Raw genomic sequence first — 576,716 nt, 5'->3', positions numbered from 1 at the left:
GTCTTTGATGAAGCAATAACAGTGACTTTATTAAATCTTGACCTTTTATGATATTCTGTGTGGCACAATGGGGAGTATGAAACATGAATCACTTGTGCTGCATACCAAGGCAGTGCTTGTCCCAAGGAAAACCGTGCTGCAACTGCAGGAGCTCAAAGTTGAATGAATTACTTGCTTTTTTTTTTTTTTTTTTTTTCATGTATCAACATTTTTATTTGAAGAACAATTCAGACTATGGTTATGCAGACTTAGGTATTTGGCAGACATTTTCTCAAAATCAAAAATAGGATTACTATTTCAAAGGCAATAACTGACAGATGTTTGGTGCCAATTAAAGGAAATTTTAAAATTTTGGAAAACTTGTATCTGCCACTGTGAGTTAAACAGTTTCCCAAAACTTAAACACTGTCCTGATAAGATCAACGGGGATATGAACAAATGTGGTATTTTTATTATTTAATATCTATATCAATGGACCAATATTTTCCAAATTATCAGTGCATAATGTTACCAAAAAAAAAAAAAAAAATCATGCAAGAATAAAATATCCATTCTGCCGGGACCGGTGTAGCTCAATGGATAGAGCGTCGGCTTGGGGACTGAAGGGACCCGGGTTCGATTCCGGTCAAGGGCATGTACCTTGGTTGCGGGCATATCCCCGGTAGGGGGTGTGCAAGAGGCAACTGATCGATGACTCTCTCTCATCGATGTTTCTAACTCTCTGTCTCTCTCCCTTCCTCTCTGTACAAAAATCAATAAAATATATTAAAAAAAAAAAAAAAAAAAAAAAAAAAAAAAAAGAATAAAATATCCATTCAAAGTACAATATAAACCAATGGGTTTTAATATAACAAAGTAAGAAACATTTATTGATACTGTTTCTGATTCCACATTGCAACCTATCTATATCATCTATATCTATATCTATCTATATATCTATATCTATATCTATATCTATATCTATATCTATATCTATATGGCTAATATGCTAAGTTTCTGACCATCCAGGTAATGGACGTCACATAGCAAAGCCCGGCTTCCTCTCCCTAACCACTAGCCTCCTTGGAGTTTCTTCAGCCTAGGAACTTGACTTGCTTTATAGCCAGGTAGAAACATTTTACACTTTAACCAATGTCTGTGAAGTGTTTTTCAGTGCCTCATCTCATTTGATCCTCACAGAGGTCCTGGAGTAGGTAGAAAGGAGACTCAGTGGAATCCTATCTTCTTTTCATTAGCCAGAAAACAGAGATTTAGAAAACTTAGAAACTTGACCTGACTGAAAAAAGTAAGAAATGGTGGATGTTGAAAAATGACTTCAGGTTTTCTCACTACACAGCATACAATCAAATACTGCTGCAGTTAAATATTTTACCCATTTTTCTCCCTGCCTGATCTACAATAATAATCTGCTTTGTATTGATATTTACTATTGTGTTGCTGACAATTTCCTGAAAGAGAAGTTAGGATGTTTCACTGGGCTGGAAAAAGTTTAGCTAAATCAGAAAGCAGTTCTAATTAAGCAAGTTTATCTATATCTATAAAAGGCTAAGTTGACTCCCACATGTGCAATACATATAAAGTTCTCACTGGCACCAATGGCATGCATGTGTTCCCATCTGTCATTGTCTATCATGAATTTGGTTGACACTTCTATTATAGAGAAAAGGTGAATAGTGATATTAAAATATTTATTCTAATTAATTCCCTTTCAATGTGCATGAATTCGTGCACTGAGCCACTAGTCTTTAATAAACTACTACTTACTGAGTTTGGGTGGAATATCAAAGAATATTGAAAATTACCTGTTAATACTATCAAAATACTTCTTACTTTTCTAACTACATATTTGTGCGAAGCCATGTATTCTTTATATATTTCAACCAAACCAAGACAACACATCATAGTAAACTGACTGCAGAAGCAGATAGGAGAATCCACCTATCTCCTAATGAGCAAGACAGTAAAGAGATTTCCAAAAATGTTGAACAGTATCATTCTTTTCACTAATATTTTTTGGTTTGAGGAAAAAAGATCTTACTTGTGTCACAAAAAATACATTTTATATATATATAATATCCATCCATCCATATATAATAGGTTTGTTATTGTTTTTTTATTAATAAATATTTAAATTTTTCTCACTTTTAATTTTTAATATGGTAAATATTGATAGACCTAATCCACACAAATGCTTTTTATCATCTTCAACTAGAGGCCCAGTGCATGAAATTTGTGCACGGGGGGAGGGGGGGATCCCTTAGTCCAGTCTGCACCCTCTTCAATCTGGGACCCCTTGAGGGATGTCCAACCACCCGTTTAGGCCCAATCCCAGTGGCCTGGTTCTCCCCTGCAGGCCTGGCCCCTCCCAACTGCCCTCCCCTGCAGGCCTGGGCCCCCTCAACTGCCCTTCCCTGCTGGCCCGGTCACCCCTAACTGCCCTCTGTGCCTGGCCTGATCCCCCCAACTGTCCTCCCCTTGCAGGCCTGATCCCTCCCCAACTGTCCTCCCTTGCAGGCCTTGTCCCCACCCCACCCCCCAACTGCTCTCCCCTTCAGGCCTGGGCCCCTTCAACTGCCCTCCCCTGAGGGCCTGGTCTCACCCAACTGCCCTCCCCTGCTGGCCCAGTCACCCTTAACTGCCCTCTGTGCTAGCCTGATCACCCACAACTGCCCTCCCCTGCAGGCCTGGCACCTCCAACTGCCCTCCTCTGCTGGCCTGGTCCCCCCACAACTACCCTCCCCTACTGACCTGGTCTCTCCCAACTGCCTTCCTCTGCCAGCCCAGTCACCTCTAACTGCCCTCCCTGCTTGCCTAATCACCCACAACTGCCCTCCCCTACAGGCCTGGGTCCCCCACAACTGCCCTCCCTTGTTGGCCTGGTCTCCCCCAACTGTCCTCCTCTGCTGACCTGGTCACCCCCAACTGCCCTCCTATGCTGGCCCAGTCACCCCTAACTGCCCTCTGTGCTGGCCTAATTACCCACAACTGCCCTCCCTTGTAGGCCATCTTGTGGTGGCCATCTTGTGTCCACATGGGGGCAGCCATCTTTGACCACACGGGGTGGTTATCTTATGTCTTGGTGTGGGGGTCATTTTGCATATTACTCTCTTATTAGATAGGATAATCTCTAAGGCCCCATTAACTTCTGAGGTCAAAAGTTGGAGAGCCGAAACCGGTTTGGCTCAATGGATAGAGCGTCGGCTTGGGGACTGAAAGGTCCCGGGTTCAATTCCGGTCACGGGCATGTACCTTGGTTGTGGGCATATCCCCAGTAGGGGGTGTGCAAGAGGCAGCTGATCGATGACTCTCTCTCATCAATGTTTCTAACTCTATCTCTCTCCCTTCCTCTCTGTACAAAATCAATAAAATATATTTAAAAAAAAAAAAGTTGGAGAGTCTTTGCAGTATACTGTTAACACATTTTCATGTACTCTGCCTATTGACTTAAGTCTTGGCCAACAAATGCCAGTACAGCATTTTGTATTTACACATGGGTAATATGCATATGTGAACTGTACTACAAGCTTTCCTAACCAATAAAAGCCTAGAATGCTAAATACATTCTGCAACAAGTGATGTTTATTATATTCAAACCTCTCTTTTTGCCACTATTTTGTGTTCTACCAAGTGATCTTGACCCATGGGGGCTGCTAGAAGTTGTAAACTGGTAGTAATGGATCTGGTCCAAAGAAACAAAGATTAAATACTATGATCGATGTTTGATGTTACTTAAGGCATCTTGAGGACATGGTAGACAACTTGGCTATGATTAGCGGAAGACCTCTGACATTTTGAGAGAGATAAACATCACTGCAGAATGAGAGAATGGTCAATAAGGAAATGAATCATAGCTGGAAGAAACTATGGTTAGAAGGATGCAGACTTCAGGAAAAGGGAAGGGAATAGGAGGGGAGGACGACTGGCATTCTCTACTGGGAATAGGTTATAATGCCCCTACATGGAGTTAATTTTGTTAATACTCCTATTTCTATAAAAGATCTCCAGTACTATATACACATGGTGCGGGGAGGGGGAAGCTGAGCGTTGACTATACAAGGTGTTATTTTATTTGTATATGTGCTTGGGCAATTAGTTCTAACATACAGGCGCTCAGAACTAAGAATACCAGACATGGAAATAGGAAACTTGTAGATTCGAAGTGAATACCCAAAAGTCCAAGATCATTCTTTATTAAGTGAAGCAATATGTTATGAGGGGATAAATGTTTATGGAAGGAGACTTGACTTTGGGGAGTCAACACAATACAATATGCAGATGCTGTATTACAGAATTGTAGACTTGAAACCTATATAATTTTATTAACCAATATCACCCCAACATAATCTACTTAAAAAAACTAGTAAGTGGAGCAAAACCTTTGGGAATTCCTTAGGAAAAAAATATTTCAAAAATTGACAACTTCAAAATTCTGTGATTAAATATAAGCTAAGACTCAGTTTTAAAAGATCTGTATTGTATTGTATTTTTAAATAAACTTCCCAAGTTATAGAATTTTAAAATATATCTCTATTATCTCTCTTCTATAAAATATATTCTAAATCTTAAAGAAGTTGAAGCTGACACAGTAACACCAAATCCCTAAAGAAAATTTTAACACAATTCTTATTTTCCTTAAAAGAGAAAAAAATTCTTTTTAGGTACTACAAGAAGACAAGATTATCACTTATATCAGTAAACACTTATTTATTTACAATATCTACTAAGCACATACTATGTGCCAGACATAGTAGTGTCCTTTAGGGAAAACATACACATATACATACATACATACATACATACACACATACACACACACACAGAGAACTGTGTCCGTCATAAAGTTAACTTCATTGAACAAGAATAAAATATTAACATAGAACTATGTCTACATTCTCACATAGCTCCACCAATGCCCACCCTTCTAAGGTGATTTCTGCGTCTGCCTGCCTTGCTCTGCGTTTTTTTATATCAATCCTTGAAATAGAAAGAGTTAAATCACTGGGGAAGGGGGGACAGGAATGGCTAGATTTATTTACCTTAAAAGAACCTGATGCTATTAGCAGAAGAAGATAGCATCCTCCAAAATGGAGAGATGAGAAGGAACAAGGACAGAAAAGAATCAACGTTACTGAGAACACAGAAGTGAGAGAAAAGTGATTTTACATGAGCAACTGCTGTGAACAGGGAGACTCCGGGCAAAGGTGGATAAATTAGGACATTATTAACATTTCCACTGGTGTGATCTTCAAAGAGCTTCAATAAAACGTTAAAGTTCTTTCTGATTTTTAAAAATGTTGAATTAAGGAGTCTTTTAAGACTGGCCTAGAAGTGGCCTCGTGATATAAGAGTTGCATTCACAATGCCATGTTGTTTTATTACATAGTTGTGACCCTTGGTGGAAAAATACCATTGAACTTCCAAAGCTATCAATATTATACTTTAACCATCTATCCCAACCCTAAATCCTGGCCTGCTTTCACTCATAGCCACTGACATTCACCAAATTCTCTGTAGATTCTTCCAAGGAACTCTACGGTACAAGAATCTCCTAAACTCAGTGCTTCTGGCATCTCACATTCTCTCCCCACATGCTTTTCTCAATAAAAGCGTGCATCTAATCCTGTCACTTCGTTACTTCTCTCAAGACAAAATGCTAATTGAAAAAGAACAAGAAAGTATATTTCCTCTAAGGATTTTTTGTTGAATAGATGTTTTGTTCACATTGGCAAATGTGTAGTGTTAATCCTATTCTATAAACAAAAATGTTAGTGATATTTATTAAAATGTGATCTTCCAAATATACATGAGTGAGGCAGAAGCCACACCATTGAGCATTTACTGTGGAGTGTCCAATAATGGAACAACCATCAGATCAATGGCCGAGTCTATCATTTGTGAAATTGGGAAATAGATTTTCTCTCTTTGACTGAGCTCGCATTTCTACAATTTTAAAACCATCACAAAACGCAAACTACTCCTACAGTCTCTTTCTTAGGCGGTAGAAAACCAGGTACACAGAGAATCAATTGCTCAAACTTAAATAGAAAGGAAAAAATCCTTCCACGGTTTAGTAAGAGCCGATTAACACATAAGTAAACTAATTAACTTTCCACTTTTAAGACCAAATTCAGTTCAAATCAGATGCCCTTTTGAACACCACCCAAGAACTGACAATCTCTCTTAACCAGTTACTCTCCCAGTATGATCAAGGGAGGATTTTGGAGCCTCCAGATGGCCTGGGAACTGCCCTCAAAATGAGTGTGAGCTGTGTGAGTGCCAAGCAGTCCTCATCAAACACAGGAGGGGACTGGACTGCCAGAAATCGGGCAATCTTACCTCAACCTGCCTGACATACAGAAATAAGTTGGTATCATTTGTGTAGATACAAATAGGTACACAATCCCTATTCTGAATAAACTAGTTACAGGTCCGAATTTAAGTGGGAACACCACAGTTTTCACAACGTTCTCCCAACGCATCTAGGACTTCCAGTCCCTTGTTCTGTATAACTCAGTGTGACTCAAGGATTTGATGTACCAGCAAGTCACCTTGTTTAGCACTAAATCACATGGCTTACATATGAAGATTCAAATGAGACTGTTCATTATAAATGCTTCCACTACCAAAGTGTGAAAACACATTTGAAAATGTGCCACATACTGTTTGTTACTGGGGGGCGGGGGATGTCTTACCCATGGCATCATTGCCTTGGTTCTGACAACAGTACTAAGCATAACACTGTGAAGCGCTTGGTGATCTAATAATTAAATTGTTTCCCGAATAGTTCATGTTGAATACATAGTGTATTAAGCTTAATTTACCTAAAATTTCCATCCAGTGGCTGTCGCCTTTCATGTAGGTCAGACTACTAAAAAGTTGAATGGTTCCAAAACAGTTACATCACTAAAATTAGAGCTAAGAAATTGAAGTTTATAATAAATTCTTCATCATGCTAGCAATTAGGCTCGCAATCCATTTTTCTTTAATTTTATATGGTCTTTTCTTTATTTTATGCTTTTCTCATATTCCAAAAAGTTATCCACTATGTCAAGGAATCACCAGTAGTACAAGAAATATTTTAGATATATCTAACCACTGGAAAAACTATATAACAGTAGTCAACTTTTTTTAATATATATATATATACAATATATTTTATTGATTTTTTACAGAGAGGAAGGGAGATAGATAGAGAGCTAGAAACTCGATGAGAGAGAAACATCGACCAGCTGCCTTTTGCACACCCCCTACCAGGGATGTGCCCGCAACCAATGTACATGCCCCTGACCGGAATCGAACCTGGGACCTTTCAGTCCGCAGACCAAGCTCTACCACTGAGCCAAACCTGTTTCAGCAGTAGTCAACTTTTCAATTCAAATTCCCTTTGACATTACTCTGCAGATATTTAAACAGAAATATCTTCACATCCATTTTCTTTCATAAATTGAAGACACAATCTAATTTCTACCTTTGGGGGCACTGTGCCATTGTAGTGGTCACTACTACAACAGGTATCTATCTAGCATCTATTTCCCTTTTCCTTCTTCATAATGGAAATAACCTTGTTCATAGATACACTCTGCCCCCTCATTCCATACTGGAAGTCCTAGGGATAGTCCCTATTTCATTGAAACCAACTTTGCCATTGACTGGTTCGATAATTTAATGCAGTCAGGACATGGTCTTCTCCCGGGGACTTCTATGCTAGCACTCAACAGCTGTTCACCCTCTTCCCCTCCCCTGTCTTAAGGAAATTGAGTATCAGGGGCCTTTGAGGGGCCTGCTGACTAAATCCCCAACTCGGCTTTCAAGACTTCTCTATTCTCCTTTTTCTACCCTTTGAGCCCTTTCTCCTTTGCACAACCTCCTATTCCAGCAGCTAGAAGGGTGTGTCCTTTCCAGAATATGCCCCTGCATTTTCCATTTCATATCCTTCATCCGGGTTGTTCCTTTGGCTAGAAAAGCCCAACCACTGCCAAGTCAGTCAGTGCAAATCCTATTCATTCCCAGTCCAGATCAAAAGTAAACTTTCCCAGGAAGTCTTCCTTGATATCACCATTAACAAATGGCACTCATCATATATTCCTTGTATCATAAATCAGCTGTGCATGCTTGCAGCCTGTTTTAAAACTATAAGCTCCTTAAGGACAAACGCTTGTGTATCTCTGTCCTCCACCACCATCCCTCCCCACCAGAGTAGCTCAGTAACAATTCTTTGAACATATGAAGACACGTTTTCATTTTTGAGGGTGAAAGTGCCTTTACAGAATAGATTATCAAGAAGGCTAAAATGTCCTTGCAAGCCTTTAAAAACATTCTAGGGTGGCTTAGAAGTAGTTCTGCTGAAAGAAAGAAAAGAAAAAAAATCCAACAACAAAAAAACAGATGACCTTGTAAGCCTGATTCTGAGAATTATGCCAATTCTTTAAAAGTACTGCCTAAGAATTCAAAAACAAACTCTACGCAAGTGCTATTTACAAAAGAAGAGTGGTATTTATCGTAATATACAGGTTAATAGATGTTTTTACCAAAAATTTCAGCTGTTCTTATAGTAATATTTAAGACTTATTTACTCAATCTTATTTCACACTTGAAGGAAGTAAGACAGAGAAAAATGTTGGCTCCTGGACAAATGTATTTGGAAACACATACAGGTGTCATTTCATTATTATCTACACATCATCACTAAAAATATACCTATTGAACTCCATGAAAGTTACCTGTAACAGACTATTTCCTTCGCTGGCTTCTATGGGAAAGGTATACAAAGTTTTGTATTCATTTCTCCCCTTCCAAATGAATTTGGACAACTTAAGTCAGCTAGTAAATAGTAAGTTACTTCAAGGTCTATGGGTATACTATCAGTTCAAATAAGACCACAAAACTACAGAAAACACACTGAAATCTCCAGGGAGTGGGAGGAGGGATCAGGGTTAACCACAATCTTCCATCCATCATTGAACCTGCTTTTAAAATAAAACCCTTCAGATAAATCTCAGTAAATCTCGACAATTAATTAAATGGGACAGAAAATTTGATTCCACAGGAACAATGCACTCACAAAAGAAAGGGCAGCATATAAGATGAAAGTCAATGTTTAAGTATGGCTATGCACAAAAAAATAAAATGTTAAGAGTAAATGGAGAGTATAAAACTCAATGTAGGTTTCTAGAAACCGTTTACAAGAAAATGGAAGACACGTTTATTCCCTTTGTATGATACTATTATTGTTATCTTCTAGGTGTGTTTGTTTGTTTGTTGTTGTTGCAAGTCAACTTAAATCCTTTGGGAAAGATGCTAAATAGAAAATAAATAAATAAATTCTTGTTTTCAAATATAGTGCAGCACACTGTATTAGTCATCTTTAAAATAAAGAGCACCATTTCAGTGGAACCTATATATAGATTTGGTAAAGGTACGATTTCAGTGAAACCTACAATATATAAAGATGATGGTAAAAGTCCCATTTAAAGTTTTCTAAATGGTTTCAAAGTCATCTCCCATTTTCCTGGAGCCCGCCTGGTAGGGGAAACTGATCCTAAAATACTGTTGTGTTTCCCACCGGACCCACTAAGTGTCGGAGTTCATTAGCTAAAAAGCGGGGTCAGGTCCTGGATCCCGGAGCAGGTGCGGTCACCTCCGCGCGGAGCACCTGGCCGCGCGGGGGGCGGGGCGGGGCGGGGCGCGCGGGGAGGCGGCGGCGGCGGGTAGGCAGGTGGGCGCGCGCGCCTCGGCCCCCAGGACGCCTGGGGAGAGGGAGGCCCTGAGAAAGTTGCGCTCCCCCCGCCTGGCACCGGAGACCCCCGGGCGGCCCCTGCAGGGACCGCCGGCCCGGGCCGGCGCCACCTGGCCGGGAGGGCTCTGGCCACTCACCTTGCAGAGAGAGGAGCAACAACGGCGCCAGCGGGGAGCCCCGCGAAGTCATGCCGGGGCCGCCGGGAGCGCGCCCGCCGCCCGCTCGGCTTCTCTTCACGGCGGAGGCGCGTGCCGGGCTCCGGGCTCCCGGGAGCCGGGTCCTCCGCGACTCGCCGCTGCCGGCTCTCCAACCGCCCCGCGGGGCGGAGACCGTGGGGCGCGTAGACCAGGCAAGTGCAGCTCCCCGCGCGGAGGATGAGCTGCAGCCACGGCGTCCCGCGCTCGCCCGCCTCGCCCCGCGGCGCCGCGGTCCCGTCGCGCTGCTGCCCCAGGACCCGCCGGCCCCCCGCGCCGCCCGGGGAGCCACTCCCCCCAACTCTCGCCCAGCTACTCCCGCAGCCGCCGGGCTCCCGGGCTCCGCGCCGCCCACTGGCCCCGCTCCGTCTCCCGGGCAACGGCGGCTCCAGCGCGACGCCTGGCGGCCCTCCCGCCACCCGCGGAGCGAGCGGCGCGGCCACCTGTGCGCGGCCCACGCCCCCGCTCCCTCCGCCCGCGCCGGGGAGGCCGAACCGCTAGCCAGGCCGGTGTTGTCTGCCCTGATCTCCAGGGAGGTCTAGGAGGGATTCTTTGGGTTGCAGTCCTGAGATTTCTACTTGGCCAGCTCACTCTCTCCCAGCCCTCTCTTCTGTAACCTAAAGAATCTGAAAGAATCTGATCCGGCAAAATTAAGAATCTGTGGGGTTTGTTCTCTTCCATAGCTTTTTTTTTTAATTAATTAATTTATTAATTGTCTCACATAATTGTCCTTATTCCCCCATTCCCATCCCAAACCCCTCCCTACATATGCTCCCACCCCCCTGTTGTCCATGGCCACTGGCTAGGCCATATGCATGTTAGTTTCCTGACCACCCTTTTGTCCTTGAAAGGAAGGTAGGGACCATACCAGGATCCGCGCTCCTCATTCTATCAAAGAGATGACCATCTTCTCTTGACCCTTTGGTAAAGTTTATGTCAACTTCTAATATTGGAAATTTTCCGTTTTTAAGTGTGATAGCTCTCTCAAACTAATGTCAAGTGTTTGTTAACTAACAAGGAGGTGATTTTAGTAGGGCGGTGGTTACTTTGGTTAGGCTTTCGTTTTTGTTTCTCATTTATTTCAGTTGGGTGGGACTAGAAACTTTGCTAGCATCTGAAATAGTATTACTTGAATACACCTACCCACCTCTTCCTTTATAAAACCTAATCTTCATTCCTTTTCCATTGAGGTCACTGGTCAATATCTTAGAGCCCTGGCCCTCCCCCGAGTCACTTTCTGCTTCAGCCCAACCCCTAGCCTTCTAAATTTGAGGACATCCTGCCCAGGGGATGTCAGACTGCTCTAGTCAATTTCTACAGTCAATTTCTACAGATTAGGCCATTCAGAAATTCTGAGCCCCCATCTAGCAGATTCAATCCTCCCAGGGCAACTCAGGACAGAATGTAGCACTCACCGGAGAAAAGCAAATATGTAGAACATCTATAAACTTGGACACAGATTAGAAGATAAGTGTAGAAATGAAAATAACAATGCTGTTATCATTTCACATTATTGTTTTTTTAAAGGGAATGCATTCAGAAGTGCCAGTTGCCTTTAATAAGAATACCCTGGAAAGGTATAGTTTGATTAAGAATTAGAGATGCCTCCACTTGGCTCTCTACTTCTAAGTTGCTAGAATCTCTTACCAGATGTCTAGTGGCCAGAAAAGAATGATGAAGCCATATAGAGGCTTTGGTATGAATAACAGAAGGTTGAGATTTCAATTTTTATTTTATCACTGGATTTATTCTCATTCATTTTTAACTCCAGGGCAAGGACTAGATTTTTTTTCCCCTCTCTCCAATCCAATTTCTGCATTCTAACCCAGTCACAAGGGGAGCGTAAGAATAAGGGATATAAAGAGAAAACCAAGGAAATTCATCAATTGGCAGGTGCTACTAGAGCAGAACTTAGCTTCACTACATCCCAGATTTAAATATTTATTGTACAATTAAATAACCTAATAATCCAAGCTGAAAAGCCCTGAAAAAGCTGATTAGCTCATATACTTCTTAGCAGGTCAGTTCATCAAATATATGTCTATGAGTCGCTATAGGACCTAAGGCACTGGTGGAAGATTAGACATAAAGGGTAACATATACAATCCTCGCCCTTAAATAACTTTTCAGTGTACATGGGATATGTCTGCACGGTCATAAATCAACAGAGAACGAGAGCTCGCGTGCCTCTTCGTCACCACAGCATACTTCTGCCTGGCCCGACAGGAGCTGGAGAGTTATTAAAATGACAGAGTGCTCACAGTTCGTTGGAACAGCCCTTTTAATAGAAAAAGACGTGTGGCTCCTGAAGGAACAGGGCCGGTCAGATTGCAGGAGGCAATCTGGCCACCCAGAAGCGGGAGGCAGATGGTCCATGTGGACTTGAAAGAAGCAGATCTCGGGGCTGGAAACTGCAAGTGCCATACACAGAGGCTTCAAAAGCACCCTCACAGGAAATAAAGCCCCCAAAAAATGTACTTTTTGATTCACAAAGATAGTACCGTCTGGCATGTATTTGCTTAAATATTTTATTAGCAATGATGACTTTCATAAATTATTTTATCCTAATCTGCCTTCTGACCACAGCAGGATTTTGTTTAATCTCTGAAGTATTCTAAGTGCTAAAGCAACAGGCAACATCTTATATTTGTTTAATACTTTATAAATTTCAAAGTACTTTCACATATATTATCTGATCTGATCTGATCTGATCTTCCCAGCAACCCCAGAGGGTAGGTAAAACAGGTATGGTATTGTCACTCCCACCCCCTTCACATAGTAAGATAATGAGTCTCAAAAAGGTCAAGGGATACTTGCAGGATTACAAATACCAACGGCAGAACTGGAACCAAGGTCTTCTCACATTTGCCCTCATCTTTTCTACCACATTACCTCTTTTATCTTTTTACAGACCAATATCTAAAGGAATTTATATAAAGCACTAGAGGCCCAATGCACGAAATTCGTGCATGGGGGCCAGGGGGGCGAGGGGGTTGTCCCTCAGCCCAGCCTGCACCCTCTCTAATCGGGAACCCCTTGAGGGCAGTCAGACATCCCTCTCACAATCCAGGACTGCTGGTTCCCAACTGCTTGCCTGCCTGCCTTCCTAATTGTCCCTAACCACTTCTGCCTGCCAGCCTGATCACCCCCTAACTATTCCCATGCCAGCCTGACTGATGTTTAACTGCTCCCCTGCCAGCCCGTTTGCCCCAACTTCACTTCTTTGCCGACCTGGTCACCCCTAACTGCCCTCCCATGCAGAGTTGATCGCCTCCAACTGCCCTCCCTTGCAGACCTGGTCCCTCTCAACTGCCATCCCTTGTAGGCCTGGTCCCTCCCAACTGCCCTCCCCTGCTGGCATCTTGTGGTGGCCATCTTGTGTCTACATAGGGGCAGGATCTTTGACCACTTAGGGGCAGCCATATTGTGTGTTGGAGTGATGGTCAATCAGCATATTACTCTTTTATTAGATAGGATAGAGGCCTGGTGCACAGATGGGGGCCATCTGGTTTTCCCTGAAGGGTGTCCCGGAACAGGGTGGGGGTTCCCTTAGGGCATGAGACGACCTGAATTAGGGGCCTGTGGTGGTTTGCAGGCTGGCCATGCCCCCAGTGACCCAAGTGGAGGCCCTGGTACCTGGGATATATTTACCTTCTACAATTGAAACTTTGTAGCCTGGAGCGGAGCCAAGCCTCCTGCTCGCTCCACTCTGTGGCAGCAGCCATTTCTGTTTGGATTTGTTTACCTTCTATAATTGAAACTTTGTAGCCTAGAGTGGAGGCTTAGGCCTGCTAGGGCAGGCAGAAAGTTTGGCTTCTTCCATTGCCAGAGAAACCCAAGCCTCTGTGGCTGCAGCCATCTTGGTTGGGGTTAATTTGCATAATCACTCTGATTGGCTGGTGGGGCATGGCTTGTGGAGGGGAGTGATGGTTAATTTGCATATTACTCTTTTATTAGGTAGAATAGTGTCTTAAAGGCATCTGTGGGGAACACTGCTGATGCCTCCCCAACATTTATCCCACTTCCACATCCACGCCCACAGGAGTATATGTAAAATTTGGATAACATTGCCTCCCTTCGCAAACACACACACACACACACACACACACACACACACACATACCTCTAGGAGAGCTATAGTTTGGTCTATTTAACTAAGGAATGAATCGAGAGGGGGATGACTAGGACAGGAGATCCTAGGGCAAAAGACTCTGCTGTAGTATAATAATCTTGGCTCAAAAACATTGATGCCATGAGAATACAGTCAACTTCTAGATATCTAAATATGAATTATCCAAATTCAAGTTGTAATCCTAGACCAGCTTCTCTCCTCCACTCATCAAAATGCTGGATCATCTTTTTCCACAACCAATTACTCTGCATTCAAAAATGGAAAATTTCATTAGTTCAAGAGGAAAATCATTAAGAAAAATTATGGAGGAAATTATTAAATTTTCTAAAGTTAAATATATTTATTTTATGATATTATTAATTAGCTATTTTAAATTATGAATGCCATCTATCCATCTCCATAATGTATATCATTAAATGTGTATTGCATTTAAGTTTTTGAGGATGTCTGTCTATGGAATGTTTTATAAGAACATCTTTCTTCAAGTTAGAAAATACCTTTTTGAACCTTATTCTACAACTATTTTAATCCAGTTGCTTAGAACTATGTATAGTCTAGAGCAGAGCTTGTTCCTGTAAGAAGTACAATATGAGGAGACTTTTTCTCCATTGCACTTTGTGAAGAGTCTGTAAAGGCTCTGAAGTAATGATATGTGGAAAAGATAATAGTGGAATTGCTAGAGTAATTAATAAGCTGATACATGTTTATTGTGCATTAAGACAAATAAATCATTTAATATTTTAAAACAGACTTCTCACATTGTGGAATCAATTTACAACTTAGACATATTGAGCACTTAGTCTCCTATCTGTTTTTGCTCACTCTTCTGGTAACTCTTGCTGGATAGGATTTACACAAAGGTAAGCAACATCTCCACAGCTGGGTCCCTATCACCATTGTGAATATTACTGGAGCAAAGTTTCAGAACATCTACATCCATTTGGGGGAAATTTTATGTTTTTTCTTTAAATCTTTTCATTTTGAACACATTTCCTTCCAGACACAGTTACTCGCTGAGCAGAGTTCATTGTAACAAAAGTGCTATTAAAATCATTCAAATGGAAAATTTTAGATGGCACCACTGTGGGTTTATTTTTTTAATTTTTTGTTTATTGACATTTAGAAAATGGGAGGGAGGGAGGGAGGAAGGGAGGGAGGAAGGGAGAGAGGGAGGGAGGGAAGGAGGGAGGGAGGGAGAGAGAGAGAGAGAGAGAGAGAGAGAGAGAGAGAGAGAGAGAGAGAGAGAGAGAGAGAGAGAGAGAGAGGAAGAAAGAAAGAAAAGGAACATAGATTTGTTGGCCCACTTATGTATGCATTTTTGGTTGATTCTGGTATATGCCCTGATGGGGAATCGAACCCACAACCTTGGTGTATAGAAATGATGCTCTAACCAACTGGGCTACCTTGAAAAAGCAATAACAAAAGAAACATTTTATGAACCCTGAAAATGTTTTGTATTCTTTCTTATAAGGAAGATAATTATCTAAAAATCTTCAGTATTCTCTAACCTAAGCTAATCTGTTTGAAACTCTCATTTGTTTTATATATTGGCGCACTCATCAGTATTTTGAAATTCTGATGAGTTTTCCATAAGAAGCTTAATTTGAAGTGCAGTTCAGACTTTCATTTTTTGGCAACAAAACAGATTAGGGATCTTGACTTACAAAAAATTTAAAACCATATTCTTAGAAATCTTAAGTTGATGACCTCTCAACAAATATGGAAAAGTTAAGCCAAAATCTAGATGAAGAAAGGAATCCTTCTGCATCCAGAGTGATCCTATTAAGTCAAGATAATCAGATCACTCCTCTACCCAAACCCTCCCAGTGGCTTCCTGGCTCACTCAGTAAAAGTCCTTTCTATAAACTACAGGGCTTGTGTCAATTTCTATTGCTGCTATTGCTGCAGTAACAAGTTACTACAAACTTAGTAGCGTAAAACAACACAATTTATTATCTTACTAGAGGCCCAGTGCATGAAACTCATGCATTAGGGGGAGTCCCTCAGCCTGGCCTTTGCCCTCTTAAAGTCCTCGAGCCCTCAGAGAATGTCCTTAGTGCTGCCCACCGCCACCATCACTGTGCTTGCCAGCCATCAGCCCTGCTTCTAGCTGAATGATGCTCCCCCTAGAAGCACACTGACCATCAGGTGGCAGCTCCTACATTGAGTGTCTGCCTCCTGGTGGTCAGTGCACATCATAGCAACTGGTTGTTCTGCCATTCGGTCAATTTGCATATTAGCCTTTTATTATATAGGATAATTCTAAAATCAGAAATCCAAAATGGATCTCATTGGGCTGAAATCAAGATGGTTCCTTTGTGGAGAGTCCTCTTCCTTACCTCTCCAGCTCCGAGAGTCCACCTACTTCCCCTGGTTCATGGCCACCTTCCCTTCATCTTCAAAGCCATCAACATTGAGACAAGGCCTTCTCACGGTGCCATCTCTCTGACCGTCCCACCTGCCTCTTCTTCCGCATTAAAAATCCTTGTAATTACAATGGGTTTACAAGGCTCATCCAAGATAATCTCATCTCCAGGTCAGTTGAAGGTGACCTTAATTCTATCTGCAAGCTAATTCCACTTTGCCATGTAAGGTAACATAGTCACATGTTCTAGGGATTAGGAAGTTGGCCTCTTTTGGGGCTCTGGGAATATTCTTCTACTTACTACAAGGCCCAGCTTGATGTAGTCCCCCTTTATCTCTCTAATGGCTCCTTCTATTTTCCCCTCACTGACTCTGCTCATTGTATCTACTATGTGCCAGGCACCATGCTATGTGCTTTAACATGCATACTCCCATTTAAATCCTCAAAACAACACTGTAAGATAGATAATTTTACCCCATTTTTCCAATGAAGAAATTTGAGAGTCAGAGAAATTTTAAATTACTTGTTTAATAAACCCTTAAGTGGTAAACCCAACTTTGCTGACTCTGAGGCCAATGTTCATTCCAATATATTGTACCCTGATACCTCTCTTTGAATTAGCAACCTGATCGAAAGTTTGGAACTGGTAAAATTTCTGCTGCTTTATAATACTAAATAATGATTTGTTCATATTTTAGTCTATCTTCTGAATTTGTTGGTAAATATTATTTTTTAGAAGATAAAGATTTACACAATTAAATGAATACCACCCCTCCTTTAAAAATTAATCTAAATTTTTATATTTAGTGAGGTTGCAAAACTAAATAATACCTGGATTTTATGTGCTATCCTATATAATAAAAGGCCAGCAACTCAGGCCTGGAGCAGCCGGGCCCAGAGCAGCCGGGTCGGATGTGGCCAGGCCCAGAGCAGCGGCTACCAGGCTGGGAGCGTCCAGTCCCAGAGCAGCCGGGTTAGGTGCGGCCAGGCCCCGAGCAGCAGCAGCCACGCTCGGAGCAGCCAGGTCGGGAACGGCAGAGGCCAGACCCGGAGCAGCTGGTTGTGGAACGGACCAGAGCAACAGAGGCCAGGCCCGGAGCAGCCAGGCCCAGAACAGCTCGCTCCTCACCTGCCTCTGCCCCAAGGCTGCCTCTCAGACATGGCTGGAAACTTTTGGAGGAACTTGAGGGTCTGCTGAATCAAATGAGGAAGGCTTAGATCTGGATGTGTTGAGTTAGTATAGCGCTGGGGTGTTGATCTGTGAGTGCCTTGTGTGGGGCCTGGATGAGGTTGGTTGATCTATTTGGAAATGTCTTTTGTGTGAAGTGTATCCTTGGGCATGTGGAGGTATTATTGATTTGAGAAAATGCTAAGTAACTGATTTACTATCTGAAAAATTTAAAGTTCTGAAAGTTTAAGGTCTCTTGCCAAAAAGAGGTTTTAAAGCTAACACCTTAATTTTAATGGAGAAAGGGAATGACAAGCCCTTCCCATGCAGAACAGGTAATCCAATTCCAACCAGCAGCTATGTTTAAACAATGTGTCCATTTACACTTGAATGGCTACACCTAAGGGCAAGTTTACATGTAAACAAGTTTGCTCTCAATTCCCAGGGCAGAAAAAAAAACAAGGTTTAAAATTATTAGATTTTAAAATTTATTCTTAGAAGTGTAAAAGTTTATTAATTAAAAAACAACAACAACAACAAAAAAAAAAGGAGATTGAAAAACCTGATGAACAATAATAGTGGTTCATTGTAGTAGAGTCGGTGATATGGGAGGGGAGTGGACTGACTGTTCTGGGGGGGGGGAGGGGGAGACTGAACCTAAACTGTGCACCTATGGATGAGGACAATGGGGCGTGGGGAGGGGGTGGAGGGTGGGGTGGGAACCTGGTGGAGGGGGGAAGAAATGAGGAACCTTTGTAATAATATGAACAATAAAGATTGATTTAAAAAAAAAAAAAAAAAAAAAAAGGCCAGCAACCATAAGCGTAATGATTGAAATGACCACTAGATCAGTCACCATAAGCTGCATTGGTCTCCTCTCAGCCCAACTTCACCTCCTACCCCCCAGCCCCCACAGACTCCGAATGCAGCATGGTGAACGGGGAACCATGGTGAAGTGAGATGAATGGTGAGCAGGTGGAATGGCCAACCTCTTGGTCCCTCCCCCAGCTCACAGGCTCTGATCACAGCATGGCCAATGGGGGACCATGGCAAATTAGGTGAGTGGTGGCAGGCCTAGACTGGCAAGTGGGCAGAATGGTCAACCTCTTGGTCCTTCCCCAGGCCCACGGAACTGGAGCCATGCTGTGATTGGGGAACCATGGCAAACCGGGGAAGGGGGGGGAGGGGGACTGGCAAGTGGGTAGAAGATGGCCCTGATCTCAGCCTAGGCCTAGAGACCCTACAAAATCGTGCATGGGGCTCTAGTTAATAAAATCAGTAATGACCCATAAAATTTGGAATTCAAAAACAGTGAGCCATCCTTTGTTTCTATGGTAACACAATGAGAAATAATTAGTTGGCCCATGTTTTAATTCCAATAAACTGTTTCACAGCTTTAACATCATTTTAGAAAAATCCATATATATCTAATTCTTATTATTGCCAAAATTAATGCCATATATTTCTAAAGGAAGGTTCACAGTATTAGAACTTTCTGGTGCAGTATTTCAGATCTTCTTATCCCAGCTTTTGCTGCAAGCTTAGCTTCTCACAAGTTCGACCTGACAGCTTATTTCACTGTGGCCTATACCAAGTACCTCTCTCTTCTCAGGAGCTTCTCTGACATTGCTGCCTGGGACACCTGCAGGGATCTGGTGGCACTGACATGTCCAACCTAGGAGCACAGGAATATCAGTACTTATGGGGCCACTCTTGACTAGTGTGGAACAAGAGCCAATAGGTAAGCCTACCTCCATGTACTCTCCAAGTGGGTACCTCTTAGTTCAGGGGTCTTCAAACTACGGCCCGCGGGCCACATGCGGCCCGCAGAGGAGTCTGATCCGGCCCGCCAGGTTTTTTGGGCAGTGAGCGCAGCCGAGGTGTTACAGTAGGAATTAGTAGTTCATATAGTCCGGCCCTCCAGCTCTCTGAGGGACCGTGATCTGGCCCCCACTTTAAAAAGTTTGAGGACGCCTGTATTAGTTTATCAAGCTCCTCAGAAGGTCAAGGCATGATCAACAGTAGCTCTAGCTGGTGTGGCTTGGTTGGTTGAGCATCAGCCCATATACCAAAAGGTTGCCCACTGGATTCCTTGCCCAGGTTGTGGGTTCAATCTTTGGTAGGGGAGCATGCAGAAGGCAGCAGATCGATGTTTCACTCTTTCCCTCTCCCTTCCCTCTCAAAGTCAATAAAAAAATCTTTTAAAAACAATAACCAACTGGCAGCATCCTTGATTGGATTTTCCTCTCTCCATTTTTCACTCTCTCATCAATTACCCCTGCTCCCAGAAATTACTTCTTAAATAAACTAACTCCACATAAGTCTTTAACTCAGGACAAATTTATAGGGAAACCCAGACTTTCCCTAAATAATATATATATTATTAAGGAGGCAAGAACATACAATGGAGTCAAGACAGTCTCTTCAATAAATGGTGTTGGGAAAATTGGACAGATATATGCAAAATAATGACACTAGACCACCAACTTATACTATACACAAGAATAAACTCAAAATGGATAAAGGTCTTAAACATAAGATGGGAAACCATAAAAATCTTAGAAGAATCCATAGGCAGCAAAATGTTAGACATATGTCATAGTAATATCTTTACCAATATAGCTCCTAGGGCAATGAAAACTAAGGAGAAAATAAATAAATGGGACTACCTCAAAACAGCAAAAGAAACCATCAACAAAACAACAAGAAAACCCACTGCATGGGAGAACATATTTGTCAATGTTATATCCAATAAGGGTTTAATCTCCAAAATTTACAGCAAATTCAGATAACTTAACAAAAGGAAGATAAACAATCCAATCAAAAAAATGGGCAAAGGACCTAAATAGACACTTTTCAAAAGAGGACATACAGAAAGCCAAGAGACATATGAAAACATGCTCAAAGTAACAAATCATCAGAGATACAAATCAAAAGGACAATGAGATACCATCTCACACTTGTCAGAATGGCTATCATCAACAAATCAACAAACAACAGTGCTGGCAAGGATGTGGAGAAAAAGGAACCCCCATGCACTGCTGTGGGAATGCAGACCGGTGCAGCCATTGTGGAGAACAATATGGAGTTTCCTCAAAAAATTAAAAATGGAACTCCCATTTGACCCACTAATCCCACTTGTAGGAATACCAGTATATCCAAAAAAATCAGAAACACCAGTCAGAAAGGACATATGCACCCCTATGTTCATAGCAGCACAATTCACCATAACTAAGATTTGGAAACATCAGCAGATGAGTGGATTAAAAAAACTGTGGTACATCTACACAATGGAATACTATGCTGCTGTAAAAAAGAAAAAACTCTTACCATTTTCAACAGCATAGATGGACCGGAAGAGCTTTATGTTAATTAAAATAATCCAATCGGAGAAAGATAAATATCACATAATCTCAGTCATTTGTGGAATATAATGAACATAAACTGATGAACAAAAATAGAACCAGAGACAAACAGAGAAGCATCGAACAGATCATCGAATTTCAGAGGGAACTCAGGGGAAGTGTGGTGGAAGTGGGGGAGGAGGGTGGTTAGAGATCAACCAAAGGACTTGTATGCATGCATATAAGCATAACCAATGGACACAGACACTAGGGGGACAAGGGCATGTGCAAGGGGGCGAGGGTGGCTGAGCAGAGGTCAATGGGGGGGAAAGGAGACATATATAATACTATATGTACTATAATACTTTAAACTAGGGGTGTCGAACTCAATCAGAGAAGGGGCCAAAATCTAAAATCCAGCCTAAATCTCGGGCCGAATGGTTTACTGAACAGTCATAAACTGTCATTGTGATGGAAACGCAGCGGAGTTCAGTGATGACAGCGCGGTGCGGGCCACATTGCAAGGCCTGGCGGGACAGATTTGGCCCGAGGGCCTTGTGTTTGACACATGTGCTTTAAACAATAAAGAATTTTTTAAAAAGAAAACAACAAAAATAAAATTTTTAAATTAAAAAATAAAGAGATTCTGTGGATCTGTGTATATGGCTCCTACTAAGATTCTTCCATAGCTTTTTTTAATAGCCAACTCCTTCCAAATTATAATGTCAAAACTATTCTTGTCCTAGAGATATTGGCAGGTCTCTCTAATGTATCTTTCTAGATAACTAGAATCAAATAATGCCTATTCAAAATAGTGTTTTTGCATTCAAAATTTTAAATAATAAAAGGTTTGCTCAATTTCAACTCTGCTATATTTTATAAGCTTTACAAAGTCACTTAACCTCTCTATGCCTGAACTATCACCTTTATAAAAATATTATTCTTACCTCATAGGTTATTATAAGGATTCAGTAAGGTAAAATATGTGAAAATGCCCATTATAATATCTGGCAAGTAATATTACCTGCTGTTATTATTACCATTATCAAATTATTACTGATTTATTATTTATAGATTGTTGATTTTATTTGAAATCCTGCCATCATGAGGATATAATATCCATTTGTGGACTTGATATTCACGAAAAACTTATTGCATTGTATTTTGTGACCGTAAGAAAATATTTGAATTTATTTAATGCTTAGAACCAATGTAACTCCACAGAATAAACTGAGAAGACCTCTGTGTGGATCTTTGAAGTGAGAGAATTCAAAGCATTATTGCTTTAACAAAATACCTTTGCCTCATAACCAACCCTACCTTGTCTTTCCGCCGTTACTAAGTGTTCATTCTTAGGTCTCAAGCAGTCATTCATCAATTCAACAAACACTGTGTTGTGGTAACTAGACAATTATAATAGATTATGTAAAATGTATTATTGCATTATTATCCTATATAATTAAAGGTAATGTGCTAATTAGACCAGACATCATTCCAGACATCCTTCCTAATGAAGCCAGGACTGGAGGGAAGCCAACCTGGGTCCTAGGTGCCAGGGGGAAGCTGGTGCTGGCAGCCAGGGGAAGGAAGGCCTATTCTTGCACAAACTTTCATACATCAGGCCTCTAGTCCTATATAATAAAAGCCTAATATGCTAAGTGTCTGGTCATCCAGTGACAGGTCGACTGTTCAATCAATCAAAGCATAATTGCTGATGATTTGCTAAGGCCACTCAGCCACTCACTATGATGTGCACTGACCACCAGGGGGTAGAAGCTCTCACCAGAGAGCTGGTTTCGGCCCAATCCCACAAGCCACTCCCCTCAGGAGGGCGCCAGATGCAGGAGTCATGGCTGATGAGTGCTACTGAAGAGTTATGAGCCTCTCTGGATAGGGACTGATTGGGCCTGAGCCCAAGGCAGGAGCAGTGGGTTCAGGATGAGTGGGAGTGGCAGGGAGGAGCTGCAAGTGTCATCACCAACAGGTTTCAGCCCAATTCCCACAGGCCACCCAGCTGGACCCCACCCAGGCACAAGTTCATGCTCTGGGCCTCTAGTGAGGTTAATGCAGCGTTTTTCAACCGCTGTTCCGCGGCACACTAGTGTGCCGCGAGATGTTGCCTGGTGTGCCGTAGGTGCAGACAAGACAAGAATTTTATAATTTTTCACTATTTTGTTTATTTAATATTTCATAATAAAGTAATTATAAAATACTTTCTTTGTGTTTATTTGATTCCTATTCAAGAGAATTACTTTATATATAGTCAATATAGGCACAGAGTTAAATTTTTTAACATTTTCTAATGGTCGTGTCCTCGTGATTTTTTTCATGAAACAAGTGTGCCTTTGCCCAAAAAAGGTTGAAAAACACTGGGTTAATGGGTTAACAAAGTGGCTAATTGCCCAGTAATTCCAGAGGTTCTGTTGCTGGATCCACATCTATTCCAGCCCCAGCTGTGATTTAGCGCCACCTGGTGGCACTTCGAACTAAAGCTTAGCTATTGATGGGAATGTTTCTGGGTCCTTTTATTAGTAGTTTAGGGCGGTATCAGTGATTCCAGAACAGTGAGTTGGCATGTGTTTTATCAGCTTAATGAAAGAACATAATATACAGGCACACGCCCTCTGCTTCCTAAGATAGAACTGCCTGCTATTTAACCTTCTAACCTCACTCATCCCACCAATCCCTCCCTTAGAAAGTATGTACTTTATCTTCCACCTTCCCATATGAAAAATGGCTGAACGAACATAGGACAGAAATTAACTGCCAGATTCATTACATTTTACTTCTCATTAATAATGGGGCATAACATAATAGAGTTAACAGTATTTGTTGAGAATATACCACATAGCATGTTTTGCCCAACGCACTAGTGATACATTAAGTAACAAAAATCAAAAGGTCTTTGCTCTTATTAAACTGGGCAATTCACCACTTTTATTAATCCAGTCATTTTATTAACCTCATAAGTAGAAAATGCTGAAATTTATCACATAATCCTTCAAAACAAATGTGACAGTGGTATGAAGGAGAGAGGTTGCTAAGCAGGCCTGTAATGGAATTTAACATAAATAACGAGACCTAGGAAGAGTTCTCTGAAGAAATGATCCATCTGCAAGGACTGAAGGTTGACTAGGCAGTGGGGAAGTAATAAATTCGGGCACAACCAACAGAATGTGTAATGGAGATAATTTGAAACAAATAAAATTATGCATTTTTAATTCCTTTTTGCAAATAGTGTTTTTCTGAAGTTTTTCTCCCTTTTAGATCAAGCCATGGGTTTTGTTGTGCACGGATAATGACAGAACAGGTACCTAAGGGAAAAAGTCACTCTTCTGCTTTGAGAATGATGCTTGCTTTTAAAGGCTACTTTCTTGTAGCCAGGCTTTATTTTTGTTGTTGTTGTTGTTGTCATAATTGTTTGCAGTTTTGTTTGTTTTTAATTCCAAGAACTCCTTTTTAAGGATTGAGAGACAAGCCAAATGGATTCAAACAAAAGGATGCTACTGTTACGTCATCATGAAAACAGGTCGAGGATGTTACATAAATGAGGTTCCAATCCTAGCAAGAAGGATACAGAAACTTTTCAAAGAGAAACGAGAGTGGGGAAGAGAGAGAGAAGGAAGGGGGTGCAGGAAGTCAAATCTGAGTGTCCTCACTTTTCTTACAGTTCTTAGCAGTTCAAGAAGACATGCAGAGAATGGAAGGACGAGACTAGCTGGGGAATAGTCTTGATGGGCAGGCCAGAGATGGTCTCCCAGAGTTTTGCACACTCCATAAAGATGGGGAAGAAAGGAGGTTGAAGTTACTATGTTCTTGATTGAGGGGAGGGAGGCACTCTGAGATGAAAAACTAAACAAACAAAAAACTAGTTTCAATTTAGGGTTCCTAAAGTTGGAATAACATGGCCATAAATAAAGGACTACAGCAAGGTGAGAAAGATGTTCTCCTAGATTTTCTTCTAAAACTGTTGTTTTATCTTTCACATTTATATCTGGAATCGTGTATAATTTATTTTTGTGTAACTGGGGTAGAGCCAGCTAATTAACCCAAACCCATTATTGAAAAGGCCAGCCCTTGCCGAAGCCGGTTTGGCTCAGTGGTAGAGTGTTGGTCTGCTGACTGAAAGGTCCCAAGTTCGATTCCGGGCAAGGGCATGTACATTGGTTGTGTGCACATCCCCGGTAGGGGGTGTGCAAGAGGCAGCTGGTTGATGTTTCTCTCTCATTGACATTACTAGCTCTCTATCTCCCTCCCTTCCTCTCTGTAAAAAATTAATAAAAAATATTTTTTTTAAAAGGGAAAAAAAAGAAAAGGCCAGTCCTCTCCCTACAGAACTGCAATGTATGTAGCCTTTGTCTATGATTTCTGTGTGCAGGGAGTTTTATTCTTCTACTCTGTTCTCCCTGATCAATTTTTCTACCCTAGCTCCAATAATGGGCTGTCTTAATTACTATAGGTATTTAATAGTCTTGATAGTGTAAGTCTTTCAGCTTTGTTCTCCTTCTAAAGATTGCCTTGGTTACTCATAGTCCTTTGCACATCCATGTGAATTTTAGAATCAGCACCTTGATTTTCACAATAAAATCTCCTGAGAATTTTATTAGGATTGTATTGAAACCATAGATTAATTTAGGGGGGAAAATGATCTAAAATAAGAAAATCGTAATATGCTAATTAGATCGGACAAACGAACAACCTACCAGATGTCATTCCAGACGTCCTTCCAGAAGAAGCTCCAGCAGTGGGGCAGAGGTGGTTAGGTGCGATCAGGCAGGCAGAGAGGTTAGGAGCAAGGAGGCAGGCAGAGTGATTAGGGGCGATCAGGCAGACAGGCAGGGATTGGGCCTAAACCGGCAGTCGGACATCCCCTGAGGGGTCTCAGATTGTGAGAGGGTGCAAACCGGGCTAAGGACCACCCCCCCCTGCCCCCATGCACAAATTTAGTGCACTGACCTTTAGTATCTTTATATTAAGTCTTTCAATCCAATAACAAGACATATCAATATATTTAGAGTTTTTTTCATTTCCTACAATAATATTTAGCAGCTTTTGTCCGTTTTTATTAAATATATTCCTAAATTTAGATAATTTTAAATTTTTGATACTATTGTAAATGGTATCATTTTTCAAACTTCATTTTTTATTTCCTTTTTGCAGGCACACAGGGCGGGGAAAACCTAACTCTTGTACATCTAAATTGTTTCCAACAATTGTACTAAATTCACTTATCAATCAAAGAATTTGTAGATTCTTTTTAATAGTCTACATACACAATCATGCCATCTAAAAATAAGCTTATTTTCTTCCTTTTCTATCTTTTTTTGCTTCTTTTTTTTTTTTTTTTTTTTTTTTTTTTTGCGTTATTGCACTTCCTAAGGCCCCCGGAAATGTTGAATGGAAGTGACAGTGTCTGTGTTTTGTAGCAGGAATTACCTTCTATCTCCTACTATATGCTACCTTAGTGTAAATCCCAACCCTTCGTTTTTATGATATCCTCCGGTGTTCTGATAAGCAGCCAATCTCAAGCAACACTGATCTCATCGAAGAAACTATTACAAGATTGAGGTTTGAGTTGAGGTGCTGTGATTTTCAGGGCTTTCTCTCACATGTGCAAGGTAAAGGGACCCCCATCCTATCTAATAAAAGAGTAATATGCAAATTGACCTTCACTCCAACCCACAAGATGGCCATCCCCTTGTGGACACAAGATTGCTGGCAGGAAAGGGCAGTTAGGGGTGACCAGGCCTGCAGAGGAGGGCAGTTAGGGGTGACCAGGCCTTCAGGGGAGGGCAGCTGGGAGCAACCAGACCTGCAGGGGAGGGCAGTTAGGGGTAATCGGGCCAACAAGGGAGTAGTTAGGCATCAATCAGGCTGGCAGGGAAGTGGATAGGGGATGATCAGACTGGCAGGCAGAAGCAGTTAGGGGCAATCAGGCAGGTAGGTAGGCAAGCGGTTGGGAGCCAGCAGTCCTGGATTGTGAGAGGGATGTCCAATAGGATCAGGTTGAAACGGACAGGCAATTGGACATCTCTTTAGGGGTTCCAGATTGGAGAGGATGCAGGCTGGACTGAGGGACACACAGCCCCCCCACCCCCCTCGCCACCCCTGCCTATGCACAAATTTGAATTTTGTGCACCAGACCTCTAGTCTATTATACTGTTCATGCGTCATGCAGGAAAAAGGAAGAAGTCCACAGAGCAGAAAAGGCACCCCAGCCATGGATCACTCACTTTTAAGAAGTATCCCCAGAAACTTAAACTTAAAGTAAACTTCCATTTGTACAACATTGGCCCAAATTATATCACTTGTCCACTTCTACCCATAAGGAGTACTAGGAAATGTAATATTTGTTAACCTGAATGCTGCCTCTGAGAAAACTGGCCTTCCCTTAGTAAGGAAAAAGAGGAGAATGCATATTAGGTGGGCAACCCCAATCTTTGCTATAATTTCATTCTTAGCACTTCCTTTTGCTTCTCTCTCTCTCTCTCTCTCTCTCTCTCTCTCTCTCTCTCTCTCTCTCTGAGTTTATTTATTTGTTTGTTTGTTTGTTTGTTTGTTTGTTTTTATTAAATTATTATCTGTCTAGCCGAAACCGGTTTGGTTCAGTGGTTGAGCGTCGGTCTGTGGACTGAAGGGTCCCGAGTTCGATTCCAGTTAAGGGCATGTACATTGGTTGCGGGCACATCCCCAGTAAGGGGTGTGCAAGAGGCAGCTGGTCGCTGTTTCTCTCTCATCAACGTTTCTAGCTTTCTCTCTCCCTTCCTCTCTGTAAAAATTCAATTAAAAACATATTTAAATTATTATCTGTCTACATATCTTATCATTGCCTCCCCCCTTTTGTTCTCTCTTATCTAATAGATCCCTCTCTATAATTGCATAAGAGGAAGGTTATTTTCTGCTCCAAAAACTTCTCAAAATCCCAAAGAGAGTTCTGCTGTTCATATTTGCATGTAAGAAGCATGACCTCCATACCTGTAGTGATCTTTTATCACGAGAAAGAAACAACGTTACTGGCACTGTGTTCCCCTGTTACTCCTTTCTTCTGTCAAGGAAGAAATTTTTAGTACATAACTTCTTTACTGGTCCTGAAGCCTGACTCTGGTTACACATTTCTGCTAAACTGCTTTTAAGGAATCAGGCTTTTGCTCAAGCCTGTGTGTCTCAGTTGGTTGGCCATCATCTTGTGCACCTAAAGGCTGCTGATTCGATTTCCAATCAGGGCACATGCCCAATTTGTGGGCTCCATCTGTAAGGGATGTGCAGGAAGAAGTCAACCAATGTTTCTCTCTCACTGATGCTTCTCTCTCTCTCTCACTCGCCCTTCCTCTCTTTCAAATCTATATATATATATATATAAGGCTAATATGCAAAGTGTCCCCTTAGGAATTCAGGAGACTGGGTGGGAGTTCGAGCACTCGCTATGGCATGCGCTAACCACCAAGGGGTTGCGTGGAATGAAGGAAGGTCCCAGCTGGCAGTCAGAAGGCCTCAATCAGCCCTGATCACCAGTCAGGCCTAGGGGCCATACCAGATCACAAATTTTGTGCACCAGGCCTCTAGTCAACTCAGAACATTCAAAGAAAAGTCAGCCTTTTGCCCTGGCCAGTTAGCTCAGTGGTTAGTGTGTCAGCCCATGGACCAAAGGGGTCTGGGGTTTGATTCCTGGGAAAGGATAGGTACCTCAATTGAAGGTTTGTTCCTCAGTCCCAATAGTGGGACATGCAGGAAACAGCCAATCAATGTTTTTCTCTCTCTCTCCTGCTCCTCCCTCCTTTCCACTCTTTGAAAATCAATGAAAAAAAATATCCTTCGGTGAGGATTAAAAGAAAAAAAAATTTTTAATTTAAAAAGTCGGGTTTTTAAAGCAACATTTTAAAAATATGTTTTAAGCAGAACATATTATTTTAAAATAGCTTTGTACTCTAACATGTGATAAAAAAAAAAAGACCACAGTTTGTTTATCATAATGAAGAGGTCATAATGGGATCCTTATTAATTAAAGCATTTAAAATATATTAGTGACAATGACTACTTTCTCAATCTTTTCTAAGAGAGAAGATCCTTGAGTTTTAGCAGATTGGGTTGGTAATTAAGCCCACAAAAAAAATGATGAAGAAATGAAATCTATTACCATGGAAATGAATTAAGCGAGGCATTTCAAAACAAAGAGTAGAAAGATTTTATTTGGAAATGATCCGATTTAGAGGGTGAAAGAAAGATTTTTGAGATTTTATGAATAAAATATAACTATAGCTTAAAGACATCTGGAAATGTGGGTACTGATTATTATCTAACTTTCAGATAACAACACCCACGTACCTTCAATGGTATTCTGCAGGCAGCAATTGCAAGGTAAGTATTGGATATAATTGTTAACATTTTCTCAGTTTGTAGAAAATCAATAACCAACTTCTTTTGGTTCGTTCAGAGTAAATAAATAGGATTAGGGAAACTAGATAAAGCAAAAGGGGAAAGAGAAGGAAGAAAATCACATACTTGCCACTAATTAAAAAGGTGAGACTTTGTTAACGATTGCGCACTGTTTCCGGAGGCAATTTTTCACTTCTCTGATTCTGTCGTCATGGCAATGAAAATGAAGATCTATTTCTTCCCAGCTTTGAAATTCCATGAAGCAATGATTCACTGAGGTCTGAGACAACTCTGGAAGAGAAGGCATTGGGTAGGAGGAAGAACAATTGTAGAGTCCCTACTAGGTGTTAGGCACTTTGCATTATCTCATTTAAGCCTGGCATGAATACTGGAAGTATTTTCATATAAAGCACCTTGAACAAAAATATATGTAAGTATTTCAAGATTATTTTTTTTTTCATTTTTAAACTGTACCAGGTGTCTACCTGGACAGCTAAGAATCATATCTTAGATATGAAGTGTAGATAGCATCCAAGTATCTACTAGTACCTTTAGAATATACGTGCATTTTGGGGTGTGGCATTTGTTGTTTTTTGCTTTGGAGTGTTGGCATTTTGCACTGTATTTGGAGTTTAGACCCAAGTCACAAGGAAATAGCCAATACTCATGGTCTCCTGGTGATGCCTTTAAACCATGAGAAAACCGCTACCACAGATGTCTAAAGAGCCTAAGAAAACACAACCAATTACAATTACATTGTCAAGAATTTGGAGAGTCAGGGAAGTCATGGAGAGGAGGTAACAGTGTGAGCTGGGCCTTATGGAATAAGTTCCCAGACAGGTGAATTCAGCTGGAATTTCTATAGGGACTGTGTAGAACCTATAGATCCATTTGGGGAGCATGGCCATCTTAACAATATTAAGTTTTTTAATACACAAACATGGGACATCCATCCATTTCTTCAGGTCCTCTTTAATTTCTTCAGAAAATACAAATCTTTCACAGGAATCTACCTAATAAAGAGTAACATGCTAATTGACCATACCTTTGCAATGCCCACCAGCCAATCAGGAGCAAGTTTGTAAATTAACACATCAAAGCTGGTGGGTTAATTTGCATACACAGGCGCTGAGCACAGGGCAGGATGCTTACATCGTTGCCATGGTGATGATGCAGGTGTTCCGAACCACCACAGACACTCCAGACCTCTAGGCAGCATGGGAAGGCAGAAAGGCAGCTCCATCGAGAGCGAAGGCAGTGCCAGCAGCCAGGAGAACTAATATATTAAATAAGAAGGTAGCCGAAGATCGTGATGGCAGGACACACACAGGCTTTATTGGAGGGAAGGGTACCCCTGCTGGCTGCTTCCACGGAGAGGGGAGGAAGAAAGTGAGCACCGGGGGTACAAGCACTTTTAAGGATAGGGGGTGGGGCTTAGGGCACTCAGCACATGCTGATTGATTAGGGACCTAGGGACTTAGGAATCGGGGGCTTAAGGTATTTGGCAGGCGCTGATTGGTGGTTCAGAGCTCAGGAATGTCTGGCCACAGGTGGGGTTTATGTCTGTCCATCAACTGGAGGAAGGGAGGATCTATCAAGAATGAAGGGCCATTCTTGCATAAATCTTCATTCGTGCATCGGGCCTCTAGTCTTAAATAAGAGACTCAAGGAGAACATGCAAAAAAGAAAAATCTGAAAACTTTCCAATTTCCATAAAGCTCAGATCTATTTTTGTATATGTGTTCCCTGAGACTCCTTTGTTTCTTTATAGCAAACCTGCCATGCTTAATCTGGTTTGAATTGGTTTCTGTGACTTGTAATAAATGATACTGGGCTAAGACATTACCTATCAAAATTAATTGGCCTTTAAAAGTTCAAGTGTCTAAAACTCAGAGTTGAGATTTCAATTCAGGTCCAGCTGGCTCCAAAGTCTAGGTTTTTCCCATCCTTTAAGAATTCTTGCATTTAACTGCTTGCCAATGTACCTTTAAGAGTTAGGCCACACTGCAGACCTACTAAATAAGTACTTATCAAATTGTGCCTCTGCCTTCTAGAATGGCATTTTTCCTTAAACTGCATTTCTAATTTTACAGTAGACTCTCTGTGCTGATTCTTATCTTTCAACTGTAACCCCTAGACATTTCCCTTTTTATGGTTTTTCCAAGCTGAAGCTTTGGTTCTTCACACTCTGAGGATTATAGAAGAAACTGCTGCTTTATTCTCTTTTTTCTTTTTGCTGCTGCTCTATTCTTGAACATTATGCTTCTATTAATATATTCCAATGTCATATTGGCTTTTAATAATGGCACAATTCTCTGGTACCTCTCATCTTGATTAAAAAAAAAAATTAAGGACATTTGCAAACCACAGCTTTACACTAATCAGTATGATCATATAGGAAAAAAGTAAACACCATCTACACAGTTTCAGCCGATGCACTTTCTTCTCTTCTTTCTTAATAACAGCGGGACATCTTCTCCAGTCACAAAGAGCACTGAAGAGACAAAGCCCAGAGAGGCGGGGCCGAAGCTGAAGATGGGCTATTTTTACTCGTTTCATTAAATTATGTATATGTGAAGTCGATAATTTATTGAAAGGGAACAGGGAAGCCTATGTAAATGTTTGCAGATGAATAATTAATGTGAATTTCCCACATCACTGGGCCTTTAATTAAAGCCACTGTGAAACAAAGGGAGAACCAAAGAGCATGGTCTCACAGCAGCTAATTGCAACTTTCCTAAGTAACAATTGAGATCCCCTGCTTAATTCGCATCTTTAAAGAAAAATAAGCTATACCTGGGGTGACAGTTGTTTTTTTTAACCCAGTGTAACTAATTCTGTGCAGACAAAAAAAAAATCTATTCCTATATTAATAAATTTTCTCCTTCTAAAATTTTACCCATGAAACTTTTGGCTTTTATTTGTTGGTTTTACTTTTTTTAAAGTAGTATTAATTTTCATTTGAGGGCAATACATTGGTGCCTCTCAACATCTTACAAATGAATACATCATGAATACAAGTCCTTAATGTGTGCTTCCACCTGCTACCTACATCCTTGAGCATTTGACTGCCCCTGGGGCATTCCTCATCTCTCTTGTGTCACATTCCTTCTTATCTCTTTCCTACTCACTTTTCACCCCCACAGTCCCATTGTTTGTTTTATTTTTGCTCATTTCTGTTATTTTTCTGTTTCCTGTTTTTGTCTCTATCTTTTACATCTATTTCTGCTTTTCTTCAAAATCTTACCCTTTACATCTTTTCCCTTAATTTTATTTAAAAATAACTTATCTTCATTGTTGAAAGTATTACAGATGTCCTCCTTTTCCCCCCATTGACCAATCCACCCCAACGCTGCCTCCCCCAGGTCTTCGTCACATTATTATCTGTGTCCATGGGTTATGCATGTACGCATACAAGTTCTTGCATAAATCTCTTCCCGCCCACCCCTCTTCCTTCTAAGATTCGTTAGTCTGTTCCATGCCTCTATGTCTCTGGATCTATTTTATTCATCAGGTTTTTTTGTTCATTAGATTCCACATATGAGTGAGATCAGGAGATACTTATCTTTCTCTGACTGGCTTATTTCACTTAGCATAATACTGTCCAGGTCCCTTTATGCTATCTCATGGGGTAAGAGATTCATCTTTTTTTGCTGCTGCATAGTATTCCATGGTATAAATGTACCACAGCTCATCTACTATTGGGCACTTGGGCTGTTTCCAGATCTTAGCTACAGTAAATAGCACTGCTATGAACATAGGGGTGCATAGTATATTCTTTCTGGTTGGTGTTTTGGGATTCTTAGGTTATATCCCCAGAAGTGAGATCCCATTTTTAGTTTTTTGAGGAAACACCATTCTGTTTTCCATAGTGGCTGCACCAGCCTGCATTCCCACCAGCAATATACTAGGGTTCCCTTTTGTCCACATCCTCTCCAGCACTTGTTTGTTGATTGACAGATGGTATCAATTCTGGTAGGTGTGAGGGGATCCCTCATTGTTTTAATTTGTATCTTTCTGATGATCAGTGACTTTGAGCATTCTTTCCTATGTCTTTTAGTCCTCTTAGGAGAAGTTTCTATTTAGGAACTTTGCCCATTATTTCATTGGATTGTGCTACTTGCTCTTCTGTATTCTGTCTCCCAGTCTGTCTCTTCGTGTTCTGCTTGATCTCTGTTCTCATGGTCATGACTGTGATACCTGGGTGAACACTGAGTCCCCAGGAGCTGCTGCTGCCTGCCAGCTTCAAAGGTGGAGTAGTTTATACATGTGATGGACTAAATATTTATAATGAACTGTACCATGCCATACATGTCCTTTAAAATCAATTTTATGACATTCCCTGGGTGTGGAGCCAGGAGTTTTAGTCCTGGTTTGTAACATTTATAAACTGCATGCCTTTGAGTGAATCACGTTAGCTCAGGGAGCCTCAATTTCTTTGTTTCTAAAAAGAGAGGTGTTTGGGCTCTCTCATGCCCCCTTCAGTTTTATAGATGCTGTTCCTTATCTGCGCCTACTACTTGAAGTAGGACCCAATTCTTAGTCCTTCCATAGGCATTGGTTTCTTGGCCCAATAATTCTAGGTCTGGTGGGATTTTACGCAGCAAAAGAAGGTATTTGGGGGCAAGAATCCTCCTTTTCTAATGCACTTTTTGTTTGTACTGTGAACGCAAGCACTGAAAATGGAGAATAGGGAAGAAAAATGAGAAATTATGCAGTCACCGCCCCGGAACACCTGAGAGGCGCTGGCTCCAAGGAAAGAAATGGTGAAACCTGGCCTCCCACCTACTCCTACATAATGGGTCCTGAGACCTGAGATGGACAGAGTTCAGGGCAACTTCCTGCTTCATCCCGTGGGCACACAGGCAGCACCAACCCAGAACTAATGCGTTTGACTACGTAAATGCCTATCACTTGTAATTATTTATATGAGCTACTCACTTTATTCAAAGTTCTTAATTAAAACTTAGAGACTTATCAAAACATAAAATAAAAACAAGTTATGACAAAAGCTTAATAGGTAAGAAATAATGGCAGAGTAAAAGTGAGGTGAAGGGACAGATAATGGATGCTGTCATATCCTCCAAATTTACTATGGGTCAGCCATACATTTAGCTCTGAGCTTCCTGGCAGGCACTGCAAAGAGAAACATGATCAGTTATAAAACATAAGGTCCTTAAGAAGTAAACAAAAGCTTAGGAGCTACATAATAATTCCGGGTTCCAATAACCGACAGAAATTTCTTCCATAAGTACTTATGTAGAAAACTAGAGGCCCAGTACACGAAAACTTGTGCACTGGAGGGGGGATCCCTAAGCCCAGCCTGCCCCCTCTCACAGTCCAGGATCCCTCTATGAGAGGGGACCAGGCTGATCAGAGGAAGGCGCCGCCCCAATCACCCATGGCTGTTGCCACTGCTGGCCACCACAGCCACCAGAGTATTTTCATCAACACGGAGTCCAGTCCCTTCGTTATGAAAAAATGACAAACTTTTTTCAGTCATTTTAAAGATGTCTTTTTCATAGGATATCACATTTCGCGCTCTCTCGCTCTCTCTCGCTCTCTCTCTCTTTCTTTCTTTACCTCACCTGAGAATATTTTTCCATTGATTTTTAGACAGTGTGGAAGAGAGAGAGAAAGACAGAAACATCAATGTGAGAGGGACACTTCGATTGGTTGCCTCCTGCATGAACCCTGACCTCTGCCCTGGCCAGGGAAGAGCCTGCGATTTAGGCACATGCCCTGATCAGAATCGAACCTGGACCCTGTGGTCCACAGGCCAAGGCTCTATCCACTGAGCCAAGCCGGCTAGGGCAGGATTTGATATTTCTTAGCCCCTCCAGCAGCAGACCTTCATTTTTTCCTCCAGGAGTGAGGTGGAAAAAACCCTAGATCACTTCTTGGATTCTTATTACCCAAGTTACCAAGAACACTGTGAGTGGTGTACAGGGACCTTGGCCAATGAGTGGTCAAAAAGGTGTTTCCTCTGCAGCTCACCTGCAGAGGCAGGACTGCCAGCACGCCACAGCTGGCAGACCCTCCTCTCTCTGGACCTCCCTATAGCCACGGTGGCTGGCGGGCTCTTTTATATCCGGGCCTGTACCATCTGTGGCTTGCCTCACTGCACACGCAGTCCCCTCCTACCCAGCTGCACACACAGCCTCCTCCTGAGTGATATTACAGCATCCTAGACAATTTGCATATTGCCTCTTCATACATATAGATAATTTGTAATCTATTAAATTATACCTCCAATAGAATCCTTATAATTAATACTAGTGGCCTGTGCACAAAATTCATGCATGGGGGGGAAGGGTGTCCCTTAGTCCGACCTGCACCCTCTCCAATCTGGGATCCTTCAAAGGATGTCCTACTGCTGGTTTACAGGAAATTGGCCTAAACCAGCAGTCGGACATCCCTCTCACAATCCGGGACTGCTGGATCCTAATCACTCACCTGCCTGCCTACCTGATTGCCCCTAACCACTCTGCCTGCTGACCTGCTCACCCCCAAATGACCCCCTGCTGGCCTGCTCACTTCAAACTGCCTCCCCCGCTGTCCTGATAACCCCCAACTGACCTCCACTTATGGCCTGCTCACCCCCAACTGCCCCCTATGCAAGTCTGATTACCCCCAATAGCCCCCCATCACTGGCCTGACACCCACAACTGCCATCCCATCCTGGCCTCTAACCACCTCTACCTTGGTCCTGCCACCATGGCTTTGTCCAGAAGAACATCCAGAAGGTCTCCTGGAACGTCTCCCAATCTAATTAGCATATTACCCTTTTATTAGTATAGTTAGAGGCCTGGTACTTGGGGGTCGGGGGGGCTGCTGGTTTGTTCTGAAGGGTCTCTCGGATCCGGGTGAGGATTCCCTAGAGCGTGAGGCGGCCTGGGCGAAAGGCCTGTGGTGGTTTGCAGACCAACCACGCCCCCATGGGGTGAGAGTCCCCACTGGGGGTGTGTGGCCAGACTAGGTGAGGGGCTGAGGGCTGTTTTCAAGCTGGCCACACCCCCTTTAGGGTGGGGATTCCCTCTAGAGTGCCTGGCCAGCCTGGGTGAGGGGCTGATGGCTATTTGCAGGCTTGTCACACACACCCCCCCCCCCCAGTGGGGACTCTTACTCCATGGGGGCATGACCAGCCTAGGGGAAGGGGCTGAGGGCTGTTTTCAGGCTGGCCACAGCCCCTTCAGGGTGAGGAGTCCTGCTAAGGTGCCTGGCCAGCCTGGCTGAGGAGCTGATGGCTGTTATCAGGCTGGCCACACCCCCGGCAACCCAGGCTCTCAGCCACTCCTTGAGTTGCAGCCAGGGCGGGCGGGAAGCTTGGTTTCCTCCATTATCAGGGGCAACCCAAGCCTCCTGCTCACTCCAGCTCCATGGCCACAACCATCTTTATTGGGTTAATTTGCATACTTGCTCCTAATTGGCTGCTGGGTGTAGCAGAAGACAGTCAATTTACATGTATCTCTCTTAATAGTGTAGATGTTTTTACGGAATTATATCTATATTATCCTTCAATAGTTAAACACTATGCCAAAATTCAATACTTTAAATTTTGTGATGTGCAATAGTAATTATGTTCATCCTTAACTGTTTCAGATTAATTGATATCACCATAAGTTTCATTGATTACAACATAAAATTCAGTTAATCTTCATAGTTTGTATATTCAAATATTTATAACAATAAAAAACTAAATTTTATTGAAACCCTGAGAGAAGGATCTTGGAGACATGATAAACTTTCTCTGAAAATGTCAACTTAGCATGTTTCTGGGACTAAAAAGGCAAAGAAAAGGAGGGCCTTCTGATCAAACAAACAAATAAACAAAAGGGTACTGTTTCAATGGGGCATACAAAGAATAGTACCAGGTGAGGATTACACAACTCGTTAGGTTTATGTTTTAAGACCAAGTTATAGCTACACTAAATTGACAACTTAAATACAAATATAGCTGCATAAACTGTGAATTCTTTCATTTATTGCCCTAGTTCGATTCATGGACTATTTCTATGTAGTTTATCCCTAATTCCAGCCCTTCTGGGAATAACTAACCTAAGTGATCTATAGCACAAGCACACTTAAAAAAGATTTTATATATCTATATGATCTCAGTCTGTTCAGGGTTCTGGAACAAAACACCATAATTTGGGTGGCTTATAAACAGCAGAAATGTATTTCTCACAGGTCTGGAGGCTGGGAAGTTCAAGATCAAAGTGCCAGCAGATTCAGTGTCTGGTGAGAGCCCGCCTCCTCATTGTGTCCTCTCTTATCCTCCTAAAGACCCCCACATCCAAATACCATCACCTTGGGAGTTGGGATTTTAATATATGAATTTTGGAGGAACCTATACATTCAATTCATTGCATACATATACAGGGTATGACAAAAGTAGGTTTACAGCTTTCCTATGGAAAATAATGCAATAATTAATAAAGAATACAATAATAAACTCTGTTTTCATGTACTCAAAACTGTAAACATACTGTCACCCTACCCTGTATATATATAATACATCTTATCTAATAAAAGAATAATATGCAAATTGACCATAACTCCAACACACAAGATGGCTGTCCCCTTGTGGACACAAGATGGCTGCCACAAGATGGCCAGCAGGGAAGGGCAGTTGGAAGGGAGTAGGCCTGCAATGGAGGGCAGTTGTGGGTGATCAAGCCTGCAGGGGAAGGCAGTTAGGGGTGACCAGGCTGGCAGAGGAGGGAAGTTGGGGGCAACCAGGCCTGCAGGAGAGAGCAGTTGGGGAGGACCAGGCCTGCAGGGGAGGGCAGTTAGGAGCAATAAGGCTGGCACGGGCCCAGTTAGGCATCAATCAGGCTGGCAGGAGATCGGGCCTAATGGGCAGTCAGACATCCCTCTAGGGGACCCAGATTGGATAGAGTGCAGGCTGGGCTGAGGGACACACACCCCCATGCACAAATTTTGTGCACCAGGCCTCTAGTAAATATATAATATCACAAAGATACATTTAAAATCTAAACAATAGAAAACACTCTATCATATAATTCACACACTAAATATCTTCATGTTGTATAAGAAAATGAAGATTGCTAAACCCTCTCTGCCTGCAAAGTTCACCTTAATCACTTTCAACAAGCAGCAATGTCCTGAGAAGGTCTGTCTACCGCCTCCCAGGGAGCCCACTGTGTCATCTCCGTGTCCACGCAGTGAGCTCAGACAGACTTACACCCTGCACTGAGGATAGCTCCCTGCAGAAGCTGTTGGCCAGTGACACAGTTGGGCTACTGAGGCCTTTTTCACCAGACTATTAAAATTACTCCAGTTGGCTACCTCTCAGGAAAAACTTGGGTCATTAAATAACTCTTCCCACCTATATTTTTAGTTCATCGCTGAAAGCAAAATCTTATCCTCCACATTAATTTGAGGCTCAGTAGCAGTTTCTGTTTCTACCTCCCAGAAATTTTACTAGTTTTTTCCTAAGTCTTTGATAGAAGATCATAATTCCTTCTCTTTACCAGAGGTAGTTTTCAGGAATCTGACATGATACGAGGTAAGGACAGATCCATAATTCCAGCACACAAATGTATTTGACCGCAAGCTCTTTCAGTGTGGGGTCTGCAGTTAATTCTTCTCTGGGTCTCTGCACCTCACTCACAATGCCTGGCACAAGTGGTGGGTCCAAAATAAGGATGAACTTGCATGTGCAAATAATTTATCATGAGAAATAGAACAACGAAGGATATCATCATCTCAGCTAATCTCAGCTAATCAACATAATTGCTTTTGAGAGAGAAATCAAATTGAGATCAGAAGATAGCCATGATACAATAAGGAAAATGATCTGAAGACATTTTTAAGGATACTATCATTAAGCTGGAGTATACTTGTAAATCACCTCATTAGGGACAGCAAGTGGTGGAAATATGCTGGCCAAATAATGGCATTAATACTGTAGGTACAGTTGATAAGAATTTTCACGTAGATCTCAGAAAGATGAGGGCAGGGTTAGCACAATTTTTCTGTTTTCCCAAATCCTCATGTAAAAACAGGAAGAACAACCAGGTAGCAAAGTCAAACATATATTGAAGAACATTCACTTAAAAAATAGTGTCCTGGCTGCCGAAACCGGTTTGGCTCAGAGGATAGAGTGTCAGCCTGCAGACTGAAAGGTCCTGAGTTCGATTCCAGTCAAGGGCATGTACTTTGGTTGCAGGCACATCCCCAGTGGGGGGTGTGCAAGTGGTAGCTAATTGATGATTCTCTCTCATTGATGTTTCTAACTCTCTATCCCTCTCTCTTCCTCTCTGTAAAAACTCAATAAAATATATTTTTTTAAAATAATAATTAAAAAAATAGTGTCCTGGTACATGAATTTGTGCACTTTGAAAGGAAATTAATTAGAAGAAATATTTTAATACCACTATTCACCCTTTCTCTGTAACAGAAGTGTCAACCAAATTCACAATCAACAGTGACAGATCACAACACACATGTGCAATTGGCACCAGTGAGAGCTTTACATGTATCATGCATGTGTGAGTCAACTTAGCCTTTTATAGATATATAGATAAACTTGCTTAATTAAACCTGTTTTCTGGTGTAACTAAACTTTTTCCAGCCCAGTGAAGCACCCCAACTTCTCTTTCAGGTAATTGTCAGCAACACAGCAGTAAATATCAACACAAAGCAGATTATTATTATAGATCATACAGGGAGAACAACAGGTAAAATATTTAACTGCAGCAGTGTTTGGCTCTATTCTGCACAGTGAGAAAACCTGAAGTCATATTCAAGGTCCACCATTTCTTCTTTTCAGTAGAATCTAGTTTCTAAGCTTTCTAGATCTCTGCTTTCTGGCTAATAAATATAAAATAGGATTCTCCTATCTACCTACTCCAGGATTTCTGTGAGGATCAAATGAGATGAAGCACGGGAAAATGCTTCACAAACATTTGGTTAAATTGTGAAATTTTTGCACCTGGCTATCAAGAAAGCCTGGTTCCTGGCTAAAGAAACTCCAAGGAGGCTAATTGCTAGGAAGAGGAAACCAGGTGTTGCTCTGTGACATCATTACCACAGTGACCATTTCTGAGCTAAGCTGGGCTATGGGCCACATTTTGAGCCATGAGGTCTCGGCAGCTTTGGCAGTGATTTGGTGGGCTATAGTTCTGGGGTGGTGGCAGGGCCCGTGTCCCACTTGGGGGAAGTCGAGTGTTGGTTTGTTGGCACCAACTCCGTGGTGCCATTTATTTATTTATTTATTTATCTATTTATTTTTGAGCCATTTACTTTTAAATGGTCAGTGTGTGTCACAACAGCTCCTGCATTGAGCATCTGCCCCCTGGTGGTCAGTGCACATCATAGCTACTGGTCTGACAAATGGACACTTAACCTTTTACATATATAGATTGAATGACAAGATATGCTTGCAAACCACTGAATACAGATGGGTGCTGGCGAACCGTTAACAGTCACAATCTTATGTGGCCTTGATATCCCTTTAGTAAGAAAAACAAAGCAGCAATCAACCAGCTTCTGACGGTTTTGAGAACAAACCCCTCTACCAGGTCAGGTTCTCCAGGAAGGAGATGTTGATATGGAGTTAGGAGTGTCAGGAGAGGGCCAAACAATGAGAGAAAGTGCTGGGGATGCAATCAAAATGAGCTGGAGGAGAAAAGGAAAATCTAGACCAAAGTGGTGCAGGTACACAAAGCAGAAAATCCTAGAAAGTAGTCACCATGTTTTTAAATTTAATGATATATTTTATACAAGCCACTATATTCAAAATTATGTAATTGAAACATGAAATCAGCCAAAACCGGTTTGGCTCAGTGGTAGAGCGTCGGTCTGCGGACTGAAAGGTCCCAGGTTTGATTCCGATCAGGGGCATGTACATTGGTTGTGGGCACATCCCCGGTAAGGAGTGTGCAAGAGGCAGCTGGTCGGTGTTTCTCTCTCATCGATGTTTCTAGCTCTCTCTCTCTCTCCCTTCCTCTCTTTAAAAAAAAAAATCAATAAAAATATTATTTTTTTAAAAAAGAAAGAAAGAAAGAAAGAGAAAGAAAGAAAGAAAGAGAAACATGAAATCAGTATTAATTAAATCATTTACTTTTTTTGGCAATTCACATTAAAAAAAATATATATATATACACACACACACACATATATATATATATACATATATATATATATATATACATATATATATATATATATATATATATGTTTTTATTGATTTCAAAGAGGAAGGGAGAGGGAGAGAGAGAGATAGAATCATCAATGATGAGAAAGAATCATTGATCAGCTACATCCTGCACACCCCCTACTGGGGATCAAGCCCCAAACCTGGGCATGTGCCCTTGACCGGGATCGAATCTGGGACCCTTCAGTCCACAGATAGATGCTCTATCCACTGAGACAGACAGGCTAGGGCAAATCACCACATTAACACAAGGAGCTCTGTGCCATCTCTGACTCTTCCACATCCCTCTTCCACCTTTTTTAAAATCCTCACCTGAGGATATGTTTTTATTGATTTTGAGAGAGAGAGAAAGAGAGAGAGAGAGAGAGAATATCAACACAACATAGAACCTAACATTCACAGATTCCAGGATTGGAATGCAGACATTTGGGGGGAACCATTATTCTATCACAATGGATTTCTAAAAATTTTTTTTTTTAGTAAATAGCTGGCAGGAGCTAGAAAATATTAGGGCGGTATACATCTCCACACTTCTGTTACTTCCTCCCCAAATGAACTCACCAACTGTAATCACTGGCTTCTCTCTGCTCAGAGGAGATGGACTGACTTATCTAGTGTAAATGTGAGAGGAACAGATTGAGCATGATTGGCTCAGAACCCCCGTCCTCATTCTGGGAGTGAGAGGCTTATAGGGAGCACTGGGTTCACTGCTCCCCAGGGACTCTGCCCTGCTGAGATCCAGCCGTAGGAGGAGAGTGAAGGTGAGGTTTACCCTAAACCTGGGCTTTCCTTCATGGGGACTCCGTGATTGTGATATCAGTAATAAAGGTGACATTTTGGCCCCATGTCCCAACTCTTTTATTTCTCTAACTGTTCATAGTCCAGGTACGAAAGAGAAGTGCCTTTGTTGAGACTCCACCACAGATTCAAGAGAACACATTTAATTCCTGTGATAAAACTTATTTCCCCAAGACGTCCCATGTCTCCACAAGTGGTTTTTGAGGGTGGAGTTTATGTAGGAAACAGTATACAGCCTGGCGATGAAGAGTGAGGGTGTGCATTGTGTCGGCCAGGGTTCAAATGGTGACTCCACCACTTACATATTGTGTGATGCTTGGCATGGTCCTTGACCTCTTTGTGCCTCCATTTCCCTCCTGTAAAATGGGAATGTTAATGCCTACTTGGGAGAGTTGTTGTGAGTCGTGAGAACACAGAAGCACTTAGAAGAGAGCCGTTGCCACAGTGCACATTGTAAACATTCCATGCGTGCTGTGTATTGGTATCCCTTATAACAAGTCATACCCCATATTGTATCTGGTACAGGAATACTAAAACAATGACTTTTAATCAAATGAAACAGTGTTCTCTGCAGCAGGGACAATGGCTTAACTACTTGCTTAGCATGGTGGTTAACCATTTATTGCATGCTGGTTGTGAAATAAAATGGGAAATGAAGAAATAAAATGGGGAATGAAGTTGAAACCTAAGGTAAGAAAATTATTCTGCCACATGACACAATTTGTGTTACAAAACTTAACAGCTTAATAATATGACTTAATTTCCACTTAGTCACAAATTCAAACAAATATATGGGTGTGATTTTTTTTAAGTAATGGCAAATGCATTCTGTCTGATTTTGCATCAAAATTGTAATCCAAGGATAATCTCAAAGCATTTCACTATTTCCCAATGCAATCATGAAGCATTTGCTGCCCTCTTGTGGAATCAATTGCATAGTGCACATAAAGGTGACATCTTAGTCAACTGACATAGTTTCTTAAAAAATAAAATATTTTCCTACTCAAATATTTTTTTTAAATACTCATACTCAAAAAATGTCTCAAAGTTAATATTTCAAGTAACAAATGTATTTTCATTCAAAATCTAGACCCTTTGGGAACATAAAGTACAATGTTTCACTTTTTAAATGTTGCATCAATTGTAATAAACTACAAAATGAATAGACTTAAAAATTGAAGCTAAAAAAATCTTGTGAATAATGCCGTTTTAACAAGCCTCAAGGGTAGTTCTGTTTCACTATTACTTAAATATGTCTGGCTAATCCCTCTGGCTTCTAACTTCAGTTTTCAATTCAGTTTTTCAGTTTTACATTGCCAAAGTTCTGCAGCAGAATCAGAATCCTCAATGCAACCTGAACATTTTTTTCCTGAACATCTAGAATGTGCAAAAGTTGGGAACGAGAAGGTAGGTACAGTATATCAAAATTAAAAAGACATGATCTCTGCATGTAAAGAGAAAGGTACATGGGCATATACCACTAAGTAAAATGGAAAGCAAACAATCAGAATATTATGGCACACATTTGAAGGCATACTAGTAGGAGTAAAGGGAAGGTTTACACCAGGAAAGCTTCCTACAGTAGGTAGTAAATCTATGGGGTCTTGGAGGATGAATGGATAAACCTTTCACAAAAATAAGTAAGGGAAAAGTTACCTTGGGAAAAGCTGACAAGTCAGGAATGGCGGCAGTGGAAGGTATATTCAGAAATGAAGTCAGAAATAAAGGCTAGTTACAATCCTGGAGACTTAAATGCCATCCAAGAAACATGGACTTCGATCTTTCTGCCTTGAACAATTAATAAACATTTTACAAGAGGTTATGATAAGATCCACATTTTTTAAAAAAATTGTTGCAATTCAGAAGAAACGTTGAAAGGGTGGAAACCTAAAGTTAAGGAGATCTGTTTGAGGGCCACTACAATGGCCCAGGCAACAGAATCTGAGCTTTAGCTTTGATGATGACAATAGAGAAAAAGACACCAAAATTTTTCAGAAAGAAGGCCAAAGTCATTCAACAGAGGATTGGTGCAAGTGCGGAGTGAGAGAGAGTAATGAAAAAAGGAGAGAATTGAGGGGTCTCAGTGTTCTCGAGTCTCAGCAACCAGAATGATTTTGAAGCCCATAAGGAAGAGATCACAGAGGAGACAGTTTATCTTTAGTTCCCATCTGTTGTCTATTTGCCAGATGAGGTTAAAACACAAAGTTGTTCCAATATCCACCTCTTATAAACGTTACAATTTATCATCATTTAAGTAAAAGAAGAGGAGGGAGATCAAAAGTCCATTTTATGCTCCAATTTCTGTAAGTTTTTAATGAAAATCTATGTCATGTAATGCCTCTGGGCCTTAGGATTTTCAATCGTAAAATAAAATTACAAAACCAAGTTTCTAAGGTCCACGATATCAATTTTATGATTTTTTTAATACTGTGATTAGGTATGGGTGTTTGAGTTGACACAAGTAGGCACCTTATAACCCAAGTGACCTAGAGCTTAGACAAATATGGAAACTGTCCATAAAGAAGTAAAACTGAAAACATGGAAAGGAAGAAATGCATAAGATAATTCCATAGATAAAGGGACAAAGCCTATGGAATGGCGCTGGGGGTAGAGTGTGAGTGAAAGAGGGAGAGGGTGAATGTGTGGACATGTGTGGGTATGTGTGTGTATGTGAGGGACAGTCCAAGCAGGCAGGAGTCTTGGGGGCAGGTGGTTTGGGCTCTCCTGGCCAAAGAGCCGCTGCCACTGCCACAGGCACTCTCCGGGCCCTGGCACAGCTCTGGCTCAGAAACCATGGCACCATGAAAGGCTTACAAGGTCCTCCTTGGAAGGAGGCTTTTGAATTTACCTCTCTGAGGAGGATAGGTTTTAGTTCTTCCTTGAATGTTTGGTAAAACTCTCCTGTGAAGCCATCTGATCCTGGGCTTTTGTTTGCTGGAAGCTTTTTGATGACTGTTTCAATTTCTTCCCAAGTTACTGTTCTATTGAGATTTATAGATTCTTCCTGATTGAGTTTTGGAAGGTTGTATTTCTCTAGGAATATGTCCATTTCTCTCTCCTGCATTGATTTAAAACCAAAACCAGATAACAAAAAGTTATCATTAATAACTTTAAATGTAAATGGTTTAAATGCTCCAATCAAAAGACATAGGGTAACAGATTGGATAAGAAAACAAGACCCATACATCTGTTGTCTATAAGAAACCCACCTCAGAAAAAAAGATGCACACAGACTGAGGGTGAAGGGATGGAAAAAGGTTTTCCAGGCAAATGGAAATGAAAAAAAAAGCTGGGGTAGCAATACTTATATCTTACAAATTAGATCTCAGAGTGAAGGACATAACAAGAGATAATGAAGGCCACTTCATAATAATAAAGGGAGCAATCGAACAAGAAGAAATAGCCCTGGTACATATATATGCACCCAATACAGGAGCACCCAAATACATTAAAAAAATCTGCTGGAGGACATTAAGGGAGAGATTAATAGCAATACAATCATAGAAGGAGATTTTAATACCCCACTGTCATCCTTGGACAAATCATCTAAACAAAAAATCAGCAAAGAAATATCAATCCTAAATGACTCACTAGACCAGATGGAATTAATCGACATCTTCAGAACATTCCACCCCAAAGCCACAGAATATACATTCTTCTCAAGTGCACATGGGACATTCTCAAAGATAGACCACATTTTGGGACATAGGCAAAGTCTCTTCAAATTCAAGAAGATAGAAATCATATCAAGCATCTTCTCAGATCATAATGATATAAAACTGGAAATTAACTACAATAAAAATAATCCAAAGAAATCAAACACATGGAGACTAAACAGCATGCTATTAAACAAGGACTGGGTTACCATAAAAATCAAGGAAGAAATTAAAAACATCCTGGAAAAAATGACAATGAAAACACAACAATCCATAATCTATGGGACACAGCAAAAGCAGTTTTGAGAGGGAAGTTCATATCCCTACAAGCCTATTGCAAAAAAAACTAGAAAAAATGGTAACAAATGATCTAAATCTACAATTCAAAGAGTTAGAAAAAGAGCAACAAGAAAAGCCCAGTGTAAGCAGAAGGAAAGAAATAACAAAAATTAGAGCAGAGATAAACGACATAGAGACCAAAGAAACAATACATAAGATCAACAAAACCAAGAGCTGGTTCTTTGAAAGGATAAACAAGATAGATGAACTTCTAGCCAGGCTAACTAAGAAACAAAGAGAGAGGACCCAGAACAAAATCAGAAACGAGGTGAAAGAGGTGAAATAACAACAGACCCCGCCAAAATACAAAGGATTGTTACAAAATACTATTAACAACTCTATTCCAACAAACTGAACAACCTGGAGGAAATGGACATATTCCTAGAGAAATACAACCTTCCAAAACTCAATCAGGAAGAATCTATAAATCTCAATAGAACAGTAACTTGGGAAGAAATTGAAACAGTCATCAAAAAGCTTCCAGCAAACAAAAGCCCAGGATCAGATGGCTTCACAGGAGAGTTTTACCAAACATTCAAGGAAGAACTAAAACCTATCCTCCTCAGACTATTCCAAAAAATCCAAGAGGAAGGAACACTTCCAAACTCCTTCTATGAAGCCAGCATCACCCTAATACCAAAACCAGATAAAGACAACTCAATGAAAGAGAATTACAGGCCAATATCCCTTATGAACATAGATGCCAAAATCCTCAACAAAATTCTAGCAAATCAGCTCCAGCAGAGCATCACAAAGATCATACACCATGACCAAGTAGGATTTATTCCAGGAATGCAAGGATGGTACAATATCCGCAAATCAATAAATGTGATACATGACATAAACAAATTGAAAGATAAAAATCATATATCAATTGATGCATAAAAAGCATTTGATAAAATCCAACACCCTTTCCTGATAAAAACTCTCAACAAGGTGGGAGTACAGGATCATACCTCAACATAATAAAAGCTATATATGATAAACCCACAGCCAACATCGTACTCAATGGGCAAAAACTAAAACCATTTCCTCTAAGAACAGGAACAAGCCCACTCTCACCACTCCTGTTTGACATAGTACTGTAAGTACTAGCCATTGCAATTAGACAAGAGGAGGAAAGAAAATGCATCCAAATTGGAAAAGAAGAAGTAAAGTTATCCTTATTTGCAGATGACATGATATTGTACATAAAAAACCCAAAAGACTCCATTAAAAAACTAATTGACCTAATAAATGAATTTGGCAATGTAGCAGGATACAAAATTAACGCCAAGAAATCTATGGCATTTCTATACACCAATAGTGAACTTGCAGAAACAGAGACTAAAAAGGCAATCCCATTTACCATTGCACCAAAAAAAAAATTAAGATATCTTGGAATAAATTTAACTAAGGAGGTAAAAGACCTATACACAGAAAACTACACGACACTGAAAAAAGAGATAGAGGAAGATGTAAACAGATGGAAGAACATACCATGTTCATGGATTGGTAGACTCAACATCATCAAAATGTCCATACTTCCCAAAGCAATCTATAGGTTCAATGCACTCCCAATTAAAATACCAACAGCATATTTCACTGACCTAGAAAAAAAACTCTTCAAAAGTTCATTTGGAACAACAAAAGACCCCGAATAGCCACAGCAATCCTGAGAAAGAAGAGTAAAGTAGGAGGGATCTCAATAAAAGACTTCAAGCTGTATTATTATACAAAGCCACAGTTCTCAAAACAGCCTGGTACTGGCAGAAGAACAGACATATAGATCAATGGAATCGAATCGAGAACCCACATATAAACCCAAGTCACTATGCTCAATTAATATTTGACAAAGGAGGCATGAATATACAATGGAGTCAAGACAGTCTCTTCAATAAATAGTGTTGGGAAAATTGGACAGATACTGTACATGCAAAAGAATGAAACTGGATCACCAACTTACACCATACACAAAAATAAACTCAAAATGGATACAGGACTTAAACATAAGACGGGAAACCATAAAAATACTAGAGGCATCCACAGGCAGCAAAATCTCAGATATATGCCAAAAGAACTTCTTCACTGATACTTCCCCTAGGGCAATGGAAACTAAAGAGAAAATAAACAAATGGGATACATCAAAATAAAAAGCTTTTTTACAGCAAAGGAAACCATCAACAAAACAACAAGAAAGCCATCTGTATGGGAGAACATATTTGCAAATGTTATCACTGATAAAGGTTTAATCTCCAACATCTACAGACCGCTTATACAACTTAATAAAAGGAAGATAAATGACCCAATTAAAAAATGGGCAATAGATCTAAATAGAATCTTCTCAAAAGAAGACAGAAGGAAGGCCAAGAGGCACATGAAAACATGCTCAAAGTCACTAATTATCTGAGAAATGCAAATCAAAACAACAATGTGGTACCATCTCACACCTGTCAGAATGGCCAACATCAACAAATCAACGACAAGTGTTGGCGAGGTTGCGGAGAAAAAGGAACCCTCGTGCACTGCTGGTGGGAATGCAGACTGGTGTAACCACTGTGGAGAACAGTGTGGAGTTTCCTCAAAAAACTGAAAATGGAACTCCCATTTGACTTAGTAATCCCACTCCTAGGAATATATCCCAAGAAACTAGAAACACCAATCAGAAAGGATATATGCACCCCTATGTTCATAGCAGCACAATTTATTGTACAATAGCTAGGATTTGGAAATAGCCTAGGTGCCCATCAGCAGATGATTGGATCCAAAAACTATGGTACATTTACACAATGGAATATTATGCTGCCATAAAAAAGAAAAAATTCTCATCGTTTGCAGCAACCTGGATGGAATTGGAGAACATCATGCTGAGTGAAACAAGCCAGTCAATGAAAGAGAAACACCACATGACCTAACTTATTTATGGATGATAAAGAACATTATAAACTGAAGAACCAAAAGATAGACATAAAGACAGTAAAGTAACAAGCAGACTGTCAAATTACAGTGGGGAGGGTAGGGAGATCTGGGGAAGATAAGAGATCAACCGAAGGACTTGTATACATGCATATAAGTACAACCAATGGACACAAAACTCTGAGGAGGGAGGGTATGTACGGGAGTGGGGGGGATTGGTATATGTACAAAAATAATATTTTTATAAAAAATATATATTATAAAAAAAAGTTTCTGCAGAGCAAAAGAAACCATCAGCAAAGCAATAAGAAACCCCATTGCATGGGAGAACATATTTGCCAATGATATTTCCTATAAGGGTTCAATATCCAAAGTTTACAGCAAACCCATACAATTTAACAAAAAGAAGATAAACGATTCAATCAAGGAATGGTCAGTAGATCTAAATAGACACTTTTCAAAAGAGGACATACAGAAAGCCCAGAGACACATGAAAACATGCTCAAAGTCACTAATCATCCAAGATATACAAATCAAAAGGACAATGAAATATCGTTTCACTCCTGTCAGAATGGCTATCATCAACAAATCAACAGATGACAAGTGCTGGTGAGAATGTGGAGAAAAAGGAATCCTTGTGCACTGCTGGGGGAAATGCAAACTGGTGTAGCCACTGTGGAGAACAGTATGGAGTTTCCTCAAAAAACTAAAAATGGAACTCCGATTTGTCCCAGTAATCCCATTTTTAGAACTATATCCCAAGAAAATAGAAACACAAATCAGAAAGGATATATACACCCCATGTTCATAGCAGCACAATTTACAGTAGCTAAAATTTGGAAACAGTGTAAGTGCCCATAAGCAGATGAACGGATTCAAAAACTGTGGTACATCTACACAATAGAATATTATGCTGCTATTAAAAAGGAACCTTTACCATTTGCAACAGCATGGATGGATCTGGAGAGCATTTCTCACCGGACAGAGAAAGATAAATATCACATGCTCTCACTCATAAGTGGGATAAGAATAGATTGATCACCGAGGTCGGTTTGGCTCAGTGGATAGAGCGTTGGTCTGCAGACTGAAAGGTCCCGGGTTCGATTCCGGTCAAGGGCATGTACCTTGGTTGCGGGCATATCCCTAGTAGGGAGTGTGCAAGTGATTCTCTCTCATCGATGTTTCTAACTCTCTATCCCTCTCCCTCTCTGTAAAAAAAATCAATAAAATATATTAAAAAAAAAAAAAGAATAGATCGATCTATAGACAAATGGTAAGGGAGGGAGGTTAGAGAGCAACCAAAGGACTTGTATGCATGCATTTTAGCATAACCAATGTACACAGACACTGGGGCGGTGGGGGCTTGCCAGGATTGGGAACGGAGGGGGGAGGGGGTTAATTGGAGAAAAAGGGGACATGTGTAAAACTTTAGACAATAAAATAAATAAATAAATAAATAAATAAATAAATAAATAACAATAAAATATTTACAAAAAAAAGAAAGAGTAAGCAATGAAGTAACTGATAACACAGAAATACAAAGGTTTGTAAGAAAATACTATAAACAACTATATGCCAACAAATGACAATGTGGATAAAATAGACAAATCTAAGAAAAAGACAATCTTCCAAAATTGAATCAGGAAGAATCAGTAATAGGCCAATGACAACTAATGAAAAAAAAGCAGAAATAAAATTTAAAAATTTAAAAAATTTAAAAAAAAAAACTCTAGCAAACAAAAGCCCTGGTCCAGACAACTTCACAGGGGCGTTTTACCAAACATTCAAAGAAGAACTAACACATATACTCCTCAAACTATTGCAAAAAATTCAAAAGGTAAAAGCTCTCCCAACCTCTTTTTATGAGGCCAGCATTATCCTAATTCCAAAACCAGATAAAGACACTACAAAAAGAAGAGAATTATAGGCCAGTGACTCTGATGAACATAGATGCTGAAATCCTCCACACAATATTAGCATATCTGACCCAACAATTTATTAAAAAGATCATACACTATGACCAAGTGGAACTTATTCCGGGGATGCAAGGCTGGTACAATATTTTGCAAATCAATTAATGTGATACATCACATAAATAAAATACAAAAGTCACATGATCTTATCAATAGACAGAGAAAAAGCATTCAACAAAATCCACACCTATTTTTTTTTTATTAAAACTCTCAGCAAAGTAGAAATAGAGGGAGCATATTTCAAACATGTAAAAGCCATACAGTATATGACAAACTGACAGCCAACATCATACCCAAGGGGCAGAAATTAAAACCATTTTCCCCTAAGAACAGGAGCAAGACAGGGATGTCCACTTTTAACACTTTTATTCAACATAGTACTAGAAGTCCTACTCACAGTGATCAGACAAGAAAATATAAAAGTCATTCAAATTGGAAAGGAATAAGTAATATTCTCATTATTCGAAGATGACATGATGTTGTACATAGAAAATTTTAAACACTCCATAAAAAAACTATATTTAATAAAAATGAATTAGGCAATGTAGCAGAATACAAAATACCCAGAAGTCTATGACATTTTTATATATTAACAATGAGTTCTCAGAAAGAAAAACTAAATAAACAATCCCTTTACCATTGCAAAAAGAAAAAAATTAAGATACTTAGGAATAAACTTAATCAAGTAGGTTAACACTTATACTCAGAAAACTACAGGACATTGAAAAAAGATGAAGAGGTAGACATAAACAAGTGAAAGAATATATCATGTTCATAGATTGGTCAGATTAACATCATTAAAATGTCCGTACTACCCAAAGCAACCTATAGACTCAATGCAACCCCCATTAAAATACCAATGGCATATTTCAAAGATCTAGAACAAATATTCAAAAAATTTATATGGAACCAAAAAATATCCCAAATAGTCACAGCAAAGTTGAAAAAGAAGAACAAAGTTGGAGGGATCACAATACCAGATATCAAGTTATACTACAAAGCCATTGTAATCAAAACACCCTGGAACTGGCACAAGAACAGACATATAGATCAATGGAACAGAACAGAAATGCTAGAAATAAACCCAAGCCATTATGGTCAATTAATATTTGACAAAGGAGGCAAGAACATCCAATTGAGTCAAGATAATCTCTTCAACAAATAGTGTTTGGGAAATTGAATAGATACATGCAAAAAAAATGAAGCTAGACTACCAACTTATACCATATACAAGAATAAATTCAAAATGTACAAAAGATTTAAATGTGAGTCATGAAACCATAAAAATTCTAGAAGAAACCATAGCAGCAAAATCTCAGACATCTCTCATAGGAGTGTGTGTATAGATGCAGTTCGTAGGGCAAAGGGAATTAAGGGAAAAAATAGACAAATGGGACTGCATCAAAATAAAAAGTTTCTGCACAGCAAAAGAAACCATCAACAAAACAATAAGAAAGCTCACTCACTGCATGGGAGAACATATTTGGCAATGATAAATCTGATAAAGGTTTAATATAACAAATATATAGGGCACTCTTAAAACTTAACAAAAGCAACACAAACTATCCAATTAAAAAAAAATGGGCAAAGGACCTAAATAGACACTTCTCTATAGTAGACATACAGATGACCAAGAGATGTATTAAAAAATGCTCAAAGTCATTGATCATCAGTTGCAAATTAAAACAATAATGAAGTATCACCTCACACATGTGAGAATGGCTATCATCAACAAATGACAAGTGCTGGTAAAATGTGAAGAAAAGGGAACCCTAATACACTGCTGGTGGGAATGCAGACTGGTGCAGCCATTATGGAATTTCCTCAATGTATGTATAAATCAACAAAACTGAATGGGGCTTGATTTTCCACAGCCAGGGTAACTCTTCCTAGAGGGGATGGGAAACAACTGCTCACTTATCCCATCAAATGGAGTGGATGGTGCTCCAGCAGCAATGAACTGTCAAGGAGTGTGTGCGGACATGGGTGGGGGAGACCGAAATTCTACTCTCTTTATTGTGAGGTAAGATCCATGTGACTTTGGTAACATGAAGGCCTAACTCTTCCTAGTAGCACTGAAATCAGCACTGGCACTGTTTATAAAGACAGGATTTAAAAAATGGTTTTAGAAAATTAAAACTGGCCCTATCTGGGTGGCTCAGTTGGTTGGAGCTTCCTTCACACACTAGGTTGCTGGTTCCATTCTAGTGGGGTGTATGCAGTAGGGAGGCAACTCATTAATGTTTCTCACATCAATGTTTCCCTCTTCCTCTCTCTTCCTCTTTCTCTCTAAAATCATTAAAAATTTATTTTAAAAAAGAAAAAGCAACACACACACACACACACAAATATCCTCTGATGAGGATTTTTAAAAAAATTAAGACTGAAAATACATAATGTGGCCACATCACCATAATACTGATCAGTGTTTAAAGAAGAATAAATCAGCCCTAACTGACTTGGCTCAGTGGATAGAGCGTCAGCCTGCGGACTGAAGGGTCCCAGGTTTGATTCCAGGCAATGGCAGGTACCTTGGTTATGGGCACATACCCAGTAGGAAGATTTGCAGGAGGCAGCTGATTGATATTTCCCTCTCATCGATATTTCTAACTATCCCTCTCCCTTCCTCTCTGTAAAAAAACATTAGCAAGGCAATTTACTAACACAGTGGCCAGCACTGATATTAGTACTACTAATACTGTGCTAGACAACTGTAATTAGACAAATCAGTTGTGGAGGTAGAATGGATTTGTATTTTATGGCAGCAGCCACCTCTGTTCAGGAATGCTGCCTTCCGGTAGTTGCATGAGTGTCATCGCCTGACTTTTGTGTGTGTATGTGTGTGTGTGTGTGTGTGTGTGAGAGAGAGAGAGAGAGTGTGTGTGTGTGTGAGAGAGAGAGAGAGAGAGAGAATTAGAAGAGCAATACTTGGACAATCCGATTTGACATGCACCTCTGCGAACCTCCGAAAGAAAACCAGGAGGGTAGCGATTCCCAAAGCCCTGAGGTCTAGAGGCTGGGTGGTGGCAGCACCAGAGGATGGTCCACACTGCGCATCAGCAGAGTCCCTCTCCAGAGTCTGCCCAGAGCCAGGGGCAGCCCTTCCCCCAGCAGCTTCTGGACCCCAGCTCACCTTCAGGCAACAGCCTGTGCTCCAGAAAGGAAGGAAGAAAGAACCAGTTCACTGAGGCTCACACAAACCCCCACAGGCATTATTGCCTTGCATTCCCCTAAGGTCGCCCAGACAACCCAGATTGGCCCCACCCACAGCAATTTAGACCAATCAGGAACAGGCAGAAAATGTGAGCACCTCCACAAGAGGCTCCGAGGGGGGATCCTGGGAATCTGAAAGCACAACCAAGCACCCAAATGACAGCCACCTAGATGGCCAGGAAGACAACTGCAGAACCTGTACTAAAAGGAAGCAGATAACCAGCTGATCCCAGAACAGCTGACCAGGATGACCTAAGAGTATCTGGCCAGTCTGAACCTAACACATTTGGCCAAGCTGACCACAAAGTGTCCAAATACAATAGGCACAGAACATATGATCAGACTGACCTAAAGCGTCCAGCGTTATAAAGTTGCTGATCATAGAGGAACTAATAAGGTTGACCAAAGAATGTCTGAACAAAGAAAGAGTAGGCCAGCTCACCAAGCTCGTCATGCAGAATCTGAACGGACTGGCAGTCAGATGCCTGTTCAGCACCAAGGACAAACTTCTCAGCCCACTGATCGCAAACTGTCCGGCCATACACCGTCTGTCTCATCTGAACAAATAGGCTCTGAACAGACTGACCACACAAAGTCTGGCCAAGATAACCGAAGGTCTTCTGAACCAACTGATCGCAAGAACTCTAGCCAATATGACCGGAAGGCTGCTGAACCGAATGGCCAAGATGGTCGAAGGTCTTCTGCACCGATGCCACACAGAGCGTCTGGCCCAGCTGACCAAGTGCCTTATGAACTGATTGACAGCAGAAAGTTTGGTCTGGTTGAACCAAAGTCTGATCTGGTTGAACAGGTTGAACACATACTGTCTGACCCAATGGGCTTCAAAACATCTGCAAAGACTCATCACAAAACACATAACCAAATTATTGAACTAGCTGAAGAACAGAAAGCTGAACACCAAGTTATCAGCGCTGTTAACCCCAGGGTTATCAGGTCTCTCTACACTGAGTATGAAAAGGTTGAAGATGAAGATGACATAGATGATGACCAAACTGACCTTGGAGAAAGTGATGAGTCTGATGACAGAAAACATACCAGCAAGAAGGGCAAAGAGACTGAATTTAAGTTAAAAGAACTCAGATATTCCAAGATTCCAGATATAACTAATTATGAAAATGACATCTTTATGAAAGCATTCAAAGCATATGATAGCAAGCTCGTCGGTTCTTTACAAACAAAAGACCACAACTTTGTCCCAAGATTTCCCGCCATCTCAACTAAATTTGACTATCTCACCAATCAAGAAAAGGGTCCAATCATAGTAACCATGCCTGTAGGTTAAAGGGGCATTTGATACCCACCTGGGAGGTTGGAAGCCAAGCTAGAGGCCTATAATGGTGGTGTGGAGGGTAGAGGGTGGGCACAGGTTGAATCAAGGATGAGAAATAAACCCACATGCTGTGATATGTGTGACCTATAAGATCAGGAAGGACAGGAGAAGGATGGGATAGATAGAAATGAGTTGCTTTCTCTGCTACTCTAGGGCCATTCAGGAATGATTAATGAACCAGCATTCAGGAGACCTGGGTTTCAAATCCTGCTTCTGCTGCTAAGTCTAAACACTAAGTCATTTTTCCTCTCTAGGCTTCTACCAAAGAAAAGACATTGGGAGTAAACTATGAAGGGGGAAATAGTTGGAGTAGATTGGAGAAGCCTAAGGTAGCTCCCAGGACTTGAGATACATTATATTGCCTGGAGGACCAGCTAGGTCTCTCATAATAATGTGTCTTTTTTGCATCTCCTGGTGTTTAGATCCCATCATCACCAGTTTCCACTGATAACAGCAAAAATAAGAACTTCCTGAGGCTTTTTGATTTATTAAAGACTCTTTGGTGGGGGGATATTTCCATTTTAGGATAATACTCCAAACTACCAAGAAGGAAGTTCTCAACACCAAAAGAGGCAACTTCCTTCTCTGGTATATCAAGATCCTTATCTAGTTTCACTACAATACATGGAGAAACACCACATTCTGCATATATTCCAGGTAAACCTCTCATTCCCTTTCTTTAATTGTGAGTTTTCTAATAGTTATAATGTAAAAAACAAACTTTGACACGGCTTTCATGTGGTATAAGAAAGAGCCTTTGATAATACAAAGGATATAATCTCATTGAGAAGTCAGTAAGATGTATTTTTTTAAAAGCAGTAAATGATAAACACCAAATGAGTGATACTTACCATATATGAAGCCATTCAGAAGGATTGGGTAGATTGGATTATAGGAAAAATCTTGGCAAAAAGTTAAAAGTTTGAGCCAGACTAGGAAGGAAGAACAAAATATTGGCCATTGAAAAGGAAAGAAAAAAGCTTTCCAGGCATCATATAATATTTTCAAAAGATAACCAACCTGTGACATCTAAGAAACCACATTGTTTGTAGGGTGGAGGGAGGAGTGAGTAGTTAAGGGTTGCTTCTAATTCTAAAAATTTTTAACCATATTGACCTTAGGATTTGGGGCTGAAATTTCTTTAAAGGATAGCATCCTTGCCCAGCTGGTGTGGCTGAGTGGATTGAGTTTTGTCCCAGCACCAAGAGGTTGCTGGTTCGATTCCCAGTCAGGACTGTTCACCTCAGAGTTATCATGCTGGGGTTGTGGGTTATATGCTCACTAGGAGGCAGCTGATTGATGTTTCTATCTTCTCTCCCTCTCCCTCTTCTCTCTCTCTAAAAAATCATGATGAACATTTCTTTAAGTATAGCATCCTTTGCCAATATAGAATTACAAGAAATTATTACATTTATAAAATGTTTGCTATTTGGTGGGTTGTTTTTGTTTACCTGACATGTTTATTTTTATGTTAATATTATTACCCAGCAAAGTACATATCTATAATAATCTATAATAATAAAATAATAACATGTTAATTAGACTGGAATTCAGGGCTTCTGGGGTCCCAGGTGCCTGCAGGTGGCCAGAGGGAAGCCCAGGTCCTGGGTGTCTGCCAGCAGCTGGTGGGAAGCCTGGGTCCCTGGTGCTGGAGGGAAGCCAGTGCCAGCAGCCAGGGGAAGGAAGGTCTACTCTTGCATGAATTTTGTGCATCAGGCCTCTAGTTCATATACTGCATAATATATGAGTACATGAAGTAACTTTGTGGTTAGAAAAGTGTAAAATAAGAATCACCCACCTCAAATGAAAACATTTAAACTTAAGTTTAAAGAAGTGGGGTGTAGAAGAAAGATCACAAACTGCAAATTTAGCTCAAGGCTCCAATCTAACTTAGCTGGTTTTCATCTTTGTTATTTGGAGAAAACTACATAACTTCTGTGAATCTTAGTTTCCTCATATAAAACAGGGATAAGTGACACTTCATTAACTCTGCTCTATGCCTTTTCTTTGTTAAGATATTGTTTTGTGGGAGAGCACTTTCTACCTTTAATCAAAGAACAACTAATTACTAAACTGAAGGAAGTAAAATTCTAATCATTCTATAAATATTTTCCTTCATATGTTAAGAAAAAATAATGCTTATGCATTCAACATTGTTATAAGAAAATTAGTTATCAAATAATTATTTCATAAAAACATATATGAAATACATAATTGGTGCAAATACATTAAGCAGACTGTACTATCTTATAACTAAAATTTCCACCATTGTTATTACTTAAAAATGATAATTGTTTATTATAACTTGAAGGATTATTCAACAACAACAAAAAGTATGGTAGTGAATCTCTGAAGTTTTATATATGCTTCCTCATTTATTATTAGAAACAGTGAACATCATTTGCACCTTTTAGAATCAAGGCCTCTAAAGGAAGGCTCTATGTACTAAAATCATATAATATTTTAAAATTTTACTCAAAGTACTTTTGTATGGCAATTCTTCAAAGCAAATAATCCTAATTTCTCAGTCTAGCAAAATCACAGTTCTCAAAACTAAAACTTTCTCACTACTTTGAACTTGGAAACTAGAGAAATATCCATTGATACTTATTACTAAAACTAGAGACCCAGTGCACAAAATTCGTGCACTCAGAGGGGGTCCCTCAAGTCCAGCCTGCACCCTCTCACAGTCCAGGAGCCCTCAGGGAATGTCTGACTGCTGGCTTAAGCCCACTCCCTGTGGGCCTAAGCCAGTAGTTGGCCATCCTTAGCGCTGCTGTGGAGACATGAGAGTCTCCCACCACTCCCACTGAGCTCACCAGCCATGAGCCCAGCTTCTGGCTGAGTGGTGCTCTCCCTGTGGGATTACACTGACCATCAGGAGGCAGCTGCTACATTGAGTTTTTGTCCCCTGGTGGTCAGTGAACATAATAGCAACTGGTTGTTCTGCCAGTCAGCCAATTTGCATATTAGCCTTTTATTATAATATATAGAATTTTATTCCTCCAAATTTTACCTTAGTTTACCTCATTTTATTAGTGGTAAGAAAATAATTTGTTATTTTATAGATACAAATGAATTTCTTTAAAATGGTATGTACATGTTAGTGCAAAAGATCACTTCAGATATAACCTGACCACATAACTTTAGCTCAGAACCATAATGCGATGTCTTATGCTCTTTCAGCAGATCACTGAAAACTTAGTTTATGAAAAGCCAGAGGACCCCCTGAGTTTTATGCTGAGCCAGGTATGAAATAGGAGAAAAAGAGCAATCTCTTTATAACAAATATAGCACACGTACAAGTGTATAAAACAAAACATGTACAACTCAGCGAATTATCATGAAATGAGCAAACCTATAACTACCATTTAAGTTAAAAAAAAAAAAAAAAACTAAAACATTACCAACATCCCAGAAGCTTTCTTCCTTTCTCCCAGTTCTTATTCCCCAAAAGGGGCTATTATTCTACCTCTTTTGATATTATCTTCCTCACTTCTCTTTATAATTTTATCACTAAACAAAAATCATGAAAAACTTTTGTTTAGATTTTTCAACTTTATATAATGGAAACAATATGGAGGTATTCATTTGTACCTAGTTTCTTTTGCTCAAAATTATGTCTATGAGATTAATACAAACTGTTGTGTATAACTATATTTGATTTTTATTGCAGTATAGTATTCATTATATGAAATGCCACAATTTATTCATTCTATGATGGATGTGAACATCTAGATTATTTTCAGTTTATAACAATTAGAAAATTTTTTTCCTATGTAATAAAGATATTGCTCTTTTTCTCCTTTTGCTCCTATCAATGATTCTGTCTCATCATTGATGTTTCTATCTCTCTCCCCCTCTCCTTTTCTCTCTAAAATCAATTAAAAAATATATTTAAAAAAAATTTTTGAAGTATTGGTACCAATTTATACTCACAACAGAAATGTATATTAGAATTCCAGTTGTTTTACATCCTTGCTTAGACTATATCCAACAGTATTATCAATCTTTTTAGCATTAGCCATTTTGATGGGTGGTTAGTAATAAATGATTGCAGTTTCCAATTGTTTTTTCCTGATTACTAAAATTTTTGCATTTATTTTAATTTGTTTATCAGCCATTTGGAAGTACTTCTTTTCCCATTATATTAATTACTTTTTAACTCATTTGTAACTGTTTCTGTATATTCTTGTTTGAACACTTTGTTGATTGTGTTTGTGACAAGTATTATCTCACTCTCTGCCTTCCCTTTTTATTTCTTACAGGTATTTTTCATAAACATAAATTCTTAATTTTGATATAGTCAAATTATAACTATTGTATTTATGATTAGTACTCTGGTGTCTTGTTTTAGGAGTCTCTCCTTTGCCAAAGTTCCTAACCATAGGCCCCTATATTACCTTGTAGAAATTTGTTAGTGGGGTTTTCTTAGGGAGGTATTAAATTTTGTTTGTTGGTTGACATTTACATTTATATCCAATCAATCTTCAATTGATTTGTATAGGATATGAGGTGGTGTCATTTCATTTTGGACATCCAATTGACCAAACATCTTTTGTAAAACAAGCAAACAAACAAACAAAAAACCCATACCTTTCACACTGCTCTTTATTTGGTATGTTTGTCTATTCTTGTTCCAATACAAGACTATATTAATTATTATGTCTTACAATATGTCTTAATATTTGTAAGAGTTAAGTCATCATATATTATTCTTTAAAATACCTTATATGTTTTTAGGTGCATGTCCGTATCAGTATTTATTTTGTTATTTTGATTATTTTATATATTTTTATTGATTTCAGAGAGGAAGGGAGAGGGAGAGAGAAATAGAAAAGTATTTTCCAGCATATAAGATGACCCCCTAATTTTACAGTTAAAACATAGGTTTAGGCCTATATTCGCTGTATAAGACTACCCCCCACTTCCGAGGCAACACCAGTTCTTTTTTTAATAGACCGCCTCTCTGACTCAGCCAATCCAAGCAGGCTTTTTATGCATGCAAATTATACATGTTCTGTACCCGAAGCTACACTGTGTTCTAGTAAAAAGCCTGCTCAGATTGGCCAGAGTCAGAGAGGCGGTCTATTAAAAAAAGAACTGGTGTTGCCTCGGAAGTGGGGGGTAGTCTTATACAGTGAATATAGGCCTAAACCTATGTTTTAACTGTAAAATTAGGGGGTCGTCTTATACACCAGAAAATACGTAAATGACGAGAGAATCATTGATCAGCTGCCTCCAGCACAACCCTTACTGGGGATGGAGCTTACAACCCTGGCATGTGCCCTTAACAAGAATCAAACCCAGGACCCTTCAGTGGATAGATGCTTTATCCACTGAGTTAAACTGACTAGGACTCCATATCAGTATATCAGTATCTAGAATTAGTTGTTAAGTTACAGAAATGAAAGAACAGGACTAAGCTCCAGAGAATGAACTAAACAAAATGGAGACAAGCATCAATCAGATAAGAGTGCAAATAAACTTGATAAAAGGAAAGATATCAGTAAGAACTTCAACAAAAATATAGAAAGCATTTAAAAGGTTATCTTATATAATAAAGAGGCAATATGCAAATTGACCATTTCTCTAACACACAATATGGCCGCTCCCATGTGGTCAAAGATGGCTGCCTTCATGTGGACACAAGATGGCCACCACAAGATGGCCAGCAGAGGAGGAAAGTTTGGAGGGACCAGGAAGTTTGGAAGGAAGTTGAGGGGAACCAGGTCTGCAGGGGAGGGCAGTTGTGGACAACCAGGCCTTCAGGGGTAGACAGTTGGGATGGACACAGGCCTACAGGGGAGGGCAGTTGGGGGTGACCAGGCTGGCAGGGGAGGACATTTAGGGGTGACCAGGCTTCAGGGAAGGGCATTTAGGGGCAATCAGGCTGGAAGTGGAGGACAGTTAGGGGCAACCAGACTGGCCAGGGAGGGCAGTTAGAGGTGACCAGGACAGCAGGGTAGGGCTATTGGGGGCAACCAGTCCTGCAGGGGAAGAGAGTTAGGGGTGACCAGGCCAGCAGGGGAGGGCAGTTAGGGGAAATAGGGCAGGGGAGCAGTTAGGCATTGATCAGGCTGGCCAGGGAGTGGTTAGGGGGTGATCAGGCTGATAGGCATAAGTGGTTAGGGGCAATCAGGCAGGCAGGCAGGCAAGCAGTTGAGAGTTAGAAATCCTGGATTGTGAAAGGGATGTCCAACTCGGGCCTAAATGGGCAATCAGACACCTTGAGGAGTCCCAGATTGGAAAGTGTGAGGGACACCCCCTCCCCATGCATGAATTTTGTGCACCTGGCCTCTAGTAGAAAACATAAAAAAGAACCCATCCGAGCAGAAGAATACACTATATGTAATCAACAATAGATTAGATAAGCAAATAATTGAACCATTGATCTGGAAGAAATGTAGTGAAAAACACCCAACTAGGTCAGCAAAAAGAAGGCATTTTTTAAAATTAGAATAGTATTTTTTAAAACTATGGGGCAGCATAAAGCATAACAACATTTACATCATAGGAGTCCTAGAGGAGAAAAGAAATAAAAAGGGGTTAAAAATCTATTTGAAGAAATAATGACTGAAAACTTCCCTAACTTGGCAAATGAAATAGACACACAATTCCAGAAACCACAGAGATCCAAAATGAGATGAATCCAAAGACACCCACACCAAGACACATCATAATTAAATGTCAAAAGCTAAAGTAAAAAAGAGAATCTTAAAATCAGCAATTGAAAAAAATCAGTTATGTGCAAGGAAGTTCCCATAAGACTCTCAGAAAACTTTTCAATAGCAACTTTGTACCCAGAAGGGACTGGCAAGAAATAGTCAATGATGAAAGGCAAAAACCTAGAATGGGGCTAAGGGAAATGCTGAAAGTTAGCAAAAGATTGGAGAAAATGTAGACTATCACCCACTGTTATGTTTGCAAATATTTTTTAAATATGGAAAGAAATATAACAATGCTGGTTAATTAGACAATAGACCCAAAGCCTTTACATTTGATGCATTTTGATATATAGTTTCATAATTCTGTCTTTAAATTCATACTATTATTTCTTTTTCTTGATTTCATTTAGTTACATACAGTCCTGATAATCTGATTATTTTCCCTATAAAAGTACATCATCAAAATAAAGAGATGGTTGAGATTAAAAGAAGAAAGAAAGAAAGAAAGATCTAAGATTACTCTACCAAACAAGCTAATCATTCAGTATCCAAGGAGAGATAGTTTCCCAGACAAGCAAGAAGGAAAAAAGTTCATCACCATTAAACCAGCTTTATAAGAAATGTTAGAGGGACTTTAAGTAGAAATAAAATACAAAAAAAATAAGAATATATAGGGCCCTGGCTTGTGTTGCTGAGTAGTAGAGCATTAGCTCACAAACTGAAGGGTTGGTTGAAGGTTTTATTTCCTGCCTCTGGTTGGAGCATGTGCGAGAGACAACCAATCATTGTGATCTCTCTCTCTCTCTCTCTCTCTCTCTCTCTCTCTCTCTCTCTCTCTCTCTCTTTCTCTCTCTCTCTTCCCTTTCCTCTTTCCCTCCCTTCCACTCTATAAAAATAAATGGAAAAATATCATCAGGTGAGGATTAACAAAAAAATATATATGAAAGAAAAAATTCTCACTGACAAAGGCAAATGCTTAGTAATAGCAGTTGATCAAACAATTTTAAAGTTAGTACAAAAGATTAAAAGACAAAAATAGGAAGATCATGTGTAAATACAACAATAATTAAAGCGTACACAAATACACACCAAAAAAAGAGAGAAATAATGACAAAAAATAAACATTGGGGAGATGAGTAAAAAAGTGTAGTGATTTTAGAATGTATTCAAACTTAAGCAACCATCAACTTAAATTAGACTGCTATAAAGATAGTTTGGTATAAGTGAAAAGTACATGATAACCATAAACAAAAATATCTATACAAGAAATAAAGAAAAAAAATCCAAGCATAACACTATAGAAACTAATCAACATACAAGAGAGCAAGAGAATAAAAGAAGACCAGAGAAGAGCCACAAAAATAGTCAGAAAATAATAAATACAATGGCAATAACTACGTACCTATTAACAATTGCATTAAATTTAAATGGACTAACTGCTCCAATTAAAAAGTAGGGTGGCTGAATGGATAATAAACAAGCCCCATACACATGCTGCCTGTAAGAGACCCACTTTAAATCAAAAGACTAAAAGTAAAGAGATGAAAAATATAGATTTTTATGCAAATGAGAACAAAAAAACTGGGGTTGCAGAACTTATATCAGTCAAAATAGACTTTAATACAAAGGCTGTAACAAAAGACAAAGAAGGGCATTATCCTATACTAGAGGCCCGTGCATGCAGTGGGTAGGAGGAGGTGTGTTCCCTCAGCCTAGCTTGTACCCTTTCCTATCTTGGGGGATGTCTGACTGCCTGCACTTGGACATTCCTCTCACAATCCTGGACCACTGGCTCCTAAGCACTCACCTGCCTGCATGCTTGCCTGGTCACCCCTAACTGCCTCCCCCACCCCACCCCTCCCCCACCGCCAGCCTGATTTCCCCTCACTGCCTCTTGTGCTGGCCTGGTCACCCCTTACTGGTCCTGCCCCCCCCCCCCCACTGGCCTGATAACCCCCAACTCCCCCAACCACCTGCTAGCCTAGTTGTCCCCAACTGCTCTCCCCTGCAAGCCTAGTCACCCTTCATGTCTCCCCCTGCCAGCCTATTCAACCCCAACTTCCCTCATCCCCATGATATCCTGGTCTCCCCCAACTTCACACCTCCCACTGGCCTGGTTGCTCCTAACTGCTCCCTACTGCTGACCTGGTCATCCCCAGTTGGCCCTCCTGCTGGCCTGGTCATCCCACACAGCCTGCTGTTCAGTCATTTGGTCATCCCTCACTAAACCCCATGCCTGCCTAGTCACCCCACACAGCCTACTGGTTTAGTTGCTTGGTCATAGGCAGCCATCTTGTGAGGGCATGAAGGTTAATTTGCATATTGCCTCTTTATTATATAGTAGGGGTGTCGAACTCAATCAGAGAAGGGGCCAAAATCTAAAATCCAGCCTAAATCGCGGGCCGAATGGTTTACTGAACAGTCATAAACTGTCATTGTGATGGAAACGCAGCGGAGTGCAGTGATGACAGCGCGGTGCGGGCCACATTGCAAGGCCTGGCGGGACGGATTTGGCCTGCAGGCCTTGTGTTTGACACATGTGTTATATAGGGTAATAAAATCTTAGGTGGTGTCACACCTTCACGCCACGCCCTCATGTGATGTTGCCATAAGATTGCCACCACTACATCACAAAATGGCCACCACAAAATGGCCACCCTCACATTGTCACAAGATGGTCACCACCACATTGTCACAAGATGGCTGCCACAAGATGGCCGGCAGAGGAGGGCTTTTGTGGGCAACCAGTCTGGCACAGTGCAGTTAGGCATTGATCAGGCCTGCAGGGGAGTACTTAGGGGGCGATCTGGCTGGCAGGCAGAAGCAGTTAGAGACAATCAGGCAGGTGGATAGGCAAGTGGTTAGGAGCCAGCAGTGCCAGATTGTGAGATTGGTCCTGTGGGATCTGGCCTAAATGAGCAGTCAGACATCCCCTGAGGGGTCCCATACTGGAGAGGGTGAAGGCTGGGCTAGGGACACTCCTGCTCCCCTGTGCATAAATTTTGTTCACCAGGCCTCTAGTATAATGATAAAGGGATCAATCCAATAAGAGATTATAATTTTTTATTAAATTTTTATTGAAGTGGTATTGGTTAATGGGTAATATAGGCTTTCAAGTATACATTTCTATGATACATGATCTGTATGTTGCATTGTGCTTATCACCCAAAGTCAAATAATCTTCCTTCACCATATATTTGTTCCCTTTTACCCTTTACTATCCCGGCCCCCACTCTCTTCCCTCTGGTAACCACCATACTGTTATCTGTGTCTATCAGTTAAAGTTTTATTTCCCACATATGAGTAAAATTATATACTTTTTAACTTTTTCTGACTGACTTATTTTGCTTAGTTAGTATAATATTCTCAAGGTCCATCCATGTCATCGCAGATGGCAGTAGTTCATCTTTTCTTATGGCTGAGTGGTATTCCATAGTATATATATGTCTCATAGCTTCTTTATCCAATCCTCTATTGAAGAATATTTTGATTGTCTCCATGTCTTGGCCACCATGAATAATGCTGAAATGAACATAGGGGAGCATATATCTTTGTAAATAAATATATTTTACTTTTTTGGGGGTTGATACACAGAAGAGAGATTGCTGAGTCAAATAACTACTCTATTTTAGTTTTTTGAGGAAATGTTTTACTCTTTTCCATAGTGGCTATACCAGTTTACATTCCCACCAGCAATGAATGAGGGTTCCTTTCTCTTTACAATGTCTCCAACACTGGTTATTACCTGTCTTGTTGATAATAGCCATTCTAACAGATATAATTCTTTCTCATTGTAGTTTTGATTTGCATTTCCCTAATAGCAAGTAAAGTTGAACATCTTTTCATATATCTGATGGTCATTTATGTGTCTTCTTGGGAGAGGTGTCTATTCAGGTCCTCTACACATTTTTTTAAATTGGATTGTTTGGTGTTGAATCGAATGGATTCTTGATACATTTTTAAATATTAACCCCTTATCATAGCTGTTGTTTGGAAATCACATCAGTTGCCTTTTTGTTTGTTGTTCGCTCCTTTTGTTGTGCAGAAGCTTTTTAATTTGATACAGTTCCACTCATGTTGGGGCGGGGGGTTTTTTTGTTTTATTTTGATTTTGCCTTTATTTCCCTTGCCTTTGGGGTAAAATTCATAAAATTTTCTCAAAGGCGAAGGTCCATAAGTTTAGTACCTATGTTTTCTTTTATGTACTTTACTAGAGGCCCAGTGCATAAAATTTGTTCCTCAGCCCAGCCTGCACTGTCTCCAATCTGGGACCCCTCGAGGGATGTCCTACTGCCCATTTAGGCTTATTCCCAGTGGGATTGGGCCTAAATAGGCAGTCAGACTTTCCTCTCACAATCCAGAATTGCTGTCTCCCAACTGCTCGCCTGCCTGCCTTCTTGACTGCCCCTATCCACTTCTGCCTGCCCGCCTAATCACCCCCTAACCACTCCCATGCCAGCCTGATGAATGTTTAACTGCTCCCCTGCCAGCCCGTTTGCTTCCAACTTCTGTCCTCAGCCGGTCTGGTCACCCCTCACTGCCCTCTCCTGCAGGATTGATCGCCTCCAACTGCCCTCCCTTGTAGGCCTGGTTCCTCTCAACTGCTCTCCCTTGCAGGCCTGGTTCCTCTCAACTGCCCTCCCTTGCAGACCTGGTCTGTCCCAACTGCCCTCCCCTGCTGGCCATCTTGTGTCGTTATGGGGGCAGGAACTTTGACCACATAGGGGCAGCCATATTGTGTGTTGGAGTGATGGTCAATCTGCATATTACTCCTTTATTAGAAACTTTTGACATATGTGTACCCCTTCTATAATTTTCGTAACGCTGAGTACCCCTCGTACTCATGAGAATGTGCAATTAGGAGCAGCTAAGCACCGTGCAGTGCATATCCCCACCAAACTCCAGTGCAACGCGTATCGCCACCAAACTCTTCCCGTACCCCTGGGGGTACGCTTACCACACTTTGGGAAACACTGATAAGATTAAGGTTTGGTGCACAAATTGGGGCCAGCTGGTTTTCCCTGAAGGGTGTCCTGGATCAGGGTGGGGGTTCCCTTGGGGCATGGGGTGGTCTGAGAGAGGGGTCTTTGGTGATTTGGAGGCCAGCCATGCCCCGTGGTGACCCAAGAAGAGGCCTTGGTATCTGGAATTTATTTACCTTCTACAATTAAAACTTTGTAGCCTGAGGCAGAGCCAAGCCTCCTGCTCACTCTGTGGCCAGCAGCCATTTCTGTTGGAATTTATGTATCTTCTATAATTGAAACTTTGTAGCCTGGAGTGGAGGCCTGGGCTGGCCAGGGTGTGCAGAAAGCTTTGCTTCTTCCATTGCCAGGGGCAACCCTAGCCTCCCGCTCTTTCCAGCCTCGTGGCTGCTGCCGTTTCTGTTTGGATTTGTTTACCTTCTATAATTGAAATTTTGTAGCCTTGAGTGGAAGCTTAGGCTGGCAAGCACAGGTGGAAAGCTTGGCTTTCTCCATTGCCTGGGAAACCCAAGCCTCCCTCCTGCTCTCTGTGCCTGTAGCCATCTTGGTTGGGTTTATTTGCATACTCGCTCTGATTGACTGGTGGGTGTGGCTTATGGTATAGCAGAGTGATGGTTAATTTGCATATTACTCTTCTATTAGGTAGGATTGTTTCAGATCTTATATTTAGGTCTTTGATCCATTTTTAATTAAGTTTTGTACAAGGGGACAAACTGTTATCTACCCTGTTTCCCCAAAAATAAGACAGTGTCTTATATTAATTTTTTCTCCCAAAGTTGCGCTAGGTCTTATTTTCAGGGGATGTCTTATTTTGGGGGAAACACGGTAGTTTCACTCTTTTGTATGTGACTTCCAATTACCTAGCACCATTTATTGAAGAGGCTTTTTTTCCTCCATGTGTGTTTTTGGCTCCTTTGTCAGAAATTATTTGCCCAGTTACATGTGATTTTATTTCTGGGCTCTCTGTTTTCTTCCATTGGTCTGTGTGTCTCTTTTGCTGCCAATGCCATATTGTTTTCATTATCACAGTTCTGTAGTACTATTTGAAGTCGAGTAGTGTGATACATCCAGCTTTGGTCTTTTTCTCAGGATTGCTTTGGCTATTCCGGGTCTTTGTGGTTCCATACAAATCATGACTTTTGTTCTATTTCTTAAAAAAAAAAAATGACATTGGGATTTTGGGGATTGCATTAAATCTGTATATTGTTTTGAGTAATGTAGACATTTTAACTAAGTTGATTCTTACAATCCATGAACACAGAACGTCTTTCCATTTCATTGTGTCTTTTTCAATCTCTTTTAATAATGTTTGTACTTTTTAATATATAGGTCCTTCACATCCTTTGTTAAGTTTATTCCTAGGTATTTTAATTTTTGTTTGCAATTGCAAAAGGAATCATTGGTTTTGTTTTCATTTCTTCTACTGAGTTTTGTCATATTCCTCTGACAAATGATGTTTTTTGTTTTAGCTAGCAGTTAATATGGTTAGATTCAATTTGAAGCACTCTCTTGCCTTCTGTGGTTAATGGATCATAGCTCAGGTGAATTCTTGAAGCTTTTTTGAATCCATCCTGAATTTGAATCCATCCTGAGAATGTATGATTCAGTTGTCAACCTGAGTCTTGTGCAAGTTTCATGCACAGAAATAGAGACTCTCTTTCCCTCTTCTAGGTTTCCCTCTCATTCCTCTCCTGAAAGATAGTGAGCTTTCCAATAGAATTGTAGGCATTTTGGCGAGTTTTCATTGAGTCAAAGTTACAAATAATAAGGAATTCATTCCAAGTTGGTCAGTTGCTCCAAGTTTTTACTCTCCTCCAAAATCTGCCTGTCTTTTTAGTCTCCAGAAACTCCTGGTTGCTGTGAGGGTTTTCTTTTTTTGTTTTGTTTTTGTTTTTGGGGTTTTTTTAAAATATATTTTATTAATTCTTTACAGAGAGGAAGGGAGAGAGATAGAGAGCTAGAAACGTCAATGAGAGAGAAACATTGACCAGCTGCCTCTTGCACACCCCCTACCGGGGATGTGCCCTCAACCAAGGTACATGCTCTTGACTGGAATCGAACCTGGGACCTTTCAGTCCACAGACCGACGCTCTACCACTGAGCCAAACCGGTGTCTGCTGCTGTGAGGGTTTTTCAATTTGTTTATATTTGGGTTTTGTTTTTAGCATGGAGAGGGTTGTTTTTGTTTCAGTTACAGAGCCATTATTTGCTGGGTTTATTTTTTAAGTGCTTATCCTTTCATACTGGAAGCAGATATATACATTTAAGCTTTTTCATAAATATAAGTATGTGGTATTTTCACTTTATTTCAAAATAGTATCTAGTTTTTATTATGATTTCTTCTTCAACTTATGGGTATTTGGGCATTACATTATTTATATAAATGACCAAATATCAGATTTTCTAGTTGCCCTTTGGTTAATGATTTCTAAGTCAATTGCACTTTACTTATAGAACAAGATTTCAAATCTTTGAAATGTGTTGACATAACTTATGATGTAGCATGTGGTTAATTGTTGTAAATGAATTAAATAGGGTTGAAAAATATTTACTCTTCAATTACTAGAAAGTATTCTAAATATATCCATTAAGTCAGATTTGCTAAATATGTTGTTCAAATCTTCATTGTAAATTTGCCTAATTGTCCTATAGTTCTGTCAAATTATGCTGTGTCTATGTAGTTAAGGCTATGTTATTAGGTGTAGATTAATTTAGAATTCTTACATCTTTCTAGTAAATTGAACTTTTTATCATTAAGAAGTATAGCATGAATTCTAACTACTCTGTCCAATATTTTTACAGCTATGCCAGATTTCATTTAGTCAGTGTTTAAATGGTATATATCTTTATTACTTTTAACTTTACTCTCCCCTTAAGTGTTAGATGTCTTTCTTACAAATATCACATGCTATAATTTTACCATAATTAAAATCTGAGAAGCTTTTAACTGAAGAATTTAGTCTATTTATATTTTATGTTAAAGATATATAATATTTGGAGCTGAAACCGGTTTGGTTCAGTGGATAGAGTGTTGGCCTGGGACCTGAAAGGTCCCGGGTTCGATTCCGGTCAAGGGCATGTACCTTGGTTGCAGGCACATCCCCAATAGGGCGTGTGCAGGAGGCAGCTGGTTGATGTTTCTCTCTCATCGATGTTTCTAGCTCTCTCTCCCTCTCCCTTCCTTTCTGTAAAAAATCAATAAAATATATATATTTTTAAAAAGATATATTGATTTACCTCTATTGTCCTACCATATGCTATCTCTTTGTCCTATCTATTCTGTTTCTTTTCCTTTACTTTTTGCCTTCCTTTATCACTCTATTTTTCTATTAGTTTAGAAGTTACACTTTCTTAAATTTTTGTTGTTGTTGTTTTACATTGGGGCGACCTTTTAAAGTAATAAACTTTATTTTTTTTTAGAGTAATTTTAGTTTTACAGAAATAGTAAGCACAAAGGACAATGAGTTCCCATTTACTGGTACTTTCTTTCCCCACCTTTGGTTTGCCCTATTATTAACATAATGCATTAGTGTGGTACATTTGCTACAGTTGATGATCTAATAGTGACACATTATTAAAGTCCACCATTTACATAGGGTTCTCTCTTTGTGTTGTACATTGTGTAGATTTTTTAAATGTATATAATATGTACCTATCGTTATAGTATTATACAAAATATGGACACTGTTCTATATCCTGGTACTCCTAGAGATAACAAGTATTCTTGACTTATCAAAGTCTAAATTATTTGTATAGTTTAGTACGAGGACTTCAGTATAATGTCTACATATTTTAACCCCACAACTACTTGGTAATTCCAAATAGACCAAAATTGTAATTGGAAAAAAATTCTTTTTCATTCTCCTTAGGTACAGAAAATGATAAAAAACAGAGAGAAAAATGAATCCAACCAAGATTGAATCTCTTCAACATTGTTTGCAATCATCAGTGTCAATATTATGTCTGTTTCCTACTTTGAAAAATGGCTTTTGGATGGTCATTACTAGTGATTCTGCCTAAATACATTCTTAATTTTTAAGTAAAAATCTATAAGGCATTTTTGTACAGTTTGCATAACAATTAAAGATGCCTTCAGCTAGTCATACAAAAATATACATGCTATGTTTATCCATACTTTGATATTTCAATACTCATTCCTCCAAAGTACTGAACAATAAGTTTAAAAAAAAATCTCAGAGGATCAAAAACAGAATATTAGTCATTTATATGCGATTCTCCCAAAGAATACAAATTTATCAGCCAAAAAACATATATGCATAGCCAATGGACATAGACAACAGTATGGTGATGGCTGGAGGCAGGAAAGCAGGGACTGTAGGACATCTGTAATAGTTTCAACAATAAAAAAAAAAATGTTTTTAATTTTTAAAGAAAGAGTCTTTAAAGTTTTCAAAAATTTATCAGAGTGTAGATTCAACAACATGACACTGATTCTATTACCAATCTTACTACCCCTCCATGAATAGCCTATTTTACTTAGGACAGAGGCTCTTTAAAATGTCCTCATCCTAATATATAAAAACCCAGGGTCCGTAACATCCACAACAACCAGAGGCTCAACTAACTGAAGTCAGTGCTGGGTTATCATGGTGACCCAGCGCTGACTGCCTCAGCTGCTGGAGCCCGGACACAGCACTGACTGCGGAGGGGGCTGCAAATCAGGCCCAGAGAGAGCAGGGTCTGATCTGTAGACTCTTTGGCAGCTGTTGATCAGCATTTGCCTCCCTCTTTCACTCTGGGCCTGGCCAGCAGCCGCACCTCTTCTCTCTGGCCTCCACTGATCAGGCCCATTGATAGGCCCAGAGATGCTGACTCCCATAGAAACTGATCAATCAGAGGCAAATCTGAGTGAAGTGTGAGGAGCCAATGGCTGCCTAGAAGGTGGAGCTTTTGACACTGACTGGCATAGAAACTAACCAATCAGAACCAAATGTGGGTGAACTGCAAGGAACCAATAGATGCCTAGGAGGTGGAGGTTTTGAACTGACTGGCATAGAAACCAACCAATCAGAACCAATCTGGGTGATCTGCAAAGGCAGAACCTAAAGTGGGGGCTGAGAAAAGGTTTTAAAAGCAACAGCTGTTGGGTGTAAGGCATAAGAAAGCGGTTCAATTTTGTAATGACCAGTTTGGCAGTATAGTGCATATGGCTAACTATCAGTCCAGATATAGGGATTATGTATTTTTGTCTACCAAGAGCATTTCCTCCTGATGAAAAAGACTCCCCCATTGCCGAAACCGGTGTGACTCAATGGATAGAGCATCGGCTTGGAAACTGAAAGGTCCCAGGTTCGATTCCGGTCAAGGGCATGTACCTTGGTTGCGGGCATATCCCCAGTAGGGGGTGTGCAAGAGGCAGCTGATCAATGACTCTCTGTCATTGATGTTTCTGACTCTCTATCTCTCTCCCTTTCTCTCTGTACAAAATTAATAAAATATATTTTTTTAAAAAAGAAAGAAAGAAAAGAAAAAGGCTCCCCACCCCATTTAAGCAATCCTATCCTATATAATCTATCTATACTACTAAAAGGGTAACATGCTAATTAGACTGGGTCAACCAGCCATCTTCTGGTCATCAGACTTGTTTCTGGACAAAGCGAGAGTGGTAGGGGCTGAGGCAGAGGCCACTAGGGGTCATCAGGCCAGCAGAGGAAAGCAATTTGGGGCAAGATCAGGCCAGCAGGGGAAGGCAGTTAGGGGTGACTACCAGTTTAAATCCAATCCTAATCTGATTGGAGAGGGTGCAGACTGGGTTGAGGGAACACCACCCCCTCCCATGCAGGAATTTCGTGTACTGTGCCACTAGTTTAATATAAGCCATAAAACATTTGTTCATCTGAGATTAATTTAATAGAGCAGCTTCCCAAACTTTCACTAATGAAAACCTGTTCTTGGATGTTAATAAATACAACATTTATTTAACTTAAAATCACACACACACACACACACACACACACACACTCATCACAAAAAAAGACACAAATCTATCATGTCTTCAAGCTATTTATTTAAAAAAAAAAAAAAAGTCAAGCAGAACATGTGTGGAAAATAATTTGTAGCAGCACTTTTTTTCTCTCTTGATGGAAGGTTATTGTAGTATCTCTTTTTTTGTTTCTTAATACCTCCAGCATATTTTTACTAATTTCCTCTTTGACCCTGACTATTTTATTCTGCCATTAGTAGATGTAATTTAATCTGTTCCTGGCAACACGTCTCACCTGATTTTTAACCTACAGCAAAACTCAGATGTGTTAAACTACTCTGTACACACCTGTGGGAGAGGCAAAATGTCTCTTTCTCATTACCTTTATTCCCTGAAGAGTATCTGCATAGATGGAATGTGTAACCAGTCAAACTGGTATTTAAAAACAAAAGGCCTTAAGGAGGTCTGTCTGGTATGACAGTATCTGCCCAGAAATCACAACTGAGATGTTCATCTGATATTACTTTTGTGAAGCTTTATTTAATTTCTATTTGGAATTAAAGCAGACTTGATTTTTTTAGATTGTTTTACTGGTGACTTGGTGTGATTATGTGGTTGCACTATAATGAATTAAGTTTCTGTTGAACATACATGCTCAAATCTTACTTTTTTTAATACCTGAATTTCATTCCTAATTATTATACCAAAAATCCCCTGCTTATAACTTCAAAGTTTATTACATTTTTTCTTTCAGTTGTCCACAAAATGTGTGTGTGCTCAGACTCAATAAATGTTATCCATTCAGAGACAGCTTGTCAGTTATAGACTGTGGGCTGGCAAAACGAGATGGCAGCTGATAAATTTGCAGTGAACTTTTGGGAAAAGTTTAAGTGGCATGACTAAGATTATCATTAATCAGTTGGTTGAACAAAGTCACCCAAAGATTGAAGGACCAACAATGCTGTGTTTCCCCGAAAATAAGACATCCTCCGAAAATAAGACCTACTTACAGGTTTTCTTCTGAGTGAAATATAGGGCATCCCCCGAAAATAAGGTGCCCTAGGCTAAACATGAGAGATTTGGTCCACTGATTCTGAAAGAAATGGAGTCACAAGAAATCCACCAGGAAATTCAGGAATTGGATTATTATGATGATGTTCCAGAAGATGATGACATGATTGTCATTGAATAAATGAGTAAATTCTTGATACTGTACGATTCAGTTTGTCTGGTTTGTGTTGACAACTACTGTACTACCGTACCGTATACAGGTGATAAATTTCCTTTATTTTCATTTAACAATAAATGTATACCGTATTCTTCTTCATGGAAAAAATAAGACATACCCTGAAAATAAGACCTAGCGCATCTTTGGGAGCAAAAATTAATATAAGACACTGTCTTATTTTCTGGGAAACAGGGTATTATTAAGGATTGAACACTGGGATGTTATCAATAACATCTGAAATTAAGTATTGAATTTAGTTCACTGGTTTTCAGCCCTAATACCAGAGAGCTTTTATATGTCTGTTAAAGCAGAACACATCAAACCACGCCACACCCTCTTCTCATTGGCTTTCTGTGATACATTTCACAACTGTCATTTTGATCTTCAGTGAAGCAGCGGACCAGTGGAATGGGCTTGTTATTTCAGTGATGTTGTCTAAATATGTTTGACTGAAAGGAGAAGGGAGAAAATGGAGCTCAAGCCTCACTTTCAGACGGTCAGGCTCTCTATAAAAAGAGTTTCTAAGCATAGATCAATCAGCTAAAAGTACGTACATTTAGTTCTTAGTCCTTACCAGTACACTTTTGGCTCTTTTCAAGCATACTTAATGTGAGATTGAGAGTGAGGGGGTGTTTTTTTCCAGGACTGAGTAGATCCAGTTCACCTTTAACCTCTCAAATTAGAAATTCATTTATTCACTCAAAACTATTCTAGTTAGGGTGACACAGCAAGGGTGGAGGAAGAAAGTCAGTGAGTAAATAAATAAGAGAACACCAGATTCTGATTATGTTTGCAAAAGAAATAAAACACGATGATATGAAAGAAAGTAAGAGGAGTAGAGAGGGCAGGTACTTTATTAAGGTGATCAGGAAAAGCTTCTCAGAGGGAGTGAGCTAAGCAGCACCTGAAGGGTAAGGTATCATCCTTAGGAACCGTTAGGAGAAATGGATTTCCACTATGGGAATGGCAAGTGCAACAGCCATTTGGTTGGAGAATACATAGGGTAAAAGCAGTACCTAATGAAATTGGGAAGAATACGTGGGCAACTTGTGAGCCATGGTAAGGTGTTTGGATCTTACCCTGAGTGCAAAGCAAAGCCAGTGAACTATTTTAAACAGAGAAACAACAAAGTCTGATTTACTAGTATGTTCTTAGAAGTTCTCGGAACATTTTTTATTAAGAGGGTTGCTTTCAATTGCATCACAGAATCTTCCATCCCAATACCTAATAAAATAAATAAATAAATATATATATACATTTGCCAAGTATCAAATTAAGAGAGGCCACAATCTCATATCTAATTCACTCTTTTTCTAAAGCAGATGGCCAAGGAAAGCAAAATAAGGTTCCAGGGGAAAGGCAGAGAAAAACAGCTGTATTTGTAAAAAGGCAGAGGCCTGGAATTCTTACTATTGCCCCTAAATTCAGATAGTGTTACTATATCTTTCTGAACTTCTAACCAGAAAGTAGGAAGGAGTGAAGGGGGGGTGGGGGAGTCTGGAACTGACACCTGCTGCAAGTGCAGTTTCAGAGCTACAATCAGAACTGAGGGCTGGGTTCAAGCTCTGAGTCTCCTAACAGAATTGGTCGAGCCAGGAAGGCGACAGCAATGGGAAGAAGGAACTGAGAAGGATCAACCAGAGAAACAGAAGCACGAAGAGACCATGGTGTTCTGGAAGCCAGAGAGGAAAGTAGTATAAGAAGGATGGAGTCATTGCTGTATCAATTTCTGCTAAGGAGACAGAGTAAAATGAAGGCAAAGATGTGTCCTCTGAATGTGGCAACATAGAGTTGTTTGGAACTTGACAAGCAGTTGCAATTGAGTAGTAAGAATGGAGGCAAGGAGAAACAAAGATGGTGGCATAGGTAAACACCTAAACTGCTACCTCGCACAACAGTTTCAAAACTACAACTAAGCTGAAACCAGTTTGGCTCAGTGGATAGAGCGTTGGCCTGCAGACTGAAAGGTCCTGGGTTCGATTCTGGTTGGGGGCATGTACCTTGGTTGCGGGCACATCCCCAGTAGGGAGTGTGTGCAAGAGGCAGCTGATCGATGATTCTCTCTCATCGATGTTTCTGCTCTCTGTCCCTCTCTCTTCCTCTCTGTAAAAAATCAATAATATATATATTTAAAAAAAAACAAACAAAAAACAACTACAACTAAAAGACAAAACAGATATCATCCAGAACCACAGGAAGGCTGGCTGAGTGGAAATTCTACAACTAGAAGAAAAGAAAAAATCACAGAGACCCAGAGGAGCTGCAGAAGGCAGAGATACAGAGGCGCATGCACATGCGGAGAAGGCTGGCAACTCATATGTGGCTGGCTTCCTCAATCGGGAGGGAGACAAAAGCTTTTGACTGCTCTGAATTCAAGTTCTGGGCAAGACTCTGGGGACCCAGACTCATTAGGGGGGAAACTGGACTGTTTGGCAGCGGATGAAACTAGAGGGCAGCTTTCTCTCAGAGGTACTTACAGCGATTACTGAGGGACACTGAGACCCAGGGGCCTCTTAGGGCAGGGCTGATGGGAAGCCATACCTGTCTGCTCCACCCTGAGATTCCACCCCATCCAAGCTGAGCACAGAGACTTTTGCAAGTCTTGTCTAATAAGGGTGTCTCCAGCATAGAAGTTCTCCCAGCATAGACACAGCGGGTCCTCACAGCCAATTGGCCTGAAGATCTATTCCTCCCAGTGATACCAACAGCAATCAAGGCTTAACTACAACAAGACTGTGCACACAGCCCACAAAGGGGTGCACCAAGAGTGTCCACCTCAGATAACTGGGGAGGCTGAGCCACTGAGCCCTATAGAACACCTATCACACAAAGCCATTCTATCAACTCAGAGAAGTAGCTAAAATTCGGAGACAAAGAAACAGGTCACAAATGAAAGAAATGGAGGAAAACAACTGGATATAGAGTTCAAAACCACAGTTATAAGGTTTTTCAAGAATTTTCTAGAAAAGGCTGATAAATTTAGTGACACCCTTGAGAATATGTAAAAGGACCAACTGGAAATTAAGCATACACAGACTGAAATAAAAAATAATATACAGAGATCAAACAGCAGACTAGGCAAGAATCAAGTAAAAGATTTGAAATACAAAGGAGCAAAAAATACCCAATCAAAAAGCAAAAAGAAAAAAATAATCCAAAAATTTGAAGATAGTCTGAGGAGCCTCTGGGACAACTTTAAGCATGCCAACATCTGAATTATGGGGGTTCCATAAGAAGAGAGAGAGCAAGATACTGAAAACCTACTTGAAGAAATAATGACAGAAAACTTCCCCCATCTGATGGAAGAAATAGTCTTACAAGTCCAGGAAGCACTGAGAACCCCAAAAAAAGGAATCCAAAGAGGACCACACCAAGACATATCATATTTAAAGTGACAAGAGCAAAAAACAAAGAGAGAATCTTAAAAGCAGCAAGAGAAAAAGTTAGTTACCTACAAGGGAGCACCCATATGATTGTCAGCTGATTTCTCAACAGAAACTATACAGGCCAGATGGGAATGGCAAGAAATATTCAAAGTGATGATTAGCAAGGAACTACAACCAAGATTACTCTACTCAGCAAAGCTATCATTCAGAATTGAAGGTCGGATAAAGAACTTCACAGATAAGAAAAAGCTAAAGAGTTTATCACCACTAAAGCAGTATTATATGAAATGCTGAAAGGTATTCTGTAAGAAGGGGAAGAAGAAGAAAAAGGTAAAGATAAAAATTATGAACAACAAATACATATCTATCAATAAGTGAATCTAAAAATCAAGTGAATAAAAAAATCCGATGAACAGAATAAACTGGTGAATATAATAGAATCAGGGACATAGAAAGGGAGTGGACTAAAAATTCTCAGGGGGAAAGGGGTGTGGGGGTGTGGAAAGACACTGGACAAAAATCATACCCCTATGGATGAGGACATGGTGGGAACGGGGTGGAGGGGAGCCATGGCGGGGGGAAAGAGGAACAATTATAATAATCTGAAAAATAAAGTTTTATTTTTTTTAAAAAGAATGGAGGCAAGATTGAATTTTGTTGAAGTTGTTTTGTTTTTGTTTTGTCTTTTTTTGTTTGTTTGTTTTTATCTGGAGTGTCCAACAGATAAAAACAAATCAGTTGATTAGGGAAAGTAAGATCATAAAGATCATTCCAAGTATTGAGACCAGAGATCCTGTTTTGTGTTGGAATCTCTTACACCTGATGGATACACTATTGTGCACAACATTCTCAAAAATATTTCTCTGATAAACACAACTATCATAGACTTGCCCCTTAATATTGGACATCAAAGATATTAATAGAGCCCTTTCTCAACTGGGTGGAAAATTGGCCTAATTGGTTATTTTATTGGAATATGGTTATTCCATATAATTCCATTTAATGACCATATATGATTATGAAAATGGGCTAAAGTCCCTTTTAAGTGTAAGAGTCTATTAATACTGCCATCTCCCTTTCCTGGGAGAGGGCTAGCCTTGCTTTCAGATGTCCTCTTTTGATGACCATAATCTAAAAATATGAACCAAGTGAAGCATTTATCATCCACAGGAACTGAAGCGGATATGAGAATGCTAATGAATGTTGAGTTAAAGGATCACTGAGTAAGAGAAAGGGCCCAGGAAAGATGAAACAATCTGAATTTGCACATTTCAGTAAAATTTGCAGAGTCAAAGCCTGCTGGAGAAAAATCAGTTTTCAGAGGCACCAGAGAACTATGTGGACCTGGAACATATCAGGAACATGATTTTCAGATTCTGCTCAGCAGCTTTTAATATGGAAACTGAGCTTTTATACCATTTAGACTCAAGAGTTACACTGGTTGTCTAACTACACTCCCAGAATACAGCTTAGTAGTTGAGTGTAGGCTGTGAAGCCAGAATGACCCAAGTTTTTTTTTGTTTTTGTTTTTAATATATTTTATTGATTTTTTTTTCAGAGAGGAAGAGAGAGGAGTGTTAGAAACATCGATGAGAGAGTCATCAATTAGCCGCCTCCTGCACACCCCCTACTGGGGATGTGCCCACAACTAAAGTACATGCCCTTGACCTTTCAGTCCACAGGCCGACGCTCTATCCACTGAGCCAAACCTGTTTCGGCCGACACAAGTCTTTACCTATAAATAGCTCCATGACCATGGATAAGTTAGCCTCCTCAACCTCCAGCTTCCTCATCTGTAAGATGGGGCTTAATATTAGTATGTAATTCACAGGGCTATTGTGAAGGGTAAATCTGACACTGCCTGGGTCTTTTAGAAAGTACTAAAAACATGGTAAGCAACATCATGGTTTGAGAATCTTATTTTTTTTTCTGGAAGCTGGTGATTAAAGCAAAATGGATTGTGTAAACTACACGTCTAGTTTGGAGAACTTTTAGATGTGGGGCTGTCTCTTTTCCACTCAGGCAACAGTACAACCTTTTCCCTTTTCATAAAACAAACAAACAAACAAACAAACAAACAAAACACTAGTGGATTTTAAGTGAAGGGTCTGCTTAGGGAGTGCAGTGTTTATGAATAGAAATATTCCAGTGGTTCCTTGTCCCAGAGACGAGAGAGAAAAGCCCACGAGGGTTGGAAAGTTGAAAGTATGTACAAGATCAACATCCTGTGGCCCAGTCAGAAATCACATTAGTCACCAGGCCAGTTAAATTGTCTTGGAACAACCACAGAGAAGGACAGCTTTGGAGGGTGATGGTGCGATGGTATGGCCAGGCAGAGAGGGGACAAGTATGCCTTTCTTTAGTTCCAGGTTCCTGAAATGGACTGAAGACGAATTCAGCCTGAGAACTTGGGTCTAAGAGGGTGGATAAACTGGCTGCAAACCAATGAAGGGGCAGAGCACCTTCTGGGGTTTAGGAGAGCTGGCCGGGGATAGTGAGAACTCTCATCAGCCAGACCTGCACTCCACCCCCTTCTACACCGAGGCTGCTGGTGGTGAGCCAAATGGTGGAGGTGTTGATGACCAACAGGAAGAGACAGCACCCTGTCCCAGGCCAATCACATAAAATGGCATCGCTTCACTCTCACAGTATATACAGGAAATTGGGGAGGGTGGTTTTTTTTTGGAGAATACCACCTCCCTTAATCCACCCTTACCTCCTGAACCACTGGAGTCTCACATCTAAATTGCAGTGATAGGAAGCAAATATCTAAGTCTTTCTAACTAAGCGGAGATTCCTCGTCATGAGAATTGAGACATGAACTTTGGAATCGAGTTAAGAAGTGGTTAAGGAAAAGAAGAGATTAGCAGAACACAATTAGAAAGCAATTGTTTGAAGAATAAACCAATCATATTTATATGTAAAGGACCTGAAATTCCTCCTCTAACCACTTGCAGTTATTATCTGAAGAGTCATCTTCCCTTCCCAAGCTAGTTTCTTGTTGTGTGTTTTGTGTTCACATTATCTGTTTTGAAAAGGTTCGTGTTTCTTTTCTCCCCACATATTAATAGTTCTGGTAACAGAACAAAAAGTCTAAGATGTAAATGGAGACGTTATGTCCTTGTTTGCTTTCTTGCTACTTTACCACAAAGATTTCCAAGCGTATGTTTTAAGTAACTTACATATTTCCTTTTTATCATTATAATGTAAACACAGGAACTACAAAACAAAAAGAAAAGCCATCCACATCACATTCTCCAGATATAAATAACCTTGTTAACATTTCCGTTCTTCCTAACTTTTTCATTCATTTACACATAAGTACACTTTTAAAAAAATAAGTGTATTGATTATACAAACTATTTTGCAACCTGCTTTTTTCACTCTTAGCACTTAGAGGAATGTTTGATATATCATAACTTTTCAATAAATATTTGTTGAATAAATGAGTGCACATATTTTCTTCCATTAAACATATGTCTGTGGTATCTTTTTTCATCACAATTGCACAGAATTCCATTGTGTGCATCATGGTCCTGGAGAGGTGAGGAGGAACAAGGCCTGTGATGGACACAGAGACTAGGGCCCTGCGCAGCCCCCTCAGTGGGAACGTGCTGCCCAGCTGCTGAAACACCAGCAGCCCCCACCTCCACTGTCAGCGCCCTCCAGGGATTGCCTCAGCCACAGAGGCCCCCTCCCAGGGCCACCCCTAAATGAAGACTGACCACAGAGAGGCCCGATGCAGAGCAACTGCAGCAGTTTCCTGGGGTTCAGGGATGGGTGCAGCCTGAGCCTGTCCCACCTGGATGGCAGCTGGACTGCCCTCTCTGCCCAATGCCAGTTCTCCCCTCTCCTTTCCATGGGGGTTTAATCCCAAATAAATAGACTGCACACTAAACTCTGTCTCAGAGTTGGCTTCCTGAAATATCCAACCTGTTACAGAGATGGTCCTGACCCACGAGAAATCCCAAATCTATGGATTAAAGCACCCTGTGAATTCTAACATCACTGTCATTACCCACTGTTGAGCCAGGCAAAATAAATATGCGTGTGTACCATGATATGTTAAGCAGCCACTAAAAGAAATGTGGTTTCACCAGGCCAGCGTGGCTCAGTGGTTGAGTGTCAACCTATGAACAAGGAGGTCATGGTTTGATTCCCAGTCGGCATATGCTTGGGTTGTGGGCTGGATCCCCATTGTGGGGCATGCAGGAGGCAGCCAATCAATGATTATCTCTCATTATTGATGTTTCCATCTCTTTCTCTCCCTTCCTCTCTGAAATCAATAAAAATACATTTTTTAAAAAGGTGGGGGTTTTTGTTCAAATATTGTTGGTGCTGTGTATAGGCACAGTGGGTCCAGAGGAAGGTTGGAGGTGAGGGAACAGGTGGGAGGAATTAGACATTATCGGATAATTACTTGAGCACTCTCTCTGTGCCTAAATTTCTCCCAGTCTTTTGATTCCCAGATCTCTTGCCCCTCAGTCTTTGGGCTGCCTCAGTGTGAGCATTACTTGGGCAAGGACTATCCCCATAAACATAGCAGATGCGAGTTACAAAAGCCAAACTCGATGTGACCCTAGACAGATACACGTGAACACACCTGACTGTGAGCAGTCAGAGCAACAGATAGGCCTTTTAATGCATAGAAAACAGAATAAAGGATCAAATCACACTAATAAAAACAAATCAAACCAACATAAAAACAAAAGTCTTGAGAGGATGTTTGAGGGAAGCCGGGACACGGGGAGTGTCCAGAGGAGGGATATGCTCTCCTAAGTCAGAATCACACATTTCAAAGCAGCAGACAGACATCTACTGACAGGAGACTTCCTGTTACTTTCCAACTTTCCACCTGGAGGCAGGCTCAGGCCGCATCAGGCTCAGCCCATGTGAGATGCCTCCTCCCAATCACAGACCATCCTTCCCTGGTCCTGAAGGTTCAAAGAATTGCTGTTGGGTTTTAAAGCGCCTCCGGCCAGCTGGGCTTGCAGACTGGGCCAGCACAGCACCCGGAGGAAGAGGCAGCGAGGGCGGCGAGGGCACCGTGAGTAAAATAATTTCACTTTGCAGGGAAGGCAGCTGGGCTCTCTGTGTTTGGGCTGCTTTCTCAGGAGGGCAGCCAGCAGTCTGGAAAGGGAGGAGTTAATTTACTGTCTTTTTTTTTTTGTAATTTAGAACATTGTGACTGTTCTGTTCCCTTTACTTTCAACTATACAAATTGCTTTCTGGAACTCTTTGGGTATTGCCCAGGGCTCAGAACTAAGATTAAACTTATTCCGGAGCTGTTATCCCTCCACTCTGATTTCTACCTCAAATGTCCTGACAGAAAGACTAAGGAAAATCCAAGAACGCTGGGAGAACCGGGATCCCTGATTAAAGCTCAGACAGACACCTTTGTGGACCCCCGTTTCCTCGTGGAGTCAGAAGAGGAAAAGAACCTCTGAGTAAACTGCTCATGTTCTGAATAATCAGCCCCTTAGCCTGGCAGAGACAGTGTTCTGGTCTCCTTGTCAGAAATCATTTGGCTCTGCCCATTTGGAACGGGGTTTGTGAAATAACTTACTCAGGTTTCTTCTCCACAAACAATTCTGTTTAATAAATGTGTCCTTTGAAATAAGCCAACAAATTTGCTTTATCTATGCAATGTCATTTATATTCTTCCTTAATTAGTTGATCCACAAGAATCTACAGGTCCTAAATACACAGGGTGGGGCAAAAGTGGGTTTACAGTTGCTTCTATGGAAAAGAATACAATAATGAGTAAACAATAATAATAGGATAAACTCTTGGGTTTCGTGTACTCACTACTATGAACCCACTTTTGTCCCACCACTACTGGGCACTTGCGATGTGGCTAGCCCAGATAAAGACCTGAATTCTTATTTATTGAAATCCTTTGAATTTTAGTAGCTACTTGTTGCTACTAGGTATCATTTTGGTGAGAGCAGATTTAGAGTTTTAAAGGAGAAAAACAAAGGTGCTGTGATCTGTGGGTGTCCTGGCCGGGAGCAAGCACCTCTTTTCATTCCCAGGGACTCATCCCACCCTACACTGAATAGACCAGCGATTGAGAGCAAACCTCCACACCCGTTTTTAGTCTCACCTCTAAGTCATAACCACTGTCTCCTCTTGTTCCTGGTTTCAGACTCCGGGCTAAGGCAACAACACATTGTGTTTCTCGCTTTCCTATCTCTCCTTTTATTTTCTTTTGTTAATCCAAATTTCTCTCGCATGAAATAGAGTTTGAGGTGTGGTCGGTATTATTTGGTCCAATAAACGTAGGTGAGGACAAGAGGTAATGAATTTGGGAAAAGAAAAAAATGACCTCACTCGTGTGGGTGAGTCTCTCTCATTCTTTGAAAATTGATTTGTGTAGTGAGTAATCGATGGTTTTTAGACCTTTTCAATGTGTCTGGAAACATCAACGCTATGGATATGAATAATATAACAACTGAATGAAGTCACAAGAAAAAAAACAGGAAAAAAAAAACACAAACTACAGCCGGGGAGTCCTCAGAACAAAAGAACTCCCCGGTTGTTGAGTAATTAAAAATAGAGTATCTTCATGCCAGGCCACCGGGCAGTTTCCTATGGGGTTGGGTTCACCAGGAACTATTCCTTATGTGGAAAACATTTTGAGATGAGCTGCATGCTTGCACTAGGAGGCAATGTCATTTCTGAAGTGGACAGCTGCTACTATGCCCTCTGTCCTCTACCAATCCCACCTTTAAAAATTTGCCCCATCCCTGCCCAACCAGTGTGACTCAGTAGTTGAGCATTGACCCGTGTACCAGGAGGTCACAGTTCAATTCCTGGATGGGGCACATGCTCGGGTTGTGGGCTCAGTCCCCAGTTCAGGGAGTGCAGAGGGAGTCAATCAGTGATTCTCTCTCATTATTAATTTCTCTCTCTCTCTCTTTAGGGAGTGCAGAGGTCAGTCAATCAGTGATTCTTTCTCATTATTGATGTGTTCTCTCTCTCTCTCTCTCTCTCTCTCTCTCTCTCTCTCTCTCTCTCTCTCCTTCTCCCTCTCCCTTCCTCTCTGAAATTAAAAAATAAAAATTCACTCCATCTCATCTGCATCTTTTCTAGCCCTGCTAGGTTAAAAAAAAAAAAAAGAAGAAGAAAAGAAAAGAAAGAAAATCAAATACATATGTGGAAAGTGCTGCTTTGAAATAACAGGCAAGTTTCAGTAAAGCCCATGTTTGAAATAACTCACCTGTACTGGGGGCCAAAGGGAAGGAAGACACATCATATTACCAGGAGTCAGTCTCTTTCCACAGAGATAGCCCCAAGCTCCAAGTCATAAGTTACCAAGTGTGTCTTTTAGGTTCTACCCTCTCCTTGGTCTTTTCTGTCTCATGGCATCTTCGCTCGCCCTTTGGCAATGTGAGGAAGGGATCTGATAACAACATTCACAATAAGGCATTGACATTGAAGACTTGTGAGACTCGGTTGCCCCTGTTATCTGTCGTGTTTGCGTTCTAATCGGAGGCAGCAAAGGAGTGACTCTCTAGCTGTGGGATTTCAGAAATTAGAGTGAAGAGTGGGGAAGGCTTTGAAAGGAGGGTAAGGGTGGAAGGCTCTCTCCATCTTTGTAGTGTAATGCCTCTTGTGGCTTAACCTGTTTGTAAGGGAAAAGGGCAGCTCAGGGGCAGGGCATTGGCAGTTACTCTTAATTTTAAAGAAACATAGAAGTAAGCTACATATCCATACCTTTAAAAGGGGAATGATTAGCAATAAATCCAGTATAAGGCTGGTTTAAGAGACTCTGCAATGACGCTTCCATGCTCTTGAGCAAGTCACCGCCCCTCTCGGTACCTGAGTTTCCTCATCTGCACCATAAGGAGGCTGACCACCAAGCCTCCGAATTTGCAGTCAAAGCCAATATGCTGTCAGAATATGAATGGGCATGTGGCCAGGAAATGCCTGAGGACAAATGACACTTTAATTTTTTGCCTTCTTAACAAGACAAAAACCACCAAGAGTTAGTCATTGGCTTCCAGGTAAGTCACTCACCAATTAATTTGAAAGTTTATAATTTTGTTTCTTTGGTGCAATTACTTGTCAAATTGACTTTATTTGTGTACAGTAATTTATTCCTTTGTGGGTTCAGAATACCTGATTAAACAAACTTTGGTAAAGAAAAGAGTTAATAAAGTATCAGGTTAGATTGTTGTAGCAGATACTAGTAGAGGAGAAAAGCCACACTCACATATCTGCCAAACAGGACATGTCTGGAGAGCCGTTAGAGGCTACAGAGAGGAAGGTGGGGAAGAAAGGATAACTTAGGACAAGGGTAGTTGGGGAAAGAAGAGGTTTTTCAACTGAGCTTCAGACAATGGCAAAGACAGGAGAAGGGATAGAAGAAATAGGAGAAGGGATCATCTCAAAGGGAGAGACGACCTAAACACAACCAAACACAACCTGGATGCAGGATCAGGGCCCCGAGGGCAGCGGAAGACATGCAGCAAGCCCTTTGAAATCTGACGGTACGGTCTTGAAGAGCGTGAGCTTTATCGCTTATGTTGGCCAACCTCTCTCCCAGGAGAATGAAATGGTTGGGTCTGGACAAATAAAGTAGATGCAGGCAAAGGGAAGGTATTGTTATATCTCCAAGAATGGAAAAGTCAAAATGTTTTCTAATTCAGGAGAAATCTGGATTTGAAGAGATTGGTCCACAAGAGAGAATGGGTTGGTCAGGGGAGCCATGTGGCCAGAGGAAGTAAGAAGGGTCCTGTGGCAGAGCTGTAGGTACAATGGGAGCTCTCCTGGGCTCTCCTTTGAATGAAGGGTATAGGGAGCCTTCCTGGGTGTTTAAGCGAGGAGTGATATGAAATCAGAGCTGTGTTTTAGGACAGTGGCTCACAAGACTGTCTGGCAGAGGGCATGTTTGATTTTTTGGAACACCACAAAATGTTGATAAATTAAATTAAAAATAATTAAGTAGATCATTTTGGCCTACATTCATATTTATAAACTAGATTCCAGCTAGACAAGTGGTAACAAGCACCCAGATTTAAGAAAAGTTTGTGAGAGAGAAATGCTTAAAATGACAAATTTTGATCATTAATTTTTCTCCACATTATGAAATGACTGCAATTATTTGGTTTTGGCTCAAAACACGTTGGCCCAGTAGGTGCAACATCTGTGCTCTGTAGGATCATTGAAGAACCTCTGAATGCACTGTGTGGAATGGAAACAGAAACCATTGAATTCATCAGAGCCAGAGTTAGGAGCTGTCAGTAGGAACTGAAAGGAAAGGGTAAAACTGTCTCAGGAAACATCAGAGAATGATGATGTTTGCGTCTATCAAAAATAGAAGTCAACCCAAATTGAGGGGTGTATTACTCAGGGTTCTTTACAGAAACAGAACAAATAGAAACAGAACAAGTAGGATATGTATGTATATGTATCCTATTTGTTCTGTTTCTATGAAGAACTGAGAAAGAGACAAACAGAGATAGAGAGAGATTTATTTTAAGGAATTGGCTCATGTGATTATGGACAAGTCAGAAATCTGCATCCTGGCAGACTGAAAAGTCAGGCAAGAAGTTAATGTTGCTGCCTTGAGTCTGAAATCTTCAGACTGGAAACGCTCACTGGGTTTCTATGCTGCGATCTTGAGGAAGAATTGCCTCTTCTTTAGGAAATTCAGTCTTTGCTCTTAAGCCCTTTGACTGATGGGCTTTAACTCAAAGTCTGACTTGAATGCTAACCCTATCTTAAAAAATATCTTCACAAAGATACCTAGACAGGTATGTGACCCAACAACTAGTTAAGTTGACAAATAAAGTTGACCCTGACATAGTGTTCATTTCGATACTTCCTTGTCAGGCAGGCAGAGACAAAACTCAAGAAGTCATTAACCTCTTAAGGCACTATGACTACAGGCCCAGAGGACACCCTTTCTTTCTTTCTTTCTTTCTTTCTTTCTTTCTTTCTTTCTTTCTTTCTTTCTTTCTTTCTTCCTTCCTTCCTTCCTTCCTTCCTTCCTTCCTTCCTTCCTTCCTTCCTTCCTTCTTCCTTCTTTCTTTCTTTTTTTTTTTTTTTAATATATTTTATTGATTTTTTTACAGAGAGGAAGGGAGAGATAGAGAGCCAGAAACATCAATGAGAGAGAAACATCGACCAGCTGCCTCCTGCACACCCCCCACCGGGCATGTGCCCACAAGCAACATACATGCCCTTGACTGGAATCGAACCTGGGACCTTTCAGTCCACAGACCGACACTCTACCACTGAGCCAAACCAGTTTCGGCTGGAGGACACCCTTTCTGTCCATCCCTTCTGTCTTCTCTCCATGCCTGTCTTTTCTGGGAAGGTGAACAAATTCAGAATTTAATAGCCATTGGTGTGAAACTTTATCAGAGTTTTTCTTTCTTTCTTTCTTTCTTTCTTTCTTTCTTTCTTTCTTTCTTTTTTTCTTTCTTTTTTTTTTTTTTTTTTTTTTTTTAACTTATTAGTCTGGCCCAAACACAAAAATATAATAGCTTTCAAAGAACTCTAGAAGGTTAGCCAGACCTGATTGTTTTCTTTCATAGAAATCTCATTGCCTTTTCTCTGAGGGTATCAGTGCTACAGCCCTTCCTGGAGGCCTTTCCAGCTTCTCTGCTTCGGGAGCAAATTCACTCGCCCCACTTCTCCAGGAGCCTTTCCGAGGAACTTCCCTTTCGATGGGGGTCTTTGCTGCAGAGACTCTGGAATACCAATTTACACATTTCAACCAGGGTTTTCCAACCTCACTCTTGAGTGTCTTCTAAATTCTTGGGTAACTTCCCTCTGAGCTCAGTAACTTCCCTTCATGCTTCTTTTCTGTTGATTCTAGGATAGTGGTTTCCAAGCACTCTGGAACTAGCCAGGTGGTTAGAAAGTGCAGGGCTGATTAGGGGAAACTCTGGAGGCCAGACTCCCTACTCTCATTTCAGCCAGATCTTTACCTATTTATATAGAGTAGAGTTACATATTGAAATCATATTCCTTTTGAAAATATGGCTCTGCTTTAAAATAAAATTAAACCACTAGTTTTAGGTACCTTCGCCATGCAATAGTCTATTAGCTCCGGTCTGTCTGATTCAAGTACCTGAGGAAAAAGTAAAGGAAGTTAATATAGTACGGGTAATATTGTGTTAGAATTTCACATATAGTCTCATTTAATTTTCACAGTAACCCTTCTAGTTAAGTATTACAATGTCCATTTAGAAATAAAGTCCAACAATTTGAGTAACTACCTTAGGTCACAAAACTGTTAAGGAGTGGAGGTGAGATTCAAACTCCGGTCTGCCAAAACCCATGTCCTTTCCACCTCACCATACTCTAGCCAGTTCTGCACTAAAGATCTAAACCAGTGACTGGGAAACTCATTAGTCAACAGAGCCAAATATCAACAGTTCAACGATTGAAATTTCTTTTGAGAGCCAAGTTTTTTAAACTTAAACTTCTTCTGACACCACTTCTTCAAAATAGACTCGCCCAGGTTATGGTATTTTGTGGAAGAGCCACACTCAAGGGGCCAAAGAGCTATAAGCCACAGTCTGCTGACCACGGATCTAGGCAAAGTTTGCACACATATATTCATTCACCCATCCAAATTCACATTTTTAAAAATGTACTTTATCTGCCCTTTAGCAAAATAATTTATCCAGTGCTTACTATGTTGCAAGCACTTCTCCTGCTTTAGAGACGCTTGCAGTGAAATGCAGGACAAGCCCTTCCTAGGTTGATACCAGGAGGAAAGAAGGGACAAGGGAGCAGAACAAGGTCCTCCCTGAGGAATGTCTGCGTCAGGGAGAAAACAGCCCCAGTCCAGAAGAGACAGAACCTCATTTCTGCATCACCTGGCCAAAGCCAGAGGGATGAGGCCGGATGGCGGGTGTTACCCGCTCAGTAATGCTGATGGAATGCAGAGGGCCTCTCCCATACAGACGGGACGTGCTGCCTGGTACCTGACTATCCACAACCCAAAAACAACTGGGAAGCTTTTTTTTCTCTCTCCCAAAGAGACTCTCCCGCCCACACTACCCCCCAACCCTTAGCGGTAGGACCATTTTTGCAGAACTTCCCTCCTAGGACCCAGGGGTCACTGCTGGCCCTCCTTAAATATCCCCTGGTTATTATTATTCATAATTTCTTACGCTTGTAAATAATTTTAGTGTTGCCAACCAGTTCTGCATCTTTCATCTTAGTGGTCACAATCTCCACAAGTACGTGTGTTTCACCTATTTGATAAATGCAGAAGTAGACACTAGGGGCATTGCCCAGGGTCACACAGTAAGGATGGGCCAGGCTGAGGTCCTGATCCAGGTGTTCTGAGGCCGGGTCCAGTGTGCTCACCGCGGGACCACGGCCGTGAGCCCAGCACCACAGCTGTGAGCCAGCCACCGGATGCCCAGACCTGGCTCCCCAACCACCCTCCCTCTTGACATCTGTGGCTGTTTGGAGGGTGAAACAAATGTTTTATGTTCCTTAGACATTAACCACATCTAAGCATAGGTGACCAAGGAGAGGCCATGAAATGTGGACTCTCACATTGACCTGTACATTTGTACCTTTTACATCCAAGGATTTCAGTCCCAGGGGATGGGGGGTGATATACATCTAGACAGATTTCCTAAAAAAACAAATGTGTAGGTTTGAGGCAAATGTGCAAGCATTAGTAGAGCATCAGGGGCTGAGGAGACAAGATCCTGGGGAAGGCTGAAGAGAGGCCTGGTTGGTGGTTCTGACCTTTGCAGAGGCTGGATCGCCTGAGGGGGGAAATGTGTCTGCTCTCTCTGTTCCCAGGGTTGGCAAGGAAATGACCAGGTATTTCTTTTTCTGCTGAAAGTACTAGCTATGGGACAGGACTTTATAAGCTGCAACATGTTAAGGAAATGATCCGGAGCCGGCAGACCTGGGTTTGAATCGCAGCTTTTGCATTTTCTAGCAATGTAGGTGAGTGAGCAAAGGGATCTCTTCAAGCCTCCTTTTCTTCATCTGCAAAATGGCACAGAGGCAGGTTCTCCCCTGGACCTTCCAAAAGTAGGGCAGGTCTGCTCACACCTTGATTTTGACCCAGCGAGACTCTTTCCACACTTCTGACTCCAGGACCCTAAGAGAATACTATGTGTGGGTTGGTTACTTTTTCTTTCTTCTAACTCTCTCTCTCTCTCTCTTAGTTAAATTTATTGGGATAACATTGGTTAATAAAATCAGATAGGTTTCAGGTGTACATTTCTATGATACATGATCTATATATTGATTGCATTGGGTGCCCACCACCCTAAGTCCAATCCTCTTCCTTCACCATATTTTTGGTCCCCTTTATTACCCCCGCCCCCCTTCCCTCTGGTAACAACCATATTGTTGTCGTGTCTATGAGTTTCAGTTTTATATTCCACATCTGAGTGAAATCAGGTGGTCCTTAGCTTTTTCTGTCTGGCTTGTTTCATTTAGCATAATACTCCCAAGGTCCATCCGTGTTGGTGCAAATGACAGTATTTCACCTTTTATTGTGACTGAGTAATATTTCACTGTAAGCCACTAAATTCATGGTAATTTGTTACAGCAGCAAAAGGAACCTAATACAGATTTTGGTTTAAAAAAAAAATACCAGCTCTCAAGTCTGTTGAGAGGATGATCATAAGTGCTGAGCATGTGGTTGTTCAATGAGAGCTTTCAACATCATTTTGTTACTTTAAAAAATAAGAGTGACTTTCTAAGTTATCATGTGCCGCTGATGCGAAGGGCCTGAAGGAGAAGAGGATGCATGGCAGAAAGGGAGAAAAATCTAGTGATCTGCAACTTCCGAATATCTTGTGCATCGACCCACTCCTGCCTTACAGACATCCACCCACAGCCATGCCTCCTGGCATTTCCTACCACAAGCTTGTCTGGATTTTCTCAACTCACTCTTCTTTTCACTCAAACAAAGCACCTATCTCTTTCCTTCTCTTCTCCCTCTCTTATCTGCATTTTTCTACCCTGAGTCTGACTTACAGTTTTCTCAGAGTATCCGTTGTCTCTCCCCCTTTTAAAACTCTGTGGCAGAATCGCCTTTGAGAAAGCATGGGCATTACGGGACATTAGTGGCTCACGGGGGCCAAATCCCTTTTCAGGGTCCCTCCAGCTCCTCTCTGGGCCAATAAAAGCCCTTCCCTGACCTTCTTCCTTTTCTCCCCGGCCCGAGTTCCCCCTTTATTCCCTGTGTGCAGTCCTGTTTACATTGAATGGTGTTGTTATAATCACACTTTGCTGAAAGAACAAATTGTGCATTTTCTGTTCTTTTGGCCCAACTAATCGCCACAAATAGGCTGCCACCTGGCAAACGGGTACCTACTCAGCAGTGGTGCTGGATTTGGCCTCTGCAGAATCTTGCCCTTTACTCTCTATACGTGTGTTGTCTGAACTTCTACCTTTTATGGTCTGTTTACTTACGTCTCAAGTTCAGATGGTAACCCAACTGGTCAGGAGCCACGTCTGTGCATACCAGCAGTGAGCAATGCGACCCACCCCGCTCCATGAGCAAGGCTTCCCTCGGTGCAGTTTGAGCATTAACTCCTTCCGGGCCCTCGGGCTCCTCTCAGTCTAGCGTGTAACAATCTCAGAAAGCATGAGTGACATTGTAAGCACGCAATGACATTTCCAAGCAGAAATACATGAGCAGCATTTCTAAGCAGGAACTATACCTACGTGTCTTGTAACAATGGCCAGCTTCTCCTACTTATTCTGCACATATTGATGGAGGGCCCCCTGTGTGCCCAGTTCTGAGCCAAAAACACATAAATTTCAAGTCTTCAGTTCTCACAGCTACTCAGGTGAACGGGAAAGGGAAAATATTTAGAGATGTTTAAGATTACTTGGGAGGTTGCTGGTGCTTACAGTAGAGTGTAACGATGAAGTTCAAATTTACCAAGGGCTGAGTCACGTAAAAGGCTTGTCTCCCACTGATCTCCATGCAAACTGAGATTCAGCCAATCTGACTAGATTGCAATCTCACAGGGGCTCCTGGCTCTTCTGGGCTCTAGTGCCCAACCTTCCCTTTACCTGAAATGTCACCCACCCACCACTAGTCTGCTGATCAAAAACCGCACATATTCTTCAAGGCTTACAGCTCCCTTCCTAGGAACCTCTACTTAGGGTTTTCCTAGCTGTATTATGACTCTTTAGACACATATCTCAGCTTCCCTACTGGAGCATAAAATCCTAGACTACCACTATCTCCCTGACATTTTATTTCTGTGTATACTCAAAACACAGCTTGTATCATTTAATACAATTTTATTTAAAGCATGAATGCATGAAGTGGTTGGTTCCTTAATTTAATTACTAAAACATGGAAAGATGTGGATGGCTCTTCTCAAGGTGATTCCAGATCAATAGCCAAACACTTACCCTTGTACTCCTTCCAGAGAGTCAGAGGGGAGGGAGAAACCCGCTCATTTTCAGGGCCATACAAAGCACTGAGTCTGAGCTCTGGGGTCACACAGACCAAAATCTCCAGCCTCGCTCTTGCACCTACCAGTTGTATAATGCCAGGAACTCAGTTTACCTAACTTAGAGCTTTAATGTTCTCATCTGCAACATGAGCCTCTTCACTTTTGTCCTGTTCCTACTGAATTGGGTTATGAGACTTAGATGACAGTACACACAGTACCCAGAGCAGTAGCATGTAGAAGGAACTAAGCATGCTAGTCCCTCTTTTCTCCTACTCCTCCTCTAAGGTAGCAATGTACTTTTTTATTTGACAATTACTGTTTTAGGAATTTATTTTTTTAATTCTCATTGACATTCAGTATTATATTAGTGTGAGGTGTACCGCATAGTGATTCAACATTTATATACTTTACGACGTGATCACCACAAGAACTCCAGTAAGCACTTACCGTACAAAGTTTTTACAATAGAATCAACTCGATTCCCTATGCTGTACATTACATCCCCCTGACTTATTTAATACATGGAAATTTACCCTTCTTAATCTCCTCCCATTTCTATAATATACTTCTCCCCTCCCCTTCAGCAACCGACAATTTGTTCTCTGAATGTGGAATCTAAAAAGCAAATGAACCAACAAAATGGGGCAGAAACAAGCTCATAAATCCAAAGATCAAGTGACAACTATTTTTGAAGCTAACAAAATATTCTGAAAATAATGGTTTTTAACAACTGCCTCAAGTCCCCCCAGGAACCAAATGCCAACTCTGGTCAGCCCTTTGGGTTTCATCCCAAGGCCCCTCCGTGAGCCTCTGCCCCATCCCGTCACCGCCACCTCAGGCCTGCTTTTGCTGACTTGTGGGACCTCAGTTCATCACTCAGAAGTATGCAGTCTGTTATTCCACTCCTCATAGAACTCCTGAAAATACTAATCAGACTTTGGCAAGCTTGACTCTTTTTTTTCTTTATAAAATTACAGTGATTACTGAGGTTAGTGACCAAATTTCCCCCATTGCTAAATGATGTCATGACTTTGGTTTGGATGCTTTGAAATGAGAAGGGAAAACACCACTGTGTGACTTAGCCGTGTTATAAAACTTGCGGTGGTATTTGTCACCTGTGCCTATTAAGTTGTAATCTTCTCAACTGTGTCTCCAGCTTGGGAGAAATCCTGAAGATGGCCAAAGACGACTCCACCATTCGTTGCTTTCAGGGCCTGCTGATTTTTGGAAATGTGATTTTTGGTGTAAGTAACGAGTATATTTTCAGGCAATTCTATTCTTTCTGTAATCATGATTTTAGCTGAATTAAAGGGGAAAGTTTTCCCCTGGCTGGTGTGGCTCAGTTGGGTGTTGTCCTATGCACCAAAAGGTTGTCAATTTGATTCCTGGTCAGGGCACATGCCTGGACTATGGGCTCAATCCCCAGTGGGGGGCATACAGGAGGCAGCCTCTCAATGTTTTCCTCGCATTGGTGTTTCTCTACCTCTCTCTCTCTCTTTCTCTAAAACTTAGGTTTTTAAAAATCTTTTTAAAAAGTAAAAGTTTAAAGGAAACTGATGATATACTTACTGGCTCCATACTTCTTTTCTTCAGTTTAAGAAATGTGTTAGTGAAATATACTAGCTCAAATTTAACTTATAAGTAATTATAGATAGCTATGTAATATATCAAAAGAATAGGTTGGAAAAAAATAGATATTTCCTTAAGTTTAAAGCAGAGGAATGTAAAAGGCCGGTGTCCAAACACTCCCACCACATGCCTGCTCTGGTGTTTCTTTCCTATTTCACCTTCATTTGCTTTTAAGACTGTTGGGGGCAAATGTTTGTGTCTGCTTGTTCTCATCACACAGAGGCCACTGAGGGATGTGAGAGTAGCTCAGAGGCCAGGCTGTGGGACACACTGTGGTGGGCGAGCAGGGAGGAATCAGGACCGCTGGCTCTGGGCCCAGCCCTGCTTCCTACTCCGTGTGACTCAGAAGGTGGGGAAAGATAATCACCAAGTCCTTCCAGCTCTAACATTCAGTGGTTCACTGGCACTGATTGAGATGACTGGGACCAGTTACAATATTACAATCCAGGAATTTGGATGCAGGTGTGAAGCGGGGACATTACTGTCATACAAGAAGACATTGTTTGAGTGGCCCATGCCCCCAAAACTTAATAATGGTCTGAAATTGGGTCTTTTCCCAAATAGCAATGAGAGCAACATATGGATGGAGGCATGCAACCCATTAGTAGGCTGGAAGGAGCTGTTTGATTTCCTGACCACGAGGAGTTTGAATCCTATGTAGGGGATAGAATCAGTCTCTCTTCCCTCCTACCCCCACTTCTCCATCCCTCCCCAATGCTGCTCTCCCACCATCCTGACAGAAGCCCCTCTGCCCCCAGATGTGTGGCATCGCACTGACCGCCGAGTGCATCTTCTTTGTATCCGACCAACACAGCCTCTACCCACTGCTTGAAGCCACTGACAACGATGACATCTACGGGGCAGCCTGGATCGGCATGTTCGTTGGCATCTGCCTCTTCTGCCTGTCCGTGCTGGGCATCGTAGGCATCGCAAAGTCTAGCAGGAAACTTCTCCTAGCGGTAAGACCTTGAATCTCTTTACAGTTGACTCCTGGACCGATGTTGATGGGTTGTTTCCTCTTCCCTGAGCACAATGCTTTCATGGGGTTATGGGAGAAGAGGGTGCCAGGTGAGATGGGAGAGGGAGGAGCAGACTCTCCCTGCAGTGAGGCATGACCCAGTGGGGCCAAGGATGCCTTCTGCTATCACAAGTGCAGAAGACCCCCAAGGGTGACCTTGTTGAATATTTTCCAGACCTGTGCTTCTCCAACTGCATGCACCCAACTGGTACAGGCAAGAGTTCATAGGCCAAAGGACAGAGAACTTCATAATTAGATTTTTTTTCCTCTTAACTACTATAGTATTAGTATTAAAACTTGGATACAAAATATAGGATTTAAGATTAACATATAAAATCCAAAATATACATAGATTTTTTCAGAGAAAACAAGCCTTGTCTGATACTTTTTAGCTCAAGGCCAATGATTTTGTGTGTTGTCCTGTACTTACAGTGTTTCACATTCCCTCTGCTTTCCAGGGATCCCAGAAGAGCCTAGGGTACAGCCTCGGCTCCCACCTACTTGTGGAGGCTCTGATCTGGGCACCTACAGATGCTCTTTGGCCCCAAACCACATGTCCTGACTTGAGAAAGTAAATTTGAGATATCTTGCAAAAATTGGAAGATTTAAGAACCCTGGGCTCCTGGGTCAAGACCTTTACTCTCTGCCCTCAGGCTCAAGACAATAGTTTTGCACACTGTGATGGGGTCCACCCCCAACGCCCCAACCGGAAACAACTCTCCTACCCTAAGGCTGCCGGACCTGAGTTCCATGTTTATGAACCAGTCCTGCAACTTAGATGCTTATTGGTTCATTCTTCCTGTGCTCTGACCTTGTCCTGGCACCCAGGGAATGCAGACCATTTACATTCTCTAGTTCCCTAGTGTGAGTTAGTTCCAGGCAAAAACCTCCACTTTTGGAGGGTGGGGAAAGGAATGCAGCGAAAGATAGGAGAGGGACAGATGTCCCTAGAGATATGCTTCAGCTGCATCTCAGTCTCACTGTGGGCCAGTCATGTGTGCCTGATGCGGCCAGAAGAACTGAGCGGGGAGAGAACACTCTTCACCATGCCCCCAAAGAGGAGAAGGACAAGGACGCCCTACTAGGGGCTGACATAGAAAACATGTGCACACTGTACCTCCTTCCCAGAGAGTCTCAAAGGGTTCCTGAGCTTCTTTCACAGAAGCCAGCCAAGCTCTTGACAAAGAGCAAGGCAGCAGCTAACACAGGGAGGAAAATGCTGTGAGGCCTCTGGAGGTGCCCCTGCTGTTTACCCCCAGCCAAAGCTTTCTTCCGGGCCTGGTGCTCAGGGGAAGAACAGGTTTCCCTGCGCTCTCCCACCAGCACTGACCTAGGTACCCTTCCCAGAAGAACACAAGGTCTAAAAGTGTGTGTGCAGGGCTGAGGAAAGCAGACACAGAACTCTTGCAAATAGTCACCATCCCAGATTCAGAGGTCGTTTGTTGTTCAGGTATTTTCCAGACCTAAATAGAGGCAGTGTGGTGTGAGGGTGACATACACACACATAAACACGCATGCGCACACACACACACACGCACACACACGTACACACATCAGTTCATTCTCTTATTTTTGTTTTCCTCAGTTAAAATAGAAATGCAGGAGATTCGGCTGAGAAAGCTCTATATTCAGTGAGCATTGGTTCTCTGAGGAAAAGGAGAGGATTGAGCTGATTAGCACCACGTCTTACTCCAAGCAGCTGATCACAGAGTGTGTTGAATAACCATGTGAATAATTGGATGAACGCCTGACCGGTGTGGCTCAGTGGCTGAGCATCAATCTATGAACCCAGAGGTCACAGCTCAATTCCAGGACAGGGCACATGCCTGGGTCTCAGGCTCAGTCCCCAAGAGGGGGCATGTACGAGGCATCACTGATGTTTCTCAATCTTTCTCCCCCCTCTCCTTTCCTCTCTGAAATCAATAAAAACAAAATTTTTTAAAAAATTAATAAATAAATAATTGGATGATTATATTTATATGACTATACAGGGGTGGCTAAAAGTAGGCTAACAGTTGGGTTATTCTTGTATTATTTCTTATTATGGTCGACCTACTTTTGCTCACTTCTGTACTGAAAAAAAACAGCAATTATTTGTTTTAAAAAAATCTTCCCTTGAAAGTAAATGTAACTCTCTCTTTTTTTTTTTCTTTCCTCCCAGTATTTCATTATGATGTTTATCGTCTATGGCTTTGAAGTGGCATCTTGTATCACAGCAGCAACACAACGCGACTTTGTGAGTAAATCCCAAGAGCATAGATACAGATCATCATTATTATAATAAGATAATAATTAATATGTATTAAGCTCTTACTCCACACCAGGCACTCTAGCATGCACATTAAAAATCCTATATAATAAAAGGGTAATATGCAAATTGACCAAATAGTAAAATGACCGAAACACTCATGGCCTCTCACCCCAGCTGGGTGGGCCTGCTGGACCCCTCCAGTGCATGAATTCATGCACCAGGCCTCTAGTAAATAAACAATTTTACTTAATCCAAATAAGAACCCTATTAAATGTGTATTATCACTATTGTCAATTATAGATGGAAAAAATGAGACCTAACAAGGTAAAATAACTTTCCAAGGTTACACAGGTGGGAATCCTGAATCCAGACAGTGTGACTCCCAGGTCCAAGCTTGTAACCCCATACTCTTCACCACTGTGCCAGGGCCACTGCTCACCAACAGGACAATCACCAATCACCACGTCTAAAACTTCCTCTCAATTCAGCATCCTGCTTTCTTTTCTTTTCTCCAATCTCTAGCCTGAGCCACCCTGCAATGCCTGTCCACCCAGTCTCCCGGGGATTTCTTTGAAGATGGGGATTTCTCCCTACATGGGGACTTCAGCCAAGCCACCCAGAGCAGCCTCATACTCACCCCTGACCCTAGTCAGTGCCTCTGAGCACAATATTTACTCCAGGAAACAGTGTTCAGTGCCCACAGCAATGTGCCGAGCAAATCACTTTGCCTTCTTGGGAGTAATTGTGCTAACGAACTCTCTCTTGTATTGCCTCTTCCCTCTGTAGTTCACACCAAACCTCTTCCTGAAGCAGATGCTGGAGAGGTACCAAAACAACAGCCCTCCAAACAACGATGACCAGTGGAAAAACAAAGGAGTCACCCGAACCTGGGACAGGCTTATGCTCCAGGTAATAGCTGTGATCATGGGAAGATGCCATTTTGTGCCTAGAAAAATCCCCAAAAGTGTTTGTGTGGTTGGGAGTGAAGTCAAAGGGTGAGGACGACAGCTGCTAAGGGGATTTCCTTCACAAAGGGACTTGACCTAGGCAAGTGCAGATGATGCTCTTATTTACCAGCAGGGGACAGGAGGTGTACACATGACTCAGAGGGATCCCTGGATCTATATTTATTTCAAGCCATGATGTTGATTAGCTTGCAATGGATAGAGATAATGACATGGTCAAAAAATTTAGATTAATCACACACTTTGCCTCTTAAAATTGAGGCATCACTCACATTAAAATGAAAAGTTGCCTCCTCTGCCTCACAGTGAACTCAAGTGCAGTCACTGTCCATTTGCTTAGTTAGTGCCTTCTCACACCTCCATGGTCCAGTCCTCCTAAGGACCAAGGGTCATGACTTGACTTGATCACCCAGTTGTTTCTACTTCCTATCCAAGTTTACCTCAAATGTCATAAAAATCCAAGTATTTCAAAATATTGCCACCTCTCCATTGCTGTTCGGATACAAATTCTTCTCCCCTATATAGCCCAACTCTCACACTGCTCCCAAACCCCCACCCCTGATACCACCCCAACACCGACATTTCAGTCTGTCATCAGTAAACTCCCTCATGGCCTCCACTTCTTCTTTGAATTCTCTCACTCTCCACTGGCAAAAAGGGACATGCTTTAAAGGTAGTTGATTTACCATCAAGTTTGCTCGAATATATTTATTGTAAAACTTAAGAAATGCCCATAGGTTTCATTTCTTCCCTTGAAGTATTCTAGCAGAATTTATAAAATGGAAGAAAAGTGATATCAGTTGTGTTTTATCCTCCATCCTCAATTCTGTCCAGAGTGTAAGGAAGTTAGCTATGTGTTAATAGATCTTCCCTATGTAGGGGCACAGCTGTGTGTCACAGGCTTAGATTATTTTTTTCAGTTTATTTTATCCCATTATAAAAGTAATGCATATTTACTGCAGAAAAAAATGTTAAAAATACAGAAAAGTAAAACAAAAAGAATTAGTCATAATTTCTTCCCACTAGAAATTTTAATTTCCTGATTTTCAATTTTTTCATATGTAATATGAGCCTAGTTATGCTCATATGTGTGTATATATATATATATATATATATATTAGTATTGTATTTCTTAAGTATTAATATTTATTGAGGGTTTACTATGGGCCAAGGAGAGTACTAAACACGTTAAGTGTATTAACTAATTTAATTCTCACGACAGCTCTATGAGGTAGGTACTTTATTTATCCCAATTTTACAATGAAGGAAATTGAGGTTCAGAGAGTTCAAATGACCTATCAAATGTTACAAAGCCCATTCAGGGCTAGTAAAATAATAAATATAAAAATATCTTTACAAACTCTAAAATGTAAGTTATCGATACCTTCAGCTCTCATTGGGGCACTTTGAGTAAATGTAAACTAGATACACTTTTATATCTTCATTCTCCATAAATCTCAGCTGCTGCATTGATGGCTCTAATAAGGACCATGGAAGAGCATTTTGTATCTCTCATCTGCCCACAGGATGGTTGCTGTGGTGTGAACGGCCCATCAGACTGGCAGAAATACACATCTGCCTTCCGGACGGAGAATAACGATGCGGACTATCCCTGGCCTCGCCAGTGCTGTGTCATGAACAAGCTGAAAGAACCTCTCAACGTGGATGCCTGCAAACTAGGCGTGCCTGGTTATTATCACAGCCAGGTGAGTCCCCCGCCCCACCCCTACCCCCAACGCCTGCCAGGAGTTTCTTCTGCTCTTCATGAGCCACATACTGGTTACGGTAGGTAATCGTCTCTCAGTAAGGAATTTTGCATTCTTCTTCCTAAGCCTTATGCTATTTTCTTCTCTTAGTAATATGTGAATGCTGATCGAGAGCTGATGGGGGAAATTTCACATTTTAATGAAATTAACAGAACGTGAGAATTGCAATAGCAAAATCCAACTGTGTTTAAAGGAAAAACGATTCGTACAATGTATAGAAGTGGTGTCTCAAAAACTGTTTACATTAAGCAAAGATTTGCTCTAGTTTTGCAAAATGTAAATTGGAAGGAATGATCTGCCAGTTCCAAAGCAATGAAAATTGCTGAGGGTAAATGCCGTAATTATGTATCCACATTCCTTATTCAGTAATCATACAGGATAATCTTAATAAAACGTTAGAATAATGATTTGGGTAGAAGGTAATTTACATACAGATGGTTTTTGAAAAGGTGTCTCCAGCCTAATGAGGATGATATAATAATGATGGAAACTAACATTTACTGAGTAACTTATCGAATGTCAGACACTGTTCCAAGTGCCATACATATATTAATTCATTTAATGCCCACAGGTATGATTCCTATTTTATAAATGACGAACTGAAATACAGACATTCCAGTGGATACCTTGCCCAAAACCACACAGGTAGCGAATGCCAGTCAGGATTCAAATGCGAGCAGTCTGGCTCCAGAGCCAGACTCCAAGCCAAGAGAGAACTTGGAGACATTCCCATGAAGCCCTGAAGAGAATGCTCACACTTGTACAGCCAGCCTCGGGGATGACGTGCACTGCTTTGCAAGTAACCACTTGGAGGAAAGCTAGTTGTGTGCCAGTCTGTTAAATAACTGAGAAGTGCCCAACTCTTTAGTCTTGGAATAAATAATAGAAAGTGCACTTCCAGCATGAAGGGCAGCCCTGCTGACCATCCAGCCACACCCGGAAGGGTGCCTGGCCTAGGAATGGTCAAATCCATCAGAAAAGGACATGGTTCAGATTATTTTGCAGAGTCATTCAAATCAATCCTCATTTAGTTCTTTAGAATCGTCTTAATCGGTTATAGTTACACTGCATAAAAATTAAATGTATTGCCTATAATTATAATGCACAATGTAATTATCACTTTTGGGAGTCAGAAAATGCTTACAGTTCCTTGGCCTCACCTTGTCCTTGACACTTCCACCTCTGATACCCACCAGTTGCACAACTACAAACTCTTTATCACTTAACCTGCTCCCCAAATTCCTGAATCCTGAAATTCCTCTCTCCTACCCTGACCCCCTGTGTTCCTACTTTCTCAGTCTCGCTCATCCTTCAACCTCAACATAATCTCTTATCTATTAATCCTTTCTAATTCTCCCCATCCCTGTTCCCCAGATTCTTACAAATAGGCCACCCTGGTGCCTCATATACCTCTCTTCTATTATTGCAGATGACACCTGGAACTATATTATAAATACTTATTCCTATTAGTTTTTTCTATTAGTCTCCTTTGAGGGCCATGCATTATCCTATCTAATAAAATAGTAATATGCAAATTGACCATCACTCCAACATCTAAGATGGCCACCCCCATATGGACACAAGATGGCTGGCAGGGGAAGGCAATTGGGGGCAACCAGGCTAGCAGGGGAGGTTAGGGGCAACCAAGCTGGTAAGGGAGGGCAGTTGGGGGCAATTGGGCCATCAGGAGAGCAGTTAGGTCAATCAGGCTGGCAGGGGAGTGATTAGAGAGTGATCAGGCTGGCTGGCAGGCGAGCGGTTAGGAGCCAGCAGTCCTGGATTGTGAGAGGAATCCCAGATTGGAGAGGGTCCAGGCTGCACTGAGGGACACCTCCCCCCCCCCCCATGGATGAATTTTGTGCACTGGCCTCTAGTTAGTTCTGTATCTTCACTACTTAGCATAATGCCTGACACAAAGCAGGCATTGATAAATATTTGGTTGGTGGGCAAATTAAGATATGAATGGTTCTGTTTTCAACATCCATGTTGTCATTTTCTTCTACATTGTACAAGTGAATGCTAACAAGATTAGAGAAGTCATCATAAATGTGGTAAGAATAGAAATGAACCAGAATTTTACATAGCATGTCAGATGCAGATATGCTTATTCTTGAATAATGGTCCATCTGCCCCAGAAATGCAAGTAGGCAAGTTTAAATCATTACACTCGAGAACGTTATGATGGATGGAGCTAAGAAAGGTCCAGTTACACACCACAGTGATGATGAAAAGGCACTAAATGAGAAGAGGTGGAAAAACTGGGTTTTTGTTTGTGAGCTCCATGAGAGAAAGACCCATTTCTGTCTTGTCACAGATGAGTGCCCATCCCATAGCCTCATAGAGACTATTGGACAAATGACCACTCCCAGGATTGTCAGGATGATCAAGTGAACAATAAATATGGGAGTGTTTGTGAATTATCAGCTGTGTCAGATATGATATTTTTGTAATCATTACTTGAGATGATATTTGCACATAGTTCTGAATTAAGTAAGGAAATGAGACCCTCGCTTAAAGGAGATTGGGGAAGAGGGTTCTAAACAAAGGAGGCAGCAAGTGCAAAGATCCTAAAGGAAGAGCATTCTTCACTTTTTGGAGGGACATCAGTATAGCCAGAATGAGCGAAGGAAGAGTGGAAGGCAAGGATGGATCAAGGTTTTGTGAGGACTGAAGCTTATAAAATTTGTAGAGCATGGTCCTCCTTAGGCAAAACAATTAAAACATGCACAGCCCTAGCCAGTTTTGCTCAGAAGATAGAGCATCGGCCCACAGACTAAAAGATCCCAGGTTCAAATCTAATAAAGAGTACATACCTCAGTTGCAGGCTTGATCCCTGTGCAGAAGGCAAACTGATCGATGTGTTTCTTTCACATTGATATTTCCCTCTATGTGTCTCTCCCCCTCCACTCTCTCTCTTTCTAAAAAGAAAGAAAGAAAGAAAGAAAGAAAGAAAGAAAGAAAGAAAGAAAGAAAGAAATACCCTCCATGAGAATGAACAACCAAAAAAAAAAAAATGCACTCAGGTGCAGGGCTTTGAAAGTGTCTTGCAAATGAGCAGCCCTGCAGCTCAAACTCACTAGCTTTGCAGTAAGATAGCTTCTGGCAGTGAAACTGGTTTCTTTCTCTGTTCCCCCAGCTTCTGGATTCTAGAGATTCTACAACATGGAAGGGCCATATCATCCAGTACCTGTGGGCCATTGTAAGGGCTTAGGATTTCACTTGAAGGGTGATGGGAAGCCATTGGAGGGTTTTGAGCTGCTTTGCAAAGTGATCTGGCTCATGTTTTACAAGGATCCCTCTGGCAACTGTAAAGACTAGTAGAGTGCCAAGGGTGAACTCAGTCCCCACGGAGACCAGTTAGAAGGCTATTGTAGTGATCCTGGAGTGAGGACCAAGCTGGTAGCAGGAAGTACTAAGTGTCTGGATTTGAGATATTTGAAGTCAAATAAGAGAAAAATAGTTAAGGGTAATTTCAAGAGTTTTCATTTGAGCATTTAGATGACTGGAGGTACCTATGACATAGATGGAGAAGAATAAATTGGGGAGAAATCAAGGCATAGCAAAGGCAGGGCATGCCAATGGATTAACAAGGGACTGGGGCAGGGGCAGAAAGGACAGAATCTCAAGTGGCCACCTGTAGCCTCTAGGGGGAGCCTAAACTTCAAGGTCAGCCATTCGAGGACATTTTCCAGTGAAACTGTGGTTCAGGGAACCAGCTGTTTTTTGCATTAAACAAAGAACATCCCCAGGGCTTAGTGGAGGGCAGTCAGAGAGCAGGTTTAACCCTACAAGTGTGTATCACTCCAGCACTTTGTATAGTGACTAGAACAGAGTGTGCCATATGTGAAAACTTACTGGATTATGGCATGCATGAATAAATAATTTGATTAATAAAAAAATGAATCATGCTTTTGCATGCACACCCAGCCTCTTCAAGGTCTCACATAAATATATGTTGAAATATGATGATAAATGAAAATTTAGAAAGCATGATATAGGGGTCCCTTTCATGATTAAGACAATAACCACCTCTGATTTTTAAAGAACAGAGCACTCTTATTTAAAAACAAACAAATCAAAAAGCAACTCTGCCCTTGAACAAATCAATAATAAAATCTTTTGGAAAGGAAAAAATTCAAATTTCATTAAGATTTCCTTTACATTACACACATATTCAATATGGGGGAGGGGGGGGATGTTAAGCTAAAATAACAGCCCAGCTGGTGTGGCTCAGCAGTTGAGTGTCAACCCATGAACCAAAAGGTCATAGGTTTGATTTCCAGTCAGGATGCATGCCTGGATTGCACAGGTTTGATCCCCACTGGGGGGCATTCAGGAGGCAGCTGATAGATGATGTTTCTCTTTCATTAATGATTCTGTCTTTTTATTCCTCTCACATTCTCTCTTTTGAAAAATCAATAAAGGAAAAATTAAAAACAGAAAAGAAAATAGCCACACTTTAAAAAAAATGCTTTAATCAGAGGTAATTACAGAAAAATAACATAAACCTTTGCTGCTTAGATTGAATAATAAAGACACAAGTAAATGTGATATAGAGGAGTTGTTCAACAGGATTATTTTCTACTAGAGGCCTGGTGCATGAATTCATGCACGGGTGGGGTCCCTCGGCCTGGCTGGTGATCAGGGATGATCAGGGTGTCTCATCCAGCCCTGATCTGGGCCAATCTGGGCCAGCCCACCAGGGGGAAGGACCACGGGAGGTTGGCTGGCCATGGGAGGTTGGCTGTGGGAGCACACTGACCACCAGAAGGGAGCTCCTGCATTGAGCATCTGCCCACTGGTGGTCAGAGCGCATCACAGCGACCCGTTGACCAGTCATTCAGTCCACTGGTCTTAACAGTTGCTTAGGCTTTTATATCCTATATAATGATAAGGTAATATGCAAATCGAACAGTGGAACAATCCAATGGTGGAACGACTGGTTGCTATGACGTGCACTGACCACCAGGGGCAAATGCTCAACACAGGAGCCCCCTGGTGGTCAGTGCAGTCCCATAGCGGGAGCCCAGTTCAGCCAGAAGTTGGACTGAAGACTGGTGAGTGCAGCAGCGGTGGTGGGAACCTCTCCCGCTTCCACGGCAGCACTAAGGATATCCACCAGTTGGACATTCCCTGGGGACTCCCAGACTGCTAAAGGGTGCAGGCCAGCCTGAAGGACACTCCCCACCCTCCAAGTGCACAAATGTCATGTACCGGGCCTTAGTTTACACGAATCTATCTATCTATATATATATATATATATATATATATATATACACACACACACACTGAGTGGCCAGATTATTGTGATCTCTGATTGCATAATAATCTGGCCACTGAGGATATAGATATAGATATAGATATAGATATAGATATAGATATAGATATAGATATAGATACAGATATAGATATAGATATAGATTCGTGCATGGGTGGCCAGGCAGGAGGGTACATGGGTGGTTGGCCAGCCTGCCTGCTGGTTGAACTCCTGGTAGATGACACAATTTGCATATTAGCCTTTTATTATATAGGATTTCCCAGGCAAAGTACTATTAATAACTGGCTGTCCATGGGGTGTGGAAATAGCTTGGTCATGTTAAACGGGACTTTGATTCACATAACAGTCACTGCCTCACCCATCTCTTACATCTTTTTGTTTTCTGGCTCCTCTCACTCCGATGTGGAATTGCCCGCTCCTCCAGGGCTGCTATGAACTAATCTCTGGACCAATGAACCGACATGCCTGGGGGGTTGCCTGGTTTGGATTTGCCATTCTCTGCTGGACTGTGAGTATTTCCTGGCACATGCTTTATTTCTGAGAGGACGGTGATAAGGAGAAACTTTGAGATTGCCCTTCGTTAGCCCAACCTCACTAGACTATCTGGAAACCAAACCTTGGACCCGAGAGCTAGTCAGGAAACTGCTGGCACCTGAGCAAGGACAGCAGCGTCCCTTAAGAGGTGGGAGTTACCTGCCTTTCAGGAAAAAGATGTGCCCTGTTAACCAGATCCTTCAGAGTGATTGCCTGCTCCTCCAGGTCTCAGATCTCATTAGCTCATTATGCTGAGGTATCAAAGATTGCTATCTATCTAGATGGCTCCCGCCAGACACTGACCTGCCTAGCTCCGCCCAAAGAGCTGCCTCGGGCAGTCTCACCTGTCCCACTGCCCGACTTATTAGATGCACAGACAGCAAGAGGGCAGAGCAGAGGCTCTCAGCCCTGGCTGCGCATAAAAACCTTCTTGGGGGAGCTTGAAAACCCAAAGCATGCCAGGACCTGAACTTCTGAGATGCCAATTCAGTTGATCTAGGTGTAGGATCCAGGATTTTTTTTTTTTTCTAGATGATTCTAATTTGCTGTCAAGATAAAGAGTCATTGCATTAGGGAAGCAGACTTAGAGTTTTGGTGTCAGGACCCCTTTACTCTCTCAAGTTATTGAGGTTTCCCAAGAGCTTTTGTCTGTGGGGCTATCTCTATGGATTTTCACACTATTGGAGAGTAACACAGAAATGTCAAAATGTATATTAGCATTAACAACACACTTTTCTGTGGGAGAAATGACTGTTTTTCCTAAACAACTAAGTAGTGATAAAGTGGCATTGTTTTACATTTTTTTTAAAGCCTCTTCAGTGTGTGGCTTAATAGCAGACAGCTGGATTCTCACATTTGTTTTTCAGTCCATTCGTTATAATATGTTGCTTAGGTTGAAGGATTTGAAATTCCGCACACTGATATGTGGTTGGAAAAAAACAACAACAGAATGTTTCAATAGCCTTACCTAAAGATAAATGTGAGTTTTCCTTGGTATTACCCAAAACCTGAAAAGTGGTATTGTGAGGGTTAGTTGTCATATGGAATCTAATACTATGTCAACAAACTTTTCAGACTCTGTTCCATTAGGATACATTGCGTTGGCTTGGCTTGCTTTTGGCATAAATCTTTTTGCCCGTGCATGATTCTATAACATTGATTATCTTTGAAAATACTGGTTCTTAGTGTTATGTAGATCTTCCAAATGTTGGTCAATTTCTTTCTGCGATACTAAGAAATCGCATTCACTGACATTGCCACTTTAGAAAAGAACTTAAGCATTGGGATGCTGTCAAGCATGTGGGGACAAATACAAGTTTTATAATTTTTGTTGGAAAGCTCAAATGTATCACTCTCAACAAATATTGTCAGTTTTCTCAAAGTGACAGACACCCAACTCTGAACAACCAAAGCTTTTCTGTTAGTCATTTTTTCAAGTAAAAATGGTGTTCCATGAAAAATAACCAATTCAGTGCACAACTCAAACAATCGCCTAAGAGCTTTTCCTCAAGACAACCATTGTATTTCAGCTTGCAACAAAATTGCTTTATGCATGCTTCCTTCTTGTCCTATAGAATGTTAAAAAGATGTGTACTCAAAGATGAACATTTAATAAAATTAGTAATTTTTACTTCTCTGTCAAGGACAATCTCAAGTAAAACTAGCAATTAAAAAAAAATCTTTATTGTTGAGAGTATTATAGTATACATATATGCATTGCACATGGATACAGATAATGGGGTGGTAAAGGCTTGGGGTGGGGTGGGAACTGGGTCAGGGGGGAAGGGGAACAACTGTAATATTCTCAGCAAAACTGGTTTTTGTTTTTTTTCTGCAAGTGCAGAGCAGTAAGAATGCAATTTCAAATAATACCGTTTAGTGCCTCTGCCTTGAATTTTGCTAAGATGCCAGTAGTTTTACCTTCCACTGCCTCTGCACCATCCATTTAAATGTGAAAACAGTAAAAATACATTATTAATACTGTTATGCAAATATTTTTGCTTCGAGGACCCCTAAACCGGCCCATTCAGGTGTTGTGCACCACACTTTAAAAAATGTTGGGTTTGGGGATGGGAAACTGGGTGAGGTAGGAAGGGGGAGAAAAGCACCTCTTTGGAGAAGTCTGTGATCCCTCAGGCACCCCGCACACACTGCTAGCTCAGAACTGATCCTCTTTGAGGTGTTTGTCTCTGCCCAAAATCTAGCAACCAGCTGCTTTGTGTACCCCAGTTCCTAGCAGGGCCTACAGTAAGTGCTTGGAAACCCTTTGAATGAATGAAAAATTATAACAGTGAAGTTTCTACTATGCCATGTTAGCAGGAACTATATGGGCTGACGTTTAAAGGCTTTTGAGGATCTTAGAACTCCAGTCCAGTTGAAACCTTTGATATTTCTGCAGTCATCAAGTGGACGGGACTCTGGATTGTGGAAGTCCCCTAGACATTCAAAATAAGAAAGGGAACTAGATCTATTGAAGGCCTGCTAGAGACAAGGCATCATGTCACATCCCCACAACAGTAGCTAGGTAGGCAGCCAGACTCCTAGCTGACAAGGAATAGAGAGAGTCAGCAGCGTTCTTAAGAATGGAGCTTAAGAAGTGCTCCTGGGCACGTCCGGTGCTTGGCTCCTTCCGGAGGCCCTCCCACAGGGGTTCCACAGACAAACCCAGAGGCTGACTGCCTGGGCTTGACGCCCAGCTTCACCGCCTACTAGTTCTACCACCTCGAGTACAAGTTACTTAACTTCTCTTTGCCTCAGTTTCTTCCTATGGTTTTGGAAGCACTGAATTGAGTGACATGTGTAGCAACTAGAATGGTGCCTGGTGTATAGTAAGTTATCAATAAACATTAAGCACTATTATTATTACTTCCTTTCTCATTTAACCTTCTCACTCTGGGATTGGTGAAGATGTTCTCAGATTACTTTACAGATGCAGGGAGTGAGTGGCAGGTCTGCCACAGGACCCAGATAGCCTACCCCCTTATCTGAGGCAAATTCTTGAGTTCTTCGGGGGACAGCTCTTCCAGGACACAAGCATTTTTGAGGGGAAAGAAAGAGCTCCCTGGAAAGAGAAGTTCATATTAGAAGCAAGAAACTCATATTCCAAACATGATACAGACTAGACATAGGAATCCACTAGAACAGTGGTTCTCAACCTTTCTAATGCCGCGACCCTTTAATACGGTTCCTCATGTTGTGGTGACCCCCAACCATAAAATTATGTTCATCGCTGCTTCATAACTGTAAATTTGCTACAGTTATGAACCCAGGTGTCTCAACCAACAGGTTGAGAACTGCTAGCAGGGTCGCCTAAGACCATCGGAAAACACAGATGTTTATGTTATGATTCGTAACAGTAGCAAAATTACAGTTATGAAGTAGCAACGAAAATAATTTTATGGTTGGGGGTCACCACAACATGAGGAACCGTATTAAAGGGTCGAGGCATTAGAAAGGTTGAGAATCACTGCACTGGAGGGTAATGAGCCCTGATAGGAAAAAGGAAGAATTTCCCAGGGGGGCTATTTTGACATAGAAATGACTGGCATTGCTTAAGGGAAGATTACCCTTAAAAATCTAGTGTCAAAACTTGAATGAACCTAACATCACTTTTCCCCAAGTATGACATGTTCCTAAACTAATTCCCTATTTTTTTTTTCCCCTGTCTTTTATATTCTAGTTTTGGGTTCTTCTGGGTACCATGTTCTACTGGAGCAGGATTGAATATTAAGAATACAGTGTCACCACAGTCCCACCTCTCCCACGGACTCTGGATTCGGTGCTGGAACTGTACTCTCTCCTAATATTCCATGTGTGCCCACAGGAACCTGTGTTCTCCCTCAAGCTGCTGAGTCAGTGGGTACGGAGTCCTTTAGGCTCTCTGGCTCCTGGAATTCTTTCCACCTGCATTTTCACCCTAGGATTCTGCAACATTTTTATGGACTGAAAGAGAGGGAGGATTTGGAAAGTAGGTAATAATGTCTCTCATCCCTGTTTAGTTTTCATTTGGGGGTGTAAAGACATTCACAGGAACCTGTGCTATCCCAGCCAGCCAAGTCCGTGTGTAGACAGCAAATCTGCCTGTATTTCTCCCTGCTTTCTACAAGACCCCTTCAAATACTTTCATTCATCTCAGTGTTGTCCATGTGAAAGAACATCTCAGTGTTGTCCATGTTAAGGAAAAAGTGCCGAAATATATATTTTGCCTTTATTTCTGTGGAGACCTGAGTGATCCTTTTAATGCTAGCTTGGGACCCTTTTACTCCCCAGGACCACGCTCAATCCTGAGTTAGCAATGGCTGAGACTTCCTCTCGGACATTGTAGAGTGGTGTATGTTTAGTAGCCTCAATCTTCCATTATTAAAAGTATGTAGACTTCCTGGGACAAAGTGGAGGCCTGTTTTATATGGAAACACCTTTCAAATAGAGAAGCAAGCCAGCTGTTAGATAGGGGATTTATGGTGATTTGTGTTTACTGTCAAAATATTTTTCTTCTGAATTATTTCTGGCCCTGAAGGAAGCTCATGTAATTCAACATCTGTCTTATAAAAAAAGAGGGCTTTTACATGCGTTCATTTTCTTTTGTTGTTATTCCTGGGAACTGAAGTTTAGGCGATGAGGACTCAATAAGGGCGGGTTTCCTGTTGGACACCAGTAACCCTGCTGTGCAGTCCAATGGTTAGAACTTCTACGTTTACCTTTACTGTTTGCTCTCGCTGCACTTAGGCCCAGAAGTGGCCATGGAGCCGCTGCTCCTCAATTCCTCTGCCTCCTGCGGTTGGAAACATCTCTGACTCCAGCTACTAACTTGTTTCCAAGGAAGAAAAGATGCCTGTCACTTTAAGGTCCTATTCCCAGCCACTCCGTCACAAGGAGTGCCCCAATACCATGCCCCGACCAGGTTCCTGTGCCTTAGGCTGAGCCCTGGGCCAGGGAGAGACAAGAGAGGAGCAGAGGGCAGCCTCTGCTGTACCCCCGAGGAGAAAGCCGAGGCCGCAGCCTGACTGCTGATTCCCAGGACAGGGGTCTGAATAAAGGCTCAGGTCCGGACACACATCCAGCTTGTCCTGTCCCTGGCTCACCCAGTCTCCCAGGACAGGGCTTGGACGTCAGGATAAATGACACGTACACTTGGCTGACAAGGTTCTGTCTATGGTCTTTTAGAAAAGGGGAGGAGAGGGAAGAAACTTATTCTGGGCAAAGCCATATATATATATATATATAATCAATATAAAAATCAAATATATATACATATATATATATACATATACATATACATATACATATACATATACATATACATATACATATATATATATGTGTGTGTGTATATGTATATATATAATTGATTTTTTTACAGAGAGGCAGGGAGAGGGATAGAGTGTTAGAAACATCAGTGAGAGAGAAACATCAATCAGCTGCCTACTGAACACCCCTTACTGGGGATGTGCCCACAACCAAGGTACATGCCCTTGACCGGAATCAAACCCGGAACCCTTGAGTCTGCACGCCAATGCTCTATCCACTGAGCTAAACTGGCCAAGGTGGTTCTGGGCAAAGCTTTGACACACCTCTCTCCTGTCTCCCTTTCCACACTCGCTCCCGTGTTCTGGAGCCTTCTCTCCCACGGCTGACTAGGTTTCCCATTGTCCTCACGCTCTCCACTGGCTGAGCAAATGCTGCCTGCTCCTGCCTTGCCCTCCGGGGCTTTATGCTTCACACACAAAGTTCCATCCTCCTCGGGATTTGATGTCAGCTAGGTAAAAGTAAAACCTTTCTGAAAACAAATTTATTCTAAGGGGTGAGTGACTAGTCCCCACTCTCTTCATCTTCTCTGCGGGCTTTTCCTTGGTAATTGAGATGTGTCTCTGGTTGGAGGAACCGGAGTCAGCCAGCCCTGGGAGCAGCAAAGAGCCATTGTGAGGCAAGATGGCCCACCTGCTGCTCCTTAAATCCTACCGCCCGCTTCTCTACCAGGAAGCGACTATAAAGAGAATGAGTCCTCTGATAGCAGCCGCTCCAACTTCCCCCTACCCCCCATCCTTACCCCACCCACTGCCACCTAGCTTCCTGCGTGGAGCCTCAGCCTCATCCTTCATAGAAGGTGCCAGTGCCACTGCAGATGTACGTGGACAGGCTCTGCTTCTCCCACAGGCAAACAAGGCCCTGAACCCACTATGTCCAGGTCCCAACACTTGGGAAGGACACACCTTTCGGCTAAGACTAAGGTGACCAGACGTCCCGCTTTTGGCTGGACAGTCCCGATTTTTAACAATTTGTCCCAAGTCCTGCGGCATTTTTTAAAAGTCCCAGTTTTTGGAAAGAATCTTTTTAAAAACGCCACAGGACGCAGGACAAATTGTTTAAAATCGGGACTGTCCCGCCAAAAGGCGGGACATCTGGCCACCTTAGCTAAGACGGACCAGGGCCTGAAGATTCCCCTACAGAAGGTCCAGTCATTCGGGGCTTCTGTGCTTCCTGCTGAACCTCAGGGCAGCTTCTGCTCTGCCCAGTTCCTGCTTCCACCCACTCTGCCTTCCCAGGAAGCCCAGCCTTGCCCCTCTTCCTTCTGGCATCCGACACTAGAAAGGGGATTCCCAGTGAGTCCCAGGCCACCTTCAGGGTGAGGCCCAGGCCCAGCCTCATCAAAGGCACCTCCAGCCCCACCAGTGCAGGGAGGGGAAAGAGAGTGGGAGAGCCTGGCTGCTGGGCTTCCGGCACACCCAGACCAAGCCATCTTACGAAACTTCCCACTTCCCCAGCATCTGCTCCCCTGCTTATCAAGTCGGCAAGGAAAAGGTATTACCTAGCACCAGAAATGTGTCAGACAGACGTACTCTGGGGCAGGTTTTACCTGATTGCAACACCAGCGGGTCATTCGGGGTTGACCGTTTCCTCCCCAGCTTGCTACTCAGGCTCCTGGCAGGCAGGCTGCTTACACTGAATGTTAGAAAGCCTGCTGCTCCTGTTATCAGGCAGGTAGCTTTTTTTTTTTTTTTTTTTTTCCCATCCGCTGGAATAAATAAGAACTGCTTCCATTCCAAGCAGCAGATCAGGTACTCCCCCGGTACCCATAAAGAAAAGAAGGAATAATAATAGTCATGTGATTTTGAAAATCTAATCTCTCTCTTCCACCCCAACCTGATTGGCAAGCTGGGCTGAGGCTGAGGAATTGGAAACTGAGCTGGTTCCTCATTTCTATTGACTGAACAATTTCCTTTCTCCCTCTGTATATAGTATTGCCTCGTTTCTCTTCACCTCACCCAGATCCTTATCATGTCCTATACCTGAGACCAAGTCAAAGAAGAAACCCAGAGGAGGCCAGTTATAAGCTATTGAGTTTGCTTTCCTGTGTGACATTTTTATGATAAGGCTCAAATGGCCATTTCCAATGAAAAGATCCAAAAGAAATCTTGAAAAAAGGCAAGATTCCTGACAAATTTGTAGTTCCCAGATTCTTCTCCAACCCTGTTTCCTTCCATCCCCCCACCAACTCCCAACACACACACACAGACACACACACACACACACACACACAGGAGAAAATTGGATTAAAAGGAAATGATGCCATCATTCCCTACTTTCTAATGGCCTCTACTCTGAGTTCATCTTGAAAAAAGAAAAAAGAGAGAAGCCCCTGACAGTGAGAAGCTAGCCTGGCCCTCACAACTGGGTCATGCTGTTCTCCTATTAGATATAAGCAATCTCATAGAATCCCAACCTCAGATAAGCTTACTCTGTGGCCAAGATAAAAGGAGGCAAAGCAAGGCCACATCACAATTCTGTGTAAGCACAGACACACACAAGGTCACCATGCCCCCACAAAGTGCTCCACACTCTTTCTTGGCTGAGATGAGTGGCTATTATGTGTTCACCTATTTCAGCTCTAGTTTCCTCCTAGTCCCTCCCTATGGATAAAACGTACTGAGGTGCACAGCCACAGAACTGTCCCTGCTTTCTGACAGGATCCCCTAGAGCAGTATCCCACCTTGCTTCCTCAGACCCTCCCCAAATGACCCAAGCCAAGCCCACGTGCTCCCATTGGTTCTTTCTAACTCCCTCGGCCTGAGATACCTCACTGTTCCTCATGGTAAGTTCTCCCTCCCTGCAGTGAGTCATGATCCCAGTTTATTTATCTGCAGATGTGTTCCTGGGGGCTGTTGGTTGAAGGACATGATAGCCAAAACCAGTTTGGCTCAGTGGATAGAGCATTGGCCTGCGGACTGAAAGGTCCGGGTTTGGTTCCAGTCAAGGGCATGTACCTTGGTTGTGGGCATATCCCAGGTAGGGGGTGTGCAAGAGGCAGCTGATAGGTGACTCTCTCTCACTGATGTTTCTAACTCTCTATTCCTCTCTCTTCCTCTCTGTAAAAAATAAATAAATAAATAAATAAATAAATAAATAAATAAATAAAAATATATTTAAAAAAAAGTTTTTAAAAAGACATGACACTCTCCAATCGCCCACCCTTATTTCCTCTCTTTGTGTATTTGTCATCTGTTGCCATTAAGTGGTTAAGAACAAGAGCTTTGGAGTCAAATACCTGGCTCCGAACTCCAGCTCAGCATGTTTTTGGCAGATCACCTGGCCTCCCAGCAACTGCTTCAGGAAAGCATGTCTATCCTCACACAGATCTGGGAGGGTTCCCTAAGTTATGCAAAGTGTGCATCAGAATGGCTAACAGCCTGTAAGAGATGCCGACAGGAGAACTCCACTTGGCCCGTAATCCCTGGGAACGGGCCAACTAATGTCATCTTACTTCAATTTATTGCAGTAAGTTTAATGACCAAATATATTGGTCCAAATTAATTGGCCCTCAAACAATAGTTATGAGTAATAGCTTTTCAGCAAAACTCCTACTCCATAGTGGAAGAATGTACGAGGGTCATGAAGATAAGACGTTTTAGTGGATACATCTCAAGTTCTGTGTTGTTGTTATTTTAATCCTCACCCAAGGACATGTTTTTTATTAATTTTTAGAGAGGGAGAGAAAAAAAGAAATTTTGACCAGTTGCCTCCTGCACATGTCCTCACAGGGAACGGAACCCATTACCCAGGTATGTGCCCTGATGAGGAATCAAACCCACAACCTTTTGGTGTACAGGACAACACTCCAACAAACTGACATCCCCAGCCAGGGGTTTGTGTATTATTTTTAGTTACAAATGATAGCTCTGCCCATGCTGCCTTCACAGAAAAATTTCATAATCTCCTGACAATGTAGGGCAAACACACACACACACACACACACACACACACACACACACACAGATATTGGAGTCAAGAGAGACCTGGGTTCAAGTCTTATCTTTTTCTCTTACTGACTTTGGGGAATTACTCACTTGAATCTGTTTTTTCTTTGCAATATGTATATACCTACATTTTTATTAGAAAGTTTCACACACAAAAAAAACACACACACAAGGAAATTGACTAATAAGAAGCTAGCACTCAATTATTGTTATGCCCCACTCTTCACCAATCTCTCCCCAAGATCCAAAATTACACACACACATCACACACACCACACACATACACACAAGGTACAATTTTATTTGCATTTTCAACTTCAACAGCCGTCGGTGGAGCCCTGAAGCCTTTGCCTGTCCCTGGGGAAGGGCCTCTTGGCCACCTCCTTGTGAATGCTTTTAAGACTTATCAGGCCCTCTCAGCAAGTTACAAGACCATCTTCAGGACATCTACATCAATCAAGAAGGCAATCGCTTAAATACTAAGGAATAGACTTTTTAAAAGAAGTTTGGAATGTGATTGCAAAATAAATGATGAAATGTACCTGACTGTGGCCCATCTTGAAGAGCATGTTAAAGGCTTTTGAGAGTGACTGTGTACATAATGGACTTGGGGAAAGTGAGGTTTCGAGTCAGGCAGAAAATGTCTCATCTCACCCAAGAGTCCACTCACAGAGCATTTGGGTGTTCCCAGGAAACCTGTCTTATAGGAGCTTGAGTAGAAGTGAGGGCATAAAGGGCAAAAAAATAAAACAGAGGATGTCCGTAAAAGGTCAGAGACTGAATGAGAATGGAACATACTCTTTAGGGCCTGAAGATACCAATATTTCCAGGAACTAGGACCAAAAAATAGTTTCAGAAAAACTACAGCAAAGAATGAGAGAAGCCTAGATGAAGGAAAGCCTATCTAATAAAGAGGAAATATGCTGATTGACTGTCATGCCGTCACAAAGATGGCAGCGCCCACAGCCAATAAGTAGAGAATATGTTAATTGACCGCCATGCCCTGAAAGATGGCGGCTGCTCAGCCATCCAGGGCCGCACAAGGCTCAGGTAACCAGGGTCAGCCGAGGCTTGCGCTACCAGCAATGACAGCAGCAGAGGTGTGATGGGGCATCACCTTCCCCTGATCGCCAGGTTGCCTCCTGCCCGTGAGAGCTCCCGGACTGTGAGAGGGGGCAGGCCGGGATGAGGGACCCACCCCTCCAGTGCATGAATTTTCATGCACCGGGCCTCTAGTATTGTGTAATGATCTGTGGATAGGAGACCTGAGTTTGTATCCTCCTGAGTCTGCCACTTACTGACAGACGGACTTCTGGAAAGACCCCCCAACTGTTTTTAACCCCCACTTCCTCATCTACCCTACTTATCTCAAGATTCAACAGGATCAAGAGAGTGCATGTAAAAACACTACAAGCCATAGAGTACAATGCATGGTAGTATGAGAGAGAAAAAAACAAAAACAAAAAATGAAATCTTATAGAACAGTCTTCATGCTAAGTATTTTGATGTCCAAATAGACTAAATCCATATAATCCTTAGCAAATATGGCAGGCACATCTACAATACCCAGAAACCGTGGCCTCTTAGTGGCAGTTGACAATGGGACATACAGGGGGCAGGAATTAGGGGAAAGCTCTGCTCCAAGGAGACCGAACTCCCCTGCCTGGGAGAGCAGCCGCATACCTCCAGCCAGTCCCTGGGCTTCATTCCCATGAGGTCGGTGGTACAGTGGGGAAATAAAGATCTTTAAAAATCATCTTGCCCTAATCTGTTTGGCTCTGTGGATAGTGTCAGCCCTCAGACTGAAGGGTCCCAGGTTCCATTCTGGACAAAGGTACACACCTCTGTTGTAGAATCCTCCCAGGCCTGGTCAGAGCACATGCAGAAGGTAACCAATCGGTATGTCTCTCTCACATTGATGTTTCTCTCTCTGTCTCTCCCTCTCCCTTCCACTCTCTCTCTCTCTCTAAAAATCAATGGGAAAATATCCTCCGGTGAGGATTAACAAAACGAAAAATGTTTTAATTATCTTCCACCTCAAGAAATTTCATGAATCATTTAAATGATTTGGACATTATATTAGTAAATTATAAAAATTGTCTGAAGAATAGTACAGTGGTGCCTCACACAACGAACTTAATTCGTTCCAGGAGCAAGTTTGTTATGCGAAAAGTTCGTTATGTGAAACGCGTTTTCCCATAACAATACATGTTAAAAAAAATAATTCGTTCTGTAGCATAAAATATGCTAAGATGACATAAAAAAAGATAAATTTTTTGTTATTATTTTTATTTAGATACTCCTTTGGCTACTTTGGCTGATTTGATTGCATCCTTATTTGTCAAAATGGTGAAAATGGTGGTCTTGCTGAGGCCAAACTCTTTGACGAGGTCACACTGTTTTACCCCACATTCACTCCTTCTAATTATTTCCTGTTTCATTTCAACAGAAATCACCTTCCTGCTTTTTTTAGAAGCCATGATATAAAAAAAATATTGAGTTTAACTTAAAAGGACGACTGCCGTGATACGTGCGTGATTTAATTCGTAATGAAGAACGATTGCCGCGATACGTGCTTAAGTTAAGCGCAATGACTAACGACTGCCTGCAGTGCCTGCGCGGAAGGATGCAATACATCGACAGCGATCGTGGAAGCTCGGCGAAGCAGTCGTGGAAGCTCAGGCAAAGCGGTCGTGGAAGCTCGGGCGACTTCGTTGTGTGAAACGAAGTTCGTTGTATGAATCATGAAATGAAGTTCGTTGTGTGCAGCGTTCGCTGTGAGAGGCGTTCTTTATGCGAGGCACCACTGTAATAGGTATAGTACAGTGATTACTAACATTTAAAAATGCAGATGCTTTGCTCAAACTGGTTTGGCTCAGTGGATAGAGTGTCGGTCTGCGGACTGAAAGGTCCCAGGTTCGATTCCCATCAAGGGGCATGTACATTGGTTGCGGGCACATCCCTGGTAGGGGGTGTGCAAGAGGCAGCTGATCGATGTTTCTCTCTCATCAATGTTTCTAGCTTTCTATCCCTCTCCCTTTTTCTCTGTAAAAAATCAATAAAATATATATTTTTAAAAATACAGATGCTTTGTTAATAGATGAAAATGCACAGGGAATCCCCACATGGCAGTAACAGTATTTCATTTCCATTAACTAAAAAAAAATGGAATTCTCAAATATTGATCTTCAAATTCCTTGCACAAAGTCTCTTGCTTTACCCTCCTCAACCATGGCCAGGCACTCATAGCCTCCAAATTGGGGAGCCCTGCATTGGGGGTTGGCCACTACAACAGTTCAGTCTGTATATTGTGATAATAAAGAAAATTGGAACAGAATGCCAAAGAAAAATTCTGTTAAAAAGAAAGAGAAAAGAGAGGAGAAAAACGAAAACCATCATTCTTTCTGTGCTAATAAAGAAAAAGAAAACACTTATTTGTCCCTACAGAGTTAAAGGTAACCCAAGTCAGCCCTAGGTAAGCCTGTCATGTCTATAAGATGTATTTCCCCATCAATTCTCCTTCCCCACTTGGGTAGTGACTGCTATCTTTCTTGAGATCCCCATTCCCGCCCTCTCCCTGTTTGGTTGGCACCCATTCATGTTACAATTTAACCAAGTGTCACATAATAATGACAGATTGAGAGACCCCGGGGCACAGTTGCACAATCCTTAAGAAATCCACATCTACACTATTTGCGGGTCCATTCACCTACGAAAACCAAATACTTTTCTTTCTGACTCAGTACCCATCTCCTATTACCTTCCTTAGATGTACACAGGAAGGGCAGGGAGGAACAGGAGATGAGGAAGAGGGAAAGTGGGAGGGCTGGTCGCCTCTGTTTTGTTTTTAAACTGCTTAGGATTTTGGATACTGAAATCAACACGTCTGTGGGCCTCACACAACAGTAAACAAGATTGCGCACCCAAAACTTTTTTATCTTTTACTGGAGAGGTATTTTCAATGTATTATTAGTCACTATGTAATTTGTAAACAGCTCATTCATACCCTACGTGTACAAAATCATTTTACAAAAACGCCTGAAAAAGTAGTAGATAATGTGTCTTCTGCTGGGGTCTTCCTGGAAGGCGTATCCGGGCAGGTGACAGGATTAGCAGCAGCAGCAGCGGCCAGTATTGTGGCTGCTGCCTCTCCATCTGGCCCTGTCCCCCCGCCACCTCGTAAGTTCCCAAGTCCACTGCATCTTGGCTCTTCACCTTTTTCCCCCTCTTCTGCCACTGTCTTCTCACCGGACCAGCCTCTTCACAGATGGCCATGCAGGATAAATGAGGACAGAAATACATCTTCGTACCTTTTTCCCTCCAGGGAGGACAATTCTGGTTCTCTGGGACATTCAGCAATCTTATTTCCGATGGCCTCTTTTATCCCACAATGAATCACTTCAAACCTAAATAAATCTCCTTCCATTAGTGTTCTCAAGTAGCCTGCATGATAGCTTTTGAGTCTTCCTTTTACATTCAGTCCTTCAAGTATCTATTGCAATATTTTAACCTTCATGAGCAAAACAACTAAGAAAGCTGTTTTGTTACTATTGCATTATGTTCCATCTCACCAGGAGCTCTACTAAGAAAATACAAAAAGGAAAAGTTCAGCTCAATAATTAGCTGTAGCACGTTCTAAATGTGTGCTTCTAGGGGAAGTCTCTAGGCCCAAATTATTGCAATCATATATCCAGTTTTTCCGAATATCACCAGACAATCCACGGTCATGGGCCAGTCCAGAAATCCACTGTGATGTTGACATATAAAGGATTGTAATCCACGGATAGTAATTTATAAACACAAGTGTTCAACCCATCTGTCCTCCAGACTCGTGACACCTGATGTAAGAGCTTCATCCTAAAGATAAAAAGAACAAATTTTTATTTGATTTAACATAAAAGATTTAACATATATTCCCATCGTTTTTTGCCTTGCCACAGAATTTCCCAAAAGCATCTTGGTAAGTTATTATAGCCCTTGGGTTTCTTACTGCAAAGAAAGTTTATTTTCCCCTCCTACGGTAAAAGACATCAATGACAGCCATGTGTTCCTGTGCCTGACCCCATGTGAGACCCTGGAGACCAATGATGACGTGTCATATAATAAGGACACTTGAATACAGTGAGCCCCTAGCCTGTGGACAGAAGGATGTACAGGTACAATGTACACGGATACAGTGTGATATGTATGGTCCTCTGCTAACAGGTCCTTGTATAGGCTTCAGGGGATCTATGAATCCCCCACTGTTGTTGGGGAAATTGCGTCTGTTTGCAAGGAGTTTACACAACTTTCCTAAGAATCTCCAACGAAGTTAGAATGTACGGAGAGAAGGATGAATTAAGGGCACCTCACTTCATGACGGAGTCTGGAGAGGGGGTGCAGAGAAGGAAAATTTGAGGCTTAAAAGAGGAGAAATTCACTGCGTGAAGAAGGCGAGGGAAAGGACTCCCAGGAAGAGAAACCACCCTGTGCAAGATGCACAGACACGCAGACAGCAGAATGCATCTGAAGGAGAATAAGCAGGTGTGTGGCCAGAGCCTGTGATGTGGGTAACGTGGGTGGTGAACTGAGCTGGTCCCCGGAGTCCAGCAGAGAAAAGCAATCCATTCAGTTACAGAAACAATGTGGATGGACATCAGAAGCACAATGTTGAGCTAAATGAAGTCAGGGGAAGATGAAACAGCAGGATTTCACTTACAGAAAATTGATAAACATGCAAATTAAACAATCTTTTGTGTAGGAATACAAATATATGGGAAAACAAGAAACGGCACAAATAATTATAATTATCACAAAATTTCAGGAAATGGTTGCCTCCTGTCGCGGGGAGCAGATATAGGGAGAGCCTCACAGCTAATAGGCATACATTGGGTGGGGGACACCACTAGTGTTCATGGTATCAAGAATCTTCAGGGGGGAAAAAAAATCTTCAGAATTTTCATATAATTTATAAATATTCTTTCTCATCTATTCAATAATAATTTTTTTTATTTAAAGAGAAAGATGCATACCTATGGACAGAGATTAATAAGACAAAGGGAAAACAGAAATATTTATTTTGTTAAAGTGGTAGATTCTAACAAAAAGATTCTAACACTAATATTGTTTTAAAATGTAGACTTCAGAGGGGTGGAAGCAGGCTAGAAGGGTCAATGGGGGGAAGAGGGGAAATATGTAAGACTTTCAACAAAAAAGATTTAAAAAGAAAAATGTAAACTTCAACAAAAAGGCCAAAAGCCCTTTAATGCTATTTTAAAAGATAGGGGAGCTCTGATCGGGTGGCTCAGTTGGTTGAAGTGTTGTCCATACACCAAAAAGGTTGTGGGTTTGATTCCTGGTCAGGGTATATATGCAGGTTGTGCATTCAATCCCTAAGTCGAGGAATGTTGGGGAGGCAAGTGTTTCTCTCTCTCTCTCTCTCTCTCTCTGTCTCTCTCTCTCTCTCTCTCTCTCTCTCTCTCTCTCTCTCTCTCCCTCCCTCTCTCTCTCTCTCTCTCTCTCTCTCTCTCCTTTCCATTTTCTACAAATCAATAAAAACATATCCTCTGTTGTCTGTTTGAAAATTACCCCAATAAAAAAGCTTTGAACAAAATAAACTGGCTCATCTGATCAGATTCCTCAGTGCCCAAGATTGACAGAAGGGACTGAGCAAAGCAAGTAGCTGGCGAGGCTCGGAAGCCAGGACTTACCGCCCTATGTTCACCTCATTGCCTGGGTCTCTAGTGTGGAAGATCATTGTATATTTGCCCACATCAGGCATTGGCCGGATTATTTTCATTCTATGAAGCTCAACCCTAGACAAAGAACACAGGAGGTTAAAAAAAAAAGTCTAGTCTACTTACCTACCACTAGGCTCTTAAACAGAAACATTTGTAAAAATGTATACACAGGTGCACACACACACACACACAGTGTCACACATAGCTTGCTTGTTTGCATATTAAAGAAAGAATATCGTACACAAGGCCTCTAGTTTTCTCATAATGTAGGGCCTCAGGCAATAAGTCCATCAAAAAGATCACACTTAACATTTATCTTGGGGGCACAAAGGAGATGTGTCAATTTATAGCATACCATTTTCCAAAAGCAACTGAGAAAGTACATGTTTTAAAACATCATGATTTAAGGTATATAAATGTATATAATCGCTATGTTGTACACCTTAAATTAATATAATATCGTATGTCAATTGAAATTGAAAAATAACTTTTTTAAAGTGTGACAAATAGGAGAATCAAGTCTCTCAGGGTCCCAGTTTACTTAACGCTTCGCCCTTTATACAAAGTAACGATCTTTTAGTCACAAGCTATAGACTCATAGGACCTAGATTCAAATCTAGACTTTGTTATTTATAATCCTGGTCAGTGGGTTCATTGTTCTAGGTCTTGGTTTCCCATATATAAAATACCAAGGGTGTTACAGAGGTGGTCAGACAGGCTCAAATGAGAGTCTATGGGAGCATGCTTTGCAAACTGCAATGTGATACAGACGTGCAAAGAAGGGTGGTGACTGCTGCACAGGTGAGCCAAACAATATTTAGTAAATAAATCGCAACCAACTTTTAGGTTGAAATCATCTAATCATTCATGGCATTGGTTGAGAATCATGCTGACAGCCCTAATGTTTTTATCAAACAAAAGCAAAACTGGACCTTGCAGCCAAGGAGCAGCGGGAAAGGGGACAGCGATGATACATGATCAGTGCAAAATCCTACTACCCATCCCATCCGGGCAGTAAAATGGAACTTGGGGACGAGGATGGGCATCGTTTGCCTCTAGCCTTTGCTACTCGTGCCCTGAAATCTAACGGACGCCCTCTCTCTGTCCACTTCATAAGACCCGGCCACCCAGGCCTTGAAGAGCTGTTGCCCGTCACAAGGCCACTCCTATGGAGACTCTGGTCAGGGAAACCCACTCCCCTCCTGCTAGAAACATCCCAGACTCTAAGCCTGTGCACGGGGACAAGACCAGCAGGGAGCCCTGGCTTCTTTCGGCAGAAGCAAGGGCAAAGTTCTGACAGTCACATATATATTAATTCAGAACTCCAGCAAACAGAGTTCCTTCCCAAGAGATACTGGCAGGAGGAATGGGGGTCCCCTGATAACCAGGAAGGCCTTGTTATTATGTCTAAAGACACTAGCCCTAGCCCGCTGGCATGGCTCAAGGGTTGAGCATTGACCTGTGAATCAGGAGGTCACAGTTTGATTCCCGGTCAGGACACATGCCTGGATTGCAGGCTTGACCCCACAAGTGTGGAGTGTGCAGGAGGCAGCCAATCAATGATTCTCTCTCATCATTGATGTTTCTATCTCTTTCTCTCCCTCTCCCTTTCTCTCTGAAATAAATAAAAGTACATATATTTTAAAGATACTGGACCCAGGCTCTTGAATAATTACTTATCTCTGGGAGGTAGGAATACTGATAGCTATCAGGCTATAAAACCCTGCTCAGGGGAGGGAGAGCGGAGAGAAGGGGTCAGATATATTCCCTCTGAACCCCTCAGGGCAGAGAGCAGCCCAGGAGAACCTGAGGGTAATGCTAGCAGCCCGGAGCTCGATCGGCCTGGGAGGCAGGCAGCAGCTGCTCCCAGGGTATGCGGGGCTGGCTAATGCCTAACGGAGAGGGCCTCTTGGCCGGCTTCAGGTGTGCAGCACCAGGCTGCGGGCACGCCCTGCTCTGGGCACTGGGAACGGGCAGGATTCCCCGGGGTCTGAGAGAAAGCACAGGCTTATAACAAGCCCTCTGGCCACTTTCCTCAGATCACAGCTTTGCATTCACGGGCGAGACCCTTCTCAGTAAGCAGTGCTCACGGACAGGTCCACCGAGACCTTCATCCACACTGCGGGCCCCTAACGCCCGCGAGCCAGGAGCAGGCCACCTTCCATCATTTCCGCATGGCCAGGGTCAAAAAGCAATTTGGGCACCTTCCCTCCACCCCAGACACCCTTTATGCCCAAATCTGCAGCCTCGTGCCCCGCTGGGCTGGCATCTACAGGAACTATGACGCAGAGGGTTCCAGAGCCATCAGGGACCACAGAGCCCCGTGAAGGGGACCTGTCTCTGTTGTTCACCTGAGTCTGAGGTCATCATCTTCGCCTCCCCATCCCCAGTAGTTGTTAGAGAATCCATTCACCTTGAAAAATTGCTCTCGGCTTAGGGCAGTAACGCCCCCAAAATATCCGCTGTAACGCAACCTGCAGCAGAAGAGAGGAAAGGTAAGAACATGAGCACGAAGGTTTTTTGTTCTCCACAGACACTGGAGAAATCTCTGATTCAGGGCTGGCATTCTAGGAACACTTGAAGACCATGCACTCCACCATCCAGTCCTGCTGGGCACCCACCTCCTGACATTCCTGGCCTTGCCTGTCTGGCCTCCATTCCTGTCTAGGAAAGTGCTCACATCTCCTCACTAAGCAAGGTGCCACCCACCTGTTATTGTTCATGTTTAATGTTTGTGTGCAGAGGTCGACAGAAGTGCCTGCGAGTGTGCACCATACCATAAGGTGTGGATGACAGATGTCACCCCATTTGCCAATCCAATGAGTAGTCGTAGCTACAGGGCACTCACTGGATTAAGAAGGATTCTGAAGCTGCACCCAGGTTCAGCATGAATAAGTGTCATAGAGAATATACTGGTATTTTCACTCTCACTTTGTTTTGGGTTGGTGTAGAGAGAGAGGAGATGGTTCCTGCTCACACATTGCATGCAAATTTCCACTCCCAGCATGCAAAGCTCCATCTCAGAGTTTGTTCCTGAAGAACCCAATACACTTCAACTAACCATGTTTCTGGTTTGAGCAATTAGGTAGATGATAGTGGCTTTCACAGAAACAGAGTATACAGAACAATGATTAGGTTTTGAAAGGAAGACAGTAAATTATGTTTTTAGTGAGTGGAGTCTGGGATATCCCTGGTGGTCAAAAGGATTTGGGTCCAAGTTCAAAAGTGAAGAGAGGCTAAAGAAAGATATGGCTGTGGAAATAAGCTATCAAGAGGTGGCACCTGGAGGGCAGGGGTAGGGGAAATGCACTGCCAAGGACAGTGCAGCAGGTGAGAAGAGGGCAGAGGGGGGAGCCATGGGGATAGTCACAAGAAAAGGGGGAAAGAGAAAAGATCAAGAGGGACCAGAAGGTACCCCCCAGTCACATAGCTCTCTTATGATTACGGGTGGACTAATTAGCATAGCTGAGAAATAAAGTTATCTCTCAAGATAACACTGCAACAATTCAGAAATGCAAATGAAGAGAGCTTAATAACTTAGATGTCATTGAATAAAAGGATGTGCATATATGGAGGATTTGAAACTTTAACTTTGGTTCAAAGTGCTCTAGGACCTATGAAATGCTTCTGGTTTTTTAGATAAAAAGAAAAACCAAAAGGAGAGATCAATAAACACATAGACACGTGCCATCTAACAGGTAATTTGTGGTTCAACAGTTTGTTTCTATGTTCTGCCTACAAATGGGGAGGACCCTGTTTAACCCATAATGGAAACAGATTTACTTAAATACCTTCAACCTAAAATTCTAGAAAATTGTATAATTACAACCTAAAATAAACAAAAGGAAAGTGCTCAGAAGAAAGCTATTACTGCCCAAGACATCGAGGACAGTGATCTGTTGCCATGGTTACTGGAATCTTACTGGGAAGAGACTCTTAACTACTAAAGACCAGTAGCTTCATCAGGGCAGAGTGGAAGCAAGGCCCAGGCCTAACTTGCCAAGCACCATGGAGGGGGCACCAGGAGAAAACCAGCACTGATGATCTGATAGGGATCCATGAGAAACCACTGTGCACCCTGAGCAAAAGGCTGGCTAAACTCTGTAATCCCTGGGCCCTGCCCTCAGGGTTTACAGTTTAACAAGAGGTGAGCTTATCAGGATTCTGAGGAAGGAGACGTCACACATCAGAGGATTCAGATAGGTAGAAAAATGGGACACCTTTAGGTGGTCTCCATGAGGAAAACGAAAAAGGAAAATGGTATAATTCTACACCACTTGCACCGGCTGCCAGCACCCAGTGCCAGCCCAATCACTTGGCACCCTCAGTGGATGTGAGAGGCAGTTACCAGCCCGATCACCCCTGAGGGCTTCTCCACCTCCCCCTGCTCCTGAGGGGCGATCAGGGCAGCCACTGTCACTCTCACCTGCTGATGGCACTGGCCCCACTCACACCTGCTACTGGTGCCAGCCCCAATCACTCCGCGCTATCAGCAGGTGCAAATGGGATGGGTTCATCAGTGCATGGAAGCGGTGGTGGCAAGAGCGGGGCTACTGGCAGACAGGAGGCCTGGCCAGATGGGGGCATGGGAGATGGGCTGAGACCCGCCCCTGTGCCCACTGCAGCCTCATGGCCCACAGTTGCTTTCAAGGTGCACGAATTCGTGCACTGGGCCCCTACTTTAAATATAACAAAGCAAAGAAATATAAACGACAAACCAGAACCAGAGGAAAACTTCAACCTGATGAGAAGATTAAGGTGGGAAATATATTAGAACTAAAATCTGCAAATAAGATTATTTTCTGCTTGGCTGGTGTGGCTCAATGGTTGAGTATCGACCTATGAACCAGGAGGTCCCAGTTTGATTCCCAATCAGGACACATTCCTGGGTTGTGGGCTCAATCCCTAGCAGGGGGCCACAGGAGGCAGCCAATCAATGATTCTCTCTCATCATTGATGTTTCTATCTCCTCTCCGAAATCAATTAAAAATATATTTTTTTAAATATTCTTTTTAGTTTTAAAAAGAAAGATATGGAGAAGAGGGTAAAAGGGAGATAAATGATGTTAGAAGATTTGAACACATAATACAATATACAGATGATGTAGTCTAGAATTATACATCTGAAACCTATATAACTTAATTAACCAATGCCACCTCAATAAATTCAATAAAAAGGAGATGAACTTGGCTCAGAGCTTCTTGCAACCAGAAGAAAAAGGAGGACACATTCAATCCCTGATTCACATTAGGAAAACCTGCCAGTTACTAAAAAAAAAATAAATAAAGGCTCTCTGATGGTTATAAAAGAATTGTCTGGCCAGTTACAATAGCAAGTCAAAACTGCAATATTTGTACAGGAGCTGTTTTTTGGGGGGTTTTTTAATTGATTTCAGAAAGGGAGAGGGAGAGAGAGAAACATCAATGAGGAGAGAGAATCATTGATCAGCTTCCTCCTGCATGCCCCCTTCTGGGGATTAAGCCCAAAACCAGGACATTTGCCCTGACGGAATCAAACTGTGAGTTGCTGGTTCATAGGTTGAAGCTCAACCACTGAGCCACACTGGCCAGGACAGGGGCTGTTTTTAGAGTGAGTAGCCTCTGATGAAATCCATGATTGTGACATGGAAATTTTATTCAAAATCAATTCCCAGCAGCAATGCCCAAGAACTCAGTTTTTGCTTAACATAAAATCTAGAATTCCAACAAAAGACCAGTGCTTAAAACAATCCTGTGTTTCGCACTGGAAAAATAAATCCTGTGCAGTTGTAATTTCTCACCACAGATGTTTACTCAGTATCTATGTCAAGGGTTTGACATACGGGTATGCTGAGCTGTAGACAGTGCAAACATATTAATACACAAGTGAACAGATTGTTTTATGTGTTCCTGAAAATACACGGTGCCCTGCCATGATATACTTCTTTCATCAAGGCCGAGGTGGCTCAGAGATCAGAAAACAAAGCCTCCAGATAATGAGATTCAGGCCCGTGATTCTCTTCCAGAACCTCCCCAGCCCTGTGACCCCACCGCACCTGCCCTCCTTCAGGCACATGGCATCCTCACCCCCTCACAGCTCTTTCTCCTCCTCCTTCCCCCAGTCATTACCAAGTGCTCATAGTTAAACTTAAGTTAAATGCAAAATTGATGCAACTCCACGGTAGCTGTCTCCCCACCAGCACACAGCAGGGAGCCCTTGGAGGGCAGGCAATGGGCCTATTCAAAGTGGTCTCGTGGCTGGAGTACAGTGAGCACCACAGACACGAGCACATGGGAATGGCAGGCTCTGGGGAAGCTGACAGGGAAGTGTGCACACACAGAAGTGAATATACAGTTCATTCGTAGAGAATTTTCCTGCTTACTATTATATTTCCCCTAGGCCAGTGGTCAGCAAACTGCAGCTCGCGAGCCTCATGCAGCTCTTTGGCCCCTTGAGTGTGGCTCTTCCACAAAATACCACGGCCTGGGCGAGCCTGTTTTGAAGAAGTGGCATTAGAAGAAGTTTAAGTTTAAAAAATTTGGCTCTCAAAAGAAATTTCAGTCGTTGTACTGTTGATATTTGGCTCTGTTGACTAATGAGTTTGCCGACCACTGCCCTAGGCTGTGCTTAAATAGAAGCTGGTATAAAATAAGGTTGAAAGGCAGGTATCCCTCTCCTGGGGGGCACAAGAAATGGGGAATGAAGACAGAAATGGGCGTGCCTAGCACTTCCCACAGTGGCTCTGAGAAAAGGAACTTATCCTGGGTGTTCTGGCTCCTGAGCTGACTGCTCAGTAGATACTCCCCTCCCTACTCTCCCTCAGAACCTGGGGAAGAGGCCACCGTGTAGAAAGAGACATCCCATTCTCACTACAGAGGCGTAAGAGCTGAACTAAGGGGCACACATCTGTTGCCTCAAAGAGGGGGGAATCAAGGACAGACAGGTAAGTTACCTGAATTCTGCACAGTGTGGGGGAGGGGGGGAGGCGCCAGCTTGAAAAAATTCCAGTGTGTGGTTCTGCAGGGGAGGCTGGCCCTGGTTTGCAATGCCTGCATTATTTTCCCTCCTTTCTTTCCCTTTCCTCTTTAGGCTCCTCTGTCAAAGCTTCTCTAGGGCTTTTGTCCTCAAAGGAAAAATCTGATTTTTCATATTTCTGTTTTGAACTTTAAGAGATACGTCAGGTGCCATTTTTCCTATGTCTCATTTTCCTAAGACTCTCTGGGCATGACATCGCTCACACCCTGGCGACACCAGGGCGAGCAGGCCAGGGGCAGAGCCGCCTTACCTGTACCCAGTGCTGTTCCGGCCCACCACCAGGTGCTTGGGCTGGTCCTCACACCTGTAAAGATTCAGGTCATTCTCGGGCACCAGGTCCACGTCGTGGAAGATAAAGCAGTCCCACATTTCATCCTTGAGAGCTTCTATGAAGCCCACATTCAAGAGTTTGGCTCGATTAAACTTTTTACTCCCGGCCTGCAGACAGAGAAGGGAAAAGCTGAAAAGCTCCTGAGACGATTTCACAGTGGGGCTCCCTCCAGGTCAGATGCAGGATCTGGTATGAATTACTCCTGCTGCACACAACTAGTGACAGGAAGAAGTGACAATAGGTGCAATAACAATAAAAGACAGCTTAATGCTTCACACATATTTAAATTCCATAACTGAAAAACATACCTTGAGATGAGTTGTTGCTTAATGGGCATAGAGTCTCAGTTTTGAAAAATGAAAAAGTTCTAGAGATAGAGTGAGCACTGTGAATATACGTCACACTACTGACGTGTACACTTACAAATAGTTAAGGTGGTGAATTTATATTACACATTATTTTCCACAATTTTTAACCATATATAGTCCAAAAAATTGTATGCACACCTTAACACCTGGTAGCTCAATTTTGAAAATGAAATGTATTTTAATAAGCACTGCTTTTATAATTATTCAAAGTGTGTGTATACATTTTGGAGCAATACCATATATATATATATATATATATATATATATATATATATATATATATATTTTTTTTTTTTTTTTTTTTTCCCCCCCCCAAATGAATGTTAGGGCGATCTGGGTGGGACATCTGTCACCCATTGAATGCCAAGGTTGATTTGTAATCTGGCTGGTGAGGGGGGTGTCCTCTTCCTTCCTCACCGCTCCATGCTCATCCCTCCCAAAGCTGCACGCTTCTTCGTCAAATGGGGTGATCTTCCCCAATAGAGGAAAGGACTTCTCTTCGGTCAAGGGTATATGAGTAACTTGGCTCTTCTGCTAGAACCTCCAAACAAGCTTTCAAGGTCCCATAGTTTTGAAATACAAATGAAAATAACTAAAAAAAAGTTAAAGTATATCTTTATTTGTTCCGTGTAAAACTACAAAACCTTTCTTACGTTCTAGTCACACTGATAAGTATCACCGCTTCACTGTTCAGCTCTCAGCTCATCCCAATCTTATCCGATGTAATCAATTTACACCAAGCTTCCAAGAAACATAGCTTGCCAGAAAAGACCAAGAGTTTGTGACCTGCCCTAGCCAGACTGGCTCAGTGGACAGAGCCCTGGCCTGCGGAGTAAAGGGTCCTGGTTCACTTCCGGTCAAAGGCATGTATAATGCCTTGGTTGCAGGCTTGATCCCCAGCCCTGGTTGGGGAGCATGTAGGAGGCAACCAATCAATGTGTCTCTCTGGCATTGATGTTGCTCTCTCTCTTTCCCTCCCTTCCACTTAGTCTAAAAACCAATGGGAAAATATCCTCAGGTACGAACTAACCTAAAAAAAAATTTAAAAATTGAACTTAAAAAAAAAAAAAAGTTTGTGACCAGTAAACAAAGGTTACCGATAGTATTTCTAAGCTACTTAAAAGTTTCTTGGGGCCGAAGCCGGTTTGGCTCAGTGGTAGAGCATCGGTCTGCGGACTGAAGAGTCCCAGGTTCGATTCCGGTCAGGGGCATGTACATTGGTTGCGGACACATCCCCGGTAAGGGGTGTGCAAGAGACAGCTGGTCGATGTTTCTCTCTCATCGACGTTTCTGGCTCTCTATCTCTCTCCCTTCCTCTCTGTAAAATATCAATAAATATATATATATTTTTTTAAGTTTCTTGGAATCACTGTGAGAAAATCCTGTTTTCATGTTTAACAGCGAGAACTAATCCCCACGGTGACCGCCCCCCGGAAGAGGTTCATCACTGGGTAAGAAAAGAACACTTTTCGACCAGGAGTAAGATCAGAAGTAAAGCATGAAAAAGATTTCACAGCATTAATATTTTCATGGCTGTTTAGATCAAATTTCTTCAGAATCAATTCCAGCTCAATAAACAGTTTATCGTAAAAAAATATAGGCAGTTCTCTCAAAAGTTTCCATAGTACTCTTCTGAAAAGACTAAGACAAAGCAAACACTTTTCTACTCATAAAATATATACATTGGGAGTAGCTGTCCCGAGGAAAAAACTCAGAGTGACTAACAATGTTAAAAGCAAAAATAATTATAAAACAATATGATAGTAAAATTTTGTTTCAAATAATAAAATAATAGGCATTATATATACACATTAATTTTTAAGAGCCCCAGTTTATTATAAAATATACATTGCAGAGCTATATATACCCCCTAATGTGTCAAAACTTTTCATTAAACAAATATTACCGGTTATAATCAATAGTAAGGATGCAATTAATGATTTCTGCTTGCATTTTTGGCATTTGTAAGGATTTGAGGGGAAATTTTTGAATGGCCCAGGGCAATTCTGAAAAGCTAGATGTGGCCATTTAAATTGATGCCTTATTTTTCTTTCAATAAACACTAATACCAAATAAAGATATCTTTAATATCCCACTCCACTTTGCGCTAAACTCTTCAAAAGCAGCGAACACTGACACTTACTGTGTTCCTACTAAATCATGCTTCTGGAAGCCTAATAAGTAAATCAAGAAACAAAAAAAAAAAAAGAGGGGGCGGGGAAAAGAAAGTGAAAACTAAACATTTTTTCCATAATAAATAGTGGCAAACTTATAGGCAGAATGGTGGAGAGGTTCATAGAACCCCATGTTATTAACAGGCAGTCATCTGTCAAATCCTATCTCGATCCCCCGTGAGTAGCCACGCTCCATAATGCAAAACAATTCCAACATCTCATTGTGTGGTGTATGGCCAACGCAGAGGGACATGTAGGGATATATCAGGGGGAAACTGTAGGGCAGCCACTGGCGAACATGGAAGGGCTCACAACAAAATGGGCTTCCTCCAGAGGCTTATTGAAAAGGCTGTGAAGTTTCCTAGCAATTAGCCCCATCCCTCCCCAGCACTCTGGGACAAGAATTTCTTTCACTCCACTCAAGGATGAACCAGGTAAGAGATCCCTCCTTTGACAACAGTGTGATGTTCCTTTTAACCAAGATAGACAAATAGCCAAGTGCCTCAGAGAGAGGAGACTCTGAGGCAGAGCCCTGCTCTATGCCCACACTCACCTGGTGGATGGTGTAGATGCCGTATTCCAGCTGCTGCCTCTGCAGGAAGGGGTGAAGGTGCTGCAGCAGGTACATCAGGTGTCTCTCCCGGTTCCGGTGTGGAATGAGGATGGCAACCCGCTGCAAAGCCTTACATTCCGCAGGGTGATAGCGGCCTCTGTGCACTTTGGGATTTTCTGCCTGCACCTCTTCCAGAGTAAGATCTGGCTTGAAAAAGAGCTTGTTCTGACCTCCTACAATTAAAACAGGACACAAGAATCAACAGTAGCTCTCTCCTTAAGGGTTGACAGGCTGGCATGAGCGAGTACTCGTGTAAGCACTTAGAACACTGCCTGGCACTCTATGAGTGCTAGCTTTTATTATTACTATAATACTTCAAAGCCTCATTTGGTCATAAACTACAACGCAGAACGATGTGACACAAGTTTTTGGCTACAAAAGCCAGAAAGTGACATATAAGCGCATTCCCTTGTGGCTGGATAGCCAACCTCAGCTCAGTGATTCAGCCATAAATTAGAAAGGCATTCTGTCCTGATGACCCTGGTGAAAAGCAGAAGGCAGGACTAGACTAACTTCAGATGTGCTCCATCCGCTTTTCCTTCTCAAAGTTCCAAAGGAGGGTAAAGCCTCTCACAAAATCAAGAGTGTTCCGTGGGATCAAGCTCATGGACAAGCCCCCTTTCCACTCCTTCCCTGGGCTCTTAGGAGGTAAAACAGCGCAAGGATGTAGACACTAGCCTCACTCCCTAACCCAGCAATGGCAGGCATGGGCCACGGTGGCAGACATCCCTGACGGAACATGTGCTCTGCGAGTCCAGATGCAGCCTGGTGGGATGAAAACCAATGTCATGAGAGGCTTTGAAGATCAGGCTGAAGCCAGGGGCCCTCCTCTTGGGTCTGAATGAACAGGGAGTACTGACTGGTTAGAAATGAGGCAGAGCACACGGAGCTGAGCCACACTTCCTTAAAGCTCCATACACACTGGTCAGGCTCTAAGATCTCAAGTTGCTTGCAAGTAGTGCTCTCCTCTTCTGAGCCAAACAACTGCAGGTCCTTCCTACGTATGTCACAGTGCCTCGCTCCCTGTGACCATCTCCTTCCCTGGCTATGGCTGCTGAGACCAGGCTCCAGCATGAAGTAGTTAAAACACTGCCAACATGCCAAAACTGGTTTGGCTCAGTGAATAGAGCATTGGCCTTCGGACTGAAAGGTCCCAGGTTCGATTCTGGTTTAGGGCATGTATATTGGTTGTGGGCACATCCCCAGTAGGGGATGTTTCTGGCTTTCTGACCCTCTCCCTTACTCTGTGTAAAAAATCAATAAAATATATTTTTAAAAAAACAAACAAAAACACTGCCAACAGCACCAAGGGCAAGTGACTGTCTCCAGCCACCAAAGAAGAGTAATTGGTGAAGGCTCTGCATGTGGCCAGAGTCGGCAAGGTACTGAGGCCCTAAAACAAACACTAAGACAAGGAGTAAGGAGAAAGGCAAGCTCCTTGGCAGCTGCCAGGACACAGAGCTGCTGGGAGCTGCTGGTGTGGCTGTTGAGATGGTTTCCTGTGTAGCCTGTTGATAAACCCCATCATCCGAGTTAACCTGCTACGCCTCTCTTCCTGGCCCCTGAAAGAGCCCTGAGCAACAGGTCTGATATAAGCCAGTCCCCTTGCTCCCTTTCTCGTTGCCATAATATTTTATGATCCTAACCTTCCAGTACCTGCTTCCATGCCCTCCATCAGCCTCCCTACCATCCTCAGTTTTTGTTCCTTCTGGCCCACCTTCATCCATCTCTAATTATGTCTTCATCCTAAATCTTGCTCAGTTTTGTGTCACTGCCCATCTATTTTTGTTGCTGTTAATCCTCACCTGAGGATATTTTTTCATTGATTTTCAGAGAGAGTGGAAGGGAGAGAGGGAGAGGGAAAGAGAGAGAGAAACATCAATGTGAGAGACACATCAATTGGTTGCCTCCTGCTCCCTCTCTGACTGGGGCCAGGGATCAAGCCTGTAAACCAGGTACTTGCCCTTGACCAGGAATCAAACCTGCCACCCTTCAGTGCACAGGCCAATGCTCTAACCACTGGGAATGAAGGCCTGAGCTGTCCATCTATTTTTATAAATGCAGATATGGCTTAAATATCTGTGAGGATTTTGAACAAGGAGAATAAAACCATCAGATTTGCATTTCAATAACTCATTTTCCTATCCCAACTTGTAAAGTTTCTGAGCAGAACAATCCCCTCTCACAACTCGGAATGACATTTTGGCTTTTCCATGACTAGGTAGAGAGAAGCATGCCAACACAAACACAGTACAAGACTGTGATTCAATTAGGAAAGTGGGTCTGCAGGTTTTTGTAGAGTTAAGAGCAAAAAGCCTCCTTCAGAGTTAATTTCGTGTACACGGAGAGCCACCTCTGCAGGACAGGGAGGGGCACGGGGCTCTGCAGACTGGATGGGCTCACCCTGCCTGCATCCTGCCCGCACGCTGTGCCCTGGGGAAGAAAGACCAGCGTGTGAACGCCCTGTGGTCAGCCCAACAACAGAAATATGGGCAGACACACAGGGAGGGTGAGATTAACTCGGAGGCAGTCCCAGAGACCTTTCGGGGAGAGAAGAAACCTACGCTAGACTTTGGGTGAATGAACAGGAATCCACCAGGCAGACATGAATTGAGGAAAAGGCATCCTGGGAAAAGGGAACAATATCTAAGTTCAGAGCAGTGCCTGACAGACTCTCAGCATTTCATGTCCTAAAGAATCAGAGGTGTGCTCGAACCTTGGTGGGTTACATACAATATCACAGTGGGGCTGTTCTCTCTAATTACTTGTTCACTAAAACCAATTTACTGTTGATTTAAACTGAAAGGCAGCACATCTAAGGGGATCATACAACATATTTAAGAAATAAGCACTGAATGCAACCCTGAAGGACAGACTTGGTCCTGTCCCTCCACTCCATACCCTTGGCCAAAAGGAGGCCTGCCTGGCTTGTGCTTCTCCACGTGTGGTCGGCAGATGCCAGGAGAGGAGTGCCCAGGCCAGCTCGTTGGTCCCAGAAGGATCCCAGACACGTGGAGCAGGGCCACCAGCCTAGACCCGTGGTCGGCAAACCCTGGCTCATGAGCCACATGCAGCTCTTTGGCCTCTTAGAGTGGCTCTTCCACAAAATACCACGGCCTGGGCGAGTCTATTTTGAAGAAGTGGCGTAAGAAGAAGTTTAAGTTTAAAAAATTTGGCTCTCAAAAGAAATTTCAATCATTGTACCACTGATTTTTGGCTCTGTTGATAATGAGTTTGCCGACCACTGGGCTAGACCAACTGACGCCACAGACGTGTGAGCTAAATAAATAAATCCTGTTGACGTTTGCGGCTAGATTATAAAAGCAGGTGTGTGCCTATAGTGGAAGAGTCTACATCTGCCATATGGACACAGCTCTCAAACATAGCGTTGACTAACGGAAGTTCAGACACAAAGGAGTACACAGTGCATGTGTCCAAGGATGCAGAGTTCAAAAGCAGGGGACTCTGTGGTGGAGTCACAATCTTGAAGTAAGGGTCGTGACTGAAAGCATGGGGACGCCTAGGGTTCCATGAAGATTCCGTTTCATAATTTACATACCGGCTACACAGGTATGTTCATTTTGTGAAACGTAGTTGTTCTGGTCTTCGTACTTTTCTGTATATGTATCTAATAAAAAAAAATTATGTAGCACTTGTGAAAAAAAGAAAGAAAGAAAGAAAGAAAGAAAGAAAGAAAGAAAGAAAGAAAGAAAGAAAGAAGAGAAGGAAGGAAGGAAGGAAGGAAGGAAGGAAGGAAGGAAGGAAGGAAGGAAGGAAGGAAGGAAGGAAGGAAGGAAGGAGAAGAAAGAAAGAAGAAAGAAAGAAAGAAAGAAGAAAGAAAGAAAGAAAGAAAGAAAGAAAGAAAGAAAGAAAGAAAAGCAACTACTCACTGAGGTGTGGAGAGACGGAAGGGCAGTTGTCTAGGTCTGCTCTTTTCACAGAGGCTTCGTCAGCCAGAATTTCTTTCTTCCCCAAAACCACGGCCTTTTTGAAAGTAGTAATGAAATCCTTCGCTTTAGGAATCTCCTGAATGGCACTCACAAAGTAGTTGCTGGTGGCCCACCCCACCACCGTCAGGCACAAAGTGAAAAGCAAGAGCAATCGGAGTTTGTAGGAAAGGAAGGGAGTCACGTGGCAGCCCATGTCTTATGCTTGCAGATGGGTCACGCCACCTCACCGCCAGCAGGAAGCTTCCAGCTCAGCTTTTCCAACTGGAGTGCACGCTCAGCTCAGTGACAGCTGAAGATGCAGTGTCTGCTTGGGCTCAGTGGTTCTGCTCCAACAATCTCTGGAAGGCAAGCACAAAGACATGTTTCAGGTGGAAATCCTACCCTGCGATGACTCACGTCACACGTCAACAGGAACTGAAAACCTATCCCCAGGGAACCTGACCGGCAATAATGGGAGTTCTCCAGGGAGGGTTCTGAGATCAGAAGCTCGGAGGCTTTCGAGGCAGAAGGTCCCAGGCATCTATGCATCACAGGAGTTCTCTCTGGGCCATCGCCCAGGCCACCTGTCACCCAGGAAGAAAGCCAGGTGCAGATATTGGGGGAGGAGAAAGCAGAGACTGGAAATGCCTCCTCAGCATTGAGCTGGCACAGCCCAAAACACAGCCTTAAGGGTCCTCTTCCTGGCACAGCTCTAAGAGAAGGTTAACAACCTGTGATGTCTTGATACGGAGAATAAGACAGAAGCTCTACCCTGTGAGAGCTAGAAAAATGTGTTCCTCAAAAACAGGGATGAAAAAACAAGGGTTTTCACAATGAGGCACTGCATGGGCACATCCCAACGGGTGGGGAAGGGGGCAAGACACATCAGAGAAGGCCAACGCAGGTCAATCATTGGCAAGAATAACAGGTAAAACAGGTAACGGGCAGGGGCTTTGATTCAGACAAAAACTACAGCTCCACCACATATTGGCCCTGAAACCTGTCTTCTGATCTATAAGAATAGGGATAAATAGAGTACCTACCCAGAGAGGTTACTATGGGACTGGATAATCTACTATATTCACACATCATGAGTTAGCCCACCTCCTGGTGTACGGGAGGCACCCACTGGTGACAATTGCTGTTGATACTGTTCTATGCTTTACTCTAAGTAACTCTAGGTTAGGGATGGCCAACAGGCAGACACACTGGGGGCTGGCAGAACCACCTTCCTATGTTTTTCATGTCATTTGATAAACTGCCATGCTGATTTCACACCTAAGTATGACTTCATCTCTGAGGCCACATAGCTGAGGGCCCGGCTGGACCATGGCGAGCACACTAAGGTGATGAAGGCGAGGTGGTGAGTAGCAATACCTCGCATCCTCCCTGCATTGCCAAGACCACGCCTCTCCTCAAATTCTAAACATGTTAACAGAAGAATGCAGAAATGCTAAAGCCAGGGCGTAATAATCTCTATAGCCAAACATATCCTCAATTACAGGAATAGAATGAAGACCAAAATATTTTCTATACCAAGTGATAACACAGAAACACTTATGATTAAATCTTAAGCAACAAAAAAAGAAACAGAGAAAATAAGCTCCCTATGTGTGTATGGTTACCACTAATATATAGAGATGAGAAAACTCTAGAAAAAAAATATAGTCAAAAGCTAGCAATAATTGTATCAGGAGTATGGGATTAGCCAAGGGGTAATTAGCCAAATTTTTCTCTTTCCTTTTCCAAATTTTGTATGATCCACTTCTGTCTTTTTCTACTGAAAACAAAATTGCTTTTAAATGAGATGGGGGATGTGGTAATTTACCATGAAAAATAAAAACAAAGTCTTAGCAACTTTCAAAAGGGCCTCATACTTACTAAGGGTAGCATTTCAAAATGTAGCTGTAGGCTAGTTTAAGGAAAGCCTAGAAAGCATTTCTCTCTAGATACACCGTAATAGATGGAGGTTAGGTTCTTGGGTCAAACCACAAAAGAGAGGTTTTGACCCAGCAAGCAATTAAACAGTATGACCTGTGTTTAGTCTTGAAGGTACCTAAGAAATTAACAGTAATAACAGCTAATAAGAGTGGCTTATTTATGCATTTTCTCTGTGCCTTGTAATGTGGTTAAATCACTTTATCACCTTATTTAATTCTCATCTCAACTTTATGAGCTAAGAATTATGTCTCCTAATTTTATAGATGAGAAAAATGAAGGTTTAGAGAGATTAAAGACCTTGCCCAAGACACACAAGTAGTAAGTGGTGAAGCTGGGATCTGAGCCCACGTGGTCAGCCCCAAAGCCTTGGCTTCTGCCATATCCTTCACATGGACACTTCATATATATATATATATATATATATATATATATATATATATATATATATATATATATATATTATTGATTTTTTACAGAGAGGAAGGGAGAGGGATAGAGAGTTAGAAACATCAATGAGAGAGAAACATGGATCAGCTGCCTCCTGCACACCCTCTACTGCAGATGTGCCCACAACCAAGGTACATGCCCTTGACCAGAATTGAACCTGGGACCTTTCAGTCCACAGGCTGATGCTCTATCCACTGAGCCAAACAGGTTAGGGCACACATGGATATTTCAATCTCTTTTGTTGTGGCCTGGGTGCCCCCAACACAAACCCTGGCCATATGCAGTTTTCTTGAGCAGCCTCCTATCTCTCTCCCATATCCTTCCATCCTTTCCTTGGGCCTGTTTGTTCAACGGCTTCCTGAGGTCTCTTCTCTTCCCTCCGGTTAAGTCTGCAGATTCCTGGGGCCAATCAAACAACCTCTTGTGGACTTAATGGCAGGAAGCACAAATGCTAGGCTTGCCAATAGCTTTTGATTGAAATCTAAATCTTGGAAAATCTAGACTGTTTTGTTAAGAGCTGTTTGTGGAAGGATGGTCCCCAACAGGGACACTCACCTGCCTGAAGGGACATGTGATCACAGAACTACAGTGTGCACACATACACACACACACACACATTCTATAGAAGGAGGGAGTATCTTTTAGAGAGAGTTAAAAACCTACCCAAGTAGTGAGCTAGGAACAGGCATAGACTGCTGCTGCTGAACTGCAGCTTAATTTGTTAAAAGGTAAGAAATTTATTATAAAAGCAAGGGCCATCCTTATGACCTAAAATAATAAAAGTGTAATATGCTAATTAGACCAGATGACTTTCCAGACGAAACCAGGGCTGTGAGGGAAGCCTGGGTCCCAGGTGCCAGAGGCCAGAGGGAAGCCTGGATCCTGGGTGCCAAAGGGAAGCAGTTGCCAGCAAACAGGGGAAGGAAGGCCTACTCTTGCACGAATTTTGTGCATCGGGCCTCTAGTTAGTTAATAATTAGCTCTTCATTGCTGATCCTGCTTATTGAGACTGTGTTGAATCCAGTTAAAAATAATCACTTCTCACTTTTTCTAGTCTTAGTGCTCTCCTCAAAACTGACTATACAGGGAGTCAGCACGAAGGAAGCTCACGTATGAGGTATTTGTGGTCCTGTGAATGAATATCCAAGGTGCGAATAGTCTCTAACACAGCTGTCTTTCAAGAGAGCTCTCCTGCCCAGCCTATTTATCGGCCAAGTAACTGAAGACAATTCCTTTAGGCAGGTTTCCCCAGCTAAAAAATGATTAAAAAAAAGAAATTTACAATAGCTGCTGTAAGAATTTAATGAGAGTATATACACAGACACACCTGGTACATGCTATAAATTATTGACTGATTATCAATGTGATTCGTGCTCAAATTTTACTAGAGTGCTAGTAAAGATAATGTTATCTCTGGAGTTACATACTGAAATACAGATGATTTTCACTTTCTATTTCTCTATAACTGCCTATTTTTCTTTCAATTAGTATATGTTATTCTTATAATAAATTTAAAAAAAGATGATTTTTTTAACCAAAGTTCTTTTTAGGGCAGATAACTTCTGATTGGTGTTTGGGGAAAATGTGATCAGAATAGACTTACTTATAATAAAATTTTAAAAACTGGGAGACCCTGAACTCTCTCTGAAGAGAGTTTTCTATTTCAATCAAGGTTCTCTTGAAGGAAAAGAGGCATCGTGGCTGGAGAAAACAAATTCAGGCAACATGAAAGAAGTTATTTTAGGGCAAGACTTGCCACCCTTCTCCTTTCTAGAAGTTTGCCCTAGAGTTAGTTCAAAAATGTTTTCATAATTTTGTGTTTCCTCTTCTCAATTCAACCAGTCTTTTCTGAGCACCTGCTATTTTCAGCTATAGTGCCGGGCATACAAAGGACCTGAGGTAAAGTCCTTACACTCAGAGTTTATTTCAATCCTTTCTTAGACTTTAATGTCTGTGATCTGTTTTCAAATAGGCCAGCCCCACCTCAAAAATGGGAGAATAAATTAAATAAGATTGGCAAAACATTGAGAAATACTAAAGCTAAGTGATAAGGCTCATTTGCTTTTTCTCTCTACTTTTGTAAATGCTTGAAACTTTCCATAACAATAAAAGAAAAAAAAAATCTAGTAAGGAAGACAAGCTATAACAAAAGGCAAATCGGGCCTGGCTGGTATGGCTCAGGGGTTGAGCATCAACCTATGAGCCAGGAGGTCACGGTTCGATTCTGGTCAGGGCACATGAGCGGGTTGTGGGTTTGAGCCCCATAGGGGGCATACAGGAGGCAGCCAATCAATGATTCTCTCTCATGATTGATATTTCTCTCTCTCTCTATCTCTCCCTTCTTCTCTGATATTAATAAAAATATATTTCTTACAAAGGTAAATCTGCATGGATGATAAGTACCATTCCTAGAGAAACTTTACACACACAAATTTCGCACCACCCTCAGGGGGTGGGGAGGAGAAACAAAAGGTGTCACTCCATAAATATTTACTCAACACTTTATCATCAGGAAGAAAAGCTGCAGTTTCCATTCAGCCGGCCAAAGGTGCCAAAATAGCATTCTGATGTTTCTAAATCCATCTGGTAATCCTGGAGACACCTCAGAGTGGGCATGCTGTGGCCGCAGGCACACGATCCTACTCCCTTGGGTTTCTCTGGGGCAGCACCAGTGGAGAGGTTGAAAATTGCCACTCCTTTCACTCCTGCAGAGCTCCTGAGAGCTGACTATTTTTCCCACATCGTCCTACCTTCCTTGGGCCTCTGGTATTCACTCTCCTGATTACAGCTCTTTTACGTGGGTTCTGAATAATCATTACCCAGACCCTAAAGAAGCAATGGTTCTTTGGTTGGGGGCAAAGGTGGGCTAGAAATAGCCATTTACATGTACAAGCCATTTAAACTCAAAGGCTGAGCTCTTACAGGCCAAAACTGGAAGCATCTGAGCAAGAAAATAACAATGGTGTGGATGAAAGTCTGTGAGAAATCATAAATCCCTAACTGGGCAAGTGGTGGTGGGTAGTCACACCTCAGGCCTATAACTTCTTTAGTGAAAGCTTATTAAACAATCCTGTCCATTGTTCTTGTGCACGTAGGTTAACACACCTTGGAAATGCCAGGTGTTAACCTTTGAGAGAGAACAGAATTTTAACTGTCCTGTAATTCAAGATAGAACATAATCTTAACTATCCTATAATCCAACCCCACCTGGCTTTCTCACACCTTCATGTAATCTTCCTTATGTTCTCTACTTAGTTTCAAATACATAAAAGAAACGACAAAACTGTTCTTCTCCAAAGCATCTGACTTTCTAGCAATAGTCAGTTTGGCTCAAATAAATTCTTATGAAAATTCTCTATATGCTTGATGTTAGGGATTGCTTTCAACAGTTATTGAGGTGCATGTCTGGGATTTGTGGGAGAAAGCTGGATACAGTAAATGGAAAGAATCTTGGGAACTGCTTGACAGCTCTCATGTCTCAGACTAGTCTGAAAGGGATACCCCTGTTCATTGGATTGGTGGATCTGGAGTACAAAATAATTTCTAGATAAGTAATGAGATGTCACCTATGATCATCTCCAAAAAGAGGCCATCAGAAAGAAACTATCAAAAGGAATAAAACCCTGTGTATTAAACTCTGACCTGTGGTCTGAGTCAGATCAAGCGGAAGTTGTGGAGCACCTTGTTTCCCAAAGGTCATAACAACATGGACACACTCACTTGTACCTGAAGCCCATGCTGTGCGGGGACTTCATTACCACTTCACCAGAGCAAAGCTTAGATCACAAAGCAGGAAACATTCTTTCCTACCTGGATGCCAGGCCTCTGTACGTGGCAGAGCTGGTGTGCAAAGAACAGCAGCCAGGGATCTCCCAAGAGATGCTTTGGAAGAAGCTGATTGAATGAATGGTGGGCACTGACCCTCCCTGGAAGTGACTTTCAGATAGAAGAGGGTGGAATCAGTGCCTGTTTAAATATAGACCCACAGCCCTGGCCAGGTGGCTCAGTAGGTTGGAGCATCATCCCATACACCAAAAGGCTGCGGGTTCAATTCCCAGTCAGGGCATATACCTACCGTGTTTCCCCAAAAATAAGACACCCTCCGAAAATAAGACCTAGCGCAACTTTGGGAGAAAAAATTAATATAAGACACTGTCTTATTTTGGAGGAAACAGAGTAGGTTGTGGGTTTGATCCCCAGTCAGGGCGCATACGACAGGCAACTGATGGATGTTTCTCTTTCTCTCTTTCTTGCTCTCTCTCTCTCTCTCTAAAATTGATAAACATATCCTTAGCTGAAGATTAATTAATTAATTAATTAAAATTAAAATAGACCCACAGGTAGCTCTCCCAATTCACTTTACAGACGACAGATTCTAACTGCTAGTGTGAACCTCACAACTTGCAGAGGATTCAGTGCCCCTATGAAAATAGTGGAGGTGTCTACTATTCACACTATGATGATGAAAAAAAATTATCAATGGCCCATGAGATAATTCTATTAAGATCTGGGATAAGCCGGGACCGGTTTGGCTCAATGGATAGAGCGTCAGCTTGGGGACTGAAGGGTCCCAGGTTCGATTCCGGTCAAGGGCATGTACCTTGGTTGCGGGCATATCCCCAGTAGGGGGTGTGCAAGAGGCAGCTGATCGATGACTCTCTCTCATCGGATGTTTCTAACTCTCTCTCTCTCACCCTTCCTCTCTGTATAAAATCAATAAAAAATATATTTAAAAAAAAAGAAAAAAGATCTGGGATAAAACCAAAGCGTGGATGTTTGAAAGAGTTAATGGTGCACACGGGCTCTGTCCTGTCTCCAGGATGATACGTATCATTGTGATTAGCTCTGCAGACTCTGCAGTGAAGGTCTGGGATAACAACATGGGTGAAGTTCTGAACCCGCTGATCCACCATAAGGCTGGACTGCACTTACGCTTCAGCAATGGGCTGGTGGTGACCTGTTCCAAGGACAGCTCCAACGCTGTGTGGGACATGGCTCCGCCAAACTGACTTCCCTCTACTCCTGGTTGCCCACTGCACTGCTGTCAATGTAGCAAACTTTGATGATAATACACTGTATCTGCCTCTAGTGACAGAAGCACCAAGGTCTGGAGCAGGAGTACCTGTGGATTTGTTTGTACTTTAAATGGGCTCAAGCAAGGCATGGCCTGTCTCCAGTACAGGGACCGGCTGGTTGTTAGGGAATCATCAGATAGATCATACCATCAAGCTATGGGATACTGAATGTGGCACCTGTTTAAACATTCGAGAGCCGTGGTTGGCAAACTGCAGCTCTCAAGCCACATGCGGCTCTTTGGCCCCTTAAGTGTGGCTCTTCCACAAAATACCACAGCCTGGGCCAGTCTATTTTAAAGAAGGGGCCTTAGAAGAAGTTTAAGTTTTAAAACTTCGGCTCTCAAAAGAAATTTCAATCGTTGTATTGTTGATTTTTGGCTCTGTTGACTCATGAGTTTGCCGACCACTGTTTGAGAGGGACACAAAGGATTGGTCCAATGCATCGTTTGACCACAAGAAGATTGTCAGTGGGGGCTAAGATGGAAAAATTAAAGCTTGGGGCTTGCAAGTTACTCTCGACCCTCGAGCCCCAGCAAACACATTGTGTTTGCACACACAGGTAGAACATTCTGGACGTGTGTTTGGCTACAGCTTGATGAATTGCAAATCACTAGCAACTCTCATGATGACACTATTTTGATTTGAGATTTCTTAAATGTGCCTTCCGGTGCCCAGCATGAGACCTGTTCTCCCTCCATAACATGCACTTCATCTCCAGGTACAGCCTGCACTTTACTCCTTTCGGGTTTCCCAGTCTTGAACTTCTGGCTAAATGGCCCATTTCCTCCCTCTATAAGAATGCCTACGGGTGTTTTTCACAGCTGAGTTATGAAACTGGAAGTGGTTCTAGAAGCTGGGTAGGTGCAAAGCAGCCTAACTGTAAGTACTGGTATTTCTCATGCCCATTCTGGCCTCCACTGCACGGTTACCTTACCTTACAAGGCCCATTTCCTCCCTTTATCAGAGAAAAATAAATAAGAGCCTCGAGTGTAAATTGTTCATTTCAAAGGAACATAGTCTGTTCTCCAGAAGTAAAAAGACAGCCAAAAGAAGACTTGGCTTCTCATTTAATTGCTCTGCACTTTGGTCTGATATTAAGAAACAGCATTCTGCCGAAACCGGTTTGGCTCAGTGAATAGAGTGTCAGTCTGCAGACTGAAAGTTCCCAGGTTCGATTCCGGTCATGTACATTGGTTGCGGGTTTCTCTCTCATCGACGTTCCTAGCTCTCTATCTCTCTCCCTTCCTCTCTGTAAAAAATCAATAAAATATATTTTTAAAAGAAAAAAGAAACAGTATTCTTCTTTGGTGAAATTTTGGATGCCAGCACCTACCCAGAATGTCCAGAGCTGTCCTTTTCAAAAGTTAGCATTCCCCTTTTGACTGTCCATGTCATTCTGAATTCTGGCTTGTATTAGGGGCATATTGGACAATGGAAAAATTTCTCTGAATTCTTTTAGTAATACTTTTTTTTTATTATTATACTTCTTTTGTGTACCATTACTTTTCATTTAAAGAACTATAAGCCCGATTATATTATTTCCTAACAGGTATTACACCTCTTTTCTTTTATTAACTGTCTCTATACCTTAAACATCTCCTAATATTTAGTAAAGTAACATCTTTATGCATGTGCTTGCCTCCTACATTGAAATATCCGCATGTAGATATAATGTACATACCAGTTTAACCACAAGGTTACTGGAATCCAGCCTCTCACTGTCCCCCAGGCCTGAGACACTAATACAGAGTGTGTTCCCACTTAGCCAAGGGCTGGGCTACCTAGAACACTTCCTGCAGTGTTCATATAGTGATTTTATTTTGTCATTGTCATTGTGTGTGTGATGTTTCTAATGGGAATGTTGTTTTAAAATGTAATTTCTAAAACTTAACACAATGTTTTATTTGTTGTGCCCTATATACAATAGAGAGTTATCTTAACATTTTGTTGTTGTCCTTTTCCTCATAAGTACTCCTGAGTACCAGTGGTCACTTCCCATAGTAAGTGTCTGACTTCACTGTCAAAAACCATTGTTCCGTGAGTTAGTTACCCTGGGGAGGGAAGAACAAGGAGGCTCTACTAACTGGGTTCCCCGGCTCTAGCATTCATGCCTCCCAGCCTTGTCAGGAGGTTAACAGGCCTGCTTGTATGTTGGAGCCCACATACCAGGTCAGGCTAGCCCAGAGGCCCACCTTGAGTGAAGGGTACACCTACATGGTGCAGAGACTCAAGCTCATGAATCCCAACCCTGTCATCTCTGGTGCCACCTGCTGATGTGGCAGCTTCTCAAAGCTCTCAAGTGCCCAGCAGCCAAATGTCAGAATGGCATCATCGTGCTGACCACACATGGAAAGGACTTTGGCATCGTGTTGGTACTCCTTTTCCCCTGTTCAATATTAGGTTTTGATATGCCCCCTGCCATTGTTCCCAAAGATCAGAGAATGTAACAACATTTTAAAGGACCAATAAGAACTTCCTATTAATTAAAACTCTTCCCATGGACTACTAAAGGGAAGGTCCCTGGTCTCTGTTTCGTCCTTTGCACTGAGAATGGTGTTGGTATATATGTGTTTTGTTTATTGGGTTGGCTTTGCTTTTTCCTTTTTCTTTTTAAACACATTCCCTCCCACGTGTTACTAAATTAATTTCTAATTTTTAAGAAGTTGAGTCTAAAAATGTAAAAAAAATAAGCCTCCACTCATAAGGTAAGATATGTAAGCTTGACAGCGGTTATGAAAGTGATTTCTCTTTCACCATTCTCCATCTTACAGTGTTACTAGCAAACTGGTTAGGTGAGTCCAGGGGAGGGAGAAAAAGAAGCAATTCTTCTGAATGAGTGGACTTTCTCTTGTTATTTAATATAAAGTTCTTGTTCCTTAGAAAATCAAGGCATTTGAATATGCACACAAACTTTGGATAGTGCCTAAATATAGCAGAGGACTTTAGCACCCAAGGAATTCTGGACTTCTGGGATTATAGTAATTTGCAACTGTAAATCATTGTTATATCTGTGTTTTAAAGTACTAGGATAGTTTAATTCTAACTTGTAATTAATAATGCTTGACAATTTGAAATAAGTTTATATTTGAACAGCTACATCATGACAGCTTTGGACTATAAAAAACAGTTAACCTCTGTCCAAAAATTGCTAAGTGAAGTCAATAAATCAAGTATGCAGTACATCTAATCTGGCTTCAAGCAATTGTTATTTTAGCTACTAATTCAAAACCAATACTCTTAATGTGTTGCAATACTCTGAAAAAAATATATATATCATCAGCAGGAAAACTGATGAAATTCAAATAAAGTCTGTAGCTAAGTGAATTGCTAACTAAACCATGTTTATGTAAAGGGCTATATTAGAGAAAGTTGAGTGAATTCTTTGTTTCATTTTTGCAACTTCTCTCTACGTCTAACATTAATTAAAAATTAAAAGTTAACATTAAAAAGTTGGAGACTTCCCTGCTGGTTTGGCTCAGTAGCTAGAGCATCAGCCTGCAGACTGAAGGGCCCCAGGTTCAATTCTGGTCAAAGGCACATGCCCAGGTTGAGGGCTTGAACTGTGCAGGAGGTAGTCAATCAATAATTATCTCTCATCGTTGATGTTTCTATCTCTCTCTCCTTCTTCCTTCCTCTCTGAAATCAATAAAAATACATTTTATTTTAAAGCTGGAGACTGAGTATAAACAAACATATGGCAGTAAAATAAATTCAATTCTCAAAGGGAATCACTGATGTACGTATTCCTATGACCTGACACATCGCTGGTGCTGAATTTTATCAATAATAAATCGCTTTGTAGGATATGATACTTAAAATACATAAAGATACTACTAAGCAGATGGAACACAAAAAAAGTTTAAGGAAGGGAAAACATTAGCTGGGTGTAAAATTACATTTTGAGAAGATTTTAGAAAATGAAAAAGCTCACCCAATGCCACTCCCTTCAGTTTACTAACACCAGCATTCTCCTAAGAGCAGAGGGCCCTATCTCTAATAAATGGCACTTTCCTTTGGTCATGCCCACACCTTCTGCTCCTCTGTCACTAAGTACTCCAAAGCAGTCCTCCTCTTCCCTGACTCCAAGAGGAGTTACTCCTTCTGCTGCCCCTTCCTCCCTGACTTCAAAGCACAACGGAGCAGGGTTCCTGCATCTGGGAAAGAGACACCGGGTGATCCTTTACCACCTACTTTACAGCAAGAGTTGTCATAAAACAGCCAGGAAACATGAAGTAAATTTAACAAGCAAGGCAATGCAATTGTTGTATATAGTATATGTTAAGCAGCATAACGGAATTCATAGATTTTCTGGTGGGAGGTTTAATGGAGGTCCAATGTGTAGGTATGAATCATTTTCAGCTACTACCCCTCAGAGCCCTGCAGAGCTCCCTTCCGCCGTCAGTGGGGACACTTGGATGAAAGGTTCTGAGAAGGCCTGAGGTAATGGAAAAAGCAACTCTGAAGTCATGAAGAACCGAGCTCAAACCTTGTTAAGACATAATAAGTGGCTCTGAGCAAGTGACCTACGTTTCTGAGTATGTTTTGCCAATTATTTAAAAAGCATTTTTCAAAATGTGTTTCCAAGAGTGCTTCTATCTAATACAGAAGGGAATCTGTTTAAATTGCAGACTCCTGGGCTCTACTTTCAGAGAAGCTGAGCCTGGCACTCAGGAAAATAATTGTTTTTAAATAAATTTTTAACAAGCTCCTCAGGTGACTCTTACTAGCATACACATTAAAGTTTGAGAACCACTGAAATAAGAGAATGGGCCTGAAATGCAATCGATCCTTCAGAAATGTCAACTTTTCCTGGTGAGGAAAAGCAGTACGGATATATGAAAATTAGATTTTAAAAATGCATTTGAATAGGTTTTTACTCCATCAACCATATACTTTCATTAAAATGGTGTTTAAAAAAAAAAAAACTTAACTATGTGGGAAAGTGCTCATAATGGCTAAGTTAAAAAAAAAAAAGAGAGAGAATATAAAAAAATGTACGTAAAATATAATCCCAATTATGGTGTGTGTGCATGTCTTTTATATATAAAATGCCAGAAAGAATCACTGATGGCTGTTTCTTCATTACAGAATTAATGAAATTTTATTTCTTCTGTATCTTCTAATGTTTTCTAAAATAGGGTTTTATGATCATAAGCAATGTTTTGTTTTGTTTTTTCAGGCAAAATGACTACATAATTTCCCTTTAAAATACATTAAAATTTTGGGATGACACAATAGAAAGGGATTATAACTTTCAGTCACGTAAGTTTGTCAGCAGTTCATTCAAATGACTTTCAAGGAAATCTGTTCTAAAGAGACCCCAACAACCCAAGTCTCAAATAAAAACCTCACAGGCTCTCAATAGTTTTCAATGCCAGAGAATCCTGTGGTCTGAGTTTGGAATTACTATTCCTAAACCCCACCCACAGAGTGTTTCATTTCACAGGCTTGAGGTGATGCCAGAGAATTCATATTTTCAACAGGAACCCAGGTTGGTTTCAGAAACCATTGTGCATTGATGGTTTAAAAAAAGAGAGAGATAGAGAGAAGAAAACCACCACTGATTTGCTTTGGATGTTCCCACTTTTGAGTACAAAGATCTCCAAAGAAATGGTTAGTTCCTAAATCATTTGCATGCATCTCTGGAAAAAGCACACATTAAATAACCCTCAACTCAATGTGGATACTAAATACTTATCCTATCAAGTGCCATATAAAATAACAGAGCTGGTTTTATTCTCTCCCCCAAGATTGTGGTCCAACAGTGTACTTCTCTTTAACAGATGTTTCTGATCTGATCAAAGCATGAATCATGAAAGTGTTTGCAATTTCATGAGGCTTAAAGACCAATTCTGCTCTAGCAGATGAAATTTCAAAAAGATAAATGATGATCCAATACAGCATTATCTCCTCCCCTAAGAGACACATTCCAGCACTCCTGCCAGGCCAGGTGCCTAAAACAGTCCTCTGTCCCTCTTTTAAACCCAATCTCTCAATCTGGACCCTGAATCCTATTCATCCCTAGTCAAGATTCCTTGACTTTCTTGCATTTTCAATATATTATTTTCTTTAAAAATGTAGACATTTTAAAATTCAACAACAGCCCGGCCAGCATGGCTCAGTGGTTGAGCGTGGACCTATGAGACAGGAGGTCAACAGTTCGATTCCCAGTCAGGACACATGCCCGGGTTGTGGGCTCAATCCTCAGTGTGGCTGGTACAGGAGGCAGCCAATCAATGATTCTCTCTCATCACTGATGTTTCTCTCTACCACTTCCTTTCTCTCTGAAATCAATAAAAATATTTTTTTAATTCAACAAGAAAAAAAAAAAACTCTCCTCAATCCTCAAATTACAATCTTTTTCCTCCTCCTTTCCATCACCAAAGGGCTGGAGAGGTCTCTCAGTGCCTGGCCGCCTCCGTGGCCTCATCCCTCACCCACCGTAGAACCCTTCAAGCGAACACACGCCCACCGGCTGTTACATGCTGTTCTAAGGCTACCAACGCAAACGCCTTTTCTCAATCCAAATTCTCCTGAACTCCCCCCCCCCCCCCCCCCCCCCAAATCTAGGTTTAGCCCTAATGCAAGGTCAACAGACAGGCACAGACAGACACTGGGCAGACACAGAGCCTGACTAAAGGCAGGTGTCTCAGAAGTACTCATTTTTTAAATGTTCTTTTCCCAATTACACTATAGCATTCAATATGATATTAGTTTCAGGTGTACAACATAGTGTTTAGAGTACCTTTATACCCACCTGGCACCACACATAGTTCTTGCATGACTGACTGCATTCCCCGTGCTGTGCATTACATCCTGTGACTACTCTAGCTCCAATTTGTGTGCAGAACTTTAAAATCCAGCTAGCTCTCACCACCGCTCCGCCCGCAGGCCCCAGGCTGCGATCCACAGTCCATTTCCAGGTAAAAACCCGAGGAAGGAGGTTCCGATGAGCAAGGGGCTTTTCTACGTTGGTGTGCCAGCTGGGAGGGAGGAGCTGGGGGTGGAGGGGCACCACCCCCAGAACCCTGAAGCCCGGCCTGGGAGGATGGGGGAGGAACCCCGGAATCTCTGCCTACCTGGCAGCATCTGCCTGGCTCCCCGCCGGCGGCAGAGCCGGGGCTCCCCGGCCAGGTCGGCCTCCGCTGGCTCCCCCGGCCCGGCCGCTCGGCTGCAGCAGGACCGCCCCTCCGAGGCCCCGCGCCTCGGCCCGGCCCGCACCGCCCGCCGGCCGCCGGAGACGGTGCTCAGGGGCGCCCCGCCGCCCTCCGCACCGGATCGCGCTCCCGGGCTCCGTGGGGCGCGGGCCGGGCGTACTCACCGGACCGGCAGCAGAAGGCGCCCCGGGAGGGAGGAAGGAGAGGCGGCCAGCAGCGTGGGGAGCGCCCCGCCTCCCCGAGGAGGCTCCGGGCGCCGGCTCCGCCCCGAGGGCGGCCGGTTTCTCCGCCGCCGGCCTGGAGCTCCGCCCCGGACAGACCGAGCCCCACCCCTGGCGCTGGAAGGAACGGTGAATGGCATGTCCTTTAAGTGAACTGAGAGCCTGGAGCAGGGGTCCTCAAACTTTTTAAAGTGGGGGCCAGATCACGGTCCCTCAGAGAGCTGGAGGGCCGGACTATATGAACTACTAATTCCTACTGTAACACCTCGGCTGCGCTCACTGCCCAAAAAACCTGGCGGGCCGGATCAGACTCCTCTGCGGGCCGCATGTGGCCCGTGGGCCATAGTTTGAAGACGCCTGCCTGGAGCCAATGCTGAGCGCTTCCTTAATTCCCTCCCCGAAAAGGCTCACTAAGCTCTGGGGAGAAGAGCCAAACCCCAGCCCCGCCCCCCGGGTGGAGCAAGGCCGTGAAGAGCACCGAGGAGTGCCCGATGCACTAGGCGCCAATCATAGAAACTCCCTCTGGAAGACGCATCCTCCACTTAGTCCCAGAGGATCCAAAAAAATACAAGTTCACATTAAAAAAAAAAAAATCAGCAGAACTAATACCGTACAGATTTAGAATTGTCTAACTTTAAAAAATACATGACAGTTTAGTTTTGTTTTTTGAAAATTTCAAACATTACCATGTTGATAGAGTACCGTTAGATTGGGTTCATCTGACAGATACGTACTCCACGTTAATTTAACCAATAGTACAATTTGGCCACCACACATGATGTGATGCTCTGAGGACATGACGTCACCTTTGTTATATTTCTGCCCAAAGTGCATCGTTTTAATTTAATCATAAGGCAACAAGACAAGCCTAAATCAAATGTCAATATCATGAAAGAAAAGGAAAGGTGAGGAACTGCTTCAGATGAAAGGACACCAAGGAGTTTTGACGTTTAAATTCCTGCACTGGAAAAAAAAAAATGCCTCAAAGTATTGAGACAACTGGCAATAAAAACGTCCAGTGTGGTAGATTAAAAATAAACCTGGGTTCTTTGACATTCCTCTCACTGAGAAATGGGGATGTATTTCCCTTCTGTTTAGATCTGAGCTGGCCTGCGACTGCTTTGATGGATGAAGTAAAGTGGAAGTGAAACTATGCCAGTTCTGAACCGAAGCTTTAAAAAGCTGCTGCTGTTTCACTATATTTTGTCAAAGCAGTCACAGGGCATCCTGGATTTAAAGGGGAAATATATACCCTTTTCTCAGTGAGAGAAATGCCAAAGAATTTGAGGCTATTTTTATTCTACCACACTGCACATACTCATTGCCAGTCATTTCAATAATATACTTTATAGTAACATTTTTCCGATATAAGACCACACATAGAGGAAGAAAGGGGTCTCTTTAATCTCTGTTATGGGCTGAATTGTATTTCCCACCTCCCCTCACCTCCCATTCATATGTTAAGATCCTAACTCCCAGTACCCCTCAAGAATACTTTATTTAAAAATTGGGCCTTTAAAGAGGTAATTAAAAGAGTGGGCCCTAATCTAATATCACTGGTGTCTTTATAAAGAAGAGGAGATTAGGCCGAAACCGGTTTGGCTCAGCGGTAGAGTGTCAGTCTGCGGACTAAAGGGTCCCAGGTTCGATTCCCGTCGAGGGCATATACATTGGCTGTGGGCACATCCCAGCTGGTCGATGTTTCTCTCTCATCGACGTTTCTGGCTCTCTATCTCTCTCCCTTCCTCTCTGTAAAAAATCAATAAAAGAAGAAGAAGAAGAAGAAGAAGAGGAGGAGGAGGAGGAGGAGGAGGAGGAGGAGGAGGAGGAGGAGGAGGAGGGGATTAGGACATAGACAACACAGATAGAGGATGTAAGGAGAAGGTAGCCACTTGGAAGCCAAGGAGAGCAGCCCCATAGGAAATCAAATCTGGCCGAAACCGGTTTGGCTCAGTGGATAGAGCGTCGGCCTGCGGACTGAAAGGTCCCGGGTTCAATTCCAGTCAAGGGCATGTACCTTGGTTGCGGGTACATCCCCAGTAGGGGGTGTGCAAGAGGCAGCTGATCGATGATTCTCTCTCATTGATGTTTCTAACTCTCTATCCCTCTCTCTTCCTCTCTGTAAAAAAATCAATAAAATATATATATTTTTTAAAAAGAAATCAAATCTGCTGACAACTTGTCTTAGACTTCTAACCTCCATAATCATGAGGGGGAATCTCTGTTGTTTAAGCCACCCAGTCTGTGGATTTTGTTATATCAGCTTTAGCGTCTTTTTAATCTGAAATAAATTGTCTTTCTTCGTCTTTCATAATGATGACATTTTTGAAGTGTCATTCTATAAGACAGGCCAGTTGTTTTACAGAATATTCCTTACTTTGGGCTTGTTTGATTGTTTCCTTGTGATTAAGTTCCAGTTATGTACTTTAGACAGAAATATGAAAAGATGATATTAAGTCCTCATGGTGTTCTCTCATGTGTGATGTCAGTTTGTATTACTGGTGACCTCAGAAACCACTTGTTCTTGGAACCCTGAGCCATCGTGTAAGAAGCCCAGCCCCACAGAGGCTGCCGTGCTGTGATAAAACCCATGCTAACCATGGAGGAAAGCCAAGAGATACCCAGCCAACTCCCAGCTGTTCCAGTCCTCACACACTCACAGTCACCCTCGGCTGAGGCTTCAGATATCATAGAACAGATGAGTTCTTCCCACTGTGCCATACCTGAATTACTGACCCACAGAATCATGAGACATTGTTTTCACTCTCTAAGTTTGGGGTCATTTGCTATATGGTGGTAGAGAATCAAAGCTGATCCTATATTATATGATAACTAGAGGCCCCATGCATGAAATTCTTGTAGGCGGGGGGAGGTCCCCTCAGCCCGGCCTGCACCCTCTTGCAATCTAGGACACCTCAGGGGATGTCCGACTGCCAGTTTAGGCCTGATCACCATGGGGATAGAGCCTAAACCGACAGTGGGACATCCCCTGAATGATGTAGCAGTGCGCCAAACAGCCGGTGGCCAGGGAGGAGCCAGAACTGGGGCCGGCATCATGCAGCTTGTACTCATCCTGGCCTGCTGTGCCTGCTGCCACTGCCCAGTAATGCTGCCACAGTTAAGTAAGGATCCTGCCACCACAGCTGTGCTCACCAGCTGTGAGCACGGCTTCTAGCTGAGCAGCACTCCCTCTGTGGGAGCACACTGACCACCAGGGGGCAGCTCCTGCCTTGAGCATCTGCCCCTGGTGGTCAGTGCACATCACAGCAACTGATTGACTGGCCATTCCAGATGATCCATCATAATGGTAGCTTAGGCTTTTATATATATAGATATTCTATCGTTGTCAATTTTTTTGAAATTTATTGTTGTATTGTGGTTAATAGAAAAGTAACTTATTATTAAAAATTGTTTGCTTGGGTTGGTTTTGCTCAGTGGTTAGAGTGTTGGCCCATGGATCAAAGGGTCATGGCTTTGGTTCCTGGTCAAGTTCACATACCTCAGTTATAGTTCAATCCCCTGCTCCAATCTCCAATCCCAGTCAGGGTGAGTTTGGGAAGTAACCAATAGATATGTCTCAACCAATTGGTATGTCTCTCACATCTCTCTCTCTCTCTCTCTCTCTCTCTCTCTCTCTCTCTCTCTCTCTCCCCTTTCTTTCCTCTCTCCCTTCCACTCTCTCTAAAAATCAATGGAAAAAATATTCTCAGGTGAGGATTAAAAAATAAAATTATTTAGCAAAGTATCATGAAGTCTGCAATTTCCCCCAAAAGGTTCATTTAAAATGCCTGTGAGCAAAAGAGAGAGATAGAGACTGTAGCAAATGTTTATATTTGATTAATGTAGACAAAGTGTATACAGGTGTTCTTTGAATAATTTTTACAAATTTTCTAAGCCTTGAAAAAATTTTAAGTTGAAATAAAAAAGAAAGAAAGGATTAAATCTCAAAGAGGAAAAAACAATGACTAGGCCTCCCTCTGGCTAAGATGAAGTAACAAGGACCAGATGTACCATCCCACCTAAAGCATCTGAAAAAACAATACCCCCCCCCCCAAAAAAAAAGACAACATATATAAGACAACAGTTTTCAAGCTATATCTAGCAACAAAGAACAGTGATCTCTGAGAAACGGGGGAGGGGGGTGCGGCGGCGGGGAGGGGCTGGGGGTGGGGGGAGGTGAGTCCTACAATTACTGCCCCAGCTTCCTACCTTGAAAGGTTTCCAAACCATGGCAGAGTGAGGGAGTCCGTAACGCCCTGAGTTGAGAAGACAGAACCTAGATTCCAGGAAAGCTAGGGTTCATAGGACGGAATAATAGAGAGAGGACACAGACACAGCTACAGTTCATAGGATGGAATAATAGAGAGAGGACACAGATACTGAATACTGGAGATCTACAAAGAGTCCCCCTTAAATATTCATACAAGCATGCATGTAAGGAAACTGTCCCAGGCCAGTGAAAAGATCATCTGTGAGGATTAAAGGGAAAGTTCCAATCCCTCACACTGAGCTTGGAATAAATAGTTACTATTTCCATCAACCAGAATGGATAAAGTCATAATTCATGAGGCACTGGGTAGAGTACTCAGGAAAGTCTTGCCTCACTGGTAGAGAAAAATTGGACCTACAATGAGCACTGCTCCACATCTGCCTATTATACTGTAAAAACAAGACCCAAAGGAACCAAACTGTATCCAAATAATGTGTCTTCCAGAACCAGTTTAACAACTTTATAGAGTTACAAAAATATCCAGCACCCAATAAGGTAAAGTTTACAATGTCTCACATCCAAACAAAATTTGCCAGGTATACAAAGAAGCAGGAAAACACAACTAACAAATAATCAATCAAAAGTGTCCCAGAACTGAAATAGATGTTAGAATTAACAGAGAACATCAAGACAGTTATTATGGTGGTATATATATTCAAAATGTTAGAGACATAGAAGTTATAAAGAAAGACCCTAATTGAACTTTTAGAGATGAAAAGTAAAATGCACAATATCAATACTATATAGGTGAGGAGGGAATAAATGAAAGTATCCTAAATAATAAAAATGAAATATGTAAATTTACCGAATGGTGGAACAACCTGTCAGCCGGGGGGGGGGGGGGGGGGGGGGGGGGCACGGCGGCTAGCAGGCAGCGCCAGGCCAGCCAAGGCACATGCCAGAGGGCTGAGGGAGGGGATGGAAATGGGGGGGGGGGGGGTCAGTAACCACTAGCAATTGGGGGGTGGGGAAAGTAGGGCGGGCCACTCACCGCTGGTGCTGTCCCCTGATCAGCCCACCCGGTTGCATCCCACAGAGGGAGGCCAGACTTTGGCTTAGGCCGGCTCCCCAGTCAGACATCCCCTAAGGGCTCCTGGACTGCAAGAGGGCACAGACTGGGCTGAGGGACACTCCCCCCAGTGCACAAATTTTCATGCACCCGGCCTCTAGTGCTATTATAAGGTTCTTAGACTACACATGAAGTGGTATGATATCACTTTAAGGTAGACTGTGATAGACAAATATGTACACCATAAACCCTTAGCAATCACTAAAATAACAAAATGAAGAATTGTCAACTAGAAACAAAGGAAATAAAATCAAATTTTAAGAGAAATTCAATTAGTCCAAAAGAAGGTCAAAAAACAGGAAAAGAGGAAAACTAGAAAAGAAAAGGGACAAATAAAAATTGAATAACAAGATGATATAGTCAAATCTAACCACCTTAATAATCACATTAAATGTAAATGGTATAAACACCCTAATTGCAAGGCAGAGATGATCAGATTGCAAAATAAAAAAAAGCAGGACCACCTATATGCTGCCTACAAAAAGTGTATATTAAATATCAAATAAATAGGTTAAAAGTAAAAGAATGAAAATAGGTATACCACACTAACACTAGTCAAAAGAAAACAAGATTTGCTACTTTAAAATCAGAGTAAAAATTATAACCAGGATCCAGCTGGTGTGGCTCAGCGGTTGAGTGCTGACCTGTAAACTAGGAAGTCGTGGTTTGATTCTCAATCATGGCATGTGCACTGGTTGCAGGTCAATCCCTGGTGGGGGGCATGCGGAAAGAGTCCAATCAATGATTCTATTTCATCATTAATGTTTCTATCTTTCTCTCCTCTCTTCTTCCCTGAAATCAATTAAAAATATATGTTTTTTAAAATATGATTTGAGATAAAGAAGGTCATTTAAAATTATAAGAATAAAGGTGTCAAATCACCAAAAAAAAAAAATAACAATCCTAACATTTTTGAGCCTAACAAGAATATTTCAAAATACATAAAGGTAAAACTGGCAAAACTGCACAAGAAATAGTGGCCATAGATTCCAGTCAGAGATTCCAACACTCCTCATTCAATAACAGCTAGACCAAATATGCAACAACAACAAAAATTAGTAGAGATATATGACTTGAGCAACACTGTTTTTTTTTCTTTTTGTTTGTTTGTTTGTTTGAAGGATTACAAATAGTAGTACATATGTCTCCTTTTTTCCCCCTTGACCTACTCCCTGCCTCCTCTGCCTCCACCCCCCTCCCTGCATATGCCTTCACTTACCGCCCCCCCCACGTCTTGTATCCATTGGTTATGTTTATATGCATGCATACAAGTTCTCTGTTGATCTGTTACAGCCCTCCCCCCACCAACCTTTCCTTCCTGCTATAGTTTGACAGTCTGTTTAATGGTTCTTTATATCTATAACTATTTTTCCCCATTTCTTTTCTTTGAAAAATCTTGCAACTGCAGACTAGAAATAAACATATAATAACAAAACAAAAAAAAGTTTGAGTCCCAATTTCAGTGTCCAATAGTTCTGAGACCCAGTTTTAATGTCAAATAGTTCCTTATGTGTACATGTCAGCAATGATATCTAGATGATGGACAGATGGTGGCAATGAAGTTCAACCCTCTCTGGTTTGGTCCTGGGCAACCTGCAGCAACACACAGCTGCTGACTGCTAGTGTGGCCAGATGTCATTAGCATCTTCCATCTCTGGACTGTTTCTCTTCTTGTCTTCATGGTTGGAGCAGACCAACATAAATTACCACAGTTCACACAAGAAGTACTAGTAACCTAAAGAGTTCCATTGAAAAAATATAAATTATATAATTGATCCTTGAACAGTGTGAATGTTTGGAGTCCTGACCTCCCACTCAGTTGAAAATCCACATATAATTTGTAGATAAAACCCTTCCCACAAAGAAAACTCCAGGCCCAGATAGCTAGTGGATTCTATAATTCACTATCTAATAGAAATAACATTAATATGTTAGCAAACTAAAATCATATGAAATCATAGTTCTAAGAAAAGAAATAAAAGGAATTCAGATTGGGGGGAAAAAATAAGAGAAACTGTCTTTATTCATAGATTACATGATTGTCTGCAGAAATACCAATGAAATCTACAAAAATGCTACTAAAATTAATAAAGTAATTTAGTGAAGTTACAATATCAATATACAAAACCTAGAGGCCTGGTGCATGAATTTGTGCACCAGTGAGGTCACTTGGTTTGGCCTGTGGGATCAGGCCGAAACCAGCTCTCCAACATTCCCTAAGGGGTCCCGGATTGTGAGAGAGTGCAGGCCAGGCTGAGGGACCACACTGGTGCACAATCGGGGATGGGGAGATTGACCAGCTGGGAAGGAACCGGGGGAGGGCTCTAGGGCATGTCCGGCCCATCTCATTCAATCCCAATTGGCTGCATCCCAGCAGTAAGCTAACCTTTTAGTCAGAGCGTCTGCCTCTTGGTGGTCAGTGCACATCATAGCGAGCAGTTGAGCGGCCTTAGCATATCATTAGCATATTGTCCTTTGATTGGCTGAATGGATGACTGGGTGACTGGACACTTAGCATATTAGGCTTTTATTATATAGGATTAATTGAATTTCTACATATTAGCAATGAACAATTGGAAATAGAAAATTTTGAAAATAAAATTACAATAACATCAAAAATATGAAAGACAAGAATAAATGTGACAAAAAAAATTTTTGAATCATCTTACACTGAAAATGACAAAATATTGCTAAAGAAATTCAAGAAACCTAAGTAAATAGAGATATATACATTGTTCATGGGTCAGAAGATTCAATACCGTCAAGATGTCAATTTTCCCTTTAATTGAATCTAGGTTTGATGCATTTTCAATAAAAATCCCGCCGAAACTGGTTTGGCTCAGTGGTGGAGTGTCGGTCTGCGGACCGAAAGGTCCCAGATTCGATTCCGGTCAAGGGCATGTACCTTGGTTGCGGGCACTACCCCGGTGGGGGGGGTGCAAGAGGCAGCTGGTCGATGTTTCTCTCTCATCGACGTTTCTAGCTCTCTATCTTTCTTCCTTCCTCTCAGTAAGAAAAATCAATAAAATATATTTTTTTTAAAAATCCCAACACATTATTATTTTTTTTTCCAGAAATTGGCAAGCTGACTCTAAAAATCATATGGAAATGCAAAGGACCTAAAATTCCTAAAAACAACTTTGAAAAATAACAATATTACATTACTTCAAGAATTATTATAAAGCTATCACAATGAAAACAGTGTGGTATAAGCACAGAGATAGATTAATGGAACATAATCAAGATTCCAGAAATGAAGCCATACATATATGGATTTTTGACAAAGGCACAATAGTAATGCAGTAAAGAAAGGGTGGCCTTTCAATAAAAAATGCTTGAACAACTAGATACTCCTTTAAAGAAAGCATCTCATCTCACACCATATACAAAAATTAATTCAAAAGGAAGCATAGACTTAAATGTAAAACCCGAACCCAGTCTAGAAGAAAACATAAGAGAAAAATCTTTTAAACTGAACTTAAAATTCAAAACTTCTGTTTTAAAAAGTGTGTGTCAGGGAGAGTGGGGAAATAAGCCACAGACTGGGAGAAAATTTTCTCAAAGAATATATCTGATAAAGAACTTGTACTGTATACAAAATATATAAAGAAGCCTCAAAATTCAACAAGGAAAACAACCTAAGTTGTTGTTGTTTTTTTAATTGGCAACAGGTTTGAACAAACATGTCATTTAAGAAGATATAGAATGGCAAATAAGCATATGAAAAAATGCTCAATAGCATAAGTTATAAGAAAAATGCAAATCAAAGCTATAGGGAGCCCAGCTGGTATGGCTCAGTGGCTGAGCATCAACGTATGAACCAGGAGGACACAGTTCAATTCCTCATCAGGGCACATGCCTCAGTCCCCGGTGTGGATCCCCAGTGGGGATGTGCAGATCAATGATTCTCTCTTATCACTGATGTTTTTATCTCTCTCTCTCCTGCTCCCTTCATCTCTGAAATCAATGAAAATATTTTTTTAAAGCCACAGGGAGACAAACATACCCAGTTAGCATGGCTAAAATTAAAAAGGCTGACCATACCACGTATTGGCAAGGATATGGAGCAACTGGAACTCGCATACACTTCTGTGGGAATGTAAAATGGTACAACACTTTTGGAAAGTCTGACTATTTCTTTTTTTTCTTCTTTAAATTTCTCTTTATTGTTGAAAGTATCACAGATGTTCCTTTTTTCCCCCCATTGACAACCTCCATTCCAAACCTACCCCCTGACTCCAGACCTTCACCACACTATCGTCTGTGTCAATATGCATTTATGCATATAAGTTCTTTGGCTCATCTCTTCCTACCCAACCCTACCGCTCTTCCCTCTGAGGTCCAGCCATGCTTCCAAGTCTCTGGATATACATATTTTGACAAATTCTTAAAAAGTTAAACATAGCCGAAACCGGTTTGGCTCAGTGGTAGAGCGTCGGTCTGCGGACTGAAGGGTCCCAGATTTGATTCTGGTCAAGGGCATGTACGTTGGCTGCGGGCACATCCCCAGTAGGGGGTGTGCAGGAGGTGGCTGGTCAATGTTTCTCTCTCATCGATGTTTCTGGCTTTCTATCTCTCTCCCTTCCTCTCTGTAAAAAATCAATAAAATATAATTTTTTAAAAAAGTTAAACATACACTACCATATGATCAAGCCATTTCACTTCTTGATATTCACCCAAGAGAAAAGAAAATATGTTCAAAGACTTATACATGAATGTTTTTAATACCTTTATTTGTAATTACCAAAAACTGGAAACAATCCAAATAACCATCAACAGGTTACTTGATAAACAAATTGTGGTATATCCATATTATGGAATACTAATTAGCAATAAAAAAGAAACTATTGATTATTGCAATAATTGGTTGAATCTCAAAATTATGCTGAGTGGGGGAAAAAGAACATACTGTATGATTCTGTTTACAAAGAACTCTAGGAAATGCAAAGGAATCTATAGTCAGAGAAAACAGATCAAATAGAAAACATAACATTTGCCTGGGGTTTGAGGCTTGGTCAATACAGGAGGGAGGAATAACAAAGAGACAGGGGAAAATTTGTTATTGTTTTGTTAATTCTCACCCATTTTTTCCCATTGATTTTTAGAGAGCGTGAAAAGGAAGGAAAGAAAGGAAAGAGAGAACAAAGACACAGCAATTGGTTGCCTTCCACTGTTGCTACATTTGGGACTGGGGTTCTACCCTGCAACCCAGATCCGTACAATTGACCATGTCTCTTTGGTGCATGGGCTAATATTATAACCACTGAGCAACACTGGCCAGGGTGGCCTGCCTGCCCCATCGCTCCTAACCATTCCGTCTGCCTCATCGCCCTTAACCATTCCGTCTGCCTGCCTCGTCACCCCTAACTGCCTCTGCCTCGGCCCCCGCCACCACAGCTTTGTCTGGAATGACATCCAAAAGGTTGTTGGGCTGTCCAGTCTAATTAGCATATTATGCTTTTATTATTATGATATGACTAGGGGCCCAGTGCACAAAATTCGTGGAAGGGGGGTAGGTGTCCCTCAGCCCAGCCTGCACCCTCTCCAATCTGGGACCCCTCAAGGGATGTCTGACTGCCCATTTAGTCAGACATCCCTCTCACAATCCAGGACTGCTGGCTCCCAACTACTCACCTGCCTGCCTTTCTGAGTGCCCCTCACCGCTTTTGCCTGTCAGCCTGATCACCCCCTAACACTTTCATGCCAGCCTGATTGATGCATAACTTCCCCCCTGCCAGCCCGTTTGCCCCTAACTGCCCTCTCCTGCAGGCCTGGTCACCCCTAACTGCTCTCCCCTACAGGCCTGGTCCCGCCGCCCCAACTGCCCTTCCCTGTAGACCCAGTTGCCCCCAACTTCCCTCCCTTGCAGGCATTGTCCCTCTCAACTGTCCTCCCCTGCTGGCCATCTTGTGGCACCCATCTTGTGTCCACATGGAGGCAGCCATCTTTGACCACATGGGGGCAGCCCTCTTGTGTGTTGGACTAATGGTCAATTTTCTTATTAGTCTTTTACTAGATAGGACTATTATGACTAGAGGCCCAATATGTAAAAATTCAAGCAAGAGTAGGCCTTCATTCCCCCCACTGCCAGCACCAGCTTCCTTCCAGCTCCCAGGACCCAGGCTGCTTCCCTCCTCCAGCCTCCCACAGGCACCTGGGACCTGGCTTCCCTCCGACCTCGGCTTCTTCTGGAACAACGTCCAGAATGACATCCAGAAGATATCTGGTATAATTAGTATATTACCCTTTTATTATTATAAGGTAATATTATACCACTAGTTTTTGATTTAGCTAAACTCATACATCAATTAACAGTAGGATGATGACTGAGGCAGGCAGGCAGAGTGGTTAGGGGCAATAGGCAGGCAGGCAGGCCAGCAGTTATGAGCCAATGGTCCCAGATTGCAAAAGGGATGTCCTGGATTGCAAAAAGGTGCAGGCCCAGCTGAGGGGTCTCTCTGCCTCCCCTCCCTGCACAAATTTCATGCACTGGGCCTCTAGTAGAGTTTATAATTATAGTACTAACGACCAAAAGAATTTAAAACAAACTCATGAAGGTGATTACCTTTGGGTGGTAAAACATGAGGGTGAAGGAGAAGTTTAAGGAATAAAGCAGGAATCTTTTTCTTTTTTCCATTTAATGCCATTCTATACCTTTTTTGTTTGTTTACTTGTTTTGTTTTTGTTGATACTCAATCTAGGATACTTTTTCCATTGATTTTTTCAAGAGAGAGTGGAAGGGAAGGAGAGAAGGGAGAGAGGAAGGGGGGTGGAGAGAGAAGAAGAAGAAGAAGAAGAAGAAGAAGAAGAAGAAGAAGAAGACGACGACAATGACGACGAAGACGACATTGATGTGAGAGAGACATATCAATTGGTTGCCTCCGAATGCACCCTGACTGGGGCCAGAGATGGAACCCACAACCCAGGTACATGCCCTTGATCAGAAATTGAACATGCAATACTTCAGTGTGCGGGCCAACATTCTAACCACTTAGCCACACCAGCCAGGGACCATTCCATACCTTTTGAATTTTTTAATCAAGTGCATGTATTACTTTTGTAATAGGTATTCATTATACAATAATCTTTTTAGTTTTGTTAAATTTCAGGTTTAAGTCATATGAGAAAAATATAATGTATCTATTTTTAAAGTTTCATGGTCTACACATTTATGTTTTCCAGATAAAGTTAAGCCACTTCCAGAGCTGGTCTCTGCACAGTCATATTTTCCAAGGAAACACTAACCCACATCCAAAAATAACAGAGAGGCAATTTAAATCTGACTGCAGTGTCTTGAAAAATCAAAGGGGGATTTCACTCATAATGCATAACAAAGCCTCCTAAATCTTCTGTCCTTTGCTCTCCCTCTCAATATCGCTCACCACATAATAGCAGCCCCCAAATCTCTGTCCTCCCCTCCAGACTTCCATAAATCACACTCCACTGTACTCTTACTTCCCTTTCTGGGCCTGTTCACTTCTCAGTCTCTGCCACTCAAATATAACTGTAAATCAAGCCTTCCCCAATGTCCAAAGATCTTTCTTTTTAGTCTGGGGAACTAGCATTATGGCCATGCTATTTCTAAAAGAAAACCAAATTCTAATTTTCAAAAACTCTATCCCCCCCCCAAAAAAAACACTTGAGACATAACCTGCTGGAGCTTCATTATAAAGCTGGACGTTTCTCTACTGTAAGCATCTTAACACAGAAGCCAAGTTGTACTCATCTTTGTATTCGTTGAGCCAAGGACTTCGCAAATAGAGTAATGCTTCACTCGCCAAATGCACATTCAACTGTTCAACTGTAATTTGGAATTCGACTTTTATAGGAGGGAGTGGGGAGAAGAAGAAGAAAGAAAAGTTTTCTGGGTATCTACCAGGGAGTAGGCACTATGCCTTGATGATGGTGATATTTCTTTTTGCCTTCTTCTCCAGATAGGTAATTCTTGAATGGGAGCAAGAAAGCAGGTGTGCAGGAGTCCACGCAGTTTGAAAGAACCCTTCATGTGGTGCTATTATTCCACAGGCACACCCATTATAAAGCATTCTAATACTCCTGATACGTATAAACTAGGACACTTTCACAAACGGTGAAGTGTCTAAAATATCATTTGACCTTTAGGTGTTGACGATGGGAGAGAAAGATTAAGAGCCATTGTTGGAAACTGTGAGTGTGTGTGTGTGTGTGTGTGTGAACATTTATGTGTCTCTAATGCATACAGATTCAAAGATGCCCACTAGATGGCAAACCCACATCTCAAATGTTGACGATGACTGGTTTGCCCCTTCTGGTCATTTTCATAATTCAAGCCAGGTTCCTACAGGCCAAGATATTATAATACAGTGAAAGGATATGCAAGTTAACTTTGTGATGATCATCTTACAGATAATTTCTAGGGATACAGGCTAAAGTTAGAGCTCCACGGTTTCTAAAAATCTATGTCTTATTTTCCATGCAGAATAGAGTATTCATTCTATTAAATTAAATTCTCTTACCAGTCTACCTGATTTTATATTCAGACTTTGAATCAAAATCATTGTGGGACTATAGAAATGACAAGGCCAGGATTTGACCCCAAGAAGTTGACTCCTGACGAAACCGGTTTGGCTCAGTGGATAGAGCGTCAGTCTGCGGACTGAAATGTCCCAGGTTGGATTCTGGTCAAGGGCATGTACAATACATTGGTTGCGGGCACATCCCCGGTAGGGGGTGTGCAGGAGGCAGCTGGTCGATGTTTCTCTCGCATCGATGTTTCTAGCTCTCCATCCCTCCCCCTTCCTCTCTGTAAAAAATCAATAAAATATATTTTAAAAATAAAAAAGAAGTTTGACTCCAGAAGTTAGACATGAAACAGGATGTATTTCCACCATTTGCCAAGGGTGAAAGGTGAGAAGAAATACTAGCGTCCTTGCCCTAGTTTTGCAGCCACTTGATGACCCCACATCACTGCCAGGCTTAGCTAACACTGCCCTGCTAACAACTCTCCAGTGATTCCCCCCCACCCCCTCCAACAGGGTCAACTCTAGACTAGCACAAGCTAGATATGCCATCAATTTCTTCCACACCCAACACTTTCTCTTGCTTTCAATTCCCTGAATAAGTCCTGGGCTTACACAGCTCTGCATCTCTAGAAATGCTATCCTTGATATCCTAAAATTATTCTCCCCTGTTATCTGCAGGAACAACTAGTTACTCGTCGAGTCTCCACCATGGTCACCTCCTCTAAGGTGCCATCTCTGACTTTGCCAGGCAATAGGGCACTTCAACTTCAATGCTCCCACCATGCCATGTATCTCATGATATGGCCATTGCCAGTGTGCCTGGCTCTCTTGCCACTAGAGTGAGCGCACTGCATAGGGGCATGGGGGCATGGTGTCCTCTTAGTGTCCTCAGCACTAAACCCAGTGTCTGACATGTAGAGGACCCCTGAAATATGATTGACAGAATCAATGCATAAATGCTGAGTATAACTAACCAGACTTTGCGGACTCTTAAAAATTCTAGCCTTCAGGGCTTGGGATGTAACATCTACACGGAAGCCCTCGCAGAGGTGGGGGAAGGGATGGAGCAGCAAGGAACCAGAGCCAGAGAGGCCACTCAGAGCTGCTACAGTCACCCCACAGAGCTTCCTTTCTCTGGTGTTTCAGGACAGTCCTTTGAAACATTAAAATCCGGGAGAGGGAATCTCCGTAACACTGTTTGTCCCACCATCCTCCACAATCAGGTGAATCCCGCTTTTTTGTAACTGTTTTTTCCTGACTTCCAGTGGAACTCCATGCTGAAATGAGTATAAAATTGCTTAATGCCAGTGGCAGCCAGAATTACAGATATTTTCTAGGGGCTCTACCCAGAGACTCTCTGAGATTGCTTAGACCAGTGTTTTTCAACCTTTTTTGGGCAAAGGCACACTTGTTTCATGAAAAAAATCACGAGGCACACCACCATTAGAAAATGTTAAAAAATTTAACTCTGTGCCTATATTGACTATATATAAAGTAATTCTCTTGAATAGGAATCAAATAAACACAAAGAAAGTATTTTATAATTACTTTATTATGAAATATTAAGTAAACAAAATAGTGAAAAATTATAAAATTCTTGCCTTGTCTGCACCTACGGCACACCAGGCAACATCTCGTGGCACACTAGTGTGCAGCGGAACAGCGGTTGAAAAACGCTGGCTTAGACGGATGCTGATTTGATCATTAGAGTACTAGGTTCCAAGGCAGGCCTGAGGGCTAACTCTGCTCCTTCAATATGTTGGCTACCTTAGCTTCCTGGGGCTGCCATAAAACAAAATACCACAAACTGGGTGGCCTAAACAACAGAAATAAATTCTCTTGAGTTCTTGGATACTAGAAGTCAAAATCAAGGAGTTGGCAGGATTGGTTCCTTCTAAGGGCTGTGAGAGGCATCTCTTCCATGCCTTTTCCCTAGCTTCCGGTGGTTTCCTGAAACCCCTCCGCATGCCTTAGCTTCTAGAAACACTAGAGGTCCACTGCACAAAACTTTGGAGTGGGGGCGGGAGGGAGGGGGTCCCTCAGCCCAGCCGCACCCTCTCACAATCCGGGGATGTCCAACTGCTGGTTTAAGCCGGATCCTAAACCGGCAGTGGGACATCCCTCTCACAATCCAGGACCGCCAGCTCCTAACCGCTGGCCTGCCTATGCCTGCCTGCCTGATCACCCCAAACCCCTCTGCCTGCCAGTCTGATCACCCTAAGTCCCTCTGCCTGCCTGCCTGGTCACCCTAAGTCCCTCTGCCTGCCTGCCTGGTCACCCTAAGTCCCTCTGCCTGCCTGCCTGATTGCTCCTAACCATCTCTACCTTGGCCCGCCTGCTGCGATGGCTGCCTCTGCCCCAGCCTTGCCACCGAGGCTTTGTCTGGAAGGTGGTCCAGAAGGTTGTTCATAAGGATGTCCCGAAGGTCATTCAGCTGTCCAGTCTAATTAGCATATTATGCTTTTGTTATTATAAATGACTCCATCCTCTGCCTGATCTTCGCATGGCATTCTCCCTGGGTACAAGTTTTGTGACCGATTTTCTACCTTTTATAAGGACATCAGTCTCGTTGGATCAGGAACCCAGCCTACTCCAGTTTGACCTCATCTCACTTTAATCACATCACAACCACCCTACTTCTCAAGAAAGGTCACATTCTGAAGTGCTAAGGGGTTAAAACTTCAACAGTGAATGTAGGGGAAACACATTCAATTCATAACATTGGCCATCTTTTCTAAAGCAAAAATCAGAACACACACTTTGGCATATGGTTAAACAATGGAGCAGATTTGTCTGGGAAATGTGGGGGTTTAGGGAGGATCACTTTTAAGAGTAAATCCAGGCATACACATGTTAATTTGAAAGTTTTAAAACATCCCTAGGCAGACATCTAACTCAATAGGTTCTCCTAATTACCAAAAATTAGAGCAGACACCTGTGGATGCTCTCAATAATCAGGTCCCAGGAAATCAGAGCGGACTTCCCATGAAATCAAATCAATGTGAGATGGATAGACACACACACACACACACACACACACACACATCTTCTTTAGAAAATTTGAGCAAGTAAATGAGATTTGCATGCATTTGACTAGCTTCTTTAAGGATTAGTGTGGAGAATTAAATATATGAATACTGAGGATTTTAAAAAGTATAATAGAATGCTTCCTGAAATAGACATAAGATTTTGCAAGTGTAATTTTTATTTCATCTAGTATTATTTCCTTATCACCACTAGCCCCCACAAACTTGGAAACATATCCAAAAGTGTGGCAGAATAGTAAGAAGCTAGGAAAATTCCTGGGCAAGTAAAATGGGAAAACTGAGACCAAAATAATTAAATAAGGCCAAACAGTTTGGGCAGCTTGCAGTCAGCTAGTGAATCATAAGTTCCTATCTTCCCCAACCAATGAAGCTTAAGAGAAAAAGGTTAATACCTCTCTCCCTAACCAGAGAATACATGGCTTAAATCACCCTGGCCTGGGAAATAGAGATCAAAGACTCAATCAATGCCATTGATGCCAGCTAAACACAAGGACAAACATGACTTGCGGAATGTTAGAGCAGAAAAGGGGGGCCAGTAGGCAGAAAGGTGGGGGTTTTGTTGTTTTTTAAATATAGTTTTTTTAAAATATATTTTATTGATATTTTACAGAGAGGAAGAGAGAGGGATAGAGAGTTAGAAACATCCATGAGAGAGAAACATCGATCAGCTGCCTCTTGCACACCGTCCACTGGGGGTATGCCCGCAACCAAGTTACATGCCCTTGACCGGAATTGAACCTGGGACACTTCAATCCTCAGGCTGACGCTCTGTCCACTAAGGCAAACCGACTTCAGCTTAAATATGGCTTTATTATTGATTTCAGAGGGAGGGAAAGGGAGAGAGAAATAGAAATATCAATTATGAGAGAGAATCATTGGTCAGTTGCATGCCCCACACTGGGGATTAAGCCCAAAAACCCAGGCATGTGCCCTGACCAGAATTGAACTGGTGACCTCCTGGTTCATAAGTTGATGCTCAACCACTGTGCCACGTCAACCAAGCAGAAGGGTTAAGTTTTATTTCACCCACTAAACAAAGAAGTCAGCTGTTTTAACACTTGCCCAACAAGATGACTAAAGAATGCACAAATGTTCTGAGATGAGCCACAACAATGTAGAGGGGCACTTTGAAACCAGTCTGCTACCTAAGGTATACAGCAGGGACACTTTGAAACTTATAGGGAGAAGGGTACAAAACCCTTTGAATCTCTACTGGGCGACGTGCTCAGACTAGCTAAGTTACCTGCTTGTGCTTAATGCCAAATGTATTTTTAATTAAATTTTCTTGCTTTGCGTCACCGCTGCTATCTGTCACCGCTGCTATCTGTCACTCATCTGAAATCTTTCTTGTGAGATTGATAAGAGCCGAGGAGGAGACAGCCCCATCCTCTGACTCAGAGAGAAGTCCAGTAACAACAGATAAAATGAAAAGCAACAGGAACATATTATCCAACTTAAAAATATTCACAATTTTAGGGTACAATTGTATTTTGAGGGGGACATATCTGTAACCTATCAAACTCCTGCCCTCAAACTAACTCTGCATACTGTGTTCTCAAGATAAGAATAAAAACAAGTGTTGCAACACTAGAAATATTCAGGAAAGTGTGAGCCCCAATCAGAACCACTTGCCAAATAACCCACCAACAGCGATATATCTTCCCTGTTTGAAATCTGTTTTACCAGAGGCAATCTTACCTTTCTGAAAAGTTTTCCAGATTCTAAGCACTTAAATATAAAGTAGCCAAAACCAGTTTGGCTCAGTGGATAGAACATTGGCTTGCAGACTGAAAGGTCCCAGGTTTGATTCCAGTCAAGGGCATGTACCGTGGTTGCAGGCACATCCCCAGTAGGGGTTGTGCAAGAGGCAGCTGATCGACGTTTCTCTCTCATGGATGTTTCTAACTCTCTATCCCTCTCTCTTCCTCTCTGTAAAAAATCAATAAAATATTTAAAATATATATATAAAGTAAATAATTTCAAACCACATCATAACTAGAAATTATATCTATAACTAGTGGCCCAGTGCACAAAATTCATGCATTTGGGGGATGGGGGGGTCCTCCAGCCTGACCTGTGCCCTCACAGTGCGGGAGCCCTGTGATTGATTGCCCAAAAAGGTAGGTCCCACCTACCCCTTTGAGGCTCCCCGATGGATTGCCCCAAAGAGGTAGGCCAGAGCCAAGGGTTCCACTTCCACAGCTCGCATGAGGACCCCCAGCAGAAGCTACATGGAGCAGCCACCAGGACCCACCTCCATACCTCGCACACAACGTCAAGCCCTGCCCATGAATTATGACAGCATGAGGACATGACAACCACCTAGGCTTTTATTAATATAGATAATAAAAGCATAATTTGCTAATTAGACCGAAAGTCCTTCTGGATGATCTTCTGGACAAAGACAGAGCTGCAAGGGCTGAGGCAGCCACCGCAGTTAGGCCAAGGCAAGCTAACTCTATCTTAACTGCAACCTGCATTTCTCCAGTGACCTTCAGGCTGTAGTTCCTGCTATAAAAATGTTAATTATTTGAGGACTTCTGCTCGAAGGTTGATATTTTGGCCAAGATATGCAGGATCCTCAAAACTAGACTCAATTGAGAGATGTGAGAAGGGGCGCAGGGCACCACTCAGGTGTGAGACACAAAGAGATTTCTAGATTTCTTGCTGTCCCCACTGCTCTTCAGTTGGTGCCTAGATGTCTTCTGTTAGTCATCACACACTTCTTATCCTGCCCTGACCATTGTCCCTTCCCTGGACATAAAAGAAGCCTGAATTCTGGGCTCTCTTAAGATGGATTTGAGGAAGCTGTAAGCTTCCCTCACCCCCATTTTCTCAAGTTTGGAGCCTTCTCGGTCAATATATTAATAATTTTCCTTACTCCAAACACTGGCATTTTTATTTTATTTTATTTTATTTTATTTTATTTTATATATTTTATTGATTTGTTATAGAGATGAAGGGAGAGGGATAGAGAGTTAGAAACATCGATGAGAGAGAATCATCCATCAGCTGCCTCTTGCACACACCCTACTAGGGATGTGCCAGCAACCAAGGTACATGCCCTTGACTGGAATCAAACCCAGGACCCTTTAGTCCACAGGCCGACACTCTATCCCCTGAGCCAAACCAGTTTCGGCTCGCTTGGCATTTTTAATATTGGCCTTTTTGGAAGCGTTGGGCACATGAACCTTGAATTGGTAACAAAAGTGCTGGGCATTTCCCCTATCTTATTTAATCCTCACAACAACCCTACAAAGTAGATATTGTCACTTTCACTTAACAGACAGGGTAAGTGAGACTCAGAGAGGCTAAGTAATTTGTCCAACCGAGTCCACGGGGCAAGCATGGGGCAGAAGCAGGCATGGAGCCCGGGTTGCCGAAAGCCAGTGTGTCCGAAGATGGTGAAGGGCCTGTGGGGATCCAGAGCATTTCCACCTCAGAGCAAATGCAGTAGGAACACCAGGCACGCTGAGGAAGGCTGGAGTGGGCGGAGAGGAGAGTGCGGAGGTAGATTTCTGGGCTTCAAGGCCTAACAACAACTGTGTATTGGGAAAACAATTTTGTTCAAGAGGGCTATTTATAGGGATGTTTTTCCTCAGTACTTCCCTCATCTCCTCCCTTTTGTGTTAAAAGGCGCCTGGCAGATTGGTAAAGGGTTACAGGCAATGCACAGGAAACTCTGGAACACAATGAAAGGGGTGGGGACAGATCCCCACCCACCTAAGAAAGTCACTTACTGAGGCATTCAGAGAGCCTGGGGAGACAGTTGGAGCCCAGAACTGCCTCTCTGCTTCTTTTTGAAAAGGCCACATGCCCAAAGGGGTGATGAACAACGGAAACTCAGAAGCAGAAGAGGAGCTAGACAAGCAACAAAACAAACTACACCGAACACTAAGATCATGGAAATCCATCAACATTCAAGTCATCCCCTCTCCCAAGGACTCCCTCATTCTATGAGGAATTCCACTTTTTCTCCCTCAAGATTCTGTTCAGTTTGGCAATGCCAGAGACAGAACAGGGAGTGAGAAGAGAGATACCAAACCCAGCTGCTGAGAACAGGACCCAGGACCTATGTCTAGGTCCTCAGGGCAGAGCAGCCAGGCCTGTGGGGCTGCCACCTAGAGGAACAGCCCTGACATCCTTTCCCGGAGACACTGAATACAGGCCTCCAGACAAATGGATCCACATTTGGACTTGAAGGCTCAGGCAGATTCAGATGGCAGTATAATAGTAGTGATTCCACCCAGGGCGCTTGGCTCTCCCTCTGGCCCTGTGAAGTGTCTTTTCCGCATGTGACTCTAGGAAGGAAGTCCCCACTGCTGCTTGGCAGCAGCCAGGCCGGAGGTGGAGTGGGACAAGGGGCTCTTGTGCTGTCTGGTTCCTGCACCAACTCTGAAGCACTGAAGACTCATTGAATGTTACCCTGTGTGTTATGGGTCAAATGTCATTGTGGGTTTTTAAAAGCTCTGCAGAACACAAAGGATCTCCAAACCTCTTGTTTTTAACAGCCTTCAGTGCAAGTAAATTAGAGTAAAATATAAGTGAGGAAAACGTGTTTCTCAAATCATTTTCGACACTATGCAGGTGTCTCAGCTAATCTCCCATCCCAGCCTCTCATTCTCTCCACTCCTGCATTGTACACCATCAAAGGGCATTTCCCCCTGCAAGTTCTGATACAACCAAGGACATACAGAGAAGTGTTTTTCTTTAAAAAAAAATAAAAAATAAAAAATAGTGTTTTCCCTTCCCGGCCCCAATCTTATAAACTTGGAGTCATCTTGAACTCCACTTTCTCTACATTCGTATTTACATAAAAGTCTGAGATTCTGAGTTAGCAGGTAGGGGCACGGATCAACGCCATTTCTTTTAAAAATAAAGTCTTTATAAAGACTTCATGTTTTATAACCGAGTCCTTTTCTTTCTTCCTATTTCTTCACCTTCTGCCCTTTCTACTCCCCATTGCCTGGTTGGTGGTGAAGCAACTGAATCACAGTCTCAGCTGGGAATAGGAGGCTATAAAGTTGTGTTTCCTAATGCTACCCTCCTCCCCCACCACCACCCAGTAATGTTTTGCAACCCAGGGAACTGAAAGGGAATTAAAACACACAAAGGGGGCGGGGGGGAGACTATAATTTATAACAATAACTATGTCTCTTCTTCAGAGTATAATCGTGGAGTGAGACCCTTTGAAGCCCTTGTTCCTATCACTGCGCCTACTTGTCCTCGGATGCAGGTTGGCTTTCATGATTGTGGAGCGATAGAGGGTCCGCTGACAGGTCTCCGGGTGCACCGCTGGCAGGCGGACCACTGGCCTGGCTTCTAGGACTGGGAGGCTGATTCTGGTTCTTGTTCCTTCTTCACCTCTTCTCTGCTCCATTCTGTTTGCTTAGAGACTGGTAATGTGAACCTCCCGGACCCCACTAAGAATGCTGATTCAACTTCATTTGGACACTTAGAAGCAACGGCTTGCAGCAAAACCTAAATCTGGGGCCCACAGCATAGAGAAATGCAATAATGGAGTGCGGGAGTCATGACTCGCCAGAAGTCCCCTTGCTCCGCCCATTCTCATTCCCTACTGGCTTCAGATCCTCAGGGCACTGGCACTGGGCTGAGGGGCGGGGGCACAAGGCCTCTCGCATAGAAGAGTTTCACCCAATATAATAGTCTGCTAGAGCTGCCATAACAAAACACCCTAGATGGGGTGGCTTAACCAATAGAAATTCATTTTCTCACAATGTGGAAGGCTGGATGTCCAAGATCCGTAGGTTTGGTTTCTCCTCAGGCTTCTCTCCTTGCCTGGATGGTAGCCACCTTCTTGCTGTGTCTTCACGGAGTCTTTTCTCTCTGATACCCATCCCTGGCGTCCCTCTTTGTCCTAATCTCCTCTTCTCATGGGGACACCAATCTTAATGGATTAGGGCCCACTCTGGTAGCCTCGTTTTAACACAATCACCTCTTCAAAGGCCTTCGCTTCAAATACAGTCAGATACTGAGGTACTTGGGGTTAGGGCTTCAACATATGAGATGGGAGGCACAATGCATTCCATAGCACCTAACAATCAGTGACAAGCTGGCATCTTTAAACTGGGAGGAGGGGAGAGGAAAGGGGGAGAGACAATGAACCCCGGAGGAAGATGAGCCAAATCCAGGACATATTAAGCACACTCCATGGACAAGGAATTACATGTATATTTAATTAGTTAGGCACTAGAAAAGGAAACTGAGATCACTGATAACCAACCCTATGGACAAACTGGGTGAAATCAAAGGCTAGCTCACAGGTGACATTAAAATCTCCCAATACTCAGTCTCCTTTAATTAGGGCAGAGAAGATTGCTACCTTCACAGAGTGAAGGGTTGCAGAGGGCACACCTCGATAGGCATTAGTCTTAAACAGCTGCAAGTAAGATAAAGCACAGCCAGCGACAGAATTCTGCCACAGGAGCTCCATGGGAGGGAAGTGCTTTATGCACCAGGATAATCTGCTAAAGGCGTCCCTTATTTCATTGGCCAATAGCTTAAACAATCGTACATTAGAACCTGCTTCCTAGGAAATCCACGGCCCATGGACAAAACCCTTGGGAATCCAATTCTGACTTTCTTCCACAGACCAGAAAAAGGCTCCTTAGAGAGAAAGCAAGGAGAAAGGGAAACATGGGAAAAAAGAGAAAGAACAATAGAAAAACAAGAGTGTCCAGAGTAAGTCTGGCACCTACCACAGGGTGTGCTCAGCAATGAGAGGGGACAGAGCAACCAGGAGGAGGCAGCTTCCCAGGCTCTGAATGAGGCTGTCACCACGTGGCTTCATTCTGGCTTGATATGTGCCGAGTTCTTCAAACCATGAGGTGCAGGTAAAGTGAGCATTATCACATAGAGACAATTGGTTGCCATGGACACATTTCAAGAAAGGTTTGTTCAATGGGCCCAGGCATAAAGGATGCCTTGCCCAGTGCTCAGTTTTACCTCAACCCTGAACACAAAACAACTTGAATCCAACTGGTCGTGAAGCAAAAACCAGAAGATCTCAGGCTGTTCCAGATCGGGAATGCTATGATGGTCCCTTTGGGGAGTCCTCAGTGAGGCATCGAAGAATCTTAGGGCCATGTCAAAGTTACTAGCTTTACCGGTTCACCCAGACAGCCCTGTTGTGTGACAATCTCTGCCTGCTGGGTTTTGATGGTGAGTAAGGGAATCTGGAACGTAGCTAATGTTATACTGGGAAGTGTTTTTGCAATTTACTTGTAAATGACTATTTTCCTACTTAGCTGTTGAACTTTACTATGTGAAAGACCATTATTTAGTAAAAATGATATGTAATTTAAAATTAATTCATATTTGAATAAAATCTGTTGATTAGTTATTATTGGGGCAATATGGATCTCCTAATTTTGATCATTGTATTCTGGTTATATAAGATATGAATATTTGGAAATGCTGGGTGAAAGGTAGTTTTGAAATTCTTTGAGTATTTTTTTGCATATTTTTATAAGTGGAAATGACTTAAAAATAAAAAGTTAAAAGAATGTTTTTAAAGATTTAAAAAGGTAAATCATAGGGTCTGACAATCTATCCATAATTTGTGCCCAGGGGGCCTAGACCCATAAAAAAAAAAAAAAAAAAAAAAGTGCCCCTTCAGCCTCTCTCCTTTGCTGCCAAAGTAAATCCGCTGTTGGCCAGATGAAATAACAAATATGGAAGTTTTTGCTACAGTAAACTCCCAAACAAATGGTAATGGTAATTACTACAGTCTCATGTTGAGATGTTTTTCTATAAATAAAGGGACAAACAAGCCATTATCCTAAATATGCTAGCAGTACTACAAAATGCTTAGAAATTGCTATCCTGGCAGCAGGCAACATGGAGTCATTGGCAGTTTTGAGCGACACAGGCACCGAGTAACAGCAATACTACAGGAAGCTTCACAGGCCTCTCGCACACAGGGGCTCACGTGGGGAGAGACCAGACTCAGGCGCTGGGAGTTCTTCTCACAGCCGAGGAGGGAGCAATCTCACAGACTGGAAGGAAGAACTCTAGACCACAGGCATCTTGAAGGACTCACGGGTCTGGGAAGGACGAGCCTGGCGTGTGGGCAGAAAGAGAGAAGTGAGTCAGTGGTTACTTGGAGATGTCTCACCAAGATTGAGGCAATGCGGTGATGTCACTGAGAGACAGATGGAAAATGGAAGGAAGGCGACAACACACACAGAGACTGGGCTGAGAACTCAAGTGGCTGCCGTGGCCAGGCAGGTGCAAAGGGGGAAGACAGGCCTTGGGGGCTGAGCGACTAAAGAGGGTGCCTCCGAGGGAACTGACACAACTTGGCATCAGCAGTCCTTGCCCTTTGGTGTCCGTGTTATCCGATCTTCCTTTTTTATTTATTTATTTATTTATTTTTTACAAGAGAATCCAGAAGTCCAGCTCTGTTATGGGAAACCTCTTAATTCTTTAGTGTTGGCAATTAATTTAAAAATTTTTTGAAGCACGGTGTATGCCAAACCAAACACATCTGTGGGCCAGATTCTGCAGGCAAGCATTCATTGTGACCTCTGACAAAGAGATGAGGTCAAAGGTTAAAGTTCACAAACTATCCTGATGAGATATGTGACCGAAAGGTATTTAGTAACTAAAATACTAATAGCAAGGCTTGTACCAGGAATCTGACCTGTATGAATGTCCCTTACCCTTCAAGCCTATATATGGGTTTGAATGTATACAGGAAGTTGGATCTAAACCGCCAATGGTTAAATCACAAGCATTTGTGTGCTTACTGTGCGCTGCGTTGCACACAAGTCAGGGGATTTCAAATCTACTGGGGAAGAGATTACGTGCCCTCCTGAACACTTGAGACAACTTAAAGAAACAATAATTTCTCTGTGGGAGATGGCTTTCTCCACATTGTGCTAGAAGCTATTCATCACTTGAAATCCTGGATTCTTCCCCCAGCCCCATCACACCCGCTCCGGGAGTCCAGAGAGGAGGAAAGCCTAGCAATAATGCATGTGTGTGTGTGTGTGTGTGTGTGTGTGTGTGTGTGTAGAGAGAAAGAGAGGGAGAGAAAGTGTGTGTGTGGTTTGTGAGTGTGTGTGTGCGTGTGCGTGTGTGTGTGTGTGTGTGTGTGTGTGAGAGAGAGAGAGAGAGAGAGAGAGAGAGAGAGAGAGAGAGAGAGAGAGTGAGTGTGTGGAGAAAGAGAGAGGGAGAGAAAGTGTGTGTGGTTTGTGAGTGTGTGTGCGTGTGCGTGTGTGTGTGTGTGTGTGTGTGTGTGTGTGTGTGTGAGAGAGAGAGAGAGAGAGAGAGAGAGAGAGAGAGAGAGAGAGAGAGAGAGTGTGTGTGTACTTGAATCTGTGACCAGATTTCTAATGTCCTGGGCAGCGGTGACCAAGCCCCAGCCTCTACCCTCCTCTCCCTTGGGGGTGGGGGTACCTGGAGGGTAAGAGCTCTGGCGGGAACCGCGCCCCATCCAGTTTCTCCGCTGTAGCCCAGTGTTTTGTGTCTGTCATTGCTCTTGAATGGTTCGTGTAGGAGAAGGCAGGCACCGAAATAGAAAGTGTCAAAGCGCCGGTGACAAGGAGGATACACAAGGCCGGCCTTCTCTCAGCCCCACCGAGCCCGCTCCGGCCAGGGTGCCCGCGCGCCTCGGCCCGCCCGCCCCGTCGGTGGCGCAGGAAGCCGGCGGCTCGGGCGGCGGGTCCCCTCGGAGAGGGAGCCTCGGTCCCCCCCGTCCCCCCAGCTGCCCAGTTATCTCTCCGGAGTCCCAGCGGCTCCGCGAGCGGCGCGATCCACCCCCATCCCCGCCCCCCACCCGCACTCCCCCACCCACCCACCTACTTCCTCCGCTCCGCACTCACACGGGCGCGGAGCTGCCAAAAATTTCCACCCCCCGCCCCCCTCCCGCGCGGACTTCCTTCCAGCGTTTCCTGAGCTGGATGATCCTAGGATTTGTAAGACAGGAAAAAAGGCAGGCGCGAGGGCGGGCGGGCGAGGGAGACAGGATGCTGGCCGCGCGTCCCCCCGGAGCCGTCTGAAGGCAGCACCGCGGGCTCCGCGGAGAGGACCTCGCCGCCTCGCCGCCTCGCCCCGTGCCGGCTCCCCGCGCCCCCGCGCCCCCCGCGCCCGCTCCGGGCGCCCCGAGAGGCGGAAAGCCGCGCTCGCCCTTCCTCCCCGGCGGGCGGGCGGGCGGAGGAAAACACCCGAAGACACCGCAAGAGCCCGTGAAAGTCCCCGGGACGCCCAGTGAGGAAGTGACACTCCCTGGCGAGCCGGCCCCCCACTGCCAGCTCCGCACGGCCCACGGCCCCGGAGGAGCGCGTCCCCGCTCCGCTCCGCGCCGCCCGCGGGGTCCATGCGCCCTGCCCCGGGCCCCAGCGCCTCTGGACGCCCATGCGGCCCCCCACGCCGCGCGGCAGCCGCTGATCTAGCCCCGGAGACCGGCTCCGGCGCGGTGCCAAGCAGCGGGGAGAGGGGAGCACGGAGGGGCACCCTCTTCGGGACTAACTCATGAAGAACAAGGGTGCCAAGCAGAAGCTGAAACGAAAGGGAGCGACCGGCGCTTTCGGCTGCGACCTGACGGAGTATCTGGAAAGCTCGGGACAAGATGGTAATGTGCCTTCGCCTCTTTCCCCCCCACCCTCCCCCCACCGCCTTCTTTTTGTTTGAGGGAGAGAGATGGACTCTCTAGGGGTGCGTTAGATTCAATCCGCAAGTTAATGTATTCCAGGCCTGCGTGCTCATTGTACTTTACTTTTTTTTTTTTTTTAAGAACAATACGATTCTTAGGGTGCACAGCGCTGCCCCCCGACGCGCAAAGCTGGTGTCAGTCCTTCCGTCGGTCTCACAGAAGCTGCTAATGGGCGTTGCAGCCCCGGTTTCACTGGGTCCTTCTGGGGGGGTAGGGCTGGGAACTCCAGAGACCTTGATCTCAAACTTTGGATTAGGGGAGAGGAGGGATACGGGCTGGGCGTGTGAGGTGGGGATCAGTTACGACCACAGCTATGACCACCTTGGGTGTCCCTCCCCGGCTCTCCAATTTCATCGCTCACATCTTTTTTTATTAATGTGCTGGGAGGCAGGGGGTGCGGTGGATCCTGGCCGGGGGAGTGGTTGCACAAACATTTTCTGAATTTCTGAACGGATGCCAAATATACAGTACCTCCCTCCCTCTCCTTCCCAGCCCCCCAGCCCCTTCACCTCCTCTGGGCTCTCAGATCAGCATTTGGTGTGCCAGACGAGAAGGGTGTTGTAAAAAGGTCAGAGGGCCTCGGTTCCAAAATAGCTTAGGGCATGTCCAAGAAAAGGAGAGGGTCTCTGTTTTCAAGGTCAGATTGCAGGGGGGAAAAAAGTAGAGGGAATCCTTCAGCGTAGAGACAACTTAAACATTGGGCAGGGGAGGGGGGAAAGAAAACAATCTGAAAATACAATACCAGCATTTGAGATTAGACGTTTTTAATCATAGGAAAGTTGGGGAAATGGGGCATTAAATGACTCCTTTTTTGTAAGGTTGACTGGCCCGGCATTTACCCGGGATAAAAAGGCCTTGTCTTCAGGAACTTCAGGGAGGAAACCGCCCACTATACGGGCCGTGTGCTTATACGTAGATACAACAAAAGGGCAACTCAAGGGCTGCTTAACTGTGCGGAATTCTGCCTCCAGGAAAATTATCTCAAGAAATGATGTGATTAGCTCATATCATTTGTGCAGATCAAAAACAGTGCAAGGCTTTTGTCTCCGTTCTGGTGTTTTAGAGACTGGGCAGCACCTAGTAATTTGCAGTGGTGTGATATTCCTGCGGTATTCTGGAGTTCAGAGCCTCCTATGTCATTAGGACAAATGGCTCAGTGTTTTAGAGCTGGGGCACCATAGGTTTCAAAACTGCCCCTTTTGGAAGTGAGGCATAACTGAGTCCGTACGTTTCATCCTTTCCAACCATCCGGAGAGGCACATTTGAAATCGCATGGCTGGGATTGAGGGTTTTTTTTTTGAAGGTGTGAGAACTCAAGTACAGTACCCTCAGAAATTCAGAATGAAGGTTCCCTCCACCCCTCTTTTCCTGGGGCCTTCTGGTCACTATCCAGGGACACTCTTAATGCTCCTGACAATGCCATCTGCCGTGACGTGGCGTTGTGTGGGGCCCTCCCTCCAAAGCTGTGAGAATTGATTGCATGGGGTGCTCCGCCGTCCTGCCTCCAGGAGCCCCAGGGCTCTGTGGAGATACCTCAGAAGTACCCTTGGGCAACTTTGCTTTCACTTGCTTTGTATCTTGGAGTTCCATATGTGGGGAAAGGATGGGGTTACTGCTTAAAGAGAAAAAGAAATTGAAAACCAGGCCCCAGTGTTCCCTGCTCTAGGGAGGAGGGGAGGAAGCTCAGAGAGGTGAACCGGCTTGCCTAAGGCCACACAGTGAGTCATGAAGGCTGCAGAGGATCCTGGCCTGTCAGGCACAACTGTCTAGGCCACGGCTTCCATGTCTAGGCCAACAGTCTCCTCTAATGGTCCCCTATCCTCCCAAATTGAAAACAGACAGCCCAGCCCCGGGATCAGTGTGCTTTCAAAACTGACTGACATATCTGAGTAGAGTTCAGCTTTGAAATGAAAGGAAACTGACCTACTAAACGATCCATGCACCATTATTGTGCCCTCTGGGAATTGGGCACACATCATAAATTGCTTAGATAAATGTGTGTCTTTTTTAAAAAAAAAATTGCTTATATAAATGAAAGTAATTAGGATTTCTGTTTTCCCCCATCTAAAACCAATTAGGTAGTTGTCTCTTACATTTTTTATAGTGTAGAATCAACGTCAGTGCTAATGTTTTCTCTAAAACAGCGTATCCTCCTTATGGGTTTTCTGAAACATGTACTGCCTGACAGACAATGAAGTCCAAGGCCTGGGCTCTGCTTCCAGGGAGTAAAAGCTGACTAACATACCTACGTAGATGTCAGCTTTGAATTGACACTGTCCGTGACCTTAGATGTTCAGCCCAGAATTCTGAGGGTGATAAGTCACTGTGCTAACTAGGAGCCCGAAGGCTGGGGAGGACCTCATCAAACTGTCATCATAGTTACTTAACCTTTGAGGGCAAGTGTACAATGATGGTGAGAGACAGAGAGCAATGGATCCGGGTCTGGGAGTATACGGCAGAAGGACAGAACAGAGATATAGGGAAACCAAGGGAACCCCTGTGCTTGTCCAGGGAGGGGAAGCCCCGAATTAGGGTGGAGGACAAATCTGGTGACAATTAGCTGTGCTCAGGCCATCTGAACATGGGGAAGCGATACTCCTGAGTCCGAGCACAGAGGATGAATGTCATCTACTTCCGTAACTTGCTGTGGCTCAGCCTTGTTAACCTTCAGTTGCACAAATCTGACGGCAGAGTGTGTGGGTGACAAATAGGTGTTCGGCTTACAGCGGAAGTTGCTCAGGGCCAGTTGTCATCCTTAATCTTTAGGAAGCTGACGAAAAACAGGAACCCTTTTCCTTAGGAAAACACACACACTCTCATTGTGTGTACGGGTTCTGTGGCATTCACACAGATGCCAAGTTCAGACCCTGTGGATTGTCCCTCGCTGCTCACAGGCCTGAGGTGAAGGACAGTGCCCCCCTTTTGCGTATTTAACCGCTTTGCTCCGGCCTGGTGAGAACACCCAAGAATGGCATGGGGTTGCTCCCGGCCACCTTGGCAGGAGCCTCTCTGGCTTCCTCTCCAGCACAGTGGCTGCTGCCCCAACCCCCAGCTCTCCCCTGGGAACCAGATAACTTTCTCTTCCTGTCTGGAATAGAGGGAGAAGATCATCCCTTCCTCACCGCTACTGCTGAAAATAGTCCTTTTCTCTCTCTTCTGTTTGACCACTGGATACGAAGGCCCTTGCTTGCAGTTATGCGATGAAAACTACATCGTTTTGTCGCCTGTGGTTGGGGGGCTGTGGGTGAAGCCCTGTGAGGCAGAGTGTGTCTGTCCGTCCGTCTGTCCGCAAGCATTTCCTACTTCTCCCCTCTGATCCCAGTGTGCTGGGTCCTCCCTCGGTGCTGGGACCCCTGTGAGAGCATTGTCAGGAAAGTGTTCTTCTTCCATGCTTGCAAATAATCTGTGTCATTTTACCCAGACCCTGGTACAAAGTGATATTGCTCTGACCCAGGGTTCGCCAGGATGGTGGCAGAGTAAAATCATGTAGAGAGCCAAAAAAAAAAAAAAAAAAAAAAGGTAAATCCTAGGCCCCCTCTCAGACCAATTAAATCAGAATCTCTTGGAGCCCAGCCATGAGTAGGGTTTTAAAAGCTAGGTGTTCTGAAATGCGGGCAGAACACCTAGTTAAGAACCACAGCAAGTGAAGGGGTTTACAGACCATTTCCCCCTAGACAAGCAGCTTAAATCGCTCAAAATGCATCCTCTGAATGTTTGATAAGAACTGTGAGCCCTTTTATTTCTGAAGATGTTTTTCTAGTTGTTATCAAATTGAAAAAGAGAAAAAAGAAATATATATGTGTGTGTGTGTGTACACATATATATATGAAAATATATATATATATATTTTCTTGATTTGATGGATGACAACAGATTCATAGTAAATACATAAATGCCCATTATAAGTATAATTTTACATTCGATGAAAATAAGATAGCCCCATTATTTCAGAGAACAAGGATAAGGCAATGAGTACTTTTAGATGTAGCTGTTCTATTTTCCAAGGCTAAATTGTTCTCTTTAACAACTACATCTTAAGGCACTGTGCTAGGTCCTGTGGGAGAGGAAGAATGGTGTACTCCAGACTCCCTTCCACAGTCTAAGGGATGGGAACAAACTTGCAGAAACCAATTAAGCTTTGAAATTGGCTGTCAAGACCAAGGAGAAGAATGTGAAAGTTTTTATACACATTAAATAGATGAGATACCCAAACATAAACAGGAGCAAAGTCTTAGCAAGGAAGGTAAATATTTTTTCTGTTCAAGATAAGATTTAACAAACGCAGAATCGGGGCTGGCTAGTCTCTTTGGCTTCATGGTTTCCCTCCTAGAATCGTGCCTGGGACATCATTATCACACCTTCCCTGGCTCACTCTTCATCCTTGAGTCTCAGCTGCTTTTGGAAAACTTCCCTGGTCTTCCAGAGTCAGGTGTCCCCACTGGGCTCTACCATTAGGAGTTCCAGAACCTCACCACCTGTGATAGAATCCCAACGTTGCCTGTCCCCCGCTGAGTGACCCTGGAGCGAGTTACTTACACCCTCAGGCCTCAGTTTCCCCATTTCTGAAATGGGGATAGGAGGTCTGATGGGAAGATAAATGAGTTCATATGGACAAAGCACTTAGCAGAGGGCATGCATATAATAAGCTACAAATGTAGCTATTATTATCCTGACACCCTGGGCTCGCCCTAGTATAACCACTTACCATCCATGACTGAATGAATGAGGGCTCCAAAGAAATGAGTAAATGATATGGTCGTATGGGTTGATCAGTCACCACGAGGAAGCTGATTGACTGCCCCTTTGAATGGAGGGGCTTTCACAGGACTACTGTGAGTAGAAGACCACCAGTGTGTAATAGTGGGAGAGAACCATGTCAATCTGAAACTGAAGATCTGAGAAAGACACCCCGCCACTCCTGGACCCATCGGGAACTGAAACAGAAGATAAGACCTGGAGGTGGGGTTTGTGAAGACAGAACAGCAACCTTGTGGGCTTGGGTGTCGAGGGGCATCCCCAAATCTGGGCTCTCCCGAGTGAAACAGGAAGAACCAGAGCAAGCCAAAGCCGAACTGTAACGTCCTCCGTATAGTCTGGATATGACAAACAACCCACACAGAATAGAAACAGCTACTTCCGCCTACCCACATCCCTCCCTCTGGCCCACTCTCCAGACCTCTGCCAAGAGCCCCTTGACCACAGGCATAGCCTCCCCCTTTCCCCACCCTCTCCCACCAACGCTGGCAGCTACCCAAACACCTTCCAGCCTCAGGACCTTGGGGGTGCTGAGGAAGCCCACTCTCCTTGGCCCCAGGCCTGCCCCGGAGCCAAGTAGACACTCTGCTGGGGCCGGAGGGAGCTGGGGGCTTGGCCTGCTGCTGGGACAGAGAGAAATATTGAACGTTAGGGGCGCATTTTCCCAAAGTTGGTGCTGTAAGTGGTGGGTAAGGTCCCCTGTGCCACTAGAGCTGTAGTTTCCATGCATTCTTTTTGTTTGCCCCTATTCCATCGGACATCTATGGACTAGTCTGGAAACCTGTTCTGTGGGGGCAGGGAGCAGGGGAGAGCACATTCTGAGTTCAGGAGCTGACTGACCAAGGCAGTTCTGGAGTACTGGCTGAGAACTGTTTGTCCCAGGCCATCACCTCACTGCAGCAGATCTCCTGGGATTGTGTAGCAGTGGGTGGAAAGAGGGGGTGGGGCGGAGAGATCCAGGACTTACGCTGGGTATAAAAAGAGCCCCCCACTCCTTTTGCATTAGAGATTGTAGCTAACTGTTTTGGGAACAAGGTAGTGATAAACCCTCTGGTGGGGGCTCCCTGGTGCTCACTCCCTCCAGTACAGATCGATCCAGCTGAGCTGCTATCAGCCTGGCCTCTGGGTACAGGACTCCACTTCCGTCTGCAAGGTTTCTTCACAAGGACCCTGAGGCCCGGAAACATGGAGCTTCTCGCTCTTTGTGTTTTGTTTGTTTTTTTTTCACTCATTGCTCCCCGTGTATGTAAGCCAAGGTGTCAATTTCCCACTTATTCCAGCCCTTGACATTAATTTTCTTTTTGCTAATGGGTGCAATTTTCTGAGCTATTTCTCTCTCAGCCCCAACACAAATGCTACACCTGAGTTTTATTGGTCTTGGTTTTCCTCCCTCAGGGGGCTGGTCCCAGGCCTTAGTGAGGTGGGAGCACAGCCTGATAGGACTCCAGGAGTCCACATAGTACGGGGTGTCCCTCTACTCTTCCCCAGGATGCAATTTTAGCTGAGACTTAAAATGAAAGACCCCAGGGGGAAACACTCTGCCTGCAGTTCACAGAAGAATAGATACTGGTCCTAAGTGTTCTTTTCTAACAGCAACTTTTAATAGAGAAAGATAAGAAATGTAGGCTTCTGGATGGCTCACGGGAGAAGTAAGAAGACCCAAAAATGAAGGCTGAGTCCCAAATCAGACCTGCTTGTTATTTTTGTGAGTTACTGCCTGCAGTAATTGCTTACTACGCGCCACTTCATACGCAAACATAGTATTTTGAACATTGTAAAATCGAGCTATTTATCACCATTTTACAGAGGAGAAAACTCAGCTGGAAGAGGTTAAATCCCTGGCCAAGATTATAGCGATAGGGAAGGCAGAATTTAAATTCACATCTGTCTGACTCCCAAGACCATGGTCTTAGGCATGAGCACAATCTCCCAGAATAGCATATTTCATAATTTGGCATTTACTCTACAGTTTTGTTAGAGAGAGAAAAAACACCTGCAAAAAATAGCTTTTTCTCCCTTTGCTTTGTTCTTCCACCAGCCTAAGTCATTAAGAGTAATAGTGACAACTCACTTTTGGATAGCATTTTACTCTCTGCGAGGTGCTTCTCTCTCCCTCCCCCTCCTCCTCCCCTCCCCCTTCCCCTCCGTCTCCCCCTCCCTCTCCCCTACCAGCTTTCAAGTCTTACCCTCCCTCACCAGTTCCTCCCAGGCTCCTCCCTGTGCACTGCAGCCAGGATCCTCTTTCCCTCTTGGAACACCTGCTGCTTTAGAGTCAGAGACCCCCCCACGTTGGTCTTCATTCTACCTGTTATTTTGCTTTCTAACTGGCTTTGTGTGTGCAGACCACTGGTGAGCTCTGCTGAAGGCAGGTGGCATTCAGTTACTCACCCAGCTCTGATTGCACCTCTCAGGGTGAGCCCCATGGCCAGCACAGAGCAGCTGATTGATTGATTGACCCTGTTTCCTGCTCAGGAAACCCGTGTCAGATCCCTTCTAGGAAGCCCCAGCCAGGAGACATTGCAGATGTGCTGAACTATCAGGAACCTAAGATTATTTAAGGTTCCCCTCAAAGGCTCATAGCTATTCCCGGATAGAAACTGAACTCGACTTTGCACAGGGTGCCCCAGAAGCACTGCCTTTTCTCTAGTGCCTCACCAGTCACTCCTTGGTATGAGCCACATTCTTGGCGGGTCCCCAGAACCAACTGAATTTTTTGGGATTGAGTCTCGGGCACTCTTCGTTCTAGTGCAAGCTAGGCTGATGCATACCAGGCCCTGGTACCATACTCGAGGCCCAGAATACCTTTGGGGACCCCCTCTGCAACACCTTTTAAAGAAAGAGGTGAGCCGAAACCGGTTTGGCTCAGTGGTAGAGCATCGGTCTGCGGACTGAAGGGTCCCAGATTCGATTCTGGTCAAGGGCATGTATGTTGGTTGCAGGCACATCCTTGGTAGGGGGTGTGCAAGAGGCGGCTGGTCGACGTTTCTCTCTCATCGACGTTTCTAGCTCTCTATCTCTCTCCCTTCCTCTCTGTAAAAAAATCAATAAAATATATATTTTAAAAAAAGGAAAAAAAAAGAAAGAAAGAGGTGAATGTCACTGCCCAGGAGCAACATATACCAGCTCTTACTGTTCTAACAGTTTATCTATAGATAAATCTATTGCCTTTATGAAAGGCAGCGGAGCTAATTACTGTCATTCTGCATATTTCTTTCCCTACCCATTTTTTATATGTTATTCGGAAACCATCTTGTATAGGCTTTCAATTCAATATGACAAATATTGCATGGGACTCTTATGTGCTAGACACCTTTGGGTTACAAAGATCCTCTCAAGTTGTTCTCGGTCTAGGGGGGGATCGGGGTCGTGAGATGGAAAAAGTACTAAAAGAAAATGAGGAAGAATGCAGTGAGGGCCCTGAAGGATGTGCAGGCAGGGATGTTACCACGTGAGGCAGCGGGTGAGAGAGAATAAGCAGACAGAGTGGGTCATTTGTGAGGGGGGAAGTCAACAAAAGGATAAACAAACATCATCTGGCTGTGAGGGATGACAGATAAGGGGTGGCTGGCTTCTGCAGACAGGAAACCACATGGTTTTGCCTGACACTGTAATTGGTCACACCCTCTTGCACAGGGGTGAGGGGAGGGGGAGGAGATTGGACTTATTTATAGGCTTGGTTAGGGGGACCCCGGCTGGAGTGACAGAAGTTGTCTTCAGTGGCAGGCGTGCGAACCTGCCCTCAGGAGAAAGCGGAACAGCTGATAATAAGAATGGCAATGGTTTCGCTATATCTATGCCCTCCTCAGGGGCAGGAGAATGAGGGATTCTATTAAAAGATAAGACCTTAAAAAATGATGTTAACGGATGATCCCAATCATGTTTCTCGATTAAATCTTGTTGTGTGGCATAAAGGCAAAACCTTACCCTCTCCTCACTGTCTGAGGGAAGCTCTGTTTTGTCCCCCATTTTATACATGTAGACCAACTCAGAGACTTAAGAAACTTGCCTAATGTCACCCCGCCAGAAAATGGGACTCAATCCATGTCTGCCTGACATTAAATTCCCCTTCCATGGTTTCGTCTCCTTGGACCCAAACAGCCCCGCTGTGCTGGTAGTAAATCAGGATCTGATGCGCACAGCTCTACTTTACCGCATTGCCAAGGTGATAAGTTCAGTAGGATTTAGTTAGACTTTGATCAGACTTCTGGCAATGGAGCTCCCATCCGTCCTCGGATTTTCAAAGCAAAGCGTTTAGTTTCCAAATGGCGGGATTCTAAACAGAGAGCATGCCCTGTTGCCATAAGTAGCCCCTTCCACCACTTCTTTCCCATCTGTTTCCTGCATGCTGAGTATTATTGGGAAACAATGATGTCAGCCCTTCCATATAAATCTACACCTCCCTGCTTACCCCTCCCTTCCAATGCATATTTTTGTTCCTCTTTCTGGCTTTTGTCTTGCTGATCTGTTCTTTAAGGACTTGTGCTTTTGGCGTCAATTGTTGGCTTTCCTTCTAATAAGTTTTAGCTATTTAAGCTTCGCTGTGGTCTTCAAAGTTGCACATGCTCTTTTGGGTCCATATTTGGAAAATCCTTTGTTGGCCTGGTGTTAAAAGAGAGGAGCCATTTTGCATTCGGAAAAAAGCAGAGCTAGATTCAGGGCTCTGAACCAGGCTCAGAGCTGAGGACACAGCCTGTTGAGCACCCTCGGGGACAGCATTAAAGCTATTTGGACCCTGGGCACAGAGCCTGTAGCTGAAGGTAAATATTATATACCCATCAAGAAATCTGGTTTCCCTCACCCCACGCCTGACTTTTCAAATGGGACATGATTTCCTCAGTTCCTCTTTCTTTACTGTCCCTGAGGACAATTTGATTTCCAAAAGGAAAGGATGGGGGAGGAGCTCGTGTCCAGGAGGGCATGAATTTTAAATTCCGGGTCCAAGAATTGTGGACCTCCCTTTCTCAGCCTCGGGCAGTGATACTCATACTTTGTTGGGCATAAGAACAACTAAAAATGTAGTTTTCACTTTTAAACTTAAATTTAATTTAAAAATTTAAAAAATTCTAGTTACATTTAGTGCAGTATTACTACACTATAAGGAGAAAGAGGCATACTCCTTTCATTCTAGACTCCTGGAAACAAAATAGAAGCTTCAAATGGGCATTGGTATAGCACCTGCATCTGTGGAGAACGTGCGTGAGATTCCACTGACTGAGTTCCATAGGTTATGGGACTGCAAGCTGCAAAATGTGGCTGCATGGCGACATTCTGATGTCAGTTCCTCCGAGATTCCTGTTTGGTAGGTCTGAGGTGGGGCCCAGGAATCTAGATTTTTTTAAAGATGAGCTTCAGGTGATTCTAATCTTTGGCCTATTTTGAACAATACTGAGTTAGCCCATAGAAAGAAACATGTGAGACCATATGATTTTTTACTTTCTTTACTCTACTTTTTATGTATATTGCCCAAATTTTCAACAGTGATCATGTTTTTTCACTACTTAAATTGAAATGAAAAAATCTGTTAAAATTATTGATGAGAATGGGGTATCTTAATTTGTTGAATTTTCATAAAGTCCTGTGTTTCAACCTTTATTTTTAAAAATGTTCATAAAGTCTGTTTGCTTTTCTGCCTTCATAGGCTCAGTTTAGTGAAATCAAATATTCTCTCCTATGGGAAACAGTATAATAGGGTGGTCAACATGTGGCTTTTCTTTTTTTTTTTTTTTCTTTTCCTTAATATATATTTATTAATTTCAGAGAGGAAGGAAGAGGGAGAGAGAGATAGAAACACTAATGTTGTGAGAGAATCATGGATCGACTGCCTCTTGCACACTGGGGATCAAGTATACAACCCGAGCCTGTGCCCTGACTGGGAATCAAATCATGACTTTGTGGTTCATAAGTCAACGCTCAACCACTGAGCCACAGTGGTCGGGTGCATGTGGCTTTTCTGCTGATAGTCTTCCTTGGTTCAAGTCCCATCTTACCACATGCTACCTTTGTGACCATGGATGACCTACCAAACCTTTCTGTGCCTCAGTTTCCTCGTTTATAAAGTGGGGATTGTGATGCTAATAATAACACCTATTGATCCGGGTCATTATGAGGATTAAATGAACTAGTGCACTGCCTGGAATTTAGTAAACCTTCCTTAAGTGTTAATTATGGTTATTCTTTCCATAATGATTGGAAATCTTATCCTTTTTCAGCCTCATTACTCAGAATGTGGTGCCTGAGTAATGCTACAGATGTGGAAGTGGAGAGAGCGGAGAACAAATGCTCCAAGGTTCCCATATATCCCTGGGGACTTCTTCTCTTTTAAAAAATTCTCTTATATATACACAATTATTATTTTGCTAAAATGCTAGTTTTAAGATTCTTGCCTATTGATAAATATTTCCTGTGTGGGACGATGGCAGACTTTCTAAATTTTACATCCTTTTTTTTTTTTTTTCTTTTTTTTTTTTTTTTAATATAATCAGAAAAAGAAAATAACCTAAAGACAAAACTGAAAATAAAAGAAAAATCAGGGTATGGCAAAAGGCGAGGGTCATAGTGACAGCCATCCAAACTTGTTTCCATCTGTGTTTCAGGAGAGTTAACCTGGAAATGAGCCTGTTTCCATCATGGATGGGACGGTGCAAAGCCTAGGTTTTTGCTGACCCATATGACATTTCACATATGCCTGTTTCTTTGCTCCACTGCTGCATTTTGACAGTTGATTGAATGAGGTGGATCTGGCTCAGTCTTAGGCGGTCTAAGAGCATATGGATGGAGGGACTCACACTGCACTCCTCCCAGGTTGAATCTGTTCAATCCTCAGAGCTCCGATGAAGATGGATTTTTAGGAAGGTGGTCAGGATGGTAAAGTTTAGGGCTTCATGACCTCTCATCTCCAAACGTTATCACACTTTCCTAAATTGTCCCCTCCTTTCAGTAGACAGAAAATGAGCTCTTTGGAGACTGGAACCACTCTCTGTTCATCTGTGTTAGGTGTCTGTAGGGCTGGTTCCTCTCTGGAAGGTCTCAGGGAGCATCGATCTCCTTGCCTTTCCCAGCTTCTAAAGGCTCCCTCATTCCTTGGCTCACATCCCCCCTCACACCACCTTTGCCCCCCTCTGCTCCATTCTCACCTGGCCTTCTTTCTGATCACCTGCCTCTCTCTTTCATAAGGACCCTGTGATTACATCAGGTAATTCAAGGTAATCTGCTCACCTTAAGATCCTTAGCTTGATCACATCTGCAAAAATCTCTTTAGCTTTAAAAAAAATTTTTTTAGGATTTTTTAGAGAGAGGAAGGGAGAAGGATAGAGAGTTAGAAACATCAGTTGGAGAAAAGCATCTATCAGCTGTCTCCTGCACACCTCCCACACTGGGGATGTGCCCGAAACCAAGGTACATGCCCTTGACCAGAATAGAACCTGGGACCGTTCAGTCCCCAGACCGACGCTCTATTCAATGAAACAAACCAGCCAGGGTCTCTTCAGCTTTTATTTATTTATTTATTTATTTATTTATTTATTTATTTTTTAATGTGCATTTTTATCTTTTATTTAAATTTTATTTTTTATTAAATTATTATCTGTGTACATATTTTACCATTAGCAACATTCACAATGTCCAGAAAGAAAGGGCCTGAGGCACCATTACTCATCTACACAATCTGTTTTCCCCACAGAGCATGGTTGACTTAGTGGATAATAACAATGAGAATGAAGGGACTAGGATGGTGATTATGGGAGGAGAGAAAGAGATGGACTTACTAAGCACTTACCATTTCCCAGGCACTGAGACACAGGGTCCGCTGAGACACAGGGGTGGACAGGCACCGGCTGTCCCTGTGGGGGCTCACCACCCCATGCAGGAGAGGAACACATCCTCAAAGGATTCTCACACAAATAATGGCAGGAAGTGGATGACATTCATCTGACTCAGAGGAGCTGGGTCTTCTAAGATGAATGGAATCTGAGTCGTCTCCGCCTGGAGAGAAGATATTCCAGACAGAGGGGATAATACGTAAGCAAAGGTGTTGATGTACAAAACAGTATGGCAGGATCGGGATTCTCAAAAGAAGAACAAGAGAACAAGGGTGCAGTGTGAGCCACCTGCTTGCCGGACTAGGAACACATGGATTATTCAATGACCATTTTAAACCTTCGGGGGGATGAGGTGGGGGTTGGGGGGGAGAAGAGTGATGAAGACAAATGTGCTAGTTAAACAGATTGATAAAGGAAGAAGAATCTTGAGCCACATTTAAAGCTGTTGAGAAAAATTTGGACCCCAGTCCAGCAATAAACTTCTTCCAGGTGGAGGAAAAATGAGGTGCCCCAAGCAACTCTAGCCCAGAGCTTCTGAGTTCATTCCACTTCTTTATAACCTTAGGAGATTTCATCTCTCTCTGTCTCGTGGATGACAACCAGAGCGGTGTTTAACATTTCATCTAAGTTTTATTTGAGGTGAAAAAATTTTGCAACATTTCTTCCTACCTGCCTACTGGTGGCACTTCTATTCTATCCTGTCTCTTTTCCTCCTGGTGTTCTCATCACCCTCGTCCTTCCTCCAGTTTAAGAAGCCATGATGCGGATATCAGATCCCTCATTCGTCTTCATTCCACTCCCATGTGCTATGTTGAGCCTGGCTCTGTGCTCCCGTCCCACTACAGGAAGGCTGTCCCTCAGATCAGTGTCCTTCCCACACCGCCTTGGTGTCCCCGTCTATGAGGAGACCTTGGGGTCCCTTGGAGGTGGACCTCCCTACCCAGTGCCTGCCTCGCCCCTGCCAGATTCCAGAACTCCAAAAGCCAAAAATGCTGCAGCCTCTGCTTCTCCTGCTGGCAGGCACTCAAGCTGCTTCTGTCCTTGGTGACTGAAAAGCAGGGGCCCAAGCGGGAGCGATGGTCCGCTGCTGCCTGAGGGGCTCCTCACAGACCTGTGTGCCCTCAGGACAGTGGGCCTCTCTGCTACCGCTCACCCGAATAACTCCTTTGGCAACACTCTGCCCCCCCTGACTCCTAAGTGAATGACAGGAGTCATGGCAAAACGCAGGATGAGATTTTAATTTGGAATAATAAACTCTCCTCTAGTAGAACTATAAGTGGTTGAGCCCTAACCAGTTTGGCTCAGTGAATAGAGCATCAGCCTGCAGACTCAAGGGTCCTAGATTCGATTCTGGTCAAGGGCATGTACCTTAGTTGTGGGCACATCCCCAGCAGGGAGTGTGCAGGAGGCAGCTGATCGATGTTTCTCTCTCATCAATGTTTCTAACTCTCTATCCCTCTCCCTTCCTCTCTGTAAAAAAATCAATAAAATACGTGTTTAAAAAAAAAGAAAGAAAGAAAGAAAGAAAACCACACACACAAAACTATAAGTGGTTGAGCATCCACCTATGAACCAGGAAGTCAAGGCTCAGTCCCCGGTCAGAGCACATGCCCGGGTTGCTGGCTCAATCCCCGGTGTGGAGCATGCAGGAGGCTGCTGATCAATGATTCTCTCTCCTCATCTGATGTTCTATCTCTCGCTCACTCTCTGAAATCAATACAAAGGAACTTATATAATTGTAAAATAAAATCAAACAGTGCAGAGATTTACAAAGTACAAAGACCCTTCTCACATCCTTGCAGTCCCATTCATCAGGGAGCAGTTTGGACTGGATTAGTCCAGAGCGGTTCTGTGGGCAGAACTTTCTGCAATGAGGGGAATGTGCTCTGTCTGCACTGTCCAGGGAGGTGCCACCAGCCTCCTGCGTGGCACTTGACTGAAGCTAGTGCTCTTGAGGAACTGAAGTTTGAGTTTTATAATTTTTTAAAGTATTTTTATTGATTTCAGAGAGGAAGAGAGAGACAGAAACTTGGGGTTTTAATTAACTTAGATTTACATGTCCACATGTGGCTAATGTATGGATCAGACTGAGACCTTACTCTGCATAGGTACTAAAAGTGCACACATCGAATTGTTTTCTTTGTTTTGTTCCCACAAAGATAAAGTTACAACATACATATTTTCTGAAATGTGCTGTTTTAAATAACAGGAGATCTTGGAGAACTATTCATTTTTGTAATTATCGCTTGACCTCACTCTTTTTAATCACTGAATTGGGATCCTGCTGAATATATAGTTGAATTTTATTTTTAAATCAGATATAATATATCCATGGTTTGAAATGGAAAAGACTCTGAAGGGTATAACAGACATTGTCCCTTCTTTCCTTAGCTCACCCAGAAGCAACTAGTGTTAATGTTTTAAGCTTTTAGTAGATAGTCTGTTTGTATACAAACAAATATATATGTATACTTTTTTATAAAAACTGTAATTTATTTAAACACTAGAGGCCTGGTGCATGAAAATTCATGCACTGGAGCTGGGGTGATCCCTCAACCCAGCCTGCCCCCTCTCACAATTCAGGAGCTCTCAGGGGCGGGAGGTGACCCAGTGATCGGGCAGGAGATGCCCCCATCACACCTCTGCTGCGGGCAGCTCAAGCCTCGGCCAGCTCTGGTTACCTGAGTCTTGGGTGGCCCTGGAGGTTTGGAGGGCTAAGGGGACTGGAGGACTCTGGATGCAGGCCCATGCAGAACAGCTGGACCCACCTGAGGTAGGGCCCAGCCATGCTGTGCACCTGCAGCCCCAGAGGTGCTGAGGGGACTGGGCGCTGCCATCTTATGGCTGTGGGCGCTGCCATCTTTGAGGGCATGGCAGTCAATTAGCATATTCCTTTACTAGATAGGATTCATTTATCTAGAAATCTTACCCTTTTTACAAGTTCCTATAAGACTTCTCATCTAAATACTGCTCAATTGATGTAGCATTTATTGAATATGTTTTATGAGCCATGTGTCATTTTCATTGACAATGTCTGTTATCTTTATTGAATATTAATATTGCTTCCCTTTGCTTGTGATGAAGGTGGAATTTGCTAGCCCACATACTTCTATGTAATTATACTTTCAACAATTTTCCAGTATTTTTTGAGGGATGTTGGCTGGTCGGTCCATCTTCTGTCAGCTGGAATGTAGGGCCCAGGTTAAGGCTGAAGCTGGGAGCAGGGGACAGTTAGAAGCTGTTTGGTTCACATGCTGGCATATCCATGGCATCTTGATCACAATGCTCTGAGCCCACCCAGCACAGACCACAGAGACCCAGGCTGAGTGGCAAAAACCAATGAAACAGAGGTGGCAGTTGAAACAGAAGTATCCTGAAGTTGAACATCTAGATTTTTGTAGAAACTGTAGCTTGAGTATATCCTAAACTAGGATCAGAAATCAATTATGACCATAGATTCTTTTATAAAAATATATATTTTATTGATTTTTTACAGAGAGGATAGAGAGTTAGAAACATCGATGAGAGAGAAACATCAATCAGCTGCCTTCTGCACATCTCGCACTAGGGATGTGCCCTCAACCAAAGTACATGCCCTTGACTGGAATCGAACCCAGGATCCTTCAGTTCACAGGCTGACGCTCTACCCACTGAGCCAAACCGGTTTCGGCTATAGATTCTTACAGTGGTCAGAGGAGAATATCTTAAAAAGAGCTTGTCACCAATGTCATTCAATGAACCCTTCAATGACTTCCCAATGCCCTCAAGACAAAATCAGCTCCATACATACCAACAAAGTTTACCAGCCCATCACCCTCAGACACCTGCTCCTCTGCAGCCTTAATGGACACCCTCCCTCCGCCCCCCATCATTTCCCCAGCCACACTGGACTTTTCGTAGTTCCTCAAAAGCACTGTGTTCCTTTTGCCGCCAAGGGTTTGCGCATGACCCTCCCTCTCTGTAGAGCATTCTCTGTCTCTCTTTTTGGTTTCACTTCAGGTCTTGCCAACCCCAACCCATCTTTCGGGTCTCAGCTTGGATGTCTCATTCTCCAGGATGCCTCCTCTAAGCCCTATGAGGAAGGGCCAGGTGCCCCTTCTATATGCTCCCATTCTACCGTGCACCTCCCCACTAGTGCTCTTACCACACCGAATGTACCAATCTCGCCCCACCCTATCGCCGTCTCACTCTAGACTCTGGATGACTCAGAGATCCGGAGCTATATCTCCTGCCTCAGCATTTTATCACTGGTGCCTAGCATAATGCTCTTACCTATGTGTTGAATGAGTGGATGGGTCCAGGGAAGGGCAATTGATGGTAGAGTGAGGGCAGAGGGGTGTGTCCTGCATGAATATTTTGCATCTATGTGTGCATCTGTCATGCGTCTGTGTGTATCTACACTGGTGGAGCTTAGGGTTCAGTCTTCCTTCAGCAAGTAATTGTCATCTGATCTTAGATCATCCCACTCTCTGAATCCCAATTGCCTCATCGGAAAGACATGAATGAGAATTAGATAATATATGCAAAAGGGCTTTTTAAATGGAAAACAGTTACTGTAATTACCCTGGAGTTCAGACTCTTATGCTCAAGAAAGGCAGAATGGCCCCAAAGGCTGTGTTACTGATTGGCTGTGAATCCGGCACCTCTTTGTAGACATCACCGACCATATTGGAAGGAAATTCCGAGAGCTGTTTCCCTAGGTCAGGGTTCGGCAAAATGCGACTCGGGAGCCACATGCAGCTCTTTGGCCCCTTGAGTGTGGCTCTTCCACAAAATACCACGGCCTGGGCGAGTCTATTTTGAAGGAGTGGCATTAGAAGAAGTTTAAGTTTTAAAAACTTGGCTCAAAAGAAATTTCAAGCGTTGTACTGTTGATATTTGGCTCTGTTGACTAATTGTTGCTGACCACTGGCCTAGATAACTCTCCCCCGAACCCGAACCCGAACCCGAACCCGGTGCTTCTCAGTCCTGCCTTCTTCAGGCAGCCACTACCAGCAGAGGTTCTTCGGGGCCTTTGAGAACGCCATCAGGGGCACAGCTGGGACTCCTGAGGCTGCTGCCCCTTTCACTCAGTGCCAGGGACGTTCAGTGCCAAGGCAAACACAGGGATACAGGAACTAAATGCTAATGTGTCATGTTGGAGTTGAAAGAATCTTAGAAAATCACTACCCAAATCTCTCACTTAACACAGAGCACCTGGGGCCCAGAGCAGAAGAGTTTGCCTGGGACGATGCAGCTGGCCAGGTGAGGTTTCTGGCTGCTTGACGGTGTTGGCCAGAAATATACTACGTCAGTGTGTTTCTCAGAACCATCCAGCATCAGGATCCCTGAGAGGGGAGAAGAGGCTCAGATGATGGTACCTTTAGGACAGAAGGAGGATTCATAAGGCTACCTCAGAGCTTGAGAAAAATATCCTTTATTGTACAGCTGGTTAAAAGGATAACATATTTTTACTAGCACAGAAAGATGTCCAACAATATTAAGTTAAAAAGTTTTCCAAACAGCATATACAATATAAATCCAGTTTGTAACTAAATATGTAAGAAAAAGCTTGGAGGAATATACCCAAGTCATTAACAATGACTCTATCTGGCCCTGGTTGTTCGCTCAGTGGATAGAGCATTAGCCTGTGCACAGAAGGATCTTGGGTTCGATTCCTGGTCAAGGACATGAACCTGGGTTGTAGGTTTGATCCCTGGTGCCTATCAGGATGTGTGCAGGAAGCAGTCAATCAATGTTTCTCTCTCACATGGATGTTCTCTTTCTCCTCTCCCTCGCACCCTCTCTTCCACTCTAAAAATCAATGAAAAAAATATACTTGGGTTAGGATTAACAACTATAACAACAAAACAATGACTCTCTCTGAATGGACACTTTTCTTTCTTCTGCATACTTTGCTGTTTTGCTCTGTTGGCTGAATTTTTTTTTTAATGTTGAACATGTATAATGTTTATACTTTGAAAAGACAATAAGGTGTTTTCATTTTGTAAAAGCATACATAGCCCTAAGTCAGTGTTTCCCAAACTTTTGACATGTGTCTACCCCTTCTATAATATTCGTAACGCTGAGTACTCCTTGTACTCATAAGAACGTAGAATTAGGCGCAGTTAAGCACGGTGTAGTGCATATCCCCACCAAACTCCAGTGCAACGCGTACCCCAACCAAACTCTTCCCGTATCCCTGGGGTACACGTACCACACTTTGGGAAACACTGCTCTAAGTTATTCCAACTTTCTCTGCTCTGATTTTGTTTTCCTCAACTACAACTTGGTGTCCTAAGTGACGCCCTTATCTGTACAGAGCCTAGACCCAATTGTGAATTCCTGTTTTAAAAAATGATGAAATTGCTGAAACCGGTTTGGCTCAGTGGATAGAGCATCAACCTGCGGACTGAAAGGTCCCAGGCTCGATTCCGATCAAGGGCATGTACCTTGATTGCCGGCACATCTCCAGTAGGGGGTGTGCAGGAGGCAGCTGGTTGATGTTTCTCTCTCATTGATGTTTCTAGCTTTCTATTCCCTCTCCCTTCCTCTCTGTAAAAAATCAATAAAATATATATTTTAAAAATTATGAAATTGCCATTTGACTTTACAAAGGCAACCCCTTGGAACTTAGTTGCAGAGAACAAATTCATTCTCAGAGGAACATGCCAAATTCATGTTCTGATTCTGCCAAGGAGATGACAAAGACCTTGGCCTGTGATGATTGCACAGAGGCCCAGTTTCCCCCATACACACACCCCGTGACCTGCCCTAACTCATCAGCTGGACCCACAGCCTTCATGGCCACGGCTTGGGGTTCAGGGTACAGTAGCCATGGAAGTCTTTGGCAGTGCATCCTTGAATCTCTAAAATGAGCAGAGAGTGAGAGCACTTGAGTTTAAGGTTGTACAAAATCTTGCCTGGCTGGCTGCTGACTCTACCAGCTGACCTTTGTAAGATACTTACCCAATACCAACAGAGAGTGTGAGACACATTTTATTTTGATTTGTGAAAGTGAGGTGTGAGTTAATAGAAGGACAGGGAAGCTGCTAAGATTGGGGAATGGGAGGGGGGAGTAACTTAACCCTTAGGTGACACCTTACAAAGTGCTTTCACCAAATCCTCTCAATTGTCCTTCCTAGCCCTGTGAATTAGATGAAGCAGTGCATTCTTTCACCTCCTGTGTGAGGGCACTGGTGTTCCCCAGGGACACAGGACTAAGAACCCCAACCTGTGGTCTTTGTTTACTATTACTCACTAGGGTACATGGTGTATGTACTCAGCCTGTATGTTTATAGCTCTGGATTAGAGAATGAGAAGACCTATGAGCTTGTCATGTGATTGAGTGGGTTTCCCTTCACCTTTTTTTCTTTTTAATCCTTCACCTTTCTGAGACTTAACTTCCTCTTGTGTAAAATGGGGATAATATATAATACCTGTCAGCTTGCATCAGGTGGTGGAGATCTGACGAGATAACGGTGTGCTTTGAAAATAATGAATTGCTAAAGGAATATGAAGTGTGATTGTTTCCTAGTGCTGTGCTGAGGGATACATGTTTGAGAATAACTTTCTCTGAACAGAGCTGTTTTTTAGAACTTGGACAAACTCAATACAAACCACAACAATCCAGCAACCCCAGCCAGTTCCCTAGGAACCCAGACCTTCTATTTTCACACCCCCTGTCCTGCTTCAGGTAGATTATCAACTTTGAAGATCAGAAGCCAGGTTTCCTGGAAGGAGAGGCATCCTCGAAGCTGCCTTTTTTCATTGAAATCCCTGGGTTTCAGTGGCTGGAGTTAGAGGTTCTTCCTGAAATAATTGCTTGGGGGCATATACTTTAATCCTAAGAAATTGGGCTTGCATGCTTATTTTGAAGGGTATTTAAGTTCAAATCACCTTAAATCTGCAGTATGCTTTTTCCATGGCAGGGGCCACTAGAGAGACCTGCAAGTGTGTGTGGGGGGGAGGGGGGAAAGAGAAGGGGACCCCACCCTGTTAAACCTGAGCAGTCTGTTTTCTTCAGTGCTATTTGCTGTATGTTTTGGTGGTGAAATTGATCTGAACACAGCACTTACTGTTTTAAACAATAAGTTTGAAAACTGTTGCTGCTTAAATCTGCAAATCAGCAAAATGCCTTTTTTGTCTGAGGGTCATGCACCCAGCCAACCATTTATCTCCCATGCTCCCTCCTGACCTCATAATACCTCCTTTCTGATACCTGTTGCCCTTAGGTTTGCTCTGGAACCTTTCCTCGGGACACTTCAGATGTTGTGTTGTGTTGTGTTGTGTTGTGTTTGGGGATAAGACATTTCACAAAGAGCCCTAACCGGTTTGGCTCAGTGGATAGAGCGTCTGCCTGTGGACTGAAGGGTCCCAGGTTCGATTCTTGTCACAGGCATGTACCTTGGTTGCCGGCACATACCCAGTGGGAGGGGTGCAAGAGCAGCTGATTGATGTTTCTCTTTCATCGATGTTTCTAACTCTCTATCCCTCTCCTTTCCTCTCTGTAAAAAATCAATATATATATATATATATATATATATATATATATATATATATATATATGACATTTCACAAAGAATCTGCAGAATGTACAGCAAAGTCGGTTCCTTGGGGGGAAATGTCAGCACCCATAGGCAATGGGGCATTTTATATAATATGTGAAGTTTTCCTTTTCAATAGAAACAGGAAAGAAATAAGGCAGAGATGGAGGGCTGTGACTATTGCTTAGCCTTTTTGCCACTGTGGGTACAATTGCTTCTGATGTGAACACTAGCAACATAGAATAATGTCTGGCACTACCAATGCTTCCCAACTGATGTGGGAGGAAAGGGAAAAAAGAAGAAAAGAGAGGGAGAAAGACAGGAAAGAAGAATGCAATCGGAAGCTGATAGAACAATGTAGCTTTAGAATTTTTGAAGCAAACAGCCAAGGTGGAAGAACTAATTGCTTTTGTGAAGGAAGGTTTGTGTGACCAGGAGGAAGGAGCCTCAGGTTCCCTGTCTGTAATGTGAGGGTACAAGCATTTGCTTTATGGACCTCACAGGGACTTTGTGAGGATCTGCTCAAATGGTGAAAAGGAAGGGACTTACAGATTTAAGGCCACTGTTGTTCCTCCAGCCAATGACTGTCATTATTTTTTTCTCTGTTGTGTGAACAGATGGTTTGAGGGATTAGGGTCTTTCTCTCTTTCGGTTTAATTTTGGAGCTTTGAAACTAAACCCAGCTGTTTCTACAGAGTTTTCAAATGCTAGGTCTCAGTGGTGTTTCACTGGATAAGGTTGAGAATGTATATAAATTATGTCCTTTGGAAGGGACCGTTGAATAATAACTCTTGTAATCAGAATAATTTTAAAACAGCACTAATGATGGGGGGCTTGTACTCAATCACTTTTTAAAAATATCTTCTGATAATTTGAATTTTTCCTTTAAATGTAACTCTTACGCTCTGTGAATGCAGGTCAGCTTGATTTTTTCTTGAGCCTCACATTATTTAGGAGATACCTCACTTACTGATCAACGAATTTAGTCCAATTTTACAGAACCTAACGAAACGATAGTTCCCTCTTTTCTTGGCTAACATAGCAAAGTTCCAAATGTTGGAGACTATTTACATATTTTGCTTAGACTTCCTAAGACAGCTATAACCTTTTATTCTTGCACACTCCTAGTTGAATATTGTATAATAGAATCACTCTCACTTACGATTATTTTTACTTAAACATTCAAATCTTTGTCTAAAAATTCAAAAACTAAGCTCAGTAGTAACCATCCAATAAACAAGTATTTCTGGAGAAGAAAAGTGGAGAAGCGGTGAAAACAAGCTAAACTGCATTCCAGGATTAGATGAACATCCATCTCTTGGTCCAACGACCTGCCCCCTTTTTTAAATATACAGGTCACATTGCACACACACACACACACACACACACACACACACAAAAGCCTTTTCAAAACAAGCAATGCTGCTGATTTAGTCTGTCTTGGGACTCATTGTTAAAAATTCTTCTCTTCTCCAGTCTTCTTTTGAGCAATACCAAACAAACATTAACAACTGGGGAACAGATGTTCTAACTGCAGAAGATTCCAAAACCGGGCTCAAACGTATCCCCAACCAGAACAAGACCCCGACCACAGAGATTAATCGTCTGGTGTGGGTGTTAGGAGATAAAAGCACCTTCTGGATTTCATCACATATTTTTATAAAAGAGTCTCCAGAGGGTTGTGGGGCTGTTTTTCCTTTTAAGGGTAGGGTCAGAAAGTTCTTCCCTTTGTGAGCCCAAGTGCCATGCAAATGCTTATGTTTTTGTGTTTGGATGTTAGTCAGTGTAAACAGAAATGCTCTCTGTTCTGTTGTAATTTTTAAATAAGGTGATTGCTCTGCCACCTTCTTGGATTTTGATGGGAGGTAGTAAGAAATCCCTGCACATTGCAGCATAAGCCACGTTAAGGAGATAACATTGCCCTGCATTCCAGGAGTGGCAGGATGTCGAGCAAGGCAGTTCCCACCTTCCATCTAGGCACCAATACCAAGTCATGTGCAACCCAAGCAGCATGCTCCCTGGTTCCTTATTTAACCAACAAGCGTTTGGGGAAATCCTAACATTGTCCGAGTGCTGAGACATCCTCTCTCCTGGCTCCAGTGGTCTTTAATGGTAAAAGTCTGGAAAAAAACAAAAAAAAACAAACCATGAGTGGCTCGCGCTGCCCCTCGCTATAATCTGTTCCAAGGATCGCAGAACAGAGGGATGAGGTTGAGGAGACTTGGAGGTGATGATGCTGAGGAGACTAGAGTATAGTAACAGGAGGGCAGTGGATCCATGAAAGTTCAGGATCTGGCTCTCAACCTAGTTGGATCCTCCACCTCATTTCCAGTGAAAAGTTTACAGCTTCCATAGGTGAGGGAGGGAAAGTGAGAGAAGTCCACACATGGTGAGACCAGTAAGAGAGGTGAGATCACCGTGGGGATCTCCCAGGTGGGGGAAGAATCAGGGAGGGGAAGTGGAACCACTCAGGATATCCATAAGTCCAGACAGAGGGTGTTCTGTGTGTGGTTTGGTAAATTCCACATCCATTACCCAGAGAATCTAGATTTTGATCCCAGAACAAGAGCTTTGCCTTCTGCTGTTGTGCAGGTTCCATCAGTTATTTGTATACAAGACCTAGTGCTAGATTTACTTGAAGAACGGTATTGTATTCTTCATTCTACCAGATCCTCACATAGGACTGGACAGTTCTCAAACCAGAGAAAACCTGCTTTTTGTTTGTCTCAAAACAGGACCACACAGCATGTAGACTTGAAGCTTTCTTGATTTTTCTCCCCTTCCCTCCCTATAGAAGAGGAATGGGCCCCAAATAAGGATCACTTCATGGGTAGGCATTATCCATCCCAAAATGAGCATAACTGTCATCTGCTTGGGTTAAGATGCAAAATACTGATATCAATAACCTTGAACCAAACATAAACATGGTAAATATGTTTATGAACATACTAGTGGCCCAGTGCACAAATTCATGCACATTGAAAGGAAATAAATTAGAAGAAATATTTTAATATCACTATTTGTCCTTTCTCTATAATAGAAGTGTCAACCAAATTCATGATTGACAATGAAAGCTGGAAACACATGTGTGCGATTGGCGCCAATGAGGGCTTTATATGTATCACGCATGCTCAAGTCAGCTTAACCTTTTATAGATATAGAGTAAACTTGCTTAATCAGACCTGCTTTCTGATTTAGCTAAACTTTTTCCAGCCCAGTGAAGCATCCTGACTTCTCTTCCAGGTAATTGTTAGCAACACAGCAGTAAATATCAACACAAAGCAGATTATTATTGAAGATCACACAGCGAGAACAAAGGGTAAAATATTTAACTTAGCAGTGTTTGACTATATTCTGCACAGTGAGAAAACCTGAAGTCATTTTCAAGGTCTACTACTTCTTACTTTTTTTCAGTGGGTTAAACTTCTGAGCTTTCTAAATCTCCATTTTCTGGCTAATGAAAAGAAGGTAGGATTCCACCGAGTCTCCTACCTACCTATTCCAGGACTTCTGTGAGGATCAAATGAAATGAGGTATGCTACAAAGGCATTTAGTTACAGTATAAAATGTTTCTTCCTGAAGCAAGTCATATTCCTGGGCTGAAGAAACTGCAAGGAGGCTAGTCACTAGGAAGAGGAAGCTGGGTTGTTGCTACGTGATGTCATTACCCCGACGGACACTTAGCATATTAGCCTTTTATAATTAGCCTTTTCCTTTGCCATTAAAAGTTCCATTTCGGGGAGGTAAGAGATCAACCGAAGGACTTGTGTGCATGCATATAAGCAAAACCAATGGACGCAAGACACTGGAGTTTGGGTGAGGGCATGTGCTATGCAGGGTTAAGGGATGCCGGGAGAAGGTCAATGGGAAAAAAAGGAGACATATGCACTACTATTTGTAATACTTTAAACAATAAAATTAAAATTATGGTAAAATTTTTTTCAAAAAAGTTTCATTTCAATATTCTTCCCTTCCACCCATGAATCAGTATATGCATTCTTGCCCATCAGGAACGAGCTACAATCTCATTTCCTTTTTTGTGTATTCTTAAACTCAGATATTTGTCTCTCCCTTTCATTAATATTTTAGACATAAAAATTGACCCCATTCCCTTTAACTTCCACATGTCCTTTTAAATTATGAAAAATATTTCAATTAAATGGAAAAATTCCTCAAGTACATCTTATCTTCTTTCACCCAGGCCTAGTGACTTGGTGCTCAATAATAACATATATATACAATATATATATATATATATATATATATATATATATATATATATGTTATTAGAAATAAGTGATTAAAATTTTATTTATTTATTTATACTTGTATTGATTTCAGAGAGGGAGGGAGAGAGAGAAACATCAATGATGAGAGAGAATCACTGATTGGCTGCCTCCTGCAGGCCCCCAAGCATATGCACTTGACCAGAATTGAACCCAGGACCCTTTATTCCTCAGGCCCATACTTTACCCACTGAGCCAAATTGGCTAAGACATTTAAAATTTTAATTAATAATACATGTTTATCTTCTTTGTAGACAAATTTAAAATACCGTATTTTCTGGCATATAAGACAACCCCCTAATTTTTACAGTTAAAACATAGGTTTAGGCCTATATTTGCTGTATAAGACTACCCCCCACTTCCAAGGCAACACCAGTTCTTTTTTTAATAGACCGCCTCTCTGACTCTGGCCAATCTAAGCAGCCTTTTTTTTTCGGTTCAAAAGTCATCTTATACACCGGAAAATATGGTATATAAATATATAAAAATACATAAATGTTTTAGAAAAAAAAGTGCTTTTGTTAATTCTACCACAAAAAAAGAGGTAAATTACTTTCAGGTTTTTTAATCTTTATACTTTCCCCATAATTGCATTATATATGTATATGTATGTATAATGTTCTGTCTTGTTCTCTCATTTAATGTTATAACCTAAGATTTTACTCCAGTTATCAATCCCTACATTTAATGTTATCGTAAGGCCCTGTAATATTGTGTATAAATGTACTAGTTTACTCCTTATCAATACTGGGTATTTATATTATAATTTTTAATGGTATAAAGAAGACCACCATGAATATTTTTAGGTGTATGGCTGTTTTGTATGTTATAATACTTCTCTAGAATAGATTTCTAGAAGTAAAATTAAAGGATTAAAAGGTGATTAGAAGGGATATATATTTTTTGTTTGTTTGTTGTTGTTGTTGGGAGTGAAGGAAGTACATAGAAAAAGAGGTGATGGTTATTGATTCATGTGAGCAAACCTTGGCAACAGCCAGGAATGGGGGCTAGTTTCAGGGAGCTGAGACCTGAGACTGGAATTTAACTTTGTGATTTGTTCCTGCCTCTGGAATTGGGTAAGAGCATTTATCTTACAGAGAAAAATGCAAACAGAGATAATGCAATTAAAGTGCCTTATGCCCACAGTGACAGCCCTGCACCATTTTACGTCCTTTTTCACAGCCAAGCTGTTGCGTATGAACTTGCTTTGTCTGGTGGTTGAGCTTTGCACCAGGTTACTCCTCCCGGCCGTTTCTCACTGTGGCCAGCTTGTGTTCAGATGGGTTTGCCTGAAATGCCTCCCTGTGCTGTCCACGCAGCCCCTGCCAGCTCCGCCACCCACACCCTCATTTCTGTTTCCACCCTACCCACCCCCCCTGCCCTGCCCAGCCTCCCTCCCCAGCCTCCCACCCTCGTGCGGAAAGGCTGATGGTGAAGACAAAGGGATCTGTGATGGGGAAACCGCTGTCTGGGCAGGACAGGCTGCTCGGACGGTCCTCGGCCTGCGCTTGGGAACCTGGGTTCAAGTGGACGCTCTTCAGTCTCCCAGTCTGGGGTGGACAGGAGACAGGAGCAAACCCCTTCACTCTGCCATTCCCTCCGGCGGCCTCCCGCCCAGCAGAGCGCTCCCCGCGGCCCTGGCCCGGAGCGCACAGCCCTCACCGCCCCTCCCAAGGGCATCCTCAGCCTCTGTAACGTCCAGGCTGCACCCTCCCAAAGGGACCTCCAGCCAGCCCCGGGGCGGCCTGGGATTCCTCTCCGTCCAAAGGTTTCTGATCCCCTCTTCGGCGTCGGGAACCCGACACCCTGCGGCTGCGGGAAAGCCCGCGCCCCCGCGCCCCGCAGCTTCCTGGAACGGCTAGGTGTCTGAGTCACCCGCCCTCACCGCTCACGCAGCTTTCCTGGGAGTGGGGAAACCCCAGGGAGGCCAGGGGTTTTGATTGTCCACCACTGCTCCTGCTCTGGTTGGCCAGGGACCCGGGGGAGGGAGGGGGGTTCACGTCCCTGGGTGAAGATGAGAACCCGCCAGGTCCCCGGCCTGAGCAGGAATGGAGAGGTGGGGGGTGCCCCCGACATCAAACAAGGGATTTGTTTGTTTTTTAACCACATCCAGGAAGGAGGAGAATCTGGCTGATAACAGGAAAGGAAGAAAGGATCCATCAGAACTTATGGAAATTGTTTTAATTGCCCCCACGTGACACTACTATCCATTGAGAGAGCGAAGGTGATGGAAACGCCAGCCCAGTGGGGGCTGGCACAGAGCCTGGCCTTGCCAGCTGGGCTTGGGGCAAGGCCCTGGTTCCCGCCAGCCGGATGAATGGTCTTGGGAAGATCTTCTGAGCTGCACCTCCTCAAGCAAAACGAGATGGTCTTTAACAGAAAGTGTTTGTGGCTCCTGTGGCTCACACTTCCAAAGGGAAGGCTTTGTGTCCTCGTGATGGCCTCCAACTACACTGGGCGAGTTCTTTTGTTCTCCCTCCTAGTTTCGTTGTTTCAGCCTAGTTTGTTCAGGCTGTTGATGCTGTTTCCACCTTCTTTCTTTTTTGCCCTTCCCTCCAGAGCCGTGGCCAGCAAAGTGCGGCTCACGAGCCACATTCGGCTCTTTGGCCCTTTGAGTGTGGCTCTTCCACAAAATACCACGGCCCCGGGCGAGTCTATTTTGAAGACGTGGCATTAGAAGAAGTTTAAGTTTTAAAAATTAGGCTCTCAAAAAGAAATTTCAATCGTTGTACTGTTGATATTTGGCTCTGTCGACTAATGAGTTTGCCCACCACTGCTCCAGGGAATGGGGAGATGAGTGCCTAAGGAGACAGAGAGGGTGAAAAAGAAAGGCTAGCATCAGGGACCCCTTGCCATTGGGAGCGATCTTCCTTCAGACCTATGTGAGGCTCCTGTCATTCCTGCTTTATACCCAGGGGAGGAAGTTCCCTTTCAGGTCTAACATGGGAGAACTCTCATCTGTAATCCTAGGCAAAGTATTGCTGGAGAGCTTGCCTCTCTTCTTTCTTCCCCCCTTTTTAGGATATATATTTGGCACCCACTCGTCTCCAGAACACTAAACATTTTCAATTCACTTCAAATCCTCCTGTCTAGAATAGTGGTCACTAACTCAGAGCCATAGGAAGACCAGGGATCATGTAACATATTTATCTGTGTATATTGTCACAATTTTAAGACTCCAGGTGTCCTGTCTTGAAAAGACCCGTCCTTCTTTATGTGGTTATATTCTTTGTAACTTTACTTATTTTGAACTGCTCGTTCTATTATGAAATGGTAATAGCTCTTATTGTAGTTAGTTGATGTCCTCTCTCAGAAAAATTAAAAAAATTAGTAATTCACCCTAACGGGTTTGGCTCGGTGGATAGAGCATCGGCCTGCAGAATGAAGTGTCCCAGGTTCGATTCCGGTCAAGGGCATGTATCTTGGTTGCGGGCACTTCCCCAGTAGGAGGTGTGTAGGAGGCAGCTGATTGATGTTTCTCTCTCAATTATGTTTCTAACTCTATCCCTCTCCCTTCCTCTCGGTAACAAATCAATAAAATATGTATTTTTAAAAATTAGTAATTCTGTGTGAGTCTCCCCAAGTCTTTTAAAATGACTTATGAATTCCAAAATTCCTGGCTATCATTGCTCTTTTCAATACCTGGTTCACATCAAGATGCTAGGATCCTTTTTATTGCCCCTTCAGGGGCATTTGTATTTCTTCAAAGAAACTGCCAGAAGAACCTTCAAACATTCCTAAGGAGAGATTTGGGGAAAATATATTTGGGCAGAGGAGCCTTCCTGTACTCTCTCAACATCTAACATTTGGTCAAGGCAAAAACAACACAGTTGTATCTATTCTGAACTTCATCTGGCATTTAGCATTTACCTTGACTTTTAATGGACTACTCCTTTTAGTAAGACAGAGAACCTATAAAACAGCGGGGAGGGGAATTTCAGTTTGCAAATCAGCAGAATTGCTAACTGAAGACGCAATCCTTTTTCTTAAAGGGTAAAAATTAGGTCATGTGGGCAAGCAATAAGTAGGTCTCCTAATTTTACTAGTGGCATAGTGTCGTCTTCCTGGTACCATCTTAAATTAGGCCTCACTGGTTAACCCTTTGTACGCCATAAACGTCTATAGCTGCAAGCGAGATAAAAATGTGGCAGTTATCTGGTTAATATTGGTTGGATATTCCCAGGATGTTTGGTGCTAAGCAAAAATATCCTCAAGTCACAGGATCACTGCCTTCTGGGAACTGTGGCACAGTGAGGTTGAATTGCATTGACCTGCATTAATACAGACACTATCCAGACATATTCATCCCTTTCAGATGTTGAATTTTGCTTTAAATTCTTGCTTAAATTTGAGAACCAGGGAAATGGATAATTTTCAGTTTGAAACAAATATATTAGAACTACTGGACAGGAAGCCAGTTTTCATGCACATTAATACCCAATTACTTTAAAAACACTGACCCATATGACCTCTGTTGAATCTTCCCCAAGACCTTGTGAGTCCGTGGGGCAGACTGGACAGATATTTACTGTTCTCTTTAAAGAAAAGAAATTTTTTTAAAATATATTTTTATTGATTTCAGAGAGTAAGGGAGAGGGAGAGAGTTATAGAAACATCAATGATGATAATCATCGATTGGCTACCTCTACTGGGGATCAAGCCCACAACCTGGGTTGCAGTCTCAATCCCCAGTAACCAAGAGATCACCAGTTCGATTCCTGGTCAGGGCGTATGCCCTGACAGCAAACCGAGGTAAACCGGGGTATTTACGCTCAACCGCTAAGGAGAAGGAATTTAACCTGGGGCATATGCCTGACTGAAATCGAGCCAGTGACCTCATGGTTCATGGGTTGATGCTCAACCACTGAGTCACACCCACCTGGACTAAAGAGAAGGAATTTAAGTGGCTTGCCCGAGGCCGCCTACCACAAGGCCACACTTTTGGATGGGGAGTTAGTTGGCTCTGAGTCTGCTTGCTCCCTACTGTCAATCTTCACACCATGACGTCCTCCATGAGGCCAAGTGCAGGATCCTGAGTCAGAGAACAAGGATAGAAGGAAACTCTCCTCTTGCTGCCATGTGCCTAATAAAAAATGATCCAGGGGGGAAAACATGACAGGGCCTGAGGGCCGGCAATGTGCCAGGGTGGGTGAAACAGTGAGGTCAGGTGGCGGAGGGGTGGGGAAGGAATTTAAGGGGAGCAAGAAGAGCTACCAGTAATTCTCAAACTTTGCTGTATATTAGAATCACATGGGAAGTTTTCAAAAAGCTCAATACCCAACTCTTACCTCCGATTGATTAAACAGAATCTCTGAAGGTGGAGCCAGGCATTGAATGGTTAGAGGCTCCTGAGGGTTTTACAGTGGACAGCCACGCGGGGTGGCCAGTGGCCGGGAGCTCCTCAGACGTCATTGTGTACATGACTCACCTCGTCGCGCTCGTGCATTTGATTCCAGAGGTCGAGGGTGAGCGCGCCTTTTAGATTCAGACGGAGGAGCCACTGGCTGGTCAGGAAGCGCTCCATGAAGGAAGGCAAGTTTGGGCAGGGCTTGGAAGGTTGCATAAGAGCTGACGCTGAAGAAGTATGGGAAGAGCTCTCTGGTCTGCATGGTGGACGATCAGAGGCCTGGAGATGGGAACATGCAAGGTGTATTTCGGGGACGGGGGCTGGACCAGTGTAACTAAAGAAGTTTGGGTTGATCTGCCCTACACAATTTAGCACTTGGTGGTTGACTGCCTGTTGTTTTGGGTGCAGATGTGTTCTTTCCCCTTCACGATCCTACTTTCGGAGACCTGTGTTTTACTTCCTTTTGTCACACAGGATGCTAGCGCTCAGCGGGCATTCAGGACATGACTGGAGGGGTGCCTTTGTACCTGCTGTTCCCTGGGCCTGGGGTGTGCTTCTGACAGATACTGACCCTGCTTACTGGCTTCCTTCCTCTAAGGTAGGGGTGTCGAACTCAATCAGAGAAGGGGCCAAAATCTAAAATCCAGCCTAAATCGCGGGCCGAATGGTTTACTGAACAGTCATAAACTGTCATTGTGATGGAAACGCAGCGGAGTGCAGTGATGACAGCGCGGTGTGGGCCACATTGCAAGGCCTGGCGGGACGGATTTGGCCTGCGGGCCTTGTGTTTGACACATGTGCTAAGGCTTTAACCTTAACCTGGCACCTTCCTAGCGGGCTCCCGCTCTTTCAATAAAATGTGAAGGGACTTGACCGCCCTCTTCAAATAGAAGCATCCTCTTTCTTTCCCCTACCCCTCCCACACACTTCTTCCTGCTTTATTCTTCTCTTCAGTACCAGTCACCCTCTAATGTCTATTTAGTTTATCTTGTATATACAGGGTCCGGCAAAAGTAGGTTTACAGATATTCATATAGAAAACAATACAATAAATACTAAACAAGAATACAAGAATAAACTCTGTGCTTTGCATGCTCATAGCTGTAAACCTACTTTTACCCCTCCCCGTTTTTACTTTTTTCCCCCTTGCTTATAGTCTGTCTTCTCCATTAAAGGGCCCCTGCCCAGGAGCAGAGAGTTTTGTGTTATTCACTGCTGCTTTCCAGTTCTTGGAACACTATTGAACACTCCACAAATATTTACCAAATGGATGAATGAACAGAGTCGAATGTATATACATACAGTGCTGTTGCCTACACAAGTAAATTCAGCTTTCATGGGCAGGAGCAACCAAAGGAATCCATCTTGCTCCTTCTCCATTTTAGAAGAGGAAATGATGACAGCATTTGGTCATTAGGTAGGAAAATTTGGAATAACATGTGCATAATCATAAATTGCCCTCCCTGATGGACAAGAGATTTGCTTTAAATGTCCTGCGTTAGAAATCCAGGACAGATGTTTGGCTGATCAAAAAGATCAAGTATCTAAAAAAAAATTTATTCATGGAAACTCGATAATACCATCAATGATTAGCTTAACTCTGGAGTATGTTAAAATAGAATTGATTCTAGTGAACAGAAAATGTAAAGTCCACCAGGTCTAGCAGATTAAGTGCAAATGAGATGTTAGGAGGGAGAAATACAGAGTCAGAAAGGACAGTTAGGGTAGTAAACTTACTGGTGAATCTTGGGATCTGGAGGCTGGAAGGGGCTTTAAGGGTCATGAAATCCTGATGCTTGACTCTCTTCTGTCACATGAACCCAAGTTTTGCCTCTATTTGCATAGCTCCCGCCATGGGAAACTCACTACCTCACAAAGAAGACTGTTTCATCTGTGAGCAGTTTCACACAAGGGAAAGCCCTCTCTTCTGTTAAGCAGTTAGCAGGATCTTTTTAAGTATGTAGAACCATTCATTACCGTCACATTGGAGAATTTCACTCTTCTTCTGGACAGCATTTCAAACTTCGAAGGTATCTATTATATCCCTTCTCCTCCCCATCCACCCCAATTCCTACACATCTCCAGAAACTCCAGCTCTTCTCCAAGCCAAATGGCCTCAGTTCCTCCTTCTTTCTGGATGGGATATGGTTTAGGGTCCAATTACCTTCTAGGTCAGACTCTTCTGAACATGGCCCATTTTGCCTGTGCCCCTCTTAAACTGTGTTCCCAAGAGCAGGACAGAACATTCCAGGTGTGGGCTGAGGAGTGCAGAGTGGTGTTTTCCCTCTTTCTGGATGCTGTACTTCTTCTTTTTTTTTTTTCTTTTTTTTTTTTTTAATATTTTATTGATTTTTTTACAGAGAGGAAGAGAGAGGGATAGAGAGTTAGAAACATCGATGAGAGAGGATCATTGATCAGCTGCCTCTTGCACACCCCCTACTGGGGATTTGCCCACAACCTAGGTACATGCCCTTGACGAGAATCGAACCCGGGACCTTTCAGTCCGCAGGCCGGTGCTCTATCCACTGAGCCAAACTGGTCTCGGCAGGATGCTGTACTTCTGGTAATGCAGCCTGAGATATCCCAGTGTCCTTGCCAGCCACATTACACCTGGCACACAGTGTGATTCCTGCCCAGGATAACCAGCAGGACAATGAGCTGTGCCCTCAGAGATGAAAAATGATACTCAACATTAAATGCATATTGCGATAAAAAATATAAAATATTTAAAAGTTGAATGCGGTGTTTGCTTACTACTTTCCCCTCTGTGTTTATTATCCTAAAGGTGCAAGCTTTGGGGTCAGACAGACCTGGGCTTGAAAGCTACTCCTGCCCCTTCCTAGCTGTGTAGCCTGAACCTCCGAATCTCTGTGCTCTCGTTTGTGACAGGGGTTTATAATACCTTTTTCAGAACTGCTGGGGAGAGGAAATGAAATCATGTACGTAGGCGTCTGGCATGTAACAGATGCTTTAAATGATAGCTTCTGGAAAAATAATAATCATTATTATTCCAAGAAATACCTACTGGACAATTAAATCACCCATGATGGGACTTCATGACATGACCATGTAGCCACCTCACGTATCTTGGAAAGAATCTAAAAATCCTACGGGAAGGAAGTCAGTCTGAATATATAAGTGGGCCAGCGTGCGGAGTCCCCAGAGGCTGCCCTGAGGAGAGACTTTGGGGGTCAAAGTCTTATCTTACTGCCTTTTGCATCTCGGTGTAAATGGTCACCAAGCTCATTTTTCCCCGTTGCTGATGCTCTGGAACCACATGTCAACACAGCCTGCAACAAGTCACCGAGGGCAGTGGTCGGCAAACTCATTAGCCAACGGAGCCACACATCAACAGTACAATGATTGAAATTTCTTTTGAGAGCCCCATTTTTTAAACGTAAACTATATAGGTAGGTACATTGTTATTAACTTAAGTAGGGTTCTCCTAAGCTGGCCTTTGCTAAAAACTCAAGGGGCCAAAGAGCCGCGTGTGGCTCGAGAGCCGCAGTTTGCCGACCACTGACCTAGGGTGACCTGCGGGTGCCATTCCAGGATCAGAAACACGTGCACGTGCCAAGTGCAGGCCCCTGTCCTCCTGTGTGAACTCCTGTGTGAGGGGGAGCAGCTCACAGGGAACATTCCAGAGGCGTGGAAGGGGAGCTAGAAAACCCGGAGAGCTTACTGCGGTGGATCTGGCCTGGCCTGGCTCCTTTCCCAGGGGGGCCTGCAGCAGCTCTGTTCCCTCTTTCCAGTTCTCTTCCCCGCTTCGTTGCCAGGCCCAGAACCCGGCTATCCACACCCTCCTTCGAGAGTCTCCAGTGACAGACAAAGGCCCCTCACAGACCTTCCCACTCCCGCCAGCCGTAGCCAAGGTTACGGTGGGGAACTTGGAAAGAGGCCCTGGCCCTCAGACAGAGGATGCCCTGCGTGCCCGCTCACAGAGCCCGCACTCATTCCACAGCGGCCAGTGAAAGGACAGACTGTGCTGGGGCCGGACCATGAGGGTGTTGAGGGGCCGCGTCTGCGGCGTCCGCACCTCGGCGGGAGCCTTCATTGTGTGGGTCCTCTCTGGTCCCGACAAACCGGTAAAGGAAGGCCCTGTCCGGACCCACAGAGACGCTGGTGAAGTCGCAGTGGAGAAGAGAACGAGGCCGTGTCTGAGCAAAGCGGCTTTTCCACTATTATCAGCAACTCAGCCAGTTGCTTCATGAGACCAGCTGATGTGGTAGATATTTCCATTCCATTGACGGATTGTTTGCGCTGATCTAATCGCCCCAGTTAGTGTGCGGTCAGAGCCTTCAGGAGAAGGGCAGAGCTACACACACTGGGGAAACGGAGGAGATGGGGTCTGTGTGTTTTCTCGTTTGCCTCTTCGTGTCCTTAGTGGCTTAAAACAGCGGCGACAGAGCCCCAGGGCTGCGTGGCGGGGAGGCATGGCACGGCTCTCTCAGCCCGTGACCGGCAGGGCGATGCCAGGGCTCAGCTTGCTGGTTCACAGGAGTGAGCAGTAGCCTTGCATCCCATGCCAGCAGCGGGGCTGCTCTGTGGCCCGCTGTGAGCATCCCCTGGTCCGTGTTGTGGTGGCAAAAAACGTGGGGCAGGGTGTGCCGTCCTTTGCTCGGACGGAAACCAGGCCCTCCACCTCTAAAGACCAGGGGCATCTCCCGTCTTTACAACTGTTTGGTGGTTTGCAGTACGGCTATGTCCTTTCCACCAGCCCATAGTAAATGCTGGTCTTAGAATCAAGAGACCTGTGCTCTGGCGGAAACCGATTTGGCTCAGTGGATAGAGCGTCGGCCTGCGTACTGAAAGGTCTCGGGTTCGATTTCGGTCAAGGGCATGTACCTTGGTTGTGGGCACATCCCCAGTAGGGGGTGTGCAAGAGGCAGCTGATCGATGATTCTTTCTCATTGATGTTTCTAACTCTCCCTCTCTCTTCCGCTCTGTAAAAAAATCAATAAAATATTTTTTTTAAGAGAGAGAGAGAGAGAGAGAGACCTGCACTTTAGACCCAACTTTCCGAGGTCCCTAAAGCAAGTCGCCACCCATCTTGGAATCCCCGTTTCCTTATCTGCCCAGCGAGGGAGACTGAGACGGTCCAGGAGTATCTGTCAGAAAGGCCATCGTGGGTTCTGCAGGAAGAGGCTTTGCCTCTTTATCTCTTTATCTCTCACCCCAAAGCCCTCGGCAGAAGCCATTAGTAAGTGGGCTTTGAAGTGCTTTCCAATATGTGGCCGTGCACACGTGCTGTGTGTACAAGCAGACCTGAGCCCGTGTGTGCGGCGCGTTTATAAAGTGCCTGCCTTTTCAAGCCCCAGGCATAATCCCCCTGTCAGGCTCCTGCCTCACCCGGCACTCCAAGGCAGTGCCGCTTATCAGTGGCTCCCCCAGATCTGCCACGCTGCACATTCCTCCGGAGGTGACGGAGCTGGTGGTGGGAGTGAGGCTGTTTATAATTTTTCAGATTAAAATGTCACTGGGTGCTCCTCTGGAACTGCTGACATGTTTCAAACGTCCGCTTCTGACGGTCTGCCCTCGGTCAAATGAGTTCACGGGGTGCTTGGCTAGGAACGTGGAGTTCCAAATCTCCTTTAGGCCCCCCCCCCCCCAGCTCCGGGCCCCCAGGCTGAAAAATCGAACATTGTTTGAGCACTGAATCACATCTCTGTAGTGCTCCATGCTTGAGGAGAGAGAGATAATGTAATTTACATGGTTGTATTTGGGAAGAAAAGAGGATAAAATAGGCCTTTTAACCAGTGTTTTTTTTTTTTTTTTTTTTCTGTGTGTGTGTGTGTGTATGGTAGTTCTGCACAGATATGTTCTGAACTTCAGAAGGACAGTTTGATAGAAAAGAATACAAATGGAAGGGTTTAAGGAAAGGGATAGCAAACCTTCCAGACAAAGCACTAACAAATAGGACTTTTTGATTCCAGGTTGGATTTTGAAAGCGGGAGGAGTCAGGGATGTATGTATACCACATGTGTCAAACACAAGGCCCGCGGGCCAAATCCGTCCCGCCAGGCCTTGCAATGTGGCCCGCACCGCGCTGTCATCACTGCACTCCGCTGCGTTTCCATCACAATGACAGTTTATGACTGTTCAGTAAACCATTCGGCCCGCGATTTAGGCTGGATTTTATATTTTGGCCCCTTCTCTGATTGAGTTCGACACCCCTAATGTATACAATGCCTGGGAACTTCAGTCATTATTCATTAATTCTAGACAGGAATGAGAACTTTCAAAAGTATTCTGAATCTGATGAAAAAAGGGAAACAGCTCTAGCATACTCACTATTTCCTCTGGCTTTTTGTTAATCTTCACCCAAAAATATTTTTTCCATTGATTTTTCAAGAGAGTGGAAGGGAGAGGGAGAGGCAGAAAGAAACATCGATGTCGATGTAGGAGAAACACATTGATTGGTTGCCTCCTGCAGCTCCCCACCAGGGCTGGGGGACCTGCAACCAAGGTACATGCCCTTAATAAGAATCAAACCTTGGACCCTTCAGTCCACTGGCTGACACTATCCACTGAGCCAAACTGGCTAGGGCTTTTCTCTGCCTTTTAATGTATCTTCAGGCATACTCACCCTGACCAACCATTTTGAAGAAATCGAGATTTATAAAAGGTGATTTAAAAAGGAACGAAAGAACTATACCAGCATTTTAAAACAGGGCTAGGTTGAGGGTCAGTTGACCCAGAAGGGACCTCACGGGGCAGCTAATCCCAGCCCAGCCCAGCCCAGCCCAGGCAGGAATCTGGGCCCAGGGTGCCTGCCGACATTCCTCTCTGTGAAGTGCACCTGATTCACAGTCCTCCCTGTCATGGAGTCAAACAGCACTGTCATCCTATCTGTGGGTCCTGGTTTGCTTTCTAGAACCACAAAGAATATGTCAGATGTCTTCACCTGTTTCTGCATGAGACCCTTCAACCATGTGGAAACAGTTCTGACTTGGTCCTAAGACTTCTGTTTTCCAGGTTAACTCCCCCCGCCGCCCCCCCCCCAACACACACACACCTCGCACCTACCCCCTGCTCCTTCAAGCACTCTCCAAGTGAGGCATGGTCAGGCCCTTTAGCTTCCTCTTCGGCTTCCTCTGGATTCCCTGTATTTTAAGATGAGTTGCTGCAAGCTGCACCCAGAGTTCCAAATGTGGTCCAACGAGAGCAGAATGCACAGGGAATACACACACACACACACACACACACACACACACACACACACGGTCCAAACCCTCTGCTTCTAATAACCAGGCCTGGGCTGGGTTAGCTTCTTGGCAGCCTTATTTCAAAGCTCACTCACATTCACTAGTTGCAACAATTGACGTGGATTGTTTTTTTGTTGTTTTTTTGTCCCCAGCTTCCTGGGATTGCACGGCAGAGGTCAAGGTGCTATCCTAGTGACAATGAGAAGCCCCATGTCCTAGGCCCTTCCTCTGTGCCAAGCACTGTGCGTGAAGTGTGGCAGATGCTATTTCATTCGGTCATGATAGCAATACGATCTTCCCCTTCTAGGTGAGAGCTCTGAGTCTGAGGTTCGGTGAGGCTGACTCACCAGCCGAAAGTCATGGAGAAACCGTGAGGGCCGGCTTGGAAAGGAGCCTGAGCTCGTCAGATCGCAGCACCCACGCTATTTCTCTAACGCTGCACTGCCTAGATCAAAGGTGCTGGCGGTCCATCTGGTGGGAACAGAGCCCACCTCAGCATTCTGATTCGAATCAGGAGGTTCGAAAATTGTTGGAAAAAATGATCGTCCTTCCTTCTTCAAAGAGGAACTCTGAATTTCCATTAATATTAATAGTTTAGCCGAAACCAGTTTGGCTCAGTGGTAGAGCATCCGTCTGCAGACTGGGGGGTCCCGGGTTCGATTCCGGCCAGGAGCGTGTGCCTTGGTTGCAGGCACATCCCCGGTAGGAGGTGTGCAGGAGGCAGCTGGTCGATGTTTCTCTCTCATCGATGTTTCTAGCTCTCTATCTCTCTCCCTTCCTCTCTGTAAAATATCAATAAAATATTTAAAATATATATATTAATAGTCTAGTCGGGGCCTATCACCCAACCTTCTGGGGAGATACTGATGTTTCTTAGCTGCCGGATGTTTCCGAAAGGAAGGAGGTTAGTAACTCCCGCTAACGTATTCAAGGAGCTTGTCAAGGAGTGTTTCTTTTGTGTTCAAAGTTGTCCTCATTTTAATATACTGGCATGTATTCGTCACATTGGCCCTGGCTATATTGTTTTTTAAGTATAATGTTGTTTTTCTGAGCTTCCTTCTTAATACAAATGATAAATCCTGCCACTTTATTATTTTCTTGGAGCTATCATCAAGCTTGTGTTTGTGCAGCCTCCACAGCCCGTAATGCTTGCCTGCCTGCCCTCCGTTCACCTCACAACAATTACTATCGTTGTTGGCAGTGAGAGAAGATGAGCTCAGGGAAGTGACAGGACTTATCTCAAGATTCAGAGTTACCAAGAAACAGAACTCAGAGAGAGCCTGGTTCCGACTCCCACCCCATTATTCCTGTCCTTTTCCCCGCGTGCCCCCTGATGAATAAGACTTCCAATCATTACACCTCATTGTTGAGAAGTGTTTTGTGACAGTCACTTCGTGAGAAGTTAAGTACTCAGGAAAAAATGAAATAGAGCTGCCAACTCTAGTATTTTTAAAAATATATTTTTTATTGATTTCAACAAAGAAGGGAGAGGGGGAGAGAGAGAGAGAGAGAAATATCAATGAGGAGAGAGACTCATTGAGTGACTGCTTCCTGCATGCCCCCAACTGGGGATTAAGCCTGAAACCCAGGCATTTGTCTTGACCCGGATTTGAACTGTGACCTCCTGGATCATAGGTTGATGCTCAACCACTGAGCCACACCAGGGGCACAGTTCTATCCCCACTGACAAGACAAATTGACACCAGTAGATAGAGGAAACATTAGCTTGGGAGGTTTCAGTGGGCCTGCCCACATTATACGCTTGGTCCTTGTTATCACCAGCAGTCTTCTCAGAGTCACTGATCAACCCTGGCACCCGTGCGGCATCGTGGAGGGTGTAACCCGGATGTGCCCTAGACAGTGCCCAACCCCTTTAAAGACAAGGAAGGATGGAGCCAGACACGGTGAGGTGACTGCTCCACCTCCTATGCCCAAGGTTGCCCTTCCGACACCTTGCTGACCTCCCTGACTGCTGTCCCTGACAGGAGGCTCACCTCCTGTTTGGCATGCCCTCTAGGCCCCCGCTCCAGCCTGTGGCTGCCTGTTTGGCAGAGCTTCTTTTTGGCAGGGCTCCTCTTTGGAGGACCAGACACTTGCGTGACTGTTGGCTCCTTTGGCTGGGCTCCCTAGTCCCGGCCAGCTCTCTTCCTGGCTTCAGACTCTCAACGGAACCCAGACTCTGTTTCTGGAAACATCCAAACAGTAGCTCTCAGCTCCTTGGTGATATGTTCTTGACAAAGGCAAACTTTCCTATAATTAGGGAGCTTCGGCCTCAGGGTTGGATGACCCCCTAAAATCAGATTCCTGGGCTCCGCCAGCCAACCATCTGCAGGTAGCTGGACATATAGTTTATCATCCATATTGGAGCACTTTAAAAGTGGAAGGGGACGCTATTAATAATTCCACCCGTACAATAGGATAAATGAAGGCCATCCCTGGCCACTGGGGATACATTCCAAGTTGTAGTCAGCCGGACTCTCCACTTCAAACAATTCTGCACATTACTAAAAGCACCGCCCCAAGCACTTCACATGCTGGCCTTATCCTTTTAGTTCTTACAACAGTCCTTTATATATCATGTTGCCCTTGTCTTGCAGAGGAAGAAACCAAAGCTCAAATAAAAGTTTAATATGTTGCTTACAGTTACATTTAATAAGTGGTGGACCCAAGCCTGACTCCAAAGCCATTATTTTTAATCCTCAATTTGAGTCCTGACCAGTATAATAATGAAATTAATAAAAACGAAATTTTTGGTTGACAGACGATAGACACAGCCCCCAAATTAAACATGAGTTATCCTCCAGAGGGACACTTGTACCCTGGTAGCTTGGAATTTGAAATGCATTTTCCCACGGTAAACAAAAAAAGTCTAAAATGGTGGTTAGGCTCCAAGACCAACCAACAAAAGTCTCTGAGATTATAATTTCACTGTGGCCTACTTCTCTATGTAATACTGAACTGGGATAGGAAGCAGAAACCTTAGGTTTGATCATAGTTCTTTCACTTATTGGCTGTGTGACTTGGGGAGAGGGGGCAAGTTACTTAACTTCTCTGTGCTCAGTTTTGTCATCAAAATTGAGGAAATGTCTAGCTTCTAAAGATTATAATAATTGTAGGAGATAGTGTACATAAAGTTCCTTTAAAAATAACACTTGCCACACTATAGATACTGACCACTATTGATAATATTACCAGAAGGCAACTCGGGTTTCCAGGAACCCCAACCCTGCCCCTCATAGAGGAGACAAAAACTCTTCCTGGCCAGGTGGGGTGTTGGGAAGATGGGTAACCAGGCCAGGGAAGGCCTGGGAACCTCTGGGGAAATGTGTCCTCCTCAGATAGAGCTGGGGGCACTGGAAGTGGAGGGAAGGAGGATACAGAGGAGGAAGTGTGGAGGGAGGAGAGCACAGAGAGACTAGGGAAAGGCCCAGTGAATACCTGGGCACATCAAGAATGAATGAGAAGAGGAAGTTTGGGAAGTTTGAAGAATAGGGTAAACCTGGGTCTGGGTCTGGGTCTGGAGTAGAAAACCATTGAGACTCCCAAACAAGAACTTTGTGGGGGAGGGTTTGAGGTTCATTATCTCAGCAGCATTATGTAGGATGAATGGAGACAAGAGGAGACCATTATCCAAAGGTGTGTTATGAGGTTAAGCAAGTAATTGAGACACAAGTGAATGACATTCTTCTTTGGGTGGTAGTTACAGGAATGGAGAAAGAACAAATGAAAAAGATATTATTCGCTCAACATCGGAAAGATGTCAATTTCCCCCTAAAGTGACCTATAGGTTTCATGCAATTTCTATAGAAATCCCAGCCAGGTTTTCCTGTAGACATAGACAACCTTATTCTAAAATTTACCATATTTTTCGGACCATAAGACGCTCCGGACCATAAGACGCACCAGTTTTTAGAGAAGGGAAATGAAGAAAAAAAGATTCTGAAACAAATAGTGTCCTAAAATATTTTATGTGCATTAAAACCCAACATCACAGTCATAAACACATGTAATCAACCCTGTAAAGTAAACAGCAGCATTTAGAACCATTTTAGAGCCGGGCAAGCACACAGAGACCACACAGAGCCGGGCAAGTAAAAAAACTTTTTTTTTAAAGTATATGTGTAGGCTATATTTGGACCATAAGACGCAGGGACTTTCCCCCCCCCACTTCTGGGGGGAAAAAGTGCGTCTTATGGTCTGAAAAATACGGTAGATAGATAGTGCTATCTTGACAGAGGAGAAAAAAATGGGAAGAGCCACTCTACCAATATTAAGGCCTGTTACCGTAGCAAGGCAGTGTAGTGTGGGCAAAGGGATAGACACATAGTTCAATGGGACAGAATAGAGAACACAGTAATTGCCCCACACAAATACACCCAACTGATTTTTTACAAAGGTGCAAAAGCAATGCCATGTGGGAAGGATAGCTTTTCAAAAAATGGTGCTTGGGACCATTGGATATCCACAGGCCTCAGCCTAAACCTTCTCAAAAGTGAACTCAAAATAGATCATGGACTTAAATGTAAAATGCAAACTATAAAACTTTTTTGGGGAAAAATGTACAGAAAATCTTTGGGATCTGGTACTAGGCAACAAGTTCTAAGACTTGACACCAAAGTATGATTCATAAAAGCAAAAAAATGACAAATTGGACCTCATTAAAATTAAAACCTTTTCTCTCCCAAAGACCCTAGTTGAGAGGTCAAAAGACAGCATACAGATTGGGAGAAAATGTTTGCTAATCAGATATCTGACAAAGGACTAGTATATACACTGAGTGGACAGATTATTATGATCTCTGAACACCTAATATTCTGGCCACTCAGTGTATATCCTATATAATAAAAGGCTAATATGCAAATTGTCCCCTCGACCAGGAGTTTGACCAGCAGGCAGGCAGGCCAACCACTCATGTCCCCTGCCCCTGGCCAGGCTGGCCAGACCCCACCCATGCCTGCATTCATGTATCAGGCCCCTCATACACACACACACACACACACACACACACATACACACACTCACTGAGTGGCCAGATTATTATGCGTTCAAAGATCATAATAATTTGGCCATTCAGTGTAGAATGTATAAAGAACTTTTAAACCTTAGCAGAAAAAAAAAATCAAATTCAGTTAGGAAATGGGCCGAACACATGGGCAGACATTTCACTGAAGGGGACACATAAATGGATAAACAATAAAAGATGGTCACCATCATCAGCCACTAGGAAAATGCAAGTTAAAACCACAATGAGTCAGGCTGGTATGGCTTTCAGCAGTTGAGCATTGACCTGTGACCCAGAAGGTCACTGTTCCATTCCCAGTCAGAGCACATGCCCAGGTTACAGGCTCAATCCCCAGTAAGTGGCATGCAGGAGGCAGCCAATCATTCACTGTCTTTAATCATCTTTCATCATTGATGTATCTATCTCTCCTTCTCTCCCTTCCTCTCTCTGAAATTTATAAATATATATATATATATATATATATATATATATATATATATATATATATATAATTTTATTTTATTTTTTTAATGCAGCGAGATACATGTCATGCAGTCATTTCTAATCTTGCTGAGCCACACATTTATGGCACATGTTGAGTGTCTGGTCTGTAGAAATTAATAATTTAGCCAGAAAAGAGCTTAGTCCATCCCAGCGGCCATCTCTTAAGGAGACTTGTTCTTTTCTCATTTTATCTCATAAATTAAGTGCTCTAATGATGTCCCTAAAATTGGAAATCCACAAAGGTCTCCAAAGGCATCGCTCATAAATGCCATCTATAAATAATTCCAGTAGCAATTAGTGACTTGAGATAGTAATTAGATAGAGGAGTAGCTCTAGTGTCTGAAAATTGGCACCATTCGACCCCATGGGCAGCTGCTGCCATCAGGGGTGGACAGGGCCTGGGCTACTTATCAGCTGTGTGACGTGACAAGGAGCCTCTCTCTTTGAGACTCAGTTTCCCCCTCTGGAAATAAGAATGACAGGGTCTGATGAGGATCAGATCAAAACCCACAGAGGTGAGGGACCAGCCTCATTCTCAATATGGGTGTGGATGTGGCTTCTGCACACAAGCCAAGGCTGCATTCTCCAGGAGGAATTTAATGACCCTGTTCCTGGAACACTTGGATTTTGTTAACCGTATGGCCACAGATATCTGAGACAATCCCACATGTATTATTCTGCCTTGCTCTTTTCTGAAGTAGGCTAATGCTTGTCCAAGCATGTGTCTGGATTAAAAAGCCCATCGCTGTAACTATCAGAAATCTGAATGCAAGACGTTCCTGCCACCTCCCCGGGGTCTCCCCGATGCCCTCTCACTTTCTGGCACCAGATTTAGGCATTCTGGGCACTTCTGGAATGTTGATCTAAACCATACCAGACCCTGCATAGCACAGCTTGTACCCAACCTGGTTCTCGCCAACTTTTTTCTTAAAATGGTGATTGTTTTACTTTTTCATGTTCGTTATCACATTTCTCAAAGTAAAGTCTCTGTGTTTCCCAGCCTGATGTCCTGTGACTCAGTGTGATGTGTGTAACGGTGTGTACTATCACGGTATGTGCTTTGAAAAAGCAGTTCTATTCGAGGCCAGCAGCTTCAAGGATTTTTCTGTTAATAAGCCCTCATCTTTACCCAGCTCTAGCAGCGCTCTGCTAAAAACAGACTGAGGTCATTCATGTGTAAATGGAAACACACCAAAAAAAATTAGTACCAAATGTACATCAAGATCAAAAGAAAATGAAATTTCTCAATGGAATACTCAGAGCTATGCAGAGACCGTTGGTTACTGGTGGTTCGCCTAAAATTGAAGGTCAGAGCATGATTCTTAAAAAGGCAGGGTCCAGCCAGAGGCTATGATTTGAGAGTCCCACAAGGACAGTTTCCCAAAAAGGCAGCTGAATCCTGAGTTACACAGAAAATATGCTCCCCCCAAACTGTATTAAATGCAAAATGGAACAAGGAGCATCAAGACCCATAGAAGTCAAGGTTTTCAACAAAAACATTGCCATTTAAAAACAAATACACAAAATATTGTGATGAGGTTAATAGCCATAAAATACTTGGTCACAAATTATACTTTGATGAATTTTCAAAATAAAATACAAACACCTGATGACCAATAATTCTGTTGATGAGCATTGTCCAATGAGTCTATAGAGGCAAATGTGGCTCCTCAGGTTTAGACACATTTATATATACATCCAATCATGCATTCATTCAGGGAATTATAATGGAGCATGTAGAAAGAACCAGGATGAATTCTGAAAACAGAGCAGAGTAGTAGGCTGGTTAAGAGTGGGATTTGGAGCCCAGCTAGGGTGGCTCAGTGGTTGAGTGTCAAGCTATGAATCAAGAGGTCAGTCAGGGTTGCCGGCTAGATCCCCAGTATGGGGCATGCAGGAGGCAGCCAATCAATGATTCTCTTTTGTCAGTGTTGTTTCTACCTCTCTCCTTATCTCATCCTCTCTGAAATAAATAAAAAATATTTTTTTTAATAAAGAGTAGGATTTGAGTCAGAGGGACTCAGCTTAAGTACTGGCTCCAACACTTGCAAACTGAATGATGTTCAACAAGGGAATAAACCTCTATCTGCCCTGATTTCTCATCTCTAAAATGAGAATATTTATACGTGGCTTGCAGAGTTGAATGGATTGAATGAAGTAATATATATGAGTTACTTAACCCAATGCCTCACATGCAATAAATGTTCTAAGGAAAATGGAGGAGCAGGAAGAATTGGTACTCCAAAAGTTTATACTTCCTAAACTGAAAGATTGCCTGGTCTTGCTCTCTCCTTTGTTAAAAGGGAGCTACAAAGGCACCGTCACTCAGCCACATACTCATGCAACCAAAAATGTGCTTGGTAGCCAAGGAGAAGGGCCACCAGGTGATGGGAATATGCAGAGTCAGGTTTAGAAGACAAAGAAATGCTTGAGAAGAGAAACCCTGATTAGATGTTAAGACTGGGTTCATCCTGCTCTCCCTTTTCTTCCAGAGATCACGTGGGGAAATACCTTCCCCTCTCTCTGCAGGGTGGCAGTTCATGGGCACTTCTGGGCATCCACGTGCCTCTGACCCAGGGAGGGTTCTGGCTTCCGACACATTCACACCTTCTGCTGCCCCACCCCTTTCTTAACTCCTCGGGCTGGAGGGAGCTAAGTCTCGAGAGGTGTCCCCTGGATGGGCCTGGGATTGGCCAATAGGGCAAACAGGAGTCAGGGAAGGCTCATGGCTGTGGCTTTTTAGGAGGCCTAAAGGAAACACCACTGTGGAGCGTGGGACAGCACAGCATGGAAAATGGACTCAGAAATAAAGTTGCCATATTTAGCAAATACAGATACAAGACACTCAACTAAATTTGAATTTCAGGTAAACAACAAATCATGTTTTGGTGTATGTTCCATGAAATACTAAGGACGTGTTTATGCTAAAAAGTATTTGTTGTTTATCTGAAATTCAAATCTAACTGGGAGCTCTGCATTTCCCTTGGAAACTGTATTCAGAAAAGGAATTAGGAGAACATCCTCCAGTTCCCAGTCTTCTGTCTGAGACCAGAAAGGAAGCAGCATCTCTGGACAGCCACCATCTGCCATTCTGCGCATTCACCTACTGTGGCTAATGCCTGGTTCCGATGCCCTTCAGTAGACCTCGAGTCAGAATCTCTTCTGGCAGGACATGGTGCTGGTGCTAGGAATAAGGAGAGGAACCCACTCGCTCTACAAGCCAAAGTCCAATGGGACAGTAATCACAATAAAAGTGACAATAGCAATGACCAGTATTATTGAAAGTTTATTGGGACATTATTCCAAACACTTTGCATATTATTTTTTAAATATATTTTTATTGATTTCACAGAGGAAGGGAGAGGAACATCAATAATGAGAGAAAATCATTGATGGGCTGCCTATCACTTACTGGGAATTGAGCCCACAACCTGGGCATGTGCCCTTGACCAGAATCAAACCCAGGACCCTTCCATTGGAAGGCCAATGCTTTATCCACTGATCCAAACTAGCTAGGGCAGATTATTATATTTACATCTCACAGCTACCTTATAAAGTAGATTTTATTATCAACTCCAGTTTATAATTAAGGAAAATGAACATTATGAATAAGGTAACCATATAATTTTTTATGAAAATTGGGAAACTTTTTTTAAATGAAAGGAGTCACTGTCTATAATTATATAGAATAATGGGCGTAAACTGGAACTGACCTGGACACCAGGACTATGCCATTGACATAGAGGAGACATGTCCAGGTCTCACGGTAGGGAGTGACAACGGGAGGAATTTGAACATGGGCACTGTCCCCTTAACTAGGAACAGTAGAGGAGTGTAATTTAGATGAATTCCCTCCCAGGAGACTCAGCTCCTTCAATATAGGGCCTCTGATATTTCTTTCCTTGGTGTCCTTGGCACATAGCACCTAGCACCCAGCACCCGTGCATACAGTAGGCGCCGAAGAATATCCCTGATGGAAAAATGAATCTGGGAAGCCTTTGAGACCGTATGAGTAATGGAGAGGACTGAGCCAGGGGCCCTTCTGTTCTTTGATCTGTCTCTCTTCCCAGGTGCTGAGGAAAAGTCCATGAGAGATGGCCACAGGGGAGCTGAGCAGGTGGTTCCCAACCAGAACGCTGGGACATGAGCTAGGTGATTCAGGAAGGGCTCTGCCAGCGCCTGCCCCCTTCCCTTTTGTGAGCACCCAGTGCCCACTGTGCTCAGTCTGTCTCAGATCCTCTGGGTTGAGAAATGGTCACATCACCTGGGTCCTGACGAGTCAAACACTGGGTCCTATGGCACCAGCAATGCCCGGTCCTCTGTGCAGAGCTGGTTGTCCCACTGAGTCCCCGGATCTCCTCAAGCAGCTCAAGTCTACTTTCCTCTGTGTGCCCCCCAGAGTCCCTGGCCTGAGGGCACTCACTCCACCCTCAGAGCCTCTGCTTCCCTCTCTCTTGAGGAATTTAAGCCTGGAACAATCCGTTGCAAGCCTACACCCTCTTTAAACAGGAATCGTGAGGTCTTTAAAACAATAAACAAATCCCTCCCCCTTGCAGAGGATGAGCTACTCACTTTTTAAGAAGAGAAAGCAAATTTGTAGAGGTGGGGACACAGCCTCTGACAGCTGACGCCCTCCTCTCTCTCCCGAGGGATCGTTAGACCCAACTGTCTCCTGCCTGACAGCTGGAGAGGGAACAAGAAAGGGCTCTTCCTGACATTTTTGTTCTACCCACAGTTTAACTGCATGTAATTGAACTAACTAGACTGTAAGCTGAGGTCATGGGCAGTGCCTTCTAAGAATAAGATCCTTCTTTGAAGCCCAAAAGTCTGGCACAGGGTTTTATATGCGGAGACCCTATAAACATACTCGATTCACGTTGACTGCTAAGGATGCACCTAAATTTAAATACCCTACATTACTTCTGACATCAAAGGGTTCGTTAGTCTGGGGCAGAGAGAGGCCTAGCAGGCACTTATACCGGGATCCTCAAAATTGGGAAGAAAAGGAATCCTAATCAGTTTCAACACCACCCCATCCCTTCTCTCAGCCCCTCTCCCACCCACTCCAGGGCTTTACCACTGTGGAGCTGGTGACCTTGGATACGTCCCCAAACTTCCTGCAGCCTCAGTTTCCTGGCAGTGAATCAAGCAGTTTCGATAGGTAATCCTAAAGTCTCTTCCACCTCTGACATTCCCAAATTCCAGGATTCTGGTTGACCAGCGGTGGAGAGGAGGACTAGACGATGGAGTAGCTGCCTGGGGGTGAGAATGAGGTGGCTGGGAAGGAGAAAATAAATATGCAGTTGGGAAGGGAAAAAGCACTGGAGACAAAGGTGGACTCTGGTCCTTGCTGAGACAATGTCATCTTGGAACGTCCTACATGCGGCCAGTGGACGCCCATGCATCTGGCTTTGCACATTGGCCCATGTGCACATCTGCCTTGTTCCAGGTGCTCTCGCAGGCACAGGACCGTTACTAGACAGTCATGGGCAGTGTCCTATAAGTTGAGTAAGAGAGACAGAGCTCCACATGGAGTTTACGGAATAGAAAAAAAAAAAAAAAAGCAGAAATTTAAAATCACAGAAACAAAAACCACTTCGTTAAGTATAAATTGTGTGCTGGTTGCTCTAAGAGGGTATCACCAGTGCTCCCTCCTTTTGGGGATCAAGGGGTGGCTTCCCAGAGGAAGTGACTGGAGTGAGTCACACAGTGCCTGGGTTTGTTTTCAGAAGGTCTCTCTGCCGCCAGTCTCTCCTAACTGCAATTGCTCCGGACAGACCTTTGAAAACACTGCTTTCTTGTCGTCATTTCCTTCCTGGAAACTCTGCAGTGGCCTCCTTATGTGCAAGCTTGAGTAGGGACTCAGTCTTCATTCGGAGCTTCATCTAGATGGTTGCTCACAGGGTGGACTGCTGACTCCCCAGAGACTTCCCTGACCCCTTCCGTGTACCCAGAGAAGAGCTCCTGCTTAAGAGCTGCCCATTCCTGCCCTACCCTTGGAACAGACCTGACTGCTGACAATTTCTTTTCTTTAATTTTATTTTTCAATTACAGTTTACATTCAATATTATTTTGTAGTAGAGGCCCAGTGCATGAAATTCATGTATTGGTGGTGGGGGGGGGGGGGTTAGTGTCCCTCAGCCCGGCCTGCACCCTCTCGCAATCCAGACCCTTCAGAAGATGTCTGACTGCTGGTTTAGGCCTGATCCTGGCAGTCAGACATCCCTCTCGAAATCCAGGGCCTCTGGCTCCTAACTGCTTGCCTGCCTGCCTGCCTCATCTCCCCTAACCACTCTGCCTGACTACCTAATCACCCCTAACCACTCTGCCTGCCTGCCTGATTGCTCCTAACTGCTTTCCTGCCTGCCTGTCTGATCGCCCCTAACCACCTCTGCCTTGGCTCCCGCCACTATGGCTTCATCTGGAATGTCATCTGGAAGGTTGTTTGTCCAGTCTAATTAGCATATTATGCTTTTATTATTATAGATGAGTTTCAGGTGTACAGCACAGTGGTTAGACAGTCATATACTTTATAGTGTACAGCACAGTGGTTAGACAGTCATATACTTTATAGTGTCCCCCCAATATTTCCAGTATCCACCTGTTACTATGTGACTGCTGACAATGTCCTATTGTGAACAGCAAATGGCAAAAAAATAAAAATAAAAATAAAGTCCAATTCTGAAGCTGTTTAAGAAAAGGGGAGCAGAATAAAAGTTAGAAATTAAAGAGATCTGTTTGGTACCTAGCTCCTTTCACCCTGACACTCAAAGTGTCTCCTTGGTAAACAAGCGTTTTCTTTACTAGTTGTGAACGTCCTTTATATAGTATTTATGACTTACCTGTCCTCCAAGGAGGTGCTCAGAAACGTGACAGTATGCATTGTGCCATCTCTAGCACTGAGCCTGAATCCTGAATGTGCTCCGCTGAGAACCACTTCTGAAGATGCACTGGGAGCAAGGGAGTAACAGTTGTTTGTGAGATGAGGAGTGAGCTGTTGTGATTGCAGGAGCTGCCTCTGAGTGAATGCTGATTCTTTGTAGGAGACATTTCAGAGACTACCAAGTAACCCTGAGCTGCAAAACCTCAGGATAAAAGCTTGAACATTATCATCCCTTGCTGTCTTAACAAACCACAGATTGCTCCTAAGTTTTGCCTGGTTTTATGGAAAGATAATCATCAAATACCTACAAAGGTCAAGGTGAAGTCTCTGCAGGAGCCTATCTCTCTGTCGAGATGTGAGGATGTGTCAGGGGTGGAAGTGGGGGATAGGAGAGAGTGTTAGTCTCCAAAATATGATATTTCATATCCCATAACTATGGTCCCTGAGGCCCCAACACAGAAACTCATAAAAAGTAGGATATCTTGATTTGTATCATAAAATAGGGTCCAGAATTCTCAACAGCACAGCAGAGCGCTGTGTCCTGGTTTTGGCGATGTATCCTATTTGAAGGGAATGAGCGGGAACATTTTAGTCAGAAGAAGAATGTAAAGGCCGATGGGGTGTCTGCAGGGAACCGTGGGGAATGTGAGGGACTAGAGAGGTGGTGTTTGGGGAGAGGCACGAAGAGCCCAGCCTGCTCCGCTGTGCACCGTGGTCTTCACCAGAGACACACGCAGTTCGATCTGTGTTTTTGAAGCTCATTTGGCAGCCATCAGGGAGACCGACTGAGGAAACTCCTAGTCCTAAAAGTCCCAACAATGCCATTGCTCTGCCACCTCCCCAGCTCCTCATGTTCAATTCCTCCAGGCTCAGCTCCTCCCAAATTCTTTCAACAACTTTCTAGAGAGAATTGCTTTCAGAAATTCTCCAAGGGTAGCCCCAGAATTTACAGGAGGAGCAGGGAAGTGGGGAGGGATCTTCTTGGAGTCTGCACTTTTCTTACATTTTTACCCACCCATGTAGCAGGAGAACGTGCAGGAGGCTGGTTTCCAGACAGACCTTCCCGCCTCCATTGCAACCGTTGGGTCCCCTTGCTAAATTCTGTGGATGTAGACGCAGAGTGGGAATGCATGACCCTCAAAGAGGTCTCCAGTGTAACAGAGATGAGATTTGGTGATTTTTTTTTTTATTTTTATTTTTTTTTTACTTTTGCTTGTCTGTATCGTAAAATTTTTCTACTCGTGGTACTTGTATACTAAGAAATAATTTAAATGCAGTTAACGAGCACCCAGTTTTTGCAGCACTGAGCAAGCACATGGAAGGAATGAGTTGCCTCAAAAGGTTTACATCCAGCAGGAAAGTGCCGTTGTTTTGGGCAGGAAAGAGAGGCCTTGTAACAACAGGAAGCACTGGGAGGCCGGGGACCCAGACTTCCAAGCAAAGTCGGCTGCAAACAATGGCTGCCTGCTGCTCGGGAATATTGGGCAGGAAATGAAAGGGTGCTGGGAGGGGGTGTGCAGGGCCGCGCTGATAAGCGCTACCTGGCCCTTCTTCACATAGACTTCGCGGCCGCCCGTGGTTGTTTTTTTCCTAAATGCTCATCTTTTCGCCAGCAACATCGATTTCTGAAACACACAGAGAGAAATGAAAAAGAACCCAGGGTGCCGTAGGTCTGGAAGCCATTAGGAAACAGCCTCCTGGGAAACCAGAGGGGACCATAAGCCAGAGGAGGTGGTTCTCGCGCGCTGGGCACAGTCCCATCCGTCAGGGGGACCTTCAGATGAACTCGGCACCGCTTAACGCCAAGTCCCTGGAGGACTCCGGCCTCCGTGATAATAAAAATAGCATGGGGTTAGCACGAGTCCAGCCATACCCAAGGAGATCTGTGTAAACTTTCTGAGATGGAAGTCTATATTTATTCAACACGAATTTCCATTCAGATGGGTGGGGCGAGCTGGGGAGTCCTTCACAGTGCAAGTGAGAGAAACAAAACCAACACAAAGTAAGGCAACCGCTTTGCTCTGGAGAACCTACAGCCCCGCCAGAATCAGGAGGCGTGGGGACCCAGACCCTGCAGGGAGAAGTCGGGCCTGCTCTCCTCCTTCCTCGCCCAGCTCCTCTTCCCCAGTGTCATCCTGGAGGTCCCAGGTCATCGGGTGTTAGATCCGAAGACACAGTAGCCACCGTCTAGACCCAGCACCTGCTTCACGGTGCAAAATAGGAAGGGCAGTTCCCACACAGCAGAGTTGTGAGAAGTAAATGCAATAATGATTGCTAAGCGTAGAACACCACCTAGCATTTGGTTAGTACGTGCCATCACCACCCAGTAGACATGAAGAAAAAATAGATGGCCTGGATACCTCCGAGGAGGAAAAAAACTTACATTGTCCTCATTCTTAAGATGATTGGTGTCAGTGGAGCATATAACGCAAGAAGCAGGTCTGTTTTCCCTGTTGACCTCTCACCATCCTACTCAGCGCTCACCCCTTCACCCACGGCACCCTCTCTGAGGCTCATGCGGTCCTCTTTACCCATCAGCGAGATCATGCCATCCCAAGGAGAGGGTGGTGAGAAAGAGAGGGGCTGCAAGCCCAGGGATAAAGTCGAAGTCTGGCGGTTCAGGCTGGCTGTGGTCTTCCTCTGGTTACCCTGAGGATTTAAATGGTTTGTTGGCAATGAACGGGAAAGCGCTGCTCGCACACAGGGCCTGGGAATGTGCAGCGGGGTGACTGGGAGATCTCTTCCCGCCATCCCCGAGCAGCCTGCCGGAGTGAGTGGTGTCTGCCCCACAAATCCCCTGAGAGCAACGTCAGAAGTAGGAAGGATGAGCCTGGAGAAGTCCTTGTCCGTGAAGCAAAGCCCGGCAGCCTGCGGGTCCCACAACAGGACAAAATCCCTCTGTTCCTTCGCACAAGGTGAACAGAGGCCACGGGGGCTCCGGGAGGTTTGTTTTCGAAGTTCAGAGTCCATCACACCGCACCCTTCTTCCCTACCAGCACCACCCTTCCTCGCCGCCATAATCACTTACCTCCCAGAAAGCCCTGACCGTCTCTCCTAGACTGTTCCCCCTAGCTCATTCACTCACGGGTGAAGTGTGGTCCCAGGTATGTCCCTACCCTCAACCAGCCTCTTCTCTTGGATCAGAAAGGCACTGCCTTTCTTTCTCTTTTTTAAATGTATTTTTTATTGATTTTTTTACAGAGAGGAAGGGAGAGGGATAGAGAGCCAGAAACATCGATAAGAGAGAAACATCGACCAGCTGCCTCCTGCACCCCGCCTACCCCCTCACCAGGGATGTGCCCTTGACCGGAATCGAACCTGGGACCCTCCAGTCCGCAGGCTGACGCTCCATCCACTGAGCCAAACCGGTTTCGGTGTCCCTACCTTTCTTAACTAAATTCCGGGCAACAGCCAGAAAAGAGGGAGCCTCTCCGCTCCCTTCCATCCTTGACAAAGAGTAAGAGGTCCTCTCCACCGAGCCTGAGGGTCACCTTGTTTTCTCTTTTGGCAGCGCTGTGTTTGTGGAAAGTCTTTTTCCTCCTATTACCCCCTCTCTCCCGCCCATCTGTCTCCAAGGATTATTCCATCAAGGGAAGAACTCCGGGTGGGCCCTGACAAGGCAGCTGAAAGTCTAGTCCTAGAGCTGCCTGGGTTAGACATTATTGTCCCCACAATGGAGGGCCACTGAATGTTTTGGGATAGGAGAGCTTTATCATCAAGGCGGTGTTTTAGAATAATTTGGCCGTGGAGATCAAGGCTGAACGCAGCCTTCCCAGGCCGTGGTTAAAAATTCCCCCAATGTGCGGAAACCGGTTTGGCTCAGTGAATAGAGCGTCAGTCTGTGGACTGAAAGGCCCCAGGTTTGATTTCGGTCAAGGGCATGTACATCGGTTGCGGGCACGTCCCTGGTAGGGGGTGTGCAGGAGGCAGCTGATCGATGTCTCTCTCTCATCGATGTTTCTAGCTCTCTATCCATCTCCTTTCCTGTCTGTAAAAAAATCAATAAAAAGAAAAAAGAAAAAAAAAACTCCCCCAATGGACCTGAACAAATGCTTCCTTCCCCCACACTGGTCCAGTCAGCGTGCCAAGAATTCACCACACTATTTCTTGCTTCCTCTCCTTGTTTATACCAGTCCCCGCCTCGTCCCCACCAGAGTGTGGGTGACATTTACTAAGTATTTCATTGTATGCCAGGTGCTTAACTAAGAGTTCTGCGTGTGTAGTAGTATGCATTATATCTCACTGGGTCGTACCATATCACATTAGAGCATCTCCAGTCACCCGCACGAACCTCTATCAGAGTTCTTATGGCGTCACCTCTTTTCCCACTTATCTCACAACTTTGTGAGCCCCTCTAGATGAGGGTCCTGTCTCAGCCCTGTCTACCGGTCCTCCTGGTACATTTGCTTCTACAAATACAGTTTCCTGTTCTGTTTGACACCGAGAAGCCTGGCCCGACCTCCCCCACCCAGTGCAATCCTTCTAGCAGAGCTCCCATCACACTCTCAGTGCCTCTCTAGGGCCCTTCGCATATTTCGCTTGATGTTTTCATACTGGCCCAGTTGCTTAATACCACCGAGTTCCACTTTGCTGCTTTCTAAAGAAGGGGTAAATACTTCCCTGAGAAGGTGATGTGAGGATCGCATGAGGCATGAGGTACGAACAATGGGTGAAAGTGTAGCGCTCAGGGATCAGCACATAATAGGTGCACAGCAACGGTCCATTCCCCTTCTGGGCTTTTTGAGCACAAAGATCTTATTCACCTTTTTGTCCTGTGGGCTATAGATAAGCCCTCAATGCATCTGCTCTGGGAGAATCTTTGTCTTGGGAAGGAGCGGGGGCATTGATAGCAGACTCCTAAGGGCCCAGCTGGGATGAGTCAGGATGAGGGCCAGGGAGGGGGGCTGGCACTTCTACAAGAAAGAACTGGTGGACTTGGCATCTGAGACCCTGGAAGTGAGGGAGGGAGGGGACTCCAGGACGCAGTCTGCCACCAGGGTCCTCACCCAGCAGCAGAGCAGAGCTGGTCCTGGGCCACACCAGGCCAGCGGGTTAGGCAAATACTTCTGTGTAACAAGGACCAATTACGTCAGCAGGGTCATTGGAAAGGACCTCAACAAACATTTAGAAATTGCCTCACTGACTTCAGAAAGCCCTTCAGCTTCTTTAATGAAACTGTTTCTCAAAAACCTATTTCTTTCTTTTAAAAAGTTATTTATACCACATCCTCATAAAAAAAAAAATCAGAAAAGCAAAATTAAAAATATAGCAAAAATCACTTATTTCCTACCACCTAGAGGTAACTACTAATGACATTAACCTCATTTTTAAAAAAATATATATTTTACTGATTTTTTTTTTTTTTTTTTTTTTTTTTTTTTTTTTTTTTTTACAGATAGGAAGAGAAAGGAATAGAGTTAGAAACATCAATGAGAGAGAATCATTGGTCAGCTGCCTCTTGCACACCCCCTACTGGGGATGTGCCCACAACCAATGTACATGCCCTTGACCGGAATCGAACCTGGGACCTTGCAGTCCGCAGATCGGTTCTCTATCCACTGAGCCAAACCGGTTTCGGCTCCCTCATTTATCATTCAAAATAAGAAAGGAGGGAAACAGAAACAGTCATTCTGTACTCTTTATATTTGTGTATCATTTTCATTTCTTAATCTTTAAATTTTTTCTAGTTTTTAAAAATTCTTTTTACTGATTTCAGAGAGGAAGGGAAAGGGAGAGAGAGACAGAAACATCAATGATGAGAGAGAATCATCAATTGGCCGCCTCCTGCACGCCTCCTACTGGGGTTTGAGCCTGGAACCCAGGCATGTGCCCTGCCGGGGGATCCTAACATGACCTCCTGGTTCATAGGTCGATGCTCAGTCCCTTAGCCACACCAGCCGGGCTTTTCTATTTTATTGAGATATAACTGTCATACATCTGTGTAAGTTTAAGGTGTACAGAAAAATGGTTTGACTTACGTATATTGTGAAATAATAACCACAATAAGTTTAGTTAGCATCCATCATCTCACACAGATATGATAAAAAGAGAAAGCAAAATAATATAAATCTGTTTTCCTTATGATGAGATCACAGACTTCACTTTCATATACATCCTACAGCAGTTGAACTATAGTCATCATACTTTGCATGTACCCCTCGTACTTATTTATCTTATAACTGGAAGTTGTACCTTTTGGCTCCCTTTTCTCCATCTCCCCCTCTTCTACCTCCTTCTTTTTCTATAAGTTTGGTTTTTGTTTGTTTGTTTGTTGTTTTAAGTTCCACAAAAATGTGAGATCGTATGGTATTTGTCTTTCTCTGTCTGAATTATTTCTCTTAGCATAATGCTGTCAAAATCCATACATTGTCCTAAATGGCAGAATTCCCTCTTTGGGGGGCGGGGGGACTCAGAAATTATTTTGCTGCTGGTCTTTTCTGCACTAAACCCTTGAAAGATTGGGAATTGAGGAAAGTGTCCCATAGCATTTATACTGGTAAATATAAAATGACTTTTCGTTGTACCAGGATGAAGCAAATGAGACAAAGGCCTAAAAATGTTCTGTAACCCAGTCAGTGGTTGAGTGCTGACCTGTGAACCAGGAGGTCACAGTACAATATCCAGTTAGGGAACATGCCCTGGTTTCGGGCTCAATCCCAAATTGGGAAGGAGGCAGCCAATCAGAAATGCTCTCTCATCACTGATGTTTATCTCCCTCTCTTTTCCTCTCTGAAATCCATATATATATATATATATATATATATATATATATATATATATATAATATATTTTATTGATTTTTTCACAGAGAGGAAGAGAGAGGGATAGTTAGAAACATCGATGAGAGAGAGTTATCGACCAGCTGCCTCTTGCACACCCCCTACTGGGGATGTGCCCGCAACCAAGGTACATGCCCTTGACCAGAATCGAACCTGGGACCTTTCAGTCCGCAGACTGACGCTCTACCACTGAGCCAAACCGGTGTTGGCTATATATATATATTTTTTAAATATATTTTATTGATTTTGTACAGAGAGGAAGGGAGAGAGATAGAGAGTTAGAAACATCAATGAGAGAGAGTCATCGATCAGCTGCCTCTTGCACATCCCCTACTGGTACATGCCCTTGACCGGAATCGAACCCGGGACCCTTCAGTGCCCAAGCCGATGCTCTATCCATTGAGCCAAACCGGTCCCGGCCATAAAAATATATTTTTAAAATATATTTTGTAAATGGTCAAGCATAAATCAAAGGCAATGTCTTTTTCATCAGAAATCACCTCACCATTTATTTTGTGCTGAGAGGAAAATTTAACCTTTAATATTGCTGATGCAGGAAAAACAAAACCAAAAAAAGGAACTTAGAGAACCATCAGTGAAACAATTCAAAGAAGTTATAATGTTATATCATAATCAGCAACTGTGTGTACCTCTGTCGGAGGAGACTTGAAGTTCTTTGGGTTCATGATAAATCCCCCAAAACTAGCTCTGTGACTCCAACCTCAACCTCCCTCTCATGCCTAATTCACAATGGAAGCTTTCTTTCCAGCTGTAACTACTCAGCTATTTTGTATCAAGCTTCTACCCTGCTCAGAATCCTGGCTGTCTCCAATTTGGTTGGACCCCAGGGACAATAGTCAAAAGAATCCTGAGACTTCACTAAACTCTGACTAGCTCCTGCAACACCACCCACCAGGAGTACCTTTAGACTGCCTCCCCCCAACCTACCCTAAATGGGGGTTGCAGATTACAGAGTCCCTAATCACCTGGGAATTGGTTAGAAATGCCAATGTTTGACCTTTCCCACTCTACTGGCATTTGCATGTTCACAAGACCCTCGGACGCTGTGTGCACATCACAGGCTGAGAAGCTCTGGCCTAGAGGGCTGGTTCCTCACCTTTTGTGAGCGTCACATCACCTGCTGCTGGGCCCAATCTGGGGCCACAGGGAGAACCACTCTCTGGGCTCCGCGGCTGGAGGATTAACAGACATGCAACAGGTCCTCTCCCGTTTACTGAGTGCGAGGGAGGATTCCTACACCTCCCATCTCAGCCTGAGAGGAATCCAGGAAAGCTCGCACTCCTCGGGGCCAGTGGGTGTTTTAATACTGCTCCTGTTTAAACAGAGCCGGGGACGAGAGGTACTAGGGCCTCTGTACCAACGCCAGAGTAAATGTATGGCAGAGGCTCTTTCCGGGAATGTGTTCTGCCCACCTTCAAAGCAAACAGAGCCTGGGGTGCTGCAGCGGAGAGCTGAGGGGAGGGCCCTAGCTGAGAGCAGGACCGGGCAGGCTGGGGACCCCGCACCAGCCTTTTCACAGAGTGTTGTGGGTTTTTTAAATATATTTTACTGACTTTTTGCAGAGAGGAAGGAAGGATAGAGAGTTAGAAACATCAATGAGAGAGAAACATTGACCAGCTGCCTCCTGCACATCCCCTACTGGGGATGAGCCCGCAACCAAGGTACATGCCCTTGACCAGAATTGAACCGGGGACCCTTCATTCCGTGGGCCAACGCTCTATCCACTGAGCCAGACCGGTCAGGGCCAGAGTGTTCTTTATAAAGGCCCTTGGGAATGCTCAGAGCTCTCGCATCCACTTGTGCCCTGCAGGGCACAGCAGCCAAGCACCCAGGGCAGACACACACTGAGGAGCACATGGAGGCCAGGCCAGCCTCAGGTCCGCTCGCTCGCTCACAACTCGCACACTGCTGCGTGCTGCTGCCTTTCCGTGTTAAAGATCCACCCAAAGGCATAGGCAGGAGACCTCAGGCGAGCAGTTACCTTCACATGGAGACATTTACCAAGGAGGACACAGAATGCATTCTGAATGAGTGTTGACTGGCAAGAGCTTGTCAGCTCTCACCCAATTTCCCGTTGGATGGGAGAAGGCAAACTGTTTATAGTTTGTGAGACCCAGATTGTGTCTCACAACTACGAATTTACACCACAGATAAGCTTCTAGGAGAAACAATAACTTCCACAGAGTGCTTGTTGGGTGCCAGGGTCCGTGCCAAATATTTAATATTACTTTAATCCTGGCTATGAGAGTAATAGCAGTGGAAACTGAGGAACGGAATCCTTACATGTTTTGTCCAAGGTTACAAAGGTACTTTGGCATCCAAGCCTGTGTTCCTGACCACAGACCACATGTGGCAGGTTCCAGAACAGCAGCTTGGTGTGGTGGGGAAAGAGTCGACCATTATTGTGCACAACATTGATTTGGAAAAAAAAAAAAAAAAAAAAAAAAAATCCTGGCCAGTGTGCTCAGTGGTTAGACTGCCAGCCTTTGCACCAAAGGTTTGGTTCCCAGTGAAAGGCATGCACCTTGATTACAGGTTGATCTCTGGCTCTAGTGTGGGAGGCAACCAAATTGAAGTGTCTCTCTCATATTGATGTTTCTCTCTCTTCCTCCCTCTCTCCCTCCCTACCTCCCACTTTCTCTAAAAACAAAACAAAACAAACAAAAATACTAAAAAAAAAAAAAAACAATGGAAAAAATATCCTCCAGTGAGGATTCAAAAGAAAACAAACAAACAAAAAATCCAAAAACTTTGTATGTTTGTTTGTTTGCTTCTTTCTTTATTGGCATGAGGGCAGGAGACAAAAACCTACCTAGGCACCCTGCTTTATAAAACAGATATTCCAGGTGAAGCCAGGCAGAGGCTCTGCACCCCTGCCTACTCCCTCAGCCCCTCCCCCACCGCACCAGCTCCCCCACCGCCCCGTTCACTCCCAGGGAGTGGTTCCACCTCTGTGGTCTCTGGCCTCGATATTTCCAATTCTAAGTCCACTCCTTGCCTTCTTTCCACCTGGGGGAACTAGGAAACTTCTCCCCAGTTCCAGTCCTGGAGGGCAGGGCAAAACATGTCATGTGCTGTAGAAGGGAACAGTTCTGGGGTGCCTGGACTTGAGCGATGAGCTGAATACTTGCAGTATTACGACTTTTACTGAGCACTTCCAATTATTGTCAGTCATTGAAGGAAATGGTGAGGGAGCTGTTTAGGAAGTATCGTGTTAGCGAATCCAGGAAGAAGATTGAGTCTGAGCATCTGGTGTCTACCCGTGTACAGGTGCAGTCCAGCTTGTGCCGGAAGCATTAATGGTTGGCATTTGTCTAAGCTAAAGCATTAATGGGTGTGTTTTAGGGGAGTGAGCACAGAGCTATCCCAAGTTCATGGAGTTCCCACACTACCTCTATGTCTGAAAACATTCGTGCCTGAGGCTTGGGTAGTTCCATGCCACACCACCATCCCCACAGCATTCTCAGGGAGGGGCCGCAGGTGACTCTGCCCAAGGACCAGGGTGGCAAGGGACTTGCCATTCTCTCCATGCCATCCAGAAGGCTAACGGCTGCCATTCTGGGTCACAGAGCTGGCTGGGCCAAACGGGGTCAGCCCCAGGAGCGGACAGCGTAGCCAGACTCTTCTCCACGAGCACTGGACGTCTGGAGTGGCAGGAATTCAAGAGGCCGTGTTAGTCTCCTGCAATCAATGACTGGATTGAATGCAGAATGGACCACATTTGGTGGTGGTGGTAGTGGTGGTGGGATGGAACGGTTCTCACCTTTAAAAAACAACACACACACACACACAAAAACAAAAACAAAAACAAAACAAAAAACACTTGGCAGACATTCTTCTAGTCTTTTTTCCTTTGTAATTTTTTTTTTTTTACATAGTTGAATTCACGATGTGTACTTGATGTTGTGTCTTGTTTTTCTTTTACCTACCTGTATCAGAAGCATTTTCTCATGTGCTAATTATTTTTCATAAGCAGCAAGTAATCTAGAGTGAGCTAAGTAAATTTACCTGCACCTTGGTTTCCTCATGTATAGAATAAGCAATGTTTATTTTATCGCACAACAGTCACCCGGAAGGCTTTTTAATATATTTTATTGATTTTTCACAGAAAGGAAGGGAGAGAGAGAGCTAGAAACATCGATGAGAGAGAAACATCGACCAGCTGCCTTTTGCACACCCCCTACTGGGGATGTGCCCGCAACCAAGGTACATACCCTTGCCCAGAATCGAACCCAGGACCTTTCAGTCCACAGGCCGATGCTCTATCCACTGAGCCAAACCGATCTTGGCCCGGAAGGCTTTTTAAAAAACAGATTGTGCCCTAGCCGGTTTGCCTCAGTGGATGGAGCCTCTGCCCTTGAACTAAAGGGTTTGGGGCACGATTCCGGTCAAGGGCACGTACTTCTGTTTCAAGCTCGATCTCCAGCACTGTCAGAGCATGTGTGGGAGGCAACCAATTGATGTGTCTCTCACATCAGTATTTCTCTCTGACTCTCCCCCTCCCTTCCACACTCTCTAAGAATTAATGGAAAAATAACCTCCAGTGAGAATTAACAAAACAAATAAAACAACAACAACAAACACAGTTTGCTGGGCCCCACCTCCAGAATTTCTATTGCAGTGGGTCGGGGTGTGTCCGTAAATTGTATTCTGACAAGTTCCCAGGAGATGCTGATGCTGCTGGTCAGAAAACCACCTTTGAGAACCCATGAAATAAGACTGAGTTGTGGGAATTCCAAGGTCACTGCTGGTTTCAAAGTTTAAGTGTTTGCCTCGTTTTCAATTAAAAAAAAAATCCAACTTTTAAAATACATGACTTTTCTAAAATTAAAAAAAAAACACCCATTTTTTTTTTTTTTAATGTAAAGGAACATCATCTGCCATTTACAAGTAATTGTTTTTACTTGGAGCTCACATGTGTGCCATACCTATTTCTCTTAGAAGTTACCTTAGAAGTTCTCTTAGAAGACGGATTTTTTAAAGAAGATCTTTGAAGAACAGTCGGGCTTATATCTAATACTTTATTCTTTTTCTTTGCCTTTACATAGTTCCATATGTACTGAAGAGCTGTGCAGAATTTATAGAGACTCATGGCATTGTGGATGGAATTTACCGGCTTTCGGGAGTCACTTCAAACATACAACGGCTACGGTAAGCTGAAAGAATAGCTCCCAACAGAATTCTCTCACAATTCTTTCTCTGCCCATATCTCTGTCGGAAGGTGTTGGGATATTAAAAACCTGAAGGGACTGAGGGAAGGGTGGAGGGGCAGAAGATCAAGTGCCACTGTTTTCGGACGCCTGTTCCTAATCTAATCAGGAAGTGCTCTAGCCTGATGTCATTCTTTCCAACAAAAGTTCCTGAGGGCTTTGAATCAGTTTCTTTGTTTTATACTAGATTTACCCTCCCTGGGCGGATTCGATTGAACACAAGTGATTTTAATTACGAGTTAGGGAAATATGATTTATAATAACTCACTTGCTTACCCAAAGCCCAGTTAGATCCCATTATATAGTGCTCAGAACTTGGAGATGGATGTGAGTTTTTCTGTTGGCACACACCCAACCTTTGATATGTCATCTGCTTGGGAACCCAGAAGTTTGCATGAAGGTGCATTTCTCTAACTGATGCTGGTATTTTAAAAATTACTGATGGGTAAATGATTTCTAAATCTATGGATTTATCCCAAACAATTCTAAAATTTATTCTTGAGTTTTGGGGAAGCAATTTCTATCACAATGAATTCAGAGTACAATGATCTTCACACTAAACACAGATATGTGTGCATATATTTTATATGTGCTATGTATTAAATAAAAGGGACATGTACACACTATTGAGAGAGAATACAGGGCGGGGTAAAAGTAGGTTTACAGTTATTCATATGGAAAAATAATGCAATAATCTATCTATCTATCTATCTATCTATCTATCTATAAAAGCCTAGTGACTGACCTTTTGACCGGTAGCTATGATGTGCACTTACCACCAGGGGGCGGCACTCAGACTGGTAGGTTAGCTACTGCTGGGGTCCGGCAGATTGGGACTGAGAGTGACAAGCCCTGGACGAATCTGTGCACCAGGTTGGTTTTGGCCTGATCCTGCAGGCCAGGCCAAGGGACCCCACCAGTGCACTATTGGGGTGGGGAGGGACTGTAGGAAGGGACTCCAGGGCATGTCTGGCCATCTTGCCTAGTCCCTATTGGGGCCGATTGGGGCCTGCTGGCTGGGAGGGACCCCATTAGTGCCCAAATCTGGCTTCTCCACTTCTCCCTGCTCCTGAGGAGCAATCAGGACAGTAGCCACTGCTCCCACCTGCTGATGACATAGAGCAACAGGGGCTGGTGCCAGCAGCAGGTATAAGTGGGACTGGCACCATCAGTGGGTATGAGCAGTGGCTGCTGCCCTGATCGCCCCTCAGGAGCAGAGGGAGGTGGAAAAGCCCTCAGGAGTGATTGGGGCCATCAGCCACTGCTCTCACCAGCTGATGGCACTGAGTGATCAGAACTGGCATCAGGTACTGGCAGCCAATGTGAATGGCAGCTTTGGCGCTGGCTGTGGGTGTAAGTGCTGGGCAGGACTGTGGCACACGGGAGCAAAGAGTTTTCAGTAACCACCAGAGGCTCACCCCAATGACAGCATCTGGTGCCCTGCCTTGGTTTGGTGCCCCACTCACCTGCTCCACCATCCCACTGTGGCTGACACCCGCCATGTTCCACACTCTGCTGCCTGCTGCCAACGCCTGCCATGTTCTGCATGCGCCCCCTGGTGGTCAGCACACTTCATAGTGACCGGTTGTTCAGTTGTTTGATTATTCAATTGTTCTGCCATTTGGTCTCTTTGCATATTAGCCTTTTATTATATAGGGTAAATATATTTATTATATGTTTTTAGTTATAAATGTAGATTTTTAAAACAATATAAACATTCTTATTCCAAGATTAATATATAACATTTAATAGATTGTGCAGGTAATTAATTTTTTTGTCTTCTTCTTATTATTATTGGTTTTCTCCCCCTCCTTCTCAAACCTCAATTATAATAAAATTATACTAAAGGAATAAAATATCCTTTTTACGCCTAGAGAAGTGATGGCTGTTAAAAAAAAACAACAAAAAAAACACAGAACCACAACTGGTTTATTGCAACCATAGAGTTTAACTGATCTATGTTAGTACATAACTTGACTAATTAATTAGTGTGACATTTTTAGAGTTTCAAAACCAGCAAATACTTTGAATGGTTTACTCTTCTCTCTAAAATATACTGCACAGTAGTTTATATCATAGAGGGACACTTGGATGATGGTCTTTTTCACTTACGGACTGACCTTAGTCTCCACAAGGGAAATTTTTGGCTAATGAAATGAATAAGCTTTAGGTCTTGTTCTGTTCTCTTAGAAAAACACATGCCTATGAATTTATGAGGCCTTTGGTTTTCCTTCAAGGCCTTACCCAGTTCCTTTCGGGTTCATCGGGGATTCCCCTATCCCTGTTACACGGAGAAGCAGAATACAGGAGGATGGGCAAGCTGTTTTAAAGTGCTGGCCCCGGGAGTCCCGTTGACTTTGTCACTGCTTGGTTGACCAAGGGAGTTCTCTCAGGAACCCTAACTTCTCTTCTGTAATAAAGCTCAAACTTGTCATTGTTTAAAACCAATTTTTAATTTTAAGTATATATTAGTTAGGTCAGAATATTCATGTAACCTCATTAGGAAATGTTTTTTAATTAGATATGAGACCTAGAATCTGATGATGATGTTTAAGAAGATATTTTATAAGCTCTTCTATCCTGTGGGAACCACTCACAGGCAGCCTAGAAGGTCCCATCCAGCATCGAAGAGATTATCGATTCAAGTTCTCAAACCTTGGGTTTGAGTCTCCAGCTAAAACAAGCTTGTTGACATGAATATGTGAGTGATAACAATCTCACTCACCCCAGTTTTGGATTCTCCTCCAAGAAAGAGGACTTCATTTAGAACAATATTTTGGAAAAGCTGAAATCTCAACAGGTTTGTTTTTTTTTTGGCAAATTGTTTTCATATTTCTCTGAAACAGACTGTGAATATAATGCCATGAGAAACCCATTTGTAAGTGGGCATTTTGTCTTTCTATAAATTACGGCTGCCTGTGAGGAAAGACCCAGATCTGAAGTGGAAGTCTTCTCATAGCTCTCTTGTGCCCGAAATAGAATGTCTTTCTGTATCAGGGTCAAAAATATAGTCAGATCAGCGTTTTAGGGTCTTTTTACCCCTAAGCAGCTGCTGACACGGAACACATGTTGCCGGGATTGTTATGTCTCTGTCTGTGTTGTTTCAGGCAAGAGTTTGGCTCAGATCAATGTCCAGATCTGACAAGGGAAGTGTACCTCCAGGACATCCACTGTGTGGGCTCACTCTGTAAGCTCTACTTTAGGGAGCTGCCCAACCCCCTCCTGACGTATGAGCTCTATGAGAAATTCACGGTAAGTGTTTGGATTTCCATTATGGTTACTGGGTGGGATGCATAAATGGGCCAAGGAGGATTTCAACACTAAAATAACAATAATAATACTCACCAGATGGATGACATTATCTTAGCATGGTGACGGACATAGCATGGTATAGTGAGGAAAATAGGGAAGTCGGGCTGTTTGCTACATTTTTTTTCTTTCTTACATTTTCAGAATCGGTTGCAGGGGGGAGGTTAGAGGGGCGTAATGGGGAGAAAGGGGAATGTGTGTAATACTTTCAGCACTAAAAAAATTATTTTAAAAAATCAATAAGCATGTCCCCTGGTGAGGATTTTTTTATTTTTTTCAGAATCATGTTTGTTTGTTTTAAGAGCTGGGTTAAATGATCTCCAGGTTTATTTAACCAAGTGTATGTCATTGCTTAGGATGGAAGCTAAGAACCAGAGAAGTGAAATGATTGGCCCAAGGTCACACAGCAGGACAGGAACCTGAAACTAAATGCTATATGCCCTGCTGGTTCATTTTTATCAGGCTATTCTTCCTGTGTTTCTTTAGGGGGTTGGGGAAAGAGGTAGGTGAATAGAGAAGGAAGAGAGAATAGAGGTCAAGAGAGGTCAGAAAGCAGGGAAGAGAAAAGAATCTGAGACAAGCAGCCAACAGGAGTGCTGGACAGACCAGTGAGTTGAGTTGGTGAAGGATGGATGGGTAAGAGCAAAACACCTAAATCACAGCTATATGGTCACCAAATAGGGAACCCACAGTGAAAGTAGAAAGGAGAATGAATGCTTAAAGGATGCCTATAGAGATAGCATTAAAATAGGGCTTGAATATTTGCTGCAGGAGTGGAGGTGGAGAGTTGGGTTTAACCAAGGTGGAGCCAGCAAAAGAGGGGTGAGGAAGGTGAGAATGTATGCAAGGGAGTGATTGAAATAATTGACCATGGAATTTTGTCTGAATAAGAAAGGAAATGAGAGCATAAAACGGGTGTATAACAGTGAAAAAGTAGATCAACGAATTATTCATCCCAGTGAGGTCAAAAGACTGTTAGAGTGGAGTGGTCATAGGGGATGTTTGAAATAAATCTTATGGAAGAGTTGTGATCATTGGAAGGAATCTCTCTCGTGGTTCTAGATGAATTTATTTTGAGCACATAAAAGGTCCTTCAATTTGAAATGATATAGGAATAAGTAATTGCTTTTTAACATTGGGTTTGGGCTATTTATATGTAAGAATCTATAATGAATAGAGAGAAACACTAATAATGGTAATTGGAAAAACTAAATATACAATTGTATATTAAGATATTTAAAAAGAAAGATGCACAAAAGATTAACAACCAGTTATTTCAGTCATGGGATTATAGTTTTTTCTACTTCTTTAAAAATCATATCCACTAGCCGAAACCGGTTTGGCTCAATGGATAGAGCGTCGGCTTGGGGAATGAAGGGTCCTGGGTTCGATTCCGGTCAAGGGCATGTACCTTGGTTGCGGGCACATTCCCAGTAGGTGGTGTGCAAGAGGCAGCTGATTAATGTTTCTCTCTCATTGATGTTTCTAACTCTCTCTCTCTCCCTTCCTCTCTGTAAAAAATCAATAAAATATATTTTAAAAAATAAATAAAAGAACTAAATTAATCTAACCTATTTTAACTAAATTTCATTTTATGATAGCTGAGAGTAGATAAGAATTCTGGTCTAGAAATTTAAGAAATAAAGTTTCTTTTTAGCTCTTGTTTATAGGCTCGGAACAAAACCCATATTTATCTCTCCCTGCTTCTGTTCCCTGACTTTGCTAGTGATTCTGTTTTCCCACAGCAATAGGAAAATACAAAAACAATATTATTGTCAACAGATTTTAAGGAAATCTAATGTTATATTTAAATAATTTATTGATTCTAAGAAATAATATAAGAATCCTTTGCCCTAGCTGGTTTGGCTTAGTTGATAGAGTGTCAGCCTGCGGACTGAAGAATGTTGGGTTTGATTCTAGTCAAGGGCACATGCTTGAATTATGGGTTGGATCCTCAGTAGAGGGCACTCAGGAGGCAGCCAATCAATGACTCTCATCATTAATATTTCTCTCTCTCTCTCCCACTCTCTTCCTCTCTGAAATTAATAAAAGTATATCTAAAAATAATAATGAGAAGAATCTTGCTGTGACAACTGACTTCTACATAGGTAGGACCTACTGAAGTTAATTATGCTGAAGAATTTATCATATAATAGCTTTGATCACAGTAATGAATTATAATATAAGCAAACCTTCTTCAGAGATATGGAAATAGCTCTATGACATTGTCACACATTCTTATAATGATACTAGAGGCCTGGTGCAGGAAATTTGTGCACTTGGGGTGAGGGGCATCCCTCAGCCTGGCCTGCACCCTCTTGCAGACCTGGAGCCCTCAGGGGATGTCTGACTGACAGCTTAGGCCTGCATTGGCCAGACATCCTTAGCACTGCTGCAGAGGCAGGAGAGGTGCCAGCTGTGCTTGGCTTCTGGCTGAGTGATGCTCCCCCTGGTGGTCAGTGCACATCATAGCAACCGGTCATTCCACCGTTCAGTCGATTTGCATATTAGCCTTTTATCATACATATTTAAACCCACTTGCACAGCTAAAGTATTATAGAATGATATCTCAATGGCATAACAGAATTAGAAAAAATATTAATGGGAAAATAGGAATGATAATAGCTTTCATTTATTGAGTGCTTACTATATGATAAACTTGTTATAAATATGATTTCATTTAATCCTCACAAATAATTCCATGAAGTAGATTTCATTGTCTCTTTAGTGATAAGTTTATGAAAAACTCTTGCCTGGGGTTGTATAGCTAGTAAATAGAAAGATTTAACATCTGTCTCAAAACTACCGCATTATTTCAAAATAGAATTAAAAGCTCTTAAATATGCTCAGGTATTAAGCAATTTAATCTATATAATAAACACCTAAGTGACTGTTATGGAGGAATGACCAGAACGACCAATCACTATGATGTGCACTGACCACCAGGGGCAGACGCTCAATGCAGGAGCTGCCGCCTGGTGGTCAGTGTGCTACCACAGGGGCAGCTCCCCTCAGCCAGAAGCCGGGCTCATGGCTGGCCAGCAAAGTGGTGATGACAGGACCTTCTCCCACCTCTGTGGCAGCGCTAAGGAGCAGCAAGCCACGCAGTAAGGAGCCTGCCACTGAGGAGCAGCCAGCTGAGCAATAGGAGAGAGGGGTTCCGGATTGCGAGAGGGATGTCCAAGTGCTGGCTTATAATGATACTGAACAGGCAGATATCCCCCAAGGGGTCCTGGACGGTAAAACAGCACAGGCTGGGCTGAGGAATAACCCCTCCCTGCAGTGTGCACAAATTTCTAGCACTGGGCCTCTAGTATAAGATAAAGAAAGCATGCTAAACTAATCAAGGAACAATACAATAGTGTTAGAAAAATTAGACAACTATGGAGAGACTGGCTTTTTTATAGTTTCCTATTAGAAGTATAAATGGTCTAGGCATCCAAAAAATAATTTTAAATTACTGTCAAGAAGTCTCAAAATGCTCATATTTTTAATACAACAAACCTATTTCTAGGACTTAGTTCTAAGGTAATAATCATATGTGCAACATAATGATTTATGGGTATTTTATTGAAATATTATGCAAAATATAAACGTTATTGAGAGTATCTATGTGTCTAACAATGAGATGGGTTAAATAAATGACAATAAATCTATTGTTTTCAATTCTGCGTATCTGTGAAAAGTCACATTTATGAATCGGATTTGATGGCCACAATACAAAGTTAAATGGAAAAAAGTAGTAAATGCAACTAAATGGGAAATGATGCCAGTGTTCATATTTGGTGCTTGGAAGCGTAGGTAGATTGTTTCTTTTATGCTTCACACATAAACAAGTTAATAGTTTTTATATGTGGGTGGCAGGATAGGAGGTGATTTTTTTCCCCTTCATATTAAATGTATTAATTTTGAGTACATGCGTTAGTTTCATGTCACTACTGTAATAAATTACCGCAAACAGAAATGTGGCTTCAACAACAGAAATTTTGCATCACACATTATGAGAGTCCAGAGTCTGAGATCTGTTTCATTAGGCTGAGATTCAGGGGTCAGTAGAGCTGTGCTTCTTCCAGAGGCTCTAGTCTAGGGGAAAGCCCATTTCCTGTCTCTTCCAGCCTCTGGTGGCTGCTGGTATCCCTTGGCTTGTGGCTGCATCACTTCTATCTCTGCCTCCATGATCATATTGCCTTTTCTCCTTCTGTGTCAAATGTTCTTCTTCCTTTCTCTTCACAGATACCTGTGAATACGTTTAGTTAAATTAAACAATGCTACTGTTCCCCACAATGGAGGTATGGTCCTCAGATAGTATTGTACTGGACATGTGGCTCAAAGGTGGCTGTTCAGCATTTTCTTTCTTACTCTTTTTTTTTAATTTGTTTTTTAATTAAATTTTTATTGTTCAGATTATTGCAGTTGTTCCTCTTTTTCCCCCCTTAGCTCCCCTCCATCCAGTTTCCACCACACCCCCTGCCCTTAACACCCCCCACACACACACACACACACACTGTCCTCATTCATAGGTGTTTGATTTTTGTCCAGTTTCTTCCCACATCCCCAAACCCCTTTTCCCCTGAGAATTGTCAGTCCACTCCATTTCTATGCCCATAATTCTATTATATTCACCAGATTATTCTGTTCATCAGATTTTTTATTCATTTGATTTTTAGATTCACTTGTTGATAGACATGTATTTGTTGTTCATAATTTTTATCTTTACCTTTTTCTTCTCTTCTTAAAGAATACCTTTCAGCATTTCATATAATACTGGTTTGGTGGTGATGAACTCCTTAGGTTTTTCTTATCTGTGAAGCTCTTTGCCTGACCTTCAATTCTGAATGATAGCTTTGCTGGGTAGAGTAATCTTGGTTGTAGGTTCTTGCTATAGTCATCACTTTGAATATTTCTTCCCACTCCCATCTGGCCTGCATAGTTTCTGTTGAGAAATCATCTGACAATTGTATGAATGTTCCCTTGTAGGTAACTGTTTTTCTCTTGGTGCTTTTAATATTCTGTCTCTCTTTTTTTCTTTTTTTTTTTTCTTTTTTCTCTTGGCATTTTATTATGATGTGTCTTGGTATGGTCCTCTTTGGATTCCTTTTGTTTGGGGTTCTGTGTACTTCCTGGACTTGTGAGTCTATTTCTTTCACTAGGTGGGGGAAGTTTTCAGTCATTATTTCTTCAAATAGGTTTTCAATATCTTGCTCTCTCTCTTATTCTGGAACCCCCATAATTCTGATGTTGGTAAGCTTGAAGTTGTCCCAGAGGCTTCTAACACTATCTTCAGATTTTTGGATTCTTTTTGCTTTTTGCTTTTCCAGTTAAGTGTTGATTTTTTTGTTTGTTTGTTTTGTTTTGTTTTGTTTTGTTTTTGCTTCTTTGTATTTCAAATCTTTGGCTTGATTCTTGTGTTCCTCTAGTCTTCTGTTGGGTCTCTTTATAATATTTTTATTTCAGTCAGTGTATGCTTAATTTCTAGTCGGTCCTTTTTTGTATTCTCAAGGGTCTGGCTAAATTTATCAGCCTTTTCTAGGAAATTCTTGAAAAACCTTATAACCATGGGTTTGAATTCTATATCCAGTCATTTGTTTTCCTCCATTTCTTTTGTTTGTGACCTGTTTCTTTGTCTCCATATTTTCACTGCTTTCCGGAGTTGATAAAGTGGTTTAGTGTGCTAAGGGTCCTATAGGGCCCAGTGGCTTAGCCTCCCCAGTTACCTGAGGTGCACACTCTTGGTGCACCCCTTTGTGGGCTGTGTGCACATATTTGTTGTAGATAAGCCTTGATTGTTGTTGGTATCACTGGGAGGAATTGACCTCCAGGCCAATTGGCTATGAGGATCAGCTGTGTTTATGCTGGGAGAACTTCTATGCTGGAGACACCCTTATGAGGCAAGACTTGCTTCAGTGGGGCTTTGGTGCTCACTGAGTCTGCCCCCTGAGTGTGTCCCTTATGGATCTGAATAGTTGTAATCTGGATGGTCCTTCTCTGAACCCTGGGTACAGTGGCTCTTGGATCATCAAGGAGGTGCTAATTTAGCCTCTGCCTGAAGCCAACCAGCAGGAGCTATGGAGAGATCTTCAGATTCCTCTTCTTTGTTTGGGTTTTGGACATGCCCAGATGAGGCCCAGTTGTGAAGCAATGGAAGCTGCTATGGGGCCTTGGGCCTTCTTTTGGATGGTCTGGGTCTCTCTAACCCAGCTGCAGTTTGTTAGGTATGTTTAGATTTCAAAGGACCAGGCTATTCATAAGCAAAAGCCTCTGCACATTGCTTGGATGGGGCGGAGTCTCAGGGTGGAGCAAATAGCAATGGCTTCCCATCAGCCCTGCCCTAAGAGGCTCCAAGGTCTCAGTGTCCCTCGGTAATCACTGCAAGCACCTCTGAGAGAAAGCTGCCCTAGCCTTCCTCCCACTGCCAGACAGTCCAGTTTCTTCCCATATGAGTTTGGGTCTCACTCAGAACTTGAGTTCAGAGCATTCGGGAACCTGTGTCTCCCTGCAGATTGAAAAAGCCAGCCAAGTCCTCAGTTGCCAGCCCTTTCCTTGTGTGGTCCTCTGTATCTCTGCCTTTACTTCTGCAGCTCCACTGAGTCTCCATGTGTTTTTCTCTTTCCTTTTAGTTGTAGAATTTCCACTCAGTCAGCCTTCCTCTGGTTCTGGATGATATCCATTTTGTCTTTTAGTTATAGTTTTGAAGTGGTTTTGCAAGGCAGCAATTTCAGGTGTTTACCTATGCCTCCATCTTGGTTTCTCCTCCTCTTTTTAAAAAAAAAATTATTTATTGATTTGAGAGAGAGAAACATTGTTGTTCTACCTATTTATATATCCACTGGTTGATTCTTTTTTTCTTTTCTTTTTTTTCTTTTTTATGAGAGAGAGGAAAGGAGAAGGATAGAAAGATAGAAACATTGATGACAGAGAAAGTCATAGATTGGCTGCCTTCTGTATGGCCCCCTCTGGGTATCAAGCCTGCAACCCAAGCATGTTCTCTGACTAGGAATTGAACTGGCGACCTCTTGGTTCCTGAGTCGATGCTCAACTGCTGAGCCACACCAAACAGGCCATTGGTTGATTCTTGTATCTGCCCTGACCAGGGATCAAACCTGCAACCTTGGCATATTGGGATGACATTCTAACCAAGTGAGATAACTGGCCAGGACCTGTTTGGCATTTTCAAATGCAAAGCAAAATGTAGACTCGTTCACTTACTTATTTCATTCACCAAATGTACTATGTGCACCATGAGTGACAGGCACAGTTCTAGGTGCTGGGGATTTCAGCAAGACAGATAAGATCCTTTGTCTTGTGAAACTTACATTTTAATGAAGGAGATAGATGATAAACAAATTTAAAGCATATTTCTATAAGTGTTGCCGGTTCAAGATCCATGTACCCAATGTTGTAAAAGGCCAATATTCAAACTGTCAGTTGGGAATAAGGAAGGGTTTATTGATCAAGAAGGCACCATATGCTCAGGAAGATTGGGGGAGGACATAGGGGGAGGGAGGCCTTAGAACTTCCTTAAGTCCACCTTAAAAGAGTTCAGAATTCAGACTTCTTTTATGTCCAGGGAAGATAAAATGGGCAGGGCTAGAGGTGTGTGATGACTAACTGCAGAATTCTAGGCACCAACAGAAGAGAGTGATAGGGGAATCTCTAAATCTCTTTGTGCTCCCTACATTTGAGTCCAGTCTTGAAGCTCCTGCAAATCTTGCCCAAAATATCAAGCCTTAAACAGAATTCCTCCAAATTTATCATACCTCCCCACAATCCCCTCCCATTGTAATCACAATGAACAGAGCATTGTATGCCTTCCTTGTGTGTGTGTGTGTGTTTGTGTGTGTGTGTATGTGTGTGTATATATATATATGTATGTATATGTATTACTAATATGTGTATATATATTATATCCTATATAATAAAAGGCTAATATGAAAATTGTCCTCTCAACCAGGAATTTGACCAGCAGGCAGGCTGGCCAACCGCCCATGTCCTCTCCCTTTGGCCAGGCTGGCCAGACACCACCCAGGCACGAATTCATGCACCTGGCTCCTAATATATATGTGTATGTGTGTGTGTGTGTGTGTGTGTGTGTGTGTGTGTGTGTATACACATACATGCTGAGTGGCTAGATTATTATGTGTTCAGAGATCATAATAATCTGGTGTGTGTATGTGGGTATGTGTAAAAATATATACATTTTGTTAAACAAACATGGGATTGCATCATACATATAATACAGGAGCTATTTCCTGAAGGCCACTGGAGAAATGCAGGCTAGAGTTAAGATAGAATCCAAGAGCCAAGCATTTCACTCTCACAGAAGGGGAACTGTTGGTAAGTGCTACAAGGAAAAATTACTGCAGGGACAGGGGAGAGAATGTTAGGGATTGCTTCCCCCCCCCCCCCCCCGCATTTATTTTATTTGGAGTAATTGTAAACTGTTACAAAGTGAGGTCTGAAAACGTTTCAAATGTAGTGTGTGAGCCATCTTGCACTAAAATGGCAGTTTCTATAACTGGAAAATACATTACTCTGGGAGTTATAGTACCATTGGCTTTATTTTTTTTTCTTTGATAAATCTTTATTGTTCAAATTATTACAATTGTTTCTTCTTCCCCCCCCCCCCCCAAGCTCTTTCTATAAGGTGATATTTGAACAGAGACCAAGGTGACACAAGGAACAAATAGTACAGCTATTCGGGGGAAGAAGGAGTTACAAAGGTCCAGGAGGTGCGAAGGCCCTCATGGAGCACTTGCCTGAGCTTGCGTGAGGGGATATGTGGAGCCCGTCGTGGCTGTTGTGGAGTAGGCGGGAGGAGCAGGATGGGAGATAGGGAATTTCAGATGGGTCAGAGCATGTAGACATGCTTGCTTCCACGGTGTGACAGAGATGGATAGGCAAAACCATCTGGGAGGACACACAGTTGCCTCTGCAAATGGAAGTCTGCAATTGGAAGAAGACTAACTTTCTTCTGTGTATTCCTTTGAGTGCTTTGCATTTTTAAAATATGTGTCTGAGCTACTTTTCTACCTAATTGCTTAAAATAAAAATTATAATTTTTAAAGAACTAATACAAAATAAAAGGCAAAGGCTGGGGTACAGTTGGAAGGAAGGGCCACAGTGGTGTGTCCACCCTGCTGACAGGGCTGCCTTGGGGGGCGGGGGGGGGGGGGGGAGACAGGGAAGGGCACGCGCAAATAAGTTTGCAGCAACTGGCCTGTTCCGGGAGAGAAACCGGGATCTAGAGAGTTTCTGAATAGGATTGGGGTGTGATGGGCAGAGGCTGTGACTAATGAAATAAACCTCAATCCTAAATGGGACCTACAGGCTTCAGGGAGTGAGCCCGCCCTGCCTCTTAGAGAACAGAGATGACTAACAGCTTCCTAAAATATTAAAGGAACTTTCCATGTGGTCTGTTAAATTCATCTACACCTTTCTTCTCCAGATGCATTTTTAGAAAGGGTGTGTGTGTGAGTGAGGGTGTGTGTGTGTGTGTGTGTGTGTGTGTGTGTGTGTGCAAGCTTTGCCAAGCTCATCCCAGCTTTGCAGGGACAGGAAGAGAGGCCTCCCACGCCTCCCCCTTTGCAGGATAGAAGGTGGGAGGGTCCGCTCAGCATTCGGGCCCCTCCTCTCCCTGGAGCTTCTCCCTCTTTGCTCCCTTAGTGAGGCTTCCCCTGGGCAGCCAGCGTCCTGCCCACAAATTTGTTTTCTAAATGACCACTCCCGGGAGGAGAGCAGAGGCGTCTGGGTGCTTCTTCCTGCCTCCCTCCTGGTCCTCCCCCTCTGCATCCTGCGTGTCTCACCAAGTGAGGGCCGAGGCAGAGATCGTGTGGCTTTTGGGGCTCTGTTCTCAGGCTTGCAAACCCCCAGAAGCTTGGGACACGTGTGACCGGGACCCTCCCAGCCCCACCTCTCTCCCCACTTCTGGTTAGGAAACAAAAATAGCAAGTTTTCCCATGTAGAGGCTTTTGATGGTCTTTAAAAACAGTAAGCTGCTGTATGTGTGTTTTACTTCAATCAAATAAAAAAGGCAAACAAAAAAAAAACAAAACCAAAAAACAACACAAAAACCTTACTAGGTAAAGCCCTGGCATGGAAGGCAATGGCGTGTAATCAGTCATTCGACAAGCCTGGAGGGAAGGCCTAGGTGCCAGGCACAGGACTCAGCCCTTCCCGGCACTTACAGAGCTTACGTCTAGCAAGGGAGACAGACACTACACAGTAAACCTAACAAATAAGCACATTGTGCAGATCGGTAAGGGTGGTGAGTGCTGTGGGGGAAACGGAGGCAGGTGAGGGCAGTTGACAGCTGGGGCAGTGCCGTGGAGTTCTCCTGAGTTAGAACTTAACAGACCCAGCAAGTATGGCCTCGCTGGGCCTGGCAAACAGAAGGCGCCCAGTGAAGTTGATTTCCTTCCACTTTTCTGTGCCTGAAAATTCTCATACCTGTGAGTTTGAACTTCACCATTTATATACAGCAAGCAAATAATAGCCACAGGCTGAATAGAGGTGAACAATGTAAGAAAACCACACCATGGTTAGGATCTTATTTTGATGGTATTGCAGGAGGCAGCACTTACCAAATTAAAGAATATATATTATGGCCCTGGCTGGTTTGGCTCAGTGGATAGAGCGTTGGCCAGTGGACCGAAGGGACCCAAGTTTGATTCCAGTCAAGGGCATATGCCTTGGTTGCAGGCTCCTCCCCAGCCCAGGCCTTGGTCAGGGCACCTGCAGGAGGCAACCAATCAATGTGTTTCTCTCACATCGATATTCCTCTCTGTCTTTCCCTCTCCCACTCTCTCCGAAAAAATCAATGGAAAAATATCCTCAAAAAATAAAAGAAAAATATCCTCAGGTGAGGATTAAAAAACAAACAAAGAACTACTTGATTTAATAAATGAATTCAACAAAGTTTAAGAAAAAAAATATATATATTATACTAGAGGCCCAGAGCACAAAATTTGTGCATGGGGTGGGGGTGTGGAGAGAGTCCTCTCAGCCCAGCCAGTCCCTCTCCAATCTGGGACTCCTTGGGGGATGTCTGACTGCCAGTTAAGGCCAAATCCCGGAGAATGGGCCTAAGCCAGCAGTCAGACATCCCTCTCACAATTCTAAACTGCTGGCTCCTAATCACTCATCTGCTTGCCTGTCTGGTTGCCCCTAATTACCCCCCCACTGCTGGCAAGGTCACCCCCAACTGCCCTCCAACCAGCCTAGTTGCCCCTCACTGCCCTCCCTGCCAGCCTAATTACCCCCAACTCCCCCCTCCCACCAGCCTGGTCACCCCCAACTACATCCCCCCTGCTGGCCCAGTTGCCCCTAACTGCCCTCCCTGCCAGCCTGGTCACCTCTTACTGCCCCTCTTGCTGCCCTGGTCATCCCCAACTGACCCCCCACCAGCCTGGTTGGCCCCAACTGACCCCCCTGCTGGCCTGGTCACCCCCAACTCCCTCTTCAAACCCCTGTACCAGCCTGGTCACCCCTCACAGCCCTCCCCTCCTCCCCACTGGCGAACGCCCCACACAACCTGCTGGTCGTTCCTCACTAACCCGCCTGCCAGCCTGGTCATAGGCATCCATTTTATGAAGGTGTGAGGGTTAATTTGCATATTATCTCTTTATTATATAGGATTCTTTTCATTATATAAGGTTGGGCAAAAGTAGATTTACAGTTATGAGTCTACAAAATGCAGTTTAATTGTGTGTTATTATCTATTCTTGTATTATATACTTTTCCATACAAACAACTGTAAACCTACTTTTGCGTGCCTTGTATATGAATATAAAGCATGTTCCCAGCACTGGGAGGCAATACAAGGCTGTAAGTCCCACATGCCTAACAGTGGACTCAGGCTGAAAAGGATTGATGTGAGCTCAGGGCCTCCTTTTAAATATAGTTTTAAAATTTCAGAGAGGAAGGGAGAGGGGAGAGAAATAGAAACATCAATAATGAAAGAGAATCATTGATTGGCTGTCTCCTGCACACCCTCCACCGGGGACCAAACCCACAACCCGGGCATGTGCCCTGGACTGGAATTGAACTTGGGATCCTTCCATTTGCAGGCCGATGCTCTGTCCACTGAGCCAAACCAGCCAGGGCAGGAACTCCTTCTAAAGTGTACCTTGGTCTGAGTGGGGTTACATGCATATGAAAGAACTCATGGAGCTGTAGCTCCAGACTTGTACATTTTTATAGAGGTAAGTTCTACCTCAGAATAAAAAGAAAGATGTGGCTGCTGTTGACCTTGAATTTAGGTTCTGCTCCCATGCTGACAGTGCTCCAGAACTCAGCCTGGGCACAGGCAGGGCAGGTCCTCGGGGCAGGATTGCAGGGGAATCTGCCCAGGGACACCTGCATCGTGAGGAGCCTGGGCCGAGGCCTGAGATCACACTGCCTTTACGGACGTCCCTGCCCTAAGGGCCGTGGGCTGGAGGCGGGCGGGGGAGGGGTACAGCATACCCACACAGGAAACAACAGAGTAAGTCCCGGCAAGGCCGCTGGGTCTCAGGGGCAAAACTCTTATCGGGCTGAGAAGGCACATCTTCCCTGCTTCCCAGCATCTACAGCAGGCAGCTGCTGCGTAGTAACAAGGTCATGGGATAGTCTCAGGCTGGATGGGAAGTGGCTGTTTGCACCCAAGAGGACAGCTGGCTGAGAAAACATGGAGCCACCCATCGTCTCCATCTCACCCTGTCTCCCTCTGTCTCCCAGAGATCCTTTATCTCTCCCAGAGACTCTGTGGCTCTTTCCGCCACACAGAAAGGTTCTACACCTTCTTTAGCCGATACCTGCCACCCGTCTGAGAGTGCACGGAAACCAGAAGGATCCGCAGGTCTCCCTGGGTGCAATGTTAGACACATCACATCAGCCTCGGAGATTTCAGTTGTTTGTTTTTACTAGAAAAGCGCTCCCTTGGAAAGATGATCTCTAGGCATGGCCGGAAGGCTGCAGTACCAGGAGCCTAAATAAAACGGCACCCTCCGGGGCACTCACTGGCGCTTCTTGTTCTTCTCTGCAGGAGGCCGTGTCCCGTCGCCCAGAAGAAGGCCAGCTGGCCCGAATCCAAAATGTTGTCCAGCAGCTTCCCCCGTCCCATTATAGGTAAGAATCCTTGATGACGGAAAGTCACGGCCCGTCAGTGCGGTGTAATGCCACAGACGCATAAAAGGGAACAGATTCGGTGGACAGTGGCTTTCCTGGGGCTTTTCGGGTGGGGAGACAGGTCACTTGTCTCAGAGTGAGTTGGTGTCTGACTGGGAACACGGATGGGAAGGGGCAGCCTATGTCCCAGGTACTTACAGAATACCCCTCAGTCCCACCCGGATTCTGATCACACGAGGATATCCTCCCAGTGATATCCTAGGTTCTTACCCAGATCCACGGAGGAACCACGTACCGGTATATGGAAATCGGGATGGTTTTAAAACAGGCTCTGACATTTGGCTGACCGATCTCTCTCTCTGAGCATCAGCATCATCTCTGACATCACCCTATCCTTTCATTTCATTCTCATAAGTTAGCCCCTCATCTTACCATCTTCCCCAATGTCCCCCAAGCCTGCCCATCTGTTACACAAGACCAGATTTTGATGTGTTATAAGAAAGAACTTTCTGGCAATCATAGATGTTTTTCTTCCAAGACCGCTCCCCTTCCCCCGCCCTGGGCCAACATGCCGAGGGCCGAGAAAATTACTTCCATCAATCTTGATACTTTCCTGCTATTCCTTCACAAGTCATGAGATAGAAATATTTACTTAGTCTCCCAAATCCAAACTCGGAATTACCTCCAGGCTTCACACAGGCCCTAGAGCCTCTTACTTTGTGGAAATAAATAAAGTGAACCATTACAGGACCTTGGAATACCTGATTCGACACCTGGCCCACATCGCCTCCTTCAGCAGCAAGACCAACATGCACGCCCGGAACCTGGCCCTGGTGTGGGCGCCAAACCTCCTCAGGTAAGCACTGCGCCTTCACCTTCTCCTCCCCCTCCCCCCCCAGTGGGCTCCACGCAGCCCACGGATCAAAATAAAGACTGGATTCTTCGAAACTGAAACCCCTTGAAGACAAACAGGTAGCTGAATGGTATTTTGTAGCATGGGTGGATGAAAGGTGATTTTAAAAGCCTAGGTTCTTTGCCTGCTAACCTGGAAAGTCTGGCTTCCAGAGGCATTTTTTTGGCTACCACAGAATGTGACTAAAGTTATGGGTCTGTATGTTGTATGGGTCTCTGTGGCTCATTGGCTGTTGTTGGTTGTGGTGGGGTCACAGCTGGGTATAGCCTCAATTACTTGGTATGACTTCATAAATGATGAGCTGCCCCACAGAACAATTAGGTGGTGGGTAGAAGGAGATCTGATATTTTTTTAAAAAAGCAATTCTTGTATATTCGCTAAAATAGTGTTATAGTCTTGCAATGTCTATAATTCCTGGTAATTGTTTTCAATTTGTTCAGTGTGTTGGGCTTCACAGCCTTTGGACAGTCCCTTTAATTGGTCTTAGCAGTTAAAATATCATACAGATTAACAAACTGTATACGTTGAAGACATTGGGCTTGTACAAAAGGCTCACTGGCTCCCCCTTACTGCTCTAGGACTGACTCATGGAGCTGAATGTGTTTCTTTGCTTGATTTAGGTCCAAAGAAATCGAAGCCACTGGTTGCAATGGAGATGCAGCTTTCCTCGCTGTCCGGGTCCAGCAGGTGGTGATTGAGTTCATATTGAATCATGTGGATCAAATCTTTAACAATGGTGCACCTGGGCCTCTGGAGAACGAAGGTAACAGCTCCTGCTGGCATATACCCCACTGCCCCATCCTCCTTCTGTGCCTTAGTCACAGGGCTCAAGAATAAGTTAGGGTGGCCTTGGTCTCAGGTCTGAGTGTTGGCACTGTGTATGTGCTGATTACTGTGTGCGTGTCAGTGTCTTGGGATGGTGCATGTATACATCTGTATGTGTGCAGCAAAGATGCGGTGTGTTTGCAGGTGGCTGTAGCGGGTTTCTGATCAGCTGCATATTTGCACTATCCTGTGAGGGTGGCATGTAAACTGTAATAATCTTCTATTGGTTTTAATAAGATCTTAAACTGTTTATTATCTAGAGGCACTGGCACCTTTCCCCTCTTCAACTATTAGATTTCATCTTTACTTTCAGTATGATATATTTCAGAAGACACTATGCCTTCATCTTGAAATCTTACGTGAATGAGTTAAGAGGCACCATGTTCAGATTCACATGCATATTCAGAATGCATTTACTTTTCACGCATTTCTTTAGTGCTTACATTGTTCTAACCTCTACCAGGTACTGTGCATACAAAAATTAGTGTGCGTTTATAGGCGCATGTATGCAGAGACTAGTTAGCACACACTGTAGCCATATTGGAGAAAAAGATACAGCTAATTCAGGTTGGGTGTTATGAGATGCAAAATATTATATTTCAGACCTATCACTCATAATGACACAGTGAACCCTGGGAATGAATTGGGTAATGTTGCTTGAACTCATGTGAGCCCAATTTATAAAATCAAACAAAACAAAACAAACAACAACAAAACCACACACACAAAAAAAACCAAAAACACACACACAAACAAACAGAAATCCAGTTAACCAAGAAGCCTGTGAGAAGGTGACGATGGAGTAGGTGGAAGCTATACTCACCGCCTCCCAGGCCCAAACTGAATTACAACTAAACTATAGAACAATCAACCTGAATAACTAGCTGAACGGAAGTCTTGTAACCAAAGATTTACAGAAGAAGCCACATTGACATTGGTAGGAAGGGCGGCGACACAAAAAGGGCTTTCCCCACACATATGTGCAATAGCTGAGAATTGGAGGGATATCTCACCTGCAAACGTTCCACATGGGGAACATGGGGTCTTACCCCAACCCTGGGCTCCCCAACAGAGCAGGGAAGAGGTGCATACATAACATCTGACTGTAAAAATCAGTGGGGATTCAGTCCACCTTGGAGTGATGGAAGTCCCCTAGAGACCTAGGTGCCCAGCTCACAAAATCTCATTTTCAGTTATTCATTAAGGGCTCTAGCAGAGGGAGGACAGCTCAGAGTGGACTAGAGTCTTTTGAGGACAGACTGGGTTGTATGGCTCTGGGCAGAAAGCTGAACAGACAGCCACCAGCGTCTCTTGCTGAGTCCCTCTCCTGTACCACCCACGGACACTATCTTTCCTGAATCGAGCATTTTCCTCTAAACTGCTGATTTCTCAACTGAAATATTTCAGGCCAGAGGGAGTGGCATGAAATATTCAATGTGATGAAAAGCAAGGACCTACAACCAGCAAGGCTATCATTTAAAAACAGAAGGCAATGCCCTAGCTGGTTTGGCTCAGTGGATAGAATGTCAGCCAGACTAAAGGGTCTCAGGTTCGATTCCAGTCAAGAGCACAACCTCAGGTTTTGGGCTTGATCTCTAGTGTGAGGCTTAAAGGAGGCAGCTGATCAATGATTTTCTCTCATCATTGATGTTTCTATCTCTCTCTTCCTCTCCCTTCTCCAATAATATATATATATATATATATATATATATATATATATATATATATATATATATATATATATAAAATAGAAGGCAAAATAAAGAGCTTCCCAGCCAAAGGAAAGCTAAACAAGTTCATTACCACCAAACCAGTATTACAAGAAATGTAAAAAAGTCTTCTTAAAAAGAAGGAAGAAAAATAGGGGGAGCATAGTTATAAAAAATAAAATGGCAATAAATGTGTACCTAGCAATAATCACTTTAAATATAACTGGCTTAAATGTTCCAATCAAAAGACATACAAAGCTGAATGGATAAGAAAATAAGGCACATATTTGCTGTCATACCCACCTGAGAATGAAAGATACACACAGACAAAGTAAAGGGATGGAAAAAGGTATTTCACACAAATGGAAATGAATAAAAAGCTGGGGTAGCAAAACTTATATATGACAAAATAGACTTTAAAACAAAAGCTATAGTAAGAGACAAAGGACACTACATAATGAAAAAAGGACCAATCCAACAATAGTATATAACCCTGGTAAATACTTATACACCCAACATAGGAGCACCTAAACACATAAAGCAAAAAACAATCATAGTAACGGATTTTAACAACCCGTTGACATCAATGGATAGATCTTCCAGACAAAAAAATCAGCAAGGAAACAGCTGCCTTAAATGATATTCTAGACCAGATCAGTTGCCGATTCAACTCCACTCCGTCAAGGTGCAGAAGGCAAACAATCGGTGTGTCTTTTGCACATCAATGTTTCTCTCTCTCTCCCTCCTTCCTTCCCTCCCTCCCTTACTGCCTCCTTTCCACTCTCTCTAAAAATCAATGAAAAAATATCCTCTCTCTCTCTCTCTCTCTCTCTCTCTCTCTCTCTCTCTCTCCCCTCCCTCCCTTCCTCTCTCTTTAAAAATCAATGAAAAAATATCCTCAGAAGAAGATTAACAACAACAATTTTAAAAATGGTGGTACATATTTACAATGGAATATTACTTGGTCATAAAAAAAGAACAAAATCTTACCATTTGCACCAGCATAGATAGACACACAAGGTATTAAACTTCGTGAAATAAATAAATCAGTCAGAGAAAGACAAATTCCATATGATTTCACTGATATGTGGAACCTAAAAAGTAAAATAAGTGAACAAACAAAATTGAAACAGACTCATAAACAGTAAACAGGTGGTTGCCAGAGGGGTAAGGTTTGAGGAACTGGATGAAAGAGGTGAAGGGATTAAGAAGTACAAATTGATAGTTAACAAATAGTCTCGGAGATGTAAATAAAACATGGGGAATATAGTCAATAGTGTTGTGATAACTATGTTTGGTGCCAGTTGGGATACTGGAAATATCTAGGGAAATACTATGTAAAGTACATATATGTTTGTAGCTACCGGGATGTATACCTGAAACAAAATAAAATTACAGGGAAACCTCTCTCTCTCTTTCTCTCTTTTTAAGAAACCTGATAATTACCAATTTTGTGAGAGTGGTTTTCCAACAGTAGTGTCCATCCATACCAACCAGTAGCAGTTTTCTGGGTCTCACCTCCAGTTTCTGATTCAGCGTGTCTGGAGTGCTTTCAGAATTTGCATTTCTAAGAAGTTTCTAGGTGATGCTGCTGCTAGGGGTCAGAGTCCACACTTGGAGAGCCAATCGTGTCTGAGAACCATATTACAAATCATTTGTTAGCTGATCGAAGTGTCCTTTTCCAGTTTAGCTCGTATCCTTGAAAAACACACACGGTATAATCATGAAAATAATCTATTGCAATTACCATAAAATTTTGACTCCTGATATAATTGTTCCACCCCATCCTGTCTTCTAAATGGTTTATGACCTCTCTTTTAAAATTTATTTTTATTGAGATAAAATCCATATACCATAAAATTCACCATTTTATCATTTTAGAGTATAGAATTCTGTGGTTTTTTTACTGCTGTATATATTTAGAGAATTGTGTAACCATCACCACTGTCTGATTCCAGAACATTTTCATCACTCCAAAAAAATCCCATACTCATTACACAGTCATTCAATACTTTGTCCTCCTCCCAGATCCTAATCTACTTTCTATTTCTATGGGTTTACCTCTTCTGGACATTTCATATAAATTGAATTATATAAAACATGGTCTTTTGTGGCTGATGCCTTTCATTTATATGTTCTCAAGCTTCATATCAATATTTCATTTCTTTTTATGGGGGAGTAATATTCTATTGTATGAATATATCCAATTTTGTTTAGCCATTCATCAGTTCATGGACATTTGGGTTGTTTCTACTTTTTTGTTTGTTTTTATGAGCAATGCTGCTATGAACATTCATATACAAAATTTTGTGTGAACATATGTTTTCAATTCTCTTGGTTAGATATGGAGGAGCAGCTTTCATTTCTTTTAACTTTAACTCCCCCATTAGATGGATTATTTATTGTAAACTATATAAATCCTTTGTGAAAGTCAATAAGAAGTAATATGCATTCATTCATTCTTCCTTTTGAGTCAACCAATAATTTATTGTGGACTTAATCTATGCCAAGAACTATTGCAAGCACTCCATGTACATCATCTCATTGACTTATCACAACAATCATCATAAAGTTGTTATCAACTTTATTTTATACATGAAGGACCAGAGAAACAGGAAAGCTTAGTAATTCTCCAAAGCTACCCTGGTAATAAATGGTGGGACAGAACATTGAACCTATGATCTATCAGCCATGCTGCCTCTATGAGGAGAAAATAGGAAAATAGATGAATAAACCTCTGTAGTTTTTTTGTTATTAATGCCTAAGGGCAATGTTCTTCCCAATAGCAAATCCATGACTGTTAGTGTTAAGGTTGTTCCTGATTCTAACTTGGAAACACCTGTTCTTTTTGTGACCATTGCCTTAATCATCTTTTGTCCTGCATACTGAAATCCAATTTAATATATATATATTTTTTAATATATTTTATTGATTTTTTACAGAGAGGAAGGGAGAGAGATAGAAAGCTAGAAACGTCGATGAGAGAGAAACATTGAACAGTTGCCTCTTGCACACCCCTTACTGGGGATATACCCGCAACCAATGTACATGCCCTTGGCCGGAATCGAACCTGGGACCTTTCAGTCCACAGACCGACGCTCTACCACTGAGCCAAACCGGCTTTGGCAAATTTAATATATTTTTTAATGTGTATTTTTATTGATTTCATAAAGGAAGGGAGAGGGGGGGAAAGAAACATCAATGATGAAAGAGAATAATTGATCAGCTGCCTCTTGCATGCCCCCATTGGGGATTGAGCCGACAACCCGGGCATGTGCCCAGACTGGGAATTAAACCATGACTCCCTGCACCATAGGTTGGTGCTCATCCACTGAGCCACACCAGCCAAGTTCAATTTACTCTTGACTCTTTAACTCTTGATTGCCTTCAATACTTATTGTTCAATGAATTAAATTTTTATTATGAGTTTGCATTGAGTTTGGTAAGGTAACATACTAATGTTTACGTAAAATGGAGTAAGTCATATCCTCTGGAATTTTAGATTTGGAAATAGGGTTCTATTTCAAACTGGGAAGATTATAGAAGTCATAGATTCCAGTGCCTTTAATTGATAAACGAGAGCAGTGAGGCCAGAAAGATTGTGCTATAGCCAGGATTCATTAAAACATGAGTATGTATTGAGCAACTCTAGATACTGAGGACATTGTCCTTACACAAACAGCAAAGTCACTGTCCTGCACAGAGCTCAGGTCTGGTTAGGGAGACAGGTAATACGTAAGTTTATAAATAAATACATTATCACTTCAAAGACCATAAATATCATGACGATCAGACGGCAGGGCAATGGGATCGTCAGTGACTCGGGGGTGTTATTTGGGTGCAGAGTGGTCATGGCCTCTTTGAACTGAAACCTGAATGACTAAAGGGAGCAGTCATGTGAGGATCTGGGGACACATGTTCCAAACACAGAGAGCGGGGAGTGTAAAAGCTCCGAGGTGGAAATGGGCTCGCTGTGTTGCAGAACGCCGGCCCGTGCGGCAAGAGTGCTCCACCCTACGGGACACCAGAGACCAAAGTTTGGGTGTTTGAAGAAACTGTTACAATTTCTTTTCACTTATGTTTATTGCGTACTTGGTAATTTCTATGATTGTATAGGCTTTCTATTACATATGATACTAATACAGTGGTACATATGTATGATTTACAAATACATACATTATATATATTGGGAGTTTACATTCAAAAAAATGTACTGTGTATCTTTGTCGACCACTGGGTTGGTGGGCAACAGATGGAGGTGCTTGTAGGTCATGCTAAGAGTTTGGTTTGTTCTCGGTGCCATGGGAAGGCCTGGAGGGTTTTGAGCAGGGTGTGCAGGATCTGAGCGTTCTAGCTGGTGTGTGAAGGAGAGACGGAAAGGCAACAAGGCTGGAAGCAGGGGGGTGGTCAGTCAAGGAGCTATGGCAGAAATCAGGTGGCAGAACATGGTGGCCGGGACAAGCATGTTCGTGGGAATGGAGGAAAGTGGCTGGATTCAGGATATGTTTCGGAGGGTGAGTTATAGGACTTGATTATAGGCTGGAGGGGGGAGAAGGGGTTGCATCAAAGAAAGGAATGAGTGAAAAAACAACTACTACAGGTTTTAGTGCAGGGGCCTGATTCGGCAGGGGCCAGACACGTGGTGGGGATCTCCCTTTTCCGCATCCAGCACGGAAAGAGAGATGAATGAACTGGTTCTAAGTGGAGGTGGCCAGGAATTGAGAAATAATAGAAAGAAAGAAGACACAGAAATAGATTGGAAGCTGGAAGCTGGGAGCTGGGTGGGATGCCATCCGTCCTCTCTGATGGAGCGGCTGCAACAACGACGATGACCCTTCCCAGCGCATTTATTTATACCTCCAATATCAGGAAGTTATCACCAACTTATTTGCATTCTTAAGTAGGCCCTAGCATGTCTGGATTTACATATCTAGTCCCGCCCCTGCCAACACCTGGGCTAACATGGAAGGCCAAGCTGATTACACTTTCCATCATCTTGGGGAAATGTGTATCCTAGACCCGGCTCTGCCAATCGTCTTGGTCTCAGCTGGCAACAATTAAAAGAAATGACCATGTGCCTTCCCAGGCGGCCCTTTACATTTTGGTTTAGGCAACCGGGAGCTTCACGGTACCATTTACCAATTTGAAGACCATTGGAGGGGGTGTCGGTCTAGAGGTGAAGAGCCGAGAGCACAAGCTCTGTTCTGAAATGTGGAGTTGGAGATGCCTGTTAAGCATCCAGGCAGAACTGATGGATACGCCTTAGGATACTGGAGCCCAGAAGTAGGAGGAGAGGAGGTGCTAAACCCAGGTCTCCTGACCCTGTTGTGTATGTTCTTCTGTGGTTCCAGTTGCTCCCAGAGTGGTTTAATCTTCTAAGTAAATAAATAATTAAGTAACAAATAATAATCTAGAATCTACAAACAAATATTAAGAGTAAGTTAAATGCAAATAGTTTAACCTGCTTTGGATTAAGTAGGAAAACTAAGTTAAATTCAACACCGTTGATGATAAGTCTTGCGGATCACGGACTTACTTGACTGAATGATGCCCATGCTCCCTCCCCGGAACCTCCCAGGGTCACAGTGTCTCCATTTCCTGCTGGCCCCTTTTCAGTGGTTTTATTTCCCTTCACCCAGAGAGAGTCATGCTCTACAAAGAGAAGAAGTACTACCAAGGTGCTTTCTAAACAAAAAGTGAGTGCTATACAAAACAAGATTTCTTAGTCTTGATTTGTCCAAGTTATCTTTTTTTTTTCTTCTTAATCCTCACCTGAAGGCATATTAGAGAAAGAAGAGAGAAACATTGATGTGAGAGAGAAAAACATGGATCAGTTACTTCCTATACATACCCTGTCCAGGAATCAAACCCTCAGCCTTTTGGTACACAGGACGATGCTTCAACCACCTGACGTTATCTTTGAATCTCTTCACACCTTCCAAAGTTACGGAAAACCGGCACGGTTGCCAAAAGAGTAAATAAAGGCAAACGTAGATGTCTTCTTTTTCACTTAGATCAGGGTTGCTCAGCCTTGGCACTATTGACCCTTGGTGCTGGCTGATTCCTGTTGTGGGACACAGTCCTGTGCATCATAGGATGTTTAGCAGCAACCTCGGACTCCACCCACTAGTGCCAACAACAATCCCTAACATTCTTGTGGCAACCCAGAATGTCTCCAGACATTGCCAAATGTCCCTGGCTGGAGGGATGGCTGCAAAATTGCCCCGAGTTGAGAACAACTGACTGGGAGAAAAGAGATAACCCTGGACTGCACTGATCTGTCATCACTTCCATTTCTAAAAATAAAAACTGCAGAAGGAAAGGATTAGCTTGAAGATGTCTGGGTAATGAGTAAACAGCCTCTTATCTTTTAGAGAATGGTGTCAGCTATTAAATGACTTCTCACTGCAAAGATACAAGCCTAGGTGATCTAGGGGAAGCATAGGCTCCAACCTTAAATTGCCTTGGAGCGCCTGTTTTCCAGCTGTGGAGAGAGGGAGCAATCTCCTGTCTTCCCCCAGCTGAGAGAGGCTACCTCCCACCTGGCCAGAGTACTGAGCGGTTTCTGGGGTTAAAGACCCACTGCTGTTACTCTGGTCCACAATAAATCCATGTTTGTTATATGAATGAATGAATGAATGAACGAACGAATGAATGAGTGATGAGTCCTCTTTGAAGAATCCAGTTAGTGCAATTCACCTCCTGAAGGCCCTGTGTGCCCTCTGGCTAGTCTGGCCAGGTGGTTTGTGCTATTCTGTATGCAGACTCGGCCCCGGACCCCACCAGGCCCAAGAGGAGTCACCTGCCGGGAGGCCAGGAAGGAAGGAGCTGTGGGCGGGGAGCCTGGGTGGACCTGTGCACAGGCCTCCTCCCAGGAGTCTATGCGCTCTTCTCCTCTCTGTGCAGAAAACTGGCCCATCGTGAAGAGCCTGACCTTGCCAGCTCTCTCCTTGCCCATGAAGCTGGTGAGCCTGGAGGAAGCCCAGGCCAGGAGCCTGGCTACTAACCATCCCGCCCGGAAGGAAAGGAGGGAGAACAGCCTGCCCGAGATCGTGCCTCCCATGGGCACCCTCTTCCACACCGTCCTGGAGTTACCAGACAACAAGTGAGTGGCATTCTTTGCAATTCTGGAAGGTGGTGGGAAGGAGGGCTTCAGAGGAGGAAGGAGCATGGTCTGGGGGCCACGATGGCCGCATGGGCTGGGGGTGCAATCTGGGTCGGGGTCTAAGAAAACTTTCCAGAAGAGAAAGGAGCTGTCTCCCCAACGCTCTCTCGGTGGTTGGTGCCTACACTCACTGCCCCAGAGTCATCATGACGCTGGTCTTCCACCAGAGAGTCTCAGCACCAGAGCGGGGATGGGGCCCACAGGCACCCAGAGTCATGGGTAAACCCCTCATTCCTGAGTTCAGACAAAGCAGGCTTGACATTTTCTAAAGGAGCTTTACTAACAAGCAAACTTGACTCCCCGCCCCCACCCTTCACCTCCACAGAACATTGCCAAGGGCATCGAGATGAGTGGAGGACAAGTTGACTAATACTGCCACTCGAGACTGGGAGGTCTGGGCATGCGGCACTGGGAGGTGCCGTCTCTGGCTTCCACACCTCCTCTCAGACTTTCCAGAGCCCTTCCTCTCCTCCAAACGTCATTTAAAACCACAGGCTATTTTCTTTCCTCGTTTCTCCCTCTCACGGCCTCTGTTGCAACCCTGCTCTGCACTACCAAGTGCATGTTCTCTGTGCACTTCAACCACACCTGAGGGGCACCCTTCCCCAGTTTTACCCACCCTGTCAAATCCACCCCAAGGCCAAGTGCTTGAAAAAAAAAAAAAAACCCGACCAGATCCAAAGAAACCACCCAGCACTGCAGGTGTCTCTGTGACTGATGGTGAAACACGCTGGGCTGGAGGTCCGGTGCTCTGTGAGAACCCTGCAGAGAAAAGGCTCCTGATGAAATCTGAGCGCTGGGCTGAGTCAGAGCTGGGCAAGGTATCTGTGGTGACCCCTGGTGGTGACCCTAGTTGCACCAGGCTCCTGGGAGTCCAGTCCTGTCATTTCCCCGCCTCTTACTGAAGCGGCCTGGTGCCAGGCGTCAGGGAAATGAGAGGCACACTAACTGCCCCGGGCATTGCTCTGCAGTGGCCACTGACCACACCCAGCAGCCTGCCCCTCTCCCAGGCCAGATTCTTTTTCCACACTGCTTCCTCATACACCCCTTTTGTAGTCCATACACGTCTTCACTAGCTCTTTTCTCACCTGTGGATGTGACAGCAGTGTGGCCCACAGTGCCGGGAGCATACCAAGCCTAGCTCTCTGGTCTTTAGTGTTTATTCTCATTCAAAATAGGGACCTCTGAAAACCCAGGGCAAAAGTGCTTACCAGAATCCCCCCCAGAATTCCCAGAACTGTGTGGTTGATTGTGACCTCTGAATCTCCCATCAATCCTTGCCTCTGTGTGCCCCACCACTGCCTTTAATGGCATGCCTCTGCCCATTTCTCTGGGGAATGCGGTCCTTTGTGCTGACTCATGAAAGCCTTGCCTGGTCATCTAGGGCATCCCCGGACAGAGGGAGAGTCAGGAGAGAGTCCTCAACTTGGATTTTAGAGGGGAATTTCCTGGAATGTCCAGGCCATTCATAACTAGAATGTGTTTGGGCTATTCCTTCTCAAGCTAAAAGCCTCCTTGAAATGACTCGTTAGGAAACTAACCCCATATGGCTTGGCTCTTTTAGAAGAAAGCTCTCCAGTAAATCAAAGAAGTGGAAGTCAATATTTAATCTGGGACGCTCTGGATCAGACTCCAAGTCCAAGCTGAGTAGAAATGGGAGCGTGTTTGTGAGAGGACAGAGGCTCTCAGGTAAGAATCAGCAGTTGTGTTGATGAGATGTACCCCGCCTTGTTCTGCTCTGTAAGGCTTTGGTTTGATCACATTAAACTCACTAGCTCTGAAAGGGAAACTTATACATTAACTAGAGAATCTTTCTGGGGTTTTATTTTTTTAGATAAATTTAGATTTATTAAGAAATTTTCAAAAATAGTACACGGAGGACCCATGTGCTCTTCACGCAGCTTTCTCCGGTATTTTTTGAAAATATATTTTTATTGATTTCAGAGAGGAAGGGAGAAGGAGAGAGAAACAGAAATATCAATGATGAGAGAGAATCATCGATTGGCTGCCTCCTGCACTCCCCAGTGGATCAAGCCCAAACCTGGGTATGTGCCCTGACCAGGAACCGAACCGTGACCTCCTGGTTTATAGGTCAGACGCTCAACCGCTGAGCCACGCTGGTCGGGCAGCTTTTCCAAATTTTAACATGCTACATCACCATAATATAATTATCAAAGTCAGATGATTAATATCAATATAATACTATGAAGTAAATTATAAACTTTGTTTATATTTGGCCAGTTGTTCCACTCATGTCCTTTTTCTAGTCCAGGACCTACCCCATCCAAGAACCCACATTTCATTGAGTTGTCCTGCACCTTAACCTCCTCCAATCCAGCGCAGTTTGTCGTTCTTTCTGCCCTTGACTGGCCCTTTATTTTATAGACGTTTGGGTTTGCCTTGTAGTAGTTCTGGGCTTTACCTGTGACTATCACCGTCCAGAAAGAGAAAGAACATTATTTCAGGTTGCTTATTCTAAACAGAGATCCTGTTTTTCCAGGAACATCCATCATGCTCTCCTATTTCACTCACAGTCACTGAGTCACATGGATCAATCCCGATGGCCCAGGGAGTGCTCTATGCTGATTGGCTTGGGCCTGGGTTCCTGAACCAGTGACTGGCATGAGGAATGGGCTTACAGTCAGATGGACAGGGCTCTGTGAGAAGGGGGAAGGGAAACGGATTCTGGATAGGCATCTAAAATATGCAGGATATGGGAAAACATGTCTTTCATAAACTACAGAAAGATAGTCCAGGTAAAGAGGACAGGTTGCCACGGTTATGGTAGATTAGATACAAAGCAAAAATCAAAATTCTCAAAGAAGAATTTAAGGGGAGGAGAAATCTGGCAAGAAATTCTTTATTATGAGAGGCTTGCTTACGCACATTAAAGAGAGAATTTCAGTTACAGAATGGGTGATACAATAAAAGAGGTCCACTAGATAATGAAAAGTTAAAAACAACAGCACAAAACAACAAGCAAAAAATTAAATGCTTTGCCTTGATGTTGACTTGGGATGATGTCCACCCCCATGTGGTTTCCAAAAGGAAGAGGTCCAAGAGGATCCACGGTGGTCACCTCACAGACGCACAGCATGTCCCCAACCAGGGCTTCTCAGCACGGCTGCCCCTCCGAATTGCCCACAGGGTGGTTCTCGCCCACAGCAGCTTTGCCTCAGGTCTGTGGTGACATCAGAGTCCTGGTCATTTCTAACAAGCTCCCCAAGTGATATGCAGCCAGGGCTGAAAACTGCTGGATTAATACCTCATAAACAAACTAATCAGAGATAGTTCATCAAACTGGCTGCATTTTGATAGAATGCAGAGATGAAACGAAAGAACCATCAGTGTTAACACAAGTAGCTCTCTGTTACCTTGACTGTTGCCTATGTGGCCACTTTTCATCAGAGAAGTGTTGCTGGAACCCTAAAAACTGAACACTGGAGGAGTTTATGACCATAACCCATCAGCGTGGTCTCCATAAGTGGTATGTGGACTTGCTGTTTGTTGAAATATGAACATGAAGAAGAAAAAAAAAAAGTTAATCAGTGGAGTAATAAATTTAAGTACATTTTTAATCTTTTCTATAACTAAAGAAAATTTAAAAATTGATTCATCATGAATAGCATTGGGAAAATTTTTGATGAGGGGACATCAGGTAAAAGGGTGTTTGCCCATATTTAGAGAATGGAGAAAAAATAAGAATAAGATAAATTGGGGTATTGACAGAATGAGGATGCATAGAACATCTGGGTACACTGGGATTTGTATATCATCAAACCAGGACTCCAGGGAGCCCTCCAAAATGAACTCTTTTGAGTGGGAAAAAATCCCAAAGTCCTGAGGATAATCTAAGAGAGAAATCAAGGACCTAAAGGCTGCCAGGTCCCTGACAGAAAAACATAATCTAAATATAGCCATGAGCCCTGGCCGGTTTGGCTCAGTGGATAGACCGTCAGCCTGCAGACTGAAAGGTCCCAGGTTTCGGTCAAGGGCACATGCCTGGGTTGTGGGCTTGATCCCACTGTGGGGCCTACAGGAGGCAGCTGATCAGTGATTCTCTCTCATCATTGATGTTTGTGTCTGTCTCTCCCTCTCCCTTCCTCTCTGAAATCAATAAAAAATATATAGAAATATAGCCATGGGCCAAGGAGCCCTGAGTGCTTAGTTTCCATCCAGAAAAGGAGCCAGGGAATCCTTGGTGACTGTTCCCAAACGCAGAGGCTGTGGCCACCAAGAGTTTCCATCAGAAAGAGGCCCAGAGTGAAAGGTGGACACTGCCAGCCCTGCGACAGCAGTGTGCTCAACCTCCAGGACACTTGGGGTCATAGGGTCACTGCCCCTCAGGCTGACCTGGGAAACAGCGCGAGTCCAGAAATGCAGCTCCTACAACGAAGAGAAAGGTTGTTTCAGGATACACGAGCAAGGCTCACTGGCTAGGCAGGAAGAGGACAATAATCAGTGTGTAACTTGTGAAAATAGCAGATCTTCGAAGGATAAGAATTCTGGCTTAGCGAGAGATGTGAGGAGGTTGAAGGCCATTTTGCCATCAGCAAGGGTTTGAGAGAAGAGGGCTTTTTCCCCAGCACATGGGCCTCAAACAGAGAGAGGCCACAAGCCGGGGAGGCCAAGGGCTAATGTGGAACCTCCAGAAGCATCTGGGTTTGGAACAAGGGGAGAAAAGGGGGAATCTTTGAAAGCGGGGCAAAGTCCAGTGTGGGTTAAGGGCAACTCTGAGTGCTTCTGGAACCATCCCCCCATTTGCCTTTGATTGCTGAACCCTGGTCTATTCTGAACAACAACAATAACAGTAGCTACTTAGAATTGAGCATCTACCCTATTCTAGGTTAGTACAACCTACTTATTTTATATGCATTTCTCATTGACTCCTCACAGCAGCTCTATTTTTCCTCCTTTTACCTGTGAGAAAGCTGAAGTTTAGGAAAGGTAAGCTGCTTATCTAAAATCACAAGACCCAAAATGGCAGAGTTGAGATTCATATCCAGATCTTTCCAAATTCAAGTTTCTTTACACGAGTTCTGGGGTTCCCACTTGGCTTCCAAACCACCCTCTTTCCCCTCCGAGCGAACTTGACCTTCTAGTTGAAGGAACGACCTTCCAGTTAATTCACTTCCCTGAAAAGAGGTGGTATTTGTGAAAGGGCCTAATCCTGAGCCTGGAATACGTTTTTACTTATCTAAGCCACACTCTTCCAAAAGCCTGCTTAGGTGGCTTACAGTGATGCACAGAGTCCACCAGGCTCATATAAAATGTTTGGCTGGTTGTCATCTGCTCCAGGGTTAGATGAGGGTGACATCTCAAAGAGCAAAGCTGCACAGGGGAGAAAGGTGACCTGGGCCCTCTCACCTATTTTACCAAATTCTTCTTTGGTGCTGAGAGACTCCTCATTTGAGGATAGCCAGTACTGGGCAAAGTTATAATTTACCTGTATCTGTTTAATGTTAATAAAACTTTTATCTACAGATGCCTTGTCTTTACAAGGTCCATTCCAATCAGAAAGTAGGAACATCTAGGTGGAGTGGGGGATGTTTTCTAAAGGGGAATATTATAAATACTTGGAAAACTTTGCTGAAGAAACTTTTCTTGTGTGCCGACAGTGCAACCTATTGTCCTGAACGCTTCCTCTTCCTGTGCATTCAACAAGGATATTTTTTCCTTTTGTCTCTAGTGGAAAAAGCTACGATCCGGCCAGCCAAAAGCATGGACTCACTGTGCTCAGTGCCCGTGGAAGGTGAGGATTTACCGTGGGGTTTGGAACTGGCGGTTGCAGCTGGGAGACTGCAGCTGCCACACCATACTCCCCTTCACAAGCTACTGGGCCTGCTGGTCTCCAGTCAGGGTCATGCACAATCCCCCGGTCCCATCCCTCCCTGGCTTTCTCTGAACTCAAGGCGTTCACGTAGCCCTTGTGTTAACTCCCCCTACAGGGCCACTCTCTTCCTCCAGCCTTCCTCTAACCGCAGAGGGAGATGGCAGCTCTGGTACATTCACACCTGAGCCCGGGGAAAGGGCAACCCCTGAAAACCAGGCTTCTCCGTGGGCGTGACCGAGAGCCGGCACTGGTTCATGCCTCAGAACTCTGTGCCTTGGTACTTTCGTGCCTTGAATTTGTGTATTTCCATAGACATTAGCTTTCTCATTGTCATGTCATGATTTTGAATCGGTGGCTTCATTCATTCGTCAATCAACATGACAGGCACCAGCCTGGTGTGTCGCTGTTCATCCCTTTTAGGAGTAGATGTGTGCACAGTTGCAAGCGAGGTGACACCTACTATCAAAGCGATACCTCACACCGCCTTGGTTCTTACAGCTGTAGCCTTCAGGGCTGACTTGCCTGTCTCTGTCTGTTTTCTCTCTCTCTCTCTCTCTCTCTCTCTCTCTCTCTCTCTCTCTCGCCTAAGCAGCCCACAGCACTGCCACAAGGGCTTCCCAGCAGAGATGAGTCGCCCCACGTCTCATGACTTTCCAACCCCTTTAATAGAAAACGTTTTGCTCTTTGATAAATGAAGCAATCTGAAATCATACAGAACATCTTTAGAACAACTTTTCAAAATAATTCTCAACTTGTAAAATACTCAGTGAACTGGGTATTTTTTTAAAATATATTTTATTGATTTTTTTTACAGAGAGGAAGGGAGAGAGAGAGAGAGAGAGCCAGAAACAACAATGAGAAACATCGATCAGCTGCCTCCTGCACACTGCCCACCAGGGATGTGCCCACAACCAAGGTACATGCCCTTGACCGGAATTGAGCCTGGGACCTTTCAGTCTGCAGGCCGACACTCTATCCTCGGAGCCAAACCGGTTTCAGCAAGAGACTCAGAACTCTTAAAGAGACAACAGTCTTTATGCTGCTTTAAGACACTATCATCACATGGCCCAGGAAACTCAAAAAGCATGAACTGGGTATTTTTTAAACTGACTCAGTACTTTTACCATTGTCTTGCCTTTATAGCCACCCATTTGCTTTGGGTTTTTGAAACCTCTCGAGGCAATTCTTGCCCAGAGGCGGCGTAAAAGGATAAGTTTCAAAAATAAGATTCTGTTATTCTGCCCTCTTAGTCTCCTTCCTCTTGAGCAAACATCATTCTGTCCACTCCCACCCGTCTTTCTATGCTCATGATCTCCATGTGATGCTTGGAGGATGACTGCTCTGGTTAGCAGTGGCCCTCTTTTGGAAACGGCTCTCCCTGCAAAATTGAAAGCAAATATGTACATGTAACACAGCAAGTGGCCCTGTCAGGGCACCCTAACAGAGCAGGCGCAAGAGAGGATGCTTCCTATCTCATCAGCCAGAGGTTCTGGCCCTGTCTTTCTCATTAGGGTGCTCTGTCCTTCCAATAGTCAGCGCCTTCTCTTACCGGCTGCTGACCCTGTGTTTGCCTGCTTTTTTACTAGGGAAAGACACCAAAGGCAATTTCAGTCTATCAGTCGCCACCGGTGGATTTTTCATTCCAGCCACGAAAATGCATGCGACCAGCATTGGCAGCTCCTGTGACCTCACCAAGCAGGAGGGTGACTGGGGCCCGGAGGGGATGCCGGCGGGGGCCGAGGGGGGCTGTGACCTGAGCAGTGACCGAAGCCAACCCCAGGGCGCTCAGGCCCGGCCCCCGCCGGAGCAGCTGAAGGTGTTCCGGCCCATCGAGGATCCTGAGAGCGAGCAGACAGCCCCGAAGATGCTGGGCATGTTCTACACCTCGAGCGACAGCCCCAGCAAGTCCGTCTTCACCAGCAGCCTCTTCCAGATGGAGCCCTCCCCCCGGCACCAGCGCAAGGCGCTCAACATCTCCGAGCCCTTTGCCGTGTCCGTGCCGCTCCATGTGTCCGCGGTCATCAGCACCAACAGCACCCCGTGCAGGACGCCCCCCAAGGAGCTGCAGTCTCTCTCCAGCCTGGAAGAGTTTTCTCTCCAGGGGCTGGAGAGCGGAGGCTGTCCTGAAGAGAAGCCCCCGGGAGCCGAGGCTTCTGCAGGTAACGCAGGCGAGGGGAGGGCTCTCGTTCCACTGCAGGAGATTGAAAACCAGACTCACATTTGCTTACACCAGTGGTTCTCAACCTTTCTAATGCTGCGACCCTTTAATACAGTTCCTCATGTTGTGGTGACCCCCAACCATAAAATTATTTTCGTTGCTACTTCATAACTGTAATTTTGCTACTGTTAATGAATCGTAATGTAAATATCTGTGTTTTCCGATGGTCTTAGGCAACCCTGCTAATGGTTCTCACAGGTTGAGTACCGCTGCTGTAGAGTCCAACACCATCGGAAAACACAGATATTTGCATTACGATTCATAACAGTAACAGCATGAGGAACTGTATAAAAGGGTCGCGGCATTAGAAAGGTTGAGAACCATTGGCTTCACAGAGTTTGCAAGACAGGGCAATAAAGTGGCTAAGACTGTGGGCTCCGAACCAGACCGTCTGTCAGGAAGCTGTCAATCACAATCACAATCACAATCCATCTTTGTAGATAACAGATTTCTGTGACCTTGGGCTACAAACTTGACTTCTCAGGGTCTGAATTGACTTGTGTGTGAAGTGAAAGATTGGGTAATGCAGGGTTTATCAACCTCAGCACTCGTGACATTTGGGCCTGGGTAATTTTTTTTTTTGTGGGGGACTGTTCGATACTTTGCAGGATTATTTAGAAGCATCCATGACTTGTACCCACTAGATACCATTAACCACTCCCACCACCCAGTTAGACAACCAGAAAGTCTCCAGACATTGCCAAATGTCCCCTGCAAAAGGGAGAGGCACGGTGGTCTCCAGTTGAGAGCCACTGGACAGATGACCTCCTATCTCTGATGGTCTGCAACTCTGGAATCTGAACACAGGACACAGCTAGGAGGGAAGGGTGGAGAGTGTGAGAGAGCAGGGAGCTGGGAGGGTGCCCTCCATCCTTGGGAAGCAGGATGAGTCCAGGTCAGTGCCTGGGCTGGGAACAGCCTCTCTTAAAATGAGCTGTCAGTCTCTTTCAACTGGTAACTCGCATCCTCATTGCAGCTTCGGTACCTAAGAAGGTGGCTCTGGAGGATGCCAAGCCAGGCCCAGGAGCAGCGAGGACAGTGGAATGCAGCAAAGGCCTTTCTGTGGAGCGAGGAGCCCAACAGGAGGAGAAGAAAACCTCGGAAACCCCCCCGAGCCGTCAACCTTCAAGTGAATCGGAGAAGAGGATGGATCCAGAGAAGGTGGTGGAGGAGGCGCCAGAGGCTGGCCAGGTGGAGCCCAGAGCTCCGCAGGAGGGCCCCATGGCCAGGGCAGAAGTGGTGTTTCTCCAGGAGACGGTAAGGTGGAACCTCTGTCGGTCCAACCAGTAGTTCTCTTTTTCCCAAGGGCTCTTAGAATAGCTTAGTTTTGTTTGTTTGTTTGTTTGTTTGTTTTGAAGAACCAGTGTTGGCCAAAGGGATTTTAGGAGACATCCTTCTAATCAGGTCTTGGGATTTATTTTTGCAGAGGTCCTACAATAATGCTAATAACCATCCAGCTCAGGTTCCCTAAGACAGACTCAGCACTAAATATTTCTGACCTGAAGTCACCATAAACCAGTCATATGCCCTTAAATTGTAATGACATTCACTCCCAGAAGCAGCACAAAGTCTTCTTGTCATATCCTGGTCCCAACGATGATGACCATTCATGGAGCCAGCTCTCCCCTACCCGACATCCTGGGTAGAGGGTGTTTATGTTTGTAAAACCTTCTCTAATATTTCCAGAATCCATTCCTTCTTCCTGTTGCTTCTAGAGAGGTTAAAGCATGATGCCTGCCCTACCTGGTTTGGTTCAGTGGCTGGAACGTCAGCCTGTGGACTGAAGGGTCCCAGGTTCGATTCTGGCCGGAGGCACATGCTCGGGTTGTGGGCTTGATCCCGGTAGGGGAGCGTTCAGGAGGCAGCCAATCGATGATTCTCTCTCATCATTGATGTTTCTATCTCTCCCTCTCCCTTCCTCTCTAAAATCAATAAAATATATATTTAAAATAAATAAATAAATAAATAAATAAATAAATAAATAAATAAATAAATAAATAAATAAAAGCATGATGCCAGTGCTTATAAACCTCCTCCACTTTTTAGAGGTGGAATTTTCCAAGGTTTCTAGGGTTGTCCTTGTATAAGATGAAGGTATGAGGAGGTTTTCCACGGAGCAGTCCTGCATTTGGGAGGCTCTGTGAGCTGGAGGAATGCGTCGAAGGGGATAGGCAGCCCTGGCCGGTGTTCCTAAGTGGTTAGAGCGCCAGCCTGCACTGAGGGGTCGAGGGCTCAATTCCCAGCCAAGGCACGTACCTGGCTTGCAGGTTTGTTCCCCCACTCAGTGCCTATGTGGGAGGCAACCAATCAATATGTCTCTCTCACATCAGTGTTTCTCTCTGTCTCTTCCTGTCTAAAAATCAATGGGGAAAAAATGTCTGTGAATGCGATTTTATATATATGTATATATGTATGTATGTGTGTATATATATATATATATATATACACACACACACACACACATATATATATGTGTGTGTGTGTGTGTAATTGATGAGAGAGTTCTGATCTGGGATTGGTTGAACCCTAGATGCATAGGTGCAGAACCCTAGATATGGAGGCCCAACTGTATGTTACGGCACATGGCAAGCACTGAATAAACATCCAGTGATTATTAGTGCTGTATCCTTTATTCACTGAGGTGCCCAGCCTGGCACTGCTCTAGATCCTGGCAGACAGTGAGGACAATAGCCCTGAGGGTCCTTGGTTCTAAATAAGTAGTTTCTTAATGTTTTTCAGGATGAAGATGATCTGACCAGCACCCTGATCTGGCCCGAGATTCAAGAGGAGCTAAAAATCATTGAATCTGAGGAGGAGCTGCCCTCGTTGCCACCACCTGCTCTGAAGGCCAGCCCAACTCAGCCCGTTCTTGAGTCAAGTCCAAAGCCTTTTGCTGCCCCAGAGCCCCCTGGGAGCTCGCCTTGTGCCTCTACCCCAGCTCCAGTCTCTGCCTCTCTGGAGGAGCGGGCTAGGGATCCAGCCAAACAGAGCACCGAGGGGACTCCCACAGCAGCCAACAGAGAGAAGCCAGAGACAGTCAGCCGCCCCCACAGATCTGAGTCTGCGAAGGCTCCGCGCCCAGACCCCACCAGCCTGGCTCCCCTGGAAATCGTTCCATTTGAGACGGCTTCTCCACAAGCAAAGGCGGAGGTGGGAGGCCCAGGAAACCGGTCTCCTCTGATCCCACCTGCCCCACCCCCTCCAACGCCTCTGGAGGAGGCACCTCGAGTCCAGCGACAGCAGGACAGCCCTGAGAGGGAAGACTCCTCCGAGAATTCGAGGACAAATCCACACGTAGACCAGCCGAAGGCCAAAGGCAGTTCTGCGATCCCCAGTCCTTGTCAGGGAGGCAAGGCCTCTCCAGAACAAAGTGAGAAGCTGAAGTCAAAGAATGCTGCTCCCGGTGGAAAAGGCGCTGGTTTTCCAAGCCCAACGAGGGAGGTTGAGCTCTCCCCGCCTGGCGAGGGGGACACTGCCCATTCAACACAGGAGCCCTCAGACGGCGACGACGACGACCCCGGGACGGATGTGGCCCAGCACGGCCTCGAGATGGTGGAGCCCTGGGAGGAGCCCCAGTGGGTGACAAGTCCCCTTCACTCCCCCACCCTGAAAATCGGGCAGGAGGCCCTGGTGCAGGGCCTGCAGTGCCACCGGCTGGAGAAGAGGCTTTCCCACAGGCCTAGCCTTCGTCAGAGCCATTCTCTAGACAGCAAACCCACGGCTGAGAGCCAGTGGGCTTTCCAGGGCCCCTCCTCCAGCAGCTGTGCCAACCTTGAAGTTGAGGGGAATCCAGATGCGCTACAGTCCCCGCCGCCCAGGAGAGAAGTTGCTGGATGGGATGAGAAAGCCCTGAGGTCCTTCCGAGAGTTCTCTGGCCTGAAAGGGATAGAGGCCCTTCCCAGTCAGAGGAGACCAGGCGGTGTGCATCCCAAACCAGCAGAAACCAGCCCTGTCAGCCGCGCAGAGGGAAAGGAGCTGGAGGCACACCTGGGACGCAGCAGCCCTCAGACTGAGCAAGGTAGTGTGCCCGGACCAGAGAGCGGCATGAAGCCCTCACCTCGTGTGCAGGACAGCACCCCACACGGAGAACATCCCCCGAAGTTACAGCTGAAGAGCACTGAGGGCGGGCCCCCGAAGGGGAAAAACCGGCCTTCTTCCCTGAACTTGGACTCTGCCATTCCCATCACTGACCTCTTCCGGTTTGAAAATGTGGCCTCATTTGCTTCACCTGGAATGCAGCTCTCTGAGCCAGAAGACCCAAAGGTCACGTGGATGACCTCATCTCACTGTAAAGTAGACCCCTGGAGGGTTGACTCCCAGGACTCTCAGGACCTGGACATTGTTGCTCACGCCCTGACCGGCCGCCGTAACTCAGCTCCCGTCAGTGTGTCGGCTGTGAGGACCTCCTTCATGGTCAAAATGTGCCAGGCCAGGGCGGTCCCAGTCATCCCTCCCAAGCTTCAGTACACAGAGATCCCACAGCCCCTGCCCTCGCAGAGCCCAGCGGAAGGCGGGGCTCAGCCTCTGGAGAAGAGCCCAGAAGAACCTAGATCCACTGATGTGACCTCTGGGAAACCCGCCAAAGGTGATTCTCCCTCCTCCTTGGAAAGCCCCACGGAAGAGAAGCCAAAGCAAGACACAGGAGCCAAGGAGTCCTTGTCCATGGATGCCACCGCATCCCGCACATGTGAAGGACCCAGCCTTTCTCCAGAACCAGGTTTGGCTAACCTGCTCTCCACCCAGGATGCAGTAGTGCAATGCAGAAAGCGCACATCAGAGACAGAGCCATCTGGGGACAACCTTCTTTCTTCAAAAATAGAGCGGCCATCCGGGGGCTCTAAGCCTTTCCACAGGTCAAGGCCAGGGAGACCCCAGAGCCTAATCTTATTCAGCCCTCCTTTCCCCATCATGGACCATCCGCCTCCCTCTTCCACAGTGACAGATTCCAAGGTCCTGCTGTCCCCTATCCGAAGCCCCACCCAGACAGTTTCCCCAGGCCTTCTTTGTGGGGAATTGGCAGAAGACACATGGGTCACACCAGAAGGGGTCACGCTTAGGAATAAAATGACCATTCCTAGGAACGGCCAGAGACTAGAGACCTCAACCAGCTGTTTTTACCAGCCCCAGCGGAGATCTGTGATTCTGGATGGAAGAAGTGGGAGGCAGATAGAATGACTTCGGTTCACCTGCTGGTGTCTGAAAAAAACAAAACAAAAAAACGCATAATTCATTGGGAACTTATTACTGGCCAACTTGTCATTGGTCCAGACACAGGTTACCCAAGGCAAGGCTTGTTTGGGCCTCTTCTATTCCTTCAGCCTTTTGGCCATGTATTAATTAGTCCATTTATCAAAGGAAAGGTCAAGGGAAGGACCAAGAGATGAAATTTAGATAAGTCTGCATGAGAAGGTGGGAGAGGTCAGATAAGGGAGAGGATGGAAGGCTTGCCCCCAGTGAGATCCGGGGCTGGTCTGTGAGTTGCTCCCCCCTTGCCTTTATCTATTCCTGTGGCGAGCTGGATGTGACAATGACTTGTGAAAGAGATATCCTTTGTGTTGAAAAATGTTGCTACTGAGGTTTGAAGGCCTCCTCTTTACTTTGTGCTTTTTAATGCTGTGTGAATGTGTACTCTCCAGAATAGAGCAGATTTGGAAAAGCAAACTAAAGTACACTTAGATCTCCCAGCGGGTGAATTTGCTCATGCTCTTTCCCCGGAATTCCTGCTGCCCTGCCCGAGATGGCTCTATGTGCCAGCATCCGGAAAATCAGAATCCATACTCAAGAACCAACTCTGAGACAGACACAATCTAAGAAGACTTTCTGGCCATGGCTTTTTATTAATTTGGGACTCCCAACTGCCACTACCCTGACCTCTGATTTATAAATCCAATAGCTGGGCAGGATTGCTTCCATTCCAATACCACAGTCTAAAAGCAGGATGTCACCTTAGAGAAAAGCCTCACACACAGATAGGACTACATTCCAAACAGCATGTGTTTAACTGGCGGGGCATTTGCAGAAAACACCCCTAGTTCAGCCTCCTCTCCTTCCACACTAGGCTGGGGCAGGAGTGCAGGACAAGATAAGGAGGAGCCCTAGCAGGTAGCCCTGCCACTCGATGGCAGCTGCCCTTCAGAAATGTATTCCAGTGTAGCCAGTGGATGCCTTCCTTCCTCCCTCTCCCTTCATTGCTCAAGAGCAGATTTGAGGCGCCCTCCCACAATCCTCCTCATCCACCATCCACCCTAGATCCTCAAACTGGCCCTTCTCCGGTCTATATAAAAGCAGAAGCAATAAACCAACCTGATTTTGTCAGTTATTTAGGACTTCCAATAGTTCTTTCCTTTTCAGCTGGAGGGAGAAAGAAGGAATAAAACCTGCTGGCAGATTTTTGGTGCTTCCCCAAAAAGGGCTTGATAAGAGCCCTGCTCAAGGCAAAACCCACCAGGGAACAGACACTTTCAAACCTTCTAAGACAACTCTCTTGTTTGTGAAACAAGAAGAGACCTGCTTTTAGCCCTAGGTGCCTCCTCTCAGGCCCACGTCTGGCTGCGTCCAGAAGCACAGTCACTGCAGAGATTTCTCTAAGGGCCAGCAGTACTCCTGGGCAGACCTCACAACCAAGGCCGGTGCTGGGCTAGGTAGGAGATGAACTCAAGTTACCGCCTCCAGTGAGGAACTGGAAGCTGGGTGCCCACAGATACATATTTCTCTCTCCTTTCTTCCCTGGTAAGCCTTACAGTTTGGAAACCTTAACCTATACCTTCTAAGCCGGTGTCTATAGCAGGGGTAAGTGTCTATAGCACGGGCAGGCCAGCTGATGGCTTCTGCTTTCAGAGGCACTGAGATGAGTGAGCAGGGGGAGCAGTCAATGGGTCTTTGGTCAGTGTCTGCATTCTCACTAGATGAGCAAGACCTCAGACCAACAGTCAATGAGATGTCAACCTCTGAGAGAAGTCCTAGGGCGTAGCATTTTGCCCCCCAGGGAAGCAAGGTGAAGAAATACACTGGTGACAGATGAGAAAGGCCACGTTCAGGAGATTTGAGAAGTACATTCCTGCCTTATCAGAAAATGTGGGCGGGTAGGCTTCACCAAAATCTCAATGCACTGTGCTTCCTACATCTCCATAAAGACTGTGTCCCAGTTAGAATGAGAGAGAGGGAAAGAACTGCACTTTGCTTCTCCAGCAGAACTCTGAGCCAAGTGATGAAATATTGAAACTATTTTGTGATTATTTTACATTTGTGTTTGTAACACGTAGGAGCTATATTTTTTACTTGGACACGGGCTGAGAAGCCACTTCTTACATATTAGCAAGGGAGTTCAATTTGCACCACCCACATTGCTTTATTGAACCGCTGCCGTGTTCCTGATTCTGACATCTTTCGGTGGTAGCATCATCATCTTCAGGAGCCGTGGTGGGCACGTGGATGCCATCCTGAGACACAGTGACGACTGTCTGGAGATATTTCCTGCTGTGGGCTTCCCTCCCCAGTCACTCCAGGCCTTGGGAGCCGCCTCATTTCTCAGGGTCCCGCCGCTGAAGCGTGGGCTTCTCCCTGGACTAACACCCAGCCTGTCAACTGTCAGGACGTGTTCAAGCCTTCCTGTGGCCCCCGTGAGCCTGGTGCTGAGGACATTCCATCCCAATGCAACGGAAACATTGTATTTTGCTCCTGAAATTGTTCCTCAAAATGCCCTGAATTACCTATCTGGTCACCCACTCCGGACTGAAAACTAAACCCTCTGAGAAGGGCTGGCTGGGAATCAGAGCCCGTCCAGTGGAGGGACAGGAGGTGGCTGCTGTGTTTAGGGGGGCTTACAGAGTGCCCCCGAAAGGGCAGCAGAGCCAAATTCTCAAAGGGCCATCTCCACCATTAGTCCTCTAACTGGGTGTGGCTGACTTTAAATGTTGAATTTGAAGTGTTTTCTTTCAGTGTTAATGTTTGCTTTAAGAAGGTAATAACCTATATTTATTTGCAAAATGGCCTTCCCAGGCCAACCTTTTTTTTTTTCCCCCCAAAAAGGGAATTGATTTTTATTCTCTGCTTCACACGGAATATGGAGAAACCTGACCAAGAACCCCATTGAAATACTGTTAAGCCTAAAATTCAAGATATTGATTATGAAAAATTTTGGATTCTGGGGAAATAAAAAAAGCAAGCATCATTCCCAATGTTTATCAAGACCTTTAGAAGTCCTTGAAGAGTCTAATGAAAAAGAGGAGAGAGATAGCAGCAAATGAAACCACCTATAAACAATCAAGAGCAAAATTTAAAACCATTAAGCTACCAAATTAAAGAGTAAGGAGGGAAATGTAGCAACTAGCATCTTTTAATAGGATTGTCAATAGTGTTCAAGTCGCCTACTGACTGTCATCAAATTAAACACAATTGCAAATCCAATTGAAAGCACTAGGGAAGACACTTAGGCGCTGAGATTTTTGCTTTGATCATGTAAAAAATTAGAGAGTAGTATGAATAAATACAATAGTTCTGAGATTTTGCATGGTCCTAGCTGGTTGGATTGTGAAGTCCTGTTGGTGCAAGGTAACACCATGCTCCATCCTCCTTGAGAGTGGTTTCTGGGACTTCCATAGTCAGAATGGGTTAACTCCTGCCGATGATGAAGTTAGAGGTCCAAGATAAACTGTCACTTTCGTGTCTAATGTTTAGCACGTGATGATCACTTTTGACTAAAATTGGGTGGGACAGCCGTTCGTCTGCACAGGCTGTGGGTTCCTGCCTGAAGAAGTCCTGGGGAACATGATTCATTTATCTGAGATTGGAATAGGAGAGGTTCGGAGTCGGTCCAATTCCCACCAGGATTGATTAGAATTAGATTCTGCCTGTCCTATCTGATGACAATATGAATTTGGGTGTTAGTGTTGCCAGGAGTACGTTTTTAGGTACTTCCAACGGGAGATCAGCTCAAAATTGGAATAACCAAAAACATGTCCTTTTTCAACACCTTTCTAGCAAAGTCAGGTCAAAAGAGGGAGCTAGCTTGAGGATTGTAGAAGGGTAATTGCCTGAGATCAGTATCAGTCCAGAAAGGATAAAATTGGGAACAACCAAAGACTGATTGGCACACAGTAGGTCATTTAGTAGTCTGGAGGTTCATTAGCAAATGCAGGGACCACTTCTCTATGAGGCTGAAGGATGTAACTAAGTAAAAGAAATTCATGACGTACATAGCCATGCATTTTACTGGATGAATCACAATGCTTTGCAATAACTTAATGCCATAGTACTTCCTGGCGTCTAATTCTGCAAGGTAAAGCACTTTTTCAAAGGAGTTTATTAGAAAGCAACATGATTTCAGCCTGTTTGTTGAGCTTGACGAATATGTTTCCAAAGATATAATCAAAATGTTTTTCTATTAAAAATATATTAAACCTATCCATAGAGACATTTATGTGTAATTAAAACAGATTGTTATGCTTTTAAAATGTACTCTAATAAATGATATGAAATGCAATACTTATAATGGCACTATGAACTGGAGGAGGACACAGGGGTCATCAAAATCGATGCTAGGAAAAGGTCATTATATGCATCAGTCCCATTGTTCTAGTTTGTTCTGTTTGATGTCATTTTTTATTACTTCAAAGTATGATTTCACAGCAAAGTCCTGATGATTATCCTATCTAATAAAGAGGTAATATGCAAATTGACCATCACTCCAACACACAAGATGGCCACCCTCATGTAGTCAAAGATAGCTGCCCTCATGTGGACACAAGATGGCCAGCAGGGGAGAGCAGTTGGGAGGGACCAAGCCTGAAAGGGAAGGCAGTTGGGGGCAATTGGGCCTGCAGGAGAGGAAAGTTGAGGGGGACCCAGGCCAGCAGGGGAGGGCAGTTGAGGGCGACTAGTCTTGCAGGGGAGGGTAGTTGGGGGGAACCAGGCTGGCAGGGGAGGGCAGTTGGGGATGACCAGGCTGGCAGGAGAGGGCAGTTGGGGGGACCAGGCCTGCAGGGGAGGGCAATTGGGGGCAATTGGTCTGGCAGGGGAGCAGTTAGGCATCGATCAGGCTGGCAGGGGAGTGGCTAGGGGGTGATCAGGCTGGCAGGCAGAATCAGTTAGGGGCAATCAGGCAGGCAAGCAGGCAAAGCGTTGGGAGCCAGCAGTCCTGGATTGTGAGAGGGCAGTCAGAAATTCCTTGAGGGGTCCCAGATTGGAGAGTGCAGGCTAGGCTGAGGGACACACACACACCCCTGCACGAATTTTGGGGTACTGGGCCTCGTGTGTGTGTGTGTGTGTGTGTGTGTGTGTAATGTATGTATATATACTTTTTATTTCAAAGAGGAAGAGAGAGATAGAAACATCAGTGATGAGAATCATTGATCAGCTGCCTCCTGCTTGCCCTACACTGGGGCTCAAGCCCACAACCTGGGCATGTGCCCTAATCAGAATTTAACCATGACCTCCTGGTCCATAGATCAACATTCAACCACTGAGCCATGCTGGGTAGGCCTGATGATTTTCATTAGTAAATTTTTCTTGTTTTACCTCTTAATAATTATCAATATTTGCAACTTCACTCTCTTATAGTTGCAATCATACATGTCACCCAAGATACCCAGGATAAGTCAATGGCTATTGTAATTGAAAAGTGAAAAGAAATGAAAGCTATTACTTCTCAAAATGCCACAGCTTAAGAAGTTTGGATCCACCTACACCAAAGTGAACTCAAAATTTTCTATCATCTGAGTCAAACAAGGGGAACTAGTCTTTTATTTAAGTGATTACTTTAATAATGCTCTAGGGTTAAAAAAGCAAGTTTGTTATCTTGGCATAGATTATCACAAAGAAAGGAGAGAGGGGTATTCAGTATGTCGAAATGAGACTTTAGGAAAACAATTATGCAACCCAGGCCCACAAGCTGATGATATTTGCAGTGAAAGATGTCAGAGACAATAATAGTATTTTGGTAACAATATTCCATTTAGATCATCACACTTCCTAGGCCTGCTCCCGTCAGCCTTCACTACTGCCCTAAATGTCTTTTTCTTCTAGACACTCCCTGGCACCCTCCTGCTTCCCTCTTCTGCCCTCCCACCCCAACTAGCCTCACAGTTGCCCTCACTCCTCATCTTTCCCACAGTTGTTCTGGAGCCCTTCTCTCTTACAGCTTCTTCACTGAAGGATGCCTCCACTTCCTGGGCTTCAGTAAAACTTGACACTCCCGAGGACTCCCCCCACCACCACCCTTTTTTTAAGCAAACATATCAAGACTTTATTGTCATAAAATAGAACAAAATATGAAGCTTAGAACTGGATCACTAGACCCTTTCTCTTCTTATCTCCTCCCAGTCCAAAGTGCTGGTATCTCTTAATAGCCAGCATTCTCTTAGATCTGCAGTAAGGCTCAAGGCATTCAAGTCTCAGCACAATCTTCTTTGTGGTTTTAGCCTTTTTTCAGAAAATCGGCTTAGTCTGCCCACCATCGCCACTCTGCCTCCTGTCATAATGCCCTGTGCTCATTGAGAAGCCTTGCCCTTGCACTGTGGCACTTTGTGGGGTTGATGCTGGCCACACTTCTTACAGAAAGTTCAGCTGTTTCAGGATGTTTGCAAGCGCTACCAGCAGGGAAAAGCTGAGGACCTTTCTTTACCTGAACAGAAAGGTTGCACATTTTTCCCAGGTTACACAAACTACAAAGAGCTGGAATGTTCTCACTTCCCACTCCTGTACCATTGTGTCTTTCCATCTCATACAAAAACCTGTTTACCAAGATTCATGGCCTCCGGCTATTGTAACGTTTGCCATTCCTTGTGGCCACGATATAGTCAACGTCCCAGATCTCCAAGGGTCTAGCACAGGCTTCCTGTTTCCTCCCTGCCTCGTCCCTCCACATTCTGGATGACTTCAATGTTCCTGAGGAGAACCCACCCGTCACCTCTGCCACAACTGCGAACAGCTTTTACATCTACTCATTTGGGGTCATTTATCCCAGTTACACATTAGGTCGTTTTTCAACCCAGAATGCTATGGTCCTGCACTCACATTCCATTCTCAGGACCTTCCTTATCCTTGCTCCTTTTTTCCTCCTACTTGCTCAAGATTAGTAGTGCCTGGCTCCCCCCTACTCTTTCTGAGACAATAACCCCACACACTGCCTTCTCTGGCCTTTTGAGACCCCACGGTGCATAATCTCAACTGTTCTCACCAGCACCATTAACCCCCAGGATTAGACCTTTAGCCATGCAAACCTCCAAACTAGGACCCTTACCACCTATATTCTCTACTCTTTTACTGCCTCTTTCAGGCCAGAGATCATAAAACCGTGATAGGAGAGCCTTTGGAAATTTATGGTTTACCTCAGTGGCCTGGTTCCCAAAACTCACAAAGGCTATTCCACCATTCCAATCCTCTCCCACAAGGATTTCCCCACCCCAAAATTGATAATTAGTTCTTACTTCACCATGGGTCTAAACTGTCAGGTGTTTCTTCCACTCTGCAGCCATTTTCCCTTATCCATACGTGCACACCTAAGCTCCCTTCAATCTCAGAGAAAGTGCTATTCCTCTTCCCAAGGGCTCCAAAGAACCCTTCTTCCCAATTCACTTCATTCCAGTTCTCTACTCTGGACCAAATGCTGCCTGACCGCCACTCCATTTGCTCCATTAAAATTGATCTTGCTAAAGTAACCAAGGACCTAATAACCAAATCCAAGTCAGTTCTCCAGTGTATTTGATATTGATCATTCCTTTTATTGAAATTCCAGTTCACCTCAGACTTTCGTTTTCTTACTCCTATTCATTTGAAAGTTTCCTCTTCTTATTATTCACCAGAATTCTGCCCTTTCTTCTCTTTTCACCCCACATATTTTCCCTCCATCAGCTTCTCCATGCCCGTGGCTTTTTCTATCACCCAAGTGGTGGCACTCCACCTTCCACTTTCTCTTGCATGTTTTTTTTTTTTTGTTTTTTGTTTTTACTGGTTGGCTAATTGGTCTCTGCTGTAAGTCTGCATTTGACATCCCTTCATTTTCCAAACCTATCCTACATATTGCTGCCAAAGTTGTCTAATAGAGGGTCTCTTCAAAATCACCTGGAGACTACCTTAAAACAGATTTATGGGCTCCACAGAGTTTTCTAACTCAGTAGGTTTGGGGTACGGCTCAAAATTTTTCATTTCTAACAAGTTCCCAGTTAGACGATGCCGATGCTGCTGGTTGATTCCTCTTTCAGAACCCTTGATTTGAGAATCTGCTGGGTTATAATTCCTCAGCTTAAAATCTTTCATTAGCTGTCTTCCGTCTACAAAAAGTTCCCAGACCTATCTGCTTAAAAATTACGTCAGTGTGCACCACATTGCCAGCAATGGGATGTCACAATAGCAGATGTCAAGAGTTAAGCTAACTTTTTTCTCTAAAGTACATTTGAAATAGAAAAAACCTTTAATATATACATACCATTTGTAAATAAAATTGCACTTGATTTTGCTTTTTAGAATTACTGAATTATACTGTAACAGTTTCTCTCCCTTGCTTTTATTTTTTTCTTTTAATTAGTATTGGTAGAACCAGAGTTTTGTTCTACATAGAAACTTCATGTCTTTTAATATAAAAATTTTTTAACAAATTTTTTAAAAATTGTGTGAAAGGTGTATATTATTGAGCTTCACCCTCAAGACTTTGATTTAAGTCTGACGCAATATCCAAGAATCACCCCTTTGAGAACCTGCAATCTACAAATCCCTTAATGTAAAATTCAAGTCCCTCTTACTCTATTCCTGCCTACCTCTCCAGCATTATTGAACTGGTTATTTAAAAACCTAGTACAGTCTCATGCCTCAACTTTTTGTATATCCTGTTCTCACTGCATGAACCCCACCTCCCTCACCCATGTGGCAAATATCTAATCCTCCCCCAAAATGCACCGAGTTAGAGGTTGCTCACCCTCTTTTCTGCCTCTCCTCTGTATCCTGTATATACTTCCTTTACTGAACACCTTTGTGTTACAATTACTGACTTGTTTGCCTTCTACTAGTTAAACTCTCTCTGGCACCCATACTGTCTGGCACAGATTCTCAGTAAACAGAAATGGGTGGTGAGGTGGTGGTGACTGATAGGGAGCAGAGGGAAGGAAGCTTAGGGAACACAATATGGAACCAGAGTAAACAGAGCATTGAGGAACATTTCCATGCTCATGCCTTGAATTATCCACCTCTGACACATTTACCCCCTTAAGGAACCCAGATAACTAAAACTGGTCGAGCATCTTTTCCTTTCCCAGCATCCCAAGTTCACCCAATTGACCTTTTCCCCCAAACCATTTAATTTCCCAACATATAAACAATTACCTAAAAAAGGGGGCCTTCTTTAATGGGCATGTACCTTCTCCTATCACTAAGCGAGACGGTATCCTTTCTTTCAAATGATCCGTAAATAATAGGTCACACAGGTAACTAGTAATTTTCCTCTCTCCATCTGACTGTGGTACCTACAAAGGACAGCTGAAATGAGCAGGAGCATGATTAACTGAAGGATAGGTTTTTATCTCCCTGGTGCTGTCATATCTGAAAGAGAGGGGCACTTTTGCAATCCCACTGACCACAATATTTCTTTCTTACATCCTCTCATTTGTTTAGTCAACCTGACATGTTTCTCCTGTGCTGCTCCCGTAGGACACGGCCAAAACAGGTCAAACTAGAAGGGGAAATGTTGTCAGCTTACAAGACTAGTCTATGATCTCTAGTCAGTTATCTGGGCTACTTTTCAATCAAAGAGCCAACTTGGAGCTGTTTTGATGAGACAGCCTTATGTGTAGGCCACCCATTTTGCTTTTAGCTGTCAATCTTATCAAAATGTTTTTTAGTCAAAAGAAGCATATCTTCAAGATCCTAAGGAAAGATGACAGCTTTACCACCTACTCCCACCCCAAGAACCACCATAATTAGGCTGAACCACTTTACATTAAAAAAAAACAAAAAAACAAACAAACAAACAAAAAAAACCCAAAAACCAAAAACACTACTTATCTTACTATTTTCCCAATATGCCAAAATTGTTCCCACCTCAGGGCATTGCCCTTGCTGTTACTATAACATGGAATTCTCCCCAAAGCTATAATACTTACATGGCTCAGTCTTGCTTCTGGTCTTTGCTCAAAAATCATCTGAGATGCCTTCTAGCAATACTATTCCTTACACTTCCTATTTCTTTGCCCTGCTTTATCTTCTTTTGACCACACTTACTACTACCAGGATACAATATAAATTTATTTATGGCACAATTTACATCCATGCCTCCTAACCCCCACATTGTAATCTATGAGGGTAAGGTTTTGCAGTTCTTATTCACAAGACTATGTCCTCCAATGCCTAATACAGTGCCTGATGGTCACTAAAGTTTTTTTGTTTTGTATTCTTGTTAATCCTCATCTAAGGGTATTTTTCCCATTGCTTCTTAGAGAGAGTGGAAGTGAGGGGGAGACACAGAGAAAAGTATCAATGTGAGAAAGACACATCGATTGGTTGCCTCTTGCTCACCCAGGATCAAGCCTGCAACCTAGATAAGTGCCCTTGACTTGAATCGAACCAGGGACCCTTCAGTCCATGAGCCAACACTCTATCCACTGAACCAAACCAGAAAAGGCAATACAGATTTCTTGGAATGGCCAAATAGACTCAGACTGAATGCCAAATAGTTTTACTTTAAACAATAAAAAGTATATGAGGCAAAATATTTAAGGGAAAAATTATTTAAACATAGCAGTCACCGTAGGCAGCTATACACATACCTATATTCATAATGCTACCTTTGCTGGGAATTCTTCTGCAAGAATCATTTTCAGAGCCAGTTGATGAATTACATGTTTGGTCTTCTTACTTCATATTGTTTCACCAGCTTCACAAAGTAAAAAAGCCAACCAAGAACAGAAATATAAGAATATACTGAGGCTCTCAGACAAGGCCTCAGAAGTTTGGGTGACTGGTGGCGTCAATTGACTAAGTGTATATTACATCTCAAGAACGTGGACTGAAAGGGTTAATGCTCACAAACATGAATGTTCTGGGTATGAAATTAAAGACACACATTTTGGGCACAGATCAAATTATTAGAGGAAAAAGAAGTAATTTCTTAGATTTACTTCCACTCATAACTCCAAATATGCAACTGTGCGTGGGCTGCTGCTAACCTGTGCCTGTGACTATTCAGCAGAGGGCTCACTTATTCTCCCAGGTACCTGGTGTCTTCAACCTGCCCACATGCCAGCCCACATGGCACGTGCACTCATCTTCTCCCACTGATCTGGCCATATACCATCTCCTTCATGAATGTGGCCAGTCTTAAAGACTTTCTGTCTTAAAAAGTATTATTTCAAATAGCTAAAAACAAAAAGATAATCTTTAGAGGCAAAAGAAATAAAATATCAGGGAAAATGACAGCAATATCCTGAGATTCAGGACAGGAGCTTATTCAAAAGTATAATATATTTAAATGGTATCGGGCAAAAGAGACCACTGAGTTTCTCTCTCAGAAATGCTTCCCCCCAGTAAGCAACCAAGAGAATCCCACTCAGGACTAAGTACAACCTCCTCTTTCCCCTGTGCGTTCTAATTCTATGAGCCAGCTGAAGAAAAAATGGGTGTTGGCAGGCAACTCCACTGATCTTCCTTTCGGTAGCAATAAGGTCAACTGAGGACTAAAGATAACGAAAAGGATTAAAAGTGAACACTGCAAAGTACTATGTCAAGAGATATATGACATGTGCTCATAAATGAATGAGTTCTTCTGAAGCCATACAAACAAATCAATTTCTTTACTGGAGAGGCACACCTCTCAGATGTATATTATTCAAATGTACTAACACATGAAAGATCACATCACCTTGTTTATGGATACATTTAATATCCCTTACCCTTCCCACTTTCGAAACATAATAGTATACAAAATATAAAATATCTTAAATATTTATAAAAATCGCAAGAAAAAAAATAGAACGTATGAAAAATATTTTTATCTGAGTTCTCCCTCATTGTTGAGAGGCAGCTTAGTTTGCCTTCAGTTCATAACTGTTGAGTGGATAGGAGTACGCCCTGCCTAATACTATTCTGTCCCGGAGAAGCTTAAATAAAACATAGTAGTTGCAGAAGAGGATGAGAGCCATGGAAAGCGTATGGTTCCACTTCTCTGACCGCAGCAAGGAATAGAGCTGGTAGAAGACGACACTGCCCTCAATGAGGATAAGCAGATTCAACAGCCTTAATGGGCGATGAAATAGGAACTGTAAGGAAATTAAAATACAAAATGTTATTTCACAGAGACTATACTTGTTCTCACTTTCCCTAAAATAATCTCATATTTATAGGTTCTTCTATGCAATAAAAATGGATCTTCTTACTAAGTATCAACCAGGCTATTTCTTATGGTAGAGACCCAAACATTTTTCTTTTTGCTCAAAATTTATTGATGAAATAAATTTTATTTCAATACCCCTGAGATACAAAAAGGGATTATACCCAAAAGAACTCTGCCTCTGAAGATTTTTCTTAGATTGTATTTTAGATATATATTTTGAGATAACCAAAAGTATATTTACCTAAGATAGCAGCTAGGTAAAGGACCAAGTGGGAAATATTTTAGACTTAGCAACTCAACAGGCAAAAACTACAGATATTATGTAGGTATTTACATGACCATTTAAGACATAACCATTAAGATTCAACGTAAGTTTGTGGGCTAGTCTATTAATAAATTATTGTATTGAGATATCAATACAATAATTTATTAATTTATCTTTAAGATTTTTTTTTTTTTAACCCACCATGGTCACTGACTCAAATCTTATACATCACTTATTTCTAGTGTTTTGTTTTTTTGTTTTGTTTTTCTGGGTATTAAGAAGTAGAATGCAGAAACACAGGACAATGAGGAAGAAAGGAAAAATCAGTCATAAATAAAATTTAGCTAAAAACAGGGTTCAATGTTTTCACTCCAACCAAATTCTTCACTCTAAGAGACTAAACCATGGTTTACTTATAAAAATGCCTTAATTAATAGAAACTCAGAAGTTACAGGTAGCAAACTGCTGTATGGTAATACAGCACATCTAAAAGAACTAATTAGACCTTAAGGCTCAAATCGGAGAATCAAACCAAATTATCATGATAGCTTTCCTCTAAAAGGTAGCTAGCTTCTCAGGGTCCTTTGGAAGAAAGAAAATGTTTTTTTGACCTGGGTTTTTTACATGATATCCAGTAGTATCCAGTATAAAAATTGGCTCAGAATTAATATTTGAGATTATACGGCAATTATAATGTGCTAGTAAGCTATAAACTGAATGAGTAAAAAAGGTGAGTACAGGCTTTAAATTCTAACAGCTATCAGTCACAGGCACATTTTAGATAAGTTTTCTCAAATGTCAGTGTGCCTAAGAATAATTTCCAAACATGTAAATGCTGCAGATTCCTGGAATCCTTCAGAGATTCTGACTCAGATGGCTGGGGCTGCAGCCTCCGTCACTGGTTTTAAAGAGTGAGCCAGGTGACATATGCAAGTGGCTGAAGGACCACTTTGAGAAGCACTGATTTACCTGTTAGGTCATGCACAATCAGAAATAAGTTAACATCCCTAAAACTTCTTCTTTGGATTCCATCCGATTCTCCAGCTGTCCAGTGCTAGCAAGGAAAATACTTATTTTTCAATCAGAAAATTCTAATACAAGATCTGGTTATTGTAGATTTCAAGGGGACAGCAAGGGCCAACAGAATTAACGGCCTCTGGGATTCAGCTGGATGAATTAAATACTCTGCACCGAAACCAAATGCTTATGCAGTGTGACTTCAGTCCACTCCTCCATTATAAGGCAATCCTACAGGAGTCCAGGAGATGCTTATAGTTTCCTCACTCAAGGATCTTTCACCTTCCACATGCTCCTCCCAACCCCCACCCTGCCCTGCTCTTCCCGGTATTACAAACATCTTGCCCTGATTCAGGTCCATAGTATTTCACTGAAAGGCCCTTAGTAGCAAACACCTGCAGAACTAGAAAAGTCATATACCCTCACAAGGAACATAGTAGGAAGGGAGAAAATAATACAAGCATCTCAAAATGATGGTCTCCAATTATTTTTTAGAGTATGATCTCCATTTAAAGGTAATGCACTGCACTATGGGCATTTTTATTAAGAACGGTCCCTGCATGCACCTTCTTTCCCCCTTCTCATTTGGTCATCTGGCCTTTCTCAGATAAGTAAACACTTCTGTCCCCTAGAGTCAGAATTTCTGGAAAACTGAAAGATCAAGAACATAACCCAATGCATAAATTCAAATGGAAGAGAAGATGGGTTCAGTGGATGCCTATTGCTTTTTCCTTTTTAACTTTTAAGCCTTTTTTCCTTTTAATATAGAAAAAAGTGAGTTAGGCTGCAAATCATGGCATTTGTCTGACTTTCCAAAGGGAAGTAAAGGTATTTTAAGGAGATGATACATATCACAGTTACAAAAACAGAAAAACAAAACCAATCCCATTACATTATTATATTAAATATTGCTTAAGGATACATAGATACAATATAATAAGGATACATTAAATCAAACTATTACAAAATATTTTAAGATGAAAAAGGCAAGTCTTAAACAACTGTCTACTCATATCAAGTAATACTAATAGACTCAACAAATTCTAATGTAACTAGGGAAAAAAGTTGAAGTTGGGCCGAAGCCAGTTTGGCTCAGTGGTAGAGCGTCGGTCTGCGGACTGAAAGGTCCCAGGTTCAATTCCGGTCAAGGGCATGTACCTTGGTTGCAGGCACATCCCCGGTAGGGGGTGTGCAAGAGGCAGCTGGTTGATGTTTCTCTCTCACCGACGTTTCTAGCTCTCTATCTCTCTCCCTTCCTCTCTGTAAAAAATCAATAAAATACATTTAAAAAAAAAAAGTTGAAGCTGGGATAATGGTATTTGACCTTGAAACTGCCTTTCAAAAGACACTTCCAAAGGACAAGTGCCATTATTATAGAAGCAATAATTACCATGTACTAATTCCCTAGTGTGTGCTACACACACACAGGCCTCCTAACACTTACTCCTAAGCTTACGTTTGAAAAGAAATAAGTGGTACTTGCATAAAAGCGGGCATGAGATACATCTGAAGGCACTGCCACATTGTAGGGCCCCATGGCTCTATATAAGCATCTGCTATGTCGCACCAGCACCCCTTGAGGCCATATTGTGTTTTCTGACCAACTAAGGGAGAAAGAAATGCAATGTTAGTATACTGGCAATTACAGATAAGGTAGTGTCTGGCAAGCCAGCTCTACTTCTATGGAAGAAATTAAGTATTCCAGGCTTCATCTGCCTGAATTCTGAAAATACAGTTTCCCATGGCCAAACCGGGAGGAGTTAAAAAGAATTTGTTATTATAACTTCATTGCTATATAGTAGAGAGAAGCTGCAAAGTGGTACGACTTGCTCAATGGAAAAGGACTAAGAGGCTTAGGAGAACGAGCAAAAATAAATGTGTAAGTAAGGCACCAAAGAGTCAGAAAAATCAAATGTGAGCAAGTGGATTGTCATCTGAATCCCATGTGAGCAGAATCTACTGGAAGAAATGCTAGAGGGAACAAACAAGACGAGAAAATGGATGGCTATAACAGGAGTGGAGAAATTAACAGGTTGTCAAGTTAGCACGACATGTATTGCAGAATTGTAACCCAAAGAGCTATACAGAAAATCAGTTTATTACATACTTCGAACACTTCACATATGCAAGAAGCTATACAGAAGAACACAGAGACACACATGGTATAGACACACACTTATCTTTTTACTGCTTTCTTGGTTTATTTTATAGAGGTTTCTCTTGGAAAAAGAAGTTATGGAAGAAGCTTCATTATTTCCAGCACCAATGTAATGGAGTTGGGGTAGGGATGGGAATTTTCAGGTTAAGCTTTTTTTAAAAAAAAATAACTAAGTTAATTCATGTCTTCCTGACTTTGGAAAAGTTAGTTTCCTAAGAGAAGAACTGGGACAGTGTTTAGATATGTTAAAAAAAATTCTAGCACCCTGAAGCTTTCCCAGTTCAGAAAATGTTCCGTCAGCCTTGCTCACACTTACCAGCATTAAAGTGACGATACACCTCATGGCCATGTGCCATCAGGAGCCTGAAGATGTACAGTACTAGTACTGTGGATTGTATTTTCAATTTTTATTGAAATTTGTCCTTTGCCCACAGTCGGGTTTCTCTCAGCCTGGCCCAATCTCTTTCAGTTCCTGGGCTTGAAGGCCTGTGCTAATCTGTATCAGACATCAAGGCAGATAATTGAAGGGAGGACTGGGAAGGGGAGAGGGGAAGGGAAGGTCACCTCAATCTGTCCCACTTAATTAGGGAAGAATTTCTAGGTGATGAAATTTGTGAAATGTTCAAATTATAAAAAGAGAGGAAGATGAAGATGGTCCAGATCTGAGAGAAAGGCATGTCGAAGGCTCATTAGTGAGAGAACAAAGGGTTTTTAGGTTAGCCACTTTGGGTCAGAGGAACCATGCAGAGAAATGACTGACAAGGACACAATGAGAAGAATACTCAGAGAGAAATCAATTAGGTGCAGTTTCCATTAAATACTGAAAAAGCAGAGAAATATTCCATTAGCAAGTTTGGAAAGAAAAACATATAACTAAAAGTACAGAAAAAAAATACAAACTTGCATCTATTAGAAGGAAAAGATGAGAAGGAAATTCCAGCTGCCTGGTGTGAGATGATTAGCCAGCACCTGTTTAGCTGTGGCAATGAAGATGAAAAGATGATCTTATAGTCTTTTAAAGAGAATTAAAAATATATCATGACTCTGAATTTGGGCAAAGGGGTAAGACTGAAAGAAAACTCCAAGATTATGGCTTGGGAAAGAAATTAGATACTCCAGAGTGACTGGGCAGCTCAAAGGTAGGAGGCATTTAAGGAGGGACAGGGGATGATGGTGGAAATGAGTTAATGTCCCCTGTGTTCGGTTTAGAGTGATGACAAGCACCCATGTAGACAAAAACTAAAAATTAAATGTTCAAAGCCAAGAACAGGAATGACATACAAGCAAATAAACATGACCAGCAGCATGTAGAAAGGTGTTATATGGTTTTACCCTGTGGCCTACTCACATGTGCTGTGGAGCATTGCTGTAGGACCCATGTTCAAGCTTCTGCCACTTGCCTAGATGAGCAGCTGATTTATGTAGCAAATCGCAGTATTTGGATGGCAGCAGCTGTGTGGTAAGCATGACAAAAGCATTGATCCATACCATAATGAGGTGTTCGCACGACCAGCGCATGTCATAGTACTGGGTACTCTGGAAGAGATCAGAAGAGAGAGAAATGACCCATGTACCAGTGAACAAGAAGGCAGAGATGGGTGTGTGTACATATGCCCTGCAGACAAATGCCACACTGAGTCAGTCACTCATGCACTGGTTGTCCTGCTGTCCGCGCAGAAAGTTCAAGAGCAGGCTCCTCCAAAATCCTTCAACCTGACTTTCTGACTGTGTGAGTTAGGGCTGGGAGGGAGAGGCAATTGTATCTTAAGTGCTTCCTTTCTAGAAGAAGTGAGAGCTCTCTGAGAACGACCACTCCGGCTGCAGATGTGCTTCTCAACGGGTGAAGGAAAGGCACTAAAAGGTGCCAAAAGATTTTGGGCCCAGTGACATCCAGACCATTTTTCTTTTCTATTGAAGTAAATTGAAGTTTAGATAGAGGTTAGATTAAATCAAAGAAACTCCTGATAACCATGTTAAGATCAATCACAGTAGACTACATTTTATTGAACCTTGGTCCTCTTTTAAACTACCACATACTGATTATATAAGTGCAAGTTTTATTCTCCCGGAAACTGAAAGGAAAAAAAACTTTTTAAAAAAAAAGGAGGGGAAAGAAAAAAAGAAGGGACTACCACGGGTGCATCACATATATGGAAATACCTATCCGCCAACCAGGAGCGGTATTAGTGCACTCCAGATGCAGCCGAACTCCACCATCCAGGCTGCCAAGGGGGAGACAGAGAAAAGGGGGATTAAATAAGAAATACCCAGTTTATGTCATTCACACACAAATCGAGGAGCACCTATAAGCAAGGAACCACTTACCTTCACAAAACACAAGGGAAGAAATGCAACATAATAGGCACTGAAGAGGGAGTTGAAGAGAACTTCCTTGATTCTGTGGTTGAAATCTGCTTTCAGACATTCTACTTCATTGCGAATGAGGTCTGGAGATAAAGGGCAGCTGTGGGTGGGGATGGGTGTGGCATTATTAAATTGTTCTTTGAGAGACTCCAGCAATAAGGAGAGGAAGTCTTTGGATTTGGCCAAGCCACCCACAGTTGAGGCACTTTCCTCTACTGCCTGGTGCTGAACCACGTAGTTATAGTCTGTGAGAAGAAGATGAGCTCTACTATCTTGGTGGAAACAGCAGAGAGGAACATAAACACCAAACCTGCAGAAAAAGGTGAACATGAAAATGAGACCACAGATGCCACCTCACATAGATCTCATAACTATGTTAGTAAAACAGTCATGATCTACCAGAGTGAACATATTATATCGGTGATTTTGCTGATGAAAAATTCATTATTTGGAAAGCTCTTTAACTCATTTCTTCCCACAAAGGCATGTATATTTATTGTAGATGAAACTACAGAAAATCAGAATGACAAAATATTAATCACCTAAAAAATAATCATTTTTATAATTAGGTGCATAGACTTTATATACTTTTTTCTATGTTTAGCATCATACAGTATAAACTGTTTTATATCCTGCTGTTTTAACTTTGGTGTATTGGGAATTTTCTGTTATTAAGTACTTTTCTGTAACAATTTTTAAAGATACTATAGTATTTTCATATAGTTGTTCTATAACTTACCCATTTCTTTCTGGAAACCTAGGCTGTTTCTTATATTCCACTACCATAAATATCAATGAGATAAGCACTTTCCTACACAGATCTTTGTGTACATCTGGTAATTTTCAAATGGCATGCCCTTCACATAAGTTTTCTTTCCTAGTCAGGAGTGCCCCTCCTCTCCACTACGTCACTCACCCACTCCCACAGGCACTCCTAATTCCCCTTGCCAGGTTATTTTTCTCCACAAAACTTCCACTTCATATATTTTACATGTTTATTATGTGGTGTGTTTTTCCCTTGGTCTATCTTTCCTTCACTAAAATGTAAACTCCATGAGCCAGAGATTTTAGTCTGCTTAATCCACTGCTGTATCCTTGATGCCTAGAGTTGTGGCTAAATCATACTAGGCACTCAGTAACTATAATATTTGATAAAATAATTTTAAAAATTCCAAAAGTATGATAGATTTCTATAAGCAGAATTACTTGGTTAAAGAACTGAATATTTTTCATAACTTCTTATAGTTATCCCAAACTTTGGTTCCTTAATTTTTTTTAAAATACTTCCATTAAGTCCTTATTAAATAACTAGAGGCCCAGTGCATAAAATTCATGCACAGATATAATAGAATCCCTAGGCCTGACCGGCAATCAGGGACAATCAGGTTCCCTGCCTCAGAGCTGAGTTATCCTAATTACCTAAACAGACAGCCAGTCAATCCTACATGTGACTAAACCCAGCTAAGATCAGGAAAGCCTTCTGACTTTCAGCTGACCCCAGCACATGCAGAATAAATACATATTGTAGCATGCTATCTTGGTCTTGTGGTTTGTTACAGCATTATGTGACAACAAACAACTGATACAGGGTAGGAAAAAAGTGGAAATTTAGCATTTAGACCATGGAGCACTCTGTAAGATAAAGGAAATGATTCACTAAAGAACTTTTAAAGAGGGTTAATAAAATTATTCAACTTCCATTTTGAAAATCATTCTAGCTACAATGAAAAATGGAGTAGAGGAGGGAAAAATGGGTTATCAGAAGACTAGATGGAAGTTTAGAATGTAATAGCAGAGATTATGAAGAACAGGAACAAGATTCAAAATAAATGTATGCACTAAAACTGTTAGTCTTTGGACTAACATCATAAACTGAGAAGCAATTTGAGAATTACATTTTTTAGAAGCAGAAAACAACTCCTTTCTTTTTTAACCTATAAATAAATAATAAAATTGTAGTTATTGCTACTGTCTAGTATTTTAAATTTTTCATACTTAATTTTTAAACTGAAGTTAGATAAAAGTTATACAACTTTTGAAAAATAAAGAAGGTAAATATATTTCAACCTAAAATCTGTTTAAATTACAACCTTGTTTTACAGGGTTATAGAGTGCTTTCAAGAATAAGGGAGTTTTGCCCAAACCAGTTTGGTTCAGTGGATAGAGAGTTGCAGTCGGCCTGTGGACTGAAGGGTCCCAGGTTCAATTCTGGTCAAGGGCAGTACCTTGGATGCAGGCATATCCCCAGTAGGGGGCATACAGGAGGCAGATGATTGATGTTTCTCTCACTGATGTTTCTAACTCTCTATCCCTCTCCCTTCTTCTCTGTAAAAAAAAAAAATCAATTATAGATATGTTGTTGTTTTTTCAAAGAATAGGGGATCTTCTTTATATACCTAAATTGAAATGAAAAGGTTTGCTAGCATTTTGATAATGGTAATCCTCTTAAATTTGAACAAAATATTCCTTGATATACCCATAATTAGCCTTTCAAATCAGATAAAGTTAACCTTCTAACCGATTGAACCAGCTATTGTTGGTAAATACAATAACTATCTGTTTTCAACTCAAAGCACCTAAAAAGTTAATCGACATATAGAAACAACAGATTTATAATTGTTTACACAATATAATTAGACTTATCCATAGTACAATCAATACAAAGCCATCCTTGCCAACACAATCTGAATATGCCTTGATTTTATACTATGTAAGTACATATATAAATTCGTGCTTACACTTAAGACCCATAAGTGGTAATGCAATGATTCTCAAACTTGAACAAGCGTCAGAATAATCTGGAGATCATGTTAAAAGGCAAACCGCTTGGCCCTACTTTGCAGAGTTTCTGTTTCAGTAGATTTGGGGTAGATTCTGAGAATTTCTATTTCTAGCAAACTTCCAGGAGATGCTGATGTTGCTGTTCTAGGAATGACACTTTGAACTACTGAATACAGAGAATGTAATGGTTAACAAGGGCTGTGGAATAAAAAAGACCTGAGACTTTCTCACTAAATGTCTGACCAGGGGTAAGATTTTAATTCTTAACCTGTCTTTACCTTTGGCAAAATAGATGGAATTGTCTGCCAACAGCTACTATTCTCCCGTTCTTTACAGCAACAGAATTTTTAATTGAGACACACCTGACTTACTGAAGATAGCAGGAGCCTTAGACACCACGGAGCTGCCACAGCTATCCAACATCACTTACACACATACTGTACAGGAGAGAGGAACCCATTTCTAACCTTTTAAGCTAGTGATATTTTGAATCTGTAACAGCAGACTTACTACATTACCTCCTGAGTTACTGTGATGTTTTCATGAGGTGATGTTTATAAGCACCTAACCTAGCATTTAGCATATAAAAAGAGCTCAATAATGCGTGCTATCTATAATACTAACATCCAGTGAAGAAAGTATTAGCTATATTATGCAATGTAGTATAATAAGCATAATAAGATACCATTACACACCCATCATAAAGGCAAAAATTTTAAAAACAGAAAACATCCATGTTGGCAAAAATGAAGAGCAATCAAATTAAAAACTGATAGGAGGGCCGAAACCAGTTTGGCTCAGTGGTGGAGCATCGGTCTGTGGTCTGAGGGGTCCCAGGTTCGATTCTGGTCAAGGGCATGTACATGTATATGTACATTGATTGCGGGCACATCCCCAGTAGGGGGTGTGCAAGAGGCAGCTGACAAATGATTCTCTCTCATTGATGTTTCTAACTCTCTATCCCTCTCTCTTCCTTTCTGTAAAAAATCAATAAAATATATTTTAAAAAATTGATAGGAGGATAAAGTCTGGTAGATTCTTATAAAACTTAATATAATCTTACCCTATGGCATAGCAATACCACACCTAGAAATTCCTCCCAAAAGAATAAAAATACATCTTTTTGTTTTTTTAAAAAAAGAGTTGTATAAGAAGTTGTATAAGAATATGCATAACAGTTTTATTTTATTTTTTAAAATATATTTTATTGATTTATTTTTTTTTTTTTACAGAGAGGAAGGGAGAGGAATAGAGAGTTAGAAACATCAATGAGAGCGAAATATCCATCAGCTGCCTCCTACACACCCCCTACTGGGGATGGCCCGCAACCAAGGTACATGCCCTAGACTAGAATTGAACCCGGGGCCTTTTAGTCTGCAGGCCGATGCTCTATCCACTGAGCAAAACCAGTTAGGGCAACAGTTTTTATTTTTAATAAGAGCCCCAGACTGGAAACAACCCAGGCATCCAAAAATAGGAAAATAAACTGTGGTATGCTCACACAATGAAATATTACTAACACATAAAGTCACATGGATAAATCTGAAAAACAATACGTTGAGTAAAAGATATCTTACACAAAAGTGTACATACTATATGATTCCTTTTATATAAAATTCAGAACAGGCAAACTAATCTATAGTAGAAAAAGATCTAAACAGCGGATGCTTCTGAGAACCAGGAGGTAGGGGGTGATTGGAAGGGGGAATAAAGGAACCTTTGAAGTAATGATGTTCTATATTGGGATAGTAATGTGAGTTACACAGGTATTTATTAAAACTCGTAAATGTACATAAGATTTGTGAATTTTATTGAATATGAATTCTGCTTTTAAAAAAAGACTATAACCAAATATCAAACTCTAGTTATTGATATGCATATGCTGACATTTTGTTTTATAATAAAATGTTGGTCAAAAAAGTATATACCTTCATAGGGCTTATGGCATACATCTGTAACAGGAACCCCAAGTTCACAGTAATTTGACCAAAATGGTAAATCTGGTTTAGTCAGTTTTTTCAACTCACATTAGTCACCACTTACGCCAATTTAGCCAGTACCAGGGGCCTTTATTTGGTGAACAGAGGAAATTCAAACATATTCTCTATTGGTCAGAGAGCTAGCTATACTTCGCAGGCTTCCTGGGGCAGTCCTGATTTATATCTATTTGTACCCCAGCTTAGAAAATAAATTATAAGGTCACCCTAATCACTGATTTTTCCAATTTGAAGAATTTCATTTTTCTCTCTTTTATACTCCCTTTATATACTATTATTTGTATGGCCCAAATAATTTCTTAAAAAACTTACTAATAAAATGGGAAAACTGGAGTACTCACGGGTAGCCAAGGAAAAGGAGATTGAGGACTGAATGGCTTCGGAAGAGATTGACGAGCGTCCAACAAAGCACCCATCCACACAAAGTGAGCAGCACCAAGCGAGCTGATATCAGAACCATGTAGTGAATCATAGATGCTGCACCCGCCTTAGTGGCCTACAAGTTTGGAAGCAGCAAAAGGAACACTTCATAAATCACCTTATACAAAAACAATGTGACTCAAAAAAGGACTTGGTAGATTTAGTGGAAGTTAAACTGTGCTAGAGAGAGAGAGAGAGAGAGAGAGAGAGAGAGAGAGAGAGAGAGAGAGAGAATGAACTGTCCCACTCCACCGATCTTCCTCATTTCTAAAGATTAAGACATCTCCAGGCAGTTAGCTGTTTCCTCCTTATATTCCCATAGTGCCTCATAGAGACCTTCTTTAAGTTCTTATGATATTATCTAATTTGTTTACTTTGGGGTTTCCCAAAGTATGGTCCATGAACTATATTAATCAGAATGACTTGGGCTGCTTACTGAACAAGCTAATTCCTACTGACTTTCCTTATCAGATAGAAGGACCAAAACCACAAGTCAAGGAACTTGTATTTTAACAACCCACCAAGGGACTTCTATGTACATAAAGATATTAAGTTCTCTGACTCTATACTAGATTATAATGACCTCAACAGTAAGTTCTATTTTTCTTTGACTCCTTCCCCCATTCTATTTCCTAAATTAATGTTTAATAAATTACTGAGGCTTCAAAAAATAATCGTATCTTCTTTGACAAATTCCTATATAAACAAAAGTTTCTTTTCTGGCTTTTATAAACATGGAAATAAGGCATAATCACTTTATATCACCGCTGTTCAAGTATTTTTCTTTAATCCCAAATCTTTAAAACTAATTAACTATAGTAAGAAACATATTAGTCTAAACATGAAACTCTGCAATGCCATTTTCTTTCAAAGTGAACAAGGAAGAAGAGAATGAACAAACTGCAGGAGAAAACGGTCGATTCCTATAACTTTTAAAACAGCAGTATCAAAACCCAGAAATGGGGGGAAAATTATCAGGATTCAATAACATAAGGAAGGGGATAAGGATCTTTTCAGATTTCTAATATATACCCATTTCTTATTTTACCCAACATACTACACGGCATATATAATACATATGCAATATATACTATTTACATAATTCCTTACAAATGCAAAGAAACAGTTGAATTAATACCATAATGAATTGTTCACACCTCAAACTGTGAGAATGTCTCCAGCTGTTCTCAGCCAGAGCAGGGTAAAGAGCTGTATGCAACTCCCCTGATCTCATGCCAATGTACCCCATGTTTCAAAGCCTAGGGAAGATATTTAAGCCACTGGAATTACTCCATTGCTTCCTTTCTCAGAAGTTTACAATTATAAATAAAAAGGCTGCTCTGCCCAATGTCACCAGAACAGCAGAGCTCAGATACAATTTTTGTCTATTTCAGATATATACTACAACAGGTCCTGGGACATAGTGGTAACCAAGACCTCTGTCTGCATGAGGTTGATCAAGCAAAAAAGACACATATTAAACTCACATTTACACATATTAAATCTTAAGAAGTAATTATTTTTATAGTTGTGACAAGTAGTGCTATAGGAAAAGAGTAGGCTGCTGTGGAGAACAAATAACAGGAGACCCGAACCTAGGGATGGCTACCTGAGGAAGTGACATTTCAGCTGAGATGTAAAAAATAAGCAAGAATTAGTCAGGTAAGAAGTAAAAAAATATTCCTTACACTTTTTAAGTTAGAAATACAGAATTTAAAACTATATACAGATAATGTCCCAAGTAGCCCCACAATATACAGATAATGTCCCCTATATAGGAAATATATCAGAATGTGGTTCTCTTAATGGCATTGTAATAGTTTTAAATGTTCTGTTTAATATTTTAGTGGGGTTTTTTGTTGTTTTTTTAAGTAAAATCTACTATTCTTCTATATAGAAAAACAATTTTTTAAAAAGAGAGTTGCTCCGGTTGGTGAAAGAACAGTAAATAACTCTGGTCTTGTGAAGCAAGTAGAGAAGTAGGTGGGCATGGAGGTGAATGAACAGTCTATCTAGTTGGAGGTATTCCTCCCAGAACAGTGTTTAGCTTTCTGAATTAATTACCTCCAGCCTCTCCTTAAAAATGATTGGTCTTTCTCAGAGTAGGGGTCCTTTCTGTGATATAAGCAAAACAAAAGGCAAACACATTTTAATAGAAGGAAGGAAAAATGACTTAAGATGGGTATTATCCATCAAATTTAAGTATTTTAGAAAAAGAATCAGTATATAGCTCTTTAACTTCTGATTAGGTAAAATATTCAATTCACATTGCTCAAAATACAAAGCATTTAACAGTATTTGTAGTGAAGTTTCCTCCTATTGGTCCTATCTCTCAGTCACCAAGTAGGCAGGTCATTATTAGTTTGTATGTCCTTCTAGAGATAATTTATACATAGGTAAGGCAATATATTTTGTTTCTTCTCCTATCTAATATACTTTGCTTTTTTTTTACTTAGTATCTTACAGGTCAGTAAGTGAAGACATTTTCATAATTTTATTGGCTGCATGCTATTTATTCCATTATGCTGATATGTCACAATTACTTAATATTCCCTTTCTAATGGATACCAAGCTACAGATTTAAATCTTTGACTAGAAATCTGTTTAAAATTAGCTTAAATATTTTTTTCTCAATGAGAATTACAGGTTCTTTAGCAGCTAATACACTCTCCAGGCTAAGTTTACGCAAAAGCTGTTAAAACTACTGTGAAGCCATTATCAAAAGAAAAAATAGAGTATTTCAGAATGCATCAAATTATAATTTTTGTAGTTCCAAGGTAGATTCCCAGTTATGAAGGGTTTACAAACCTAAATAAAGAACCTGGGAGAAAAGGTTATAAAGAGCCTTTGCCATTGTGAAAAACAGATGATCCTACTACCAATTTTCTCAGTCAACTTTAAACGATTTTCACATGATTTAATATCTGCAATTACTCTGTGTTTGTAGAAATAAGGTTCCTGAAAATTAGCGCTTACACACAAAAACTTCCCATGTATGCTTTAGAAGAAAAAGTTACCTTGGTTACCTGTGATTACAATAACTATTCATTCAAACTTTCACACTGAATTATGAACTGAATTATGAACAAGATTAAAATTATTAACCTCTTTAACTTTTTTTTTTTTGTTAATCATTTACAGAGCACAAAATAACAAAAATCTTAAGAAAACACATTTAACCAAAACCGGTTTGGCTCAATGGATAGAGCGTCGGCCCTTTCCCCCCACTGGGGTTTACAAATACATAAAAAATTGTAACAATGGCCAATTCTATTAACAACTTTTAATTTTTAATAAGATCACATTAATAATGTCCCAATTCTTTCCTCCACTGATCACTAAACTTAGATTCTACTCTTCAAGATTATTCTTATGCCAATTTGGATGTTATTTTTAAATTCCAAATTTTAATTAACTGAAACAAATGCCTCTTGCTGGCAACTCTACAAATAGCATAGACATAATTTCAAGTGAATGTAACTTGAAATAAGGTTTTAGATACAACTGTTTATTTACATAAAACTTCATATCAATAGTTATCTAAAATTCATCCAATTTTACTGTAACTATTAAAATTAGAAAGACTATATTGTACTGAAGAATTCGGAAGTTAGAAATTAGCTCCTACTATATTTCTAACAATTCTTTTGAGTTACATCACACTTGAAATTTAAATATATTATAGAAAAACTTTTTAAAAAGAATCAACACAATTCACATGGGAGTAAAATAAATTTATAATTATATTTAAATTACATTTGGACATTTCATGTTTTCAACCTGAACCCATTCTAGTAACCAACTCTAGCTATAAGTGATAGAATATAGTGAATGAACTGTTACCTCTGAGATGAGGGCCCATACCAGCCTCCTTGCAAGCATCACTGTGATGAATGCTGCCAAGTGGTAATCAATGAGATGAAAATTCTATAAGAGAAATAAATAACTTCATCAGAAAGAAGTATCTGTATCCATGGAACTATTATATGAAGAGGTTTGCCTCCTCAGAAGGTCTCCTTTACATCCTCTTACACTTACAGACCACAGGAATTTGGGAGAGCAAGAAGAGATTACCTATCCTCTACTTCTCTTTCTATGCCAAGTTGCTTTAACTTTTCAAACACTCTTTTAAACTATCTGGAATGTATTCCTTTCCTTTCTTGAAAGTTTATTGTATCAAAAGGAAAAGATTACAGTTTTGAGTTAACAAGTGATAACCTGCAGAATTATGGCAAGAATAACTTATCTACAATGCCATATTTATGAGTGTCAAATTTAATTAATCACAATTACCAATCTTTTGGGGTTACTGTTGTTGGTCTCTTTTGATCTAAGAATTTATGTTGATCTAATTGGGCATCTACTAACCTAAACTCCCTACTCAATGATACATCAATTACATTCATTAGTTTTTTTTCTTACTTTGATTTACTAATGAAAATATGTCTTACATTTGATTTCTTCTTCCTATAAAATGATAGTATTACCTAGATGCTATACACGATTCCTTCTAGTTCTAAGTCTGTAAACATCACTGTAATAAAAAACAAAATGAAAAGTCAGTAGCAACAAACAGAATTGGGATATATTTTCATTTTGATAGTCAAAGTCTGTAGGTTTCCACAGTTCTCCTTCCAGAAGGAAAAGTTCAATTTCTTAATTAATTCCTTCAATATGTGCTGGGCACCCACAATGTGCTAAGTATAAGTACTCTTCTTGAAACTGAGGATAGTGCTGAAGATTGACAGATAAGGTTCCTGCTTTCCTGGATCCTACTTTTTACTGTGATGTGAAAGGGCAAGGGGATAGCAGATTACTAGGTGTCTCTTATGCTATCACAGAATTTAACTGGGCACTGACTCTTAGCTAACTAAAGGTTCATTTCCCAGTCTTCCTTGAAAAAAACAAAAAACCACTTGTGGCTAAGGGATGTGATAGAAAATGATGTGTACGTCTTTCCGGCTGTGCTCTTAAAGAAAGAAGCTGTGTCTTTTTCCTTTCCTCCTTTCTGGTGGCCAGATTCGATGACAGGAGTTGGAACAGCTATCTTGGATCATGTTTAGAAGAAGCATGTTGGGGGTGGCAGAACAAAAGAAACAGAGGATTGTCATACTGGCCTTATGTCACCTACCTAATTTTTATTTATTAGAGAATTAAGGTTCTATTTTGTTTTAGTCAGCATGATACAGCAGCTAAACCTATATATTTAGTGAATTTGTTTAAGGGGGAAGGGCAATGACAATGAACAAGCTAAGAAGCAAAATCATTTCAATAGTTATAAATGCTGTTAAGAAATAAAACAGTGACAAATGATGACTGATGGCAGCGGGGTTGGGAGATGGATGAGAAAAGTGAAGAGATAAGTACAGACTGGCCCGGACCAGTGTTGCCCAGTGGTTAGAATGTCCGCTCACCAAAGGTCGAGGTTCAATTCCCAGTTAAAGGCACTACCACCCAGATTACAGGTTCCATCTTCAGCTCCTTTGGGGCACATGCAGGAGGCAACCAATCAATGTCTCTCTTTCACACTGATGTTTTTCTCTCTTCTCCCTGCCCTCCCATACACTCTCTCTAAAAGTCAATGGAAAAAATATCCTCAGATGAGGATAAACAACAACAAAAAAGTACAAATTGGTAGTCACAAAATAATCATAGTGATGTAAAGCAGAGCTCAGGGAATATAGTCAATAATCCATACTAATAAAGGGGTAATATGCTAATTAGATTGGACACGTTCCGGAAGTCCTTCCATACATCCTTTCAGAAAAAGCCATGGTGGTGGGGGCCAAGGCAGAGATGGTTAGGGGCAATCAGTCCAGCAGGGTAGGACAGTTAGGGGAGACCAGGCCGGCAGGGGAGGGCACTTAGGGCGACCAGGCCAGCAGGGTTGGGCAGTTAGGGGTAACCAGGCAGTCAGGCAGAGCGATTTGGGGCGATCAGGCAGGCAAGCAGGTGAGTGGTTAGGAGCCAGCAGTATCAGATTCTGAGAGGGATGTCCGACTACAGAATTGGGCCCAAACCAGCAGTCAGACATCCTCTGAGGGGTCTCAGATTGGAAAGGGTGCAGGCCGGACTGAGGAACCCCCATTCCCATGCACAAATTTCGTGCACCAGGCCTCTAGTATTATAATAACTGTGTACAGCCCCAGTGGATCCTTGAAATATTTGGAGACCACTTTGTAAAGTATATGATTATCTACTATACTGTACACCTGAAACCAGTACAAAATAATATTAAAGGTAAACTGTACTTGAAAAAAATATTTAAAAATATAGTGAATGGGAAGGGAGATACAGAGCCAATTTAAGTTGGTGGTTGGGGAGAATAACTCTGAGAAGATCGCATTTGGGCTGAAAGCTAAATGACAAAAAAGCACCAGCTCATTTCAGCCTTTTTGCTGATTTCAAACACACCAGGCATATATTTTCCTGCCAAAGAACCTGTGTGATTACTTTTTTCTTTAAAATGTATCCCAGCCGAAACCGGTTTGGTTCAGCTGTAGAGCGTCGGTCTGCGGACTGGAAGGTCCTGGGTTCGATTCCGGTCAAGAGCATGTACTTTGGTTGCGGGCACATCCCTGGTGGGGGGTGTGCAGGAGGCAGCTGGTCAATGTTTCTCTCTCATCGACGTTTCTAGCTCTCTATCTCTCTCCCTTCCTCTCTGTAAAAAATCAATAAAATATATTTTAAAAAAAAAAAATGTATCCCAAACCTGTCCACTCCATATCCACTGCTACTGACCCTCTTTTCAATCCATAATCATTTCTCACCTGAATCTCTGCCCCCAGATCTTGTCATTGTTGGTGCTCTAATATTACCTTTAATATTTGTTTGTACTAGTTTCAGATGTAAAATATAGTGGTTAGATAATCATATACTTTACAACAGTTGTCACCGGATATTTCAAGGATCCCATGGGACTGTACATAATTGTTATAATATTATTGACTATATTCCCTGTACTCTACTTTATATCCCCATGATTCTTTTGTGACCACCTATTTGTCTTTCCCTTTATTGTTGTTTGCTTTTTGTTAATCCTCATTTTCTCCCCTAATGGGAAGTTATAGAAGTGTTCAGGCCCTCGTCTGTTTGGCTCAGTGGATAGAGCGTCAGCTTGCGGACTAAAGGGTCCTGAGTTCAATTCCAGTCAAGGGCACATGCCTAGGATGCGGACTCGAACCGCAGTAGGAGGTATGCAGGAGGCAGCCAATCAATGATTCTCTCTCATCACTGATGTTTCCATCTCTCTCTCCTTCATTCTTCCTCTCTGAAATCAATAAAATTTTAAAAAAGAGAAATGTTCCAGCAAAGAGTGCCATGGTTCTATTTGTATTTGAAAATGTTCACACTGATTTCTCTGTGGTGAGAATATTATAGTGGGGCAAAATCAATTAAGAAACTATTGCTTTGATTCAGGTGAAAAATGATTACGGATTGAAGAGGATCAGTAGCAATGGAGATGGAGTGGACAGATTTGGGATAGGCAGAGTAGCCAGGATGTCAAGAGAGTGGCTTACTATACATTCTTCAGATCATCTCTTTTTCCTTTTAGTATTTTTTATTCTAATAATATTTATCTTCCCTTAGTGTTCGTTTTGTTTTGTTTTAACATAGAAAACATAGACTTATTTGTTAAGCATTACAAAGTCAAAACAATTATCATGTGGAGTACTTTCAGGACTTCATTCCAATTTCATGTATTCTGCTACAGAAACTGAATAAAGAGGCTAGAAATTAAAGGATATAACATAACCTAAGAAGCTATAATAAGCTGAACAGACTGAAAAACATCGTGAAAAGAGCAAAGCAAAAGCTAGTCAGAAGCACTTGTGTTAGTATGTATGGCTGGGATGTTTCCAAAAAGGCTCCCTAGAGATGCCTGCATGATTAATCTGGTCCCAATAGTAATCCTTACCCCTGTGGAGAATGAGCAGAGGCCAGATTCATCTGAGATCTATGTCCTTTTTTTAAGGGTAACGGTATCCTTAGGCCGTAAAGGGGTCTATCTTAGACTCAGCCACTTTTCCATCCTGTCTACCAACACCAAGTGCCCATTTTCACCACATACCCCCGCTAGGTTACTGAAGGTACATACACTGAAGGCAGGAATTATAGGCCTACTCAGAAGGTACCTAGATACAGAAAGTTTAGGGATGAAAGATAAAACTACAAATACTCTCCTGGTTAAGTAAATTCACCTCGCTTAATAAAAGTCAGTTTCTTCTCCTGGTGACAACTTGTCTCATACAGTCTGTCTCAAGAAAGAACTGGTTCAGGAAGTTTTGAAGAAGGAAAAATATTTTCATCAACACCCCCTCCACAGAGGAAAAGGCACCAAGTTCTCTCCTAGTTAGTAGCAGAATCCCAAAGCAACATAAGATCATTTTCAGTGATCAGCATCTGCATCCTCAAACTGTCCAGCAACTGTGGGTATAATATCTACCTCCATCCCATCTTCATAATCTCTTACTGAATCTTCTGTCCAGATTCCAGCCATGTTACACTGGAGAAAGCATTCCTTCTGATCTCTCTGATGTGGCCTGTCCTTCAGCTGTTACGTGGGATAACCCTTTTTCATAGTTGTAAAATGTAGGGATGTCCCCTGCCCTTGTTCATGTGCTTCCACATCATATTCTTCTCCATCACAATAATCTAAATCTTCATCCTCAGGATCTGGATGCAAAGCCTGGCATTCACACATTGCAATGAACATTGCCCCCAATGCTGATTTATCACTAGGCATAAATCTAAACTCAGCAATAGGTTCAACATCATCATCACTTCTTCCTCTTCTTCATCAGTAACAGATTCTTTTGATTCTTCTTCAAATTTGGCATTCACCCTAACATATAAATGTTCTCATGGATAGGCATTTAGGGCCCTGGACACTGCATGCAAACTAATGGTGGGGGATTCCAGTGAGAATCCCAATCCAGAGCCATCTAACCACGACAGGCAGCTCTCAGCGATGTAAAGAGTGCCTGTACCCAGGCCCTTTGCGTTCAGCACCACCCCGATATCGATATCGGTATCGGTATCGGGCTGCTGCTGCCAGAGCCCCTCAGCCGACCTGGGTGGCGGGAAACTTTGGAGGAAGCTCACTGTAGTAATGAGGGCCAAGATGCAGACCAAGAGGGAGTTGAAGCACAGCAATACCCGGCTTACCGCATCCCGCTCCGGAAGCGATCTATCTTCCCTTAGTTTTGATACCCTTCCTTGCTCACCCCACTCCTCCAAAATAATGCAAGAAAATTTACTAGACTCCCTAGCTAATGTCTGGGTGTCCATTTATGCAATACTAGTGCATCTAAGACATTTTTTAATATAAAAAGATTTAAGTGCCTAATATATCTTAATTTTAAGCAAATTTTGTTATATTCTAAATTGCTGAAAATGCATCTGCTTATGATTAACTTTCTGTAAAAGGGCTCTGGGTTCGATTCCATATACTTTATTAATCAGAGTCTTCCACTTCTGAATAATTTACTATACTACTTATTATTTTTATATTTCTTGGGGTTAGGCCTCATTTAGTTAGTTTCTTGATCACTAGAATGATACTTTACATATTTAGTGTTCACATTTTCTTTTTGATAAATACTAAGATCTTGAAATGGAAAAAGAAAAACCTTACATATAAATGTGACAAATGTCTCAGTGTAGCATGCATGATAGAAGGAAACTTGAAGGAGACAGAGCACTAGTTGAAGTGAAAGTCCTTTCTAGAAATCCCTGTCAGGCTGCCACATGCTATGCTTGCACAACTTCAGTGAAGGGTAGTAACTAGGTCTCTGACAGCCCATTTATTTTTGAACAGTTCATTGATTCAGGACCCTTTCAGTTTAATTGGATAAAATCTTATTTACTGTTCCACATATATTACTCTTAGCTTCACAACTAAATTTTGAACTTTGTGGAAGAAGGATCACGTGTGGCTGGTAAGTGTATCAGAACACACAATAACCTCATTTAAGTGTGCCTTCCTCTTTACAGCAGAGACTGGAAAGCTAAGAACATTTTCAGACTGTCTTGCAACTGAATTTCTAGATTTGAGTTGGTTTCTTCAAGCAAGTATCACATAAAACTTAAATTCAAACTGAGTAAAGTGGGAGACAGACAAGTAAAGGTCACCCTTTACGTCAGAGCAAAGAAAGCATAATTCTGGAATCAGCAGCATAGTAACAGCTTCCTGATTGACAGGAACACTAGTTCCCTTTGTTTCAAGGCAACATTTGTAAGAGACTTTTAAAAGTGGCTGGCAGAAAAGTTCTTCTATTAGCCCGAAAATTCAACAAGTGAGAAGTTTTCATATAATGTCAAAGTAGAAATTGTATAATGTACTTATGGAATAAATATAGCAGATAGGTTTGGATTTGAGTGCTCATTGTGTCACTATGTGATTCTGAGCCAGTTTCATAATTTCTAGGTCTCCTATAACTCATTCATAAATGGGAGTCATAGAGTAGTACTTAGCTATTTATACAAAGAGTAAATGAAATACTTGCAAAGAACATAGTAAATATTTTAATAAGCGTTTGCTAGTGTCACTGTTAGTCTACTGAGGTGTTTATAGAGTTATATAACAAGAAGAAACCTTTAAGATCATCTAATCCAAACTCTTCATTTTATAACACCATGGTCAAAGAAAGATAGATGAAGAATAGTTTCTACATTCAATAAACTCATAATTCAGGTGGGGACTATTAAAAATAAAATATACAGCTTGGCCTGTGTGGCTCAGTAGTAAAGTGTCAACCTATGAATCAGGAGGTCAAGGTTTCATTTCCAGTCAGGGCACATGCTCAGGTTGCAGGCTGGATCCCTACCTAGCAGGGAGCATACAGGAAGCAGCCAATCTATGATTCTCTCTCATCACGGATATTTCTATCTGTCTCTCCCTTTCCTTTCTTATCTCTGAAATCAATTTTTACAAAATGAAAAAAAAAAGGCATTCAATTTGGCACTAAATCATTACAATTCTTAAGTAAAGAAACTAAAATTCTCACCTCCGCCTGTTTGGCTCAGTGAACAGTGTCAGCTTGGGGACTGGAAGGGTCCTGGGTTCGATTCTGGTCAAGGGCACATGCCTGGGTTGTGGGCTTGATCCTCAGTAGGGGGTGTGAAGGAGGCAGTCAATCAATGATTCTCTCTTATCATTAATGTTTTCTATCTCTCTCCCTCTCTCTTCCTCTCTGAAATCAATAAAAATATATATATTTAAAAACTGAAATTCTCTTCACCGAATATTAAGCAGATAGTCACTATGAAAAGAAAATTCTTTTTTTTTTTAAATATATTTTTATTGATTTTTTTTACAGAGAGGAAGGGAAAGGGATAGTTAGAAACATCAATGAGAGAGAAACAGATCAGCTGCCTCCTACACACTCCCCACCAGATATGTGCCCGCAATCAAGATACATGCCCTTGACCGGAATCGAACCTGGAACCCTTGAGTTCGAAGACCGACGCTCTATCCACTGAGCCAAACCGGTCAGGGCAAGAAAATTCTTAATGGTTAATTCCAGGAACAACCAATTGATATAAACATTAAAAAGAAAAATGTTTATTCCCTTCCCATGCTATCTTGAAGATTTTCATCTGCATTTACTTCCTTTCTATGCTCACTGGGCCAGGGAAGTTTTCGAATCATTTGTAAGTCACAGACGCATACATAAACTACACAGGACAATAGTTTTCTTCTCATAAAGCACATCTTTATTGCCCATTAAAAACTGCCAGTACCAACTACTTACTTGACTAGCCTTATCATTACTTTATATATCCTTCTATGGAGAGCATTCTTTGCATCAAGATTATCACACCCCTCCTAAATAACTGCAAAGAAGATAGAAGACACCTAGAAAATATTGTCATGTACTTTAGCAGAAACAGATCGCTATTCTCTCAGTTTTATTTCTGTAACAGAACCCAATTTCATTCAGGGTAACAATGAATTCAGTAAAAGGACTACATTTTTCAGACTCCCTTGCAGGACACATGTGAAAATGATATAACTACCAAACCCTGGACCATAAGAAACTCTCCTTCATAGTTCCCTTTCCTCTTTTCCCTCTGGCTGACAGGGATGGACCGCAGCCACCCTGAAAGCCACTCATTGGAAGACATTTGTCAGCATCAGCCTGGGTCCCTGACTGACCATATATGGAAAGTATATTCCTGCCAACTAGGCCAACTGCCTCAGACTGTTATATGCTTGGAGAATTATACAAATTTTGGGCTTATTTGTTATAGAAGCGTCCATTATCCTAGCATAGTCATTAAAAGGGTAGAGTTGTTAGAATTTAAACATATTGACACTTTAAATTTCCAACAAATATAACATGATATAGAGAAAGCTAAATATAAAAACCTTCTCATGGTATTATTTTAATAAATTATTTTAATGGTTTCTGAATTTTCACTTATATTTTTATCTCCTCCAGTAATAGACCAAAGCCAGGTATTTTATATTTCAAACAATTTTATGACATTATATTTCTGAAAGCAATCTTGGGTTAGCAGGGGGGGAAATTATTAGAAGAAAATTTATTAAGAAAAATAATTTCTACATATAGATTTTCCAACTAGTTTCTTGGCTAAGTAACATGAAGAATGTAAAGGCCGATTAAGACTTACCAATGAAGTACAAGAAGCAGGATGATTGTAAGGATACCACCACACTGTTTTATAGATGTTGATGTACTGAATGAACAGTGCAACCAGCAGGTAAATGAAAAAGAGAAATTCAAAGAGCAGACTCCCATCCACAGGCAAGTCAGGAATTTGGCAATGACGAACAGGACCTGGGGTGATTAAGGCTGTGATAGGTGGGACCGGAAGGCCAATAGCACTACCATTCCTGAAAGAGAAAACTAGGGTTAACTCAAATACTGATTACCCTGCAGTGTCATAGAGCATAAAGGGCTCCTGCTTGCTTCTCCACCTACCCTTTAACCTTTAGCTTTCCCCCAAATTCTACCTGAGGACCTTTGGCTTCTCCCTTCATGGATACCCTCTCAGTGATCCAATATGAGGGCATGGTTTCCATTATCCTCTAGATGCTGAAAACAAAAATTTTTCTCCATTGAGCTCACTACTGAGTTTTAGACCCATGTTATCAAGCTGTCTACTGGACATCTCTGTATTCCTCCTCCTGTGGTCCTGGCTATAGTTCATGTCCCATCCAGTTAGCTTCCTGAATCAGAAACCTGGCAGTCATATTAGAGCTTTCCTTCTGCCTCATCCAATCATTCTCTAAATCTTATGTACTCCACTTTATAAAACTTCCTTCAAACTGTACCCTCCTCTCTAAACGCCCTAGTTAAAGCAATTACTATTTTTGTACCTAAACTAATGCAGTAATCCCCATAAATTCAACTCCACTTTCACCAAATTCTCCAACCTTCCTTCAGAGATCTTTCTAAAGTGGAAGTCTGATCTTTCTAAAATGTTACTCTCTTGAATGAATGCCTCTCCACTACTAATAGGATAATATTGAAAAACTTTAATATGTCCTATGAGGTCCTCTGCTTAACATACTAGCTTTATCTCCTTACCCCCTCACGAACACATTTACTGACAAAATCCTTCACGACTTTTTAAATGATCAAGTATATCCCTTATGAAACTTACTCTGATTTACTCAAACAAAACTAATTCATCTCTCCTCTGTTCCACCGTTACACCTAAACTATGCCTTTATGCTGGGAAAAATGTAAGGCAGCAGGAAAAGAAGACCATATGTGAGATGGACTGACTCCATAAAAGAAGCCTTAGGCACAGGGCATTGTTGAATACAGGACTCTGTGGGCATCACTAATTCATAGGCTCTCCAGGAGTTGGAGCTGACTCACTGGCACATAAAATATGTCTTTAATATTGTGCTATTCATACTATTATATATAATTTTTATATATTGTATATCTACTAGAGACCTGGTGCATAAAAATTCACACTTGAGGGGGGTGTCTCTCAGCCCAGCCTGCCCCCTCTCATAGTCTGGGAGCCTTTAGGGGTGGGAGGCAACCCAGCAATCAAAGGAATGCGATGTCCCCAGCACATCTCTGTTGCTGCCACTACCAACAACGTGAGCCTTGGCCGGCCCTGGTTACCTGAGCCTTGGGCAGCCCTGGGCAGGTGGGGGGCTGAGGGGACTGGGGGACTCTGGAGGCAGGCACAGCCGGACCCACCTAGGGGGCAGGCCCGGTTGTGCAACATGCCTGCTGCCCCAGCGAGGCTGTTGGGACTGGGGACCGCCATCTTGTGGCTGTGGGCACTGCCATCTTTGTGGGTGTGGCAATCAATGAGCATATTCCCTCCTTATTGACTATGGGTGCCACCATATTTGAGGGTGAGACAATCAATTAGCATATTCCCTACTTATTAGCTGTGGGCGTTGCCATCTTTGCAATAGCATGAGGGTCAATTAGCATATTCCCTCTTTATTAGATAGGATATCTTGTCTATCAGACCATAAATTTTCCTACTTTACTACAAATATATAACTTTAGGTTGAAAAGACAGCAGACCAATATAGTCATTAAAAAAATAGGGATCTCTTAAAACACTAGTTAAGATATACAGGCTTTAATCCTCTCCTTGTTATCCCTCTACCAAGGTGTTTTATTTGTGAAAAATAGCTGGGCTATCAAGAATGATAACATTTCCCTTTATATGTACATATGGGAGTAGTTACAGAGATCTAAGAGTCTACTATTGTTTGAATAACATGAAAAAGAGGGTTGGTTTTTATTTTCAAAGAAGATTCTAGAGAAGGAACAATATTAGCATTACCATTCTACTCTTAAAGTTCCAAATATAGAATTCTGGCTTTAGTATATGACATTCACAGTACTTTATGTGACTCCTAGAATATAAAATCTGGTCACTCTGAACAATTAAGAATAATATGGCAGAAATGCAGAGGAGATAGAAGGTAAGAATAGGAATTGGGGAGGGAAGGATCAGAAAAAATTATGGAAATTTCTTCCTCTCATTGCCCGTGTATATTCTAATAGAACAAGCTTATCAAGGAGTAGGTTGTGACCTACTCGAAGGTTTCTTAACCTTACCTGTTCAATCATAAACCAGTCATCAACACCACAGCTTTATGATCTGTTCTAAGAGATGGGCCACAGCATTTCCCAACTCCAGGAGATCTCATTCACAAAGAACACAACATGAAAAGTGCCCTCTGGAGATGTACAAGTTGGTCAACTTGAATGGAGGGGATTAATGCCAACAGCCAATCCATTCTCCCATTCAGGTTAATCATAAGACATGGAAATAAATTCTGAGCAGAAATTGTAAGGTTAGAGGCCTCTACTCTAGAACAAAATAAAAATTCAAATTCCTCTTCAGTCAAAACTAGGTGAAAGGGGAAAGCATGCTGAATGAACTATTTGTTATAATTTAAAGGTATAGAATTTTTTCTAAGTAAAGACTAATCTGCTTCTGTGGTTAACAATGTCAACAAAATGCTGGGCCCCAAGAAAGATATTCCAAATGAAGTTCAAAAGATCTATACCTGTGATATTCTATACCCCTTGGCTACTATAATTCAAACCAGAAGACAGAGAGACAAAAGTCAAATAAAGTGATCCAGAGCATCAGAGGGAAAGAGGAAATAAGGAATAAGTTGAAAGCTTGAGAAGACATATGAGCAAAGTTCTTAACTGGCCCCACCAAAGCTAAAAGCTAACATAAACAGACTTGATCAATATATCTCAGAAAATTAGTTACACAACACCAATAATGAACTCACAAAAAGAGAAACTAAAAAAGAAACCGATCCCATTTACCATTGCATAAAAAAAATAAAAAATAATTAAAAAATTAAGATACCTAGAAATAAACTTAAATAAGGAGGTAAAAGACTTGTCTCGGAAATCTACAAGATGCTGAAAAAAGAGATAGAGGAAAACATAAACAAATGGAAGAATATACGGTGTTCATGGATTCGTAAAATCAACATCATTAAAATGTTCGTACTACACAAAGCAATCTATAGATTCAATTACAATTCCCATTAAAATATCAATGGTATGCCAAAACCGGTTTGGCTCAATGGATAGAGCGTCGGCTTGGGGACTGAAGGGACCCGGGTTCGATTCCGGTCAAGGGCATGTACCTTGGTTGCGGGCATATCCCCAGTAGGGGGTGTGCAAGAGGTAGCTGATCGATGACTCTCTCTCATCGATGTTTCTAACTCTCTATCTCTCTCCCTTCCTCTCTGTATAAAATCAATAAAATATATATATTTTAAAATATCAATGGTATATTTCACAGACCTAGAACAAACTCTCTAGAAGTTCATATGGAATAAAAAAAGACCCCAAAGAGCTGCAGCAATCCTGAGAAAGAAGAACATGTTGGAGGGATCACAATACCAGATATCAAGCTATATTACAAAGCCACTGTTCTCAAAACTGCCTGGTAGTGGCACAAGAACAGACATATAGATCAATGAAACAGAAAAGAGAACCCAGATATCAACCCAAACCACTATGCTCAATTAGTATTTGACAAAGAAGGCAAGAAAATACAATGGAGTCAAGATAGTCTCTTCAATAAATGGTGTTAGGAAAATTGGACAGATACATGCAAAAAAATGAAACTAGACCACCGACTTACAGCATACAACACAAAAATAAACTCAAAATGGATAAAGGACTTAAACATAAGATGGAAAACCATAGAAATCTTAGAAGAATCCATAGGCAGCAAAATATCAGACATACGCCATAGCAATATCTTTCCCAATACAGCTCCTACAACAATGGAAACTAAGGAGAAAATAAACAAATGGGACTACATCAAAATAAAAAGCTTCTGCACAGCAAAAGAAACTATCAACAAAACAAGAAAGCCCAATGCATGGAAGAATATATTTACTAATGTTATCTTCGACAAGGGTTTAATCTCCAAAATTTACAGAAAACTCCAAACATAACAAAAAGAAGATAAACATTACAATAAAAAAATGGGCAAAGGACATAAATAGACTTTTCAAAAGAGGACATACAGAAGGCAAAGAGACATATGAAAACATGCTCAAAGTCACTAATCGTCCAAGAGATACAATGAGGTACCATCTTACACCTGTCAGAATGGTTGTCATCAACAAAAACAAGTGAGGATGTGGAGAAAAAGGAACTCTTTGTGAAGACTGGTGCAGCCACTGTGGAAAACAGTATGGCGTTTCCTCAAAAAATTAAAAATGGAACTTCCATTGGACCCAGTAATCCCACTTCTAGGAATATATCCCAAGAAATCAGAAACATCAATCAGAAAGGATATATGCACCATTATGTGCATAGCAGCACAATTTACAATAGCTAAGATTTAGAAACAGCCTAAGTGCCCATCAGTAGATGAGTGGGTTAGAAAACTATACATCTACATAATAGACTACGCTGCTATAAAAAAAGAAGGAACTCTCACCATTTGCAACAGCATGGATGGACCTGGAGAGCATTATGCTAAATGAAATAAGCCAGTTGGAGAAAAATAAATATCACATGATCTCACTCATTTGTGGACTATAATGAACAATATAAACTGATGAACAAAAATAGATCCAGTGTCATAGAAGCATCAAACAGACCGCCCAACCTAAGAGGGAATGTTGGAGAGGGGGGTGGTGCCATAACAGATCAACCAAAGGACTTGCATGCATATAAGCATAGGACACAGACAGCATGTGCTGAGGGATGGGAGTGGCCAGGGAGAGGTCAACGGGGGGGGGGGGGGGGGGGGGAAGGAGACATATCTAATACTTTTACAATAAAGAATTGGGGGCAGGGGGAAGGAAAGGAAGAAAATTAATTACAGATTTTTTTTTTTTTTAAGTATTCTTAGGGCAGCAAGACATGGCTTAAAAAAAAGGACTTATTCCTCTAACAGGATATGAAAATGTATTAAAGCAAGAGATACAAATGTTTGAGATACAATGTGGAATAGTTCTCCCACATTTTCTGCTAATCAGCTGTGGTTTTTGAGAAAGTAACTATATCCCTGAGCCTATAATACAAGGGTTGTAATAGATTCTCTTTAAAGAACTCTTCTCAGTGTTAACACTGAGTATTATCCTTTAAACTGTGTTGCAGGTCCCCAAGGCCAAGCCCAGGTTTGATGATTTGCTAGGAGGATTCATGGGTCTCGGCATATAGTTGTGCTTACAGCTAAGATTTATTACAACAAAGGGAACAAATCAAAATCAGCAGAGGAAAAGGTAAATGGGCCAGAGTCTGGAGAAAACCAAGTGCACATTTCCAAGAATCCTTTCTCAGTGGAGTCATACAGGACACACACAACTCTCAGTAAATATTTGCGACAATATGTGTTAAGTGATATCTATAAGGAAGAGTTATTACAGACTCAGGACCCAAGGTTTTTACTGAAGGCTGGCCATAGAGGTACTCTCTACCTAGCAGTACACTATTTCCAGAAACCCAAAAGGAAAGCAAGTGCTCAGCATAGCCAACCTTAGAAATGCCTGTTTGCAAGGCTGGCGTCTGGAAATTGACTGGATAACAGTTCCCTATGACATAAGTTTCACTAAATAATAATGCCTAAAGCATTTGTGAAACAATGTGGTTTATGTTGAATACCTGCTTTGTCCTTGCATATAAAGTTTGTATGCGAAAGAGTTAACATACCAGGTCTGAGACTGGCTTTTATGGAGCCAGCAAGCAAAAGAATTTACCTAAGCAAATGGATAAAGCAAGGAGGCTTCAAAGGAATAAAGAAAAATAGGAAAGGATAAAGCAGTGATCTTTTGAACATGCTCAGGTGATATTAGTAACAAAGTACTTTCAAGGACAAAACAAAGAAAAACTCACTCAGTCCTTCTCAAATAAGATTCTCCCTCAACTATAAGCACTAGGAAACTCACTTGATATCCTCCTCCTTTAGGAGGCAATCATCTACACAAGCGTCCTAAGAACAAATCCCTGCTCTCCACAGGTGGAAAACAGGACAGGGAACTATAGACTTCAATCTTGATTGTGTCACCAAACTAGCTCTATGACATTCTCAGGTTTAACTTCACCAATCAGGCACAATGCTCTCTTCTCCAGCTGACCTGTCTTGCAGAAGCAAAGGTATCACCTGAAATTATATCATACTTAAGCAATTATCTATTCCTCTCTTCAGTACTCTGCAGATACTCCAGAAGAGAGTTCTCCCCGTCTGGACCCTGTCTCTGTATACATCCTGCCCGAAACTATATTCTAGGCTGTCTACCACTGGTTTTTATCCCTATTTTTTATAACTCTACCCCAGGTCTTATATGATAAACTATTTTAGGCTGCTTCTTTCCCATCAAGAAACAAATATAGAGTATCTTCTCCCAAAATAACCTCTTTAGGTAAAAATGTCACAAAATAGTCACTCAATAACAGTGACTTTGCAAACCATGAACAACTATAATTTTTCACTTTATTCTAATCTGTTGAAAAATGTTTTTCTCCCCACCACCCCAGTTAATTGCTGAAGAAATATATGTTAAAGGAGAAGAGCAAATGAAGAATGGTAGGTCAAGGCAATTATGATTGGAACTTTGAAAGCCAGGATAAAGGGCTACAAGGAAGGCAGAGAAAAAGCAAACATGATCATAGCTGAAATCACCTAAGAGCAGAGGTAATTTCCCAATGTTCCTAGTTCTTCCCAGTACTCTACTTACACACTTTTTAAGTACAAGCATAATCACGTGGGAATGTAGTTTTCAGTTCTTTTTTTAATAGCAGAACACTTCATTTTTTCTCCCCAAAAGGTATTTTACATGGTATCCCAATACTTCAAACTCACTGAAGGAGTTAGTTTGATTAAGAGAGGGCTAAGAAACCTAAAGTCTAGATTGTTAGGCCTGCCAGCCTCTGTCTTCCCTCAAAGCACTTCCACAGCAACCCCTGAGACACTGAGGAGGCATTCCATGACACAATTTGGGAACATAATTATCTAGGGGAATCCTCAGAGCCCAAACAGAAGAACAAAGAACTGCTGGAATTAATATAGAGGCAGAGCTGCACTGGCCAGGTAGCTCAGTTGGTTAGAGCACTGACCGGACAAACAAAGCTTGAGAGTTTGATCCCCAGTCAGAGCAAATACAGGAATCAATCAATGGGGGATAAATAAGCGAAACAACAAATTGATGTTTCTCTCTCCTCCCTTAAAAAAATAAATAAATAAATAAATAAATAAATAAATAATAAATTAAAGCCTGATTGATATGGCTCAGTGGTTGAGCATAGACCTATGAACCAGGAGGTCAGGGCATATGCCCAGGTTACCTGCTTGATCCCCGAAGGGGGGGAGGGGGTTTTGCAAGAGGCAGACAATCAATGATTCTCTCTCACATCAGTGTTTCTTTCTCCTTCCTCCCTCCCTCCCTCCCTCTCTCTCTCCCCATTCCCTCCCTCCCAATCTCTCTCTAAAAAGCAATGGAAAAAATATACTCTGGTGAGAATTAAAAAAAAAAATCACGTTTTTTCTTCTCATACAACATATAATAACACAAATCTTAAGATGTTTGAGTTACAGCTGACAGTTTATTAATTTCAAACAAACTTTTTTTTTTTTTTTTTTTTTTTTTTTCTCTTTGTATTTTATTTTATTGACTTTTTACAGAGAGGAAAGGAGAGGGATAGAGAGCCAGAAACATCAATGAGAGAGAATCATCAATCAGCTGCCTCCTGCACACTCCCTACTGGGGATGTGCCCGCAACCAAGGTACATGCCCTTGACCGGAATCGAACCCGGGACCTTTCAGTCCACAGGCCGGCGCTCTATCCACTGAGCCACACCGGTCTTGGCAATTTCAAACAAACTTTTGAAGAAAATAATTTGTAGGACCCTTGGTGGAATATGACTTACAATTTTAGAATCTTACATAAACTGTCAATTTTAATTTGCCCTTCAAAAAATAAAAATAAAAGCCTTGTACTTTAATTCATTCCTCCTTCCCTCCCTTCCTTTATTTATTTATTGTTAATCCTCACCCAAGGATATTTTTTCCACTGATTTTTAGAGAGAGTGGGAGGGAGGGGGGAGATAAAGAAACATCAATGTGAGAGAGACACACTGATGGGTTGCCTCCCGCACACAACCTGACCAGGGCCAGGAATCAAGCCTGCAATTCAGGTACATGCCCTTGGCTGGAATCGAATCTAGGACCCTTCAGTCCATGGGCCAACATGCTAACCACTGAACAAAACTGGCTAGGGCTTCTCCCTTCCTTTAATAGCTAAAAAGGTGATGACTAGAATTTGGGTCATAAACCATAACTAAGAATTGGACTGCTTTCACTTTGTGGGCCCCATATCACAACTCTCCGCCTCCCAAGTATTCTGAAAATACTGAGCTTTCAGTTGTCAAGGCAGGATTTCTATTTCAGGGTCAGGAAATTATCTTCATACACAAATACCTGAAAAGCATGATGACGTCTGTGTGAGTCTTACAGATCACAGGATATTACAAATTACAAATAATCTTATTTCTTCTTTACCTGTTTCTCAGGCCTGTTCCATTGCCGCAGCCCCCACCAACCAAAGTCTGTAAAGAAGGTAAAGCGGAACGGCTCAGCTGCTGCCGACTAGGGCCCCTCCTTCCACCGGGCATGTCCGGAAACCAGTCTGCTTCCAGTGCCACCTGTAGTTGCAACCCAGGTTAATGGTTGTCAACCTGTTTCAACTCTGAACAATAACAAAACAAACAAAAATGACACACATTTAAATGTCAGTTTACTATTTTTGAAACTAAGCAATGTAAGAAAACAACCAGAAAACCTGAGTGAACAGGGCTTGTAAAACCAGATTTTCAAACAAATGCTCTCAGCATCTATTACCTACTTTATTCTAATAAAATGAATACTCAAACTCTAATGGGTCAGATCAAAAGCATATGTTCTGATCTAAGGTGTGTTCAGCACTGGGGAAGTCACAATTTGTGCTTTTTAAAAATATTTTTATTGATTTCAGAGGGGTAGGGAGAGAGAGAGAGAGATAGAAACATCAATGATGAAAGAGAATCACTGGTTGGCTGCCTTCTGCACAGGGATCAAGGCATGTGCCTTTGACTGGAATCTAACCCTGGACCCTGCAGTCTGCAGGCAGATGCTCTATCCACTGAGTGAAACCAGCTGGAGCAGGGAAGTCACAATTTGTATTTTTTGCCAGTTATGTACAGCACGTGAAAGATACTACAATCGGGTACAAATTTACAAGAAACACCTAATATAAACACTTCCAATTCAAATGTAATATTTCACAGTAAGACACTTGAAATACAGGAGGATCAGCACTGTCCAAAATGTTACGTTTTGTTACCAAGCGGATCTGGTTCTGTGCTCAGATGTGTTACATATTATCTGACTTTAACTGAGGCGCTTCTTTATCAGAAAGGGGGAAAAAAGTGTTCCCTGTCCTACACAGGTTGTTGTCAGGACTGACAATGACGGATGTAAGTATGCCAGTCGACCCTTTTAACTCTGTAGAAGTAAAACTGTTCAAATGGTATCTCCATCCGTCAGAGTGAAAACATTGGAAGGAGTGCAAATGGATGCCCACTCCAGAGAAACGTATGGAACATTTCTTAGCAATTACTGATGAAGATCCTGACTGAAAAGAAATTGTCCTCGTCAACCTGGCAAAATCACGGCTCTTCCAATGTGGACAGGAAAATCTGTTTACTACACGATACAACTTAAAAACTAAAGAAGGACACACCGTAAAAAAACACACACACACAAAAAAAACCCTCTGGCTTTCAAAACCCTGCTGTAGATTACACTATTCCTATAGCTTTATTCAAACCGCTGGATGTAAGGTAGGGACTGCTGGTCCTTGCTCAAAGGGAAAGGTGTGGTATGGACGAGGCCAGAGGATGCAGCGGGGGTAGGTGGATGGCGAGAGACTACCAACTCCGACAGACCTGCCCCCACAGAGGGGACAAGCGGTCCCCCCCCCCCCGCAACCCGGAGAGCCGAAACAGGCCTTGGACAGACGGACAGCACGGCAGTTCCGTTATACTCACGCATGGAGGAGGCCCGGCCGGTGGGGCGGGATCCCTGCAAGAAGGCAGCAGCTTTACCACGAGAGACCCCCAGCCAGAGAACTCCCTCCTGGCGTTGAGGCGCTCCAAACCGAGTGCCTGTCCGCAGGCCGTCCAGCCCGCGGAGTCGAAAAAAAAGATGTCCAAGCTTCGAGCTGCCAGACCCAGACCGAGACCCAGACCCTGAGTCAGCGGCAGAGTCAGAGCCAGAGCTAACGCTACAAACAGAGCCAAGTGCCGTCAGCACTCTCCCGCAGCCTCCATTACCGCGGAGCTGAGCAGACGTGGCAGCGCACGGCGATGACGTCAGCTTCGCGACGGCCGGGCCGCCCCCGCGGCGAGCTGCCTCCCGGAACTACTCCGGCGGCCCCTAGAGCGGCCCGGAGCCCCGCCTCCTGCGCCTGCGCTTGCGCCTGCGCAATGGGACGCGCCTGCTCCGCTGGACTCTTGGTCACGCCCTCCCTGCCGGCGCTGGCGGATGTCCTCCTGGTTGGGCCTCAGGGACCCAGGCCCTAAGGGTTTTTCTTGGAATCTCGTGGACTCCAAGTAACAGCTCTGCAAGTTGGCGCTCCCATTTTTACGGATGAGGGAGGTTGGGAGACGTCACCAAGGTCACGTCTCTGCTGGGCAAAGGAGTCTGAGTCGCACAGTCTTGCTTTAGCATCCACTTGTGCTCTTATTGTCAAGGACTAGAGCTCCCAGTTCAGCGGAAGAGACAGATTGTAACAATAAATGTTACAATGCTACAAAAAATTACAATTTGTTAAAGTAAATGCAACATAAATATTCTGTCCAAGGTCCGGAGATAGCATGTAGGTAGCATGCGTAATAAATTCCGTGGGAGGGGGGTGTTGTTGAAGCATCCATCTTGTATGAAAACTGCTGTTTGAAATTTTAACCCTGCTATTTTGCTTCTGTAAAATTAACCTTCCCCAGGTTATCAGTGCTGGCGCCAGGCCAGGCCTCTGGTTGAGGTCTCTCAAGGCCCCAGTATATATGGGCTCTTTAAGAACTTGCAAAAGGGGGCCGGAGCCACTTCATATTTGGGATACAAAGAAGGTAAAATATAAATAGGGAGAATTTCTGCATGTTGGGGCCCAGAATTTAAGATACATTTTCCTCTGGACCTGACAGTAATAAATGTAACTCTTAAGTATTGCTTTGTTGTTCTTTGGTTTTCTGTAACAGTTTCCCCCCCAGGAAAGCTTCACAGAGAGCTTGGGGTTTAAAACCAAGACTCCAAGAAGGGACAGGAGGTTGGTAGGAGAATGGCTTTCTCATAAAGGAATTGTCACAGAAGGTAAGGAGGTGGACAGCAGCACCATGAAATCAGAAACTGCCAGTAGTTTGGTATTAGAAGAAGAGTAAAAGTGTCTACTGGAGCACTTGTGTGAGATCTCTTACGCTAGAGATTTTAAGAGCCTTAAGAGAAAACTCTGTATTGGGTAATGACGAGTTAATCGTTATTGAGAGTTCTTTTTGACACTAGATACTAGATTAGTAGTTTTATATATTTCATTTAAATCTCAATGCTTTGATACTACCATTGTTCCTATTTTACAGAGGAATTTGAAATTAGAAGATATGAATATACAAAATGCAACACAGATACTTTCATCATACTCACCTGTAGGTGTAAGGAGTTTTGCACATTTTTTTAAAAAAATTGATTTCAGAGAGAAAGGGAAAGGGAGAGAGGGAGAGAAACATCAATGATGAGAGAGAATCATTGATCGGCTGCCACCTGCACACCCCTTACTGGGGATCGAGCCCGCAACCTGGGCATGTGCCCTTACCAGAATTGAACCTTGAACACCTGATTCATAGATCAACGCTCCACCACCGAGGCAACAAATATTTTAATTGTTCTGTAAAATGTTTCCTAGCTTGATACATTGAAACTCCTTTGCCACTCATTTATTTAGTGACTATTATGTACCAGACATAGTGTTAGTGGACAAGACAGATATGTCTCTGCCCTCCTGCAGCTTGTATTCTAATGAGGGAAACATTTAATAAGTAAAATAATTAGAGGCTGTGTTGTGAGGGAAACAAAGGGGTGAGGTAGACAATAAGGAGGGTGCTATTTTGAAGCGATATATCTGTCTCGAGCAATGACATTTCAGCATTCTGGGAAGGATCCAGAGATGCAAAGATGAGAGAGAAAAGCAATCTAGATAGAAAACAAAAGTTATGCAGAGATTCTAAGGTGGTTTAGAGCTTGCCATGTTTGAGAAACTTAACACAAAATTGTATTGCTAGAGCATGGTGAGCAAAGGGAAATGTGTTGTTAACAAATAATTTAACTTCCACAGCTAAAAGTCTTTTGTAAGAAAGGTTTATTAAAGAGCCAAAATTGCTGGCCCAAAAGAAAACTAGTCTTGGGTCATGAACTCCCTTGCCTAAAAATTTTGCAAATCATACATCAAGAAGGCAGTGGTGGGGATGGGGCAGGGAGAAAGATTTAATCTGTTCTAAAATATTTACATTAGCTATAGATAAAGAGTCTGGAAAAAGGGGAAGCAGAGTTAGTTCTAGGATAAGCTCAGCAGAATCTGCCAGGAAGAAGTGTATGCTGCTGTGGATGAGCTGTAAACAGCAGACTGGAAAATTTATGTGTTAATAAGCGGATAATTGTGGCAAATTGATGCAGCCATTATAGAAAACAGTATCTAAGGTTCTTAAAATTGTAAAAATAGAACTACCTTGTGACCCAGCAATTCCACTCCTGGGTAATTATCTGAAGAAATCTAAAACACTAATTCAAAAAGATACACGCACCCCTATGTTCACTGGAGCATTATTTTTTAAAAATTGGGTTTATTAAGCAATCCGCAGCATCCCATTTAGCAATTAGAAGGGACCTCCCCTGCAGCATTATTTACAATAGCCAAGATATGGAAGCAACCTAAATGGCTGGATAAAGAAGATATAGGTACATATATATGAAATATTACTCAGTCATAAAAATGAATGAACATCCATTTGTGACAACATGGATGGACCTAGAGGGTATTGTGCTAAGTGAATAAAGTCAGAGAAAGACAAATACTGTACCATATGATTTCACTTATATGTGGAATCTAAAGAACAACGTAACATAGAAATAGACTCATAGATGTCGAGAACAAACTGATGGTTGACAGATGGAAAGGGTGTTAGTAGGTAGGGTGAAAAAGAAGAAGGCATTAAGTACAAATTGGGGAAGATAAGAGATTCAACCGAAGGACTTTGTGTCCATTGGTTGTACTTATATGTATGTATACAAGTCCTTCAGTTGAATCTCTTATCTAATAAAAATAAAGAAGTACAAATTGGTAGTTACAAAATAATCACAGATATAGAGGAAAGCAGTTATTGTAATCACTATGTATAGTGCCTGGTGGGTACTGGATTTATGGGAAAATCACTTCATAAATTATATAAATGTCTAACCACTATACTGTATAGTTGAAACTATATATAATGCCTAAGCAGCAGTTATAACAGAACAACCAGTCACTCTGACACACACTGACCACTAGGGGGCAGATGCTCAATGCAGGTGCTTCTCCCATCCCATAGGCCCCGATCACTGGTGGGGCCTTCTAGCCAACCTGCCAGTCCCGTCTCCCAGCCAGCAGGCTCTGATTGCCCAATCCGAGCTGGCCCTGGGGTTAGTATGGGGACGTGGTGAGGGGAGGAAGAGGGCAGGAAGTGGGGAGGTGAGGAACCTGATTGGCCCTGATTGCCAAGTCTAGTATAAAATAATATTGAATGTAATTGGGAGGAAAAAAAGTGAATAATCATGGAAATAGCCTCCTGGAAATTAATCCTAAATTCCAACAGATATATAATATGAGCATCCTTGTCAGAGCTGGTCTACAGCTATTAACAGGCTAACGTTTCTCTTTCGCTCACTCTTCAGCCACTGTAATTGTAACTTAGAACATCTCAGGATTTTTTTTTTCTTGTTAGTGGCATGAAATTAATTTGAAGACCACTAGGAGTTTGAACATGGAGGATCTTTTAAACCATAGTGTTTGCATTTTAGTGGCTGGCATTGGACCTAGAAATCTGTGATTTTTCACAAGCTCTAGGCTTCTGGTACTTATTACACCTAGGAACCACTAGAGTAAAATACCTTTCCTGTTAAGAAAGTGAAACTATTATATGGATTCACATGCAGCTCTTGTGCATAGATCCCACTTAACTCCCTACCTCACTGCTCTTCTCCCAACCTCGCTGCAGAAAATATTTTCATTGTAATGCAAGGTGATTTCCATTTTCTTCTGATCACAGAAAACTGTACTTGTGGAAGAGAAAGGCTTTTATTCAAGTCTTAAAAATTATTCTTCACTACAAGGGTGGTCAAAATTAGGTTTACATTCCTCACATGGAAAAACAATACAATAATAAATAATAATGCAAGAATAAACTTTTGTGTATTGTAGCCCTCCTTTTGCCTATGCTTGTACATTCATTTTAGACTAACTTTGAAAATGAGAGTTATTGTGTTGTTCATTTATGGAGTACACTGCCTTGTCATGTACTTTTGATGAATATTCATGTTGAAGTTATGTACCACCTTCCTAGAAATAAAAGAAACTTTGACTCAAGTTTTCATTTGGATTCCCAAAGAAGTCTTGTATGATAGAGTGTTGGAGATCTATTTTCTCCTCTCCCAAAGTGGCAGGGCCTATTCCTAACTAGTCAACATTATTTTGTCTTTCATCATTCTTCAACATGCATCCTAAGTTTTGCCCCACTACCTTCACCCCAAGTGCTACCCCCACCCTCTGCAGATGATGACTTTTCCCTTTTTAGTGTCTCCAGCACAATATTCTATAACGGCAATATTTTTTTTTTTTTCATCCTGGAATATACCTCTCTTACCCTTTCTCCAGATGTCCAGTTCACGTTGATCTTTCCTTCCACTGAAACCAGGAACGTTTACTCATTGCCTGAAGTTGTAAGTTATCTCTGGGAATCTTATTTGTCTTCTCACTAGTCTAAACCCCTTGAGGGCACAGATCTCATCTTGGTCTTCCATGCATTTCCACGGAGCTTAAATTGTCGCTGTTAGGATGAACTACCCCTAATCTCTCTTCTGAAATATATATTGTTATAAGCTGTCCCATAGGTTTGAGCAGATGACGAATGCCTGCAGAAGCAGAATGAGAAGAACTTCTTTCCCCCTGATCAACCCATGTACTCTCCTCCCTTGACCAACTGGTGACTTCCCTTCCAACTGACCAACCAACTCTCCAACCCACATCCTGACCCTATATTGCGTACTTCTACCCTATATGAGAGAGCCTCACCACCCCTCTGCACACTGGTGTGAGAGAATGTGATAACGTTTCTTAAACTCTCACAGCAACTCTCGGCCTGGCTCCTTTTGGTGTGGACCTAACAGTCACTGCACATTTTAGACATTGCTTAAAACTTGTAGTTTTAAGGTCATATATAAACACTTAAACAGCTATACTGTCCAGTATGATGTTGTCCACTGGTATTTTTCCTTGTCTGATCACTACCTATTATGAGGAGACCTATGCTATCCTATTTGCAAGCCCTTTGGGTCTAACAGTGACTATACACTATAGTGTGGTGCATATATGTGTGTGTATGTTTGTGTGTGTGTGTTTTCCCCCTCCCACCTTCTAGTTTGTCTAGCTGGGCCAACAATCAAACGAAGAGAAACAGATTAACAGGAGAAAATAAAATTTTAATACATGTGCATTGGGAACTGACATAAGCATGAAAATTCCAAAGACAGTGAGGCATGGTTGGACATAGGCACATTTTGAACAGAGGAGAAAGGCAGGGGTGGGGGTGATGAGGGATCTTAGATTTCAGGAGTGAGAATGGGTCACTTACCAGTCCTTGAGGAAGAGTGGAATACACACGCTTACAAGGTAACTCAAGAAACTTCGGGACGCGGTGGGTATCTAGCTAATGGGCCTGCCTGAAGCCCTGCATTCACCACCCTTAATGCAAACCCCGCTAAGGCGAACACTAGGATCCCCTTCCTGGAGCAGGCCTTTCCATCGGAACCGTTTAGGCAGACAAAGGTTCTTTCTGAGTCTTTTGTTTCTTGATACACAGCTTGAAATCAATATCCCAAAAGGCAAAAACTCTTGGTTCCCCTTAGATAGCGGAACCGGATAGCTTGGCTCTAAACAAAGGCGCGGGACTTCCCGGCCTGCAGAACTGCGCGTGCACAGAGCGGTGGGAGGAAATCCTGGCTTTTCCAGGCAGCAGTCCCGGGAAGCCGCCCGGGGCTGGGACCTGGGGGCGGGGAGGAGGAGGCAGAGGAGGCGGAGGAGGCCACCCGCCATCTCTGTGTGGGGCGCCCCGCGCACGCGGTGTGGCTCCCATGCTTGTGCGGGGCGGCGCTTCCGCGGAGGGGCGGGGGGGGGGGGGGGGGGCCTCCCGGGGACTCCGCAGCGGCTCCCGGCGATGGAGCGGGGTGCGCGCCGCGCGCTGGGGCTGTGGCTGCTGCTGCTGCCGCTGCTGCTCCTGCCTCCCGGGCAGGGCCGCCAGGAGGCAGGTGGGCCTGGAGGGGGGCCGAGCGGAGCCGGGGCTGGCGTTCTCCTGCCTTTTGCTCCGCTCTGGCCGCGATTCCCGCAGAGCTGGGCACCGGGCACCAGGCACCGGGGCGGCGGGATGCGCGGTGGGGAGGAAGGAGGGCTTGGGGCGCAGAGCGGGTGTCTGGCGCTGCCTCTGCTACTCAGGATCCTGGAGAGGAAGCGGATCTTCGGGATTCCCAGTGATAGTGGGGAGGAGAAGGAGTTCCTCTGTCTGGTCATCCATCCATCGCAGGCATCGTGGGCGCGCTTGGCAACTCTGCACCCCGGTTAAAACACACCGGGGGGTTAAATCCGTGCGCGGGGTGTGTCTCCGTGTGGTGTGTGCTTTCTCAGACCGTTGCCAGAGGAGATGAAGCGAGGGCTCCTGTCCGTGGCTTTTCATTTATCCTCTTTGTAGGACTCGGGTTGATTAGTAACCGGTGGAAATCGGTGTTACTCTCACCGGTACAGTATACCCGTAGCCTTCTGAGCGCCAGGCGTGAAGCTGGAGACATTTCCAGGTTCTTGGATGCCTGAGGGCCGAGTGCAGGAGCAGACTTGCCTGGAGTGCTGGAGAGTTACAGGAATCCTCCCTAGGTTTCCGTGCCCACCGGCGGGGTGGGAAGCGGGCTGCCTAAAACTTCTGGCCTTCTATTGGTTCTGCCTGTCTGCCTCTAGTTAAGTAAGAATGCTCTGGGATACTTGGTTAACTTTCATCTACTTCCCTTTTTTGAAGGTTCCAAATGGAAAGTGTTTATTGACCAAATTAACAGGGCTTTGAAGAATTACCAACCGTGTTCAAGTCAAAACTGCAGCTGCTACCATGGGTGAGTCAGCTCTTTGATTTATTTGTCTTTGAGAATTCAGTTCTTGTCACAAGCAAGTCCCCTAAGGTCTCTAAGAGGCCTTGCTTGCTGTGGTCAGAGTGCCAAGCCTGCTTGTGAAAGCAGATGGGGTTCCCGAGGTGGTTTCCTATTTCTTGGGAATAAAAATGCTCTGGATGGGAGAGCCCCAGGTGGTGTCTGCTTTGCCACTCCTTCCGAGTCAGTACCTGTGCTCATCTGTTTTCCTCACTGAAAGCTTCTTCCGGTCAAGGTCTATGTCATATCCACGGTGATATCCCTGGTGTGGCTCTCAGCAAGTACTCAATAAATATTCATTGAAGGAATGAATGTATTTATAAATTAATCTAATTATACCTTTCCTGCATATTACTTTTAAGGTATGCAATCTAGGGCTGGAGCATGAAAGAAAGATTACTCCAAAAGCAATAACCACTTCTAGTCTCAGAACTCCCACTCATTATCCCCATGGCCAGCCACTTGCCTTCTTTGGGTCTCAGATCCCGCATCATCAGCCAAATATCAGGGCCCTTTAGCTCCTCATTGTGTTACTCGACAGCTCCTCAAAAAATTCACCTAGTGCTTATGATACTTATTAAAAACTTACTCTGTATTGAACTTTATAAAAGGAATCCAAAATAGTGTAATTTGCCCGGCCAGTGTTGCTCAGTGGTTGAGCATCAACCCATGAACCAAGAGATCACAGTTCGATTCCCAGTCAGGGTACATGCCAGGGTTGCAGGCTCAATCCTCAGGAGGGTGCCTGCAGAAGTCAGCCCATCAGTGTTTCTATCTCTCTATCTCTCTTTAAAAAAAAAAAAAAATCATTAAAATAAAAAAAATTGTGTAATTTTTTGTTATTGCTGTTAGGCTGCTATGGTTTGGGGTGGGGTGGGTAGAAGCCAGACAGACCGGAACAAGGGAGTCAGACAGTGTCAGAGTGCAAAGCATAAACTATACCTTCAGTGGGATTCAGAGGAGGGGACGTCGGTGGGACTGCAGTGACGGAAGCCCATGGATGTGGCTCTTGTAGGGAAGGTGGAATATGCATCAGGCAAGGGAGGAGGAAGAAGATGGAGGAGGAAGAAGAGAAATTTACTTGCTTTTTCCGTTTGGTGACTTTGATGTTGGTGATGTTTTAGATTCCCTAAGGTGCTTCTGGGGATAAGGATACTCGTTCCTGCACTCTATTCTTTCCCTCAGCTTACTATGTTCTTCAATACTAACCCTACACCCAAGGACGTAGGCAGAACGGTGCCATTATCTGGGCCTGCTTTCCTTGATGATTCCCGTTCTTTCCTAGTGTCATAGAAGAGGATCTGACTCCTTTCCGAGGAGGTATTTCAAGGGAGAAGATGGCGGAGGTAGTCAGGCGGAAGCTGGGAACTCACTATCAGATCATTAAGAACAGATTATACCGAGAAAATGACTGCATGTTTCCCTCAAGGTAAGAGTTATGAGGCAGCCAAAACCCATTTGGCTCGGTGGATAGAGCGTTGGCCTGCGGACTGAAGGATTCCAGGTTCGATTCCAGTCAAGGGCATGTACCTTTGTTGCAGACACATCCCCAGTAGGGGGTGTGCAGGAGGCTGCTGATCAATATATCTTCTGGCCTTATTACATAGGGGATTACTTAATTCTGTCCTTATGGAGAAGCCCATTAAAGAGGACACCCCCCTTCCCCAACACACACACCCCACCCCACACCCCCTGCCCAGGCCAGTTCCTCCTCACATGACAAGCTCTCCTCGCCTGGGAATTTTTCTTGCCAACTCCTATCCTCCCTTCTCCTACATCAAAGCCTGTCTTCTCTCTCTTCGTGAGGCTTGGGAATGTCACTGGCTATACTGGCCTTTGCTCTGTCTCTTCTCTTCTTTGGATGTTGTAGCTGCAGGACACAGGCTCGTGAGACCTAGCAGGAGTGAGCTGTGCTGAAGGTGGAGGAACAGCATGGATTGTCAAAGGCCAACTATTGTTCTAGACACCAAGTATTCGCAGTAACGTGGTGGAAAGTCACAAGGAGTGGCTGGAGCTACAAATTATGAACCAGTGGGCTGAGAGATGTGGGTGACAGGATGGCCATGGACTGATGATACAACTAAAGATAAACCACCCTTTTAGAAGTCTTGTATATACTAGTAAATAAAACTTCCAGCCCCCGCGAGTGTGCTCAGTTGGTTGAGCATTATCCCATGCACCGAGAGTTCACCAATTCAAGTCCTGATCAGGGCATATGCCAGGGTTATAGGCTCAATCCCCAGTAGGGGGCATGCAGGAGGCTAAAAACATTTTTTTTTTTTTAAGTGTGCCTGGAGCCCTAACCAGTTTGCTCAGCGGGTAGAGCATCAGCCTGTGGAACAAAGGGTCCCATGGTTCGATTCCGGTCAAGGGCACGTACCTTGGTTGTAAGCTCTTCCCCACCCAGTTCATGGTCAGGGCTTGTGCAGGAGGCAACCAATTGATGTGTTTCTCTCATATTGATGTTTCACTCTCTGTCTTTCCCTCTCTCTTCCATTCTCCCTAAAAATCAATAAAAATAAAAAAAGAATGTTGTATCATGCTTAGTGAAATAAGCCAATCAATGAAAGAGAAACACCACATGACCTCACTCATTTGTGGATAATAAAGAACATTATAAACTGATGAACCAAAATATAGATATAGAGACAGTAAATCAACAAGCAGACTGTCAAATTACAGTGGGGAAGGAAGGAAGATCTGGGGGAGATAATAGATCAACCGAAGGACTTTTATACATGCATATAAGTACAACCAATGGACATAAAACTCTGGGGAGGGAAGAGATGTGTGGGAGGGAGGGAGGGGGGCAAAAAAAATCAATAAAATATATTAAAAAATGTTGTACTAATAAACCATATTTAAAAAATAAAATAAAATAAAGTGTGCCTGGGACAGTGCCTTGTCCTAGAGCAGGCCCTGGTCTGGTGAATCAATGGCATTTCTGTTTGGCAGATGCAGCGGTGTGGAACACTTTATTTTGGAAATTATCGGGCACCTTCCTGACATGGAGATGGTGATCAATGTTCGAGATTATCCTCAGGTTCCTAAATGGATGGAGCCTGCCATTCCAGTCTTCTCCTTCAGCAAGGTGAGTATAGGAAGAGCCATATGAGGGGATGTGAGGTGATCCCCTAGGACAGGGGTGGGAATTATTTTTCTGCCAAGGGCCATTTGGGTATTTATTTATTACTAAAGGCCTTTTGCACAAAATTTGTGCACTCAGGGATGGGGGGTCCCTCAGCCCAGCCTGTGCCCTCTCTCAGTCCAGGAACCGTTGGGGGATGTGTGACTGACAGCTTAGGCCCGCTCCTAAGCTGGCAGTAGGACATCCTTAGTGCTGCCACAGAGGCGGGAAAGGCTCTTGCCACCGCCTCTGCACTCGCCAGCCATGAGCCCGGCTTCTGGCTGAGCAGCACTCCCCCTATGGGAGCTCACTGACTACCAGAGGACAGCTCCTGCATTGAGTGTCTGTCTATTTCCTGATGGTCAGTGCATGTCATAATAACTGGTCATTCTGCTATTTGGTCAATTTGCATAGTAGCCTTTTACTATATAGGATTTTATATATTAGGATTTCAGAGAGGCAGGGAGAGGGAGAGAGAAATCGAAACATCAATAATGACAGAGTTATTGGTTGGCTGCCTCCTGCACACACCCCACTGGGGATTGAGCCCAAAACCTGGTCATGTGCCCTGACTAGGAATTGAACCATGAACTCTTGGTTCATAGGTCAATGCTCAACCACTGAGCCACTGGATGGGCCATTTGGATATCCATAACATCATTCACGGACCATAAAAAATTCTCAATTTAAAAATTAGCTGCAATATTTTGTCAAACATTTAATTAATTCATCCCTAATGTCTTGGCAGGGCCAGACCAAATGATTTCGAGACCCTTATATTGCTGTGGGCTGGATGTTCCCCAGCCTGCTCTAGGATATGAGCAGGAGATGATTGTCCTGTGACAGAGTCTAATGGGTCATGGTGAGGACGGGCCTGAGATCCAGAATTGGGTCTTTGTCCCTGTTGGTTTCATAGTAGTTGAGCAATGAGACTGAGGAGATAGGGTTGAAGATCTATAAGTAATGTGAGATGGCTTAAGTGTCTATAGAGCTACATAGAGAGTAGGGAAAGAGAGGCCGGAAGAACCTAGTGGACCTTGGAGGTGGGTTCAGAGATCCGAGAGAGAGAGAGAGAGAGAGAGAGAGAGAGAGAGAGAGAGAGAGAGAGAGAGAGAGAGAGAGGCCCAAGAAAGCTTTGGGCTTGAAATTAGAGAGCACATTTAACCAGTTAACTGCCTGGCATCCAAAACGGAAACCATCCCCACACGCCATGATACTTTTAATTTAATTTAAAAAATCAGTTTGCAATGAATATTGTAAAAATAAATATATTACTCATAAGTTGGGTGTTCTTGAATATTTTCAGCTGAAAATTCTCACGAACAATGATGTTAAAGTCAGTCAGGGCTGCCATCTTTTTTATAGATGTGCGTGGCATGTGGGGAAGGTCTGCCACTTGCGTCTACAGAAACTTATGGTGCACAGTGGGTTAAAAAATATTTGTTGAGCTCCTATAATATATACATCAGCCACAGTATTTGGTAACATCTGGCTTATTTGTCACTGTATCCCAGGGGCCCAGCATGGCTAACAGTGAAACCCAATGTGTTAGATCACTCCACACAGTTTGTGTTCAACCAGCACATTGAGGGGATAGGCCTGGGATTTGCGAGAGGGTGGTCTTCAGGACTAGTTATGGAAAGAAAGGAGTACTAGGACACATCTTGGGCTTGTAGAACTTGGGACAGTTAATGTCTTGCCAGTGCTCGGGTACTTGTAAATGGTGTATTGGCGGGGATGGGCCTTGGATCCCTAGAGACTGAGTTTGAATGCATTTGAGGGCAGGGGTGGGGGAACTAAAAGAGAGTGGGTAGAAGATTCTATGAGGAAGAGTAGGTTTAGGAAAACCCTGTGGACTTTGAGAAAAGGAACATTGTTTTTGATTTGGTTTTTCCAAAGCAAAGGGACTTTTCCCCTCACACACACACACTTTTTCTTATCACAGTTTACTTTCCTTCCAGACTTGTTTATTTCCTGAATTGCACGTGGTCTGAGGCACATTTATGTGCATTTCCCATGACTTAGCTTCAGTTCTCAAAAGTGCTTGGTCCCATTGTTTGTCATGAAAGCCTTCCAGAAGAGCAAATAGTAAGTCAGTGAGGACTTTGTTGTTTACCTGTTGTTTCTGCGGATAATAAAATATGACCATCAGTATACTGACTTCCTTTTCATCTTTATTCCCTCAGAAGGGATTTTTTTTTTTTCCTTTTAAATCCTCATCCAAGGATATTTTTTTTCATTGATTTTTTAGAGACAAAGGAAGGGAGGGGGAGAGACAGAGAAAGAGAAACATCGATGTGAGAGAGACACATCAATTGGTTGCCTCTGGCACAGGGATCGAGCCTGCAACCGAGGTACATTCCCTTGACTGGAATCGAACCCAGGACCCTTCAGTTCATGGGTGGGCATTCTATCCAGTGAGTTAAACTGGCTAGGGCCAAAGAAGGCATTTTAGACTGTCAACTTTATAGTAATTGTGCATCTTCTATTGAGCAGCTATGTCTGCTCAAATACATTTTTAAGTATTTGAGAGAATGAAAACAGCATACTGCATCTGTAATTCCAATGGAAAAAAGAGTAGAGTTAGAGGTTTATGAGTGGCCACATTTTTTTTTTCTTTTTAGAGGCGGGCAGGGGGGGGGGGTGGAGAGAAAGAGAAACATCGATTTGTTGTTTTACTTATTTATGCATTCATTGGTTGTGTGCATGTGCCCTGGGGATTGAACCCGCAACTTGGCATATCAGGATAATGATTGAGTGAGTGGCTAGAGTTTTAACAGAAGTAACCATAAAAAGGAAACAAATGGTTTCAAACTTTTTTCAAAGGATGTGGGATTAACACCTCTTACCCCTTCTGTCCATCAGCACTTCTAACCCTGATAGATGAGTAACCAAGAATTTATTGACCATCTAATGTGAGTTCAACAGTGCCACAGTGTTGAGTAGCAATGACACTTATTGAGTACCCAGTATGTGTCAGATACTGTTCTAAATTTTTACATGTTTAACTCATTTAATATTCAAAACAAACCTGTTATATAGATAGTATTTTTGATATTATTTCTCCCATCCTATATAATAATGATGTAATACGCAAATTGGCCATCACACCCTCACACCAGATGGCCAGGAGGGGAGGGCAGTTAGGGTCAACCAGGCCAGCAGGGGAGGGCAGTTGTGAGCTATTGCACCAGCAGGGGAGTGGTTAGGGGGTGATCAAGCTGGCAGGCAGAAGCAGTTAGGGGCAATCAGGCAGGCGAGTGGTTAGGAGATAGCAGTCCCAGATTGTGAGAGGGATGTCCCAGATTGGAGAGGGTGCAGGCTGGGCTGAAGGACAAATTTTGTGCACCGGGCCTCTAGTTATAAAGATAAAGAAACTGGGCATTGAAAGATTAACTAATTTGTCTAGAGCTGAAAAGAGGTGGAGTCAGCATTCAGATTCAGATGATCTGTCTCAAAAGCCCTCATTCTTAACCACTGCACTGTATTTCCCAATTCTTGCTCTCAAAAGACCCATCTAGGAAATAACCAAGAACTGGTGAGTCAGCATACACTCCAAAAGTAATAGCAGTTAAAAGACGAGAGAGCTATGTAATCATTTTGAATTGTGCATATTATTTCCTTAAACTAGAAACCCTGACAGTGGATGTCTTCTAGAAAAACAGAACTTTGGGGAACTGGAAAAGTTGGCCTTCAATGCAATTTCAAATTTATGAATTTAACTCATGATCATTTTTGCCCGTTAGTGTCTGGAGTCCAGACTTCGCAGACTAGGGAAGCTATATCTTTGACAATGTGGCAGTAGGGCTTGCAAGGCCTTTGTCCAGATCCTGTGGCATGAATGCAGTTGGCTGCTTTTCCCTCTCTTGTGCAACTGATTTAGAATGACCTTTCTGTTTCTGTTGAAGACATCAGAGTACCATGATATCATGTATCCTGCTTGGACCTTTTGGGAAGGGGGGCCTGCTGTTTGGCCAATTTATCCTATGGGCCTTGGACGGTGGGACCTCTTCAGAGATGATCTGATAAGGTAGGTCCTCTAGGGAAATTATGTTTGTCCCTCTTCATGGGTCTTCTTGAAATAAACAGTAGAGTATAAACAATTACTTTAAAATGACTAACTTTTAAGTTAAAAATAAAAGACAAAAACTGTTTATGGCAAAAGCAATTTTACCTGTGCATAAATCATCTATGTATCCATAGAAAAAGAACAGAAGAATCTGCTCTAAGCTATCAGCAGTACCTCTGTAGAAGATTATATAAGTCTTTTCTTCTTTGAACTTTTTTATACTTTTAAGATTCTCTAAGAGTGAATTATTTATAATGAGGGAAAGAATGAATGAGCATGTTGTGGGGGAGGATAGAACATTACCTGGAGAAATATAAATGCACTTTATAATTTAGAGCTAAGTCCTTTAAGTGGGGGTGGAGTGGGCATCAATGTTCCCTAGATATCTCAAAGACAAGCTTACTTACAAAATTCAGGAAACAGTATTGATACAACACTTTATAGTCTCAGTAATGCCCTATACAGTGCTTTCCCCCTCGAGTACAAAATACAGTCCAAGATCATATATTGCATGCAGTTGTTATGTATCTTCAGTCTCCTTTGATCTGAAAGTTTTTTAGTCTGTCTTTCTCTTTCATGACATTTACATTTTGAAGATTGCAGAATGTTCTTCAATTTGGTTTTGTCTATTTCCTCAGGTCAGATTCAGTTAATGCATTGCTGGTCCAAATACTGTATTTACTTACTACATAAGTTATTTTTCATCCATCCACCCCTCGTTAGTGATGGTGATTTTGATTACCTGGTCAAGGTGTTATCCATTTCCTTCATTGTGTAGTTACTATTTCCCCCCTTGTAAGTTAATAAGCAATTTATAGTGAGATAGAATATGTTTTAAAATCTAACCTTAGATGAATTTTTTTTTATAACTTCCCCTTATATTCTTCAACTTAATTTATTTATGAGTAGAGGCCTGATGCATGAATTAGTCCACCAGTGGAGTCCCTAGGCCTTGCCTGTGGGATTGGGCTGAAACCAGCTTTCTAACTTCTCCTGAGGTGTCCTGGATTGCGAGAGGGCACAGCCAAGCTGAGGGAACCCACTAGTGCACTAAAGGGGCCACGGAGGTACATGAGAAGTTGGTCATCTGGGGAGGGACCATGGGAAGGCTCAAGGGAGTGTCCAGCCCGTCTTGCTCAGTCCTGAACTGCTGGACCCCTGCAGCAAGCTAACCTACCGGTCAGAGCATCTGCTCCTGGTAGTCAATGCATGGCAAAGCTACTGGTCAGTAAGTCAACTGTCTGCTCCCTGGTGGTCAGTGCACATTATGGTGAGTAGTTGAGCAGCCTTAGCAAATCATGAGCATATTATGCTTTGATTGGTTGAACAGCTGACCAGGTGACCAGACACTTAGCATATTGGGCTTTTATTATATAGAATTATAGAATTGCCATTTTATTACTTAGATTCTTCCATTTAGAATCTCAGGCTATGTGATTTTATTTCTTACCTTGAAACTTAAGTAGTCTGCTTATTATCCAACTGCATTGGCTTGCCATTTTTCTATTTTTATAATTTTTGGGGAGTTTGTTCCCATTGATTGATTATTCACTCTATAGGAGAATTCATTGTCCCTGTAGATTTAAAGATTTCACTCTCTACTGTCAGAGGTCGGGAGAGGGGGTTGAGAGGAGGGAGTAATCAAAGAGCGCTGGGACAACCCCAGAGTGTGGTGGCCACTGTTAGCATTTGCCCGGAGAAGAAGTCTTAAGGTTGGCCTTTTAAGAAGTCGGTAGGTGGGTAGAAAGAATGAGGAAGAAAGAAAATAGAGATGATGCATGTTAAGCACAAATTTCCCAGACACCAAGGAAATGTATACTAAAAATCTGAGTATAAATTAATACATTTTTTTGTTGGATAGTTTGGCAAAATATATCAAAATTTAAAGTGTGTATATCCTTTGACCCTGTCATTTCACTTCTAGAATTTATCCCGAGGGGTTCATTTGATAAGTGTTCAAAGATGTATGAGAATACTCACTACAGTGTTGTTTCTTAAAGCAAAAAGTTGGAAACTACCTAAAGGCCCACCCATAAGAAACAAATTATGACATACCATGTGTGAGTGGAAAATAAAATTAGTTTAGGGCTTAAGGACAAGGACTCTGGGTTTAAACCCTGGCTCTTTTTATCTGTGAGATTGTGGGAAAATTACTTAACCTTATAAAAGCCTCAACTGTAAAGTAAGAAAAATGAAATCCACCTCATAAGGTTGTGAGGATAAGTTAATAAAGGTATAAATCACTTAGAACAGTGTCCAAAACAAAGTAAGTGCTATATAGGTGTTGGCTGTTATTATCTATAATATATGTCCTTATAACAATGTTACCCGACATTATGCGTGGTATGATCTCTGTTATACAGAGCAAGGCCTCTCAATCTTGGGATTATTTGGGGCCAGATCATTCTTTGTTGTAGGGGGCTGTCCTGTGCAATGTAGGATGTTGAGCAACATCCTTTGGCCTTTACCCTCAGTAGCAACAACAACAAAAAAAAATGTCTATAGATATAGCCAAATGTCCCCTGAAGGAGAGGGGCAAAATGGCCTCTAGTTGAGAACCCTGATATGGAAGGAAATTTTTGATTGAAACATTACATTGTTAAAAGTGTTTATCAGTGACTAAGGGAATTTGACAATGCTTTCTCTGCTTTTATTTGATGATTTTCCATTAGAATTTTATATAACGAGCACATAATTTTTCTGCTGGAAAATCCATAAAACAAAAAAACAAATGCTGTAGTATTTATATTTTGGTGGAATGGAGTATGGGTCAGAGCATGAGGAAGTGCTGGTTTGGGGCTGGAGAACTGGGGAAAGGTGAACCAGCAGGAAAGGGCTGGAGATACGCCAGGAAACAGAGCAGTGCTCTCAGCAGAGAGAAATGAGCAATGTAACACTACATGTCTGAAAAGTATCTCCACCTAAAGTTTATAACCTAATCTCATTACACCAATATAGACCAGCAATCCCTCTTTACCTCCAGTTGAGCCCTCCCCTTCTTTTACAGAGGAAGACATTGTGAAAACCTTTGTGCAGGGCTCCTATGAAGAAAGTTGTGTCTGTGAGCTAGTGGTTTCAGCAAGGAAAGCTGGTCGGGGTAATGTGTGTTCCGAGGCTGAGTTTCAGGGAGTTTGTGTTTGTGGAGCATTTAGTACAGTTTCAAGAATGCCAGGGTGCTTTGCAAAATCAATCGGAATCTGATGGCATCTCCTATGTCTCCAAAACATGATTTGTTTTCTTGCCCTTAATTCAATTTTTGATACTTTCTGCAGTCCTATTTGTATTTGTTAATTTATCGACAGCACTCTACTTAAAGTAGGGAAGAAATCCTCTGAATTAAATAATCCCAAACATGTCATTTAGTGTTTGAGAACTTTTCCTACAATGTTGTAAACTTAGTAATGGAGCAGTAGATTTGTAGATATTACGAGCTAACACCTCCAGAGAATAAAGTAATACCAAAAAGGAACAGAATGACATTTAGAGATTTTTCTTTTGAATAGCCTGGCTCAGACTTATTTTAAAATGTAAAGCTCTGAACTTATTCTCAGAAATAGTTAGAACACATCCTTCTAACGTTAAGAAAAAAACATAGAAACTAATCAAAATGTGTTTTCAGGTCAGCAGCACAGTGGCCATGGAAAAAGAAAAACTCCACAGCGTATTTCCGAGGATCAAGGTGATTATATTTTTGGACATTTTACAAAGATATTCTCACAGTTAATGTGTAAAATGTAAGTAATTTTGAGGATGTAGCAAACTCTCTCTCATAAGGAAGACTAAGACATAAACATAGAATCATAGAATTTTAGACTAGATAAGAACTCAAATTATTTGCCCAAATCACTCTTTTTAAAAAATATATATTTTATTGATCTTTTTACAGAGAGGAAGGGAGAGGGATAGAGAGTTAGAAACAACGATGAAAAAGAAACATCTATCAGCTGCCTCTTGCACACCCCCTACTGGGGATGTGTCCACAACTAAGGTACATGCCCTTGACCGGAATCGAACCCGGGACCCTTGAGTCTGCAGGCTGACGCTCTATCCATTGAGCCAAACCAGTCACGGCCAAATCACTCTTGATTGAACTGAAATTCAAAGTTCACCCCAGTAACTCAACAGATATTTACAGAGTGCTACGAGTGTGATGGGCATTGAGTATATAACGCTGAAGAGAAAGATGAGCTGTCTTCTTGCCTGAGAGAAGACAGTTTCCTAGGAGTAGTTTGTGCCCTTGCCCAGTCACTCTGCTAGTTAATACCATCAGTGGACCTCCTGACTGCCTTTTTCATCAGACCATGTGGCTGCCACATCGTGGCTGAGAGCACAGACTGAGACTGTAAAAATGGAGAGGAAGAGGGGAAGGGAAAAGGTTGGGGAAGGACCCCATCCGTGTCCAGCTTTGTATCCCCAGAGTCAAGGTCAGCATCTGCCACATAGACACAGAATGAATGTGTGTTGAACAGATGAAGACAGAAGAGACTGTGAAGAGAGCGGGCTTGTCATTTTCTCAGTGAGTCTCTGTCAGAGATTCCACCCTCTGTTTACTGTGAGCAGTGGACTTCCAAGTGCAGATAAGCTTCAGCCACTGCTTACTGTTCCTTGTCAACTTCTCTGATGCTCACATCTTTTTTTTTTTTTTTTTTTTTAATATATTTTATTGATTTTTACACAGAGAGGAATTGAGAGGGATTTAGAGTTAGAAACGTCGATGAGAGAGAAACATCGACCAGCTGCCTTTTGTGTCCGTAACCAAGGTATGTGCCCTTGACCGGAATTGAACCTGGGACCTTTCAGTCCACAGGCCGACGCTCTATCCACTGAGCCAAACTGGTTTTGGCTGATGCTCACATCTTGAGATCACAGATTCTTAACTTGGGATCCATGTGTGGACTTCAAAGGTTTTAGGACTTTCTTGAAATTACAGGGGGATATGTGCATTTTTTTCTAGAGAGGGGAATCCATAGTTCTTATCACATTCTCAGAGGGTCCATGACAGCCCCCAATGTCAAGACCACTTGCTACTTGGACCCTAGCAAGCACTTTTATCTCCATATAATCTTAGGGTTTTTAAACCTTTTCTTTTTTCATTTAAATACTATACTAGACTTACAGAGCACACACAACAAAGGTCATGCAGCTGTTTTGGTGAGTGGTGATTACGTAGTCACACAGCTCTTTTTAAAAAAATATATTTTATTGATTTATTACAGAGAGGAAGAGAGAGGGATAGAGAGTTAGAAACATCGATGAGAGAGAATCATCGATTAGCTGCCTCTTGCACACCCCCTACTGGGGATGTGCCCGCAACCAAGGTACATGCCCTTGACTGGAATTGAACCTGGGACCTTTCAGTCTGCAGGCCAACGCTCTATCCACTGAGCAAAACTGGTTTCGGTTGTACTCTTGATTATAGAGGCTCCTAAAAGGGAACTCATTCCCTGGGATATGGCTGTAGTGACCAGAACAACATAATCTTAAAAACCAGATGCAAGCAAAGAAGGACCAAATTCTCCTCATCCTTGAAGGGTAAAGTGGGGACAGCCTAAGACCACCTAAGGCTGCAGTGTCCAATATCCCCTTCCTCTGCTATTAAAGTGACCAGTGAGTTGTCCACCCATGTGTACCATCATTGCATTGGGTCCAACGACTGCTTACGTCCCAGAGATTGGGAACGGTATTATGGGGTAGAGCACATCGTTTTATGTCATGTGTTTCTTCTATAGGACAAGTCCAGAACGAGATCCTCTCATTCTTCTATCTCGGAAAAATCCAGAACTTGTTGATGCGGAGTACACCAAAAACCAGGCCTGGAAGTCTATGAAAGTAATCACCAATCATCTGAATAGAAACTAAAGCAGCGAACATTCTCGCTCAGAGAACATTTCAGATAAGGTTTAGAATTTCAGATTAGGTTTCCTGTTCGTTATGGGAAGAATGCAGAGGAAGTTCTATGAACTAGTATTAGCATACATGTAAATTATTCTTTTTCAAACTCACATGGCTTTCCTGGCCCATATTCTGAGTAGTGTTTTATAGTACTTTGAAGGTTTAAACCAGAGGTCACAAACTTTTTATGTAAAGGGCCAGAAGGTACATTTTTTAGGGTTTATGGATCGTGAGGTCTATTGTCAGAGCATGAGAGCAGCCATAAACAATGTGTAAATATATGAGCGTGGCTGTGTGCTAATAAAACTTTATGGCACTACAATTTGAATTTTATGTAATTTTCATGTGTCAAAATATTCTCCTTTAGACTTTTTGCAACCATTTGAAAGGTAAAAATATTCTTAGTTTATGGTTGTATACCAAAAACAAATAATAAGCTGGATTTGGCTTATGGTCTGTAGTCTGCCAACCCCTGTTTTGAAGCAGTGGTTTTTAACCCTGACTATACAGTCCAACCAGAGAGCTTAAAAAGTGGTTCAAATGAATGAGAATCTCTAGGGATGGACTGCAGGCATCTTGATTTATTTAAAACTCTCCAAGTATTCTAAGGTGAAGCCAGCAATGACTGGCTTTGGTTTGGAGCCCATCTCTGTCCTGTTAACTCTATGACCTCTTGCCTTATTCGAAGAAGTTTAAGCCTGAAATGTACTCATCTGAAACTTCCACATGATGTGATACGAGGGTGATATGAGAAAAAATTGTCAACTTCTTGTGCGAAAAATGAAGTATATCTTTAAGATGGATGTATTTATTATATCATAGTTTTATTCGAACGGGTGCAAATGAAGTTTAAGAAGCTTTAGGTAAAAATAAAAATATGGGGGGAAAATGTATCCATTCAGCAGAGCAGCTACTGTAGGAGGCTGCAGAAGCAAACAGGCCTTGTTCCCCTTAGCAATGAGCTTACCATCTGCTCGGGCGGCTGGACATGTGTGGATGGGGGGGTCTCAGCTGCAGAGGCCCAGGGGCCACAGGAGTGAGCGATAAAGGTCCAGTCTTTGCTCTCGAGGGGGATAGGTGCCCAGTTTACCAGATCTTCCTCTTTACAAGAAAAGCCGAAAATCTGGATATTTGTAAGGACCATCCTACTACCTATAAGTGTTCGCAGTGGGTTTAAATATTTACTCCTCTAAGCCCAACAACTACCACTTGTGACCTCGTCTATCAAGTTTACATCGAGTGAAATACACTGTAGGCCATGACCTCTACACCTTAGGACAGTGGTCCGCAAACTGCGGCTCTGTTAACTAATGAGTTTGCGGACCACTGCTAAGGCATTACCCTACCCAGAAGTTTTGACTTCAGGTTAAAGACATTAGTACATTATTCAAATGTTTTTAAAGTGTTTTTCCCTAAGGCAGTGGTCGGCCAACTCATTAGTCAACAGAGCGGCAAACCGCAGTTTGCCGACCACAGGGCATGTGACCCTGAGCAAATCTAACTTCTCAAAGCCTCAGTTTCTTCATCTATAACATGGAGTAATAATGTTTCCAGAGTATGTTTATTATGAGGCTTAAATGAGATCATGTTCTTGAAATGTTTGCCTTGCTTGCTGCACAGCGGTCTCCAATAAACGCTACCATTCCTTTTCACTTAAAGGATACCTTGGGAAAGCCAGCTGCTAAGGATGTCCATCTTGTGGATCACTGCAAATACAAGTAAGACTTCCCCAACTCCTGACTCTTGGTTTCCCTTTTGCTTTTGGAAGAGCTGCACTTTGGGTGAGAATTTCAATCCCAGGGCCCAGCTGGGATTTATGAAAGTCACAATCATTCCTTTAACTGTTATTTACTGAGTTCTGGCCTAAGTTCTGTGGGAAATTGTATAGATACTGAAATATGGTCCCTGTTTCCATAGAGCCTGTGTGGCAATCAGGGTGACGGGGTTCTCTTTCCCCACCCCACACCCAGTCAATAGCTGAAGTTAGATGATGTGTTCATCAGGTTAATAGCACAGTTTAAGGGTCAACATGAATAAAGCATATATAACTAAAATATTTAAGTGCCAGGACTAGGAATTAGAAGAACAGGTAAAACCAGATCAGGAACGGGATGCTGGGGGGATTCAGAGAGGTGAATGCTGATTACAGCGCACAGTGGGAACTTTAGGGGGAAGCAACACTGGTTGGAGACAGAGGTGCATGCATGAGACATGTTGAAAAGAAAATGTTTTTTCTAAGATTTAAAAAATATATATATATACATATATATATATATATATACATATATATATATATATATATATATATATATATATATTGATTTCAGAGAGGAAGGAAGAGGGGGAGAGGGATAGAAACATCCTGATGAGAGAGAATCATGAAATCAGCTGCCTCCTGCAAGTCTCCCACTGGGGATCATGCCGACAACCCAGGCACATGCCCTTAACTGGAATCGAACCTGGGACCTTTCAGTTTGCAGGCTGACGCTCTATCCACTGAGCCAAACCAGCTAGGGCTAAGATAGATTTTTTTGTAGGAGGTAGTATTTCTTTGAAGATTGATTAGGCATGCCTGGTTTTACTAACCAGACTCAAGAAAAGGGAATTGGGGATGCTTTTGACCAGATGGGGTACCCTATGAGGAAAACAAGGCAGGGGGTGGGCATGATGAGTTAGAGATATGAGGCCTAGACAGCTTATAGGAAAGTGTGAGGTATCATTTCCAGCTGAGCCTTGGTATCCTTTCTAGTCAGCACCCAGCTCCTGCCCTCTCTAGCTCTGCCTGGAGAAAGTGTCCCCCTTACCGTATCCAGCCGGCATCACAGGTCCTGGAGGTAGGGCTAGGAGGTTTTAAGAGAGATAAAGACAAGAGAAAGCGGGACTTCAGGAGGACTGCTAGTCCATGATGAGACTGCAGCAACTTTATTAGTTGCAAGCGTACATTTATGAGGCTTTTCTGGGCATTTCTCCAAGTGCCCCTTTCCCAGGACAAGGCCGCCCATCAGCCCCTCAAGACATTCTTGGAAAAGATACATAGAGCAAGCGTCTGATTAGATATCATTGAGAACAGCCTAGCTGAGAACATCCAGATAAGTCGTGCATCATGCGCACTCTCTAACAATGGGGCTATGGTCTGCCCTGTCCTTGGTTATCCCTGAAGGCTTAGGGGAGAGCAGGTAGGCGTCCCTACCCTGCGCTCAATCCCCTGTAGGAGAGCAGGTAGGCGTCCCTACCCTATGCTCCATCCTTGCCCTTGGGCCCCACGGAACACGGCTTCCCACACCCCCTTCCCTCTCATCCTGACGTTTATAAGAATAACCTGTAGCCCCTGGAAAAGCAAGGAGTTTATGGAACTCAATGGGGACATGCTGGTGTGTCCTTGAAAAATCAAAATGGAAGGAGAAGGAAGAGGGATCATAGAAGGGGAGAAGGGATTAAGAAAAGAAAAAGATGCCGAAACCGGTTTGGCTCAGTGAATAAAGCACTGGCCTGCGGACTGAAAAGTCCTGGTCAAGGGCGTGTACCTTGGTTGCGGGCACATCCCCAGTGAGGGGGCAAGGGGAGGGCTGCAGGAGGCAGGTGATCAATGTTTCTCTCATCAATGTTTCTAATTCTCTATCCCTCTCTTCCTCTCTGTAAAAAATCAATAAAATATATTTTTTTTTAAAGAAAAGAAAAAGATCATTTGTGGCAGTAAGTATATAGTACCAAGTATATTCTGCTCTTTCTTTCTCAGGTATCTGTTTAATTTTCGAGGTGTAGCTGCAAGTTTCCGGTTCAAACACCTCTTCCTGTGTGGTTCACTTGTTTTCCACGTTGGTGATGAGTGGCTGGAATTCTTCTATCCACAGCTGAAGCCATGGGTTCACTATATCCCAGTCAAAACAGATCTCTCCAATGTCCAGTAAGCTACTCTCTCCCAAGCAGAGATCCAATCACTCCCGTAATCTGCCTCTAAGTCCCCAGCCACCTAAGGCATTTATTCCTGATGATGTTTTCCATTCAGAGCTTTTTCTTTCTTATTCGGTTCATGTAGCTATCAATTGAACTTTTATCCAATTAGGCTGTAAGTGGGATTTAATTTGAAAAAGTGCTCTAGTGCTGGTTCAAATGTAACATTCAGATAGTATGCAGTGAAAAAATTCTCATCTCTCAAAGACTGGAGATAGGGATGTTTGATATTATTATATTGTCTAAGAAACTTTCTGATACAGCCTGAGATTGCCCCCAGGGAATCAGAAAAATTTCCTTTCGTGATGGGAGGAGCTAGAAAGAGGCAGGGAGAGGGGCCCAAGATGTAAGGGGCCAGAGCAAGAGACAGGAGGGAAGTATCTTCTTCACTATGGATTTTTTATATGTGTTATGGAACATATCTTGTTTTCTCAAATATGTCCCAAAACTAGAACACATTGCCTTTAGCATGTGGGGGGACTTTTTTTTTATTATTATTATTTTGTTTCTGTGGGGACCCTGATATCTTCCCTTTAAAAAAAAACAACCGGTTTGGCTCAGTGGATAGAGCATCGGCCTGCGGACTGAAGGGTCCTGGGTTCGATTTTGGTCAAGGGCATGTACCTTGGTTTTGGGCACATCCCCAGAAGGGGGCATGCAGGAGGCAGCTAATCAATGTTTCTCTCTCATCAATGTTTCTATTTTTCTCCCTTCCTTTCTGTAAAATCAATAAAAAATATTTTTAAAAATTAAAATAAAATAAAAATAAAAACAAAGTCTACCATCCACATACCAAGAGATTAACTATAATCTATGGTATTTCTGATTTAATGCTAATAAACTTGCTCTATATTTCAGAGTCTAATAATCCTTTCCATTTTAGGGAACTGTTGCATTTTGTAAAAGCAAATGATGACATAGCTCAAGAAATTGCTGAAAGGTAAGTTCTGTTCATTTTTTCTTTTCCACTTTATCATCCCTATTTTGCCCTAGCTAAAGTTATATTAATAGTGTTACCATGGTGATAACTGGATTGGATCTTTATTATACAGAGATAATCCGAATTAAAGCTGTCTTGGAGAGAAAAGCACACATTCACAAATGCTCCAAGCCCATATTTTATAGAAGTAGACTGAAATCATTGAGATAACTGAGTACTTTTTCTGAGCACTGGCTGTTTATATGTCTGTTTTTTTTGTTTTGTTTGTTTTTTAATATATTTTATTGATTTTTTACAGAGAGGAAGGGAGAGAGATAGAGAGCTAGAAACGTCGATGAGAGAGAAACATCGACCAGCTGCCTCCTGCACACCCCCAACCGGGGGGATGTGCCTGCAACCAATGTACATGCCCTTGACCGGAATCGAACCTGGGACCTTGCAGTCCACAGACCGATGCTCTACCACTGAGCCAAACCGGTTTCGGCTGTCTGTTTTTAAGAAAAAAAATATAAGTTCTATTGCTAAGTGCACATGTGTGGTTATGACGGTGAGACGGTTGGTTCTAAGGATCAAAAGAGTTAAATCATATAAAGTACTCTGAACAGTGCACAGCACAAGGTAAACACTCAGTTATAATCTATTAGTACTATTAAATGCTGTACTTTAAAAGTTCTTGTTAATCTTGTCTCTAGAGGAAGCCATTTCATTATGAACCACTTGAGGATGGATGACATCACCTGTTACTGGGAGAACCTGCTGACTGAATACTCTAAATTCCTGTCCTATAATGTAACAAGAAGGAAAGGTTATGATCAGATTAACCCCAAAATTTTGAAAACTGAACTCTAATAGCCATCATCGGGATCAAAGTCCTCTCTGTGGCAGCAGATCTGAGATACCCTGTGATGGGAAACTTACCGTGAATGTAGCAACTATACCTTGACTACTGTTACCAAGACAAATATCTAGTCTTCCTTGTCATGCTGCACCCAGAGCAAGTCTCGAGAAAGATCCAACACGTATATAATACAGATGTGAAGCAGCTCAACGCTTTGGCTGAACAAGGACCAGAAATCATGATATGTGGGTTTTGTACCCGATTCTACCTTTCATTTTCTTAGGACCAATCACAGCTTGTGCCTCAGGTCATCCACATATATACGTACATCACTGTGAACCAGACTGTGTCCATGGGATGATGTTCTTTGTGCCACTGTTTGGAGCAGAAACTCAATCATTTGGAACTAGTACAACTCATCGCCACATTTCTGCAATTATTCTAGGTTTGATCTTTGATGCTAAATTTTAATGTAGGAAGCCCTATAGGGTCTATGAAAAGTACTTGGGGATTATTTTTTGCAAGGTCTAAGTAAGCAGTAGTTGTGCCATGTAGTGACATAGGAGACCCCTTCTGTAAAAGCATAAACTCTTTAGTACTCAGGAGGTTCCTATAATGCCGTATAGAAAGGGAACAGTTGCATGATAATTGCAATTGGATCTCAAGTTCCTTTTGTGCCTTCATACCCTTCTTTTTATGGTCTCTAAAAAATACATAAACCTTTTAATCAGGTTAGGAAGGAGTCCTCACTCTTTGAGGGAACTGTGCATAGGACAGCAACTGTTCACTCCTTGCGCATCCCTAATATTATCCCCCTTCAGTTGGCAGCAGTCCACACTCTCACTGCCCTGCAGGATCTGCTTTTCCCCTTTTTTTACTATTAAATATTAGTCTAATCTCTCGGGATGCTCCTGCTAACAGTCAAAAATGAAGAACAATAATTAGATTAAAACTCAGATAGTCTGATGACTTAGAACCATCCTTATCCCTTAAGCCCAACCTTTCTACAGAGAAATCAGTTCTTTTCCTTTGACTCCTAAGAACAGATTGGTATTAACTGATTTCGAAATGAGTAAACGTGAGATTCAGTCATATAAAATCAGGATTTTATTCTGTTTGTGAGAAACGGCCTTTTAAACTCCCTTCCACAAAAATGTAAACATAAAGACCTTCTTAGGAGTTAAATATCACTGCTAAGACCATTGTGTGGAATAGGCTAGACATTTAAAATTGAACTTTTTTTTAGCAATTAATGGGGATTGTGTCCTTAGGTGCTATATGTGTAGTGATAGGAGCTCCAGATTTATGAGTTATATATATTATGGTTTTGCCTTGTCAGTATGAGGTTCTAATAGATGTCATTCTTTCTGTATTTTACTTTTTCTCTCACTAAACTATGAACAAAATTTTGTCCTTTGGATTAGGAGCTGAAAGTACATTTTTCTATGAGCTCAAGCATCACCTTTTCTTTGAGGCCTCTCTTTCATTCCTCTAGCCCAGTGGTCGGCAAACTCATTAGTCAACAGAGCCAAATATTAAAGTACAACGATTGAAATTTCTTTTGAGAGCCAAAGTTTTTAAACTTAAACTTCTTCTAACACCACTTCATCAAAATAGACTTGCCCAGGCCGTGGTATTTTGTGGAAGAGCTACACTCAAGAGGCCAAATAGCTGCATGTGGCTCGTGAGTCACAGTTTGCCAATTAGACGCAATATTTTGCTCATGCCCATATTATATGCAATCACATTGTACTGTACTTATTTGACTGCTGTTCTTCAAGCTTCTTGATGGGTGGGAATCATGTTTTACTCATTTTGATGTCTCCATTATCCAGTGCAGTGAGTGCCTCACACAGAGTAGACCCTGAAGTCTTTTTGGAAGGGTGTCTTGGCGAATGGGTGTATGGATGGAGACAGTTGGCTTCCTATTTACAGATTGCCTGGCCATTGGCTCCAAAGGGGGACTGTGTGAGATTAACAATTGGAACAATGCAAATTATCATCTGCCCTTTGCAAAACCAGTAAGGGCATCTTTGTATTTAAATACAGCAAATGTTACTCAGATTTTATAATTACCTGTTTACCTCAGTGTAGATGGTATGAGGAAGGTGTGTAACAATATGTAAAATGTATGTTTTTGAAAATAATTTTTATCCCTATAACTTCTGATGGTTGTTTGTTGTTTATACTCCCTGGGTTCCAAACTTAACCCTTCCTCCTCAGTGAGCTAAAGGCCACTCTTTTTTTTTTTTTCAAGGAAAAAATATAATTTAGTTTACTTGAATGAAGTGGGATACTTGGATAAGACAGTTCATGCTTTTCCTTTCTTTATTTGGCAAGTATGGTTTGTGTGATGTTGTCAGTGGCCCACCTATCCCACTGTTAGGTCAGGCTCTCCAAGTTGCTGAGTACAGAAACAGCCTCCAGCTAGATTAAGCAAAAGAACATATTAAAAGGATATGAAGACATCTTAAAGGATCTAAATAAGGTTCATAGTAGTTGGAAGGGTAGAGAGCAAGGCAACTCCAGAAATCTCAGCAAGAGTTCTGAACTATCTCTAGAGTGCTACTGTATATAGTTTCAGAATCTGCTGGGTTCTCTCTCAGCCTAATATTCCCAAGACAAAAAACAATGGGCTCCTTTTGGGTCAGCTCCAAAGAGGCTATCCCTATCCTTCACCTCTACACTGATAATGAATAAGAACACATATACATACAAACCTATTTTCCCATGCATCTAAAGATGCCTTCACTTTAGGTAAGTCTACTGCATCCAGAGATAAGGTGTGAGTGAGACAGAGGGGTGCAATTATAATTACTTACATAATATTTATCAAATACTTTTTGAGCATCTACTGAGCACAAACAGTAGGAAATAAGAAAATATTTACAATAGGATACCTATCATGAAGGAGCTCTGTCATTGAAATGATAACAATATTAGAGGCATCCTAAAGAAGGTGATTAAAATGACACGAGGTCAGTTGTTTATAAGGCCAATTATTCACAAAGACAATGGATTTGGAGTTTAGAGGAATAAGGAATCTTCATCTGGTGCAGAAGGGAAATTTCATGATGGTAAAAACTGAGTTACACGCTGAGGGATGGGTAAATGAAGTGGTTCTTGGGAGTTCTCAACATTCATTCTACCTATGGAAACAGTTTATGTCACATGTAATACAACAGACTAATGTGACATGGGCAGTACCTAGTGAACCTGGCAGGGAATTGGAACCGTTTGACTCCAGAAAGAAAATTCATGACCCCTTTTGGGGATGCTCCCTTGCTCACGACAGCTGGCATTTTATAGTAAGTCAAGAGAAATGACTGACTAGACTAGCTGAATTAGTGACAGTGCCAGAAAGATTTCTTTGGTGTCTGGGAGACAGGATTAGATTCAGCTCCCATCATGACACTTACTATCGTACATTGCATCACAACTTCCTATTCACTATCTTGGTAGACTAGCTTTGAGGTCAGAGACCACATATATTCATCTCTTTGTGCAGGACCTAGCCCAGTGTCTGACAGACAAGGTGTTTAAAATCCTTCCTGGATTCCTTTATTCTGGTGGCAGATGCACATCCTGGGGAGGAGAGAGCTGTATGTTAAACAGAGTGGCCCACCTAAACCTCATAATACTTTAAAAAAATATATTTTTATTGATTTCAGAGAAGAAGGGTGAGGGAGAGATAGAAACATCAATAATGAGAGCTGCCTCCTGCACACCCCCTACTGGGGATTGACCGGAATCAAACTTGGGACTTTTCAGTCCGCAGGCAGACGCTCTATCCATTGAGCCAAACCAGCTAGGGTTCATAACACTTTTTGGTTTATCATTAGCTCTGAGACCCTTCAAAAAGCAGACCACTCACAGAGAGACCTTTTTCCTGGTGGTAAAAGAGAGTAAAATCCAGGGGTTTGGAGAAACAGGAGTGTGGAAGCATGACAGATACTTAGGAGCTGAGATGAACTAAGCAGTGGCCAAGGTTCTAGGAACTTTTTGAGGTATTGGCTGGCAAAGGGAACCTTACAAATGAAGCTCCAATCACCTAAAGGAAAAGGCAGCTATGGAGATAGTGAAATTAGTTGATTAATACAACTTCCTTTGTACATACAAGGTAGGGAGTACTGGGAATATGTGAGTTGTATATAAATTCACTAGTATTTGCCCAACAACTCGTAAGTACTCCCTCATCTCAGAATGATTCTGGGATCGAGTATCTTAAGCATTCAGCTTTTTCTACATGTAGACTATTAAGAGTGCACATCCATTTTCTTGGTCTTTCAGGCCTTATGATTTTATACTGATGCCCACCTGAGCCTATATGCGATAATCAGCAACCTAGAGCCAGAGCCAGGAGTCAGGGGATCTGAATTCTTGGTTCAACACCTTGTCTGTCAGACACTGGGCTAGGTCCTGCACAAAGAGATGAATATATGTGGTCTCTGACCTCAAAGCTAGTCTACCAAGATAGCGAATAGGAAGTTGTGATGCAATGTACAATAGTAAGTGTCATGATGGGAGCTGAATCTAATCCTGTCTCCCAGACACCAAAGAAATCTTTCTGGCACTGTCACTAATTCAGCTAGTCTAGTCAGTCATTTCTCTTGACTTACTATAAAATGCCAGCTGTCGTGAGCAAGGGAGCATCCCCAAAAGGGGTCACACATGCTTGTGTCTTTCCATAATGCAGGCTTTATTAGAGGTGACCTCCCCAAGGAACCAAAAGGGTTACACACAGGTTACATGCAGAAAAGGGGAGCTTACATGATAGAGCAAGCTTAGCAAGGAGCATAGTAAGCACACAGGGCAAAGTCCTGATCACCTGTGGATGGAGAGGCAGGCATAGGGCTTAAGCTAAGCAGCTCTAGTGGCAACATGGTCTGGTGGAGCCGAAATCCTTTCGGGCTCCAAGTGTGACTCCTGGAACAGCCAAACTGGAGCATCAAATGGTGGAAGCTTTGAGTTCTTACAGCCCATGGTGAGTGGCGGACCCACTCATATCAGGGTCCAGATGAAGTCCTTATCTGAGAGTTCAGGCTTGTGTTTTAGGACATTCCAGGACCACCCTAAGGGCATTCTTGTTATACCCCATCCATTACCTCAATACTGGGCATCATGATGCTTGCCATAGCACCATGGCTGACAGTGACTCCACACTGGATTCTTGAAAAGTGTCCAAAAAGTCTGCTCTGCTCTTGCTCTATACACCAGCTATTAAATCCCAGAATTCTATTTAATAAGGGGTGTAGACGTTCTGAATTACATCTAGAAAGTAATAAAGGAAGGGTAGGGATTGGTAAATATAAGAGACTATATTTGGTTGCTAGCGAAGATTAAATGGAAGTACACAAACCAGATGAGACTATTTTCAATTCGCGCATTTTAATAAAAACTTTGCTTCGAAGCATATGTGAGCAGAGGCTGCACCGACGGAAAATTATTGCTGGTCTATCAAACGCTCACCTGCTAGAAATTCCAGAAACTGTCCTGTCTTGTGAGAAGCAGTAGGTATAGGAACTAAGGGGGCGGGGGATGCATCAGCTTGTGAGGAACTGCCCAAAGCTGACTATTCCAAACAGTGTTCTGGAAATCTCAGCGTCTCTAACTTCTCTTCAATGCCTCGGTTCTTTCCGGGAACCAGAACCTGTAGGGGTATGTATGGATCTAGCCCAGGAGGCTCCTCCAGCTGTGATAGGGTGGGTTGGGCTTGTATTTGCACAACATTCCTCTCTCCGCGCTCCACTTGTATTGACTATTGCACTTTCCTATTCCTCTCTGTGGGTTTCCTGGTGTTAACGCTAAGTTACCACAGACCGTGACCGCATCTACAGCTGAGAACCTGCTGGAGACCCGAGGACCGGTAGCCCTTGCAACCCTGGGAGGCGGGGCCGGGGGCGAGGCCTGGGCGGGGCCAGAGGCGCGGGGCGTGGCTACACGCCGCTCGCTCACTTCCGGACTACTGCGTTCCGTCCCGCCTCCAACCGGAAGTGCTTTCGCCGTCGCCCCGCCCCTTGGCCTTTGCCCTGATTGGGGGCAGGACTTCCTGTCTCGTGTGTCCAAGGACCTCCAAAGTGAGGCCGGGGCCGGTGGTCCGGGCCTGTGACGGGGATGAGCTGGCAGCCAGGCGCGGGTACTCACCCTCTCCTTCTAGCAGTTATCCCGACTGTGCCCCCGCGGCGGCTCCGAGAGGCCGTGCGGGGGCCCCGGTCACCGAGCTTGTGTCTGTCCGCAGGTTCGGGGACGGCCATGGAGGAGCGGCCGCGGGCGCCGGGGAGCATCCTCCGGGCGCTGGGTCCTTTCTCTCGGGTCTTTGCTGCGGGCGCCGTGGCCTCCGCCCATTCGGAGGTCCTCGCAGAGGATCAGAAGCTGCCAACTTCCTACGCCCCGGAAGCCCAGCGCCTGGAGTCTGGATGGGACCGCCTCCGGGAGCTGTTTGCCAGAGAGTAAACGTGCTGAGGGTGGGGAGAAAGTGTCCCGCAGCGTTGGGTTGTCCTGGGGCGAAGGACCACAGGATGGTGTGGGTTACTTTTTAAGTGGGAACTGGGGCTTCTCATATTTGCACCCCCATTTTGCATCCTGCCATTTCCATTTGGAAGTTGTGTAGATGACAGGAAGGCTTTCAAATGATAAGGGTGAGCTTATAGGCATGTTAAGGGAATATAGTTTTAATATAACATCCTGGTTTTACAGATGAGAAGAATGGCACCGAACTAATGAGTGTCATAATGGGCTCTGGAACCCATATCATCTGCAGGATCCCATCTACTATTCTTTTTTGGATTTCACTTGATCCCAAACTTCTCTGTTTCATGACCAGTAGCTCCCCTCCCCGCCCAAGGGTGAAAGTTTAGAGAGCTAGGCAGAGAGTTGTAAAATTTCTATGCTGCCAAATAAGGAATGTGTAAAAATAGCACCACTTGTGTCATCATTTTATAAAAGGTATTAGTTGGCTTAACAAGGAAGTTTCAGAATAAGATATAATCCTTTGAATTGAATTACTTTTAATGAAAAACTCAGGATATTTCATTCATTCTTTGATTCATTTAATCTATCAGTTATTAGTGAAAAGTTTGCCCTTTCATGAAGCACTTTACAATACTATAATATACACTAGGGGTGTCGAACTCAATCAGAGAAGGGGCCAAAATCTAAAATCCAGCTTAAATCGCGGGCCGAATGGTTTACTGAACAGTCATAAACTGTCATTGTGATGGAAACGCAGTGGAGTGCAGTGATGACAGCCCGGTGCGGGCCACATTGCAAGGCCTGGCGGGACGGATTTGGCCTGAGGGCCTTGTGTTTGACACATGTGATATACACTGTGTTGTCAAGTGGTTAAATTAACTTTGAAGCTTTATGTTGTTGCTAAGAGGTATATAGTTGGGGCAAGGGAGTTGGCAGAATTATATTTAATAACTGTGTTTAGATTTTTATCATTTTTTTGTTGTTGTTATTTAATACTCACCTGAGGACATGCTTAGAGAGATGAAGGGAGAGAGACACACATGCACACACACTGATCAGTAGCCCTCCATGTGTGCCCTGACTGGAACTTGCAACCTTTCAGTGCATAAAAGGACACACAGTCAACTGAGCCATGCCCGCTGGGCTCATTTTTTTGCTAATCTTCACCTGAGGATATTGTTCCATTGATTCTTTTTTTTTTTTTTTTTTTTAAGGGAGAGCAGAAGAGAGAGGGAAAGACAGAAATATCGATGTGAGAGAAACACGTTGATTGGTTGCCTCCTGCAGGATCCCCAGCTAGGGGTGGGCTGGGGAAGAGCCTGCAACCAAGGAATGTGCCCTTGAGCCCTTGATCGGAGTGGAACCCAGGACCTTTTGGTCCATCGTGTGACGCTCTATCCACTGATCCAAACCAGCAAAGACGAGTTAGCCTTTCTCATTCGTTGGTCCTTCCAATATTTACTTGAGATACTTGTGATAGAGCCTATGTAGTAAATAACAGAAGAGGGTTATTTTGACCAGCTTTATAAACCACAGAATGTTAGAGCTGAAAGAAATGCGAAAGATAATCCAGTGTAACTTTCATGTTCCCCTCCATCATGGATGAGGAAGCCAAGGTTCACATTGCTTGTGACCTGACTGCAGGTCACTTAACAGTCATAAAACCCGAAGTATTAAAATTTTTCTTCTTATACATCTAAGCTTTCATTCTAACATACATTGCCTTAAAATTCCATATGTGTGTAATTTTTAAAAGCTTAAAAAAAAAAAAGGGAAATATTGATCTCTACATCCAACTCAAATTCTTCCTCTTTCCAGGGGGAATAGTAGAGTTGTAATAGTCATTAAATAAAAGCACCTTAAAAAAATCCTTTTTGGCCCTAACCAGTTTGGCTCAGTGGATAGAGTGTTGCCCTGCAGACTGAAGGGTCCCAGATTCGATTCCGGTCAAGGGCATGTACCTTGGTTGCGAACACATCCCCAGTAGGGGGCCTGCAGGAGGCAGCTGATCGATGTTTCTCATCTGTTACTAACTCTATCCCTCTCCCTTCCTCTCCGTAAAAAAATCAATAAAATATATTAAAAAAAACAAACAAAACCTTTTTAGCCAGCCAGAGTGGCTCAAGCATCAACTTATGAACCAGGAGGACACAGTTCAATTCCCACAACCCAGGCTCAATTCCCAGTGGCAGGAGGTAGCCAATCAATGATTCTCTCGATGTTTCTGTCTCTCCCTCTCATTTTTCTGAAATCAATAAAAATATATTTAAAAAGCCACCACAAAAACCTTGTTAATGGAATATAATATGCATCTAGAAAAATATGTAAGCATATTGATCAATGGTTTTTTATAAACCCAAAACCAAGAGACTTGTTACCAGCATTCCTGAAGCTCCCCTTGTACCCCTTTCTGTCACTGCCTTCCCAAGAGTAACCAACCACTAGCCTAAATTCTAACAGCATGAATTAGTTTTGGCTGAAATTTGAGTTACTTATAACAGCGCTATTTATTTAAAAATATATATATATTTTATTGATATTTTACAGAGAGGAAGGGAGAGAGATAGAGAGCTAGAAATGTCAATGAGAGAGAAACATCGACCAGCTGCCTCTTGCACACCCCCTACCGAGGATGTGCACGCAACCAATGCACATGCCCTCGACCGGAATTGAACCCAGGACCTTTCAGTCTGCATTCGACGCTCTACCACTGAGCCAAACCGGTTTCGACAACAGCACTATTTAATTCATCAGAGGATTTAATTGGTTCAGCCCATAATTAAAAATGTGGTTGTGTTAGCCTTTGGGATAATTTTGATCATACTATCTTTTGGAGAGCAGTATACATATACTAATCTCAAACTTTTGTTGTTGATGTTTTAGTGAACGGCAGAGAAGATCAAAGGAACTTGAGGATATTTATAAGGCAGCCATTACAGGATGCATCATTGGCTGGGCATATGGGGGAATACCAGCTTTTGTACATGCTAAACAGCGCTACATTGAGCAGAGCCAAGCAGAAGTTTATTATAACAGGTTTGATGCTGTGGTAGGTACTGGTGTTCTAAAATAATTTGAGGGCACCCTAATTTAGCAATTCACTTTACATTTACTCAGGCGGTAGGTTGGGAGGGTTTAGGATGTCAGAGTAAAGAAACAAAGTCTATTCTTAGTAACAGTGGAAGTACTAGTGCTAACAGGGCATACATATGGCCTGGCAGACCACTTACCTTTGGAAGAGATCACCACAATAGTTCTATTTTTTTTTAAATTTAAATATTTTTATTGGATTTTTAGAGGAGAGAGAGACTGAAACATCAACGTGAATGCAGAACATCTGCAGGCTGCCTTCTGCACGCCCCCTACTGGGGATTGATCCTATAACTCAAGCATGTGCCCTGATTGGGAATCAAAACAACCACCTTTTGGTACATAGGACAGCACCCAACCAACAGAGTCATAGTGGCCAGGCTATAACTCTTATTTTCTGAAAAATATTTCTGATCTGCTAAATCATCAAGGCTCAGTTGTGGCACATTTGTCCTATCCACAAATCCTCTGTGGAATATACTACTTCACTCTAAAACAACAATTAACATTTATAACTTTATAACTTATATGGTAGTAACTCATTTGTTAGGTCTGTGTATCAGTTCTGTTGTGCTAGTGAGGAAGTTAAATCTCAGAGAGTTTTTGTTTATTTTATTTTATTTATTGTATTTTATTTTAAAAATATATTTTATTGATTTTTTACAGAGAGGAAGAGAGAGGGATAGAGAGTTAGAAACATCGATGAGAGAGAAACATCGATCAGCTGCCTCTGCACACCCCCAACTAGGGATGTGCCCGCAACCAAGGTACATGCCCTTCGCTCTATCCACTGAGCCAAACCGGTTTCAGCAGTTTTTGTTTATTTAAAAAAAAATGTCAGACATAAACTTTCAAAAGTACAAAGAATTCCTACATATCTTTTACCCAGATTCTCCAAATGTTAACATTTTACACTTATTTTATCATTTTTTTCTCTGTATAATGCCTACTATTATTTTTTTTTGTGTGAACTGTTTGAGAGTAAGTTATAGACAAGATGAATACTTCAACATTTCCTGAAAATAGGGACATTCTCTTACATAATTTTGCAGATCAGGAAATTATACTGATAAGAGTATATATTATCTATAGACTTTATGTAAATTTTGCTAGTTGTCCCATTAATATAATCTATTTGAAATGTAAGTAAATAAGATTTTCTGGTCTAGGATCTAATACTGGATCAAATGTTGAATTTGCCTGTCATACCTCTCTAGTCCCCTTTAATCTGGAAGTTTCTCTGTTTTTCTTTGACTTTCTTGACCTTGACATTTTTGGAGATTATGGGTTATATATTCTATAGAATTTCCCTCTATTTGGATTTGTTTGATTGATTTTTTATGATTAAATTCTGGTTATATGTTTTAGCAGGAATATCCTAGAATTGATGTTGTATCCTTCTTAGGAAATATATATCACACCATGATACCTATTTCTCTCTTTACTGGTGATGTTTACTTTAGACACTTGGTTAAGATTATCTCTAGCCCTAACCAGTTTGGCTCAGTGGATAGAGCATTGGCCTGCGAACTCAAAGGTCCCAGGTTTGATTCCAGTCAAGGGGCCGAAACCGGTTTGGCTCAGTGGATAGAGCATCAGCCTACGGACTTAAAGGTCCCAGGTTTGATTCCGGTCAAGGGCATGTACATTGGTTTCGGGCACATCCCCGGTGGGGGGTGTGCAAGAGGCAGGTGGTCGATGTTTCTCTCTCATCGATGTTTCTAGTTCTCTATCTCTCTCCCTTCCTCTCTGTAAAAAATCAATAAAATATATATATATTTTAAAAACAGACTGATTCCGGTCAAGGGCATGTACCTTGGTTGCCTGCAAATCCCTTCCCTGGCTGCCAGCTGGGGCCTTCCTTTGTTCCACACTGCCCTCTGGAAGTCAGCGCATGTCATAGCAAGTGATAGAACTCCCGGTTGAACTCCTGTGGTATATATAGGATACCAGATCTGTTTTTATATTCGTTTAGTAACAATGTTCTGTGGAGACAGACAACCTACCTTCCAATTCTGACTTTATTCTTTATTGGTTAGAAACTTCTTTTATATACTTTAAAGTTAAAATACCTGCCTGAAGAAAATGTTGTAAAGAATAAATGAGGTGCCCTAGCTGATTTGGTTCAGTGAATATAGTGTTGGCCTACAGACTGAAGCGTCCCAAGCTCAATTCTGGTCAAGGGCACATGTCTGGGCCTTGGGCTTGATCCCCAGTAGGAGGCATGCAGGAGGCAGACAATCAATGGTTCTCTCATCATTGATGTTTTTATCTCCCTTTCCTTTCCTCTATGAAATCAATAAAAATATATTAAAAAAAAGATTAAATGAGGTAGTATGTTTACACAACTTTTACATAGAATGTGGTCAGTAAATTATGTTTTTTTCCTTCCTCTGTTCCTTTCCTACACATATGTATTACTTTAATTCTTACCCTTTGATTTACCACTTAATTCTTTATTTTATGTTTTTCTTTTCCACAAGATTTCTTTTAAAAAAATTTTTTATTGATTTTTTACAGACAGAGGAAGGGGTAGGGGGAGAGAGAAAGAGGAAGATTGACTCATTATTTAACTTATTTATGCATTGATTCTTATATGGGGACTGAACTGCAACCTTGGTGTGTCAGTACGATGCTCTAATCAACTGAGCTACTCAACCAGAGCCTCACCAAGATTTCTTGGGGGGGAAAAACCAAAAAACAAATCATATCAAATACTGATCTTATAGTTGTCGTGGTGTTTGCTATATAGATTCTCAGTGATATTTAATGAATGGATTACTTGGTTGATACTGGCAAATTCTTAATTTCTTTTCTACCTCCTGATAGAATAGGATGCACATGGGACTTTTGCTTAACATGTTAAGCGCCCAGCCTGTTTTTTCTTCTGGACAGAAAGTATAGTGTCAGTCACAGGTGACTGACAGGGCGCTCGTTTATTATTATGTTAAACTATAATACAGAATGAATGATATTCTACAGATTTTCTAATTGTTTCCGTTTAGGTGTCCCTGTCTAATCCATAGCTGACATTCCTCCACCGCAGTTTTAGAATAAGGAAAGTATCAAGGTGTCTTGGAACCTCACAGCCTTTTTATTAACTTTAGCAATCTGCACATCGTGCTGCCACGCGAGGCTTCATCCGGTATGGCTGGCGCTGGGGCTGGAGAACTGCAGTGTTTGTGACTATATTCAAGTAAGTTCTCTGAATTGTGGCAAAGGGTCTTGGTATTCTTTTATTAGCACATCTTTTAAGTGGGATTATGAAAACTGAACACTGATATGAAAGGGACTTATTATACCTTTCTCTCAAGAACTGCTACCTATCTATGTAAAAGATTGGTCCAGTTGTAGTTTTCCCATTGATGAATGGAGGTGTACCAGCTAGTATCAAAATAGATGTAAGGTTTCTTAAGTAAGAGAAATTTTGCAGAACTCTTATTTATACTTCTATTTTTAAGTGAATATTTATTCCCAAAATTTGGTTCCTTTTTCAGCAGAAGAAAGTACAACTAAAAACCCACAGATACATTAGCAATCTGAAACACATTTAAGGACCTAGACTGGGACCAGGGATGGATGTAGTAGGCGCTTCTAAAATAATACAGATCTCTTTAGTGAAAGCTGCATTCCAGAAGGTAAATGGGTTATGCTTCAAATTTTGTTTTCCTCTTTCTGTTGTCTCCCTAGCACAGTGCACACTGGTCTAAATGTATACCGAGATAAAAGTGCCCTAAGCCATTTTATCATCGCAGGAGGTAAGAATTTTTGTTCTTGTTTGTTTTTCAATCTCAAATATGGATTGGGAAATGTGTAAGGACATATAAGTCATAGCTGCTGAATTCTTTAGTTGGCTTATTCAACATTCGTGCAAAATGTACTAGAATAGAGAGTATTAGGCTTATTCCTTGGCATACTTGGTGAACAAAACAAAGTCTTAGCTTTAATGGAGTGTTACAGTCTAATGGATATGGGAAAAACAGGTGGTTACGATGGAAAGTACCAAATAGGTGGGTCAGTGGGATCTAAAGTGGACAGGGTGACCCGAGAAGGGCTTCCTGAGGAAATGACATAAGCCGAAACCTTAAGAATGGGAAGGAGCAAGGCCAAAACTGGTTTGGCTCAGTGGATAGAGCGTCAGCCTGCGGACTGAAAGGTCCCAGGTTCGATTCCGGTCAAGGGCATGTACCTCGGTTTCAGGCACATCCTCAGTAGGGGGTGTGCAAGAGGCAGCTGATCGATGATTCTCTCTCATCAATGTTTCTAACTCTATCCCTCTTTCTCTCTGTAAAAAATCAATAAAATATGTTAAAAAAAAAAAAAAAAGAATGGGAAGGAGTAAGACTTATGAGGAAGTGTAGCCTAGGCAGGGGGAATGTTTCTCAGAAGCAGGGTAATATGACTGGAACATAGTGAGTGAGGGTAAGAGTGGAAAGGTACAGTAGGAAGGGGCCAGATTTTTCATGGTAAGAGTTTGGATTTTGTTTTAAAGCTCTATATCAACAACAAAAGTACAACCATCCCTTGGTACCTGTGGGGGATTGATTCCAGGACATTATCCTCTTCAGGTTCCCCCCTTCCCATTAATACCAAAATCCGAAAATGTTCAAGTCCCTTATGTAAAATAGTGCAGTGTTTACATTTAAGGCTACAAGGTATGCCTGCACATCACTTCATTCACGTGGATGCAACATAGTACTCCGTGTGTGGCAAACTCAAGTTTTGCTTTTGTGATTTTCCTGGGATTCCTCCCCTCCCCCCAAATATTTTTAATCTGCAGTTGATTGACTCCATAGAAGTGGAACTGTAATAGGGAAGCTTACTGTATTAAAGTATTATTTTCAGAAGTGTAGATGAAGTTAACTGCCATATATACCAGACACTAACTTATGTACATTCTCTCATATATTGCACATAACATTTTTTTCTTTTTATTTGGAAACTAGAGGCCTAGTGCACGAATTCGTGCATGGGTGGGGCCCCTTGGCCTGGCATGTGATCGAGGCCATCTCGCCCAGTCCAGATCGGGGCTGATTGGGACCAATTGGGGCCAGCCAGCCAGGGGGAAGAACTATGGGAGTTTGGCCAGCCATTGGAGGTTGGCTGTGGGAGCACACTGACCACCAGGAGGCAGCTCCTGTGTTGAGTGCCTGCCCCCTGGTGGTCAGTGCGCATCATAGGGACCAGTTGTTCGGTTACTTAGGCTTTTATATATATCTATCTCTATATCTATATCTATATCTATATAGATATAGATATAGATATAGATAGATAGATAATTTCAAAGTTACAGAAAATTACAAAAATAAAAATGATACAAGGAACAACATGATCAGTACCCTTTAGTACAGAGATTCAACTATTAATAATTTACTCTATCATTTGTGCTCTATTTTGGGTGTACTCTCTCTCTATGTGTCCTATACATCCACAGACAAACACATGTATATATACTTTGAACTTAACATTTATATAATATATCTTTTATTGATTTCAGAGAGAGAGAGAAAGAGTGAGAAACATCAATGATGAGAGAGAATCATTTATTGGCTGCCTCCTGCACGTCCCATATCGGGGATTGATGCAACCTGGGCATGTGCCCTTGACTAGAATTGAACCTGGACCCTTGTCCACAGGCCACCACTCTATCCACTGAGCCAAACTGGCTAGGACTAAACTTAACATTTTAATGAAAACATTTTTGAATATGAAATTAGAAATAGACATTAATAGCATTGAAGCTGCTAGGACTTGCCCTTTTTGAACTGGTGAAGAGTTCTACATGTTCTATAGGCTCAAATGTTTATATTCCAACCAAACTCTTATCTTCCTTTCTCCACTTCCATACTTGGTTCTTCTCTTATGTTCTCTCTTCTTCCTCCTCCTCCTCCTCCTCCCCCCCCCCCCCCTTCTTCTTCCTTTTTTGTTAATCCTCACTTGAGGATATTTTTCCATTGACTTTTCGGGAGAGTGAAAGAGAGAGGGAAACACAGAGAGAAATATCAATGTGAAAGAAACACATTGATTGGTTGCCTCTTGCATGTGCTCCAACCAGGGCCTGGGCCTGGGAGAACCCTGCAACCGAGGTACATGCCCTGGACCAAAGTCAAACCTGGGACCCCTTGGTCTGCAGCCTTAAACTCTATCCACTGAGCCAAACCAGCTAAGGCTGGTCCCTCTTCTTGAACCCACCTTCCCCACTCCCAGAACTAATTTTGTTCAGCCTCTACTTAACCTGTCTTTTTTTATTTAAAAAAATATATTTTTTTATTGATTTCAGAGAGGAAGGGAGAGGGAGAAAGAGATAGAAACATCAGTGATAGAGAGAATCATTGATTGGATGCCTCAACCTGGGCATGTGCCCTTTACCTGAATCAAACTAGAGACCCTTCAGTCCACAGACTGATGCTCTACCCACTAAGTTAAACCTGCTAGGACTCAAGTGTTATTTTTAAAAGTGTCACCTCAGCTGCCATTAGATGTGTTGTCTATAGCAGCGTTTTTCAACCGCTGTTCCGCGGCACACTAGTGTTGTTGTAGAGATGTTGCCTGGTGTGCCGTAGGTGCAGACAAAACAAGAATTTTATAATTTTTCACTATTTTGTTTACTTAATATTTCATAATAAAGTAATTATAAAATACTTTCTTTGTGTTTATTTGATTCCTATTCAAGAGAATTACTTTATATATAGTCAATATAGGCACAGAGTTAAATTTTTTAACATTTTCTAATGGTGGTGTGCCTCGTGATTTTTTTCATGAAACAAGTGTGCCTTTGCCCAAAAAAGGTTGAAAAACACTGGTCTATAGTATAAGGGGAAAATGAATGACCATTTTGGATGTACAATCCTAGTGGGAAGGAAACAGTACATGTGTAGCGGCCACCAGGTGGCACTGTAAGCCAGATGCACTTTTTCAGGCCTGCCTGGGGTGTAGGGTAGCAGTACAGAAAGGGGGAAGGCATAAGCTGCAGGGTTTTTTGTTTATTTGGGGAAAGCTTCCCTTGAAGAAGGAAGAAATAAAGGGTGGAAGTGAAGAGATTACAGATTTTTAAGGGGGAAGCAGACAAAAATGAAGCAAGAGGTTGGATCCATAGAACACATTGAAGAATTCGTTTTGTAAACTGAACATTTCTTCCTTTGAACCTGCAGAATAGAAGAGATACTAGCTATATTGGGGTTTTAGACTCAGAAAATCTGGGTTGTGGTAGTATATTAATGTTGGGCTCAGAAAGCTTACTATAGGTATTTATGCCCTTTTTATAGAAGGATAATTTTAAAATAGAATTCTGGCACTTAAAGATGACTTAATAATGCGGTTTTTCTGTGTTTGTTTTCTGTGTTTGTTTAAATAGCTGTCTCAGGAAGCCTTTTTAGAATAAATTTAGGACTGACTGGCTTCGTAGCTGGTGGCATAATTGGAGCCTTGCTAGGGTAAGTGTTAACATGGTTTGATGACTGGCCTGTGAAACATCTCATTCATTTCTAAAGAACAAAGATCTCTAGTCTTGTGTTGATAGTAGCTTTGACTGTCCAATTATAATTCTATCCCAATTATTTATTTACTTCCAGTTTTCATTGGATGAAAACTTTAAATATCACGAACATCTGAAACTATTTATAGTTTGAACAAAGGTACTTATAAGGAGCAGGAAAAAGGAATAAGAAAGTTAAGCATATTTTACTTTAAAAAGTTTTGGTTTTGTTTGTTTAGTTATTAATTTTTTAAAATGTCTTTTTACTTTGAAAAAATTCTGAACCTACAATGAAGTACATTGAATGAATTAGTACATTGAACAACCATATACCCTTTCACTTGAATTCAACAATTGTTAACATTTTGCCATATTTGTTGTCCATCTCTCTGTATATATGTGGCTGTATGTATAATATATTTCCTTTTCAGTTAAACCATATGAAAACTCATAATTCTGCACCATCAGTATGTATCTCCCAGGATAAGAACATTGTTCAGTGGCAATAAAGAAACAAAACATGGTATAACTATACTATATAATATTCAGCTGAATGGTTTTCTGGCAATGGGCACTTCAGCCTGAGGTTAATCCATCAGAGGATTTCTGTTTGTCCTCACCTGACCAGCAAGCAGAGGAAAGGTGGCAGGTCAAAGGCAGAAGTGGAATGGGAGGGAAGAGGCCAGTGCCTTATCTGTGTTCTCTGGTTACCTTCATACTTGAATACTGGTATGCCCAATTAAGTTGGAAGCCGCTTGAGAACAAGGCTTTGGTGGCCCTGATTAGCCACATGCTGTGACCATCAGATACTGGTTGAACTAAATTGACCTGGCAGAAATTTCCACATCAGTACCATCTAAAGGCAGGAGATGGTAAGGTCTTCTGCCTACGCAGGCATCTTTATTTTCACCAGTAGCCCTCTCCAACTGTCCACAGTTATTAGTTCACATTTGTTCACCAAACCTTTCTCGGCTCTTATTCTCTTTAATCTTGTGGTAGTATCCAGCACTGTTTTGTAGTTCCACCATCTTTTTTATTTTATCCTGTCAACTGATGGAACATTCACACCTGTGAAGAATTTCTGTGAGTTAGAGCCAAACTGTTGACAAATGCCAGGAAGTAGAATCTCAACGAATTGAGATAATGCTCCGGAGAATGGCTGTATTGCACCCTGTTTTATACATTATAATCAAAAGAGGAGACATAAGTGGGTTATATAAAATCCATTAGTAATAGATTAGTTGGGAGGAAGCAGGGTGGGGAAACCTCTGGGATTGGATAAAGAGTAGAATGATAGACATACTTCTTTTATTTAGGTGGGTACAAGATAGCTAACAGCCAACAATTAATAACAATGGGGGATTTGCGGTCTCCGCAGAATGGTGCCTGTGCTTTCAGGGGTCCAGAAAAGAAAGTTACTTTGACATTCCAATGATATGTTATCGTAAATACAACAAAACAATAGACAGGCTCAGTTAAGGTAAAGATTGGCCTTTGTCAGGGAAGGAACTGCCTGTGGGCGTGGTCAGCAAACTGTAGCTCTCAAGCCACATGCGGCTCTTTGTCCCCTTGAGTTTGGCTGTTCCACAAATTACCACGGCCTGGGCGAGTCTTTTGAAGAAGTGGTGTTAGAAGAAGTTTAAGTTTAAAAAATTTGGCTCTTTCTCTGCCGAAGCCGGTTTGGCTCAGTGGTAGAGCATCGGTCTGCGGACTGAAGGGTCCCAGGTTCCATTCCGGTCAAGGGTATGTACATTGGTTGCAGGCACATCCCCAGTGGGGGGTGTGCAGGAGGCAGCTGGTTGATGTTTCTCTCTCATCGACGTTTCTAGCTCTCTATCTCTCTTCCTTCCTCTCTGTAAAAAATCAATAAAATATATTTTTTAAAAATTTTGGCTCTCAAAAGAAATTTTAATCATTGTACTATTGATATTTGGCTCTGTTGACTAATGAGTTTGTCGACCACTGGCCTGGGACATGACTACCCACTATAAACTGCTTTTACTTAAAGTTTTAATTTCAGACCATCCTTTGTGGTTACTTTAGGTCTCTGAGTTTGCCCAGCTACCATACAGGCATTCCCTGAGCTTGTCAGGTTAGCATGTGGCCCCCTTTTTTCCACATCACTGTAGGATATGTTTCTTATTGAACTTAGAGAGAGAGAGAGAGAGAGAGAGAGAGAGAGAGAGAGAGAGAGATATCAATCAGTTGCCTCCTATATGTGTCTCGACTGTGGATTGAACCCACAACCTAGGTATGTGCCCTGACCAGGAATGGAACTGGCAACCTTTTTGGTGTACAGCAGAGATAGAGAATGTCTGGCGCAAGGGCTGTATAAGGCCCGAGAAATCATTTTATCTGGCCCTGCCAATGCATTACGGGTGAGTTAGTTAAATGTCTGACCAAATACATCAGGCTGACTTTTAAGTTTATAATTTTGTATGGCCTGAGAGTGATCTTATAAATGTCCAAATGGCCCTTGGAAGAAAAAAGGTTCCCACCCCTGGTGTACAGAATGACACTGTTTAGGCGGTGGGAACAGCACCAGTTCTGACCCTTGTGGTCAGACCAAACGAGTTCAGCAACCTCAGTACTTGGGTTCTGCCTAGGAAAGAATCCAGAGCCAAGACCCAAATTGTAAGAGAACATTTATTTGGTAAATTGCAGAGGAAGAAGAAGTAATTCCTAGGAGAAATGGGCTTCGGAAACAAGTTATAGAGGTAAAGGAAGGGCCCTGGGAGCGTGGGAGCGAGGCAGCCAATGGTGACCTGCCCGGGCCAGAGAGGGGGAGGGAGCGGGGGAAGGGAAGGGCAAGGGGGCCTGCTCCTGGGAGGGAGGTTTTAGGGGAGGTCCCAGGGGAAGATAACAGAATATGCAGCAGTTTTCCTCGTGTGTTCTTTCAGGGTCTAGGTGTCCACAGATTGGTTGTCTTCACCATGGCAGGGGGTCATTCAGTGCAGCTGGTCCTGAGGTTTGTTTTGTTGCTTTTCTGGCCTGGAGCTGAAATACAACTGAGGCCTAGATCTTATCTCTAGAGAGGAAAGGTTAAGGGGTCCAAACTGCATGACCAGTGATATGCCAGGAGAGGAGAAGTCACCCTGGGGGCTAAGTCCCACCCTACAATTGCCCTTTGCTAGGCACCTGGGACTTTCCACCCTGGTGACCTTCTGTACATGGTCTATCGTCTTTGCTCTGCTTTGTCTGTCCACCTGCCTACAACACAACCAACTGAGCCACCTAGTCAGAGCTAATTCCACCGTCTTGAAACTCTATCTTTTCTTGGCTTCCATGATACCACGTCCACTGAAGATTCTTCTATCCAATGAGCTGTTTCCTTAAAAAAAAAAAAATAAGAAAAAAACATTGTCCAGTTATTTCACAGTACAATTATCACACTAAATAATTTAGCATTGATGCAATACAGTTGTCTAAGATAGGTTCTGTATTCAAAAGTCTTTGATTATTACAATAATATGTGTATATAAACTTTTTAAAACCCAGGATCCAGTTGTATGTTGCATTTAGTAGTTGTGTCTTTTCAGATTCCTTTAATGTATTATAGAACAGTTCCATTAATTGTATCATAGTTTTATAGGTCAGAAGTCTGGGTAGGCTTGAATGGGTTCTCTGCTAAAGGTTTCACGAGGCAAAAAATCATGGTATTGGCCAGACAGGCTCTTATCTTGAGGCTCTGGAAGAATCTGTTTTCAGACCATTCAGGTTGTTGACGACACCCTTGTGGCAGTAAGTCAGAAGTCTCTATTGGCATTCACATTCCTACTCACAATATCCCTCCATGTTCAAACTAGCAACCAGCATATTGAATGCTTCTCATACTTCAAATCTAGCCAGAGAAAACTCTGCTAGGAAAGGGTTCACACAGATAATCTCTTTTTTTAAAACTATTTCATATTCAATATTTATAGACTTACTTTTTTTAAAAAATTATTCATTTTTTACAGAGAGGAAGAGAGAGGGATAGAGAGTTAGAAACATCGATGAGAGAGAGGTGTGCCCTCAACCAAGGTACACGCCCTTGACCAGAATCGAACCTGGGACTCTTGAGTCTGCAGGCCGACGCTCTATCCACTGAGCCAAACCGGTTTTGGTGTTAATCTCCTTTTTGACAGACTCCAATTCAACTGATTAGTAACCTTCATTATGTCTGGGAAATCAATTTGCCATGTAATATAATATAATCATGGGCATAATATCTCATCATATTCACAGTTGGGGTATTAGGGTAGGATAATTTAGGGAGCCTTTTTAGAATTCTGCATGCACATTGGGTATCTAATACATTTTTCTATTGCAAAGGTATCTTTTCCCATTGTGGTTAAGTACTCTGTGGGGGTGAAAGTCCGTGAATAGCCTGCTTTCCAGCTGCTTCTAGTGATTTTTAATCCATGCTGTAATCCATTATTACCAAGACAAAACATTGATTAGCTATTCTATCATTTCTTCTGTTCTTTTTAGTTGGCATTCTCTTGAATAGAGGGTTCTCCCACTCCCTTTTCAGGAAGAGGTAACACTAGATTTATGGATCATTTTTTTAACTACATTTTTTAAAATTTAGCATTTCATAATCCATTGCTAACATCATTTTTGTTGTATTATTAATATACCAGATTCTTAATATAAGAATTGTTGAAGCTAGCAACAAAACTAAACTACTTTCATTGAGGGGGAAAAAAGAAGTTACCATCTTACCCATATTTAATATTACAGGTCAGAGCTGTTAAGTATATTCACATTGTTATGCAAAGATCTCTAGAACTTTTTAATCTAGCAAAACTGGAAGTCAGAACCCATTAAACACTAATTCTTCCTCTACCTGCCCCTCAGCCCTTAGCTACTACCTTTCTGTTTTCTGTTTCTCTGATTTTGAACACCTCAGATATTTCATACAAGTGGAATCATGTGTATCTTTTTGTATCTGGCTTATTTTTCTTTTTATGTATACTATATACTAGAGGCCCAGTGCATGAAATTTGTGCAAGGGGCTCAGCCCTTGCAGCTGCAGCTGCTTGCCTCAGCCCTCACAGCCACAGCTATGTCCAGAATTTCAGAATGTCAGCTGGAAGGTTGTCTGACCATCCAGTCTAATTAGCATGTTATGCTTTTATTATTATGATTATTATGATTAGAGGCCCACTGCATGAAAATTCCTGCAAGAGTAGGTTTTTCTTCCCCCAGCTGCCAGCACCGGCTTCCCCAGGATTTGGGCTGGCTTCCCTCGGACTGCCTGCAGGCACTCAAGACCCGGGCTGGCTTCCCTTCAAATCCTGGCTTCATCAGGAAGGATGTCTGGAATAACGTCCGGAAGATGTCTGGTCTAATTAGCATATTACCCTTTTATTTTTATAGATATATTTATTGATTTCAGAGAGAAAGGGAGAGAGAGGAAGATAGACACATCAATGAGAAAGAATCATTGATTGGCTGCCTTTTGCATGCCCTTTACTGGGAAATTGAGCCTGCAATTTGGGCATGTGCCCTTGACTGGGACCCTTCAGTCCAAAGACCAATGCTCTATTCATTGAGCCAAAAAAGGCAAGGCTGGCTTATTTTTTTTTTTTTTTTACCATAATGTCCTTGAAGTTCATCCATGTTATAGCATATGACAGGATTTCTTTATTTAAGGCTGCATACCATTCCATTTAATTAACATTTTCATCATTCATCTGTCAATTGTCATTTCCATCTAGCAAGAATATTTTTTAAATTAGCCTACTTAAATTGTAGTCAGAGTAAATTTAAATTATATCAGAGCCAAAAACTCCTTTTTATACATTAAAAAAAAAAAATCTTTACTGTTGAAAGTATTACAGATGTCTCCCTTTTTCCTCCTATTACCCCTCTCCCCCTGGTTCCCAGTTTTTACAGCCTGAAATTATGGGGACTTCTCTTCCCAGCACTGGAACTCTGGGCTGAGGGGTGTGGTGTGGGGCTGGGACTCTTTGCCCCTCACAGGAGGTCTCTGCAGCCGAGATATCCTCCTGATTAAAAAAAATGCCACTTGTAGGTGTTGAACTAACCCATTCCAGGCCTCCGCCCTACCAGTCTCAATGTGCTTTCTTCTTTACTTCTCTAGTTGTAGGACTTCCATTTAGCTAGATTTGAGGCAGTTCTGAATGATGCATTTTAGTTGTAATTTTGATATGGGTATGGAATACAGTGACTACAGGCATTTACCTATGTTGCCATTTTGATTTTTTTTAAAAAATTGCTTTTCTTTGCCCGGAGCAGCGGCTGCCAGGCTGGGAGCGGCCAGGCCCGGAGCAACCGGGTCTGGTGCCGCCAGCCCAGAGCAGCCGGGTCTGGTGTGGCCAGGCCCGGAATAGCGGCTGCCAGGCTGGGAGCGGCCAGGCCCGGAGCAGCAGCTGCCAGGCTGGGAGCGGCCAGGCCTGGAGCGGCTGGGTCTGGTGCGGCCAGGCCCGGAGCAGCAGCTGCCAGGCTGGGAGCGGCCAGGCCCGGAGCGGCCGGGTCTGGTGCGGCCAGGCCCGGAGCAGCAGCTGCCAGGCTGGGAGCGGCCAGGCCTGGAGCAGCAGCTGCCAGGCAGGGAGCGGCCAGGCCCGGAGCAGCCGGGTCTGGTGCAGCCAGGTCAGGAGCAGCAGCTGCCAGGCTGGGAGCGGCCAGGCCCAGAGCAGCGGCTGCCAGGCTGGGAGCGGCCAGGCCCAGAGCAGCGGCTGCCAGGCTGGGAGCGGCCAGGCCCAGAGCAGCGGCTGCCAGGCTGGGAGTGGCCAGGCCTGGAGCAGCCGGGTCTGGTGAGGCCAGGCCCGGAGCAGCAGCTGTCAGGCTGGGAGCGGCCAGGCCCGGAGCGGCCAGGCCCGGAGCAACCGGGCCCAGAGCAGCCGGGTCGGGTGCGGTCAGGCCTGGAGCAGCAATAGCCAAGTCCAGGGCAACTAGGACAGGAGCGGCAGTGGCCAGACCCGGAGCAGCTGGTTGTGGAATGAACCAGAGCAACAGAGGCCAGGCCCAGAGCAGCCAGGCCCGGAACAGCTCACTCCTCGCCTGCCCCTGCCCCACGGCTGCCTCTCATACATGGCTGGAAACTTTTGTGGGAACTTGAGGGTCTGCTGAATCAAGTGATGAAGGCTTAGATCTGGATGTGTTGAGTTAGTATAGCGCTGGGGTGTTGATCTGTGAGTGCCTTGGGTGGGGCCTGGATGAGGCTGGTTGACCTATTTGGAAATGTTTTTTGTGTGAAGTGTATCATTGGGCATGTGGAGGTATTATTGATATGAGAAAATGCTAAGTAACAGATTTACTATCTGAAAAGGGATTTACTATCGGGGAAAGGGAGGGAGGAAGAGACAACAAACTGTGCACCTATGGATGAGGACAATGGGGGATGGGGATGGGGCGGGGGGGGGTGGGAACCTGGTGGGGGGGGAAGAAATGAGGAACCTTTGTAATAATATGAACAATAAATATTGATTTTTTTAAAAAAATAATAAAAATTGCTTTTCTTTGAGATAACAAGAATGAAACCCTCTTCCTTAGAGTGATAATTTTTATGTAAATCAGTTTCTTAATAGATGACTATTGGCATCGTGGGTGAGATTTTTGTGCTGGACTTTTGAATTTTAGGATATTTTGGTGGCTTCAACCCCAAAAGCTAGTAGCATTCCTCCAACCAAAAATAGCTGCCCCGGAGAGGATCTGGTACCATTCCAGATATTGACTTTATTCTGAGAAACCTTTAGTATATAGCTGCTTACTAGAGCTTGATACAAATATATATTTTCCTGGTTAATTTTTCATAAAAAAAATAGCCAATTTATATCACTTACTTTTAGGAAGTTACCATTACTTTTTTTCTCTGTTGTTCAGACCATGAAGGAAATTACCTTGATTTTTTTTTTCTTTATTCAAAAGGATGCTTTAATCGTCAAATGTTACTGTACCTGTCAGTGAACAAGTGGCTCAGATAGTGTAGCTTGTGTCTCAGCAGAGATGCTCACATCTTGCCTGATCTAATGGCTTGTTTTTCCTAAGCTTCCCCTCTGCTTCTTCCTCAGTACTCCTATCGGAGGCCTGTTGATGGCACTCCAGAAGTACAGTGGTGAGACGATTCAGGAGAGAAAACAGAAGGATAAAAAGATACTCCAAGAACTGAAACTGGAAGAGTGGTAAGGAACATCCTAAAACTAGGCCTTTCTCTTAAACCATTCAGCTCAAAGAAAAGTTTATTTTTACTGAGTTCTTCAACTTGTACCCTACCTGGTCTTTCCATCTTTTTAACTAAGGAGATTAGAAAAAATGGAAGACACTAATTTCATTTTTAATCTGACAAGGATCTTTTCTTAGATACATTTTTTAAAATTAAAATGTAAATTTCATTTTGTTGCATGTTTTTTCTTTTCTATATTTTTGACTGCATAAGGAAATTATATAAAGAAAATGCACTGCAGTGAGTGAACTTTACTTGGCTTTCTGTAAAAGGTGGTATCCCAGTGTACACATACATCTATAAACAATACAGAACATGTTCAGTCTCCACATTAAAAGATTCTACTTCTTGCTGTGGATGCAGAGGAATTAGGTAGACATAGTGGCTGGACATGGACTGGATACCACTGTGGAAAATGAAAACTTTCATCGGTTCCATGTAGTCATTCCCTGGGCCAGTAGTCAGATTGGTTCATGCTGGTTCTTTGTAAGATCAACATAACAGGCTGCCATTTGTTTCTTGTACAAATAGTTCTCAGGGTTCAGCTTTCTGGGTACCTAAGATGACATTTGCTGCACCTACTGCATTGATAGTTGAGTAGATAAGCAGTCATTTTCCCCCCAGGTTTTTATTTGCAACTTCCATTTGTGCTAAACACACACAGAGACATGGGAATTCTTAATATCTGTAGATCTGTTGTCCAAGTGTTACAGGTGGAAGTAACACCTTCATCTCCACCAGGTCTTCCTGGGGTTGGATTTCTTGCAATATCTCAAGAAAAGGAATTTTCCGAAATTTGCATGGGAGAATGAGTAATACAAGGCAGGGTGCTGCTGCCCGGCCTTGGGCCTTCTTTTGGAAGTTCTGGAGCTCTCTGACCCAGCTGCAGTTTGACAGGGTTAGGCAGAGAAAGGACTGACCATTTATATGCGAAAACTGATGTACACAGCTGGGTTGGGATTGTAAATTGGGTGGGACAGGTTCTCTGGGAATCACCAGGGTGGAGCAAATAGCAATGGCTGACCAACCAGAGAAGTTCCGGGTTTCTTGGCCCTGTGCCTCTGTGCAGGAACAATGATCGCTATGAGCACCTCTGAGAGAAAGCCCCCATCATGTTCCTGTCCTAATGCCAGACAGTCCAGTTTCTTCCTGTCTGTGTCTGAATCCCCCAGAGTGTCACCTGGAACTGGAGTTCAGAGCAAGCTGGTGCTTGTATGTCCCTCCCGATTAAAAAAGCAGCACATCCAGGTGCCAGCACTTTCTGTGCCTTTGCACTTCTTACCAGTCTCAGTGCACTTTCTTCACCTCTCTATTTGTGGAACTTCTATTCAGCCAGCTTTCCCGCAGTTCTGGGTGGTAATTGTTCTGCCTTTTAGTTGTAATTTTGATGTGATTGTGAGAGGCAGCAAGTATAGGTGTTTACCTAGGCCACCATCTTGGATTCTCCTATATTGGCTATTTGAATCTGATATATGAAGTATGGAAGAATTAGCATTTGGGAAAATATGAACAAATAATTTTATTACAATTTAAAATTAGAGAAGTTGATCAGTTATTCAGAAGTGAAAAACCTCAATAATAGGCAAAAACAAAAACTATTAATTATCATAATGAAAGAATACTTTGGCAGAAGGGAATAGTAACAAAAATGAGTAGGATATAAATATATATATTTCTGAGTAGTAGTAATCTAATAAATAGTTAAAAATCTTTGTCTACTTCTCTAGGGGACTCAGACAAGGTGCAAGTCTAAAAAATTGCTGTCGTGAGTAGAAAATGTAGAACTCTAGCTACAGACATACGGAAGAAGAAATGGTCAAGTGTGATTGTAAAGAGTTGAAAAGAAAGTCATAGGTGACCCTGATAATCACTTAAAGAAAGGAAGATAGTAATGTATGATTTAGAATAATAACTGGTATGTTGTTTGGAAATTAGATATTAATTCCTCAGGGCAAGAGGACAGCCAGGTTGCAAGGCTCACACCCTTGCTAAAGTGTTTCAGCTCTTGCATGTTGCTCCTCTGAGAATTCTGCTGACATAGCAGCAATATCCATCTTGGTAATGTGAGAATTCAAGTTGGCTTGTGAGTGAAACAGGTTAGAGAGAGAGAGAGAAGAAAGCCATTGTATTTTAAGTGCAAGAAACAGTGTTTGCTCATAAGTTGCAGGGAGAATAAGACAAGTGTTATATTTTAAAAAATAATTCTATGGACTAAAGAAGCTGAACAGAACTTGATATATCCTTTTCATTCTTTGATTACAGGAAAGCCAGACTACAAATTACTGAGCTCCTCCCTGAAGAAATTGAAAGTAGCCTACAGAAAAATCAACCCAAGGATGATATTGAGAAAATTGAAGCACTGCTAAATCTTCCTAGAAACCCCTCAGCAACAGATAAACAAGACAAGGACTGAAAATGTTCTGGACCTGAAACTCATTGGAGAGTTGAAGGGAGCTGTGCTGCCATGCCCATTGAATGCCAGTAGTCAGACTACTCCTTGGGTAGCTGATGACAGGTGTAAGCACTGGCACCTATAATCTCAGTGACTTGCTCTTACCTTTTTTTAAAACCCAAAACTGGGCTATTGTACTCTCACTTTATTTATCCTTAGATTTAAATACATACATATATTTATATTGGTCAATATATGTATTTGACATATCTATATTGATCAATCAATAGATCTTTTTCCTGAATTTTACAACAATAAATTAAAAAGATTAAAGTTGAATTTATAGGTTGTATATGTATTTTTGTAGCTCTTTAAAAGGGCATTCTGGGATCTCTAGGAGGAGAGAAAAGAACCAGGTAAGGCAAATTGTCTGTGAAACCTTAATTCCTTTAGGTCCTAGTAACAGTATGGGCCTAAATTTGTAGTAGTAATTGGCTTTTGTTTTTCTTTAATTCTTGCCCGAAGATAAGGTTTAATTAAATAAAATCAAAATGGATGTTAAATGATTTAAGTGTTATTGATTTTTATTTTATTTTTTATTTATTTATTTTTAATATATTTTATTGATTTTTTTACAGAGAGGAAGGGAGAGAGATAGAGAGCTAGAAACATCGATGAGAGAGAAACATCGACCAGCTGCCTCTTGCACACCCTCTACTGGGGATGTGCCCACAACCAATGTACATGCCCTTGACCGGAATCGAACCTGGGACCTTTCAGTCTGCAGACCGACACTCAACCACTGAGCCAAACCGGTTTCAGCAAAGTTTCATTGATTTTTAGATAGAGAGAAAAACATTGATGTAAGAGAAACATTGATCAGTTGCCTCCCATGTGTGCCCCGTCCAAGGGACTGAACCCGCAACCTAGGTATGTTCCTAAACTAGAACCTGAGGTCTTTCAGTGTATGGAAAGATGTTCCAACCAATTGAGCCACACCAACCAGGGCGCAGTGTTTTGTTTTAATAAACAATTTAAAGAAAAATGATTTCTATGTCATTTGAATGAAAGGATAAATTTCACAAAAAGGAAGTAAATAAGCATTATTAAAGAAACAGCCCAATTTTGTTTCTCAGTATTGCTGACAAAGTGTCTATGCTATATTATGAAAGAGTTATTTAGTATAGGTACACAGTCTCTATACTCCAGAAGCTTGCTGCCTCAGAAGGAAGCTATTCTATGGATTGTAACTTTTACTAAATGAGGGGACAACATGACTGAAATAACTGTATCAAAGCGAAAAAATTGCTAGTGCTTTGTTTTAGTGTTAGACCTCATAGTTCCTACTTTGAAAATATCTTGTTCAAAGGAACAAGGTTTGTGAAGTAGCTAGTGTGTTGGCTAATAGCCCTAGGACTGTAGGAAAACCATTTTACTTTAAGTCCAAGTGTTCTCATCTCAAATATGAGAGTTTCTAACTCAAAATGAATGTTAAATGAAATGATGTATGTAAAGTGTAGCACAATGTCCTGGCACATAGGGCATTGTATTTTATTTATTTACTAGAGGCCCAGTGCACTAATTTGTGCACCAGTGGGGTCCCATAGCCTGGCCTGTGGGATTGGGCCAAAACCGGCTCTCTGACATCCCCAAGGGGTCCCGGATTGCAAGAGGACACAGGCCAGCCCGAGGGACCTCACTGGTGCACAGTCAGGGCTGGGGAGGGACATGGGATGTTGGCCAGCCGAGGCCCCACTCTAGTCCCAGCAGCAAGCTGACATACCAGTCAGAGCGTCTGCCCCCTGGTACTCAGTGCATGTCATAGTGAGCAGTTGAACAGCCTTAGGATATCATTAGCATATTATACTTTGGTTGAATGGCTGACCAGTCACTTAGCATATTAGGCTTTTATTATATAGGATTTTCTTTTCTTATTAAATTTATTGGGTGGCATTGGTTAATATGATCATATAGGTTTCAGGGGTGGGTTTCTACATTATAAGATCTGTATATTATACTGTGTGCCCACCATCCAAAGTCAAGTCTTCTCCCATCACCATATATTAGGACCTCCTTCACCCCTCATTTCATTCTCTCTGGCAATCACCACACTGCTGTTTGTGTTCACAAATTTCAGTTTTATGTCCTACATATGAATAAAATCATATGCTTCTTAGCTTTTTCTGATTGACTTATTTCACTTAGCATAATATTCTCAAGGTCCATACATGTTGTTGCAAATGGCAATTTTTCATCCTTTCTTATGGCTGAGTAGTGTTCTCTAGTGTATATGTACCACATTTTCTTATCCAGTTCTCTGCTGTGGGACACTTTGGTTGTTTCCATGTCTTGGCCATTGTGAATAATGCTGCAATGAACATGGGGATGGATATATCTTTGTGGATGCATGTTTTCCACTTCCAGTATATACCCAGGAGATGGGTTGTTGGGTCTATTCTTAATTTTTTAAGGAATCACCAGATTGCTTTGTGTAGTATTTGTACCAGTCTACATCCCTACAAGCAGTGAATAAGGGTTCCCTTTTCTCCACAATCCCTCCAACACTTGTTATTGCTTGTCTTATTGATAGTGACCACACTAACTGATGTGAAGTGGTATCTCATTGTAGTTTTGATTTGCATTTCTCTAATTGGTGAGGTTGAACATCTTTTCATATATCTATTGGCTGTTTGTATGTCCTCTTGAGAGAGAAGTGTTTTCAGGTCCTCTGCCCACTTTAAAAAATTTACATATACATAAATTTTTTATATATATGTAAATTTATATATAATTTTACATATATATATATAAAAAACTGAATGGCCAGATTGTTATGATTCTGTATATAGAAAACCCTAAAGACTTCACCAAAGAAACTATTAGAAACAATAAATACAGTAAAGTTACAGGGTACAAAATCAATGTACAAAAATCCACTGCTTTCCTATATACTAACAACAAAACTTCAGAAAAAGAAATGAAAAAAGAATTATTTTGCAGCAGCAAGCAAAAGATTAAAATACCTAGAAATAAATTTAACAAAGAATGTGAAGGACCTATATACTGAAAACTACAAGGCATTAAAAGAGATTGAAAAAGACCCAATGAAATGGAAAGATATTTCATGTTCATGCATTCAAAGAATCAACATAGTGAATATGTGCATATTACCCAAAGTAATATACAGATTAAATGCAATCTCCATCAAAATACCAATGTCATTTTTTTTTTTAAAGAAATAGGGCAGCAGTAGTTCCTATTCCCAAGGCCCTCTTTTCTCTGACTTCTTATTGAGCTATAGCAGCCCAATCTAGACTCATTTTCCCACCTACTCCCTCTCCTGCTATGCCAGGCCCTTCCTTGTTTCACTGTCCCCAGCTTTAATAAATGTCCTCTAAAATTCACCTGAACTCCTATTGTGAAGTTTTTTCTGCATGAAGTCAGGAACCCACACACTACCAGCTGGCCATAGGCAGACCCAGTCAGGGCCAAGACCCTTGTCAGTAACAATCATCTTGGTGGGAGGAGGCTTCCTAGAAAGGAGTGAGAAGTGAAGAAGTTGTTGAAATGAAAACAGGATAAGAAACTGAGAGATTACTGTGGGGAAAGTATGTACAGGCTGCTGTGTGAAAGAAATCTGAGCCTGATGTCCAGTTTGAGTTCTGGTTTTGCTACTCTTCTGTCTGACGTTAGCAAATTATTTCACCTCTAAGATTCTTGTGTTTCTCTCCCATAAAGTGGAGATAGAAAGATCATGCTTGTAGAGATTTTTATAAGACTAAAATAAAATGTTTTTGTAAAATATAACCTGTTATATGTCTCAGGTATTTCATCTATTTTTTAAAATTGATTTCTAGAGAGAGAAGAAGGGAGGAGAGAAAGAGTGAAACATCAATGTGAGAGCAAAACATCCATTGGCTATCTACTGTATGCCCCCTAACTGGGGTTTGAGCCCACAACCAGGAATCAGTCAGCAAACTTTAGGTTCATGGGATGACACCCAACCAAGTGAGCCACACTGGCCAGGAATCATCTTTTATTTTTTTAACTAGAGGCCTGGTGCATGAAATTCGTGCATAGGGGAGGGGGTCTCCCTCGGCCCAACCTGAACCCTCTCCAATCTGGGACCACTCAGGGGATATCTGACTGCCGGTTTAGGCCCGATCCTGCAGGCAGTCAAACATCCCTCTCACAATCCAGGACTGCTGGCTCCCAACCACTTGCCTGCCTGCCAGCCTGATCACCCCCTAACCACTCCCCTGCCAGCCTGATCAATGCCTAACTGCTCCCCGGCTGACTTGGTCGCCCCTAAGTGCCTTCTCCTGCAGGCCTGATTGCCCCTAATGGCCTCAGCCTTGGCCCCCACCACCATGGCTTTGTGCAGAAGGACGTCAGAATGGATGTCCAAAAGATGTCTGGTCTAATTAACATATTATCCTTTTATTAGTATAGATAACATATATCCCCCTAAGAAGTTATATTATTTTACATGCTTTAAATTATACAGTGTATATTCAACCTCTTTTACCATGGTTTTTTTCTTCTTCTAAGTACATATTATTGATTTTTTTCACAGAGAGGAAGGGAAAGGAATAGAGAGAAACATCAATGAGAGAGAAACATTGATCAGCTGCCTCCTGCACAGCCCAACTGGAGATGTGCCCACAACCAAGGGACATGCCCTTGACCAGAATTGAACCTGGGACCCTTCAGCCTGCAGGCCGATGCTCTATCCACTGAGCCAAACCTGTTAGGCCCCGCCCCCCACTTCTTTTTCTCTTTTTAGATTATCCACATTTATAGATACGACATTAATTCATTTTCCCATTGACTTTTAGAGTGGGCGAGGCCTAGAGAGAGAGAAACATCAGTGTAAGAAACATCCCTTCAATTGCCTTCCTTAGGAGCCTTGACCAGGGATCCAACTTGAAACCCAGGTATGTGCCAGGTATGTTCCCTGAGCTGGAATCAAACCTGCAACCTTTCCGTGCACAGGACCACGCTCATGCTCAACCAACCTATCCACTTCAGCCTGGCTGTTACACAATTTTAGTTCAATTAATTCTCGCAAAGTCTGTGGTTTAGGTAATATTCACATTTTGCTGATGAGAACAAAAAAACAAACAAAAAACAAGCAAACCAAAAAAACCCCAACCTCTTCGTTTTGAGACATTCTTCTTCCCTCATTACTGAGTTTTCCTGCCAGCCCTAGAAAGGTTCTTGACAGGAGTTTCACTGGGTATCTAAAGTCAGAAACCATCTGCTCACCTCCACCCTCTTCAAAGCCACCTCTGCACTGGTACTGAGGCTGTCCTGGAGGGTGCAGAGGCTAGGTAACAGAAACGACAGGATTTGTTCCATTGGAGCCATCATACCAGCCTCTCCTCTCTCAGCCTTTCTCCACCTGCTGGAGAAGGCTGTCAGCAACTTCCAGCAGCACTGAACTTCCAGATAGGCCAAGGTTTGTGGCACTAGCTCTTTGGACGCAGGAAGTGCTGCAGTCTCTCCCTCTACTGAGCCATTGTCACCCTGGAGGTTATAGGGCTGCCCGAAAGTTCTCTGCACACCTCCCATGGGCAGCAAACACGGCAGTGGATTTCAGTGATGGAACTGCTATTTTTAGATACTTTTAAAACCCCAGTGCTGAGATAAAACTTTGCTTCTTGATTCTAACGCTGCTTCTGGACTGTGGGTCATGTACAAAAAATCCTTAGGCATGCTTCGACTTTCCCTCCTGCCTGTGGCCTTAAATTCTGCACGTACACGCCTCCCACACGTCTGTGGGAGGGCGTCGGTGGCCAGGACATATCCTTAGGCTCCTGCGGCTTTGGTCGAGTTGGCTGTTCTGCTTGCTTACCCTCTTACCCCCGTCAACTTTGGGCCTTGAAATTATCTTGGTTCTCAGGTTTAGCTCAGGTGGTGTTCGGGAGAGTCTCAGACAGCCTGTATTTGACAGCAGTTCTAGATACCAAGCAGGTCACGATGGCTTCGTGATTCCTAAATCCCTCTTCCCAGGTCTTTTTCTAAAGGGAGTTAGGTTGTCCAGATGTGACACTCATTTGGTTTAGGATTCATCCATTAGGACATGACATATTTGCACGGAATGGCTTTTGTGGAGACGGCACCTGCGAGGAGGGGAATCATCAGCGAAAGGAACCAATGGCGGATTTGGAACCCTCAGACAGGGAACCTTGCTCACTCCCCACATGTCTCCCCACTGCACTCCCTGCATGTCTCCCCTAGTAGCCGGCCTGGGCATGCAAGAGGCTTGGCTCCGTGGCTCCAACTGATGCTTCCATTTCTGTGGCTATAGGAGCTGACATTTTGTCACAGAGTGATGGTTAATTTGCATATTACCCTTTTATTAGATAAGATTCCTTTTCCTTTTCTTTTTTTTTTTAAAGAATATATATATTTTATTGATTTTTTACAGAGAGGGATAGAGAGTTAGAAACATCAATGAGAGAGAATCATCGATCAGCTGCCTCCTTGCACACCCCCTACTGAGGATGTGCCTGCAACCAAAGTACATGCCCTTGACTGGAATTGAACCCGGGACCTTTCAGTCTGCAGGCCGATTCTCTATCCACTGAGCCAAACCAGTTTTGAGTTCCTTTAAAAAAAAAAAAAAAAAAAAAATATATATATATATATATATATATATATATATATATGTGTGTGTGTGTGTGTGTGTGTGTGTGTGTGTGTGTGTTGATTGAATCGAACCTGGGACCTTTCAGTCCATAGACCAATGCTCTATTCACTGAGCCAAACTGGTTTTGGTTCCTTTCCCTTTTTTAAATTGAATTTATTAGGTGTGGCTCAGTGGTTGAGCATTGACCCATGAATCAAGAGAATTGATTCCCTGCCAGAGCACACGCCCAGGTTGTGGGCTTGATCCCCAATAGGGGGCATGTAGTAGACATTTGGTTGATGATTCTCTCTCATCATTGATGATTCTATCTCTCACCTTTCTCTCTCTGAAGCCAATAAAAACATATTTTTTAAAAATCACTAAAAAAATAAATAAGTAGACTTTTTTTTGGATTACATCAGTTAATAAAATTATGTAGGTTTAAGGTCTGCATTCTATAAGACGTCATCTGTATACTGTGTTATCATTTTTATTTTTCAATTACAGTTGGCATACATTATATTAGTTTCAGATGTATATCCCAGTGATTAGACATTACATAACTTATTAAGTGATCATCTCAATAAATATATCCATTTGACACCATATATAGTTATTAGAATATTTTTTACTATATTCCCTGTCCTGTCCTTTACATTTCCATGACTATTCTGTAACAACCAATTTGTTCTTCCAAATCCCTACACCTTTTTCACCCATCCTCTCTCCTCTGCTTCCATCTGGCAACTGGCAACATGTTCTCTGTATTCATAAATCTGTTTCTGTTATTAAAAAAAATTTAATACATCTTTATTGTTCAGATTATTACATGTGTTTCTCCCCCCCCCCCATAGTTCCCCTCCATCCGGTTCCCACACCACACTCTGCCCTTACCTCCCTCCCACTGTCCTCATCTATAGGTGTACAATTTCTTCCAGTCTCTTCCTGAACCCCCACACCCTTTCCCCCCTGAGAATTGTCAGTCCACTCCCTTTCTGATTTCTGTCGAGAAATCAGCTGACAATCATATGAGTAATACCTTGTAGGTAATTAACTGTTTTTCTCTTGCTGCTTTTAAGATTCTCTCTTTGTCTTTTGCTCTTGATATTTTAATTATGATGTCTTGGTGTGATCCTCTTTGGATTCCTTTTGTTTGGGATTCTGTGTGCTTCCTGGACTTGTGAGTCTATTTCTTTCATCAGGTGGGGAAGTTTTTGGTTATTATTTCTTCAAATAGATTTTCAGTATCTTGCTCTCTCTCTTCTTCTGGAACCCCCATAATTCTGATGTTGGTATGCTTGAAGTTGTCTCAGAGGCTCCTTACACTATCTTCATATTTTTGGATTCTTTTTTCTTTCCCAGTTGAGTGTTTTTTGCTTCTTTGTATTTCAAATCTTTGACTTGATTCTTGCATTCTTCTTGTCTGCTGTTGGGTCTCTGTATAATATTTTTTATTTCAGTCAGTGTATGTTAAATTTCTAGTTGGTCCTTTTTCATATCCTCGAGGGTCTCATTAAATTTATCAGCCTTTTCTAGGAAATTCTTGAAAAACCTTATAACCATGGTTTTGAACTCTATATTCAGTTGTTTGTTTTCCTCCATTTCTTTTGCTTATGATCCGTTTCTTTGTCTCTGCATTTTCACTGCTTCCCTGAGTTGGTAGGGTGGCTTTGTGTGCTAGGTGTCCTATATGGCCCAGTGGGTCAGCCTCCCAGTTACCTGAGGTGGACACTCTTGGTGCACCCCTTTGTGGACTGTGTGTACAGCCTTGTTGTAGTTAAGTCTTGATTGTTCTTGGTGTCACTGGGAGGAACTGACCTCCAGGACAATTGGCTATGAGTACTCGCTGTGTCTATAATGGAAGAACTGCTATGCTGGAGACATGCTTATGTTTCAATGAGGCTTTGGTGCTCACTTAGTCTGCCCCCTGAGTGTGTCCCTTCTGTTGAGAAATCAGCTAACGGTCATAGAGAACTCCCTTATAGGTAACCAATTGTCTTTCTCTTGCTGTATTTATTTATTTATTTATTTATTTATTTATATTTATTTTCTCTTGTTGCTTTTACTTTTTTTATTTTTTTTAAATAAATCTTTATTGTTCAGATTATTACAAATGTGATCCTCTTCCCCCCCTCAACTGCTCCCCTTCACCAGGTTCCCACCCCACCCTCTGTCCTTTCTCCATCCCCCATTGTCCTCATCCATAGGTGCACAGTTTTTGTTCAGTCTCTTCCCGCACCCCCACTCCCCTTTTCCCTGAGAATCGTCAGTCCACTCCCCTTCCATACCTCTGATTCTATTATATTCACCAGTTAATATTGTTCATCAGATTGTTAAATTCCCTTGGTTTTTAGATTCAATTGTTGATAGCTACGTATTTGTTGATCATAATTTTTATCTTTATCTTCTTCCTCTTCCTAAATAACCTCCTTCAGCAATTCATATAATTCTGGTTTGGTGGTGAGGAACTCTTTTAGCTTTTTTTTATTTGTGAAGCTCTTTATCTGTCCTTTGATTCTGAGTGATAGCTTTGCTGGGTAGATTATTTTTGGCTGTAGGTTCTTGTTATTCATCACCTTGAATATTTCTTGCCATTCCCGTCTGGCCTGCATGGTTTCTGTTGAGAAATCAGCTGACAATCTTATGGATGCTCCTTTATAGGTCACTACCTGCTTTTCTCTTGCTGCTTTTAATATTCTCTCTTTGTCTTTTGCTCTTGGAATTTTAATTATGATATGTCTTGGTGTGGTCCTCCTTGGATTCCTTTTGTTTGGGGTTCTGCGGGCTTCCTGGACTTGTAAGTCTATTTCTTTCCCCAGGTGGGGGAAGTTTTCTGTCACTATTTCTTCTAGTACTCTTTCGGTATCTTGCTCTCTCTCTTCTGGAATCCCCATAATTCTGATGTTGGTTCGCTTGAAATTGTCCCAGAGGTTTCTTACACTATCTTCAACTTTCTGGATTCTCTTATCTTCTCCCTTCTGCAGAGGAGTGTCCTCTGGCTCTTTGTGTTCTAAATCTTTGTCTTGATTCTTGTGATCTTCCAGTCTGTTTTTAGGACTTTGTATAATATTTTTTATTTCAGACAATGTTTTCTTCATTTCTTGTTGATCCCTTATTATTTCTAGTTGCTCCCTTTTCATATCCTCATAGGTCTCATTTATTTTATCGGCCTTTTTTAGGATATTGTTGAATAACCTTATAACTGTAGTTTTGAACTCAATGTCCAATCTTTTCTTTTCCTCCATCTCCTTTGTGTCCTTCTTCTTGTCTGCATTTTAGTTGTTTCCCTGATTTGATGGAATAGCTTTGTGTGCTAGGTGTTCTGGTAGAGCCCAGTAGCACAGCCTTCCCAGTTACCTGCAGTGGACAGTCTTGGTGTAGCCCTTTGTGGGCTGTGTGTGCAGTCTTGTTGTTAAGCCTTGCTTATTGTTAGTATCACTGGGAAGCGTTGATCTCCAAGCCAATTGGCTGTGAGGATCAGCAGTGTCTCAGCTAGGAGGGTTTCTGTACACTGCTTGAATAGGGCGGGGTCTCGGGGTGGCGCACACAATCTTTGGTTCCCTGTCAGTCTTGCCTTAGAAAAGTCCTGTTCGTGGAGAGTTTTGGAATATTGGTTGCAGGCGCGCACGCACCTCTTTGGTAAAGGCGCAGACAAGCTTTGGATTCCTGCAAGTCCCTCCTTAGAGAAAGCCAGCCTCTGGGAGAGCTTCTGTGCTCAGCCACAGGTAGGGCGGAGTCTCGGGTTGGTGCAGACAAACTTTGTTTTCCCTTCGGCTCCTCCCCAAGTCCCGCAGTAATGGCCTCTGGCTTCACACACCTCCAAGAGATCTTTGCCCACTGCCTGACAGTCTGGCCTCTCCCTGTCTGGGGCCATTTATCAGAGCAATAGGGTAATTCTGTTTTCCTCTCGGACAAGAAAGCCAGCCGCGTTAGCTGTTCGCCCTCTTCGCGCCAGGAGTAAGCCAGTAGCGAACTCAGCCCGGCCTGCCCTCTCTGCATGCAGGGAGTAAACCAGCAGCAATCTCATCTGGCCCTTCCTCTCTGCACCGGGATTAAGCCAGCGCCTTTTCGCGCACACAGTTCTCTGAACCTTCACAGTTCCTGAGGTTCAGCGTGCCTTCTCTCTCCTTCCCAGATGGCAGAGCCTCCTCTCAGCCAGCCGTCTGGCGCTTCAGGGCAATGCCTCCCCTGTTTTTCAGTTCTAAATTCAAATTTGTTATGGTAGGCTGCATTCGGGTGTCTACCCTATGCCGCCATCTTGGTTTCTTTTTCTCTTGTTGCTTTTAATCCTTAGATGTGCGAGAGATAAACACTGTGACACTGAGATTTTTTTTTTGGTTCATTATGACACTTGAGATTTGTTTGTGTTATCATGAATTTCACACCTAAAATGGTAAATATAGTATGCATTTTCATTATTTCTTTACAGTTTTGGTCTTTGGAGCATCAACAAAATTTAGTGTTTTTGAGGCTTTTTGTGTCGGTGGTTTATTTTTATTTTGTATTTGCTTTTGTTGATATTTCTGTAGAATTGAAAATTATCATTATTTTATTATTGAATTTATAGTTGAAGCATATTATATTGTGTAAATAAGGTTCAGTCCCCAGAAATGGCATCGGATGAAGAAATAATCTAACCAAGTGCCTCGAAGAAAAGGAAGATGACGTCTTATATTCAACTCCAGAGTCAGATGATTTTTTTAAATTAAATTCAAAATATCGTGGCATGTGGGGATGGTTTCCATTTTGATGCATGGCAGCTAACTAGTTAAGATTCTCTCTTTCTCTTTAACCTTTAGCATTTTAATTATGACATATCTTGGTGCGGGCCTCTTTGGATTCATCTTGTTAAGGACTCTATGTATTTCCTGGTCTTATAAGTGAACTTCCTTCAAAAAGTTAAGGAAGTTTTCTGTCATTATTTTTTCAAGTAGATTTTCCATTTCTTGTTCCCTCTCTTCTCCTTCCAGCACCCCCATGATGCGAACGTTGGTATGTTTTCAATGATAAAAGAGAATCGTCGATCAGCTGTCTCCTGAATGCCCCCTACTGGGGATTGAGTCCACAACCCGGACACCTGCCCAGACTGGGAATCGAACCATGACCTCCTGGTTCATAGGTCGATGCTCAACCACTGAGCCACACCAACCTGATGAGAAATAATTCTTTATGAAATTTGGCTCTGTGGTTGGATCAGTAGAATGACTCTGTTACTAAAAGGCAGAGAGATCAATGATGGTGCTGCTGAGTTAGTATAGAGTGACTCAAATGACATGAATCTATGTCCATCAGTACTAAGGGAAACATAGAAAACGAGATGATTAGAATAAGGAGTTAGATCCGGAATATTACTTCAAAATGAACTTAGTGTTTTGTATATAATGAAAAAAACATTGAATTGGCTGGCAAGAGAGGAACATTTCAAGATGGCAGAATAGAACAGCAAAGGAGGTTATAAGAAGGAAATTTCAGGGAAAGAAGAGAGAGATACCAGTCATTTGTTTAGAGTAATCTGAAAGAGGTTTTTGAGAAGATGGGGTAATAAGTAGAAGATCTTAAATTTGCTACTGAGAGGAAGAAAACCCTGTGCCTCCTGATGCCCATGATCTCATATGTCCCACTATGGTAGAGAAGAGCTAAAGGGAGCTACCTTCACATTTCCTGTTCAGCCTGATGCTTCTCTAAATCCTTAGACGATAAAGGAGCTTGTTTTCATTTCGATACTCTCCCTATTCCTTCTTCTCTCTCTACATCTTGCAGCAGGTCCTTGAAGATAAACACAAAAAATAATAAAAATAATAATTCAGTTAGGTGAGTTTCCCTTAAAATGCCCATATATTTCAGCAAACCTTCAGATTGGCTAAGAACTGGGGTGATTTCCACCTCCTTCCCAACAGGGGCCATTTGCAATGCTTGGAGACATTTTTGATTGTCACTACTGGGGCAAGGGGTGCTATTGATATGAAGGGAGTATAGCTAGGGATGCTGATAAACGTGCTACAATGCACAGAATAGCATCCTAAAACAAATAATTATTCAGTTCCGAATGTCCATAGTACTGAGGATGGGAAACCTGAACTAGAGGGATAAGACTGGGTAGTCTGTATTAGAAACATCCTTGAGCCACCAGACCTTTCTTATCCTACCCATAAGTTGAGTTGTTCATAACAAAGAATCTCTGGTTTTCTCTGACCTTTGACATTTTTGTGTTGAAGGTTGAGAAAATCAGTAGATTTCTCTCCCCATTTTCCCCCTCAATGTACATTATTTCTCCTCTAAGAAAGGCTGATACTCCTTCATGGCAAACTTGGCCTTAACTCTGGCCTAGCAGTTCATTTAATTAGAGATTAAAGGAAGTATAAATGTAAGGTCAAACTTTTAAACTTTTAGGGGAAAATATCCTAGATGTATCTTTTTTCCTCAACCACTCCTAATCTTCCATCCAAAAATGTATTCTGTAGAATTGAGAATTGGTAAAATCACTCGTGGCTATGTATTATAGTTTCCAAACTCAGTTAGTGCATCTTACCCTTATCCAAGAAAATGATTCCTGTCCCCCAATCTTGTCATTTATGACTTTTCTCAAATTCTGAATCGAAAATTAGAATATCACATTACATCAGAAATGTTTTCATTTAGTTAGCAAGCCTCAGTGTCTCCAAGAAAATATTTTAAAGTTGGGGGGGAGGGGGAATGAAAGGACTAAATTAGACTTTAGTGTCTTGAGGACAGTGACTTCTTATCTCCTTAACTCCATTGCCTGGTAGAGTGCCAGGCACATAGTAGGTGTTCAAGAAATGTCTGTCTAGTGAGTGAACAGAACTTGCTGAGCCATGGAAAGGAGACACTGAAATTTCCATAGACTTTCCCAAAATGAGAATAGCTTAAAATCTCAGAGAGATGCTAAACCGTACTAATAGAGCTTGGCTTACAGGATGATAGTAGGATAGCACTTACTGTTGCACAGCTGCCAATAAAATACTGCAATAACAAAGATCACAAAAATCCCAACTGGGATTAAGATCCAGAGCCAGGACTGATTAAAAGGAAAGGGTGCTGGCTGAGCTGTGGAGGAAAAAAGAATAGTGTTAGTTCTAATGTGTTTCCAATTGCTTGATACCCATTGTATGCCTCTTATTTTGACAGAACTGTAAAGAGTATTTTTCACTTCTTTGCCTGGACAGCTCTCCATTACTCAGCTGATAGCATCTTCTTTGATAACTCACAAATCAGATATATACTTGTGGGCAGCTGATATCCAGATGTCAGATATTGAACGTGAAAAATAAAAGTAAATTTTGAACTTTTGTACTTACTGAATTAAGCTAGCATAAAAGGAACTCTAAGACAATACTTTAAAAGCCACCCTTGTCTTTGTATCTCATTTTTATAGCTGATATTGCTATGTATTACTAATAATCAGTTGATGTTGTGTTCTAGATGTATCTTACTTATCCTTATCCAGCTCTGTTATGCTTGTTCCCTTTCTCTTAGCATCTCTCTTAACACACACACACACACACACACACACACACACACACACACACACACCTCTTAGTCACCAACTAAAGATTTCATTCTGCATTCATTTTCAGATACACAGTTTTCACATACTGCCTAGAGAGTTTCTGGAATGGTAGAAGAGGCTCAGCAAAGAACTGAGAGTGGATGTGGCTTGGTATTATTAATAGGTAGGATCATCCTGGCTATCTGATGCAGAACACAGGGAACAGAGGGAACCCAGGGACACAAGAAAGGATGTAGGTGGGGGATGGGGTGGGTAGAACGGTGTATATGGTGCTGCTCTGTCCCTCCTGCTCAGGAGCAGCTTTTATTTTTCAACCCCTTGGGGCAATAGTTAGCAACAACATCTGGAGAAAGGGCAGGAACACAATGAAAAGGAATATTCATAGCTCATCCTCTTCAGGTTTTTCTGGAGTAGCTTACAATAAATATTAAACACTAACTTATTGTTTCTCATATTTCTGATTACCAAGCTTTGTGGATAAATTTCAAAAATTGAAATGTTTTCCACCTTGGACTTCCATGACACCACATTTTTCTGTTTCTTCTGGTTGTGACTCAATTTTTTTATTTTTATTTTTAAGGTTCTTCTTCCTCTTTTTGTCCTTTAAATTTTATTGTTTCCCCATGGTTCCATTTGTTGTCCCATTCTTTTGCCACTGACCCCAGTCCTCCTGTGTGATCTCATCCACACCCAAAGTTTGAAACAATAAATGATTTCTAAATCTGTATATTATACTAGAGGCCTGATGCACAAAATTTGTGCACAGGGGTGTGGTCCCTCAGCACAGCCTGCACTCTCTCCAATCAGGGACCCCTCAAGGGCATTTGGACATCCCTCTCACAATCTAGGACTGCTGGCTCCTAACTGCTCACCTTCCTGCCTGCCTGATTGCCCCTAACTGCTTCTGCCTGCCAGCCTGATCACCCCCTAACCACACTCCTACCAGCCTGATCAACATCTAACTGCTCCCTTGATGGCCCGATTGCCCCTAATTGCTCTCCCCTGCTGGCCTGGTCACCCCCAAACTGCCCTCCTCTGCCAGCCCAGTCACTTCTAACTGCCTTCCCCTGCAGGCCTGGGTTATGCAGTCAGTCCTTGGTCACACACAAATGCATTATTTGCTTTGACTCTAAGTGATGCCTTCAGTCAACAAGGTTTGAAGTGTTTATACACTAAAGCTCTCTTACCATAGAAATAACACTAGTATCTAGCAAAATGCTTGCGATGTGGTAACTACCTAATGATTGAATAAAGGAATGAATAAACACATACACTTAATCATCTCTTCATTAATCATAGTGAATGTAGACCAAATAGGGCAAAGAACTCATATTTTTGAATTAGACTGAAATAGGATTCTCCTCCTCTTTAGCATGAAGAAAGAATTGAGAAAAGGCCTATTAGGGAAAATATGATAAAGCTGGTTGTCTAATAATATCATCTTTAAATATAGCTCCACCTTTTTATTGAAGGGCTACATTCTATTTCCTATAAATTATCAAACTACCATGCACAGGCCAAGTATGGCCTACCACCTATTTTTAAAAATACAATTTTTGTTGGAACATAGCAATGTTCTTCACTTACGTTTTGTCTATGGTTGCTCTCATTCTATAATAGCAGATTTGAGCTGTTGCAAGAGACCATATGACCTATAAAAATAAAGTATTTTCTATCTGGCCCTTTTCTGAAAAATTTTTCCAACCTCTGACCTAGAATATCATATATACCCATATTTCAAAAGTAAATAATGTCCAAAATAAAATATGACTGAAACTGCTATTACTGATTTGTTATTACTTCCCACCTCAGTCATAATCGAAAATTGATTAAATAATGATAAATTAAGTGAAAAGTAATGCTGAATTAACAGATAATATTTACTATATAATTCAAATTAATTTTTACACATTTTTGAGAATACATAAAGATGACTGAGAGAGAGGATTTTGGACTATAAATAAAATCATCAAAATGTTATATATTTGAACTATTTTTCCCTGGCAAATTTTATCTCATTATCTTATTGAGGAAAATAAAGAATCCATCTCAAGACAGAAAGATCTAGAGTAAATCATTCATTAGAATGAACTATGAGATTATCTAAAATATCTTCTCTACTACAGTTAAGACAAGAGGAACTCGTAAGACACACTATACATTATATACTATACTCTACACTTATATGCCACTGTATAGTAAACTCAGTGTGTTGTTTCTTACTATGGAGCCACAGAACACATTGTTAGGAGTGGGGCTGGGAGGTGAGAAAGAGGCCTGTTGTTTCTCTATATAATCAGGCATACAAGTAAGACATGCATCTCGAGTATCTGGGTTCTCTTGTAACAGCCCATTATGGGTTTGTCATGCATAAATTTATATAAACCCAACCTTTTCCATTTTATATTTTCAGATGATTTCATTTCTTGAGAAAAGAAAATTCTCTAAGTTTACCATTTTTAACGTATCTGGTCATGATATTTGCTCAAAAAAGACGTATTTTTTCAGGCATTGTCCATGGTTGTTTTTATTCATCCTTCGCTAGACTTGGTTCTGAATGAACCCATAGTTCTTTAAACACACTGTCACCCACAAAAGACAATGACTGACGCCATGGGACCAAGGAAAGGCTATGCCCAAAAAGAAACTGCCAAAGACCTGAGGGCAGTTTCTAAGAAGGACAAATGTTAGTGCTTTCAAGCACAACAACATTGTCGTAATAACTTCCTAAGATGACTATTTGATGAATAGCACTTACATGGACTCTAAATTTTAGAATGTTTATTAAAGAAAATAAAATTAGCCGGGACTGGTTTGGCTCAATGGATAGAGCGTCGGCTTGGGGACTGAAGGGTCCCGGGTTCGATTCTGGTCAAGGGCATGTACCTTGGTTGCGGGCATATCCCCGGTGGGGGGTGTGCAAGAGGCAGCTGATCGATGACTCTTTCTCATAGATGTTTCTAACTCTCTATCTCTCTCCCTTCCTCTCTGTACAAAATCAATAAAATATATATATTTTAAAAATCATTAAAAAAAAAAAGAAAAGAAAATTAATCTATTAACATAGTCATACCTTGTACAGTGAGTGACCCTAATATGTCACAATCATGTTTTATTTCATTTTATTTGCTCGTCTAAAATAGAGTCCAAGTCGATATGCACAATTCTAAACTGTATCGGGCTGAGTTATTTTCCTTTTAGATTCTCCACAGTAGAAACTTCCCAGGACGTGACTTACATTTTTGCCAGTTGAAGATCTGTGATACTGTTAAGTTTCCATACTTGACCAGACATGTGAAGTTGTGGTTGTTTGTCACATTGAAGTCCAGTTCACTGCTAATAGTGTAGAGCTCAGTTTGAAGGTCTTGGAAAACTGTTGTGCTGATGGCATTTAATTCTTTTCCCTTTTCCAACCAGGAGAGGTGAGGCTTTGGAAAACCTCCAGAGGTTGAACAAATTATTCTTTTGATGTTTGTAGCTGGGTTTCCAAGCTCAGTTATATTTGGGACATGAAAGTCAGCTAAAGAAAGAACAAGCATATAAGTATATACCATTATATCTCTGTGTGTGTGTGTGTGTGTGTGTGTGTGTGTGTGTGTGTGATATTTTTTATTTTTTCCCTTTGGGAGTTGTTATCCTATATAATAAAAGGCTAATATGGTAATAGACCAAACAGCTGAATAACCGAACAACCAGTTGCTATGACATGCACTGACCACCAGGAGGCATGTGTGGATCTTGGCGGGTGTTGGTCGTGATGGGATGGTGGAGCAGGTGAGCAGGGAAACCAGACCAAGGTGGGGTGCCAGTTGCTGTCATTATGGCAAGCCTCTGGTGGTTACTGAAAATTCTTTGCTCCTACATGCCATGGTCCTGCCTGCCACTTACCCCTGCTGCTGGCACTGGCCCCAATTGCTCAGTACTGTCAGCAGGTCAGCAGGTGCGAGCAGTGGCTGCAAGCCCCGACTGCCCCTGAGGGCTTCTCCATCTCCCCCTGCTCCTGAGGGGCAATTGGGGCAACAGCCGCTGCTTGTACCCACTGACGGTGCCAGTCCTGTTTGCACCCGCTGCTGGCAACGGTCCCAATCGCTCTGCATTATCAGCAGGTGTGAGTGGGGTCTTTGCTGTCAGCACCTGAGAGCAGTGGCAGTGGGAGCAGGACTGCCAGCAGACAGGGGACGGGGGCAGCAGTGGGAGGCGTTGGGCGGGGGTACAGAGGATGAGCTAAGACCAGCCCCTGTGCCCTCTGCAGCCTTGCAGCCCACAGTTCCTTTCAAGGTGCAGGAATTCATGCACTGGGCCCACAGTATTTTTAATAAAGTATCTAGTTTTAATAAGAATCCAAAAATTATATATAATTTACAACTTCAAAATTTTTCATCACTTTTAAAAAAAACTTTTATCATTATTATTATTATTATTTATTATTTATCATCATCATCATCATCATCATCATCATCATTATTATTATTTTAATCCTCACCCCAGGATATTTTTCCATTGATTTATAGGGAGAATGGAAGAGAGAGGGAAAGACAGAGAAACATCAACATGAGAGAAACACATCAATTGATTGCCTCTGACCAGGACCAGGACCCAAGGAGCCTGCAACCAAGGTATGTGCCCTTGCCCAGAATCGAACCTAGGACCCTTTGGTTCACAGGTTGATGCTCTTCATCACTTATGATAGAGGTAGGAAGGCAGTTATGAGAGAAAAGAGAAGTAGCTTCATGTGAAGAAATATTGACACATTTGTAAGAAATGAAGAGAAAAATAACACGCAACATTTATTGAGCTTTTAATGCTTGTTAGGTCTGGACTTTTCCTCATTTTTGTCTTTACAACAACCTGAGAAGTAGATTGTAGACAAAAAATAAATAAAATCAAATATTGCTAATTTCATATTGTTTAATCTAATATAATTTTTCATCCTATATAATAAAAGCCTAATATGCAAAATGTCCAGTTGTCTGGTCATCTGTTCAACCAATCAAAGTGTAATATGCTAATCATGCTAAGGCCACTCAACCACTCACTATGACATGCACTGACCACCAGAGGGCAGACACTCTAACAGTAGGTTAGCTTGTTGCTAGGGTCTGGCAGATTAAGACTGAGCGAGACAGGCCAGACATGCCCTTGAGCTCTCCCTTAGTCCCTCCCTAGCTGGCCAACCCCCCTCATCCCTCCCTGGCCTCAACTGTGCACCAGTGGGGTCCCTTGACTCGCTCACAATCTGGGACCCCTCGGGGTATGTTGGAGAGCCAGTTTTTGGCCTGATCCCACAGGCATAAAAGGTTAATATGCAAATCGACTGAATGGTGGAACAATTGATTGTTATGACATGCACTGATCACCAGGGGGCAGATGCTCAACGCAGGAGCTGTCCCCTGGTGGTCAGTGCACTTCCTCACAAGGGGAGTAACACTCAGCCAGAAGCTGGGCTCATGGATGGCGAGACCAGCGGCCGTAGTGGGAGCCTCTCCTGCCTCTGCTGCTGAGCTAAGGATGTCCTACTGATGGCTTAGTCAGTTGGACATCCCCCCAGGGTTCCTGGACTCTGAGAGGGTACAGGCTGGGCTAAGGGACCTCCCCTTGAGTGCACAAATTTTGTGCACCGGGCCTCTAGTTTTATAAATAATGAAGTTGTGGTCTAATCATAGACAGTAAGTGACAGAACTAGTATTTGAATCCAAGTTTTTCAGGTACCAGAGCCTTCCCTTTCCTTGTCTTTTTTTCTTGTATTTTGTTTCCTTTCCTCTCATCCTGATTTTTAAAGTCACAAAGTGGCTCTCTTTTATTTGTCTGTGAACACCTATGAATCCATCAGCCAACTCGAGAACCAGCACCCTGATGGTAACTTATGTAAATATTCTTGTGTAGTCTCAGCTGTCCTGTCTCCTTCCCACACCTGAGGTAACTACTTTCTTAGAGTTTGTTTAGCACTCTCTTTTTTTTTTTTTTTTCAAAAGTAGTCTTTTAATCAGGTATTCCTCTGACCAAATTGTACACTAGTAAGCCTGTGCTATTGAACCTTAGCCTTCACTAACCCTCTTGCAATTCTGAAATGCCTTAATAGGACAGAGAGGCCTTCCCAGCATTCCCCCAAGAGATGGGAGGCACTCCTGCATTTGTACAGTTGAGCCCCAATAAGATACTAAAGTGCATAGAAATCAATGTGTCTCTCTCACATCAGTGTTTTTCTCTCTCTGTGTGTTTCTCCCCCTCCCTTCCACTCTCTAATCAATGGAAAAAATATTCTCAGGTGAGGATTAACCAAAATAAATAAGTAAATAAATGAATGAATGAATGAATAAAATAAAAAAGTAACTAAAGAATATACAAATCAAAGCACAGTGGAATGACTGCGGAAAACACAGAAGAAAGCTCTCCTCACCTCTTGTTCATTTATTATTAGACTTAAAGAATTTCTACTGCCGAGCCGTCATTTCTCAGTGGGTGAGCAGAACCTATGAACCAGGAGGTCACAGTTCAATTCTGGTCTGGGCACATGCCTGGGTTGCAGGCTTGATTCCCAATAAAGGGCATATAGGAGGCAGCGATCAATGATTCTGTCTCATTATTGTTATTTCTATATCTCTCTTCTCTTCCTTTCCTATCTAAAATCAATTAAAAAATATAAACATTTCTACTTTTCAGCATGAATGTGGGGAATCAATCTCCCTATATTCCATAGTTTTATTTTCAGAATTCTGAGTCCCAAAGAGATTCAATGATGGCAATGTGATAATCAAGAGCAGTTTTTAAACCCAGTTTTGCCTTTTAACCTTGGACCAATCACTTAACCACTTTCAGCCTTAGCTTGCTCAACTGTGAGATGCAGGTAATAATTACTATCTTGCAGGATTGAAGAAATTAAATGACATCATTAAGATAAATTACATAGCACAAAGCCTGACACAAGAGAAAGTCAGTTAGTAGACTGATTTATGTGCATCTTAAATTTGCCCTCTCTCAGATGAGTCTCCTCATTTACATCAGGTTGTCAGGTGAAAGTTCTAGGGCTGCCTGGTAGCACTGTGAATAATAAGAGAAAGGGCAAGTGATCATGAGTGCTTATAGTTGCCAAGAAAAGAAAAAATTTGGATTTGGCTAGAAGTGAAGTCACCTCTCTTTTTTGAATTAACCTTGTTTCTAAATTAAGTCTGACATTTTCCTGAGCCATTTTTAATTGATATTAATATTTCCTACCCTTGTAATGTATCCTATAAGATCAAATCCTTGCACTAGTAGCTGACATTAAGAATATTTCTTTTTACCAAAGAGATTAAAGAAGAAATTAGAAACATCCTGGAAATGAATGACAATGAAAACACAGCAATCCAAAACCTATGGAATACAGTGCAAACAGTCTTTAGGGGGAAGTTCATAGCATTACATAGCATTTAGGGGGAAGTTCATAGCATTACTACCTCAAAAAAGAAGAAAAGCTGGTAGCAAATTATTTACCTCTACAACTTAAAAAATTAGAAAGAAAGCAACAAGAAAGGCACAGAGTGAGCAGAAGTAAGGAGATAATAAAGATCAGAGCAGAAATAAATGACATAGAGACCAGAAAAAAAAAAAAAGAGAGAAAAAAAAAAGATCAGTGAAACCAAGAGCTGGCTCTTTGAAAGGATAAACAAGATGATGATGGACACAAAACTCTGGGGAGGGAGGGGATGTGTGGGAGGGAGGGAGGGGGGCAAAAAAGAAATCAATAAAATATATATTAAAAAAAAAAAAAAAAGATGATGAAACTCTAGCCAGTCTCACCAAGAAGCAGAGAGGACCCAAATAAACGAAATCAGAAATGAAAGAGAAAAAATAACAACAGACCCCACAGAAATATAAAGGATTGTAAAAAAAAAAAAAAAAATACTTTGAGCAACTCTATTCCAACAAATTAAACAACGTAGAGGAAATTGACATATTCCTAGAAAAATACAATCTTCCAAAACTCAACCAAGAAGAATAAAAAAAAATCTCAACAGAGTGATAACTAAGGAGGAAATTGAAGCAGTCATCTAAAAACTTCCAGCAAATGAAAGCCCAGGGTCAGATGGCTTCACAGGGGAGTTTTACCAAACATTCAAAGAATAACTGAAACCTCTCCTTCTTATATTATTTTAAAAGAATTCAAGAGGAAGGCACACTTCCAAACTCTTTCTATGAAGCCAGCATTACCGTAATTCCAAAGGAAAAGAATTACAAGCCAATATCCCTGATGAGCATAGATGCAAAAATCCTCAACAAAATTCTAGCAAATTGGATCAAGCATGGCATTAGAAAGTTGATACATCATGACCAAGTGAGATTTTTTCCAGGGATGCAAGGCTGGTATGAAATCCACAAATCAATAAACATGATACATCACATAAACAAATTGAGAGACAAAAATCACATAATTATATCAATTGATGCAAAAAAGGCATTTGACAAAATCCAACACCCTTTTCTGATAAAAACTCTCAATAATGTGGGAATAGAGGAATCATACTTCAACATAATAAAAGACTTATATGACAAACTTACAGCCAACATCATACTCAGTGGGCAAAAACTAAACTCATTTCCTCTAATAATGGGATCAAGACAGGGATGCCCACTTTCACCACTCCTGTTCTATATAGTACTGGAAGTGCTAGCCATAGTAATTAGATAAGAAGAAGAAATAAAAGGCATCCAAATTAAAAAAAAAAAAAAAAGTAAAACTGTCCTTATTTGCAGATGACATGATACTATACATAGAAAACCCCAAAGACTCCATCAAAAAAACTACTAGACCTAATAAATCAATTCAGCAATGTAACAGGATACAAAATTAACACCCAGAAATCTATGGCCTTTTTATACACTAATAATGAACTGACAGAAAGTGAAACTAAAAAAAAAACCCCATTTACTATTGTACAAAAAAAAAATAAATAAATAAAATAAGATACCTAGGAATAAACTTAACTAAGGAAATAAAAGACCTGTACTCTGAAAACTACAGGACAATGAGTAAAGAGATGGAGGAAGAGATAAACAAAAGTGAACATATCATGTTCATGGATTGGTAGAATCAACATCATTAAAATGTCCATACCACCCAAAGCAATCAATGCAACCCCATTAAAATACCAATGGCATACTTCAAAGACCAACCAACTGAGCCACCCAGCCTGGGCCATTATCTTTTTTGTTGTTTATTTTCTTTTTGTATGTTTTCAATTACACATGACATTCAATATTATATTAGTTCAGGTGAGACATCCATATAATTAGTAAGTGATTCCCCTCAATAAATCTAAAGCCCACCTGGCACCATACATAATTATTATAATACTAGAGGCCCGGTGCAGAAAATTCATGCACTGGAGGGGGGCTCCCTCATCCTGGCCTGCTCCATCTCACAGTCCAGGAACTGTTAGGAGCAGGAGGTAACCCAGCAATCAGGGGAAAGCAATGCCCTATCATACCTCTGCTGCTGCCACTGCTGGCAGTACAAGCCTCATCTGGCACTGGTTACCTGAGCCTCAGGTGGCCCTGGGCAGCTGGTCAGCCAACATTTAAGGCTTGCCTGCACCTCAGGCTGTCCCTGGGTGGCTGAGGGAACTGGAGGACTCTAGAGGCAGGCGTGGAGGGGCTGGGCCTTCATAGGGGCAGACCTGGTTTTGCCAAGCGCCTGACACCCCAGCAGGCTGAGGGGCCTGGACACAGCCATCTTGTGGCTGTGGGCTCTGCCATCTTTGAGGGAAAAGAAGTCAATTAGCATATTCCCTCCTTATTGGCCCTGGGTGCTGCCATCTTTGTGATGGTGTGAGGGTCAATTAGCATATTACCTGTTTATTAGATAGGATTATCTTTTATTTTTATTTATTTATTTATTTATTTTTTAAAATATATTTTATTGATTTTTTACAGAGAGGAAGGGAGAGAGATAGAGAGCTAGAAACTTCGATAACCAGGGATGTGCCCGCAACCAACGTACATGCCCTTGACCGGAATTGAACCTGGGACCTTTCAGTCTGCAGACCGATGCTCTACCACTGAGCCAAACTGGTTTCGGCTATCTTTTATTTTTAAATATATTTTATTGATTTTTTTACAGTGAAGAAAGGAGGAAGATAGTTAGAAACATTGATGGAGAAACATTGATCAGCTGCCTCCTGCACACCCCCTACTGGGGATGTGCCCACAACAAAGGTACATTCCCTTGACTGGAATTCAACCTGGGACCTTTCAGTCTGAAGGCCGATGCTCTATCCACTGAGCCAAACCGGTTAGGGCAGGATTATCTTTTATTAAGAGGTTTGGTTCCCATTAAAACCTCAACCATCCAGAAAGAAAAAGAAATGTGTTTGCAAGTTAAGTGTGAGGACACGGCCCAGGTTGTCTTTCTCAAGGCTACCTCAGTGTCCTCCAGTATTATCACCTGTGAGCCCAAGCTCCTTTCTACCCAAGATAAGAAATGTCTACCCTTCATGGTAGATATATAAATAGGGCTTTGATTCATGAATTAATTTTCTTTCCTGTGGCAGGTATAAATTATGCTTTCAGTTCTCTAACATCTAACTTTGTAGGGATGACTGCTAGATAAGAGCTTCAAATGCACAATCTATAATAATAAAAGCCAATATGCTAATTAGACCGGATAGCCAAACCACCTTCCAGATGAAGCCAGGGCTGCAAGGGCCAAGACCCTTGCATGAATTTCATTCATTGGGCCTCTAGTACATATAACAATAGTACGCTAGTCATCGTTACAGACATTCAAATAGTACTTGGAAAATATTTATGCCTCAATTGCTCTTATACCTCTCAACATACTTTCACACAAATATATTACCAGATCAAGAGCAGTTAGTAGTATAGTTACATCAAATTAAACATGTCCCCTAATGACTCAGAAAGCATTTGGGTCAATCTAGTGCCCCAGGATGATGGTCACAAACTCAAATTGTCCAAGTGCAAGAAATGCACACTATCAGGTATTTCCAGGACATAATGAGAAACCAATTGGGGCTTACTGTAGAGATTCACTTAACCCTAAGGAATAAAATGAGACACATCCCTCTTGGAGAAAATTTTAACCTAATTCAACAGAAGTATATCTCAAAGGGCATGAAGCGCCTGCAGGCTTAGAGTAAATCAGAAAATTTCACTGACCTGTGACCGATAACATCACCTTAGTCAAGTGTGCCAACTTGTAAGTTCCCTTTTTTTCAGGCTTCTGAATGACACAGGAGTACAGGCCCTCGTCTGACGGACGCAGACCCAGGATCATAATGAAAGGGTTGCTGATGATGTTCACTGTGGTGCGGTTCTTGTACGCGGGCCACGATTTCTCCTTTCCGGATATGACACTCAGAACCATATCATTATTTTTTTGCCAATAGATACGAACTCTTATCAGTTCATCCGTGGAGATGTTGTAACCACAGGATAGTTTCATCATATCATTCACCGGCTTGGTCACGTGGGTGATGATGCCTAAGAAGAGGCAAATAGAACAAGATTTTTATATGTTTAGTAAACATAGATTCCTGCACAAGCAGGAATTCAGAGTTGGCAGTAATAATGTTATATCTCGTGGCTAAGCATATTCAAACACTTCATTTTGACTTTTTTGGTTCCCAATGCTGTTTTTTCCTTTATTTTAAAAATTGACCCCATCCAGCTTGCCCCCTGCCCCAGGACCTCACTGCCCCATAAAATTGACCAAAGTAAGTATTTTTTTAAAAAAATATATTTTATTAAAAAGGCAAAAGATTTATGCGATCTGAAGAGAAACCAGAGTATTAAAATATATATATATATATATATATATATATATATATATATATATATATATATAAAATTGATTTTCACAGAGAGGAAGAGAGAAGGATAGAGAGTCAGAAACATTGATGAGAGAGAATCATCAATCAGCTGCCTCTTGCACACTCCCTACTGGGGATGTGCCCGTAACCAAGGTACATGCCCTTGACCGGAATCAAACCTGGGACCTTTCAGTCTGCAGGCTGCCGCTCACTGAGCCAAACCGATTTCGGGCATAGTAAGTATTTTTAAGAGCACAGTTCATTAGGGTTAAGTATATTCACGTTGTTGTAAAACAGATCTCCAGGACTTCTTCATCTTGCAAATCTGAAACTTTGTACCCTCCTCCCACCCCCCACATAGAATTGGAATCATGCAGTATTTGGTGTGTGTTGTTGTTTTTTAAAATGTATTTTTATTGATTTCATAGAGGAAAATAGAGGGAGAGATAGAGGCATAGATGAGGGAGACCCACCAATTTCTGCCTCCTGCATGCCCAGCACTGGGGATCAAGCTTGCCATTCGGACATGTGCCCTGATCAGGAATTGAACCTGGATCTCTTGGTCCATGGGGCCAGGCTCAATCTGCTGAGCCACTCCAGCAGGGCTTTCTTTTCTTTCTTCCTTTCTTTCTTTGTTTCTTTCTTTGTTTCTTTCTTTGTTTCTTTCTTTGTTTCTTTCTTTGTTTCTTTGTTTGTTTCTTTGTTTGTTTGTTTGTTTGTTTCTTTCTTTCTCTCTCTCTCTCTCTCTCTCTCTCTCTCTCTCTCTCTTTCCCTTTCTCTCTCTCTCTCTCTCTCTCTCTCTCTCTCTCTCTCTCTCTCTCTCTCTCTTTCTTAGAGCAGTTTTATATGCACATCAATATAAAGTAGAAGGTACAGGGATTTACTTTATATAGCATGTCCCCACACATGCTTAGCTTCCCCATTATCAACATTCTGTACCTGAATGGTGCATTTGTTACAACTCGTGAACCTACAAGGACACATCACATTTAAAAAATCCTTGCTTATGTTAAGATCACTCTGGGTGTTGTACATTCTATGGATTTGGACAAACTTATAATGACATGTATCAACCAATACAGCATCATACAGAATAGTTCACTGCCCTAAATATCTTCTGTGTTCTGTCTAGTCATCCATTTTTCACCCCTAACCCCTAACAACCTCTAATTTCTTTTTCTTTTTTTTAAATATATTTTATTGATTTTTTACAGAGAGAAAGGGAGAGAGGTAGAGAACTAGAAACGTCAGTGAGAGAGAAACATCGACCAGCTGCCTCTTGCACACCCCCTACCGGGGATGTGCCCACAACCAACGTACATGCCCTTGACCGGAATCGAACCTGGGACCCTTCAGTCCGCAGACCGACGCTCTACCACTGAGCCAAACCAGTTTCGGCATAACCTCTAATTTCTTCACCACCTCCATAGTTTTACCTTTTCCAGAATGTCATATAGTTAGAATAATACAGAATGTAGTTTTTTCAGATTGTCTTTTTAAAATAATTCTTTATTGTTGGAAGTGTTACATATGTCTCCCTTTTTTCTCCCATTTTATGAATTTTTCATTCAGAAGGAATGGTCACTTTTCCAATGCTGTGCAGAGTCCCTCTGAACCCCAAGCTCTTTCACAACTGTCCCCTCCGCCCTCCCCACCCCCATACCATGCCCAGACCCAACAGACCCCCTGGGGGGCCCATGTCTAGGGGTTCTATTAATAGATTAGTTGTTCCCCAAAAGAATCCAGGATTTCTAACTGATTTTGACATGTTGTAAAAAGAGAAATCTTAACTGAAAGTGGGCTAGTTTTTTAAAACAAAATGCATTGGGGTGACATTGGTTAACAGCATAGAGACGTCAGGTGTACAAGTTCAGAATACGACATCTAAAGGCCTAGCCTCCTTCTACCCCCAGGTATTTGATCCCCTTTACCCTCTTCATCCTCCCCTCACCCTCTTTCTGCACTGGTAACCACCTTTCTGTTGTTTATGTTGTAGCTATGAGTTTTGTTTGTTTATTATACATTTATTGTTTTTTATATTCTACATAAGAGTGAAATAATACACTTCTTGTCCTTTTTCATCTGATTTATTTCACTCAGCACAATAATCTCAAGATTCATTCATATTGTCACAAGTAGAAATATCTCATTTTTTTATGGCTAACTATTCCATTATCCATGTACTATATCTTTAAAAAATCTTTATTATTAATAGTATTACAGATATCTCCCTTTTCCCCTCCATTGACCCTCTCCACCCTATTCCACCCTGCCTCACTACCCTATTGTCTGTGTCCACAAGTAACGCATATATGCATATAATATCTTTGGTTAATTTATTGCCAACCCTCCCTCCCCACCTCCTTCTGGGATTTTTCAGTCTGTTTTATGTTTCCATGCCTCTGACTCTAATTTATTCATCAGTTTATTTTGTTCATTAGATTTCTTGTTCATTTATTTTGATTTTTACATTCCATTGTTGATAGATATGTATGTATTGCCATTTTATTGCTAGTGCCAGGTCTTGGGCCTCTTATTGATAGATTTGGGCATGCTGACACCAGCTGCTGCTTGTTTGATATATTTTAGAAAAGTCTGAAGCCTGAGCCAGGACTTATGGAAAAGTCACTGCTTGGTTGGGGCTGCAAATTGGATGGGGTGGGATTTCAAGGAATCACCAGGGCAGAGCAAACAGTGTGAGCCATGCTGATGGAAACTCAGATATGGCTGCCAGTCAGCTCTGTCATGATGGGGAGGTCCCAGCATAGGAACAATCACCCCTGTGAGCACTCTGCTGGAAGAAAGCAGCCACCACGTTCCTGCCCTGATGCCAGACAATCGAGGTCCTCTCTGTATGCCCTTGGACACCCCTCCTCCCCCCAAATGCTACTTGCCGCTGTAGCTCAGAGGAAGTGGGACCATGTGAGTACATGTGCCAGCCTTTTAAGAGGAGCTATCTGAGACTCCAGTAGCCTTTGTGTAACTCAGTCACAATCCTTGCTGATTTTTACAGCCCGAAGTTACAGGGACTTCTCTTCCCAGCTCTGGAACTCTGTGTGGGGCTAGAGCCCCTTGCTTCCCGCCAGAGGCCTTGGAGATATCCCTCCCAATTCAAAAAACACCACACATGGATGTTGGACAAGTCCATTCCATGCCTCTGCCCCTTCTACTAGTCTTGATGTGCTTTCTTCTTTACTTTTCTAGTTGTAGGACTTAACATTCAACCAGATTTCAGGTGGTTCTGAATGATTTTTTTCTGTATTTTAGTTGTAATTTTGATGTGGTTGTAGGAGGTGGCAAGTGCTGGTATTTACCTAAACCACCATCTTGGTTCTCTCCACATCTTCTTTAATCATCTGTGGAAGTTGTTTCATGACTTAGCTATCCTATAGAATAAAAGCATAGTATGCAAATTGTCCTCTCAACTGAAGTTCTTCCAGGAGTTCGACCAGAGGGCAGGCCGACTGGGGGAAGAGAGGAAGGCCCTGGCTGGCAGCCAGCAGTTGCTAGGAACCCTATCAGTGCACAAATTTCATGCACTGGGCCTCTAGTTGTAAATAAAGCTGCAATAAACATAAGGGTACATATATCTTTACCAAAAAATTGTTTTAAAATTATTAAGAGAGATACCCAGAAAAGGTATTGCTGGATCATATGGTAGCTCTTAGTTCTCTTTCTCCTTCCTCCTGGTTCATTTTTAGGTTCCTATCTTTGAGCTTCCTGAATCTCTGTTCCGTATGGTCTGCTCTATAGCCAATGCTTTCTAATGCATTCATCATCTCATCTCATTTATTGAGTTCTTCAACTTCAGAATTTCTATTTGGTTCTTTTTTTATAATTCTAATTACTTTGGTAAGATGTTCTTTTTGTTCATTAATTTTATTCCTGAGCTCATCAAGTGGCCTTTCTTGTACTTCCTTGAGTTTCTTCATAACTGCAATCTCAAATTCTCTGTCATTTATTTTTATTTATTTTATTTTAAAAAATATATATTTTATTGATTTTTTACAGAGAGGAAGGGAGAGGGATAGAGGATTAGAAACATCGATGAGAGAGAAACATCAATCATCTGCCTCCTGCAAGTCCCCCACTGGGGATGTATGTGCCAAAACCAAGATACATGCAGACATTGTATCCTCGGAGCCAAACCGGTTAGGGCAAACTCTCTTGTCATTTAAACTGCAGTCTTCCACGACTTTGAGTTTGGTTTCTGGAGACTTTTCATTTTCATTCTGTGCTTCTTTGTTACCTTGATTGCTCATGGTTCTTCATGTTTCTAGGTCTGTGCATTTGAGGAAGGGAATGCTTTTCTTGTTGAGATACTGTTTTGCTCTTAATTGAGTAGGTGGCTTGGTAGGTTACTTTCTTTTGTTTTCCCGTAGATGGTGCTATAGCACAGGTTTTTCTTTTCTCTTACCCGTGACATTGCTTAAATTGAGGAAAATGCCACAGAACCACTGGAGAGGTGGGTGTCTTCCCTGTGACCTGCGCATCTTGGTTAAGGTGAACAGCATAATGGAGGACCAGTTTCGTTAACTTCCATCGCTGCCTCCTCATTATTAACGGCAGCTGACCCTACTGTGTTGTCGGAGTTGTCTTCACTACTTCTACCAGGGTCTGTGATGACTGGTGGGGCAAGGGAGCTCTGCCTTCCTGTCAGCAATGGCTGCCAGCCTGTTGTGCTATTTAAGCACCTCCCTTCTCCCATCACTGGACTCTGCTGCAATGGGAGAAGGGAGGAACACAGCCTCTGCTCCTCTTATGCTCCAGGCTGTTGTGTGAGGGCTGCGACCTGACTTATCCACCACTACTGTGCTCACTGGAGCCGTGGGGGGTGCCGAACCGTGTTCTTTAGCCACCGTTCTTTAGTTTCTGTCCTTCCCCCCCATCCCACCTCCCCTACTCATTCCAACAAACCCACCTTCAGATGTGTGGGTCTCTCGGGAAGACTGTGTGTGTGGAGCAAGGGATCCTTTGTTGAGTTACAGTTGTCTGGCTTTTAAAATTTAAGGAGAGAAACAAAGAAGTCGTCTCACTCTGCCATAATGCTGATGTTAGTGAAAATGAGCTAATTTCAATGATGGTTTTTAATAAATTTTTGTCCACTGAGAAGTGTAAGTATTTCTAAAGGTCAGTGACTTACTCTGTGAGGCCCCCTTACAAGATGCCTATGCTTAGGCAGAACCAGACTGAAAAGAGGAACCAAAAATCTTCTGAGCATTTTGGAAATTCCACCAGGACAGCTTCTATACTTAGGCTCTGTGCTAGAAACGGCATGTTATCAGGCTCCAGCTACGTGGTATCAAAATGAAAGTGTGAGCAGCCCTGGGATAGACCCTATCACTCCCCCGCTCAAAACCCTTCCCTGGCTTCTGGGTGCCCTCCAGATAACATTCAGATTCCTGACTGTGGCCATCAGGCCCTTGTGGAGCCTGGTCTCTATCCCCACAGGTTTCTTTTTCTGTTTCTTCTGCATTCTCCTTGGTTTCTTTTTCTGTTTCTTCTGCATTCTCCCCAGTTCGCTCTCTGCACTCTCCCTTCTGGCAAGGAAAGACAGCTTTGTTCGTCATACCTTCAATTGAATGATTATTTGATTAATTTTCATTTTCTTCCCAATGACAATAAATTTCATGAAAACAAAGGCCATGTCAATTTTGCTCATAACTTGTCCCCAAGACCGAGGAAAGGGTCTGTGCTTAGGAGATGCTAGTGTTTGTTAAATTAATAAATTGTTAAATAAAGGAATGAACGCATGTGTCAGATTCATGGTAATTTTTGTGCCTTTGTCCATGCTGTTGCCCCACACAGAATTCTCGCACCATCACCTAGCTCCCACCTGCCCAGTTGCCCCAGCAATAGTCTGGTGTGAATGAATCAAAATTACGCCTGGTCTGCTTGATCTTGGGCTCTTATAGTCAGACCAGGTACTTCACTGTTCTTGACTTGTGAGTTTGTTTACTCATTGGTTCATTTGTGACTCAGAACAGCAACAATAAAATCTGGATGTAGCCAAAACCGGTTTGGCTCAGTGGATAAAGCGTCGGCCTGTGGACTGAAAGGTCCCGGGTTCGATTCCGGTCAAGGGCATGTACCTTGATTGTGGGCACATCCCCAGAAGGGGTTGTGCAAGAGGCAGCTGATCGATGATTCTCTCTCATCGATGTTTCTAACTCTCTATCCCTCTCTCTCCCTCTCTGTAAAAGATCAATAATATATATATAAAATCTGAATGTAACTACAAAACAGTGATTTTCAACCAGTGTGCCACAAGAATTTTTAAAACATGCAATACTAAATAGTCAGGTCTATTTAGTCAGGGGCACTGACCTCTTTTCCCTTAGACTGTCAAATAAAACAATGACAACAGACAACCCAACAATAGTCTGGTGTGAATGAATCAAAATTACGCCTATATTTTGGCCAGATTGGCAACAAATACAATACATATTTTGGTGTGCCACAGGATGTTAATATAATTAATTTATGTGTGCCATAAGATGAAAATGGTTGGAAATCACTGCTATAAAATAAGGAGCTTTCCTAAATGTCATTCTTTAGCTCAAAGATTGTCTTCCTTTTGCCTATGATGAATTTTCTGGAATAATTGCTAAAGCCTTGATTTTCATTTTAATGTGTGTGGGTGGTTTTTTTTTTTTGCTGCTATTATTTTTAATATACATTTTTAATTTTATTAAATTTATTGTTAATGATATTTTTATATTATCTTTTTTTATTGTTCCTCTATGTCACATACACATACACACACACTCACACTCACACACACCTAGTAAGTGTGTACAAATTTTCCTCCTAAATATTTTGAAACTTTTTAAAATTCTCTAAAACTAATTTGGAAGTGCTTTCCCAACTTCCCAAAAGAAAACTGTAACTGTTGGAAATGTAATATAACTGTGAAATATATACAAAACTAGATGCCTGGTGCACGGAATTTGTGAATGGAGGTGTGGGTCCCTTAGCCAACCCTGCTCCCTCTTGCAGGCCAGGAGCCCTTAGGGGATGTCCTACTGATGGCTTAGGCCCACTACCCACAGGTTAAACCGTCAGTAGGCCTCCTTCTGCAGGAGGCAACCTATCTGATCAGGGGAAGGAGCCGTCCCCATCACCCCACTGTTGCTGCCACTGCCGGCTGCCACAACTGCCAAGGTGTTTTCAACACAGAGTCCAGTCCCTTCACCACAAAAAAATGACAACTTTCTTTAGGCATTTTCAAGTTGTGTCTTTCATAGGATATGACATTTCTTTCTTTATTTAAAAAAAAAAAATTTATCCTCACCTGAGGATATGTTTCCATTGATTTTTAGTGAGTGTGGAAGAAAGAGGGAAAGGCAGAGAGAAAATCAACGTGAGAGGGACACTTCGTTTGGTTGCCTCCTGCATGAGCCCTGACCTGGGCCCTGGCCAGGGAGGAGCCTATAACCTAGGTACATGCCCTTGATCAGAATCAACCCAGACCCTGCTATCGGTAGGCCTCGGCTCTATCTACTGAGACAAACCAGCTAGAAGGATATGACATTTCTTAGCCCTCCAGCAGCGGACCTTCATTTTTTCCTCCAGGAGTAAGGTGGAAAAACCCTAGATCACCTTCTTGGATTCTTATTAGGCAAGTTACCAAGAACACTGCGAGTAGTGTATAGGGAGCTTAGCCAATGAGCAGTCATAAAAGGTGTTTCCCTTGCAGCTCATGACCAGAGGTGGGACTGCTGGCGAGAGCCTGCCCTCAGCTGTGAGCAGGCCCTCTCCTTCTCCCTCTTCCTTTCCCTACAGTCCACTCTCTAAAACGCAGTGAAAAAATATCCTCTGGTGAGTATTAAACAAAACACAGAATAATAGGCCTCCTCCTTGGAGATGCTGAATATGTAGGCCTGAAAGAATTCTTGGCTCTCTGAAGATCCCTACATGAATTTTATTAACAATATTTGGGGAAAAACCAAGATGGCAAAAAACTAATCTGCCGGCTTGTACAACAACTTTAAAACTACAACTAAAAGACAAAATGTCTATCACCCAGAACCATGGGAAAGTTGGCTGAAAGAGAAAGGAGCACAAATGCTGAAAAGCTGAAAAGCTTAGGTACGGAGGCACGTGAACCAGGCTGGTGGTGGGCGACTGGGTGCACGGCTATTTTTTTCAACCCAAAGGGAAACAAGCTCCGATCACTTTGAAATCCAGTTTCTGGGGTCACACGGGGGACACAGACGCCTACAGGGAGAAGCTGGTCTGTCAGCCATCAGGTCCAAAAGTGAGGGTGACTTTTTTTGCAAAGATGCATGCAGCAATCATTGTTTACTGTGCTGGAGCACAGGGATGTAGGAACTTGGAAACGCGGAAAGGCAGAGATGGCTGATGGCAGTCATCGCTGTTTGCCAAGCCCCAGCCTAGTGACGTCCTGAGACCCCACCCTACCCCATCCTGTCCTGCACACGTTCTACAAACCGCCCAAGCTCCACACAGCTGCTTTTGCATATAAATGGCCTGTATTGTAGCAGCTTAACAAAATAAACTGCAGCTCCAGCTCCCAAACCGCCAAATCCCAAGCAAAGAGGAGAAAACTGTAGTTCTTGCTGTAGCTCCTGCAAGGTGGCCTCAGAGAGTAGCTGAACTGCACCCTATTGGAGATCCAGAAACTAGAGTATCTTGCGGTCGGTGTGAGATGACACCAGATTTCAACTACTCTCATAAGGGACACATTCAAGAGGCAGACTCAGCGAGCACCAAAACCCTACGGGAACAAGTCCTCTCTGATAAACGTGTCTTCAGCACAGCAATTCTTCCATTATAGACACAATGGAGGTCAATTCCTCCCAGTGACACCAACAACAATCAAGACCTAACTACAACAAGGCTGAACACACAGTCCAAGAGTGTCCACATCAGGCAACTGGGAGGCTGACCCTTCGAACCATATAGGACACCCAGGTCCACAGAGCTACCCTATCAACTCAGGGAAGCAGTGAAAATGTCAAGAAGGAAATAGATCTTAAACGAAAGAAATGGAGGAGAACAAAAGACTGGCTATAGAGTTCAAAACCATGGTTATAAGGTTTTTCAAGAATTTCCTAGAAAAGGCCAATAAATTTAACAAGACCCTCAAGGATATGAAAAAGGACCAACTAGAAATTAAACATACACTGACTGAAATAAAAAATACTATACAGAGACCCAACAGCAGACTAGAGGAATGCAAGAATCAAGTCAAAGATTTGGGATACAAAGATGCAAAGGACACTCCTTTGGAGAAGCAAGAAGAGAAGAGAATCTAGAAAGTTAAAGACAGTGTAAAAAGCCTTTGGGACAACTTCAAGCATACCAACATCTGAATTATGGGGGTGCCAGAAGAAGAGAGAGAGCAAGACACTGAAAACCTATTTGAAGAAATAATGACAGAAAACTTCCCCCACCTGGTGAAGAAATAGACTTACAAGCCTAGGAAGTGCACAGAACCCCAAACAAAATGAATCCAAAGACGACCACACCAAGACACATTATAATTAAAATGCCAAGAGAAAAAGACAAAGAGAATCTTACAAGCAGCAAGAGAAAAGCAGTTAGTTACTTACAAGGGAGCACCCTTATGATTATCAGCTGATTTCTCAACAGAAACCATGTAGGCCAGACAGGAGTGGCAAGAAATATTCGAAGTGATGAATAGCAAGAACCTACAACCAAGATTACTCTACCCAGCAAAGTTATCATTCAGAATTGAAGGGCAGATAAAGAGCTTCACAGATCAGAAAAAGCTAAAGGAGTTTATCACCACCAAACCAGTATTATATGAAATGCAAAAGGTGTTCTTAAAAAAGAGGGAAAATAAGAAAAAGGAAAATAAGATAAAAATTATGAACAACAAATATACATATCTATCAACAAGTGAATCTAAAAATCAAGTGAACTAAAAATCTGATGAACAGAATAAACTGGTGAATATATTAGAATCAGGGACATAAAATGGGAGGAGATTGATAATTCTCAGGGAGAAAGGGGTGTCTGTGTGGGGGGTAGGGGAAGAGATTGGACAAAAATCATATACCTATGGAATAGGACAGCAGGGGACATGGGGAGGTAAGGGCAGATGGTGGGGTGGGGACCGGGTGGAGGGAAGTTATGGGGGGAGTGGGGAGGAGAAACAATTGTAATAATCTGAACAATAAAGATTTATTTAAAAAAATTTAAAAAAATTAAAAAAAACACAAAAACAATATTTGGAAAATTAGCCTAAGCCACACCAATGATTCAAGTTTGTGCTTTTCTGTGTTCCAGGGAAGAATCAAATTTAGATACAATCTGGCTAATGTCCTATAGGACAGTAAAACCATCAATTTTTGAATTGATTTGTCTTCTGGACAGAAATTAGTTATATCTTTAAAAGCATAAAAATTCTTTTCATCTTCTCACTTTGCTGATCACTATATGTAACTTTCCAGGACTGTAAAATGTCAAATATATGGAAAACATTTAATTATAAATAGTGAATCAGAGTTATGTGTTTCCTAGAAAAGAAAATGATAATTTTGTAGGTCTCTAATGCCCCAACGGACTTGCCGTCAATGTTTTATTCTAGGCATGCGCTCAACCGCGGCCTGTGCTTGTCTGAAGAGAGGGTGGGAGAACCCATCCACCCACCCTTTCCTCCCTCGGCCTGCAAAGCGCTGGCAGCGGAAGCTGCGGGCAGGCGGGCAAATGGCTGCGAAAGCTGCGGCCGGGCCTGCCTTTTCCGCCCTGGGCGTGGGCTCAGCCATGGAGGCTGCACGCTAGACCCTTGTCCTTGTCCTTGTCCTTGTCTGCTCCAGCCCCCCTATCTCTGTCTCCATCTCTGCTCTGGGCCTCACTTGTGCATGCAACCGCCTCCTGTCCAGTCGTGACCCGTTAGGGTGTCCTGGCCTAATTTGCATATTGCCTCTCTCTTTCTCTCTCTCTCTTTCTCTCTCTCTCTCTTTCTCTCTAGACACACACACACACACACACACACACACACACACATACATATAATCAAGTAATCTGCCTAAAATAATTTTGGGATCCTAATCTGAGCCTTCCCTATATATATATATTTATACACACACACATACATATAATCAAGTAATCTGTTTACCCTAACTTTTCTTCCCTTTCTTTTTCTCCCTCCTAACTTGACATTCTGTGCAACACCTACAGTGCAAATAGGTTTTAAGTAAGAGCTCTTAACACAAGGACTTCTGATATTCGGCTCTTTGTAGACTAGCAAACTGTGGGAGCCAGTCTTTATGTTGGGGAAAGCCGATACTATACTGCTCAGCAGAAAGCAAGTCTATTGCTTTGACTTTAAAAATAAAGCCATGTCTCAGTGGTTAGGTGTGGACCTATCAGCCAAGTCACAGTTCAGTTCCCACTTGGAGCGAATACCTGGGTTGCAGGCTTGATCCCTGGTATAGAGCATGGAGGAGGCATCCCATCAATGACTCTCATCATTGATGTTTCTGTCTCTCTCTCCCTCTCCCTTCTTCTCTGAAATCAACAAAAATATATTTTAAAAAATAAAAATAAAAAGTTGGGCCTGGCCAGTGTGGCTCACTGGTTGAGAGTCAACACATGAACCAGGAGGTCATGTCTTTTATATATATATAATTGATTTTTTACAGAGAGGAAGAGAGAGGGGTAGAGAACTAGAAACATCGATGAGAGAGAATCATTAATCAGCTGCCTCTTGCACACCCCCCATCGAGGATGTGCCTGCAACCAAGATATATACCCTTGACTAGAATCGAACCTAGGACCTTCCAGTCTGCAAGCCGACGCTCTATCCACTGAGCCAAACCAGTTTCGGCAAGGAGGTCATGTCTTGATTCTAGGTTAGGGCACATGCCTGCTCTATCCCCAATGGGGGGTCTGTAGGAGGAAGCTGATTGATGTTTCTCTCTCATTATTTCTCTCTCTCTATCCCTCTCCCTTTCTCTCCCTAAAATAAATATAAATAGATACATAGATAGATTTTTTAAAAAAATAGAGTTGGAGCCATCCTATTGTTAGGATGAGTCCCACCCTTCCCAAAGGTCCCCTAAATCTAGCACCTAAGATGAAACAAAAGCCTCCAGAAGATAACACATGAAATACCTGTGTGGTAAATTAAAAATAACTAAAAAAAATAATTTTATTCTAAATATGATACAAGTGTGCACAAAGGGCATCAACACCTAAAGCATAAAAATAAACACTAAGCGGAAATGTTAACGTAAGGAAGATTATACACTTCAACTGCTTTCTTTCCCTCGTCAAATTAGAAAGATCATCATTTCCCTAAGCCCTGAAACAATGGAATCAATCAAGTTGCTTACCTGAAGCGAAGTGAAAAAGACCAGCCAGCACCAAAGACTGAAAGAGCTTGAGGTATGAGCACCTGGAGGGTAGTGTTCTCCACTTCATTTGATCCATGGCTTCTGCTCCTTACAATGAAAAACGAAAGCAAACAGTTTTGCATCAAGTGAGAACCAGGCCGCTCCCAAGAGAGTCCCAGGCCCGTGCAGAAGATAATTCAGTTGCTTCACACAGAGGACTCAATTGCAAAAGACACTGAGGAGAGGCTGATGATGTACCCAGGTCTTTAAAATCCTGAATTTAAAAGATTGTGGATTTATTCTGACACCCGGGAAAAGAAGAAAATAAAAGTCACCCAGGAAGGAAGGACAGTCCACTGTGGCTTGTAAAACTCTCTAATTGCCCGCCTAAAATAATTTTGGGATCCTAATCTGAGCCTTCCCTACACCAGGCATGATGGTGAGTTCACAGTACAGATTCTGGGAAAGTGATCTTGCCTTGTACATGTTCTAAAGCCAACCACAGCTCTTCCTTGACATGGCTCTCTGCTTACTAGGAATGATCAAGACTTAGTTAGAAATACAGAGAACTCTAATATACTGAGAGACACAGACCACCAGTGAGGGTATATTTTCTCCAAAGCACTACTTAGGTTATGAAACTACTTTTTTTTTTAATTGAGTGTACTAAATAAAGGCCTGTTGCATGAAATTCATGCACAGGGGTGGAAAGAGGGGCCTCTCAGCCTGGCTTGCCTCCTCTTGCAATTCGGGACCCCTCGGGGGATGAATATCTCACAATCCGGGACTGCTGGTTCCTAACTGCTCATCTGCCTGCCTGCTTGACTGCCCCTAACCATTCGCCTGCCTGCCTGATTGCCCCTAATTGCCTCTGCGTTGCCCCTGCACCCAGGACCCAGGCTTCCCTCCCCTGGGCGGTTTTGCCCAGACAGGCACCCAGATACCAGGCAGCACTGTCCAGGTCCCGGCTTTGCCAGAAGACATCCAATCTATCCGATCTAATTAGCATATTACTCTTTTATTAGTATAGATTGTGGTGACATTGGCTTGTAAAAACATACAAGTTTCAAGTGTACAGCTCAATAAAACATCATCTGCAGAGGAGGTCACTACATAATACTAAAAGGATTGGTCCAACAGAGGATATAATCTTTGTACACATATATGCTCCCAATATAGGAGCATATAAATATATATAGAAAATCTTGGTGGACATTAAGGAAGAGATTGATAACAATACAGTCTTAGCAGGGGTTTTGAACACCCCACTGACATCAGTGAATAGATATTCCAGACAAAAAAATAAGGCTAATGACATGCTGGATTTGGTAGATTTACTTGATATTTATAGAATATTTCACCCCAAAGAAGCAGAATATACATTCTTCTCAAGTGCACATGCAAAGATAGATCACATGTTAGGACACAAAATAAGTCTTAATAAATTCAAGAATATTGAAATTATATTCTCTGACCACAATGGTATAAAGCTAGAAATTACAATAAAAAAATAACCCCTAAAAAAAATTCATACACATGGAGGCTAAATAATATGTTATTAAACAATGAATGTATTAACAATGAGATCAAGGAAGAAATCAAAAGTTACCTGTAAACAAATGAAAATAAACAGACAACAACCCCAAATCTATGCGGTACAGTGAAAGCAGTCCCAAGGAGAAAGTTCTTAGCACTACAGGCCTATCTCAAAAGGCAAGAAAAGCCCTAGCCAGAGTACCTCAAAGGCTAGAGCATCAGGCTGCACACCTGATGCTCGCAGGTTCCAGTCCCTGCTCCGGTTGGGGCACATGTGGGAGGCAACCAATTGATGTGTCACATAGATGCTTCTCTCCCCTTTCACCTCTCCCTTCCACTTTATCTAGAATCAATGTAAAAAATATCCTCACTCCTCAGGTGAGGATTAAAAACATATGAAAAATCTCAAACAATTTAAATCTACTACACCTAAAAGAACTAGCAAAATAACAATAAACAAAGCCCAGAGTAAGAAGGAAGGAAATAATAAAGATCAGAGCAGAAATAAATAAATGATACAGAAACTACCCAGACTCATCAAGAAAAAAGAGGGAGGACCCAGATAAATAAAATCAGAAACAAAAGAGGAGGAATAACAATTTACACACCAGAAATATAAAGGATTGTAAGAAAATAATATGAAGCCGAAACCGGTTTGGCTCAGTGGATAGTGTCAGCATGCAGACTGAAAGGTCCCAGGTTCGATTCCTTGTTGTTGGCACATCCCCAGTGGGGGATGTGCAAGAGGCAGCTGATCGATGTTTCTAACTCTCTATCCCTCTCTCTCTTTATCTCTGTAAAAAATCAATAAAATATATTATATAGAAAAAAAATATGAACAACTATATGCCAACAAATTGGACAACCTGTGCGAAATGGATAAATTTGTATAAATTTGTATAAATACAATCTTTACATAATCTTTATGTAAAAACAATCTTTGTATAAATACAATTTGTATAAATTTGTATAAACACAAGTCAGGAAGAATCGGAAAACCTGAATACACTGATTACAACTAATGAAATTGAAGCAGTAAAAAAAATTTCCAGCAAACAAATGTCCTAGACCACAGGTGAATTTTATCAAAATTTCAAAGAAGAAATGACACTTAACCTTTTCAAACTATTCCAAAAAATTCATGAGGCAGGAAAATTTCCAAGCTCATTTCACAAGGCCAGCATTCTTCTAATTCCAAAACCAGATAAAGACACTATAAGGAAAGAAAATTATAGCTCAACATCTCTAATGAACATAGATGCTAAAACCATCAAAAAAATATTAGCAAACCAGATCCAGCAATACATTTAAAAGATCATACTACATGTTCAAGTAGGATTCATTCTGGGGACACAAGGTTGGTACAATATTAGCAAATCAATAAACATGATACATCACATAAACAAAATAAAAGTTACAAATCACATGATTATAACACTAGATGCAGAAAAAGTGCTTGATAAAATCCAGTACCTACTTATGATAAAAACTCTCAGGAAAGTGGTTAGTGAGGGATGATAACATTAAAAAGGACATAAATGACAAGCCCATAGTCAACATCATACTCAACGGGCAAAAAGTAAAAGCATTTCCCTTAAGATCAGAACAAGACAGGGCTGCTGGCTTTCACCACTTATATTCAACATAGTAGTGGAAAAGACTTCTTTCTTAACATATTAACGTAGAAAAACAAGTGTCTCAATTCTTAAACACCTCTTCACAAAAAATACATCAACAGGAAAATCTGCCAATAAAAGGAGATGAAAAAAGACATAAGCTATCTCATATTAAGATAATAGTAAATTTACTTACGCTGAAGAACAATTCTCTTCTCCTCTTGTGTTGAAAAGTCCAAGTAGGAGGACCCACGCCTGAGATGTTCTCGTTTGGGTAGCTCGAGAACTAATTGCTCAATTGTACTTTAAAGTCTGCCACAGAGGCGGCATTCCCCTTCCTACTTCCTCTTACTTGAGTTTTCCATCAGGCGTAATAAAAGCTCACAAGGTATGGTTTTGGTGATTCGATTTGAAGAAGCTCGGGAGCTCAGTCAGTTTCTTAGAGGGATGGGGTGGGGCAAACCACACTGTCTTAAAGAAAGCAGTAGGCAGCGTGGGGGAGGAAAGACCGTAGTTGGAAGCTTGACTATTTGGCAGTAGAAACTTGTGAGCTTTATGGGCTGCCTGCTTCTGGTCTAATCCCAAATTTTGTTTTAGCACCTGGAGTTATCCCTCCCTAGTCTCAGTCATGCTATTGCAGGAACGGGCCATCATATGTGGTGGACATCTTTTGGAAAGGATTCAGCTCACAAGGCCACTCTTGATTACACGCCCACCTCTCCGTCCCACCCTCTTCACAGAGTGGGCTCCTGGTAGCCGTGGTGGGCAGTGTCTCCCTAACCACGGCTGAATGCACCTCAGGGGAGCACAGTGATAGCACCAAGGCATGGGGTGAAGGGGACTTAGCCTCTCATCCATCCCATTTCCAGCCAATCCCATTTCCATCCAGCTTGCTGTGTAGAATTCTGGCGCCTTCTGTGGGTAAACAGCTGACCTATGCTGATCCAGCGGACCTGCTTCACACAGGTAGAACCTGGCAGCAGCGCCCCGCCTGGGCCGGCGCCTTTGACTGCTGTTGGTCCTGAGCTTCTCTGTTGCCTTGGCTTGGACATTTGGAAGTTCTGCACTCAAGTGTGTGCATTCTGAAAATAGGGGGGGGGGGGGGGGAGTTCATTCCGATGGAGCCACTCTTAGCCAAATGGGGCTGGAAGGTGATGCGGAACTGCTTTCCCCTTTGTCACCCAGGTGGAGAGTGCCAAGAGACACAATCAAAGCTCACTGAATAACACACCAAATGAGTGCATTTCATTACATGTAAATTGAATCTCAAATTTTTCCCCCCCTAAAGCTCTCAGGCCAAGTCTAGGTCAGTACAACCAGAAAAAAAATAGGCATTGCAAATAAAAAAATTGGGTAGGTATACAGAATATTAATTATAATAGAAAAAAAATAAAATGGAATAAACATTGCTGAGTCACTTAAAGAGAGTCAGGAGACAAGTAAGAGAATGGGGCCCACGGACTTTGGGGCCTCTGTTCTCAGAGCTACTGATCAGTCGCTAAACTCGGCCTCAGGCTGAGCCATAGACATACCGGTGTTACAGAAGACCAGAGAAAAACCAAGCAACGCTTAGAGAAATGGAGTTACACTGTTTATTAGGCCAGCGGGCTCAAGGAAAGACGTCTCTCAAATGAGTGAGCAAAAGCATGGAGGAAGCTTTCCCTTTTTATATCTTTCTAGCCGTTGGTCTCCCCAAAAAAGCGTGTTTTGGTCCCCTTTGCAAGTTTTTAAAAGCCCCACATGCTGGGGCCTTGAGACCACAACTAAAGGCCCGGCCTTGGCACCAGCACTGGTAACTCCAACTGGGGATGGTTTATGGCCTCTCTAAAATGGGAATAGTATTTTGGGTAAACAGGTCTTGCAGGACCAGATTATTAAAGGGGCAGTGGCTAGACTATATAGGCTAACAAGAATGTGCATTAGGTTCATAGCACAAATTCAGATTGCTAGCCACTCCCCCCAAATGTCTCATTTTCCCCCATCACAGGAATCACTGTTCCCAAGGATATAAGTGGACTTAACCTCTTTGAAGTTTTGAAACACACTCTAGTTTGCATATTGGACTGATCTCACCCTGTTAACTAGCCAGAAATCCTTCATTTGCATGAGGGGAAAAATTACACTTTGTGGTTTTTGCCTTAATAAACCCTGCCTTTCTTTGATCACTGTGGCGTAGTCGGGGTTGCTCCTTGGATAGGCCGTGGGAACTGCACCAGTTGTCAGATGGGTGGGGTCAGACTGCACCTGGGTTCAGCAACCTCCATACTTGAGCCTGGCTAGGAAAGAGTTCAATGCCAAGACTCCTTATCTACAATAATAAAAGTGCAATATGCTAATTAGACCCGAGAGCTGAACTACCTTCCGGATGTCCTTCTGGAGCAGTTGGGGCTGCGAGGGCTGAGGCAAGCCGCTGCGGTTGTGAGGGCCGAGCCCCCTGCACGAATTTCGAGCATGGGGCCTCTAGCTTATTTATAAAATCACAGAGGCGGAAGAAGTAATTTGTAGAAGAGATGGGCTTAGGAAACAAGTTACCAAGGTAAAGGAAGGGCCCTTGGAGCTTGTGTAATGCCTGGGGGAGGGAAAGGGGAGAGAGAGGGAAAAGGGAGAGCAGGCTGGGTCCTTTGTCCTAAGGGTGGAGATTTTAGGGGCAATCCCCAGGGATGATCTCAATAGAATATTCAGCAATTTCCCGGGTGTGCCCTCTCAGAGTCTAGGTCTCCACTGATTGATTAATTGGTGCCTGGGCAGGGGGTTGTTATTCAATGCAGCTGGTCCTGAGGTCAGCCATGGGGGCCTGTCGTCTGGTTTTGTTGTTTTTCTCGGCCTTGAGCTGAAATATAACCGAGGCCTAGAGCTTATCTCTAGAAGGGAAGGTTAGGGGGTCCAAACTGCAGGACCACTGATTGCTAGGGGAGGAAAGGTCACCCTGGGGGTAAGGTTCCACCCTCCAATTGCCTGTCGCCAGGCCCCTGGGGCTTTCTGCTCTGGTGACCTCTATACTTGGCCCATTGTCCTTGCTCTGCTACTGTGCCTAACGGCCGGCCACAGATTTTTTTTTTTTTCTTCAGATAGGTAGAGATAGTTTTATAAAACGATAAGAATCACATTTCGGAAAACATTTTAAATTTAATTTTACTTGAATTTCACAAACAAGAAAGACATGTTGATGGAATTGCTGAATTCGTATAAAATATTTCCTCTAGACACGAGGCACTTCCCCTAAAATATCTTCAAGACTAAAATAAGGAAAAGAAATTGTGAGAACATTAAAGGTTGAAGGCACTATTATTCTCAAGATCTCATTTTTGTGTGTCTAGATTGACTTCCTGCTGTGAAAGATGAGTTCACTGGCCCAGCCACACTGGCATGAACACGCAGTCCTGAAAATATTGAAGCTCTTCTGTCCCCGTGAGTAAAGATCAGCCACTGCTCTCCCCAGGGCTCGCCCTCTCTCCTGGCTGCCCCACCCTATCTCCCCAACCCCCATCTCCTACAGGGGAGAGGGGAATCCTGCCCAGCCTTCCCAACCCTTTCAACACGCACCCAGGGCCTTAGGTAAGGCTTTATTTGCAGAAAATATTCAGTGTGAAAACCATTTGAAAACCCCTGCTCAAGGTCAGCCCTCGGGCCCTTGAGGGCTTGCAGTCAGGAATTTCCGAGAATGGACCTGCCGCAGATTTCCGTCCGCTTTTGCTCTTACAAATGCTCCGTTCTTTATTCTAGCCCGAGTCTCTTCTTAGTACACATATATGTTGATTCTAATTTTTTTTTTTTAACTGGCACGTTCACTTACTTATTTAGACAAAAGTTCTCTTAGTATTTCTTTGCTTTTATTTACTAGCAGGATGGAAAACAATCTTCAGCTGCCAAATAAATGCCAGGAGTTAAAATGAATCCTAGCAGCCACCCTCGGGAGTCCAGTTCTGGTCCGCCTTCACGGGTGAGGCGCCCAGAAAGTTGAAAAAGGCCCTTTTTCTAAGTGTTTGGCCACACAGCCGGCGGGAAGACCAGGCCTCGGCCCGGGGCCCACGGGGGCCGCCGACAGGAAGCCGGATCTGGGGTCGCGGCCCGAGCCTCCCGGCCCGGCGGCAGGCGAGCAGGCCCCGTGGTGCCCCCCGCGCGGGGCGGGAGCCGCTCCGGGGCCGGAGATCGCGGGGCGGGAGCCGCTCCGGGGCCGGAGATCGCGGGGCGGGAGCCGCTCCGGGGCCGGAGATCGCGGGAGCAGAAGGCACCGCTCCGTTGGTTTCTCTGCGCGGTGCCGGCCCCGAACGCGGCTCCGCCCGAGGCAAAGCCCGAATCCCCGCCGCCCGGTGCCACGCGCCGGATCCGGAACTCGCCGCGACCCGCCCCAGTCTCGCGTCCCCACTCCTCGGCCATTAGGTACCCGCCTTGCTGTCCTCCCCTGCCTCCTGCCTCCTTCCCCTGCCTCCCCTCTTCCACCTCCTCCCCTTCTGTCCCTCTCCCGCTCCTTCCCCTGCGCGCCCCTCTCCCGCCCCCTTCCCGGGCGCGCTCCGCTCCCGCCTTCTCGCCCTGCACGCCCCTCTCCTTCCCTCTTCCCCTGCCTCCCCTCTCCCGCCCCTTCCCCCCCCCCCCCCGCGCACCCCTCTCCCTCCTTTCCCTTTCCCCTGGCGTCCCTCTCCCGCCCCTTCCCCCCCGCGCACCCCTCTCCCTCCTTTCCCTGCCTCCCCTCTCCCGCCCCTTTCCCCCCCCCCCCCCCCGCGCACCCCTCTCCCTCCTTTCCCTTTCCCCTGGCGTCCCTCTCCCGCCCCTTCCTCTGCCCGCTCCTTCCCCGCCCCCCCCCCCCCCCCCCCGCGCCCCTCTCCAGGCGCTGACCAGGTCCCACCAGCTCTCCCTCCCCCTCCTGCCTTCCCTGTGTCGGCCTTGTCCCGGGTGCTCGGTCACCCCACCTCCCCGGGGACCTGGTGCACTCGGGCGCAGCGTTTCGGGGTCGCCCTCCTCCCCCATCCCGTCTGGGACAGGCGTGTTTCTCCCCCCCCCCCCCCCCCCCGCCCCGCCCCGCCCCGCCCGCCCCTCCAGAAAGAAGTTGAGGTCTGCCTGGAAACAGCTGAGCAACCTTAAGTTTCGAATTTATAGTTGGGGAGAGACTTGTAAATGCTCCGAGGAATGTAAAAGGTGAGCGCGGCCTGAAAGCGGAAGGCTAGGGCTGTTCCTTGTGAAAGTTAAAAGGATTTTCCAGCGGAAAGAGATGGTCATTGTCCCCCCCCCCCCCCCCCCCCCATCCCCCCGCTCCCCCTCTCCCAATTCCCCGCTTGTAAGTCACAAAACACATATTGGGTGGAGCCAGAGGAACTACAGAAAGGAAGCTGAGGACATTGGGAGGACGGGGCCAGAGGGACTAACACTGGTCCTGTGAAGCCGCCAGCGCAGGCCCGGAGCCCAGCGAGCACCTGTGGCCTCCTTCCACCCCCTCCCTCTCTCTGATTACTAGTACAAGTTGGGAAAATCCAGGCCCAGGGTGGGTGGCTTGCCCACAATCACGCAGCTGATTCTTGGCAGACTCAGGTCTAGTGGCCCACAACTCCAGTTTCTAGGCATCACTTATAATAATAAAGCATGTAACTAACGTTTTACAAATGTCCTTTGGGAGCTGAGAAACTCAGCAAGCTCAGGACTGATAGGCTCAGCCTTCATTCACTCTTCCCCAGGTGCTGGCCAGCCTGCGGTCCCAGGCCGGTGGCAGTGCAGCTCGGGAAGGACTCTTGGAAGCCCCAGCACTGGAACTGTAAACCCTGAGTCAATAGGGTTTGGGTAAGTGGGAGGGAGGGTGGGCATCTTGGGTGTGGAAAGAGCTTGAGCTGAGGAGGTGCTAGTCTATCAGGTGCTTAGCTGGCCTATGCAGTGGGGGGGATGGGTCCAGTAAAGGCTTTCAACGTGAGACCTAGAACTTGAGCGTTGAGGCACCAGGAGACAGGGGAGAACTGGAAACGCACCTTGCAGGAGAACCAGCACTTGACCAGGATTAGATTCATGGAGGTTATCTTAGCTGAGCTCCTAGGACTCTAGAAGGTAATCATTTAGAAGAAAAACAGAATTTAAATGTTGTTATTGAAAGGAAGGTTGTGAGAAGAAAGTATTCTCGTTCAGTAAGAGAAAAATCTTTTCCCTGGTTGTATTCATAATAATAAAAGCCTAAGCGAGCATTGCAACCAAACAGAGGACCAAACAGCTGTGGGGGGTGAACAGGCCAGTGGGGAGGGAGGGGAGGCAGTGAGGGGCAACCAGGCCGAGGGGGGGGGGATGACAGTTGGGGGTGACTAGGCTGGCAGGGGGGCAGTTAGGGGCCATCAGGCAAGCAGGCAGGTGAGCAGTTAGGAGCCAGTGGTCCTAGATTGTGAGATGAATGTCTGACTGCCGTTTTAGGCCTGATCCCCAGGATCGGGCAGTTGGACATCCCTCAAGGAGTCCTGGATTGGAAAGGGTGCAGGCTGGGCTAAGGGGATCCCCCTCCCCCCTGCACATTTGTACACCAGGCCTCTAGTATGAATAATACAAATAGTGCTTATGATGTGCTAAGCACTGGTCTAAGTGCTTAACAAAAAAATCTATTTATTTACTCCTCAGAACAAACCCAGGCAATTGTTACTATTTTTATCACCATTTTAGAGATGTAGAGGCTGAGACACAAAGATATTGTCCAGTGAGTAGATCTGTGCTGGGTGAGTTGCCTGGAATCAGCAGATTGGGGTCCCAGTGCCTCCACTCGCTGGTTATGTTAATTTACCTTCTCTGAGCCCCAGGTTTTTTTGTGTGTGTTTGTTTTTTTTCCTCTCTTAAAAAAAAATTAATCCTCATCAGAGGACATTTTTCCATCGAGTAGTAGAGAAAGTAGAGAGGGAGAGAGATAGAGAGAAAGAAACATCCATGTGAGAGAGATACCTCGATTTGTTTTCTCCTGCATGCACCTGACTGGTGCTGGGGGTCAAGTCTGCAACCAAGGTACATGCCCTTGACAATAATTGAAACCGAGACCCTTCTAACCACTGAGCCAATCAGCTAGGGAAATCCCCAGTTTTCTTATCTGTGAAATGCAATCTTGCCTAAAAAAAATGAGACAGCGAACGTGCAGGTGCCTTGTGAACTGTGCTTTGTAATGGGAAGTATTGTTTAAGTAAAGGAGGAAAGCACTTCCAAGGCCAAGTCCCCACTAAAAAGAAAATGATAAGCTTGGCTTGCCTTGCAGAATGTAATGGGCTTGACACTCCCAGAGAGACAAAGATGGAGTGGTAGTTAAAATCATGGGCTTAGCTCAGTGACCCAAGACAAGTCACTTAGCATTTCTGAAACAGTATTATCTCTTAGCCCTCATTTAACTCATTCGTAAGATGGGCCTAATAATACATTCCTCACAGAGCAATTGTGAGTATTAAATAAGGTGCACTTAATACAGTGCCTTCAAGTAGTGAATGCTCAATAAAATGATAAATCTGTTATTTTTTTCTGATTTTTTTTTTCTCCCTTTCTCCTTGTCTGTGGTTCTTAATTTCCCCCTGCAGACGGCCTCACCATGAGTGGGGGACTGATTGAGAGGTATGTGGCTGCCATGGTGCTGAGTGCAGCAGGAGATGCCTTGGGGTACTTCAACGGGTTGTGGGAGTTCCTCCGGAGTGGGGAGAAGATTCACCAGCAGCTGGCCCAGCTTGGTGGCCTGGATGCCATAGACGTGCAGGGGTGGAGAGTCAGCGATGACACCGTGATGCACCTGGCCACGGCCGACGCTCTTGTGGAAGCTGGAAGAGTCTCAGACTTGGGTCGACTGTATCCCCTCCTTGCTAAGCATTACCAAGACTGCATGAAAGACATGGATGGCCGAGCACCAGGTGAGGGCAGCCAGTGGAGGTCTTGGGCAAGTAGACAATAAAACAGGCCCAAGGAAGTCATTAATGTTGACACAGAGATTTACATATCAAGGAGACAGTAGTTTTTATAATTGTGATAAAAAATGTCCCATAATTTATTTATGGCGATACATATACAGCCACTTAAAATTATACAGATAAATATTTTCTGATATGAAAGGATTCTATCTAATAAAAGAGCAATATGCAAATTGACTGTACCTTCGTAATACCCACAAGCCAGGCCCACCAGCCAATCAGTGAGTATGCAAATTAATACAACCAAGATGGCTGTGGCCACAGAGTGAGCAGGAGGGAGGCCTGGGTTTCCCTGGCAATGGAGGAAGCCAAGCTTTCTGCCTTCTCTGGTTGGCCCCGGACTCCACTCAAGGCTACAAGTTTTAATTATAGAAGATAAATAAATCCCAACAAAAATGGCGGTAGCCATGGTGCTGGAGAGAGCAGCAGGCTTGAGTTTCCCCTGGTGATGGAGGAAGCTAAGCTTCCACAGCCCTGGCCTGCCTTGGCCTCTGCTCAAGGCTATGAAGTTTCAATTATAGAAGATAAATAAATCCCAACAAAAATGGCTGTGGCCACAGAGCGAATAGGAGACTTGGCTCTACTCAAGGCTACAAAGTTTCAATTATAGAAGATAGATAAATCCCAGATACCAGGGCCTCCACTTGGGTTACCCGGGGGGGCATAGCTGTCCTGCAAACCACCACAGGCCCCTGGCCCAGACCACCCCGTGCCCCAAGGGAAGCCCCACCCTGATCCGGGACACCCTTCAGGGCAAACCAGCTGGCCCCACCTGTGCACCAGGCCTCTATCCTATCTAATAAAAGAGTAATATGCAAATTGACCATCACTCCAATACGCAAGATGGCTGTCCCCATGTGGACACAAGATGTCTGCGACAAGATGGCCAGCAGGGGAGGGCAATTGGAAGGGACCAGGCCTGCAAGGGAGGCAGTTGGGGGCGATTAAGTCTGCAGGGGAGGGCAGTTAGGGGTGGCAGGCCGGTAGAGGAAGGAAGTTGGGGGCAAACAGGCTGGCAGGGGAGCAGTTAGACATCAATCAGGCTGGCAGGGGAGTGGTTAGGGGGTGATCAGGCTGGCAGGCAGAGGTGGTTAAGGGCAATCAGGAAGGCAGGCAGGAAAACAGTTGGGAACCAGTAGTCCTGGATTGTGAGAGGTATGTATGACTGCTCATTTAGGCCTGATCCTACCTGGATGGACATCCCTCGAGGGGTCCCAGATTGGAGAGGGTGCAGGCTGGGCTGAGGGACACCCTCCCCCCTGCATGAATTTCATGCACTGGGTCTCTATTATTATATATTAAATGAAAAATTACATAGATTACAAATCCAGATGTACTTTATAAATTCACTGGTAATAAAGGATACATGTACATTTCTTGGGAGAAGTCTGGAAGAACACACATAAAGATATTCATAATTATATCTGTGTAGTGGGAGTATTTATAGTTTCTTATTTTCTTTTGCTTATTAGTATTTTCTAAGTTTTCTATAATGAACAAGTATAAAGGAAACATTTTATTTTCTTTTTAAAGAAAATGGAAAGTGTCTTGCCGAGACTCCTTTTGTTTCAGGTTTGCTTCAAGTGTTCTTGCCCCCTTGGGAAATTGTTGCAGTCACTTGTGTCACCAGGGGATTTAAATCACCTTTCCCAAGCCCATCTGACCTGCCCCTCCTCCTGTATTAATCAGCTTGAGCTGCCATCACAAAATGCCACAGGCTGGTGGCTTAACGAACCTTTATTTCCTCACTGTTTCCGAGGCTCAGAGTCTGAGGTCAAGGTGTCGGCAAGTTTGGTTTCTTCTGAGGCGGTTCTCTTTGGCTTATATCTGTGTCCTCTCTTTCACAGAGCACATCCCCGGTGTCTCTGTGCGTGTCCTGATTTCTTCTTATACTCATCACATTGCATTAGGGCCCACTCTGATGTTCTCATTTCTTTAAAAAAAAATATATATTTTATTGATTTTTTTACAGAGAGGAAGGGAGAGGGATAGAGCGTTAGAAATATCGATGAGAGAGAAACATCAATCAGCTGCCTCCTGCACACCCCCCACTGGGGATGTGCCCGCAACCAAGGTACATGCCCTTGACTGGAATTGAACCTGGGACCTTCAGTCCCAAGGCCGAGCCAAACATGTAGGGCTGATGTTCTCATTTCAACTTCATCACCTCTTTAAAGGTCCAGTCTCTTAAAACAGCCACATTCTGAGGTTCTACGAATTTTAGGGGACACAATTCAGCTTATGAGCTGATGAAAAGTGCCTCCTGATGAAAATGCTCCCTGTCTCACACACATACCCAGGGTCTCTGGTGACACCAAGAATTGGCATGCAAAGCCAGTCTGTTCATTCTTTCTCTACATCTGATATCTCATCCGATTGACAAGTGGAAAGGTTTCTTTGTCCACTTATGCCTTCCATGACCTTGTTGTGAATAACTAACCATAAGGGGACAGTAATACCACACCACACCCCACCATATATAACTGCCACTGCTTCTTCATGTGTGCATTCCCAGTTCCCAGTAGGATAGGGTGATAAGACAAGCCTGATTACACGGCTCTCACAGAGGTGGGGGAAACCAAGGACACATTGTGGCTCTGAACCCATTGCTCCGTCCTCTGAGCCTCGTGCTCTTCACTCCAGCTGTCCTCTTTCTGACATTTGGGAATTCCAATTGTTAGGATCTCCTTGGGGTCTTTAAGGGCTTGGGCTTGGAGGAAAAGGTTTTGATGGGGCTGCTAATGAGCTGGTTACATGATTTTGAGCAAGGTTCTTAAGCTCTGAGCCTTAGCTTATTTATTTAAAAAAAGAGGATAATATGTTATACTTACCTTTTTGAGTTACTGTGCTTTCTCAGTATTAACTGGCAAAGATCCCAAGGCTCTCTACACAAATCTGCTTCTTTTATTATTAATCTTATCAGGCTAAGGGTTATATATAAGGTAAGGTACAATGTTGGCTTGGAGTTTGAGGGTGTTCATCATAATCTCCCCCCTCCCCCCCAGTTTCCATTGAAGAGACTTGGAACCAGAGCTCGGTCTTTCCTCCTGCCGGAGCCTTTGCTCTGGCTACACTGACCCTATACCTTCCCTGACTCTTCCCCAGGAGGTGCTTCCGTAAAGAACGCCATGCTGTTGGAGCCGGACAAAGACAACGGCTGGAGGATTCCCTTTAACAACCACGAGGGCGGCTGTGGGGCCGCTATGCGAGCCATGTGCATCGGCCTCAGGTTCCCTCACCCCAGCCAGCTGGACACGCTGATCCAGGTGAGCATCGAGAGCGGCCGGATGACCCACCACCACCCCACCGGCTACCTGGGCGCTCTTGTGTCTGCTCTTTTCACAGCCTATGCTGTGAATGGCAAGCCTCCCTGGCAGTGGGGACAAGGACTGATGGAGGTGCTGCCAGAAGCTAAGAAGTACGTTGTCCAAGCAGGCTACTTCGTGGAGCAGAATCTTGAGCACTGGTAAGTTTATAGGTGCATACTCCTGCTGGAAAATCATTGCGCCTGTGTGCACACATGCATGCCTGTGTGTGCTTAGAGCTCTTAGATCATAGCTACTGTCATGGTTCTCACCATCCAGTTTTGTCATCTACTGCATTCAGCCCCCTCTCTGCCCACCTGGACTTCAAGTCCTAGCAGTGGTTGCCACTGGGTGGCCCAGTGAAGACCTCAATGAGTAGTGCAGCTGCAGTGCTTCCCTCATGTATAGGGATCCTCTTCCTATAGTCTTTGTGGCTATCTAGACTGAGATGAGCCAAAACCGGTTTGGCTCAGTGGCTAGAGCGTTGGCATGCGGCCTGAAAGGTCCCAGGTTCGATTCTGGTCAAGGGCATGTATCTTGGTTGTGGGCACATCCCCAGTAGGGAGTGTGCAAGAGGCAGCTGGTCGATGTTTCTCTTTCATCGATGTTTCTAGCTCTCTATCCCTCTCCCTTCCTCTCTGTAAAAAATCAATTTTATATATATATATATATATATATATATATATATATATATATATATATTGACTGAGATGAATTTTCCCATTCATCTCCTGGACCTTGTTTTTCAGTGTTGACTTGACACATAGTAATTTGAAATCCTCATCTAAGATACCTGAGAAATAGGTGGTGGTTTTTTGTTTTTACTAGTTAATTAGTAAGTGGTAAAACCACATTTCCCCCTTTTTCTGAGTTTACTTCACATTGCCTTTCTTAGAATAAAAAAGGTCCAGAGGCTTCCTGCTTTAATCACCCATGATCATGATGTTACAAAATTCCCTTTTGAAAAAACCAACAACACACAACTCTAGAAGAAGATGATGTGTTCATTAGTTTGACTGTAGTAATCATTTCACCATGTATATGTACCGTATTTTTCGGACCATAAGACGCACTTTTTTCCCCCCAGAAGTGGGGGGAAAAAGTCCCTGCGTCTTATGGTCCAAATACAGCCTACACATATGCTTTTTAAAAAAAAGTTTTTTTTACTTGCCTGGCTCTGTGTGGTCTCTGTGTGCTTGCCCGGCTCTAAAATGGTTCTAAATGCTGCTGTTTACTTTACAGGGTTGATTACATGTGTTTATGACTGTGATGTTGGGTTTTAATGCACATAAAATATTTTAGGACACTATTTGTTTCAGAATCTTTTTTTCTTCATTTCCCTTCTCTAAAAACTGGTGCGTCTTATGGTCTGGAGCGTCTTATGGTCCGAAAAATACGGTATATCACATCATTATGTTGTATACCTAAATATATATATAATTCTTATTAGAAAATAAAATGTATAAGGGTAGACTAAATAAATAAAGTGTGCCCCCTGAAAGGTGACATTTGACATTATTCTAAAAAAAAACCAGAAAACCCCCCACACATCTTTAATTCTCACCTTTAACTTGCTATGTGCCTTTCTAATTTAGCAATAGGCATCAGAGCCTTGCTTATATCAATCCTTAGCAAAACTTTATTGAATGGCTCTTACTTAGAGTTCATTTTAAATTTTTAATGTCATGTATGATATTATTATAAGAAGTTGAAGTCCTCTTTGAGTTTTTTTTCTGTTCACACATCCGTCTGATACCTTTCCCTGTGGTTACCAACTTTTCAATTGACTGTAGATTCTTTTCCTCCCTACAGGTCCTACTTCCAAGACCAATGGGAAAAGTACCTAAAACTTAGAGGGATTTTGGATGGCAAGTCAGCCCCTACCTTCCCCAAGCCCTACGGTGTGAAGGAGAGGGATCAGTTCTACACCTCTGTGAGCTACTCTGGCTGGGGCGGCAGCAGTGGACACGATGCCCCTATGATTGCCTACGATGCCATCCTTGCTGCGGGAGACTCCTGGAAGGAGCTTGCCCACCGAGCCTTTTTCCATGGCGGAGACAGCGATTCTACAGCTGCCATTGCTGGCTGCTGGTGGGGAGTCATGCATGGTTTTAAAGGAGTGAGTCCCTCCAACTATGAGAAACTAGAATACAGAAGCCGGTTGGAAGAAGTAGCCAGGGCTTTATATTCTCTTGGGTCGAAGGAAGATAGGGACTTCTTTGCCCTTTAGGGAGAGAGGATGTTCATTTCTGGTGGTTTTTTTTTTGTTTGTTTGTTTGTTTGTTTGTGTGTTTTTTTGTTTGTTTTTTTCCTCTTACGTAGTCCCCTTTCTGCTCAATTTCTTTTCACGTTTTCCAAAGTCAAGAGTCTTAACCTTGTACGTCCTCAGGGAATTTTGAGATAACAAGTCCCCGGGGCCCCTGAAACTCAGTCTTCCCAGGCTCATTCTGTTCTCCCGGAATCTGTCTTCTTCCTCCCCTGAAGAGTCTTTAACTCGGGTGATGGGGTCAGCATCTCCCAAGCTAGAAATCTTATAGCCTCCTATTTCTGTCATCATTTTCATCAGTTAATCTTTCATTAAGTTTTTTCTGTTGTTTCAGGTTGAGTTACCCCAAAAGTGGAACCTGGGGCAAGGATTTGAGTACAGATAGTTTATTTGAGAGGTGATACCAGGGAGCATTGGTATGACCATGGGGTTGCGAGACAGGGAAGAGAGGGGAGGCAGTACATGGTGCAGTAATGAGCAGGTTACCACTGTTAGCAGCTGGGACTCGGTCCTTGTGGGTCCTTTCTGTAAGGCATTCCTCATGGTTGCCCCCCATGAGAGATAAGCAGACCTGGAGTATTTATCCACCAACTTCCATCTGACATTGGCGGTCCTCACTGGTAAGCCCCTGGTGCTTCTCAGCCTGCCTCTTGTGCGAGGCAAACATTAATGCCTTCAAGTAGAGACTCAGATGCTTGCAGTGGCAGGCTGTAAGGTGCATGGGAACAGCCAGCAGTGTACACAGCTGATTCTGCTAGATGATTCTATCTCCTAAATATCCTTTACATCTGTCACCTCTTTTACCTTTTCTAAAAATATATATTTTATTGATTTTTCACAGAGAGGAAGGGAGATGTATAGAGAGAAACATCGATGAGAGAGAAACATCAATCAGCTGCCTCCTGCACTCTCCACTGGGTATGTACCTGCCATCAAGGTGCATGCCCTTGACCAGAATTGAACTGGGAACCTTCAGTCCACTCTATCCACTGAGCCAAACCGGTTAGGGCTCTTTTATCTTTTTGAAGCAAGTATTTTTTACTTGGATTTCTGCAACCCAAGCTAATCACATCTGTGGAGATGCTGGTCCTGGGCATGGCACTTAACGTGTTATTAGTTTGTTGTTGCTTATTTACTTGTCTTTATTCTCCTCTGTACAGAACCTAGCACACAGAAAATACGTAATCCGTCTGTATTACGTGAATGTGGTCAGCCTCCTATCTCCATTCTTGCCATCTTCGTTGCCCTCCAGAGTTATCTTTACAAATAACAAATTGGTCATGCTGCACTGCTAATGATGTCTAATGAATATATCACCCCTCTCTTCATTTCCTGATAAGTTTGTACTCATCCTTCAAACCCATCTCAGATAGGCCTTCTTGATAAAACCTGCCCTGATTATTCAGGCACAATCCCAGCTGGTTTTTACAGCCGGAAGTTGTAGGGACTTCTCTTCCTGACACTAGAATCCTGGCCTGGGGGGCCTGGTGTGGGGCGGGACCTGTCATTCCTCAGGGGAAACTTTGTAGCTGAAATCCCTCCCAAGTTTTGTTGTTGTCAAGCCTCAAATGAGGATATTTCCATTGCTTTTCAGAGAAAGTGGAAGGGCGGGAGGGAGGGAGGAAGAGAGAGAGTGAGAGAGAAACACTGATCTGAGAGAAACACATCAACTGGTTGCCTCCCTCTCATGCCCTGACCAGAGGCATGGCAGGGAGTGAACTTGCAAACCAGGTATGTTTTGCAAGACCCTTTGTAGTGTGGGCTAAAGCTCTAACCATGAGCACACCTGCCAGGACTCTCCTGATTTTAACGGATGTGATCAACCCGTTCCGAGTCTCTACCCCTCCTACCAATCTTTTTTTTTTTTCCTCCTACCAATCTTGAAGTTGCTTCTTCTTTAATTCTTTCCTTGTAAGACTTTCATTCAGCTCAGTTTCAGTTGTTTCTGAATGATGGTTTTTCTGAGTTTAGTTGTAATTCTGATGTGGTTGTGGGAGGACACAAGTACAGCATTCACCTATGCCAACTTTGGACAGGAAGGCCCTTTCTGAGTTTTGTCCTACCAGTGGTTGGTAAAGCCTGCATTTGCAAGACAGAGCACTTGAATTCTATTCACACTGGTCAAACAACAGACCCAAGATGCTTATATCTTACAATATAGAAAAGGGCAGAAGAGTGTATTTAACAATGTGAGGCGTGGCGTGTTTTGTAATTGGTTTGGCGAATGTTCTGAATAAGAAGCAAACATGAAATGATTTTATTTTCTCCAGCTTGAGCCTCATGCATTCTCTTTTGAAGCTGCTTTTCCTGTCTCTCAGAGTCATCTTGGGCAGATCACACAGTTTTTTGGTCTTGGGGTTGTTGGGTGGCGAGTATTAAAAACCCAATCCAGTTCATCCCAGTCCAGTTTTTTTTGTTTGTTTGTTTGTTTTTTAATTTCAGTTTTATTGAGGTACAATATAATTGATATACAGATGATAAGATATTTAAAGTGTAAACTGTGGTGATTTGATAATTTGTACATTATAAAATGATTTTATTTATCTAATTAACACCCCATCATCTCACATATTTATCTTTTTTTGTGTGTATGAGAACATCTAAGTTCTACTCTTAATAAATTTCAATTATATACTACAATGTTATCAATTACAATCACCATGTTTTAAGTCAGATCCTTATTTATCTTACAGCTGAAAGTTTGTACCCTTTTGTCAACTCTTCCTATTTTTCCCAACCCCCAGGCCCTGACAACCACTTTTCTACTCTCTTTCTATGAATTTGACTTAAATAAAAAAAAAATTCCAAATATAAATGACACAATATAGTATTTGTCTTTCTTGTCTGGCTTATTCCCTTAGTATAATGCTCTAAAGGACCATCCATGTTGTGTGTGTGTGGAAAATATATATAGATATATAAATATAAATATAGACATATATGCCAATATGAATTAAGTTTCATATATACGAATGGTTGGGGAGCACAAGAGACTTCTTTGGAAAGTTCTAACGTGGACATTCTGATAAAGGGGAAGTGTGTGGAAGGCCACCTGCTCAATTTATCGGAATTCAGACTTAGGGGAAACTTAGGGGAATGTCAAAGGTGGCACCCCTAATTATTCCTTGATCTTTCCAAACAAGTCTGTGCACTTGCAGACTCCCGCGGGTTTACTGGAATTCTATGCTTAATCCCTGGATGCCCTTGCCTAGAGGACAATGCAAACACATGTGTCCTCTCAAGATTACACACTCTACTGGTTGTATCTAAAGATAAAAATTCCAATAAAAGCCTAACGAGGCAAGCAATTGGGGCTGCCTGGCTTCTTTAGCCGGGCAGTCCCGTAGCCCTCTCCCCCACAGTGAAATTTTGTTGGAGAAATCTGTTCATCCGTTGTTCAGGGGCTGTTGGTCAGCCTTGGCAAAATTATCTCATAAATAAAGTGTGAGATAATTTTATTTACTAGAGGCCTGGTGCACGAAATTTGTGCACAGGGAGACTGGGGCTGTCCCTCAGCCCAGCCTACTCCCTCTCCAATCTGGGACCCCTCAAGGGATATCCAACTGCCCATTTAGGCCCCATCACAATCCAGGACTGCTGGCTCCCAACCACTCACCTGCCTGCCAGCCTGATCATGCCGTAAGAACTTTCCTGCCAGTCTGATCAATTCCTTACTGCTCCCCTGCTGGCCTGATTGCCCCTAACTGCCCTCCTCTGCAGGCCTGGATCCCCCCAAACTGTCTTCCCCTGCTGGCCTGGTCACTCCTAACTGCCCTCCTTTGTATGCCTGATTGCCCCAATCTGCCCTCCTTACAGGTTTGGTCCCTCCCAACTGCCGTCCCTGCAGGCCATCTTGTGGTGGTCATCTTGTGTCCACATGGGGTGGTCATCTTGTGTGTTGGAGTGATGGTAAATTTGCATATTACCTCTTATTATATAGGGGATTTTTCATTCATCTGTTGAAAACACTTAGGTTGTTTGCACATCTTGGCTATGCTGCATAAGGCTGCAGTGAACACAGGAGTGCAGATACCTCTTCAAGATCCTGTTTTCATTTCCTTTGGAGATACACCCAAAAGTGGGAATCCCAATGCAGTTTAATCAATTCTAAGACTTTTATGTCATGCTCTTTTTTGTCCCCACCAAGGTCAGTCCTGGGCCAAAGAGACTCAGAGGAGAAGAGGGGACCTGGCTGCCTCTTTCATTACTCCCCTCCCTCTTCTGGGGCTCCTTGCTCTCCCCCATATTGCCCTAAGACTGGCCTCATGGGTAGAACACTGGTTTGAAAGGCTCAAACCAGATGTCTTCTGAGGGGTCCACTCAATATGAGGGAAACTCATCCCTCCTTGTCACAGCTGCTCGGCCTGCCACTGTCTTTACATTTCCTGCTCACATAGGCCCTGAGGACAGATGAGGTTGCCCAGGGGACAGCTAACTTGGAAATAGATGCCACTATCACCTTCATGAGGTTACCGGTCTCAGCTGCAAACCCAGATGTTGTGAGAGGTAAGGAAGATTCCCCATTCCTGTACCCACACCCCGCATCCCCTCAGAACTATGACTCATGACTTTATGTGCAGAAGGGAGATCTGACCACAGAGCAGTACTGCTACCTCCTAACAAGTCTTACAGGAATTTGTTTTTCAAATCCTTCCATTCTTTTGAGAACGTGGGGGGTGGGGGAGTAGGAGGGTAGGGGCTTAGTATTTGCTGTTTTATGGTATTAGACTTTAGCCACAATTGGAGACAATAGGGAAAGACTTTAGAAAACCTAGTATATTTGCTTTGCAGATCCTCACTCTTCATCACAGGCACACTTCAAAACGAATTTGGACTTTCAGACTCCATTTTCTCAAGCCGCAAAACTTCTTCCTCAAACTCAACTGGTGACCCTGCTTCCTATTTCTCTGAGGGGGAAAGGAGCAATCAGCAGAGAGCATTTGCACACTCCCGTCACCACCTCTGCCCATCCACCTGCATCTGGGTCCATGATCTCTGGCTTCTCTCCTGACTGTGAATGTTGGTGTGTGGGTGTGTATGGGGGGAGAGGGGGAAGGGAGGGAGGGAGGAAGAGAGAGAAGGTGAGAGGATAAGAATGAACAGGGGAAAGAGATAAGAAACTTAATTATAAGGACAATTTTACAGAAATAAATAAAAATGATCTGACACAGTATAAATTTGTCATTCTTACCAAGTTAATATATATAAACTGCTATGTGATGGTGCTTCATTTGCTTGCTTTGTTACCTAGGATTGCTAGATGTTGTTAGCTGTCTTGGCAATATGTATCTTTTTAAAATCTGCAAAATTAACATTGACCTCATCCATCCACCCTTCTCCAAGCTTCTTCAGCCACCACATCTCTCCAGGGCAAGTAAATGTGCCTTTTTTTTTTTTTTTTTTTTTTTTTTTTTTTTTTAAACAGCCACAGAGCTCCTGGGGAAAAGATGAAAACACTGATTTCACAGCCATCCAGACTACTGGGTTAGCTTCTTGAGGCAAGGCTGCTGGAGTCTGGTTCCAGATCCAGAGGTTATCCAGAGGTCATCCTGACATGGCATGGGGGATAGTCTACTGTTGGATTTCTGTATTTCTGTATTTCAGTCAGTGTATGCTTAATTTCTGACTGGTTCTTTTCCTTTTTTTTTTTTTTTTTTTTTTTTGCATTCTCATTAAGATCCTAAAAGGTCTCACTAAGTTCCTTGGAGGTTTCTAGAAGATTCTTGAGTAACCTTATAACAGTGGTTTTGAATTCTATATCCAGTAGTTTGCTTTCCTCCATTTCTTTGTCTCTGCATTTTGACCATTTCCCTGTGTTGATGGAGTGGCTTTGTGTGATAGGTGACCTATAGGGCCTAGTGGTTTAGCCTCCCCAATCACCTGAGGTAGACACTCTTAGTGTACCTTTTTGTAGGCTGGGTGCATAGTCTTGTTGTAGTTAAGCCTTGATTGCTGTTGGTACACTGAGGGAAATTGACCTCCAGGCCAATTGGCTGTGAGGATCAGCTGTGTCTATAATGGAAGAACTTCTGTGCTGGAGATACCCTTATGGGGCAGGACTTGCTTTAGTGGGGCTTTGGTGCTCACTGAGTCTGCCTCTTGAGTGTATCACTTATGGATGTGAAGAGTTGAAATCTGGTGTTGTCTCACACTGAGCACTAGGTACACTGGCTCCTGGATCTTCAAGGAGGGACAAGTCAGTTACCATCTAAGGCCACCCAGCAGGAACTACAGAGAGATTTGCAAATTTCTCCTCTTTGTTTGGGGTTTGGAAGTTTTGGAGCTGTCTGACCCAGATGTAAATTTGTTAGGTAAAGCTGCGAAAGGGAAGGCCATTCATAGGCAAAAGCCACTGCACACAGCTCTGGTGGGTTAGTAAATTTGGCAGGGTGGGGTCTCAAAGAATCACTAGTGTGTGGCAACAAGCGATGGCTGCCAGTCAGCCTTCTCTGCATCTCTGCATTTCCATGCCCCCAATCTTGCACACCAGCGCAGTAAACAATGATTCCTGTGCACACCTCTGCGAGAAAGCCACCCTCACTTTCTGACCTGATGCCAGACAGTCCAGTTTCTCCCTGTAGAAGTCTGGGTCCCCAGAGTCTCGGCGGAAACTGGAGTTCAGAGCAGTTGGGAGCTGTGTCTCCCTCCCCCTTGAAAAAGACAGCTGTGTCCTCAGTTGCCAGCCCTCTCTGCACATGCCTCCATACCTCTGCTTTTCTGGGGCTCTGCACATCCCACACAGTCTCAATGCGCTTTTTCTTTCCTTCTAGGTGTAGAATCTCTGCTCAGCTAGCTTTCCTGTAGTTTTGTCTTTTATTGTAGTTTTGGTGTGGTTGTGAGAGGCAGCACATACAGGTATATACCTTATGCCACCATTTTGGTTTTTTTCTTTCCTTTTTGGTAATTTTCTTTCCTTTCCCTTCTCCTTCACAGGTGTCAGGCCTGCATCACAGTCTAAAGTCTCCCCCTCCTTTCTTCACTTCCCTTATTCTCCACAAGTGTTATCCCCAGTAATTATCATGCCCATCTAGTCCCATCTTGGCATCTGCTGCTCTGAGGACCTGAACTTATGCACCTGACTTGACCTCTGACATCAGAACAGCCTTCAGTTGGGCCCTGTTTACTGCCATGCCCCTTCCTGGGGACAGCATCCTTGATCAGTGGGATCATCAGCAATGGGAGAAGCAAGGGCTGGACTCTCCCAAGTCATTTTATCCTTGTCTCCTGCAGGCCTGGCCCATCCACGTTGGCATGGTACCAATACCTCTTCAGGTGCCGTGGTTCAGAGCACAGTTCACTCACTTTCCCAGAAAGTTCAATACTGGCCCTGCTGGGGAGTTCTCTGCCTCATAGCAACGTGTTATAGTTTAAGGATCTGAGCAAGTACCCTGCCCTTCCACTTCCCCTGAAACACCTAGAACCAGCTCTCTGTGGTTTCTGCCTCTCCTTTGGGCGGAAGAGGCCACAGGTACACTGGAAACACCCTGGTTCCAGGCTAGCTCTGCCACTCTAGCGACAGGGTCGCTAGAACATCATTTTCTTTCTCTGCTATTCAGTTGTTTTATTTGCAAATCAAAAAGTTGAAGAAGAAAAAAAAAAAAAAACCCACAAAAAGAAGCTGAGCATCTCTTCCTAGAGACTGAATTTCACTTCTGGCCCCAAGGCTCCCCGAAAGGCTAGTACTCTCCAGAGGCAAACTTTGTCTTCTTCCATTCTGCCCATTAAACACACACTGAACATGCATTATTAGCTCAGCTCTGCGGCAGACACTGGGGATTCAAACGTCTAAAAGAGGTCTTTGCCCTCACATTGCTCAGAGTCTTCCTAGGGAGACAAACATGTCCACAGATAATTCCAGAACAATGAAGGTTTTGTAATCACCAAGAGATGAAAGACTTCTGCTTCAGCTTTTACTAACATTTTGTAATGGGAAGTGGGAGAGGTGCAGGAAATAGTTTTCTGGTGACGTTTGGCTCAGAGAGGAAGGACAATGTGTTTCAATGTCCCGCACTTTAAAAGAAGAAAAAAAAAAGGAAAGAGAGAAAAAAAAGAGTATTTATTTTCATTGAGAAGAAGAAACCAAAAAACGGTAGAGGTTGAACAATTAGGGAGAGTTTATTTTTTCTTTTACAGGCCATGAGGCTAGTTAACGATTAGCAAGACCCACGTGGGCGTTTGGTGTTCAAAACTGTGAGTGGCTGGGTTGTGTGATGTTTTAGGCATTTGGGTCAGCTATCCCCCAGCTCCGAGAGTGAGCTCAGCCATGCGCCCAGGCCTCCGGGAGAGATGCTTCTTCTGGTCGTGGGGGCTCCTTTTGTGGTTCAGCGGTGGAAGTGCAGGTAAATTGGGGACTCAGGCCTTGGGTGGGATGACTCAACCCATTACGTTATGTGTTGCTAATCCTTGGAAGGCCCCCTAAAAGTCCTCTCTCCTGAGATGAGTTTACAAGAAGGAGAAAAAGGCCTATAATCATAATGGGAAGGTAATCTTTCTCAAGTCAAAAGATTCAGCTTCCCTAGTTGTTCTACTCATTTTTTCTAAAAACCTCACTACTCATTTTCACCTTGCATAAGTCAAGGTGACTATAAGAAAATAAAATTTGCCAAAACCGCTCTGGCTCAGTGGATAGAGCGTCGGTCTGTGGACTGGAAGGTCCCAGGTTCGATTCCGGTCAAGGGCATGTACATTGGTTGCAGGCACATCCCCCATAGGGGGGAGTGCAGGAGGCAGCTGGTTGATGTTTCTCTCTCATCGATGTTTCTAGCTCTCTATCCCTCTCCCTTCCTCTCTGTGGAAAATTAATAAAATATTTTTTAAAATATATTTTAAAAAAAAGAAAAGAAAATCTAATTTATTCCAAAATGTGATTCTTTTTCACCCACTAAATATTCACTGTCCCAAGATATAAATTTTCCTAACTAATGATTCTGTCACTGCGCTTGTTAGACGTACTTTTTAATATTGCTGCCCCGACTCAAACCCAGGCTTATCACCTCTCTGAGTAATAACTAGCCCCTGCCAGCTGTGGTGCCTGCCAAGACAACTTCCCGAAGATGCTATTTGCATTCTCCCTTTCCAGTTAAAAACCCCACCCGCCTCGGACTTACAAATCGAAACCCTACTATTGAGATCGTCTGATGGTGAAGATCCTTGCCCGCCTCCAGCAGTGGCCCCATCCTTAGAAAGCTTCCCTCCCTGTGGGCCCAAGCAGACTGCTTTTTATTCTTATTTTTTGTTGTTAATCCTCACCCAACGATATTTCCCCCATTGATTTTTAGAGAGAGTGAAAGGGAGGGGAGAGACAGAGAAAGAGAAACATCAATGTGGGAGAGAGATATTGACTGGTTGCCTTGTGAAAGCACCCGGACCAGGGCTGGGGATCAAGCCTGTAACAGAGGTACGTGACCTTGACTGGAATCAAACCCAAGTCCCTTCAGTCCTCAGGCCAACGCTCTAACCACTGGACAGCCAGCTAGGACTTAAAAGACATTTAATCCTCATTCCCCAGTTTTAGAGAGTGGCATTCCATCTGCCTGGAGTTTCTCATACTACCTTTTGTTCATTCCAGCTCTTCACAACTTGCAAGAGGGCTTTCATGATTCCTATCTCCCTTGCAATACTTCATTCCTCTACTCAGCCCTCCTTCTCTGCTCCAAAGTTCAGCTTGCATGAGTATATTTACTATCTGCATTAATGAGTTGCTTTTAAAAGGTGCTGCCTAGCATCATGTGTCGTGTGTGTGTGTGTGTGTGTGTGTGTGTGTGTATAAAATGACCTCTTTCTCTCTCTAATACAAATACTAATATATATGTATTTGTGTGTGTGTGTGTGCGTGTGTATGAGAGAAAGAGAGAGAGAAAGAGAAAGAGAGAGAGAGAGAGAGAGAGAGAGAGATCCTCCCATGTCAATATACAGAGCTATTTTGTTTTTACAAATGGCTGTTTATACACTATATTCTAAATTTGAAAGGATTTATATCTTACACATTTTTGATAGACATGAAATAAATTGCTTTGTAAAGAAGTTATAACTATTTATTAGTATGTGAACAAACCATTTCCCCACATCTCTGCTAACACTTGTAATATCAAAAGTTTTTCATATTGTCAGTAGGATAGGAAAAATAGTATTATATTGTCTTAATTCTTCTTTTTTATTATGATTTCTGCTTCTGGTGTCTTGCTTAAGCAATTATCCTGTAAAGATAATATCTCATATTTTCTTCTAAATCCTACAGACTAGTCCAATCAGACTAAAATCACCTGGGATAAATCCTTTGGTCATGGCATATTTTATTTTTTATTATTTTTTAAAATTATTGTTTAAAGTATTACACATGTCTCATTTCCCCCCCACCCTACTGTTTGTGTCCATTGGTTATGCTTATATGCATGCAAGTCCTTTAGTTGATCTCTTACCCCCTGGTTGGATGGTCTGTTCAATGCTTCTATGTCTCGGGGTCTATTTTTCTTCATCAGTTTATGGTGTTCATTATTTTCCACAAATGAGTGAGATCATGTGATATTTATCTTTCTACAACTGGCTTATTTCGCTTAGCATAATGCTCTTCAGGTGCATCCATACTATTGAAAATGGTAAGAGTTCCTTCTTTTCTTACAGCAGCAAAGTATTCCACTGTGTAGATGCAACACAGTATTTTAATCCACTCATCTGCTGATGGGCACTTAGGCTGTTTCCAAATCTTAGCTATGGCAAATTGTGCTGCTATGAACATAGGAGTACATTTATCCTTTCTGATGGTGCTCCTGGTTTCTTGGGATATATTCCTAGAAGTGAGATTACTGGGTCCAGTGGAAGTTCCATTTTTAATTTTTTTGAAGAAACTCCATACTGTCCTCCATAGTGGCTGCACCATTCTGCATTCCCACCAGCAATGCACAAGGATTCCTTTTTCCCCACATCCTCCCCAGTACTTGTCGTTTGTTGATGATAGCCTTTCTGACAGGTGTGAGATGGTACCTCACTGTCTTTTTGATTTGCATCTCTTGGATGATTAGTGACTTTGAGCATGTTTTCATATGTCATTGGCCTTCTGTATGTCCTCTTTTAAAAAGTGTCTATTTAGGTCCTTTGCCCATCTTTTAGTAGGATTGTTTATCTTCCTTTTGTTAAGTTGTATGAGTTCCCTATAAATTTTGGAGATCAAACCCTTGTTGGATATAACATTGGCAAATATGTTCTCCCATGCAGTGGGCTTTCTTGTTGTTTTGTTAATGGTTTCTTTTTCTGTGCAGAAGCTTTTTATTTTGTTGTAGTCCCATTTGTTTATTTTCTCCTTAGTTTCCATTGTCCTAGGAGCTGAGTCTGTAAAGATATTGCTATGACATGTGTCTGATATTTTGTTGCCTATGGATTCTTCTAAGATTTTTATGGTTTCCCATCTTACATTTAAGTCCTTTATCTATTTTGAGTTTATTTTTGTGTATGGTATAAGTTGGTGGTCTAGTTTCACTTTTTTGCATGTATCTGTTCTATTTTCCCAACACCATTTATTGAAGAGACTGTCTTGACTGCATTGTATTCTCTTGCCTCCTTTGTCAAATATTAATTGAGCATAATGGCTGGGTCAATTTCTGGGTTCTCTGTTTTGTTCCATTGGTCTGTATGACTGTTCTTGTGCCAGTATCAGGCAGTTTTGAGAACTGTGGCTTGTAATATAGCTTGTTATCTGGTATTGTGATCCCTCCAACTTTCTTCTTTTTTCTCAAGATTGCTGCAGCTGGTCATGGCATATTTGAAAAAAAATATTTTTTAAATTTCACACTGTACTTTTTTCTTTTGGTTTTTGGTTAATCCTCACCAGAGGATATTTTTGCTATTGATTTTCGGAGAGAGTAGAAAGGAAGGAGAGATGGGGAGAGAGACAGACAGGAAAGAAACATCCATGTGAGAGAGACATGTTGATTAGTTTTCTTCCTGCATGTGCCTGACCAGGCCAGGGCTCAAACCTGCAACCCAGGTATGTGCCCTTGACCCTCTGGTGTGTGCATCAGTACCCTGACCACTGAGAACATCAGCCAGGGCCAGACCATGTATTTTTATTTTTATTTTATTTTATTTTATTTTTATTTTTATTTTATTTATTTTTTATTTGCCCCCCTCCCTCCCTCCCACACATCCCCTCCCTCCCCAGAGTTTTGTGTCCATTGGTTGTACTTATATGCATGTATAAAAGTCCTTCGGTTGATCTATTATCTCTCCCAGATCTTCCTCCCCTCCCTGCTGTAATTTGACAGTTGATATACTGTCTCTATATCTATCTTTTGGTTCATCAGTTTATAATGCTCTTTATTACCCACAAATGAGTTAGGTCATGTGGTGTTTCTCTTTCATTGATTGGCTTATTTCACTCAGCATGATGTTCTCCAATTCTATCCAGGTTGTTGCAAATGATGAGAATTCCTTCTTTTTTATGGCAGCATAGTATTCCATTGTGTAGATGTACCATTGTTTTTGGATCCAATCATCTGCTGACGGACACTTAGGCTGTTTCCAAATTCTGGCTATTGTAGATTGTGCTGCTATGAACATAGGGGTGCATATATCCTTTCTGAATGGTGTTTCTAGTTTCTTGGGATATATTCCTAGAAGTGGGATTACTGGGTCAAACGGGAGTTCCATTTTCAGTTTTTTGAGGAAACTCCACACTGTTCTCCACAGTGGTTGCACCAGTCTGCATTCCCACCAGCAGTGCAAGAGGGTTCCTTTCTCTCCGCAACCTCGCCAACACTTGTCGTTTGTTGATTTGTTGATGTTGGCCATTCTGACAGGTGTGAGATGGTACCGCATTGTTGTTTTGATTTGCATCTCTCGGACAATTAGTGACTTTGAGCATGTTTTCATGTGCCTTTTGGCCTTCTTTCTGTCTTCTTTTGAAAATGTTCTATTTAGGTCCATTGCCCATTTTTTAATTGGATTATTTATCTTCCTTTTATTTAGTTGTATAAGCTGTTTGTAGATGTTGGAGATTAAACCTTTATCAGTGGTATCATTTGCAAATATGTTCTCCCACACTGTGGGCTTTCTTGTTGTTTTGTTGATGGTTTCTTTTGCTGTAAAAAAGCTTTTTATTTTGATGTAGTCCCATTTGTTTATTTTCTCTTTAGCTTCCATTGCCCTAGGGGTAGTATCAGTGAAGAAGTTCTTTTGGCATACGTCTGAGATTTTGCTGCCTGTGGATGCTTCTAGTATTTTTATGGTTTCCCGTCTGATGTTTAAGTCCTGTATCCATTTTGAGTTTATTTTTGTGTATGGTGTAAGTTGGTGATCTAGTTTCATTCTTTTGCATGTGTCTGTCCAATTTTCCCAACACCATTTATTGAAGAAACTTTCTTGACTCCATTGTATATTCGTGCCTCCTTTGTCAAATATTAATTGAGCATAGTGATTTGGGTTGATATCTGGGTTCTCAATTCAATTCCATTGATCTATATGTCTGTTCTTGTGCCAGTACCAGGCTGTTTTGAGAACAGTGGCTTTGTACAATAATATAGTTTGAAGTCTGGTATTGAGATCCCTCCTACTTTACTCTTCTTTCTCAGGATTGCTGTGGCTATTTGGGGTCTTTTATTGTTCCAAATGAACTTTTGGAGAGTTCTTTCTAGGTCGGTGAAATATGTCGTTGGTATTTTAATGGGGAGTGCATTGAACCTATAGATTGCTTTAGGAAGTATGGACATTTTGATTATGTTGATCCTACCAATCCATGAACATGGTACATTCTTCCATCTCCTTACATCTTCCTCTATCTCTTTTTTCAGTGTCGTGTAGTTTTCCGCATATAGGTCCTTTACTTCCTTAGTTAAATTTATTCCTAGGTATCTTAATTTTTTTGGTGCGATGGTAAATGGAATTGCTTTTTTAGTCTCTGTTTCTGCAGTTTCTCTGTTGGTGTATAGAAAAGCCATGGATTTCTTGGCATTAATTTTGTATCCTGCTACATTGCCAAATTCATTTATTAAGTCAATTAGTTTTTTTAATGGAGTCTTTTGGTTTTTTTATGTACAATATCATGTCATCTGCAAATAAGGATAACTTTACTTCTTCTTTTCCAATTTGGATGCCTTTTATTTCCTCCTCTTGTCTAATTGCAATGGCTAGTACTTCCAGTACTATGTCAAACAGGAGTGGCGAGAGAGGGCATCCCTGTCTTGTTCCTGTTCTTAGAGGGAATGGTTTTAGTTTTTGCCCATTGAGTATAAAGTTGGCTGTGGGGTTATCATATATAGCTTTTATTATGTTGAGGTATGATCCTTGTACTCCCACCTTGTTAAGAGTTTTTATCAGAAAAGGGTGTTGGATTTTATCGAATGCTTTTTCTGCATCAATTGATATGACTATATGATTTTTATCTTTCAATTTGTTTATGTGATGTATCACGTTTATTGATTTGCGGATATTGTACCATCCTTGCATTCCTGAAATAAATCATACTTGGTCGTGGTGTATGATCTTTGTGATGTTCTTCTGGAGTCGATTTGCTAGAATTTTGTTGAGGATTTTGGCATCTATGTTCATGAGGGATATTGGCCTGTAATTCTCTTTCATTGAGTTGTCTTTATCTGGTTTTGGTATTAGGGTGATGCTGGCTTCATAGAAGGAATTTGGAAGTGTTCCTTCCTCTTGGATTTTTTGGAATAGTCTGAGGAGGATAGTTTTTAGTTCTTCCTTGAATGTTTGGTAAAACTCTCCTGTGAAGCCATCTGGCCCTGGGCTTTTGTTTGCTGGAAGCTTTTTGATGACTGTTTCAATTTCTTCCCAAGTCACTGGTTTATTGAGATTTTTAGATTCTTCCTGATTGAATTTTGGAAGATTATATTTTTCTAGGAATATGTCCATTTCCTCCAGGTTGTTCAGTTTGTTGGAGTAGAGTTGTTCATAGTATTTTGTAAAATCTGTTGTATTTCGGTGGGGTCTGTTGTTATTTCACCTCTTTCATTTCTGATTTTGTTTATTTGGGTCCTCTCTCTTTGTTTCTTGGTTAGTCTGGCTAGAGGTCCATCTATCTTGTTTATCCTTTCAAAGAACCAGCTCTTGGTTTTGTTGATCTTATGTATTGTTTCTTTGGTCTCTATGTCGTTTATCTGTGCTCTGATTTTTGTTATTTCCTTCCTTCTACTTACACTGGGCTTTTCTTGTTGCTCTTTTTCTAACTCTTTGAGTTGTAGAGTTAGATCATTTGTTACACTTTTTTCTAGTTTTTTGCAATAGGCTTTTAAGGATATGAACTTCCCTCTCAAAACTGCTTTTGCTGTGTCCCATAGATTTTGGATTGTTGTGTTTTCATTGTCATTTGTTTCCAGGATGTTTTTAATTTCTTCCTTGATTTCTCTGGTAACCCAGTCCTTGTTTAATAGCATGCTGTTTAGTCTCCATGTGTTTGATTTCTTTGGATTATTTTTATTGTAGTTAATTTCCAGTTTTATGCCATTATGGTCTGAGAAGATGCTTGATATGATTTCTATCTTCTTGAATTTGAAGAGACTTTGCCTGTGTCCCAAAATGTGGTCTATCTTTGAGAATGTCCCATGTGCATTTGAGAAGAATGTATATTCTGTGGCTTTGGGGTGGAATGTTCTGAAGATGTCAATTAATTCCATCTGGTCTAGTGAGTCATTTAGGATTGATATTTCTGTGCTGATTTTTTGTTTAGATGATTTGTTGAAGGGTGACAGTGGGGTATTAAAATCTCCTACTATGATTGTATTGCTGTTAATCTCTCCCTTAATGTCCTCCAGCAGTTTTTTTTAATGTATTTGGGTGCTCCCGTATTGGGTGCATATATATTTACCAGGGTTATTTCTTCTTGTTTGATTGCTCCCTTTAGTATTATGAAGTGGCCTTCATTGTCTCTTGTTATGTCCTTCACTCTGAGATCTAATTTGTCAGATATAAGTATTGCTACCCCAGCTTTCTTTTCATTTCCATTTGCCTGGAAAACCTTTTTCCATCCCTTCACCCTCAGTCTGTGTGCATCTCTTTTTCTGAGGTGGGTTTCTTGTAGACAACAGATGTATGGGTCTTGTTTTCTTATCCAATCTGTTACCCTATGTCTTTTGATTGGAGCATTTAAACCATTTACATTTAATGTTATTAATGATAGGTACTCATTTGATGCCATTTTTATTCTATACCCCTGTGTTCCTTCTTCGCTTCTTATTTCTTTATTTTTACAGTAGACCCTTTAGCATTTCTTGCATTGCTGGTTTGGTGGAGATAAATTCCTTTAGTCTTTTTTTGTCTGTGAAGCTCCTGATTTCTCCTTCAATTTTGATTGATAGTCTTGCTGGGTACAGTATTCTTGGATTCAGACCCTTTCTTTGCATGACTTTGTATATTTCATCCCATTCCCTTCTGGCCTGATAAGTTTCTGTTGAGAAATCAGTTGTTAGTCTGATGGGGGTTCCTTTATATATAACTTTCTGTCTCTCTCTGGCTGCTTTTAAGATTCTAACTTTGTCATTGGTGTTTGCCAATTTAATTATAATATGTTGGTCTTCTGGGATCCATTTTGCTTGGGACTCTGCGAGCATCTTGGATTTGTGTGGGTTTTTTCTTCTCTATCTCAGGAAAATTTTCTCTCATTTCTTGAAATACGTTTTCCATATCTACCTCGGTTTTCTTTCCTTCCAGAACCCCTATTATTCGAATATTGTTCTGTTTTGCATTGTCCCAAAGCTCCCGTAGGCTCTCCTCCTGCTTTTTAATTTTTTTTTCTAGAAGCTGCTCTAATTGGGTATTTTTTTCCATCTGTCTTCTAGCTAACTGATGCGATCCTCTGCTTCTTCTAGTCTGCTCTTGATGCTTTCTATTGAGTTCTTCATAGTAGCGATGTCATTTTTCATTTCATCTTGAGTCATCTTCATTTCCTCTTGGGTCTTACTCATATTGTCAAATTTGTCTTCCATTCTTTTTAGCCAACTTAAGATCATTACTCTGAATTCTTGCTCTGGTAGGTTGCTTGCCTCTATATCGTTTACTTCCTTTTCTAGTGAAGCCTGCTTGTCTTTCATATGCGGGCTGTTTTTTGGTCTCCCCATGATCTAGGATGTCTGGTTGTGTAGTTCTCTCTCTCCTGCTTTGATTTAAAGGCACAAAATACAACACAACCAGGTACAACACACAAGGCACTGAATAGAAATGTGTTTGCGATATTAATAACCACCAATAAGGGTGACTAGAACCCAGCTAACAAAAACATACAATCAAACAAAAAGCATAGGCAAATCAATCTTATAAAAGAAAAGCATACAACTTCAGTAAAGTTAACATTCAACATACAACTTCAAAGAGTTAGAGAGAAAGACTGTTTTGTTTTTTTTGTTTTGTTTTGTTTTTAGGACAACTGCGAGGGAGGTGTGAATGGGTTTGGAGCAGGTAGTTGGAAGTTAGATATATACAAGTAGGGTGAAATTTTAGGAGGGGGTAGACAGAAGCAATGGGGGAAATCTAGAGCAGGAAAGGGTTAAGATAAACAGGGTATCAAAGGAAAAGATTGGAAAGAGGGTGAAGGCATAAAGGTAGGGTTGAGATAGAATAAAGCGTTGGAGAAAGAAGGATAGATAAAGACTGTAGAACAGTAATCCTGAAATTAAAACATATATATATATATATATATATATATATAATCAAATGAAATAAAAATAATAAAAATAAACAAAAGAAAATAAGATGAAAAAGGTAAATTAGTAGTAGTAATAATGTTGATTACATATACAATGTAATAATTATCAAGATAAAATCAAGTGAGGAAAAAGAAAAAAAAATAGTTTCTTGAGTAAACGTTGCAAATAATGAAAACAAAAATAAAAAACAAAAATTTAAAAATTAAAAAAATAATAATAAAATTTAAAAAATTTAATTAAAATTTGCAGTAATGAAGGTCATTCGCTTCCTCTATTGTTATGATCCAGTCCTGATTTTTAGGCAGGTTTTGCTTTGTTTTTATTACACTAGAGTCAATTTGTGAATTAGCCTCTGGGGGCAGTGTTTCTAGGTTGACTTCCAGACTCTCTAGAGCACATGTGTCAAACACAAGGCCCGCGGGCCAAATCCGTCCCGCCAGGCCTTGCAATGTGGCCCGCACCGCGCTGTCATCACTGCACTCTGCTGCGTTTCCATCACAATGACAGTTTATGACTGTTCAGTAAACCATTCGGCCCGCGATTTAGGCTGGATTTTAAATTTTGGCCCCTTCTCTGATTGAGTTCGACACCCCTACTCTAGAGCCTCTGCAGCCCCCCCCCCCCCCCCCCCCCCCCCCCCCCCCCCCCCGCCCCGTCCTCTCTGAAGCTGGAACTACGGGGGGGTGGGGGAGGGGTGGGGGTGGGTGGGTAGGTCCGAGCAACTGGAATCTCCCGCAACTCTCCGATAACCCTCTGAGCCGGATCCAAATGTGTTGCTCTTTAGATATCTCCCCTGTTAGGAGCCCCGTCCACTTTCAAGGGTGACAACAGCCCAACAGTGGGGGCTTCTACTTGTAATCACCGCCCTTGTCCTCCAGCTTCCAGGAGCGCTCTCTGTGCGCCCAGGCTTTTTGTTTTCACCGCGAGCGCTCTCCACCCTCTCTCCGTGAAATCTGACCTTTTCGCTGAGCAGTGGGGCAATCCTGTGAGGGCAGGTGTTCGCGCTGCCTGGGATCCGCGTTCTGGGGGTCACAGATGCTTGGTGGTCGCTGCGGCTGTGGATATTCAGGCCTCTGACACGATCCTATCTTCCTCTCAAGATGGCGAGGTTTCCCCGTCCAAGCTGGTAGGTAGCTCCGGGCAGGGACAGCCCTCGTGGGTGCTTCCCTGTGAGGGGCACCTCTGTCAGCAGCCCCCCAGCAGTTTCTTCTGGTGTTCACTGTCTCCCAGCTTGCCGATAAACACTCACAGCACAAGACCCTCAGTTGCTCTCTCTTTCTGCTTCGGGAGAGGGCTCAGAATCCGCCCATCTATTCTTCCGCCATCTTACCTCCTCTTTTTTCATTCTGAAGCTCTATTTTTATTTTTTAATTGAATTTATTGGGGTGGCATTTGTTAATAAAAGTATACAGGTTTCGATTATATATTGCATTGTGAGTTCACGACAAAGTCGTATTTTCCATTCTTCCATCATAGCTTTTAATACAATGTTGGATTTGATTTACCAACATTTATTTTTGTACATATTTATATTTATTATTCTGCATATATATTAATAGAGGAATTTATCTATTCTTTCTTATATTTCTGTTGTCTGGTGTTGATAATAAGGTCCTTATAACCTCATAAAATAAGTGTCAATACAAGGTAAATATAAGTGTTAATATAAGGTAAAGAGTATCTGTACTTCAAAAGCTTGGTGGAGTTTTCAAATGAAACCAGCTGGCATTAGTGTTTTAATGCTATAGAAGACTCTTGATTGACAATTCAATTTTTTTTAATGCTAGTAGATTTATTTAGGTTTTCTATTTCTTCTTAAATCAGTTTCAGTAAATTATATTTTTTTCTAGAAAATTATTTATTTTTTACAGTTTTTCAATGCATTTGTCTGGGGATTTTTAAAAAATATATATACTTTATTGATTTTTTACAGAGAGGAAGGGAGAGGGATAGAGAGCTAGAAACGTCGATGAGAGAGAAACATCAACCAGCTGCCTCCTCCACACCCCCTACCGGGGATGTGCCCGCAATCAATGAAAATGCCCTTGACCGGAATTGAACCCGGGACCTTTCAGTCTGCAGACCGACGCTCTACCACTGAGCCAAACGGGCTTCGGCTGTCTGGGGATTTCTAAAGGATATCTTTTTTATAGGTGATAAAGAGAAAGTTTAACAAAAGGAATAAAAGGAACACTAGTAAAAGTTTAAATACTTAAAAGAATATCTTTTAATCATTAATATTCTGCTGTTTAATCTGCCTAGTATAGATTTATTTATTTATTCAATGTTGGTCATTACCCTGAGTATCATTTTGATTAGTGAACTCATTCTTAGCAATTATCCTTTCAAAATATTGCTTCTTCTCCCATTCTCTTCCTTTAGAGGATGACTACTAGATTCATGATGTAGGAACCTCTCCATCTATTGCTTATACCAGGGGTCTGCAACCTTTAAGACATAAAGAGCCACTTGGACCCGTTTCCGAAGGAAAAAAACACCTGGGAGCCGCAAAACCATTGCAACATTTAAATCAAATATAACACTGCATATATTGTTTCTTACCTTAATGCTATATACCGGATCATGCAGTTAGCTGTCAATCTGAAGAAAAAAAGGACTTTTTCACTTAACAATGTAAAATATATTTTTGCAAATTAATAGCTAATTAAAATATTTAATTTACCTGGTTAATGGGATTTTTGCTCCTGAACATCAGTGCACAGTGTCGGCACATCAGGGCTGTAAGATGTTACCTTCGTTTTCACACAGGCTTGCAAGTTGTCGGAGCCGCGGTAAAGCTTCAAGAGAGCCGCATGTGGCTCTGGAGCCGCAGGTTGCCGACACCTGGCTTATACTTTTAAAAAATATTGTTAATCCTCACCAGAGAATATTAAAAAAATATATATTTTTATTGATTTCAGAGAGGAGGGAGAGTGAAGAGAGGTAGAAACATCAATAATGAGAGAGGATCATTGATTGGCTGCCTCCTGCACACCCCTCACTGGAGATTTACCGTATTTTTCGGACCATAAGACGCACTTTTTTCCCCCCAGAAGTGGGGGGAAAAAGTCCCTGAGTCTTATGGTCCAAATATAGCCTACACATATACTTTAAAAAAAAAAGTTTTTTTACTTGCCTGGTTCTGTGTGGTCTCTGTGTGCTTGCCCGGCTCTAAAATGGTTCTAAATGCTGCTGTTTACTTTACAGGGTTGATTACATGTGTTTATGACTGTGATGTTGGGTTTTAATGCACATAAAATATTTTAGGACAGTATTTGTTTCAGAATCTTTTTTTCTTCATTTCCCTTCTGTAAAAACTGGTGCGTCTTATGGTCCGGAGCGTCTTATGGTCCGAAAAATATGGTAGTCCACAACCCGGTCATGTGCTCTTGACCAGAATCGAACCTGGGGCCCTTCAATCCTCAGGCTGACACTCTATCCACTGAGGCAAACCAGCAAAGGCGTGGATATGCTGTTTTTAAAATTGATTTTAGAGAAAGAGAAACATTGCTGTGAGGGAGAAACATTGATCAGTTGCCTTCTGTACACACCCTGACCCAGGACCCATCCTGAAACCTAGGTATGCGCCCTGACCAGGAATTGAACCTGCACCACAAAGTTTTGGTTTATGCTGCAACCAACTAAGTCACCTGGCCAGGGCTACTGTCTGCACTTTTTAACTGCACTTTCATACTTTAAAATTTTATTTTATTTCTGTACCAGACACTACAGGATTGATTTCCTTTTTTATCAATAACTTTCTTTTTATTTCCAATTTTCTATTAACTTTTTCTTATAAATCTTATTGTATTGTTTATATTTCATAATTTCTTATGCTCTGTCTTTATTTTTGTCCTTTCACATTCTCAGTATAATACTTATTTTAAAGTCTATGCCAAAGTTTTTTTAAAAGATATTTTTGTTGATTTCAGAGAGGAAGGGGGAGAGAGAGAAAAACATCAATGATGAGAGAGAATCATTGATCAGCTGCCTCCTACACACTGCCTACTGTGTATTGAGCCCTCCATCTGGGCACATGCCATGACCTGAAATCGAACTGACCTCCTGGATCCTATGTCAATATTCAACCACTGGGCCATACCAGACAGGCTATGTCAAAGGTTTTTTAAACTTCATTTCACCTGAAATGAATTCATGGTCCACTTATTCTTTATATATTTAAGCATTTTGTTTGTAGGCTTTTTAAAGTATAGAAAGTACACAGATTATTAATATACAGATTAATGAATTTTCAGACCGAATTCACATAAGTAACCATCGTCTAGATTAGGGGTGTCGAACTCAATCAGAGAAGGGGCCAAAATCTAAAATCCAGCCTAAATCGCGGGCCGAATGGTTTACTGAACAGTCATAAACTGTCATTGTGATGGAAACGCAGCAGAGTGCAGTGATGACAGCGCGGCGCGGGCCACATTGCAAGGCCTGGCGGGACGGATTTGGCCCGAGGGCCGTGTGTTTGACACTTGTGGTCTAGATCAACAAATTAAACATTAACAGCACCATAAAACCCATTCTCTGTATCTCCTCTTAGTCACTACCACCCTGAAGAGAACTATGACTCCTAACGCGACAAATTGGTTTCATTTTTAAATGAAGAGTTTATTTTTGGCCTCTTTCTGCCTCTATCTCTCTATCTCCCCTGAACTCCAACCCCATTTTCAGACTTTCTCCTCCAGTCAGGTGAGCTCTCAGCTTCTGTTAGTGGGGTTTTGTCTTTCCATCTAAATAAAACAATAGCCCCAGGAAAAATGCCCATAGCTATTTTTTTGTTATGGACTGATTTTTTTAAAATGTTGTTTTAAGCTTCCTTTCCTGAGTTAGGGAGCCCCTCTCCACCACTGGCCACCACAGGCGGGCCTGGTGAGGGTCTCCCATGCCCCAACAGGCGGCACTTCTGGGCCTCACAGAGCCAAAGTCTGACAAACACTGTTTCCTCCCAGACCTGGAACCCAGCACCATTGTGCGTTTCTGTTCCTTTCTGCGCTTTTTCTCTTTTGATATCCATTGATCATTACTCTTTGCTTAGAGTGCTGGTTGGAGAGAGGAGATATGGGAACATAATTCACTATGCCATGCTCCATACTCCTAAACAGACAACAGTTTTATCATCTGCAAACACTGGCAATTTTTTCTCCCACTTTTCTTACTAAATTTAAATTATTTATTTATTTTAAAAATATATATATATATATATATATATATATATTGATTTTTTTACAGAGAGGAAGAAAGAGGGACAGAGAGTCAGAAACATCGATGAGAGAGAAACATCAAAGCTGCCTCCTGCCCCGCCCACCGCCCCCTACTGGGGATGTGCCCACAACCAAGGTACATGCCCTTGATCAGAATCAAACCCTGGACCCTTCAGTCCACAGGCCGATTCTCTATCCACTGAGCCAAACCGGTTTTGGCAAATTTAAATTTTTTAAAACTTTATAAATTTATCCCATTTTATTGTGTTGTTTCACTGGCTAAGACTAGGACTTCCAGTACAATATTTAATGGAAGCAGTAATAGCAAACATTCTCTTTTGTTCCTATTTCTGAATGGGATGCCTCTAATGTTTCACTAATAAGTATAATCATTGCTGTGGGCTTTTGCTAGATATCCTTTCTTAGGTTAAGCACCGTTGGGTGCTGAAGTTTATCACGCCCCTTCCCCTGCATCTGTTTAGATGAGCACATGTTTTCTCCCCATCTTGGTTTGTTTACACATGAATTGCATGAATATATTTTCTGATGTTAAACCATCTTCTCATTCCTTGGATGAAAAACCTTCTTGGCCATGATGTGTTTTTGTTCTGTTGTCCTTGATGGATTTAGATTTGCTGATATTTTATCATAGGGTGTTTATGTCTATGTTTAACAGTGAAATTGCCCTTTAGGTTTCCTTTCTCCTTTTGTCTTTGTCTAGTTTTGATATTTGGGTTGTTTTTATAGAATGTCTGGGTTCTCCCTCCCCCTTTCTATTTCCTGGAACAGTGTGTTTAAAACGGGACAGGGAGAATGTCTCTGTAAAACTGTCTTGCAGGGTAGAGTTATGAATAGATTTAGTATTGTTTACATTCCTTTATGTTACAGTCTTACTTTTTCTTTCTTTCTTGACTATGTTTCAGCAAGCTATATTTTTATAGGACAGTGTCCATTTTCTAGGAAAATGTCTGTACTTTTAACTTTGGGGTGGATATTTAAATATGCTCCTTTATGGTTTAAAAGTTCTGCTGTATTTATATTCTCTTATTTCCCCTACATTGTTTACTTGGGACTTTCCCTTTTCCCCCCCTTACTCCATCTTATCAAAGGTAGTGTCTAATTTATTATTCTTTTCAGAGAACTAGCTCTTGGTATTTATTGTGTCTGGCAGGTACTATTCTAGGCAATAGAGTGGGCAAAATGGATATAAAAGCATATGCCTTCTCTGAAAGTATATTCTAATATGGGGAAATCAATATGCAAAAAAAGTTTAATAATGAACAAATACAGTATATGGTATATTGGAAGGTGATGATTGTAATAAAAACAAATAGATCAAGATAAGGAAAGCTGAGGGAACTGGGGTGAGGAGTATAAGCAGGTGGCAATTTAAACAGGGTGGTTAGAAGAGAAGATGGCATTTGACAAGCAAAGACTTGAAGGAGGAGGAAGAATTAGCCGTGTGGATGTCTGGGGAGAGACACTCCCCGCCAGAGAACAGCCAGGGCAAAGACCTAGAGTGGGAACCTGTCCAGGGAGAAGACCCAGGGTAAAGCAACGGTCAGGTCAGCTAAGGGCTCCTAGAGGGGTTGGTTAGATCCGTGGTCAGCAAACGGGGCTTGAGAGCCACATGAGGCTCTTTGGCCCCTTGAGTGTGGCTCTTCCACAAAATACCATGGCCTGCGGTGTGTGTGTGTGTGGGGGGGGGGGGTGTGGCGGTCTATTTTGAAGAAGTGGCATTAGAAGAAGTTTAAGTTTAAAAAATTTGGCTCTCAAAAAAAATTTCAATCATTGTACTGTTGATATTTGGCTCTGTTGACTAATGAGTTTGCTGACCACTGGGTTAGACCATTTAGGGGCTTTCAATCTTTGTTAGAACGTGGGGCTTTATTCTAAGCCTCTATGACTTGGAGGCTTTTGCACAGAGATGGGATATGATTTGACTCACTTTTTTGGCTGTTGGGTTGCAACTACACTAAAGGGAGCTATGAGTGAGAGCAGGAAAAGCAGTTGTAGGCCTGGGAGAGAGCAATGTATGACAGTCTCCCCTTTATCTGCGGTTTTGCTCTCTGATGTTTGTTCCCTGCCCTCAGTTGTTATCAGAAAATATTGAATAGAAAATTCCATAAATAAACAATTCATAGGTTTATAATGCACTTGTTTTGAGTCTCTCACTTCATCTTATCACAGAGGCACGGTGCCATCTCACACCTTCACAAGAAAAAGTGAAGGTGTGAGATGGCACCTATATACATAAAAGCCAAGCGACCAGAACAATAGGAACAACGGGTCACTATGACACATGCTGTGGCAGCCAACAATCCTGATTGGGGCCCCGATCGGCCCCCCAACCTCCATTTAGGGGCAGAGCCAGCTGGCCAACTGCCTGCTGGGGGGCGCCACCCCCCCTACTGGCCTGACCTGATCGGCCCCCATTGTCCATGCACAAATTCATGCACCAGGCCTCTAGTAGGACAATAAGATATTTTGAGAGAGAGAACTTTTATTGCAGTATATTGTCATAATTATTCGATGTTATTATTAGTTATTGCTGTTTATCTTTTACTGTGCCTAATTTATAAATTAAACTTTATCATAGGTATGTATGCATAGGAAAAAACATAGTATATAGTGGGTTTGGTACTGTCAGTAGTTTCATGCATATACTGTGGGTCTTGGAAGTAATTTCCCGTGGATAAGGGGACCACTGTAGGTAGTGAGAATGGTTTAATTGTGAGTATCTTATTCTGAGGGGAGAGCCATTCGTAGTTATAATTCTTGTTCTGTGGGTGTGAGAGAAAGGGATGAGCAGAGATGTCTCCAGGAAGTTTGGCCTGAGCAACTGTGTTGCTAGCAATGCTATTTATATTTCAATGGTTTCTTTAATTTCAATGATTTTCTTTATAGTTCGTTCCCTATATTTTATTTGGAGTTTCTGCATAGTTTTTCTTCAACTTTCTTAATTATAACATTAATTTACCTAACCTATTTATTTCCCTTCATTTACCTACTAATTGTATTTGAGGTTATGCTTATCCCCCACTATGGTTTTAGCTCTTTACTCAAGTTTTTATATGTATTGGTTCTATTGTCATTTAGATTTTAGTAAGCTCTAGTCTCTACTGTGATTATCCTTTAACCCAAAAGGGGTTTTTAAATATCCAATTGCGTTTTTAAAATAATTAGACTGCACTTTATTTAGCTAATGTCTGGATAATATTGATTCTTTGATGTTTTTGTGCCTTGCTTTGTGATGTACAGTGCTCCTTTAAAAGGACTCTCAATTCTTTGGTGGAAGATTTCCTTAGACCAGTGGTTGGCAAACTCATTAGTCAACAGAGCCAAATATCAACAGTACAAGATTGAAATTTATTTTGAGAGCCAAATTTTTTAAACTTAAATTTCTTCTAACACCACTTCTTCAAAATAGACTCCCCCAGGCCGTGGTATTTTGTGGAAGAGCCACATTCAAGGAGCCAAAGAATTGTATGTGGCTCTCAAGCCGCAGTTTGCAGCCCACGGCCCTAGAACAATAGAGCAAATTTACTCATTTATGATGTCCAAGTTTCATGCTCAACCAGAGCTCTTTAACTTTTTTTGTTGAAAAGCCAGAGGCTGGCCCTAGCCAGTTGGCTCAGTAGATAGAGCCTTGGCCTGCAGATTGAAGGGTCTCAGGTTTGATTCCTGGTCAAGGGCACATGCCCCGGTTACAGGCTGGATCCCCAGCGGCAGCCGATCAATGATTCTCTCTCTTCATTGATATTTCACTCTCTTTCTCTCTCTCTTCCGCTCTGAAATCAATAATATATATATATATATATATATATATATATATATATATATATATATATATATATTAAAAAGCCAGAGGCTGGGGAAGGCAGAACTGTCATAGTGCCAGGCATCTTTCTCTTCCATGTCCTTCGGGAGCTCAAGTTGTAGGCTGAGAAGTGTGGGGGCTTCATGCCAGGGTGTCCAGGAAGGACATACAAGAGGACTTGGGGCTCAGATGCAGAGGTGGTGAAAATGCCGGTGTATCTCAGTACTCTCTAAATATGGGGTTCCCACCATCTGCTCATGGGGCCACAACTCACTCCTCTCAGATCCACATGCTCCTTGTATATGTGCTCCCTGGTGAACTGAAGGCAGATAACTATTCCAGGAAACTAAAATTGCTATCTTCTTCATGAAGGGACCTGCACAAACCCAAGTCTGCAGTCTGGACCTCTCTAATTCTGTAAATGGCTTTGTCCCATGGCAGTAATGCGAGGCAGCTGCTAACAGTGCCATGACTGGGGCCTTGTAGCCTGGGTCAGGGTGTGCTTGTGCTGCTGCTGCTGCTGCTGATCCCTCCCTGCAAACCAGGCTGGGAGCCAGGTGCCACACCTCTTTGCCACAGAAGCAAACATGGGGTGCAATGTTGGGTATTGAAGAGGGGCCAGATTTTCATCTCCCTGGAAAGGAGGAGTTTCATGCTGCCTTTTTCAGTTCAGTATTTTTAAAGGCCCTTCAATGACCTTGACCATAAAATATCCCATTTAAACGTATCTATTGTGAGGTGCTGTAGACTGGGTACGGCTTGTGAAAGGTTTGCTCTGACCTCTGGCTAGGTGGCCATGGGCCGGGCACAGAGGCTCCAGATTGTTCATTACGATGATAATGATGGGGCTGGACTGGGGTTCAGTCCAGAGTGAGCTTCATCCCAGCCCAACTGCTTATCTTGTTGCCTGTTTTTTTTTGTTGTTGTTTTTTTTAATATATAAATCTGTGTTACTTTGCTAGAGCTCCTGTAACAACATGCCATAGACTGGATGGCTTAAACACAAAAGCTTATTGACACCTAGTTCTGGAGGCTGGAAGGCCATGGTCAAGGCGGCGGTAGAGTTGGTTCCTTCTGAGGGCTGTGAGGGAAGGATCTCTTCTTGATCTCTCTCCTCGGCTTGTAAATGACTATCTGCTCCATGTGTCCTCTCATCATCTTTCTTCTGTGTCTGTGTCCAGATTTCTCTTCTTATAAGAATGCCAGTCATATTGGATTAGGGCCCATTCTAATGGCCTGTTTTAATGTGATTACCTCTGTAAAGACCCTATCTCCAAATGCAGTCACATTCTGAGGTAACTGGAGGTTAGGACTCCAATGTATGGATTTATAGGGAGACTCAGTTTAGTTCACAACAGTATCCATTTCACCATGGCCTTTAATCTCCTATTGTTGAGTAATATTCATATTCATCTCTGACATTTTTCTTTAGATGTTAAATATTCACACATTTTTATTTCAGAAATTATGCAGGTTTTAATAAATGTATCTGATTAAATAACACTAGAGGCCGATGCACAAAATTTGTGCATAAAGAGGGTGGGGGGTTCTTCAGCCCAGCCTGCACCCTCTTGCAGTCTGGGAGCCCTTGGGGGATGTCTGACTGCTGGCTTAGGCCTATCACCAGACATCCCTCTCGCAATCCACGACCCCTCGCTCCTAACTGCCCATCTATTTGCTTCTAACCACTTTCCTGCTTGCTCCTTACTGCCCGCCTGCTCACTTCTTACCGTTTGGCTCTCAGCTCTTTACCTACTGCCCACCTGCTTGCTCCTTACTGCTTGGCTTGCCACTCCTTAGCACAGCTGTGGCGATGGGAGAGGCTCCTGCCACCATTGCTGCACTCTCCAGCCACAAGCCTGGCTTCTGGCTGAGTGGCACTCCTGCTGTGGGAGCGCACTGACCACCAGGGGGCAGCTCCTGTGTTAGCAACTGGTCGTTCCAGGCGTTCCAGTTGTTCTGCCTTAACGGTCACTGGGCTTTTATATATATATATATATATATATATATATATATATATATATATATATATATATATATATATATATATATAATATATGTAATTTAATATGTATATTATACATATGAATCTAGCTGATTTAAAATGTTTATAAGCCCCTTTTTCTTTCTTTTTTTTTTTTGTGGTAATTTTATTAATATAAGATCATCCTCTAGGGCTCATCTGCTAGCTTTTTAAACAAATTTCAAAGGCAATTTTAGTTCATTTAATACCACACACTCCTACAACATTAGCCCCTTTACAAAATAGACAAAGGAAAAATGGCTTCAAAACTGTTGTCTTAGAAATGTTACTACAATTAAGGTTGGTTCTGTATTAACTTCTATAATCAATCAGTGTGTCTTAGATTGCCACACACATTTTGATTGTGACATGCAAAATGAATCTTGCTTTTGCATGCAGATTTATCCATAGTCCCAAAACAAAAAGGTGAAATAAACATTACATTTTGCTGAAAACAACAACAGAAAACCCTTCACAGTTAATGGATATTGGAAAAGGAAAGAGGATAAAAGATTAAGGTACCCAGATTCTCAGCCCACCAATATATGAATAATTTAACAGCATTTAGCATCTATGAATGATAAGACAAATTTTCAAAGTGGAAAGATGTTCTTAAAGAGATTGATTTAAATCATTAGTAACCATCAGACTCCTCTGTATGACATCAATGTAATTTAACTTAATCTCCCTTACCAATTTAAAAGTTTTCAGAATGTATTCCAAGGTAATATTTCACTTCAAACTCATTATACATGCACTAATATATATGTGTGTGTGTGTGTGTGTGTGTGTGTATAGATATAGATATAGATATAGATATAGATATAGATATAGATATAGATATAGATATAGATATATATTCTCTATGTGTCATTTTAAATATCTTTGGTAATTAAAATAGAATAGCCATGTTGAAATTAAAAGTTTAGACAAACTATCACCGACTTTAATATATTAGTGACTAAGAAAAAGTAGCTGAAAGCTTTCGATATGAATGAACCTGACAAAAACATGTCAAAGCATGTTTAAGAAATTTGTCTGTGTTACCTAACCTTTCTATTTTGTGCAGTGAACCCATGAGAAAAGAGTATTTTTCAATAAAGTAGTGTGCCTAGTGTTTTTAAATGAAAAACAATAACTTAAAACCTCTCACTTTGGTAAAAGCAGAACATCAGTCCAAAATTACACAGATGCTGAAATGAAAGACAAGTGAAATGGGTAAGTTAATCCCATCAGTATTAAAAGCATTGGGAGAAAAAATGTCATCAGAAAAAGAGGTTATGAATAAAAATAGAAGGTATATTTCAAAATATAATTACAATCTGTAATTCTATAAAAATTGCTAGAATTCAAACATCTTTTTAATATATTTCTGGTGAAATCAAAGTCAAAATATAATACTTGGGATTTCTTCTTCTCCAAAGATGAAATTAAACTAATCAAGTAATTTGGTCTCTAAAATACTCTGCAAATTCCAATTCACAAGAAATATACATGATTAACAATAAAAGTTTATATGAATGAAAAGTTACAATTCCAGTCTTTGCTATCTCAGGAAGGTACTTTCCATGTACCACATCCATATAACAGAAATGGCAGTTTCTGAGAACACGATTTGCATTTTATTTACATTTTAAGACCAACTTTAATCTCAAAAAATCACCTCCCCATAATCTCAAATCAATTCACCTATTTCCTTTTTGCTAATTTCACTTAAACTGAAATGTATGGCTTGTCCAACAAAAACAGTGAACAAATATTTACCATGTCTGTTACATGTAACACACAGAAACAGCTTTTAACAGAAATTCATTGACCTTCCCCATGACATTTTTTTTTTACTATAAATACAGACATCCAAACAATTCTGAACATATTTTTGATATATTGGCAGTCAGCACCCACACCACTTAAAAATTAAAACAATTTGAGACAAAATTAATTGTATCTTTTACTTTAGACAATTTAAATTGAAGCTCTTTCACTAAACAAGATGGATAAAGCATGCCATTTCTCTTTTTCTTGAGATTTTTACTTTTTAGTAAAAATCACCATACTTTCATTTTGTAAACCTGAGTTCTACTTTAAATACTCCAGCCTATGTTTAAATGACAATGCCTTAAAAAATTGTGCTGCATTTTTTCTCCTGTTACCTGAAAACATAGTGTGTTTATGACCAGGTTTTAAGACATATCCTAAGATATTAGTTAGGTAATAATTGTATTTATATTTTATTTGAATTATAAAGGAAAGTTTATTTAGAAAGTTACAGACCTAGTACAAGTGAGCCAGCTGGGCTGTGCGGGCTCAGAAAACAAGTAACAAAGGCAAAAGAAGGGCCCTAGGAGCTTAGGAGAGGGAAAGGCAAAGGCAAGCCATTAAGCGGGGCGGGGGGGAAGGAGCGGGGGAAGGAGCAAGCAAGCTTAAAATTTAAATAATTTTCTTTAAATCAACCCATGTTTTCACTTAAATTGATGTACTTTAACAGAAAATTTTATATTGCTACCATAAATTGACAAGCAGTACCACTATAAATTGATAGTAACCACAGGAATAATGCCAATAAAAATTGTATTGAAAATTTTGTCTAATAAAATAATTAAAATTTAAAAAGACATATCCTATGTAATAAAGAGCTACTATGCAAATGGTCATCATGCCCTTGTGCCCTCATGCTGGGGCCAGGGTACCTGAGGCTGTGCCCCCAACCTCCTCTGGCCCTGCAGGGCTTGACAGGGGTGGGGCCAGCCAGGTCTGGGTCTCACTGGATTTTGAAGTGCATGTGGGTGGGTGGGGACTTGACTCTGGGTCCCATGGCACTCCCCAAACTCTGACAGGAGGGAGATTTTCATATACATTTTACTAACTTTTTCCATCTCTGACATTTCTATTATAGAGAGGGGGCAAATATTAAAATATTTCCTCTAATTCCCTTTTAATGTGCATGAATTTCGTGCACAGGGCCACTAGTATTAAGTATATTCTTACAAATGTCCAGGTCATGTTTACCAGTTGGCATTCTTTTACTTAATGAGTGGGTATTTTGCATTGTGACATTTAATCAAGACATTAACATGAGTAGAAGACTGTTGATTTAAAACAATTTTGAGACCCACTAAAATTAATTGTTGTATTTTGTCCTTCTGGTTGCTGTGGAAGCCTCTTTGGACATGACTAGAATCTTAGTTCTTGAAGTACAACTTTAATGCTATTGATATATGAATTTTGCCATTTTGCTAATACTGATAGGCTCCTTGCGCCTGTGGTTTCACTGGAATTATTTATTCCATTCATATTAATTTTGATTACAAATCTAACTGATGGAGGAGCTTAGGTCCACATTCTACTTTCAGGCTACATATTTTGTTTTCATAATTTGTTATTAGTGGCCCAATAGTCATGCCTGTTCACCTTGTAAGTGAACATATCTTCATCATCTTCAAGGCCCCAGCTAACCATACCATCGCTACTCCTTTTTGTCCTTCTTCACTTGCTTCCAATGAGCGAAAATTATGAGGAACTTTAACTCCTGTGGAGACCACCATCTTCTTCTGTACCCATGTTTCTTCCTTCCTTTCTAGAACTTCTTTCTGTCCTCCCAACAACAGATGACCTCACCTTGCATTGGTCTTGATTTTTTTTTTCTTTTTTTTTTTTTTTCCCCTCTAGGAGATATTCCTCCTACCGAACAGCCAAAGTGCACTGACTTCCAGAATGCCAACCCCTTCCGAGGCACCAATCTCAAAGTCCAGTTCCTCCTCTTCACCCCTTCGGATCCTCACTGTGGGAACCTTATTGAAGAAAGTAGTGACCTCCAGAACTCTGGATTCAATGTCACTCTGGGAACCAAACTAATAATCCATGGATTCAGGTAAGAGCTAACCAATCAATAGGATTGCCTGTGCTAAGCGCTAGAAAGTAATCATGGGAAGGTAGTGGGAGGTAAGGGGAGGAATGAATTGGCTCATTGTCACCAGTCCCATCCCTTATCTCCTGCTGTCTGTAAAGGTGTCGCATGTCAACATGAACATCCCTTATGTTGTTTATTCCTGTTGGTTATATATGTTATTCCTCCCTCAGCCCTTGTCTACACATGCTCGAACAATAAATATGTGTGATCTTGGACAAATCACTCCAGCCCATGGGGCCTTGGTTTCCATAAGAGAGAAAAAGGAAGTTTGTAGAGATGGTCTCATGGGCCTTTCCTCCTTGCAGTGTGGTTGTATAATTTATCTCATGGGCTTTTCACAATCACTCATGGGTAATGGCCTGGTGTTGTTTTTAAATACAGAGTTTCCTTCCTTCCTTCCTTTCTTCCTTCTTTCCTTCCTTCCTTCCTTCCTTCCTTCCTTCCTTCCTTCCTTCCTTCCTTCTTTCCTTCCTTCCATCCTTCCTTCTTTCCTTCCTTTCTTCCTTCCTTCCCTCCTTCCTTTCTTTCCTTCTTCTTTTTTTTTTTTTTTTTTCACTTCTTCCTGGGTTTTAGGAAACTTCCACTATGGGTGCTACTTCTATCCCACCCAGAGGCTAGCATTTCTCAGGAATGTGCCAGTCTCTCCCCTGGCAAATCCTACATTTAGCCACTATTCAAGGCTGAGTGTGTGCCCTCAACCTGGCAATAGCTAATAGAGCTTGGAAGCTCATCAGGCTCCTCTCTGTGTGTACTCACTCCTAGGTCCCCCAAAGCCATTTCCCTGGCAAATGCCAGTCTGTGCTCTTCTGTCCCATAAGCATGCTCTGATTGTTCCTGTGCTGTGACAGGCCACTGAGAAAACTTCTTTCCTGATCCCAATCACTTGGGAAGAAAGCATTCTGAAATTTAAAAAACCACTCTCCTTTTTTTTTTTTTTTTTTTTTTTTTTCCTCCTAGAAAGGTGCTATTATACTGCAAGTTCCAGCGTGATAGGGGCTGTATTTTATTTATTTTTTAATTTTTGCAAAGCACCTAGCACCCTGCCTGGCTCATTTGTTGAAAAATAAATAAGGGAATGGATAAATAAAAGCATCCTCAAGAAAGTACCTATTTTCTAGAATGAGAATTAAGATTGCAAATCTTAACTCTAATGTACAAATCTATCCTTTCTTTCCCACGAATCACACAAGTAAGGCCAGTGCACATGGCTTGTGTAGCTGATACTTTGCACAGAGGGCTGGGGATTAGGGGGCTGAAATGCAGCCTGCGTTCTGAGCCCAGCACGGAGCTGCAGCTACCCGGACAAGAGGCACCCTCTCATAACTTACACAAAGGCTCCCTACGTGCGGGCAGAAGCCCTGGTCACTTTGGGGCTCTGTCCTCCCTGTGCTCAAATTGCTGTGACTTACTGCCCTTGTATCCCCCTTCCCTAGACTTGACATTTTTTTCTGGGCTTATTCTGTTAACAGATGTTCCCAGGACAATGGATATTGTCAGATAACTGTTTGGCAGATAACTGTTCTATCTTTCCTTGGCCTCGTGACTAGGGCCTTAGGAACAAAGCCCTCCTGGATTGAGAAGCTCATCAGGACCCTTCTCAGGGCAGCAGACGCTAACGTGATTGCCGTGGATTGGGTGTCCGGCTCCACGGGCGCCTACTACTCAGCCGTGGAAAATGTGATTAAGCTGGGACTCAAGATCTCCAGTTTCCTCAGTGAACTCCTGGTGGGTGAGCAAAGAAATACATGAGGAGGAGATTTAGGGTGGAAGCAGAGCCTCCCAAGGGGCTTGTCAGTCTCCTCCCCGCCTCTCCTCCTCTGTATACCGGGCCCCTGCATGTCAGGTAGAGAGAGCCAGTGGCCAGCTTCAGTCATCTCTCAGAGGGAGAATGTGCTAATGACTCACATTGGGCACCAAAGGGAAAGTAAGGGGATTACCCCTGGAGCTCTCAGCAAGAGGGCAGGGGCTTACCAGAATGAGGATTCTGCCCTTCCCAACCCTCTCACCCCCTGACTGAAGCATGTGAAGCACCTGTATCATGCATGCCCAGGGCCCTCTGCTGCTAAAGCCTTAGGGGAAAGTGCAGCCTTGTGAGGCCAGGCGACTGCTGAGGCCCATATTCAATCCACTGTAAATGTCTGTTGTAGGTGCTGGGTGTGTCGAAGTCCTCCATCCACATCATTGGTGTGAGCCTGGGGGCCCACGTTGGGGGCCTGGTGGGGCATTTCTACAAAGGCCAGTTGGGATTGATCACAGGTAACATTCTTCCCTGCCCATCCTCCCAGGTTTAGAGAAAAGTAGAAAGAATGCCCTGAAAATATCTTTGTTGAGGCAAGCAGATGGAAGCATTAAACCTTGTGATGTTATGATAAAGTCATCCATGACCACTAAAATTTATTTATTGGGACACTTTTGCATAAAGTGATACTGTGTTATTGCATGAGCTCTAATGTCAGTGTAAGAGGCCATGAAGTTCTTGCTAAGCTCTACGTCTGTGATGCAAAAATATAATAAACTAGAGGCCTGGTGCACAAAATTTATGTACTCAGTGTAGGGGGGGGGGGTTGGGCGGGAGGTTGTCCCTCAGCCCAGCCTGTGCCCTCTTGTAGTCTGGGATCACTCAGGGGATGTCTGACTGACGACTTAGGCCCATGGGGAGTGAGCCTAAGCTGTCAGTCAGACATCCTTAGCGCTGTGGTGGAAGCAGGAGAGGCTCTCGCTGCCACCGTATCTGCACACGTCATTGCTACTAGTTGTTCTGCCATTCGATCGACTTGCATATTAGCTTTTTATTATATATTGTAGGATGGAGCTACTTTAAAATAGAGTCAGAGCTGTCATCTCAGAAAATCTGCCTTGCACATCTTATGCCTAAAACCTTTGGAATGTTAAAAGAGGGCAAAATAATCTTTGGACTGGGCCTTAAGCAACATTGTGTCCCAAAGAACTGTTTGCAAGGATAACAGGAAAGTAGGTATTATGACTACCTGCTGATGACTACTAGACTGAATTAAAAACATGTTTAGGATGAGTGTTGTTTTGTTAGTTTATCTGCATCAATAGAAATGCCTTCCTTCCATTGACGTAATGGTTCCTCTTCCCTTTCTCATAATTATCCCTTTCTTTGTGTCCTAATCAGGACATTATTTAGGTTTCTGCCTCAATCAGTAATTCTGAATAGCTACTCTTTATTTATTTATTTATTTATTTATAATTTTAATTTTACTTATTTATTTTTTTGCTACTCTTTTTTTTTTATATATCAAATGAACGCTTGTTGCCTTTTACTTTGAAAGATCTTTCATTTTTAGGATAATAGCTCATATCTTCTTAGCCCACTACGGAAATCACCTTTACATAATATTCTAAATACTTGCAAAAGCACAGTATGATTTATGCTTCAGGAGCTACTCTTAATCAATTAGGGGTTTGGGTGGAAATTACCATCTAGTGTAACAACTCTGAGTCATGTTCCACAAACCTCTCAGAGGAGCCTCAGTGGGATGAGACCTGCTTGCCCAAAGTGATACTCCATTCATTAAGAATGTCCTTCCTCCTTGAACTCCATTTTTCATTCCCTCACTAGCTTTCTGTGGTCTCCCAAATAAGCCAGTTGTGTTTCCAAAATTTTTATTGCTGAGAGTAGTATTACAGGTGTCCCCCCAGTTTCCTCCCCCATTGCCCTCTCCACCTGGCTCCTGCTCTACCCAAGGCCTTCACCACCCTGTTGTCTGTGTCCATGGGTTATGTATATATGCATATAAACTCTTAGGTTAATCTCTTCCCACCCCTTCTCCCTCCTTCCCTCTGAGATTCTTTAGCCTGTTCCACATTTTCTTGCCTCTGGTTCTATTTTATTTATCAGTTTATTTTGTTCATTAGATTCTTTGTTTGTTCATTTTAATTTTTAGATTCAACTGTTAGTAGATATGTATTTATTGTCATTTTATCGTTCATATTTCCTCCTCTTCTTCTTTCTTCTTCTTCTCCTCCCCCTCCTCATCATCCCCCCTCCTTCTCCTCCTCCTCCTCCTCCTCCTCTAGAAGACCCTTTAATATTTCATGTACTACTTGTTTGGTGGTGATGAACTCCTTTAACTTTTTCCAGTCTGTGGAGCTCTTTATTTGATTTTCAGTTCTAAGTGATAGCTTTGCTGGCTAGAGTAATCTTTGTTGTAGGTCCTTGCTTTTCATTATTTTGAATATTTATTGCCACTCTTTCTGATTTGCAAAGTTTCTGTTGAGAAATCAGCTGACAGTCGTATGGGCATTCTCTTGTAGGTAAATAACTGCTTTTCTTTTGCTGCTTTTAAGAGTCTCTCTTTGTCTTTAATATATGGCATTTTAATTATTATGTGTCTTGCTGTGGGCCTCTTTGGGTTCCTCTTGTTTTGAACTCTCTGCGCTTCCTGGACTTGTAAGTCTATTTCTTTCACCAGGTAGGGGAATTTTTCTGTAATTATTTCTTCAAATAGGTTTTCATTTCTTGCTCCTTCTCTTCTCCTTCTGGCACCCCCATATCCCAGAAGCTCCTTATAATATCTTCATATTTTTTGATTCTTTTGTTCCTTTTGCTCTTCTGATTGGTTGTTTTTTGCTTCCTCATATTTCTAATTCTTGATTTGATTCTTGATGTCCTCTACTCTTCAGTAGAATCCCTGTAAATTATTCTTCATTTCAGTTACTGTATCTTTCATTTCTAACTAGTCCTTTTTCATATCTTTGATTTTCTCACTAAGTTTTTTGAAGCTCTTATTAAGTTCCTTGATCATCCTTAAACCATTGTTTTGTACTCTGTATCTAGTAGTTTGCTTGCTTCCATTTCATTTAGTTCTTTTTCTGGAGCTTTCTTCTGTTCTTTCATTTGTGACATGTGTTTTGCCTTTGTATTTTGGCTGCCTCCCTGTGTTTATTTCTATGTATTAGGTAGAGCTGCTCTGTCTCCTTATTTGGCAGAGTGGCCTTGTGTATATAGTAGTTGTTCTGTAGGGCCCAGCCTTCCCAAGTCACCTGAGTGGGTCACTCTAAGTGAGCCCTTGTGTGAGCTATGTGCACAGTACTGTTGTATGTGATCCTTGGAGGAATTAAACCCTAGGCCACAATTCCTGCTGTTTTTTATAGCCCAAAATTGTGGGGATTTCTCTTCCTGGCACTGGAACCCTGGGCTGAGGGGTCTTGTGTGGGTCTGGGATCCCTTGCTCCTCATGCAGACCAACCCTCATTCTGTGCCTCCACCATTCCTATCAGTCTCAAAGTGGCTTCTTCTATTTATTTATTATTTGGCTTCTTCTTTAATTCTCTGGTTGTAGGACTTCTGTTTGGCCAGATTTCAGACAGTTATGAATGATGGTGGTTCTGTATTTTAGTTGTAATCTTGATGTGGTTGTGGGCGGATGTGACTGCCACATTTACGTGTACCACCATCTTTATTGGAAGTAACTACTTGCATTTTTAATTATATTTGTAATTTTATTTATCAAACTTTGATATAATACTTAATACAAGCCTGAATTTTTAAAAATCTTTATTGTTCAGATTATTACAGATATTTCTCTTTCTCTCTCCTCTCCCAATAGCTTTCCTCCACCTGGTTCCCACCCCACTACAGGCCTCCCCCCGCCCCACTGATCTCATCCATAGGTGTAAGCTCTTTGTCCAATTTCTCTCTGCATCCCCCATAAGCCTTTCCCCAAAAAAATTGTCAGTCAGCTCCCTTTCCACACTCTTGATTCTATTACATTCACCAGTCTGTTCTTTTCATTAGATTTTTTTTTTAATTTTTTTATTCATTTGACTTTTAGGTTCACTTGTTGATATGTATTTGTTGTCATTTTGTTGCTCATAATTTTTTATCTTTACCTTTTTCTTCTTCTTCCTCTTCTTAGAGAATACCCTTCAGCATTTCATATAATACTGGTTTGGTGGTGATGAACTGCTTTAGCTTTTTCTTGTCTGTGAAGCTCTTTATCTGACCTTCAATTCTAAATTATAGCTTTTCTGGGTAGAATAATATTGGTTGTAGGTTCTTGCTATTCATCACTTTGACTCTTTCTTGCCATTCCCATCTGGCCTGCATAATTTCTGTTGAGAAATCAGCTGACAGTTGTATGGGTGCTCCCTTGTAGGTAACTGTTTTTCTCTTGCTTCTTTTAATATTCTCTCTTTGTCTTTTGCCCTTGGCATTTTAATTATGTGTCTTGGAGTGGTCCTCTTTGGATTCCTTTTGTCTGGGCTTCTCCGGGCTTCCTGGACTTGTAAGTCTATGTCTTTCACCAGTTAGGGGAATTTTTCTGTCATTATTTCTTCAAATAGGTTTTCAATACCTTGTTCTCTCTTTTCTTCTGGCACCCCTATAATTTGGATGTTGATACGCTTGAAGTTGTCTCAGAGTCTCCTTACACTATCTTCATATTTTTTCTTTTTGCTTTTCTGGTTGGGTGTTTTTTGCTTCTTCATATTTCAAATCTTTGACTTGATTCTTGGGATCCTCTAGTCTATCATTGACTCTCTGTATATTATTCTTTTTTTTAAAAAAATATATATTTTATTGATTTTTTTACAGAGAGGAAGAGAGAGTTAGAAACATTGATGAGAGAGAATCATCGATCAGCTGCCTCTTGCACACCCCCTACTGGGGATGTGCCTGCAACCAAGGTACGTGCCCTTGACCGAAATCGAACCCGAGACCATTCAGTCTGCAGGCTGACGCTCTATCCACTGAGCCAAACTGGTTTCGGCATCTGTATATTATTCTTTATTTCAATCAGTGTATGCTTAATTTCTGATTGGTCCTTTTTCGTATTCTTGAAGGTTTCACTAAATTTCTCGGAGGTTTCTAGAAGATCTTGAGTAACCTTATAACTGTGGTTTTGAACTCTATATCCAGGGGTTTGCTTTCAAATTTCTTTCATTTGTGACATGTTTGTTTCTGCATTTTGACTGCTCCCTGTGTTTGTTTCTATGTACTGGGTAGCTGCTAAGTCTCCTTGAGTTGATAGAATGGCCTTGTGTGGCCATTCTATAGGGTAACCTATAGGGCCCAGTGGCTTAGCCTCCCCAGTCACCTGAGGTGGACACTCTGGATGCACCCTTTTGTGGGCTGTTTGCACAGTCTTGATTGCTGTAGGTATCACTGGGAGGAATTGGCCTCTAGGCCAACTAGCTGTGATTACCAGTTGTGTCTATACTGAAAGATCTATTGCACAGGAGACACCCTTATGGGGCAGGACTTGCTTCAGTGGGGCTTTGGTGCTGTCCTTTAGTCTGTCCTTTAGTGTGTCTCTTAAGGATGTGAAGAGTTGTAATCAGTATGGTCTTACTCTGACCACTGGGTATACTGGCTCTTGGATCCCCAGGGATGTGTATGGTCAGCCACTGTCTGGGTCTGCCCAGCAGGAGCTACAGACACATCTGCAGATTACTCCTTTTTGTATGGGGTTTGGAAGTGCCTAGAGGAGGCCTAGCTGTGAAACAAGGCTGTTGCTGCTACCAGGCCTTGGGCCTTCTTTTGGAATCTCTGGAGCTCTCTAACCCAGCTGCAATTTGACAGGTTTTAGTTGGGGAAAGGACAGGCTATTCATATGCAATAGCCTCTGTGCATAGCTTGGGTGGGGTTGTAAATTGGGTGGGGTGGATTCTCTGGGAATCACCAGAGTGGAGCAAACAGAAATGGCTGCCAGTCAGCCCTACACCAGAGAGATCTCCTTGTCCCACACTCCCATGCAGGAACAATGATCACTGTGAGCACCTCTGAGATAAAGCAGCCCTCACGTTCCTATGCCGATGCCAGACAGTCCAGTTTCTTCCTGTATGTGTCTGGGTCCCCCAGAGTTTCACCGGGAACTGAAGTTCAGAGTAAGCAGTAGCTTGTATGACCCTCCCAATTAAAAGAGCAGCACATCCAGGTACCAGCACTTTCACCTCTACACCTTTTTCCAGTCTCAGTGCGCTTTCTTCACCTCTCTAGTTGTGGAACTTCCAATCAGCCAGCTTTCCCGTGGTTCTGGGTGATAGTTGTTCTGCCTTTTAGTTGTAATTTTGATGTGGTTTTGTGAGAGGCAGCCAGTATAGGTGGTTAGCCAAAACCGGTTTGGCTCAGTGGATAGAGCATTGGCTTGTGGACTGAAGGGTCCTGGGTTCAATTCTGGTCAAGGGCATGTACCTTGGTTGCGGGCACATCCCCAATGGGGTGTGTGCAGGAGGCAGCTGATCAATGTTTCTCTCTTATTGATGTTTCTGACTCTCTGTCCTTCTCTCTTACTCTCTGTAAAAAAAAAAAAAAAAAAAAAAAAAAAAAAAAAATAAATAAAATATATATTTTTAAAAAAGTATAGGTGGTTATCTGTGCCACTATCTTGGTTCTCTCCACTACTTGGATTTTTGAATCCTTATCTCAGGGTCTGCTTTTTGGGAGGGAGAGAGAAAGGGGTCCAAATTAAGACATAGGGATAGTAATATTTCCTTCATTATGTTCTTGTGAGGAATAGAGCGTGTAAAACTGCTCAGCAGATGGCCTGGTACATAGTGGCTGCTCAAAAATTATACTATTGTTGTTACTCCATGAGGATTGGTATCACTCACATTAACAAATGGTTGGTGTTGTTAAGCTTATTCTAGAGCCAGAGAAACTGGGTCACTAAGAGGTTAGAGACAGTAGAACAGAGGTTCCCAGGTATGGGAGTTCTGAGTTAGTTCTCTACTCTTGGATTCTTGTTGGGGGACTCTGAACCAAAAGGGCTGCCAAGGTAGGTGCGTGGTGGACCTGGGAGAGTTCCTGTGGCTGAGGGGAAAGGGGCCTTTGCCATCAGTCTGTCCTTGTAGGCCTGGACCCTGCTGGACCAGAGTATACCAGAGCCAGCCTGGAGGAGCGCCTGGATGCTGGAGATGCCCTCTTCGTGGAAGCCATCCACACAGATACTGACAGTGAGCTGGGAGTTCCTCCTGGGGTGGGAGAATGAGAGCAGGGTAAGGGCTAGGGGGCTGCCATATCTCTGGGTGGCCCTGGGCAGATTCCCTCTCCTGCTGAACTTCTGTTGCACAGCATCCTGCAGGCTCTCTCATTTTGTTAGCACTGAGATGAATGGTTTTATTTTTAGCTAGCAGCAGGCCTGATATATATTTTTTTCATCAAAATTACAGCTAGCAGGCAGGCTTTCTCAATTCCCCTGCATACTGCAGGGTCTTTCATTTTCTTAGTACTGAGATGAATGGTTTTATTTTTAGCTAGTCTCACTCTCTGATTCAGCATCACCCTGTGCTGACATAGTGCCAGTGTGGGCACTGCTGCTTGGCTGACATATGGGAAAGTCATGCTGCTTTTTCAGGGTGATTGTGCCTGGCCCCGGGGGTGGGGAGAAAATGGAACATTCTACTCCTGGGTCAGATTCTCAGGCTCCCAGGGTTTGAACTCAGTTCTTCAGTCCACTGAAGAGTGAAAAGTCCCCTCTCCAGTAGTGACAGGCCCAGGAAAGAGTCCCAACTCTGAATCCACTGTGACCAAATTAAGCTCTTCTAACCAGTTAGAAAGGGAGTGGGCATTCATCCTCATTTTAACTCCCTATCACATGCCATGAATCTGTGCCAGGCTCTGTGCTCAGCATGGTGGGTAAAGGAAGAAATAGCATCTGTCCCTACCAAAGTGTGTGCAGTTCAAGTGAGAGATGTCCATGTCTCAAACCCTTTGCTCAGAAACCTTCTTCTAGCATCCAAGACTCACTGATTGATGATTCTGAATGAAACTCATACAATCACAGTGTTCAAACCTCTCCTTCCTTCATCTCACAGGGAGGAAATCAAAACCCATAGGGCTCTCCCTAAATTTGTCCCTAAGTTTGCTAAATAGGTGATGGATTAGGTCTCTATTCACCTGAGCCAAGCCTTTCAGTGCCTCTTGAAATCAGAGCCTCTCCTTAATGTGACCAAAGGAAATAAATCATTCCATTCATCCCAGTCTTCATTGAGCTAAGCAGTAGACACAGAACACTGCAGTGAACAGACATAAATTAGGCCCCTGCCCATGTGGAAGTTACAGGTTAACTGGGCAAACGTTCACTCATTTATTCCTTAAATAAGTATTTATTAGGCACTCACATGTGCCAGGTGTTCTGCTGGATTGAGGATGCAGCAGAAAAAAAGACAGGTAAAGGCCCTGCTGTTGTGGAACTTACATACAAATAAATTGTCAAGGTATTTACACATTGTGATTATGATAAGGAAGGGTGATTTGGGTAGGCTGTCTCCATTAAATGGAATTATTGAGGGCAATCTACCCAAAGACATATTTGACCTGAGACTTTGCAGATGTGAATGAATCAACCCTGAGAAGAGCTGGGAGAAGACCAATTTAGTTAGAGAAGATAGCCAAAATGAAAGCCTGGATGTGGGTGGGGGCAGGGCTAAGTGCAGTGAGTGAGGCACTGAGTGAGGTTGAAGAGGAGGAAGCAGAACCAGTTTGCCATGGCAAGGAGTTTAAATTTTCTTGTATGATCAGTGAGAATAGGACGTGATTGGATATCCTTAAATGATTACTGTGGCTACTATGCAGGGAATTGACTTGCAGGGGAGCCTTAAGAGAAGCCTGGAGGCACATTAGAGGGTGTTTGCAGTAAGACTGAGAGGTGATGGTGAGAGATGACAGTGGCAATAGAGACAGAGAGAAGCAGAAAGATTCAAAATATATTTTTGAATATATTTTGAGCTGACCAGACAGGTGATGGGATAAATGTAGGGAATGAAAGAAATAGAGAAATCAAGAATAACTTCTAGGTCATTGCTTAATACCTGGATAGATGGCATTAAACACATAATACACAATCAATTGCTTACAATAATGATAGATGATATGAAGAAAATTTGTGTCTTTGGTAGCTGGATCCAACCCAATCTGAGGGATCACACATGGTCATGATGAAGAAATGAAGTGTATAGTCTCTCAAACCCCCCTCTCTTTAACCAGGTCATATTTCTTCTCTATTAGGAGAGTACAAAAATATGTGGGAGAATGTGCAGATGTGGCCCCAAACATATATATTTGAACTTAAATAGAAATAAAATTGAAACTATTCCACAAGGAAACTTACCAAGCTTATAACATTTACTGATTTATTAAAACTTATGTTAAGGATTAGTTTTCTTGATTTTCATTAGGCAAATATGAGCATCCTCTTAGGAATTTATTTTGTGCTTCCTGTCAGCAAACCCTCATTAGAAATCTAAGGGTTAGTTCTGCATTCTCATAGCATGTAGGAGTGAGATGGTTGCTCATTCAGAACACAGAGTAGGTGGGCTCATGAGGTCATATCTCAGGCTCTGCTGCCAGTTGACTCTGCTGTGGTATCTGGCACTATGCCCCTGCAGTAAGATGGTAACGGGCTTCTGTCTCTTTTCAGACTTGGGTATTCGGATTCCTGTTGGACACGTGGACTACTTTGTCAACGGAGGCCAAGACCAGCCTGGGTGTCCCACCTTCATTCATGCAGGTCAGAAAGCCACAGAGAGTAGGTGTTTGGCTTCTCCAGAGGCCAGAAGTCACCAATATTCTTTGTGTTGAGTCTGCTAGTGTGGGCCTCAGAAGGTCTTCCTTCCAGTATCCTTTGCTGTGTCCCATAATGTCTTATCCACTCCAAAGACATCCACTCAATAAGCACTTATTGAGTGGATGTCTTTGGAGCCGAGGAATTCTGAGGAGAAGTGACTAAAATTGAAAGCCTTCCACATACATACCCTGCCCTCCCCACTTCTTAGGCACTGCCATGGCATAACATCACTCAAGGCAATAATTTCTATTCTTCTTGGGTCCTGCTTTGTGGCAAGAGTCCAGACTAGCTACATCCTTTACAGACCTAGTTGTGGAAGAAGTAGACCAACATGCCCAAAGCTAGGTAGACAAAGGATCAGTTAACAGTGACCATATTCCCAAGTGCTGAGAACCAAGATCAACAGTAATTAATATAAATTGGAGAAGTCTGGTCAGAAGGCTGAATTGGGCTCTTTGATATTGACAGGGTGAATATTTGCATTTTATTACCTGCTGCTGACTCAATGGCCTGAAGCAAACTCCCCAACCTGATAATCTTACTGTTTACTAAACATTACCATTGTTTGCATTCCTAAAAGGCAATTGTGTGTTCTAGTAAATAAAAACAGATGGGAATGGAGACTCAGTGGAACTTGGCTACTACAGCTAAGCTTTCCATAGCTTCCCTCATAATTTCCAAATTTATATTTCTTGTCTTGTGTATTAATTTGTGCGCCAGCCCTTCCTCCAAGCCTTTGAACCCGAGGCCATGCTGGCTGTGGCTTCACACCCAAACTTACTAAATTTAACAGTCTTCCAAAACTCTTTTCAAGATAATCTTCTTGAGTACATCAATAAACATACATTTCTTCTTTTCTAAATGAAAGTATGGTAGCAACCATACTTAGGTAAAAACTGCTGTTTGAATTTTAACCCTGTTATTCTGGCTGCTGCATTTACTTATTTGCTTAAACTATTAGAGTAGTTACCTCAGCTTCCAGATTGAGACCTGGAAGCTAAGGCAATTTTCCTGTGCCTGTGGACCAGGACTCAGTAGTTCCAGGAGTTGAAACTGCAGATAACTTTTAGAGATCAAATTTGCTCAGCTCTGCTTCTGTACTATCTGCTATCGCAAGATAGGTCCACATTCCAATGTCCAGCAGGAGGTGGCTGGGAACAATCCTGCGAGCTGTTCCCAGCCTTTAGAATTTAGAACAAAGGAACATTTTTGTAGTGAAGATCTTTAAAAGGACTGCCTACACCTGGAATGGGGCAGTCGTGAGTGTGGACTCCACCTGTGTGTGGTGTTCTTGTGGCCATCCTGGCCAGTTCAATAAATCCTTGCCTGCTTGTTGTTGTTGTTGGTTGTTTCTTGTTTTTGTTTTGTTTTATCAATTAGCAGCCTCCTGTGGTCTTATTTTGACTCCAGGGTTCAACCCCACAACACTAAATATATTTTTATGAATGTTCTTTTTGAATATACACATGTTCATTGAATATATTCTTAGCATTTTAAAAAAACATTATATTTGTCAAAAGTTAAGTATTAAGGGTTGTTTAGTCTTCTTATGAATATATTGAATAAACTATCAACATTTCATATAGGAATTTTATCCTGATATCTGTTGACTATTTTTTTTAGTTTCTTCCTGGTTTACCAAAGTTTTGATATTTTTATTTTAGGGATTATTTCAACAATTGTATTGAATAACCACTAATCAAATTTACTGATTTTCCAGCTTACATATTTCCCAGCAATTTTGATCAGATGGGATAGTATGGTTTTAATGGCTTTTGAAAATTTCTATGGCATCTAGTTGGCCATTTCTCATTTATTCTCCATAATTTGAGAGAATTTATTGTGGGGTCGAACCATGGGAGGCTGCTAATTGATATTAAAAAAAAAAAAAAAAAAAAAAAAAGCAGGCAAGGATTTATTGAACTGGGCAGGACAGCTGCAAGAGCACCACATGCAGGTGGAGTCCACACTCACAACCGCCCTGTTCCAGGTGTTGGAGGTCTAGACCACAAAAATTTTCCTTTGTTCTAAATTCTAAATTCTAAAGGCTGGGAATGGCCTGCTGGACATTGGAATGTGGCCCTATCTTGTGAAAGCAATTTTTATAGAAGCAGAATCAAGCAGAGTTAGTAATCTCTAAAGGTTATCTGCAATTTCAACTCCTGGAGCTACTGAATCAGTGGGAATCAATCTCCTGTGGTCCTGGTCCACAGGCACAGGAAAATTGCCTTAGCCTCCAGGTTTCTGGAAGCTCAGGTAACTACCCTATTATTTAAGCAAGTAAGTAAGTGCAGAAGCCAGAATAGCAGGGTTAAAATTCAAACACCAGTTTTAACCTAAGTATGGTTGCTACCATACTTCACTTTAGTTTGTCTCTCCCAGCACCCTGTTTCAGCTAGAAGGAGGTTGGCCATAGAGCATCCCAACCGGGGGGCAGGGGAGTGGGGGATCCACACACAGCTCAAACTTGGTTGCTGATTTCAGGGTTGGGGGTGGTGGTGTCCCAAGGGGAAGGGAGAGTTTGAAGATGCCTGAACCCTGAAATTTTGGCTCTTAGCTCCAGCCAATTCAGCTAATATGAGTTACTGCAAAAATTTAAATAGTTAACAAAAACAATAACAAGAAAATCGAGTTTTTGGTACTTTTGGCAAAGTGAGCATATCAGTTAGTTGGCCAGGTGAACCCCAGCACATTGGCTTCAGAGGTTAACTATGAACCGCTTGCTACTGACTCCTTTGATAGTCTGGTTACTGGGTTGGGTTTAATGAGATTGTAATTTTTTGTAAAAAAAAAAATAAAAAAATTGGTTGTGTGAGTGATGATGAAGGTAAAATGTGCAGACAAGGTATCCATTTTGAGAAGTGGGATTAGAATTGCCAAGTCTGTATGCTCTCATTTTATAAAAGAGAATCAGCATGATCATAGAAGAATGGGTCTCAAATTCAGTAATTTTCTCCATAGAATAAGCATTGGTATCTTTGTAAAATGAAAATGAAAAGAAAGAATGCAGTAACCATCTATTCATCATCTTTAAATGTGACTCAGGGGACACACTGTGTATATATAGCCTGCTAGAATAGAAAATTCAATATAGTTATGGTAAGTAGCATGAGGGAGTTTCCCTTTGCCTCTAAACTGAAAATGTGGTTGTGTTTCTTTCCCCTGTTCAGGCTATAGTTATCTGATCTGCGATCATATGAGGGCTGTGGACCTTTACATCAGTGCCCTGGAGAATCTCTGTCCCCTGATGGCCTTTCCCTGTGCCAGCTACAAGGCCTTCCTTGCTGGACACTGTGTGGATTGTCTTAATCCTTTTCTGCTTTCCTGTCCAAGGATTGGTAAATGCTACCTCTTTGTTTCCTTTGACAATTTGGGGGAAGTTCAAGTATTGCTAGTGGTCTCTGCTTTAAGTCCTGATCTATGGCCAAGAAATCTACCCAACTGTGATAAAGAAAATGTAATTGATGGGGTGTTCAGCCTTTTTTAACCCGGAGGATGACATTTGGCCCAGTGTCCCATCCCTCACGCTCTATACTGCTGCTTGATGCCATACTCACCCTGCACACACCCTTCACATACACACAGCCCATCATCCCCTGCAGGACCAGCCTCACAACGCTCTCTAGAAACATTGCTATATTCCAGAGCCTCTGACTCCACTTACAAACTGGATGCTTGACAAAGGTGTTTTTAGTTGGTCCAACCATTCTTGAATTCCTGATAGTCCCTTGGGGTGGGGCACAGCCACTACTGGTCTCAGATAGACCTAAACTTTCAGAGCCAGTTTAACCCATTATTCTACTAAGGATGAAGACTTGGGAGCATTTTCCTGTTTATATACTGATTCTAGACCTCCCCTCAACTCCCCCCAAAATCTACCCCTCCAGTGTGATCTCTCTCTAGAGTGGTATTTGAATGAACTCTGGCTTCCTCCTTCCTTGTGGCCATACCTTACTGGTACTAGAAAGTCTGATGCAGAGTGATAGGGAGATCAAAGTTCAGATTCTCTGGTCTTACAGACCAGGATTTGAATTTCAGCTTCTCCACTCACCAGCTGTGAAGATAGAGCCACTTCCCAAGGTGCTTTGGGGAAGTCCCTAAGATTGGCACACATGGCCCACTTTTAATGTGTGAGGCTGTGGTGGCACATGTGCCAGCTGGAGGGGTGTCTAATTGCTGACCAGCTTAGGCACGTTTCTGCATGATCCAGGCCAGCCTGAGGAGAAGGGCTCAGGGAAGACTGAGGGATCTGGTGTGGATTCACCTGTGCAGATCATTATTGGAAACACCTTGTGGTTATCTATCCAGAATGAAGGGCTCCAGGAAAAACTCTGGGAAGTGTAAATGGTTCCTTCCCCTCCTTCTCTCTCCCACTTCCCACCTCTGGCTTCCACTCTGAGCTGCAACAGCCTGGCATTGCTCACATGAATGAAATTGATTTAATCTTGACAAAATGGTAACGTAGGGCTAGCTTCCCACAATAAAGCAAATTAACATTACTGTCTACTTGTTGGGCATATGTCATGATTTCCCTCAGATATAACAGACAGGCTGGTGTAACAACCACTTCTCTCACAACAGTCTCATCTCTCACTACACTTTCACTGACATGGAGCACCCCGGGAATGCTAACTATTGTACTCCCAAGAGCATTGTATGTTTCCTTACTCTTTGTGCCTTTGTTGGAACTGTACTCTCAGCCTAGAATACCCGTCCCAACTTGTCAACCACTATTCAGGTCAAACACTTCCTGTGTTACTACTACACAGGATGTAAATGTCATTAAACAACGGTCATATAGATTGTTTTACAAGTTGGAGACATAATTTCAAATTTCTTAGAAATACTTCCTGAGAATGGACCAGGTGATCTAAACTTCTTGTTTGCTTGTGTGTTCATCCCAAACTGGTCTGAGTTGCATGTATCCTGGGACTCACCATAGGGCATGGCATGTAATGAGCATGCAGTGTGGTTGTTGGTAGAATGAATGGGTGCCATATGAATTAATCAATATGTGGCTGGGTGCTATGGACCCTGAAATGGCCATCTCAGGACTCTGCTGTCTTTGTTTTTCTTCACTTCCAGGGCTGGTGGAACAAGGTGGTGTGAAGATAGAGCCACTTCCAAAGGAAGTGAGAGTCTACCTCATGACCACTTCCAGGGCTCCGTACTGTGGTGAGTTGAAGGGACATATGCACGGCTCAGTTCTGTTAATGTGCTGTCCAGCAGAGTGCAGGGCTCTGGCTTGGGCTGTGTCCAGCCCAGGTTGGTAGCCAAGGTGGGAGGTGAAGGACTGGGGCAAAGATGTCATGGGAGGGGTGGGGCATAGCCACTACTGGTCTCAGATAGAACCTGAACTTTCAGAGCCAGTTTAACCCATTACTCTACTAAGGATGAGGACTTGGGAGCATCTTCCTATTTATATACTGATCCTAGTCCCCCCTCAGATCCCTCCAAATCTGCCCCTCCAGTGTGGGCTCTCTCTAGAGTGGTATTTGAATGGACTTCTGGCTTCCTCCTGCCTGCATATTTTTTTACCCCCTTCTTGATGCCCATTTATACATCCCAACTGTTCTCCGTTGCTTCTAACCTTAGCATTTCATTGAAGCTAAGGTGCCAGTGATTATAAAGATGTTAAATGCCAGGGAAAAGTGTGCCTTAGAATCTATTAACTACATTGTAGGCTGAAACATCATGTTTCCCTATATGATTTGCATCTTAACTAGGGTGACTCTACTTCCTGATTTGTGTTTGTTATCCTGGGATCTCACCTGGTTTATTGTGTGCGCAGAACAGAAGTAGGCTTGGTTAGGATGATAATTATATGGCCAAGCTAATTCTAACTGATTTTCTGATCAACTGTGTCTGGTTGCTGAAGGGATCTTTGTGGCCACATCTTACTGCTACTAGAAAGTCTGGTGCAGAGTGATAGTGAGATCAAAGTCAGACTTTGTGGTCTTACAGACCAGAATTTGAATCTCAGTTTCTCCACTCAACAGCTGTGTGACCAGGAGCAAGTTACTTAACCTTTCTGAACTGCTATATCCTTATGTAGAAAGTGGGAACAACAATTGTGCTGTACCTACTTTGAAGAACCAATTACACAAATAAAATAGTATACAGAAAGTTAGTAGGTCAGTGACTAGAACCTGATAATTAATAATTCCCTTCCTTTTATCAATCAGACAATTTGGGAAAGTAGAAGCAGGTGTTTCCAATTTCATGCCAGAGAGAATTCATGGAACAAAGTGGGCTATAAGAGTTAACTGTGGGCTTTTCACATGTATCAGCTCCCTTGATAATCTGACTCTGTGAGGTAGGGAGGCTCTGAGAGACTGAGTGATTGCCCAAGGCTACATAGCTGGGTGAAAAGTCAGGATTCAACTCTAGGCCTTCTGACTCCAAATTCTATACTCTTCCTATGCCACCTGCCTCCACACCTGCTTCTTTGCTCCTCTTCTGAGAACCTGCTCTTTGCAGCTTTATTTCTCAGCTACTCATCTGTCCTCGGCACCCCTTGGAGATCAGCCTGAAGGAGGATGCTTAGTCCAGTGGTGGAGGCAGTGCTGTGGGGCGCAGACGTCCAGTTCTATTTCCCGGGCAGCTTCCAGGCCACCTGACCTGGCCCCTCCCATTCTGCACAGGGAGCACATGGAGATTACAGGCATTTGAAGATCCCTACTGAGGCAGACTCCTGTAGCTATAATTTTTCTGTTTTAAATTTGTTGTGAGACCTCCTCCCAATGCCCCCAGAAGCATGGTCCTGTCTGTTCAGGAACAACTGTTTGCCTTTGTGCTTTGAGGCTTCTGTTCTGAGTGTTCAAGCTGGGCCCTTCCATGCCCTCGGAGGATAGCCTTCCACCTGGTAGTGCAGGTGGTGCTGGCAGCTGGCAGCTCCCTGTTCTCACTCACTCGCAGGCCATCATGGCACTGGACCAGGCTCAGCAGTACTGACCAGGACAGGGATTACCTATACTCCTGCCAGGCATGCACCAGCAGGGCAGAAAACTTCTCTAGATAAGATTAAATGAGGTGATAGAGAAGAACCTTTTCTCTATTACCTAATTCTCATCATGTTCTATGAAGTGATACTGGAGTTATTGTTTTGTTTTGTATTTTTAAAATATATTTTATTGATTTTTTTTACAGAGAGGAAGGGAAAGGGATAGAGAGTTAGAAACATCGATGAGAGAGAATCATCGATCAGCTGCCTCCTGCACACTCCCTACTGGGGATGTGCCCACAACTAAGGTACATGCCCTTGACCAGAATCAAACCTGGGATCCTGCAGGCCAACGCTCTATCCACTGAGTCAAACCAGTTAGGCGCACATGTGTCAAACACAAGGCCCGAGGGCCAAATCCGTCCCGCCAGGCCTTGCAATGTGGCCCACACCGCGCTGTCATCACTGCACTCCGCTGCGTTTCCATCACAATGACAGTTTATGACTGTTCAGTAAACCATTCGGCCCGCGATTTAGGCTGGATTTTAGATTTTGGCCCCTTCTCTGATTGAGTTCGACACCCCTAAGTTAGGGCATGGAGTTATTGTTTACAGATGAAAGAACTGAAACACAGAGAGGTTCAGTGACAGACAAGGCAACACAGTGGGTAAGCAGCAGGACCGGGCCTTGTATCCAAGTCTCTTGACCAACTGTCCAGGGATCTGTGTGCTGCTCCCCATGTCATGCTCCTGTGAAAATTGGTTTCCACTGGCCCAGCGTTAGCAGACCTGGTCCTCCTGGGCCTTCCAGATAATGTAGAGCGGGGAGAAGCAGAACCTTAGTGCGGTGGGTGCTTCTCCTTTTTCTGAGTCCCACACAGAAAGGGAAAGGGACAGGTTCCTGAGTGGAGGAGCTGGGGATTAAGAAATAAAAGAAAGAGTCAAGAGGCAAAAATAGATCCAAAAGCTGGATGCCAGGTGGAGGCTGTCACTCTGATAGAGGGACAGCCAACACCCACCACAGACAACACAGCACACTTATTGATTTCCAGAGGGGGGTTTAAGGTCAAAGAAGTTTTGGGTGTGCCCAGGTCCTATTCATTCCCTCATTCCTGGGATTTAGCATAACAAAACCTGGGTAAGTCATGGTCTTATTCGTTCCGCATTCCAAGCACTTGGATGAAGATAAGAAATCAGTACTTATTGAAGTCTCCGACTTTTTGGGAGGCTGTTTCTGGGGGACGGCCATGCCAGTCACCTGGGACTCAGCTGACATTAATTTAAAGGTCATCCATGTGCATTCCCAGGAGGCCCTCTACACCTTAGGAAACTTTCTTGATCAATGATAATTTCTCGCCAAGAAGTGGTATCATTAAATTCCTAAGGCTGGTGTAAGTTAGCTTTTATTTTTTCACATCACAATGCTCCACTTCAGTTCAACCTGGTCCATCACCCTAACAATCTACATCCCATAGTAAACAAAAGAGAAGGAGAGATGGCAGGGTGTGTGGCACTTTCTTGGATGAGGTGGGGCATATAGTGCTGTCTTTTCTTCTGGCGAGTTCTTGGTTTCTCTCCTGAGTCCTGTCACTAACCCCCTGAGGCTGGAGGGACCATAGGCAGGGGAAAGGGGAGGGACCGCTTCTCCAGCTACTGGAATGTCCCAGTCACCAAAGGAGTCTGTGAAAATGCTCCAAGACCAAACTTAATATGAAATGCCACCAGATGGGCCTACCTCTTAATAAGAAAATAGTGGGGTGTTAACCTCTCTTGCCAGAGGGACAGCAGGTTCCAGCAGGTTTCGTGACTTAGACGGGGCTATTGCCGTGAGCCAGGCATCTCACACAGTCCGTGTAGATGACACCAGCTTTGAGAGCCCCAGTGTCCATGCTGCCTGGGAGGGTGGAGACGCCACAGGGAGGGCAATAGTCCTCTCCTGTACACAGCGTGCTCCCCGACACTGTGTGTCCGTATGGTGGGCTTGGGGAGGGGCGCTTCTATATTTGTGATTTAATTATTTAGTGTAAGAGATATCCTTTTTGGTTCTTTCAAAACCACACTACCAAACAGGGCGGAGTGAGACATTCTAGCATTAGATGTAATAATAAAAACTAATATGGATTGAATGCTTCTGAGGCACAGGCACTGTCTATGGACTTTGTATGTAGTCACTCACTTAATTCCCATTTAAACCTGTGAGGGATCTATTTTATTTTCCTCAATTTACACTTGGAGAAGCCGAGGATCTGCAGTGAGAGGTAACCTGCCATAGGTCACACAGCTACGAAGAGGTGGGGCCGAGATTTCTAATCGCACTTCTGTGCTCTCCCAGGGGCTTTTTGGGCCCTGCACCCACCAACCTCTAGCTCACTTGTCTGCTCTACTTTGGTTTCCTAGCGCATCACAACCTCGTGGAGTTTAACCTGCAGGAGCCGAGAAACAAGGACACCCATATCATGGTCACCTTCTTTAGCAGCAATGCCACCTCCTCAGCCAAGATCACCATGTAAGTAAGTGTCCCTCACAGCTGGCCTCCTCTCTCCTTAGGACATAGTTTTATTTTACACACACACACACACACACACACACACACACACACACACACACCAGGACACCAGGACACCAGGACAGGCATTGGGGCTGGGGCTGGGGGTGAGGGCAGAATCTACCACAGACACAGACACAGACACAGACACAGACACAGACACAGACACAGACAAAGACACAGACACACAACTGTCTCAAGTTCAGGGTCAGTACTGAGTTCAAGCATATTGCATTCAGACAAGAGGAGATAAGGCAGGCAGGCAGCAGTAATGAGGTGTCCCAATAGGTGGTAAAAACATAGAACATAGAAATTGTGTCCCTGATAGGTAGCAGTGCTCAGGTATGCAGGAGGGGGGCATCAGGGATGTCAAAAGTGGGAGGGCTTCAGCCATGAGGAAGGGTAGGCCACAGCCTGGGAAGCACCCACTCCTGAGCAGGGAAGCGGCACTGGGTGAGTTACCAGGATAGAACTGCAGGCAGTGACAGGTAACAAATGAATGCAAGGGGAGGGCCAGCAGGCTTGATGTTGGGTGGTGCCAGTTACTGGAACCAGGGCTGAGCGTTTCTTTCCTTGTTGTCGCACCCGGGCCTAGCAGCTGGTTGGGACCAGGCTGGAGATGGGAGGGCAGAGGACCTCAACTGTAGGACATCACAAGCCAGGCAGGGAAAAGGACCTCGGCAGTGCATGCTTCTTCAAAAAGCAATTGGTTGGTTACTCACAAACTAGTAAGACACTCACTAATCAGATAAAACAGCATCTCAGTTAGGGTCCAGTCTGGGAACCAGAACCCAAGCCAGGTAGGATTTAACTCCGGGACTAATTATGATGTGTTGGGAGAGCTGAAAACCCAAAAGGAGTTTTTTTTGAAAACCCAAAAGGGCGGGTGGCAATGCAAAGTCAGCCACAGGAGGAGCCATTCCACCCCTGGGCTAGAGGTACAAAGTCAGGGTGGTGTTGGCAGAGCACAGAACAGAGCTAGATTCTCCCTGGAGCCTGCCGGCAGAGGAGCCTGAGACATATGGTTTGCAAGAGAATGGAAAGCACACAATGGGAAAATGACCAGAGTGCACAAATAGAAGTGTCAACAAGGGCAGGTGCTATGCCAATATGTAAGATGACACCTGACCAAGTGTGAGGACATGATATTTGAGTGGAGATTTTATTTTATTTTATTGATTTCAGAGAGAAAGGAAAAGGGAGACATAGAAAAGACATAGAAACATCAATGATCAGATATAGTCATTGATTGCTGCCTCCTATATGCCCCACACTGGGGATTAAGCCTGTAACCCGAGCATGCGCCTTGACCTGAAATGGAACTGGGGCCCTTCAGTCTGCAGGCCAACACTCTATCCACTGAGCCCAACCAGCTAGGGCTGAATAGATATTTAAGATTCTCAGGGGTTGCTCAGGTCAGGGGTTACTGAGACTATGACCCTGGGAGGGGAAGCAGGGGGTCAAAGCCCCATGTGAGGAGGCTGGAAGGGCAAGCCAGGGCTACTCCCAGCAAGGCCCTGACGGCAGGTTGGAGAGTTTAGTTTTATCCTGAGATCCAGGTCAGGGAGCCACTGGGAGTTTTATTATTTATTTTATTTTTTTTAATGTATTTTATTGATTTTTTACAGAGAGGAAGAGAAAGGAATAGAGGATTAGAAACATTGATGTGAGAGAATCATTCATCAGCTGCCTCCTGCATACCTCTTACTGGGGATGTGCCCGCAACCAAGGTACATGCCCTTGACCGGAATAGAACCCGGGACCCCTCAGTCTGCAGGCTGACGCTCTATCCACTGAGCCAAACCGGTTTTGGCAACCACTGGGAGTTTTAAACAGGAGTGTGACCAGATCAGTTTTGGGTCTGAAAACATTTCTCAGGCTGCAGGGCTGCACATTAACTGTGCTTTCAGGGAAGATAAGTCTCTGCTGGAAGGAGCAGGAGGACTTCTCGGCTCCCAAACAGCGTGGGACAGACAGGGTACAGCTCCCCAAGGCCGCACCATGAACATGGCAGGCAATTGGGACCCCAACCAGATCGCCAGGTGCCTAGCTGAGCCCTGTAGATTGCAGCTTTTCTTCTTCAGGTCACTTCAGAGGTGTGTTTCTTCTAGAAGGGTGTTTTCGTTACCTCTCCAGCCCATTGGCAGTCCAAAAGAAGGGATTTAACTCTGTGACAGTGACACACAACTCTGGCTGCACATTAGAATCACCTGGAGAGCTTTGAAAAATACTGCCACTAAGCTCCACCCCAGAACAATCTGAGCAGAATCTCTGGGCATTGCCTCAATAGCTATACTTTTTATTTTATTTTTTTTATTTTATTAAATAACCTTTTATTTTTAAATTAGTGTCGTACAATATTATATTAGTTTCACGTGTGCAAACCAATGAGATTTGACATTTATATAATTACAAAGTGATTAGCCCGATAAATCTAGTACCCACCAGATACCACACATAGGTATTACAATATTATTGACTATCTTCCAACAGGTACACTTTTAAAGCAGAGGTAGGGAACACCTGGCCCACTAGTAGTTTAAGGCTCTCGAAATCCTTTGGTCTGGCCCTGCCAAGGCATTAGGGGTGAGTTAGTGAAATGACCAAGTATAGCAGGCTGATTGTTAAATTGATAATTTTGTACGGCCCAAATATCCAAATGGCCCCTGGTAGAAAAACGGTTCCCCAACCCTGTTTTAAAGACTCCCTAAATGATTCGAATGGACATTCGCAGACCCCTTCTTCCCTCTCTCAAGAGACTGGAATTACTGTTTTGAAGAAGGCTCTCAACATGAGTACCTTAAATTCCTTGGTGTTTTTGTTGCAGAACAGAAATTGAAAAAAAAAAAAAAAAGTGGGGGGAGGGGGCTTGTGGGTGGTCTTTCCCCAACTTTCTGTAGTTTTGTGAAACCCCCAAATTTCCTTCTAATTAGAGAATTTACCCGGGCCTAGTCCCCAGCCACTCACAGCGTCCTTCATACTCCTGGTTTGCAAGCTCCTCCACCCAAGCAGCTTCTTCCGGTGAACATTAAATATTTCAAAAACACTCCCCACGTGTAAAATAACAGGAACAGCTTTTATACAAAATTATCCTAGATCTTCCTCAAGAGGGAAGAACCAATCAATGACTAACCCTGGGTTAAAAAAATACATAAAGAAGACATTCCATCTCTGTGGAGGCCAGAAAGGAAAATAAAACCTTGCTGCAGAGCCAGGCCCGGCCTCACCCACCTGTGCGGGAGAGCCCAGGCAGGACTGGAAAGGCAGCCTGCCCAGGGCACAAGAGGCAACCTGGCGCCCTCCTGGCTCTGCGGGTGGGCCTGGGCAGTGCCAGGCGTCTCCTCCACACGGAGTCTTGCTTTTGCCCAGGGTCCTGTGGCCCTTCCTGGAGCGCTTCTCTACTTCATACTCCTCTCTCCCTCTTTGTCTCAGGACAGGAGTCCAAGGTGGAGCCTGAATCTTGCAAACGGGTGGGGAGTCAGGGGCAAGGCCAAGGGGGCGGGTGGGAGAGTCCTGGGTCCTGTTTTCACTCTAAGCCTCGGGACTTCCTTCGTCCACACCAGCACAGCCTGTGCTTCAAGCTCACAGCTGGCTGGAGAGCCATGTTCACCCCAACGGCTCCGTGACTCCAAAGCCTTCCAGCCGGGAAGAGGCAAAGCCTGAGTCTCACCCCAGCTGTCTAATTTCCAGCCCTGGTTTTAGTCTGTTTCTTCCCATCCACACATTGATGCTCAGTCTAAAACAGAGCACTCCTCGCATTTCCTAACTGCAATGACAGCGGGTTTTCCTGCACCAGCGGGTTCCACGACGTACATTGCAGATAGGGGTTCTGTCTTGGGGGACTGCCGAGAGGAAAGCGCCCGGATTGAGGCCGAGATCCAGGGGAAGCCTCACTGCCCACGGCCACCGAGGAGGGAGAGGAGTCCTGTCCTAGGCCAAAGCCCAGGAGAGGGCCACTGCTGGCTCTCTCCCCGAGAGGCCAGGCCTTGCAAGGGAAGCAGAAATCTGTTGTTAACACAGTACCAACCCAAAGTGGCTGCTCTCGAACTACAATCCAATAGAAGTGCGACTTGTCTAATTATCATCCTTGGGGCTTTGTACCACAGTGCAGAAGGCTGCTACCTTTGGAAGGCTCAGCAGCTCCTTGCCAGCCGCCCATCTGTACTGAGCGGCCCCCACCCCAGCTAGATGCCTGAGCCCAAATCCCATTTGTTCAGCCCCAAGCCCCTGGACTTCCAAAGGCGGGAGGCTTCGCCAGGCAGGGCGTCGGCCCCTTTAATTGGGAGCGCGCTCCCAGGACCCATCCAGGAATCTCCCCGGAAGGAGGGGAATTTCCCAGCATCCCTGCGTCCTGCCTTCCACCCTGGGCCTGGCCCAAACCAAAACGAGGGGTGGGGGTGGCGAGGGCAGGGCAAGGCGCAGGCTCTTGCGGGATGGGATTGGGCCTTCGGATCATCGGGGCACAAAGCTCAAGGAGCACAAAGCCCAAGTAGCAGCCGAGGCTCCTCAGCGAGTAGTTTGGTGCCATGGAGGAGCCCAGAGGCCTGGGCGCCGTTCCCCCTGGAACCCCCTGCAGTCAACTCCTCAGTGGTCCGGTCCTGTTGATGAGCGGAAGCTCCTCATTCTCTGCTGTTGGTTGTGGCCCAGCCAGGCTGTGGGTTAGGCCTAGAAGCCCAAGGCAGCCCTGGCGCCATGGAGGAGCCCGGGACTGCCTCTCCGCCCACTTGGGGCTAGTCCTGGCAAAGCTTGGCAGGGCTAGGCAGCATTGCCGAAGACACGAGAAAAGAAAACCACCCATAATCCCTATGGTTTTCTATGGGAATTGCTGACATGTGCAACCATTGTTGGATTTTTGTGTGTGCTGTTTTTTGTGGATAAGTTTTTGTTGGGTTAGAAGCCGGCTTTATGTGGAAAGGGAAAAAGCATGCTGTAGAACTTTGTACACTAATGGAAGGAAACTGTAAACTGCTTGAAAAATGTAGCCTCGTACAAAAAGAGTGTGAAAGCTTCGAGTCATTAAAGGATTCCAGCTTTGAGGAGGAGCTGACAGAAACTCAACGTGTGGAGGCAATTTGTGAAAAGCTGAGCAATTCCAAATCTGAATTTGAGGATGAAATATTCTTTCTAGCAAAAGAGTTAAAGGAAGAGAAATCAGAACAAGATGAATTGGTGGTGGATATTTCCAAAAGGATACAGTCCTTAGAAGATGAATCAAAATTACTCAAATCACAAGTTGCTGAAGCCAGAACAACCTTCAAAATATTTCAAATGAGTGAAGAACGACTTAAGATAGCTATAAAAGATACTTTGAGTGAAAATTCCCAACTTCAGGAAAGCCAGAAACAGCTTTTACAAGAAGCTGAAGAATGGAAAGAACAAGTAAGTGAACTTAATGAAGAGAAGATAACATTTGAAGACTCCAAAGTATATGCAAAACAAATTTTATGTGACAAAGAATATCAGATCAAATCTCTGACTGAATACTTGCTAAAGATGCAAGATTGGACTGCAGTGCTTGGAGAAGAAGTAAGGGATGATAACTTGGAATTGGAAATGAGTGATTCAGAAAATAGTGCACTCTCACATAATCAACCAAAAGGAGATTTGAAGAAGCTGATTCATACTGCTAAGTTAAAGGCTTATTTAAAAACCCTAGAAGGAGAAAGAAACCAAATATACACCCAATTAACTGAAGTAGATAAAACAAAGGAAGAGCTTATAGAGTGTATTAAAAATTTCCAGGCTGAACACACATCTTTGCAGTTAGAAAATGAACATCTTGAAAATGAGAATCAAAAGCTTCAGCACAAACTTAAACTAATGACTGAACTATATAAAGAAAATGAAATGATACTTAACAGGAAGTTAACAGTAGAAGAAAATTACTGGTTAGAGAAAGAGAAAAAACATTCTAAAGGGGATGAAAAGATCACCCATGCAGCCGAAGATCTGGATACCTATAGAATTAGAGCCAAAGATCTTGAGGAAGAATTAGAGAGAACCATTCATTCTTATAAAGGGCAGATTATTTCCCATGAAAGAAAAGCACATGATAATTGGTTGGCAGCTTGGACTGCTGAGAGAAATCTCAGTGATTTAAAGAAAGAAAATTCTTACCTCAGACAAAAATTAATGGAAACAGAGCATAAATGTGAACTTTTAGAAAAAGATCTGTATGCACTTGATGCTCCAAGTACAGCATTTGGCAGAGAGCATTCCCCATATTGTCTGTCACCATTGAGTCCACCTTCATCTGAAACAAGAGCTTTTCTCTCCCTTCCAACTTTGTTGGAGGGCCCAGTCAGACTCTCACCTTTGCTTCCAGGGGTAAGGAGGATAGACTTAAGAGGCCCAGGGAATCCTCAGGACCATCAGATTACTAATGAAAGAGGAGAATCAAGCTCTGATAAGTTAACTCATCCTCATGGGGAACCTTCTGACACTGGATCCCTTTCATCTCCATGGGAACAGGATCATAGGATGATAATTCCTCCATCAGGCCAACCTTATCCTGATCCAGCTCTTCCTCTACATAGGCAAGAAAGATTTTATTCTAATATTGGTAGACCATCTGGACCGGCAGAACACAGAAGCTTTAATATGCCATCATTGGATAAAGCAGATGGGTCAATGTCTTCCAAAATGAAATTCAGTGGAAATGATAGCAAAAATGATCTTGGTAACTTAAATATGCCTGATGCGTCTCTCCCCACCAAAAGTAAAGCAACTGACCCTGGCTTTGTTCCTCCAATCAGAGGTCCATTGTTCCCATTGGATGCCAGGGGCACCTACGTGAGACAAGGTCATCCTTTTCCTCTACATCCAGGAAGCATGTATGGAGCTTCCTGTGATTATTTTCCTCCAACTGACTTTTCTGGCCCACCACCTCCTCCATTTGCAATGAGAAATGTCTGTTCCTCAAGAGCTTTTCCTCATTATCTTCCCCCAAGAGCTGGATTTTACCACCACATCCTGAAAGAAGTAAGTACCCATCAGGGTCGATTCTGCCTTCAAGTGAGCCTATTGCTGAATGAACAACCCAAAACACAAGAGTCTTGACAATAGTTTTGATCTCCAAAAGTAATTTTGACTTCTTCCATTTTCAGTTTAAGCTGTTACTTAAGTGATTATACTTTATGCTCAAATTGGAGCTTAATGGATTACATTCTCAGGATAGTGTTTTCTAAATAAAGATTATTTAAATATGAATCTAATTAATTATTTCTATTTTATTTTATTTTATTCTACATAATGTAATTGTTTTAATTTGAGTAGCAAATTCACTATCACATAAATAATAATATGAGTTTCCTATATGTGATCTTGTAGTTGGGGATGTTTTAAAGTCCAAAGGCTATGTCTTTATGCCAAGAACTGTATTTCCTATTGTTATAGACAAATGTGAAAATAACTATGACTAATTAATTAAATTTTAATTGATTTAAATATTTGCGTGGCATTGATTATAATAATAGAATCAGCTAGGTTTTTTTTTTTTTTCCGTTAAAGAAAAAAAAGTGGAGTAGTCCTCACAAAAATCCTTTGACCTGAATGCCCTAAAATTGGGCTCTAATTAAAGACTGGTAAATATGAAAGTGTAGATCTCTTCCAACTATTGTAGGAATCTAAGAATGAGGGACATTTTTCAGATGTGAAAATCCAAGGGCTACTACTTTGCTGCAGCGTCCACTTCTTTACTTAAAAACAAAACAAAACAAAAAACACACAAAATAACAAATATATATATTTTTTAATTTCTTTATTGATTAAGGTATAACATATTTGTCCTCATCCCCCCATTCCCATCCCAAACTCCTCCCCCAAACTCATGTCCCTATACTCCTGTTGTCTGTGACCGCTGGTTAGGCTTATATGTAGGCATACAAGTCCTTTGGTTGATCTCTCCCCCTTACCCCCCACCCTCCTCCTACACTATAGACTGATTCATTTGCCTCTCAGCATAACAATTATTGCTTGTCTCATTTTCGGTTCTTATAAGTGTATTTATAGTATCACATGATCTCACTCATCTAGGGGAAATAAGGACAACATAAACTGATGTGTTTTTGAGTCATGTTCAAAATTGTGGGTATGGGCAGAAGGACTTGTTGTGATGATACAAAGGACCATGGTCCCCACCTACAAGGGGCTGATCCTCATACATAACGGCTAATCAGTGCTACCAGCAGAACCTCAAGGACCAAGAGAAGCAAGGTCAAAAGTGCTACATGATTACTCTCCCTTTCCCTTGTAGACCGAAAAAGAAACTTCAGGGGAGAGGAGTCCTAGCTCACCCCACTCCTCAGTGCCAGATATACCAAGTGAATCTCAAGTTTCAGGCTTCTCGCCAGTTTTGGAGAAAAGACCGGACTACCATTGTTGGGAAATTCTGCACTGCTCCTTTGCCTGTCAATGACAAGTAAGCCGAGTATGCACCTACCCTAGACACACCCATAAGGACCAATCTCGACTTAGATATGATGCTTGTTGAGGTTCAATCTCATCACAAGTGATTTGCTTCTTTGATGCATAGACGACAACAACCCAAGGTTTTTTCCTGACACACTTGCAGGGCTATCTTGGGTTGGGAATGTTAAAAAGCCACAGAGGATGAACTCTAAATCCACATTCCCACTTCAATATAAGAAACCCCATTTTACCTGGTCTGTCTATCATCCATCTATCTCTATCTTATTTGGTTTCTATATAAGATTTTATTGGAATAAAGATCCCCAATTGCATTTTTCCTCCTCCTTGGCATCCACTGGCCACACCCATGAGTGTGGATTGAGACTCCCCAATCCCTTTACCCTGACTCTAGCCTTTATATTATTAGTCCTACCATCCCACACCTTTGGAGGACAGTAGGCTCCTATAGTAGACAATTGTAGACTTCTTTCACCTGACATCATTAAGACTCTTAGAGAGCTCTTATCCCTCCATCCTGACCAAAAGGAACCTGCCCTGAACAGATATCTTCTTGTTGCTTTTCTCTTGCAGTAAAAAGATGGTCTGCTTACCTGAGCCAGTGAGCTTACAAGCAGATGTGACTATTTGTCGTGACCTCAAAATTACGTGTGTATAGTAAAAGCCTGAGGAGGATGTATCCCTGGATTGTAAGGATGGGGAGGGGGGGAGGGCGGGAAGGGGTTTCAACTTATTCTAGGCCACTGCTACTAAAAATGAAGGCAAAACTCATTTTATAGAGCTATCTTTATTTGCATGCCAATTTGAAGAGTCTTACATAGATATCATTTCAGCTTTCTTACGCATACTTAAAGGCAATTACCCCCACGTCCTTGTGCTCTGTACAATAGAAACATATACAGGAAAAAGGCTTTTATAAAAAATAAAACTCCATGGAATACCTGAATTATTTATTGGGATGGAATTCTGTTACCAAAAAAAAAAGAAAAAAAAGAAAAGAAAAAGTGACTTATAGTCTGTGCAATTGGAGAAAACAGTAGATGCTGAGTTCTCTGTGTTAAAATAGCGATTGGAAAGAGGAGCCTGGAACAAGAGAGGGGATGAAGGATGGGGCTGAAGATGCTGCCATTCACGTACCTTACCATCACCTTTTCTGGATATCTGGAAAGTTGGGGGAGAGAGGGGAGATCAGAGAGATCTTTGGGGGAAATATAGGTAGATTTTCTTTGTGTCAGTGTTTCCCAAACTTTGATCTTTATAAATAACCTTGTATCAGCCACAGTCTAGCAAGAAGCAGATGGTGCACTCAAATTAGGTAATTTGAGGGGATTTTAATAAAAGGACTATTTACAAAGGTTTTAGTGGGAAATGAGGAAACCATGCAAGAGAGTGCAGCTGCAGGGCTAGTGGCAGTGGGAGCCGCTACTCCCTAAGGCACCTGTGTCAAACACAAGGCCCTCGGGCCAAATCCGTCCCGCCAGGCCTTGCAATGTGGCCCGCACCGCGCTGTCATCACTGCACTCCGCTGCGTTTCCATCACAATGACAGTTTATGACTGTTCAGTAAACCATTCGGCCCGTGATTTAGGCTGGATTTTAGATTTTGGCCCCTTCTCTGATTGAGTTCGACACCCCTACCCCCTAAGGTATAAGGAGGCAAGTGGGAGGAGCACCAGAATCTGGAGCCAGCATGGGCTGTGGGACCTTAGGTCAAGGGACACAGTCATCAGGCAGCAATATTGCAGGGAGGGAGCCAGGGAAACAGTCTCCAACCTCACTCTTCTTTCCTCCCTCATTTCCCTGCTAATACTCCCCATTGAGTGACTACAACTGGAAGCTGGAAGGCAGGAGGCACAGTGATGCGGCTCAGGGGGGAAAGCAGGGCAGAGAATGGACAGTTGGGAGTGTGGAACAGAGAGCTATGGCCCACACCTTCACCACTTTCTCCAGAGCCAGTTATGGCCTGGATTCTTCTAAGCTTAATGGTTTCCTTTAAATTAGTTCTTTAAAAAATCATCTTAATCACTTTTAAGTGACCAACAATTCAGTGGTTTTAAGCATATTCACATTGTTGTGCAAACCTCACCATGATTCATCTCCTGAACTTTTTCATCATCCCAAACTGAAACTCTGTACGCATTAAATATATCTCCACTTGCCTACACCCAGCCTGTGATAACCAATATTCTACTTTCTGTCTCTACTAGAGGCCTGATGCACGAAATTCATGCAAGGGCCTCGGCCCTCACAGCCCTGGCTTCGTCCAGAAGGTCGTCCAGAAGGACGTCTGGAAGGACATCTGGAAAGTCATTCGGCTCTCTGGTCTAATTAGCATATTATGCTTTTATCATTATAGATGCATTCTACTATTCTAGGTACCTCATTCAATATCTGTCCCTTTGTGATTGTCTTATTTCATTTAGCATAATGTTTTCCGTGTTTACCCTTATTAGGGTAGCATGTGTCAGAATTTCCTTCCTTTTTAAGGGTAACTAATATGCTATGTATGCATATACCACATTTAGTTTATTGGGCATTTGAGTTGCTTCTGCCTCTTAGCTATTGTAAATAATGTTGCTATTTATATGGGTGTGCAAATATCTGTTCACACTTTTAAAAAAAATAAATCTGTATTGCTCAGATCATTACAATTGTTTCTCCTTCCCCTTCCCCCCCCCCCCCCATAGCTCCCTACCACCCGGTTCCTGCCCCACCCTCTGCCCTTACCTCCCCCCCATTGTCCTCATCCATAGGTGTACGATTTTAATCCAGTCTCTTCCTGCACCCCCCACACTCCTTTCCCCCTAATAATTATCAGTCCACTCCCTTTCTTTGCCTCTGATTCTATTATATTCACCAGTTTAATCTGTTCCTCAGATTTTTAATTCACTTGATTTTTAGATTCACTTGTTGACATATATGTATTTGTTGATTATGTTCAGGACTTGTTTATATAATAAGCTACATAAATGTAGTTTGAAAGGAAACTGCTGATTTGCTGGTTCACTCTCCATAGTAAAGGCAGGGCAATTGACATAGGCAGTAGGCTGTCACTGCTCCATTCGAGTGAAGTCACCTACATCACCAGGAGAGAGCTCTGTCCAGGCTGAAGAAATGTAGCCAAAGGGACAGGTGATGCAATGTGAATACTGTTAATCTAAAAATAAAAGCCAGAGTGAGAGGCGATAAGCATTTATTTGAGATCCAGAAGAATAGCTGGCCAGGAAACACTGACTCAGGCAGAAACCCAAACAGTGTTCCAATTTGGAGATGAAGGGAAGGGGTTTTATGAAAAGGGAAGGGGAAAAATTACAGGAACCAGAGGAAGGGATTTTCATAAGTGCAGATGGGTTAACACAGCGATGCTAATTCTAAAGAATGTTCTGTGGTCATAATGTCTGCTTTCTTGTCACATTTCCAAACAGTTGTTCGGGATATAATGTTGCTTTAGGCCCAGTCCAAAGGTTATCGTGTCTGCTTTAACATTCCAAATGTTTGAGGAATAAGATGTGCAAAGCAGTTCCTTAGTATGGCAACTCCAACTCCATTTTATTTTTATTTTTTAAAATATATTTTATTGATTTTTTTTTTTTTAATGGAGAGGAAGGGAGAGGGATAGTTAGAAACATCAATCAATTGCCCCCTGCACACCCCCCTTACTAGGGATGTGCCTGCAACCAAGGCACATGCCCTTGACCAGAGTCAAACCTGGGACCCTTCAGTCTGCAGGCCAACACTCTATCCACTGAGCCAAACTGGTCAGGGCTCCCACTCCATTTTAAAGTGGTCCCATTGCTATTGGTTTCCACCACACTCACATACATGCTTTATTTTCTGCACAGTTCACCATGGTCAGTTTGAAAACCTAGATGTTCCCCAATATGCAGGCATGGAGTTCTTTTTACAAAACCAAAATCATCTCTTTTCTTACTCCCTCCCTTTACTCACCCAGGTTCCTGCTAAGAACCTCCCTAGAGAACTCTTACCCTGAGCTATATTAGGCTTCATTTTCTGTTTGCTCAGCTTCCTGTTATTGTAACACGTTAGGAGACAATACTCAATTTTCCTTGCGGCTTGTTGCTCCAAAGTATGTGTAAATGATGTTATGTGTCTGTGATCAAGATTGTGTCTTGTGGTGCTGATGCTAACTGCTGATACACTGAGCTGTCCTTATACTTTCCATTTTGTGGTTGGGCACAGCTCTGTGTTGTATTCTTGGCTAATACAGTCTTACTTTAAAGTGCTTTTATTTAAAAAATATTTTTTTTAGTTCTCACCCAAGGATATTGATTTTGAGAGAGAGTGAAAGGAGGAAGGAAGGAGAGAGAGGGTGAGAGAGGTAGTGAAAGAGAGAAACATCGATGTGAGAGACATACATCAATTGCTTGCCTCCCACACACATTCCTGACCCAGGCTGAGGATCGAGCCTGCAACCAAGGTATGTGCCCTTGACTTGGAATCGAACCGAAGACTCTTTGGTTTGAGGGCCCACACTCTAACCACTGGGAAACTGGTCAGGGCTTTAAAGCACTTGTAGACTATCTCTCACAAGTTATTTAGTGCCCCATTAGAAACTTGAGATCATCACTGTAAATGATAAATCAGTTTCTTTTATCATAAATTAATCCTAAAAACAACTACAATGAGAACATAATGATGTTTAAACTTCCAACTAGATATTGTGGCTTGCTGAAGGCTTCCTGCACTTAAAACAAGGGAAGATTAGCAAGGAGGAGAGTGGTGTCAAAACATTTATTAATGCCCAGGACTCTCTTCTATATGTAATCAGTGGGTTGAAAATTAAAATATGAATAGTAATTGCACCATGAGATTTAATGTTATTTAATGCTGGGTCTATGTACTTCCTTTAACCATCTTGCCCAGTGTGGGTTATGTGGCCCTCACTTTCAGAAACGTGGCTAAGTAGGTAGGATGTTTGTGGGGTAAGGAAGAAGGGAAAGCTAACAAAGACCCAGTCACTGCTTGATAACATTGTATTTTTAGAAGGCCTTTTTAAAGCTTGTAACTCAGGGTTTGGATACTAGGATTCATTTAAAGCAGCTCATTGATTTCTTCTCAATCTCTTGGTCTTCATATTAATTTTTCCACCAAATTCACACCAGCTTACTCTTTCTCTCTATATTTAACATTATGAAAGCAATACATGCTCATTTTCACAAGTCAAACTATAGCCATACTAGAGGCCTGGTGCATGAAATTCATGCACATGGTGTGTGTGTGTGGGGGGGGGGGTGTGTAGAGGTGTCCCTCAGCCCAGCCTGCACCCTCTCCAATCTGGGATCCCTCTCACAATCCAGGACTGCTAGCTCCCAACTGCTCACCTGCCTGCCTTCCTGATTGCCCCAACTGCTTCTGCCTGCCAGCCTGATCTCCCCCTGATCATTCCCATACAAGCCTGACTGATGTCTAACTGCTCCCCTGCCAGCCTGGTTGCCCCCAACTTCCCTCCTCTGCTGGCCCAGACACCCCTAACTGCCCTCCCCTGCAGGGTTGATCACCCCCAACTGCCTTTCCTTGCAGGACTGGTGCCTCCCAACTGCCCTTCCCTGCTGGCCATCTTGTGGTGGCCATCTTGTGTACACATGGGGGCAGGATCTTTGACCACATGGGGGCAGCCATCTTGTGTGTTGGAGTGATGGTCAATCTGCATATTACTCTTTTATTAGTTAGGATAGAGGCCTGGTGCATGGTTTGGGGCCAGCTGGTTTGCCCTGAAGGGTGTCCTGGATCAGGGTGGGGGTTCACTTGGGGCATGGAGTAGCCTGGGCAAGGGGCCTGTGGTGGTTTGCAGGCTGGCCATGCCCCCTGGTGACCCAAGCAGAGGCCCTGGTATCTGGATTTATTTATCTTCTACAATTGAAACTTTGTAGCCTGGAGTGGAGCCAAGCCTCCTGCTTGCTCCACAGCTGGCAGCCATTTCTGTTTGGATTTGTTTACTTTCTATAATTGAAACTTTGTAGCCTTGAGTGGAGGCTTAGGCCAACAAGGGCAGGTGGGAAGCTTGGGTTCTTCCATTGCCTGGGAAACCCAAGCCTCCCTCCTGCTTTCTGTGGCTGTAGCCATCTTGGTTGGGTTTATTTGCATACTCGCTCTGATTGGCTGGTGGGTGTGGCTGGTGGGCGGGGCTTATGGGTATAGTGGAGTGATGATTAATTTGCATATTACTCTTTTATTAGGAAGGATAGTCACCGAAGCCCTGTGTTAATCAATGTTAATAGCTTGGTTTATGTCCTCCTACACATTTCTCCATTTTAATACAAATATATACATACAAAGTTGTTTTTTTAAACAAAAATGAAATCCCATAGCACATGTATTACTCTATACTTTTCCTTTGTTACATAATAATATATCATGAATATCTCTCCTGGTACAAAAACCTAATTTATTCCCTGGGTATTTAATATTCCACAGTACAGATATGCTACAATAAATATTTTTGTACATCTATTCTCATATAAGTGCCTCATTTCTTTGTGGTTAGTATCTTTGGTGAGAATTGCTAGGTCAACAAATATATCAAAAGGTTAGTAATGCAACCTGGCTGGGTAGCTCTGTTGGTTAGAGTATCCTCCTGATATGCCACGGTTGCGGGTTCAATCCCTGGTCAGGTCACATACAAGATCAACCATCAAATGCATAAATAGCCCAGTTGATATGGCTCAATGGTTAAGCATTGACCTCTGAACCAGGAGGTAATAGTTTGATTCCCATTCAGGGCACATGCCTGGGTTGCGAACTCAATCACCAGTGTGGGGCGTGCAGGAGGCAGTCAGTCAATGATTCTCATCATTTATGTTTCTATCTTTTTTTTCCTCTCTAAAATAAAAACAAACAAACAAAACAACAACAGCAACAACAAATGCATAAATAACTGGAACAACAAATCGATGTTTAGAAAAAAATGTTAGTAATGGTGTAGATTACTTTCCAAAAATTCTATAATGGTTTACATACACTCTGTGACAATGGTTGAAAGAAATTGTTTCATTGCAATTACTTATTGCAGTATTATTTTCCCTAAGACAAGTAACCCAAATCCCCAAATCTCTTCTCTGGAGTTACCATGTGGTGACTCCAAGTTGGCTGACCAGTTACCCACTTATAAAACTGGAATATCCCTCTTTCCTTCAGAATTATAGCGGTCTAAGATTTTAGTACCTTTTAAAACTGGGCATTCATTCAGAAACAGGAGTCTTCAGAGCACTGAAAACTCCCTAGGGGCAAGCTATGATGAACTTTTAAAAATAAAGTCTTATTGTTTTTTGTTTTCGTTTTTTTTTAATTTTTTAAATTAAATTATTATCTTTGTACATATACCATTGCCCCCCCCCCCATAAAAGCCCTCCATCCCCAGAGTTTTGTGTCCATTGGTTGTACTTATATGCATGTATATAAGACCTTTGGTTGATCTCTTATCTCCCCCAGATCTCCCTAACCTCCCCACTGTAATTTGACAGTCTGCTTGTTGCTTTACTGTCTCTATATCTATCTTTTGGTTCTTCAGTTTATAATATTCTTTATCATCCACAAATAAATGAGGTCATGTGGTGTTTCTCTTTCATTGACTGGCTTATTTCACTCAGCATGATGTTCTCCAATTCCATCCAGGTTGCTGCAAATGATGAGAATTTCTTCTTTTTTATGGCAGCATAATATTCCATTGTGTGGATGTACCCTGTTTCCCCGCAAATAAGACAGTGTCTTACATTAATTTTTTCTCCCAAAGTTGCGCTGGGTCTTATTTTCAGGGGAGGTCTTATCTTTCCATGTGCTAGGTCTTATTTTCGGGGAAACACTGTACCATAGTTTTTGGATCCAAGCATTTGCTGATGGGCACCTAGGCTGTTTCCAAATCCTAGCTATTGTAAATTGTGCTGCTATGAACATAGGGGTGCATATATCCTTTCTGATTGGTGTTTCTAGCTTCTTGGGATATATTCCTAGAAGTGGGATTACTGGGTCAAATGGGAGTTCCATTTTCAGTTTTCTGAGGAAGCTCCATACTGTTCTCCACAGTGGTTGCACCAGTATGCATTCCCACCAGCAGTGCACGAGGGTTCCTTTTTCTCTGCAACCTCGCCAACACTTGTCGTTTGTTGATTTGTTGATGTTGGCCATTCTGACAGGTGTGAGATGGTACCACATTGTTGTTTTGATTTGCATCTCTCTGTGTTTGTTTGTTTTTGTTTGTTTGTTTTTAAAGAATATATTTTTATTGATTTCAGAGAGGAAGGGAGAGGGAGAGAGAGAAAAATGTCAATGAGAGAGAATCATTGATTGGCTGCCTCTTACATGCCCCACACTGGGGATTGAGCCTGCAACCTGGGTATGTGCTTTGACCAGGAACCTAACTGTGATCTACTGGTTCATAGGTCAAGGCTCAACCATTGAGCCCCACCGGCCAGGCTTATTGTTTTTTATGATTGTAAAATTTCACTCATCTAAAATACAGTGGTGCCTCGCATAAAGAACGCCTCGCACAGCGAACACTGCACACAACGAACTTCATTTCATGATTCATACAACGAACTTCGTTTCACACAACGAAGTCGCCCGAGCTTCCACGACTGCTTTGCCCGAGCTTCCACGATCGCTGCCGATGTATTGCATCCTTCCGCACAGGCACTGCAGGCAGTCGTTAGTCACTGCGCTTAACTTAAGCACGTATTGCGGCAATCGTTCTTCATTACGAATTAAATCACGCACGTATCACGGCAGTCGTCCTTTTAAGTTAAACTCAATATTTTTTTTATATCATGATGTATCTAAATAAAAATAATAACAAAAAATTTATCTTTTTTTATGTCATCTTAGCATATTTTATGCTACAGAACGAATTATTTTTTTTAACATGTATTGTTATGGGAAAACGCGTTTCACATAACGAACTTTTCGCATAACAAACTTGCTCCTGGAACGAATTAAGTTCATTGTGTGAGGCACCACTGTATTTCAGCCAATCCAGAGAGTTATAAAAGAGAAAGTGAAAGCTAAAGCTTTCTGAGAATTTAGTATGTGCCAAATATATAAATTATCTCATGTAATTCAACAATTGCATGTATGACCTCATTTTACATATGAGAAAACTGAGGGCAGGGAAATAAAGTAACTTGCCCATGGTCACATAAATAGCAATGGATGAAATAAGGGAATATATATATACACACACACACACACACACACACACACACTAATAAAAGAGGAAAATGCTAATTGACCATACCTTCACTACACCCACAGCCAATCAGAGCAAGTATGCAAATTAACCCAACAAAGATGGTGGTTAATTTGCATACACTGAAGGAGGGAGGGGTAAAGACTGAAGACAGCATAGAAGGAAGAGGAAGGAAAAGCAGAAAGCAAGGTGGCTGCCAGAGGAAAAGTGTGGGTGAGGTGGGGTAGGGCAGGCTGGGTGGGCGTCAGTAGCAGTGAGTGTGGCTGCAGCAGCCACTTGCAGGAGAGAGATAGAGCCAGAAACATCGATGAGAGAGAAACATCGACCAGCTACCTCTTGCACACCCCCTACCGGGGATGTGCCCGCAACCAATGTACATGCCCCTGACCGGAATCAAACCTGGGACCTTTCAGTCCGCAGACCGACGCTCTACCACTGAGCCAAACTGGCTTCGGCTCTACACACTCTTTAATGTATCATTTTATCACTATAACATTGTCACTGGGTTCTCCTGGTGTCCCTAGAACAAAGGCTTCCTTAACTTCTTAACCTGGAATTCAGGAATTTCTGTGTCTAGATCTTGGTCTTTCTTCCTGGATTTCTCTCTTATTCTTTCCCTAAAGAAATTCTTAGCCCCTGCTAGATTGATCTACTATAATAATTATTACTGTGTTCTTTAAACAATGCTTACATTAATTGAATTCTCACCAAAACACATAGGAGGAAGGTTCTTTTCTTATTGCCATTTTGGGCAATTCCCTTCTGTCTGCACTTTGGCCTCAGGGCCACAAAGAGGAGTGTTCATATATTCGGGTGCCCTTCCCAGCATATTTACCTATTCATCAAGCCTCAGAGTGCCAGGAGGGGAAGCCAAAGTGCAGAAAGAAGGGAATTGCCCAAAATCCAACAGCCACCGGAGAAAACCACAGCCACGCTCTCATTTATCTTGCTCTTAACCTGGGCTGCACTTTTATTGGATTTTAATAATTCTAATTTACTTCTCCTTACATGTGAGTGTGAGCTTCAATAAGTTTTTGAAGATAGACCAGGGACAGTGTTTATCTGGAAGTGAAGTCCTGCTGCTGCCTTGAAGCTCTGGGTCTCTACCCAGGCCTAAGCCAGGAGACAGGCTTTTTAGTTTAATTTTTTAATATGTTTTTATTTATTTCAGAGAGGAAGAGAGAGGGAGAGAGAGAGAAACATCAATGATAATAGAGAATCATCAATCGGCTGCCTCCTGCACACCCCCCACTGGAGATTGAGCCCACAACCTGGGCATGTGCCCTGACCTGGAATGGAACTGTGACCTCCTGGTTCATGGGTCGATGGTCAACCACTGAACCACACCAGCCAGGCAGATTCTTATTTTGGACAGAACGGAAGGGTAGGGATGTTACAGAATTTACCAGGCAACCGGAAAACACACAACAGGTACTAGGAAGATTCAGCCAGGAAAAACCCTTTATTTGCAGATGTACTAGTATGGTGACTCAGGCTTTCCAACCCCTGAGTGATAACTATGGATGAAGCTTTCCCTTTACACCCTTAGTTTCTTTATCCCCAAAATATGGATCAGGCTTCCGGACTTTTCGCGGCTTTGCAGCCCTTCGTGAGTTGGGATTGGGGAAGTGAGATTACACTCAGAGGTGTGGCCTGTCTGGGGGTTGTATATGGATCATGGTTTATGGCCTCTGTAAAAGGGAGTATTCCGGGAAGCAGGTTCTGCAAGGCAGGACAGGCATCACAGATAAGAATGGAGTTAATTATTGGCTAGCAAGAGTTTGTGTCAGAATGCAGGTCACTGGCACAGATTCAGACAGCTAGCCCCCACAAATGTCTTATTTTCCCTTTCAGAGAGGGAAAGACATCTAGGTAAATATGCTGGGAAAAGCACCCCAATATATGAGCAGTCCTCTTTGTGGCACTGAGGCCGAAGTGCAGAAAGAAGAAGGGAATTACCCAAAATGGCAATAAGAAAAGAAGCTTCCTCATATGTTTTTTTGGTGAGAATTCAATTAATATACATATATACTAAAGCACTTAAAACCACAGTGAAGTGTCTGATTCAACTAAAAATGCCCCTTCTCCCTCGCAATTACCAGCCCTCTCAACTATAAAACACTCACCCCTCCGGATTGAAACTCAGTCCGCCCTAACCTCAAGATCACTCACTTCCCATGACTCTCAACTTAGGGTTAAATTTAGAAGCTGTCCTCTGCTTCTAAATTTATTTCTTATCTGGAAAGTATGGGAAAATGAGTAAAACTGGAGACAAGCGATCGTAACACCAGAACGTTTGTTTGTTCGTTCGTTCGTTCGTTCATTCATTCATTCATTCATTCAGCAAATCTTTATTGTAAGCCCACTATGTACCTGGCACTGATCTGAAGGCCGTCCTCCACATATCAACTACAACGTATTAAATGCTTACTATGTGTCAAGCGTGGTTTTAAGTGCTTTAGTATATATGTATACTAATGAATTTTTAAAAAAAACATATGCGGAAGATTCTTTTCTTATTGCCATTTTACACATGAACAAGCTGAGGTGCTGAGCAGTTCAGTAACTAGGCAAAGAATGACACAAAGCTGAGTGGCAAGGTGGAAGACTGAATCCAGGTGGTCTAGCTCCAGAGGTTGGTATTCTTAATCCTATACTATGTTGACGTAGCATCCTAACCCAATGTCTACTTATGTCGCCCCCATCTCCTTTTTAAAAAACTTCATTTAGCACACAATACTTGGTAAAGTGTCTATCAAAGTGTCGGGTGCTGAGAATGCAAATACAAATAAGACAGGAAGGACTAAAGTCTTCAGAAGCTCACACATTAGTACACAAATACTAAAAAGAGCTAGTGTGTGTCAATGTTGGTGGTTTATAATTTATTTAACAACTGCAGCGTACACAGTGGGATCTTAATTGCTATTCTAGGAATGTTTGATCAATTATCTGAATTAGAAATAAGTACCCTTGGGGCAGTCATCTAACATTTCATCAAAAGTTCACATAGGTAGCTCTATGATCACTTCAATCCTCTTCAAATCCCCATGTCCCCATCTCAACCCCCAGAGTCCCTGGGAAGCTTTACAATTACAGATCTAAGGCCAGGGCCCCCAGAAATTCAGTTTTAATGGCTTTGCTCTGGGCCCAGTTTTAATACTATATGTAAAATAATATATGCAATATTTTAATACTTATATGAATACTAGAGGCCTGGTTCACAAAATTCATGCTTGGGAGGGGGGGTACCCCCAGCCCAGTCTGCACCCTCTCCAATCTGGGACCCCGAGGATCAGGACTAAACCAGCAGCCGACATCCCTCTCACAGTCCTGGACTGCTGGCTCCTAATTGCTCACCTGCCTGCCTGGTCACCCCTAATTGCCCCCATCCCCCACTGGTTTGGTCACCCCTAATTGTCCCCCCCTTGCTGGCCTGGTTGCCCCTAACTGCCCCTCGCTGCTGGCCTTGTCACCACCAACAGCCCCCCCCCACCCCCCCACCGCTCCACATGTAGGCCTAGTCACCTCTCACTGCCAACCTAATTGCCCCCAACATCCCACCCTGCCGGCCTGGTTGCCCCTAAATGCTGCCCCCTGCTGCCCTGGTTGCCACTTACTGCTCCCCCCTGCTGGCCTGGTCACCCCCAACTGCCCCCTGCCAGCCTGGTTGCCCCTCACAATCTCTCTCCCCCCTCCCCCCCAGGCCTGGTCACCCCACACATTCTGCTGTTCAGTTGTTTGCTCATCCCTCATTAACCCCTGTACCTGCCTGGTCATAGGATGCCATCTTGTGAGGGTGTGAGGGTTAATTTGCATATTACCTCTTTATTATATAGGATATAAAATGCATAATATATATTTAGTTTTTAATTTAAAAAAATATATATTTTATTGATTTTTCACAGAGAGGAAGGGAGAGAGATAGAGAGCTAGAAACATCGATGAGAGAGAATCATCGAACAGCTGCCTCCTGCACACCCCCCACTGGGGATGTGCCCGCAACCAATGTACATGCCCTTGACCGGAATCGAACCGGGGACCCTTCAGTCCGCAGACCAACGCTCTATCCACTGAGCCAAGCCGGTTTTGGCTAGTTTTAATTTTTTATTATGGAGCATTTTAAATGCATACAAAATTAGAAGGATGAAACTCCAGGTACCCATCATCCACCTTCAACAATGGTCAGTTCTCATGGCTGTCTTGTTTTGTCTATGTATTTTTTTAAACTTCCCAGTTTATTTTAGTATACAGCTCTAAAGAGATAATTACAGAGGGATCACTGCAAACACAGAAGTATGTACCTAACCTGGCGGAAGCAGGGAGGGGGATGACAAAGTCTGACCACGGAGGGAAAGGGGAAGGATTTCCAGGCCCCTCCCCGGCTCCCATGCCAGAAGCTGGAATCGTGTGTGTGTGTGGGGGGGGGGGGGGGGGGGGAGGGGGGGCTTCATATATATATATTTACACGCACACACACATTGTGGAACCTGGGTTCTCAAACTGAATTCCTTCAGAAGGTTGTTTGAGAAGCGATTTGTCAAAAAACAGAATCATTTCTTCTCATTAGAAATAATGTGGACTGTGGATGTAAGAACAAGGGGGAAAAGAGGGCCTTTCTTTTTCTTTGCTGTGGCCCAGGGCTCTTCAAACTTCTCTCATTATGAGAATCACCTGGTGGAGGTGTTAAAACACAGATTCCCGGATCCCAACTATGAGAAGTGCTATCAGGAATCTGTGTTTTAACACCTCCACCAGGTGATTCTCATAATGAGAGAAGTTTGTTTGAAGAGCCCTGCGTGTGGCCTTTCACAGCTTATGAGAAACACCTGGTAAGCAAACCTCAAACCGTTAGCACCTCTGGTTCAAACAGCCCTTCTATTCAAACTGAAGACACTTTACTCTCAGGGCTAAACTCTTGCACACTCTCCTCCCCTCGGATTTAATGACTCAGAGGAAATCCAGTTGGAAATCTAGGGCTCTGTTCCCTCCCTTCCAAACCCATGTCGCCCTCTCTCTTTTGAACCCTTTGTAACTTTCACTCTAAGGATGTCTTACAGGCTTGGCAAAATGTTGATAAGACACCTCCCTAGGACATCTGCCCCATCTACAATAAAAACAGCAAACAGACTTTTCAAGGACACCCCCTCTGAGGTCTGCTCACTTTCAGCCCCCACGCCCCCTCCCTTCCAGCAACAGCAGCCTTTACCCTTTAAAAGACAGGGCCGCAGTTTCTTTCTTTGCCTCAGCAATGATTACAATGCACCGACTTTTCCCTTCGGGAAAAGTAAAATAAAATTCCTCTCTGCATTAATCTCTTCTTTTAGTTGTGAATTCTTTCTCAGCCTGCGTCACCGACCCAGAAACCTTATCATAAATTTAATTAATTTGTTCCGAACTTCCAAATGATTCCCGGTTTTAACCTTTCGTATATGCAGTCCATGTCTGATGTACTGTTGAATCTACGGGGGTTTATTTTTCTTGAATTTATCGAACCACCCCTTATTAGCTTGAAACGAATCACATTCAGCACTCAGTCCAGGGCTATCTTTCAGGAGATCAGTATGTGGCATCTTCACTTTTTCACATATCACTTCCTCTGAAAGACTAACTACTTTTTACGTTTGTCTAAATCAACAACAGTTTTTTCAGTTGCCTGTGATATTGTTTCCTTCACACCCTTAGCATTAGCGCTCTTGATGGCCTCTTTATGTTTAAAAATTGTGCTGAACATCCATTTTGCCAGCAACAAAAGCAAAGAAAAAAAATCACCAAAATATTCCCAGCACCGTTTCCTAAGATGCTAACAACGGAGGTTTAGTGGTAAACTTGAGTCCCATTCTCTCCTGTTGGTGGCCTGAGAGCTGCTTTCTATCTTGCTGACTTTATTTATTTAATTGCATTAAAGTGGGACAGGCGTCTTCAAACCGCGGCCCGCGGGCCACATGCGGCCCGCAGAGGAGTCTGATCCGGCCCGCAGGTTTTTTGGGCAGTGAGCGCAGCCGAGGTGTTACAGTAGGAATTAGTAGTTCATATAGTCCGGCCCTCCAGCTCTCTGAGGGACCGTGATCTGGCCCCCACTTTAAAAAGTTTGAGGACCCCTGGTTAGATTAAGTGACAGTATAAATGTGAGGGTTTTAAAAAATATGTTTATGTTTGTGATGAAGATAATACAGATGTTAACACAATTTAGAAGCTATTGGAGGGGGGAAGGAGAAGAAAAATAGGAGGCACATGATGAATAACAATAAGGAATCAGTTACAGTAGTGGTCGGCAAACTCATTAGTCAACAGAGCCAAACATCAACAGTACAACGATTGAAATTTCTTTTGAGAGCCAAATTTTTTAAACTTAAACTTCTTCTAATGCCACTTCTTCAAAATAGACTTGCCCAGGCCGTGGTATTTTGTGGAAGAGCCACACTCAAGAGGCCAAAGAGCCCCATGTGGCTTGCGAGCTGCAATTTGCCGACCACGGAGTTACAAGAAACAAAATTCAGGGTAAAGAGAAGAAACCGAATGGAGAAAGGTGGCGTGGCCAGTGCTTTCCTCTCAGACTCTTTAGGGAGCAGCAGGGTGGGAAGGCCGAGCTGCCCACGGGCAGGATTGGCACCGGGAACATCTGGCCTGAGCTCTGCGGTGGGGCCGGGAGAACCCAGACAGAAAGAACCTCAGTCATGTAAGTGTCAAAATAAAGTGTTCTGACTTGAATGGGGGGCAGGAGAAAAAGAAAACTGGAAAGTGAAACTAGAAGTCTCTTAAAATTCCAAGTGTTAAGCTCACCCATGTTTAGCAGCTTAGTTTAACAAAGTTAAATAACAATAATAATAATCATCTAACAATTACCAGTATCAACTAAAGGCCAGGCACGTGGCACAGTGTGAGGTGCTGGAACCACAGCATTAGGTAAGAATCTGCCCAGCCCACAGCGCTGAGAGGATGTCTAGAGAGGGTTGTGACAGCTGGGGGAAGAGGTCTCAAGGACCTCTGAGAGGAACTGACTGAAGGGGACAGGTTAATGCCCACAGGGGTGGGGCAGATGGCAGGGAGAGTGTGGAAAGAAGTGGCCAGTTGTACTAGCCTGGAGGGATGAGTAGGATTCAGGGTGCAGGGCCACGAAGTAGAGGGCAGGACCTGGCCATGTACTGTTGGTTAGAGCATTTTCCTGATACACCAAGGTTACAGGTTCCATCTCCCATCAGGGCACATACAAGAAGCAATCAATGAGTGTATAATCAATCAATCTCTCTATCTCTCTCTCTCTCAAAACTATTTTTTTTTTTTAATGTAGAGGGGAAGTCCAGGCTATTGAGTATCTGTCAGCAGCAGCTGGTGATTGAAATCATGAGCTATGTAAAAGAGAATTCTTGGGAAGGATCACGTCAGAAAGTGAATTAAAAGTGAACTAAAATCTCATGATCTCCAGGGAATTTCTGAGCATGGGACATGTGTTGGTGTATGAATTCAATTCAATGACAACTGAAAATAAAACCTTTTCTTTTTTTTCTTTTTTTTTTTTTTTTTAGCACTCACATTTCTTCAGTTATCAAGATCTGTGGTGATGCTGACCACATTTCTCTGTTGATCAGAGCTTTGTCTTGACATGCCCAGGTTGCAAATTAGATCTCTGGTCAGGACACATACAGGAAGCAACCAATGAATGCATAAAAAAGTGAAACAACAAATCAATCTCTCTCAAATCAATAAATTTAAAAACATTTTTAAAAATGTGGGAAAGTCTACAGGAAATCAGGGTGTCAAGAATATAAAGGGATGCCCTGTCTGGGTGGCTCAGTTGGTTGAAGCACTGATCCATACACCAAAATGTTGCAAGTTCGATCCCGGTTTGGACATGTACAGGAGGCAACTGATGTTTCTCTCACCTCTCTCTCTCTCTCTCTCTCTCTCTAAGTTCAATAAAAATATACAAAAATAAAGAACATAAATGGAAGAAGGTACAGACTATTAAGACGCCCCTGCCAGGCGCTTCTCCCCACAGTCTCTGTGTTCCCATTGCCACCACATGTCTGGCCTTTGGTACCTCACAACCCCGCTGACCATTTCAGTGGTCTCAACTGTTTTCATGGCTTTGTTCTCTCTACTCAAGCCCTTCAAAACAGGCATATTTATGCCAGATTCTGTGGTCTGCACTGAACACGCTCCCTCTGCGCTGCTCTGAGTGCCCCATTTCCCTGATCACTCCCCATTGCCTTTTAAATATATATATATATATATATTTTATTGATTTTTTACAGAGAGGAAGAGAGAGGGATAGAGAGTTAGAAACATTGACGAGAGAGAATCATAGATCAGCTGCCTCTTACACACCCCCTACTGGGGATGTGCCTGCAAACAAGGTACATGTCCTTGAGTGGAATCGAACCCGGAACCCTTCAGTCCTCAGGCTGATGCTCTATCCACTGAGCCAAACTGGTTTGGGCCTCATTGCTTTTTGATCAGAGCTCGGATTCCACCGCTGGTCACTAAGAGCCCTGGTTCTCTTCTCCGGGCATGCCTTCCTGTACCTTTCGGGACTTTGATGTATGGTTTTTCTTTCCTCTGAATTGCTTCTGCCTTGCCTAACAGCTCCAACTCAACTTCTCCATGAACCCTTTCTGATCTCAGATACAGGAAGTGACATCTGATGAATGCCTGTAGGTCATATATTGGTTTCAATCACTCATGCAATGTTTTCCACAATGGACTAACATAGCGTGTCAGGGACCCTGCTTCATCTTAAACTACTTGTGGGCCACTTATTAAGTCAATTTACACAGGAGACTGAGGAGTCTTCTGGGAAAAAATGAATCCTTAGAGGGATCAGGCCCTGGAACTTGATGTATAATAATAAGACCTTGGTGCAGAGTTGGGAGGGGACCTATAGCTCTTATTTCTCCTTTTCTAGATCTCAAGTTCCTTCAGGGCTGATACTGTGCATGACTCACCTACCCTGTTTCCCCCAAAATAAGACAGTGTCTTATATTAATTTTTGCTCCCAAAGATGTGCTAGGTCTTATTTTCAGGGGATGTCTTATTTTTCCATGAAGAAGAATACAATACACATTTATTGTTAAATTAAAATAAAGGAAATTTATTACCTGTATACGGTACGGTAGTAGAGTAGTTGTCAATACAAACCAGACAAACTGTGAATCCTACAGTATCAAGAATTTACTCATTTATTCAATGACAATCATGTCATCATCTTCTGGAACATCATTATAACAATCCAATTCCTGAATTTCCTGGTGATTTTCTTGTGACTCCATTTCTTTCAGAATCAGTGGACCAAATCTCTCATGTTTAGCCTGGGGGGGAGGGCTTTTTTTCAGGGGGGATGCCTTATATTTCACTCAGAAAGAAACCTGTAAGTAGGTCTTATTTTCGGAGGATGTCTTATTTTCGGGGAAACACGGTAGTGGGGCATGTGGTGTTTGACAGCAGTGGATATTTAGTAAGTATTCACAAAATCAAATAATAGCTAATCTGACTATATGTCAGGCTTTATTTCTGAAAATATAAAGTTATAATGCAAAGATTTTTTTTTCTGCACATGTGGGGACCTCTAGTGTGGGGTTTCTGTAAGATGTTAACAAATCCATATCACTCAATAACTTCTATAGACTGAATAAATACAATGCTTTTAAGTATATATATATATATATATATATATATATATATATATATATATATAATGCTATAGTTGAAATACATAAAAATACTATTGTTTTTAATTTATTTTCCCCCTTCACTGAAAGAAAAATTAAAGGTGACAGTTTTTTGTTTATTTGTTTATTTTTAAATTTTATTTTTAAGATTTTAAAATGGATTTTTAGAGAGAGAAGAAGGGAGAGAAACATCATTGTGATAGTGAAACATTGATCAGCTGCTTCCTGCATGTTCCCTACTGGGGATCGTACCCAAACCCAAGCATGTGTCCTGATCAGGAATTGAACCTACAACCTTTCAGTGCACAGATGACACCCAACCAACTGAACCACACCAGCCAGGCACTATTGTGGTTAATTTTTAAGGTTTTAAAAATCAACAAACTTATCTAAAAACCTTTTAAAATTCAAATATCTTTTGTCATTACGTATAGCATTTATGTAATAAAGAGGGAATATGCTAATTGACTGTCATGCCCTCAAAGATGGCAGCAGCTACAGCGACAAGATGGTGGTGCTCAGTCCCCTCAGCCCTGCTGGGGCTGCAGGTGTGCAGCACAGCCAGGCCCTTCTCCAGGTGGGTCCAGCTGCTCTTTGTTCCTGTCTTCGGAGTCCCCCAGTGTCCCCTCAGTCCCCCAGTTGCCCAGGACCAGCCTGAGGCACTGGCAAGTCTTGGATGGCAGCTGCCCAGCCACTCAGGGCTAGCCAAGGTTTGTGCTGCCAGCAATGGCTGCAGCAGAGTTATGATGAGGATGTCACCTTCCCCTGATCGCTGGGTCACCTGCCGCCTCTGAGGGCTCACAGACTGTGAGAAGGGGCAGACCAGGCTGAGAGAACCTCCCTCCAGTGCATGAATTTCCATGCACTAGGCCTCTAGTTAGATATAATAATAAAAGCATAATATGCTAATTAGACCAGCCAGCCTAACCACCTCCTGGACGTCCTTCCTGACAAAGCCTGGGTGGCAGGGCTGAGGCAGAGGTGGTCAGGGGCAATCAGGCAGGCAGATAGAAGCAGTTAGGGGCGATCAGGTAGGCAGGCGAGTGGTTAGGAGCAATGATGCAGGCAGGAAAAATCAGGAGACCTGTTATAAGGCTATTCAAGTTGGTCTAGGTTTGAAATATTGGGTCGGCAAGTAAGTAATTGCGGGTTTCACACATATATGGCTTCAGTTGAATTTTTAGGTTTGCAGACGTAGTAAAAATGTAAAACACATTTTGTTATTTGATAGTTGGCTATTCAGCTGTTAATCAGTAAAAAAAGTTTTTTGATCTGTTTTGTAGTTTTCATTTGGCGTTCGTTGAAAAATGGAAAATCAAAAGGAACATTTTCGTCATATTTTGATTTTTTATTTCCACAAAGGGAAAAACGCATCGCAAGCTCATAAAAAGTTATGTGCTGTTTATGGTGACGAAGCCTTAAAAGAACGGCAGTGTCAAAATTGGTTTGCCAAATTTCGTTCTGGTGATTTTTCACTCAAAGATGAAAAACGCTCTGGTTGTCCAGTTGAAGTTGATGACGCCCTAATCAAAACAATAATCAATTCGGACTGTCACAGTACAACACGTGAGATTGCAGAGAAGCTTCATGTATCACATACATGCATTGAAAATCACTTAAAACAACTTGGCTATGTTCAAAAACTCGATACATGGGTTCCTCACGAACTGAAAGAATCACAGTTAACGCAACGCATTAGCAGCTGCGATTTGCTAAAGAAACGTAATGAAAATGATCCATTTTTAAAACGACTGATAACTGGCGATGAAAAATGGGTTGTTTACAACAATATCAAGCGGAAAAGATCGTGGAGCAGGCCAGGTGAACCAACTCAAACAACATCAAAAGCTGATATTCATCAAAAGAAGGTTTTGTTATCAGTTTGGTGGGATTACAAAGGAATTGTCTACTTTGAACTCTTACCACCCAACCGAACGATCAATTCTGATGTCTACATTGAACAACTAATGAAATTAAACAATGCAGTTGAAGAAAAGCGGCCCAAATTGACAAATCGAAAAGGTGTTGTATTCCATCATGACAATGCAAGGCCACACACATCTTTGGTCACTCGGCAAAAATTAATGGAGCTTGGTTGGGATGTTTTGCCACATCCACCATATAGTCCTGACCTTGCACCATCTGATTACTTTTTGTTTCGATCTTTACAAAACTCCTTGAATGGTAAAAATTTCAATAATGATGATGATGTCAAATCGTACCTGATTCAGTTTTTTGCTAATAAAAACCAGAAGTTTTTTGAACGTGGGATTATGATGCTGCCTGAAAGATGGCAAAAGGTCATTGATCAAAATGGGCAATACATTACAGAATAAAGTTATTTAGTTCCATGAAAAAATTGTCTTTGATTTTCTTTAAAAAATCCGCAATTACTTACCTGCCGACCCAATAATAGTGGCTTGAAATTAGTGGTGGCACTGCAGGTGGTGAGTTGAATTCAGGATATACTTCAAAAACAAAAGTAACTAGACTCGCTGGCACCAGTTTGGCTCAGTGGATAGAGCATCGATCTGCGGACTGAGAGGTCCCGGGTTCGATTCCGGTCAGGGGCATGTACCTTGGATGCGGGCACATCCCCAATGGGGGGTGTGCAGGAGGCAGCTGGTCGATGATTCTCTCTCATCGACGTCTCTAACTCTCTATCCTTCTCTCTTCCTCTCTGTGAAAAATCAATAAAATATATTTTTTTAAAAAGTAACTAGACTGATGGAAAGACTCCAAGGTTTTGGGCATCTGAGTGGAGAAACAGACAGAGAGAGTAGATGATAAGGTGGCAGGATGAGAACCAAGAGTTATAAAACTGTTTTGGTTTAAAGATCTCTTCCAGAGAATAGGAAAACAGGAAAGATTACTTCCCAGCTCTTTTTATAAAGTCAGCATAACCTTGATATTAAAGACTGACAATATTACAAGCTACATAGATGCAAAAATCCTAAACAAAATATTTGCAAACCAGGTTCAGAAACACATAAAGAGGAAAATACATCATAAATAAAATTGGATTTGTCCAGGGATGCAAGTTTTTTTTAACACTTGCATATCTAGTAATATAATTCATTAATAGAATAAATAAGAAAAATAATCTCTATAAATGCAGAAAGTCATGTGATAAAATTTAATATTCATTCATGATCTTAAAAATGCTTTTAGCAAATTATGAATAGAACCTCTTTAACCTGACAGAGGTATCATAAAAACCTAACAACACACATCATACTTAATAGTAAAATATTTCCTTAAGGTCAAGTATGAGAGAAGAATGTCTTCACCATTCCTTCTAGTCATCCTGTACTGGAGATCCTATCCAGTATAACAAGGAACCAAAAAATAAAAATAAGAAATAAGGAGGAGAATTAAGGTATGCATAGGTCAGGAATGAAGAAATAAAACTATCGTTATATACAGATGACAACTGAATCTATGGAAAATCCTGAAAACTATGGATTAATGATTAGAATTGATAAATGATTTTATCACGATCACCAGATGGAAGCTAAAGATACAAAAATCAATTCTATTTCTGCATACAAGCAATAAAAAAAATTAGAATGTAAAAAAACATTAAATGTAACACTTATAATAGCATCAAAGTAATCAGGTACCTAGAAATAAATCTAACAAAAGCTGTGCTAGGATCTCTACATGGAAATCTACAAAACATAATTAAAAGAGAGAAAAACAAAGAAGATCAAAATAAATGAAGTGCTTAAAAATCAATATTATAAATACATCAATTATTTACCAACTGGATTCACAGTGTGCATATTATTCTAATGAAAATTCCAACAGAGTTTATAATTGTGTGGAGTTTAGCAAGCTGATGAAAATACAAAGGGAAAGGCTAAGAATAATGAAGACTTGAAGAACGAAACTTGAGGATCATCAGATACCAAAACTTATTGTAAATCTTCAATAATTACAAGAGGTGGTATTGTCAACAGATAGAAAATAGACTAATGGAACAGAATAGAAGATTCAGAAATAGAACTTCAGCTATATGACAAAGGGGCATTGATCACTAGTGGGGAGAGTATAATCAGCTCAGTAATAGTGCTCAGTCTATTGGATATCCTCTGGAAAATAACAACTTTGATCCATATGTCATAGATACACAGATATCCAACTCAGGTTGATTGTAGATCTGTGAAATGTAAAACGACAAAACATCTAGAAAGTAACAGAATCTTTAGGGGAAGAAAATATTCATTAATCATGACACAGAATGTACTGGGATACAGAAAACAGAATGCTAAATTACTACATTAAAATTAATCATTCATATTCATTAAAATATACCATTTAGAGAAAAAAAGAGTCATAAAGTGGGTGAATATATTTGAATATATAAGCAACAAAGAACTCTTAACTTGAATATATATATATATATAAATATTTATATATAAGAATATATATAAATATATATATTTATTATTTTTAATCCTCACTCAAGGATATTTTTCCATTGATTTTTAGAGAGAGTGGAAGAAAAAAGACAGAGAAAAATATCTATGTGAGAGAAACACATCGATTGGTTCAATTGGTTGCCTCTTGCATGCATCTTGACCGGAATTGAACTTAGGATCCTTTGGCCTGCACTGTGCCAAACCAGTTAGGACTTAACTTGAAGCATACACACAGATAGACACTTCACAATAGAGAATATGTATATGGATAATAAAAACCCAAAGAGGTACTCAACCTCATCATTCTTCAGGGAAATGAAAATTAAAACCATGTGATATGCTGCTACATACACCCACATGGCTAAAAAATGTTTAAATGAAAATGCCAACTATCGGGAAGGATGAGAAATAACTAGAACAGTAGCTTGTGGAAATATTAACTAGAATAACCACTTAAGAAAACTGATAATGTTTACTACAGTTGAACATATGTGCCTTAGTAATTCCAGTCCTAGATACATACCTAAGAAATATATGCATATGTGTACTAAAAGATATGTGCAAGCATGTTTAAAACACCACTACTGCTATTATAAACTAAATGTCCCAAACTAGAATCTACCCAAAGATCATCAATGGTAGAATGGATAAATTGTGGTATATTCATACAACGTAGTACTCATAAAGCAACAAAAGTGAGCAAGCTATCAACAGAGCAAGAGATGCCCAAGGATCTCTAGCTGTTCCAGCTGTTTGAATCTTCCCAGATGGGGCCGCAAACATATGATGGAGAAGCCTTTGAGGTGGTTCTAACCCTCGCCACTATCTGAATGCAACAGCATGAGAAACCTTGAGTGGGAGCAGTGCACTTGAGCCCATTCAAGCCTCACACTCATGAGCAAAATAAATTATGGTGACTATTTTTAGTCACTGTTTTAGGGATGAATGTACATAGATAATTGGAGTCTAGCTTGAAGTACGTAGGGGGAAAATTAAACAGAATATATTAAATCTATAAACCCACTTTAAAATGTTTAAGGAAACAAATGAATTTGTAAAAATCCCTCTTAAAAACTATGGTTTTATATAATACTCGGGTCATAAATAGAACAATAGATTTGTATATTGAACTTAAAAGCTTAAGAGAAAACTAGATTTTAATATTTTTACTTCTGCACATTGAATTTCAATTTAAAAAAACAACAAACCACAGTAAGGGCTTCTTAGATAGCTGACTTTTCACTGATCTTTTCAGAAGGTTAAAAGAAACAACACAGGAAAAGGAACTGAGTGATTTATTGAGTGCTCGGTAGGTGCCACGCCTTGTCTCCGGTGCTTTGCCTAAATCAACTCGGAATCCTCACAACAGCCCTGTGAGGTGGGTTCGTAGTCCCCACTTTGCAGATGAATCACAGAGAGGCTATGTGACTCAGCCAAGATTCTGCAGTCAGTGAAGGATGGACCCTGTGCCTTCTGCCCGCGAAGATGCCTCCTGCTGGCAGGAGAGCTGGTGAAGGTGAAATGGGCACTCAGGGCCCTGGCGTAGCTGCAGGGCTGGCACCTCTGTGTGCTCCGACCTTGCCTGTGGGCCCGCCAGTGGGTGAGGAAGGGGCGAGCACACGGCCCCATGACCATGAACGTGGCCAGAGAAAAGCATGGCCTGAGGATCCTTAAAGTTCAGGAGTGCTGACCGGAGCCAAGGGGGCTTGTCCCGTGGACATAACTTGAGAGTAGCTATGGAGAGGAATTCTAGAAGCTGCAGAAAGAAAAGGAGGAAGGATTTCAGCACTATGGCTCCCAATAGCTTGCCTAACTTCATAGGGTTCTTTTACCTTTTTTTTAAACCTCTAAAAATTCCCAATGTTTTAACTGAACCCTGTTGGGGGGGAGAACATGAGACTTGGTTGGAAAGTTGGAAGGAGGACATTCTGAGAAAAGGGAAGTGTGTGGAAGGCTGCCTGCCCTATTTATCAGAATTCTGCTTAGGGGAGACTTAAGTGTCAAAGGTGGCAACCCCTAGTTATTCCTTGACCTTTCCGAACAAGTCTGTGCACATGCAGACTCCTGGGGGTTTACTGGAATCCTATGCTTAATCCCTGGATGTCCTTGCCTAGAGGACAATGCAAACATATGTGTCCTTCCAAGATTACTCACTCTACTGGTTGTATCTAAAGATAAAAATTCCAATAAAAGCCTAACGAGGCAAGCAATTGGGGCTGCCTGGCTTCTTTAGCCGGGCAGTCCCTTAGCCCTCTCCCCCACAGTGAAATTGTGTTGGAGAAATCTGTTCATTCGTCGTTCAGGGCCTGTGGGTCGCCCCCGCAAGGTGGTGCCCGTTGTGAGGAGCCCCGACAGTACCCAATGCCTGCCATATAGGGGCAGTTGTATCGTTGAATAATTTCATTCTAAAGAGAATATTAGGGTGAGTCAGGTTTGAAGTTATATAGTTTGATCCTCTCAATTTATAAGTGAAGAGACCAAGAGATCAACTTCTGTTGACTCCTATGAAGAAGTTATAGAACTCTACTTCCTAACACTAGTGGATGAGCTTTTTAAAATGCTGCTGAGAAAAATGGGGAGTCTTATAAGACCTCTGTCTTCTTTTTACTCTTTTTCCTTTTTTTCAGAGGGAGAGAGATATTGATGTGAGAATGAACACCTGTTGGTTGCTTCTGCATTTCCCCTGCCTGGGATCCCAGGCTTATGACCTGATTGGGAATTGAGCTAGCAGCCTTTAGGTGCATGGGATGATGCCCAACCATTACACCACACTGGCTAATGCTTAAGTGGTTTTCTTCAGAGGCAGAGGGAGAAGTGCTGATCTTGAAAGAGGCAGGATAAAAAACTGAAGGGTTCCGGATTTGATTCTGGTTAAGGGCATCTATCTCAATTGCAGACTTGATTCTGGTTAAGGGCACGGATCTCAGTTGCAGACTTGATCCCCACCTTCTCAAAATCCTCCTGCACCAGATTGGTGGAGTCCTTACCCAGGCAATCGCTGTCAGGCTGGGACACCCTGGCCCAGGAAGGCCGTGCTGGAGGGGGAAAGCAAGGGGGCATATGCGAGAGGCAACTGATCGATGTGTCTCTCTCACATCGATGCTTCTCTCGCTCTGTTTCTCTCCCACTCTCCCATCCTCTCTAAAAATCAATGAAAAAATATCCTCAGATGAGGATTAACAAAAACAAACAAACATAAAAACAACACCGAAATTGGAGTTACAGGGTAATTTAGGAGGAAGAACAGATAGAGCAAGGCAGGAACATGGAGGGAAAAGAAAAGAAGGTCATAGAAAGATAAATACATAAACAATAAAATGGAGAGGATGTATATATATATATATTTTTTTTTTAATTGAAATTTTACAGAGAGGAAGGGAGAGAGATAGAGAGCTAGAAATGTCGATGAGAGAGAAACACTGACCAGCTGCCTCTTGCACACCCCCTACCGGGGATGTGCCCACAAGCAATGTACATGCCCTTGACCGGAATCGAACCTGGGACCTTTCAGTCTGCAGACCGACGCTCTACCACTGAGTCAAACCGGTTTCAGCAAAATGGAGAGGATGTAAAGGACAAACATGAAGAGGGGAATCTGAGAAGCAGGAAAGGGAGTTTCACTTCATAAGAGCAGCAAACGGAGGCAACCAGGACTGAGCAGAAGTCGGAAGGAGGGAAGACATCAGAGGACAGAAAGAACCAGGAAGAGGGAAGGAAACCTGGGAGAGCATGAGAACAGAGAGCTGCCGGGAGTTCAGAGCCTGCCTGTTTCAGGGGGCAGGGGAGTTAGAGAAAGAGAGGGATCCACAGGACATAACCCTTATGCTCGGAGAGGATTAAGGATTATGTGGATGAGAAGGGAAGTGACTCTCAGCACAAGGGGAAAGGGGCAATGAGAGTGGACAAAGCCGATGGAGCGGGTCAATAAGTGATCTTGGGCACTAGATAGGTCCTTGGGATCACCCCAGAGTTAGCTCCACGGGGCTCAAGGGCCAGGGCACCACAGGAGATGATAATCCCAAACCTAGACAACCGACCGCTTAACCTCTTATAACTTGTTCTTCAGAATACACAAACACTCACTCACCTACCTCCCCTCCCCGGAAACCTTCCTCCCTGGGCTACTTCCTCTGGAATTTCGTCAGTGTTTCCCCGAGAGCGAGGGGTCTCTTGGGGCCTGCCCTCTTTACGTGGAAAGGCCTCCCAAGTAGAAAGCTGTGGTGTTTTCCTCAGGAAAAGCCAGCTCTCCACTGCGGCTGTGTGGGGGCCCAGAGGAAAATGTCACAGCGTTGTGAGAGCAGCAAAGGGAACATGAGAGCGGTTTCCCAGAACTGCTCGGCCCAGCCTTTCTGGCAGATTCTCTGCTCTGTGAAGGAAACCCTGCGTGTACCACCCGTGCTCCCAGACTTGTGCCCACCACACCCCACACAGGTGTGTGGTTTGCAGGGAAAACCAGGCTTCTTTATATATCCGATGGCAGCCACACTCAGTCAGAGCAGCATCCAGTCCCCTGGCTCAGCAGCCGGTACACTTCCCACCGGGGGAGAGGCGAGCAAGGCAGGCACATTTTCCTCCCAGGTCATTAGCCTGGATCCCAAGCCTCTTTGAAATGGATGATTTGAACAGAAATTGCACAATCCAGGCTAAACAATGACTGCTTCCCAGAGCAGACTCTATGCCAGGAAGAGCCAATGGGAATTAGAATCATGCCAGTTTTTTCTCTCCTTTAAAGCGTATGCCACACACACACACACACACACACTACATGCCACAAATAAAAATCCCTGTTATTGATTAGCATAGTCTTGCAGAAAATTTAGCAACCTGTCTGCTTGCTCAAAATGCCAACCAGCCAGCCCACTTTCCAAAAATAGCAATCACACTGAATTAGGAACGAGTTAGAAATCCCCCTCAGGCCTTGCATGCGCCCCACAGTGAGTTGCTGTCTGAAAGGTTGGGTTAACACTACTTCCTGGAAGTCCTCTGAGAGCACAGGCTTGAGGAAAAGCCAGGCCTCCACAAGCTGGGTGAAGACCACCCGCTGGCAGGGAGGCGTGGCAGCTGCCATCTGGGTACTTACACGGGATCCTGAGCTGGCGGCTGTGCCCAGGTTAGCTCTCCCCTCACCTCATGTACTCCCCATCACTCCTATAGTCCATGAACGACTCTGATCCTGACACCTCCTCAAAATCCTCCAGCACCAAGCTGGTGGAGTCCTCACCCAGGCCATCGCTGTCGGGCCGGGACACCCTGGCCCGGGAAGGCCGTGCTGGAGGGTGGGTGGCGGCTGGCGGGCGAGAGCAAGAGGGCATGTGCTGGTCAGGTGTGGGCGCGGCCTGAGGAGGGGCTGCGGCTGGCTCATGGACTTCCTCATCCTCCTTCTCAGACTCCGGCCCTGCATCGGAAGCAGCAGAACCCAGGACGTGATAGAGGCTGGGGAGACGGATGTCGAAGCACAGCCCAAACTTAGCGAAGAGCTTCTCGTTGAGGGCGTAGATCTTTTCGGAGATGTCGTAGCCCAGCAGGACTGAGAAGAGGCGGGAGATGTATCGCTCTTTGGCCAGAAGAAGGTGAAGGCTTTTCCGGGGCCAGGAAATGTAGCTGCATGGGGTCTCTGCAGTCAGAGTCACCTGAGGTGGATAAGGAGCAGAGAGTGGAGGTTTAAATTAGAAAATGTGTCCATGGTTAGCAGAGAGAAACATACAGTTACTGGGCAAACGATTGCACTTTTATTGAGGGACCTGTGGGATCACCCCTCCCCCCATGGCCTTGTCTGGAGGAGGCGCAGCAAATGGCTTTTAATTGTGTGCACTGGTTTGGGGATGGGGGTGGGGGGAGGCGGCTGCGTATCCTTTTCAGGAGCCCTGGGATCAGCCATTCACTTACTGGGCCCTCACCTCTGGGAGCCTCAGTGTTCATATCTCATGGTCTGTGGCCTCATGGCTGATACCACTAATGGCTACAGAAGGGTCCGAGTCTGTTGTGACTTCAAGAGAGAGAAGGGGCCTCCTAGTGCTCTGAAGAGAGGTCAGCATGATGATGATAGCTTGGTTTAAGAATAAAGAAGGGTAATAGGTTGGAGTAGGGAAGCAAGAGGAATTGGAAAGCATTTTAGTTAGAGAGAGCTTCCCTGGGTATTAGGAATGCCAATCTGAAACAAGTGGACAGAACATTAGCCTGGGATCCAGGTCCAAGAAATTGCTCTTGATTTAGTCATCTAGGAATTTCTGAGTATTCATTATGTGTCCAGGACTCAAAGCTAAATCACACTTGCAGGGTAAATCTTGTGTGCCCAGCACGCGGTGTGTGTGTGTGGTAAGTTCTTGTTGAAATAATGATGAGAGGTAAAACTAGGGTTAAAATGGAAACATGGTTAGGATAGTAAAGAATAAGAGTATATAATCACACAATTTTTAATAGTCCTAAATGGCCAAAATACTTGAACAGCGAGAAGGTTGTCAGAGTTCATGACGAAAATTTGTGAACAGAGACAGTGGAAATAAATGATGATAAGCAGCTAATATCAATTGCCAGGCATTGTGTTAAGTTCTAAGAGCTCACCAAAGAAGTGAGGTAAGGAAAAAGAATTTTCATTTTAAAAATTTTGATTTATGTTAAGATGGAAGGAGTAACAGCATGTTCAAAGAATGCTTACAGTCTTTATGTTAGGCTCTAAGCACCATGTTTGCATCCGGATTAGCTCCTACTAACTCCCAGTTCATCATCAGCGCTCTGATTTCTTGTTTGGGAATTGTCAGTGAGCACATCTAAAGTATAGACAAGGGCAGAGAGGGACCGCTACTTGCTGGATGGATTCTGAGTACTTACTGCTTGTGGATTATCTAATTAAATGTAGGACTGACTCTACATTCTTTCTTAGAGATTTTATGCAATCCTCATAGTTCCTGCCTTGCCTCCCAGAGCTCCCATTATCCCCGTCTCCTCCCCTTTCCTCCAAGCAGTACTCGCTTCCATTTTCTCTACTCATTCCCTCCTAGTCATCAGCACTGAAGTTAGGGCCTTAAAACAATCACCATGGCCAGAAGCTGGCTTAAAGTTTCAGCTTTACCCCTTAACTAGCTCTGTGACATCAGACAAATGACTTAATCTCTCTGAGCATGCTGCTTCGTGAGAAAGAATTCGGAAAGCAGTAAGTACTCACAATCTCCGCCCTGGTCTATACTTTAGATGTGCTTACTGACAATTCCCAGACAAGAAATCAGAGTGCTGATGATGAACTGGGAGTTAGTAGGAGCTAATCCGGATGCAAACATGGTGCTTTAGAACCTAATGCAAAGACTGTACGCATTCTTTGAACATGCTGTTACTCCTTCCATCTTAACATAAATCAAAATTTAAAAAATGAAAATTCTTTTTCCTTACCTCACTTCTTTGGTGAGCTCTCACTCCACTAATTTGTTTTCTTTTTCAGCAAAACTTCATTAAAAAAAAGAAATGCTGAAACCGGTTTGGCTCAGTGGATAGAGCGTCGGCCTGCAGACTGAAAGGTCCCGGGTTCGATTCCGGTCAAGGGCATGTACCTTGGTTGCGGGCACATCCCCAGTGGGGGGTGTGCAGGAGGCAGCTGGTCGATGTTTCTCTCCCATCGACGGTTCTAACACTCTATCCCTCTCAATTCCTCTCTGTGTAAAATCGATACAATATATATATTTAAAAAAAATTGTCTATACTTGCTGAACCCAACTCTCCTCCTCTTACTCTCTGTTGAACCAGGAAGGGGTTGCTCCTCGAAGTCCACAAACACTGTTACCCGTAAGGTCACCAATGACCTCTAAGTAGCAGTGGTCAGTCTCCACAGTGCTCAGCCCTCCTGCCTGCCCCCACCGCTCCGACACACTGTCTTCACCTGGTTCCCAGGATGCCACACTCACCTGGTACAGTCTCCCGATGGCTCCTTTCAGCTTCTTTTGCTGCTTCCTCTTTTTTTATCCAACGTCTAAACACTAGAATGCTCCAGGTCTTAGTTCTTGAACCCTTTCTCTGTCTAAACTCACTCACTTGGTGATCTCATCCAGCCCAACAGTTTTAAATATCATCTGTATGCCAACAACTCCCAAATATATGTCTCACCTCCGGCCTCATTCCTTAATTCTAGACTCAAATAGACAACTGCCTGTGCAGCATCTCTGTGTAAACGTTCACAGGTAATGCAAGTCTAATATATCCCAAACTGAACTTCCTCTCGTCCCCACAAACCAACTCTAACTACAGCTTCCCTTAGCTCAGGTGATTGCAGCTTCCTCCTTCCAGATGCTCAGGCCAAAAGCCTTCGAGTTTTCCTTAATCCTCTTTCTCTCACACACTACTTCCAAGGGTAGGAAATCTATTTGGCTCTATTTAAAAAAAAAAAAAAATCTTGCCTCTGGACTACATGATGTGTCTCCTCTGACTTCCTCTCCTGCCATTTTCTCCCCTCCCTCGCTTTGTCCCAGCAGCACTGACCTCCTTTCGGTAACTCCAACATGCCAGCCCCTCCCACCACTTGCCCCTTTCCTCTCTCTGATATGCTCTCCTCCCAGATGTAAACAGAGCTCATACTTCTTCAGGCCTTTGCTCAGATGTCACCTGCTCAACAAAAATTTCCATGACCCTACTTAAAATTGCAACTGTGTCATTCTTACACTATATATTTTTAAGAGCAGTTATGAGTTTTTAACATATTACATGATTTACTTATTCATTATGCCCATGGCTCATTTTTCTCTCCCCTACTAAAATATAAACTGCATGAAGGCAGGGACCTTCATCTGTTGTGTTCACTGATAAATTCTAAGCACCTTTCACAATGGCTGGTATATGATGAGGATACATATCGCTGAAGTGAGTGAATGAAGCAGGTGAAGACTACCCATCCTGTATACCACTTTCTCGTGTCTATAAAATCCTCCCCCAAAAGCCTTCAGGAAACCTGCTTACTAACTATGTCTATAAGTTGGACAAACTGTTTATTTAATTCTCACCTCAGATTTTGGTTGAATTAATTAAATGAGATAACATATTCAAAGAGGCCCTGGGTCCAGTAAAGCCAAGAGATGTGATGAAATGTTGATTCACTTGTGGCAAGCACAATAAGAATAATGATTCATCTAGTCACTGTGGATTGCCTTAATCAATAAAGCCTATGTAACTGCAAAAGGACAAAATAAACTGTAACTCGGGACACTTGACATTTGAAAAGAGGAAATGGGACTTTACACAGCAAATGTGTGCATCTTATTTCTCCCAATGAGGTGCACGCTAAAAATATAAATGGGAAGACTATGATGGTACCTACATTCCAGACTGCAAAGTCATCTGGGGTTACAGCCCTTCCTTTCAAACATAACTTAGGGGAGGCCACTCAGCTCTCCACCACCTGTTCCTCAGTGTCACTGTCAGAATTAGAGCCTAGTCCTGCTGGCTCAGGACCTCACTCAGCCCTCCTAGAGATGCTATGGCCGTGGCGGGGGGAGGGGGTGGTTCTCAAGGGAGAAGGCTGGGCTGGTTGGAGTGTGTGTGTGTGTGTGGAAGGGAAGGAACTGACCAGAGCAGGTCTAAGGCTGGTGGTCCTGGCAGTGGTACCAGGTTTGCCTCTTAGGCTCTGTCCTCAGAGCCAAGAGTCAGGGTGGGACGGAAGCAGGCCCAGCCAGGTGGCACTGACTGGCATGTGTTTATTATGGGGTTGGTTCAGATGCCAGCCAAAGTGACTCCCTGCTCGAAGTGGTAGGAGACACATGGAACCTAGTCCTGGCAAACTGTCTGGTCAGGGGAGTCCCTGTAACAGGGGAGAGAGAGAGGGGGAGAGAGAGAGAGAGAGAGAGAGAGAGAGAGAGAGAGAGAGAGAGAGAGAGAGAGAGAGAGAGAGAGAGAGAGAGAGAGAGAGAGAAAACTTGACTTTCCTGGTGACCCTCCCATTTAAAAAAAAAAAAAAAGAGAGAGAGAGAGAGAGAGAAATAGTAGAGCCAGGCAGCTTGTCTTTGCTACTTTCTAGATTATCTTTGTTTAATTACTTGATGTTTTGAGCCTCAGTTTCCTCATCTGTAAACTAGGGGTAATAATATCTAGCCCAGAGGGTTGTGAGAATCAATAAGGCGATATAATATGTAGTACCTGCCACATGCTAGCCATTCATTAATGCGAACGACAAAGGTCATTGAAACCTGAGGACTGGCAGGAAGAGAGCAGAGGGCAAGTGGCCAGGTCCCCACCTGGGAGTGTGTATGTACAGTAAATGCCCCGTGCAGTGCCATTGGTAAAACACCTGCTGCCCACTGCAAGCCAGTGCAGCCAACGTGTATTGAACACCTACTGTGCTCATGGTGCTGTCCTTCAGAGCCTGGAGACAGAGAAGTAGGAGCCAGATTTCTACCTCAAAGAGTGCGCTGTGCAGAACACAGAAAGGAGAGCAGCTCCTTAGCACAGAGAGCCGTATGTGCACAGCAGCCTCCGGAGAGGAACAGCAGGCACACGGACGGGAACAGCAGGCTGTGGGATGGAAGCTGGTGGGAAGTGAGATGCCACAGCCTCACCTGCTTGGGGACACGCGTTTCCGGTAGAAGGGGCAGTAGGGGCCGCCGAAACAGGTTTGGCTCTGTGGATAGAACGTCGGCCTGCAGACTGAAAGGCCCCAGGTTCGATTCCCGTCAAGGGCATGTACCTTGCTTGCAGGCACAGCCCCAGTAGGGAGTGCACAGGAGGCAGCTGATCAATATTTCTCTCTCATCAATGTTTCTAACTCTCTATCCCTCTCTCTTCCTCACTGTAAAGAAATCAATAAAATATTTTTTTTAAAAAGAAGAAGGGGAAGTAGGGGCCAACGCATGTCCATGGCTAAAGAGTGGCTGTGTTTAGTTCAGGATGGCTGGGGGAGGGGGAGGGGCTGAGATATGGCTGGATCCCACTAAAGGTCTTAAGTTACTCTCTGAGACGTGTGGGTTCTGATAGTGTGGCCACTGGAGCCTTCTGGAAGGATTTAGGCACAGGAGTGACATGGCCCACCTGTTGGGGGTCAGTATCTCCCCCTCCCTCCCACCTTTTCCAGGAGCCCAGGTACTCTTCCCACAGGAGGGAAGTGCTCCACCCCTCACATCACATGACAGTCTTTCCAAGGACAGATGTCAGGGGGGAGAGGTGCGTGTGTGTGGCGGTGGTGGTGGTGGTGGTGGTGGGGTAATTGCTGGGTTACAGTGGGATGATGGGGCGGTACTGCCATGGGGTTCCCTATTACCTGGAACACGCCCTCCTCGGAGGGCGGCAGTGATTCCCATTCAGGAGAGTCCATGAACTGGTAAGGAAAGATGTAGTGCAGAAACTGCCCGTCCTGGCTCACACGAACCCTGGCAAAGGGAGAGAAGACACTGTGTGGGGAAAAGGGAATGACTCCCCAAACCCTCTTCAAAGTCTAAACAACACATTAAAAACTGGAAAATGATTAGAATCCAGTGTGAGGTTTTCCTCTTTCCCCCCAGAAGACATAGAGTTTTAGCTTCAACCTTTCTTCTACAGTGAATTGTACCAGGAAAGGAGGTGTCTCTATCAGGCAAAGGGAATGTTGAGAAGGTCTCTAGAGAGAAGCTGAGGTCATCATTGGGTCTGAAAAATTTAAAGTGGATGGAAAACCATTCAGCAATGCAGATGATTCAGTGCAATATTGTGGGCCAGGGTGCCATTGGTAAAACACGTCTCCTGATGACCTACCCAACAAGTTTCCATTTGAGTGTCTACCGACTGTTCTGGCAATTATGCAGTCATAGTTAAGATCGATGGAGAGTCATATACTCTTGGACTTTTTGATACCGCAGGGCAAGAGGATTATGACAGGTTACAACCGTGGAGTTATCCACAAACAGATGTGTTTCAGATTAGAAACATTAGTTTTTCAGCCGTCTCTCCATCCTCATTTGAAAATGGAAAAGACAGTGGGTGCCTTAGATAATTCACCACTGTCAAAAGACTCCTTTCTTGCTGCTGAGAGCCAAACAGATCTCAGAGATGACCCCTCTGCTATTGAGAAACTTGCCATTTCCCAAGGACAAACAGACACCTGCCAGGATAGCTGCCATCAATTAATCAACAAACAAATGGTGGAGAAGATGTGGAGAGAAGGGAACCCCAGGACATTACTGGTGGGAATGCAGACAGGTGCAGCCACTGTAGAACAGTATGGAGGTTCCTCAAAAATTTAAAAGTGGAACTGCCATTTGACCCGGCAATCCCACTTCCAGGAATCTATCCTAAGAATCCCGAGAGACCAATCAGAAAGGATATATGCACCCTGTGCTCATAGCAGCAAATTTACAATAGCTAAGATTTGGAAACAGCCCAAGTGCCCATCAGTAGACGAGTGGACAAAAAAGCTGTGGTACATCTACACCATGGAACACTATGAGGCTGTAAGAAAAGAGCTCTTGCCGAAATTAGTTTGGCTCAATGGATAGAGCATCGGCCTGCAGACTGAAAGGTCCCAGGTTCGGTTCCAGTCAGGGGCATGTACCTTGGTTGCGGGTACATCCCCAGTAGGGGATGTGCAAGAGGCAGCTGATCGATGATTCTCTCTCATTGATGTTCTAACTCTCTATCTCTCTCTCTCTTTCTCTCTGTAAAAAAAGCAATAAAATAAATAAAAATTAAAAAAAGGAAAGAAAAAGAAAAGAGCTCTTACCCTTTGAGACAGCATGGATCTGGAGACTATTATGCTAAGTGAAACAAGCCAGTTAGAGAAAGATAAGTATCACATGATCTCACTTATATGTGAAATCTCACGAACAAAAATAAATTGACAAACAAAATATGTCTAGAGGCATGTGTACATAGGACAGAATAACAGACCTCAGTGGGGATGGGGTGGGAGGACAGGAAGAGATTAACCTAAGAACATAAATATGCATACATGCACTACCCATGGACACAGACAACAAACAGTATGGGAAGGTTTGTGGTGGGGCAAGGGTTGAGTGGAAAGGGGCAAAAGGGGAGAAAATGGGAGACATCTGTAATATTGTCAACATTTTCTTTAAAAGCCTAACACTCCAGAGACCGCCAAAAAGCTGGCTGGTGACCCAAAGGCCATCACGTATGTGGAATGCCTAGAGCCTCCAGAACTACTATAAACATCTCTCCAACACCCTTTCTGCACAGCTGCTATTAGCATCACACTAAAAATAAATGTTTAAATCAAACCAAGAATTACACATAAAAAGCTCATTTCTGCAATAATGACAAATGCCCTGCACCCAGCCATGTGCCCTCATGTGAGACAAGGCCCATAGCCAGGCCCTTGCCCCCCTCAGTACTAGTTAATCTTGAGTAATTGTGCATTGTCAGAAAAGAGATCAGTGCTAGTTTTTGTTTTGTTTCTTTTTAAAAATATATATTTTATTGATTTTTTACAGAGAGGAAGAGAGAGGGATAGAGAGTTAGAAATATCAATGGGAGAGCATCATCAATCAGCTGCCTCTTGCACAACCCCTACTGGGGATGTGCCCGCAACCAAGGTACATGCCCTTGACTGGAATCAAACCTGGGAACTTTCAGTCCGAAGCCCGATGCTCTATCCACTGTGCCAAACCAGTTTCGGCGTCTTGTTTCAAAAACAGTTTTGTTGTTTAAAAGCAAGGCACGCCTGTGATGATGCGGAACAGACCACGTTGGGTTGTTGTAGCTGCTGCCTGGTTCCACTCTGGAGAGTAATCTGACAGTTTTGTTTTGTTTTTCTTTTTTGGGGTGGAGTTGTTTTATTTGGTCATTTTTAAAACTTCAGTATCCTTTGGACAGTCCTTAAGGCGGGGAGCATGGACTGACTCTATTCCACTTCCTACGTCTAGTTTAGAAAACGTGTCCCCCACCTGGTGCTCTTAGGAGGGAGTATAGCAAATGCCTCACTGAGTAACACGCTCCTGGAAAGTCGCCTTTTCTCTCCACCCTTGAGCAGGCCCAGTATTTGAGGAAACTCACTAGTGGGTGGAGCCTGTCTTGCCCCGTCTCTTTCCCAGAATGCACTATATATGTGACTGTGACTTTCAAGGAAATTTGTTAGCCATTTGATGATTTTTAAAAGTTAATTTCTAAACTTCTTTTGCTGATAAATGAAAAGGATTGCACCTTTTGAAATACACCAAGTGGACTGAGTATGTAAAAGACATTTCCCCCACCAGTCATTGTCTTTTATTTATTATTTTATTTTATTTTATTTTTAAATATATATTTTTTTATTTTTATTTTTTTTAACTCAATCTTTATTGTTCATATTATTACAAAGGTTCCTCATTTCTTCCCCCCTCCACCAGGTTCCCACCCCACCCTCCGCCTTCTCCCCACCCCCCATTGTCCTCATCCATAGGTGCACAGTTTATGTTCAGTCTCTTCCCGCATCCACCACTCCCCCTTTCCCAGAGAACAGTCCACTCCCCTCCCATATCGCCTACTCTACTGCAATCAACAGCTAATATTGTTCATCAATATTAGGTTTTTTCAATCTCCTTTTTGTTGTTGTTGTTGTTGTTGCTGTTGTTGTTTTTAATTAATAAACTTTTACACTTCTAAGAATAAATTTTAAAATCTAATAATTTTAAACCTTTTTTTTTTTTTTTCTGCTCTCAGAATTGAGAAGCAAACTTGTTTACATGTAAACTTGCCCTTAGGCTATCAAAAGGTGTAGCCATTCAAGTGTAAATGGGCACATTGTTTAAAGATAGCTGCTGGTTGGAATTGGATTATCTGTTCTGGGTGGGAAGGGCTTGTCTTCCCCTTTCTCCATTAAAATTAAGGTGTTAGCTTTAAAACCTCTTTTTGGCAAAAGACCTTAAATTTTCAGAACTTCAAATTTTTCAGATAGTAAATCAGTTACTTAGCATTTTCTCTAATCAATAATACCTCCACATGCCCAAGAATACACTTCACACAAAAGACATTTCCAAATAGATCAACCAACCTTTTCCAGGCCCCTCACAAGGCACTCACAGATCAACACCCCAGCGCTATACTAACTCTACACATCCAGATCTAAGCCTTTATCACTTGATTCAGCAGACCCTCAAGTTCCCCCAAAAGTTTCGAGCCATGTCTGAGAGGCAGCCTTGGGGTGGGGACAGGCGAGGAGCGAGCTGTTCTGGGCCTGGCTGCTCCGGGCCTGGCCTCTGTTGCTCTCGTCCTCTCCACAACCAGCTGCTCCAGGTCTGGCCACTGCCGCTCTTGGCCTGGCTGCTGCTGCTCCTGGCCTGGCTGCTCCCGACCCAGCAGCTCTGGGCCCGGTTGCTTCGGGCCTGGCTGCTCCAAGCTTGGTTGCTGCTGCTCTGGGCCTGGTTGCTCCTGACCCGGCTCCTCTGGGCCCGGCTGCTCCGGGCCCAGCTGCTCTGGGCCCAGCCTCTCCGGGCCTGGCCGCTCCAAGCTTGGCTGCTGCTGCTCCGGGCCTGGCTGCTCCCGACCCAGGTGCTCTGGGCCCAGCTGCTCCGGGCCTGGCCGCTCCCAACCTGGCTGCTCCGAGCTTGGTTGCTGCTGCTCTGGGCCTGGCTGCTCTGGGCCCGGCCACTCCGGGCCTGGCCGCTCTCGGCCTGGATGCTCCGGGCTTGGCTGCTGCTGCTCAGGGCCTGGCTGCTCCTGACCCGGCTGCTCTGGGCCTGGATGCTCTGGGCCCGGCCACTCCTGGCCTGGGTGCTCCTGGCCTGGCCACCCTGGGCTTGGCCGCCTCTGCCCCAGGCCTGGCTGCCACTGCCCCAGGTCTGGCTGCTCCAGGCCTGGCTGCTGCTGCTCTGGTTCTGGCTGCTGCTGCTCTGGTCCTGGCCACCGCTATTCCAACATTCTGTCCTTTTTTAAAAAACGCATTTATGTTGCAATGTTGGCTGCTGAGTTGAGTTCTGACTTAGTCTTCGATTTTTCAAGATCTTCTTTGTATTCTTTCTTAAGTAATTTTACTATCTTTTGCTCTCACTTGATTTCTTCACATTGAGAACTTCTTCGTTTTCTTCCTCCTTGTCCTGGAAGCTCAGCCGGCTGGCCTGCAGCGCCCCTTTGTTCTCTGTGGTCTCCTGTGTGGCTTCAGCCTGTTGCCAGGATCGGCTCTGCCCAGGAAGCGGACCCCGGCCTCGGCTCCGCAGCCCGGGCTCAGCGGTCGAGGGCTCAGGGGCACCCCCCCTTCCCCGGGGGCCCCGTCGCCCGGCTCCTTGACGGTGCCCGGTTGGCTGGTGTCCGGCAGCGGCTACTGCTCCTCATTGCGTTCCTCTGAGTCTGGAGCTTTTTTTCTCTTTCCCGCTAGGGCAGTCTAGCATCAGAGTCAACAGACTGTCCTCTGCGCGTAATGTGCGTGACTCCAGAGGCTCTGCCCCTCGCCGTTCCCCTGGGACTCCGTCTCACAGCCCCATCTCCCTCTGTTTGAGCCTGGGTCCCCAGGGATTGGCCTAGAACTGGGGTACAGAGCAGTCGGAACTGGGGCTCAGCACGGCCGGAGGTTTTGTTTCTTTCCCGCTAGGGCAGTCCCGCATCAGAGTCAACATTCCGTCCTCTGCACGCAATGTGCGCGCGACTCTGGGGGCTCCGCTTTTCGCTGCTCCCCTGGGATTCCGCCTCACAGCCCCATCTCCCCCTGCCTGAGCCTGGGTCCCAAGGGTCTGGCTCATAACTGGGGTTCAGCGCTGCTGGTTCTGGGGTTCAGCCCAGGTTGGGGTTTTTATTTTCTTCCTGCTAGGGAACGCCAGGCAGCACCCAGCCCTCTCCTCCTCTCCAGCTCCGTCCTCTCTGCGCACGCGCATGTACGTGCGCGCAGCATGTCTCCGTACCTTAGGCTTTTTTTCAGCTTCTCTGATTTTCCTTCTGGTTTTCTCTTTCCTTCTTGATGTAGAATTTTCAGTCAGTTGACTACCTGTAGCTCTGGGCAATGTCCATTTTATATTTTAGTTGTATTCCATTGAAATTGTTGTGTGCAGCTTCGGTTAGGTGTTTACCTGAGCAGCCATCTTGGATCCTCTCCCCAGTCATTGTCTTTTAAAAAATATATATTTTATTGGTTTTTTTACAGAGAGGAAAGGAGAGGGATAGAGAGTTAGAAACATCAATGAGAAACATCGATCAGCTGCCTCCTGCACACTCCCTAATGGGTACGTGTCCGAAACCGGGGTACGTGTCCGAATCCAAAGTACATGCCCTTGACCGGAGTCAAACCTGGGGCCCTTGAGTCCATAGGCGGACACTCTATCCAGTGAGCCAAACCAGTTAGGGCAGTCATTATCTTATTAGGTTGCCTAGCATAGATATGTAGCTAAATAGTGTATGATATAATGATCCTAAACACATCTGAAGACCTAGTATATATGAGGGGTGGTGCTAGGAGAGAGATGTCTGTGGAATGATTCACATCCTCTCTCTCTTTAAAAATGTTTTATCCTTACCTGAGGATATGTTTATTAATGAGAGAGAGAGAGAGAGGAGGAGGAGGAGGAGGAGGAGGAGGAGGAGGAGGAGGAGAAGAAGAAGAAGAAGAAGAAGAAGAAGAAGAAGAAGAAGAAGAAGAAGAAGAAGAAGAAGGGGGAAAGAGAGAGAGAGAGAGAGAGAGAGAGAGAGAGAGAGAGAGAGAGAGAGAGAGAGAGAGAGAGAGAAGGGGCGGGGAGAGAAAGAGAAAGATCGATGTGAAAGAGAAACATTAATCAGTTGTCTCTAGTACATGCCCTGGCCAAGGATTGTACCCACAGCCTAGGTATGTGTCTTGACCAGGAATCAAACCCACAACCTTTTGGTGTATGGGACGATGCTTCAGCTAATTGAGTCACCTGGCCAGGGTAATTCACATCCTCTTACAAGTTATGAGGATGGAGACCTGCTTCATTAGGAAGCTAGGGTGGGTGGAGTGGGGAACATGGGGACCAACTAGGGGAATCCCTTATTTCTGTTTTGCATGAGGAACCAAATCGAGACTCTCTAGTTTAATAAAAACCATGGAGAGTATCTTCTGAAGACACTGCATAAGTGTTAAGAGAAATTTTATCAATTTCTTTTGGTTGCAGTTTCCAACATTTAAAAATGTTTAGGTAATCTCCACCTTTCCCAAATCCTCTTTCTTGTAGGTTCATTAGTGTTGAACCAATGCTTTCTCATGTCTCAGTTCTTTGAATATGCATTCTTTTCAGATGTGTTAAACAAACAAAAACCCTTATAAAAAAAAACAAAAACAAAAACAAAAAAAACCTCCAAAAACCAGAACCAAAGATATCTAAGGTACAACCTGTCAATTTGGAAGAAGCTATTGTTCCATCATTTCTGGAGCTTTATTGACGAAACACACTTCTGAAAATGCAGAGGTGGGTGCGATCTGCTCCTCCCTCTAAGGATTTCACCATTTAGTGTAAATCGCAGGCATATAAATAACTAGGTGCCAGTCCATGTTGTGCTATTGGAATATAATAGAATATGTCTTCAGGTGTTCATTTCCCTCTAGAGATGGACTTCTTCCTAATCCCCACCTTCCTCTCAGATCTCAGCTTAACCACTCCTTCTTCCAGGAAGGCTTGCTGGACTTCCCCAGGAAAGTTAGAACTGCCACTTACATGCTCTGATTGCATTTTGCATTTCTTCTTGGACATTTTATATATATATATGATTCACCATTATGTTGAATATTAATTATTGGCTTTCTTGATAGACTGTGAGCTCCATGAGCACAAGAACAACATTTTTCACATTTTAACAATAGATCCCTAGGTCCTAGCACTCTTAAATCTTTTTATTGGGGGGGGGGGCTGCGGGGGGTGGGAGAGAGGATTTTGGAAGTATGGAATAGAGGGAGGGAAGAAGAAGTGATGAAACAAATGAACTCACTTGTGTCACCACAAAAGGGAATCAAAATCTCAAAGAAAAGCTTCTCAAATAAAGGAAGAAAGACACAGAAGAGAAGGAGGCTCCCAAAGCCTACATCAGGTCCTCCCACCATTTCCTGAAGCAAGGAGCCTCGCCACACATGCAGGCCACCAGGGAGCGCCACTTTAGACTGTGAGTAGCATCTCATGAACCTGCATGACTCCAAGAAGCTATTGAAATTGGTATACTGTATCCCTTTTTAATCTGTTAATCCTCACCCAAGGATACTCTTCCTGCCCCCTACCCCAATTGATTTTTAGAGAGAGTGGAAAGGAGAGACACACAGAGAGAAACATCTATGTGAGAGAGACACATTGATTGGTTGCCTTCTAAAGTGCCCCTATTAAGGCCACGGATGGAGCCTGCAACTGAGGTACTTGCCCTTGACTGGAATCGAACCCGCAACCCTCCAGTATATGGGCCGACACTCTATAACCACTGAGCATAGCCGGCTAGGGCTACGGTATCCTCTATCATTTGTGCTCTGAATATTACACGAGAGAGACTCTCCCACAGCTTTACAGGGTGATGCACTTTGAGGAAGTCACTTGCTAAGTCGTGAAAGGGACTCATCACTTTTATTAAAATAAAACAAAAAGGATGTCTGAGGTTTCGGCGATGATTTCCAGATGAGAGTGTGTCTGTGGGTGGGGAGAGCAGCACAAGAAGCACGGAGTGTTATGCCTGCTGCTTGGAAGTGTTGGTGCCTCACCATGACCAGGCAAGGGGCCGGGATTCTCTCTGAGAATCTGAGCCTGCTCTTAGGCTAGAAGCCTCCTCCCACAGCTCCAACTTAGCGAAACCGAGATGGGGCAACGTGGGAAGATAACAATACAAAAACTCTCACTCCAAACCTTGAAAAGCAAGAAATAAAAATCAGCCGGGACCGGTTTGGCTCAGTGGATAGAGCGTCGGCTTGGGGACTGAAGGGCCCCGGGTTCGATTCCGGTCAAGGGCATGTACCTTGGTTGCGGGCATATCCCCAGTAGGGGGTGTGCAAGAGGCAGCTGATCGATGACTCTCTCTCATTGATGTTTCTAGCTATCTCTCTCCCTTCCTCTCTGTACAAAAATCAATAAAATATATTTTAAAAAAAAGAAATAAAAATCAGAATGCTCTCATTTCTGACTTGGGTTTTTTGATGCTAAGTAAACTAGGAAAAGCCATGCTGAGGAGCAAGCCCTTCTCACCCCTTCACAGGGAAGTGGTCTTATACAAGCTCATTGTCTTTCCATCAAAGTAAAGATCCTTGAACCATACAATAATCACAACATCTTTCCATAACTGAGCACCATACAGGGGAGTGGGCTAGACAGTCTCAATTCCCCACCTTTGAACAGAGAGGAGCCACGAGGAGCAAGCAAATAACTTGGATCTCATGAATGAGCACATTTTCTTTAAAAAAAAATTGTCTTTATTTTATGCATGGAACTGTAGGTGGCAAACATTTCGGCAACAGTCATAATGTATTCATATTTAAGCATGTATTTATTTACAAATAATTGCATTTGTTTATACTTTGGTTCATTTGTAATAAAATTTCTCCCCACAAAGCTCTTTCAACACAGGACGTCTGAGTCCAAACAAACTTATATACATAATCACTTTTAATTCTAAACAGTAGATATTATTGCTACTAGTAGTTGTAGTACCATCATCATCAAACTCTATTTTTCCACTGTGTGATTGGCAGTCTTATCTGGTTTCATTCCCCTCCTTCCCTTGGGATAGAGACTTCTGACTATTATCTTTTCTACCACATTCTCTTGGTCTCAAGGAAGCTGGGGAGGAAATTGAAGACAAAGCCTTTTTAAATACTTTGGTGGCTTTCCACAGGACCAGCCCCAGAGCACCAGGTTTGCTACTCAGCCCCACACCAAGTCCCACGAAGGCAATATTTCAAAGACTTTACAACTGCCTACCAGAAGGACAGCACAGACCCCGTGTGTTTGTTCAGAAGCCAATGGCCAGCACTCCATGCAGCTGATCGGGCACACCCTGATCCTAACTAAGACCATTTCTGCTCATGGCTGATTGTCAGCCTTCTTAAATGGAGTCAGCCACGTGTCTCCACCAAATCCTCAAGGAGGCCTGTGTGGGCATCCGACTCTCTCCCCACTGTCTGGTCCTCACATTTACAAGTCAGCTTCCTGGCCTGTAAGGAACTCACTCGAACTACTGGGAAGGAATAAGTGGGTAAGGGGCATCCCCTCTCCATACCTGGGTGTGTATGGAATGGCTTTTCCGGAGTCTGTTCGGGGTATCCCCAATCTCCTTGATGCCCCAGCAGGGAACAGGGGATATAGGAAAACCCCTCTGCCTGGGCACTGGTCCCTGCACATAGTTGGCACTTGGCAAATGTTGAATGGACATGGGAAGAACAAAAATCTTATTGAAATGTTCAGTTTTCCAAAGCTTACAGAGCTATTGCTGCAGCTTAGGCATAACACAAGTGTGTGTGTGTGTGTGTGTGTGTGTGTGTGTGTTTGTGTGTGTGTGTGTGTGTGTGTGTGTGTGTGTGTGTGTGTGTGTGTGAGTGTGTGAGTGTGTGTGTGAGATCATTTCAGACCCAGGCTCAGGAAGCACTGACCCGACACCTCCCAATAGCAGGTGCACGCACAATCTTCCCTGCCAACCAAGAAGATATCTCATGATCTGGCTTTCTCTGGGAAAATGCTAAGAAAGAGGAAGCAAACCCACGCTTAGAAAAATCTATTTTGGTGTGTCTGACGTGCCACATCCTTCCCTTCATGGAAGGGGACGCGAAGTGGGAAGGGACTTACTGGGAAACGAGAAGCGTGGGCAGGGACAGAGCAGCTTACCGGCCAGAGAGCAGCAGGGACAGGCGGTCGATGGGCGTCTCGCCCTCCACGGCGTAGGTCTGCTCGGTGGCCAGAGTCAAGACCTGCTCCTCGCAGCAGCGAACGATCTCCTTGTACGCCTGCATGGGCACCTGCAGGGGCACGCACAGCGTCCTGTAGAGGAGGTCGAACTCCTCGGGGAGGGTGTCCTTGCGCAGGCGGTAGACCAGGTGTGCCAGCTGGAGCAGGCAGGCCGTTGCCAGCAGGAAGTTCCAGATGACAATGTCCAGGCCGCAGGCATTGAACCAGCCCCACAGCACGCAGCACACGTAGCCGGTGCCCAGGAAGCCGAAGAGATAGAAGCATCCGTACACCCCGCTGCCCCCCATGAAGCCCAGGAGCAAGACGCAGTTGGCCAGGTGGTAGAGGGCCCCTTCCACATCCTGCTTCCAGCCCGCGCACACCGGCCCCTGCCAGAGGCGCTGGCCCAGCGTGCTGCTGTCGGCGCTCATCTCTGGGGCGTCCCCAAGTCTGGTAGGGCTCTAGGATGCTCCCGCATAGGAAATTCCAAAAATGGGGCAGTCTGTCCTCCTGTGTGTCTTCTCACTCCTGGCTTCTCACCACCAACGCCACTTGTCCTAGGAGCAATGCTTCTGGCAGCGTTGGGAATGAATGGCAGGACATAGCACCCTTCACGGGGAAGTTTGAACCTTTTTATCCTCTCCCTCAGCCAGGCGCTGGCCCTGGGGCAGAGTTCTGGCCAGCTTCCTTGGCTCCAGATTCCTCAGGCCGGTCTTCACATTTGGCTCTTAGCAGGAAACCTAAATTGTCCTGAGCAAAGGGCAGGACTACTGGCCTGAACACTTCCGCAGGGAGCGATGATCAAGGGGCCTCAGCCGGCCCGCTCTCTGTTTTCCCCAAACAGAGTGAGGAGCGGCCAGCACAGGAGGCGCACTTGTGTTCCATTTGGAATGTGTCTCTCTTGGCACCGGAAGAAAGGGTGACCCCAGATGGATACCATGTTTGGAATTGGAACACCAGAGGTCCTGCCAGTGAGAAAAGACAGGCCAGGCACACAGGCAGGCTGGCAGAGCACTTAACATACCTCCCCAGAGGACAAGATAAGATCTCAGGGCAAGAGGCAGGCAGGGGAACAAAGGAAAAGGGAGCACAGAATTCACCACCACAACTCGGGCGGGACACTGTCCAGGGCTCCCTGTGCCGAGAAGCAGGGGCTCTCCTGAGGCAGGGGAACACATCAACGTAGGAAAGTATGGGACTATTACCAGAAAAAATCCTAACCGTGAGAACTGGAAAACCCCTTTATTAAGGCCTTTATTAAGTCACATTATAAATATCACTAGGCATTTATTTGACATGTTGAGTTCTACGCCAACTTTCCCCTTGTACATCTGAATCGGTTACAGTTAATGCAATGGTGGTACCTGCTCGAACCCTCACCCTACCCACCCTAGCATTTGCAAAGGTAATAACTATCACCTGTTAAACACCTGTGGCGTGCCAGACCTAGATTAGGGACTTTACACAAATGTTATTTTGGCATTACAACAACCCCAAAAATATTCTCCTCCTTCTAGCTCGGAGAGAAACTGAGGCTCAGAAAGGTAACAAGTTCCCACAAGCAGCATGTAAGTGGCAGAATCAGGATTTGAACCCAAGTCTACCAGACTTACTGCTGTGTCCCATGTAGTTTGCACTGTAAATGAAAATGTAGGACTAGATCCACGACTCCCAACCCCACACTCACCCTAAAAAGTCTGATAATGCCCAAGGAACTTCTGGATGAACCTGGGGTCTACTTTGAGTCAGCAAGAAATAAATCTGGAAAATTTAAACATTATACTATGAAATGTTCTTCTGGCTTCCAAATGACTCCTTGATTTCCCCCCTTGCTTCTGGTTAACCTTTACTTCTATTAATCCTATTGCCCCTGAGGTATGGGCTGGGGATTAGGGGGACCCAGTATCTTCCAGAACTATTCAAGTGCTCAATCTACATGGACTTTTATTATACTGCTAATAACCTAGCAATAATTAGTGAGGAATTAGAAATTGGCAAATAAGCTGAGGAGTAGAGGTTTTCAACTCAACATGAGTACTTATTATGGCCAAGCACCTAGAGCATCTAAGATTCTCAAGAACTTTCACTTTATCAAGGGAAAGATACCTCGAAAGGAAGGGTGATTCCATCAATAGAGAAGTGAATAAAAAAAACAAACTGTGATATATATACATACATATACATATATACATATATGTATATGTGTATATATATTATATAATATATAATGTAATGTTACTTGGCCATAAGAAAGAATAAAATCTTAACCATTTGCGACAGCATGGGTGGACTTAGAGAGTATTATGCTGTTAAATAAGTCAGATAGGGCAAGACAAATACATATGATTTCACTTATATGTGGAATCTAAAAACAAACTAAACAAACAAAATAGAAACAGATTCATTGATACAGAGAACAGATTGATGGTTGCCTGAGGGAAAGGGGGTGGGGGCTAGATGAAAAAGGAGAAGGGATTGAGAAATACAAATTGGTAGTTACAAAATAGTCATGGGGATGTAAAGGACAGCACAGGGAATATAGTCAATAATCCTATGTAATAAAAGGCTAACATGCAAATCGACCAAACAGCACAACGACCAGCTGCTATGACATGCCCTAATCACCAGGGGCCAGAAGCTGGGCTCTGGTGAATGCAGCAGTGGTGGCAGGAGCTTCTCCCACCTCCACAGCAGCGCTAAGGATGTCCAACGGCAGGGAGCATGCCTAAGCCATCAGTCAGACATCCCCCGAGGGCTCCCAGACTGCGAGAGGGCTCAGGCTGGGCTGAGAGGCCCCCCCAACCAAGTGCACAAATTTCGTGTGCCAGGCCTCTAGTATTATAATAACTGTATGGTGCCAGATGGGTACTGGAAATATTGAGGGGACTTCTCTGTAAAGAACAATAGTGTAACCACTAAGCGTACACCTGAAACTAATACAGAATAATATTGAATGTCAACTGTAATTGGGGAAAAACAACAAGGGTAATTCAATGTGTAATGCACAACAACTAAGGTAAATGTAAAAAGAAATAGCAGTCTAGAGGAAAGGGTGGCCTACAGGAAGGAAGATATAAGAACTAACAATTGATTCCCGGTGTAAGGGTTGAATTATTCAGGGAGGTAGAGGTAGAAGTGTTTCTAGAGATGAGAACAGCAAAAGTGAGGCACAGAAGTGTGGAAATGCATGGCATGTTGAAGGACATCAATTTTTTCTTATTTAATTAAATCAACAAACGTGCATCATATTCCAATACTCCTTTCTAAACAGGAGAATCAGTGGTAAAAGAAAAGAGGTAGAATGCCTGGAGAAGGAAAGGCCTGCCCTGGAGCCCCTCTCGCAGCAAAGGTTTAGATCGTGATGTCATTCGAGTGGTGGAGTTGGGGGAATTTCCACATGCTGCTTGTTTGCCTGCCTCCCAACCCAACCACCCACCTCCTGATAGGCAGCAGCTGCTGCCCCCTCCACTTAGTCATGCACCCCTGGAGCTGCCAATGCAGTGGTCCCTGCCAGCTGCAAGTAAGGAAATCAGAAACACAGGAACAGAGAAGTGACCAAGGACACTCTGCCAAAGATAGAATTTCAAAGCCGGTCGTTTTTCTCAGCAAGCCTGAACTGTAGGCTGGCCCCGACACGTTAAAGAGACAGGCAAACCCATTGGCTACTGTTCTCAGCCTGCGATCCTATCAATCCACACATGTGCCCATCTGAGCAGAGGGGACTAACATTTACCAAGCCACTATTGTTTCATGTCACTGCATACTTTTTTTTTTTTTTAGTGAAAGAAACGGGCTCAGAGAAGCTAAGGAACTTGCCCAAGGCCACAGAGCTGGTATATGAGCAAGGACTGTGACTCTAAACTGTATGTTCTCTGTGCTGTACCACCTTGCTAGGTGCTTTTGGGAATTGACATGTATTGCTACAGGAACATGCTATGCTGCTGGAGTGCACTGTGGGTTCAGAAACCCACACATTGCTTTCGGGGACAGTGACATTGATGCAAAGGACCCATGATGGGAATATACAATGGAAAGTTGTATCTTGTTTTTAAACCCAGATTTGATGAAAGACAAAAAGAAGAATTTGTGTCACAATGGTGTGTTCTTATAAGGAAATACATAAACATGCAGGCAGAAGCACAATAGAAAATATTTGGGGGAGAATAACAAGAGAGAGACATTATTTGTTGAGTGGACTCAATTCAATAAACATTTATTTAGGGAAAAGGATGTGCTCCAAGAACAGGGGATATAAATATGAGCAAGACAATTATCACCTTCAGGGAACTTCTGTTCTGGTGAGGGCAGCTGACCTATGAATAACAGCAATTCAATAAAATGAGTACACTCAGGACTCAAAGGAAGCACTGACAGGGGAGCAAAGATGGAAAGGAAGGTGACATTTAAGCTGGTCTAAAAAGATGACTAGGTGCTCCCCCGCTGGGGTAAGGCATTCCAGGAAGGAAGAACAGAATGTGAAGTCAAGTCCAGAAGTAAAACGAAAACACAAGGCATATTTCTGGTAACAGAGAACAGCTTGCTGTAGGTGAATCAAAGGCAGGCAGGAGAGGCAAGCAGGGGCCAGAGTATGAAGTTCAGCGTAGTGCTCTGCCAACTGGGGTCATGACTGCAAACTGTTACTGCTCCATGATGAGATGGGAACAGAAATGAATAGTATTTAGACATTTTTATAGAAAATTTGACAAGAGAAACCTGTGACTTTTGAGTTTAATAAAAAAAAAAATAAATGTGGGGCCCTTGTAGTGTTTTTTTGTTGTTGTTGTTTTTTAATTTCACTTTCCTAATATCAGTCTGTGAACTGAAACCATTAAAGCTGATTCCTCACCACCCAGAATTTGAGATACCCTGCACTTGAGATTAATGCTTCCCTAATATAGACATTAAAATAGAACAAGGCCTTTGGACACATACTGCCAAGTTGGTCTTAGACTTGTTGTATTTCCTACAGCAACCATAATCTCCTTAATTTATGGAAGTCTGATTTTGCTTCCGCAATTTGTTAAGGAAGATGGGCTTCTCCCCCAGTTGCCAGGACCTGAAGTAAGACTGGCCAAAGCCAAGCATGAGATCCCTTTCCCCTGGATGGCAACAGGTTTAAGGGTAGGCATGTGACCAGTAAGAGAAGAGGGAGTGCATGGGGGAGTTTCTGGGAAAAAGCAGATGCCTGGGCAGACAGTAAGGAAGCATAACTCTCATCCTGGCTTGAATAGTTATGTGATGATGTAATGCTTGCTTGAAGTTACCATAGCCATGAGATATGATATGCCTAAGGGCGAGAAGGGTAAAGAATAGAAAAACAGACAGGCCTCCATTCTTGAAAGTGAGCCATTATCTCAAACCTGGAACGTGCAACCTCCCGACATCAAGATGCAGCTGGTACCCTGGTGTTTGCAGTTGAATGTCTCCAGGTTCAGGTCCCCTTGAGGATTTCCGTAAGGACCGCTCTTCAGGGAAAGGTTCTCTGGACAGGACTATCTTATTATATGAAAACTGGGCAGCAGACTACTTATGTTCTATCAATGTTTTCCTCTCAAAATGTTAAATATGAGGAATTGCGCCTCTAGACTCAATTTGATCTTTCAGGATAACTTGGTTGTTGAGAAAACAAGATGTTTTAGTGGCAAATTGGACAATTGCTCACTATCCATTTACCTCTTCTTCCTTGTAACAGAACTCCAGTTTTGTTGTGATATCTAAATTATACATGGATCCAAGAGAGGGAGTGGGAGTTTTGTTTAAGCCAATCAGCATAAGGCGTTCTGCTGACAACTATTCTTGGTTCATAAAAATACAAATAAACCTAATTTGGCTCAATCAGACTTACAGGAGGGAACTCGTGCTTTAGGAATGGTTTCTCTCTTCTGCAAGACTTTAACAATAAAATATATGATTGGCTTAATCAGTCCAAAAAGGGAGAGGTCTGAGATAAAAAATAACTTGTCCTAGAAGGAATCATTGAGCCTCTATTATTGTATGCAGAACTTGCAATGGACTTCCAGCTATGTGAGTTTTCCTTTATCAGCTAGCAGTTTTTTTGTAATTTACTTAAAAATATATATATTTTTTAATTTCAGAGAGGAAGGGAGAAATAGAAACATCAGTGTATTCAAAATTCAACTTCATATTTTTATTGCTTATACTACAATAGTATACACACTGAAGGCCTGGTGCACAAAATTTGTGCACTGGAGGGGGGGTGTCCCTCGGCCCAGCCTGCACCCTCTTGGAGTCCAGGAGCCCTCGGGGGATGTCCGACTGCCTCGGAGGCAGGAGGCTCCTGCCACTGCTGCTGCTGCACTTGCCAGCCATGAGCCTGCCTTCTGGCTGAGCAGCACTCATCCTTCGTGGATGATTTAAAAAAATAAATAGATGAAAGAAAGATGATTGCCATCTGATATTTTAAATCATCCACACTGATCCTTCGTGGAGCGGGATCAGGCTGAAACCCATTCTCTGACATCTCCTGAGGGGTCCTGGATTGCAAGAGGGAGCAGGCCAGGCTGAGGGACCTCACCAGCGCATGACCAGGGTCTGGGAGGGATTGGGGAGGTTGGCCAGCCACGGAAGGGCTTTAGGGCATGTCTGGCCCACCTTGCTCAGTCCCAATTGGCTGGACCCCAGCAGCAAGCTAACTTACCAGCCAGAGAGTCTGACCCCTGGAGGTCAATGCACATCATAGTGAGAGGTTGAGCGGCTTTAGAATATCATTAGCATATTACGCTTTGATTGGTTGAACGGACCCAGACACTTAGCATATTATGCTTTTATTATATAGGATACCCACTAGACTATAAGCTCTTTTGAGAGCAGGGTCCATGTCTTACTAAGCTTTGTTCACTACTTAGCACATAGTTGGCATAATGTATATCCTCAGTAAAAATAGCCTCTCATCTCATTGAGGACAAGATATACGTGATTCACACATGAATACTCAACACTTAGGACAGCTCCTTGCACATAAGGCCTTCACAAAATATGTACAGATTGAATGAACTTATGACTATGTTTACATTAGATACCTGGTACGGGAAACAACTTGGGCCTCAACTCTCAAGATCAAGAAACATCTCTAGGTCACCAGATATTTGAACAGAGCAATTTCCTAAACCTCTCATTTTAAATGTAAAATCAGGGTTATAGTTTTTCATCACCCCCACATCAGACCTGTGGAAGGTGTAGTTATCCTAAGATAGGTTTTTGCCTAGGGCAGTGGTTGGCAAACCGTGGTTCCTGAGCCACATGAGGCTCTTTGGACCCTTGAGTGTGGCTCTTCCACAAAATACCATGGCCTGGGCGAGTCTATTCTGAAGAAGTGGCATTAAAAGAAGTTTAAGTTTAAAAAATTTGGCTCTCAAAAGAAATTTCAATCGTTGTACTGTTGATATTTGGCTCTGTTGACTAATAAGTTTGCCAACCACTGGCCTAGAGACATGGTCCTGTTCTCATCAATCCTTCATGTCAAACAGTTAAAAGTTAGACAAAGAGAAGTAATTACGGAATAGTTGAGTATATCTTTTTTAAGAGTTTGGGGATTATTGTGAATAGCAGAGGCTTGGCCATACATCAGAATGTGGTAATCACTTACTAGAAAGCTAAGTTCATTTTTCAACTTACTGTGGTGACACCTCTTAGTAGAATACTGCACATAATCTTTGGGAAGACTAAGCACTAGGGAAGACTTAAGCACTTGGTCTTGTAAAATGTGTTTTTAACTCTGGCAAATGTCAAGAAGAGTGCTTTAGTTCAGTGGGTGCCAACCGGTGGTTGGTCTGTGAGGTCCGAAAGGCTGGCGACTGCTGCTTTAGTTCCTTTACTAATCAGATGAGCAGATCTGACAAAGGTTCAAAAATATTAACCTTGCCAAGAGTTTAAGGAAATAGGCATCCTCAGATACTAAGTTACAAGTGGATACCCCTTTCTAGAGGTCAGGCAGTACTAAAAGCCTTGAAAATGTACACAGCCTCTGGCCCCAACTTGGCTAAAGTAAAAGATATTTGTGAAGACTTTCTTAGGCCAAAACCGGTTTGGCTCAATGGATAGACCGTCGGCCTGCAGACTGAAAGGTCCCAGGTTCTATTCCAGTCAAGGGAATGTACCTAGGTTCCGGGCACATCCCGGTAGGTGTGCAAGAGGCAGCTGATCGATGATTCTCTCTCATCGATGTTTCTAACTCTCTATCCCTCTCTCTTCTTCTCTATTAAAAAAAAAAAAAAAATCAATAAAAATATTTTTAAAAAAAACTTTCCTAGGAAATAGACTGGTGGAATTTCACATGATTTCTTCCTGTTTCCATAAAACCAACAAACAAAATATCCGCCCCCCACCCCCCAAAAAAGAAATCAGAAATAATTTAGGTATTTGGTATATAGTCTATTCAAGACTAAGACCCAATTCCTAGAATGGTATCTGACATAGAGCAAGCAATTTATAAAAGAATTAATAAATGTACAAACAATAGAAAACTGGTTAAATAAACCACAGAATGGATTTACACATAGCCAACACAAATTATATCATAATACTACTTAATTTATGGTAAAATGTATAAAGGGGAAAAGGCAATTATTACAATCTCATTAAAAATGTGTACCTTAGAAAAATGTTTTAAAAAATATATAAACACATAGAAACAGCATACATAAAAAATTAACACTGGTTGATATTAATTTTTGCAGTCCCAGCACATATTCAAGCAGCCTGGATAATCACCTGCCAGGGCTCCATCCTGGGTGGTGGTTGATCATCAACCTATGAACCAAGAGGTCATGGTTGATTCCTGGTCAAGGCACATGCCCAAGTTGCAGGCTCGATCCCCAGTGGAGGGCGTGGAGGCAGCCAATCAATGACTCTTATTGATGTTTCTAGCTCTCTCCCTTCCTGTCTGAAATCAATAAAAATACCTTAAAAAAAAAAAAAAGTAGCCATACACAGGTTATGTCAAGCTGCCAGAGGCCAAAGCATAACAAGCATCTGCATGAAAGTGCAAAGGAGACATTGGAAGGCCAATGGACCTTGATCCCAGCAGGGCCTGTATCAGCACAAGATTGCTCCTGCTGTGACTGCCATGGCTGGAAGTGATTTCCTAACCTGATAATTCTTACATTGTTGACCAAACTTTACCTTTGATCCGCCTGATGCATTGCTACAGTGCAAATGTGTATTCAAAGTGAATAAATGCAGGCAGGACCTAGACTCAGTGTCCCTCTTCATGCAAGAGGTTTCTAGCTGCCCCCCTTCCCCCCCAATGCCTTCATAATTCTTGTAAAGTGTACTCATTGTGTCCTTGGCCCTCCTGCAAGTCATCCTGAACTCACTGCGAAGGTCGCAGCATCAAGCAATTGAGATCTTTCAAGCCAAGGAATCCTAATGTGCTCCAAAACTTACTTTCCCAAAAGAGAAAATAATGAACAACAATATGAATTTAAAATATTAAGACTGGTGTTAGCCAGCTTTCTCAGAGATTAGAGCACAGAGCAATGAGTATCGGCCCTCGACAGGACTGCAGGTTTGATTCTGATCAAGGGCATGCACCTCTGCTGCACTCAATCCTTGGCCCATCGGGGCGCTTGTAGGAGGCAACCAATCAATGTCTCTCTCTCACACTGAAGTTTCTGTCTCTATCTTTCCCTTCCACTCTCTCTAAAAATCAATGAAAAAAATATCCTTGGATGAGGATTAACAAAAAACAAACAACATAAGTAAATAAATATCAAGATTGAAGGCTTGTCTAGTTCTTGCCTTTAAGAAAGTTAAAAATACGAAACTTTAAGTGAGATGATAATGGCTACCATCCTCATTCCAAATTGGTAAAGGGTTATTTTTTATTTCCATGTACTGATTTTGATGATTTCATTGGATGACATCAGTGTTTGCAACAAATGCCCATGAAGTATGGTAGCAACCATACTTAGGTAAAAACTGTTTGGACTTTAACCCTGCTATTCTGGCTTCTGTACTCACTTACTTGCTTAAACAGATTGAGACCTAGAGGCTAAGGAATTTTCCTGTGCCTGTGGACCAGGACCACAGGAGATTAATTCCCACTGACTCAGTAGCTCCAGAAGTTGAAACTGCAGATAACCTTTAGAGATTAACTTGGCTCAGTTCTGCTTCTGTACTATCTGCTATTGCAAGATAGGTCCACATTCCAACCTCCAGCAGGATGACCCTGTGGGCTATTCCTAGCCTTTAAAATTTAGAATTTAGAACAAAGGAAAATTTTTGTGGTTTGGACCTTTAAAAAGGACTGCCTATACTTGAAATGGAGCAGTCGTGAGTGTGGACTCCACCTGTGAGTAGTGTTCTTGCAGCCGTCCTGGCCCATTCAATAAATCCTTGCCTGCTTTTTTAATCAATTAGCAGCCTCCGATGGTCTTATTTTGACTCCAGTGGCCTTATTTCAATCCCATAACAGCCCAGAGTTCCCAGAATGACACAATGTAAGAAATTTATATTACAAGATTTGTTTATTCTACATGCTTTAATATAAATAAGCAAGTAAACATGTGACGATGTGAGGAACACAGAAAGAAACACACATGATTTTTAACCAGGGAATTTCCTTTTTTTTTTTTTTTTTTTAATAAATTATACTTTTACCATTTATGAAAGTTCATTAAAGAACTTTCCAAATTATTAAATTATCTTCATTCTTCAGGAATTATTCATTCACAGAGCAGACCACCTATAGAAAAAGATTTATTTTAGAAAGTCGGATTTCAAACATCATGCCAGACCTATGGAGTTAGGGAACTCAGGTAAGTACTGTTAACCAAATGCCACAATTATCCTAAACCAGTCATGGAATAAAAGATTCACATTTAAAAATTCTAGTTTTGCCTAACTAAAAAACATCACTAAAACTGTTCAATCCATCACAGTTTAATCTTTAGAAGTCTTTGTTGAAGTAAAACTACACATTTTCTCAAAAATGTTTTCCCCAAAAGGCTAAGGCAGTTTATTTTTACAGATACTCAAAAGAGACTTGCAAACTCCTCCTTACTGATTCAAGGATGTTTGGCAAAGATGTACAAAGCAAAAGGCATAAGTTCAGCTCTACATACAAGGCACTTCCTGTGGAAAGTTACTAACTTCATTCCAAAGGCAAAATAAGGGTAACCCTTTTGAAATCCATTTGTAAAGAACAAAAAGGGAGAGTAAAATAAAAAAGAGGGTAGCAGGTCTAATCAGCCAGTACCAGGCTTCTCTCCAGATAGCTCCCACCGACCTCCACTCCTATACCCCCAATCCTTATCCCAGAAGACAGAGAATAATGCTAAAAAGGTAACTAAGTAATTAGGGCTACCAACTCTTCAAGTCTAATGCAAGTTTCCCTCATCTAGCTATTCCCTGTATTTGGTTTAGAAAAGATAAGCCTCATCAACAATAAAATATCTAAATTCTCAATTTTCTAAAAGTCTCTAAGGACAAATACAGTTAAGGGAAAGGTTTGAGCAGGAAAAATAACCAAAAATGAAGCTATTCAACATTCAATAGCAGTCCATAGCAAACACTGTTACCTCATTTCACATATGGAAACCATTTGGTTATATCTTTGGGTGTAAGTTCTTGGCAGAAGAGATCCTGTTTTTCTCATCTTGGCATTTTTTTTTTTTTTAGGGTCTTAAACAATAAATATCTATTGAATAACTAAATGTTTGAATAGCAGAAATAACCCTTTTCCTAGTTTTGTCTCAGAATCATATTCTCATACATTATCAGTTGCATGTATGTGCGTATGAAATCAGCATATTTTAAGTATATTTCATCCTACTATTAAGTTCAGTTAAACTTAATAAATATTATCACTACCACTAAATGGTAATCCTCTAATTTATTTCAATGGCTTTAGCCCTCTAAGTGAGTTCTTCAAGTTCCTTCTGAATCCTAAAGGCAGAAAGAATACTAGCTATTTTCTCTTTACATTTTTTTTTAGCAGGTTCTAGGTTCCTCTAGTTCCCCTTTCAGTGAAAGCAGCAGTCCTAAGACAGAAGGAAGTGTTGAGAATCACCATCACACACCTAATTTTTCTTAAGAGTAGTTTTTGAGCCTCAGCTTTTAGTACTATTAAATCTTTCAATAGTTTTATTTAGAATTATCCCTTCAGCTTAAGCCACTAGTTGTTAAAGAGGGGCACACTTGAATATTATCTAGGAGTTTCTGAGCTAACAGGTACAGACTGGGACCCAAGCTTGTGAGTTTAGGAAAATATGCCTCAGCAGGAGATTATAAATTACACCCCTGGTTGAATACAGCCTACTGTTATATTAAGTTCCAACCTACATTAAGAAGGTATAATTAAGACCTACATTATTTAGAATATTAATATTAATATTAATACCTACTAAGGTTTTTGAATTTGGAATATTCAAACTCATTACTGGGAAGACCTAAGTTTGCAAAAATATTTTTCCCTTGAAGCTACTGTCAGAAAAATGTGGCCTGTCTGAGATGTATGAATTCAGTTAAGTTAATTTTATAACAATGCAGATAGCAATGTTGGATTTTACCCTACAGCCAATGATCTGGTTATATACATATGCATTTCAACAATAGGTCTAATTAGCATCATAATGAAGTTCTCATATTATTAATCAAGACTATACACAATCCTGAAAGTGAAATGTTGGCAATAAAGCCTCATTTAGTGCAAGGAGTATAATTTGCCCTACCCAGTGGTTCAGTTGGTTGAAGTGACATCCTGTATACAAAAAAGGTTGCAATGAAAAAATATCAAGCGAGGATTAAAAAAAATAAATGAGATCTAGACTCTAGTTTTAATTCCATCATCTATCCACTCAACTTCACTGTTCCTCCATTTCTCCAGGGGGGCCAGGGAAACAGGACACCTGTCCCTCTTCCAAAACTTCTTAGAAGAGCCCTCTCCTGAATTCTTAGAAGGGCCTACATGGATTCAGATTGTTCTTCTAACCAGATATCAAAAATACATTAGGTCACATATTCAACAGACTTCAACTGAAGGTTTGCTATCCACAACTCCCAAGATACAAAATATTCTTCTCTGGTTTCTACTTGACAAGTTTACAAAGCCTATTCATACATATATCATTGAATCATCACAATTACTCTATAAAGTAGTTTGGTCATTATTATTATCTCTGCTTTACAGATGAGGAAACTGAAGTTCAGAAAGTTAAGGACTGCCCAAGACCATGCAACCAGTTAAACACCAGATCTTCTAAGTCCAAAGCTCTTGTATTTTCTTTTATAGACAAACTAGGGCCCAGTCCATGAATTCGTGCACCTTGAAAGGAACTGTGGGCCTCGAGGTTGCAGTGGGCACAAGGGCGGGTCTCAGCCCATCATCCTCGCCCACACCTGGCCCCTCCTGCCACAGCCCCCATCCTATCTGCTCCCACGTGCTGAGATTCTTTAAAAATCATCAATAGGTATATTTATACTTTTAAGAACACAACCCCTACTCAAACTTACTTATTTTACAAAATGGTTCACCAGGAATCATCTAATCTAAAAGTCACTTAAGTATCTCATATATAGAGTAGATATATCATAACATATTTAAATTAAAAAAAATGTATTATGGTTCTCTTTTTATAAAGAAAAAGTAAAGTCCAGCCCTGTCCAGTGTTACTCTCAGTGGTGTCAGCTCAAGCTCGGAAAGATCTCGGGTTTGATTCCCAGTCAAGGGCATGTACCTGTGTTGCAGACTCAATCCCCAGTACCAGTCAAGGCATATATGGGAGGCAACCAATCGATGTCTCTCTGTCTCTCCCTATCCCTCCGTCCCTTCTTTCCACTCGCTCTAAAAAAAAAAAAAATAATACACACACACACACACACACTCGCTCTAAAAAAAAATAATAATAATATACACACACACACACACACACACACATATATATTTCCTTGGGTTAGGATTAACAAAACAAAAAGTAAAGTCCAAAGAGGATGTAGCTGAAGTAAAACATACTAGACAGCAGGAGAACCAAAATTAAGCCCGAGCATTTACAGCCTGGACTGTTTTTCCACTATACAGTGATTCTTATCAGCTTGGGACAAGTTCCCACTATACAGTGATTCTTATCAGCTTGGGACAAGTTCCTTACCCTCCTTTTTTATAGCTCAATGAGGAACAGTGGCCATATGTGCAATTCTAAACAGGCAGGAAAGAGGTGATAGGGAGAGAAGCCAGGCTCTCTATTACTGTTATATTGGTATGTGGTCTCGGCATTATCTCTCAGCTATTATTAAAAGTGGTGGTGTGATGTGGAAAGCCCAGGGCAGGGGGGCACAAAGCAGAGGGAGTCTGCCTGGAGACAGGTTCCAGTTCTGATTCTGCTAACCCACCTCTGGAATCATTTCATACTTACAGGACTTAATTTCATTTATTTATTCATTTAATAACAATCCTCCAATGAACACCTACTATGTCTTAGGTCCTGGGGATGTGACAGTGAGTGAAATTCCACCATCTATCCACTCAACTTCAGCAAGTCTTTTTGACTTCACTGTTCCTACTATCTCAGAGATCATATTCTAGTTGGAGTAAAACAAAGCTGATGATAAATACATACATAATATGCAGGAAATGGTATTAAGAATAAAGTAGCCACTAGCTCATGTGGCTATTAGATAAAACTAAAAATATACTCAGTTTTACTACTCACATATCAAGGGTTCAACAGCCACATATGGCTAGTGGCTACCATACTGGAGAGTGCAAGTACAGGACGCTTTCGTTATCACAGAAAGTTCTCTTGGACAGGGCTAGGATACAGTGATGAGGGAGGGATGTTTATTTATTTATAAATATATTTTTATTGATTTCAGAGAGGAAGGGAGAGATAGAAACCTGTACATCCCTTACTGGGAATCAAGCCCACAACTGGGGCATGTGCCCTGACTGGGAATCAAACCCATGACCTCCTTGTTCATAGGTCAACACTCAACCACTGAGCCTGCCAACCAGGTAAGGGATGCTATTTTAGATGGAATGTTAAGGAAAAGCCTCTCCAAAAAGGAAGTATTTAAACAGAGATCTGAATAAAGTGAGGGAGTGAGTCAAGTTGCTACCTGAAGGAAGAACTTCCAAATGAAAGAAAAATCATTTATTAAGGTTCCCTTCAGTATTAAAATTTAGATTAAAAAAAAAATCAAAAAATAAAATAAAATAAAATTTAGATTCAAAGTTCTTCAAAATATGGTCTGAGTTTTAACCAGTTAACTGCCACACATCCAAAACGAAAACCATCCCCACACACAATATTTTAAATTTAATTTAAAAAAATCAATTTTGCAATGAGTATTATAAAAATAAATATATTATTCATAATTCGAGTGTTTTTGAATATTTTTAGCTGAAAACTCTCAGGAAAAATGATTTTAAAATTGGTCAGGGCTGCCACTTAGGGAAAACATTTTTTTTATAGACCTGCATGGTGTGTGGGGAAGGTCTGCCGCTTGCGTATAGATGCTTATGGCATACAATAGGTTAGTTATTAGAATAAAGTGCAGTACAAAAGAGATATAGCAAAAATTCCATTTTTGTTTTGCAGAAAGCAATACTTCATGTGTTGCCCACTCTGTTTAAAAGCACTTATTAAAGACTCACAACATTAGAAACAAGGAATAGAGAATGTTTTTCCTATAGTTCCTTTAAGTTGAACACCAAAATATAGTGAAATCCCTAAGCCATGATTCCTTGTCAAGCCCCTTCTTAAAAGCTAAATTCTTCCCTTTCCAAATCCATCAAATACCTCTCAATTTTTAGCACTACTAACTGAAAAGTTATTTTTTAGTGCTACTTCAGTGTGTTAGATTAATCAGGTCAACTACCTTTCAGATACAATGTTGCCCAATGACTGCTAAATCTATAAAGCAATAGAGACATCTGAAGCAATAAGCCTATGTATTACCTTCCCCATCAGGGAGAACCATGCTCACCATTTCATATCTTAAATCCCAGGGCTCTCATGCACTCCTTGTGGGCCTCAATTAGGTGTCCACAGTGCTCTTCTCCTTTCTCAATAATGCTACAAAACAAAATGTACTTGTTATCTAACAAAGTAGCCATTAAGCAGATTAGCAGTAAATAAGCATGTATAACAGTGTCGTGGAGTGAGGCAGAACATAGTCTGATGAATGTAGCGGGAGTTAAAAACAAATGTTCTTCTGGTTTGTCTAATAATCCAATAGGCTGGAGACACTAGCAAGAGAAAATAATCGAATTTAATACATAAGGGAACATAGGTATATAAGACATCCTGAGCTAGGGATGAGACAAAGTGCCTTGGGGGCTTCAAAAGGTCACTGCAGGATTTAAAAAAGCAGATACTTAATAAATACTCAGAAGTTTGTCCTGTCCCGTAAATAGGTCAAAAGAAGTTATTTCTGATAATCTCTTATAGGCAAGGCCCCTAATTCAAATTCTTCTAGGTAGTTAAGGGGGAAGGGCAGTGTGTGGGGGGAGGCAGATTCTCTTGAAGCCACAGCTAACACTGCCTTTAGCTCAAAATCACCTGCAAATCACAGAAGCACATCTTGGGGTGACTTGTTTTGAACTTCCCGTTTCAATTCTCCCTCTACAATGTTATTTGCAAAATACTAAGTATTAATAGAAAGCAATGAGCTCCTACAGCTCTTATTAACCTCATTATGCCATTTGTAATTTCTTTACTTCTTATGTAAGGACAAAAAGGGGTTGAAGGAAGTGTACATTCACATCTGAAATTCCTAATAATATTCGTTCCACAAGAGTGGCTGTATAAAATGAAAACAAACAAAAGCTTTTGTGGAACGGTGGTAATCTAGAGGTACACTTCTGAACACTACAATGTCACCTAACGGACATAAACGGGCTTAAATTATCTACCTTAGGGGGGGAAGAGGGACGCTTTAGTATTGTTAAGAAATGTACCTTGTGTCCTACTGTGTCTAAAATCTGGCAGGCATTACCAGAAAATTATTACTGTTTGGTTTTGCTAAATGTTTCATACTAGTCCATACCACCTGGTATAGCCATTACCGGAATGTCTCCATTAACTTAAAGCTCCTTTAAATCAAGCAGCAAATGTATCCATTTCGACATCTTCCGACCTAAAGTTATGTTCAAAAACCCTTCCTAGGAGAACACCAGTGTGTGAACGGAGCTCGGGGTCAATGTGACCTCCCTCCTAACCCTTCACCCGTTTCCCACCCGAGCGGCGAGCTCAGGCCGCAGCACAGCCGACCCGGAAGCCTCCTGGGCCCCAGTAAACCCGAAAGCGCCGCTCCGCAAAGCCAGGGCCAGGCAGGCCCGCCCCGGGCGGTGCAGCGGGCCACGCCGCGGGGAGGAGGCGCAGGGCCGCCAGCCGCCCCGTCCCGGGCCGCGCACTGACCACGCATCGCGCGCCTTCTTGGTCTCCGGGCAGGCGCAGCAGGGCTTCAGCGGCTTCTTCTCCTGCGTCTCAGGAGGGGCAGGGCTTGCGGCCGCCAGACCCGGCATCTTGCAAGAGGAAAGCAGCTGCTAGCGCGGGAACCCTCAACGCTCCCAACCTCCGCAAACGCTGGTTCGCTCGCACGTACTTCCGGCATCCGGTCCAGAAGGACAGGAAGTCCTGCCTCTCAGACAGTTGGGCGCGGAAGAGGGAGGGATCAAAAGGACGCGTGCGCACAAGTGACTAAAGGACGGCACTGGCCCGCCTCTTCGGCGCAGGCGCAGAGAGGCGAGGTGAAAGGGCGCGGAGAGTTGAGAACTCACGAAGGCTGAGAGTGCGGAAATGAGACATCATCGCTCAAGCCCTTCACTCACCGCAAATCTGAAGCGCTAGGAAGTGAAACGTCTTGTCCGTGACAAGACCGCACATTACTGAAAGCCGGCCCCCTTGGAGTTAGAGCTCAGTTCTCTGTATTTCAGGATGGACTCTGCCTTCTTCCTGCCCCTCGCCCCCCACTGGTTTTCACTGACCTCGTTAAAGACTTAATTTAAGACACTGAACAACGAAATTGCACAGTATTGAAAAAAAATTTCCCTTCCACCCATACCTCACCCCATATACTTTAAATCCACAGTTCATGGATGTGTCTATAGCTCTCTCTCACTAATTTGATTTCAGTAGGAATTGCTCAATCAGGACAAGTACAGTATACTGTTAATAAAATTGCAAAATGCCTTATTCAGTTAGGTAGATAAATAAACTTGTCTGTTATTTGCAATACAATGTACACAACCATTGTGTGTGTGTTGTTTTCTTTTTTAAATGAGAATTATTGGACAAAGAGATAGAACTATTTTTTAAAGCAGGACATTGTGGCATTATTCAAATTTGGGTAATCAAAATTTCAATTATCACCTAACCAAAGTTTGTTTCTGTGTTTCAGAGATTTAGTTCAGGGAATTCATGATGCTGAATGGAATTAGTTTCTATATTCGTATTTTCTAAGTTACTAAAACCATTCCCACTTTGTCATCTAAAAACCTCTAGTAAGCATGATTTTTACTTCATTATGGGATTGTTATGTTTAATAATAAAACACATTGCTCTTACGTCCTCCCAAATGTACCCTTATCTACTGTTATCAATTCTTTCAACTAGGTGTTCACTTCTGTTGTTTAGTACCTTGCCACTCTAATGGTGTTTCTTGAACTATCAACATCAACATCCCTTGGAAACATAATCCTACCTAATAAAAGAGTAATATGCAAATTAGCCACCATTCCACTACACCGACAAGCCATGCCCACCAGCCAATCAGAGCAAGTATGCAAATAAACCCAACCAAGATGGCTACAGCCACAGAAAGGAGGAGGGAGTCTTGGGTTTTTCAGGCAACAGAGAAAGCCAAGCTTTCCGCCTGCCCTTGCCAACCTAGGCCTCCACTCAAGGCTACAAAGTTTCCATTATAGAAGGTAAACAAATCCAAACAGAAATGGCTGCAGAGCGAGCAGGAGGCTTGGCTCCACTCCAGACTACAAAGTTTCAATTGTAGAAGGTAAATAAATTCCAGATACCAGGGCGTTACCTGCAAACCACCACAGGCCCCTCACTCAGGCTGCCCCACGCCCCAAGGGAACTCCCACCCTGATCCGGGACACCCTTCAGGGCAAACCAGCTGGCCTCCACCCGTGCACCAGGCCTCTATCCTATCTAATAGAAGAGTAATATGCAGATTGACCACCACTCCAACACACAAGATGACTGCCCCCATGTGGTCAAAGATCCTGCCCTCATGTAGACACAAGATGGCCAGCAGGGGAGGGCAGTTGGGAGGCACCAGGCCTGCAAGGAAGGGCAGTTGGAGGCAATCAACCCTCCAGGGGAGGGCAGTGAGGGGTGACCAGGCTGGCAGAGGAGGGAAGTTGGGGGCAAACAGGCTGGCAGGGGAGCAGTCAGACATCCCTTGAGGGGTCCCAGATTGGAGAGGGTGCAGGCTGGGCTGAGAGACTCTGCCCCCCCCCCCCCCAGGCCCCATGCACGAATTTAGTGAACTGGGCCTCTAGTATACAATAACACAGTTCAACAAATCATTAGGGAAAAGAAAATTAATTGGAAAAAAGGAAGAGCACTGGATGCATTAGGTCAAACTAAAAAATTGATGGACGACAGTGGAAAAGATTATCTTCACATCCAGGAGGAAGGCACAACCTATTTGAAAAACACCAATTGCAAGAAAATAAATTGATAAAGTTAATTGCATCAAAATAAAAAAGGAAACCATTAAAGTGATTGGTCTAACCAAAATCTAAGTCTATAAATCCCTCCAGGTTACAAAGTCAAACTCATTTCTCTGAAATTTATTAAAGTGAAGGAATCCAGCTTTTTCCCAGGCTTTCCTCTAAGATTCCTATATTTTAGTATAAAACCAATGAGTTGGTGAAAGTCTTCTTAATAAAAGAATTCCAGGTAATAAAGAAAATTGTTGCAAGTGTTAGAATCACTGTTCTAGGATGAAAGACTTCAGAGGCATACCAAAATGCAATGTGAAGACTTCTTATCTTTTGATCAGAACAAACCAACTATTAAATGACATCTTGGACACAACCAGGGAAATTTGAATAGTAATTGAGTATGAGATGATATGACAGACTTATTAATTTTGTTGGATGGTTAAGTTCTTTCTTTTCTTTTTCTTTTTTCTTTTTTTTAAAAATCCGTATCAGTTTGAGATGAAGATTAATTTAAGGGTAAAAATAATGTCTGGGTTTTGTTTTTAAATACTCAAGCAAAAAGAGGGGAGGGGATCGATGCCATGAGATTGGTAAAATGTTGGTAATGGTTAAAAGTGGATTCACTTTTGCTTATGTTAAAAAAATCTCCCCTAATGTAAGTAGTTTCAAAAAGCAGAGCTAGTGCCTACAGTACGTGACCCCTGTTGATTTAAGGTCAGGGGAAGTGGCAGCAGAGTGCGTGTCAGTCACAGCAGCTCCGGGCCTAGAAGGCTGACGGCCCTGGGACCGGGCCTCGAAGCTCCCAGGCTCCGCGTTCGGGAGCTTAGATTCCTCAGCTCGCAGAAGCAGCCCCACGAAAAGGGGATGTCCGAAATGAACGACAACTAGAAGGTTCTGAAATTCCCCAGGGATTTCCGAAAGAGGTTACAAGTAGCCGCTGGATTTGAGCAGCAGCCTTTCCCCCAGCCTCTAGCCCTGCAGCCTGGAACTGGGTGGGCGGCTGGAAGCTCGAGGCTCCGCCTTGGGAACGTAGTGGAAGTAAGGCGGGCTCTTCCCCCTCCCAAGCCTTACCCTTCCTTTCTTTCCCCTCCGCTCCCCTTCCCTCCCCCTCCCCTTCCCTTCCTCTTCCTTCCTACCCCTCCGCCCTCTCCGCTCCGGATTCCTCATTCTCACCCCACTTCTCTCTCCCGAGCCAGCACAGCTCCCTCTTGGCCCCACCCCAACTCTAGCCCCGCCCCTGCTCCTCGCCCCGCCCCTCCTGCTCCTCGCCCCGCCTCTTCCTGCTCCTCGCCCCGCCCCCACGCTCCAGTTCCTGTGGAGGTTACCATAGCTACGGTGCACACAGCCACTCCGCCTACCTATTTGGGACTCTGCTGGCGGGAGGGAAGGGGAGGCACCATGAGCCAAACCGTGACCATCCAGGAGCCCCGGACCAAGCAGCGGGGCCCCAAAACCCGTTGCGAGGTGAAGTCGGAGGCCAGGGGCCAACTCTTCAACGGCCGAACGTATGATTACCTGTACGGTAAGGGAGCCCCGGACCTCCCTCCTGAGCAGTGGCCGCCGTGGGCCCTGAGACGGCGGCCCAGGCGAACGAAAGACGAGCCTAAGGGCAAATCCCTTGCTGTCCTTGGCGGTGTGGGCTGCTCTGAAGCCGCCCAGGCGCTGGGCGCCACTCACTCTTTGCCATCCTCTCTTGCTGATACTTTGCACAGCCTTAAGCTAAAACTCACATCCTAGGAGTTTTCGTTTCAAGGAAAATATGCAATGATTTGCAGGTTTGGAGAGTCACTCAACATCCCTACATTCAAACTCCATAAAATGCCAAACAAGAAGGACCTTTCCGTTGCCATTCGCTGGACACCTCCAAATCTTGGCATTCTCGGGGAAAGTGCCAGTTTGTCTCACCGTAGTTTTTAGTTTTCTCTTTAAACTTATTCTTATCCAATAAAGCATCACTGGGTCCACAGATCCCCTTTGGGCCACTAAAGCCCCAATTTACTGTAATGACCTGATTGTCTCTTGTACTGGACCTTACGTCCTGTGCATTTTCTAAGTTCTTGTTCTATACATATTTGTAGTCAATTCATTACCTAATCCAGTGCTGGTACATATGCTAGGTGCCTCATAAACGTTTTTTTTTTTAAATTATTGAATTTACTATTACAGAACTTACCATCTTTAAGCATGACCTTTTTCCAATCTTGCCTCAGGAGGCCCAGGCTCTCACCTGAACCTTGCATTGCTTTTAACTCTATCTTATGTCCTCTGGGATTCCCAGGGTCTCCTTTGGATGAGAATTGCATAGAATACCCATTTCCTATTGGGACTGTGTAATGAAACCTGCTCCTGGTTTCATCTTGTAAAATAAATCTAGTAAACTCCTCTAAACGCATCACCATGTTTATTTCAAAGGTAATTCAGAACTATGGATAGACATCTTCCTTCAGCAAAGACAGGCAAAGAATTTATTAAGCTCCTTCTTTCTTTTATCCCTAAAAGTAATTCCCCTCACCACCGCCCCACCCCATCCAACCCCAGAGAGATTCCTAAAAGTTTCCACATCCACTCAGAATAGGTCAAATGAAACTTTGGATAGCTCTAATAAAACAGGCAGTCTCACAGCTATTCATGGACAGGAAGCATAACATAGCCAGGGCAGGGACGTCAGAACTAAGGTGCCGAGGCCTCCTGCTCAATATCTTGGATCTTATGGTCTTTCATTCTGGTAGGGTTAGCAGGTTTAGCAATAAAAGAGTGGACATTGCCAAGGCCGGTTTGGCTCAATGGATAGAGCGTCGGCCTGCGGACTGGGGGGGGTCCCAGGTTTGATTCCGGTCAGGGGCATGTACCTTGGTTGTGGGCACATCCCCAGTGCGGGGTGTGCAGGAGGCAGCTGATCGATGTTTCTCTCTCATGGATGTTTCTAGCTCTCTATCCCTCTCATTTCCTCTCTGTAAATATCAATAAAATATATATTTTTTTAAAAAAAGAGTGGACATTGCCCTGGTTGGATGGCTTAGTTGGTTGGAGCATTGTCTAGTACACCAAACAGTTGTGGGTTCAATTTCCAGTCAGGGCACATACCTGGGTTGCTGATTCAATTCCTGGTCAGGGATGTACATGAGGTAACCCACCAATGTTTCTCTATCACATCAAGGACACTCTCTCTCTCTCTCTTTCTCTCTCTCTCTCTCTCTCTCCCCTCTTCTTCCTTCCTCTCTCTCTAAAAAAAAAAAAAAAAAAAAATCAATCAAAACATATCCTTAGGTGAAGAGAGAGAGAAAAAAAAAAAAAGAATACAGGACACACCATTACATTTGATTTGAGGTAAATAATGTGTATGATTTTGGTTTACATTTTTAATCCCATGCAATATTTGGGACATCCTATATAATGAAACCCTAATATGCAAATCGATCAAATGGCAGAACAACGGATTGAACTACCAGTTACAGTGGTGCCTCACACAACGAACTTAATTCGTTTCAGGAGCAAGTTTGTTATGCGAAAAGTTCGTTATGTGAAACGTGTTTTCCCATAACAATACATGTTAAAAAAAATAATTCATTCTGTAGCATAAAATATGCTAAGATGACATAAAAAAGATAATTTTTTTTTTTTTAAATATATTTTATTGATTTTACACAGAGAGGAATTGAGAGGGACAGAGAGTTAGAAACGTCGATGAAAGAGAAACATCGACCAGCTGCCTCTTGCACACCCCCAACTGGGGATGTGCCCGCAACCAAGGTACATGCCCTTGACCGGAACCGAACCCGGGACCCTTCAGTCCGCAGGCCGACGCTCTATCCACTGAGCCAAACCGGTCCCGGCAAAAAAGATAATTTTTTTGTTATTATTTTTATTTAGATACATCTAAAAACATAATTTTTTAAAAAAAAAACACACATTTTTTTAATTTTAAGACAGACTAAGTAGAGTCTACTGAATCTTGCACATCTTCATCCATTTTCTGCTTTTTGGCCGATGGTTTCATGAAAAACCTGTCCAAAGTCGTTTGTTTTTCTCTTTTCTCCAACATCTGCCGGAAATAACGGACAAGAGTATCGGAGTAAAGATCGTTGATCCTGTTTGCTTCAGCTGAATCCGGATAGTGGGCATTGGTAAACTCCTGAACTGCTTTCCATTTGACCAGGATGTTCTTGATGTCAGCAGTTGGGATTGGTTGATTATTTGGTTGTTGCTCCTCGTTATCAGATGACGCTTCCCTTTGAGCATTGTCCTGTTGCTGGACCAGAAGTGCTTGGAGCTCTTCAGTTGTCAGCTCTTCTTCGTGTTCCTCAATAAGCTCCTCTACATCCTCTTCCTCTACCTCTAATTCCAACCTTTGGGCCACTGTGATGATGTCCTTCACCACTTCTGTGTCATCAACTACTGCTTCTTCCTGGGTCCACGAAGGCACAAGCATCTTCCAAGCAGAAATGAGGGTCCTTTGTGACACTTCTTCCCAGGCCTTCTGTATAAGTCGTATTGCCATAAGGACATCAAATTTCTCCTTCCAAAACTTTCGGACAGTCATATTGTCTCCACCAAACTCGTATTCTTCAAACACCTTATTAAAGAGGGCTCTAGTGTAGAGTTTTTTAAAGTTCGCAATAACTTGCTGATCCATTGGCTGAAGAATGGATGTGGTGTTTGGTGGCAAATACTGCACCTTGATAAAAAGATAATTTTCCTGCAATATTTCCTCTAGGTCTTTTGGGTGAGAAGGGGCATTGTCAAGTATCAGAAGGGCTTTGAGCGGCAGTTCTTTTTCCAGCAAGAATTTCTTCACGGCAGGAGCAAAGGTTTCCAGAATCCATTCGTTGAAGATAACTCTTGGGTCACCCAGGCTTTTTGATTGGACTTCCAATGGACGGGCAGTTTGGACTTAATAACGTTATTTTTCTTGAAAATTCTTGGATTTTCAGAGTGATAAACCAATAGAGGTTTGATCTTGAGGTCTCCGCTGGCATTAGACGAAAACATAAGGGTAAGTCTGTCCTTCGTGGCTTTGTGTCCTGGCAATTTCTTCTCCTCTTTTGTAATGAAGGTTCTGCTCGGCATTCTTTTCCAGAAAAGACCCGTTTCATCGGCATTGAACACTTGTTGTGGGCAGTATCCTTCATCCTTAATACATTTTTGAAAGTTAATAGAGAACTTTTCTGCTTCTTTCTTGTCAGCACTGCCAGCCTCACCATGCATAGTAACGCTGTGGATTCCACACCTTTTCTTAAATCTAAAAAACCACCCCCTGCTGGCTTTGAATTCTTCTTCATTATCTTGATTGCTGCTACTTCCAGGGACGTTTTTCTTTAGATCGTCATAAATTCTCTTGGCTTTGTGACAGATAATATCTTGGGTTGTTACGTCACCTTTCACCTGCCTGTCCTTAATCCAAATCGCTAATAGCCTCTCCATTTCCTCGTGGATTGAAGACCTATGTTTTTCATGAAATAGTTTTGATACTCCTTTGGCTACTTTGGCTGATTTGATCGCATCCTTATTTGTCAAAATGGTGAAAATGGTGGTCTTGCTGAGGCCAAACTCTTTGACGAGGTCACACTGTTTTACCCCACATTCACTCCTTCTAATTATTTCCTGTTTCATTTCAACAGAAATCACCTTCCTGCTTTTTTTAGAAGCCATGATATAAAAAAAATATTGAGTTTAACTTAACAGGACGACTGTCGTGATACGTGCGTGATTTAATTCGTAATGAAGAACGATTGCCGCGATACGTGCTTAAGTTAAGCGCAGTGACTAACGACTGCCTGCAGTGCCTGCGCGGAAGGATGCAATACTTCGGCAGCGATCGTGGAAGCTCGGGCGAAGCAGTCGTGGAAGCTCGGGCAAAGCGGTCGTGGAAGCTCGGGCGACTTCGTTGTGTGAAACGAAGTTCGTTGTATGACTCATGAAATGAAGTTCGTTGTGTGCAGCGTTCGCTGTGCGAGGCGTTCTTTATGCGAGGCACCACTGTACTATTAATATGATGCGCACTGACCACCAGGGGGCAGACGCTCAATGCTGGAGCTGCCCCCTGGTGGTCAGTGTGCTCCCACAGAGGGGAGTACTGCTCAGCCAGAAGCAGGGCTCACGGTTGGCGAGCGCAGTGGTGGGGGGAGCCTCTCCTGCCTCCGCAGCAGCACCAAGGAGCAGGAAACCGGTGGGTGATAAGGAGCTAAGGAGCGAGGAGTCCCAGACTACAAGAGGGATCCCAGACTGTGAGAGGGATTCCAGACTGCTGGGTTAGGCCAATCCACATCAGGCCTAAGCTAGCAGTTGGACATCCCCTGAGGGTCCTGGACTGTGAGAACTCGCAGACTGGGTTGAGGGCCACCCCCCAATGAATAAAATTTGTGCACCAGGCATCTATGATAGTATTTATATAAAATGTTATTCTTTGCTTCTCTGAAATTCAAATTTAACTGGGCATCCTCTATTTTATTTAGTAACTCAAACCCTCCTTTTGATGTATATGCTTCCTTCTTCCATCTGACAGAGTTGCAGTGTATGGATTTCTTTGGCTCTGCTAGGGACTTGGGTGGCACTCTACATGAGTTCTTAGCCTAAAGCTCAACACCAATTGTATAGAGTCCTTGTATATCTTAGCTGAAAATTGGAGAAATAAAATAAGTTGTTGACCAGGGTGGGTATGGAGGTCAATGGTACAAATATGAACACCCTTCCAAGCTTTTTCACCCTTCCTCTGTCCCTACCTCTCAAACCCAATGGCCTTCCAATGTAGTTAATTATCTATTTAAGGCTCCTCTAGAAAGCTTTGCTTGGGCATAGTCACTCAATGTCATTTTACTCTTGTGATCACTGTAGTAATTAAGATAAATTCAGATACCTTATGTTTCTATAGTATTTTACAATTTATATTCTTTTATAAATTCTAACTGACAATCATTTATATACCAGTATGCATTTCCCTCCGGTTTTTTTTTTTTTTTTTTTTTGCAAATGCTGTGCATCATGTATCTCTTTTGAAGTGCCCACTATGCTTTGTCACTTCCTTGAATCTGTACAGTTGTCTATGGATTAAGAGCTACACTATTGTCCTGATAATTAAAGTCTTTTAAAATAAAGATTTTTCCTAGCTTTCAAACTATTTAAAAATATTTTCTAGGTTTATCATGAGCTCTTTTCTCCTTTTATCTCTCCCCAGAATCTGCAGATTTTTATACCTCCCACTAAAAGTAATCATTATGACTTGGCATTTCAAACACTTCTCACCACTACTTGGTTGTGACAACTTCCTGGGCCTTTTAGAACCGTTTCTACAATACAATATGGGTAAATTGGCTGAGGGGCTCTCTCATGATATCCATGGGAATTTCCCCCCATAAAATTCATGGGCTTTTGATACTATTAAGCCTGGGAGCCAGAGGATTGGGATTCAAATCCTAACTGCCAGTTAGTAAGTTGCTAACTTCTTAAAACCTCCATTTCCTCGCCCATAAAATGGAAGCCTAGCACCTACCTTATTGCGTTTTTGTGAAGGTCAAGTCAAATATCTATAATAATAAAAGTGTAATATGCTAATTAGATTGGACATCCTTTCGGGCATCCTTCCAGATGAAGCCGAAGCCGTGGTGGTGGGGGCAGAGCCCCTTGCATGAATTTCATGCATTGGGCCTCTGGTTGCATATAAAGCACTTAATATCTGTCTAGGAGTAAGCAAGCGATACCTGGTGACTGCTATTACATGGGCATCTCAGAGAGTCTCCTGCTCCTCCCCCCACCCCCCGTTTTGAGAATATTTATGAATTTATTTGAGTCAAACTGACAACATATGCTGGGGATCAAGACCTCAATGCTCCCTTTACTGATTATTGAGCACTGATTATGATCACAGTTGTAGGATATATTGCAGAATGTGTAGTCACAAATCATGCAGTATCTTTTATAGATGGCAAGAATCTTTCTTAGATATCATGTCTTCACACTCCATGTGGGAATAAGAGGAGAATGGTTTATTATTTACTAGTGTCCTGTGTACGAAATTCGTGCATGGGTGGGGGGTTCCCTCAGTCCAGCCTCTCCAATTGGGGACCCATTGGGGGATGTCTGACTGCCGGTTTAGGCCCGATCCCTGTGGACATCCCCCTTGCAATCTGGGACCACTGGCTCCTAACTGCTCACCTGCCTGCCTGATCACCCCTAACTGCCTCTGCTTACCTGCCTGATGGTCCCTAATATCTCTGTCTGCCTGCCTGATCAACCCAGTGGCCCTTCCCTGCTGGCCTGATATCACTCCCAATGCCCTCCCCTGCTGACCTGATATCATCCCCAACTGCCCTCCCCTGCTGGCCTGAATTTGCCCCCAACTGCTCTCCTCTGCTGGCCTGGTTGCCCCAACTGCCTCTGCTTTGGCCCCTAAAACCATGGCTTCATCCGGAAGGAAGTCAGACATCCAGAAGATGGCCAGTCAGTCCAGTCTAATAAGCATATTACCCTTCTATTAGTATAACTAGATTATATAGGATAGGATTGCTTAAATGGTTCAGGGTGTGGGGGGAGCCTTTTTAATCAGGAGGAGATGCTCTTTGGCAGACAAAAATACACAATCCCTATATCTGACAGCCAGCCATATGCACTATTCTGCCAAACTGGCCATTAAAAAGTTGAACTGCTTTCTTACACCTTATACCAAACAGCTGTTGCCCTTAAAGCCCCTCCTTAGCCCCCACCTTAGGTTCTGCCTTCACAGTTAACCCAGATTAGCTTCTGATTGGTTGGTTTCTATGCCAGTCAGCATCAAAAGCTCCACCTCCTAGGCAGCCATTGGGTCCTTGCAGTTCACCCAGATTTGGTTCTGATTGGTTGGTTTCTATGGCAGTCAGTATCTCCAGGCCTGTCTCTGGGCCTGATCAGAGAGGCAGGGCTGATCAGCAGCCTCCGTGGCTGCTGGTGAGGCCTGGAGAGAAAGAGAGGCAAGGGTTGATCAATAGCTGCCATGGAGGCTGCGCACCAGACCCCATTTCTCATTATGGGCCTCTCTCCGAGTCTGATCCATAGCCCCCTAGGCCCATGGTCGGCAAACTGTGGCTCCTGAGCCACATGTGGCTCTTTGGCTTCTTGAGTGTGGCTTTTCCACAAAATACCATAGCCTGGGCGAGTCTATTTTGAAGAAGTGGCATTAGAAGAAGTTTAAGTTTAAAAAATTTGGCTCTCAAAAGAAATTTCAATCATTATATTGTTGATATTTGGCTCTGTTGACTAATGAGTTTGTTGACCACTGGCCTTGGCAGTTAGTGCTGGGTCACCACAGTGCCTGCAGTGCGACAGTTAGTCCCAGCACTGACTGCAGGACTGACTTCCAGTGTTTGGTCATGCATTCTGTTGTTTTGGATGTTACGGACCTTGGCTCTTTATATATATATATATAGGTTATTCAGACTCAGAAGCTAGTCAGGCTAAACTAACTTCAGGTGAATAACACAATTGTAACCATAGACCTGGTGGTATCTTTTAAATGACTCAAGAATCCTACCTTATAAAAGAGTAATATGCAAATCAACCATCACTCCACTCAAGCCACATCCACAAGCCACGCCCACCAGCCAGTCAGAGCAAATATGTAAATTAACCCCAGCCAAGATGGTTCCAGTCAGAAAGAGCAGTAGAGAAGCTTGGGTTTCCCCAGCAATAGAGGAAGCCAAACCATTTCCACAAACCCTAGCCAGCCTAGGCCTCCACTTAAGGCTACAAAGTTTCAATTATAGAAGATACATAAAACCAAACAAAAATGGTGGCAGCCACTGAGTGAGCAGGAGGCTGGGCTCCGCTCCAGGCTACAAAGTTTCAATTTTAGAAGGTAAATAAATTCCAGATACCAGGGCCTCCACTTGGGTTGCCAGGGGGCGTGGCTGGCCTGCAAAGCACCACAGGCCCCACACCCAGGCCGCCCCACACCCCAAGGGAACCCCCACCCTGATCCAGGACACCCTTCAGGGCAAATCAGCTGGCCCCTACCCATGCACCAGGCATCTATTCTATCTAATAGAAGTGTAATATACAGATTGACCACCACTCCAACACTCCAAGCTGGCTGCCCCCATGTGGTCAAAGATCCTGCCCTCATGTAGACACAAGATGGCCACCACAAGATGGTCAGCAGGGGAGGGCAGTTGGGAGGCACCAGGCCTTCAACGGAGGGCAGTTGGAGGCAATCAACCCTGCAGGGGAGGGCAGTTAGGGGTGGCCAGATCGGCAAAGGAGGGAAGTTGGGGGCAAACAGGCTGGCAGAGGAGCAGTAGACATCAGTCAGGCTGGCATGGGAGTGGTTAGGGTGTGATCAGGCTGGCAGACAGAAGCAGTTAGGGGCAATCAGGAAGGCAGGCAGGTGAGCAGTTGGGAGCCAGCAGTCCTGGATGTGAGAGGGATCGGGTCTAAACAGGCAGTTAAACATTCCTCAAGGGTTTCCAGATTGGAGAGGGTGCAGGCTGGGCTGAGGGACACCCCCATACCCTGTGCACGAATTTCATGCACTGGGCCTCTAGTATGAATATAAATTTCCCGTTATTCCATACTATTCTCAATATATCAATCATCTATTGAGCTTTGGAGAAATAACTTCGTCCCATCATTAACATAACTGTAAACTTAAGGGGTGAATTCTGAAGATAACTGATCTTTTTTATTTTTTATTAGCAAATGACATTTTCTCACCATGTTGACCCATTTACAGAAGACATAATGTTTTTTTTTTTTGTTGTTGTTTTTAAAATATATTTTATTGATTTTTGTACAGAGAGGAAGGGAGAGAGATAGCAAGTTAGAAACATCGATGAGAGAGAGTCATCGATCAGCTGCCTCTTGCACACCCCCTACTGGGGATGTGCCCGCAACCAAGGTACATGCCCTTGACTGGAATCGAACCCGGGACCCTTCAGTCCCCAAGCCGACACTCTATCCATTGAGCCAAACCGGTTTCGGCATACAGAAGACATACTGTTAAGAGTTTCTATTTTCCCTGTGTACTGAAATGAGAGTGCCCAAATATATTTTCTTTCACTTGCAAATGGGCATAGTGTTCTTTCTTCTTGCATTATTTCCTGAGCTTCCCAGACTAGAAACTGGTTTGTTCATAGAATAGAAGAAAGCATGTTTACGTTATGGTGCTTGAGAATATGTCTTTTTTGTTTTGTTTTGTATTTAGTTCTATAAACTGATTTTGGAATGCACAGAAAAGAAATGCATCTAACAGACTCTCACTGGTGGTAGAGTAACAGGGCTATGAGCTTTTGTTGAGTTAGGCAAGATCTAAATTTTTATAATTTGTTTTCCAATTAAGAAATTACGTTGCTTTGCCATTGTTCTCAGCCTAGGAGTAGATACCTTCTGTTCCTTATACTACCTTATTGTTTGTTTTGCAGATCCATTGTTTACTGTGTCAAGTGAGCAAGACCACACACACGCAAATGTCCAAGCATTCCTGAGTCGAAGCAGACTGGTAGGTCTGATTCATTCCCTAAGATAGCCTAATGGACCTGAACCATTGAGTGTGGCTAACTGCTGAAAAGATTGACCTATTGCCCTGGCTGGTGTGGCTCAATTGGATGGGCATTGAAAGTGTTGCTGGTTTGATTCCTGGTTAGGGCACATGCCCTGGTTGCAGGCTTTATCTTTGGTATGGGGCATGCAGGAGGCAGCTGATCGATGTATCACTCTCACATTGATGTTTCTCTCCCCTTCTCCCTGTCCCTTCCTCTCTCTCTAATAATCAATTTAAAACAGATCTATAAAACAAATCTTCACTGGTTTTTATGTTCTACAGAAATTACCTTGCCATGATTACTAGGGTACAAAGACATCTTGATATTTGTGGCCCAGTGTGGGGATTAATAAATTAGTCTATATTACAATAATAAAAGGGTAATAATCTAATTAAGAGTTTCATGCTCTACCGACTGAGCTAGCCAGGCACTTCAGAAGGGTAATAATCTAATTAGACCAGATAGACCAGATGTCTTCCAGACATCATTCCGGATGTCCTTCCTGACAAAGCCCAGGCCTGGGTGGCACCGCCTGGGGTCCTAAGTGCCTGCAGCCTGCCCAGGCGAAGCTGCCCAGCGTCCCAGATGCCTGACCAGGCGGAGCATCCCAGGGTCCCAGGTGCTGGAACAGGTGAAGTTTCCCGGGCCCTGGGTGCCTATAGCAGGTCAGAGGGATGGAAGCCCAGGTCCCAATTGGCTGAGGCCAATCGGAGGAGGGAAACCTGGGTCTTGGGTGCGGGGGCCGAGGCAGAAGTGGTTAGGGGCGATCAAACAGGCAGGCAAGTGGTTAGGGGTGATAAGGTAGGCAGGCAGGCGAGTGGTTAGGAGCCAGCAGTCCTGGATTGCTAGAGGGATGTCTCAACTGCTTAAACTGACAGTTGGACATCCCCTGAAGGGTCCCGGATTTCGAGAGGGTGCAAGCTGGGCTGAGGGACTGCCCCCCTGCTTCCCTGTGCATGAATTTTGTGCACCAGGCCTCTAATAATGAATAAAGGATTCATTATAACCTAATTTATTTAAAATGGGGAAAATGATATATACCTGTATTTAAAGAATTCAATAAGTATAAATGCATATACAATGTGAAGTAAATTTTAACCCTCTATTCTTTTTACATAATCAATCATTATCATTAGTTTCTTGGGTATTCTAGAGATATTCTATGTATATACAATAACTTTTTTCAGTGTCAGATACACTCTTTTTTACCCTTTAAAAAAAGAAGTTTGCAATGCAGTATAAGCAAAAGATTTAGAAAATCTGATGGCATAATTTTGTCCTTTTTCTCCCTGCCTAATGTTAGAGGAAAGTTCCCAGGTTTAGAAACATGTTCAGTAACCTGATCCATTACCCAAGACATTCTATATACTGGAGCAAG

General features: G+C 42.8%; 15 protein-coding genes, 2 long non-coding RNA genes and 3 pseudogenes across 32 annotated transcripts in view; 13 read left to right on the top strand and 7 right to left on the bottom strand.

Moving 5' to 3' along the window:
- IGSF11 (immunoglobulin superfamily member 11) overlaps positions 1–10,308 on the bottom strand; it is a 120,986-nt gene extending 110,678 nt beyond the window's left edge. Inside the window, exon 1 of one of the 2 annotated variants that reach the window (XM_036445869.2) lies at positions 9,874–10,308. In XM_036445869.2, the coding sequence (XP_036301762.1) occupies positions 9,874–9,925 (52 nt within the window). In that variant the 5' untranslated portion in view covers positions 9,926–10,308. The remainder of the gene's footprint in view (positions 1–9,873) is intronic. The other variant, XM_036445868.2, reaches the window with a different exon arrangement.
- Positions 10,309–54,779: 44,471 nt separating this feature from the next.
- TEX55 (testis expressed 55) lies at positions 54,780–58,976 on the top strand. Its single transcript, XM_036445094.1, has 3 exons — positions 54,780–55,664; positions 56,247–56,378; positions 58,908–58,976. Exons 1-3 carry the CDS (start codon positions 54,780–54,782, stop codon positions 58,974–58,976), a joined length of 1,086 nt encoding a protein of 361 aa, XP_036300987.1.
- A 23,855-nt stretch (positions 58,977–82,831) lies between these two features.
- On the top strand, positions 82,832–110,891 carry UPK1B (uroplakin 1B). Of its 2 annotated transcripts, XM_045583974.1 has the most exons (9): positions 82,843–82,976; positions 94,089–94,230; positions 94,505–94,592; positions 95,736–95,936; positions 98,157–98,231; positions 99,033–99,155; positions 100,738–100,917; positions 106,680–106,763; positions 110,469–110,891. In XM_045583974.1, exons 3-9 carry the CDS (start codon positions 94,524–94,526, stop codon positions 110,517–110,519), a joined length of 783 nt encoding a protein of 260 aa, XP_045439930.1. In that variant the 5' UTR covers positions 82,843–82,976; positions 94,089–94,230; positions 94,505–94,523; the 3' UTR covers positions 110,520–110,891. The 2 variants fall into 2 exon arrangements, with proteins under 2 accessions (XP_036302907.1, XP_045439930.1); XM_036447014.2 differs by lacking the exon at positions 94,089–94,230 and having other exon boundaries at positions 82,832–82,976.
- Positions 110,892–120,219: 9,328 nt separating this feature from the next.
- On the bottom strand, positions 120,220–152,063 carry B4GALT4 (beta-1,4-galactosyltransferase 4). Of its 4 annotated transcripts, none has more exons than XM_045583973.1 (7): positions 151,973–152,063; positions 137,150–137,547; positions 133,200–133,432; positions 130,024–130,211; positions 125,111–125,233; positions 122,730–122,834; positions 120,220–120,897 (listed from the first exon to the last, which is right to left on the bottom strand). In XM_045583973.1, exons 2-7 carry the CDS (start codon positions 137,400–137,402, stop codon positions 120,765–120,767), a joined length of 1,035 nt encoding a protein of 344 aa, XP_045439929.1. In that variant the 5' UTR covers positions 137,403–137,547; positions 151,973–152,063; the 3' UTR covers positions 120,220–120,764. The 4 variants fall into 4 exon arrangements, 3 of the variants coding, with proteins under 3 accessions (XP_045439929.1, XP_045439928.1, XP_036302585.1); XM_045583972.1 differs by lacking the exon at positions 151,973–152,063 and adding an exon at positions 151,731–151,867; XM_036446692.2 differs by lacking the exon at positions 151,973–152,063 and adding an exon at positions 140,622–140,759.
- LOC118722927 lies at positions 143,312–147,098 on the top strand (annotated as a pseudogene).
- A 26,701-nt stretch (positions 152,064–178,764) lies between the features above and the next one.
- On the top strand, positions 178,765–286,484 carry ARHGAP31 (Rho GTPase activating protein 31). The gene is made up of 12 exons (XM_036444779.2): positions 178,765–179,513; positions 241,766–241,868; positions 245,035–245,179; positions 258,258–258,340; positions 259,089–259,196; positions 259,874–260,016; positions 268,694–268,892; positions 270,517–270,641; positions 274,642–274,704; positions 276,372–276,944; positions 277,980–278,260; positions 279,743–286,484. The coding sequence occupies exons 1-12, from the start codon at positions 179,414–179,416 to the stop codon at positions 282,176–282,178; spliced, it is 4,359 nt and encodes a 1,452-aa protein (XP_036300672.1). The 5' UTR covers positions 178,765–179,413; the 3' UTR covers positions 282,179–286,484.
- A 7,279-nt stretch (positions 286,485–293,763) lies between these two features.
- Positions 293,764–328,697, bottom strand: TMEM39A (transmembrane protein 39A). 4 transcript variants are annotated; one of them, XM_045583971.1, is made up of 9 exons: positions 328,354–328,697; positions 326,828–326,970; positions 317,959–318,181; positions 309,163–309,246; positions 305,241–305,395; positions 300,083–300,431; positions 299,106–299,293; positions 297,083–297,203; positions 293,764–294,243 (listed from the first exon to the last, which is right to left on the bottom strand). In XM_045583971.1, the coding sequence occupies exons 2-9, from the start codon at positions 326,938–326,940 to the stop codon at positions 294,010–294,012; spliced, it is 1,467 nt and encodes a 488-aa protein (XP_045439927.1). In that variant the 5' UTR covers positions 326,941–326,970; positions 328,354–328,697; the 3' UTR covers positions 293,764–294,009. The 4 variants fall into 4 exon arrangements, with proteins under 4 accessions (XP_045439927.1, XP_036303347.1, XP_036303348.1 ...); XM_036447454.2 differs by having other exon boundaries at positions 326,828–327,014; positions 328,354–328,696; XM_036447455.2 differs by having other exon boundaries at positions 326,828–327,014; positions 328,639–328,655.
- LOC118724331 lies at positions 307,396–314,734 on the bottom strand (annotated as a pseudogene).
- A 6,083-nt stretch (positions 328,698–334,780) lies between the features above and the next one.
- Positions 334,781–355,969, top strand: POGLUT1 (protein O-glucosyltransferase 1). The gene is made up of 11 exons (XM_036447460.2): positions 334,781–334,906; positions 335,662–335,752; positions 337,071–337,214; positions 338,741–338,876; positions 342,821–342,942; positions 346,601–346,660; positions 348,711–348,810; positions 350,533–350,591; positions 352,610–352,777; positions 353,708–353,764; positions 354,457–355,969. The coding sequence occupies exons 1-11, from the start codon at positions 334,816–334,818 to the stop codon at positions 354,611–354,613; spliced, it is 1,185 nt and encodes a 394-aa protein (XP_036303353.1). The 5' UTR covers positions 334,781–334,815; the 3' UTR covers positions 354,614–355,969.
- Positions 355,970–360,577: 4,608 nt separating this feature from the next.
- On the top strand, positions 360,578–382,768 carry TIMMDC1 (translocase of inner mitochondrial membrane domain containing 1). Of its 2 annotated transcripts, XM_045583970.1 has the most exons (8): positions 360,604–360,738; positions 360,841–361,051; positions 363,957–364,122; positions 367,271–367,359; positions 367,854–367,921; positions 371,518–371,596; positions 379,659–379,769; positions 382,073–382,768. In XM_045583970.1, exons 1-8 carry the CDS (start codon positions 360,717–360,719, stop codon positions 382,221–382,223), a joined length of 897 nt encoding a protein of 298 aa, XP_045439926.1. In that variant the 5' UTR covers positions 360,604–360,716; the 3' UTR covers positions 382,224–382,768. The 2 variants fall into 2 exon arrangements, with proteins under 2 accessions (XP_036303362.1, XP_045439926.1); XM_036447469.2 differs by having other exon boundaries at positions 360,578–361,051.
- On the bottom strand, positions 374,474–424,569 carry CD80 (CD80 molecule). Its single transcript, XM_036447466.2, has 7 exons — positions 423,849–424,569; positions 420,501–420,608; positions 407,519–407,842; positions 399,603–399,884; positions 395,794–395,901; positions 394,487–394,602; positions 374,474–374,968 (listed from the first exon to the last, which is right to left on the bottom strand). Exons 2-6 carry the CDS (start codon positions 420,595–420,597, stop codon positions 394,526–394,528), a joined length of 888 nt encoding a protein of 295 aa, XP_036303359.1. The 5' UTR covers positions 420,598–420,608; positions 423,849–424,569; the 3' UTR covers positions 374,474–374,968; positions 394,487–394,525.
- A 3,355-nt stretch (positions 424,570–427,924) lies between these two features.
- On the top strand, positions 427,925–439,936 carry ADPRH (ADP-ribosylarginine hydrolase). 2 transcript variants are annotated; one of them, XM_036447463.2, is made up of 6 exons: positions 427,925–428,032; positions 429,319–429,421; positions 431,167–431,490; positions 434,653–435,013; positions 436,665–437,114; positions 437,164–439,936. In XM_036447463.2, the coding sequence occupies exons 3-5, from the start codon at positions 431,178–431,180 to the stop codon at positions 437,080–437,082; spliced, it is 1,092 nt and encodes a 363-aa protein (XP_036303356.1). In that variant the 5' UTR covers positions 427,925–428,032; positions 429,319–429,421; positions 431,167–431,177; the 3' UTR covers positions 437,083–437,114; positions 437,164–439,936. The 2 variants fall into 2 exon arrangements, with proteins under 2 accessions (XP_036303356.1, XP_036303358.1); XM_036447465.2 differs by lacking the exons at positions 427,925–428,032; positions 429,319–429,421 and adding an exon at positions 429,456–429,679.
- Positions 439,937–445,215: 5,279 nt separating this feature from the next.
- PLA1A (phospholipase A1 member A) lies at positions 445,216–500,123 on the top strand. 2 transcript variants are annotated; one of them, XM_036447457.2, is made up of 11 exons: positions 445,220–445,457; positions 469,489–469,690; positions 471,277–471,454; positions 471,877–471,985; positions 478,550–478,651; positions 481,117–481,206; positions 484,434–484,601; positions 486,349–486,438; positions 490,603–490,711; positions 499,005–499,169; positions 499,751–500,123. In XM_036447457.2, exons 1-11 carry the CDS (start codon positions 445,382–445,384, stop codon positions 499,833–499,835), a joined length of 1,374 nt encoding a protein of 457 aa, XP_036303350.1. In that variant the 5' UTR covers positions 445,220–445,381; the 3' UTR covers positions 499,836–500,123. The 2 variants fall into 2 exon arrangements, with proteins under 2 accessions (XP_036303351.1, XP_036303350.1); XM_036447458.2 differs by lacking the exon at positions 499,751–500,123 and having other exon boundaries at positions 445,216–445,457; positions 490,603–490,715; positions 499,005–499,137.
- LOC118724336 lies at positions 466,411–467,312 on the top strand. The gene is made up of 2 exons (XR_004989561.2): positions 466,411–466,587; positions 466,672–467,312. It is a non-coding gene; the product is annotated as an uncharacterized LOC118724336 (long non-coding RNA).
- LOC118724326 (melanoma inhibitory activity protein 2-like) lies at positions 495,428–497,833 on the top strand. The gene is given in 5 exon segments (XM_045583969.1): positions 495,428–495,470; positions 495,473–495,505; positions 495,508–495,613; positions 495,615–495,668; positions 495,670–497,833. Coding segments are annotated over 5 exon segments (2,361 nt in total). The 5' UTR covers positions 495,428–495,442; the 3' UTR covers positions 497,810–497,833.
- Positions 500,124–523,744: 23,621 nt separating the features above from the next.
- POPDC2 (popeye domain containing 2) lies at positions 523,745–545,537 on the bottom strand. 3 transcript variants are annotated; one of them, XM_036445477.2, is made up of 4 exons: positions 544,127–545,531; positions 533,692–533,800; positions 527,686–528,094; positions 524,003–524,220 (listed from the first exon to the last, which is right to left on the bottom strand). In XM_036445477.2, the coding sequence occupies exons 1-4, from the start codon at positions 544,615–544,617 to the stop codon at positions 524,135–524,137; spliced, it is 1,095 nt and encodes a 364-aa protein (XP_036301370.1). In that variant the 5' UTR covers positions 544,618–545,531; the 3' UTR covers positions 524,003–524,134. The 3 variants fall into 3 exon arrangements, with proteins under 3 accessions (XP_036301372.1, XP_036301370.1, XP_036301369.1); XM_036445476.2 differs by having other exon boundaries at positions 524,100–524,220; positions 527,545–528,094; positions 544,127–545,532; XM_036445479.2 differs by lacking the exon at positions 527,686–528,094 and having other exon boundaries at positions 523,745–524,220; positions 544,127–545,537.
- LOC118724771 lies at positions 534,045–535,573 on the top strand (annotated as a pseudogene).
- A 7,110-nt stretch (positions 545,538–552,647) lies between the features above and the next one.
- Positions 552,648–558,335, top strand: LOC118723280. Its single transcript, XR_004989206.1, has 3 exons — positions 552,648–552,939; positions 556,638–556,643; positions 558,325–558,335. It is a non-coding gene; the product is annotated as an uncharacterized LOC118723280 (long non-coding RNA).
- Positions 554,659–561,776, bottom strand: LOC118723279 (cytochrome c oxidase copper chaperone). Of its 3 annotated transcripts, XM_045583968.1 has the most exons (4): positions 561,565–561,776; positions 560,132–560,220; positions 559,519–559,554; positions 554,659–554,891 (listed from the first exon to the last, which is right to left on the bottom strand). In XM_045583968.1, exons 1-2 carry the CDS (start codon positions 561,669–561,671, stop codon positions 560,136–560,138), a joined length of 192 nt encoding a protein of 63 aa, XP_045439924.1. In that variant the 5' UTR covers positions 561,672–561,776; the 3' UTR covers positions 554,659–554,891; positions 559,519–559,554; positions 560,132–560,135. The 3 variants fall into 3 exon arrangements, with proteins under 3 accessions (XP_045439924.1, XP_036301374.1, XP_036301373.1); XM_036445481.2 differs by lacking the exon at positions 559,519–559,554 and having other exon boundaries at positions 560,104–560,220; XM_036445480.2 differs by lacking the exon at positions 559,519–559,554 and having other exon boundaries at positions 561,565–561,774.
- A 3,360-nt stretch (positions 561,777–565,136) lies between these two features.
- The window catches only part of CFAP91 (cilia and flagella associated protein 91), a 56,761-nt gene continuing 45,181 nt past the window's right edge, over positions 565,137–576,716 (top strand). The window contains exons 1-3 of the mRNA XM_045583967.1: positions 565,137–565,356; positions 575,219–575,295; positions 576,642–576,716. The exon at positions 576,642–576,716 is cut by the window's right edge and continues 83 nt beyond it. Of these exons, the coding sequence (XP_045439923.1) occupies positions 565,233–565,356; positions 575,219–575,295; positions 576,642–576,716 (276 nt within the window). The 5' untranslated portion in view covers positions 565,137–565,232. The remainder of the gene's footprint in view (positions 565,357–575,218; positions 575,296–576,641) is intronic.

Source organism: Pipistrellus kuhlii, unplaced genomic scaffold, assembly GCF_014108245.1.
Source record: "Pipistrellus kuhlii isolate mPipKuh1 unplaced genomic scaffold, mPipKuh1.p scaffold_m20_p_2, whole genome shotgun sequence".
Lineage (NCBI taxonomy): Eukaryota > Metazoa > Chordata > Mammalia > Chiroptera > Vespertilionidae > Pipistrellus > Pipistrellus kuhlii.
The sequence above is the reverse complement of the archived record's forward strand: the minus strand, read 5'-3'. Positions and strand labels throughout refer to the sequence as shown.

Bases quoted from the DNA above. Each gene is read 5' to 3' on its own strand.
- TEX55 (XM_036445094.1), top strand. From the start codon at position 54,780: ATGTCTGAACAAAGAAAGAGTAGGCCAGCTCACCAAGCTCGTCATGCA. The intron at 55,665-56,246 runs GTAGGTTAAAGG...TTTCCATTTTAG, and splicing joins CAATCATAGTAACCATGCCT to GATAATACTCCAAACTACCA. The intron at 56,379-58,907 runs GTAAACCTCTCA...ATGCTCTTTCAG, and splicing joins ACATTCTGCATATATTCCAG to CAGATCACTGAAAACTTAGT.
- UPK1B (XM_036447014.2), top strand. From the start codon at position 94,524: ATGGCCAAAGACGACTCCACCATTCGTTGCTTTCAGGGCCTGCTGATT. The intron at 99,156-100,737 runs GTAATAGCTGTG...ATCTGCCCACAG, and splicing joins GGGACAGGCTTATGCTCCAG to GATGGTTGCTGTGGTGTGAA. The intron at 106,764-110,468 runs GTGAGTATTTCC...TTTATATTCTAG, and splicing joins TTGCCATTCTCTGCTGGACT to TTTTGGGTTCTTCTGGGTAC.
- B4GALT4 (XM_045583973.1), bottom strand. From the start codon at position 137,402: ATGGGCTGCCACGTGACTCCCTTCCTTTCCTACAAACTCCGATTGCTC. The intron at 125,234-130,023 runs GTAAGGCGGCTC...CTTCTGCTGCAG, and splicing joins CGGAACAGCACTGGGTACAG to GTTGCGTTACAGCGGATATT. The intron at 122,835-125,110 runs GTGAACAACAGA...TTCTTTGTCTAG, and splicing joins GATGATGACCTCAGACTCAG to GGTTGAGCTTCATAGAATGA.
- ARHGAP31 (XM_036444779.2), top strand. From the start codon at position 179,414: ATGAAGAACAAGGGTGCCAAGCAGAAGCTGAAACGAAAGGGAGCGACC. The intron at 274,705-276,371 runs GTGAGGATTTAC...CTTTTTTACTAG, and splicing joins GTGCTCAGTGCCCGTGGAAG to GGAAAGACACCAAAGGCAAT. The intron at 278,261-279,742 runs GTAAGGTGGAAC...AATGTTTTTCAG, and splicing joins TGGTGTTTCTCCAGGAGACG to GATGAAGATGATCTGACCAG.
- TMEM39A (XM_045583971.1), bottom strand. From the start codon at position 326,940: ATGCCCGGTGGAAGGAGGGGCCCTAGTCGGCAGCAGCTGAGCCGTTCC. The intron at 305,396-309,162 runs GTAACAGTTCAT...CCAAACTTGTAG, and splicing joins TATGGGCCCTCATCTCAGAG to GCCACTAAGGCGGGTGCAGC. The intron at 299,294-300,082 runs GTAAGTGGTTCC...GATCTCTTCCAG, and splicing joins TTCCCTTGTGTTTTGTGAAG to AGTACCCAGTACTATGACAT.
- POGLUT1 (XM_036447460.2), top strand. From the start codon at position 334,816: ATGGAGCGGGGTGCGCGCCGCGCGCTGGGGCTGTGGCTGCTGCTGCTG. The intron at 334,907-335,661 runs GTGGGCCTGGAG...CCTTTTTTGAAG, and splicing joins GCAGGGCCGCCAGGAGGCAG to GTTCCAAATGGAAAGTGTTT. The intron at 335,753-337,070 runs GTGAGTCAGCTC...GTTCTTTCCTAG, and splicing joins AACTGCAGCTGCTACCATGG to TGTCATAGAAGAGGATCTGA.
- TIMMDC1 (XM_036447469.2), top strand. From the start codon at position 360,717: ATGAGCTGGCAGCCAGGCGCGGGTACTCACCCTCTCCTTCTAGCAGTT. The intron at 364,123-367,270 runs GTAGGTACTGGT...TATTAACTTTAG, and splicing joins ATAACAGGTTTGATGCTGTG to CAATCTGCACATCGTGCTGC. The intron at 367,360-367,853 runs GTAAGTTCTCTG...TTGTCTCCCTAG, and splicing joins GTGTTTGTGACTATATTCAA to CACAGTGCACACTGGTCTAA.
- CD80 (XM_036447466.2), bottom strand. From the start codon at position 420,597: ATGGATCAAATGAAGTGGAGAACACTACCCTCCAGGTGCTCATACCTC. The intron at 399,885-407,518 runs GTCAGTGAAATT...TTCTTTCTTTAG, and splicing joins GGTGATGTTATCGGTCACAG to CTGACTTTCATGTCCCAAAT. The intron at 395,902-399,602 runs GTAAGTCACGTC...TTTCCTCCACAG, and splicing joins GATCTTCAACTGGCAAAAAT to CTCAGCCAGCACCCTTTCCT.
- ADPRH (XM_036447463.2), top strand. From the start codon at position 431,178: ATGAGTGGGGGACTGATTGAGAGGTATGTGGCTGCCATGGTGCTGAGT. The intron at 431,491-434,652 runs GTGAGGGCAGCC...ACTCTTCCCCAG, and splicing joins CATGGATGGCCGAGCACCAG to GAGGTGCTTCCGTAAAGAAC. The intron at 435,014-436,664 runs GTAAGTTTATAG...TCCTCCCTACAG, and splicing joins GAGCAGAATCTTGAGCACTG to GTCCTACTTCCAAGACCAAT.
- PLA1A (XM_036447457.2), top strand. From the start codon at position 445,382: ATGCGCCCAGGCCTCCGGGAGAGATGCTTCTTCTGGTCGTGGGGGCTC. The intron at 471,986-478,549 runs GTAACATTCTTC...CTGTCCTTGTAG, and splicing joins CCAGTTGGGATTGATCACAG to GCCTGGACCCTGCTGGACCA. The intron at 481,207-484,433 runs GTCAGAAAGCCA...TCCCCTGTTCAG, and splicing joins TCCCACCTTCATTCATGCAG to GCTATAGTTATCTGATCTGC.
- POPDC2 (XM_036445476.2), bottom strand. From the start codon at position 544,617: ATGAGCGCCGACAGCAGCACGCTGGGCCAGCGCCTCTGGCAGGGGCCG. The intron at 533,801-544,126 runs GTAAGCTGCTCT...TCCCTTTGCCAG, and splicing joins TCCCTGCTGCTCTCTGGCCG to GGTTCGTGTGAGCCAGGACG. The intron at 528,095-533,691 runs GTAATAGGGAAC...TATCCACCTCAG, and splicing joins CCGAGGAGGGCGTGTTCCAG to GTGACTCTGACTGCAGAGAC.
- LOC118723279 (XM_036445481.2), bottom strand. From the start codon at position 561,671: ATGCCGGGTCTGGCGGCCGCAAGCCCTGCCCCTCCTGAGACGCAGGAG. The intron at 560,221-561,564 runs GTCAGTGCGCGG...TTTGTTTTGTAG, and splicing joins AAGAAGGCGCGCGATGCGTG to CATTATTGAGAAAGGAGAAG.